The following is a 576,716-nucleotide window of genomic DNA, read 5'->3' as shown; positions in this document are numbered from 1 at the left end:
TTCTTTTCTTTCAGTGTGTAATTTGCCCCAAGCTTTTCCTTCTCATAATTATTAAGTCTAGCCTAATTATTCCTTTGAAGACACCTCTAATTGGGATTCACAATTCATATGTCATTAATTTCAGCCTGTCCTCTGACCCTTCTCAAGCAAATCTGGGAAACAGGCCAGAAGAGTTTATAATTATTGTTAAGGAAGGGCTGTGATATTCTAAGCATCTTGCACAAAACCACCAACCTAATATGCCAGAATTACTCCCACAGTGTTTATCCCCAATGCAAAAACCTTAATTCAATTCTGTAAGCAAATTCTGAATAACAACATTTTTAGCTGAAAACTCTGGGTTAGGATCCTTCTTACAGTAAGCAGCAGAGGTCACTGAATTTCAATGTCAACAATGTATGTGGTTGAAAACATGAAGTCTACATTTATGAAACATCTAGAATACAATTGATTTTACATATTAACTATGAGAAGCTAACCTAGAATATTTAGGATAAATACGTTGAATTTCACCCTTACTATTCATCTGGTAGTTACTTTTTTAGGTTAAAGAGTTAACTAAAGTAACATGAAACTTACAGTGCTTCAGGTTTTGAAACAGAGAGACTAAAAATCTATTTCAGGTATGGAAATTCCAGGAATTTGAGGTGATGGCTTTTACAGACAGGTTGGGCTGCTCCTTAGAAACAGTGGTTGAGGAACTACTAGAGGTCAGAGGTTGTTTGTAGTACCAATGCACGCGCAAGTGTTCGGTTTGTAGGAGTCCGGTGGGAGGCCCGGCATCAGGATTGGTAAAGGACAGGGACAGGCTATCCATGGTGCCTGGATTTATAGTACCTGGGTGGCTGGATATGCCCCATAGCGTCTTGGATATTTTTTAAAATGTGCTCAAGTATTAGAAATTTATAACTGTTCACGCAGGGATGTAAATGGAGTAACACATTTTTAAAAGATTTCTCTAGAAAACAACATATTATTCATAATTTGCACAATCGTCTTTATAACCATCAACTATTTCTATTTCATTATGTTTTTGTAAAAACACATCATTAGGGGAAACTAAATGGCTCTAAACACCCATATTTTCACACTTCTTCCTTTGGCCCGGGAGGCCTTATGTGGCCTGGCCCCTGCCTCTCTTTCCATTCCTTTCTTCCACTAAAGTGAAACCACAGTGGTTTCTTTGCTATTTCTGGAACATGCCAAGCACATTAGTGCCTCAGATTTTTTTATTAATAGACTTTATTTTTTAGAGCAATTTTAGTTTCATAGCAAAATTGAGCAGAAGGTACAAGAGATTTTCCATATACCCACTCTTCATGCATGTGCATAGCCCCCTCCCCACTTTTAACATCTCCAGTCAGAGTGGTGCATTTGTTGCCATTGATAAACCCACACTGGCACATAATTACGGCTCAAAGTCCATAGTTGACATGAAGATTCACTCTTTATGTTGTACCTTCTATGGGTTTGGACAAATGTATAATGACATGTATCTGCGTCTATCATTGTAGTATCCAACAGACTAGTTTCACTGCCCTAAAAACCTCTGTGCTCTGCCTATTCATCCCTTCTTTCCTTCCTAACCCTTGGTAAACGCTGATCTTTTCTACTGTCTCCATAGTTTTGCCTCTTCCAGAGTGTCGTGTAGTTGGAATCATGCAGTATGTAGCCTTTTTAGGTTGGCTTTTCACTTAGTCATATGCATTTAAGCTTCCTCCATGTCTTTTCATAGCTTGATAGCTCATTTTTCTTACCCCAATAATATTCCATTTTCTGTATGTATCACAGTTTATTTATTATTTACCTACCTGAACAACATCTTGGTTGCGTCTAGGTTTTGGCAATTATGAATAAAGCTGCTATAAACGTTCCTGTGCAGGTGTTTGTGTGGATATAAAATTTAAACTCCTTTGGGTAAATGCCAAGGAGTATGATTACTGGATTATATGGTAAGGGTATGTTTAGTTTTGTAAGAAACTGCCAACTTCCAAAATGACTCTCCCACTTTGCATTACCACCAGCAGTGAATGAGAATTTCTGTTGCTCCACATCCTTGTCAGCATTTGTTATTGTCAGTGTTCTGGATTTTGGCCATTCTGATTAATGTGTAGTGGTATCTCGTTGTTTTAATTTGCATTTCCCTGATGACATATGGTGTAGAGCATTTTTTCATGTGCTTATTTGCTATCCATATATCTTCTGCAGTGAGGTGGTCTGTTAAGATCTTTGGCCCATTTTTAAATTGGGGTGTTGCCTTATTGTTGAGTTTTAAGAATTTTTCTGCATATTGGAAATAAATCCTTTATCAGACGTGTATTTTGCAAATATTGCTCACAGTCTGTGGCTTGTCTTCTCATTCTCTTGGCATTGTCTTTCACAAAGCAGAAGCTTTTAATTTAAATGAAGTCTACCTTATCAATTATTTCTTTCATGGATCATGCCTTTGGAGTTATGTCTAAAAAGTCATTGCCATGCCCAAGGTCATCTAGATTTTCTCCTATGTTATATTCTATGGTTTTATAGTTTTGCATTTCATATTGAGGTCTCCAATCCACTTTGAGTTAACTTTTGTTGAAGGTGCAAGATCTGTGTCTAGGTTTATTTCTTTTTGCATGCAGATGTCCAGCTGCTCCAGCGCCATTTGTCAACAAGACTATCTGTGCTTCTTTGTGTTGTCTTGGCTCCTTTGCCAAAGATCAGTTGACTGTATTTATGTGAATCTATTTCTGGTCTCTCTATTCTGTCCCATTGATCTGTCTAATCTTTCACCAATACCACACTGTCTGATTACTGCAGCTTTAGAATAAGACTTAAAGTTGAGTAGTGTCAGTCCTCTTTCCTCTTCTACTTCAGTATTGTCTTGGCTGTTCTGGGTCTTCTGCCTCTCCATGTAAACTTTATAATCAGTTTGTTGATATCTACAAAATAATGCTGGGATTTTGATTAGGATTACATTGAATCTACAGATCAAGTTGGAAAGAGCTGACATCTTGAGTATTCCTATCCAAGAACACGGATTATCTCTCCTTTTACTTAGTTTTTTAATTTCTTTCTTCAGAGTTTTGATTTCTCCTCATATAGATCTTGTATGTATTTTGTCAGATTTATACCTACGTATTTCATGTTCAGGGGGTGGTATGGTGAGTAGGATCATGTTTTCAGTTTCAATTTTGCTTATTCATTGCTAGTACATGTAGGAAGACAATTGGTCTTTGCATATTAACTGTGCATCCTGCAGTCTTGCTATAATAACTTTTGAGCTCCAGAGGTGGGGAGAAAGGTTTAGTTGATTCTCTTGGGTTTTCTACATAGCCAATCATGTCATCTGCAAACAAAGACAGTTTTATTTCTTCCTAATCTGTATACCTTTTATTTTGTGGTCTTCTTCCTTGCATTAGCTAGAACTTCCAATATGATGTCGAAAAGCATTGGTGAGAGGGGGCTTCTTTGCCTTGTTCCTGATCTTAGTGAGAATATTTCAAGCTTCTTACAATTAAGTGCAATGTCAGGCATAAGGTCTTTTTATAGATATTCTTTATCAAGTTGAGGAAGTTCCCTTCTATTCTTAGTATTTATCATGAATGGGTATTGGATTTTATCAAATGATTTTTCTGCTTCTATTGAAATGATCATGTGGTTTTTCTTCTTTGACCTATTGATATGATAGGTTACATTAATTGATTTTCAGATGTTGACACAGCCTGGCATACCTACATAATCCCATTTGGTCATGGTGTATAATTTGTTTTATGCATTGTTGGATTCTATTTGATAATATTTTGTTGTATTTATGCTCATAAGAGATATTGATCTGTAGTTTTCTTCTGATGTCTGTTTGGTTTGGGTATTAGGATGATGCTGGTCTCATAGAATGAGTTAGGAAGTTTTGTTTTGGAAGGTTATTCATTATTGATTCAATTTCTTTAATATATACAGGGCTATTAAGTTGTCTATTTCTTCTTGTGTGAATTTTGGCACGTTGTGACTTTTAAGGAATTGGTCCATTTCAAGTAGGTTATCACATTTGTAGGCATAGAGCTGTTCATAGTATTCATTATTCTTTTAATGTCCATGGGATCTGTAGTTATATTTCCCATTTAATTTCTGATAGTAGTAATTTGTGTTCTCTCTCTTTGTTTCTTGGCCTGGCTAGAGGCTTATTGATCTTTTCAAAAAAACCACTTTTGATTTCATTGATTCTCTCTATTGATTTTCTGTTTTCAATTTCATTGATTTATGCTGTATTTTTTTTATTTCTTTTCTTCTGCTTAGTTTGTATTTAATTGCTCATCTATTTTAGTTTCTGAAGGTGGAAACTTTGATAATTGATTTTAGATTTTTCTGCTTTCCTAATACATGCATTCATGGCTATACATTTCCCTTTGACCACTGTTCTCACTGCATCCCACATCTCACATTTTTAACTTTCTTTCTTTCTTTCTTTCTTTCTTTCTTTCTTTCTTTCTTTCTTTCTTTCTTTCTTTATCTTTTTATTTATCTATTTGAGAGACAGAGAGAGAGAGAGACAGCAAGCATGAACAGGGGGACGGGGAGAAGGAGAGGGAGAAGCAGGCTTCCTGCTGAGCAGGGAGCCTGATGCAGGGCTCGATCCCAGGACCCTGAGATCATGACCTGAGTCAAAGGCAGACACCCAGGCACCCCTCACATCTCACATTTTGATATGTTGTCTTTTCATTTCATTTAGTCAAAAAATTTTTTTTAATTTCTCTTGAGATTTCTTCTTTGATCCATGTGTTATTTAGAAGTATGTTCTGTTTGCTTTTCAGTTTTTGAGATATCCTCAGTTATTCAGTTTTTCAGTCTATTGAGATATCCTCAAGCTCAGAGATTCCTTCCTCAGTCATGTTCATCTACTACAAGTCCATCGAAACATGCTTCATTTCTATAACAGTGTTTTTGACCTCTAGCATCTCTTTTTGGGTCTTTCTTAGAATTTCCACCCCCCTGTTTACATTGCCCATGTTGTCTAGAGCCCTTAGCATATTAATCACAGTTGTTTTAAATTCTTGATGTAATAATTCCAACACCCTGACATATATGAATCTGGTTATGATACTTGCTCTCTCTCTCTTCCAACTGTGTTTTTTGTTTGTTTGTTTTGTTTGTTTTGTTTTATTTTGCTTTGTTTTTGCCTTTTAGTATGCCTTGTAATATTGTCTTCATAGCCAGGCATGTTGTGCTAGGTAAAAGGAACTTTTGTAAATAGGCATTTTGTTATGTGTGGTAAGGTGTACTGGGGAAGGGAAGCATTTTACCATGATCATTAGGTTGCAGTCTTTTAGCGAGCCTCTGCTTCTGGACTGTGAACTTCACATGTCCTTCTCAGTTTTTTCCCTTCCCTTAAGTGGGACAGGATGGCTAGAGTGGGCTGGAGTTGAGTATTCCCTTTCCTCCATGTCAGTTGGGCCCTAATAAAACCCCAGAAAGTTAGGCTCAGGTTAAATAGTTTCTCCTGACATCAGACCTTGTTAAAAGAACAGAATGCTCCAGCATATTTAAAAATGGTTTTTTTTTTTTCTCCCCTTCCCCTGCCTGAAGCACTAGAGGATTTTTCTCCATTATTCACTGTGAAGACGTGGTAGAGAATCAAGGGTAAAACTCACAAAAGTGTGGGGACACTCTAAATACTGGGTCTGCCGGGAGTTTTTAACTCTGAGTTGTCCACACTGATCCTCCAGCAACTCACCAATTACAGTCAGGTTTTCCTACCCTAGCACTATTTCCTACAGAGTTTCTGCTCTGGTGAGTTGTGATTCTTATATTCACCTGTCTGTCTCTCCACAATGGATATAGTGGTTTGCCCTGTGACCTCACGTCTCTTATGGATCTAAGAAGATTTTATTTTTCCCGTTTATTCATCTTTTTACTTCTCCTTAGAACAGAGTAGCAACTTACAAGCTTCTTACATGTCAGACCAGAAACCACAATTTGCCTCAGGTTTTGTCTTTGCTGTTTTTTTGTTTGTTTTGTTTTTTCTGTCTGGAATCCTCCTCCTCCTGAGATTCACCATGCTGCATCTCCACTTCATTCACAATCACTGTAGCTCCTCTATCCCTCCTTTCTTCTTCTGCCTTGAAGAACCCAGAAGTAAGGTGGAGAGGGCCTGGGTCCCTAAATCACCAATCCCAATCAGACTTTATGAGATGAGAAAACTTTGTTGATTAAGCCACTGAGATTACATGATTTGTTTTTTGATGCAGGTGGCTTTAAGTATCTTAAGTAATACTCTCTTCCTCCCTTGCACCTCTCCACACCATCATCTAATGCTTCTTTTTGTAGTACTGATTACCTACCATTAATACAGGTATATATTAATTGTCTCCTTTGTTAGAATGTAAACCTTTTCAGAGCAGGAAGTTTGTCCCAGGCACTGAGGATACAGCAATGAACAAAACAAACATGGTAGGCAACTAACAAATACTTGTTCGATGAATTTCCTCCTGGGAGTCAGCTCTTCTCAGCAGCTCTTTGTGTGTCTGGGTCTTTTTGTCTCTGCCCCTCTGTTGCCAGCTATAACTAAATGCTTTTAAGGGCAATTAAATGACACTTCTCTTCAAATCAGCAACCTTAAAGTTAACTCAACAACCCAGAACAGTACTCCAGATTTCCTGAGATCGCTGGAAATTCACCATTGGTTGATTTATATTTGTATTTGGCTGTTTGTATAGTATTATAAATTACACTATATTTATATTTACTTGAAAGTTCTTTGTAAAATATACCAAACATTGCACAAATGTATACATAAGATTTCATAAGGACTTTCACATCTTAAAATCTTATTTCCTGCTGTACTTTCACCACAGCTCTTCCATGGACAGAGCAGATATTATTATCTCAACTGTCACAGCGCAGGAAACCCAGCTGCAGAGGGTCTCTGCTGAGGTCACATGGCTGGGGAGTAGGCCAGGGGCTACTTAGCTGTCCTGAGGACTTTCATTGTCTGAGTCATAGATCTGCCCCCTGCTGGCTCCATAAATTTCCATTAAAGAGTAATGACCACTTGCTAGAACCTTTGTACCTGAGAATTAATAGAAGGCCTGGATTCAAAGAAGGGGCTAGGTCTGGAAGGAAGGCTATTTACTGTACCTCCATGTCTATTTGGTTTCACCAGGAGCATAAGCTCCATGAGGGCAGGAATTTTATCTGCTTTGTTCACTACTCTATGTCCCGCATATGAAATCAAATAAATATTTGTGAAATGAATAAATGAATGAACAAGTGAAACTTTTTGAAACTTAGTGTCTGAAAAATGGTAATAAAAAACTCATTTCATAACAGGGCTTAATGACATAATAAGTTCATACAGTGTTCATAAGTTCACACAATGTTCAGAGTGTAAAATTAATTTTAATATAATTTAAAATATAGTTCAATTATTAATTAAAATTAATTTCTCAAATTGTGTAATACGTTCTTGAGGCAAGTGGAGAGCTCATTGACTTGGACATATTTTCATATTTGGATTTTATGATGTCCATTTCTGCAGTGCTATGTATAGCTGAGAATATACCACAAGTCTTTAAAAACTTATCCGCTACTCTTAAAGAAATCCCTCATCTTTCAATACTGGACCTCGTTCGCACACAGCTCATTCCTATTCCAAAATTGAACTGAGGACCTGATCCAATATTCATTACCTGATAGCCCCTTTTATAAATTTTCCTCTTTCCTCAAATATGTGTTTCCTAAATTAACTCAACTAGTGGCTAACGAGTGTGTTCTTGTGGATACTTTTCTGTCCCCTTTTGAACTATGACCTGTTTTTCTTCCCATCATCAATATATACACAATGTCATAGTTTGTAAGTCACCATTCCTTAATGTTTTATACCAAAAGTCACAAATTGCCAAGCCACAGCCTGAATCTGGCCTAATGTTTAGTTTGACTAGCATTTAAAATGTAGGAGACTTCTCATTCATTAAAAAATAGGGACTTTTGACTTCTTTCAGGGGAAAAAAAAAATCAGAAATCTGGCTACACTGGGCCAGCACCTCTCCATAGCAATTATTAGCTTGTCCCCTTTAGACAGGGCTGTTATTGCTAGTTCACCACTGTCCCCACTACTCTTTGGTGTCTCATACCCAAGACTACCTTCCATCTCAGCCCCTATAGACCTAGGAGAGTTTGTCCCTCACACATCTTCCAGGGTGAAAACAATCACCCCATTGACATCACCATGGGTAATTCAAATCTCTCTCTGCCACAGCTCTCTTCTGAGCTCCACACTCATTTCCATATATGTTCTGGACATTTTCCACAGAATATGTGCCAGTCTGTCCTTCCCTCTTTGCTTGCTTCCTTCCATCAAGCAAATAGGCATCAGGATGTAAAGAAGATACCTGCTTTATCCCTTATGGAGCTGGTGGGTGAAATTGGCATGCATGGAAACCATATGTTATGTGCTATGGTTAGGGTGTATGCAGGAAATTATGGAACTTAGCAGACCAGAGAGGGAGGTGGGGCAGTAGTCAGCAGGGAAGGCTTTCTGAAGCAAATCGGAGCTAATTTGATTAACTCAGGCAAAAGTAGGATGAGAGAAGGGTAGAGGATGACATTTTTTTCCAGGAGGGTTGAAACATTAAGGCCCATTCTGCCTCCTTCATTTATCGTACCAATATTTGAGTGTCTGCTATGTGTGGGCCACCCGCTGGTAACCAAGACCGAAGTGGTCCCATGGAACTTACAATCGAGAGGAGCCTGAGGAACCAAGTAGATGGAGGGTCGTTTGTTGAGATGAGGCATCCATGAGAGTGCAGGGAGGTGAGTGCAGTTTTGAATATTGAGTTTGAGGTGTCTGCACCCTGGTGGAAATGCCCAGTAGGCAGTTGCACAAAAGTCTGGAACCTAGAGAGAGATGGAGGGAGACATGGAGTTAGAAGTTAGTGCATAGGTGGTAATTCAGGAGCTGTGAAATAGGAAATTACCAGAATGAAAGAGCATACACAAGAGATAGGAACAGCAGACTGATGACACATAGCCACCTTCAGTCACTGCTTTTCCTCTGCAAGCCTGAGGAGGGATTGCATAGGTAAGAAAAAATGTAGGAGGGCGATGTCTTAGAAAATAAGAGAAAAAAATTTCAGAGAAGAAGGGGAAAAGTCATATCAGAAAACAGTAAAAACCATCCATTTGGATTTAGCCAAAGAGGTCATTCAACAGAATCAGTGTCCCAAGCCTGCTGGCTGACCCCAGACCTGCGGCTCTTGGGTTTTTTTCCTCTGATGATGTTGTTAGCATGCAGCAAGGCTCCCAGAGAGGAAACTTTTGTTGCCGCTGACTCCTACTGCTCCTTCATTTCCTGCCTGTACACTGAAGGTAGCCCCTCTTCACCCATTCCGCTACCCCACACATTTAGGCTGCCTTTCTTACTGTAACGGTTTGTTTCAAGTGCCCTCTGATATGCTGGTATTACTTCCTTCTCTCTTCAGCCATACTAGCTTTTCCACCATTTCCTCAACAGGTTATATGGGTGTTGAGATTTGAGACTTTCACACAGGCTCTTTCCTCTACCTGGAGTACCCACCTTTCTTCATGTGCTTGACAAAACCATTAGTCATCCTTCAAAATCCTGTTCCTCTTCCCCCAGGAAGCTTCTGGCAGAATAACTTATTCCTTTCCTTGAGTTCTCAAAGCATTCTGTGCATACCTGTTTCGTGGGTCTATACCAGTGTGTTACAGATGCATTAACAACCTACACATCTGCCCCCTTTACATGGATTTCAGGACGAACACTCCAGGAGTTTGAGGTCATGGTTTTCACAGACTGGCATTATCCTGGGTTTATACCTATATTCTCTGTGGCTGTCCTAATGGCAGGAATACAGGAGATACTCAACTATTTCATGTTGGAAGTAATCAGATGTGTAGTAGCTATAGGAAATGCAAGCATATTATAAATGTGAACATTAGCCAATTTTGGGAGAAGAATTGAAGGAAATGTTTTGGGATAAACACGGTAAGTTTTAGTTCCTAGATGTGGACATGGAAAGAATCTTCTGTTTTCGTCCTTTAGCTCAAAAATGACAAATGTCATTTTTAAAGCTAAAATGTAGGAGATTTGGGGGTGGGGAAGCATCCTGTTACTCCAAGCAAAGAACCTAGTACTCTGAGAGAACCCTTACTTCCCTTATTGCTGATAATGTTGGCTCTCTCTGGAGCAGCTGTGTCTGCCTTTCTCTGATTAATTCTAATGGGACCTTTATCTCATTAACATATTAGAAGCCCATTCATTCACCTTGCCTGGAGGTCAGAAAGTACAGGAGAATCTAAAATTCAAAGAAGTAAATCAACAAGAAAACCTAAAGAATAAACAACCAAGCAAAACCTAAGTGAAATTTTACTAAAGATTCATTTTCACAATATATTGACAACTCCTCTAAGACACTGAGCAAAACATAGTAATGTCTAAGACAGGGAAATGACTTGGAAGAGAAATAATATGTACATAATAGAACATTTATCACACTAAGAACTTAACATAGCATTGTAGGAGAGTATTGCTATTTACGGATTAGATTTTGTAAGGGTAACACTATGTGTTAATCTAACAATCTAACCTACATGGGCTGGGCACAGAGCAGACCTATTATTTAAACATAGAGATGGATGCTTCAATATGAGATATAAATAACATTTTAAGTAAGAAGCCATCAATTCAAATGCCTGCATGGAAAGGCAAGTCATGTGAGCAGGCCTGGTGGAGGGGTCCAGAGGAGTAGGGAGACGGGGGCCTATAGTGAACTGAGAAGAGAGCACCTCATCGAAAGAAGACAGAGACTCAGCCCCTGCCTCCTGGTGACAGGCCAGACATGGGCCCTACATTGCCATATGGCTTGACTTTTCTAAGAAGCCAGTAATCTTCATTTGTATATTAAAATGTCCTGATCTTTAAAACATTATGTGAGTCAAATGGTATGTCTCTGAAGACAACATTTGCTTTACCGGCTTCCAGTTTGCAACACGCATTTTGAAAGTCCAAGTTACTTCTTACCTGCCTTAATCCTTGCTGGAGAAAACGTCTGAGCCCTGTGAGGTGATGCTGTGTAGCACACACTGTATTTCTCCTGGAATGCTTTAAGAGCTTCAAGGAGGTTAGGCCACAGGCAAGACAGACATCTGGAGGAGAATCGCCCATTTCCAATCAAGGTAGTAGAATTGATTTTCCCCAGAGCAGCTGTGGACCAGCTCCTCCTTTAGAGAAAACCTCTGCTCCCTTTAAGATGACAAATGTCATTCAAATGTCTACTGTCATAACAGGAAAAGGCAGGCTGCTTGGAATTAACATTTTCCCCGTCCCATCTATGCATATTGGCTCAGCTGAGAGAACATGTTTATAAAAATCAGAGGCAGGGTGGGTTGGGAGCTGGCAGAAGACCTAACACCGTGTCATTTCTGTGTCTAGAAAGGAAGAGTGTTTGCACCACTGGGTGGACTACCAAAGCTGTACTCTCAGGAGGAAGAGATTTTCCCCCAGTGAGATAATCAGGCTTTTCTCAACTCCAGCAGATTCTCAGGGGACCCAGCTTCAACGGTAAGTCAAACTACTCCTAGAAGGAAATGGGACGCACGTTCCTGCCTAACTAAAGTAGGATTTTTCCTTTTAGAGGAATCCAAAGAAAGCTGTTAGCATTGCCTATTTGTGCTGCTGATTGGAATCTGGGCTTCCATAAATTTTAAGCCAGCTTGATCAGCAAATTGAAGCATAGTCTGGATCTGAAGTATTAAAAGTGCAAGTACTTGGAGGAGCTGCTTGCTGGGAGAGCAGTGAGAAGGGCAACATGGGGACAGCCTTTGTCTTCCATTCAACTTTCAACTGTATCTAATGAGAACCTACGATAAGAAAGGAAAAGAATCTCCATCTTTGGCTCTGATTGGTCCATAAATACTTTTTTGGTCTTCACAGAGGGGCAAGGTATAGGGAGAGAAGGAACTCACAATAATACCCACCTTCGGAGTTAGAGGACCTGATTAAAATTTTTCAAGATATTTCTGTTGTTTTTTTCCCTCTGTTCAGAGAGTCTGAAGAACTGGCCATGCTTAGTTCATCAAAAATTTAACAAATATTTCTTGAGCACTTAAATGTGCCAGTACTGGAGATAAAAATACTAATAAATCATAGAAATCTGTGGGGATGGGAACATGGAGAGTAGAGGCTGAGAGAAATAGACACAAATGGAACACTTGATCATTTCAATGCTGTGTGTTAGACAAATGCACACATATATGGATATATTTGCAAGTGTATATGTTAATGTGGACAAATATAGATGTATTTATATGTGGGTATGTACATATATATGTGTATATATGCATATAGATATATATCTCTCATATGTAGATATAAAATACCAGGTACTAATTGCATGTAAATTACTGTGTTAATTATATTACAAACATTATCACACTTAATATTCACCCAAAAGGGTTGTTTTAAGGATTGTCATTCCCAAATTATAAAGGAGGAGAATGGAGACTCAGAGAATACAAGACTTTCCTAAAGTCAAAAAGCTGGTAAGTGCAGTTATGGGATTAAATGCAGGTGGGCCTGGTGCCAAGCCTCTGTTCTCAGCCACTTCACTGGACTTCCTATCATATGAAAGAGACATAGAAGAGTAGAGGTAATGTCTGAGGTTTTGTGTTTTATTTTGTTTTAGGTACCTGTCTTTTGCATAGATATCAAATTCACATCACTCAAAACTCAACAACATTAAAGCACACGGTGGGAAGTTTTGCTCCCGTATTGACTACTCTCTACTTCCAACCCTCTTCACCATCCTTGTCCAAAAGCAAAAACTTTTGTAGTTCCTTGTTGTTATTCAAGAGTTCCCTTACACAAATGCGTTTATCCCTCCCCTTCCATTACACAGAGAGGTACACTATACGCATTGTTCTGCAACTTGCTTTTTAAATTTAATGATGTATCTTAGAAATATTTCCATGTCAGAATATAGTGTCCTCATTCTTTCTTACAGCACTATAACATCATATGATATGGATGTACCATAATTTATTTAAATGTTCCATTCCCAATTTGATGGACATTTCTGGGTACTATCTTGACCAGGCAACCTTATAGAATTCTCTTACTGCTGGTAGTAATTTTTCTGTTGTTTCTTTTGGGTTTTCCTGGATCACAATATTCTTTCCAAATATTATACTTCTGAATTCCTTTTCTTGTATCATGTCATTGGCTATTACAAGACCCGAGTTTTTAAAGGAAAAGGGTTTAGTCAAAAAGAGGATTGGTATCTGAGGCAGGGAAAACATCAAAAACACAAGGATATGAAACACCGTGGTTGGTACTGAGAAATACAGGAAATCAGAAATATTACGATGTAAAATAATACAAGGTGAGATGTAGAAGGAATAAAGGGGAACACATGCTGTAAGGAAATGGGGCTGTATGAAGATGGGAAGTGTTTGCAATGAGGGACATGACAAGATCAAGCAATAGTAAGACAGACCCATTGAAGGCGGCAAGCCTTAGGGAGCTCTTTAATGATTCCAGGTGAAACATGATCAAGTTAAACAATGTCGGAAGGGAGAGAAAAGGGTAATAACAATACTTAGCAGATAAAACTGGCAAGCCTTGATGATGCAGAGGCATGAAGATGGAGAATCTGAATGGACAGATGATGTCTGTAAGCCAGATAAAGGTGCAGGTGGAGGAATAAGTTTTAGAAGGAAGACAAGAAATTTGACTTTCAAAATGATAATCTTAAGATATACTTCACTAAATAAAGGGTACTGTGGTACCCCAGCTTTACTACCTGATGGCCAGATGGGTGTGTTGATCTCTTATTTGATAAGTCATAGAGCTTGGACCTAAATGCAGCTTTCTTTTTTTTTTTTTTTAAAGATTTTATTTATTTATTCGACAGAGATAGAGACAGCCAGCGAGAGAGGGAACACAAGCAGGGGGAGTGGGGGAGGAAGAAGCAGGCTCATAGCGGAAGAGCCTGATGTGGGGCTCGATCCCACAACGCCAGGATCACGCCCTGAGCCGAAGGCAGATGGTTAACCGCTGTGCCACCCAGGCGCCCCTAAATGCAGCTTTCTTAATCCCCAAATCAGCAATCATTCCACTGTGCATGCTGCTTTTGAAATCAGCAGAGCATGTGAAAGAACATAATTGAAAACAAGCACAGCTAATTAAAATGAGAAGAAAAAAACTGCAAGAGAGATAGTAGACAGAGTGTGCTACATAGACAGACTGGGACCACATAGCAGAATCCCAACATTTGGGGCTTTGACCCAGTCTAGGTGACCCAAATTTAGAGAATACAACAGAAAATAATAGCTTTTTTTAAGGTTATGCACATTTTGAGTAATCCCCTTACACCATCTCTGTTGAGAAGGTCATCTACCATGAGCTCTGAACATCCCCACACATGCTTGCTTGGAGTATCAAGAAACCAAGGCCCTGGCCACACTTTACCTAGTCTCAGAGTGTGTTTGCAAAGAGCAACCTTGAGGAATGAGATAATGTCTCTCTCTGGGACAAAGCGGAGGCCATTTACTCTGACTGAAAACAGTGGGTTCCCCAGGCACAGTGTCCTCTGCTGTAATGCAACTCCCTGTATGTACACATGGCCATCTGGTCCCCTCTGCGTTGCTCCTGTGAGACTCGGTAGGGGTGGGAGCGAGAGGAACACATGCAAATGTGCTGGGGGTGATGCTGCTCGCTGTGCCTGAGTATTAAAGTCCCTTCTCTCTGAAGTATGAGTACATATCTTCTGCCAGTATTCATGAAAGAGTCAAAGACTAATTTATTAGCTTAGAAATAAGATAAAGTCATATCCTAGATCCTGCCATCCCTGCCCTGACAATTTTGAGTCATGGTACTCAGTTTGCCCTTATCAGCTCCTGAGAGCCCCCTTAGCAGCCAAGAGATAGTTATGTAAGAAAAAACAAGGTGAGAGAGCCCACATGGCCCAGGCCCCTTTGTGCTTGAGCAGCCCCCCCCCCCCAAGCCTTCTCCCTTCATCCTCATTGTTTCTTCATGATATGAGAGGATGTCATAGCTTGTGGACTTGTCATTATGAATTTTGTTTCTCATAAACAGAGGGAGTGAGGCAGGATTGTTCAGGGTCTTTCTAAAAGCTCAGCGCTGAATTTCCACTCATCCACTTCTGTATTTCTGTCTTTCCAGTTTACTGATTGTGCTCCCCACCGTGACCTTTGCTATGCCACTGGCATCAATCAATGTGCCAGAATCACCATTACTGATAGGATCAGAGAGAGCAGAGATCTGAGAGAGGAAATGCAGAGCCAACGCAGGAATGTATAGCAATCCATTAATTGCTTTCTCGTTATTTTTATAACACTTTCCCCGTGGTAAGTAATCCTTTGCTTTGGCCTGAGACCCAAAAGGCCTCTCACAGCCACAGGAGAAAGTGTAAATCAGAAATAAACCAGGGGCGCATAGGTGGCTCAGTCGTTAAGAGTCTGCCTTCAGCTCAGGGTGTGATCCCATAGTCCTGGGATCGAGCCCCACATCGGGCTCCTCCACTGGGAGCCTGCTTCTTCCTCTCCCACTCCCCCTGCTTGTGTTCCCTCTCTCACTGGCTGTCTTTCTCTCTGTCAAATAAATAAATAAAATCTTAAAAAGAAAGAAAGAAAGAAAGAAAGAAAGAAAGAAAGAAAGAAAGAAAGAAAGAAAGAAAGAAACCAGCTCATACAAGTCTTGGCTTATCATCATCTGGTGGTTCACAAAACCTCAAAGCTTAAACTTAAGTTAAGCTGATCCCAGATTGCCAGCAACCTCTCAGAAGCAAACATTTTTGAGGATGATTACAGAAGTGTCTGCTTCAAAATACTTCTATAAACTATATTCAAGCACAACCCCAACATTCAATGATAGCCAGAACTATGAGGAGACAAGACCATGAATAAGATCCAATAGAAACGATAAACAACAAATCTACAAGGAATCTAGGTACTGGAATCATTAGACACAGACTGTACAACAGTGGTTTGCATTTCCTCACAGATATATCCGTGCTTGGCTGGTGTAATCTTGAATGGCACATAAACTTTCACCTAATCAGTCACTTGTCCTCTCCTCTCTGGTCATTCCCATCTTCTCCTAAAATTCCCCTCTTTCATTTTACCCTTTCCAGAACCATCTCTGTCTCTTTTCCCTCAGACATCTTCTCTTCTGTTTTCCAAGGTGCTCAGATTTCCCTGTAATAGTTAAATATGCAGGCTCTGGAGACACCCTGCCTTGAATTCAAATCCTGGCTCTGCAGTTTCCCCAGGGCAAGTTGCTAAACCTCTAAGCCTCCATTTCCACATCTGTCATGTGTACCTACCTTAGAGGGTTGTTATTAGGATGAAATTAATTAATACAGGCAAAGTGCTTATCATGGGGCATGACATTAGACAGTGCTCAGTAACTACTAGCTACGAAACCCCCAAACCACTAAGCTTTAGCGTTAGGGTTATAGTCAGGGCGCATAACCAACTGCTTCCCTCTGCCTGGAGCTTCTGAACTGAGTTTCATTTTATTCTTGGGCTTCTGTCATGACAGTCTCCCTGCCAACACTGGCCCCAGAGACCTACTGCAACTCTGGAGCTATGGCCCAAGCTTGGACAAAAATCCACCACCCCACCCCACCCATCACTCACCACCTCCTTAACACCACCAGTGCCACCCACACGTAGGGGCTCCAAATGTCTTTTTTAATTTACCAAAATACTGAAAGAGAACAAAAGAGAAAGTATCTGAAACATAAACCCTGTGGCTTATAAGGACCTGTCTCTATTCCTACCACAACTTTTAAGCCTCCAGCACCCAGCCTGGTGCTATTCTGCCTGTCTTGGGACAGAGCAGTTCCCTCACAGCTTCCAAAGGCAGGGGATGGGAGGTGCTCATGGGCTTTTGGCCCTCACCCTTCACTCTAGCTCCAGCAGCCTCTCAGCATGCAGAAGAAACTTCGTGGCCTACCATCAGAGCCACCATTGGACACCTTGATCCTTCTGTAACTGAGGCTGAAGAATCAGTCTAATTGGATTCTGGTAGGAGAAGGCAGGTGACAGGACTGTGGTGACTGTCCAGAGGAACAGTGACTTCACCTCAGGTGGGCCTTAGCTCCTCTGGTCAAGAAGACCACCCCCACATCAGACCAAATGTCACAAGAGTACCATGCAGATCTGGGACGTGTTTGTCCTCAGGTACGCTCTTGCCAGTCTGCCTGCTTTGCTCTGTATCGTGGGCCTGACCTCTGCTGGCTGTAATTCCCTGGCTCGCCTGTCTGCTAATATGCAGCTGGGCTTGGTCACTGAAGGTGCTGGCAGGAGAATGTTGAGGGGATAGAAGAGAAAAACCAGAGTATTCCCTTTTCCCTCTTCAGCTGCTGCTCTTCATCATCCAGCTTTCCCCCAACAGGCCCACCGTTACCAAGTTCTATGGGTAAAATTGGCCTCTAACTTCCAGCAACGCTGCCTCTTCCTTTTGACCCTTTAGACTTGGAGTAGAAGTGGCTCCTAATCTCTGGGTTGCCTCACTGTCCCCTGTTTGTCCTCCTCTTTTCCATTACCTGCATTACACATCCCCTATTTCAAGAAGTCATCATGGTTTTTGCTTCCCTGGGGGGACTGAACTGATATAAATATCTTCTCGATAACGTAACTGTGCCCTTTGTACAGGAAAGAGTATACACATGTGATACTGTGGGCTGACATTAACCAGACATTCCTCTCTTTACCTGATGTGACAGTGTTGTAAGGGAAGAAGCCAAGTTTCATTTCCTCTCTTCCTGGTTTTCAAGCTCATTGTTGAATTTCCTGGCTTTGTACCAATTCTCATCTTCAACCACCTCTTTGAACTAGCTGACCAGAAATTCTTCAGTCGTGCAGGGGGTCAGTTACCATCCATAGCACTAGGTTGCCCACATTCCCCCTTCCACCAATATTTCTCTTCTTCCTCCTCTGGCATCTTTTTGTCAGGGAGCTTCGCTTCTCACAGTTTCAGCTCTTGGGTATGTATAAAATTTCAGATTCATACCTCTAGCCATGCTTGTCCTCTAGGAAGGCCCTTTGGAAAAGATGAGAACATGTGTCACCATGCCCTGCCCATCCATGGCCCAGCCAAGGCATAAAGGATCAAGCTCTCTTTGTTTTCCCACCTCCTCATGTTTACACAGCCTCCGTTCCCCCAAACTGAAACCCTTGAAATCTTTGGACTTCATACACTGAGCAATACAAAATTGTCCTTGAGCAGGAGCATAATAGGATTAATCTTGCCTTTCTTTTTTATCTCCACCTCCAAACTCCCGGTGCTTGGCTTTCCAGCCCTCCCCACCTCCTTTCAGCTCAAGTTACAGCCATTAAACCAGCCCCACCTACCTTTCAGCTCAAGTTACAGCCTCCAGAGTCCAAACCTTCATAGTAGTCAGGCTGGTCTCCTCACTGAGCCCCTTCACAAGGAAGGAACACTGCACCCCCCTCTCTTGTACTGAGAAATCACAAGCAGAGTGATGTGAGAGAATGAAGTCCAGGGTCAGACTGCCTGGGTTCAAACCCCAGTTCTATCTCTTTTAACCTTGGACAGATTGCCACTGTCTATGCTTTGGTATCCTCAGCTGGGGGAAATAATAATCTCTCTATCATAGGGTTGTTGTAAGGAATAAGTGTCTTAATATGTGTAAAGTAGTTAAAACCTTCCGGGCAGTTAGGTCACATGCGATCGGAAAACCAGGCAGCGAGGAACTGTGTCACCTATTTCTTAGCCATAGCTTGGCTGTGTCACCATGTAGTCATCAAGCAGTGATATGACTTTCTAATTTTAACCAGTATTTTATGTTTTATTCCAATTGCACAAAAGTACGAACTGCTATAAGTCTTAGAAAAAAAATTTCTCTGTTTAGGGTTCCTTTTCCTCCCTCACCCTCACCCAAGTTTGATCCCATTCTTTAAGAGCCAGCCTGAGTCCCACTTCTGTAAAACTCATTCCAATCGCTTCAGCCTGCTCCAAACTCTCGTTTCTGGACATATTTGTATGGTAGGTTCGCACCATATAAATAAGCATTGAATTGTTTTTGTGAGTGTGCATGTTCTATCGGGGTCTCCAGGGGGTCCCATCCATCGATAAATAGCTCTCCACTCTCAAACTGAGTTCTCAAGAAATGAAGAACTATACACCAAGTGATTGGCAGGTGGAGCCCCAATTATCACCTTTACCCTTGACTGAGCTGAACTATAGGATATATGACTGAGTGAGAGTCAAATGGGCTTCTAACTGCATGAGAAAATGTGTCTCTTCTTCATGTGGTTGCCCCCAAAGTTGCTCCACTCCAGGGAAATCATTCCACTTCTCCCAGGGAGAACAAGAACGTGAGTGCCAGGGATGGGTGGGATAAAGCACCCCCTACCACGAATCCTGCAAGATCTTCTCAGGCAGACTATAAACTCTTTGAGGGCAGGACCTGTATCTTAAGCCTCTCATGCATTCTCTATAATACTGTAAAGGATGGGCACATAAAAGCTGTTCATTAATAGTAAATTCAGGCTGCGCTCTAATCACCTTCCGTATATGAGCTTAATCAATCCTTGTAACAACCCTATGAAGCAGCTGGTATTAACACTGATGTTTCGTAGATGAGCAAACTGAAGCATATAGTTCACATGGTCAATAAATGGTAAAGCTGGGATTTAGACCAATTGGGCTTCAGAGTTCATGCTTTTTTTTTTTTTTTAGATTTTATTTATTTATTTGAGAGAGAGAGAAAGCAAGAGACAGAACATGAGCAGAGGGGGAAAGGCAGAGGGAGAGGGAGAAGCAGACTCCCCACTGAGAAGGGAGCCTGAAGTTGGGCTCCATCCCGGACCCTGGGATCATGACCTGAGCCGAAGGCAGATGCCCAACCGACTGAGCCACGCAGGCGCCCTAGAATTCATGCTTTTAATCATTATCTGGTACTGCCCTGATTGAATTTCAAGAGCAATAGTGTTGGTAGATATGAGATTATGAGATCAGAGCTGGATGGGAACAGCTCTGATTATGTCAAGTTAAGAGAAGTTCTGTGACTAACATCTAATACTTAGAATTACTGGAGAAGGCTGTATAGCACACTTCCTTTTTCCTAAACTATCAGAAATCCTGTGAAATAATCAAATTATGTACTACTATATGAACTTGGAAAGCACTCTGTAAATGCATCCTACTGAACTACTGAAATAATTTCTTTGTGTAATACCTGATCATGAGCGTGAAAATGAATCAAAGCGGCTCACACTCGATTGGAAAAGAAAATAGTTTCTGGCTCAATAATTTTTTGCTCATATAATTAAACTACAATTTGTGTTATAAAAGACAAGGAAGTTTTTCTTTATTGTCGTACAAGAAGATATGAAAGTTAAAGTCCTGTCCAAATATTAATTATATTTCACCTTATAGCTTCACATTTTATTTCTGTGATCAATTTCAGTCTGAATCCTAAGAAGTAAAATAAATAAATAAATGGCCTTCATGTGTTTTGTCTGTTCACCACTAGAGGACACTATCTAGTCTTGTATGCCTAAGAGTTCTGCTTTGTTTCCCGTGTTTATCACGGAAAGAGGAGGCATGAAAGGAATAGAATGAACATTCTGGCACAGGTTTATTATTGTGAAGTCCTGTAAAGTAGAAATGAATTTCAAAGCAAACCTGCTGATACATTTTATCTGATGGTGACCACTGTTGATTCAGTGCCAACTACAGGCCACAGCATTACCCTCATTTCACAGGTGAGGAAATTGTTCAGGAAATTCATATACCTTCCCCCACAGTCACACAATTGCACAACAGGACTTAATTCAAGCTGTGATTCTAGACCAGAATTGAAAAAAAAAGAAAATTTCCATAATGCCGCTAACTGATTTCCTGACCCGAGAAGAAGCCCAGGGGAGTTTATTCCTCTTAATAGAGCATCTGGCAGTTCAGTTTGGTGATGGGAGGTTATAGGGAGTGTAAGATAAAGACCAGCAACAACTCTAAATGTCATTTACAGCTAAATAGAGTCCAACAAAAACAGCCAGCTAGACAGCTTTGCTTTAAATTCCACTTAATCTAATTTGTCCCCACCTGTTGGCTTAAATGTAGTGTGATAATTGAAGGGGCCAGGTATAACAAGACGGTTATTTCATAAAGGAACTGTGTTTCTGCCTTAGGTCTGTGGGTGACCATCATTAAGTGCTCTTTCTTGAGTGATCATGATATAAGTGTATATGCCTGGGAAAGGGGTCATTTTTACATTTAGCATCGATGGACCTTGATAGTGTTATTTCCGGCATGAAATTGTGCTGTGATTCATTTTTCCACAAACATAACTATATTTGGCAGTGATGTGCATTAAATTTATCTCATGTACTAAATAATGATTCTGTTGAAATTGGTCAGGCATGCACTTTATGCCATCAGGGTTAGTAAATACCAGTCCTGGTATTGTCCTGAATCCGAACCTGTTCACTGAGATCATAATGAGCTTAGGGTTATTCATTATAATGCCCGTACATTTCTTGGTCTAAGGCAGTTTAATAAGCTGCTTATATTATTTCCATATGAGGAAGTGGAAAATAAAATTTCAGTCCCAACTGCACCAATTATATATAGAAAAAGGGCATTTGGATTCATCTGTATGAAACACATCCCCAAGATGAAACCAGTTAAACCTTCATCTTCCGGGACAGGAATAAAGAGCACATACTATCCAACAGTGAGATTCAGGACCAAGACTTCTATTTGTTCTGTAACCTTAGCCTACCAAGCCATATCTGTATTAAGTCTGTGAAATGTAAAGTCATAGAGCTAAAAAAAATCTGGAAATAAAAAAGTACAAGGAAACTTGGAAACTTTATATACTTCACACATGTTCCAAACACTCATTTCAATTGAGTTAGACATCGGACAACTTTCAATCTAGAAATGTCTTAGATGGGGATCAGATTTTTGATTTCCCTTCTCCTCTGGAATCTTGGAGAAGCTGTCTTCCCCAAATGAGCTTATTAATGTAGTTCTGTTTTGTTTTGTTTTGTTTTGTTAGAGATTTATTTATTTATTTGAGAGAGAGCAAGCGAGTGCAAGCAGGAGGGGCAGAGGGAGAGACTCTCCAGCAGACTCTGTACTCAGTGTAGAGCCAGATGTGGGGCTTCTTCTCAAGACCCTGAGATCATGACCTGGGCAGAAATCAGGAGTTGGACATTTAATCAGCTGAGGTGCCCCATAGATTTGTTTTTTAAATTACTCCTTATTCTGATGGTAAATAAGCTAGTTAATTCCATTAACTGAAAGCCTCTGAAAGAGAGTGATGACGGCATCTGAGGATTTTTACATCTGCTTCTAGGAGCACAGCCTACCATGCGAGTAGCTCTATCACAGCATGGGTGGAGGAAGCAGACCCAGGCATGTGCAGGAAACAGACCCAACTACAGTCTGTTTTGTTCCCTGGCTTTCCAGGGCCTCGGGCCTCTCTCTTGGGCCTGCAGTGTGTTCTTCCTTATTCAGGGCAACAGCAGTTATGTTTGACACAAGCAAGATCTAAGTCACAGCAGATCAGGTGACTTGAAGTTCCAGGATGTGCGTCAGGATTTCCCACGATGTTGCAGGCAAGCTGTCCACCGGGGCCATGGTCATCTGAGGGGCCTGGAGGATCCACTTTGCTGTTGGCAGAAGGCTTCGGTGTCTCACTACTCAGGCTGCTCCATAAAGTTGCTCATGACATGGCAATAAGTTCTGTGTCAAAATCCCCTTTTCCATAGAAAGTGGACTTCCTTAATGTTTTAGCCTGATGCTATAACTTTTCAGTCACAGTTATTAGAATAGTTACTGACAGCTGTTAAAACAATGACTTCCTATTATCAAGATTCAGTGATTTTGTTTCAGACTTCTATTTTCATATCCGGTTAATGGCTCTCTTCTCTCCCTCCTCCCATCCCAACACCTGCAGCAGAATGGGGTGTGGGGGTGTGGCCTGGTTCACCCGCACCTACCAGTGTCTTTCCATCACATACCTTGCTGGTAATGGCTAGGATGGAGGGATAAAGAAGGGAGAAGTGCCCTAGTGGGACCAAGCGAATTGTCCTTATGCTCAGTGTGGACAGATGGAGACTGACAATGTCATCTGACAAGTGATTTGCTCCCAAGCAACAACTCGAGGGGCTAGGAGGCCCTTATGAGAGAGATTCATTCTCAATATCAGGCCCGGCTCCCGAACTGGCAGCCTGGTGTCCTATTCCTCTGATGTGTACCCCTCTTCACCCAATTCTGTGCTTTCCCAGATAAAACTGAACCTCTAAATATGATCTGCTCACCACAGTCAACTCTTAGGTCTTCATAGGATCTTCAACTCTTAGGCTTACATAGGATCCATCTTCCAAATCTCTTAGACTTTGAGTGGGGGCAGTTTTGCCCCTCCTGCACCTAGCAGTCCCCCTCTATGCCATCTCTTCCAATGTACTTTTCCCCTACCGTGGTAGGACAGGGGCTGGTCAGTGAGCCTAGTACCCCAAAACTGTCCCAATAGGGACTAGCACATCAGATACCCACAAACCCGTGGGCAGTCCTCTCGACAGCTCCCTCCCTTGACTGTGAGGGGGAGGGGCAACCCAGCCCCACCCCTACCCTTGTTTGGGGAAGTAAATAGTTGTACGTGAGTGGTGTACTTCTACAAAAGGCAACAGCCTTCTCCCTTTCAGCCTCATCTTCTATTAGAGTGTGAGGTGGTGGTGCTGGTTCTGCTTCCTGGTTTCTCTTAGCGGCCCTGTTGCGGGATGGACGGCCCCAACAGCTGTCATCCTAGGAATTTAGAGTATGGGGTCTTTAGCCCATTTGATCCTCAGCTATGGGTTTTAGATTGGTGTTAGTCATCAATACTCAGCAGCTGTCACCCATGTTTAACATTAATCATCTTTCCCCAACTGCACTCTGATCCTTCGTTGCCCGTCTTGGATGGTGATGCCTCCCTGGAGTGTGATCAGCTCCCCTGGGATGCAGAACCTGATTCAGTATAAAACCGTGATACTCCTTGGCAAAACAGAATGTTGGTCATCCTACCTCCCAATTTCCATGACTCCAACCAGAACTTGTAAGTAATTCAATTCCTTCCCTACCTTCATTGCTCCTGCGCTGTTCACTAATTATATTGTTCCTCTATATCTAACAGCCCTTGTATCTGTGTCCCCTTTTCTCATTCTGCAACTATCTAAACTTCCGCTAGTCATTCTGAACCTTGGTTTCTCATTGGACTCACCAGGACAACTTAGAAACTTCTGATACCCAGATTCCATCTTCAGAGAGTCTGACTTCAATGGTCCTGTTTTGGCCCTGGAAAATTACCAGGTGATTATCCTGTGCATTGTCCTACCTGAACTACTACTACTGACCTAAATGACCTTCTCAGCTCCAAAGTTGTTCTCCTCTCATCCATCCTTGACACTGCAGCCAGATTTATCTTGCTAAAACACAAAGCTGATCATGTCACGGCCCTAATTAAAACTCCACTGTGGGGAGTGGGTCCCCACTGCCTTCTGGTAAAGCTCAAACTCAGCACAACAGAAGGGGAGCAGTGCATGGGAGACACGGCTGGGGAGGGAGGCAGGGGCCTAATCATGCAGGACCTCGAATCCTTGGGCTAAACTATTTGCGCTGCCCACATCCACCATGCTCTATGGCCACTCCATCCATTGCTCATTTAAAAACTATTTACTAAGCACCTAGGTAAAAATATCTGGGGACCACCACAGAGAGAATAGAGATAGAAATAGGAGGACAAGCACAGTGCATGCCATGTTGATGAGCAGTGAGGAGGGAGAAAACGAAGAATAAGACTTTTAAAAACATATCTTTCTACACAGTTATTTCTTTTCTTTTAGAAAGTCCATTCTGGAAGGAGCAGTGTACCTCTTTCCCTGGTGTTATATTTAAAACATAGCATTGGAATAACGTTTGAAGAAAATAATAGCAGGAATAGAGCAGTTAAAAATAATTACTTGCATGAAAGTAGTTCTCCCCTATCCCCCTAAGAGAGTGTTATCATCCACTGGAAAATTACCAGGTCAGCCTATATTTAGTCTAGCTCCTTAGGATATCTATAATTTTGTTAAGTTAACAAACATTAATGAAGTGCCTAAATGATAGTGTTCCATTTAAAATTCTACACAGTGCTGTACTGTTTTCAGTGTTTTATTTTCATGTGCTGTGTTGGCTCAAGCACTATGGGGTATTTAGCATCCTTGGTTCCAGAGCACTAAATGCTGAGAGGCACCCAGGCATAGGGTGAGAACCATTTCCAAATTTGCTCCATCGTAAACATCTCAGGGAGCAGCAACCAATTACAGATTCAAGGGCTCCCCACCCTCCACCTGATTCAGAATCTCTATTGGAGGGACCTGGAAATCTATATGTTTAAATAAAAGCCCCAGGCGATTCTTAAAAACAGACAAATTTAGAAAACACTGACTAGGCTCTGGATCCCTTTTCCTTCATTGTCAATGTGACCCCAATTGCTTTTGGTCAGCCAGAATTTGGTTACAGTCTGAGGTCACCTGACGAGCGCCCACCTGGGTCTCTGCAATGCCAGTGAATAAGGACAAAAGAAATTTATGTCACTAAATGCGATTGACAAGTAAGAGGGACAAAGAAGTATGCTCAGTATGCCATCTTAACTAGAAATGTTCCAGATGGAAATATTGTCTCCAAAAGCTCGTGCGCCTTAAATGACTTTTTATTCATTGTACTAAAAAGATTATTCTACAGTTCATTTTTTATCGTGACAAGCTTTTTGTCTTGCCACAGGTGCACTTTTGAAAAAAATATGCTCTTGCATACTAATTCACAGGGCAAGGTAAAGTTTTTTAAGACAAGGCTTCAGTGAGCAAAAAAATAGACTTGTAGAATTTTAGAAATAACCAAGTAGACCTTAGAATTGGACAATGATATTGATTCGCCGATGAAGTTTTTAATTTTTTTAATTGTAAATTTTAGTTTCTTTATAAAAGGTAAAGTCAGGATGTGTTTAATTAACGTATATAGAAAATGTGTCCATGGGAATGTTCTCAAAGATACTTGTAATACATAAAATAATGGCTCTTATTTACTGACACCAGGCATTGCGTAAGTACCTGACATTTTATAGGGTGACTAACCACCTCAGTCTGCTCAGAATGTCCCAATCTTAGCACTCAAAATCCCATATTGCAAGAAACTTCTCAGGCCTGGGCAGACCAGGCCTGTTGGTCACCCTATATCTTCATCTCACTTACTCTTCAAAACAACCATACGTGATAGAAACTATAATTATCCCATTTTACAGATGGGGAAACTGAGGCATACAGGTGCAGAGTTGGTACTCAAACCCCTGTTTTGCTACATTTATTTGCTCTCAAAGTCTACTTTACTAATTACTCTGTTTTTTTGCCAGGAAGCTACAATCCTTAGAGGTTCAGCTATTTCTTCCGTGTCCCAGGGATAAAGTTTATTTATGGACTTAGTATCAAAATAGCCTATTTAGAATTTCCTGGCAAATTAAAAATCAGTTTCACAAGAATTTAATTGTATCCCATTGAACAGCAACAGAGAATTAAAGCCACATCGAGTTCTCTAAGACTTTGAATGTTGCTTGGAAAACTGGGTTTGGGGAGACAAAACAAGGGCACGGGGAAATTTCACCCTCTGGAGGGGCAGTGTTTCAGGAGAATGGTATGTGCCTGACAGCTGCTTTGAGGAGCGCAGCAACCCCAGTGTAGCATTTCACAGAGGGAAGTGATGGTAGCTGTTTCATCCAGTCAACTCCACCAGGGGAGGGGAAGAAAGGCGATATGCTTTCCTGGCCTGCCATTCAGCCAAGACAGCTCATTTGATTTTCCTCACTAATAAATTCTCTGAGCTTAAGTGAAGTTCTGGGCTGCATCTACAGTTCAAATTGGAAAATAATTTGCAATACACTGAAATTTAGATTTTTAGAAAGTCATTTGTGCTTACTGCATTGTATAGAATCATAACCTCTTGACATTGTTGGTCCTGAAAGTTCTGATTTCTTTGGAATAACTAAATAGAGATGGGATATATTCATCAACTGAGTAAAACACTTGCTTTCTGCTGGTATTGTAACATCCTATGTAGGTACACCTAGGACTTTATTTTAAGACACTGTGCTGACCATTTACTAAATGTTACATTTATAGGATATTTTAAACTATAATTTCTATTTCTTTCCTAATTATAAAATAATTTGTCTTCTGTATTTCTACAGTGAGATATAAAGACTCTAAGATCCCAATTATATAATCACTTCTGATATTTTTTTTGATTCTTTTTTCCCTGCATATAATAAATTATGGCATATCCATATTATAGAGTGCAACATTGCCATTAAAATCATGTCCTAGACAAAAACATATTGACATGGAAATATGCCCACTGAAATTAAAGGAGGGAATTTTGTACAACTTTTGTAACTTGCTTTACCGCCTTAGTTTTAGTGAGCAGTTTTCCATTCCATTCAATATTTTTCTAGAAGATGATTTTTAATGGCAGTATAGGATTTTATAATATAGATAGACTTTAGTTTGCTTAACAAATATCTTATATTTTCAGTACTTCAAATTAAAGAATGCCTCACAAATTTTTGTGCAAGGTTTTTATTGTATCATTAGAGTAGATTCTTTAATTCTTGCTCTTCCACTTCCAAAATTATATCAAGAGCCTTAATTCTACTAACAGAAAGATTGTGCTAAATTTATGGTACAAACCAGCAGCCAATGTTTTGTTTTGTTTTTACCATGCTCAGCAATACAGAAAATCATGCTTTTTTCTCAAACACAAACTAGACAAAATCCAAAAAATTTCAAATATTTTTTAATTCATGAAATTTCCTTTTATGTTTTCCTGGGTTTTCGTTGTTGTGTTCTTGTTTGTTTGTTTAAAAGGGGTCTTTCTCATACCAAAAGAAGAATGTATTGGTGGATACATCATTCAGAGTTCCAGAGGGAAACAAAAGGCATGCTCAGCTTGGATTTTCAAAAAATGTATAAGAAAGTGATGATTAACAGAGATGTGGGCAGAGCTGAGGAAACAACAAAAATACTGAGGCAGTATGGTGTTATGATTATTATGATTGCCAATAAGAAATTCATATTTGGTCTTCATCCCAGTTTCTGGCACAGAGCTCCTAAGACCCTTGGAGTTTTCTAAATGTCCAGGGCTTCAGAGGTGTCTTTTGTTATGTTAATGTGACTTTTGGAAAGCCCCTAAGTAACCTAAGGATGGGGGCTTGTTGCCAGGAGAGCCAACCATGTGATTAGAATTGGAACTTTCAATACCACCCCGGAACCTCTAAGGAGGGGAGAGCGGCTGGAGATTGAATTCAGTCACCCATGGCCAATGATTTAATCAAGCATGCCTATGTAATGAAGCCTTGTAAAAACCCAAAAGGATGTGGTTCAGAAAGTGTCTGGGTTGATGAACACCTGGAGATTTGGGGAGAGTGGTTCACCTGGAGAGGTCTTGGAAGCTCCATACCCTTTCCCCATATCTTGCCCTATGCCTCTCTTTCATCTGGCTCTTCCTGAGTTATATCCTTTTATAATAAACTGGTCATCTACTACATAGAATGTTTCTCTGAGTTCTATGAGCCACTCTAGCAAATTAACTGAACCCACGGGGGGGGGGGGTCTTTGGAACCTCCAAGCTATAGCCAGTTGGTCAGAAGTACACGTGACAACTTGGGTTTGTGACTAGTCTCTGAAGTCAGGGTAGGAGGGCAATCTTGTAGGACTGAACCCTTGACCTTTGCGATCTGATGTTCTCTCTGGGTAGAGGTGTTAGAATTGAGCTGAATTGTAGGACACCCAGCTGGTGTCACAGAGTTGCTTGGTGGTAACGGGGATAAAAAACCCACACATTAAAACTGGTGCACAATTGTAGGCACCCAGAGAACAGGAACAGTGGGAAGCCATTACCCTGCTGAGCCTGAAGAAATAAGGGAAAGGAAATAGAACTACTTTCCCAGTGTGGGATAGAGCCCCAGTGCGGACAGGGTATGCCTCATCAAAGCTGTACATCAGAGCAGCCCCTGCCAGCACCTGGAACAAAGCAGCAAGAGTCAGAGAAAACTACCCCAATATCTTTTTCATTCTACATGCTGCTCTCTTGCCGGCCCCTTCCATTGGGGGAATCCAACCTGAAATCAGAGAACAGTCCTCTGGGACACTGAACAGGGCTGAGGTGAGATAACTGTTCATCCACCATTTTACACCCTCCTAAATATTATTCAAGAATGAAGCAGTGTAGGGGCGCCTGGGTGGCTCAGTCATAAAGCGTCTGCCTTCGGCTCAGGGTGTGATCCTGGCATTGTGGGATCGAGCCCTGCATCAGGTTCCTCTGCTGGGAGCCTGCTTCTTCCTTTCTCACCCCCCCTGCTGTGTTCCCTCTCTCACTGGCTGTCTCACTCTCTGTCAAATAAATAAATAAAATCATTATATAAAAAAAAGAATGAAGCAGTGTAAAGATTATGAATTTTCCACTTACAGACCCTTGCAAAAATAAGGTGTCTTAGGAAGAGACAGAAACCCAGAAGGAAAACTGCGGAAAATAAGAAACAGACAGGAGCACACAAATGCATTAAAAAAATTTTAGTAGTGGAATTTTAACAATCAATAGTTAAAGGTAAAACTAAAATTAACGATGGCAGCGAGATGGGGAGGAGGATTCAATAGGTAGTAAGGACACAAAAGTTCTCCAAATGCTCAGGAGAATAGAAATGTTAAAGAATTTTAAATGTCTACGCTTTTATGCTTTTATTAGTTTCCTTCAAACATGCATATTAACCTATACATTGTCTAACAATGTTTAAATTTTAACACCTTAAAGATCAAGAGAAAAAAACAAGGAGGTAAGCTTAGAAAACCTGATGGTCCAAAGACAGAAAAGGGTAAAAAAGCAAAGGGAAACCATGATAAATAAAGACATACAGTAAGAAATACATCTAAATATTTCATGCAAAAAGTAATGGAGTTAAATTCATCTTTTAAAAGTCAGATTATCAGACTGTATTTTTTAAATCAAGCTACATGCGACTGCTTCCAAGAAACAAATTTAAGACAAAGCTACTTTGAATATATAAGAAAAAAAGGTGTCAAAGGGTAAAACAAAAAAATGATATTATCAGACAAAACAACTTAATGCAAAAAAACATTACATGGAGCTAGAGTGGGCCTACATAATAATATGAGATGTAATCCAACTGAAATAAATTATAAATGTATAATCACAAAGCAACATAACCTGGAAATATGCAAAGGAAAACATGGAAGAGAATTTTTTTTTTAATTTTCAACTGTCCTTCATACTGAAAGATGCCAATCTGTGTGTTTTTAGTTGCCATAAACAAAAAAAAAAAAGGGGGAAGACTATTTGAACCAACAAAATAACAAAATTAATTATATATATGCATATATATATATATATACACATATACTCCAAATAGAAAATATACATGTAAGTTATTTTCACATATACATGGTACATTTTTTAAAAATAACTATGCACCAGGTCATGAAGAAAATCTCAACAAATTGCAAAAGAATGGGATCATACAGACCATTTTATTTTACTACAATAGATTTTCATTGTATTTGTCCTTGAAGTTAGAAAGACATTAATAAACAGGATTTTATATTACATATACACATGCATGCTCTTGTGTATTAAACAATGCTGAGGAAATGTAGAAGAAAACATTTACTTAGAATCATTTATTTTTCAAATTTAAAATACTGTCTCACATTTTGGGGAGCACATCTGGCCAATTCAATTGCTAAGACAAAGAGTTATGCTAAGTCAAAATGTAGCATGGAGCTGTAAATTAGCATACCAAACCAACATTTTTATTCTTCTTTCCAACTAATTATTTGAGAATCTCTGAGGGGAACAGTGATGACTAGTGAAAAAGAGATTTTTGTTTAGCTTGAGGAAATGACATGAGGTATTTTTTCCCCCTGAGGTTGTATGCCCTTTGTGTTTTCTAAAATCACTTTTTGTATGTGCTAAGGACCACTGACAGCCATTTTCAGACAATCACAAGGAGATGAGAGGTCAGGCACGTTCAGGATCCCAGTGCAGTTTGGACTCAGGGAAGTCAATGGGAACTAAAGTCTTCAACTGATGTAGCAAACACATAGAAGTTCGAAGCTGAAGGCCAAGAAAGAATTCTTGAGATGGCTTTGTTGCAGAAAGATGGTTTTATTAAAGCACGGGGACAGAACCGTGGGCAGAAAGAGCTGCACTGGGGTCATGAGGAGTGGCCCATTATATACTTTCAAGTTGGGAGGGGGTTAGGGATAGCGTAAGTCTCTAAGGAATTTTGGAAGCAAGGTTTCCAGGACCTTGAGGGTGCTAGCTATTGTTGGGAAAGGCCATTTATTACCGTCTAATAAAACCTTAGTCATGAAACCCTTCTAATGTATATCAGTGGGTCATATGCTTGAGGAATGGTTGCCGATGTATATCTTGAGGAGTAGACATAAAGGAAGTTTCCAAAGGAATTTTTATATGTCAAAGTAGACTTATAGGATTCTGGAGGATCAGGCTAAGATTGCCTTTTGCCCTTAGCAAAGTATTAACATTGAGGCAGCTGAGTTCCTAGAGGAACACCACTCTGCCTGTTTCAAGGACTTGTCAATGGGCTGTAAGTAGTAAGGAAATTCAATAATTTTTCTTCTGCCTTTGTTTCCCACATCACAATGACTTCTGGGCTCCCAGGATAAGAATCAGGCAACTTAAAACAAAAACAAATCTTTGATCCACAATCTACAAGAAAAGAAAAATCCCGGAGAAGTTTAAGAGAACTGACTTTGCACTTAAGCAAATAAAAAATTAGATAAAAATATACGGTGATGTTAGAGTCCATAACATTTGAAGGCAGTCTGGAGTACGTACGCAATAGATGCTGTAGGACTATGTGATTTGCCTGGCTCCCCCTTCCCACAGCTCTGGATTTGGGGTTGTGGTGGCTACAAACCCTGTGTGCCTTTCCATCTGCCTTCTTTTTTCCGAGGGTATCACCTGCCTCACAGACCCTGCTGCTGCCAGCAGAACAGCTGCTAAGGCTCCTAAGGTGGCCAGAGGCCAGGCTGAAACCCTGAGGCTCTGTTTCTCACCCTGAGCCCTAACCATGCTGAGTCTTCTTTTGCTCTCAGCGTGGATGAAATGTCACACCGTGGGCTAGGGGGGTCTGGTTTTCTGAGCAGCCACTAAGGGTTTGGATGATACACCCCAGAAGTGCAGGAGAGTCTATTTCCTGTGAGCTAAAACCTTGACTAAGGGGGAACAGGAAATCGCAGGGACCAGGCAAGCAAATTCTCTCTTTTTTTCTTCCCTGTGGATTGCTTTAAGATTTTATTTCTTCCCAAAGAAATTCCAGGTGCTAAGCCAACATCCTTGCCAAGAGCCTGCTGAGTCTCTTCATAGCTCATTGTGAAGTGGTGGCCAGCATGGTAACACATCACCTCACTTTGCCTCCCGTTTTTTTCCTCGCCTCTTTCCCCCTATTGTCTCACTTTTACCATTCTGGCCTTGCACTTCCCAAATAAAGTATTAGCACTTCAATCCTTGTTTCAGGCTGTATTTTGTAGGAAAGTTTTTCTAAAAGAGTTGTAACAACAGTACTCAGTTTACGGGAGTGCTGGATATTTTCTCCTTGCCCCCAGGAGTAGTCACTCTCCACTTTTTTTCCACCCTGCCCCCTGCTCTGAAAGGCTATGAAACTATATCAACAGGGTGCCCACACCCTCCAGGTAGCACTCAAGTCCCACCAGTCGGGTGCCCTGGTAGGAGATTAGACGGATAAAGTATTTATTCTCCTGGCGCCAGGGAAAGATCACCTGGGGCTGCTTGGATCATCAAAAGAAAGTCACAGCTGCCGGTCTCCTCCATCTGACTTTCTTGTTTTCTGAGCCCTGCTTCCTCCTCCCTTCCCTTTGGACCTAGGGAATGGAACAGCTCCACACTGCTACTCTCAGGTTATACTCTATCTCTTGCAGCTCTTCTTCACCCTGCCCCTCCTTTGGAATGTATCTCTTTTTAAATAAATTATTCCAATTTGAATTATTCTAATCTTGACATTGCTGTTTCCTTTGGGGAACAGCAGTGAAAAGGAATGGTTAAATTGTAACATGTTTTATCTGTGTTGGAATAGGGCATAGCCATTACAAATCAGTTAATGTTTGGTAGTAAAAGCAAGTGATGCACTTTAAAAAAAAAAGACCAAAAACAAACAAACAAACAAACAAACAAACACACTTAAGAAGTCAAGCAGTCAGAGTTCTGGAGAAAAACAGAATTCCATCACCTGGAAGGGACTTCAGTGAAGGGACCGTTGATGGGAAAGCAGAGTGAAAGGAATCCACAGGGGATGGTGAAGCACCAGGGACAAGAAAGGGCAGAAAACATGGTCACCCCAACTGCTGACCAGGCAAAAGGAAGAAACAGCATTAGGACACCCGCGCGCAGTCCAAGTGGGAGGCCTGGAGGAGGGGCCACTTCTCAGAGGTGTAGTCCTGGAGGGACACAGGCCTGCCAGAGCCTCATCCCCAGCAGGTTGGTGGAAGGAAATGCCCTGACTGTTCTCCTGTCCTGCCCACCAATCTTCTCTCTCCAATCTCTGGTCTCCAGTTAGCGCTCCCATTGTTTGAACCCAGTTGGAAACTAGAGTGATGGTGGCCTGTGGGGGTCAGTCTGCTTGGGCTCAGAGTGGGGCTGGCAAGGGCAAAGGGTGGGTTTGGGTTGGCACAAAGTGAGGCAGGCAACAGACAGTAACCAGTACGATTGGGGTATCAAACTCCATGTAAATATAATCCTAATTTTGTGAAAAGTGACACATGTATTTATGCATAAGGGAAAACTGAACTAGAAATTTAAAGTAGCAACCTCATAGTAATAAAAGAATAAGAAATGTATTTTTTTATAGTGTTTTGTATATTTTCCAAATCAAAAAGTGGTTGTGTAATACTTTAAAATTTATCTTAGAAAACATGCTAATTGGATGATGTGGTTATTTTAGTGTTAATTTCTAAGGAAAAGTTTCTATCAGTGGCTCCTCATGGTAAGAATTTTACTTCCTGGGCTCCTGGATGGCTCAGTCGTTTGAGCGTCTGCCTTCCGCTCTGGTCATGAGCCTCGGGTCATGATCTCAGGGTCCTGGGATCAGCCCCATGTCAGGCTCCCTGCTCAGTGGGGAGTCTGCTTGTCCCTCTGCCCCCTCCCCCAGCTCGCGCACACGTGCGTTCTCTCTCTCTCTCTCTCTCAAATAAATAAAATCTTTGGGGGGGGGGATAGGGTGTCTGGATGATGGACATTGGGGAGGGTATGTGTTGTGGTGAACGCTTTGTATTGTGTAAGACTGATGAATCACAGACCTGTAACCCTGAAATAAATAATACATTATACATTAATAATAATAAAAACATAAAATAAAAATAAAATAAAACCTTTAAAGAAAAAAGAAAAATAATTTTACTTCCTGAATTTTCCCAGAAGTAGGATCTCATCTAGAATAGGGTTAAGGCCAAATGAGAGGGATTTTTTTTGTTTATTGATCGGTTTCTCAAATCACTACTTTGTTTTCACACCATCCTGCCAATCATTGAGAAAGAATAATCTAATGTGGGACAAATGGTATCCCAGCTCTAATCATATTAGATGGAATTCCATTAATTATGATCATCTTTGTAATGTAGCAAAGCTGGTCTGTGATATTCACTTCGTCAAACCAAATTTCTTAAGATGCACAAACCTCAGTGAATAAGTATTAACATATAACTTCAAAATCCTTTCAATTTAATTATATAGTAAACAAATCTCTTTGGTCACATTTGCTTTCAAAACTCCTTACAGAACTGTTTGATTTCTTTTTCTCTTGGTTTGTGTCACTTGCGTTTTCACTTGAACGACAAAGCACTGTGGAGGAGCACAGGGGTGTCGTCAGTGGCCTGCATCCACCCCAGCTCTTTGCACACCCAGCCCCTTCTGTTCCCAGCACCGGGCACAGGCTGGCCGGCAGCACACGTGGGGTGCAGGGTAAGAGCAGCTATTTCCTCCCGAGAAATATTTAGCATGTACAGAATGAGATAGCAAATCTTTGGAATGTCACAGAGCAGCTGTTGATGGCAATATTCCTAAAGCAAATCCTTAACCTCCACCAATGTCTCAGCCCTTCTCAGCCCCCATCCAAGCTCTGGACTGGGAACTTCTACTACCTGCCAGGCTATTTAAAGTTAAAGATTATGCAGAGAGAGCAGATGCAGTACATTTTGCCATCTACTGAAATCTAAAATTTTAAGTAGCATCAAAGAACGTAGAGTAAAACTCTTTGAATTCAGTAAGCACACTTTTTAAAGTGGTTTCCTAAACTTAATACAAACTTATAAGAATACGAGTCAACACATATCTTTGTAATATTGCATAAATACCCACAGAACATATGCTGTTGTTAAAAATATATTCAAACAGGACTCAGATCAGCCTTTTAAAAATAAGCTACATATTTAGAACTTTTTAAAAATTAAATTTACATCTAAAAATTCCAATATTATGTTTAAGGCAGTAACAGCTATAATGAATCATAAATATATTTCAGGCCCAATTTCTAAGTGCTGTATTTTAACCTTCAGATTCTATATTTACAAATTCCACTTTAACTAAAATTCATTGAAAAGCTTGTCGAGTGAAGGGAATCACAACTTTTTTTAGCAATATAAAAAGGTTTCATAAAATGGATAAGAAATTCCTACGGCTCTTTTGCCATCAATTATTATAAATGCAGTTTCTGGGGCTTTTTTTTTTTTTTTTTTTTTGGAGTAATGAAGAAATAATTCTGAGTCTTCACTAGTATCCAAGTCGTCCCCTAAACTTTCAGTGTTTCAGGTGTAAGAATAGTATCCCTCTGAGCTATAGGAACATTTAACAATTTTCCTTTCTGAGTAAGAATAACAAACACAATCTCAACATACCAGGAACTATGTCTCTATTTTTAATCTTCATAAAAATCATTTCAAATGTGGTTAACACAAACATCCATCCCTGTGGTACCATTGGCTGAACTATAATCTTCCTCCTGCTATATGAACAAGAATTGGTAAGATGTCACTTAGTCCCAACGGGCTCCTTTACTTCCACCACCAGAATTCCATCGTGACAGAGGATGGCAGACAAATCTTTGGTTTCGATGCCATCTGGCAGTTTGTACTGCCGGGTGAAGCTTCTTGAGATAAAACCATGCTCATCCATTCTGGTTCCATGCTGAGCCTTGATCAGCAGCCAGCCTTCGAAGGTCTGAATGATGATATCTTCGGGGAGGAACTGGACCACATCCAGCAGGATCTGGAAGCGGGATTTGCCTTCTCGGGTCGGCAGCTGCGCCTCTGAGTCCACCGGAGGAACCTGGGCCGCCCTGGCTTTTCTCAGGTCCACAGTGGTTGGCCCCGGCAGTGCGTATAAAGTGTGATCCAGCCTGCAGTCTTCCAAGCCTCGAGCTTCAAACTCCTCCTCGTAGCGCACTGGAGTCTCAATGAGGTGTCTCAGGATGATTTTTGCCATGGTTGGAAGCAAAACCAGTCTCGAACAGCTTCCCTTCAGTCTATGTTCGGTCAGAGGCGAACCCTCCCAGTTGCCTACTGACTAGTTATCACTTGGAACAGCTACTCCTTGTAACCCTGCGCAGACGCAACTACTTAATTGGGCCTGAATCATACCACCACACACCCACTCTTGTCTTTTCACACACGCTGACAATGAAAAGCTATTTATAGGGCATGGTTCGAAGTTGCATTTAGCACACAGCCCGCTCAAGCCGCCCAGGCAAGGATCGTCCTTACATTCTCAGTTATCCTTGGCAAGTGTGTCTGCTTTGCTTGCCTCAAGAGAAAAAGAGAACTGGAATCAGAAACGGCATTAAAAAAAACAATCTCTGAGTGAGTATCTGTCCTTGTGAACTGCAGTGATCTAAGGGACTGTGGCTTCTTACAACAGTCCAGAGATGTGCACTCATCTTATAATATGAGCTAAGACTGCATTCGTCCTTGTCTCCAAGTACAGAGCTGAGAGGGATGAATGTAGCTCTAATTAATTAGGAGTTAAGACACACACACAGATACTCAAATCTCAGACATATAACCAACTCTCACCCCTCTGTCCTATACATTTTCTTTTCTTTCATCTTTTCATCGTCTGTCTTTAAAGGACATCTGAGTCAAGTCATCTGGTTTTATTACATTTGACTCATCAAAAATGAGATCAGATGACTAAGTTAGATAATGATGTCAAACATCAGATCCGGGAGTTTAGGGAGGCACAGAATGGGGAACTTAGCAATGAAAATAAAGCCACAGGGGAGAGAAAAATGTTAAAGTGTTGAACTATTTGATAGTAAAGCCCAGGAAACTAAGGATTAATCTAGTTGTAGCTCTGCTATTAAATTGGCAAAAATAAATGACACATAATTTCTTAATGATCATACCCTTTATGTTCAACTTACATTTAAAAAAAAAATGAGGCAACTCTACCCATTGCTGGAGAAGGATCTCCAAGACATGCTTGTAAAAAGAAAAGTCCAGAACAGCATATAATATGCTACTATTTATGCTTTTTTTTGGTAAGTAGGTATTGTTTATATAAATAGAACCTCTCTGAAAGATATGTGGCTGGGAACAGTGGCTGCATCCTGTAATGGTGACAGTGATTGGGAGACAGGGGCAGGAGGGAGACTGGCTTTTCACCATAAACATGTTTGTGCTTTTATTCCTACAGTGTGTGTAATGTTCAAAAGCACAAGAAGTTTTAAAATATAGAAAACTTCCACTCCACGGAGGTTAGTATTTTCTAGAACAGGTAGACCCAGGAATACCTTTCCTTAAAAATCATATATTCATTTTCTTAGAACGAAAGAAAAATGTCTAAAAAATTAAATGTCAGAAAACAGAAGGTAACAACCTCCCTTAGCTCCTTTTTATTACTCTAAAAACCTCTGCGGACATTTTGGTATGTTCTTAAGAACATGCCTTAATAATGCTGTTCACACTCAACTTTTTTTTTTTTTTTTTTTTAGGATTTTATTTATTTATTTGACAGAGACAGCCAGCAAGAGAGGGAACACAGGCAGGGGGAGTGGGAGAGGAAGAAGCAGGCTCCCAGCAGAGGAGCCTGATGTGGGGCTCAATCCCAGAACGCTGGGATCACGCCCTGAGCCGAAGGCAGACGCTTAACGACTGAGCCACCCAGGCGCCTGCACACTCAACTTTTTTGACCTGTGCTTTACAGGTTGGTGGCCCTGCAGGGGAACAAGTACTCTTTTAGATATTTTAATGTCCTCCGACTCATAAAATATTGAGAATTGTTTTCATCAGTGCTGCTCTGAGGGGTAAGTCAAGAATAGAACTCACTGCCAGTAGCAGGAAATAGATAAGATATTAAGGTTTTGGCTTTAAAATACTTGAAACAGTCAAGGCAAAACTGAGAAGGTACAGAGGTTTTTCATATAACCCCTGCCCTCATACATGCATAGCATCCCCCGTTGTCAACATCCCCCACCACCGTGCTACATTTGTTGCAGCTAATGACTCTGCGTTGACATACTATGATCACCCAAAGTGCACAGCGTACATTTGGGTTTGCTCTTGGTGTGTGCATTGTATGGATTTGAAAAAATGTATCATGTCATGTATCCACTATTACAGTATACACTATACAGCTACAGAGTAGCTTCACTGCTGTAACAATGTTCTGTGCTCTGCCTGTTCATCCCTCCCTCCTCTGACCATGCTTTAAAAACTGCTGTGAAATAAAGCCTATTTAAAAAACTGAAACTGAAAACCTAAAAACTAAAACTGCTCTAAAAAAATAAACACTTAAAAAAAATACTGCAAAGATACTGTTAGGGTGGGTAGAGAAAAATGCATCCAGTAATCTTACAGTTTCCCGCCTCCAAGAACCTCTAAAATAGGCAAGGAGGACCAGATGTGAGAAGTGCTTCCATGTGGGATTGCGTGTGTGAGTTGCTGGGGTTAGAAATGAGCATCCACGTTTCTAATGCAACACCCGAGACTTCTCTCAACATTTTCCCAAAACTGCCCATTCACCCTGCCCACCCTTGAACTGCCTTCCTCCTCATCAAATACCTTGACCCTTTCTCCCTTCGTAGAATCTACCAGGCTTCCAAACTGGTCTTTCTGCCCCACCTCTTGCCCTATTGTCCATCCTCCGTGGGTTTTTTTCTGTAAACCCAGTATACTATAAATGTATTTTCTCTTCTTTCCTAATAACATTTTCTTTTCTCTAGCTTACTTTATTATAAGAATATAGTATGATACATATAACATGCAAAATATGTGTTAATCAACTGTCCATGTTATGGGTAGGGCTTCCAGTCAATAGAGGGTTATTAGCAGTTAAGTTTTAGGAAAGTCAAAAGTTATACTTGGATTTTTGACTGAGCATGGTGTCAGTACCCCTAATCTCCCTCTGTTCAAGGGTCAACAGTACTCGGTCCCTGCTGACCTCCTCCCCACCTCTTCCCTTGATCCTATGATTCAGCCATGCTGTCTGGCCTTGAATACCACAAGCTTGTTTATTCCTTGGTCCTGTTGTGCTAGAGACCCTCTTGCTTTGAAAGTTCCACTGTCAGAATGTCTCAAGTTTTCCCTTTTTGTACCATTCAGCCTTCAGGTCAAATGTCATCTCTTCAGGCAGGCCTTGACCATCCAGCGAGGTCCTCCACCTGTCACTCCATTACAGTACTCTATTTTCTCTTCATCACCATGACCAGTATGAAAAGCCATCTTACTCATGACTTTGTATTCCAGTTGGGAAAGACAGACAATGGCAGTTTGAGGTCAGAAACTGAGGGTTCACTCCTGCATCCCCAACACCTAAGACAGTACCTGGAAGGTGATAGGAAAAAAGACATCAAACTGCTACAGATTTTGTACTTCTTACTTCAGTTGGTCCTTGATGCCATTTGGCCATCCTTCTGTGCACTTCGATCAGCTCCTCCTCTTTCTCCAAAGTGGATACTGTAGATGTCTTCCACTCCTCAGGTCCTCCCCTGTGGCCTGGTCTCACTCTCCTGATGAACTGACTTCCCCTGAGGGCTTGTACATTCACACCCAGACATCTCAGAGGGAGAGAACCTTCCTCTACCTCTTTATCCCTGCCTGTGATTCCCTTGTCTCCTCCCTCCTCCTCTGGGCTTTCATCCAGCCACTCACCCCTTCCTGAGTATTCTCCAGTCTCTCAGTATCCACGCTCTACCAGCCTGAAGTCAAGTGTGCCTCATCTTTTTAAAACAAGACTTCCTAGATCTTCTGTCACCTTCAAGCTAGTTATTCTCATCCCCTCACAGCCCAACTCCTTGAATTTGTAGCCTGTATTCAGTGGTCACTCTCCACACTGCTGCAGAATAACTTTTGCCCTGCCACCAACTCTGCCTTTGGTTAGGTCAAAGTCAACCTCATTGCTAAGTCTGTACTTTAACTTTATCTTCCTGCACCTGTTCAGCATTTGACATAAGCTTCTCATCAGGAAAGAATGTGAACTGTTTTTTTCTTAGCTCTCTCAAGAGGATTAGAAGAGTTTTATTCTATTCCATGCATTCTCGGGGGGACGATATCACCCACAAGGGGACAAAAATTGGTCCTTATAGAGAAAAAATGCATATAATTTAAGATTATGTAAAATCTTAGCTATTAGATAATGGTTTATAGCCCTCCAAAGGGCCACAGTACATAAACAGACACATAGTTTATCTGTGGTATTAAAATTTCACAGGGGAGAGGGAAGAGCATTAGGTGAAAAAGGTCTTAAAAAACTCCTTGGGGTGGGGGGCATGGTGCAATAATAAAACAGGTGGGAAAGACTGCTCTAGTTGACTTCATGAATTGCTCACCTGGACCCCCATATACAGGGGCTTATTTGGGGAATTCAAGTAACAACTAGTCTTGGAGTCTGAGAACCTTCCCTAGAAAGACTGATCTCTTAGGGATGAGATAGACAACAGAGTGACGCAGATGAAGCTTTGGGCAGGGAAGGTAAGGGGGGACTTGGAATCTTCCCTGCAATGGAATGGCATGTTGCAGGGCCTGGAGCCGGAACTCTGTGATTGTAGGACACAGAGGACTCAGTGTGGCTGCTGTGCAGACCACAAAGTACAAGGTGGGACCATGAGGCTGGAGAGGTGAGCAGGAACCAGATCGTGGAGAGCCTCGTGTGTCATTTTTGTTGGGACAAAATAACATTGTCAAAGCTGTCTGAATTTTTACCAGTTGCTCTAGGAGTAAACCAGAATCCTATTTTAAAGTAAACACTATTTTTTTTATCTCTTCAAAATCAAGACTTTTGTGAAAGATTTTTGCTGAAGATTTTTGTTTTGTGTTTCCAAATTAAAGTTCATTCTGGAATATTGGAGTTACCTTCATGAAGACCCAAATCAGTGCCTTTTTTACTTTTTACTTTTCTGACTAGACCCGCAATAAGAAATATAGTTAGCATTCGCACCCAGTGAGCACACATAGGCACATCCTAGGCGCGAAACACGTAGCTTTACTACGTGTGATCCACTTGGATGGTCTCTATTCAACTCCACTGAGCTTAACAGTGAGCCTTGCAACTCACCAAGTTGATTTCACAACTCCCAAATTGGTCACAACCCACAGTTTGGAAAACAGTTAACGTTTTACGTTATTAAGCAAGGTAGTTTACCAGCTTTATGGGGTGAATTATTTCTCTGCAGAGAGATCGTGATGGCCTGAACTGATTTTCCTTCTGTGGCCGCGGCAGTAAGATGTTGAATAGGTAGGGAAGTGACAAGTGGACCAAGGCCAAACAGCATGGCTTTCGTCAAATGCTGATGAGGTTAGGAAGGCAAGAATGGGAGCATAGATTTAGCAGCAAGGGTGTCTTTGACTTAAGTAAGGGGAGAGTCAGAGACAAGGCAGGGGCAGAAGTTAAACTACAGTGGGTTGGGGAGTGAGTATCGCATCCAGATTACAACTTCAAGGAGCCAGGTGGGAGTGGATGGAAAGAATTCCCTAGAGGCTGACATAAGGTCTGAAAGGCTTGTTTGGTTTTAATTGGATGCTTTTAAGAAAATTGACCATTAGTCTGTTGGAAAGGAGAGAACTGGTTAGCAAGGGTTTCTGAGGGGGGCATGGCTGATAGAGCTGAGAACTGGATGGCCAAACCCTGTTTTAAACATTTCTTTTTTTTTTTTTTTTTAAGAAAGAGTGAGTGAGAAAGCACAAATGGGGCAGGGGAGAGACAGAGGGAGAGGGAGAGGGAGAAGCAGACTCCCCACTGAGCAGGGAACCTGACGAGGGGCTCAGTCCCATAACCCTGGGATCATTAACTGAGCCAAAGGCAGACACTCAGCTGACTGAGCCACCCAGGCGCCCCTAAACATTTCTTTTAAAGAATTTTGCTTCTGTCATCCTGAAGTCACGAATAAGGTTTTGTTCCACATTACAGCCTGGTATCAACTAGGCTTTGGGAGAATTAAAAGGGGACTGTGCACATGCTTTGGGTAAACCAGAGTCGAAGGCCTCAGCTGCCCAGAGAAGGAGTCATGGAAGTGGCTGTCTGGAAGGTGGAGTGGAGGTAAAGTGACGACCAAGTTGCAACATGTACCCCTGCCTAGGGGGACCCCAAGATATTTGAAGGGAGATTTGATTGGCCCTCACTGTGGTCTTGTAGGCTGCAGTCAGCTCTGTAATGTTGGCCTTATGGCTATCAAGGGTTATACTTCAGATAAGAGCCATAAGAAGCACAAATACATTTTCGCAGGGTTTGAGAGGCTGGAGAACACAGTCTTCCTAAGACACTGAGTGGATCACAGGGTCCTACCTCTGATCGAGTACCTGCAGTGGTTTTAGGCTCTCTCATGTGAAAACTGTTGCCATTATACAATCTGATCTTGACAATTCTGTCTAAACCTACATTTATAGGATTACCTCCATCATATATTCCAAATTCTTTGGTCTGGGATTCAAGGTCTCCACCAATAAGACCAAAAATAAAAAATAAAAAAAAGTAGGGAATGTTGCTCTGGATGACCCCTACCCTCTAGACTAACTGTTCTCTTGTCCTCCAAATAGTCCTTCTGCTCCGCACCCCCCATGCCATTTCTTTCAGCTGAGATGCTGTAATAATATAATAATGGGATGCTGAATAATGTCCCTCCAAAAGATGTCCATGTCCTATTCCCTGGAATCTGCAAATGTTCCCTTACTCGGTAAAGATGTTACAGATGTGATTAAATTAAGGGTGTTGATATGAGGAGATTATCCTGGGCCCCAAATGCCACCACAGGTGTCTTTATAAGAGAGAGGCAGAGGGAGATTTCTCTCTCTCTTTCTCTCTCTCTCGCACACACACAGAGAGAGAGAGAGAGAGAGAGAGAGAGGAAGGCAGAGCACAGAGAAGATGGAGCAGAGAGAGATTGCAGATGCTGGTCTTGGAGATTGGGGTGGTGAGGTCACAAGCCAAGGAATCCCAGCAGTCACTAGACACTGGAAGAGGCAAGGAACAGATCCGCACCTGGAGCCTCCAGAGGGAGGGAGCCCTGCCATTAGACTGCTGGCCTCCAGGACTGGGGGAAGATAAACACCTATTGGTAAACTAGGCAGTTTGTGGTAATTTGTTACAACAGTCACAGGAAACTATACAGATGCCCTCAACCTCATCTTACTGCCGATGCTCTGATGTCCTTCCTTTAAGGGCCAAAACTCCTTCTCCCTGTAGAGTGCCCATATATCTTCAGCTGAAAATAACTGTCCTGTACTTGCTGGGTGTGAGAGGGTGTGTACTTGCTGGAACCTTAGTTCTAAACTCCTGGGTCTAATTTTACACATTATTAAGCTGGGTGCTATGCTAAGAATCATGGGACATAGAGCAGGTGTTCAAGAATTAGTGAAGGAGAAAAGTTCTGAGAGAGTCTACTCATTCAGCTGGTTCTATAAGGTGCTCATGACCCTTCAGGTCCACGAGTCTGAAGAGACCACTATATCTCCTGATGAGAGTGTTATCATCCTAGAATCAGGTTCATCTGGCACTGCTCAGGAAGGGACATGTTAAGGACTACGCTTACTCTGCCATCCCCAAGTCCTTCTTGGTGGGTTCTTCAGGGCACCCACTCTCAGGCTCATCCCTGTTCCTGCTCCTGAATCCACTGTAACCAAGGCGAATGACTCATCAACAGCCTCGCCTCACTGTTGCAGTGAAGCCAACCTCCCCAGACCTTGTGGCATAGCCACATAACTGGGTATCTGCCTGCCCTCTTGAGTCTCCAGCCCGATTCCAAATCATAGCCCTTCCTACTCTTGGAATTAGCCCAATTTGTAAAGCTGAACATTGGCCAAGATTTTCTCCTCTCATTGCTTTCTTCCCTGCCAACTTCCAGTCCTTTTTAAGGCCCGGATCCTGTCCTGAATCTTAACCCATGCCTGGGGCCAGGGTACCCCTCTAGAGCCCACCTGTTCTTTTTGTAGGCACAGATCCTACTTTCTATGTCCTCCACCTGCTAGCCAGGCTCCTGCCAGACTGTCTGCCGTCTGAGTTAAAGCAGAACCTGGGATCGTGGCCTGCCATGGAATGACGGTCTGTAACCATCACTCAAGCAGCTAGGCCCTTGGACTTAGTGGAACCTGCAGTGAAGCCAGTGAGAGCAGACAGGTAGCCTACCCACCCCACCTCATCCTCTTTTTCCTGAAATTGATTTCTTGAGAGCCAGTGGACCTTGATCTTGCACCAAGTGTCTGTACTTGGACCCATCTCCCCTCTTACAGATCTACTATTCATGGTGGTTACGAACTTGGAATAAGGGGGTATCCTTTGGCATGTTACTTCGCTTGAGTATATTGCAATTTTTTCATCTTTACTATGGGTATAATGACAAAACATACCTCCCAGGGATGTTGGGAAGATTGGATTTGATTCTGGCCATAAAGCATTTTCTCTACGAGGCATGGTGCTAAGTGACCAATAGATAGAAGTGTTTCTAGTTGCCTCTCTAGATCTTAAGGCTGAACACTTGAAAAGTTATTTGTTGTCTGTCAAAAGCTTCAGTCTTTTTTCTCTGCTAATCTTTAGAATCCTTGTCAAAAAACCTATAAATCTGGGATTCCTGGGTGGCTCAGTTGTTTAAGCATCTGCCTTTGGCTCAGGTCATGGTCCCAGGGTCCTGGGATCCAGTCCGCCTCGGACTCCCTGCTCAGTGGGGAGTCTGCTTCTCCCTTTGCCTGCCGCTCCCTTGCTTGTGTTCTCTCTCTTTCTGACAAAGAAATAAATAAAATCTTAAAAAAAAAACAACCTATAAATCCAATTTTCTGGAGCAATACAGGTTACTGAAACCCAGATGGTATTTAACTAAAATAAATGATACACTCTTGGACACAGAAGAATGCCTTTGACTGTCACTTGGTGTTCGGTGCAAGATTTTTACCTCCAAAATAGGACGTATACAAGCATCTGTCTTTGGCCCATATTAACATTCCCATTCGAAGAGATGGTTTCTAAGATATCAGAAACTCCTTTCAGTTGCTAGGCAAAAAAAAAAAAAAAAAAGCAAAGCGTGACATATTAGCTTCAGACTTGAAAGCAGCAGAGATCTTCTCAGGATCTATACTGAGCTGTAAAACTAAATCCAGATGTGGTGTGACTTGGTGGTCTGAAAGTGAAGCCAGAGGGGTTTCATATTTTTATGTGATAACTGCCCTCTGGTGGGAGAGACTAGAATTACACTAAGAGAATAGTATCTGAAAATCCTAAATGAGGAATTCTTATTCCTCTTGTCTTTTGACTTCATATTCCAAATGAAAATCGTCATACACTAAGCCCATTTCACAATATGGTCTAAGCCTTGTAGCTTTTAGGTCATTCTTATTGGGAAAGGGGTGCAGGATGAGGATTGGGAAATTTTTGAAGAATAAATGTTTTAACCCTTGCTTTCCAATTGAAAACTACCAAGCGTAAACTATGCTGGTTCTACATAAATATACCTAAAGAGGCTCATAGTCATGTGAGTAAAGGAGCAGTTTTTCAGGACATAAAGACCTGTATTGAATCCTCACTGTGCCCTTTATTCTCTGCTTGTTCCGGAGCAAGTCACGACATTTCTAAATCTTAATTTCTTCTTAGCCAGGAAAATGGGGGAAATATATATACCTTTTAAGGTTGTTTTGAGGATTAGAAGAGATATCAAACACTTAGAATAGAACCCAACACATAGGAAGTGTTCACTAAATGTTAGATGTTATTATTGGTAACACACAGGAGGAATGAAACTCTTTAAAGGAAAGCTGACCCATTTAACTCAGTAGCAGCTATTTTGCAAAGAATAGCGTGTAGCATTGCCCATATTTCTTTAAACATTAATCAAGGTCTTGGCAAATATACGATGTTACTGGGTAACTCTACAAGTCACTAATTCTATACAGACAAGGTTCAGAGCAAGCCAGACCCCAGGAGGAATGTTCTAAAGCTTCCCTGTCATACCAGGACTGTCTTTATCAACTATGATCAAATGATTCCCCCCCTTTTCCACACTTTGCTTTTAAGCCCTTTGGTGGTATTAACATTACTTTTTAGTTGCTGAACTACTGAGCTTGAGAAGCTCGAGGCTGCTTTTTTAACCTGAGGGAAATTCCCAAGAAATATTTACTGTAGCTTGCTCACAAATGGTTCTTGGGGGTTTGTGAGTGATTTCTTCCACAACATAGTTTAACTGAAAGGTCAGATAAGGATGTCAAGTTAAATAAAATGCAGGATTGGAGATAGTAGGGAAGAAAGTGGTGTGAAGGACCAGCAGTCAGGGGCAGAGATAGAAGCCAGGATCCTAACTAGCTTTGTAACCCCAGGCAGATCATTATAACCTCCATGAACCTCATTTTCAGCTGGAAAAGAGAACAAGGCACTGGACTAAATTTATAAGCTCTCTTTCAAGTCAAAAAAAAAATGGAGAAGAACAGAAAAAGAAAAAAGAAAAGACTTAGGTATTATGCTGATTATACACAGCCTGCCAGAGTCCTTTCTAAAACATGATCATTTTCCTCCTTGTGCATCCCCACTTCTCAACCCCAGCAACTCCTTTCCTGTCCATTTCACGGTACCATCCAGGGTTGCCTTATCTCCAGCACTGAAGGCTGGCAAAGGGGCAGGTGCCTCAAAAGCACATTTTTATCTGAGGGCTCTGCCATCAGATAGGAGGAGTTGGTTAATAGATGTCTGTCCTCATAATATTGTAAAAAAGATTCCCATGTTTCTACACTGTTTCTCCACACTCTTGGAAAACCTGCCTTGCATTTCCCCTTCTCTGGATGCCTGATCCAGTGGCACCCATGGCTGGGCAGCTACCATGTGGCCTCATCCCCAGTCCAGGTGACTGGACCCAGGGTGCACCCCTGACCAGAGCTGAGCCGACCATGTTCTCTTGGGGATATGGAATTGACCCTTGTTGACTCTTGGACTCAAGTGTGCACAGTGTTGAAGTGGCCATTTCCTTCCATGAGAGGGCCAAGGCAGAGAAGGTCCATCTATATGTCTGCCTCACCCTTTCCTCAGTAGGGAATAGCAAAAATAAGAATGCATACAGCCTCAGAGAGAATAGTTGCCTTGGAGGTAGGAATTCTATAGAAACCAAAAAAATTGCTAAGAACCAATTCCCAAGCTACTTTGTACCCTTGTGCTCTGTGAAACATTTGTACCATTTGGATAAAATTGTCTTTAGTTCTAGAGCTAGTTTGAGTAGGTTCCTTTTAGCCTTTAAAAAGGAAATACCTACTGGCAAAAGAGCTTTAAGGAATTTATTCTGGGGCTCAAGACCCCAGTGAGACCATGACTTGAAGGACTAACTCTAAGAGAAAGTACTTCGGACACAATACAAGCTATTAGAGACATCTTTGGGGGCAGAAGGATCTTCTTGGGGTCCTTCAAATTTGTAAGTGACTTCCTGGGCCGTCTTTCTGGCCTTGGTGGGAATTGTAGAGGAGCATGCTTGACTAAGCTATGTTGTTTGCAAAGCAGAGCATAACCAAGATCTCGGATCTCATAGATGGAAAAAATAATTAAAACTCCAGGAGGTATGCATTAGCTTATTGATCACAAGAGGAACTAGAGAGACCACTAAGAAACTGGGTGTGTGGATTGTGTCCATGTGTGGAATCCATGCTTAGTCCTTTAATTGTAATATCCAGTGGGGATAAATGAAAATTTGTATTAGAAATTCACCACCTACAAGAATTTGTCAGTAATAATCAAACGGCAGGACAAACCCCAGTGGTTTGCATTAACATGCCGGAGATATATTCAGACAGGAGTCCTCATAGTGGACTATTCTGATGGTGTCTTTTTCTTAAGTTCCAAAGCAAAATGTACCATCTCATAGCAAATTCATATGGGTTTCATAGACTGAAGGATGCAAAGTCAACAGACTTGTCTCCTTAAGTGCAGCGTTATGTCAGCATTCTAGCAGAGAGTAAACACTCAAGTGTTCATTTCTTCTATGAAACATTAACTTTACCATGCCACCATGTAGCACTGCAACAATCTTGCCATCTCTTAAGCACCTCCTTGTGATAACATCTTGGTAGTTACAGAATGTGCTTTTATGAACTGCATAACATTCATTTCTCACAGCACTGTACAACACTTCTCCCAACCCCTGAAAAATGTAGACTTTTATACCCTACTGCCTTCAAGACCGTACCCCCAAAACCCGTCTTTACACATTCATCACCTGAATCTGCTTCTCCTTCCTGCCCTTCCTGTAAGCACACACTTCCCACCTTACCTTTACCCACTGAAACGTTTCCCCAGATTTCAAAACACTGTTCCTAATTCAGGTCACTACATTAGGTGTGTCAGCCAGGTTCCCAGCAGGAAATGTGTCATCTGCTGCATTTTAGGAGAGTTCAAAAAATGGACTATACAGAGGTGGGCAGAACTGGGGAGAAGCACGAAGATAATGCGATGCCCCTAGCCCTAGCAAGAGCAGGAAGTTATTATGAGCATTAGGTTGGAGAAGCCAAGGAGAGGAGGTAGCTATTGGAACTGAGAGTAAAAGCTATAGACAGGTCCAGCTGACAGAAGGGAGGCCCTTACTAGAGACACATAAGCAGACTACTGTGACCTGAGAGGGGAGGAGCTGGGACAAGAAATACTCTAAACTCACCCCTCAACCCCCACCACATTGCTTTGCATTGGCCAAGCCTCTCAGGAAGCCAGAGGCAAGGAACCCATTGATGCAATCCATGTGGTCCATCTCCCTGACCGCAGAGCAGGGGAGAGTGGCTCTGGAAGGCAATGAAAGAGATCCAGCAGGTATTCACGATAAGGTTTTGCCCACTACCACAATGCTCAGCAATAAGAAGTCAACAACACACTCAACTTGGGACCCATGTGCTCCCAGGAAGCTGACCCTGGCATGGGCATTAGCATGCAGGAGATATATTCAGGGTCATACCTGTGGTTCAAGACCTCTGAGCATCAGCACCCGTGGGAGAGAAGAGCCTGAAATCTATCTTGCTGTTCCTTTGTCACAGTCACCCAAGGTCTCAACCAGAGAAGATTCAGCTTTGATTCCTAATAATGGAGTATATTTGCCTTGGCCCTTTCTGAGCTTCCATGTCTTCTCAGTTTAAAAATGTCCACATTCTCCATACTTTTCAGCACAAATGCAGAGCATGTGTGATATCAACCCCTGGAAGACAAAAATTGATCTTTGTGGGGGTGGGGAAGGGTGAAAAAATCTTCGATATTACTATGGTCTGTGGCCCTTCAAAGGGCCATAGCACAAACAGATGTCCGGTGTAGCTGAGATAGTAAAACTCCATGAAGTGGGGAATGGGAGGAACAGAATTAGGGGGAAATATATCGGAAAAGGCACACACCACCACTGGAAAAGTACAGTATAACTGCAAAGCCCTTTACAGTGACCCAACAGGCACAAGTAACATTTCCAACCCCAGCCTCCAGCATCATCTGGAGGCCTTCCTAGCGGCCTAAGTAATAAAGCTTTCCTCTGTTTTACTCCCTTGAATAGGAGCATATATGGCAAGCCAGGACACACAACTCTGTAGCCAATGTGAAGGGGCTAAAACTGACCAACCTATCACATGATCCCATTAATTCACGAACTCTTGCTTTGTGACACAAGACATCTGATATGACCCAAACTTGAAATAAGCCATTACCCCAAAGAGCCCATCTTTAATGGAGTAATCGTATTAAGAGATCTGGGTCTGGGGCTAAGGGTGCTCATCATTTCTAGGCCATTTCTACAGTCCGTGCTGGAATATACATAAACTAGTTTCAGAATGTTTTCATCATCCTCAAGTCACTCCCCATTCCTCTAGTGTCACTCTAGATAAATTTTTATTTCAGTTTTGCATTGTTTAGATTTGTTGAATGTGGCATGCAAGGACACAGCCTCGTTTTAGGAGGCGTTTCTTTCTGGGCAAGTTCTAGAGTGCCATAAAAGAGATCATATGCACTCTCATTCCTACCCAGGGTCATTTTCATTCTCTGTTCAACCCCACCCTCCAGAAGAAAGTCCTCTTTTGAAATGAAAGACAAGCAGGAGGTAAATCTCTTAGGGGCATCTTCTCGGCCCACCACCCCTGGCTTCCCAACCACACCAGTGGGCGCTCAGGAGTCATTTTATACATGAAACCATGCCCCTGGCCGCAGTTGATGAAACTAGAATTGGGCATCCAACCTAACTAGGCCAGAGCCCTTCCTTGATAATTTGGAGAATCTGTGGGGAGTAAGTTGTCATAGAGAAAAGGTAAGATAGAAGAGAAGGGGATTTTGTCAGTTTTCCAGCACTCAGACTGAATCCATTTGTGGTGGACAGAATTCTGAAATGGTTCCTAAAATTGCTGCTCCTGGCATCTACCTGTATAATCCCTTCCTCCTTGAGAAGGTCCCATAAATACGAAATATCTCTCCGATGATTTTTTATGTTATATACCAAAAGGCATTGTACAGATGTAATTATGGCTGTGAATCAGTTTATTTTGAGTTAAAAGGGATATTATCTCTGGTGGGCCTGGCTTAATTGGGTGGAAAAGCCTTAAAAACAGCAGAGAGATGCTCCTGATGGCTCAAGGAAGAAAGCAAACATCACACTGTGAGTTTCCCATAGAGTGAGGTGGCCTCTAAGAGCTGAGACCTCAGTCCTACAACCATAAAGAACTGAATTCTGCCAATAAACAGCCACATGAGGATGGAGGAAGGCCCTGAGCTTTAAGTGAGAGCCCCAGCTGACTTGATTGTAGCCCATGAGCCCGAGCTCATCTGAAACCAGATTCCTGACCCACAGAAACTGTGAGAGTATAAACTTGTGTTGTTCAAGCCATTAAGGTTGTGGCAGTTAGTTACACAGCAATAGATAACTAATATACCATTAGTGTATTATTGGGTTTAAAAAAAAAAACATAGCTTGGCACTTTCATAAATCCTGACTTCCTACTTGAGTTAGTTAACAATGGTTTATTTTCTTTCAACCAGAGAGTCCTAATATACTTCTAGTTCCTTACCTAGGGTTCTCCAGAGAAACGGAACCAATAGCAGATTATCTATCTATATAATATATATACATATATCTATCTATGTAATACATACACATATACACACATTTGAATGAATACATACATGTGTGTATGTGCAAAAGGAAATTTATTATGAGGAATTGCCTGGCATGATTATGAAGTCCCTCAATCTATTGTCTGTAAACTGGAGACCCAAGAAAACTAGTGGTATAATTCAGTCCAAGTCCAAAGGCCTGAGAACGAGGGAAGTTGATGGTCTAAATCTCAGTCAGAGGGCAGAAGAGATGGGATGCCCCAGCTCACAGTGAGGCAGGAAAAAAGGGAGTGAATTCCTTCTTCCTCTGCCTCTTGTTCTGTTCAGTTCTTCAAGGGGTTGGATGACGTCCACCCACAATGAAGAGGGTGATCTACCTTACTGAGTCCACCGATTCAAATGTTAATCTCATTCAGAAACAATCTTTGCAGACACACCCGGGAATAATGTTTAATCTGGGCACTCCACGTCCAGCCAAGTTGACACATAAAATTAACATTCGCAAATTCACCCTCTGTCAACTTAGCCTTCATATATATCTCCTTAAACCATACTTAATCTCCAAATGAGGAAAATGATAAGGTCGTAATTCCACAATTCCATTAATTCCATAATTCCATAATTAACGTGATACAACTATCCTGTATACAACCAAAAATGCCCTAACCCTTTTCCCAGAAGAGGAGGTAAAATCCTTGAATGATGTTTATTCTTCTCCTTGATTTCCCACAACTTAATTACCATGATGTAAAATTAACAATACTTAGATATTAAGTATTTGATATATAAAATCAATACATCTTTCGTTACATGAAAAGGGGATAAAAAGAAAGGAAAACAAAGATAGACACACACATGTACCTACATACATACACTCATGAATGTATTTATAGCAAAATAAGGAGGAAACACAATTACAGGCTTCATACCTATAGCTAGTACTTATTTTTTAAATTTTAATTTATGTTTTTTTATTATGTTCATTTAGCCACTGCATAGTACATCATTAGTTTTTGATGTAGTGTTCAGTGATTCATTAGTTGCATATAACACCCAGTGCTCATCACAACACTTGTCCTCCTTAATACCCATCACCCCGTTATGCCCTCTCCCCAACCCCCTCCCTTCTGAAACCCCCAGTCTGTTTCCGGGCGTCCATAGTCTCTCATGGTTCATCTCCCTCTCTGATTTCTTCCCCTTCAGATTTCCCTCCCTTTCCCTATGGTCCTCCATGTTATTGCTTATGTTCCACATATGAGTGAAACCATATGATAATTGTCTTTCTCTGTGTAGCTGGTATTTATAACTACCTTCTTCCACTACCCATTCTGTATTCCCTTTGCCTTCAGCAAGCACTTCAGCTGGTTGTGGTTCTTTACCTGGGAGGGAGACCCAGACCTTCATTACTGAAGGGTTTGGACCATCCGTAGTCCTACCTGGATGGGGTTGTAGTTTTCCACTGATCTTAATCCCAGGACATGGCAATGCTAAGAGATGCCCTAAGAGGTCTTCTATATTCCAGATGTACTCTTCTACCTCCATTATGAGTGGTAGTCCAGTTTCCCCTTGGTAGTCAGGATCAGTCATCCCACTCAGTTACTACTTTCTTTGCTTATTGATTTAGAGTCATGAGGAGCCCAAAGTGGCCAGGTGGCAGTCTTAAGTTCCAGTTTAATGGGATCACTGTTATGTGTCCTGGTGAAAGCCTTGGATTCTTCCTTCTGGAACTAAGACCTCTAGGACAGCAGACAATAAAGTTGTGAGAAAGGAAATTCTGCTGGTGAGTCCATAGTGGGAATAGTGAATTGTGTCACTCCCATTTCATCCCCTCAATCCCTGGACTTGTGAATCTTGGCTATTGGTTAAACAACACCATATATTGGATGCTGATTCAGAGCATATGAGGCCTTCTGGAAAATGTTGCCCCAGTCCTCAAGGTATTGTTACCTAGCTGGCACTGTAACTGAGTCTTCAAAAGGCCATTCCACCATTCTGCTAAGCCATGTGCTTCAGGATGGTGGGGAAACACAGTAAGACCAATGAATGCCCTGAGAATGGGCCCATTGCTGTGCTGCTTTTGCTGTGAAGTGAGTTCTTTGATGAGAAGTAATGCTGTGTGGAATGCCATAATGGTGGATAAGGCACTGTATGAATCCATGGATGGTAGTTTTGGCAAAAGCACTGCATGCAAGGAAGACAAATCTGTGTTCAGAGTGTGTATTCCAGTAAGAACAAAATGCTGTCCCTTTCCATGATGGAAACGGTCTAACATAATCAACCTGCCACCACACTGCTGTCTGTGGGAAATGATGCTGTATCAGGGTTTTGGTGTTGGTCTCTGCTGCTGGCAGATCAAGCCTTCAGTGGTAGCCCTAGCCAGGTCTGCCTTGGTGAATGGAAGTCCTTGTTGCTGAGCCCAGGAATAACCTCCATGTCTGCCGCTATGGCCCCTTTGTTGTAAGCCCATTGGGTAAGACAAGGGAGAGAGTCTGACTGGTATCCACACAATAGGTCATCCCATCCACTTGATACTAAAATCCTCTTCCGCTGAGGTCACCCTCTGTGAGCATTCACATGGGACACAAATAGTTTCATGGTTTTTGCCCATCCAGAGAAGTCTATCCTCTTACCTCTATCCAAGAGTTCTTTATCACTAATTTTCCAGTCATGTTTCTTCCTGACCATCCAACCGAACAATTAGCCATATCCCATGTATCACTCTATAAATGCACAGCTGGCTATTTCTTCTAAGCAAAGAGAACAACTAGGCATATTGCCTGAAGTTCTGCCCGCTGGGAAGATCTCCCTTCACTGCTATCCTTCAGGGATATCCTGGGGAGGGGCTTTAGTGCTTCTGCTTTTCACTTTCAGGTGGTGTCTGCACACCACGCAGAACTATCTACAATCCATTATTCTCTTTCTCTGTCAGCTGTCAAAGGGAACTTCCCCATGAGGCAGGCTGGGAGAGAGAAGGAAGTACAGCAGGGCATGGGCATGTGGGCCACTTCTTCGTGTGCCTTCTGGACATGCTCAGGCCCGATCACATACATACCATTTCCATTTGTTGATGGAGTATCGTTGTGCATGCCCAACTTTATGATATGGTGGGTCAGAAAGCACCCAGTTCATGATGGGGAGCTCAGGTCACATGGTAATGTAGTCTCTACTAAGGCCCCCATAGCAGGCAAGAGTTGTTTTTCAAAAAGAAGGTAGTTATCTTCAGATGATGGCCAGGCTTTGCCCCAAAATTCCTAAAAGTCTGTGCTATAATTCACCTACAGAGGCCTGCCAAATGCTTGAAAGAGTATCTAAAACTGATACTTCAAGCACCACCTGGTTAAGCTTATGATAATCCACTGTCATTCTCCAAGATCCCTCCATCTTCTGCACATGTCAAACAACAGAGTCGAACAGGGTTGTGGTGGGAAGCACTACTCCTGCATCTTTCAAATCTTGATGGTGACATCATTCAAATTCTCAAAATCTCTGCAATTCCTCCGGGAATGTTGTATTGCTTTCCCTTTATATATTTCTACCAATACTTACATTTAATTTACCTCTGCTCACTCTGGCATGATGAATGATATAAACCTGAATAGAATGGGTAAAAAGAATCATGGGAAAATTCTAAGAGGGAGACATGGGGCCAGGAGTAGAAGAACGGACTATTTATGATTGAAGCAATTAAACAAAATTTCAAAGATAATTTTCCATAAGATTATTATCTCAAAGTAACACGTCTGGACAGAAGTATCCTTTCTTCTAATGAGGTGACAAAAGGGGAAAAATAGGTTACTTTTCAAAAATATGCTTCATCATGTCTTTTGGCACCAACTGTATAAAGCAGTGAACATGTTCCTCTATGTGGTGACTTCCAACCTTCAAATTTTAACCAGCTTTACAAGGACAATATCTTGTGGAGAAAATTCCCAGCCCCTCATCTTCTTAACCTAACAGCAGTGAGCCCCAGAGGCCATTTTGGAAAAGATGAACCCACCCTCCTGGGCCCAAACCCTACCTTGGTAACTTGGGGGGCAGATACACACAGGCCCTCCCACAGGTAAACTCTCTACATAGATGCTTACAACAAGGGAATTTTGATTTCTTGGTGACCATGGCAGCCATGGAAGTATACTATTCACTTCTCAGTTTGAGAAAGGCCTGGAGTCAGGAAGTGCAAGAATAGAGTCAGCTGACAGCCTCCAGTGGTTAACACCTGTAGAATATTCCTCAACTTTTGAGCCCAGGTCAACCTGGTTCCAGGCAACCTCTACCTCTACCCTATTGGGCACTGAAGCCTGGACACTTCTGCCAACACAGAACACCTTGAACAGATAATCTTCACCCTGGAGCTTCCCTCATGTCTGCATCATGATCTGAGGCTCTTCCTGCCTGATCCTGCTTCCTCCCCACTCTCCTATAACAGGCTTCAGGTCTGCATCATGGTGTGAAAACTTCCCCCACCCAATCTAGCTTCCTCTTTTCTCTTTCACAGGCCTCACATCCCAACAAACCTCTTATTCTCCTAACTCCATCTCAGGGTCACCTTCACAGAGGACCCAGCTAACTCAGTGGCCATACTTGGCCATAGGATTGAAGAGAAGAGGAAACCAATCTGTATATAGATAAAAAGAGAGGAGAGGAAGAAGGCGAGTACTGTTAGCTTCCCAGTACCTGTATCTACTTCCTCCAGAGATCTGACTGCCTTTTAATCCATGAGTTCCATGGGACATGATTAATACATTTCTTATCTTTTCTTGAGTTAGGTTTTTACTCTTTTGTCATAAGGATAAGTAACTGATATGTTTTTGACAGGCTCTTCACAAAAGAAGGGAGAGTTAGGGTCACAAAACCACCACCCTAATTATACCTCTTACATAGCTCTATCAGTATTCACCCCCAGCCTACCCACCATCCATACCATTAAATCTGAAACAGATGAAAAATCACCAAGAAAATTCCTCCAAGACAAAGCGGAAGAAGGGACATAGGGAAGGAGATCATTAACACTAATTGTGATAATCATCTTATACTATGGAAGAAAGGGGCATTTTCAGCTAAGTTAACCAAAAAAGAAAAAATATATAAAGGTACAACCATGAAACAATTAAAAATAAGCTATTTTAAGAAATGGTTTCACTGGCTCTGCAGGCAACAGAGGGGATAAGATACAAAATGTATTTCTATGTTCAGTGATCTTTAATATTCAAATATATTTTAGCAGCATACATTAATTCAGTACCTACTATGTGCCAGGTCTGGAAAATGCATTGGTTATACCAAGATGAAAGACTGATCCCTTAAAAGCTCAGAAGCATTCAGGAGCAAATAATGAAAAAGAAGTCTGGAGATAAACACTCAGAATGAAATTTCCTCAATTAGGTTGTATGATTGTTAGTAAAGAAAGGCAGGGACAAGAGAAGTTTTCCAAAGAGTTACTGAAGCATTGGAGCAAAAATAAAATATGCCATTTTTTTAAAAAAAAAAAGAATGGGAATTCTTTGAAAATTAGGCACATTTTGAAATGAGTAATAGGAATACCATCCTAAATGTAACTACCAAGATCTATCAAGAGAAGAATGAAAAGATCCCACACCAGTGTCGACAGGAAATTATCCTGAGCCGTGTCTCCTATGAGTACCAGTTCCAAGCCCGCCTGCCTAAATTCCTCCTGAGAAGTTTACATGGGCTGCACCACTGGTGAGAAGTCCCTAGAAACTAAGCCCTCCGTGGAAAATTCCACACCAGTTTTCTCCAGCCTTACAGATGGAACTCGCAGTCTAGCTGCCATGGTCTACCTTCCTCGACTCTATTTGAATTCCATCTCAATTTCTTTGGATGGTGGTAGTCAGCAACCAAGACAGCTCCCAAAGATCCTTGGTATCACACCCTTGGTTGTACTCTGCCGTGTTAAATAAAGCTGACCTGTGTAACTAATAGGATATTGCAGAAATGACAAAGTGTGATTTCTGAGGCTAGGTTACAAGAGACTGAAGGAATAGATCTTTCCAGTATTATATGAAGAATGTTCTAAGGATATTTGTATTACAGTATATTTGCTGGATAGACAGAAAGAAGGAATTAGGATGATATAAAGCTAAACAGCCCACACTCCTGTAATTTTCAATTGCTATGAAACACATTGCTCCAACATCTACTGGTCTAAAACCACAACATAAGCATGTACTATCCTAGTTTCTGTGTGTCAAAGATTCAGTAGTGCCTTAGCTGAGTGCTTCAGTTCTCCCAAGGTGGGATGATGGTGGTTGCAGAGTGAATAGGATCACATTATTATTATTAAAATAAATCCACCATCTCTCCTCTCGCATCTTCTATGTCATGGGAGGGAATTCTTTGTTCTGAAAGGGCGGGACAAAGCCTTCATATCTGCCCCTGACTACCTCCCCAGGATCATCTATTTAAAGTGTAACAGGTTTGTATACTTTGCCTCAGCAACAATAACATCTAATGGCCTGTAGCCCTCAAAATGTCCCTGGCACTGTTCTTAGGAATTTATAACATCTCATTTAATCCTCTCTCAAATCCTCTGAAGATATTTTACTATTATCCCAATTTTGGGGGGGATGAAATTGGAGATTAGTTTTCAATATATGAGTGGGGGGGATAAACATTCAGTCCATTGCATTAAGATCCTCATTCATAAACTACAGTAATCTCACATAGTTTGATCTGAGTAATGACCCAGGTTGGGCTTTATAGAAGCAGGTGCTGAGACACAGTCTGGGGTGCAAGATGCTTACTGGAGATCAGCACCTGTGAAAAGAGATGAAGCAAGATTGGACAGAGGGAGAAGTCAAACAGCAACACAGATCTGACAAAGCCTGGGCCAGGCCTGCTCAGCAGCTCTGCGACAAGCATGTGTTGTCAGGGTTAGACAAGAGGATAAGCTCCTTATACACACTTTGCCCAGCCACCAGATGGTTTGTTCATGGAAGGGCAAGGAAGCTCTTTTCAGCTGAGGCAGATTCTGAAGAAGCAGACAGCAGAAGATGGTCTGTTACAACATTCCCTGTACCTTGGCAGCAAGGTACCTTCAAAGGAGATCTGGGTGGTGATGCTCCATGTCTATGATATATGACATTTTCGAAATGATGTTCTGGAGCAACGGCCTTCTGCAAGGTGTCCTGGCCGTATCCCAAAGTTATTTGTCTATGATGTACCCATTCATACTCCCCTATTGGGGAAGCCAGACCACATTCATGAGCACATTAAAGTCTCTGAGAGGTAATCTTGCAGTAATCAAACCTGTTTGACACTAACTCATTGATTCGCTTATTTAACCATAGATAACTTTCAGGGAAACTCATGACATTTCTTGAAACACCAAAAGAAAAATGCTGTCAAGCACCATGGACTCAGCAAGTATCTCGGCTGTTATGGATAGAAACTTCAATTCTTTTTGATAATGGGAATATGTCTCTGGTTGGGAAGAACATCAAAGCTTTGTTTATATATTCTCTAAACCTCTAAAGATAAGTATGGTTTGTATTTTTTCCTTTCTCAATTGCTCTTAAGTAAAGTGGTAGTAAAATAAAACAAGTTGGTTAACAACCACTTTCTATAACTAATCATCATAATTATAGCTATTGCCTAAAACCTGGAGCTCATGAAGAAAGGCCCCTTGAAAATAAGCCAGACGCTCAGTAGAGCTGCCTAAACCCACACAAATGAGTCAATTTCACACAGGATATTCACTCATGATATCCACCGATTTCAGCTTAAAGATTAAAGGGAAGTTAATCCCTACTAGACTGTTTGTTCAGCATCCTGGAAGTTGATTTCTTTTGTTCATCTGATCTATATTTGGAGAGTAACTAAAAGCAGCAAAGAACAGAAATCAACAGAAAGGGAAACAGATTTTATGATTTTCATTTAGTGAAGTTGCTAAAGACATGTTAATTTTCTGATTGTCACCCAAATGTTCCAGGCCTCCTATATTCAAGCCTCATCCCTATGCTGTCAAGCTTAGCTTTCTTCTCACTTTGCTGGTTCTTTGCCCCCATCTTCTCCTACAGGACTTGAGTCTTGAGCAAACCCAATACCCCTTGGGCTCTCCCAATTATAATCTTGGAGATATGGCAAAGTGGTGGGCAGGTCTCCTCCTGGTGTTATCTCCCACTCTTCTTGTTGGTATTCATTGCTTCTGGCTACTTGAGGGAGGCTTCCCCCACTGCCAAATCATTCCTGGGTTCCCGAAGCTGCAAATCATTCCATATGCTGAAGGGGATGCATGGCTTCTGGTCCTTATTTCTCCCAAACACTATAAAAAGCACAGCACAGAAATAGAGAAAATATTTCTCCACCTGAGGCACACTTGGCCCTCTAGATCTGGAAATGGTGCTGCTTTGTACCCCAAGTCTCAAAATCCCTGTATCAGAAGCTCCTTCTATTGCCACTTAATACCCCAAAACAGGAACCAGACCTAGTCCCTGAAGGTGGGCTGGGAAAAAAGAAAATAGCAATCTCTCCCCATTGCCCTTTTTCCCACAGAGAAACATCTTCTCTTTTCTCTTTCTCATGCAAGTCACTCATAATTTGAGACTATGGGACCAGCAGTAGCCCAAATGAACATAGTGGAGAGATTGTACCCCTGTTCGAGTGGTTCAAAAAGAGTTTTTCCCACCATAGGATCCACCAACCCCTCTTTTGGGTCTATACCTAAAGGAAATGTAGTCCTTATCTCATCTACATTCCCATGTTCATTGCAGCATTATTCACATTAACCAAAATATGAAAATATATCTAAGTCTCAATGGATGAATGGATAAAGAAATTGTGGTATATACTTGTATATAAGTATTTTTCAGCCTTAGAAAAGGAGATCATGCCATTTGCAACATGGATGAACCTGAAGGACATACGCTAAGTTAAATAAGCCAGACCCAAAAAGACAAAAACTTCATGACCTCACTTATATATGAAATCTAAAGAAGTCAAATATGTAGAAGCAGAGAGTAGAGTGGTGGTTACCAGGGGCTGAGGAGTGGGGGCAATAGAAAGATGTTGGTCAAAGGGTACAAAGTTGCAATTATGTAAGATGAGTAAGGCTAGAGATCTAATGTGCAGCAGGATCACTACAGCTATTAACATGGTATTGCGTACTGGGGATGTGCTAAGGGAGTAGATTTCAGGTCCTCTCACCACACACACGTATCTGAGAGGATAGGTTAATTAGCTTGACTGTGTAATCATTTCGCTACGTATATGTTTATCAAATCACCATGCTGTACACCTTCAATATATACAATTTTTTTAAAAAAACAGACTTTCTTCTCAATGGAAAGGAACACGAAACTTTTCTTTTCTTTCCGAAGACTCAGAGGAGTCATTTCCATTATTGTTGGGAGAATGGGTGGGTCTTCTGTGGGCACGTCCACTCTGTGGATGCCATTCTGCTGCATCTGTCAATGAAGAACATTGGAAATTCAGAGGATAATGGGCCGAGAGTTTACTGTGGAAGAGGTTACAAACTCATACATGTGACAGCCACTCAAGATTCCCTGCTTATATCTTCCTTCCCATCATGTGAATCATAAGAAGCAGCTGGTGGGGGAAACATGTTTAATTTTCAAAGTTTCCAAAGATTAACATGTTACATTTTTTTAAGTTGCACATTAGAAAAGGATATTTGTTTATGCTTCTTGGAAAGAAGCATAGAACTAATGTTGACAGTGCCCAGCCCAGAGCTCAGCTGTCAACTCCCTCAAGTGCTGAAGAGGTCCTGCTTGTCTCTGCGGAGGGTGATCTCTGGGCAAGAGAGCTTCCCAGTGTAAGGTTTGCAGGAAGGCGAAAGGAATTAACCCCCCTGGGGATGCACTTTCAACCAAACAGGGGCCAGAGTTTGTAAATACCCCAAATTCCTCGTCTCCCTGCGGGACAATTCTGAGGGGTGCTCTCCAAAGTTGCTCGGAAGTATTATACTCCAGCTGCCCACAGTAGTAACCTCCTTAATGCAAACTTTATCTTCGTCCTTTTCTGTGTCACTTGCCCACTCCCTCATCATATTTCCTAGAGTCGCCTCTCAAATTAATAACCTCCATCCAAATCCTTGTTTTAGGGCCTGCTTTTGTGGGAGTCCAAAGACAGAAACTACATATAAAAATCTAGAATTTCAGAAATTTTGCATGCAATCTCACAGACCTCTTGTGGTGTTGGCTTCTGGAAGGTGTTAATAGAATCAGCATTTGATTTTACGGAGAGCTGGAAAAGTTCCTGTGTCTGCACCAGAGTCTTCATAGACCAGGAAGAAAGAGGTGGATTAGCTAGCTACAAATAGCCTGCCGTTGATCGCGGTGGAACAAGATAGAAAGGCTTAGAAAGCACCTTCAAGAGAGGGAGGAGGTTGGATGCACTTGTATTGGGCACATTAGAACTGGGCCTTCTGCAAGTCCTTATGGTTGGCTCCAACTGGGCTAATGTCTAGAGTTATGGACAATTGCTTCGTATCACTGAAAGCTATGGAAAAACATGAAGTGTGCATTAAAAGGAGATGGGAGCAAGCTTTTGCAAGCCTGTTGCACAAGGCAGCACAGGAGGGAGCAATAGAAAGGGGTCTGACAAACCACACCATGAGGGAGCCAACTTGGAAGTGCTCCTCACAGGTACCGTGGGTTCTCACTCTGCCTGAGAGAGCAGACTGAGACTTCTCACTATGCAGTGGAACAGAGAAAGGCCCCTTTGGAAGCCGAGGCCCCTGGAAAGAGACCTAGGTGTCAATATTTTGCCACCAGAACTGTGAAGATGGGCCTAAGAACATCAACTCTAGCTGCTAGGTAAACCGCTTTCAGGTTTTGAAGGCACCACACTGGAAAGAAACCCAGAATTCCAATGGGCAGTGTTGGAACTACGCTTGCAAGGGAGTCAGAAAACGCAGCAGAGGGCTTGCCCTGGGCCCAGGGGCCTGAAAGTCTAGAAGGGGACCAGAAAGTCCAGAAGAAGGGGAAAGCTCCAAGATCTGGTGCAGTCCACCTGGCCATAGTTATATTTTAACTACCATTCATGGAGAGGAAAACTATGAAGTGGGAAAATGAGTGACTCTGCCCCCAGGATCTTCTCAGGAGTGAAGAATATCAGGTGTGGCCAATACACAGCCACCTGCTCAATGTTCAATAAGTTTCTGTTGTTTTTTCTTTCTCATGAGCTGTGAGGGTCCTGAGTTTGGCAAATATCTTTGGCTAGCCCCTCCATCCTCCTTCTGGCCAGGAGGCTGAACAATAGGGATTACATCAACAGGTTTCCAGGTTCTCTGGCTCCCATTTGGGTTCAGCCAGTGGGAGTCCCTGGCATGATATCAGAGAGAGAGTAGGAAGGAAGGCTGGGGTGCTTATTTCCCTGGCTTCCTTTCCACAAGGTCCCCCCAGGCGGGCTGTGTACCTCTCTGGAGATTACTACTTACCTCAAGGGCACCTGCCCTACAGGACTCCCTCCTTCCAAGTTTGAATCACCTCTCCCTTCCTTGTCTTATCAGTCCTTACCTTCTCAGGTAACAACTCTATTGCTGCTAGCTCTGGCTTTCAGAGCTCGTGCTGTCGTTCCTCTGTATCCCAACTCTTTTATATTTGGTCCTTTTGTAAATAAACCCTGTTTGAATCATCCCAGTTTAAGTATACCATCTGCTTCCCGTTAGAGCCCTTGCTCCTACGTATCATGAAGGTGGGGAGGGGATGAATAGAGGTAGGAGCAGGGTAGAGAGAAGTGTCACCTTATCAATACCGAGGCTCTTCATAGACCTTAGAAAGAGCAGACAGACAACCCCATGTCAGCCCCAAAGCAAGAACATGGAACAAACTCCAAAGCAGAGGCTCTCCCATGTCGATGCAGCTACTCTGGGGAGAGCCAAGAGTAACACCGAACTTGAGGATAAACAGGGTGGGTCTGGAGATGAAAATGGAAGAATGAACCCAGCCATGTGGCCAAGAGTCAATTCCAAATATGCTGTTCATTTGAGACAGCAAACTCATCCCTTTCTTGCCACACCTACCATACACACACACACACACACACACACACACACACACACACCAGGGGCTTTCCCAGGATCAGGAGCACCAATGAAGGGCTCAGGGCAGGAATGGAAGAAGCAACAGGTGGAGGTCAGCTTCTCACTGGGGCAGCTTTGAACTCTCCTCAGAAGCCAAACTTATTTTGTTGTTCTTAGAGTCTTCAAGAGCCTACCAGCTGCTGACCATGTCTAGCCCAGGAGAAGCACCATGCCCTGGTTATGGACTATTCATCTATTTGTCCTCTGACAAGAGACCCATGCAGATGGCAGAAAATACCATAGGGAAAACAAGGACTGACTGGTGAGACAACACAGCAGGGAAGGGAAGGCTTAGCTGAGGCTGGCTAAGAGGCTATGGATCATCTCCCCAGGTGGATATTTTGCATGAGAAGCAGAGGGGAGGGAGGGGCTGAGAGAGGAACCATGGGGGAGAGGTAGGACAGTGGTGGCTCAGTCTGGCAGCAGGTGCCCAGCTCAGGTTCATGGACCAATTCTGAACTCCATGGAAGTGCAGCTGTTGGCCCACTTCAGGTCCAAAATGGACTAACAGGCATTGTTTTCCATTTGGCATCTGGAAGCCCTTGCAGCCCAAGACTCAGCACTCCAGGCAGGGCAGCAGGCTCCAGGAGGTGACGCATGACAAACAGGAAAAACATGACCTACCCAAGGGGGCGCAGCAGGCACAGGCTGATTTAAGCATGAAGGAGACACTGCCTGGGGTTCCCTAGAAAGGTATGGTAGAGAAGATCCTCTGTTAGGGAGATTAAAGCGTCCCCCTAAGTGAGCGGTAAGGGTAATGAACCAACAAATATTGGGCTTAGATGCTAACAAAACCTGTTCCCATGGGCTGACGCTACACAGAAATGCCATATGAGAAAGGTGTTCTCCCCTCCAATACATTGGCATGGAGAGAAAAGAACTAGAGAGAAAGGCATGATGGGAAAGAAATACGCAGTAATAACCCCAGTCTTTCCTAATGGTGTCTGACGTGAGTGGGGACCTAGGGGAAAGCCCCTTTCATTGGCTGTCCAGAAGCCATCAATCAGACTTCCTCAAATTCTCATTAAGAGAGGCTCCCCAAGAGCTTCAGAGATCCTGGCTCCAGCTTCCAAGCAGCCAGCTTCCACTAACTGAAGTAGAAAGTAAGTAACTCAGTTACTCGCCGTCTGGTAATTGCTGTAAACAGAAGTTCCTTTTTCTAAAACTTCACTGAAAGCTTCTATCAAATACACAGAAAGTATAACTGACCTCCAAATCAGAAGTTTACCTGCCGTTTTTATTGTCTTGGGTTGCAGTTTCCTATTACGATGACACTTCTGTAGGAGCCCTGTGAGAGAATGAGGTCTTCTGAGTGGCTGAAAATAACCCTGTAGCAGCTTTTATGTGTTGGCCACACCTGAAGCTCTTTCTGTGCAGCTCTCTTCTTTCCGCTGTACAACAAGCCTATGACCTAAGTAGTATGACCAAGCCCATTTTTCAGATTTGAAAACTGAGCACAGGGGCTAAAAATAGCTGGCTTTATGTAGGGAGCTGGGATATGAGCAGCAGAGCCATAAAGGCCAAGCTCTTAACCATCGGGTTACACCCTGGAGGTGGCTGTTTACTTCTCACACCCCACCCACCTCATATGAGAACAGAAAGATCTTTGATAATGGGGGGGACGGGAAGGGAGATGCCTGGCAACTGGCCCGCACATTTCAGGGAAACTTCCGGAAATAAAATAAGGGAGAATGTATGCTTAAAATGCATACGCAAGGGCGCCTGGGTGGCTCAGTCAGTTAGGTGGCTGCCTTCAGCTCAGGTCATGATCCGAGTCCCGCATTGGGCTCCCTGCTCGGCGGGGAGTCTGCCTCTCCCTCTCCACCACTTGTGCTCTCTCGCGTTCTCTCTCTCTCTCTCAAATAATAAATAAATAAAATATTTTTTAAAAAAATCTATGGCGATTAATGAAGTATGGGGAAGGGAGAAACACAAAAAAGCATATGAAAATACTTGCATCTGTGCTGTGGCCAAAAGTTTGCTGCGAGGTGTAGTGAGCAAAATCAAAGCTGTTTAAGCCAGGTTTTCTCCAATTCTCCTTTTTTTTTTTTTTTTGAACTCGAAAGAAAATAGCAAAAGGAGTAAGAAATTAATACTAGATATTTTGTGTAAATAAAAATCTAAATGTACCTCAAATCATTATTATTAGGGTCAAACTCACCTTCGGGGGAACAATACTGTTTTCTCAGAATTAGGGGCAAAATTGGAAATGGTCTTTCTTTCAAATGTGGCAGAAGAGAAAAAGGAGAGTGGCTTTCTGTCAAGAGTCCTGCATCCTTTTCCCAAAACCTAACCCTAACTTCTCTGTTTTCACTCTTCACTCTCCTGGCCTCCATCCCCTTCACCATCCTCTCTCTTTCCTCTGCCTTCTACACCCTTTCCCTACCACAAGGGAGCCGTGAACTGGTGAAAATTGAAAGATCACATTCTTCTTTCCATCTCATTTGTAGTAAATAGTGAACCAAGAAATTGATTTATAAAGAAAGAACCAGCTCTGGGGCACATGGGTGGCTCAGTCGGTTAAGCATCTGCCTTCAGCTCAGGTTATGATATCAGGGTCCTGGGATAGAGGCCCACATCAAGCTCCCTGCTCAGTGGGGAGTCTGCTTCTCTCTCTCCCTCTCCCTCTGTGCTCTTTCACTCTTAGTCTCTCAAATAAATAAATAAAATCTTAAAAAAAAAGAACCTGATCTGATTTAATAAAGCATCAGTTTATGACCTAAAAAAAGAAAGAACTAGAGACCATATTAATAGCATATTTAACCATAAATCTTAATTAGAATATTAATATTCAGCAAACATAGAGGACATCTAGACCAATAAGAAAAGCCACTGGATTTGCCTGATTATTTACATAGGAGCAGCAAGGATATTAGTTTATGATATGGACCTTCTTAAGTTTGGTTTCCTGGAAGTTATCATAAAGAATCTAAGCTAGACTTTATTATTTGCTGTCCTGAGGTTAGCCTCTTAGCCAAGCTGAAAAATTTCTCTCCTCTGGATTTCACTGGCAGTACCTACAAATGGGAACAAATCCTCTGCTTCTCTGCTGTGGAGGCTGTCCAAACACCCCAAGCTTCCTGGCCTGCCCAGAAGTGATCTTCCTTGCTCACCTGTAGGGTGAGACTCTGTAAGCCAGGTACCAGGACAGTTTTTCTGGGAGACTTCCTTAGCTCCTCAAAAATGTCTGGTCATATCTGATTAAATGGACATCTTTCCCAAATATGACATTCTAGGCAAAGCTATGCTTGCTCAATCAATTTTCCCAGTTATGGCCTGGTTAAAAACAAAAAACAAAAAAGACAGATTCTTAATTGAACCTTTGCAAATAACTATATTGTTGTGAAAAGTAAGAATACTCAATAATATTTCTGAATTCAAGAGACAGGCAATGGGGAGGTCAGTGAGAAAACTATATCATTTAAAAATGTTTTATTTCCCTTTACAGAGTAAAGGCAACCAAACTGTTACAGGGTACAGATACACTGAAGAGGAAAAGGCTTCCTTTTATATCCAGAAAATATAGCACTAAAACAACATCAATAATATTCCAAACACACAACTACAACCATGCTTCATCAGTTCTTTCAGTTTCATGTGATCAGTTCTTGCTCTGTCATATCTTGGGTGAGCAGCTTTACGAAGCCATCTGCTTCTCAACTACAGAATTCTGGAAATCCTGACTCAGTCTTCAGGGACAGACTAAAATCTGTCTCAGCAGTGCCAACAGAAGCCTGTACCCAAGAGTCCCTATTCTTTGAAGTGCCGTTAGTTCAAAGTACCTGGAATAGTCCTTCTATGGGGTTCTGAGGCAGTCATCATTTTTATTATTAAGCAAATATGAGAAATTCCAGAATATTCAGCTATTTGGTTTTATTGTTCATTCATCTCCTATAGTGAAAGAATCATGTTTTTTCTTTTTAACTGTAGGTTAAATCTGTTAAATGTGTACAGGTAAAATGTTACCAGCACAATACTTTAGAAGTTTTGTACTTCATGGGAAACCCCAAAAGATATGTCAATATGCTCATTTTTCAATAATATGTGGAAAGCACAGGGAAAGCACAGAAATAATATGAAATCATTCTGAAGAGATTTCCTGTATTTATCAGAATTTGTGGTGTTATATATCAAGAATATATCAAGGGTACCAAGTAAAGCGAGTTGGTAAGTCTGGAGCAAGTCCTAAACACTATATTTTAATAAAACTTCAGAGGTAAGTCTAATATACATCTCCAAGTAAAAAACCACTGGCCGAGAAGATGTCAATTCAAATTTTAAAAAGTCAGGTCGTAGCCAAGTTTTAAATAAAAAATGAAATTATGACTGATAACCCTATCATGCTGTTGACTTACAACATCAGACAAAGAACCACTGTGACGTTTTTCATTAATATGTTGGAAAAGAACACAAAGTTAACCCACACATGAAAAAGTGAGCTCTGCGTCAGAGGATCGTGATGAGCTACCACTAGAGGGCACTATAAACAGATTACAAAACAAACCCGGGTGCCTATCGTCCCATACAGAGCTGACTGCGGCATTTGTCTTACAGTCTTAAACAGTAACAAGAGTGAGAAGGCGCATCTGAGACTTGGTGAACTTGTACCTTCATATCTCATTGCCATACCAGCTTCATAGATATTATTTAGGGGATTCCTGCCAGGGGTAGAGATGCCTAGAGTAGTGTTAGAAGGTTCCTCTTGTCTAACATCTAGTTTGACCCTTCACCTCAGGCTTTATTTACTTCAATAGCTTTTCGAATATTTTATTATACAACATCAAATTAAAGAACATACACATCTATATGCTCATCCCAAGGTTTAATAAGGAGATAAAGATACTTACTTCAGATATTTTCAAGAAACCAGAAACAGTACAGATAGAGTCCCTGTCCCAGCTCCATTTGCTTCCTTCCCTCTGTTTAACAATTCCAGAATAAACCACTATTCTTTCATCAATAGGGGCTGTTCCACCGTATGTGTAATGCTTATATCACATATTAGGAAGTACCATTCATATTATAATATATTGTTGTGTTCCAGTGGGCAGTATTCCTTCCTTTCCCTTGGATGGTTTTCTTTATTCCTGCTACTGGATTGGAAAATATGTTTCTTCTCATTCTTTTAGTACTATATTTTCAAGCCAGTGTACACATCACATTTAAGGACCTTAGAATCTTAAATCTGATCCTCCCAATTCCCATTCTTCATGTCATCTATCATATTGTTCCTTTTTACCATCATTGTCCATCACCCATTAATATTTGATCTCACATTTCTGAGTAGTGGGAGGAAGCATCTGTCTGCGTCAGCTCTGTTTATTATGCTGCTGGGAGTCTGCAAATAACCTTCTAATGGGTCTTCCTTCAAATCCATCTAAACATCACTATTGGATTAATTTTTGCAAAGCACAGCTTTCTTTCATTACATCTTGCTACCACCTGTGAACTCTATATTACTTTCTAGCTCAAGTGTCCACTGATAGTGTTTGAACACATATTAATATGTCACATCATATTTTTTCTGCCTTCTCTCACTGTTGCCGACCATCATATGCTACCCTAATTTAGATCATGACCCTTCCCCACTGACCAGCAATAACTTATGTGTGCATTTCTATATCTGTGCTTTTTATTATACCTGGAGGCAATTTTCCTCTTCTTTTCCTCTTCAAATCGTGTCCCTTCTCCTAAATCCACTTAGAGACCCATTTGTGAGAAGTCTTATGCCAACTACTGCATTTCCATCTTTATCTCTTGCCTCACCTGTTAGACTTTTAAAGTCTATCACACAACTTAACAGTGATCATATATTCTTTTAAGCTCTCTATATTCCTTAAAGGACCATTCCCTCTTGACTGGAGAATAGCATTGGTTGTTTATTGGTTCTTTCATTTAATTGATAGATGCAATAGTATTTATTAATTTGAATTCAACTTCAAAAGATTTTAGCAATTAAATACAAAACACTTGTCTACTGTGTGTAAGAGAATTTGCTGGGCTAGTTTTATAAAAGATTTCTGACTAAATCAGTGCTATCTCCCTTCCTTGTTATTTCAGATCACTGTTACAGTCATTCAAATATTTAGTGAGAATGTATTTTAAGTCTCTATGCTACACATCATGGGGAAATGTAGAGACATACCTACCCACTAGAAATCATGCACAAGATATGGTAGAGTCTGGACTGCCTGAGTTAAAATCTCAGTTCTACCATTTATTGACTATGTGACATTTGAAATCCCTCTTCATGCTTTAGGTTATCATGCAAATAAGGGCAAATGGCCAACCATCTGAAGCAGCATCACTGGAAAACACTAATGGAGATAGGAAAACAGGTAGGTATATGGGTCTCCAGTTACGCATTTAGAACAGCACGCAGCAATCTGACAGATCTGGATGTTGGATTTCAGGAGAGGGGCCTTCTACCCTTGGGCTGTGGAGCTTTTAAGCTAGGTAATTAAGAAAGCTCAGGTTCTCTCTGCTGTCATCAGAGGCTGGAATGCAGTAGCAATATGGTGGGGTAGGTCTTGCCTCTAGCCCTGTTCTTCTAGCTCAGCATTGGTAGTTGAAGGTAGAACCAGCCCTTCTGTCTGCAAGATCAGGGAACTAGGGTACATGCCAGTGGCAAGATCCATCATCTTCACAGTGATGGTTGGGAAAGCACTGATACAGAGAGCAAGTCTTGTGTTTGGCGATGGCCCAGAGTTTAAGGCAATCAGTCCTGGTCAGTTTCCAAGGAACTTTTCAGTAAGCCAACTCCTTTCTTCCATGTCAGCCTATAGAGGATCAGTCTGAAGACAAATTATTCCTATCTCTTACTTTCCTCATCTGTAACATTGGCATAATTAGTATCTACCCTCATGGCACTGGTGTGAGTTCAGCTGGGTTACGTATAGTATGTGTAAAAGAGTAACTTGTGAATGCTAAGAGCTCAGTAAGTATTAGCCCTAATTATGTCTGCATATAATTATAGCACATGTGCCTTTCAAGTGAAACCATGCTATACAAATTCAGAGTGAGTCACTAACTAGAATTTCCAGAAATGATAATCTACACCAATCCATAGTTTGCCTCCTCTCAAATATGCCTATACAGAATCTCACATCATGTTGTCAGCTTTCCTGCCTGATTTTACACTCTCTTTCTATCTGCTTGTTTTGATCCCTGGATCCCTAGGCCTGACCACATCTGGACCTCACTTCTGCCTATGAATAGCTGGTCTGAGTGGCTAAGTACCACCTGGCTCCTCCTTACTTGTGGACATCCCAGACCTCCCAAAGACCTGAATTCTTCCCCAGACCCTTTACTGCAATTTGTGTTACCATTCACCCTGGACTGAGGTCTGCCATCTCATCCTCCTCTGAAGCCTTGTCCTTTACTTTCCCTTCTCCCTTCTGACATCATGTGTGACCCTTCAATGAGGCTTGTCTTAGTTCAGGCTACTATAACAAAATACCATAGATTTAAACAACAAACACATATTTCTCGCTGTTCTGTGAAGTCCAAGATCAAGGTGCTGGCTGATTATGTGTCTGGTGAGGACCCTCTTCATGGTTTTCAGATGGCTGTCTTCTTGCTGTATCCTTATATAGCTGAGAGAGAGGTCATCTCTTGTGTTTATTCCGTAAGGGCGCTAATTCCATCATGAGGCTCTACCCTCATGACTTAATTACCTCCCAAAGGCCCAGCCTTCATATTAACATCACACTGGGGCCTGGGGCTTCAACAGGTGAATTGGGGAGGACGCAGCAAGGTCCGTAGCAAGGCTCTACCACCTGATAGAACTTTTGCTCCTACTTTTTCTAGTCTGTCAATCTTGTCACCTCTTGCAGCATTTCTTTTGTGAGCAATGGAACTGAATCATGACATATTTTATAGGTTATTATGAGGCACACGGTAGTGCTCAAGATTGACTAAGACAAAGCCCTTTCTATCAGGGGACTCACAGCTTGCAAAAGAGACAAACTATAACAACATCATAAATTAATTTGTGTATATAGGGTAGCCAGCAAATATGACTATCACTGAGAAAGGGATGTATGGGTCACAGTTCAATTTTTGGCATCCTTCACATGCCAGATCCTGAGTTTAAGAAAAAGGAAAAAATGACTTTCTCTTCAGGAGTGACAAAATTGACACCTAAGTATACAAAGCAGGTAGCAATAAAGAAGAAAATCCTACAAGCTTGTTTCCATATTTGCTTCAAGTATCTATTCTATCTATCTATCTATCCATCCATCCATCCATCCATCCATCCATCCATCCATCTACCTATCTGTTTGGCTGAAACATTTCAAAATAAATAAGACATCATGATATCTCATCCTTTAATACTTTAACATGTATTTCAAAAAACAAAAACAAAAACAAAAACAACCTAAAGACATTCTCTTATATAACCACAACACCATCATCAACACCATACTTAACAATTAACAAAAATTCTCTAATCTACTCTACCAGCCAACTGTGCTTTATTGTCCCTTGCTTCCCACCTGCAGAGGTGTTATCCACCTTCTCTTTTGGGCTCTGAGCCTAGAGAGAGACTGTCACAGTCAGGCTCTCAGTTGGGTTCAGCCATCTGCAAGCACCCACAGGCCAACAGGAAACACCAGGAAGGGCTGAAGGCTGGGAGCCTTGACTCTGCTCCTCACTGCCAGGTTGCTGGTCTGGGCTTGGCTACGTCACATCAGGCTTCCCTATTCATCCCAGGTACATCAGCATCCTTTGTTGGCTGGTCTGGCCCTGACCACACCTCTCAATAGTATCGCCATTAAATACTTCATTATTCAGTTCTTTTGGGTTCGTCATCTGTTTCCTGTGAAGATCCGGCCTGATGTTTGAATGACCCATATTCAAATATTCACTATTGGTCCAAAGTATTTTAAAGCTTTTTTATAAAAACCAATATCCAATCAAAGATCCTGTGTTAGACTTGGTTCTGCCTCATTAGTCTCTTAATCCAGTAACTCCTCCTTTTTTTCTTGCCATTGACTTTTTTAAGGAGACCGGTTGTCCTAGAAGTCCCACATTCTGAATGTGTCTAATTGTTTCCTCATAGTGTTACTTAATTTGTTCTTCTCTGCATTGTATTTCCTTTAACTTGAATCTAATCAAGCCTTCAGATCCAACTTCCATCATAAATACTGTATAATTTATAAGGCATTATCATCATTAATAGAGGGAAAATTGGATAGTAAGTTTAATTACCAAGTGATGACAGCCATATTTCTCTATTTCAAAAGGGTTTTTTCCCTACATTTGCTATTAGCAAGTAATCTGTGGGGGTGATATTTTGGAACCAAGTGAATGTCTAGGGCTCTGTCACCCATTCTGTTAGCAGTTTAAGCATTCATTATTGGTCCTTGTCTGGATTAATTATTTCATTATGTCTTGTAAACTTATTATTTTCTATTTCTATCATTACTTCTCCATTCATTGCTAATGTTCTTCTGTAAATAAGAGCTCTACTTTGACGACAAGGGCTATTTCTTTTTCCTGACGACAGTTGCTACAATAAAAGCAGAATATACTCTATGTTTTTCCTCCTTCAGTTCCTTACTCTGAAATCAGGCGATCGATGTAATACCATTTCTAGTATAAATTCTCTATATTCTGTTTCATTAGTGAGACCCCAGAATTCTATATAGTTACGCTTGAACTGGTTACTGGGGAAACTGAATGCTACACCATCTGCCTTCTTACCTTCAGTTACTGTTGCAGAGATATCCTGGCTAACCTTGATCATCCATACAGTTCTAGCCCTAAGAGATGCAGACCTCAGGTAGCACAAACCAGAGGGAAAAAACCATTATCAGTAGCTGGCAATTATACCCCAATTAGATTGCACATCTCTTAGGAGCACTCAAAATGCATTCAAAAGGGCTATTATCTCTTTTCTGTGTTAGCTATTAGTTTCACAAGTCTTTGATCAGAAGGAGGATCTTGAAGCTTTGCTCTATTGTTACGTTGCTTTCTCTACATGTATACTGAAATAAGCCATTTTGCTCCCCTAAGTGCTTCTGTCTGGAAGAAATAATGGATTTTTAAAAGCTAGGCGGTGAGACTTCTAGGTTCTGTTTGGATTTTTATAAGTGATCATTTGGGGGCTGGCCTTTCGTTATACTTAAATGCATCTCTCGTTGTCTCTGTCACTCCCTCTGCACTGTCACAGGTATTTGTGGTGAGTAACAGCAGCTGGTCACCAAGCTTCCTGTAGGAGATATTCAGTGCTGTTCATCTGCATGGCCCTGGACTTTTCTGTGCAGCCCCCACCTCTTAGTAGCTGTTTCTCAATTATAAACATCAAAGCAAATGGAGAAAAACAGTTCGGGGGGAAAAAAGCCTTACCTGGCCATCATCAATTAATAAAGCCCTTCTCCAATAAGACTAACAATAATCAAGTGAGATGTCTAATATTCCTGTTGTCATCACAGATAAAACCTCACTCAATAGTTGATGAAATCTTTATAGTTATTGAGAAAACAGAATAATCCATATTTGCCAAAAACCTCTAAGCTATAGGAGGTACTCAAAAAAAATTGTGTTGGTTTGTCCAGTCACTGGCTTCTTTGCTCTCAGATCCATTCTCTCTTTCTCATCTGCTCTGTGTCACACAGGTTGTTGTCCCTTGCAAACAAAAATTCCTAGTGTATTCATTTTCTATTGTTGGATAACAAAATTACCACAAACCTTGTGGCTTAAAATAGCACCCAATTATTATCACACAGTTCTGTAATTCAGAAGTCTGGGTGAGTTCAGCTGGTTCTCTGCTCAGGATCTCACAAGGTCCCCCTCAAGGTGGCAGCTGGGCTCTTAATTTGCATGTCTTCCGAAAGGATCCACTTCCTAACTCATCCAGGTTGTTGGCAGACCTCTGTGCCTTGCAGGTAGGCCCCTTTGCCTTGCTGGCTGCCAATGGGAGGCTAGACCTTGCTCAGTCATTGACTGGGGACTGCCCACGAATAGTACAAGCTGGGCTCAGGGTTGAGGGGGACTGTGATGACGCTCACTGCTTAAGGCCATTAGAGAATACTCCCCACCACTGGGCAGCGTGTTCTTCCTTATAGGAGGGTCTAGCCAGGGGTTGGCAAACTATGGCCCATGGGCCAGGTCTGGACTGCTATCTGTTTTTGTAGAGTCCTACAAACTAAAAATGGTTTTTGTAGTTTTAATGGTTGCATTTCAAATGATTATGTAACTTCATAACATCTTGATTATTTTGTTGCCTAGCATACAAAGGCAAAGATATTTACTATCTAGCCCTTTGCAGAAAGAATTAGTGAAACCTTGAATTCTGTGCAGAGTATATTTCTTGTCTCTACAAGTCTGGCAGATCAGAAGAGAGGGCTTGGAGGGAGGTGTCAGGAAGCAGGGAGTTCTGATACTTAGGGGAAGAAACAGAAAACACCCCAAGTAGAAAAGAACCAAATCTTGGAATCATGATAGCAGAGCAGGCCTAAAAAGTGAGACTGTCATTTAAATCTCCCTGGAACAGAATATAATTTTTTAAGACTTTGTTAATTTGTTATAACAAAAATGCTCTTGTTTTAATTTGCATATCATTTGGTTACTAATAAAGTTGGAATTGGATTTTTTTCATGTGCTAATTTGAAGAATTGCAAATGACTGCCACAAATAAAATGAACAGATTTTTCAACCAAGGACAAAAACAAAATATTCTTAAGTTATAATAATCTATAAAATGGAAAATATATCAATGTCCCAAAGAAAAACTGAGCAAATATGTGTTAAAGTTTATTCTTTTAAATTCAAAAACAAAACAAAATTTGAAGCATAACTTCTGAGTCCAAAACTTTGTAATTGGATATTTTGAAATACATGAGGTAGTTTCCTAATATTTGCTACGAGTCCACCTCTCTATCAATTTGGCTAACCTGAGTTGTATTCCTAAGACTCATGTTATCAAAGAGCAGAAAAATTTTTTTCATAATACAAATGGAGGCAAACAACCAAGTTTAAATTTGCAAAAGAATATTTTCTCTTGAAGTAATTACAATACAAAGTTTTATAAATGTTAGTGCATAATTAGGAAACTTATATCTGATTGCATTCAGCTCTTGTTCAAGAGTAAAATTCTCTGGGGCGCCTGGGTGGCTCAGTTGTTAAGTGTCTGCCTTTGGCTCAAGTCATGATCCCAGGCTCCTGGGATAAAGCCCCTCATTGGGCTCCCTGCTCACCGGGAAGCCTGCTTCTCCCTCTCCCTCTTTCCCTGCTTGTGTTTCCTCTCTCACTGTATCTCTCCCTGTCAAATAAATAAAATCTTTAAAAAAAAAAAAAAAGAAAAGAGTAAAATTCTCTTTAATGACCAAATTGTAATCTTTAAATGCTATTTTCTTTTTTTTTTTTTAAGATTTTATTTATTTGACGGAGATAGAGACAGCCAGTGAGAGAGGGAACACAAGCAGGGGGAGTGGGAGAGGAAGAAGCAGGCTCATAGCGGAGGAGCCTGATGTGGGGCTCGATCCCAGAACGCCGGGATCACGCCCTGAGCCGAAGGCAGACACTTAACCGCTGTGCCACCCAGGCGCCCCTTTAAGTGCTATTTTCTACCAAAAGTCATTCCTTTTGAGAAATAGTTGATTTCAGGTCCACATGAGGACATTTACAAAATGAGTCAGACATGTCTTTGTGCCAGAAAGCAGGGAAACAATCAGACACTAAAGAGGTCACGTCAACAGTACACAGTAACTAAGCTGAAAAGACGTCTGCTGGCAAAGTTGGGACAATTTGAGCAAAAAGGAATGACATCAGTGTTTAAAACATGAATATATAAAAATTCAGTAATTTACGATGACTCTTAGGGAAAGACTGGTCACCCATCTGAGTCTACCAGAGTACCTACACTTTACACCAAAAATTGATATAAAAAAAAAAATCAAAGACTCCACCTTTCCTGAACCAACCTATGTTTCAGCTTATCCAAGAGTTGATGAGGTCAAGTTCTTCACAAATAGAATCCAGCTAATTAATACAGAAGGAATAATAGACCTAGAAAATCACCATTTTTCAATCTCGGGGAAACAGTGGATCTAAGAAATGATCAATGGCTGATCAGTCATTAAGTGCAAAGTTGCTGTGGACTCTTTAACAGAGGGATCCAGTTGCTACCTCCTAATACACTGGTCTAGCTCAGCATCACTGAGTTGGGCCTCAACATTGCACTTCAAGATACAAGGCAACAGGAACTATAAAGACCCATTTTTGAAATATTTTTACCAATTAAATGGAACCCAAATCTAAATCATCCTTCGAGATCTAACAACCAGTTTACAGGTAAGAAAAATGGAGAATAGAGGAACTACCCAAACACCATGAGAAAGCAATCCACCAAATTCAAAATGTGAAATTCTCCGTAATACAAAGGATTGGTTTCTCCAACAATAAATTGTATTTAAAGGGGGCAGGAGGGTATAGAACAAAAGACGTAGTAGACATAACAAACAAATGTAATAAATGGGCCTTGTTTGGATCCTAATACGAACAAACCAACTATAAATAGCATTTGAGACTCTCAGAAAATTTTAATATGGGCTGGATATTAGGCAAAATTAAGAAACTGCTGTTAATTTTGTTAGGTCTGATCATGATGTCGTGATTATATGAGGAGAAAAAAACAGACCTTACCAGTTAGAAATGTTCCAGCAAGTATAAATTTTCCTCAAGTCCAATGAGGCCTCTCTGAAACAGGGAAGAAATTTGCATGGGCTTTGAAATGGGATTTTCTTTTTTTTTTTTTTTTTTTTTTGAAATGGGATTTTCTGATCCAAAATAGCACTTGTTTCCTTTGGTGCAATGTACCTCATAAATGACCAGGAATTTGGAGGAGTGAAAAATGTGATTCAGAAGTTATGTCGCTGAATACATGATTTTTGCAGTCAGGGTAAGCTTTCTCACAATTTGGAAGAAGGTCTTAGAAATACAGGAAGACTTTAGGAAAAAACCTGTATGTCTACACATGAGGACCTTCAATGAAATAGTGGCTCTTGAAGCCACTAAACCAGCCACCTGAGTTTTCCCATTGTAGCAAAGTCCCTGGTAGGCTGCAGGTGCAGATGAAGGTGCATCAGAGATGCACCCCTCTGTATTCAAACCGGGGATCCGATTTCCAATGCTGACTCGAACATTCTCTACTGGCAGTGAATGCCCCAAGGTCAAGCACAGGAGCTAGGAAGAAGCCTGAGCCCCAGGATGTAAGGCTGTAAAAGGACTGCTGTGATGCTAGTTACAAACACTGAAGGGCATTCAGATGTGCTAGTATTTCTGTTTGTATTGTTATTGGGGTTAGAGTTTCTAATAATAAAGTTTTCTAGCAACAATTCTCCCATAAACCCTATTATTTTTGGTTCACTATCTTGCCAACTGCAAGGGTTTTTTTTAGGGATGCATACTGTATACTAGAGTTGAAATGTTGACAACTTAGCAGAAACCTGATGTTGAACAAAGCACTCAGTTTCTCTGGACCAACATTTTATTTCACAAATGGGAATATCACCTGACTCTCTAGATTGTTAAGATTGTATGTGTAAAGCACCTAATGTCATCTAGCACATGAAAGGCATTGAATAAATAGTGGCTATTGTTGTCCAAGGACCAGCTTCGATTGCCTACCCACCGCCGCTCAGTCAGGCAGCTTCAGAAGTAACCAGGCCAACGGCAGAGATTCTGACAGGAGCACTCAGCCATTATCCCACAGGCTCCTCTCCAGCTGAGCCAAACCACAGACACACAGGCAGTCTTTCATTGTTCCTTCCTCTGGTCTGCAGCTCAAACCCCAGATGGAGCCACACCCTGATCCATTGTCTTGACTATTACAGACAAACTGAGCGAAATTCACAGAAGTCGAAGCTCCTGCTTCTGGCGATGGTAACTCTGGTTAGCATCTGGTATGCTGAGAAGCAGTCCTGGGGGCCCACCAGCAGCTTTTCCAGGCATCCCACTGCCAGTCTGTGATAAGCCAGGGCCTGACATATCTCCTCAGAAGAACTCCAACTTCAGAGTCCAGTGACCGGGGCTTCAATATCCATCCCGTCACCCCCTTGCCCTCCTCGTGGCTTCTGATTGCAAAAGCTTGGTTGAGGGCAACCCCAAAGGGGTTCACACAGCAAATTCTTCTGGCAGAGGAGACAGTTATGCAGGGAACCTGGTCAGAAACTTTTAGAGTCCTTTCATCTCCACCCCATATGACTTTTCCACATACATGTAGTCAGACTTGAGGGGAGTTTAAAAACAGTGTTGAACTGACAGTAGAGTCCTGGATCTCCCCTCATGGCAGCTCATGGCAGCTCTCCTGAGACTCAAGAACAAGCTGCTGGGAACAAGGGTCCGGGGCTTCCTCTGTGAGACTTCTCAGATTCACGCCCCGTCTCTCCCCTCTGGGTGCGTAAGAACTAAGCTGCCTGTTTTAATGACACCTCCTTTCCTGCTCAGCCCCTTCTGACCCAGGGCGTCCCGCAGACTGCACCCAGTGCCTGTATCTCACTGATGGTCCTTTTCAGGAGGGCGGCCTAGTCTGGAAAAGAAAGGAGAAAAAGAGAAGAATATAGGATGAAGAAACTAGGAAAAAGAAAATAAAGGCAGGAATGAGGCTCAAATATTAAGAAATGGCAAAGGACTTACTCATGCCCTGGAGTGTCACATATTGACTTTATCATCATATATTGCCTATATGTTAATTTTTTTAAAAAAAAATCTAAAAACACTCAGGAAAGAATTGCAAGGGAGTAATAGGGAGTAGGGGGAATGAGTGAAGGCGGTCAAAAGATACAAACTTCCTGTTATAAGTCCTGGAGTTGTGAGGTCCAGCATGGTGACTATAGTTAACAATGTTGTATTCTGTATTTGGAAGTTGCTAAGAGGAGAGAATTTACAGGATTATATCCTGAAGGGATTCACAGTTTTGTTGTAGAAGTTTGGCCCTTAGGGTATTCATACATGAAGATGTATGAACTGTGAGGGAGAAAAGTTTTTGACCAACTAAGGGATCTTTAAAGTCATTTATGTTGTTAATCAAACCTAAGTGAGGTTTTTTCTCACTCTGTCCTTATTTTTCCAAATGCAGTTGGTCACCAGGCATTTAACATTAATAAATGAAATGACATTTAGTGCCATCCATGTTGTCCATGTAATAGTGGCCTGCACAGAGCTTCTTTCCAGACAGTGTAACACTCCCATGGAATGCACTAACAGAACAGAAAGATCGCCAACTGGTGCTCATAAAGTGCTTCCAGACTTGGATCCTCAGAGAGAGTGTCTCGCTTGCAAGGAGTCTGAGAACAAGCTTTCACATGTTCCAGAAAGGAGGGCTTGAAAACATAGGAGCAGCCTGTTTTCCTAAAAGGGAGAAGAAAAGCACATGTCCAGTTGATTGGACAAACTAGTTGTAGGTAGAAGAATGTGAAATGTGTAGGAACTTGAGGGTAAACATCACTCATGATGTGAAGGTGGATCTTGACCACTATGTATGGGCTTTGTGGAAGGAGAATGCAAATGTTAGGGCTGGACCATTTAAAAATTCATAGCGTTCACCACCACTCTATGAGAGTAAGGATCAAAACACAATATCAAAATTCACATAAGAACTTAGAAAAATAGGTAAAGCATAAACAAATAGAAGTTATGAGTGACTCCTATCCTGACAGTCTCTGGAGCCCATTTGAGTGTTTTAAAGATACCTCCACAAAAACTAAACCTTTAAAGAATAGAATTTCCACCAACTTACTAGGCTCTTCTTTCAAGAAAATAAAGGAAATTGAGTAAGATTATTGCTTAGAGATTTGGATGAATTCCAAGTATATTCGTATTCCTAAGATTAAAGCCAGCCCAATTTAAAAGTTGCATGAAACTCAACTGGTATTGATTCTAAATTAAATCCAGGAAAATTCTCAGGTTGATTTCATCCATTTAGAATTGTCTAAAATAAAGGGAAAGTGTGAATAATATCTATTAGGACTTCTGCCAGATTCAAGTTTTCACTCCTATCAAAAGGATTACAATGAAGGAAAAGGAAGAGCCCTCTTTGCTCCTTCATGCATGAAGGACTTGTTCTGAAAATATAAACTATCCACGCAAATTTAAAAATTGCTCTTCTGTGAGAGCTTATGGTGTGTGGTATAAGCACAATGAGGGCATTGGAGGTGCATGTTAATTACCTATTGTTGCATTTTAAATTACCCCCAAATTTAAGAACTTAACATTTATTATTTTACACAGTTTCTAGGGTCAGGAATCCACGAGTGGCTTAGCTGGGTTTTTCTGACTCATGAGATTATAGTCAAGCTGTCAGCTGGGGCTACAGACTTCTGAAGGCTTGACTGGAACTGGAGAGCCTGCTTCCAAGCTTATTCATGTGGTTGCTGACAGGCTTCTGTTCCTCGTCACTTGGGGTGTTAATTATATGGGGTAATATTCACTACTCAGTGGCTGTCTTCCTTTAGAGCAAGTAATGAAAGGAGAGAGGGAGAGAGAGAAGCCGCAGTGTCTTTTATAACCTAATCTTGGAAGTAGTGGTATATCGCAGGTGAATCCTGGCACGGTGCGGAAGGAGACTGTATGGAGGTATACCTGGATACCAGCAGGAGACTGCCTGGGACACTGGCTACCACAGTCTGCCCTCCAGGCCCCAGGGATTCTTGTCCCCCCACCACTTACAAAGTATACTCACCCCATCCCAAGACTTCTAAAATCCTCTTTCCATTACAGCATCAGCTCAAAATCCAGAATCATGTCATCTAAGTCAGGTCCACGTTCACAGAATGCTTCTGGGGTATAGTTCCTTATGTATGGTCCCCCTTAGTCTAAAAACCAGGAAACAAAGGAGAAAAGTCAGCTGCTCTCCACACAGCCTGTGTACAACGGTGGAACAGATCTAGGGTAACAGCACAGGCATTATGTACTATTCCAAAAGGGAGGAAATGGAAGGCACACAGGAGTCATAGCTGCTCTGAAATCCAGCCAGGCAAATGTTGGAAGTTCCGTAGGACTCAGCGCTATTCTTACCCAGGAGTTATTCTACATGGCTCTTGTCTACACCTCCAGAGCCATCCTTTCTTTTTCCTGAAAATTAGTCCCTGTTAACAGGTGAATAGTTTCCTATACCTACAGTAGAATGTGTGTGGTGGGGGTCTGGGGAGGAGGTACAAAGGCCTCTTTATACTTTTTCTGTTCCTTTGAGTTCTAATTGGCAATGTTTCTGCTGATATTCTTTTTAAAATTTTTGTGAATCCCTTACAAATTTTACCAGATCCATTCTATTAGACAAAAGTCACACCCACAGGTCTCCTTGAGATAACCTTTTCTCCACCTAGGGATGCTGCTGAGGAGCAGTGCTCTGATGCTTCCCAGAAGCCCAGTTGTTTGCTTTGAGAGCATCTGCGAGCTACATCCTTAACAATGTTAGAGGACCTTTTATGTGACTAAACTGGTACTCCAGGGCACCACTTTTGATCTTTCTGGGATCATAACAAAGGATTTTATAGGTACACCCTCAGCTTCATCTTTAGACCGTGTTCCCCTGATGATGTCCTAGATTTAACCTTTGCTCTAAAGACATTTCTTCATCTTAGCATGGTTTGTCATAGGTAGAGACTGACATTCTTACAACTAAGAAGTCCTGGCTACTCTTGCTTACCATTTCTTCCTTAAGTGTATCACTCTCTTCTTGCATGCTGTTATAAGGAGCTTGAAGAAACCAGTGGCACCTTCAACACTCTGGCTGGAAATCTCCTTAGCTAGATCACCCACTTCTTGGGGTACACTTTCTATCTTCCACATTACTGTAGATAACAATGTTGCTAAACTCTCTGCCCCTGCATTAGAACGGTTCTCTGTCCTCCTTTTGTCTTTTTTTTTTTTTTTAAGATTTATCTAGTTATTTGAGAGAGAGAATGAGAGAGAGAGAGCATGTGCAAGCAGAGGGAGGGGCAGAGGGAGAGGGAGAGAGAATCCAAAAGCTGAGCTCAGAGTCCGGAGCAGGGCTCGATCCCAGGACCCTGAGATCATGATCTGAGCTGAAACCAAGAGTCAGATGCTCAACCGACTGTGCTACCCAGGCACCTCTGTCCTCCTTTTTCAATAAGATTTTCCTCACTTTCTTTTAAACTCCAACCAGCAACCTGCTGAAAGTCCAAAATTCAACTAACAGTCTGTTGAAGACTATTTAGGCTTTCACTAAGGCACTCTAAAATCCTTCCAGCTACCAACCCCTGCCCAGTTCCAAAACCACTTCTCAATTTTAGGTATTTGTTTGGTAGCACCCCACTTCCAGGTACTACAATCCATACTAGGTATCTGTTGCTGTGTAACAAATTACCGCCCAAAACTTAGCAACTTAAAGCAACAAATACATACATCTCATATTTTCTAAGGACTGGGAATTCAGAAGCAGCTTAGTTGAGTTATTCTGGCTCAAGGTCTCTCATGAGGTTGTGGTCAAAGTACCAACCTGGGCGGCTGTCTGCTGGAGGCTTGACTGGGGCTGATGGTCCCCTTAACAGTCTCACTCACATGGGTGTTTGTCATGTAGGCCTCTCAATCAAACTGCTTATTACATGGTAGCTGGTAACTCCCAAAGTGAATGACCTATGAGAGAGAATGAGAGATGAGAGAGAAAGAAAAAAAAAAGAGAGAGAGATGAAAGTCACAGAGTCTCTTATAACCTAATCTTGGAAGCAAAATATCATCATATCTGACACATTGTATTGGACACACCCCTCTGGAACTGTGTGGGAGAGTGTGAATACTTGAAGTTTGGATCACTGTGGGGGGGATTTTGGAGGCTAACTCTTACAGGGTGTAATTTAAAAAAATACTCCTTTATATACCCTTCCCAGAACCAATTAAAAAGTAGATGTTATGAAGAATTAAGCAGAGATCAAAATAGTAACCAAATTATTGATAGAAGTTAAATGGAGGAGGTGGCTTAACTATATGGCCATAATGAGGTTTAATTCCTGACTTCAGAATTAGACCAACCCACCCAATCACGGAAAGAACAGGACAACATCTTGCCTTCCCCAGATCAGCTTACCACATAAATAGCAAAACAAAAGTGCAGGGAGAAGTGTTCTCAATCAAGGAAAGGAGTGAGACAGCAAGGTTCCTCTAACTGTAGTTCTTCCACACAGACAAGAGGATAAGAAATGGGGGCACCCACCGTGGATTTCTCTGTGGAGCTCAGAGAGCAGTTTCACGTGTTCCTTATGCAACACATCTACCAAAATCTGTGCTGCCTCTTCTTCATCTGCACAGGGAGGTCTAACACAATCGTTCTCAAACTTGAGCGTGCAGATTGCTGGGCCCACCCCTGGCAAATTTTCTTTTCTATTTACAAGTCCCTAGGTAGTGCTGATGCAGCTGACCTGGGAACACACTTTGAGAACCACTCACCTAACACTAGCCAAGTGCCTATGATGCATAGGTGCTTCATATGTATCTCATTTAAAAAAATTTTTTTTAATAATAAAAAAATAAAAAATTTAAGTAAACTCTACCTCCACCCAACATGGCTCAAACTCATGACTCTGAGATCAAAAATCACATGCTTTTCCGACAGAGCCAGCCAGACGCCCCTATATGTATCTTATTTTTCATTCACAGTTTTATTAGTCTTCATAACAGTGTAAGCTAGATTTCATTAGCCCTTTCCCTCCATCAGACAGACAAAGGGCTCAGAAGTGAAGTTGTTTGGCCAAGTTTACATCATCCTAGTCATCCAAAGCCAACATTCAAACCCAGACCTGAGTCCAAAGCCTGTGGTCTTTCCTTTATACAAGATTGCCATCACTTACTAAAGACTGATTATTGGTGGGACCCAGGGTGTAGCCTGAAACTAAACAGTAATTTCCTGCAATTGCTTTCCACTAACTCCACCCTCATCTTTTTGACCTACGGTCACAAGCACGATTTTCTCCATTTTCGTTTGTCAAAATTAATTGTACACTAGGTACCATATATTCGACTTGGTCTCATGCCCATGTACATGCATCTTAGGGGCAGATTAATATGTTTACACTTAAGGAGAAAGAGTAAGACTATCAATTTACAATGTACTAGCATTCTAAAGTTTCCAACAAAGAGGGTAGAAAATGTCAGGCTCAACAACTATCTGGCTGTCTGCCCTCCAAGTCCACGCTTCATCCTCTCACTGTCCAGGAAGTGGGCCTCCATGAACTACGACAGGCTCCCTGGCCCTCAGGCTTTCCACTGGGTTCATCCTCCCCAGTAGCAAGCAGAGGAGGTGCCTTTTCCCAACTTCCTTCCTGTGGGGTCACCTAGACTGACTGCATTCTTATACAAAAAACACTGGTCCTCCCAAGCAGCTGCTCTAAGGAAACTTTTCCTTTCAGTTTTCAGGAGTTCTTCCCTCCCTTGTCCCTTCAAGACCTGGGGCAGTAATAGCTCTCAGAGTCCTGCACTATCCATTTGATTTCCTTCACCCTGTCTACACATTTGTAAACAATTCCTTAAAACTACCTCCTTGAATTATCCTAACATGAGTGTACCACTTCCTGCTGGGACCATGAGTACACACCTGTTTAGGCACAGTTTACAGGTTTGTTTTCCCAGAGCTAGCCCAGGTGACTTTTCTTGAGGCTTGAGTCATCCTCCTAAAAGCTGGTAACCTTTTGGAATTCTTGCTGCTGTCCAGATGGTCAGGCTCACACCACTACTTTGGTTTAAAGGTGCAAAACACCACCTTCTGGCCCTCATATGTCCTTCTCTGTAGGTATACCAAATGGCAAGAGGCAACTTGGAAGGATCTGCTGGCAAACTTCCTATCACTAAAATTGCTGCTACACTTCAGAATTCCAGTTTTGTCCCTTAGATAATCATTCATTCCAACAGAAGGTAAATTATCCCTGAAAGAAAGATAGAGGTAAGGTTGGCAAAGACATTTGTGTTGAGTTTCAGATGTTTTCTATTTTGGCAGCTAGTTATAAACCTGGTTTGAGAAAGGAGTAGATAAAATTCAACTAGGTCATAGATTCTAGAATAATGGTTCTCAAGGTATGTGGGAAAAAAGTTTATATTGTCTCCTGGAAGACATTTTGGAGATTGAGGGGAGTCATTGATTATGGGCCATGGTCCAGAGATGTTAGCTTGCCTGTGGTGAAAGGGATGGTCTCGCACAACAGAGAATAAACCCACAGGAACTTTAATGTGCCAAGAACATTCATGTTGCTAAAAAACCTGTTTATAGTTATCTACACAAAGGACTTAGGTTTTTTTTTTTTTTTTTACAAGAAAGAAAGGAAGGAAGGGGGGGAGGAAGGAAGGAAGGAAGGAAGGAAGGAAGGAAGGAAGGAAGGAAGAAAGAAAAAGAAAGAAAGAAAGAAAGAAAGAAAGAAAGAAAGAAAGAAAGAAAGAAAGAAAGAAAGAAAAAGAAAGGGAGGGAGGAGGAAAGGAAGGAAGGAAGGAAGGAAGGAAGGAAGGAAGGAAGGAAGGAAGGAAGGAAGGAAGGAAGGAAGAAGGAAGAGAGAGAAAATTTGTGTATGGTTTTAATACTCATAAAATTTCCAAGAATGCAACTACAACATAAATCAAGGAACTATTACACGTTGTTTTGTTTGGATTTTACTAAGTTGGTCATAATATGAAAAAGTAACATAACTATCAATCTGCATTTGTATCTGAAGCATTCAAGATGATTCTCAGAAATATTCTTACAAACTGAGGGTTTCAGTATGGTGACTAACATAATATAATAAGCAATCATTTAAAAAAAAAGAAAAACAAACAAACAGGGTTTCAGAGGGAAGGGGGGTGGGGGGATGGGTTAGCCCAGTAATGGGTACTAAGGTGGACACGTATTGCATGGAGCACTGGGTGTTATACGCAAACAATGAATCATGGAACACTACATCAAAAATGAATGATGTACTGTATGGTGACTAACATATCATAATAAAAATAAATAAATAAATAAACATTCTTACAGATGATTTCATTATGTCTTCTAGTACAATTGAGTCCTACTACACATACCGACATTTATCAAGAAAATCTCCCTGCATGCAATTATAAAAATCAACATAATACAATATACTAATGGAACTATAAAAGATAGATACAAAGAAAGTAGTTACATTATAAATGTTTCATTTAGGGATAATCAAAGTATTTACAATAGAAATGGGTGTTGGGTCTGATAGATTTGAGACCCACAGATCTAGAGCAAAGTGTTCTGATGGCTGAGGGCACCGCCTTGGAGGACGTACACTGAAGGAAACCCCACTTGGGGGTAACTTACCCTGAAAGAAGCTATGTGGAGAGAACTAGAAGGAACACTGGGCCCTATTCCTTATTGATAATGCTATTCATTTTTAACTACCAACTTGTTTCATCTCCCATTATCTCCAACTAGTAGATGCTCAGTGAAAATGTCAAAAAGAGGCACTCAACAAAAATCTCCTTTGATAAATTAAGGATACTACCATTTATTTCTTGAAACACTGATCAAACAAACAATGATGATTTGTAAGTTCCACGCAAAAAGATCCTGCAATACTTCTTATCACATTTTTCAATTTCATTGGGTATAATTTCCCATATAACTTCTAACCTAAATCTGTAGTGTGAGTAACCTAGTGAAATGTTATTGGACCAAAATGAGGGCCTCAAGGGCCCAAATATATCAGAAGGTGTCTTATTTATTATGTAAATTGTATTTCACTTCTCAACAAGTTAGGAAACATCTTGGGCATCTTTTTATGTACTGTGTGGGATGGTAGGAATTGATAAATCATCTGGAGACCGAGCTCCTTTATTAAGAAAGAAAACTCAGAGCGAATGCTGTATCCCAGGCCCCCCTCCCTTCACCGGACACACTCCTATTTATGTTTTAAGTTTCGAGACATTTCCAGACACCCCAAGTCGGGCACAGGCATCCTTCCCTAGCATCACCCACACTGTCAAAGGAGTAACAATGAGGGCAACTGTTGGGTTACTTATTTGCTTTTCCTATTAGACTCCAAGATGTGTGTGGGCAGGGATCAAAGCTTATCCGTTGTTGTCCCTCATGCCCCACACATAGTAGGTCATCAGGGCTTAGTCAGTCATTCAACAAGGTAATTAAGCACTTAACAAACTGCCAAATGTCAATGTTGGCTTCTATACCAGTCCACTGGGCAGCCAAGTACAGGACGAACCTTCAGGTCTGGTTCCCATTGACCACCGACTGATGCAGCGTCTGTGCTTTCTACACCTGCTCCTCCAAGGCCCTAAGGCTCTTCTGTTTGGTCTCTCAACTTCACGTCCAATTAAGTTGTAACTTGGAGGTGTGGAAAGCTCCGTTCTTAGTCATTTGTTTGTTCAGTTTAGCACAGTGGTTCTCAGATTTCAGCATGTCGGGTCTGCCTTCAGCGTTTCTAATTCAGGAGGTCTAGATGAGGGTCAGGAATTTGCATTGCTAACACGTCCACAGGTCTTACTGGTGCTGCAGATCTGAAGACCATCTTTTGAGGATCACTGGCTGAGCAAGAAGTTCCAGCCACTGTTATCCCAGCAACAGATCTTAAAGACGTCTCCAATTTTGAATTTTTAAAAAAATGTGTCTCTAGTTGCAAAAGAGTTATAGACATCAGGAAGTAGGTAGAGAGAATATGGGGTATCAACAGGTTCCTGAAAATATTCTAAACTCCTTAAGATAAACCTCGTTATGACCTTTGGGGTAAGCCTAAGAAGAGGAAAAAGAATCAGAAGGCCATTCCCATGGAGCTGCCAAGCTGAAACCTGGCAAGGCGGAGGATGATGGTCCAGTAAAACTTTCTAGACCTGAAGACTCCACCATATCTCTGGAAGTCTGCCCACACAACCACGCCCACCTCTTAACCCTGTTTGAATTGAATGAGGACTTCACAATTCTAATAGCCTTAGCCAAATCTGAAGATATTCCAATGCATCTGTGTCTTAATCTGTTTGGGCTGTTATAACAAGTACCAGAGACTGGGTGGTTTATCAACTACAGAGATTTATTTCTCACAGTTCTGGAGTCTGGGAAGCCCAAGATCAAGGTGCCAGCAGATTCAGTATCTGGTGAGTCAGTTTTCTGGTTCATAGATGGCCATCTTCTCTCTATAACCTCATATGGCAGAAGGGACAAGGATGCTCTTTGGAACTTCTTTCATAAAGGCACTAATCCCATTCATGAGGGCAGAGCTCTTCTAAGGATCTCACCTCCTAATACCATCACACTGGGTGTTAAGATTTAACACATGAAATTGGTGGGGCAGGCACATTGCATTCAGTCTATAGAAATCTACTTTTGAAAGCACGTGTTATTGGGGCACCTGGGTGGCTCAGTCGGTTAAGTGTCTGCCTTCAGCTCAGGTCATCATCCTAGGGTCCTGGGATCGAGCCCCACATTTGGCTCCTTGCTCAAGCAGAGAGCCTGCTTTTCCCTCTCCCTCTGCCTGCCGCTCCCCCTCCTTGTGCTTGTGCTTGAGCTCTCTCTCTCTGTGTCAAATAAATAAATGAAATCTTAAAAAAGTTTTTAAAAAAGAAAACATGTTATTTAGTTAATAGTTCACATTTAGTTCACATTTATTACCTATTACCTAGTTGGAACAATGTTTCTGACAAGATATGGAATTGAAATGTAATGTTTTTTAGCTATCTTGCAATATGTATACTTTTTCTTAAATAAGTGAGCTCTTAAAAATTACTGATTGGGGTGCCTGGGTGGCTTAGTTGTTAAGCATCTGCCTTTGGCTCAGGTCATGATCTCCAGGTCCTGGGATTGAGGCCTGCGTTGAGCTGCCTGCTCAGCGGGAGTCTGCTTCTCTCTCTCTTTCTCTCTTTCCCTCTGTCCCTCTCCACCACTTGTTCTTTCTCTCTGTCTCAAATAAATAAATGAAATCTTCAAAAAAATTACTGATTACATAAGTCTTTATCTCTTGCTATGTTTACGTAAGCAGTTACCTATCCCCTTATCTCCTGTATGTTGTTTTCCTTTTGTGGGGGAGGGAAATCGTTTTTCCTCTACCCCTTTAGGTTCAATCCCTGAGGCTCTGCTAATAAAATTGAAGAAAGACTGATTAACAGGAAAAAAAGACATATAAATTTTATTTGATGTCAATACTTTTATGTGGCATGGAGGGCTACATAGAAAAGAAGTGAAAATCCCAAGAAGCAATTAGAGCTGAGAGCTTATATACCATTATAACAAAGAGCAATAAATTGTGAAGATAGAACAAGACAAAGGAAAAGGGGTTTGGACTTCTAGGAGCAGTAACTTAGGGGAAGGTAAATATATGGGGGAAACTAGCAGAAGAGATAAGGATTATTTCAGTAAGGTTTGTTTATGCAGATTCAGGTTGGTGCTGTCTTCAATGACAAGAATCATCTTCTCTGCCAGGTACAAGAGAAAGGAAGGGGACAGCTTCACAAAGGGAAATTTATGCCCTACTTTCAGATAGAAATGAGAGGGTAGAGAGCTTTTCCTGTGTCTGCTGTTTCTCAGTTATTTACAGCTCAAAATAATCTGTATGGCAAAGTGGCATATTCTGTGGTGGCATATTCTAATCCCCTTCACTTTCTAGACTGTAAGCTCACCTACAAAATGTAAGTATGTAATAGGGTACTATTCTTGAAATAGCAATTTCCACTCTACCTCTGCCCATGTAGTTAAGGCCAGGCCAGGCATTTTCACAGAAGGATTTCTGCACCAAAAGCGTGTCTGGGGAAGAGCATAGAGAGCTACCCAAGTGGAGGGGCCCATTTTGCCGCAGTCAGTGACAAAAGGCCAATCAGGATGGTGAAGCTCCAGACAAGAATCTCCAGGATAGATTACACACCAAACCAAACAGCTTCCTCTTTGTCACTAGTGACAAGACCCAAATGGTAGCCTGAAATAGAAAAGATGTTGATCTTTATTAAAATTGAGGGTTATTGCCTGCATACCTGTGTTTCGGACCCAGATACACACCCACCACCCACAGAAGCTTAATAACCATTAGTTATATTGTTGGATATCTGAGAGATCCTTAAGTTGGAGTCTGGGAGTTCTCAAGTTGTAACTTGGTTGTTGTTGTTCCTTATCACCAAAATCTTATCATTAAATATTCTTTGGGGGCACCTGGGTGGCTTGGTCGGTTAAACATCAGACTCTTGTTTTCAGCTCAGGGTCATGATCTCAGGGGCCTGGGATCAAGCCCCATGTTGGGCTCCATGCTCAGTGGCAAGTCTGCCTGAGATTTTCTCTCTCTCTCTCTCTCCCTCTGCCCCTCCCCCTGCTCACACACAGACTCTCTCTCTCTCTTTAAAATAAATAAATAAATCTTTTAAAAATAAATAAATATTCTTTGGGAGATCATCAACCTACTGCCTTTTATTTCTTGCTGAAGCATTTTGGAGATCCAAACTATATATAATGAACATCTGCAAATCCACCATTCTGCTTGATAAATACAACATTTTGGATATATTTAAAACTCTTTGTGTTTTTCTCCTGAATCTCATCTTACTTCCATATAGTAAATGAAAGCATGAATGTTTTTAGTAACTATTTACATATGTAGGACAACTAACCACATACATGTAGATAGTTTTAGGTAAAAATAACAAATTATTTTGTTTGTTTTAAGCTTTATATAAATAGTATATGGAATATCCTTCTGCAACTAGTTTTCCCTCAGTTTTTTTTGAGACATTTACATACTGACACCCACAACGTTAACTCACTAATTTGCAGAGCTATACCACAACTTGTCACTTTTCTGATTGATAGCAGTTTTGTTTAATTATTTGCTTTAAAAAGAATACTGAATGTCTATTTCTTTAATATCTCCTTCCACACATGTGCAAAAATTTCTCTAGGATACATGCTCCAGGTGATATTGCTGAGCTATAGGATATGTACACCTTCTGACTTTCCTAGGTATTGTCAAGTTGCTTTCCAAAGCAGCTGTGCCCATTTCACTCTCCTCGCAGTGTTTGACAGTTCCCATTGTTCCACTTCCTCACCAACTCTTGATCTTGTCAGTCTTTATACATTTTGTCAATTTAATGGGTATGAAATGATATATTACTTTAAAACTGGATTTACCTTGCAGTGCCTGGTGAGCTCAATTGGTAGAGCATGTGACTCTTGAACTCAGAGGCATGAGTTCAAGCCCCACATTGGGTGTGGAAACTACTTAAAATAAAAATTCGAAAAAAATAACATTGGATTTATCTAATTAGTGGAGAGGCACATTTATTGGAATATATGATGCCTTTGCCTGTGAATAGGTTGTTTGGATTGTTAGCCCATTTTTCTTTTGGTCTTCTTGCTTTGTAAGAACCTTCAATGTTATCAACTACGTATTGCAAATCTATTTTCCCAGTCTGCATTTTCTTCATTTAATTTTGTTTTTTGCTATCTTAATATGTAGAAGTTTTAAACTTTGTGCAGGCAAATTTCAGGGTTTTCCATTGGCATTTTTGTCTTATCTTAGTGATTTAATGAGTGGAGAATAATTTACATCCTACAATTTTTCTAAAAGTTATACTTTTCACATTTAGATCTTTAATCTTCCTGGAATTGACTATTAGTGTAAGGTAGGGATCTAGTTTTATTTTATTTTTATGTATACATAACATTACCCTAGTGAGATTTACTGAACAGTCTTGTCCTCAGTGATCTGCAGTCCTGTGTCTATCATACCAAATGTGTAGTGATAGGTGGAGTCTGGTGTTGGGCTTTGTTTTGTTCCATTGGTCCATTGTCTGTTCTCTTATTCTAAAATGATGGCAAATAAAGCAATCTGGTAAAGTGATCCTGCCTCTCTCCCTGCTCAGTGACCTCTAACATTCTGACTACATGTAGTCCTTTATTCTTCAATGTAAATATACTATCAATTAGTCAAGGTCCTCGAAAAAAAAAACAACACAAAAAACCCTAGTTATGAGTCAAACTGTCTTCTAAAACTGAAGTTTTAAACGAACTGAATACTCACACCTATTTCACTCACTGTCTGGGGCATTTATTAGCCAGAAGAATTGTACAGTTGTTTGAGCCCCTAAAAGTCCTAGGAACAACTGTCCTGACACTTTCTGGAACCATGTCTACGGTAGCTTTGGGGAGAATGGCTTGGCCAAAAACTTTGTTTTTCTAATCCCAGGGAAGATACAAACTCAGCAGTTGCTGTATGGTGCTCCAAGTGATTTGCCCAAGGACCTCCCACTGAGATCTCCATGAACTTGCAGCTTGGATAACTCAGTGAGGTCACCCCCTGCAGTTTCACAGGCAGATGGCCAAACCCTAACACAAGGCTGCAGTCAGATCCCCAAACAAGTATGTACACATAGCCTCCTGTCTATAGCTTGAACCCATGGTCTATATCAATTAGAAAAACTCTGAAGAAGAGTATATCAGGTCAGCATGGCTTAATGTTTTCAAATAATTAAGTTTTAAATAAGTTTTAGGATGAACAGCTTTTGCAAAAAGCTTATATCCACAGGTAATTTTCTACTGAAACACTAAAGTAACAAGTGCTCTATTTGTCTAAGAATTCTAAATTCAGTATAATTTGCAGCTAACTCTAGAACTAGAAGAGAACTTAAAGATAATATACTTCAGTGTTGATTCCCAATCTTGACTACACTTTGGAATTGTCTGAGTGACTTCAAAAAATCTCAATGCCCAGGCTGCAAACTAAATAGCACTGGGAAGAGAGACCAAACATTGGTATTTTTCAAAGCTGCTCAAGTGATTTCATTGTATAGCCAGTGTTGAGAACCAGTGGCTTAGTTCATGCCTTTAGCACATTAATAAAATGAAATTTAGAGAGGTTAAATCACTTTTAATCATGTTCTAAACTTACACCATTCAACTGGTAGGCTTGACCACTTGCAACTTTGTAAAAGTTAAACTTATTAGAATTAAATAAAATTAAAAATTGAGTTCCTCAGTTGCACTAGCCACTTTTCAGGGGCTCAGTACTCACCTGTGGCTAATAGCTACCATGTTGGGCAGCACAGAAAACAGACATTCCTGCCATCACAGAAAGTTCTTTTGGTCATTGCTATTAACAGAAATAATCCCACATGTATTTTTAAAAAGTCTTTCTTTGAAACATGGCAGAAGACCACCTGTACTTTCCTATGCATTGGGTTTGATTTCTTTCTAATCATTTGGTAACTTCAGAAGCATTTTAAATAATTATCATAGAATGATCAATATAATAAAAAAATTAAAACAAGCACAACTCAACATTAGGGTGGATATCTGATACTAATACTAATTAGTACTAAATACTAAAATAAAAGCAACACCTAATACTAAAATAAAAGGCACCTAATACCAAAATAAAAGCAACAGCCTCTTGGGCAAGTATAGTTGTGACTGAAATCCAAGAGATACCCCTACTCTACTTCCACGCAAATCAATGGGAAATGATGATCCAGGAAGCCAGGTTTTTTTTCCTTGATTGGTAAAGAGAGCCCATGGAGGAAGATGGAAGGGAGAACTCTACTTCCCCAGTGACTGGTCCATCAGGCTCAGAGCCAACTCATAAGTGTGTCTAGGCACAGTCTGGGCCCATGGAGAGCATTAAGGAAGTTGATAGAGGACGATCTCCTCCTCCTTATGGACTGGAAACAAGGCGCAGTACAAGAACTAAGATAAAGTAAACTCTGTAATAGGATTCCTTACTACCACAGTCTTTTTTTTTAATTTAAGACAGATTTTATCATCTAAAACTTCTTCGCCTCTTATAGTAAACATGCCATGGAACAGATTTCATCAAGTGGCCTTGGTGCTAAAGAGATTCAAATCAATTTGTGTTGGTTGTACTTTTGTCACTGCAAGTATCTAGAAGAGTCTCAGCATTTTATTAAGTTTGTTTTTTCAGTTGTGTTATGAAATTGAAACTTAATACCACTGTACCAGAATACATTGTTCCTTGTCTTGGGGCTTAAGTTTCGTGTTCCCAAGTGCATTATATCAAGCGGTGAGATAGCCATGCCTGGGTCTAAACAAGAGGACGCCAGAAAGCCCATAGTATAACCATAAGCCAACTTGGATGATTGCAGCATGCGAGGTACTGTTCTGAGGGTTTTACATGGATGACATCATTTAATTCTCACAACTCACTATGAGATGAGTGCTATTATTATCCTCATTTTACAGATGAAGAACCTGAGGGACGAGAAGTTAAGGAATTTGCCCAGGGCCACCTAGCTACAAGTGATAGAACTGAACTTCAACCCCTGCCAGTCTGACTCCGGAGCCCAGCCTCTTAATTGCTCTTCTCTTTTCAACATGTACATACTTTCATACCAATGTCATATTTTTGGCCCGTCAAGGTCAAGATCACAGACATTGGATTGGACTGGTCCATTTGGGTGGGAAAAAGGTCCCCAGGGTGGCAATTTTGGGTATGAGCAGATACCCCCTTAACCCCAGGTTTTCCAAGATTGCTTTCTTGGGGTGGGGGAACCCCTTGTCCTCACTTAGACACCTATCTCCTCCACTCCCTGGCACCACACACCCCACTTTCCTTGCAAGGGCAACCATAGTAGCTGCAACAAAAACTATTACCAGGGACTGGGAAAGAGAAGGGAGGGGCCCACAACAAACAGCAGAAATGCAGACGCACCTCGAGAGGTTACACAATAGTCCCTCGTGTCTGGGCCCTGGATAGACACGGGGGAGTAAGGTTTCCTGGCTCAAGGCAGGGGGCCGAGATGAAGAGATATCAGCATTAATTAGACCATTATATAAAACATCACCTTTCTTAAGGCCATATTCTCTCCTTTGTAACCTTTACAAATCTCAGCATGTTTCTACATTGCAGCCATGAATATAAACAAGAAACACAGTCTAATCCCAGGGTGACTGTTTTCCCAGCCCACGTGAACAAAATCATTTTCCCACCCAGAGAGCAGCGTGATGTTCTTATAGACAGCAGGGAGTTCTGTGGGTCTTTCACACCCGTTGGGTTTCTGTGCTTGTTGTGCTACAGACTAGTACAACTTTCCTGCAGTCATGCTTTGAGCCCTTCAGATTTGTCCCACCCACCCCCAGTGATTCCATTTCCTTATTTGTTTGTTTATGTATAATATTATTATTTAGAGCAGTTTTAGGTTCATCGCAAAATTGAGCAGAAAGTACAAAGAGTTCCCATATACTCCTTGCTCTCCCCCCACCACACACACAGCCATTGTCAGTGTCCCTACCAGAGAGGTACATTTGCTACCACTAATGAGCCTTCACTGACACATCCTAATGACCCAAAGTCCATAGATTGCATTAGGGTTCACTCTCGGGTATTGTACATTAATTTATTAATTTTGACAAATGTATAATGACATGTATGTGCCACTATAGTATCATTCAATTATTTACTTTTAAAGTGTATTGTGTATATACTTTGTTCCTGAGAGGCTCCACCTGCTTTTTTTTTTTTTTTTTTTTTTGATAATTCAGAGATGGTCCCATTGTTTCTGGAAAGCTTGTAGAGTAATTCTCTATTCTCACGGTGAATTCACCACCAAGGCCTTTGCATTTGGTCTGACAGTGAGTGACAGCCCAGGAGGCTGGAGGCTCTGAGATACTCCTCAGGCAGCCAGTCTAGGAGCCAGAATCCTACAGTTGTCTTGGCAACAGCTGAAGTTTCCTGTCCTGGGCTGCAAAGCGTGTTGTCTCTTCATTTGTGAAAAGTCTATTTTACACCATCAATCTGCCTGGGGCATAAATATGCCAGGAATGGAACCCTCAGGATTGGATTTCCTTTTTCTGATTTCAAAACAAAGGGGAAAATATGCACAGTAGGAAGCAAACAGGAGGACTGCACACATCTCATACTGGGTATTGGGTTCAAATATTCCAACATAGCCAGATTCTAGCTGGGCAAAATGTAAGGCTTGCACATAATTTTACTTTAGATGCAGCAACTTTTATAGACCATTACAGAGAGAAAGCAATGGCAATCCTTTTGCAGGGACCCTGCCATCACTTGTGTTTTAAAACCCTAATACAGAGAATTTTGAAAGAGAAAAAAAGTTTAACAGCCCTAAGTGACTACATATTTGATTATGTCTAATATATCTGAACTATTATTTAAAGAGCTCAGAGCGCTTTCCAAATGTGGGCTTGTTCTAGTCTAAAACACTTAGGAAGTCCATCAGCCTTGAATTAGACAATAGACATTCTCTCCATTTCTGGTTTCTTCTCTAATTGATGCTTCCGTTTGAGCTGAAAGAGTTGCAATTTTCTTGATTGTCTCTCCTTCAAAATTCTCCAGACCATTGCTTATCCCAAAGCCCAAATGTCTGCCTCTCCCCATTGAAGGTATGTAAATAACATTTAATCTTTCTTCCTTCCTTTGAAGAACGAATTATGAAGTCTCTAACAAACATCCGCCAGATTTTATTTTAAAACTGGAAGGATAACTGGATTTCCTGGAGCAACGAGATTCACGTATTTCTACTCTCCTGTAACTTAAAATCACTAGGGGTGGCCACCCACCCAAGTGGTTATGTGCACCTGGGCAAGAACAGCTTGGGCAACAGCCAGACAAAAGAGAGTGTTTGGTACTAAGTAGATCCAGGAGGCTCCCCCAAGTCTAACATCAGGAGGTCAGACCTGCTCCTGCCAATTCTTTGGTATCAAGGGAAGCAAAGCATAAAGACTAAAGAGCAGATGTAATGCTTTTTCTCCCTTCCCCTTGCAGAGGATGTCAGGGGCCCTGGCACAGTGAGGAATATCATCAGAAGTGCCCCACTCGGTGGTGACAAAGGGCTGTGTTGGAACAGGTTGAGAACTCAGAGAGATTCTGCTCACTGGCCTCACACCACTGACCTGGTCTGAGATAAGGAAACTCATCATCTGTTATCTTTTGAGACTCCCTACGTAATAGATGCGTGAGAAAGGATTCAGTGCCACAAAGGATCCTACACTGAGTTAAAAACAGAGAACACCTGTGGCACATTTGTTTTCCAATAAACACACTGTGCTTGGAGCACAAACAACAAGCTCTTCGGAGGGAGGGTTGACTAATTCTAGGAGGGGGGCAGGGTAGACCCAGGGAGGAAAGCCTCACAGAGGCAATATTCAAGCTGAGATCTGAGGGAACAGTGGAAATCGGCCACGTTGAAAATAAGGGCAGGAGAGGCATTCTACCCGAAAGGGACAGACCTGGCAAAGTCACAGAGACCTTGGGATATTCCTTAGGGAATATCAGTTATCAAGCTGTTACTAGGGTAGGAATTTCATTACTGATGGGGCTAGAGAAGTAGGATTCAGCTAGACTGTAAAGGCTTTGCTTACTCTAAAGCTAGGATGAAAAACTCAAATGCCTTCAGAAGATCGGGCAGAAAATAAAGTAGTGATACTGTATAAAACAAAGCGAACGTCAGTACTGCTTAAGAGCAATGAATTTAAATGTAAGAACACCAATCACTCAACCAAAATACCTCAGCAGACTGTACGGTCAGCCTCCTTGGCCATTCATACCTTAAGGTACGGGCCCCAGGACAAATGGAAACCCCATTCCCAGGATACAGCTCAATCAGCAAGAGATACCATATCTAAGCTAACAAGAACACATGTGAATCGTAGAAGTCATTCAGGCAGCAACAAGGCTGATGCTGAGACCTGGAGGCAGCTAGCTGAGAGTTCAGCTGTTTTAAGAGTCCATAGAGTGGGGCTGGGGCGCCTGGGTGGCTCAGTCGTTAAGCGTCTATCTTTGGCTCAGGACGTGATCCCAGAGTCCTGGGATCGAGCCCCACATCAGGCTTATCCACTGGGAGCCTGCTTCTTCCTCTCCCACTCCCCCTGCCTGTGTTCCCTCTCTCACTGGCTGTCTCTCTCTCTGTCAAATAAATAAATAAAATCTTTAAAAAAAAAAAAAAGAGTCCATAAAGTGGGGCTCCTGGCTGGCTCTGTTGGGGGAGCACGCAACTCTTGATCTCAGGGTCGTGAGTTGGAGCCCCACGTTGGGTGTAGAGATTACTAAAATAAATAAGTAAAAACTTTTAAAAAAAAGATTCCATAAAGCAAAAAACTCCTTGTTTATAATCATAACATACCCCTTATGATTCATATGCTGAGGGCCAGTGTTCCCACACCACGTACCCCAAAAAGGGGTTTTTATCCATCATTTTTATTAATAAACTTTCTATCCCCCCATGATAGTTTTGCTCATCATCTGTTTTTGTAATTTTTTCTTATCTGTTTTATTGATGAAGGCCAAAAGTACAAACGAAGAAGCTTCTATTTGAGTTCTATTCTTTTTTCCTTAAACTATATGCTATCAAGTTTTCCTCAAAACTTTATATGAATAAGTAAGGCCGCATATATATGCAAGAGATTTTTTCCATCTACCTACAATGGACGCAAGAGGTTGGGGAAAGTGCAGCCACCTCCCCTCAGGCTGTCAGAGGCCTAGGATTCACATTTTGGTAAGACTTCAATCCCCTTGAACACGGGTTCCGTGGGTGTATGTGTGTGCACATGTGTCTTCAGAGGGCAGGAACTGTGCCAAGTCACCACGTGCCCTCTGGGTTTGCCCAGTACAAGCCGCACAATCGCCCAACTGTCCAGGGGACAGCCTGCCGGCTTATCTAGTGGGTGCCCTGGGGATTTATGACTTGATTGTAAATTCCTTACTGCCTCCTAGGAGGAGGAAAAAGGGATGAAGAGCTTTCTGTGAACATGACTAATAACTGTGCTAGGTGTTTTATGTACTGTTTTATACCTATTCCTTACAATCTTAGAATATAGTTACTTTTTTTCCGTTCGATGGGGGAGGAAATTGAGGTTCGGGTAACTTCCCAAATATCACAAGCTATTGTACCTTTGGTGGTCTGACACCAAAACCCAAAATCTGAATTCAAGAGGGGAAAAAAATTCCCTGTTGAGAAGGGAAAATATTGACCTGGCCTACCTGATAGGTGCTGTTCAGTGGAAATCCTCAGGTTGACTTTTCATTTTCCTTTCCTTTCTTTTTTCCTCTTTCTTTCTTTCTTTTTTCCTCTTTCTTTCTTTCTTTCTTTCTTCTTTCTTTCTTTCTTTCTCACTTTCTTTCTTCCTTTCTTTGTCATTTTTCATTTTTCTTTTTTTGGTCTGTCATTTTCCTCTTTCTTTCTTTCTTTCTTTCTTTCTTTCTTTCTTTCTTTCTTTCTTTCTTTCTTCCTCCCCCCCCCCCCGCCCCTTTTCTTTTTTTCACAAATCAGGCTCTTACAAGTTTGGAAGGTAAACAAATCATGTTACACACCTCTGATAAAATCAGATTTCTGAATCTGCAAAATGAGGTGTGATGGAAAGAAATATTCCCTTGCCCTGTGATGACCCTGCCAGATCACATTCCTCCTGCTGAGGTACAGCCCCCCAAAAATCAGAAAAATCTCTTTGAAACCTTTTCTCTGCTGGTAGGAGCAACTTTCTAAGTGCGGTCCCGAACCTATTCCCATCCAGCCTCTCAGCAGAGTTCCCAGACGGTCATCTTGCCAGGGCACCTCTGTCATCTGGGTCTCCCAGGACTCCATTAGCATTTCTGCCTTCTAACCCATAATTGCATGTCAGCACAGAAAGAATGTGCTCAGAATGAGCTTTACAAGTGTGTTAAGATTCTGAACAGCAGCAAGTGGCACTTCATTGGCAAGAAAATCCCAAGCTAATTAGGGAGGAATAAATGAAAGCTTCTCAATTAGCCAGAGAAAGGGATAAAATAATCAATAAGGGAAATTTGCTAACATGGATAAAGTTGAGCAACAGACCTGTAATAAAAGGAAGACTAAAGAAACAACTGGATAACAAATAGATTTATTTAATGCCTTTTCATTGTTTATGGGCTTCTGTCTCACAATACGTGATAGACTAGGGATGCAGGAAGCAAGGCAAGAAAGAACAAATCTGAGAGAAAGAGGATTTTAAATGAGTCCTCCCACCTCCCCCCCCCCTTTATTTATTTGTTTGTTTATTGAGCAACGCCTGACCTTTTAGAGAGGGAGACTCTTAAATTCTGCAGTAAAGGACCTGAGAGACAGGGATAGAGACAGAGACGGGGATGAGCAACTACACTAAGAGACCTAGTTGGAGAAGTCAGTGGGTTTGTAACTCAAAGTTCTATGACTTCCTCAAACCCAAGTAAAAAGATGTCCATCAAATACATCACTACCCAGGCAGTAAGAATAATGTATTCTACTTGACATGGAAGGATGTTCATGATATTGAATAAAAAGGTTGGTCATGATTTTTTTTAAGTTTTTATTTTAGTTTGTTAGTTAACATACCGTGCTATATTAGTCAGTTGTACAATATAGTGATTTAACACTTTCATACATCACCCGGTGTTCATCACAACAAGTGTACTCTTAATCCCCTCACCTATTTCACCCATCCCCCCACCCACCTCCCCTCTGGTAACCATCAGTTTGTTCTCTATAGTTAAGAGTCTGTTTCTCGATTTGCCTCTCTCTCTCTCTTTCTCTCTTTCCCTTTGCTCATTTGTTTTGTTTCTTAAATTCCACGTATGAGTGAAATCATTTGGTATTTGTCTTTCTCTGACTTTTTTCACTTAACATAATACCCTCTAGGTCCATCCATGTTATTGCAAATGGCAAGATTTTATTCTTTTCTATGGCTAATATTCCATTGTAATATCTCTCTCTCTCTCTATCTCACATCTTCTTTATCCATTCATCAGTCAGTAGGCACTTGGGCTGTTTCCACAGTTTGGCTGTTGTAGTATTGTAGATAATGCTGCTATAAACATCAGGGTGCCTGTATTCCTTTGAATTAGCATTTTTGTATTCTTTGGGTAAATACCTAGTAGTGTGATTGCTGGATCGTAGGGTAGTTCTATTTTCATCTTTTTGAGGAAACTCCATAAAGTTAGATTATAAACTGATATCATTTTATATTAATATACTTTTATTGTGGTAAAATATACATAGCATAAAATTTACCATTTTAGCCATTTGTAAGTGTACAATTCAGTGACATTAAAAAAATTCACATTTTTGTGCATCCATCACCATTATCCATCTCCAGGAATTTTTCATCATCTCAAACTCTGTACCTATTTAAACAATAACTCCCCTTTATCTCTTCCCCCAGTCCCTGGTAACCATCATTCCACTTTCTGTCCCTATGAATTTGACTAGTCTGGATACCTTGTGTAAGTGGAATCATATAATATTGATGTTTTTTGCATTTAGATTATTTCATTTAGCATAATGTCTTCAAGTTTCATTTGTGTTATAGCACAGATACAGGTCCGAATCTCATTCTTTTTTAAGTCTGAGTAATTTTCCATTATATGTATAGCCTACATTTTATTGATCCATTCTTCCATCAGTGAATGCTTGGGTTGTTTCCACTTCTAGGCTATTGTGAATAATACTGCTATGAACATGGGTCTACAGATACCCGTTTGAATTCCTGCTTTTAATTCCTTTGGGTATATACCTAGAAGAGGAATTATTGAATCATATGGTAATTCTATTTAATTTTTTTAGGAAATGCCATTTTCCACAGGAGCTTCTATTCACATTTTATAACTATTTGTAAAGTACAGAAAAAGAGAGACAAAGATTATATAGCAAAATGTTAGCAGCAATTTCTGAGTTGTGAAATTATGGGTTGATGTCCCCTAAGTATTAGTTATGTATTAATAAATAACAAATTTCCCCAAAACTGAATCTACAAACATTAATAATGTTTTGCAATTTCTGAGGGCCAGGAATCTGGAGGAGCTGAACTGGTTGGATCTAACTCAAAATCTCCAGGGAGGTTGTGGTGAAGGTGGCAGCGAGGCCTGCAGTCTCTGAAAACTGGAAAGTCTCACTCCTATGGCTGTTGGCAAGAGACTTGAGTTTTTCACTACACAAGGTTCTCCATAAAACTGAATATGACATGGCTTCCCTCAGAACCAGTGATGAGAGATGGGGGTGGGAGGGAGAGGCTAAGGCAAAAGTTGCAAAGTCTTACAACCTAGTCTCTGCAGTTACACATCACTTTTGCACATTCTGTTGTTCACACAAGACCCACTCTGGTATAAAGTGGTGAGGGACTATTCAAGAATATGAATATCTGGAGATGGCAGCCATCTTGGGAGCTGGCTACCATATCTCAATGATCTGGATTTTCTTCCTCTGTCCCAAGGTTATTGAGATTACAATTGACATAAAAGTTTGTGTGAGTTTAAGGTATACGACTTGTTTATTTGATACATGAGTATACCACAAAATGATTACCACCATTGCATTAGCTAACACTTCCATCTTGTCCCATAATTACCATTTTCTATTGTGGTTAGAACAATTACAATCCTCTCTTAGCAACATTCAAGTATATGATACAGTATTATTAGCTAAAATCAACATGTTAGACATTAGATCCCCAGAATTTATCAATCTTATAACTGGAAATTTGCACCCTTTGACCAATATCTGCCTATGTCCATCACCCACCCAGCCCCTGGTAACCACCACTTTACTCTCTCTGAGTTTGGCCTTTGTAGTTTACACATATAAGTGATTATCAGACAGTTTTTCTCTTTCTCTTACTTCACTTAACCTAATGGCCTCCAAGTTCTTCCAAGTTGTCACAAAGGGCAGAATTTCCTTCTTTCTCATGGCTAAATAATATCCTACTGTGTGCTTATATGTAACTAGAACATCTTTATCCATTTATCTGTTATGGACACTTAGATTGTTTCCATTATCTTAGCTATTGTGAATAATGCTGTAATGAACATGGGAGTGCACATATCTCTTCAAGATAGTGATCTTCATCACCCAGAAATGGGATTGCTGAATCATAGGGTGGTTCTATTTTTAATATTTTGAGGACCCTCCATACTGTTTTCCATAGTAGCTGCACCAATTTCCATTCCCACCACCAGCCTGCCAGGGCTCCCTTTTCTGCACATCTTCACCAACACTCATTATTTCTTGTCTTTTTTGATGACGGCCGTTCTGACAGGTGTGAGGTAATATCTCATTGTGGTTTTGATTTGCATTTCCTGGCTGATGAGTGATGTCAAGAACCTTTTAATGTATTTTCAAATTTATCTCAGGGTCATAAAAAACATACAGGAAAAATGCCAATAGCCTGTAAAACATGCCAAAGCATTAAAAGACAAAAGGATCCGTAAAAATATCAGGATTTATTCAACTACTGTCTGACTTTAGAAAGAACCAATTGGTTAGAAAATATTTTCATTGAGGGATGTTTTACCGCTGCCCTCAGCTGGGTTTGGCCCCATCTTTGGTGCTCAGCTTGAAACAACAACTCCAGCCACGGTGCGGCAACTCCACGGCAGTGCTGAGCACACGGAATCCAGGAGGCTTCCATGGGGGCTGGAGATGAACTTCCAAAGCATTTCTGGGTAGCCTGCTACCATGGTCCCGTCTTTGGCTGACCCTTTGTTGAGGACTGAAATTGGACAGTTTTACTGAAGGAATAAAGCTAATGTTTTGTCTATAAAATATACCTGCCTCGGGAAGAGATAACATATCACCGTTTTATTGCTCGCAGTTTAAAGATATTTAAAAACTTCTTTCAAAGTTTTAAGTGACAAAACATGTATGCCTGCTACCATGGTCCCGTCTTTGGCTGACCCTTTGTTGAGGACTGAAATTGGACAGTTTTACTGAAGGAATAAAGCTAATGTTTTGTCTATAAAATATACCTGCCTCGGGAAGAGATAACATATCACCGTTTTATTGCTCGCAGTTTAAAGACATTTAAAAACTTCTTTCAAAGTTTTAAGTGACAAAACATGCATTGTAGAATGTATAGAAACAAAAATATGAAGAGAAAGAATTAATCACCTGATTCTACTGTCTAGCAATAGAGTGGTTGGGCTTTGGAGTTGGGTAAGCTTGGATGTAAACCCTGGCTCTGACATCGAGCAGCTGTGCAATCTAGGAGGAGTTACTGAGTCTGCAGGAGTGTTTCTTCATCTGAAAAATGGGCGTATTCATAATATCCCCAAAGTGGGAAGCAAAATAAATGTCTGTTATCTGGTGCATGGATAGACGAAAGGGGCTGTATCCATACAATGGAAGACTTATTCAGCAATAAACTGCCGACATATGCTATGGCATGGATGTAACTCCAAAGCGTTTGCTAAGTGAAAGAAGTCAAATACAAATGGCCAAAGGACTACATGTTATATGACTCCATTCATATGAAATGTCCAGAAAAGGCAAATTTATAGAGACAGAAAGTAGATTAGTAGTTGCCTGGGGCTGGAAGCGGGACTGGAGATTAACTATAAATGGGCATGAGGAATCTTATTGTGGGAATAAAAATGTTCTAAAATTGGATTATGGTGATGATTGCACCACTCAGTAAGGTTACTAGAAGTCACTGAATTGCACACTTGAAATGGATAAATTCTACAATACATAAAATATGCTTCCATAAACCTTTTTTTTTTTTTTAAGGATGGGAACTGGTCATCCCACTTGGAATGGTCTGTGCTAAAAAATAAAAGTGTTAGTGGTATGGGTTAAGAAAAAGGATAAAATCTCATCTTATATTTACTGTTTAAAAGAGTATATCTGTAAAACGTTCTGTAAAAAGTGCAGGGTCTGGCACATGAGGACACTTGAGCAATTGCCTGGTATTATAATAGCTAAATATCAGTGGCTATAAATAGTAAAAGGAAATATGATGAAATACATTTTTCTATGCACGTATTTTTCATATAAGTCAGATGATCTTGTGTAAGTCCTATTTCTTGCCTTTACTTTTTGATCATCTTTTCTGCATTGTTTTAAGTCTTTCTTAGGCATCCTATGATGACATGGAGTATACCATATGGCTAAACATAATTTAAACATTTAATGATGGATATTAGTTTTATAAACTTTGCTTTATACACTTAATGAACATCTTTTTCCTTAAGTCTTAAGGTATTCATAGAAACAGTCAAAAAATTCAGTAAAATTGCAGGATACAAAATAAATTTACAGAAATCTGTTGCATTTCTATACACCAATAATGAAGCAGCAGAAAGAGAAATTAAGAAATCAATCTCATTTACAATTACACCAAAAACAAGATACCTAGAAAATAAATTAACAAAGAGATGAGAGCCCTGTACCCTGAAAACTATAAAACATTGATGAAAGAAGTCGAAAACAACACAAAGAAATGTAAAGACATTCCATGCTCATGGAATGGAAGAACAAATATTGTTAAAATGTCTATACTGCCCAAACAATCTACACATTTAATGCAATCCCTACCAAAATACCACCAGCATTTTTCACAGAGCTAGAACAAACAATCCTAAAAATTGTATGGAACCACAAAAGACCCCAGTAGCCAAAGCAACCTTGGAAAAGAAAAACAAAGCTGGAGGCATCACAATTCTAGACTTCAAGTTATATCACAAAGCTGTAGTGATCAAAGTAGTATAGTACTGGCACAAAAATAGACACATAGATCTTTGGAACAGAATAGAAAACCTAGAAATGAACCCACAACATATGGTCAATTAATCTACAACAAAGCAGGAAAGAATATCCAATGGGAAAAAGACAGTCTCTTCAACAAATGGTGTTGAGAAAACTGGAAAGCAACATGCAGAAGAATGAAACTGGACCACTTTCTTACACCATACACAAAAATAAATTAAAAATGGATAGAAGACCTAAATGTGAGACACAACATCATCAAAATCCTAGAGGAGAACACAGGCAGTAGCCTCTTTGATATTAGTCATAGTAACTTCTTTCTAGATAATGTCTCTTGAGGCAAGGGAAACAAAAGCAAAAATAAACAATTGGGATTTCATCAAAAGAAAAAGCTTCTGCACAGTAAAGGAAATAATCAACAGGACTAAAAGGCAACATTTGGAATGGGAGAAGATATTTGCAAATGACGTATCTGATGAAAGGTTAGTATCCAAAATAGATAAAGAACTTATAAATCTCAACACCCTAAAAAATGAATAATCCAATTAAGAAATGGGCAAAAGACATGAATAGACATTAGTTCAAAGACATCCAGATGGCTAACAGACACATGAAAAGATGCTCAACATCATTCATCATCAAGGAAATATAAATCAAAACTACAATGAGAGATCACCTCACACTTGTCATAATGGCTAAAATCAACAACACAAGAAATAAGTGGATGTGGAGAAAGGGGAAAGCTCTTACAGTGTTGATGGGAATGCAAACTGGTGCAGCCACTGCAGAAAACAGTACGGAGTTCCCTCAAAACAGTTAAAAATAGAACTACTCTATGATCCAGCAATTGCACTACTAGATATTTACCCAGAGAATACAAAAATACTAATTCAAGGGGATACATGTACCCTGCTGTTTATTGCAGCATTATCTACAATAGTCAAACCATGGAAACAGCCCAAGTGTCCATTGACTGATGAATGGATAAAGAAGATGTGAGGGGCGCCTGGGTGGCACAGCGGTTAAGCATCTGCCTTCGGCTCAGGGCGTGATCCCGGCGTTCTGGGATCAAGCCCAACATCAGGCTCCTCCGCTATGAGCCTGCTTCTTCCTCTCCTACTCCCCCTGCTTGTGTTCCCTCTCTCGCTGGCTGTCTCTATCTCTGTCAAATAAATAAATAAAATCTTAAAAAAAAAAAAAGATGTGAGATATATATATATATGTCTATATATATATATATCTCACATCTTCTTTATCCATTTATATATATGTATTTATAGACATATAAGTAATATGGAATATTATATATATAATATATATGTGATATATGTCCATATATATGGACATATAAGTAATATGGAATATTACTTATATATATGGAATATATATGGAATATTACTCATATATATGGAATATATATATAAAATATATATATATGGAATATATATATAAAATATATATATATATGGAATATATATATATATGGAATATTACTCAGCCATCGAAAAGAATGAAATACTGCCATTTGCAATGACATGGATGGAGCTAGAGGGTATTATGCTAAGTGAAATAAGTATAAGAATAAGAATAAGAGGAAATCAAATACTATATGATTTTACTCATATGTGGAATTTAAGAAACAAAACAAATGAGCAAAGGAAAAAAAAAAAAGAGAGAGAGAGAGAGGCAAACCGAGAAATAGACTCCTAACCGTAGAGAACAAACTGATGGTTACCAGAGGGGAGATGGGGGTGGGGGATGGGTGAAATATGTGATGGGGATTAAGGAGTGCACTTGCTGCGATGAGCACTGGGTTATATATGGAAGTCTTGAATCACTATATTGTATACCTGAAACTAATATTACACTGTATGTTAACTAACTGGTATTTGAATAAAAACTTAAAAAAAAACACACACACAAATAGAATTGTAGGATCTGAGCACACAGACGTGGTTAGTGCTGTTGTTACATGTTGCCAAATCAGTTCCTAGAAAGTTTTTGCCATTTATACTACCACCAACACTATATGGAATCCCAATTTCATCCTACAGGGACATTGAATACTATTTTTAAAACTTGACTAATTTGATAGGTGAAAAGTGATATTGTTTCTTTCAGTTGAAGTCTCTATGGTTGGTTACTAGTGAGTCTGCACATGGTCCGTGTGCTTATTAGGCATGTATTATTTCTGTGAATTGTTGTCTTATGTCCTTTGTGCCTATTCATCTTTTGGGATTTCATTCTTTCTGATGGACTTGTATGAGTAGTCCATTGAGGACTTCAACTGTCCTTTGTTGTATTTTTCTTCCAGATTGCTTAGTTCTGTTTAATTTTACTAATAATGGGTTGGGGTTTTAAATACTCAAAGTAAAAGTCACTTTGTAAAGCAGATTTGTGGAAGATTCAGAGATGGACATAGGGGTAGGGGTAGGGGTGGAGAGGAAGAGAGAACACCACATTCTTTACCTGCTTTATAATTTAGCTTACATGAATAGGTCCATATACGGACCCCATCACAACTGTCGCCTTCTTAGTCACAATTTAGCTGTCACGGTTCAACAACCACTTCCTAATCTAGCTAACTGTCAGCTCCTAGAGCCCTCTGGACCTTAGGACTGACTCAGGATTAAACTGACATCCAAGCATTGTGGTAACATTGTTCTGACATTAAATTTGTCCTCAGGCTGGGGATCAAATCACAGTTCAGTAATATGTCTCTGATCAACAAGTAACTTGCTTATTACTCTCACTCTAGATCAGCTGAAGACTGAAAATGTCAGATAATTACTAAGGAAGTTGTCACATGAATATATTCTGTAGGTGTAAACCCAGGGGGTTACCATCATTCATTATGAAACATCCCTACTTGCTGCATTGTTTGCTAGCATAGATAAGATTTCCCCTCTAGACCTGTGTTCTCTAAAAACATCTTGAGAACCTCTTCCTAAAAATGATTTGTTAACATGGAGGGAAAATGGTCACTTTTTGGAATCGGTGTTAGTACGTAGTAAATAAAGATAGCTGAGGGCTCCTGGGTGGCTCAGTTGGTGAGATAAATAGCATCTGCATTTATTCCTCTTTTTCCACCTTTCTTTCTAGTAATTCCTTTCTGCAATCCTAGGAAACCTAGGTCTCTGTATATTTTACTATGTGTCAGGTACTCTTTAAAAACTTTTTAAAAATAGGGGCACCTGGGTGGCTTAGTTGGTTAAGCGTCTGTCTTTGGCTCAGGTCATCAACCCGGGGTCCTGGGATTGAGCCTCACATTGGGCTCCCTGCTCAGTGGGCAGTCTGCTTCTCCCTCTCCCTCTGTTGCTCTCTCCCTCTCCCTCAAATAAGTAAAGTCTTAAAAAAAAAAAAGAGCATAGATAGTTGAGAATGTCCTTAAATATGCAGTTGGTTAGGTTCAAAATAAGGGAAAAACAGATATTCGAAGGTGGCACTAGCTGTGTGACTTTGGGAAAGTTACTTTATTTCTGAATCTGTTTCCTCTTTTGTAGAATAGAAATTAGATCTTTGCCCTGGGCCCATCAGATGGCTCTAAGGAATTTTAAGTCACTGAGCCAATCATAAACACTCAGGTATTCTTTGATTCTTAGGCCAAGGAAATAACTAGTAGGTCAAGTGGCTTAATTTCTTGAAGAGTCCAGTTAGTCAGGAGAATGAAAGAGTATCACTTGCTTGATGTTGTTTAAAGCACAGTGCTAGGTACTTTTATCTTCTTACTAAACCTACATAACACTGGTTTTGATGATGAGGAAACAGGCTTGAAGAAAGCACCCCGCTTTTGACACAGTGAACCAGAAGCTTCCCTATGACTCATTTCTGGTGTTTCTTCCATTTGATTAATGCCTAATTTGTTCAACTTGTTATCCAAATGCCTATACGACATATCCATTTTGATGACTAATTGTCAGCATCTCAGACAAGATGAAAAGCAAGTTTCTGACATTGCTCCCAAAGCATACCTTTCCCACAGTCTTCCCCACTCAGTAAATGTCAACTCCACCATCTCGGGTGCTGAAACCCAAAACCTCAGTTGTCCTCAACTCCCTCAAACCCCACTCTGATCTTTAACAAGTCCCACCAACTCCATCTTCAAAATCTATCCAGAATCTGGACCATTTCTCCCCTTGTACCTCTTCAGTCTATTTGCACAAAGCTGCCAGAATGATCTGCTAAAAGGAAGGTCTGATCAAGTCATCTCTCTGTTCAAAACCTTCCAATGGATTCCAGTGTGACTCAGAGTAAGAAACAAAGACCCACAGTGGCTTCAAGGCTCCACGTGACTTGCAATCGATACCACTGATCACACTTTCTATCCCTCCCCATGTTACTCATTCCACTCCAGCCACACCAGCCACCTCGGTATGTGATTCTAAGCGCAGATTCCATCCTGGCTCACTCCCTCACTTCCTTCAGACTTTTATTCAAAAGCTACCTTCTCCATGAGAGCATCCTTTGCCATCCTGTCTAAAACTTCAGCCCCGAATCACTCGTGTTCCCATTCCTGCCTTCATCTGTTTTTTCTACACTTCTCCCAGGTATATATATGTACTACATATCGTGCTCATTTATCTTGTCTCCCCTCACTAGAGTGTAATCTCCATGGGACAGGGATTTTGGTCTGCTTTTTCTCTGCTGTATTCGCAGTGTCTAACACATGGTGAACCCACCATAAATATTTGCTGAAAAAGTGAATGAGCTTCTAACTGATACTTTCTTTGCTCCACCTATGATGTCCTCCATATTATGTGAGAGTATCCTTTGCAAACACTTGAACTTTTCTTCATGCTACCACTTGTGCTTTTTATCAGATAGAACAGAACTTCCTTAAAGTTTTCTACACCCCTCTCCAGGCTTTCCTCTCTATCTTCTTGACCAGTTCTGGGTCACATGACAATCTCTAGTGCAATCACTGGCAAAGGGGATGGGACCACCATTGGCTGCCATGGGTTAAGCATGATTTATTCTCTGTCCACCGAATCACAATTTCATGTGTGTGATCACAGTTGAGTTTCACCATCCTTATGAGGAAGGATAGAGTGTTTCTGACCATTTTACAGAGGAGAAAACAAAGCCACAGAGAGATCTCCAACATGCCAACATCACTCAGTAGGTCAGAGGTGGACCAGTGTGGTCTACCCAAGTTCTGGGTTCTGGAGAAGCAGGGTGCTTTAGAGAAGAAGAGTACAGCAGAAATCAGAGATTCTGGGATTCATTTTCACTCTGCACCAAAGAACTATATGCCCTCAAATAAGTGTTTTGATCCCTCAAGGCCTCAGTTTCTTCATCTGTAAAATGAAAATAAATTCCCTTTCTTGCTCCAGAGCTGTGCTTGGGCTGATTAATCATTAAGACTCTCTTCTTATCTGTTGAATTCCAGCTCAGGCAGAGAAACAGGAGTGAATTGTTGGACTTTAAACCCTGCACAGCCAGAAGAGAAGAATTAGCTTTTCTTTGTAATGATCTTTAAAAAAAGAAATCCCCATTGTTCTGAAAATAAATACATAAGGATGATCCTTTTAAACCTTAGTCTGTTCCTGAGGATTTCCTTGCACTTCTATCTCTAAATCCTTTTTGCTCCAGCTTTGACATTTGAGGAACACAGGTATTCCTTGGCAGGTTGTCTGTTCCTCATTTAGAAGTCAAGTGCCCTGCGAATGCATAGTTGGAAGGTTCCATGGCAGAGGCTCTTCATGGAGCCAACTGCAGACACCTTTGTAGCTTGAGAGCTATGAAGCCCCAATATCTTCCTGGCGGGGGTCCTAGTGTGCAGAGTGCCAGGCGGCAGTCATTCCAAATTCTGCTGTTGGTCTTCTCACTCCTATGCATTGTTCCCAGTACGTCACCAGCCTGTGAAATTCAAGGTTTCTTTTGCTGAAGGAGTGGTTTTATGAGGGCAATGGGAGGAAGATGGTTATTCAATAATTTACTGAACATTGTATGTTAAGCTCTATGCCCATATGATGCATTTTCCAACCTTCTAACTTCGTAGATCTGGAGTTTCCTTTTCTGCAGTGTCAAAATTAGTATTTAATAACTCTTTACTTTTGGATAGAAATTTGAGGTGTTCCAAGTATTATCTAATGTGATTTTACAATTAAGAAAAGTTAGGTGACTCTACAAAGAATGGAACTGAGCTCAGATCCTAGGATCACCAGGCTGTCTTTCAAGTGTCCTACACACCAAGTGTTATAATTTTGGTGCTTTCAGTATTTGTGCTCCTGAAATAAGCACTTAATTTTGGTACTTTCAAAATGGGACATTTATTTTACCTTTAATCACCCATCATTAGGGTCTAGGTACGTCACTTCTGAAAACCTGGATAGGGAATTTTACTTAAAGAGAGCTTCTTACAGGGATGCCTGGGTGGCTCAGTTGGTTAAGCACCTGCCTTCAGCTCAGGTCATGATCCCAGGGTCCTGGGATGGAGTCCTGCATTGGGCTCCTTGCTCAGTTGGGAGCTTGCTGCTCCCCCTGTTTGTGCTCTTTCTTTCTTTCTGACAAATAAATAAATAAAATCTTAAAAGAAGAGAGAGAGAAAGAGAGAGAGAGCTGCTTACACATTTTAAGCCAGGAGTTGGCAAACTTTTTCTGTAAAGGGCCAGAGAGTAAACATTTTAGGTTTTGTGGGCTGACAATTTCTGTTGCAACAATTCAACTATGTATGCCATGGTAGTGAGAAAGCAGACATAGACAATACATAAACAAATCAGCATGGCTTGTGTTTCAAGGAAACTTTACAGAAACAGGTGACAGGTTGCATTTGGCCCATGGGCCATTGTTCATTGACCTCTGGCCCAGGCTTGATGCTATTAGGACAGGCACTCTTTTACATGGTGCTTTCAAGGGCATTAGTAAAAATAATTATCTCTGATTTTCTTAGATGGGAGGGTGAAATTTGTGTTGCAAAATATTCATCCCAGTACTTCAGAGAAGTCTACACACTTACCTCACTATGTTATTCCACAATTTTTTTTTGATTGTCAGATGATCCTTTATTGAAATATTTTCCTTTGTAGTTCTCAACTAGCTGGGCATTGTACTGCACCACTGTTGATGTCATCTATGATTTCATAGGGGTGGCGGCCACTAACATTGCAGCCCACAGATTGGGCAGTCCCCAGAATCTCTTTGATGGTTTCAGAGGGTTCTCTGGCTAAGGATCGGAGCCACATCAGTCAGGCAATGTTGACAATCTCATCAAAAGTGACCTTTTCACTGTGTTTAATGTGTTTTTGCTTCTTTCTGTATCCTGGCAGTTCCTTGAGGGCTTTGATAATCAGGGCAGAGACAGAAGGTACCACTTCATTCTGGGCCTGTGTGTTCTGAATGATCAGTGTCACTGTGATCCTCAGACCCTCCAAATCACCAGTTGCCTTGGCAGTGTCATCACCAAACTTTTTTGGAGACAGATCGAGGGGGCTGATCTTTTGGACCAGGACAGATGTGTCACAGACTTCCCTACTGGTGCACCTTGTGTATACAATTTTGATCTCATTGGGGTCAAACTTAGGCGGCATGGTGGAGGTGGCTGGTGTTGGATGAACCCGGATTCAGGACAACTGAAGACAGTTGCACTGTCCCCTCCCCCGAGCCAAAGGCCAGAAAACTGTATTTCACAAATTTGACTGAAACATCATAGACTTATAGAATGTTAGTGTGCAGGGATATTTAAGATAATCTAGTCTAAGCCCCCTGTTGTATGGGTGGGGAAACAAAGGAAGCTTTTCAACCTCCCACCTAAAAGAAGTACATGTATCTTCTTAGAAGACCAAGAACTGTTGAGTGTAGAGCTTAATGTGTGGTTCAAATATTGACATTTCTTTGCCAGAGAGAAAACTACAACATATAAGATGCATCCTGATAACTTCCTTTCTTACCTTAGTCATATTACAGAGTTTGTCGTTTCAAGACATTGTAAAGGCTTTTAAAAATATCAGGCAGAAATATATGAAAAGCTGCCTTATGTTTCTAGACTTAAGCAAATATCTTCAAAATGTGGCTCCTCTGTCCTTCATTATTGGCCAGGACACTCAGCAACCTCCTGTTTTGAGGTAGCCTTCCCACCAGATGCCAGTGGGCCCAGCGTCAGGGTCGCAGTCAAAGGCAGATGGCACATTCACTTCAAGACCACTCAAGGGAGTATTAGGCAATCACAAGGGATAGGGCAGCCATGAGAGAAGGAGCAGCAAAGCTGTCACCACTCCTAGAGCCACAATGATGAGCAGAGTGAGCCAATGCTGGAACTTGCAGTCATGAAAAAAAGCAGTGGTACTCAGTCAGTACTCTGATTTCCGTATTCAACTCTTCTATTTAGAGTGATGCCCTTTGCCTGACTCAACCCTAAATAGACAGCTGTAGTCTACTTCCCAGGTGAATAAATACCCTGACCCTGATCCAGTTCCTCCTTCTATTCTCTACCAGAACTCTCCATTCCAGACCTCTTAGTACAGACCAGCAGGTCAGGCTCCAGGGCAAAGATCTGGGTCTAGCGGAAGGGAGGGGACTGAAGGGGCAAAAGGGGCATCTCTGGCACAGGCCATAGAATAGCTACTGTTAGACCATATTTCAAAAAAAACTTGAGAACTTCCTACAACTTCAGCTCTCAATACGTAGGAAAAGGTAAAGTTAATGACATTCTCGCTACCCTCTTTCCAAATAAAAAAGTAGTCGAAGTCTTCAAAATTAGTTTCTACAAGAAGGTAAAAAACTAAAAAGCAACACATCTGCTGAATGTCTCCTTTGTTTTAATGGAACTGAGTGACATTTAAACACGTTTTATAAAAAAGACTCTCCATGGAATAATGGTCTCTATGAACCACCTGTGCTTTGCCTTTATGGGGGAAAGGGGGAAAAAAACTGATCCTGAATTTTTTTTAAATGATTTTTTATTATATTATGTTAGTCACCATACAGTAGATCCCCAGTTTCCGATGTAAGGCTCGATGATTCATTAGTTGCGTATAACACCCAGTGCACCATGCAATACGTGCCCTCCTTACTACCCATCACCAGCCTATCCCATTCCCCCACCCCCCTCCCCTCTGAGGCCCTCAGTTTGTTTCTCATAGTCCATAGTCTTTCATGTTTCATTCCCCCTTGTGATTACCCCCCCTTTCTTTATCCCTTTCTTCCCCTACCGATCATCTTAGTTCTTATGTTCCATAGATGAGAGATATCATATGAAAGTTGTCTTTCTCTGCTTGACTTATTTCACTTAGCATTATCTCCTCCAGTGCCGTCCATGTTGTAGCAAATGTTGAGAACTCGTTCTTTCTGATAGCTGAGTAATATTCCATTGTATATATGGACCACAACTTCTTAATCCAGTCATCTGTTGAAGAGCATCTTGGCTCCTTCCACGATTTAGCTATTGTGGACATTGCTGCTATGAACATTGGGGTGCATATGGCCCTTCTCTTTATTACGTCTGTATTTTTGGGGTAAACACCCAGTAGGGCAATGGCTGGATCATAGGGTAGCTCAATTTTTAACTTTTTAAGGGACCTCCACACTGTTTTCCAGAGTGGCTGTACCAACTTGCATTCCCACCAACAATGTAGGAGGTGATCCTGAATTTTTATAAAGAATTTTAAATTAGACACTAAAATAAAAGAAGAAAACCTTCACACTTGTGTAGCTACTTAGCTACAGGAGCAATTAAAGTAATGATTCATCCTGTGGAGAATTCTAGCAGAGATTGGTAATTCTTTATCTCTTTCTATTAGAAACCCTCTTGGGAACCAAGAGAACTCTCTAGAGCAGCACAGTTCAATAGCAATATAGTGCAAGCCACAAACACAAGGCACACACAAAATTTTCTAGAAACCGCATTTTAAAAAGTAAAAATAGATAAAATTAATAAATAATGATGTATTTTTATTTAACCCAATATTCCAAAAATACCACCATTCCACATACAATCAATAATGAAAATCATTAATAGGCTGTCTTGCATTCTACTTTTTGTGCTAAGTCTTTGAACTCTGAGGTATATGTCACATGCATAGCACATCTCAAGTCACATTCAGGTGCTCAGTGTGGCTGGTGGCAGCTATGACATGGCGCAGCATCGAGTATGACCCAAAGTTGGGTGAGGAATGCAGCGTAATACAAAAGAACAGAGGTTACTCTCTGTCCGTGTTTCTCACCAGTGTTTCCAGTTCTCCTTTCCTCTCAGGTGCATGTGAGGATTCTTCCTCAGCCCCTTGTGGTTGGGCAAGGCCACATGAATTGCTTCGGCCAATGGGAAGTGAGCAGAAGTGACCCATCACTTCCAGTTAGCTGCCTTGAAGAGCTGGTGTGGGCTTCTCTGTGCTCTCTCTGCCCCGGCTATAAGGCTTGTGGACATTTGTGTTGGTATGGAGGTGCCCTGACACGGGAGCTGCCTGAAATGCTGACCCAATACTTGGAGGACAGCTGCCCGACATGATTGGTATGGTGACTTTTGTTCTGAGTCCCTGCATCTCTCAACTGGCCTTCTCAAGGTTCAAACAACAGCTCCTCCTTCTCATCCTTTCAACCTCTCTCTGATATTGCTAGCTAGCCCTGATGTCGTGCCTTTCCAGAGCCTTGCCCACATCTTTGAAAACTGTCCCTTTGTTCTCCTCTCTTCACTTACCCCATTCACGCCATCTGTTTTCTGTTGCGATTCTGATTGATAGTTTGCTACCTGGATGAAATGGGCAATGAGCCTAAAGACAGAATAAAATGAGGACACTGAAGAAATAATTCCTTGAATGAATGTAAATGAAGTTTCAAAGCAACAACCTAAGATCATTCTCTCACCAATCGCTCTTATACGAAAGATTCTCTTTCTCTTCTTTAGGTAGAGATGTGCACTCAAGGTTCATAGTGATTTGTGTCTGTGTGTTTAAGAAACCTGTTTGCTTGAAACTGATTGGTCTTCATTCTTTCTTTAAATATGTTCCAAGCGTTTGCTTACAAATTTATGTTTGGCAGAAATAGCAGGAAATAAAAAATAACTAAATTGTGGCTAAAGGCCACCCGCAAGCTTTATACCTACAGGCTTGAGCTCCTCCTGAGAAGCCTGAAGCTTGTGAGTTATTGTTGTGTCACTTGTTCACTGTGGAAAGATCAGAAAGCTACAAATGAGCACAAAAAAGGTAAAAATAACTCGTCTCACAAAGAGAATCACCACTCTAGTGTATGTTACCTCCAAATGTTTTTAAAAATTGTATCCCATTATCTGAATACAATTTTTAAGTTTGTGTTTTTGACTCAAATTTGGACTTAATTTCCTAGCAGTAAGTATATTTTTATACCATTTTTCTTTATAGTAATTTCTTTGTCATTATTATACCTTTCCGAATTAATAGCTCATGCCAATTTTCCAATACTCAAATAACACTACATATGAACTTCTTTGTATCTTTAAGTATTTCCAGTTCTATGCCATATTTTCTGCAAATAAGTTCTTGGAAATGGGAATGCACATTTTAGAAGATATACATGATTTAAAAGCTTCAGATAGATTTCCAATATGCTCTCCAGAAAACCAACGATCATCTTATACTCTTTATAGGAATGTAAGAGATTGCTCTATTCCCATGCAGACACCTTGTCAACACTGAGTATTATCTCTGATTTTGTCTCTTTAATAAGAAATCAACAGTAATTTGCTCTAAGTTTGCATTTCTATAGTTACAGTGAAAGAGAAAATATTCCTGTATTTTGGGCAATTCTATTTCTTCACTTATGCCTTGCCAGTCTTTATAATTTTCCCATTTTGCTCTTAGTGAATGTTTAGACTTGTAAAACTCTCTAAATGCTAACGTTTGGGTGTTTTTGTTAGACAATTCCCTGACATATACTATTCCTTATCATATCTCCTACAACCCAATGGGATCGATATGTTTTCATTATAAATGAGGAGATGAAAGCTTCGAAGAGTTAAGTAACTTAATCAGGATGACTTGGTTATTTTAGAAGATGCTGCTAGTGTTATCCCCCAATCCCCTTGTCCACCTAGTGCATCCATCCATCTTCTAGCCACCATGATGGTTGGTGGCTAACAACTCAGAGTTGTACCCTTCTCTGGAAAATTGTCCTCAGTCTGTCCCAAATGCTTGGATGGCCTGAAAACAATGACTGACTGATGCAGTGGAGATACAATGGCCCAGCCTTCTTACTTCAAGGCTTCATGGTACCATGTTTGCTCCAGATCTTCCAGTGAGCTCAGGCTGAGGTGAGGCTCCATTTGAACACTTGTCTTTGCCTAGCTTATCCCCCGTCTTAGCCTGTTTCCTGCATTCCTCCAGATTTCATTGAAGAGACCATCTTCAATAAATCACTTGTATAAAAATCTTCCTCTCAGCCATGGCTTCTAAGGAACTCGACCTAAGGCAGCTGGTACGTAGGCCATTTCATATTCAAATCCAAGCAATCTGACTCCAGGATCTGCACATAAACTCAATAGAATGAAGCACACCTCTTCTTATCAAAGACACTGCCTGGGACATAGCGAAGATAGCAAACACTGTTTCCTAATTTGTCATTTGACTTTTAGCTTTATGATATTCACCACAGAGAAGTATTAAATATATGTAGACAAGTTTCTTAGTCTTTTTTATTGTGACTTCAATTTTTAATGGCATGCTTACAAATCCTAAACATTAAGGTATATATTATTCTAGACCTTTTCTGATTTTATTTATATTTATTTTTTAAATCCAATGTTCAGTTAAATACTTATATCACAATCATTCTAGCATTATTAAAGATTCTATAATTAACTCACCAATCTGAAATGCTACATTTATCACATTTATTTACACATGTTCTCATGAGCTTGTTTTTTGACTTTCTTTTATTTTCTGCCAGTTTCTATATGAGAGTATCAGCTCCAAAATTTTAGAGTTTTTTTAATTGAAATTTTATGGATATTTTGCTCCATTTTTACTTCAGATAAACTTTGAACTTAAACCCATTTAAAAATAATTAAAAATTTGTTAAGATATACTGTACATGTACTTTTTGTATGTATGTTATTTTTCAACAAAACCTTTACCAAAAAAAAAAAAATCTTTGGTGTTTTATTTGAAATTTCAGTGTTCATAAAACAAATCTTTTAATATTGAAGAATCTTTAAAAGCACATGCTATTTCTCCATTTATTCAAGTATTTTTATGATCCTCAGTAAAGTTATATAGTTTTTAATTATGCTTCATATACCTTAAATTTATTCTTAGATTTTATTATGCTTTACATGCTTGGAAATGTTTTTTAATGACTATCACTAATATATAAAGGAGTTATTGGTTATTTATTTTATAAGTAAGATCTTATCAGTACAAATAGTTTCGATGTAACTGCTTGGATTGTAGTTAAAAGTATCACTGGTAAATAATTTTCCATCTTGGAATATTCGATTTAATTTTAATTCTTCATAGATATAGTCACCATATGTTTAATTTATTAATAAGTGAATTTATGCTCTGTCGTGGGGGACAAGACCAATCATCTCTTCTAGGTAGAAGGCCAGGCTCTTCTGTTCTAATTAATTGGGCATCTGCTATGATGATTGGCCAAATTTTCACATGACCCCTAGTTTCATCTGCATAGCTGTTCCCACTGTAGTGCAATATTCAGTATGCTATACTGTTCTCAGGTTCTAGGGTTATTTTATGAATCATAAAAGAAAACTAACAAGAAAAAAGTATTGATTACTTGTGTGCCAAATACTTTGCATATATTATCTTAGTATTCATTATAACTTTTCATTCATTCATACAAGACTCTTTATTAAACATGTACTATGTGCCCAGCTCTCAACTTATAGTTTAGTGGTACAGAAAGACAAGAAAGTAGTTATAAAACTATGTGATAGTAGAAACACAGTGTTATATAGGAGTTCTTAGCAAGTGTACCTAATCCAGATCTGAATTCTCAGGGAAGTTTCAGGATGCAAGCTTAAAATTGAGAGGTAGGGGAGAACTGGAATTATGATAAAGTTAGTAGAGAAAAGGAAACTTTTCTTCTTAGTAGAAGAAAATGTACCAGGCTAGATACTAAATTTGCAAAAGTTAAGGATGGGGTAGAGCAAGGGAAGGAGAGTAGTAAGATTTCAGGTTCCCCCAAATTTCCAAATTAATGCACTGATCTTAGAGTGCTGTTAAGAATTTGGCTGGTGCAGGGGCGCCTGGGTGGCACCGCGGTTAAGCGTCTGCCTTCGGCTCAGGGCGTGATCCCGGCGTTCTGGGATCGAGCCCCACATCAGGCTCCTCCGCTATGAGCCTGCTTCTTCCTCTCCCGCTCCCCCTGCTTGTGTTCCCTCTCTCGCTGGCTGTCTCTATCTCTGTCAAATAAATAAATAAAATCTTAAAAAAAAAAAAAAGAATTTGGCTCGTGCAGTGGTGCCTGGGTGGCTCAGTCAGTTAAGTGTCTGCCTTTAGCTCAGGTCATGATCCTGGAGTCCCAGGATTGAGCCCTGCATCAGGCCCCCTATTCAATGGGGAGTCTGCTTCTCCCTTTGCCCCTCACCCCACTCATGCTATCTCTCTCTCAGATAAACAAATGAAATCTTTAAAAAAAAAAAAGAAGAAGAAGAATTTTGCTGGTGCAATTTAGCAAGACAATTATCGAAGCAATAGTAGTCACAGATCACTGGTTATAAGCAAAAAAGTATTTTCTTAAAGCACACTTTGTTGTTCTCTGTATAGTTAGAGGTAAGCCAGCTTCAACTGAAAATTAGTTTTCCTAAAGAGAGAACAAAATAAGTAGTGGATATGCTGAAATATTTTTTTTTAAGATTTTATTTTTAAGTAATCTCTACACCCAATGTGGGGCTCAAACTCACAACCCCAAGATCAAGAGTTTCATGCTCCACTGACTGAGCCAGCCAGGCGCCCCACCACTGAAATCTTTATAGGCTCATGGTCCTCTGGAGACTATAGATAATGAATCAACTGCTTTGCTACTACATAACCAGGAACATTGACATTCAGCTCAGGATTTCTGAATCATTACTGCTCCCCACCTCAGCTTTACTCAGCTAATTCTATATTTTAAGATTTGTTATTTTAACATTTCACCCTTGATTCCAATTATTGATATCTCCCCTTTCCCCTCTAAGAGTACCTGAAATAAACCATGTTATAGAAATGGAATCACCAAACTGAAAAAGGGAAAGATGGGGCTGGGCTTTGGGAACCTACAAGAACCAGGGACTTGAATTCCATTAGGGTTGTCTTTCCCTTATTCCTCCTCTCAGGATGGACAACCATTTTTTTTTCATATGATCAAGATATGGCTATATCTTTCAAGCTTTATATCTTACATCTTTAACCACGTGCAAGGCATTAACTCAATCCCCTGCCTCCAATTCCAAATCCCCAGGGAAAAAGCCTTTTTAGATTAGATACCCATCTCTGGTCCAATAACTACAGTCGGGTCCTTTTATAAAATATAACTGCTCCTGTGGTACCATAGAGAGAGGAGTACAGTTCTCTGAACAGGAGGAACTTAGGAGCCGGGGATGGTATTTATGAAGGAGATGGGCAGAAGTCATCACCACATTTAATATGCACTCTAAGCAGCTGCTTACAAAATGAGATTTTCCCACTTGATATCTTTAAAATGTCCCCTCCACCCAATTTCCCAGAACCAAAATTATACCACTGTGTCAAGGCATTCTGAAAAAAGCAAAATGACCTATAACTTGTTTGACTTAGCATTCTACTCCCTCCCCATACTCACTGGACTGCAATCGAGGGACTTCTTACTGTTCTTCAAACTCACTCTAATAATTGTCACCTCGGACTTTTAGAGTTACTGTTTGCTCTGTCACAAGCACCCTGCCTCCCAGATCTTCGTATGGCTGGTTCCATCAGGCTCAAATGTTACTTTAGAGAGTCTGTCTATCATTATCCAATTTGAAGTAGTCCTGCATCATATTTGTTGTTCTAATAGCATGTATCAATATCTGAAAATTTAGGGTTCATTTCTTTGTTTTCTCAGTATCTATAGGAAGCTTCAAGGAATAGAATGCCCAGCTAAAAGTTTGTTATCTTACTTAATGAAAGTGTTCAGAGGTAGGGAGTTTCAGGCCTGGTTAGGTAATTCAGCAATGTCATCAAGAACCCAAAATCGGGTCTTTGTGCTCTGCCACCTTGATCCATGTGGCCTCTCATGAAACCAAGGCTGCTGCAGAAGCCTATACATATCCCAAAGCAGGACAGAAAGAGTGGGAGCTTCTTGCACAACTAAGGGGGAGGAAACCTGGAAGCGTACTTTCACTGAAGTTGCAATGGCCAGAATTTGGTAATATCTAAAGCATCACCTCCAGGGAGACTGAGAAATCATGTCTGGCTTTTTCAGCTCCCTTCATCATGGAAGTGAGCTCAGATAGGAAGGTAGGCAGGGAGGGCAGGGGCCAATGGGCAGATAAAAAGCAAGGTCTAGGACATGGTCTGTGTCTGTCATTACCTGAAGAATGGAAGTTTCACGAGGGAAGGTACCAGACTCTAAGCCATGTCAGTCTCTGAACTTAACCAGCTCTGTGAGCCTATAAATTTCCCTTATTGTTTAAGCCCATTTGAGTTTTATTCCATTATTTACAATCAAAAATATCTTGGTGATAACACAGTCTGATGCACTAATGTAACCCAGCCAGTCTTTGGGCAGCACGAAGAGGCGGGGCCAGTTATGCATGACATACAGTAGGTACAATGCCTGGGGCCTATGATATTTGCAGGGGCCCATGCAAATGTTTCATTTTTACTTTTCTTAAGATTATAGGGGGAAAATAACGATGAACCCAGTCTGGATTATATTTATTTTTCTTCCAATGCTGTTGTACAATGTAATTTTTTATATTTTTTTATGGAGTAAGGGGCCCACAAAAGTAAAAGTGCCTGTAGCCCTCTAAAGTCATAATTTGGGGTGTGCCTGGGTGGTTCAATTGGTTAAGCTTCTGACTTGGTTTTGGCTCAGCTCATGATCTCGAGTTCCTGGGATGGAGTCCCGAGCTGGACTCCACACACAGCAGACCATGTGCTTCTCCCCCTCTCCCTCTGCTTCTCCCTTAGCTCACGTGCTTGCTCTCTCTTAAATAAATAAATAAATAAATAAATAAATAAATGTCATAATTTGGTCCTTCTTCCATAAACCCTGATTAGATTATAAAATTATCTGGGTAAGTCAACATAAGACACTTTGGTGATTTTTTTTTTAAAGATTTTGTTTATTTATTTATTAGTCCGAGAGAGAGAGAACAAGCAGGGGAAGAGGCAGGGCAGAGGGAGAAGGAGAAACAGGCTTCCTGCTGAATAAGGAGCCCCATGTGGAACTCGATCCCAGGACCTTGGGATCATGACCTGAACTGAAGGCAGACGCTTCCCTGACTGAGCCACCCAGGAGCCCCTACAGCACACTTTGGAATTGAGAGTGATAGCAAGGGATTTTGATAATGGAGAGAAATTCAGTAAAATAGTCCTATGAGTCATAGGCTTTTTTAGAAACCCAGCCCTAGCCGGGATGTTCTAACAGGAGGCCCCGAAAACCCAAGGGCAAGCAAGAGGCTCCTGGGAACCGAAGGAGGAGGAAATAATAGGAATGCGGGAACATGGGCCACGGAAGGAAAGGAAGAGGAGGGAAGAAGCTGAGAATGGACAAAGAGCATAAGTATAAATAATTTCTGTGTATCAGGAATGGCCTTGGTTACAATCTCTACAGGGACATTTTAGCTGAGGGCTATGACTGCTATTCTAGAATCCCAGCGTTTCCCCACTTCTGAAACAAGCTCTCAGCCAGTGCTTCAGAAATCAGCCTGCCGTCAACATCTGGGTTAAATTGCATTATATTGTGAGTTACTGTGTTCGGTCCTTTCCTTATTATAATTTCAGGGTCCACATGTGGTAAAATTAAAGGGTAAGAAACCCCACCAGATTAGAGATTTCTAGCTGTGCTTTTATTATTCCTGGGAGGGTCTGGCTATTCAAAATAAAGCAAAAGAAAAATGTTTTAAGAATGTATCACTTTAATTTTAAAATGAGTGCAGCAGCTGCAGGATTTTGCAGTGCCCAGCTTCCCCCACGGTGTCGCCTGGCTCGGCCTTCTTGACCATTCTTGATTCTGCAATTGGACAGTGAGAGGGTTTGAATACATTGTCTCTAGGATCCCTTCCAGCTCCAAAATTATACTAATTTTGCAGATCATGCAGCAAGAGAGTCGTTTTGGAGAATCAAACCAAAACCCAAAGAATTGCAGCTCTGGGGAAAGCTAGAACCACCATGAGGCACAGCAGTTTCTTTGCACAGTCCTGTTGCCAGCAGCCTCTCTTCAGGACCAGTACAGCAAGTCTGGGTGCTCAGCGCCCACCAGCACCGCTGCAGAAAGGCTGCGTGTGGTGATCACACGGTGTCCTTGCCGGGGTAGGCAGTGTGCAAACCAGTGTGCAGCAGGGGACACTTGCTGTTGCTGTCCTCTTAGAAAAATACCCCCCAACTGCTGTCTCCCTTCCCATACATACAGACAAAACTTGCCTCCTTTCTCCATCTGTCCAAAAACAATATCAGACTTGAAATCCTGTGCCCATATTTTACTGTTTAAAAATCAATGATTCTTCTGCAAATGGATGATTGCACAACATTGTGAATGTACTTAATGCCACTGAATAGTACACTGAAAAATGAGACAATGGCCAAAAACACCCAAAAATCAATCATTCAAAAATCAATGATTCATTCTTGTTGGTTTTTTTTTTAACTTTCTCAGTCTATTTACTATCAAAACCCTTATTGTGTGTTTTTCCTAGAAGTCTGATTGACCGTATCTCCCAGGAGTGTTAGAAATGCAATGCTGTTAAGCAAGAATGCTTGTGACAACGACCACTGCGGGAGTGAGAGGATGCAAGGGGCTGTTCTCCACACAGGGAGGTTGATAACTAATCTCCACATTCTAATTGTGATGCCATTTTAGCATCTTTGGTCCCAGGCTCTTTTGTTCTGTCGTCAAGCAATTGCTCATTGAACCTGATGATGTGTCCACATTACTTTCCCAGCCTTCAAAAAAGAAAACCAAACCTCAGTCTGCTTTAGTTATCATATTTTGTTGTTAAATATTACATATGGAAAAGTGCATAAAACAGATGTGTAGTGTAATGACCAGTTACAAAATGAACACCAGTATTGAAGAAATAGAAAATTGCCATGCCCCAGAAGACCCTATCTGTCGCTACGCCTTCCCAACTTCCTCTCCCCACAGTAAAGACTAATACCATGAAAGCAAACAAAACAAAACAAAAAAAACAACAAAAAAACCCCAACCAACCAAACAAAAAAACAAAAAACCCCAAAAAACAAACCTTCTTTGTCCATTTTAATCTTACCACCTGTGAATACTTCACCTAACATAATTCTTGAACTTTATGAGTGGAATCATGGTGTTGGATTCAGCTTGTTCTTTCGCCATGTCCTTTACCCTGTTCTTAACACATGGAACTGTTTTGTACATTCATTCTCCCTTGATGACATCTTTGGAGAAAGGTGTGCAAAGTCAAGCATTTTGCAGTGCTAAGAGATTAATTGCTTCCTAGTACTACACTATTAAAAACTCTCTCTCCTTCTGTTACACTGATTTAGCTGAGCAGGAAATGAGATGTGCGTTTGCCCAGGGGTGACGTTCAGAATAGTTAATGAGTCAGCAGGGGCACCCATCAATCAGAACAGACAATAGGGTGAGGCAAGGTGCTAGTAAAACTGACTGGCATCTACTGACTGAATATCAACCCTGCCTGGGCCCTCCCTTACAGTTCCCTCTACTGGAATTTGCCCACCCTTCAGGGTCTATACCAGGATCCAAATCCCAGTCAGTTTCAAACTTAACAGCATAAGGTAGACAAGTGACAAACTCAGTTTTCTTATCTATAAAAGGAGGAGATTGGGTTGGGATATTTCTGAGGATTCCTCCAGATCTGAAGTTCTATGACTGAAAGGGTCTCATTACTGTGCCTGTTATTATGGCACTCATCACTTTCTACATTCCTGCAGTGTTCAACTAGACACGAGGCAAAAATAAGCATCAGGGTGCCAGAATCAGGCCCTGTTTTAAGTCCTTTATACCTTTGAATCCTTGGAAGATATAATTCATGCAATCTGTTAAATGAGTGTTTGATGGATTAAGTCCTACTGCTATGATGCCATCCCCAACTACTCTGATCTGTTCTATTTTTTCCTGAAATTCTCTGTTACTTGATTTTTAATCTTAGGCTTCCTCTTAATTTTTCATTCTATGAAGTTAAAACTTTCAAACACATAATCTTACCTCTATAAAGAAAGACACAAATTCTCTGGGAAACCTGCATCCTGTTCACAACAATACCAGAACCTAGACTTCAGAAGTGTCCTATGTTTATTGAATAACTGGTTGGCCCTCTGCCATAGAATGGTGACTTCTTCACCTAGAAGGGCATTGAGCACTGGCTTAGTCCTTCCAGGCTGTTATAACAAAGTACCATAAGATCGGGGGTGGGGGGTGGGGGTTTGCTCTAAATAGCAAACATTTATTTCTCACAGTTCTGGAGGCTGTGCCCTCATATGGCAGAAGGGGCAAGGGACCTCTTTTATAAGGGCACTAATCCCATTCATGAGGGTTCCACCCTCATGACCTAATCACCTCTCAAAGGCCTCACCTCCTAACACCATCACATTGGGGTTTGGATTTCAACATATAAATTCAGGAGGGACACAAACATTCGATCTTTAGCAAGCACTTACGATATGATTTACAACAAGGGCCTGCTTTGGTTTTTCCATTTCAGGGCTTAGCGATATATGTCAGTCTGGGCAATGGAAGTGTCATTACATGGTGTTTTTGAGTGGGGCTGGGAGTTTCTTCTCCATGAGCAGAATTCAAAAGAATGTTAGCTCAAAGTTGAGAAAACGTTGTCAGAAGTTCTGGGTTTAGAAAAAAAGAAAGAAGAAGTTCTGGGTTTTCCTTGCTGTGGGAGTGGAGAAGGACTCCCACTGTGCAGCCTCATGCGGATTCTTAGTGCTGCCCTGACCCGCGTCTCAGCACCTTCTGGGTGTCTGTGGGGAGACTAAGTCAATCAGCCTGGTGAGGCAGCTGCATGTCTGCTCCGGCCAACACCAGGCTATTTATGCAAATTAAAAACAGAAGTCTATAAACTGACCCCAGCTGTGCTACCTCTAATGACTGCAAGCTGGACTCTTAAGGATGTTGTTATTTTTACAGTCAGTTGTTTTTCCATGCCTGCATTTTGTTTTACCAGAACACATATGCAACAAGAATTTTTCCATAAACTTTAAAGACATGTACTACACCCTTAGGCTAGTCTCTTCTGTAAAATTGTTAAGATACCTTCAATGTATGGGATTTTCCTCTAGCCCCTCATCCTGTCTCAAGTATTTTCATTCTTTGTGCTAAAAATGCTGGGGGAGATTGTGGTCAAGATATTTAATCACAGTGAATGGAATGAAGGAGTCACCCATCCCTGTTTCCTGGGTTGCATTATTTAGGCTTAGTTTGGTTTGCTTTTAAAGTCACCTTTGGTGCTAAAACATACAGGATGACAGGGACAAGGACTTAATATAGAAGCATCTGTTCAACGGCAGAATAAACTAAAAAATAATACACCAACTAAGGATCCTGGAGAGAAATCAGAACTTAGAGGGTGTAGGAGCCATGAACATGCAGTAGTCTTCCTTTTTTTTTTTTTTTTAAAGATAAATAAGCCACCAGTTTGATGCTAAGCGCTGATTGTGGCCTAGACTATAGCCCTGACAGAAATTGGATCTCCCTGGAGAAGTTACAAAAATAATATGTATTCATTGCAGACAATTTGGAAGATAGCAGGAAGCTCTTTCAAAAATTTATTTTAACTAGAAATCACACCCAGAGACATCCATCTTGTCTATGCCCTCTGTTCTGGTTATTAGTCCTTTTTAAAGATTTTCCCCAGAAGGGGCGCCTGGGTGGCTCAGTCCTTAAGCGGCTGCCTTCGGCTCAGGGCATGATCCCAGCGTTCTGGGATCGAGCCCCACGTCAGGCTCCTCTGCTGGGAGCCTGCTTCTTCCTCTCCCACTCCCCCTGCTTGTGTTCCCTCTCTTGCTGACTGTCTCTATCTCTGTCAAATAAATAAATAAAATCTTAAAAAAAAAAAAAAAGGATTTTCCCCAGAAAATTATGCGGTGCAGACGAAGATTAACTTAGCAGGTCCAAAGAGAATGGAGATTGGATGGGAAGACTCTGGGTCCAGGTAATGTGTATAGTGGCTCTCCCACAGTCCATGGACTCTTTGGGGCTAGCCCTGACAGTGACCTAACAGCAGAGCTGTCTCACATGCTGACCTGCTTCACTGCCTCACACTCCAATCCTACCCCTTGCAAACCCAGGACCCTGCATTTTGGCACCCTATGACAGACAGATGATTCACCTGGGAAACTCTGAGAAAACCCCAGCTCTGCTCCACACTCAGTGATCCTTCAACAGTGAGTCCTTCTAAACTCAATGTGAGCTTTTATGATGCTAGTAGGAGTTAACAATACTGTCCTGTGTACTTGAAAGTTATGGGAGTAGAGCTTCAAAGTGTTCACCATTTGTAGCTCTTGTCCTGCCTTGGGTCAGCACTCAGAAGCTGTGAGTCCTTCAGGTGGTTCCAAGGACAAACAGCTATATTGAGTAGCACTCCTGTGTACAGGAGATGCTCTTGCAACACTCAGGAGTCTTGACCCTCTTTTCTCACTCTTGGTGGCATTTAGAAACCTTCAGATAGGGCACCGGGGTGTCTCAGTCAGTTTAGTGACTGCCTTCTGCTCAGAATCCCAGGATTGAGTCCTCATTGGGGTCCCCGCTGAGCTAGGAGTCTGCTTCTCCCTGACACTCCTCCCTTTTGAGTTCTCTCTCACTCTCTCTCTCAAATAGGTAATAATAATATAAAGAATAAAATCTTTAGAAACCTTTGGATACATAGGGCAAGGTTTGCTCCTAAACTCCCTTTGTATTCTATGAGAATATGTCCTACCATCATCTACCTTATACTGCCTTATCTCGTCTAGGTACAATAGTAGCCCATGGAGGCATCCTCAAAATACTGGAGCCATTTTTGCCTCCCCTGTCCATTGTCCTCGCATCTAATCACTTAAACACTTCTTGGTTTTGCCTTAGTAGTTGCCTTCCTCTTCTACTCATGCCTATTACCCTGGTCCAGAATCTCACCTACTTGTTCTTAGGTGGGCCTCAATACCTTTAAACTGAGCTGATTCTAGACTCTCCCCCTACATTCTGTCCTGTTTTCTAGAAACCAATACTATTTCTACAATTCCTGGGGAAAATGTAATAGGTTCCTCTCAGAGTTTGATCTCCTCAGCAGTGGAATTTAAGCCTTATCAATCTGCCATATCTTATCTGGTCAGCACGTTCTCCCAACCTTATTCCGACTCTCCAGTCAGGCTGGTTCTTCCTTACAGGCCATGCTCAGTCCTGCCTTTTCCAGGCACTTAAGATGTCCCATCCCCTCCTTTAAACCAAGTCCTCTATCTCAAGACCTTCTTTCTATGTCCCCTTCTTTCCCAAAGTTTGGATTTTAGGATTAATAGTGTTTCATTTTTATTGTACAGTCTAGACCTTAATTGTCCTTCTGCTGGGACCCAAGTAATCCTTAACAGTTACTGATGTAAACATTACTTGAAGGGTTAACCACATGCCAGCTGCCATTCTCGGTGCTATACAGCTTTGCAGGTATTAACTAATTCAATCCAAGCAATTCTATGGAGGTAGGTGCTATTATCAGCATTTTGCAGATGAGGAAATTAAGCCATGGAGAAGTTCAATAACTTGTCCAAAATCACTCATCCAGTTAAAGGTGGAATGTGAGTTTGAACTTACATGAACTTTGTCTCCAGAATCCAAGACATCCTGCATCCCCTTAGGAGCAGAGGACTGCCTTCTTGTGAGCCTACAGCAAGCCAGAGCACGAATCACATAGCACATCTTAATATTTAATTACTGTTTTCTCCTAATTAGTTGATGCTATGAATCTGATGCAAATTTATGCATCAAGTATTAAGCCACCCTATTTTATGAGGTATAGGATTGAAACTGTTCACAATTTCATAAAAAATCTTATACCTGTGATTCTTCCAAGTGAAATCTTTTCTGTTCAAAAGTACATTCAAGTAGTGTAAGCTCTTGCCCCCTGAAGAGATTACTCTACATTTTGGTCATTTGATGGATTGTCTATGCAGCATTTTTCTTTCGGACTGATTTAACTTGCTTAATTTTGTGCTTGTCAAACACAATGAGCATGATGAATCCTTCTGAGTTACAGATTTATCAGAAACATCTGTTAATTTACTAAAAATGTACCATGGCCTGAATTGTCCCTTACAAAAGCAGGATCTAGTTCGTCTGTGAACAGATTTCAGTTTCTTTCTCAAGGGTTACATCTGTGATCTGTGAAGGTTGGGACATCACTCAGTATCAGCTTGCGTGTTTAAACAAGTCATTCTTGTCCTTCTTTGTTTTCTCAATGCAAGGGATGTTTTAGTCCTTTGTAAAATTTAGCTTATCGCTTCTGATGTGATACAAAACAGTATTTCCGCCCTCTGGGTCTCGTTTCTGTTTTAGAATTTCAGACAATGATACAAAGTTTTGTTTACTGGCAGCCTACGGTGCCTTCTACACAAAATAACAGGAAATTTTAGTAACTCAAACAGAACTACCAAAGGAAAAGTAAGACTTGAGGAGACGACCACCACTCTCCCATCCCTATAAAATATAAACATACCTTCAGGTGACCCACTATCTCATCCTAGACTCAAGACAAAGGCCTTTGTCTGTAATAAGAATATTCCTCAATAGGGGTTTTCCTGTATAAAAACAGGCTTGTGTTGTCACATGTGTTTCACTGTTTCATTTACTTCTTAAACATTCTGAGAGTAATTTATCAAGTTTAGGATTGTGTTATGTCAAATCATTTTCACAAAGTGACCTTTCATATCCTGAGAACTGAATATTTTGGTATCACTTGGTGTCATAAAATACCCTACAACAGCATCACTCATGCCTGTGACTTATATTCCTCTATACGCTCAGTAATTGCAGTCTTTTCTTGAGACATTGGAGGAAAGAAACAGAGGCCCACTTTTTCTCCCACCAGTCATAATAACCAAGCATTTAATAACTTAATTATTTCTCAGAGGAATTTTGAGGCTGAGAGGAACAATGCAATACTCAATTTCTTAATTTTGAGTAAGAGTTGCATTTGGTCTCAATATTATTATAATTTCCTTCTTTAACATACATAGATGGTTGCCTTATTGACGTCTACCTCTGTGGGAAAATTGTTAATCATGCTATGACATGACTGAGTTATCTGAGCCCCCAGCCTAATTGTCCAAGAGTCATCACATCTGGCACCTGATACTTTTTAAAAGGGTACAAACTGAGTCCTCACTTAAAATTAGTGAATAAGATTCTGTACTATTATGGACCAGGCAACATTTGCTACTTTACTTCCTTTCTTTCTAAATTTGTCGTAAAAATTTGGGACCAGTGAAGTTACTGATGTGAGACAAAGTAGATATTTGTCCTTGATAAATCAAGTCAATCAATATTGATGCTTTGCATGTGTTCTGGAACATTTAATCTAGAGGTCTAGACATTATTAAAGTAATAATATGTTATATGGAGAACATTTATCAAAACAAGTAACTGTGAGTTTAAAATTGAGAGTTCTTGTAACACAGCGCTTTCCTATAATAACTTATCAGTTATTTCACATGGGCGGAATGTGAGCTCTACCTCGCAACAGCTGTGTGCCCACAGCAGCTGTTTCTGCTACAAAGTGCAGCCACCCTAGACTTCTGCGCATGGGCAACTGTCATATAGAGGCACAGTCTTGTGTTTACTCTGTATCACTCAGGCTTTTGTTCACCTGATGGGCTGCAGATGTGGTTTTCACCAGTAGAGGTGGGCCAGTGAGTCACACAGCCCAGTGAAATGTGCTGGAGAAATTTAATGGTTAATCACTCACTCAGCAGCGGGTTTCCTGATACACTTGACTGCTTTCACGTAGATGGCACAAAATGTAGAGCTTAGTGGCTCCCAAAGCCAGCCTGCTTTAACTGGACGGCCCAGCTTACAAATTCTTTTCATTCTATTTTGAGCCACACTGGTGAAAGCCAATCGACAAAAGCCATCTCATCTTTTCACTACTCTTTGGCTTAGCCTTTTGCTTAATTTCGTTTCATCAACATTTAAAAAATGATGCCGTAATTCCAAAGTTGAGTAATTTTCCTGAAATCCTAGGTAGTGTTGGTGGTGGAAGCAGAATTCTTCCAGTTCTCCAAACTAAGTCCAAGGCCTGGGCTTTGAAATACACAGCAGCGCCCTGACAAAGCTTTCAGCACAACAGAAGAACAGCCAGTACCGGAGAGTCCCCTGCATTGGTACTTAATGCTCACAACTTGTAGACAGTTACCTCTATTTTATCTCCATTTTAAAAGTGGGGAAACTGAGTCTCAGAGGTTAAGTATCCTTCTCAAGGTCACACAGCTCATAAAGCACTTGGGATTGAAACTGAGGTCTGTCCGCTGCCAAAGCTTGATCTTAAGTGTTTAGTTAACTGGATCAGAATTCTATAGAATAGCTGACTCAGGCACGTGACTGTGGTGTTGTAAGTTAGCCATTGCTCTTTGGACCCCTTGACTTTAGAGCAAGGGCTTTAAAAAAATGGAATTATAATTGACATACAACGTTATATTAGTTTCAGGTGTACAAAATGGTGATTCAATTTTCTTACACACTGAAATGATCACTACGATAGGTCTAGTTACCATCTATCACCATAGAAAATTATTACATTATTGACTGTATTCCCTATGCTATGCATGACATCCTGTGACTTATTAATTTTATAACTGAAGTTTCTACCTCCACCTCTCCTCCTATTCCTCCCATCGTTCCACCTCGCCTCCCCTCTGGCAACCACCAGTTTATTCTCCGACGAAAGGCTTTTAAATGTTTTGCCACTGAATAGGTTTGCTGTATGTTTTTGTCGATATCCTTTATCAATCTGAATAAAGTCCTTTTTATTCTTAGATTGCCCCCCCCCAATGTTGTTACGGGGTGAGTTTCATCTTCCCACTTTCAAAGTTACGTGTTCAAGCCCTAACTCCCAGTACTTCTGAAAGTGCATATGGAGACAGGGCCTTTAAGGAGGTAATGACATTAAAATGAGGCTGTCGGGGCAGGCCCCAGGCCAACCTGACTGGAGCCTTTATCAGAAGAGGAGATGCACCTAGAGAGACAGCAAGGGTGCCCTGAGGAGAGACCCCCAGAGAACAAGAGCGTAGTGGGAGGGAGCCATCCGCAAGCTAACGACAGAGGTCTCAGAAGAAGCTGACTCTGGAGTACTCTTAAGGTTGGGATTTTTTTGTTCCTGTAGTGTTTGATAAAATAGGATAGTGAATCTGTCTGGACTGGTGCTTCTGTAGGAAGGTTTTTAAATGGTTGTTTCTTTAATAGTAACATGTCATTGTTCTGGACGTTTGTGGTCTTTTTGGTCTGGAAATGCATAGTTTTGGTTTGTGGAATGTTTGCTAAAATTACTTAATCATTTCTTCTCACCGTGGCTGTCATTTGTTTTTGTCTTGAAACATCTAATTGGGTATCAGACTTCTGAGCTGATATTCTAAGGGTCTTCGCTCAACTGCATCTTTATCTTCTTGGGTGGTTTCCTCAGCTTTATTCCAGCTCTTCTGAATTTACTCTTTGCCTTTATCTGGTGTCTCTGAGGTCAAGCCCTCTTTAGTTTACTCTCGGGGTAAGTTTTCACTTTGGTCTTCTTTTGGGTAGTCAGTTAGTGGAGTGAGGCATATCGGCGGGCTCAAGTGTGCATTTTAACGACTCACAGCTATATTGTGTTTTCAGTCTCTCCCAGCTCTGAGGACCAGGTGCGTCTTATTCCTGAGCTGATGGGGGTTCTGCAGCAGGAATCGGCTCCCTTCTTGCTGGCTTTCCCGATTCTAGGACATAGGCTTCAGCTCTGTTCTACTAGGTTAACTGCCAATCCTTTACTCGGTTTGTTTTCCAAGGTGGTTGATCTCTCCTATACAAGTGTCTTTAGTGTTATCTGTGGGTCCTTTATTCCTTTACTGGCTAGTGGGGGAGCTGAAATATATTTAATGTCATGGTTAAATGGAAGACCTCCATATTTGACTTCATGTCTTCATCATCTAATGATAGCCACTAGCCACATGTGACTACTTAGATTTAAATTAAAAACAAATCAAATTCAGTGCCTCGGCCACATTTCAAGTGCTCAGTCACCATATGTAGCTAATGCTACCATATAGGACAGTGTAGATAGGGAACACTTCCATGTTACAGAAAACTTTATTGGACAGCACTGCTTAATGCAATCCAGAGATGCCATCTATGACTACCTAGTCTATGGCATCTTTCTTGTTACTTGATAGTACATCTCTTTAATTCTGTCTGGCATTTATCACTAGGTGATACTCGTCTCTATCAACTAGAGATTAAGCTCCCTGTGAGCAGGGACCTTGTTTTCCTAGCATTCCTGGCATACAGCAGGTGCTACATAGGTTAATTAGAATAAACGAACCCATATTAACCTTCCCAAAATGCCTACATGCTTGTCTTACTTAGTTTACCTAGACTCAGAATCTCAAGTTGGGATAAGATAATTCTTGATGGCACAATTGTCATGCTTTTCATTGGTTTTATATTGTGGCTTCATATTGTTTCAGTTTCTCAACTCCTTGCAAGCTGTCTTGAGCCAAGTGTTAACTTTGGTTTTCTTTTTTGTTTTGTGTGTGTGCTAACTTTGAAGATATTTACATGTAAGTCTTCAAAGAGACCAAGGTGTAAATCAGAAGCACTCCAAGTGTCCAATTTTTAGTGAAATACCTACAAGAAAGCAACTTGGAAAAATTACTCCAGTAGATGATGATCTCATAAACAAGCAAGAAAGCAAATGTCTACTTCTTGAGACTATGCAGCTGCCATAGTTATCTGAGTGTTCGGTACTGGAACAATTGCGCAGATTACAGATACACAGAATGGAGCTGCAAGTTGACTTGTCACGAACACCACGTGGTGGGTTAAGAGGCAATAATCTGCAGAGAAGATCCTGGGTGAAACTTAACTCTCAAATTATACTACACTTTGGGCTCAAACACCCCTCTTCCTTCAAGTAGAGAATATCTTCTACTCATCCATCAGTCAAAACTGATCTTTTAATATGAACGACTGACAATATATAGTTCCTCTCTGTCTTCAAAGCACCTTTATTTTCCCAAGGGCATTTCCCCCCCACTTTTTGTTAAATCCCTGTGAAATGCTTATTGCTCCTTGACAATTAAAAGTACGTAGCTGATTCTTCTGGTTTACCATCCTGATTTTTTTTATAATTTGGTTATCAAGTAGGGCTTAGATTCTTGGTTATTCAAAGACTCTCAAGGAACTTTATTATTTCCTGTCATGCAGGATAAAGCAATTCAGACCTTTCATCTCACAGAAGGTTCAAAACCACCATGGATAGAATACAGTTAAAATATGTTCAGAAACTTATCCTTCTAGGTCCTAGACTAACTTTTTTTTCTATTATATTCTTATTTCTAATGTTCAAGAATTTGGAGAGTGAAGGACTAATCAGACTATGAGAAACACAATTTTAAAAGAACTAAGTGTTGAAAGAAATACCATTCATATTTAGACCTATTACTCTAGAACAATATTACTATGAAGTAAGTTTAGCATGGACAATAAAGCAAGAGAAATGAGGAAGAGAGCTGAAGAAAATATTGAGCAAAAGAAAAGGGGAGAAAGAGTAGAGGGAGAACATGATTCAAAATTAAAGGTAGAAACCATCTAAACATCCATCAATGGATGATGGATGAACAAATTGCAATATGTCCATACAATGGAATGTCATCTGGCCATAGGAAAGAATGTATATGCTACGACGTGGATGAAACTTAAACACTGTGCAAAGGGAAAGAGCTCAATCCCCAAAGACCACATACTATAGGATTCCATTCATATCAAAGTCTGGAACAGAAGTCTGTAGAAACAGAAAGTGGACTAGTGGTTTCCTAGGGCTGAGGGTGGAGGTAAGGGGTGGAGGGTGGGAGCTCAAAAGTTCAGTTTCTTTTAAAGGTGATTAAAATTGTTCTAGTGGTACCTGGGTGGTAAAGTTAGTTAAGCATCTGACTCTTGGTTTTGGCTCATTTCAGGGCCCTGAGATCCCGTGCCACATCAGTCTCCTTGCTGAGCACAGAGTCTACTCCAGAGTCTCGCTCCCGCTCATGTTCGTTCTCTCTAAAATCTTTAAAAATCCTAAAAATGGTGAGAGTTGTACAAATCTGTAAATACACCGCCCCCCCGAACTGTATACTTTAAATGGGTGAATTGTGTGTGAATTCTCAAGATTTTTTTTTTTTTAAGTATGAATAGGGGAAGAAAAAACTCAAATGCCAGATGAGAAGTAAATAGAATTATAAAGTGTCTGAATACAATTAGAGTACCCTGGGGCTGCATCATTAGGTTTTAATTCTTTCTGAAACTGGGAGTTTATCTCATTCCTTAGGCACTAGTAAATTGTGCTTGTCACTTTGAATTTCCTTGGAAGTATTTGCTTTTCCAGTATATCATAAGATCAGGTTGTTAGGATAGATAATGGCTCCAATGATATCAGGCCTTAATTTGTAGAACCTGTGAATGTTACCTTGGATGGCAAAAGTGACTTTGTAGGTGTGATAAATTAAGAATTCTGAGGCAGGTAGATTATCCTGGATTATCTGGGTAGGCCCTAAATGCAATCACAACTGACCTTATAAGAGGGAGGCACGAAGAGGTTAGACTATATAAGAGAAAGCAATGTGACCACAGATGCAGAGAGTGGAGTGATATGGTCACAAGCCAAGGAATGAAAACAGGCAGAAGCTGGAAGAGCTAAAGAATTCTCCCTTGGGATCTCTAGAAGGAACCAGCCCTTGATTTGTTTGTTTGTTTGTTTTTTAAGCCCAATAAGACTCAGGACATCTAGCTTGCAGAACTATAAGAGCATAAATTTGTGTCTTATGTCATCAAGTGTATGGTAATTTCTCACAGTGCCAATAGGAAACTAATCAGCAATGCAGTACTGAGATTAAATGATCCTTGGGCGGTATCAAGAGGGATTGACAGAGCTTCTTAATATGTGGTGCTTGGGTAGTGTTTGCTTGTGAGGTCTAGTTCTGTCTTTCTCCTATATTTACCACTTTAAGTGGTGAATCTTCATTTTAAATGTCTTGTCTTGCTTTCATACTCTAAGACCCGGCAAATTCTTTTTGGAAGAGGGGAGTTATTGGTTTAGAACAAGTCCATGCTCCCCAACCAGGAGTATAGATTTCTAGATCTCAAAGGGTCCTTAATCATCTAGTGATTGGTTCAACTCTATCTTATAGCTGAGTAAACAGAAGCCTGGAAGAAACAAGTGACTCACCCAAGTTCATCTAGTTAAGTAGTGGCAAATGTTCGTGATTGCCAGGCCACTAATCTTTAAAAACTAGACATGTGGGACTTTGATAACAGCTTGCTGGAGACAAAACAATTTAAGCTGACATGGAGATGTTTTAGACTTAAAAGTTTCTAGTTGCAAGAGTCCCATCATTACAGCTAGAGTTCCCTCTAGGTTTGTAGGCCACCATGCTAGGAACAGAACACCCTCTTAATTCAAACCTCTAACCTCCTTCTGACCTTTTCCATTTATGAATCCACTTCTGTTAGCTGCTTCGTAGGAGGTTCATCTTCTAGGACATAATGGTACTTTGTTCAAGTGTAGGAAGCAGAAGGGGCCTGGGGTAAATCAGAGGTGATTGGGGGTGGGTGTCAGGATGGCCCCCTGGAACAGGAAGAGTGGGGCTGGGAATAAAATGTTAAGGTCCTAGAAGTTATTGGAGGCAGTAAATAGGCAAATTGCCCAATGACCTCTGCAGAATTTAGTGGATACCACCACTTCTGAAAAAGAAGCATCCATGGTTTAAGTCTTTCATTAGACCATCTCTCAGCTATTAAGGCAATACTCAAAGCAAAAGTGAGGCAAGATCGGGGTGCTTGGGTGGTGCAGTCCTTAAGCATCTGCCTTCGGCTCAGGGCATGATCCCAGCGTTCTGGGATCGAGCCCCACTCAGGCTCCTCCGCTAGGAGCCTGCTCCTTCCTCTCCCACTCCCCCTGCTTGTGTTCCCTCTCGCTGGCTGTCTCTGTCAAATAAATAAAATCTTAAAAAATGAGGCAAGATAAACATTTCCTACCTTGGAGTTGGGGGCAGGGGACAGAAGCCTATAAGCTAGTACAAAAATGAGTATTAAAAGTGCTCATACCCTTTGTACCAATAATTTCTAGCATATTCTTAGGATAATTCTTATAAGGAGATGTGAACAATCCTGTAAGCAAACATTCACTGCAATATTTACAATAGTATCTAATAAGGAATTTATCATAGCACATTTATATAGTAGAGCTTTACATAGCCAGGAAACATTTATGAAGTTTCGAGATATAGTGAAGTTTATATAAAGTGAGTGCATGATACAAAACAAGTGAAGACTATACTCTTCCATAAGTTCTATCAAACAACAAAAACAGTAGATGGAAACAGCCACTGATATGTTGGTTTTTCTGGATGGTAGAATTCTGGAGACCAAGTTGCAAAAATGCATTTGTTCCCTGCAAGCAATGCTTTAACAAACTTTCCTCGAAATCTGGCTAGTCAACAATCTTCATAGAATTGTAGACTATGGACTGTCAAATTTCTCCTTGCTTTTAACAGGCAACAGTGATAGCCTCTTTCCTCAAAATCTGTGTAGTAATGCAATTGCCTCATGAGTTTATACATGTTAGGTGTCTGGAAGAGGGTCGATTTTATTGAGAGCAAAGGCAGGGCTACGTTAATAGACCCTATTCAAGACTGCAGCCTGTTAACTGGCATATGGTGAAGTGAATGCATTCTAACCCCTCCACGCTTTATAAAACACATATTTGGGTGAGTACCCGATAGTAACAGCTATCAGCTAAGACTGCACCCTCACATAGTGGGTAGTGGGTTGTGGTATCTGTTCATTCCAATTAATGCAGTTAGCCTCTTTCCTCTGCACAAGGGTGTATATACATCCCAGGAGACTAACATCTTCCTGGAAAAATGTGCTCCATATGGAGTTCTGAAGCTTCAGGTTTTTTTTTAAATATTTTTTTATTATATTATGTTAGTCACCATACAGTACATCCCTGGTTTTTGATATAAAGTTCGATGATTCATTAGTTGCGTGTAACACCCAGTATTTTTGAAGATTTTTTTCCAAAAGATAATACAGGATTTAAAAAAAAATTAAATTTAATTAACATACTGTATTATTAGTTTTAGAGGAAGAGTTCAGTGATTCATCAGTTGCATATAACACCCAGTGCTCATTACAACACGTGTCCTCCTTAATGTCCATCACCCAGTTACCCCATCCCCCCTCTACCTCGCCTCCAGTAACCCTGTTTGTTTCCTAGATTTAAGAATCTCTTATGGTTTGTCTCCCTCTCTGATTTCCTCTTATTTTCCCCTCCCTTCCCCTATGATCCTGTTTTGTTTCTTAAATTCCACATGAGTGAAATCATGTTGTCTTTCTCTGATTGGTTTATTTCACTTAGCATAAGACCCTCCAGTTCTATCCACGTTGTTGCAAATGTTAAGATTTCATTTTTTAAATGGCTGAGTAATATTCCATTTGTTTATCCATTCCACCTCTTTATCCATTCATCTATCAACAGATATCTGGGCTTTTTCCATAATTTGGCTATTGTGGACATTAGTGCTCAGGATTTTTTAATACATCAAATACAAGGTTTTCTTTGGTGTCAGTCAGAAGGTACAAATAGTGTGGAATATGGTGAATACTATGGTGTAGCCTTCGAACTTGAAGTAAATTCTTTCATCTCCCTGCTTTGAGTCCATTTACTCATTCCTAGAAGTAGGATGAACCATGTTTAGCCTAATGACCTTCTGTTGAGGATTCTTTAAAGTTTAGCTTTTAAAGGAAGGCAGAAGCCAGCTGCTCCTGAGCGGTTATCTTTCCCTGCATGGAAACTGACAGGCTGTTCAAGAGTCTGACTTGGCAGTAGTCAAAACCTCAATTTTTCCTAAAACAATGGACCCAAGTGTCTCTTTGCTAACTCAAGCCCTTTATCTTATTTGTAATATGCTTATTCATGGAAAGAAAAAAAGCCAAATGCAAAAGGTTTCTGGTCTATTTGAATTATTTTTGCTAGCAAATTGGAGAGGACTGCGACTTTTTTTTTTTTTAAAGATTTTATTTATTTATTTGACAGAGATAGAGACAGCCAGTAAGAGAGGGAACACAAGCAGGGGGAGTGGGAGAGGAAGAAGCAGGCTCATAGCGGAGGAGCCTGATGTGGGGCTCGATCCCGTAACGCCGGGATCACGCCCTGAGCCGAAGGCAGACGCTTAACCGCTGTGCCACCCAGGTGCCCCAGGACTGCGACTTCTGCAGTCTATTTCAACCAATTGTGCTGTAGGTTTAGGGAAGCTCATCACTTGAGAATCCAGGTCAAAATCTCTTCTAAATCAATGTGTTCTTGGCATTCTGATAAATCAATCAAAATGGGATCTTATGGCTTAATGGAATTGAGTCAAGTTAGCTCCTGCATAGGCAAAAGTCATTGGAATTTCTGCAGAAGTTTAATTTACAGAACTTTGTGTGTAAATCTGATCAACAAAGTCAAGTTCTGTACTAAGTGTATATTTGTCAAGTTCCTTTAAAAAAAAAATTCTCTGGCCACAGGAATTCTTGATGTTTAGTTGGAGGAAACAGGTTCATTCAGAGAGATGAGAGTGAATACCCCAAATCACGTGGCTCACTGACCTGAAGCTCCCTGGATGGGGCTGCATTTCCTTCCTGCACGTGGAGGGTGAGTTTCATTGTTGGGCAGCTGCAGGTAAACTTACAGTAAGGAAATGCATCCTTGAGGATGCAAAAAGGGAAGGTGCCAAGTTAGGGGGAAAATAAAAATCCAACCCCTAAAACATTTATACAGTTGGACAGTCTCTTCAGAAAGATTTCAGTTGAAGTTTTACTATTAAAAGGTTTTTGTAGGGAAACTCTAATAATACAGGTGAGAGCGATCCTTTCCCATCTCAAACTCTGTGGGGGGTGGCGTGGCTGCAGTACTTAATTATGTGAGCCTAAGTTGGTATGTCTGGCATTGTGTGGTTGTTCAGCCTGAATCTTAAAAAACAAAAACCAAAACCTGAGTGTTCTTGTATTATCTAGTTTCTTGACCGATACAGACCCCCTCACCCCTTCGTGGAATAGCGAAATCCCAATGCTAATTTCTGAGTTATTTACCAGGAAATGCACAAGTCTCAAATGCACCTGCTTCTACTCTTACCGCTTAACCAGGATAGCGGGTCACAATAGTGTATTACATCGGTCTTGTCAGAGAGCTGCTTGTTCTATTCCTCATTTTCTTTAGGGATGATGGATTTCTGCTCAGTGTAATTGGACTCCTAGCCTGTGAAGACCTGACAGCTTCTTTTCGGTGTTTGAGGTCTACCGTGTCCCTCAACTTTTTTTTTTTTTTTTCCTTTCACGTGGTGGACAGTGAAATCTGAGGGCAACCTGGTGTTCTCCTTAAGGGAGCCTCCTGGGTTACCTCTCGCTGTGTCCTAAGCTTCTGTGTACCATGAGGGACATCAGGCTGGAGCTGTCCGCTTCGAAGATTCACATCCTCAAGGTGGGGGGTTGGGGCTGCCCCCCTTAACAGGCCTGCCTGTGCAGAGCACATTCCTTAGGCACCTCCTCGGTGCTGTCTAGAGGCCGCAGAGCCCGCAGGAAATCACCCCGGAGACTCGCGTTAGGTGTCGGTGACTACCACGCCTGCCACTTCTGCGCTCCCTTCCTACTGAAGGCGGGAGGGGACACTACGGCTCTCCCGCACTGGAGCACAGTTCTGCTCCGCGCTGCCCGAATAGGCGGCTACAGGAGCATGCAGAACTCGGGCAGTTGCAGCACTGGCCGATTTTCCGCTCTCCCCGGCTCGCTCTTCCGCCTGCTCAGCCCTAGCCCCCGCCCTCCGCCTAGCTCACAGGAACCAGCACCCTTACCGCTCCCGCGCTTCTCTCCGGCCACCCGCAGTGGCCTGCTTTTTATAGGCTCCGCAGCCAATGAGCGCTCTCCTTTCCTTCTGCCCGCCCGCCCGACCAATCGCCGCGCCCCTTGTGTAATCTTCGGCTGCTCGGCTGCTCTCGGCTATTTTCGTTGTTGCTGGCTTTTTCAGGGGCTGCTAGCTCGCAGCCAGAGAAGCTGCTTTTTTTTCCGGGTTCGGAGCCGTTCCGGATGCTTTAGGCTGCCGGATGTCTGATCTCCGGATAACTGAGGCGTTTCTGTACATGGATTATCTGGTAGGTGCGGGACAGGGGTGGCGTGTCGTCTCTCGGAACCCGACGTGCCCGATGTCCCTCCGCCTGGAGGAACAGCCTTTTTACTTGCTTTCTTTGGGATGGGATGCCTTTGGGGTTCTTCCTCCTGCAGCCTGTTCTGGAACTGTGCTGGGACACGGAGGGGCGGTCAGCGGGGCGGAGGGGGTGGTGGAACTGACAGGTAAAGGTGCGGCCCCGGCCGCCCAGCTGCGGGGAGAGGGGCGTGCTGGGGGTGCCGGAGAGATGGGGCCGCGGCGGTGGGGCGTCCTCTGCCCGCGATCCGGTTCTTTGCTTCCCCTCTGCGTTCCCCGCAAAGGACTTTCTTTCCGGGGAGGCAGGAGTTTTCTGCTCTCCCTTTAGCAGAACTCCAGGTACTATTAAAGAGCCATAACCAGAATGGCTTACTAAGTGCCCGGCAGCCCCGGTCATTTGGTTGTTATTAGATCTCTAAAGCTATGACCTCTGTCGCGGCGAGGTTTTAAAAGCACATTACCGTAAAGTAGACGGGACTAAACTACATCGAAGCCTGGTCGGGACTGGGTAGGGGCAGGCATTGTCCCACCGTTCTTGTCCCACCGTTCTTGTCCCACCGGTGCTTATGGCTTTTACGCTGGATCCCAGCTCTGTTTTTAGGCCAGGCTTGTGCTGAGAAGTTTAGGTGGGAAGTGTCAGCACAGTGCTGGGACTGAACATTATTTTAATAATGCACTCGTGTTTTTGTGGAATTATGCAAGCATCATGTGTTGTTCCAGAAATTCTATTTCCCCAGAGCTGCATGTTTGTGTTCAGGGGGAACTTCACTGACATTGGCTGTGTTCGAGCCTATACAATTACCAGGTTTACCTTGTTAGCTCAAACCGCTGTTATGTAGAGTTGCGGTAGCTGGTTAAAAACATTGACCCTTCTGTGATCTTGTTGGACAGTTGCAGTCGGTTTTACTGTACATTGTCCTGGCAGAGATTTTCCAGTGCCTTCTAGGAATTAAACTTAATGCTGTTCTAAGAAAGACTGAAAGCTTTCATGATCAAGAAACGCTGGACAAGGACAGGTTTTGTACTATTTTCTTGTCTTTGGACTTACTCTAATTTATGTGAAGGAAATGTTTCCCCTGAAGCTTAATGGCTTGTTTTTTGTTTTTTGTGGGGAAGAAGGGTAATTGAAGTTAATGCACGACCTTGTGAATGGAGCAGAGATAAAGAATTGAGTTCAAATTCTGTTTTGTTCATTTATTGATGTCATTTATCTTTGTGATGAAAGGACATTATCCACCCACACCTGGAGCCAGTTGAGGTTATCTGATTATGCGTGCCCTTTAAAATTAAAAGTGCCGTGCGGGTTAAGAATTGCCAAGTGTTTTAGATTTTCTAAATTAAGTAACTGATTATTTTGTAGCTTGTCGTATAAAATACAATACTGTGGTTTTGTTTTGCAGTCCGCTCAAAGCCAAAGTTTGTTGAGGATAATTCCAAATAGGAAAGGGTGACATTACCTGTACTACTGAAAGCTAATTTTAGATACTTAAGTAGTTCCTAAAAAGGAGGTCTGATGGTTCTCATCATTGTATTTCTTCAGTGGATGAGTTTTAAATTTACAAATAGCATCATAAAGCCTAGGTGCCAAAACCAAACCATTTGGGGTTCAGAGATTGAAAACGTGTTGATTACTCAGGTTAATTTCTAGGTGGATTGTCTAAAGGTGGTGAATGGTTGTTAGTGGGGCTTTAGGGTACCTTAAAGCAGATTGATTTCTTTGTCAGTTTACTAACAGGTTTGTGTTAGAATCAGTGGGCCTCAAATTTGACAGTCTTTTGGTTTCACCTGCCACGCCCCCACACGCCCTATTGCGTTGGTACTAAAAAAATATCATTTTGCAACTTCAAGCTTTAAAAAATCATAACTGCAGTGAAACTCTTAAACCACTGGCTAATCTTTAGAGATGAGAAAATCTTAAAAGAAATAAGTCAGTTTTTATGAGTGTGCCAAGTATCCCCTGTGAAAACATTTAAGAAAATCCTTAAACATGAAGTCCAATTTTCCTGTCCAATTTCAGTTAAAAGACACAACTCTTCAGAGGCACGCTTTTGTGTTTACTTCTTATCAACTCTGAGAAAATGAAGTGCCATACATCATTCCTCTCTTCTTGCCTTTCAAATTGACTCATTTGCTAATGTATGATCTTTATATGGTGTTCATTAAAAAACAATTTCTGGAAAAAAATCAATTCTGTTGACTGCATCTGCCATCTTATTTTTAAGATCAATTCTCAAGTTCTTTGACTTCCAGAAAAAAAAAAATGCTCCTTTCATGATGAGATTGGCTCTTCAGATTTTGCTGAGTTTGTGGACTAGAGCTCCCTGTCCACGCACTTGACAGGAATACTGGTGTATGCTATCTTTTCTTTTTTAATCGGTACTTGACTTTTCTTGTTGCTGCTGTTGAAGCTGGAAGAGGGAGCTGTGTGTCTATTGTCCATTGTTCTTTGGATGGGATGTCATCACTTAACCTTTTTTCTTGGAGGAGATTAGAAAGAAGAAATGGGAGAAAGGTAGGTGCTATTTTTAACAGCTTATAATAGGATTGTGGTATTGAAACAAATGATGTCTGATCTTTAAGGTTGCTGTTGATTTTCTTAAAAGAAATGTTCTCAATTAGAGGTGACCAATATGGTGAGGGACAACGATAATGCCTTAATATTTAAGATAGGGTTTTTTAATTCAGTTCAGGGATATAGTGGTAATTTGCTAAGTCCAAATAAATATCACCCAGTGCCCAGTGTTTGTTGAATTGAATGAATGAGAAGGAGGGACAGTCCTACTTTCCTCACCAACTTCGAAGCTGAGACAAGATAAAATCTGTTTGGATTAGGTGTTTTGTTCTGGGGAATGCAGAATGTATCCTTTACACTTCAAGATTACCAAGATACTTTGTTTAGCCTGGGTGGCAATTTAAATATAAAAACCTTATGTTTTTTGGTTAAGGAAATCGGCTTAGGAGGCCACACACCTTTTCTCCATCTTCACGTTGGGCTTTAAAGGCCATGTTAATACTTGTCGGGTCTATGGGTAAAGATTTTGCTATTGTGCCAGCAGGCGGTACTGGCATCTTACTCTCTCTTGACAGGTAAAACTAGTGAGACCACGTGCAGGGCTTTTGAGTAAGGTAGGAGAAAATCTAGTTGTAGCGAAAGAGAAACACATCTACCAGGTTTTCCTGGTAGGTTGGACAAGATCAACTTCTAGATTCCTTTCGGTTTCAAATTTTCTTTCTGCTCTAGCTCATATTGGTTAGGATTTTACCTTTTCCCCCCTTCTGCCATCAAAACAGTAAAATTCATTCTGCTTATGATGATTAAATGAGATAATGGAGGGAAAGAAAGGGATTTATAAACAGCAGGTTTTTTTTTTTCAGATATAAAATGTTATTGTATTGTGATTACATAGCTGTTCTTCTACCTTAAGACCTTAATGATTTCTCACTGGTAAATGCTGAGCTAACTTTTAAACTAGTGCTAGTATATGGGAAGATTTGGAGTGGTAATCAGCAAGCAGGAAGTAAGACCCTTGATTGTTTAATGCTATCACATGTTGATATTTTCATCCATTCAAGAGATATTCATGAAACCCTCTGCTTTGTGCATGGCCCTGAAAGTCATGGGAGGATGAGCTCCCAGCTGAGGTCCTCTTGGCTGTAGGACTGCCAGGCATGTGGCTCTAGGGGAGTCCGTGGCAGGACAGGTTGCAGAAGGTACATTGGAGAGAAGGCAGCTTCTGATGTGCTCCTTGGCTTTCTGGTAGATTTTCTCATTTTACATCTTTTTGTTTTATTGTGAACTAAAATGCAGAGTTAGACTTGAAAATGTGACAACTGAAAATGGTTGATTAGTCTTGGATGCTCATTGTCAACTGACGAGCACTGCATTTGTATATTGTGTTTAGAATTTAAGGCCAGGGTTTTAGATTTTTCATATAGTTTGGTGAACCTGGCTGGTTTTGTGGTCCGAGGTTGTACCTGCCATTATAAAGATGTGTCAGGGGAGAAAATCAGGTGAGAAGGTAGATAGGTCAGCATAAGTACATCACCATCTACAGAATAAAAACCAACTGACCAAGAGAAACTCATGATCTACTTGAAACAACAGAGCCTATAGGTACTAGTAAGTTGTAAATGTGCCGATTTGAAAAGAGGAGTGAAGGCACATTTGGATTGTATCTGGTGCTCAGTTACATTTAAAGTGTGGTGTGTTTAACCCTGAATGACTCTTGAACATTATAAATTGTATGCTCTGCCTATGGTCAAATGGACTATAACATACAGGCCAAACATTTTTCAGTCCTAACTGCATTTGGATTAGTTATGTAAATATTCTTTGAATCCTAGGATTAAAATAATGCATAGATCTACCATCTGGACTTGTGATGGCAAAAAAGTTTGAAGAACATGAAGCAGGAACTCTGACGTGGAGGCATTAGCTCTGTTTCTCCAGCTTCTGTTGCTGCAGTCTTAGAAGTCTTGAAGTGGGAGTTCTAGGAAAAGACCCACCGGAGAAATGATTAATGCTTTCTGGGAGCCTAAGCCCTGTGCTTGTTGGCATGCTGAGGGGTGGAGGGAGTGAAGCCTGAGTTTATTTACTGAGCACTTACTGTGTGCCAGACAATGTCGTAAATGCTGTCCTATGTAATGGCATTAAAATGAGGCTCAGAGAGGTGGTGTCATTTCCCCAAGTTCACACAGCTAGCAAGTCGGGCTGGGTTTGTAGCCTTCCTTCCAGCCTGGTGTTGAAGCTATTGGGAGACCGTTGACATTTTTACAGTGTGTTTCATGTAAATAGTATGCTGCTGCTTAAGTAAAGGGTTAAGAAAAAAAAAAAACCAAAAAAGCCCCCCAAAAAACGGGCCTTGAGAAGGCTGACCAGGGCTCCCTTATTCTTAAGGACTTGGCTTTGCTACATGACTGTTAAGGAGAAGGCTGAATATAAACAACTGTCTTGTGTCCTGAGCTTCCTGTCCCACAGTGTCCTGCCTCTGGTCACTAAAGTGACTGACCTTCACCATCTAATGTTTCAGTAAGTTGACCACAAATGGATTTCTCTGCCACCCTGTTAGCCCCCTACTGTCTCTGCAGGGACACCTTCTTGCCTGTCACAAGCCCCAGTTCTTTTTTGAAGAGGTTGCTGAGACTGAGGACCTCGTTGTCAGTTTGACATCTGCTGTGCTCCTTTACCATGTGCTGCCTGGGAAGTGAGGCTGTCCCAGCAGACACTAGGCCCCAAGTAGCCTCCTGCTTCCCGATTTCAGCAGGGCAAACACCCCTGATACTCACTATAAAGAATTTGTTTCTGAGGTAGACTGGAAAGAAGGAAAGATTTTTAGGGAAGTTCTGGTAAGTGCATGGCAGAGAACAAGGAAACAGCAGTTTCCTCTGATAACTTCTCACAAGTTGAATTACTGATGGGCTTTTATTTTCAGGCCTACAGCCCCCTTTACTTCTGCTGTGGCTGTCCCCCTGGCACCTGCCAAATGCTTCCAGTGTTTGGATGAGTCTGGGAAGCGGAGCTCTTGTTGCCCTTCATTTCGAGTGTCTACAAAGTGTTGGAGCCTGTTTACTTCCAGTAGGGCTGCCTTCAAGGGCCTGTAGCTGTGAGGGACTAGGCTTCGAAGGGCCCCACGCTTGACTTAATGCTCTGGGTTTCCCCTCATCTTAATCTTTGATGCTTTGCAAACATTTTCATTTTGCACTGGGCCTCACAAATCATGTAGCCAGTTCTGACTTCTGGTGCTAAAGTAAAGACAGTTGGATAGCCCTTGAATGGCCCCAGGGTGATGGCTAATGTCGGAGTCTGTCCCCTGCATCAAGGCAGGGTCCCTGACCATCTTGATCACTACCCCCAGAATCAGAGGGGACTGTGTCCTGAGTATGGTACAAAGTGTCTTACTCCTGTCACCTAACTTCATCCCCCCATTAGTCCTGTTAACCAGATGCTACCGACTTACAAAACACGACCTTAGAAAAGAGGGAACTTGAGGGTTGGTGAGGTGCAGTGTCAGGTCTAGGGAGTGAGCCCAGCTTGGCGGATTCCAAGCCCATGCCTGGAAGCATGTGGTATTGCCTACCTAATAATAATTGTTGGGAGGACAAGTGAGAGGGGCAGCACGACACAGACACAATGCTGGCTATTGAAGGGTCGCTTGATTGCTGTCCCGTGGCTTCTCGGGAGAAGCCCTCCTAGGAGTATAGGGACAGCCCCGTTTCTGCTGGGGCAGCTGCATGGGTTTGTGCCTTCAGGTGAGCGAGTTTACTCAGGGATTTTTGCTTTCATTTGTTTAACTACTTTCCTCCACTTTTTTTGCATAAATGTCGGTGTTCTGCTTTTTGGCTCACAGCCAAACACACCTACATGGTTTTGAGAAGAACCATTTGAAAAGTTGGATTTGCAGGCCAGTCTCATTTATCAGGTTCCTTTGTACCCAGATTTGCTGGGCACTGTTCTGACCTCTGGACTGCCATTCTCGGGGTTGAGGACTTATCTCGAGTAATTGTGTCCCTGTCTCCCCAAGAGGGATTCCTGGGTGTTTTTTCAGCAGGGTAGCCGCTTCCCTGGCCTCACTCTTGGGGAAGTGGATGACAGTCTAGAGTCCTCCCAGGACCATTGACTAAGCACAGAAGGACTGTACAGGTTTCTGTCACTCTCCTAATCATGGAGTCAGGAGCTAAAACAAAATACAGCTCTTCCAAAGTTTTATTTTTAATACAAGTATTTGAAGTACAAGTCTTCAAAGTACAGAAAATAATAAAGCCTACTTCTGTGTACCTATCTACCTGTCTGATGAACAGTTGTTAACATCTTGCCATTTTAACTTCAAAACTGCTTTAAAAACAAAACAAAACAAAACACAACTTTAAGGCCAGAGGTAAGGCCTGCTGCTCCCCTTTCTCTATACTGAAGTTAGTGGCTGTCATTCTCATGCAGTGTTTTTGCATTTTATATTCGCGTGTATGTATAAAGAATATAGTAACGATGGGTTAAATATAATTTTACGGAAATTGTAGCCTACCACCCTTCTTGAGACTTTTCTGTTTTTGAGATCAGTAAATGTTGCTCGTATGTTTCAGTAGATACCTGTTTCTTGTTTCTGGTTTGGATATTACCATTTATGCTTTTATATGTAAGGATCTTACTTGGATTTTGTGAGTAGCTTGGAGGAGAATAGGTGTTGGTTTTGAGGCATGCTTTGTATATGTTTATTTGTTAGTTCTAGACAGTGAATTCTATAAACAAAATTTATTTGCACTTCTGTATTATGATTCCTGTTTTACAGTTGATGACAATCATTTTGTAATCCTGTAACATATCTACACATATATACACCTATTGCCTATGTAAGGACATATTATTTTGGTAACATATTATTAAAAGGAAATTTGGAAAGCACAGTGGGGGGCGGGGAATTGTAATCCAGTAACCCAGAAAGAACCAGTTAACATTTTCAACCCTGCCTCATAATGAAGATAGTTTCATAACCTGCTTTTTATGTCTATGAATGTTTAAAATTTAAGTTTTTCTCTTCATTAGTTTCCTGCATTATATACTGACAAACCATACTTTTCTTAACTAATCACCTTTCCATTGAATATTTTATATTTGTTCCAATTTTGGCTGTTACAAATAACACTGAGATGAATACTTAGTATAAATTTTGGATATTTTATGCTAGTGTATTGTAAGGAGTGGTAGTTCTATGGTACTTAAATGAGTCTTACTACAAAAAGCAGTTCCAGTGCCAAGTTAATTTAAAAACTGGGTCAAAATAGGGCTGCCTGCATGGCTCAGTCGTTAAGCATCTGCCTTCGGCTCAGGGCGTGATCCCGGAGTCCTGGGATCGAACCCCTCATCAGGCTCCCTGCTCTGCTGGGAGCCTGCTTCTTCCTCTCCCAATCCTCCTGCTTGTGCTCCCTCTCTCGCTGGCTGTCTCTCTCTCTCTGTCAAATAAATAAATAAAATCTTAAAAAAAAAAACACCCAGAAAACAAAAACTGGGTCAAAGTAAAACAAGTTTCTGTATTGTACGGCCTTTAATATGCAGACATGGTGGGATTATTACATTACAGTGTTTCAAATCATCTGGGGGTGTTTTCACTTTATGATCAAATTCTAGAAGTAGAGTTGTAGGGTCAAAAGGTACCTGCATTTTAAAGCTCTTGATATTGATTAAATAAATTAATATTAGTAATGTGCTTAAACACTGGCTGATTCTATGGAGGCACAGTTCTAAGTCAAAGTTGCATAATAAAGTTTGTGATGATGATGGTGAATACTTGAGAATTTGCTTTCTGATTCTGCAGGAAGTGCTTCATATGGGATCCCGCTGTGTCTTTAGCCCTTTCATCAACCCTGAGAGGTGTCGGAGTTTTAATTCCTGTCTTGTGGTTGAAGAAACGGAGGGTCAGGGGGCATGGAGTCCTCGCAACTGCCTCGGTTGTCATAAGGGTTGATGACATGTTCATGATCTTAATCTGTACCTGCTATTGCGACAGAGAAGAATAAGAACTTTGAAGTTCTGTATTTGATTCCTAGGTATTCCACTTATTACCTGTGTGATCTAAGGTGTGTTCCAAATATCAGTCCATAGCAAAATGGAAAAAGCAGGAAAGTGTTGCAAGGTAATTGTAAATTTAGAGACTTAAACTTGAAATATTGCTCCAACTTTTTGTAGGTGTTAGAATATATGGTTTACTCTGAAATGATAGTGAATGATAGTATCTCTCTCGATGTTTTTACCTAATAGAACAAAAAGATGACATTAGTGCTCAGATTTGTTTGTATGAATGTGTGTATATATTTAGAATGTACTTATTTCTAAAACGCCAAATCCTGGGAACCTGGTCTAAGACAAATCACTCTGATCCACAATTTTCTCATGTGCAGAATTCAGACAGCATCAGAGGTTGCCTCTGTGATGAGTAGCACTAATAAAAACATAATAAACTGCACTTAAAATCATATTAGATTTTTCTATACTGATTGGTAGGAGTCCATATGACTCAATATAATGGTAGCAGAAGTGTAGACAAAGTGAGTCTATGTCCTTGATTTCCCGTCTCCTTCCCTGTGTCAGTGACACCTTGGGGATTTTTTTTTTTCCTCTTCAAAACTGGCAGTGTGCAATCTTTGTGGAGTTAACTAAACATCATGTAGGAACACATCCTTTCATGTACATTTTAAGAGCTGGACATTAAGAAGTTGTCCTTGACCTTGGATAAAACACATTTTTTTTTTTTTTAGAACAAAGTCCCAAAAAGAATGTTAAAGTTGATTTTTTTTTAAGACATCGCTTTTTACTCCTTCCTTCTTCCTGTTCCGATTCAGATATTTTTTTTTTAAAGATTACAACTATGACTAATAAATAATCTTCACTAAACTTAAGGGCTTTTTTGAGGGTTGAATGAGATAATATATTGTATTACATTGAACATAAGGTGTTCTATAAGGCTAATGTGCACCTATCTTCTAATTTTTCATTCACTCAGTTTTAATTGCACACTTGAAGTTATACCTCAAGTCTTAAAAGTCTAGCTAAATTTATATGTACCTGTATCGTGTTATCACCCCCAAAATGGAGATGTAAAACCTTTCCAACACTCCAGAAGGCTCTCTCGTATCCCTTCCCAGGCAGTACTGACCTAGATTTAGTTTTGCCTGATTTTGAACGTCACATGGATGGAATCACAAATGCACTTAGGATTTCTTTCTCTCAGCATGCCTGTGTCATTCATCCACATTGTATGAATCAGTAATTTGTTCTTCTTTGTTGCAATGTAATTATGAATATATTGTTACTAGTCCTTTCTGTTGGGCATTTAGACTATTTTCACTTTGAGGATATTTGGAATCTGCTACAAACTTTCTACCGCGTATTTTTGGTGGAGATATCAATTTCTGTTGGGTAGAATGGAATTTCAGGTTCATTGGGTACGTGTATGTTCAGGTTTAGTAAATAGGGGCAAACATTTTTCTGAAGTGGCTGTACCAATCGACTGGACTTCTGCCCGTGTAAGAGTTATTTTATATCTTCACCAATACTACTTGTATTGTCAGTCCTTCTCTCTACCCATTCTGATGGGTGTGTACTCCAAAGAAATTTAAAGTTGCCCAGAGCTACTTCCATATGTTCAGGCATGAGAATAACATAAGAGGACTCAGGCAGATTTCTAATTTCGAGAACTTATTGGCCATATCCTGAAATTCCTGCACTGCTCAGCTGCGTGGTTCACTTAGATTCTGACATGCTCGTGGTACCGTGGGAGCTAATTGACCTGATTTTGTTCCTGGCTTTGCCACCAACCAGGTGTGGAGGTTTGGGCAAGCCAGTCAGTCTCATTAACTTGTTTCTTCATCTATAAAAAGATGGGATTAATTAGGTAATCTCAAATGTTTATTTCATTTCAAAAATATTTAGTCTATTTATATCCTTCCCAGAATAGCTGTCTTTCTTCCATTCTTCTGATTTTATTTCTTAAGTGATAGAGTTGCCTTAATGTAATTTATCAGTCATTCACTGAAACAACTCTAATTTTTATGAGCCTTTTAGGTTCTGATGTAGTCCTGGCGCTAGGGATCTACAAGTGAGTGAGCCATTGGCCTATTGTCAGGGAACTTACACTCTTAGGAGATGAAAAATAGGCAATTACATTTTGGAGTGGCATATTCCATTTAGAGGGGAAATAAAGGTTACCGAGTGAGTGTCTGAAAGGAAACTTAACCCAGACCTGAGGGCCCAGGAGAGCTTCCCAGAGGAGTCATTTTTATTCTGCAGTGTTAAGGTTGAGTTGGCCCAGTGACAGGCAGGGCCAGGCAGAAGGAACAGCTTGTGCAGAGACTCGGGGGTAAGTAATCCCATCACTTCGAGGAAATCCCAGGACTCGGTGTGGCTGGAGCGGAATCAGGAGCAGTGGAGATACGTGGAGCTGCGGAGCCCAGCTAGGGTCATATCATGGGAACCTTCAAAGTTTGCCTGGACTGCCCTGGTCAGATCTGGCTACTCTGTGAGGGGTGGGAAAGGGAGGCCAAACGAGCAAGAAGACCAGTTAGGAAGATGTTTCCCTGATTCAGGAATGAAATGGTGTTTACCCCCAGGTAGGAGCAGGACGGACATACAGAAGTAGATGCTTTTCAGAATTGCTGCAGTTGTGTAATTGGTGGTAGAAGGCGAGAACCGAGACTGTAGGGAATCCTTAGGTTTTTGGTTCGAGCGTTGTTCTGGTTCTCTCTCATTGCATTAGCAAAACACCCTCGAAGAGTGGCTGCACATGGTAACTGTTTAACTTGTGAATCTGGAGGTAAATTGGGGTCAGCCAGGCCATTCTCACTGAGGATCCCTTATGAAGCTACAATCAAATGGTAACTGGGGTCATCTCAGATCTTCTTCATACACTTGTCTTGCACTTGGGCTTGGGAGTAGGCACATAGCTGGGGACGTGAAAAGAGTGTGGCTTCTGGGGCATCTGTCTGCACGTGGTCTCTCTCCATGCAGCATCAGAGTGATTGTACTCTTCACGTCCAGGCTGAAGGCTCACCATGAATGTACCAAGAGAAACTGGCGGGAGCTGCCAGTCTTGGCTGACCTAGCCTCAGCAGCCACGCAGCACCACTTGGACTGCATCTTGTTCATCGAGGCAGTCACACAGGCGAACTCGGGGTCAAGGGCAGGAGCTGAACACCAACTCTCGGTGGGAGGAAGTTGAAGAATTTGTGGGCATCTTTAAAACCACCACAGGTATTGGGGTGGCTAGTGGGGTCATGTACAGGGGTAGGTCACCCTTGAAGGAGCAGCATGATAGGAGAAAATGAAGAATTTGATCTTGGTGGTATTGAGTTTTTGCTGCTTGTGCAAAATCCGAGTTGAGGATTCATGTAGGTTGATGGGAGCTCAGAGAGGGCTCCTGGAGATGAAGTAAAAAATGGTAGGTCACATTTATTGTTACTTGCTGTAGACTGTATTATCATGTGGGAGCCATAGTGTTGTGTTTTTCATGTATTCTTCATTACTGTTATCCTCTTAGAGATTAGAAAACTGTGGTCTAGAGAAATGGCGTGTCCTGCCTGTGGTGCAGGGGAGCTAGAACTCGAACTCCGGTCAGGCTAATGTCTGACCTCCCAGTCTTCACCACTTAGATGATACCTGAAGCCACAAACGAGCCCGCCCAGGGGGAGGATCATGCGGAGTGGGAAGAGAAGAATCCCCAGGAAGCCCACTGCCTCAGTTAATGCTGGCACCTAGTAGACACTGCAGTTTTTGTGGGTTCAGAAGAAAGGAAGGGAGCCAGAAAAGGAGGCTGAGAGAGAAGTGAAAGGTTGGGGGGGGGGGGGAGAAAAACCCCGGGGAGTGTGGAGTCAAGCAGGCTGAGAAGGGAGACCCTTTCTAGGACAAGGAAGTGGCCAGTTGTGTTAAATGTTGCCCAGAGATCATGAAAATAAGGACCGAAAAGTGGCACTGGATTCGAGTCTGTGGTGAGCTGGGCCAGGGTGCACTCAGGCCTAGTGGGAGGTGAGGCGTTGACGCTGCTGCAGTTGAAGTCTGTCAAGGAATTGCTCTGTGAAGGGGAAGGGGACAGAGCCAGAGCGGGAGGGGCTGGGGAGGGTGAGGGGCGGCTTTTCTCTTTACCTGATACTGAACTTGAGACGGATAAATGCTTATGAACTAGAATAAGAGGTCCCTTGGCTGATGGTGACTGAAATGTGGTGGGGAAGGGGCTTGAAGCTGAAGAACGAGGGCGAGTGATGACCAGGGAACCGGGAGTGTTGGTCGCTGTGCACTGTTGAGATTAGAAGCCGTAACTGAACAACGACCTGAATCTGGTGGGGTTACGACTTTTTTCTTCCAGATATTTAGGACAATGGCAAGGCCATGGTTGAAGTGCTAGACTGTGAGCTGAGTTATTGGAAGGAAGGGCAAACAGAAAGTAAAGGATACACAAGGGGCTGGTGGTCTTGATGAGGCTGAATGATAGGGGTCATCGGGAGTGTTCAGAAAACTGGAGGGAGGGAGCGTTCAATGTGGTCAGACAAAAGGGTATATGAACTTAAGATCACAGAGGTAGAGCTGTTCTCTGAGGAGAAGCTCTAGTGTGGCTGCAGCTGCCAGTGGAAGAGATGGGAGGTTAGGAGAAGAAGAAATACAGCCAAGGCATTGGATAGAGCATGCTCATGGATGGCAAAGTTGCTAGGACCGTGGCAGGACTCCAAGCGAGAGCCTGAGCCAGGTTCAGATATCCTCAGTGAATGAGGTGAAGGGCCATCAGTGTCCTTGACAAGGAGAAGTAGAGAGCACTAGGTACTAGAACTCCCTGTCCTTAGTCTTTTTTTTTTTTCTTAAGATTTATTTTAGAGAAAAGGAGCTTGAATGGGGGGAGGGGCAAAGAGAGAGGGAAAGAAGCGGACTCCCCACTGAGCGTGGAGCCTGACATGGGGCTTGGTCTCAAGACCCTGAAATCATGACCTGAGCCAAAACCAAGAGTCAGATGCTTGAGCCATGCAGGTGCATCTCCTTGTCCTGCCTCTTGAGAGGAGTAGGAGTGGTCTGGAGAGCCTGGAGGATCTCGGGGGAATTGAGTTAGGCCACACGGTGGAGGGGATGTTTCACAATGCTCTTGAGGGTGTAGAGGAATGTCATGGTTCTCCTACCGCTCCAGCTGCCTGGTTAAGTTGCCTGCCTTCCCCTTCACTGTATCTTGGGCAAGCTGCTTCTCAGTGCTTCACTTCATTCCACTGTGAAGTGGGGGATAGAGTAATTCCCCCTTGGGTCTGGTGGGGATTCACTGAAATAATACACGTAGTCTAGAACAGTGCCCTCTCCTCTGAAGCTTCCTCTTATCGTCAGAGCAGAAAATGCCTGCCAATATCAACAATGAAGGTATTTTTTTAAGCTGAGGTATAATTGAGGTGTACAACACAATGATTCGATATTTGTATAGATTGCAAAGTGAACACCGCAAAAAATTGAGTTAATATCCTTCACCATACATAGTTAGTCTTTTCCCCTTTGGTAACTTTGTAGATCTACTATCTTTCAACTATGCAATACAGTAGCATTCACTAAAGTCACCATACTGTACATTGGTCCCTAGGACTTTTTAATTTTATAACTGAAAGTTTGTGGCTTCTAACTGCTTTTACCCATTTTGCCACGCTCCAAACCCTGCCTCGGGCAACTACCATTCTGTTCTATATATCTGTGAGCTTGTTTTTGCCTTTTTTGAGTCCACATAAGTGAGGTCCTATCATAGTTGTTTTTCTCTGACTTGCTTCACTTAGCATAATGCCCTCAAAGTTGGCAGACACTTTCTAAGGGCCCTATGAGGTAGAAACTAGTATCTGCTCCATTTTTCAGATGTTAAAACTGAGACCTAGAAAGGTTAATCAACTTGGCTAAGGAAATACATCATAGCAGAGGGCTCTCTGGAAAGGCTGGGGGTGGGGGTAGGGGGACTTGTGTGAGGCTGGCTTGTTGGAGAGGAAGCACAGGGCAGTGTGGGGTCAGGGTAACTGTAATGCGAAGGATGATGGGATCAGGTAGGTGCTTTCTCAAAAAGAATTTGCTTGAGCAGTTCTGTGGTTAGGCGGTTGGGAGAAGATTAAGTCCAAGCTAGTTGTGCTGTGGAGGGGGTCCTAGTTTGGATAAATACACCCACAGCTCAATACTGAAGATGTTCTGCCTATACTTTTCTGCTAAGAGGAGTTGAGCTTTCGAGGGCATCCTGGTCCCTGGAGAGGGAGGAGACTGGACTCTTGGGGGACTTGGTTGCTGTATCTGTCACACAAGCCACATCTCCTTGGGGGGCTCCCAGGGTCGGGGTCCCTGCTGGCACCAGACTCCCAGGAGAGAGAACTGGTAGTTTGAAGCACTGAGTCCAGAAGCTGTTGAAGGTGGTCAAGGCTGAGGCCTTTCAACTGGACTGAAAGCTGCTCTCAGGCAGCTTGTGGAGCCAGTTTTTCTGAAGGCAGCCTGCTCGGGGCCGTTTTGCTAGGGCAGCCTGGGAGGGTAGTCTGCGCGTGCGGTGTCTGGAACTGTCGCGTAGTAATTTGGATGTGTTCGTAAAGCCAAAATGGCCTGTATGATCCTGACTCCCCTCCCCCCCATTTAAAATTATCAGAGCTAAGTTTGCAGAATTAGTTTTTGGTGGGGACTTCCCCTTTTCCCTGCTAGTCTCATTTAAGGCATCTTCTCCCAGCCTTTCACTACCAAAACTGAGTTGAGGCTCCACCCAGGGCTGCTCTTGGGTCTGCCTTGGACAGTCCAGGGGCACCAGGGTGGCTCAGTCAGTTCAGCATCTCCCTTCCGCTCGGGTCATGATCCTTGGGCTTCCTGATCAGCAGGGAGTCTTCTTCTCCCTCTCCCACTCCTCCTGCTTGTGCTGTCAAATAAAATCTTTAATAAAAAAAGAAATCTGTCATATAAAAACAAAAACAAAAAGGAAAGTCCCAGTCCAATAATAGAAGAGTAGTTCAATAATAGCATTTCAACAGCGCTTAGTAGTTCAATAATAGCATTTCAACAGTACTTAGGATACTAGACTCTTCAATGCTTTCTATATTTTAACTCTGAGGGAGGTTCTATTATTATGCGCATTTTGCACAGGAGGAACGTGGAGCACAGAGATGCACAGCAGGTGACAACCAGAGAATGCAAAAGGAGGCCATGTGGCCCCCACGGCCTAGGTCCTTTACCATTCTCTGTACAGCCTCCCAGCCCAACCACTGACTTCGCAGCTGTCTCGTGTACCGGTCTGGAAACAATGAGACCCACAACCCAGCCCGGCACTGTGACACACCATGCTTTGTCCTGTTCCTGTAACAGATCCAGGAACCAAGTCCTGAGGCCGGGTGGTGGCTGGCCCATTAGCACCTCTGGGCAAGTGCACAATGGGTACCTTAGCCAGCCGAGCAGGAGCTAGGTTTCAGCCACACTGACCTCCTAGGCCAGGCACCCCTGCAGCGTCAAGTCTAACTGTCCTGAGTTTGGCTAAACAAGACGACTCCCTTTAAACTTAGCAGGCACGTTTTCGGAGGTCCTTCTCTAGGCTTACTGTTCCAACAAAAGTTGAGAATTCCAAACAGTTTAAAAATCAAGTTTCTGCCTTAGAGAACTTGTTCCCCTAGCATGTGCTTGCTTGGCCAGCTCTTGTATCCCTCCTTCCTTAGAAATGTTTCCAGAGAGGCTGGTGTGTAGTAGAGGACAGAGTACTGGGCGGACTTATCGGATACTGTTGCGGTTCTTTGTCCTTTGGAATTTTTCTTGGCTGCATCTGGTTCTTTGTTCAAGTCCCTGTGCTGGGTGTAGCAAACCTCTTGGAATTGTTGAATTTGTTTTATTTTGTATGGAAATTGTACATCCTACAGTTAACCAATAAAATTTCTTAGTGTAACATAAATTTCCCCGTGGCTTACTGGGTTTTCAAGTTGCGTTTTTTTTTTTAAGACTGGGTCGTTTAGACAGGATTATTTGATCCTTCCTGGGTTTCCTTTGCATTTCCTGACTTTTTCAGGGCTCCTACAGACCTGACCTTGGGCTGTGGGCAGGTTTACTTCTTGAGCCTGATGTGGGACTGTTCTTTCCATGGACTCAGACTGCCATTTTTCTGTAGCCTGAGTGTGAAGGCAATAGTGTCCTGTGCGAGTGATGCTTTAGTTTTCCCAAATATATTTGATTTGAGGAGAATGTTTAACTATATTGGTTATCCTTGGAAATACCCATAGACAAATTTTTTTCCATTCCTTGTCTTCTCAGTGCTCATAGTTTTCTCATAATTACATGAGCTTAATAGTCTTTTAAATAGTTGCATAAAACAGACTGAGTAACGTTTTTCTCTCTTGATTCCATGATGAGAATAGATCTTCAGTTGCTAATTTTAAAACTCTTGAAATCAGATTCTTTGTTACATAGGAGAACACAAGTATAATGAAATGAGTTGCTAAAAAAGTCAAAATTATAGAGAGCTGTGTAGGAAGTGATGCATATTTTAATTCTTCATACAGAAGTCTTGAAAACCAACATAAAAATGCATGATTAGGAAGAAATGATGGAGATGAAGAATCAAGATCTAACAAGCTCATTGATGACTTGATTCTCTCCTCTTTCTCAAAGCAATTTTCTTCCATTTCCCGAATCCAGAGTGCTGAGTTCATGTTGGAGGCAAAGATTATTTATCCCAATTGCTTTATATTCTTGCAGTGAGTGATATTAAAACAACAGCAGCAAATGAATATTCGAAGAATGAGTGAGGGTAGCCTTCTCCTGGGTGTTCAAAATTAACAGCGACTTCCATAAAACAACATTTTAATCCGTGTTTATTTGCTTGAAATGGAACCCTGACTTCACATTCTGGATTTTAATTCAGATGTACAGCCCTGTGCTCAAATACTGAGCTACAACAAGAAAAGGGATCTGTTAGGTTTTAAAATATTCCATGAAGGATGAATGTCAAATTAGTTTTGGAAGAAGAAAAGCCCTATACTTCTTTCCTCCTCACCTCTCCCTTCTTTTTTTTTTTTTTTTTTTTTTTAAGATTTTATTTATTTATTTATTTGACAGAGACAGCCAGCGAGAGAGGGAACACAAGCAGGGGGAGTGGGAGAAGAAGAAGCAGGCTCCTAGCAGAGGAGCCTGATGTGGGGCTCGATCCCAGAACGCCGGGATCATGCCCTGAGCCGAAGGCAGACGCTTAACAACTGCGCCACCCAGGTGCCCCCTCACCTCTCCCTTCTTATCTAACGTTCCTTACTCCAATACTTATTGAGAGCTTAATGTCTGGTAGCATAGATAACCCGAGGATAACCCTGTATCTACTGAACTATAGCCTGAAACATTGACTATAGTACAATTCTTTGCTTGTAGGGAAAACTCCAGTTGGTGGGTTAGAACAGGGTAGACAGACCTTTTCTGTAAAGGGCCAGCTGGTAAATATTTTAGGCTTTGTGGGCTATACAGTCTGTGTCTTAACTACACAACTCTGCCATTGTGGCACTAAAGCAGCCAGACATAATACAGAAATAGACGAATGTGGCTGTGATCCAGTAAAGCGTTATTTACAAAAAACAGGCAGTGGGGCCAGATTTGGCCCATGGGTGATAGTTTGCCTACTTGTGGGCTGATAGAATAAGATTTACCTCCTTGAAGGGAGGAAGTAGTTCATGATTTTTTTCATTGACATCAGAATTTTGGTTTTTGTACTTTCAAGATACCTTTAAAAGGAGACCATAGGATCAGTGGCTTCAGTCATTTGAAGGACATAAACCTATCCTGTGAATCTTCAGAGGCAGACTATGCTAGGGTCAGAATTAAGGAAGGCAGGTATCAGTTCAGGGTAAAGGACCTTCTTAGACGGTTTAGCCATTGGCTGTGAATAGGAAATAACAAAGCAGAGGCTGCTTCCAACCTGTTAAGGACATTATAGAAGGGGTTTATGGATTGAGTGAGAAGGCAAAGTAGATGCAAGATTTCTTTCAGTTTTTCCCCTCCTTATCAGTTGGTCCTAATGTGAGACCATCTCTCTGTTTATCATGAGTTCTTTAAAAATCATTGTGGTGGAGGGGAATGTTTCTTTTCATTTAAATAGTGGAATTCTTTCTAACCTATTTTATGCAGAACTCCGATATCTAAAACAAATTATATTATACAAGATTTTTACAAACTTATGATTCCTCTTTCCTTATAATGTGTTCTGGATCAGTGAGGACAATGAAGCTGTTTTAATAAACACAGAATTGAAGGATTGTCTTCCAAGTTCATTGGGTTCTTTTTTCGTGTGTGTGTGTGTGTGTGTGTGTGTGTGTGTGTGTGTATTAGGGAAAAGAGGATTGTAATGGAATCAGTTGCAAAGTTTACAGATTTTAAAGTAGCTTCATCTTAAATCTTCCATCGGAAGGCAGAATATGGGTTTGATTCTGAGGCTTGACCCTCCCCCCACAAGAAACTCGTTACTCTGAGCACAGGGGTGTGTGTGGGTGGTCTCCAGTGTGTTAAAAGTTCACATACAGTACACTGCACTATGCTTTTTTTCATTTCAGTCTCTAATAAAAATTCAGCTCTCTTTATAAAACATTTCTTAAATATCCAGCTGTCTCTTTGGAACCCTGTTGGGGGTGCAGTTTGAAAACCACTAGTTTAGAATCAGACCTAGATGGAAATAGAAGTTCTGTCCCTTCACAGCCATGTGCTGGTAACTCCTTCTCAGTGTTTCATCTGAGGGGCCTAGAAATGCCCCCATTGCTCTAGTTGTGAGGACAGAGATGACCTTGCAAAACACCCAGCACATAGTAGGTCTCTTGACAAATGTCATTTTAAGATAATCATGGTCACGGTTTTAAATTGTGTGTAGCTCCATACGATTTCAATAATATGGTTTCATTTGCCTTTATTAACCATCTTAAAGGAACCCTTGATTAGGAACTCTGCCCTCAGAAATAACAATTACTCACCTGAAGGGGGGTGGCTTGCAAAGGGCTGTAGCCCACCCTACCTGTGGGTTGTGATTATGTCATCTGGCCGGAGAGTGAAGAACGGGGTTTGGGGGAGACCGACCCTCCCAGAGACGGAAGATAGGAGTTTAAGAGACTTGCTTATCCACACAATCAGAAACAAGGGCAAGGAGCATGCAGGCTTCACTTACAAGGGTTTTTTGTTTTTTGTTTGCTTTTTTGTCAACTGCCCTTATCTGCCTGTCTCTTAGTAGTTAGCAGTAGACGCATGCAGTAAGAGGGGCCAGCATGCACACCTTTGGAGAAGGTGGGCAGCGAGGATGTGAGCAGCAAGGAGAGAGGGCTTGTGCTACCTGGCAGTCAGACTTTAGGGACAGGTATAAAACCTACAAGACAAAAAGTAGTGTCCCTTGGGGGGAAAAAGGGAACTCACTGGAGTCCCGGGGGCCAAAAGTAGGTAGATTCTAGCTGCCTGAGCTGGGCACAGGCAGCCCTGGGACTACACAGAAAATTCCAAGTAGTTCCCCTAAGCACCTTGATTGGGGGTCATTTGTCTTCAGCAAATGTAAGAAAGTGGTATGTCTGTTTATAGAAGTCATGAATTTGGGGAGAATCCGATGCTGAAGAGTGGCCCAAAGAAACTGGTCTCGAGGCCAGATTCCAGAGGGAAGCTGGACAGGATCCTGTGGGGCCCAGAGGTTATCCTAGGGAGTTGAGTTTCATTTAAGATTACTCTTAAACTAACAAGTGGTTTTAAGCAGGAAGCAATAGGACCTGATTTGCACGTTGAAATCTTGCTCTCCCCGCAGCAGCATGGAGACTTGATTATTCTGAGGCGGGGTGGCTGGGGGACCTGTCAGGGAGACTGTCCAGCAGCAGATGTGGACGGCTTGGCCTGGGCTTCACTGAGTTTGAGGGAATGTCTTTTCTTTGCCAAGCACCTGATGCTTGTTTACTTGGTCCAATAAGGTTAGTAGTAGTCTTTTCTCACGTCTGAGGACATGCTCAGAGCATGTAAGTTTTCTAAGGTCATGCCCTGAATTATTTGAACACAGGTCTGTCTAAACTCAAAGGTCATACTTAGCCTTCTTCCCTTTCCACAATCAGAAAAACCAAAAGTCCAGACAGTCTTAATTCATAAACCAGTAAGCTTTTGACTCTTTATTTTTTTAAAGATCTTATTCATTTGACAGAGAGCAAGGGCGCACAAGCGGGCGGTGGGGGAGTGGCAGAGAGAGAGAGGAGAGGGAAAAGCAGACTGTCCGCTGAGTGGGGAGCCTGATGTAGGGCTTGATCCCAGGATCCCAAGACCCTGAGATCCTGACCTGAGCCGAAGGCAGACGCTAAACTGACTGAGCCACCCAGGCACCTTGCTTTTTGACTCTTTAGATGGTTGGACCACGTTCTCCTGTAACCAGTGTTTCTGGGCAGTACAGTAATTTTTATAAGTTATTGATTTAGTGAAAGGGCTTGACCACTTGCATATTTTGAGGACTTGAAATACACATTTGACAGTGTAAGTATCCTGTTATGTTCAAGGTAGAGGCTTAAAATAAGTTCAGAAACAGAATCGCTGACAGCAGAAGGGCAGTGCTAAAAGGTTATATTCAATTACATCCAAAAAAGAATGGGGGAGGAAGAATGGAGCATAAACCCACATATTTGAAATATAATTTTCCTTATGACTAACAATATCCCTAGGTGTCTAGTTGGGCAATGCATTGTCACCTGGATGCCTGTCATTATAAAATATCCTGACATGTTAATACTGAATGTTAAAATGTGATAATTGACCATTACAATTTAATATAACATAGACTAAAACCTTTTCTGTTTTTGTATAGATGGAAATTGCCTGGCTGAACAGCAATATAGGGTCTGGCTGAAAAGAATAATTTTTGGTTTCGGTGTCGTGTGTCGTTCCCCCCCTACCACCAGGTCTTTGGTTGGGAGGGGGCTTGCTGGGAGCTGAACCCTCTGGCTTTGGAACGTTTCTTACTTTGGAGGATCTTGAGTTAGTGTCCAGGGTGACTGTGTTTGCAGTGAGAAGTCCTAGTCCTGCAATGTGAAGATAAGCAGGAAGAGACACCAGGAGAATGAAACCAGGCCTGGATCCAGGGTGTCCTTAGAAGCTGATGGCAGAGCTCATCTCCTGGGGCCCCCTAGGTCTGGGCCCCCTGCGTGCAGATGCATAGAGGAATTTGTGTGCCTGGAGCACAGTAGACACTCCATTTAAAAATAAGCAAACACAAATTTGGAGCTTACGAGGTTTTTCCTTCTAGAACTCCTTTAATCCCATACCCTTTGAAGTAGGTATTACTGTTATCCTGACTTCACAAATGACAAATTAAGATGCAGAGTGGTTAAGTCACTTGCCCAGGGTCCCACAAACAGTAAGTTGTATGGCTGGGATTTGATTCCAGGAAGTCTGACACCCCCCCCCCCCCAAATCTATACTCCTCATGGCTCCCTGAACTGCTTCTTAATAAGCATCTGTGGGCTATTGAATTGAGTGTCCAATGCTGTGACTTTTCATGACAGAATATGGTGTCTGCCTACGGCAGGGATTTTCGAAGCAAAGTTGTTGAAAGCTTTTCTGTCCTCCCTTAGTTTATCTCTACTATTGTTAGAATTACCACATTTGCTCACAAAAATAGTACTACCCCAAATCCACTCTCCCTTGCACATTCTACTTTGTTCATAGCACTTACCCTCTAACTTTTTTTTTCCCCTAAGATTTATTTTAGAGCGTGTGGAGGGACTCTGTGCGCTGCTCTAGTCTCCAGCACAGAGGACACCGCTGGGCACAAAGTAGGTGCTCAGTACGAATATGTATCTCCTTAACGAAGGGGATTAATGCCACGTACACTGCCTTCAGCTTGGTCACCTAAAATCCTCAGCCTTCCAAAAGGGTGACCTATGACCACACTGCCGCAGTGAAACATCCCCGGGCCAACCACAGCCTGGGGAGTTGAAATATTAAGTCTGAGCTCTTCCATTTGTCACTGAATATGGATCGTTCTTTTGCTTCAAGTTAATGAGAAAGCTTCTTTTCCACCTTAAAAAAAAAATACACTGCAGGTCTCCGTAGAATCCTCTGTGTTCTTAGAAGTCCATTCCACTCCTTAAAATCAGAATTTGGCAGGGTTCTGCCATGGACAAGAGGCTGGTGCCTAATAGTTGGTTTCTGGTGGCCACACGCCTTTTCCCTAGGTACCCAGAGTAGGCATAAAGCAGGCTTTATGTCCGGATAGGTTCGAAGGTCATGGAGAATTGTCAAAAGTGTTTGTGGTTGATAAGTGGGACTGCATTCAGCTTTTTAAAAATTGGCTTTGGTGGTCGGAGTATCTGAACCATAAAATACTTGTGAACCTGCTTTTCTCTCTTTGACTTCATTTGCATTCATTTGTTCTCAATGGTTAAGAGTGTGGGCTCCCAAGTCCAAAACATTTGGGTTCCCAAATCCTAGTTCTGTCATATGCTAACTGCGGTTTCCCCATCTCTGCACTGAGGAAAATGCTAGTATAAAGTAGAGTGTAGCACACTTCCATTTAACTGTCTTAAGGGACTATCCTTATTGTTGAGATTATATAGTCTCAACAATTTATCTGTTAGGATTGGAATTGTTTGGAAAGTAGTGGCTTTGACAAGGTAGACACTTGTGTTTTTTTTTCCTCAGGTAAGTCTGGCAGTTGTTAGGGCCCTATGCTGCTGCTGCTCAGTGTGTGGACTTCAAACTCATAGTTCAAAGTGCTGCCAGAGCACCTGCCATCACTTCTGCGTTCCAGGCTGCAGGATGGAGAAAGTGTGGAAGAGTGTACCTCCCTCTGGAAGACTTCAGACTTTCTGATGACCTCACTGACCAGAACTTGGTCACTTTGCCATATATATTTGCAAAAGAAGCTGGAGAATATATACTTTCTTCACTCAGACTTCTCTGTAGCTCGGTTCAGTTATTCTTCATATACCTGTATCTCGACATCTACTTCTTGAAATAACCAACAGGGTTGTTATTCTCTGCTTTGTAGATCTCTTTTCTGTGTCGTTTCTTGTTATTCATACTTTTGGCTTCTTCCTAAATGTAGGTCACTGTGATTCTTCATGGTCATGAAGTTACTTAATAGCTTTGCTTTTTGTATTCTCTCAGCTTCACTTCCTTCAGCTAACTGCTTCATCTTTTCAGTATTTTTCCACCCAAATTTTGGAGAGCAAGAATGATTGGTCTAGCGGAGCTCTCCCTGCTGGATCACAGCGTGTTTGTTGTACAGCTTAGGGATGGACGGCCTTCTAGTTTAATCAGCTGTGGCAAGCTTGGTTGAGAGCCTCTTTGTCTGCAGGGGTGTGGAGGCAGAGCAGGCTTTATGAGGTGACAGCTGCTTAATCCTTGACAAGTGGAACTTCCTTTGGTGCAGGGAGTTAGAGATAAATCTGAAAAGGAGGATGTTTCGTATATTAATATGAATCGTAGATAGTATGTAGACTGTAAGTACCAGTAACAGATTGAGAAGTGATTACTTGAAACTAGGATGTTTAAGGCCAGTTTATACAGTAGCCCGCAGTTGCTTGCACATCTTGTGATGGTTCATGATTCTACTCCTGTCACTTTCATCTGGAAAGATCTTCTGTACTTCCTTTCACCTAGCTAATTACTAATCTTTTATAACTCTGTTAAGGACGTTTCCCCCTCTAGAAAGTCTTCAATAGGTTCAGTGCTCCCACCATGTCTCCCTAAAACCCTTTGTACATACCTCTTATTATGCTGAACACACATATGTATATTGCCATCGTCTGTCGCAAGTCAGTTAAATGACTCTCTCCTGCATTAGAAGGCCATCGATGCCAGGGTTTGGTCTCGTTTATCTTTGCATACCTAATATTTGCCTAGCAATACCTGTCACGTTAATGATGCTCAGCAAGGGTTTTGTTTTTTTGGATTGGATTTATCCCCACTGCCTCATAAAAAGTGAAGGAATAAACTCCTCAAGGTAAGTGGTGTTAATTTTTAATCTGGTAAATTAGAAGGGCATTTCGTTCCTTCTTCTCATACTCTGTAGTTAGAATTTTCAGAAAGAGCTATTCAACATTAAGCCAAAATATGCTTTTGTGTGGATATTACCTGTGACTTTCAGTGCTGTTTGCAGAAGATTGGCCAAAACTTTGCTGCGATGAAATCCATAAGCTTTGATAGGACGATTTATGCTTGTGTTGGATTATTTCTGCCACATGACTTCGTAAATCTCTGAGGTTATTTCTGCTAGATGGCTTTTCAAATCTTTGTGACTGAATTTCACAGAAAGAGCGTGATTTTTTTTTTTTTTTTTTAAGCGGGTAAGGGAGGGATTTTTTGAATTACTAGTTGCACTGCTGTATCCCATGGCCAGACAGCTGGTGTTCGCTTGGGAGGTATAGGTGCTCTTGGGCTGATGGTGGCACTTTTACACCTGAAAACCTTGTAAAAAATGTTGAGAGGCCAATTTTGTTAGCTTTGCTTTAGGTGCAAATGTTTCTTTCCAAGTTCATGATCACCCTCTTTTCCCCTAGACTGAAGAATGTATAAAATAGATGCTGAGGAACAAAATCCTCTACATTTTGTAAACAAAATTTCATTTTATTTTGTAAATAAACATTTAGATGACTTTTTAAAAAAGTTATTTCCTATTTGGGGAAAGTAACCTTCAGAGCGAACTGAAGGAGTTGTTAAATAATTCACTGTTAATGTTTTCAGTGCCAACACTCACAAAAGGAAATACTGTGTTCTGAAGTAAGTGGCATTCCCAGGGGTTTGTTTCTGTCAGTGTGGAGGAGTGACTAAAGCATAGGGACTGACATGACCTTTACTGAGGGAGGATTCCACCCACTCAGCACTTTGAGGCTCACATGCACCTTGGAATGCATTAGAACGGGTCTTCTCTGCCCACAGTTCCCCAAATCCTGCATCTTTGCCTCTTGCACATTTGTTTTGGGATTCTGTCAAGAGAACCTGCTAGATCTTCGCTTTCTTTGGCAAGAGATGAGCCAGGTGTGGGCCTGGTTCAAAGGGTTTTTAACTGCTTTCCCTCCTCTCTTGTTGCCCCAGCTCTGATGTTACTGCTAGTACTCTACAGAGTTGGCTTGGCCAGATTAATGTCTTATTCTCCTCACACGCAGAATTACGGAGGAGAAAATAGGGAAACATGATGACCTTTACATCAGGATGGGTTACATAACACTTCAAATGATGAAAGTAGCTTTTAGAAGAAGAGCAATAGTGTGTTTTTACACCCTCTGGAACTGAAATTTGTTATACCTTGAAATCCTTTTTGGACTGTTGTAAATAACATTTATTTTCTGCCATCTTGTTGAAGTTTTTTTTTTTTTTCTCCTTTATTTTCATGCTCACCTTTGAAATTTCTTAGGGAAAACAACCGTAAACTGTAAGTAATCCTATTTCACGTTGAGTATTTTTCTTCTGGAGTACACATGTTGTTCTGTAGACTTACCGTAACAGATCTTAACCAGTCTGTGACTTGCTTTTGACAGCATCTCTTTCTTGCACTTTTGTCGGATGAGACAGCGAAGCTGAGATTGCTCTGAAGGTTATTTGTGAATAACATTCTTTAGTTCTTAGGCTAGTCTACATGTAGATTTATGAATGCTGATTTAGAGGCTACTGGGTCAGGGTTTATCTAGGGTAGAGCTTCATTCTTTAATTGGAAATACTACTCATTTTTTATTCCAAGCTATGTATTATGTCCCACAGGTTTACCATTAAAATGAGTTCTTGCAAATAGAGCATCTATACAGGGAAAGAATATGAGCTAATCCATTTTAAGTATACTACTGGTTCTTCTGCCATGGCCAGAGGAAGTTTGGTTATGCTTTTAAACCCTCTTTATCTGACTCCCTCTAATTAGAGGAGAGAACAATAGGGTAGAAGGCAGCGAGAGCTGGATGGTGGTCCTGCTCCTTGGTCTGAGGCGGGAAGCTCCGTGATGAGGGAGTATTGGTAAGGGTCAGAGGGAATGAGGTCATGAGGCCAGTTAGAAGAAAACATAGTGAGTTCAGGATTTTCAGGGTAATAACTTTGGCAGTCCCAATTAACAGTACTTTTCCGTTTTGGGAATGTAAAAAAGGAAGGAGTGGAACGTAGGTGTTTTAGTGACTGAACAGCAAACGTCTCCCCTTTTGAAAGGTAAAGCTCTTAAAGAGTCCCTCTCTAATGACAAACCCTAGGACTCCTTTATGGCGCTGGGGACAGCTACTTCTTAAAAATACTGCTTTATAGCCGTTAGGATTAGGAGGCTGAGAGACACAGAACAGTTTTTAAACAAATTCAAGGTTGCTCTTTCTTCCCTGTACAGCGGAATGTGGCAGCTCCACTGTCGTTTGTGTCCCCAGGCTCACTCATGCTTGGGCCCCACTTCATGTGCCTGTCATTCTCGGGGTGCCCTCATGAGCTGAGGTAGTCCCTGAGCTACAGTAAGTCTCACAGACTACAACAAGGTGTTTCGATAGAGTGGAGAAAGAGCTCGGAAAGGCAGAAGAGCCAAAAGAGTCTCCCTTAGAGTCTGTTCCCTTTGTTCATCCTTTACTTACCTTTTGATCTGGAGAACTTAGTTCCATGACCTTCGCTAGCTCGAAGGACAGATGGAAAATAGAATTTTTTTTATTCCAAATGACCTAAAATAAGTTAGTTACTTGTCCCTTGGAGGGCGGGGGGGGGGGGGGGAACCTTTTCAGCTACCTGAAGGTTGTTAAAGTGCAAATTGGTGTGACTTTCAAAGGTGGAAGGGAAGAATGAATTTGGGACTAGGTGTCCTGAGCATTCTGTCTCCCAGCTCCGAGGGGGCCTGTAGCATTGCCCCGGGCTGTTTCCAGTAACGCACTTCATTCAAAATAAAGAAACCTAGTAGTGTTGACAATAGCTTGATGAAACATTACTCAGGATTAAATCATCAGTCACTTGTTTTGAACAATAGCACCAGTGAATTTAACTTTCTGAAAGTGTAGATTAAGTTTAAGGACTTCACCCAACAAATTATCTTCTGAGTTTAATTTTTTTTCCCCAGCGTTTTTATTTAGATGTTCATGCATACAGCACCTTTGGCTTTCAGTCTTTTCCTTACCAATATTCATTAATCATACAGAGTTTAATTTCTTAGAGTCAGACTTCTGCAAAATCAGTCTGATGGGACTTCTTGGCCTTCAGAAGGAATACATCTTTAAAAGCATTTTGGCTACCATGGGAATCAGGGATCCTGTTACCTCTGCTTCCTTGGCACAGCACATTACAACCATGATTGAGATTTGTGGCGCTATAAACTTTTATGGAGAAGTTCTTACTTTACAATAAACCATAAAAACAATGTCAAACTGTACAGAGTTATTTTGACTATATGCCAACTTAATGTACAAAAATTTCTCCAGTTAAAGTAAATCCATATTTGTGTTTGATATGCATGGTTTTGCGAGTGGGCATGAATTTAGGCATCTGAACTTGATTTGGGAGAAGTGGTGAATTCTAAAGGGAATGCCACATTGATATTGAGGACCTCAGTCCTCTCTAAGTGCAGCCCATTCAAAATGTTCAATATTTAACTAGGAGGTTTTCCTTTCTACAAAGTTACTTTTTTTTTCTTTAGGGAGGGGCAGAGGGAGGAAGGGGGGAGAGAATCTCAAGGACGCACCACACCCAGTGCAGAGCCCAATGTGTGGCTCAGTCTCACAACCCTGAGACTTAGACCTGAGCCAAAATCAAGAGTTGGTTGTTTAACTCGACTGAGCCACCCAGGTACCCCTACAAAGTTACTTTTCTATAAGGATTGTAGACATTTATGATCTACTAAGAATCAAACTAAATAAATGTTTATAAAACTACTAGCAAAGAATTAAAAATTGGATATTTGAGTAGAATTGAAATGAAATCAAGCCATTACAACAAATCCCATGTCTTAAATGATACTGAATTGAATTCTTACTGCTATTGAAGGATCTGCTTTATAGTCCCATGATAAAGCACTATGCCACATACTCTGTTATTCAGGTCTTACTTGAGCTGGCCTAGAAAAAACAGACAGGAGGGGAGAAATTCAGCCACTTGCTCATAAAGCAGATGTCGGAATATAGCAGATTTTCTTTAAAAAGGGAGGCAAGTCAAGGGGGGAGAAGTCCGTTCTGTGGGACAAACATTTAGTTGTAATTTCTTATTCTTAATCTCGTAGAGAATGTCTCAATGTATCCAGATCTCATGTGCCGTTTGTAGAATTGGCATTCACACGGTAAGCACTGTGTATTTTTGCAGTACCAAGTGTCATGAAAATCTACGTGAAGAACTGAGTGTCAGAGAGCACGTGGAGCCACGGGCATTGTCCTCCACTGCTGGTGGGAGTGTAGATTTCTGCACCCACTTTGGAAAATAATAAAGTTGAATGCCAGCATATTCTGTGATGCGGGCAAATCTACGCCGAGGTATATGCCTCAGAAGAAATTGTTGTGTAATTATAAGACAACCTATGCAGGGACTGTCCCTAGAAGTATTCATAAAAACTCAGTATTAGGAGTGTCTGTCAGTAGTAGACTGGATTAATTGTGGAATTTTAATTTCCTAGTATGCTATACAGCCGCAGAGATAGATGCTCTAAAAAAATGTACATGAACTCTAGCTATACAATTGACAACGAATACATTTTACAAGCGTAATTTTGAATGAAAAAAAAAACCCCACCAAGTTACAGGCAAATACATGCAGTTTGATTTCATTTCTACCAAGTTCAGAAACAGCAGAACTAAGCAACTTGTTGTAGGACTACATGTATTGGTAGATAAACTATAGAGACAAACAAAACTTCGGATGCTACCTTTTAGGGCAGTGGTTCCCAGCAGTGAGTGACTTTTGCCTTCCAGGGGATATGTGGCGATGGCTGGAGACCTTTTGGTTGCCATAACTGAGCCGGAGGCGGGGCGGGGCGGGGGGGGGTGGCGGGGGGGGGGGCGGCAGGGGGCTGGTGGTGCTATTGGCATCTAGCAGATTGAGGCCAGGGGTATTTCTAGCGTCCAACCATACGCTGGTACGCATGTGAGAAGTATCTGGCTCAACCGGCTGATAGTGTTGAGGTTGAGAAACTCTGCTGTAGGAGATTGAGGGAAGGAGGAAAAGGCTTTAAAAGTTTCAGTAATAGTCTGCTTAACTTGAATGGCATACATGTGGTGTTTGCTTCACGGTTATTCTTTAAACTACATAATTCCTTTATATACTTTTTTGTACACAGGATATATTTTGCAGCAGAAAAACAAAATCCCAACCCACTTTTGCATGTTTTTTCCTCCACATCTGTCTGTATCAGTTGACTCAAATGCCCTGAGCCAATTTATTTCAGAAATATGGGCTGGTATCTGTGTAGAAGACCATGGAAGACTTTTCTCATCTTAAGATTCAGTGACAAAAGTGTTGACTTCTTTTAAGGCTTAGGGGGAGGGGTTTCTGAGACTGTGGACAGGAAATACAATGATGTTTACTTCTGAAGACAAAATTATTTCCAAAAGAAGGATTTAAAAACTTCATGATTTAGTTTCCCACCTGGCACAGAAGAATCCTTCATAGGTGTGCACAAAAAGTTTAAAGAAATTGTCGGGATTGCCTGGGTGGCTCAGTGGGTTGGGCACGTCTGCCTTCAGCTCTGGTCATGACCCCAGTGTCCTGGGATTGAGTCCTGCGTCAGGCTTCTTGCTCAGCAGGGAGCCTGCTTCTCCCTCTGCCTGCCTCTCCCCCTGATTGTGCTCGCTCTCTCTGACAAATAAAAGCTTTAAAAAAAGAAAAAAGTTTAAGGAGATTGTTAAATGGCTAAAGCAAGAATCCTGAGGAAGTGATACGACCATGGGTTGTAGGGTCGAGGCAGGGAGACTAGCTTGCACGGGTCCTCGGTTCTTCCACGGTAACTAGTACAATAGCTGGGGTGTGAGAAGTGCGCAGTAGCTGTAGGTCCCATTACGTTCCATTAAAGTGAGCAGTTTTCAGCCTTAGTTTGAATTTAAGAATCAGATTTTTATTGTATTACTTGTTTTAGCTGCTTGTCTCTACTGAGTATCTTTTTATGTGTTTTATGTGTTCATTCAGTATGCTGCATTTCGTATGAAACCTTTACAGTCTCAAAATTGGGTGATACTTGTCTGCGATTAGATGCGTAGGTTACTTGGAAGCTAGACATATTTTTGTTATTCTATGTCAAGTGACTTTGTGAGCATGACCTGTTTTGTATTTTGAGTCTTTGGAGAAGCAGCTGCCAAGTTGGGATTAGGCATGCAAGAGAAGAGTTAGGGAAATGTCTGTGAAGGATAAGGGGAGAGGGAACAGAAGGTAGAGAGCCTTAAGACTGTGCTGCGTGCTTGACTTCCTTGAATGGAGTGTGGGAAGAAGGAAGGAGGATTGGTGGTGGTGGAGCTTTAGATGGTAGGAAGGTCCTGAGGAAGTCTTGGGGCTGCTGGGGGCCTCCCTGAGCGAAGCGGCCTGTGGGAGGAGCCCCAAGATGGGCAGGAACGGCCTGACTCCGGAATCTCTGCATGCCTAGGCACTGGCTGGCTGCCACCTAGCAGAGCACAGACAGCCTCCCACCCTGGACCCAGAGCTGTGGCAGCTTGAGGGTTGGTCGTCTGTGCCTCTGTGGAGGAGAGGTCTGAGCCTGGTTACCCCAGGGAGCCCCCAGAATACGGTACTGACAGCTGGAACCTGAGTCCTGGCACTGTTGATGGCAGGCATTTTTCAGTTATTCTGGAATACCTGTGTTTAGCCTGGGCCAGGGACCAAGCAGGTCTTCAGTCTCTGCTTATTTAATGAGGAATCTGTGGCTGTGGACTAATTCTAAGCAGATAAAAATTGTCCCTCAAAGGAGAGGGCTACAGACTGAAATGTTCCCCTCCCCCATTTCGTATGTTAAAGCTCTAATCCTCGACTTGATGGCATTTGGAGGTGGGGCCTTTGCGAGGTCATTAGGTTTAGATCCAGTGATGAGGCTGAGGTCTTCATGATGGGATTAGCCCTTAGAAGAGACATCAGAGTTTGCTTTTTCTGGGCTGTAAGCACACATCAAGAAGGTGGCTTTCTCTGAGCCCGGAAAAGGGCTCTTGCCAGAACTGGACCACGCTGGTGCCCTGATCTCAGCCTTCTAGCTGAATGAAGATGTAACTTTTAAGCCATCCATTCTGTGGTATTTCGTTATGGCAGCCGGGATGGACTAAAATGAGGGGGGGGAAAACTTGTGAATTGTAAATAATATAAACGTGAAATCTTGGCACCTGTTGGAAATAAAAAGTTCTAAAAGAAAAAAAAATTATCGTTGAGTTTTTATGGGGTGAGAAATGGTGTTAGGTGACTTTTTATTTCTGTGTGTTTTTAACGTGGCCAAATAGCAACCGATTAAGCCCTTAAAAGTCCTAGTTTTTACATATTAGGAATCCATAATGTGAAATGAACAAGACTGAAATGGAATATATACAGGGCATACATGCTGAACTCTTCCAAAGTATAAATGTGTTGTATACAGGTGAATGCATACTGAACCTTAAGCATTAAAAACTTGAATAAAAATCATTACCAGGAGACAAAGGCTATTCTGTGCATGCCATCCACTCTTCTCCAACATTTGGCATAGACAGAGCTTTCTCTTAGGAGTTGAAGGGAAATGCTTATTTAGAGTGCCCTAACTCAGGAGACTGAAGAAAATAAATCTTATGTTAGTCTTCTAGGCGAAAACTTAAGCCACAGGTGGAGAAATTCACACTTTCTTAGTGGTTATAAGGGCTACCAAACCCTAGAACAAATTGGAACAGTGAAGCAGGAAAGTCTTGCGACTCAAGCCTCTGCTTGGAGGAGCTAGCCTCGTCTGTCCTGTGCAGCATAGCACAGGAGATAATGTGTGTTCTGCTGAATGTGATAGCCTGATGGATTACAAAGAAGTAATTTAGTTTTTGAAACAAAAGGAGTGCTGTTACATGGATCTAAACTATTTTGGGTATTAAACAACATTCACTGGGTTCTGGTCAGGAGGAAGGAGGGGAAGTATGTTCAGTCCAGGAGTTTACATTACAATTGTGGGTCTATGATTTTATGAAATCCTGGCAGTGAAAACAGGCCATACTTGAGAATGTGATTTTTGGAATGAGCCTTCTGCAGTCACTGGCAGATTAACTCTGGGCTAAAGGGCACGCTAGGGCACAGCTTAGGACTTCCCTTTGGAATGTCAGGGTGAGTGCCCTCCCAGGAAACTACATACAGCTCTGGCGACTTCTGAGCTGGGAACTCTGACCATCATAGGGCAGGTGGTGGTGGCCAGAAACCGATGGAGTGGTAATCTGAGCATGGAGCCCCCTTTCTGCTGGACGGTGAACCCCTTTGATGAAAACTAAGTAAGGAGGCCTGAAGGGAATAGCCAGGTCAGTTAATTGGCCCCCCAGGATGGTGCTGGTTAAAGCCCACGACTCCACTGGCCTCTTGTTGCCTCTCTGTATCCAACACCTGCAGGAACTAAAATTCAGTATAGTGATGAATGAGATTTGACCTAAAGAATACCAGTAACATAACATGCATGGTTAGCGCTTCTGCTTAGTAATAGAGCTCTAAAAACTCTAGATTTGTCTGACTTTGCAGAAAGTATCAAATGCTGTTATTTTACTAGCAAGCATTCATCCTGTAGAACAGTAAGTTTGTAAAAATGGGATCCAGATTCATCCTGAGATCAATTCATTCCGTAGTGGGCAGTGGTTATCCTCTTACCGAGCTAGAACATTGCTCATACCTGCCAAACTGCTCATATTCAACTTCTGTGACTTTCCTCTCCAGGAGAGGACAGGGAGAGCTACCTTTGCTAGTATAATAAAATGGGAAAACGCTTGTATATTAATACTGATACTGAATATTTTTTTTAATTTAAATTGAAATTAACATACAGTGTATTAGTTTCAGGGGTAGAATTTAATGATCAGTTGCATATAACACCCAGGCTCATTCCATCAAGTGCCCTCCTTAATGCCCATCCCTAAGTGACCCCATTCTGCCCACCCCGCAGCTCTCATTTAATAAAACTGCTTATTTCCATCTGGCTTCTTAGGTCTGAACAAATGCTCCCCGAAACTTCAGTTGAGTTCTTATAATGCGCCGTGCCAGCCACATGGAAGGACCCTGCATTTGTTTCCTATTGCTGCTGAAGCAAATCACTACAAATTTGGTGGCTTGAAAGAACATAAGTTTTGTCATTGTTCTGGAGGTCAGAAGTCTGAAGTAGGTTCCACTGGGCTGAAAACAAGATGTTGGTGGGGCTCTGTTCTTTCCCGAGGCTGTAGAAGAGCATCTGATCCTTGGCTTTTTGGGCTTCCGGTGGCTGCCTGTATTCGTGGGCTTGTGGCCCCCTTCCTGTGATGACCACACTCCAGCTTGGCTTCAGTTGTCCCATCTGTTTTTGCCATCACATACCCTTCTTGGATACTCCTGACCCTCCAGTCTCCCTCTTTGTAAGGCTCCTTAGTGATTTGGTTGGGTGCATGTAGATAATCCAGGCTAACCTTCCCATCTCCAGATCCTTGACTGAATCATGAATCATCTCTGCGGAGGGCCCTTCTGCCATGTATGGAACATGTGCACAGGTTTTGGGGACTGGGACGTGGTCCTCCTGTGGAGGAGGGAAAGGGGAACATTCTGCCTCCCACGGGCACCAAAGAGAAAAGGACAGCACTCTGTACAACTGCTCCTCGTTCCCAGAGGGAAAGCAAGTCAACGGTAGGCAAGTCCTGCTGCTGGCTTTAGGAGGGCCCCATCATGTGTAACACCAAGGTTAAAGATGGACTGATAGTCCTCTATGTGGGCTCTTCAAATATTGGCTCTAGCCACCAATTCAGGAACAGGTTGAATACATGACCAGGTGGAGAAGACTGGTGTTGACCATACCTGTTGTGCCTCTTGAAGACTCGAGCCTAAATATTTGTTTTAGCCTATGTGGGATGCAGTGATGTGTGCAGTTATGATAAAGGAATAAAAAGCTCCAGGACAAAGTGAGGCACTCCTTCACTGAAGAAACTCAGCATAATTGTAGACGTCAAGGGAACAGAAGCAAATGAAGATATTGGTTTGACTATTTTAATAAAGATTAAAGTAACTGTGACTTAAACAGTAAGTTTTTATTTCATGTAAAAATCTAAGCTGGTAGTCAGTTTGAAGGCTAGCCTTTTGTTGCATAAATCCATTAAAAAGAGACTCGGACTCCTTCTAGCTTGTTCTTCTATTGCCCAGGTTCTTATGCTCAAGTGCCCACTGGAGACTGCTCACCGCTCTTACATCTTACTCTGTGGGAAAGAGGAAGTAGAGGACAAGCAGTTCCCTTTATGGGCATGACCTGGGAGTTGCACACATCACTTCCCTTCACCTCCTGAGTACCGGAACTTGAGTCACATGCCTACATCACTACAGAGGAGGCTTGGAAATAAGGACTCTAGTAAGGATGGAAGACTCTGGGGATTCCATTCCTAAAGGGGAGAAGAGACACTGGGGGACAATTTGTGGTCTCTTTTCATGAGGAAATGAACTAAGGCAGACTGTCTGGCTGGAGCATAGACCAGTGCAGTATACCTTCAGGAAAGTGTGTAGAACAGTCAGTGTTGCCTGTAACCGTTATCCACATAACACACTGAGCACATAGTGTGGAAACAAAAGGGATTTTGTGTTTGTGTTGAGTCCAGCTTCTGGTTGGATCAATAATTGATACTTTTTGGGCCAAGATTGAATCTAATGTTTTCTTTGTAAGTATCAACTTAGGTGTTTTTGTCCAGACACACGCACACATACGGTTAGTATTCCTGGCAATTTTATTTTGAAGGGGGCTGGTGGGGGGGTTATATGCCTTTAAACCGAGGAAATGAAGGTTTAGGATGGCTTTCTTCAATAAAGTAATATTTTCAAGTAAAGTGAGACTCTCTGGCTAATGTTGCTCATTTTCTAGGCAGGAGAATTTAGAGTGTTACTTTTAATGAACCTGTTGAGAGCCACAAATAACCCATCTTAAAGTCTGTTTATACAGAAAGAGTTACACCATGGAATGTGTGAGGCAGACAGGACTGCCTTTTAATTTTTGTTTTTTAAACATCTTTTGCAATTGGAGTCCGGATAAGAGCAAGATAACATCTGTTTGGTTTAGGTGTTTTATTTTGGGGAATGAGGAATGCATTTTTCCCCGTCTCAAGTAGAGATTGTTCTGCTGCAGACCTGAAAGACTCCAGCATAACTCCATTGAAGTGATCCTTCCCATTGAGTCTGACCCAGACCGAACCCACTCTTTCCACCCCTAAAACCACTAAAGGCCGGTGCTTCCTTCCTCAGTAACTGGCACAACAGCCCATCCCACTGCCTTTCCAGGGACTGTTCTCCGTCCAGCCTGTAGCTCTGCGCTTCCTCCCCATCGTCTCAGATTCCCACTTCTCTCTGCTGCTATTCCCTGGCTTCTAGCCACACCACTGCTGGCCTGGAAAACCCCAGCACACCCCCACCCCCCTTTGCTGGGCTTCCCTTTCCAATCTTAACCCCTCTCAATCCATTTCTCCACCTTGCAGCACAGCAGCATGGTCTGTGAAATGCCGCTGTGCTTATGCTAACAACTTCTCGTAGTCTTCCGTTGTTCCTAAAGTGAGAGCCCAGAATCCTTAACTCTGTTTTGAAGGAGCCCTGCATGAGCTGGCCCTGCTATCCGTTCAGCCTTCTCTCTTCCCCCTCTTCCACCTCCAGCATTCTGTATCCTGGGCCCAGTCCTCTACTCTCAGCCCCTGATCTGTTCTTTTTAACTTCCAGCACTCTCCACATGCTCTGCTCTCATCCTGGGATGACCAGCTGTCTGTCACCTCTTCTGGGAAGCCCTAGATGACCTCAATGCCTGGGTTAAATGCTCTTCCTAAGTGTTCCCTTTCTTTGTACTCTAGAGCCTCTCACCAGCCAAAGTGCTTGTACCACGCTGTCTTTGAATTGCTGTAAGCTCAGGGAGGGCAGTGCCCATGTCCCTGTTTCTCTGTCCCCCCCCCCCCCCCCAGTATCTGATGGCTCTGTACCGTCCATATGACCACTGATACTTACTGACCACTTACTAAGTGTGCCTCAAGGCCTTTATAGAGTAGCTCCTTTAACTCCACAATCTTGGAAAGACGGTACAGTTATTCTTTATAGTAGCAGAAATTGGGGCATGGTGTAGTTAAATGTGGATTTGGAGCTAGAAATTGAGTTGATTTATGCCGAGTTCTAAGTGCTTAGTCCTCATACTTTACTACCTTCCAGATAGTAGATACTGCATGAATTTGTTGAATTTAATCTAGGAAAGTTTGTCAACACTTTCTTTTTTTTTTTTAATTCAATGACATTTTTGAAAAGAGCAGGCTAGTTATTTTCATCATGTTTTTTAGATCTGTCGTTGTTTCTTCATGATTAGATTCGTGTTAAACATTTCTGGCGGGCCCTGAGCTGTGTCCTTAGTGCAGCTCCTCAATGTACCCGATGCCATTTTCTTCTCCTTAATGACTGATACTAAGTTCATAATTACCCAAAATTCAGACTGTATCCTATTCAGGGCCTATCATATCTTTTACACACTTAATGCATATTTTGAGGTCAGGTAAGGGACTATCTAAGTTTATTATGGCTTGCTAAAGTTTTGGAAAGTTTTTAGGCCTAGAATATTTTGATCTAGATGGAATCTTAGTATTTTTCCCTTACTTGGGTTTAATAATACCTCATTATTATGATGTTAATATACAATGCATTGTATCCCTGGTGGTTCTTTCCAGTTGAAGGTGGAGTTAATGTTTGTTTCATTTCACTGTAGATGGACCTCCTCAGCTAGTTGCCTTTCAAGACTTGATGGTGTGAAGTAATGGCTGTAACTGCAAATATATTATCAGTAGTAGAGAGGAAATTCTAATTATATATTCTGTTAACTAAACTTACATGTGAAATATAACCTTTCACATCTCCTGTAGAGATCTTAACTTGTAAAAACAAAACAAAAAGGCAATAAAGAGTGGACTAGTTACATGAGGATCATGCTCTACAAAGGGCCTTTGTGAAATTTCTTTTGGTAATTATCAGCTATAGCTGTGTGGTTGGGTGGAGAGGCTCTTTTCTTGATAAGAAACATTTAGAGTCATTGAACTTGGGAACTGAAAATGTTTTTAATTTTCCAAATTAAATGACATGGTGGCCCTTAACAAAAGTGTATCTAATTGATGGAAATTTCCACCCTAGGAGAGGTACCTTTTTATGTTGTCTCTTTTCACGGGTGATTGACTTCGTTTTCTTGAGAAAGGTTTAGTGCTTAGTCCTCAGGACTAGTACTTTTCTCTTGATAGTAACTCATTTTTGTCAATGATTAAATATTACTCGAGAAGGTGGTCACCGTCCAGGATAGAGTGTACCCACGTTTGTAGCTTGGGGACAAAATTGTGCTTTAGGCCTTAAGCAGCACCAATAGATGAATATTGTGTATATTAAAGGAAAATGTAATTGACATCCCAGTGATTAGTCTTTGCTTTGTAGAACTCAAATTGACTTAAACACGGACTTAAGATAATAGAGAAAGTGAGTCTGAACAAAAGGCTTTTTTGTGCAGATAGCATTCTGCAGAGTCCGTCTGTGTCCTCTCTTGTCCCTTGGGGTTTGGCTAGGGCGCTGGCATGCGGTAGGTGCTCAGTCACTGTTCACGACCGGGTGGGTGTGCAGTTGTTTGGATTGGGGGAAACCCAGTGCCTTGCCCAGCCTCCAGCAGGCTCAGGCCCCTCTGGCAGGTGCACCGGGAGCAGGTCTCGCAGATTGTGTGCCCTTGACTTGGAAGGTCCTCGAAGGCAGGGAGTGCTGCTTGTTTTGCTCGCTGCAGTGTCTGTGGGGCCTGGATAAGGGTCTGGCATGCTGCAGGTGCTCAGTAAATATTTGTGGAGTGAAGGAATAGAGCTCTGGCCAGTGTATTGAAACTGGTATATATCTGCCTCTGGGACACAGAAGGCTTTCTAAGAGTTCTGTGGGCCCTGATATGACTAAGGAGATCAGTGTCCATCTATGTAGACTCTTATCTCACCTGCTCTTTCACAATTACTCAGCTCTTCCAGTTAGCAGGGAAAGTCACTGCTGTCACTTCTCAAGCTTATCACAGTGCATTGGCCTTGGGTAAAAAAAACCCTCCAGGGCATAAAACAAAGGAAAAACTGAATACGGTGTCAGTGTTGAGAAAGCGAATGACTCGAATGTGGCCAGATCAATTATTTTCAGTTCTTTGCTTTCAACAAAATTGAAGGCAAATGTACTCAAATTATCAGCTGATCATTAAAAATAACATTGGTAAGTCATGATATGACTTATCACGTAATTAAAAGGAAATTGAAAGAACTGAGTAATACCACTGAAGCAAAAATTCCTATTTCCATCTGTTTATAAGAACCGGTTTCTCAGGGCTTATGTCTATATAAGAAAGTCTGAAAATGTAGAAATAGAATTGATATTGAACCATATCTCATTCTAGTGATAATAATCATCTATGTTTTGTAAAAAAATGAAATAAAATATATCCCATCCATCTCATTAAGAGATATATTTCCAAAAGTTGTTTTCTATTACAATGGACCCACCAGCCTTTATTACATATTTGTTTTGACCAATTGTAGACCAGTAATAATTTCATGACTGAATTCATAAGAAAATTTTTGTAAACATTTAAAACCTATGGTCACAGGAAATTAACATATGAATTATATACACAATTCATTTGCAGGGAAGCAGGCTAGAGTAGGAAGAGGTTTTCAAGCATAAAATCATTAAGATTAAAATTCTGTTGGGGACATGGAAAAGATATGAATTCAAGAAAAGAATAAAAATGATGTAAGGCTGAAGAGAAATTTGTTCTTTTGTTGTTGTTTTCCAAATCTGATATTTAGAACTTTTATTCATGTAAGACATCAACCATTTTATTCATAAATGTGGATATTTACAAGTTGGAGTTTGAACATGACTTGAAAGTTAGTGTCTAGGAGAAATGAGTGGATGGTGTGCCTTCACCTGTGACAGGAAACACCCGGAAGGAATAGTTGGGGAGCAAAGACGATCATGACTTTAGGTGTGAGTTTGAGGTGCCATGTTGAAAATACAGTCTTAGAGTCTAAGAATTGGAGATTTGTAAGGTAAGGGGCTCTGTCTCTGTGGTTCACTACACTACACCTGTTGCTCAGAACACTGCCTGACCCAAAGTAAGCATTCATGAATTTGTCGGATGGATGGATGTAATTGTGGAAGTCTTCCAAACAGAGGGGATTGCTGTTTTACTCTTTGGCCCCATTGGTTCATTAGGTGCCTCCCTTCAGTTTCCTGTTTCCTTTCGCTATGGGGCCATAGGGTTATGGACAATGGGGTAGGAAGCATATGTCCATGCATTTTCTTTATTATACTCCATGACTAAAATGCTGCCTTTTCCCTTTTAATGCTTATCTCTTACCATTGTGATTCCTTTTTGCTATCTGTGCTGTGGGGGTAGAAAAATCTTCAAACAAAATTGCTTCATTGTATTTCAATATTCTGTAATTTTTTTTTTTTTTTTTTAATTCACAGTGACAGTGATGGGTTAACTGGGGCATTTGACCTGCCATTCTTCAGCTTTGTCTGGTATAGGTTCAAAATGCAAATTATGGTAGTTGGGTTATCGACAGAACTGCTAATAGGATTCATCTTTTTTTTTTTTGCAGTTTTATTTTTTAAAAAATGCAGAATTCATTTCAGCCTATGATTAATGTTAAAAAAAAAAAGTACTGTACTGTTGACCCTGTAATCTCTGCCTTACCATTTCCCCAACCATCATAAGCAGCAACTGGAAAACTTGCTATATTGTTATCCTGCTTTCCCATTCCATCCACATGATTTCAACCTGGATGAGAAGATAAGCCAGAAGTTTTACTGCCCATTGGCCCCATTAATGCCCATTATGTTCCCAAATTTTACTTGTTGCCAGGGCCTGGCAAAAGGAACTGAAGTGCCTGCCTGTTCATTTCACTGAATTTCATCATCTCATTTTCTGTCTAAACTTCTAATTTGAAGAGAACATAAACTGAATTTTTGTGCATGGGGGTGGGGGAGAGTAAGCTAATGTAGGAATTTAGGTAAAACTTTTAACAGATTTGGAAGTGAAAAAATGTTCCTTTTCATGATCACATGAAGAGCACAAGAAGGGGCCCTCAGCTCTGCTTGGCAGGAAAGAAAGTATACTTTATCATTATTTGTTAGAAACAGGGAAAAAAAAGTTGTCTGCTGGGTTTAGTTTGTTCTTCCCATGACTGCTGACTCTAGATATAGGATATGAAATAGGATTATAGTTATGAAGGAGGGAAAATAGATAACTGGAGTTTGGTCATTTTTTAGGGAAGAGGAATTTCTCAGCACGAGGTCCTTTGATTGTCTAAAAATCCCATAAAGGCAGGCAGATTTGTGGATTGCCAAGGAAGGTTCTGATTCAGGCCCTGCCATTTAGTTGAATGATGTTGGGCAAGATATTATAATCTGGGCCTCGTTCTCTTCTGAAAATGAGTTTGCATGAAATTCTCACTGGATTCACACACACACACACACACACACACACACACACACACACACACACCCCAGTTCTGCTTCTTGTGACTCTAGCTTTGGTTATAATGCAGCATTGAAACGAGAAACTTTAGGTGGTGGCTTGAATCTCAGGAAAAAAGGTTGTTGAAGAGAAGCAGGAATATCTATTTGAGTTTAGGATTTTACGTGGGAGATGATGTTTTTTGTATGTTGTATGTTCATCTCAGTACTTACTCTAGTGACTGAATGATTTGGGGGGGAGGCCTTTTATTGAAAACATGTATTATCCCAGATTAACATAAAACATTAAGAATTTATTAAACTATCAATTTAAAGGTAGATTATCCTCTGAGACACATGAATGTGAAACTCCAGTTTGGTAAGAACCCAGTTTACCTGAGTCTTACTGGAATTTTTGCTTGTTCATTGCTAGATGGTAAGAGCAAAAGACATCCTCCAGCCCCAGCTCCCTCCAAAAGAGGCTGTGTGTGTGTGTGTGTGTGTGTGTGTGTGTGTGAGAGAGAGAGAGAGAGAGAGAGCGTGCGCGTGCGAGAGAGATTCAGCTCTGTAACCTGTGCAACAGGTAGGTATGGAATAATTCACCTACTTGTCCTGAACCTCAGCTTTTTGCTCTATATATATTAAAAAAAAAAAAAAAACTAGACTAGATAGCATCTAAGGATATTTTCAGTGCATGATTATGATTAAAAAGGTAATAAAATTCAGGCTTATGAAGTTCTCTGGCTTTATTGCCAATTTCAGTCCCAACATTTCTACGGTCAGCAAATGTCCAGTTTAGTTTGAAAAATACCTATTGAGTATCTATGTCAAAGTGCTATGCTCTAAACGTAAGAGAGCATCCTGACCATGGAGGGATCTATTGATGATTCTAAAAAGCCTTTCTGAATTGGCTTGATAAATTTGAGCAGCGAGACATTTTATCAAAAATCTACCTCGTGAAGTCATATGGTCCAAAATTGCAAAGCATAAATTCCAAGCCATTAAAAACAAAATGAGGTCTGTTAATGGGTGTGGTTGGCAAGGAAGAAAGCATTCTCTCCTATAGGATATCAAGGTCTAGGCAATCTCCCACAAGATGGATGTGGCTGGCAATGCTGCGCTGTTAATGACCCATTTAGACTGTGGCTCGCCCCGTCAGGTCTGTAAAGAAGTCGTGTTGGAGTTACCTTCTGACCTGGAAGCACTGTTCCTCATCTGTAGACCCTCACTCCTTGCAAATGAGAATAGGGATTGCTTCTTGTGGGCTGTCTCCCTCCAGGAGATGAGACCCCTGCTTCTGCCTATCCAGAGAAACATGGGGTTTACTCATTAACTAGGCTGCATTCTAAGTTCTGAGCTTGAGTGGCTTGGGGGAATTGGTGGTGTCATGAATTGATGACTCGGATTGGGACTACAGTGAAAAATCATGATTGTATGACTTTGGTCACATTTCCTTCTCTCTCCTGATCTGGGTATCATCTGTAAAACGAAGGATTTGGACTATGGCATCTGAAAGTGTTCTAGCTCTACGATTCTATGTCCAGAAGGATGACCCTGAGTCATTGTCAGGACATCAGTTTGACAACAACCTGAGTTTCATCGTGTTTAGATAATCCTGCCCGTGTAAGACAGGAAAAAAATAAGCTGTGCGTTTTGTAAGGAATGTTCTCAAATAAGGGTTTGAAATCAGGAGGCTTTTTATTAAGTAGTAAATCAGCTTAACCAGAGCCCTGTGTTCTCTTGGTGTTAGTGTCTACTTCAAGCGGGCATTGCAGTCTTCAAGTTGGGTTAATATGAGTGGGAACTCTAGGACTTGTTGAGTTATACTTAGTTCCTGGGGTACCAAAGGTGAGAGACCAGCCTCTGAAGCAGCAGACAGCAGATCGGTGGCTCAGAAGGTGTGTGTGCCCTACAGAGTCCATGACAGCCTCTGGAATCAGTGACTTTTTCGTTCTCTAGTGCCTCCCTCTCCCACCTCCTCTTGGCTCAAGGGGCTCTAGGGGGTACTGTGGGCCTGCAGTCCTGATGTTTCTCAGCAGCTCTGTCACACAGACACTTAGAGAAAACCTGGGCTTTCCATCTCAAACCCCTCTCCCTCCACCCCATTTCTGATCAGGGCAGCTTCCATTGTTGCACATCATCTTGAGCTGCCTTAGCAACTTGGGCTCAAGACAGAGTTCAGGGGCCCTGGGAAGTTTGTGCATTCTAGAGCTATTCTAGGGACAGTGCAGGAATTATATTTGAATTTAGGATCAGCTTATGATCCAGAACTGGCAAGAAGAGAAGGTAGGTGCTCTTAGAGTGTAGCTCTTCAAGGATTGGTAATTGTTTCTTTCTCAACACCGCAATTTTTTCTTTAATTGTAAACTGCTTCAGATCCTTTTTTTTTTTTTAAATGGGGCTACTTGTTAATAATACATGAATAAAATAAAAACCCGATGTTGTTCTGTGAGCCTCCATCTGTAGTGGGAGGATGGGTTGATTTCTGAAGCGCTTTAAGCAGCAGCAGCAGCAGCAGCCTATGGTTCCGATGGTCTAGCTGACTTAGCTGGTGTCTACAAACAGTTCCCCTACCTCCACTTAAGTATGTTTTGCAGATACAAGGTGTTATTGTTATGGCAGCAAATAATGTAAGTCAGTACTCCTGTGTTTATATATATGGCTCTGAAAAGAAACCAACAAGAGAGAAGAAACCAACAATTGTGGTTAGAAAACAAGTACCTATCCTGGTTTTGCTGGATGTGCTTTCTTTGTGTGGGCTTACAAAGCAGTCAGGTTTTTCCCAACAGGAAACCAGTAGCCTCTTCTCTGACAAGCAACCAGATACTTGGGTTATTTCTTACCAAAAAATATTTAATTTTGGAAATAATACATGATGATAAAAATGCATCAGACAATTTATGTGCTGCTTTATGTTGAACTTGGTTCCATGTGGTCCCTGGCCCTGACTCATAGCCCCTTAGACCCAGAGCCTGCAAGCGTGGTTTATTTTCCAAAAAGGAATCCCTAGCAGAGAGGGGATTCCTTTTGGCCCAGTTGATCTTTCCAGCTCAGGTCACAAGTCAGGTGTCCATCTGCCAATGGCAGAGTCCCTCTTGGGGGAAGTGTTGGTTCTGAATCAGTCTGCTGGGCCTGGGTTTTGGGGTGGGACTATTCTAGTGGGGAGTATGGGCAAGATAGGCAGTAATTCATTTCTAATATAAAAATGTGTGATTATTTCCTTAAAATAAGGTCCCAGGTGTGAAATTGAATCTAAAGTATAGACCATTTTAAGTTTTTTTTCTCCCCAATATGTATTACCAGTATCCTTCCAGAAACCTGTTTTGTACTTCTATTAGTTAGGTGTGAGAGTGACTGCCCTCTTGTGTACCTCATCTCAATATATATAGTGAAACAAATATGTATCTCAATATAAAGTGAAACAAAATCTTTACCACTTAAAATATTATCATGTTGATTTTATATAGCTTTCGAGTTAGTAGTGATTTTTATTTTGCCTTTTTTACTAGTGATTTTTTTCATGTTTATAGGGTAATTTATGTGTTTTAAACTCTTTCCCCTCTGTTTCTATTACATTCTCTTTTAACGTCTGTTGAAAGATAAACTGAGGCATATTAAAATTTGAGTTTATTTGAGCAAAAATCAGTTTGGATCAGGAAGTGCCAAAGAATTTTAGAAGGGGAAGAAACAAAGCAAGAAATTACTTGATTGGCCACAGCTTAAGTAATTGCATTATTTGGGAAAGCCTAGCTGGTGGTTTATGATTGGTTGACCTCAGGTTTTGATTTCTTAACCTTGAAGCATTTCAGGTTCAGGTTTTGGGCTGCTAAGTCATTAAAGCCACCTTCATCAAATGGCCTTGTTTAATTAATTTAACACTTCCCCTTCCAGCCATTATAAGAAAGAATAAGTGCAAGAATAAGAAATGATTTGGATTAGTTTCAGGAATTATCTAAAGTAATGATACATGTGTCCATATCTATAACCAGCCTTTCCTGGAAACATAAATTTCCAGAATTGAAGAATTCAAGTAGTGAAAACAAGGTTACAAGGTCATGGCCTTAACGGCTCAAGGTCACGGTTAGCTTTTCTCCCCAGACCTTGACTCTAAACTGAGAGGATAGAAATACATGCAGATCCCAACAGGGCCGGGGTAAGGATTTTGAAAGGCCAGCGAAGAGCTGGGAAGACTGGAAAGCAACTGAGCATTGCTGGAGTCCGAAATAGAAGAGCAGAGCGTGCTTTAATGCGAAGCAACCTGTACTAATGTGATTTGCAAATGGTAACTTCCTGTTACATTTTGTATCAGCTGTTAAGCTGGATCACCCCTCTCCCCAGCCACCTGCCATATTGATCTTTTCCAGATAAGGAAAGCAAGGCCAAGCAGGCCAGTAACTGAAGGGCACAGGTGTTCACATGTCTCCATCTTCAGGACAAACAACTTTACTAAGTGCTTACTGTAAGGAAGGGAGAAATTTCCTTCTCTCCCCCACCCAGGGTTCTTCTAGCTGGTTTAGAAATTAAATTGACATGAGACAGATCAATACGAGAAAAACACCAAAGTTTTATATGTGTATGGAGGCCCAGTAATGAAACTGAGACCAAAAGAAATGACCACGGCAGGCAGTTTTATAAATTTTAGAGACAAATTTGTGAGGAATTGACAGGATAAAGAAAACAAGTGTCTGGGAGCTTTAATTAGTAAGGAATTCTGAGCAGGATTTAGGCTGAGGTAATAGATTAGAACACACACACACACACACACACACACATATACATGCAAGGTTTGTTTCTATAGCTTTCTTGACTAAAGTCCCTGTCTCTGGTGATAAGGATGTTTTTTTTTTCTTAGTACAGGGAGGGTGTTTTTCATACGGAAGATTTGTTTCCTGCTTTCAGAGGGACAGAGGAGGCTCTGAGTGTCCTTGTATTGGTTTTCCAAGTAATTTCGATTCAAAATAAATATGCCATTGTGGTATATCTTGGCGTGGCCTGCCCTGGGCCCCTACACTATGTGCCAAGCACCAGGCTAGGAACTGGGGATCAGAAATATTTTGCAAGGATCCTTTATGTAAAACTGTCATGAGGGTCTTTGTGACCTGGAACCATTGAATCAAAAGAGGCTATTTCTTTACTCCTGTCAAGTCCTGTTATGACTTTCGTGTGCATATTACCTATAAAACAAAACACAGACCTGCAACTCTTGCTCTAATTGGTCCTCAAACTCTAGTGGTGATGGGTCCCCAGAAGTTATGACATTCTTTCTGGGACACCCCAAAATGTTGAAAATCCCAAGCTTCAAATAACCGTTAATGTAATAGAGGCTTGTAGGCAAGCTATGCAGCAAGTACCCAAGGTTAAAACATGAGCACATCATGAAATTGAGAACAGTCTTGTTAACTGCCCCCACCCCACCTCTGTTGGCAAAGGATTTGCATTATCTAGTTTTGGGTAGTGGAACAACCGCTGTTCGAGGCACAGAACATCAGTGCTCCGTGAGAACGGTTTGACAATCCCTAGTTTAATCCACAGGAGACCTTTTCTTTTCTTTTCTTTTCTTTTCTTTTCTTTTCTTTTTAATAGAAACTTCGTGGGTGAAAATCCCAGTTTTTCTGACTATATTCCACCACCCCAGCCTTCATCTCCCAACTTGTCGTTGATCTTGAAAGATTGCCGAAATTTGGGAAGTTCTTTTATCTTGGAAAAATACTGATAATTCCTGTGGTTGTTTAACCTTATGCAGTTACTTATAATATGTCATTTTAAACAAACCAAACCTCTACCTCAATTATACAATTAACCATAAATTTAAAATTAACCTACTTTAGTTTTCTCTGTGGCTCGGCAGAGCATCTGTATTGAGTTGAATGAGTTGGTTTTCATTGGGTGATGCTTTAATCAGCTCTTCAACCTTCCAGCCCCCTCCCCCAGGGATCGCTCTTAGTGCCCAGTAGGAGTGGTGTGGTCCAGCTTCATGATCTCTCTTGTCATCCTGACCAATCTTGATTGACCCTTCTCACACGACACAGAGCCTCTCAGTGGCTAAGCTGCTGAGGGCTTATCCTTGGTTATATGGATTTGTCTCACTGAAGACTTACTGAAACCGAAGTATGTTCAGGTAGCAAAAACATGGCGGGGGCGCTTCTAGGCAGCAAACATATTTCCTCTTAGGAACGACACAAGTATCTAAAAACCTGGACTGTAGAACTTTTCCTGATACTCTTTTGCAACTGAAAGGGTTTGAAGAAATGAACTCTTTGCCTTTTTTTGGGGGGGGGGTCTGTTTTTGGCATTTGCCCAAACTGACCTACTGAGGTGGTCTCTTCTGTAAAGATTTCCTGAATGACTACATCCGTGCATCTTTCTTAGTGTGTGGAAGTCCTTTCATTGACTGTTCAGAGCATCCTGGAGTTTCCTAACATGTTATCTCCTGCTTGGTTTGGTTTCTGAGCTCTGCCTGACAACTCAGACAGTGGCACTGTTATTCCAAGGGCCGTAGCTTCTCAGTACCATCCTGCATTTTGATGATAGTGTGAAATAACATTTGTTTTGTTCGAATATGGAAAAATATAAGTTACTGTTTTTCATTTATTCATCGAATAGTTGCATGGGCCAGCTTCTTTGCATACATAAGATTATAAGCCATTTGCCTGCACTTAAATAAAACCTGTGTAGAAGTTACCCGCTGCCTTGGCGGTTTTCAACATCGACTGGCTATTAGAATTGCATGGGTAGTTTTAAAAAAGGCTGGTGGCTAGATTTATCCTCAGAGATTCTGATGTACTAGGTCTGCCATGTGGGCTAGGCATCGGGTTTTTCAGCCTTTTCCCCAGTGATTCCAGTATGCAGACAAGGTAGAGAATGATTGCATTCTCAACTGGGGACACCCTGGCTTTACAGGTGTTCTTAAATAGGAAAGCGTGGTAGACTCTGAGGAACTTAAGGTAAAGATCTACTTGTTGGAGTAGGTCTAAGGTATTTAGGAAAAGCTCCTAAGTAAGGGTGCAGATAGGGTGCCGTAGGAATTCTGACAGTAAAGTTGATCAGAGGTCTCGGTTTTGGTTTGCCACCCCTGAGAGCTATAGGGAAAGCATCATGTTGGACTTTTTGGTATTGACTAGAGTTAATATTCATTTGTTTTTAAAAAGTCTGGCTTTCTTTAGTTTATGTATATGGAAAAATATCCTTAAGGAAGAATGAGATAATTAAATCAAAATACTTAGATGTCTATCAGAAACCTATAGGTGTTTATCTTCTTTGCTTCAGTTCAGAACATGCTTGAGTATTTTTGGCCACCTTAGAACTTTTGAAGTACGTGTTTTATCATAAAAAGTATGAGACACTAATTAAATCATACATCATTGTTTGCTTTTCTCTTCTTGCCTAAATTGGGAGGGGGTTTTAAGTGAATCACTTCCTAGGCCTCTGTGCAAATTGGCAGTGTTAGGTTTTCTTTAACTTTTGTAAGCCATGCTTAATTTGGGGGGAAAAAGTGGTTTAATACAGCATTTGATTGAAATATGTTTAAAGTTAGATTACTAAGTAGAGTAAAACTAACTTTGCCACTGTTGGAAGGTAGATCTTGTGTTGTATAATTTCAGAGTGAAAGGTTTTAGCCGGCCTAAAATAGTGGCCCCAGTGACCTTTTGTGTGTCCATATGTAATTTTAGAGCTCTCCATAGCCAGTTTGTCCTGGGAGCAGATGCCAGGTAGGGAGGAACTTCCAGTCCACTCCACAGCCAACATGGTGCACTCCCCAGTACCTCTGGACTCTATCTCCAATAGTCCCTTTGTCACCCTAGCCAGCAATTCATCTGTGATCTGTTGGGGCCCTTCCCTACTACCCACGTCCCTACATTTGCCTCCTTGACATTGTGTTTCTCTCCTCAAGACCTCCAGGATTACAGGCCCTCGTCTGTTTAGTGACCTTCATGTCTCCTCCTCAGAAGTCATTAGACTTTGATCTTTCCCCTTCAGAGCTGGCAAAATCGGGATTTACTACTTTTAATTTAATCCAGCTTCCTCTTCCTCCTCTTGATGATTTTGAATATCTGGTCTCTTCCCTATCATTCAATTTTATCACCCCCCATCCACACACCTTTTTCTACCCTGATCAGCTTGGCCCCTGTGGCCATCATTGAATATATTCCCTACAGATCCAGTCCCCAGTTCTATACTCCACCTCGGTTCCTCCTGGCAGACTGCCAGACTCCACTACACATTGATTTACAAGTTCTCCAGAGCCCTCTGTGGCTGCTTAGCAATCCTCTTTACCCCTTAGACAATGAGGGCTCTTCTACTTGACCCCAACAACTGTTAAAGATTTCTCCTTATCTGTGAACTTCAACCACATGCGTTCCTTCTTTATATGCTCAGGAAGTGGCCTAACTCTTTCACTGAGAACCTGGAGCTAGAAACTCTTCCATGCTTCCTCTCCTCGAGAGTATCTGTGTATTGCTTATCTCTCCTCTTCACTGTTCCCTTCCAAGGCTGATTGGCCAACTGTGCTTTTCTGGTTCTCTCTTGAACTTTTTTTCTGTTATCTTTATTTCCTTGTACATGTTCTTCAGTCTTTCCTTCTCCATTGACTCTAGTCTCCTAGTCCAACAAATACCCTACTTCGTTTCTCTACCATTGCCTAACTCACCCTCCCTTTTACTGACAAGACCTCCTAAATGAGCAGTCCATTGGCAGTTGTACTCCTGTTTCTCTTTCAGCCGAGTGCAATGGCTTTACCATTCCAATTCAGCTAATCTACAAACGTTCACTTGTTTTCAGCCCCCACCTCTTCTGCCAACTTTTCATACTGTTGATCACGTTTCCTTTGGCTTGCATAATATAGCTCTTCATTTTCTTAATTTTTGGATTGCTTTTTGGGGGTTGGCTTCTTTTCTGTTACTCATTCTTTAAGTATAACCAGTTCCCCAGTGTTCCATGCTTGGCCTTTTTTCCTTATTTGTAGTTTGGGATATGAATTTATCCATTCCCATGACTTGCTTCCTTTGAATGCTCGTTAAGTTTAACATGTACCCAATGAGTACCAGGAACTAAGGATTCAGAGATGAGCAAATTCATTTCCTTTGAGGAGTTCAACATTTATAGAGCACCTCGTATGTGCCAGACTCTGGTCTTTTTTTTTTTTTTTTCTTTAAGATTTATTTTTTAGAGTGCAAGCATGAGGGGGGGTAAGGGCAGAGGGAGAGAGAGAATCTCAAACAGGCTCCCCACTGAGCATGAAGCCTGATGTGGTGCTTGGTCCCACAGCATGATCAGATCATGAGATCATGATCTGAGCCAAAACCAAGACTCAGATGCTTAACCGACTGAGCCACCCAGGCACCCCACCAGACACTGTTTTAATGAGTCACATAAAGTCCCTGGCTTCATGGGGCTTACATTCTAGTGGGGGAAAATCCACAATTAGCAAATTAGTCAATGCAAGAGTATCAGTTGGTGATAAGAGCTATGATAATTATAAGTCAGTGAGAAAAGGAGTGCATGGGGTATGGGAGTCATGAAAGAAATTCTCTACTAGTAAGAAACCTGAAGATGCAGCAGTAAGCCATGTAGCAATTGAGGAAGCAGATTATTTAATCTGTGTCTGTTTCCTCATCTATAAAATGGAGACAATAGCACACCTATAGGGGTGTTTTGAGTATTAGAGGAGGTAATACTGTCCATGCAAAATACTTCATATGATGTCTGCCCTGTGGTAGGTTCTGTCTCCCCTCCTCACCCCTACTTTATCTGTATGTCTTCCACTTCTCAAACTCAACAGGGCCAATGGGCACTTGGTAAAAATTAACAGAAAAGATGTACTAGGAATTTTACTTTAAGAAGGTGTAAGAAATGAAAGTAATTATAGGAGTTGATTTAAAGTAATTATAGGAGTTGATTTAAGGCAGAATTGGTAGCCTTTGGTGGCTTTCTAAAAGTTTCAGCATTTTTGAAATGAAACATTTATCTTTCTTGAAGCAGGGTCAATAATCTTAATGTCTTATACATCCAAAGCGTGAGTGTGAGAATGTTTAGGATATAAATATTGATCTCTCTCCCCCCCTCCCTTAAAACAGGGGATTGGAAATGTTCTGGTAATTAGACTCAATGCTCAAGGTTTCTTGAGTAGCTTCTGCTGCCTCCTACCCTACGTTCCCACCATCTCTTTCCTGGAATTAGGGTTCATATTTTGTCTCAGGATGGAAACACTTCAAAATGGAAAATCTTAAATTGTTGTAAAAATCTGCATTGTTTTTCACATTGCCTGTGAACTCTAAGAAAAACTAGTTGTAGGTTGGCTGGTTTTTCTTGACCTGGGCAAGCCCTAGTTAGGACATTCTTAACAATTTTAATAATTCAGAATGTCCTGAGAAATAATGACACAACTAGAATCTGGACTGAGTATGAAGGAGGGAAGGTTTTTACGTGGACTTGGGGACTAGCAAACTATGCGGATCCAAGACCAGTTTTTGGACTGCAGTTTCTTACCTGGGCAGTGAAGAGACAAATAAAGATCTGGATGATCTCTGGGTTCCATCAGTGCTAAGAGTCTGTGATGTTTATAACCAGAGCCCGTTTGTTTTCATGAATCGCACGTTCCTGGCAAGCAGGTCAGTGGTGCTGATTGTCCCAAGGTGGCTGGGCATGCCCTCTGACATTTCTTGTTACCGATGGACATTGCTTGAACACCGGTCATGGGAAGCTGTTGACCAGGTGTTGGTGGTCATTGGTAGGATTTTCAAATGAGCAAGTAAAACTTCTGAGAAATGAGGTATGAATGTTTATTAGGAAATGTTGAAATAAGTAGACTGACAAACTGTGAAGTGCTGAAAAGTAGAGGTACCAGCGATTTTCTTTCAAGACCAGTCCTAATCCTGTAGACTGTCTAGTTTCATTGCACTGTGGTGGTTAGAGTTCTAACAGTCTTGTAGCGTGCCTGCGCATCGGACCTATGCTAGATTCTGGGTCGGAGGAGGTGGTTCCTTGAAGCAAAGACACATAATTAAGATAATGTAATAAATGCTAAACTAGAGGTATGGGCCCTGGGTGGGGTGCCAGGAGAGAGGGAGCTGGGCACTGAGGCCTGAGGTTCAAGGTAGACTTCCAGGGGAGGCTGCTGATGAAACAGAGGCATGGAACTGTGATCAGTCAGCCTGGTGAAAACCACTGGAAAGCTCATTTCTGAGAGGAACATCCTAAGCAAAGGCACACACAGCCTGCCGTGCGGAGGGAACTGCAGGCGGCTTGGTATTACCCGGGTTGAGTGCACGGCAGGAAGTAGCCTGACAAGGCCACAGGGAGAGGCCAGGCCGGGAAGACAGCATCTAACACGCTGAGGAGGACAGACAGCACTGTGTGGCGAAGAGCACCCTCTGGAATGAAACTTCCTGGGGGTCCATTCTGGGCTTCTTTCCCAAGTTACTAAGTAACTTCTCCATCCGTGGTTCCTTCATTCAAACAATGGGGACAATAACTTCTACCTCACAGAGTTAGTCCTAATGTGGGTCAAGTATGTAGAACAGTCCCTGACAATAAGCACTATGTTTATGTAGCAAATGTTACGACTTGGGAGTTATTAAAGGCTTTGGAGGAGGGACATGAAACCAGTCCATCACTTTGCATTTCGCCAGATCAGTAGGCTACTGTGTGGGGGCTGGATTTTAGGGTAGGGCTAAGTTTGGTGGCAGGGAGACCTCTAAGAGGGACTTCAACGGTGCAGGTGTGAGGCAGGGAGGATCTTGTACTAGGACATTGGTAGAAGGGATCAGGTGGATGGAGTCAAGAAATAATTAAGAGGTAAAAATGATGTAAAGTGCATGGAAATGAGAGTGTTAAGCAGGATTCCCTGATTCTGACTTGGTGATGGACGGTGGTTGTGAGGTGCTGTGAACTTAAATGGATTATACACAAGGAGAGTTGTGTTTGGGGAAGGTTGGTCAAGTTTAAAGTATTTAGCAGATGTCAACGTAGATGCGTGCAGTGAATGGTTTGTAATGAGAACCTGAAGCTTGGAGGAGAGGTCAGGGCTACAGCAAGAGATTGGGGAGTGACAACTTACAAGGTCGTGATTAAACGTAGGAAGTGGGTGAGTTTGCTGGAGGGAGTGTGTGGATGAGCAGAGACTAAGAGGAGACTTTGGGACCATTAATAATCGAGGATCATGAAGAAGATGGCAAAGGACTGGCCAGGGAAACAAGAGATTGCACATAATAATGGCTTGGAAGAAGTGGAGATTTGTTTTAAGAAACAGGGAGTAGCTTCAGTTTGGAAATGCAGAAGAGCGTCCAGGAAGATAAGGGGTGAGAATTTTCAGGCTCTTGGAATTGGCAATATAGAGATGGACTGGAAATGATCTTTTCTATAGGGTTCCCTGAGACCCTCCATTTTTGATGGCATAGCCATAGGGTAAAAACTTGTTCCTCACCATCAGCTCTCCATCCCCATCCTTTTTGACAAGCGTGCCCCAGTGCTTCAGGGGTCCCCCCATCATCTTTTTGTTTTCTCTGTCACATCATCAACTCTCTTCGCTCTATTCACAGCAGTGTTCCTGCTGCTGTTAGGTTTTTCTTTTATTTGATTTTACTTGATTTATGTTTGCCTCTGATTTGAGCTCTTCATTTTCATAGTTGCACAGCCTGACAAACATGAGCCCTTTGAGTCATATATTGATACTGTGTGAGTATCTCCCTGTCTCCCACCAAAAATGTTACGGATGTATTTCTCTCATCATCTCACGTAGTCCATTTTTCTGATTGTGCAAAGGAATTTATGGTTTAATTAAAAAAGATAGAAAAGGACTAATGTTCCTCATAACCTGCCTCTATTTCTAAACACATTCAGTGTGGGTTTTTCTTGCCTTTTTTTTTCTTTTTTTCTTTCTTTCGTCCTCTTCTTTGTGTTTGGGAGTTTCAAAATAGGGTTTGGCAGAGGAAATGGGACAGTGACGTTTTGTTTTCTGGTTTGAAGTTGTTGAGTTTAGCAGACTATGTTCACAGGGTGTGAATTGCAGGATGTAGTTCTGGGGTCCTCCCTACCAGCAGACCCCACATCAGGGTTATTCTGGGAAATCTTATCCAAAGCTGACTATAAAATACAGGACTGAACTTTGTCAAAAGGCTAAACAGGAAACAGATATAAATAACCATTCAATCTTAATTCAGTCCTAGCTACTTTCTCACACATCTTTTATAATATATTTTAAAAAGCCATTTCCTCTTTTAAAACAAAACCTTTTTAATTTTTAAATTTCTAGGTCACTTTTGATGGGAAATGCTTTAATGTTTGTCCAGTGCTACCCTTCCTTAAGCAGGGGAAACAAAAAATAAACATTTAATCACTTAACAACCAAAATATAAATTTTTTGAGAACATAAAAACAAAAATAATTTTCATTTGAATTATCTTCTAGGTTTTGTTGGTGTGCATTTGTATGATCTTGGAATGCTGATAAGGAGCTATAGAGCTTTAACAAATTTAGCAGAGGAGACAGTCATTTTGGTTTAAAACTGCATTTCTCAAGCTTTGTTATGCACCCTCCTCCCCAAGAGCCTCTTGAGACATTTTTTCATCTTCCTCCCCCCACCAGTGGCACTTAAATACCACACAAGATACTGCATATGTATTGTATGCATATCTGCTCTATACATAAGGTTTTTTTTTTTTTTTCTTCCCAAGAACCCATTTTACCCCGATGTGGGCAATATTACCCTGTTGAAAATGTGTGGCTTAAACCACAGAGAAAACATGTTTCAATGCTGAGGTCTTTTGGTTATATCTAAACCACATGTAAGTTGCTTGAATACATTTATAAGACTAATATTACTGAAAAGTTTTCTTTCACGACTATCCTCTCCTTTCTCAGACACAAATTTCCCCTCAGTTCCAGAATGGCCAGAGATGATAGGAGGCCCTCTATTTTTAACCCAGATAGTCTTTTTAGGGTAATCGTTTAGCTTTTAGCTATTAGTTTTCAGCTGTTGACTGGCTTGTATCGGACATATTCTATATACAAGGCTTGACGGTAAAGATGCCAAAAGGTATTTAAGACCTTCCTGATTCCAGAAACCTTGTGACCTTATTGGACAAAATGAACACAGTCAAGGGAAATTATCGGAGTTTAAATAGTAGTGGAGGATCCCAGGGAATAGGTGGTTGCCAAATGAGAATGAGTAGAAAGGTAAGTGGTGTGGTTCTTCAGAGAAGGGTGAGATGTCCCAGCTAGAGTCGTCCACAAAGATTGTACACAAGAAGAGGGCTGGGCTGGAGGGGCTGTTGGATGGAATCACCATTAGGAGGAGGCACAGAGTGAGCCAGAATAGCAGGATTGCCAAAATATACCCACAGGGTTGTCTGTATGAGTATCTCCATTATTTGCAAAACTTAATTTTTTCCATGTCATCTAAGTATTTTCCATGAAGATGACTATAAGTTATTCAAGTGGTGCCTCATCTCTCTTTCTCGGTCCTCAGCTGGTTATAGGACATAAAAGACTTGGGTAGCCACTCTGAATTCAGGGATTCAGGCAAAAGAATTTGAACATTAGGCTGTATTCCATGGGGAGCGTGATGCTTTAAGAAGATTCTTAAGGCCATAGTGTATAAAACAACTGGAGTGGGAAGGGAACAGGAGCCAGGAGTCCAATGAGAAAACAGTTGCCAAGTGAGAGATGGCGAGCACCTAACGTGGTTGATAACTCTGTGGATGAAAGAAAACTTACCTGAATTTGGCAGTGGGGGCAGGGATGGAGACAAAGGGGGTAGATTAAGAAAACCCTGAACAGGTTAAAATGGCCAGGCTTGTTTCTTTTGTGTGAGTAAGGGAGATGAAGGAGTGTAGAGGAGGATTCCCCCATTGTGGCTTGGTGACGCCGATGGTGGTTGGGTGCTGTGGATGAAGAATACAGGAGGACAAATGTGGTCGAGGGAGGCTAGCTGTGTACTTACTGAGTTGTGTGCGGGTGTGTGCAGTAGACAGGGTGCAGTGAGAGTCTGAAGCTTCTGGGGAGAGGTTGAGGCTAGAGCAAGAGATGAGGGAGTGACATCGTCAAGGCCATGGTTAAATGTAAGAAGTGGATGAGCTCCCTGCAGAGCGAGTGCTTGTGAGAACATTCTCCTCAGAGGAGATTCTGGGACCAGTAAACTAGGGAAGGGGAGGCAGGGTGGAAAGGATAGGCTGGATCCTAGTTCTAATCAGACATGAAAGGCAATAGCTGAAGTTCTGGAAATAGGTAACTGGAGGAATGATATGGTTTAATAATAACTATTACTTACAACTCTTAAATCAGAAATGTGCTGAGTTACTTGTCTCAACATCTGTTCCACACCCAGAATCAATATCCTGTTGGCTGACCAGCCCAGTGATTTCTAGAATTTCATGGAAGGGGTGGTCTATTCATCTCTCCAGGGATTTTTGGATAATTACCTGTTTATATCTGTCTCAGGGTTGTCAGTTCCAGAGACTGGTTTCCTGTCTTACTCAACATGTGTAAGCAGTGTCTATCTAGCATGGTGTCTGCCTTGCTGGCACTTGAGAAAAATTTGTTAGATGTGTGAGTGCATAATTGGATGAGTGATCAGGGTCTTATGTATCAGAAAAATCCAAGAAAATGAAGACTGAGGAAGATGGCTTGGGAGTTTGAGGATTTATAGATCATTAATGACCTTCAAGGAGGCCAGTTTCAGATTAAAGAACAGAACCCAGAATAAGGGGAAGAAGGGTTTGTGAAATTTATCTGGAGAAAACTATTTTAATTTGGCAGTGAAAAAGAACAGGAATGAGCAGAGACAGTTTTGTTAGTTTCAAAACAGTGAGTGAAGATCTTTGTAGATCTTTTACACCTGTTAAAATGTGAGTGTAAAAGAACACTTGGCTCAGGAAATGTTCCCTCAAAGAATCCATCAACTTTCTAGGACATGCCTAATGTCTCTGCAACCTTGTTATGCTTTAAGGGATTAAGATTCAGTAATCTATCAATTCTACTTCCCCTGGGTGGAGGTAGAAATGAAGAACTGACAGAGGTGCGTGGTGTTGACAATCCATTTGACCTACTTTAAATAACCATGTGAATTCGATACAAGGTTATCAAAAAAAGCCTCATCATAGAATTAACAAAATAGTCATGGATGGACTTTAGAAATCCAGACCCTCTTCTCTTTCCTGGTCAGGACCCGGGAGCCTTTTTAGAACTTGCCTAAGGCTGCAGGATAACCATATGGCCACATGGGTATCTAAAGTCCAGATTGCTAAACTCTGTTCCAATGTCAAGAACTGATTTTAAAATCTAGGATTTTGTCTATTTGAAGTTTCTTTGCTCACTGAATCTCAAGAAGTTTAAAGAATTTTTTCATTTAGTCTTGACTTCTGCCCCGTTCCGAAAGGCAGGAAAGGTATGTCTGTTTGCTTGACCACAATCTATTCTGGAGACTTTTAATCATTTCTTGTAAGATTGATTGGCTGCTCGTTATGTGTCCTGAATGACTACTTTCCTTTGAATATCATGAAACATGCTTAAAGATTTCTTGAAACCTTATTTGAGAGAGACTGTGTAAAGGGATGGAACACTCTCTTCAAGTGATATTTATAGAAAGATAGCAAGAGAGAAGATAGAAGTTCATGAAAGGCAGCCTCAAACATAATTACAGCTAGGCAGAAGGCAATTCCTCTACTCCTGAGTTCAGTCTGTCTTTATATAGAAAATTTATTTGGGATCATTATTAGAGTGTGTTCTTTGTTCATTTTAGAAATATAGTGCTTTGAAAATTAATATTGAGATTAATAGCATTTCCTGAAATTTCATTTTTCGTTTCAAAATTGAAAATTTATAAAATACTGAAAATGCCGTAGTGCTATAGTTTTTAATACCGGTGGTTAACCTTCTGATATTTTTATGGTTGCCTTTTTCTTTGTTTAATTGTGTGGAATTAAGGAAATCATTAATGGGGGGAAATGATGGGGAGGGACGGATAGTGCCCACCCTGAACTCCGTTCCCAGAGCCTGGCAGGAGGGTGTTTGGATCAAATTACATTTCTGATTTAAAAGCCCTTTACTCTATAGAACAGGAAGTGATGGTATTGCTGCCAGTGTAGATTATTTCTTAGCTTGACCTTTATTGTGTTTGATTTTTGTGATCCCAATTTTTTTTTTTTTTAACTTTTGGGTGTAGACGGGACAGAATTCCTTCCCACGTTGTAGGGAGTGGTATTAAAACACACTGATTTTGTTCAGTAGTTCTGTTTCACACTTCCTTACAGATAAAGACCATTTCTTTCTGTGTGGTTGTGACAGTGTTGAATTTGGGGTATGCCTTGCTCTGATGATATTTGACATAAAAAACTTCATAAAAATTCATGAAACTCTTCATGACACAGGTCCACGAAATACACTGGTGTCCGTTTTTATGTGGACTAGGCTTGTTTCCCAGGATGAGCAATATAGGTAGGTGGGCAAGTGTCTTCCTTTTGTAAAGTTTTTGTGAATTAGATAGGAGTGACATCTAGAGTTTTCCCTTTTAAGGATGATATTTTAGGTAATTGTTATGGAAAGATGAATTTGTATTGCTGAAGGGAACTTTCAGACCACTTAGTCCTTTTTTTTTTTTTTTTTTTAAGATTTTATTTATTTGTAGGAGAGAGCGTATGCTCAAGAAGGGGGAGCAGGAGGCAGAGGGCCAGGAGCCTGATGAGGAACTCGAGCCCAGGACCCTGGGAACATGACGTGAGCCGAAGGCAGACGCTTAACTGACTGAGCCATCCAGGCGTCCCCCAGACCATTTATTCCTATTCATTTGGTGGAGACTAAGGCCTGGAGAGGAAAGATGACTTGTCCAGGCTCTGAGAGCAAGAACATTGTACCGAACTTCTTGGAGATTTGCTTTTTGACTATTACTTAAATTCCAGCCCATGCTTGTCAGTCCTCGCTTCCTATCTCTTTAGTTTTTGGCCTTTATATCAAAAACAGAGGGCCCAAAGGCCTCCAACATATTTTGCTTGACCCACATACTGTTTACAATTTCTTAGAATTTGTCACCAACGTTTGAGAGGATTTCACACAAAACTTCAGCTTTCTGGCTTCTTCGGAAAAATTAGAGTATTGGGAGGTCGGTTAAGGTTGGGTCCCCATTCATTAGTGACTGTTGCCCTCTTTGGATGGGTCTCGTACCTTCAGCTTCCTCACCTGGTCCTCAGTTACCATTTTGTGCCCCTCTTTGTCCTGTGTGACTCTGCAGGTATTTGAATTTGAAACCTCCCCTGGTCCTAATGAGATCTGGTTCCTGGTTATTTCCCACCTGGGTTCTAATGTGTATTTTGTCCCCTTTGAAATTTTGTGTCTTACATAGAGGGATTCTTTTTCATCTCTCTTTGTGCCACAGTCGCCCACCCACACTACTTCAGAGCCTAGAGCACAGTCAGTGACCAATAAATACTTAGAACCATAGAACAAAGGACCTCAGATTTTTCTGTAAATGAGCCAGATACTAAAAATATTTTAGCTTTTGCAGGCTACCTGGTCTCTGTTGAAATCATTCAACCCTGCTGTTGGGGTGTGAAAGCAACCAAAGATAAAACCTTAAAAAAAAAATATGACTTGTAGTCCAATAAAGCTTTATTTACAAAAGTAGCAGGCCAGATCTGGCGTAGGGACTGTGGTTAAGTGACATCTGCCATGGAATTTTAGTATTATAAGAAAACTTCAACACTTTCAGTTACCACGTATTTTTCTATTTATACTGCATACTTACTGTCAAGCCTTTACAATATCGCCCTTTTTTATGAATCTCAGTTGCTGCCTATACTAGCAAGACTTTATGGATAACACTCTCTCTGCTAGTTGAGAATAAGAAAGGATAGATAATTTCAGCTTCTTAGCTTAAATACATATTAGTATTTTAGTAAATACGAAACTTGTTATTTATATAAATTACTTTAGACTACTAAATTCCCAGTAGTGTAAATCTAGATTTAACAGTATGTTTTCAGAAATTCTGTGACACCCGTTTTCTCAAGACACTACCAAGACAATGTATTGATACTAATGGTTTTGCAGAGTGAGTTGTCCTGTTGTCTCCAGCTGCCTGCCACCTGGTTTTTTAAACGTTTCTGAACCTGTCCTTGAGCAGCTAATAGTCTACCATTGTTAATACTTGACCTGTTCTTTAAAGGATTAAATGACTAAAAATATCTTTGCAGCCATGTTTGCAGGAGGGTATTTTTCATACTGTGAGGGGTACTCAGATTTCGAAGTTCATAAAATTGTGTACATTAGAGATGTGGATCCAGAGCTTCGTTTGTGTAATTATTATATTGAAAAGGTATGGGCAGCTCCCCCCCCCACCCGCCCCCATCTTGGGAGGATCACAATCTTTTTTTTTTTTTTTTAAAAAGATTTTATTTTTATTTATTCGACAGAGATAGAGACAGCCAGCGAGAGAGGGAACACAAGCAGGGGGAGTGGGAGAGGAAGAAGCAGGCTCATAGCGGAAGAGCCTGATGTGGGGCTCGATCCCATAACGCCGGGATCACGCCCTGAGCCGAAGGCAGACGCTTAACCACTGTGCCACCCAGGCGCCCCCATGGGAGGATCATAATCTTAACATTATTGGAAAGTCCTGAGGAGAATGTATTAGAAATCTTTGTTACAAAATGGCTGAAGAAAAAGGTAACAGTAGCTTCAGGCATTTCTGGGTTCAGAGGGACACACAGAGTCATTAGAGGTGACTTGCTTACCTCCCTTTCACCTCTACTTGGTGTTGGCTTCATCTTCAGGCAGGACCTCCTCTCCTGATGACAAGATGGCTACCAGAAGCTCTACATTTGCATTCTGGCCTCTACACAATCCCTTCCAAGAAAACACTTGTTCCTAATAGTTCCAAGAAAAGTCCTCTGCTAGCCTCTCATTTCCCTTGATTGTTCTGACTTAGGTTGTGTTCATCCATGAACCAGCCACTGTGACCACAAGGTATGGGGCTGTGATTGGCCAGGCCTGCTTCTGTGCCCATCTCAGGAGCTGAAGATAGGCTCATCTTCACCCAAACCATATAGACTTGGTGGGGGAAGTGGTCTTGTGCATGATAAATCAAGGTATGATTGCTGGAAGAAGAGTATAGAAGGCCTTTCTCAATGAGGATTGCAAAAATTTTCCCTTATATATTCCCCAAATACTGATTACTGTCATTAAAATTGTTTTACCATTTACCCCTTTAATTTATCTGGATTTAACATGTCATTTAGAACTCAATTTTCTATGGTGTTTCCCCAGTTAGATTGTTCCTTCAGAGCAACTCTTTTAAATCCTCCTCCATCTGCCATTGTATTATAGTAGTGGTTCAGTAAATATTTAAACTCACAGAATTTTATAATTGGAAGGAATCTGTTATTTCCCTGATGAATACTATATCAAGCCTAACAGCCTTATTTTATAGATAAGGAAGCCAAATCTTTGAAAGGACACTTATTTGCTCAAGGACTAGGTCTCATTAATGCAAGTGGTAAGACTCAAACTCCTTTCTCCTAGTTTTTGTGACAAGACTAAAACCTGGTTCATGAATTGATTGATTAAAGAACTGAATAACGCATTCTTTTCTAAGGTCTAAGGTGCCTTTGGTAATGAACTAATAATAATAAAAACTCCTCTTTTTGTTTCCTAAGTTTGGATTTCTAGAGACCTATTTTATCATGGACTGAAACTCAGCAAATCAGTTGTCAAAGTATGGATAGGGACCCAAATGACAGATGAGTTGAGTACAGTTGTCTAAGCATGCCCCGAGGAGGATCTGTGTAGATGGAGAAGCAGGGGAGGAAAGGGAGATGGGGATAGGAATTGGAAACTGTGTTCTCAGGAGGGTTTAGAGGATGTTTGCTCTCTCTGCTACATAGTCGATGGTGTAAGACTCTGTCCTCATGTGGTCATGGAGCCCTGAAGAGAAAGACACACACCTTTCTCTGGCCTGCCACTGTACTGTAAAACGTTGAGAGGCTTGAAGTGGGGGCATGGTGACAGGGCACACCCCTCTGCACATCTGCAGAGACCGCCCCCCCGCTGGGTGTTCTGCAAACATCACACAGATCAGGGTTTGGCAGTGTCCTTGAGAACGGAGCATATGCCACAGTTGCCAGAACAGATAGAGGGAAGGAGGCCCAGCTCTCACAAAAGGAAGTCCTCCTGTTGTGGACCCGGAGCCTAAACTTTTTCTTGAGAGATTTATTTTTTTTCCCCCTTTTGGAGATTGGTAGAGGACTGATAGACTGAGAAACATGAGAGGTGGGGGACTGGAAATTTGTCTTTGAGGAATGTATATTTGGTTGTGGGCTTGTTGGGTTTTAGGAAATAGTGTACATCCAATAACAAAAAGAAAACAGTTCAAGATAATAGTTGAGGTAATTCGGTTTCAACTTTCAGAATACATGTGTTATACAAAAAGGTTACAGGAAAGAATATAAGGTCCAGACTAAAGATGGTTTTGTTCGTAAGTTCTGGGTTGCAAAAGGTGTGTGTGTGTGTGTGTGTGTGTGTGTGTATGTGTGTGTACGTATGTGTACACATGCACTTGTATGTTGAGGTGAGGTCAAGTTGGTTAATGTACTCTATTAAAGAAGGCAGCAGATTATAAAATACAATTATCCTGCCATTCATTGAGAGAGAATTCTTTGAGAAGCATACTAAAAAAATCATGTAATTTTGAGTATCTTTTCATATGTCTGTTGGCAGTTTGTATGCCCTCTTTAGCAAAATGTCTATTCAGGTCCTCTGCCCATTTTCTTTTTTTTCTTTTCTTTTTTTTTTTTTTGGTGTTGAGTTGAAGTTCTTTATATATTTTGGATATTAACCCCTTATCAGATGTATCATTTGCAAATATCTTCTCCCATTCAGTGGGTTACCTTTTTGTTGGTTTCCTTCACTGTGCAAAAGCTTTTTATTTTGGTGTAGTCCCAACAGCCTTGTTTTTGTCTCCCTTGCGAGGGAGACGTTTGTAGGAAAACGTTTCTATGGCCAATGTCAAAGAAATGACTGCCTATATTTCCTTCTAGGAGTTTTATGGTTTCAGGTCTCACATTTAGGTCTTTAGTCCATTTTGAATTTGTGTTTATGGTGAAAGACAGTGGTCCAGTTTCATTCCTTTGCATGTAACTGTCCAGTTTTCCCACCACCATTTGTTAAAGAGACTGTCTTTTCCCCATTGAATATTCTTGCCTTCTTTGTCGTAGATTAACTGACCATATAAGTGTGGGTACTTCTGGACTCTGCTCTGTTCCATTGACCTATGGGTCTGTTTTTGTGCTGCTGCCATACTGCCTTGATGACTACAGCTTTGTAATACATCTTGAAATCTGGGCTTTGTTCTGCTTTATCAAGATTGCTTTGGCTAGTCATGATCTTTTGTGGTTTCTTAGAAATTTAGTGTTCTAGTTCTGTGAAAAATGTTGGTATTTTCATGGGGATTGCATTAAATCTGCAGATTTCTTTGGATAGAATGGACATTTTTAGTGACGTTCAATATTACTAATCAACAGGGAAATGTAAATCGAAACCACAGTGAGTTATCACCTCATGCTAGTGAGAATGGCTAAAATCAAAACCACAAGAAATAACAAGTATTGTCAAGGATATGGAGAAAAAGCCTTAACCCTTGTGCACTGTTGGTAGGAATGTTAATTGGTGTGGCCACTGTGGAAAATTAGTACAGAGGTTCCTCAAAAAATTGAAAGAATTACCGTCTGATCAGTAATTCTGCTACTGAATATTTACGCAAAGAAAATGAATATACTAATTCGAAAAGACCTATGTACCCCATGTTTATCACAGAATTATTTGAATAGCTAAGACCAGGAAGCAGCCCAAATAACCATCAATAGATAAAGATGTGGGGGTATGTGTGTGTGTGTATATATATAATGGAGTATTACTCAGCAATAAAAAAATAATGCAGTCTTGCCATTTGTAACATGAGTGGACCCTAGAAGGTATAATGCTATGTGAAATAAGTCAGAGAAAGACAAATGCCATATAATTTCACTTATATGTAGAATTTGAGAAACAAAACGAAGTGAAAACAGACTCTTGAATAGAGAAGAACCTAGTTGTTGGGAGGGGATAAGTGGGGGGAAGGGTGAAGTTAATAAAGGAAATTAAGAGTACACTTGATGAGGGGCCCCTGGGTAGCGCAGTCGTTGGACATCTGCCTTCGACTCAGGGCGTGATCTCGGCGTTCTGGGTTCGAGCCCCACATCAGGCTCCTCCACTAAGAGCCTGCTTCTTCCTCTCCCACTCCCCCTGCTTGTGTTCCCTCTCTCGCTGGCTCTCTCTCTCTGTCAAATAAATAAATAAAATCTTAAAAAAAAAAAAAAGAGTACACTAGATGAGCACTGAGTGATATATAGAATTGTTGAATATTATACACCTGAAACTAACATAACACTGTGATAATTATATCTCAGTTAAAAAATGAGTCAGGAGAAGGCCAGTTGGAGGATCAAGAATTAAAAAAAAAAAAAAAAAAAAAGATCTTGGAAAACACCAAACTGTGATGTAAGTATAATTATCTTCATTCTAGGGGCGCCTGGGTGGCTCAGTGGTTAAGCGTCTGCCTTCGGCCCAGGGAGTGATCCCAGGGTTCTGGGATCAAGCCTCGCATCGGGCTCCCTGCTCTGCTGGGAGCCTGCTTCTTCCTCTCCCACTCCCCCTGCTTGTGTTCCCTCTCTCGCTGGCTGTGTCTCTGTCAAATAAATAAATAAAATCTTAAAAAAAAAACTTATCTTCATTCTATACGTGAAAAATTAAAGCCAAATAAAATATGTTTAGAAAGAGTATATAAATATCTAGAGTGGTTCATTTCTTTGATTCTGAATAATGTAGGGTCTTTTTATTAATACAACTATTGAATGAATTATATTTAGATTGCCAGACATGGTTGCAGTTTTGCAGGCTTAATATTAAAAATTTTTTTATTGAAGTGTAATTAACATGCGATGTTATATTAGTTTCACGTGTACAACATAGTGATTCAACAATTCTGTACATTACTCAGTGTTCACCATGATAAGTGTAGTCACCATACGTTATTACAGTATTACTGACTGTCCTTCCTATGCTATAGTCTTTATCTCCATGACTTATTTTATGACTGGAATTTTGTACCTCTTAATCACCTTTATCTATTTTTCCCATCTCCCCACCCACCTCTCCTCTGACAACCACCAGTTTGTTCTCTAAATTTAAGAGACTGTTTTGGGTTGCTCATTTTTATTTTTTAGACTCAACATACAAGTGAAATCATGGCATTTGTCTTTCTCTGACTTATTTCACTTAGCATAATGCCCTCTAGGTCCATCCATGTTGTTGCAAATGGCAAGATTACTTTTTTTTTTTTAATGGCTGAGTAAAACTTTACTGTATATATTTCCCACGTTTTCTTCATCTGTGAATAGTCACTTGGGTTCCTTCCGTATCTTGGCCATTGTAAATGCTGTGATAAACATGGGAGAGCGTGTGTCTTTTCAAACTAGTATGTTCGTGTTCTTTGGGTAAATACCCAGTAGTGAAATTACTGGATGATATGGTAGTTCTATTTTTAATTTCTTGAGGAACCTCCAGGCTGTTTTTCAATGGCTGCACCAGTTTACATTCCCCCCAGCAGTGCATGAGGGTTCCCTATTCTCCACATTCTAACACTTGTTATTTCTTGTCTTTTTGATACTAGCCATTCTGATCGGTGTGAGGTGATCTCATTGTGGTTTTGATTTGCATTTCTTACAGGCTTATTTTGAATAGAATAATTAAGGATTGGGGGAACTTTTGAGTATCATCGATAGTATAAAGTATCACCAATAATTCAGAACTTTGAAGACCCTGTTAATGTGGCTCTATATTATCAGATTACTGATGGGACTGGGTGGTTTCTAACTAGTATTGCTGACCTGAAAGGAAGATTTGTTCCAAAAGACCAGCATCTAGCTGTTTAGCTTGATAATTTTTAATTGCGTTGTTATAATCAGTGTTAAATTTTCCATCAGAGAAGAACACCTTAAGAGAAACACTGTAACTTCCTAGAAGATCTTTAAAATGCTACCTCAGATAGCCTGCAGTAGAGAAAAGACCATAAAAGCTTCCTGAACCTGTAAAAAGCCCAGTAAGATATTTAATGACTATAGACAACATTGAAGAAACCGATTTCAGTTATGCGGGTAAAATAAAATATGGACTGTGCCTTTAAAAAACACTTCAAAGCTGGCATTTATTATAAGTATAGGATTTTGAGAGTGATAACTAATAATTGATGAAATTTTGAATATTAAAAAAATGAATTTTAGTAACAGTGCTTTGAACTGTAGGGTGAAGTCTTCAGTGAAAAATCTTAAAATTTTAACAATTCCAGGGTAACCAAATGTTCTTTATTTGCATTTTTATTTTAGAAATACATATTGTAAGAGAAAGATATAAGGAGAGATTTAAAAGCACTTTGATAAAACAGAGTGGTTCAGTAATGTTTAAAAAAAAAAAAATCAGGAGAGACTAGGAAAGGTAGAAGTTGGGCTCTATTTAGAGGAATACACAACAGGGCCACAGTATTTTATAGGAGCAGGACAGCCAACCCCAAAGGAAGTAAAACTTCCAGTGATAAAAGGTAATAGGCAGTTTTTCACTCTGACTCCAGAGAGCAGCATTTCCCTCTATCCCCTATGCTAACATCAAAACGCATAGGATTTTTACGTTACTCTTCTGTTCTCCTTCTCTTCCTTCCTTGAAAATGTCAGTTGTTACATAAACTATGAAGGTCTTATTTGTCTACACTACATGTGCCTAGAATTCATCCCAGGTGGATCTGATTCAGAGATTTTTGGGGGCAGGCAGGATCCAGAGATCTGTCATTCTTAAACATTGCCTGTGGTTGGGAACCACTAGAGTGAACTCACAACTCAGTATCATATCTAGCAAGTACTTGGAGAAGATTTTGAATCATGACTGGGAGCGCCATTATTAAGGCCAGTCTTTGACATGTTCTTTTATTCCACAGACATTTTCTGAGTTTCTGTATTGTGCCTGGCACTACGCTAGGCATTAGGGCTTTGACCGAACTAGAGAGTTTTAATCTAGTTGGCAGAGTGAGGTGGGGTTGTCTTGGCAAACTCCTAAACAAACAGTTAAAGTATAGTGTTCCACATGTTGTAGAAAGGATATAGATAAGGTTTATTGGAGAATGGATGAGGTAGGGATTTTTGATGCTATATAGTTTTGCAACAGAGCCCCCCATTCTTGATACATGTGCTTTTGGAAAACGTTTATTTTTGGATTTAAAAGAAATGAAAAATTTGATAATTTAATGTCATCTTTTGAGATAATAGAGATGCTTGAATGTTGCAGAGTAGGAAGAATCATGGGTGCTATATGTGTTAGAATTATGTTCTCTCTAGTGTTATAGCAGCTTCACTAAGTTAGGTTATTTCTGTAAACAGAATTGGAGGTGAATAGTCTAGGGGGGTACTAATCTGGTGGCCACCGTCTCCAGGATCCAGCCTATCTTGTTGCTTCATGCGCAAAGCATGGCATAAACCTCATTGTACAAAATGGCTACTTGACCACAATCCATTTTGCCCACGTTTTCAGACAGTGGGAAGGAAAAAGGGCAAAGAATAGTGTGTCCCCTTCCTTTAAGGAAACAAACTAGAGTTTCATCTCAGTTTTGCTTCTCATGTTTCAGAAGTTTGTCATATGGTCATACTGAACTACAGGGGAGATTGGAAAATACAGCGTTTTCCCCACTGGGCCAGGCATTCGGTTCTCTCACTAAGGAAGGAGAGGGAACCCCTGACAGTCTCTGCCAGAGGGACAGATGCCCTATGCCCCAGAGAAACCAAGGACTTTGAGAAACTTTTTTCCTCAGGTGATGAGTTTACCCACATAAGTCACCTTACCCTGTGGATCACCTTAGCTGCACACATATTTAGGGTAGAAAAGAGAATTTTTCAGCAGATACCTACCGATATTTTACCGTAGAAGGGATATTTGAACTGTACTTTATACATGCTGCTTTTCAATCATAAAGCTTTATGTCTTTGATGATGGGGCAAGTTGCTTCTACATAGGATATGAAAGAAATTCTCAGAAAAAAATGGTATTAATGACAGTCCCCTTGCTGCTGTCCCAAGATAATGGTTTCTTACCTAGTAGCAGTTGTGTATCTAGTGCTCCGTCCTCCTGTGTTACAAAATGACCACTGGGGGTGCTGTAGGATGGAGCAAAAGGCCTGTGATCTTGGGAGTTGAAAGCCCAGGATTTGAGTTCTGATTCAAATTACTAACCTAATCTTTGAAGAATCACTGACGGCCACTTCCCCATCTATAGAAACATCACACTATTTCACTTCAGGATTATTGCTGTGGATTAGATTAACATTGGTTATTTTGAAATTTTGTCCGTCCTTTGCCAAACGTAAACATCAGGGCCAAAACCTTTGACCGTTATATTCAGTCGATCTCGGGTCCAGTGTTCTTATCTCTAAGAATACCTTTTTGGCTCACGAAATGTGTTGATTGCAGTATTTCTTGTTATAGTAACATGATTTGTTTCATTTGAGGGTGATTTGGAAAACACTTGCCATTTAACCTTTACTCAAGGTTTTTCTTGTTTTCTTGAAGTGACAGTTGATCTATGAAGTTGGCTTAATGTCAAGGTCAAATTCTTGAGTCAGAACTGCTGAAGGGTATAACCTTAAGATTACTGTAGAGATAATGGCCCATCGAGATATTCTAGTGGCTCATGTTCCTGAAAAATATTCTTTGGTGGAGTAACATGGGAAGAATGGGGCATCCTTTGTGTCTCAAATTCATAGTCTTCTGTCTTGTGTTGCAAGCTGCTTTTAGAAGTCAGGAAGGGACACTCATGGTCAGCTTCCTTAATGTTCTAACAGCTTCTGGATTCTTTGTTATTGCTTTTGTTGTTTGTTGGAAGGCCAGGTTTGGGATATCTCAGGCTCCGAATTTGGGGCTGGCTGTGCTGGGCACTGGGAAAGTGGGCACATGCAGTGTTTCCAGGGCACAAAGGGTCACTCCTCCCTAAATCTGGGCTTACTCTTGGCTGAAAGATTGAGTGACCACGTTGCTCCCTCTTCTTGAATTCCTGTTTTGGTTTTCCACTTTGTTCAACTTAAGGGTGAGGTAACCATATCGACAGGAGGAATGTCGGAGAGTTAGTAATGTGGAGAGAATGGCTAGTTGCTTTCCTTTCAATCTTCAAATGTTCTTCCACACCTCTAACACTACAAAGATACTGTTATCTATTAATGCCCTCTGGTGCTCCTGTGTTCATTTTGTTTTGTTTTTTACACTTAAAATTTAGACCAAATTGGACTTTATTTTGGAGGAAGTTGGAAGCACGGCTGCAACTTGACTTGCTTTCCCCATTTGTTTAGTCGTTGCTCAGTCCATTTGCTAAATGATCCACGTGTTCCCACTGTTTCAGATGCCACGTTAACCGCAGATGGAACAGGAGCTGTTCCTGGTTCAATTGTATTTTTGAGGCCTCAGCGTGTTCCAGACATCTTGCAGAGGATCACCTCCGTTTCTTCTTCTGCTTTTATTGACCTGTCTAATGTGCCATCGGCATACTGCTTTAATTTTGATAATTGTATATTTTAATATTGTAGGATACGTCTCAACTGCTAGAGAAAGTAAAGAGAGTGGAAAAGGAGGCAAACAACACATTTCTGTACAAGCAAGTGACGCGGAAGTTGCGCACTCACTTCCAGTCGCACAACTAGTGTTGTGTGGCCACGTTTGACGGAAAAAGAGGCTGGAAACTGCTCGCTAGTTGAGGAGCCATGAGCCCAGCTGAACCCAAAACACTAGGGTTCAGCATGCTCTCATGGGGCACTTTTTAGTTCGAGGAGTCCCTGAAAGTCTGGGGAAGTGACGTGTAGCTTGTCTGCCGCGGCTCTCGGAACCAGCGGGCTGCTGCTCACCAGATGCGGGATCTCACTCCCCAGGGAGCGGTCTGCGTGCTTAGCCTTCAGGGAAAACTGGTTATAGCTGTGCCCCTGCTTTCTTGACCCCAGTCTTAGTATTTCGACCTCTGGGTGCTGCTGTTCTGTGCTTAGGAAAGGGCTTCAGATGGAGGAGACCCTCCATAATTTTGCTGCCTTTGTATTGGGGGCGACAAAATTTCCTGTACTTCACACAAATACCTCTCTTGGCCAAGGTAATCTGTGTCAACCACCAGGGTATTTTCATTGATCCCCCAACCTTAGCTTTAATTCTGATGAATTCTGTGTTTCCTCACCCAAACTCCCCTGTCCTTTTTTGCTGTTTTGGGGTCTTTTTGGTTATTTTCTTGTAGAGCAGATTTGTAAGCCTGCTTTTACTTGGCCATCTTACTTTGTGAGTCTTTATTCTTATTTTGGCATAATTTCATGTAATTTCCATGTTTTTACTTTTTCCACCTTTGAGATGTAATTGACATATAACATTGGTTATAAGTTTTAAGTTCTTGATACATGTGTGGGTATGGGAAATGATTACTACAATTAGTGTATCTGTGCCCTCACATAATTACAGGGTTGTTTTTGTGGTGAGAACATTCGCTTTTCAGTATATAATACAGCATTCTTATACCATTTTTTTTTGTTTTGTTTTTATGATCTCTTATTTTAGAGGGAGAACACAAGAGATGGGGGAGGGGCAGAGGGAGAGGGAGATTCTTAAGCAGACTCTGCACTGAGCACAGAACCTGATGTGGAGCTCCAGCCCATGACCCCCAAGAACATGACCTGAGCTGAAACCAAGAGTCAGACATTTAACCGACTGAGCCCCCCAGACACACCCCTAGACCGTGTTTTTAAAAAGGCATGCTGGCATGCCAAAACTTTTGAAGAGACATTCTTATATCTCAGATTCAGAGGTTGAGAGGTAATTTCAAAAGTATTAAGAATGTGTCTTACGGTGACAATTGAGAAATGTGTAACAAAGGTTATTTTCCTTTATCTCTGGGCCTGACACATAGGGGGCACCAATCCTAGTGAACCCTAGACCAATGGTAAGGAAGCATTATAAACAAGCAGTTTCTCATATAACTTAAACAGAGTTGGGGAAGGATTGAAAATTGAATCATGGTTCATATATTGACCACTCTTTATCCTTTTTATTGAGGTAAAACTGACATATAACATAAGTTTCAGATGAACAACATAATGATTTGATATTTGTATATATTTCAGTTTTTTAGACTTGTTCTACCTGTGCTCAAAGAAATGTAACATTTAAATGTGAGGCAATTTTAGTTGACTAATGGAGGAGGTTGTTAATTCTTTGAGCACAGATGAGATTTTAGTAAAACAAACAAATGGCTAAAAAATTGTTGGGAGTAGGTTTTTATAAAATGGGATAGGAGATTAGTTTTATGTACTTGAAGAAAAGTGGTTTTCCCATCACCAGTGCCCTACTCAATGGTGAAAAAATGAGAGCTTTTCCTCTAAAGTCAGGAACAAGACCAGGATGTCCACTCTTACTACTTTTATTTAACATAGTACTGGAAGTCCTAGCCACAGAAATCAGACAACATAAAGACAAGGCATCCACATTGGTAAGAAAGAAGTGAAACTCTGTTTGCAAATGACATGATACCATATACAGAAAACCTTAAAGACTCTACCAAAAAAACCTGCTGAAACTGATAAATGAGTTCAGTAAAGTTGCAGGTTACAAAATGAATGTACAGAAATCTGTTGCATTCCTATACACTAATAATGAAGCAGCAGAAAGTGAAATTATAGTTGCACCAAGAACAATGAAATACCTAGGAATAAACTTAACCAGAGGTGAAAGACCTGTACTCTTAAAACTATAAAACATTGATGAAAGAAATTCAAGATGTCACAAAGAAATGAAAAGACAGTCTATGCTCATGGAGGGTTGGAAGAACAAATACTGTTAAAATATACGAGCTACCCAAGCAATCTACAGATTTAATGCAATCTCTATCAAAATACCAACAGCATTTTTCACAGAACTAGAACAATCCTAAAATTAGTATGGAACCACAAAAGATCTCGAATAGCCAAAGCAATCTTGAAAAATAAAAATAAAACTGGAGGTATCACAATTTCACATTTCCCATTATATTACGAAGTGGTAGTAATTAAAACAGTATGGTACTGGCATAAAAATAGACATAGAGATGAACGGAATAGAACAGAAAACCCAGAAACCCACAGTTATATGGTCAATTAATCTTTGACAAAGGAGGAATGAATATACTATACAATGGAAAAAGATGATCTCTTCAACAAATGGTTGTTGGGAAAACTGGACTGCAATGTGGGAAAAAAATGAAACTAGACCACTTTCCCACACCATACACAAAAATAAATTCAAAGTGGGTGAAAGACCTAAATATAAGACCTGAAATCATAAAACTCCTTAAAGAGAGCACAGGCAGTAATGTCTCTGACATTGGCCGTAGCAACATGTTTCCTGATAGGTCTCCTGAGGCAAAGGAAATAATAGCAAAATTAACAATTGGGACTGCATCAAAATAAATTTTCTGCACAGCAAGGGGAACAATCAAAACTAAAAGGCAACAAATGGGAGAGGATATATGCAAAGGACATATTTGATAAAGATGTAGTATCTAAAAAATATAAAGAACTGACACAATATCCAAAAAACAAATAATCCAACTAAAAAATGGGCAGAAGACATGAACAAACACTTCTCCAATGAAGACATACAAATGGCCAACAGACACATGAAAAGATGTTCAACATCACTGATCATCAGGGAAATGCAAGTCAAAACTACAATGAGAGATCACCTCACACCTGTTAGAAGGGCTAAAATCAACAACACAAGCAACAGATGTTGGTGAGGATATGAAGAGAAAGGAACCCTCCTGCACTGTTGGTGGGAATGCAAACTGGTGCAGCCATTGTTGAATACTGAATGGAGTTTCTTCAAAATATAAAAATAGAACTATCCTATGATCCAGGAATTGCCCTACTGGGTATTTAGAGAATACAAAAGCACTAATTCAGAGGGATACATGTGCCCCATGTTGATTGCAGCATTACTTACAATAGCCAAAATATGGAAGCAGCCCAAGGGTCCATCGATAGATGAATGGATAAAGATGGGGCACATATGTACAATGGGATATTATTCAGCTATAAAAAAATGAAATCTTGCCGTGTACAGCGACATGGATAGAGCTAGAGAGTATAATGCTAAGAGAAATAAGATAGATACAATATGATCTCACTTATATGTGGAATTTAAGAAACCAAATGAGCAAAAGGGGGGAAAAAAACCAAGAAACAGACTCTTAACGGGTAGAGAACAGATGGTTACCAGAGGGGAGGTGGGTGGGGGGTGGGAGAAATAGGGGATGGGGATTAAAGAGTATGCTTATGATGAAAAACAGACCCCAGAAAAAAGGAGAGTTTTGTTTAGATGGCTATATCCAGTGGGGAGTATATGAGAGAGCGAAATACTGGCACATTATGAGGATCAGAATTTCACATGAGTGTTGACAACAGATTTCTTCTCGGCCGGTCTGTTCCATCTGTGTGAGTTACTGACTTGGAAGTACTGTGTGTTCAGATAAGAATGACTGCGGGAGCAAACATAACCTTTATTTTGTACCTGATGCTCAAATTATAATCGGAGATGTGTGCTCCTTAGTGATTGTAGTTTGGTAACCCCACTGGATTTCCAGTTTTCAGTCAACCCTCCCACTTCAAGTTGAGGTTAATGGTGCCAGTTACTCACCTAAGCACTATCTACCAGGCTGCTGTGGGGGAGGCTAGCTCTACAAAAACATAAAGCTGGGAGATGATGCCATGCCTGAAATGGTCTTTCAGCACTTCAAAGGTCCTAGAATTTGAGAGTTAAAAAAGGAACATCATGTTCATCTAGTCAGATACGGCCTCTGCCAGAATTGGGGAAATAGCCAGGAGGATTCTGTGTGCCCTTGCAACTTGTGTCGTCATTGAAGGAAGCACACCTTATGTGTTCATTTGATGAATACATTAAAAAGTTCCTTTTCCAAGTAAGTCTCATGACTTAAAATCCAGACAGATCAAGGGTGTTATTAAACGTTCTAATAATACCCTAGTTGATGAAACAACTCTTTTCCATTTCATGAGATGGTTTGAATCAATTATTATCCCTGTAACTTCATAAAAATGCCCATCTGATTATTCCAAATTAAGAATGCTCATAACATTTAAATAGTATAGTAGCAAAAAGCTCTCGCATTACTTTTTCCACTAATGCATATTCTTAAAAATAACCTGTCAGTTTATCACATATTAACTTATATCTGTGTTCATAAACCTAGGTGCACATGTATACATTTTTAAGAACATAAATTAAACCATGCCACCCATTATTCTTTAACTTCATTTTTTAAAATTTATTTCAGACATCTTTCCGTGTCATTACATTATTAACTGAAGAATGAAATTGTACGTATTTTCACTTCTGTTCTTTTAGGTCATTCTAAGAGACAGATGCAGAGAATTCTTTTAACATGAACATACAAAGGTACGCCCCAAGTGTTGGTTCTTATCCTTCACAGGCCCTTTTCAGATTTTTGGCAGGTCATTAGAATGCTGGGTTTGTGAATTGAGGGGATGTTTAATATCTGGAGATTGAACTAATTTTAAAATTCCTAGTTTTATCCAGCAGTGTTAATGTTTCTAAATATTTTAAGTTATAATTAATAAAAACATATTTAAACATAGTATTAAACATAGTATTTTGGATATCTGATGTATGGTCAACGCATAAGAACTTTTCACTAAGTATGTAGAAATGTGACTGAAGGTTCATGTTTGCATTTAGTTATTGACTAATTTCAAACTAGATTTGATTTCACATTGTCTTTTTAAAATATGCCATCAAAAATTTAAAGCTTAGAATTTTCCTATGTTCATAGATTACTGTTTTATCATCTGAATCGTCTGAGATAAGGCCAGACAGAATTCTGGCAAGCTAAATTTCTTTTGTGTTCTGAGCTTAAATGTCCACTAGAGGGTGCATTTTACTCTTTTTTGACACAAGGTAAGTTTAAATCTATAGTTTTGTTTTCTGTTTCATGTAGCTGCCTGTGTTGTGTTAATCATCAGAAAGCAAGCGAATTCCCCAGAATTCTTAAACACAGGCATTAGGAGTCTTTCATATAAAAATATAACTCATTAATATAAAAGCCTGTTGCTGTTAAAGTAATGGTTTGGCAATGAATGCTTTAGGGGAGTACCAGCAGGGGTCAGCGAGGGATGGTTAAGGAAGCTTCATAGACAAGCCAGGCATCAAAAGACCAGCTAAGGTCGAACAGGGTAGTACAGTGCTTCTCAAAGCTTTTGGTGTCAGGACCTCTTGACTAAAAATTAAGGCCCCAAGGAGCTTTTGTTTATGTGGGTTATAGCTATCCATATTTAATAGATTAGCAAACAAAACAGATACCTTGAAAATACTTATTAATTTGTTGAAAAATAATCTATTGCCTATTCATATGAATAACATTTTTTCACTGAAAAATATATTTTCCAAAACAAAAATTAGTGTGAAGATGGCATTGTTTTACATTTGCTGAAGTGTCTCTTTAATGTCTAGCTTAATAGAAGATAGCTAGATTCTCCTGTCCGCTTCCGCATTTGTGTTCTGCAGTGTGTTGCTTTGGGAGAAGCATGTAAAGAAAATTCAGCCCCATGCAGAAATGAAGTTGGAAAAAGGGGGGGTATTTTGATAGCCTTTTCCAATAACTGAGGATCATCCCATGGCTCTACACTAACTTTCAATTGGCCCTTTCTTAAAGGTTGATTACAGTGTGGAATCTGAGACCATATCAGGAAACTTAGTCTGTTTTGTTAAAAATCCTGAAGTCTGTCTTGGATTTTGACAGGATCTTTACCCATGCATGGTTTGGTAACAGTTATTGACGTTGGAAAATATTGGTTCATTTAGTTACATAAATCTTCCAAATGTTGACACAATATAAGAAAAATCAAATTTGTTAATATCACAATCTCATTAGGAAAGGCTTTCAATATAGGGACTTCGTCAAGTTCACGATGGTAGATACAGGTTTTCCAAAAACTTATTTTCACTTGGAAGTTTAAATTTTATCACTGGCAACAAATGCTAAGTTTTTCTTGAACTGACTGGCTCATGTCATTTAAGAAAACGTTTATAAAATACCCAAGTTTGGATAATTGTAGTTTGTCTGTTAGGCATTCTTTCAAGTCAAAATAATGTTCTGTGAAAAAAGGTGCTAGGTCAGTTGATACATACTTTTCCCTGAGACAGTCCTCGTGCTTTGGTATACAGCAGAAATGCTGTATGCGTAGTTCCTATGTTATCACACAGAATAATAAAGTAATAAAAATAAGTAACACGTAATAAAAACATGCCATGATAATAATAAATAATAAAAAATCATGTGTGGGTGAAAGATCCTTTCAAAGTATAAGATAGACTAAAGAATTTAATAAAATCATAATGTTTACTGCTTCATCAAGGCCATTCTCAAGTGAAACCGACCTCGTTTTTACCAGTGCGTGGAAGTGAAAAACACAGTGGCTACTCGAGTTTGACGCTATTGCCATGATTTGTGCCAAGGGGCCAGTAGTTTTAGTCACTTGTGTTTCAGCATCATCAGCGCAAATGTCAACACAGTGTGAGAGGTTAAGTACTGTCCTGATACTAATACGAAAATAGTTTTGACCTTGCAGGTCCTTTACAAGGGTCTCGGGGGACCCTCAGGAGTCCATGGCCTGCACATTGAAAATGGCTGGGCTAGTTTAAAAGAGTAGAACTGGGTGTTGTGGAAGCCACTGCAAGCAAGGACTGTGTAAACAAAAGTGGGAGAGCAGGAGTGAGCTGAGCGGGGACGGGAGAGTGGGCTATCCTTGTGGGGTCTTGTGGGGAATAGGGGGAAATCAGAATCCAAGAGAATGTGTCTTGAAGGTGGAGCAGACAGAGGCACTGAGACTCTCTGGAGGTTTTCCTGGTGGGAGGTCATACGTCTTTAACATCTCCCCCTCTTCCCACTCCACCCTGTTTCTCTTCTGCCCATCTGTTCTTCTGTTCTAACTCTGAAGGAACACAGGGCTGTGTTTTCTTTTAACCCTGAAGGAATACAGGGCTGTGTTTTCTTCTTCATAGGCCTTAAAATATGAACACTGGGGTCTTGGCTTCCAATGCCATGCAAAGGTAGGACCTTCTGCTGTAGACAGTAAGGAGTCCTTGCTTCCTCTTGTCCTCCCTCCCTCCCTTCCTGAGAATGGCACTTGACAGTGGTACTTATTGAAGGTGTACTGTATGGTGAATGTTAAGGATACAACATAGAACAAGATGGCCTCAGTACTTGCCTTCATGGAGTCTAGGGCCTACCTGGTAAGGGATATAGTCAAATGTCATCACTGTTCTGGGAACCCACAATGGGGACCTCTAATCCCAGAGGGGGGAACAGGGTTGTAGGTCAGGGCAGACTTTTTTGGGGGAAACTAAGGTTGTGTAGAGGAGTTAGTTAAGCAAAGGAAGAAGGTTAAGGAACAGGAGGAGGAAGAGGAGAGGGTTGCCCGTGTGGGAGGAAACTGCAAAGGCATGGTGGTAAGCAGCAGACAGTGGGTAGTTGGTGTGGCTGGAGTGCAGAGTGCTAAGGGTCTGGGGTATTCTGTTACAGAACACCTGTGCTGGCTAAGATGGGAGTCACTGGCCAGAAAACTGGAAGGGGCCCTGTCCACCTTGTTAAGGAGCTTGGTTTTGACTGAGGGTTCATAAGGGACCTGGAAACATTGGAAGAAGCAGAATGAAATGGGCTTGGGGGTGCACAGGTGAGTGTGAGAGAGTGCGAGAATGGGACGTTAGTGACCTAGACAAGGGTAGCAGCATTGGGTAGTGGGATTGAGAGAAACTGGTTTCCAGAAGTAGTTTAATAGTCGTATAGACAGAAATTGCTGACTGGCTTCGTGGATGAAGGAAGATGTGGAGTCAAGGACTTCAGGTTGCTGGCATGGGCAACACGTGGATGGATGGCGGGTGACATTTGTTCACTGAACTGGAGAACCCAGGGAGTGGCAAGTTCAGAAGAGAGAAGGATGCATTTGGTTTGGGACATGTTGAGTTTAATGTGTCTATGGGGTATCCAGGTAGAAATGTTCCCCAAGCAGTTGCTTTACACAGTTCTGGAGATGAGGAGGTAGGGAAGTTGGGGGGCGGGTGAGCGAGGGCCAGGTTGCTGATGGTAGGTAAAAGTGTTGGCAGGGTTATTCTAGTGGCTCTGGCCAAATCACTTAAACCTTCCGAATGTTTCTTTCATCACTTGTCAAGTGGAAACTGTATTTTCCTTGCCTACCTCACCAAGCTGTGGTGTCACTCAAAACTGAATTAAGAAAATGTTAACAAAAGCACACAACTGCAGAGAGCAGTCCGCACATGAGTAATTACTACGCAGGGATTAATAGGGACAGTGCTGGACACTTGAGAGCACAGGAGAGGCACTGCTAGTGAGGGGGGTGAGGGCCTGGACCGTGGTAGGACTGAGGGAGGGGGTGGGGGCACAGGGAGGACTTGGAGATACCACACAGGGAAGGGAGGGGTCCTGGCACCTTTTCCCAGTTCAGCTGGCAGGGGAGGTGATCATTTCCTCAGGAGAAGTACAAATGTCAAGAGAAGGAGCTGGTTTGTTGGGAAGGTAACATCTTAGGAAAAACCTCGTCATGCTGCATTTGAGGTGGTTCCGAGACCTCTGGGTGCATGTGTCTACAGGATGGTCAGGAAATGCCGTTCAGGGCACCCTGGCCTTTGTCTTAATCCCCTTGCAGTTTGCCTTTTATTTTCTGTAGCATTTACACATAACTGCCTCAGAAACGTTGACTGGCCAGCACGGTGTCCATTTTAGAAAATGGAGTTGGAAGGCCTTTAGGAGGGTCGTGCACGCTTCTCTTCACCACAGGCCTCTTGATTCCCGCTTACCGCTTTCTCCCTATTGCTGCTCACGGCGGAGCTTTTCGGGCCTGCCCTGCAGGTATGTGCGTTTACGGGCCCACATGTACATGTGTGCTGCCCTGCTTGGCCGAAGAGGGGAGAACGGTGAGGCGGGCGTCATGGCGGGGGTCAGAATCGGAGCCAGCTAAGGGAGTCATGGCGGGGGTCAGAATCGGAGCCAGTTAAGGGAGTCACAGAGGGAGCCCCTGTGGTGTAGGGGAATGATCGCTGGGGTCAGATAAGAGGCCCTAAGCTTTCTTTCTCCCCCTGGGAGCTGCAAGTTGCCTAGTCTACGTGAGGTTTCGTTCCTCACAGTCAAATGCATCTCCTTCAGGGTCGCTGTGGGAGTGAAAGGACATGGGGAAATGCATAGCACTGTGTATGGCCGGCATGCCGTCAGCAAAAGCTAGCACATGTCTGGGCATTTTGAATCGGAATGTGAGATTGAGCTTTTGAAATAGTCTAGCAATTCATGCGGGACTATCAGGAGTTAGGAAGGCTCCCTGGTTTTTATGTTTTGTCTCTAATGCAAACTGTTGATATTTTATTCAGCTCTTCCAGGGGAGGTTCCATTTACAAGCTGGGTGGCATGTGCTTACTATATAGTACTTACCCAGCTCTTGGCTTCTATAAATCTCGACCAAGTGTCATTAGGATATTTCAAAAGGGCAAAGCTGGCACAACGTCCTAGGACTCTTGTCATTGCTGGTGACCGATGAGCACCATCCGGCGCCCTTGGGTCTTTTGTTAAGCCACTCAACCCGTTTGGCCTTAGAAGTTCTACCTCTACCCCAGGGGTTCTTTTCCAAGGCTATTCTACCAAGAGGGAGGGTCTGGATGCCTGTTTTACTTTGTGTATGTGTATGTTGGGGGGTGCAGGGTAGGGGGACCAGACCATTTTGGTATTTTCCAAAAGTGCCCCAAAAAGTGTATTTTCCAAGTAATTATTTGGAATAATTAGGATAAGTCAGTGAAAAATGAAACTACTAGGTGCCGATTTACAGCTCCTGGTTTTGAGGGGGTAGGGTACGGAAGGCTGAAGGAGGGTGGATTAGAGAGGGCTTCCCACTAAGGGAAAATCTCTTCTAAACAGCCACATAGGCATGAGGGGGATGTTTTCCTACCAGTTCTGTTGAGTCTATCTGGCTGGTCCTGAAGCTGCTCCTTCTGTTAGACCTTTGTTAATGCGGCCCTGGACTGCACTGAGGAGAAGCATTAGTTTCCAAGGTCACTTTGTTTTGAAGCAACTTGTACCTTCACCGCTAGGAGTTATCTAGCCCCAACCCTTTCTGTGTAACAGTAGTTTCTGCAGTGTAGTTGCTTAAGAATTCCTTGGGAAGATTGAGAAAATGGAGAGTATAGGGCCCACGTCCAGAGATTTTGATTTCGTGGGCCTAGTTCAGAGTGATTCTGATCCGCATGGTTTCTGAACACATCCTTAGAAATATTACCCTAGAGCCGTGGTTCTGAACCCAGGCTGCACATGGGAATCACCTGGGAGCTTTAAAAAAATACCAGTGCATGGCTTCTATCCTTAAGATTATGATTTAATTATTGAAGGTAACAGTAGGTGCACATAGACACCTAATATAATTCTCCATGAGGGACCCAGGTCAGTATATCTCAAGACAAGATCTTGGTGCTTTGTCTCTAAAATTGTCTTAGTACATTTTTTCTTATTATGTTTCCTTCCATTTTGTAATAGGTCTTCATTTTTCACCATTTGGTTTATGAGCTTTCTTCCATCACTTCTTAATTCACTGTCTTGGAGTGTTGATGTACCCAAAGGAGCGCCTACAGAGTGTCCTTCACCCTGCCACCCACCAGGGGGCAGGCACACTCAAATACTTGGGATGTTACTAGCGTGAAGGTTGTAGCTGGCAGGGAAAAAAAAATACTAAAGAATGGAAAAGCAAACCTATTTAAAGAGATCCTGTTATGACTTGAGATCCTTAGCTGATGATGGATTTTTGCTGCTGTCCAAGGATTTTTTTCTAGAAAGGCCATAGTCGGGTGCGTGAGTCTAGAGGATGGGTCACCACGGTTGAAGTCGTGCCCATAGCTCAAGGACTGTTCAATGAATGGAGACGACTCACTAGAGCAACGAAGAGTAAGAAAATGTGTGTGTGTGAGATCACTGACAACCAAGGTGACAAGAGGGGCCCTTGCTGTCCAAGAGTGCCACACATGCCCTCCCTGTCTACAGCTCACCCCACTCCCCAAAAATAGTGAGAAAAAGCCCCTCACAAATACCTTGAAATGCTTTTCCCAACAGTAAAGTTATTTTTAGGGGTGGTATATTCGATGCTTTTAAATTAATACTGTGGCATCCTTTTTCTAAGATGCAGTTTGTTTCAAGGAGATGAGGGAATAAGGAAAACAGACCTCTAATTGAAGAGGTCTTAGAATCCTTCAAAATGGGATCTGCAACATTAGTTTTCTTCCTGATTCCAGAAATTTATTAAATGGAAATAGTTTTCTTACCACTGAAGTGAAGGTTGAATTGGTATTTACATGGGCTGGAGGAGGAGAATGAACAAATGAACCTCTTCTGGAAGAGGTTAGAAGGTTTCTCATTAGCTTTAAGTTTTTATTGTGAAATCTGATAGAAATGTCAAGGTACAGTAATAGAGGAGGTGAGAATGACACTTGGTATTTCATTCACTGACTTCTGTTGCTGTCTCGGGGTAGAGTCCCCTGTGGTGTTCAGGGACCTTGAGCGTGAGGAGCTTACCCTGGTATCAGTAATGCGTCTCTTGTTTCAGTTACTGAGCTGTTGCGTTAATCAAGTTCATGTCTCTTAGCCCCACATCTGGGCGGCACTTCCTGCCAGGCGCTCCCTGGTAGATTCTGCCATGCAGCTCGCCTTGCTCGAGGGAGACTGCAAGGCTGAAGAGGAGAGAGGAAGAGGGAGGGACTGGTTTTTCCTTCCTGTTTTCTTGCTGTTCGACTCCGTCACCCCCGCAGTGGCCCTTTCCCTTAGCAGCGGTAGTTGGTTTAAGTCCAGCTTTTTTTACACACTTCCAGAACTAGCCATAGTATGCCGCATCAGAGGTCTCGGCCCCAGCTAGCAGGGCAGGGCCTCCTCCTCAGACGTCTGCACCCCAACTCCACGGGGCTGCTTCTCCAGGCTGCTGAGGGACCAGCACCAGCCCAGCGGTGCCCCTCCTCAGAGTGCTCCCCAGCTCCCTGCAGCTAAGTCATCTGCAGCCCAAATGTCCTTGCATTTTCAGTTCTCCAGTCCCTGTGTAACTCCCTCTTCACGTGACATTTTCTGTCCAAATGAGCGTGGTTTCTGTTTTTCTGACAACTCTCTCAACAAGATTAAAATTTTAACTGGTCCTGATTCTGTGTCTGTTTCAGGTTCTTCTCAAAATACCTGTGTGATAACTTTCTAATTACACGTACTCACTCTAGTCCCTTTCATTGAAGCAAAGCTGGAATTGTCACCAGAAAGCATCTGCCTGTTAGGGGGACAAATTACAATTTAATAAGAGTTCCCTGGACATAAGCTGGATGTTCAGTTTCTAACAATCTTAGTACTGGAAAAGGAAATTTAAATGGATGACTTTCCTCAAACTGTGTTTATGAATATGTAAAGTAATACTCATAATGGTGGGTATGTTAAGGAGAGGTTTTCCAGATGTATATGGGAGCGAGCAGAATTGACAGACAATGCCAGGGTGTTAGCCAGCAGAGGAAACCCACATGTTCCAAACAGTCAACCAAATCGGAAAGATGAATTCTGAAGGTGGGGCAGTGGGAGGAATGGGCAAGTGGCATTTTCTAGAAAATTAAAATGAAACCAAAAAATACTGCTAAAAAAGATTGTGTTTGAGAGATGAACTGCAGTCTCTGGGGATATACTTTTTTTTTTTTAATGCATCTGTCATCCAATTTACTCACATAAAGTGTGCAATTCACTGGTTTTTAGTTTACTCAGCATCACGTGATCCACATCTGCTAGGACACTTGTGCGCACACTGGAGTGCCTTAACCTGGCTGCCCACCTGATCTTTTTACTGTTCACAGAAGATGAGATTTGCTTGCCCACTTGTCTGAGTAAGTTTAACGTATTTGAACTAACTGAATATTGAACATACTCTGTCCTGTGCTTTGTGCAGAATTCAGTTCTGGTTTGGGATCCACACTTCTGTGGATCAGCAGTGTGTCTCAGGTAACCTTCACAGAATTTGTCCTGTCACAATATGGTTTGCCAACACTGGGCTGGCTTTCCATGGATATTTTTTCCTTTTTTTTTTTTTTTTTTTTTTTGAGAGTTCAAAGATAGTATGAAGCAAAGACTGGAAGCAGAATGCATTTGGAACCAGATGCCTTTTAGAAATGCGCTCTCTGATAATTTTCTCTTTGTGCTAATTCTCATGTAAGAGAATTACATGAGTCTCTGGCTCTAGAGACCTGTGGGTCCCAAGTTTACCTCCCTACCTCTGTCTTGTCTCTCTCTTGGCTTGAGAAGATGTTGTGATTTGCTATTCATAGCCCACCCTCTATCTCCGGCTTCTGTCCAGGTCCCTTCTCAGAAAAGTGTTACTCTGAGGAAAAGTTTACCTCCTTCTAACACACCCAGGGACCACGTACCCTGTTGTGTACCTACAGCTTTGAAGTGGGAATGCTGTTATTCTAGATTTCTGTGTGGACTCTGGGTTTTTTTCTCTTCTCACCGATGTGGGCACATTGACAGTTGTTCGTTCACTCTGCGTAGGTGTCTGAAGTGATGTATCCCTGAGGAATACTTGATGACACTTCTGTTGCTGGTAGCTGCCTTGTGTGACCTTGAGAGTGACCCCAGAGCATTCAGGCCCCTCTGTTGTCTCGCTTCTGGAGCAGAGGGTGACACCTGGTGCCCAAGATTTATAGGGCACAGCAGACCTCTGTCCAGCCCCTGTTTACATGGGCATGAAAGGTGGAGGCCATCATGCCAAGGGGACTGCTCTTCTGTTTGTTCCCCTGAGCTCTCCCTCATCCATCTGGGCTCTTAAAGTGACTTCAGGCAGCATGATTTAGTGGAAAGTGCTGGACTCTGGAAGACTCAGTAACTTCGAGCAAGTCTTCTCACCCCAGATACCTCCCTTAGAAACATGATCATTGTAATACTGGCCTTCCAGAGCACCTGTGAGGATTAAGAGAGGTAGTTGATGTGGAAGAGCTGTGTCAACCCAGAGGAGAGATAAAGTCTGTGTTAGTCACGCCGACTTCCTGGAGGTGGGACTCGTGAAGACATTTTGGCTTTAGGAGGCCCTGAGGATCCTGTTACCTTCTTTTTTCCCCAGCACCTGAAGGGAGAGGATGAGCTTGGATGACTTGGCCTCAGTGCTGAGCCCGTGTCCCTTTCACTCAGTTATTGTGAGCACTTTTGCCATGTCACTTGAAATGGGTTGTGTTGTAGAAGAAAAAGTTTGGATCCTTAAATGTCTCACTTCAGTTGAAGGTGAATGAATGGTGGAATGGCTTTCCCAAATGTGTCTTTGATTTGAATTAGATTTCATTCATGTTAATTTCTTAAAAACCTTTCAAACAAAGTGTTATCTAGAAGAACAATTTTAAATAGTAAATACAGAAAATTTTATGTCTATTTCCCCTATTGTCTCCTTCTCTGGATTTGTTTCAAGGTTATTTCTCTTGGCCCCAGCTGGTCTTCCGGCATTATTGTAGGTAACTCCTCTCCTACTTTCATGACTGGCTAAATGCCTGGCCTCTCAATCCTCAGTGTCTCCATTCCTCTTATCAGCCAGCTTCTGCCCTTGTGTGGCCTGGACTTGCCTCATTCCCAAGAGTCCAAATTCTGAGCTCTCCTCCTGCTCACAGCCTCCTGTCCTTTTACCTCTTCAGTCCTTTACTGCCTCTAAACCCACCTGTTCTTCATAGTCAATCTAGTGAATGGCCATTTGGCTGTCCCTTTCTTCCATCTGTCCCATCCTTCTCTTGCTAGTCCCTCAGGCCTGAACTCTAGAGCCCACCATCTCAGCTGTTTGCTCACTGGCATGCCTGGAATCCCTTGACCCCCTCCCCCACTTTTATAGCTGTACTTCCCCCTCCTCCCCCGAGGTATAATTGACATATCTCCTTGCCCTTCTGACTTTTTCTCTACCACTGTCTGTCCTCTCCCAGCCTCCTCCCCACCCCCGTTTCTACCTGCTAGACCCTTGAGAATCAATGGAGGAAATCCCGTTCCTGGGCCAAAAGCTTCTAGTGTGATGTTGGTCAAATGGAATTTCTTTGCCCTTCTTTACAAGTTATCCACATTTTTCACACATTTCACACTTTTCCTGACTGTGTCCTTACTCCTTTCTGAGGTCACCCTCTCTACTTGGGTGTCCATTTATCTCCTTCAGGACCTCACAGTTAACTCTGCCCTCTCTTCTCTGTCTGCTCTCTCTCTCTCTTTTCATAAACTCTCCTTCCTTTATCCATGAACCACTTAACTTTGCTGAAGCCTAATTTTTTTACCTCTCACCCTCTCAGTCACAAATTTCTCAGGAGACCGCCTCTTCTCCTTTCTCCACTCTTCACCACCTTAGCCCTCTGGCCAAGTGGCATCCTTTCCTGTTCCACCGGATCTTTTCTCTCAGCAAGGACCACTTTCCTGGTTGCTGAAGAATACTTGTCAACCTCGCTTTCGCCTTTCACATAGTTGTCCACTCCAGCACCTCTCAGGTGGTTAATTTCTCCTGAGTGGATGAATGAAGAACTTTTTCTCCCTTCGTTTCTTTCTTCTCTTGGTACCTTCCTCTTTCACCTGTAGGCTCTAACCACTCCTTTTTCAGTCTTCTTTTCTTTTTTCTTTTCTTTTTTCTGCTTGACTCTTATATTTTGGGTTTCCCCAACTTGGCAGAATGATCAACATTAAGGGACTCTTAACTGAGTCACTGCTGTGTGCCAAATGCTGTCCTTCAGGTACTTTTTTACTACACTGACTTTCCTAATCTTTACAACAACCCTATGAAGTATTTTTTTTTCAGTTCCACTTTTACATGACAGTAGCTAAACTTGAGAAAATTTAAGAAACCCCTGTCGTTATTAGTCCATGGAAGAGCAGAGGTTTGAATCCTGTTTGATTTCAATGCCTGTGCTTTTCCCTTGAGCCTCTCACAGGACTCAGGTGGGGATCATCTTCCTGTTTCACACGCTGCCTAGCCTAGTCCTCGTATATATTAAATATCCATTAAATATTTGAAGAGTAAATCTGTGATAGCATCTATCACTATGGCTTTAGTCTTCTAGCATTTTTTCTTTAAAAAAAAAACTGACTCAAAAAAGTAGTGTGTTTGATAAAAGTACAAATAAAAGCATGTTATAAAGTTAAAAAAAAAAAAAAAAGAAAAAAAAATTCCTTCCCTCCCTTCCTCACTCCTCCTATTCTCAAGGCGTGGTGACAACTATCCTTTTTTACACTGATGTCCAAGTTTTCAATTTCAGTCTCTGGATTCCTCTTGAGTTTCACAATCTAATCTCTAACTGCTGAGCCCAGATGCCAACTTATGGCTATTTATATTGTTTCCATATAATTGTCTGTACTCCCATGTTTGAACCATTTGAAATTGTTTTGGATAGTGGCAGATGTGAAATCAGTCCATCAACCAGTTAATCTCTTGTTCTGCCCATTGGCTCTGTGTACATGTCTGACCCACTGACCCCTCAAATTCATATTCTTCAAAATTAAACTCCTTTTCATTCTTTAATCTTTCAACTCCATTTCCTGTGCCTCAGTCAATCACAGTGCCACTTTCCTGTCATTCTTACCGCAACCCTCTTCATATGGTTCTCCAGTGCAGTGGCAGGTCCTTCCATTGTGGGGGGATCACCACAGTTCATTCCCACTGCCACCGTTGGAATTTAGCCACATCTCTTCCGGCTTGCATACTTAGACCCAGGCACCCTTGCCATCACCTTGCTCTCCTTACTCCACTCTGTTGAGATGAAACTTCCTAAAACATAATGGTCATTGTGTCTCTTCATTGCATTGCCACAAGCACACTTTATCCTGGTATAATTTAAACTCTGGCCACATCTGTTTCTGCCCTGAATTTTTATTCATCTACTTGTACTTAAGCTTTCCTCTTTGCTCAGAATGCACCCAACATTCAAGGCACTGCTCAAATGCAACAGCATTCTGCGAACCTCCTGAAATGCCTCCAATTCTCCAGTCTAGAGAAGCTCTTGCCATCTCCCATGCTGTCAGAGTTGCTATTTATTCTCAGTCTTAGCACTTGATCTGTTTTGCCTGGTGGTAAGTTTGTAATCTAGATCTATTGCCTCATTCGAGAGTAAATTTTTTGAAAGGACTGTGTTGCAGTTAAATGGGTGCTTTGTTTGTACGTAATTTCTCAGCTCAATGCTATTTGGATTTGTTTTCTTGAAACTTTGATTTGAGACCTTAAAATGGATCAAGTCTGTTATTTTCACATTTAGATAATGCAGTTCAGCAAATTTATCTCTGAAAGTTCCAATCTAAAAAATGGAACTCTATGCCAAGTGGTCTAAATAAGTTCCTATTAATTACCAGTCCACCTATAGACCTTTTTATATCTCTGGAGTTACTTAGGTAAGATACTTCAGAATGGCAGTAGGATTCAGCCTACCATGTCTACTGTGTGTACTCTCAAATGCGTCAAGAAAGGTACCATTAAAATGTTAGAAATATTAAGAATTTTAATTTTTAATCCTAACATAAACATTTCCTACAAGGTCTTTTTAACCAAGCCATGTTGAATATAAAATTTTTAAATGGGGGCACTCGGGTGGCACAGTCGGTTAAGTGTCTGACTCTTGATTTTGGCTCAGGTCATGATCTCAGGGTAGAGGGATCGAGCTCTGAGTCAGAATCCGCACTCAGTGAGGAGTCTGAGATTTTCTCTCCCTCTCCCTCTGTCCCTCCTACTTGTGCTTTCTTTCTCTCTCTCTTGTCTCTCTCTCAAATAAATCTTAAATTTTTTTTAATGATTTAAGTTCTAATTAAAAAATGTGAGAGTTTTTAAAAATGACGGGAGGATGGTTTACTGTTCTCATGAAAAAAGGATGAAGGCCATTTACTCTCATACTCAACTGTCTTTAGATAACATGATGCATTATAATTTCAAGATCCAGCCTCACTCCCAAAGGACATGTCTCCTTTCATGAATTATACTTAGGCCAGGCCTTGAAGTAAAAGAATGGGAAGGGTTTTCCCATATTTCACTAGTACCCTCCGATTATTTTATCCCAATGGGTAGATGAAAAGTTTCTTACCAGTTCCCTTCTTTGGGAAAATATGAGAGCATTGGGTGGAAGGTGAAAGAAGGAATATCGTCCTTGCTTCCCCCACCTCCCATTCCCTACCTTCGAACAGTACCAATACTTTAATACCTTTTAAAGTGCTGATTTTACGTGCTTGTAAGACAAACATAGCTTTGATTTATTGCTGACGGGCCGTGTCCGTGTTAACTTAGATGAGAAGCTCCTAGAACACCATGATGACTGTTGTAGATAAAGCACCATGGTGTCCAGATTGGTGGCTTTAATATTTTTTGGTTTGGTTTTGTTTATGGGGTGAGCCCTAGCCAAATCATTTATAAGCTGGACATCAGATCTCAGGGTTTGAGGTGTTGTTGATGTTGTCTTTGAAATGTGGTGCCATTTTATTGTCATACTCTATTCCTAAATCTTTTAGGTGAAAATAATCAGTCTTCTGTTTTTTGGGGTCTTCCCCCCCCCAATAAAATGCCAAGGAACTGACTTAATTGTGCTGTCTCTTTAAGTTTTTGTCCACAGGACACCTTAAGGAACTGAATGGTGCCTCTCAGAAGTGTGAGAATCATTTGGGTTCAAGAGAAACTTCTTTACTTACCCTTTCAGGATTGAGCTTGTAGTTCAGCTGGGTTCATGTTTACTTCCCATGTGCTAGTATATAAAATTTGCTTTTAGAATTTATTTTGTTTATGCTTATTTGGTGCAGGAGGAGTATTTTCCAAGTGACTTGAATTTCTCCTGCCTTTTTATTGTTCAGAATTGTTCCAAACTTCTAAACAAAAACCATTACTGAGGAGGCACGCGCGCACGTGTGCGTGCATACACACACACACACACACACACACGTGTGTTTCTGGCCAAGTAACATAAAAATTACTTATTTGGGCCTCTGTGAGTTTTGGGGGCGTCCTGTTGTAAGCTTGACAGAGACTTGTTATTAAATGTAGTTTGTTTATATCTAGTTCTTTGTGTGAAATTCATGCTTAAGAAGAGTGGGATTGTTTTGGATATATTTTCTCTTAAACCAGCTGGGCTCTTATTAACCCTTGTTTAAAGATGAGAGTGTGTGTGTGTGTGTGTGTGTGTGTGTATTTATATTTATACGTGGGGGGGGCAGCATGTGTCTACACACGCCAGCTGCTTGAGTGGTTTTTCAATCTTAAGATTTGAAAGAAAGAAAAGAAAGGTTGCTGAAGTAGGAGGACAAAGGAATGCTCTCCTAACTGAGCAGGAATTGAAGTTTGTGTTTCATTTAAAATGACAAATCAGCAAATCCCTCTTCAACTATGTTGCATCAAGGTGAATTTTCCCTTCATTCTGGGCCTTGGACACTGGTTGCCTGGACATCTTCCCAGGAAACCCCCTGTGTAAAACCCCTATTAAAGCAAAGTCATTATAAAATCATTTCATTTTGGTAATGCTTGTCTCCTGACCCACGTGAAATGTAGCACGACTCTTGAGGTGCATATTTTGGGTCATAACCTTACTAAACAAGAAAATGGAAAGGGAACACAAATTCTCATAGATGCCCAGACTGATACAAAATGCAGATAAAAGGTAGTGATTCTTTCCTTCCATATGGTGAAGCAATTTGGGGAAAGAAATGAGACTTTTAGCAGCAAGACAATGTCAGATTTGGGGGCAGGGGGTGCTGGTGGAGAATGCTTTTTTACTGCTCTCAATTCTGAAATTTTATTCAGAATTAAAGAGAAAAAAAAAAAAAAAGGACAAGTGTCTATGATGATTTCACTCCTAGGACCCAGTCTTAGCGCCGAGGCTGAAGGTGCCGTGGGTCTCACCAAAGCCGGGCGGGGAATCCAGGCAGACACCACAGCGCAGTGGCCACCATTAGTTCCTCGAACTAAACAAAGAATAATAAATGACATGATGTGCATTGTTTATCTCTTGCTAGAGTCCATTGCTAATTTCAGAGGGAGAATAAATGGGGTTTACTCTTGTGTGTAATTCCAGAATAAGCCCCATTTAATCACACTCGTAAACGTGGTGAAGTGGAAGGAAGTAGCACCGTTCCCAAATCACCGCTTTTTAAGGTCTCGTAATACCTAGAGTGCCTTGAAACGTGGGATGGGGGTCTTAAGGTGCTGATTATCGTATTAAACATTAAGAAAGAAGAACATTTCCAACCTGAGGCCTCTGGTATCTGAATCCTCTGCCAGAATATTTCCAGGTAATGAAACCTGTCAAACAGAAACTTAAGTGAGGACACGCGGGGGGCGGGGGGGCAGCTGAATAATGTTCAGTAGTAGATTCCACTTAGATAAACCATCAACTCTGAAAAGCTATATATCTCCCGTAAAAGCTTCTGTGTTTCCTCCTTTCATCTGAAGCAAAAGCAAACAAAATGGAGGAGAGGGCAAAAGAATCATGTTCGTATGCTAGATCAATTTCGAAGCCAATTTTGACCTTTATAGCAAACTGTTTTCCACACCTGCCGACCACGAACGTCTACGTATGGTAACAGGTAACTTGCTTTTGTACCATGTAATCTGTGAGACATTAATAACTAGGCATTGCAATTATATGGCAGTTACCATACAGTTGGAGTAGTTACGTGGTTATTAGTACCCCGTAAAATAATTCGATAGTGTCTTGTTTTTTATAATCTATTATAGGAATTCCTTTCCATACTTTAAAAGATCATAAGTAATTTTGGTATGCTCGGACCATTCAGTGAGAGCACTACACAGAAAGGTGGCTATTCCTTCAAGAGAGCTGCTAAGTTATTCTCTTCCTGAGGAAATTCATTCGAAATATAGAAGGACTAATTTTGTGTGAAGTTTTTTATTTTTGCTAGCTAGTCACCCATAGCTTTGAAAGAATAGTCAGTTCTTTAGAAATTGAGTTTAGTCATTTTTTAGAAATTCCTAAAAATCACTTTATGAAATATTAGTAGTTACTGTTATCATTCTGTTTTTCCCCCACCTTCCTTTTCTTCTCTCCCTCCTTCTCACTAGTTCTTTCTTTTTGTGACTATTGCCTTTTTTTCCACAGAGAAACCAATACAGTCTGTATCATATTGGTTAAAAAAAAAACCAGGCTTATAAAAGGTACCCCCAGATAACTTGTATTCAATTAATATGTAATTTAAAAATGAGCTCCCCGCCTCTTTCTTTTGCAGACTGTCTTGGTTCCCAGTTCCTGTTTTTTAAACAGGGAAAGTTTTAGACCTTCTTGGTTTAACTCCTGTTGTCTGCTGCATACCTCACCGTCCCTACCAAAGAGGAGCATTGAATTTGAGATTTGATGCTTTTACTCTTTTTTTTTGTTTTCCTTCCACTCTGATCCTCTATATGTGGCTTCTTTGCAAAACAGTTTTGTGCAAGCAGACATGACTTAACTCCATTCCCTACATAGAGAACTATTCAACTTTACTTTTATGTGTATTGAATACTGCCTCATCTGAGACTGTGACAGCAATAAAGTATGCATGGCCAACCTTATTTTAATAGCGCAAGAGAGCTGCTTTTAATTAATAAGTGGATCTCTTTATGTCTGGGGTTTTCGGTTTATTTTGTGGTTCTTTAGAGTTCTGCAATTATGTGGCCTAAAACGGCTATGTTAGTGGAGACTAAATCCTTTTAAAAATCTGTCATTTACGTGTTTTGTGTCTGTAATCTGTGTTTTCGGATTACTGTCTTTAAGAAAAGAAAAGAAAAAAAGCAGTAGCAGTGTCTCTCTAAAATGTTAAAATCCATGGCCCATACTTGTAGATATTTTAGCAGCTTAATGCAACTAATGGAATGCAGCATCCTTGTACACAGAAGACTAGCCTCTCTCGAGTTGTTACATTATGCAGGTCCAAGTTACTTTAAAGAACCCTCATATTATAGATTTCCCCACTTGACTTATACTTGTAAACTACTAAAAAATTGGTAGAGTTCTGCAATTATGTGGCCTAAAACGGCTATGTTAGAGTTAAGTATACTTAAACTTGTATAAAGCCTCCACTGTGTATCTTTGAGCATTACAAAGGTGTGCAAAGGTTCTTCCACGTTGGTGATGTCATTGTAGGCTTGTCTGATATGCATGGATTTTTATTTAGGTCAGTCAAATCTAGGATTTCAGTGTGCACCATTGCTCCCGCCCAGAGGGGCTTTATTGGTACAACAGGAATCCGCAGCCAGACTTGGATCCACAGTGACCCCAAGTAAAGTGATTTCGTTGGTAGTGATACGAAGGTACGCTTGTAGGATTGGCATATGAATGCTGATATCTAGGCCTGTTAATGCTAGTGTGTGATCAGCGTTCTTCAGAAGATGTGTCCCTTACGCAGAATGAGATAGAATATTTTGTGGCGTTGAAAAGAATTATCTGTAGGAGCATGAGCATTCCATAGATACAGGTGTGACTGTTTCCTTGGCTGGATATGCATTACTAGGTTAGTTTAGTCTATGCGTCACTGAGATTTAAAATTTTCAAAAATAATAAACACTGCAGTGTACATGTTGAAAGGAAAAAGACTTTTTTTTTTTTTAGGTCAGGTAAAACTGTGAGCCATCTGACTCTTGTTTTCTTTTTGGGTCCCTGTGCAAAAGTGAACTGAAGGCTCCCCCTGGTCAGCTGGAACGGGAGGCTGCTGGTGCAGACACTCCCCGGGCACCGTTCACCAGCTGCCAGTGGATGGCAGTACTGTCCCACTGCAACGTTTCTAAGTGCCGTCACATGCTGCCTGACATGAAATCCCCAGCCTAATTTTGAAAAAGCCTGATTAGCTACATTAAGCAATGTTTGGGTGATTTCCACCCCCCCCTTTAAACTTACAGAATTATAGCCACAGCCTGAAAGAACACCATTCCTGCTAGACAACATGATTATCAGTTGTAATTTAGTCAGTCCAACATGGGAATGGCAAAAAAGTTTTAAATTATATTTGTAAAAGTCTATATAAATGTATAAAATAAAATGGTTAACAAGCGTGATTATGATTTCTCACTTATTTTGTCTCAACTGTTTTCCCTTAATTCTATCTAGGGTAACATCTGATCATTATGGTGGATCATCTGAAATGTGCATTTGTGTGTAAATGTTACTTCTTTTTATGCCTATGGGTCTGCACATATGCTTTGCAAATGAAATATTTTTAATCCTGTTAAGATGTCTTGGTGTATATTAACTAACTTGTGTACCAAAATGGCAAATATCTTTACAGTTTATTTATTTGGAAGTTCAGGGACTAAGGCTATCTTTGGGGAAGGGTAAATTACCTTCTTGAAGTTCTTTTTGCAATTCTTTATGGAAACCTGCAGGACAGGAAAAAAAAAAAAGGCTGTTCTGTTTTTCTTTGTGATCCAGATTATGTTGTGTAATACATAATAATAATTAACTCTCTATTTTAGGTTGAATATAAAATAACAATATATGATCATCATTTAAATGGAAACTTGCACAGTCGATTGGCAGAATACATTTCCTGAATTTTTAAAATTTTAAGATCTTTCTAGGGAAGATTTCATACTGTAGGAGGGTGAAATTGGCGGTTTTCCCTTTTTTAAGAAACAAAAGCATCGATACTGATATTCCATTTGAGAAGATACGTATATTTTCTGAAATACTTGGTGAGAAGTCTTTCAGATTGAACTGAATTTTAGGAAAACTGTGGCTTAACTGTTTACCTTTCATTTTCTCTTTACTGCATTTTTATCTAGAATGGTAAAATGACTATATAGTTGAGCTTTTTTTCCTACTTCAAGACATTATAAAAACTGGGATGTAATGTTTTATTCTTTATTACTTATAAAGGCCTTAGCAGGTAGAGTAGAAACAGCTCCAACATCTGCGTGCTGCTAAGTGTTATAAAAGTCCTGTTTCAGTCACCATCTTTTGCTTCACTTGTATGGATATTACAGGAGTCTTAACCACCATTTAACCTTGACATTTGCAACAGAAGCCACAATTAGTGATACAGCATGTGATTCCCAACCAGTTTTTCATTGTCTTTTTAACCCCCTGACACGATTAATACATTTTCAAAAATTTACGTACGGTGTATGTGTGTATACATGCACATACATCTGCATGTGATGGAGAAACAACTATTACCGCTGTCATAAAGTATGTTGGTGGGACTTTGTGTAGCTTTTGCTTAGGGTTTATGAAAACTAGGGACATAACCTATTTAGCGTCTCCCAACAAACAGATGAATGTACTAATAACAAATTCATAAGACTGTTTTAGTCCTGTCCTTTCATCAGATATGAGCCAGCCAAGAAGCAAATAAATCGAAGTTTCTTATAGTTGTTCACAGTGGAGTGAAATACTGGGTGTAGGAAGAACTTCCTATCTCCCTGGGAAGTTTGCTTGTATGGTTTGCTTGTATGGTTTGTGATTGAAGTGGTGCTGTTGAGTGATACATTTTGAAAGAGTAGCTTAAAGTTTTGAAGGAGTAACATATTGACTGAAAATTTCCTGTCAGAGTGAATTCATAAAGGCCCGTATTCATTTCTGCCTTGAGAAGTACCTTGAGACAAGTCAGGATTCTTCCCATTTGACTAGCAAGAGAGATTTCTGAAGCAGTGTTTCTCTCCAGCAGCTATAGGATGAGGGTGGACAAAAAAAAAAAAAAAAAATATTGGCTTTGTTTCTATTTTATGCACAGCCAGACTTGCTCTTATGTTTGTAATATTTAAAGGAGTTCAATAGGAGGCCCTTGATTCTTTGATCTAATGCCACAGTGCTGTTTAATGAGAAAGGTTTTTTAATATTGTGTGCAATATTGAAAATTTCTGCCAGCTCAGACCAATATAATATAATGTTAGATTTACACCTTGGATGCCTTCTTTTATTTCTTGTCATGAATCCGCCGTGCCCCCCCCCCCGCCCCTCCCCGGCTGAAACAGGTAATTACAAAGGTCCTCAGATCAATTTTTGTAAAGGGGCACCCTGACGGGTACCATGACTGAAGTGTGACATGAGCCTTTTCCAATACAATGGGTGGCCTAACATTCCTCTGGAAGCCCAAGCTCATTAAATATTCGGTTCCTTTTTTCCCCCCTCTCCCCCCTTCATGCACTTAGCTTGAGTCACACTAAGTCTGGGGTTTCTTCACTGAAGACTTAGGAAAATTGCTTCGAGTTCTCAGATTGAATTTTTTATGTGTATGACTTCATGATAGCATTAGCATGTGCTTTGATCCATGTGTGAATGGCGCTGGGTCGGCGCTTATTGCCATATCCAGATGGTGTTACAGGGAACAAACAGTTGTGTTTTAGGATTTCTCAATAGGCTGTCTAGACTGGCCGCGCAGCAGACAGATACAGCCACCCATCAAATTAGCGTTTGTCAGATTTATGGTAATGGTTCACCAAAGCCTTCCTGTCATTGACATTAAGATTTACGCCTCCAAAGTTATTTTGTCTTCCACAGAATATAGCTTGTGATTGCTCGAATTAAAAAAAAAAAAAAAAAAAAGTTAAGACAGAAAAGTCTTGCTGAATGTGAGCTGTTTCTGAATGAAAAGAAAAATATAAAAGGAATTAAACAGTGGCTGTAGCTCAGGGGCTGTATTGATTAGGGAAAGGCACCCTGCCCACCCCCACCCACCCTCAAGTGATAAGAAGGATGTTCTGTTCAGGTCAGTGTCTCCCATTTGCCCTTGTTGGAAAGAAAAACATGTATGTGGGTGACTGTGGCCAGATTCTGCCCTTTCATGTTGTTACTCTGGGGTAACGTGATCTGCTGCCCCAACGCGGTGGGAATAACCTTTTGACAGGCAGTATGTCCATTCTCAGTGGAAATGTTTTCCCAAGTCTGGCCAGGCTGCCTTTGATCCTACCTCCTTCCAACGTGGGGTCACAGCTACTATGCTATGCAAGAGTCACCGGTTCCTGCGTGGAAAGTGAGAGACTTGAGGGTTTAGAATAAATAAATAAATATGACCCAAACCCTCTTAAATTCTCATTGATGTGATAAAGCTGCAAGTATGGAAAATGCCCACGTGGAGCATTCGGGACGTTTCAGGTTAAACTCCGTGTGTGTCTTTTTGCATAAATGGATTAAGCCGGGAATTTTGCACATTTTGTCCAAAGCGGTTTGAGTAGTGAGGGTCCATCCCATCCCTGGCATGCTGAGGCATGTCTGAAAATGTGTTTTCCTATTGTATGTTGGTGTACATGACAAATGGTGAAGAGGCTGGGGGTTGATGAAAACTCCCCGACCGCCATGCAGACAACATAGAGGGAAACAGGCTTTGCGGAGAGGAAAAGCTCCAGCAGTTTTCAAAGGCAGCTCTTTCATCTGTCTGAGAGCGGGCATTTGGGGAAACCCCTGCTAACCCCTGTGGTATGTCAGGATTGAGAACTGCTGCCTGTTCTGTTACAGGGCAGAATCCTCACGGAATTCTCACTCACGGGGTATCTCTTGTCTAGCCCGGTGTGTGGCGCAGAGTGATCTCCGTTCTTGGAGAAAGCGCTCTGTTCAACGTGCCCTGGACGGGAGGCTTCCTGCTAACTTCCAGCAGCCCCGGAGTCTCCCGGGTCGTTTCACCTTCTGTGTGTCCGTCCGTCCTGCCGTACAGTAATCACTTCATAGACTCCTTTGGATTCTTTGTAAAGGCTTCGCACTCACATACGTGTTCAAATTTAGTGATAAGTGTATTTTTACCACCGGGACAACAACAAAAATGGTGTTTTGAGCACCACTTGCAAGTCATATTCTCTTCAATATAATGCAATGGGTTTTCAGTTCTGCCCATTTTTCAAGTCTTTATTGAATGACGTGCACTAGATAAGAATAGTTTTCTGTAATTTCAGTGTTACAGCATTCACTTCGTTTGGGGTGTATTTTTAAGGAAGTTATGACCAACTTACTGAAAATAATTTATCTCTGTCACATAGATATAAAACTAGATTTCTCCGAAAAACATGGGAACATGTTTGTTAAATAGAATTTTCCTCCAGAACTTCCTCTCCCCATCCCTTCTTGTCTCTTCTTTTCTTTCCTGTTTTGCTCAAATTGCTGAGAGTTACTCATTTGGATTCCTCTTGCAAAGTATATTTCTTAAGGACTCTTAATGGTTCTTACTTTGTTTTGATTAATTTCCAATTTATTGGTAGAAGGGTGATCATTTGAGCAGTGCGTCAAAACCGAATCTGATGACTGCCTTATCTTTCGCAATGCTTATTTGGACTTATGGCAACGGGTGGGGGTTGACTGGGGGGCATCCTATGTTAGTGGTATATCTAGAACAGTTACCATCTTGGACTTGTTTAAGATTGTTGTAAGAAACAGTATAATTTTTACAAGACACATTTATAGTGTTTTTAAAAAGTTAACTACCCTTCTTACACGTGTGTTTTCTTGGAAATTGGAAGGGTTGAAGGGAATGCCAGTCTTTTAGCAATGTGTGAAACGTTATTTGAATAAAAGCCTTTTTCTTTAGTAAGACTTTACTCTCTCTGGGAATCCTCCACATTTGGAATTTGGGTTTTGCTATTTTCGAATGAGATTTTGACTATGTACTTCATGCTATATTTGCTTGATCAAATAACATAAAGAACTCCTAGGTGTTAGACCTTAGAGAGCATCTCATTGAACAGTCTCATTTTTCCAGTTGGAGCTGGAGGCATGCCTAGGTTAAGTGTTTTTGCTCAGGTTGCAAAGCCGGGCTGCAGGACTGTCATTCACATGTCTCAGTCCCTGCTTCCCCATTAACTCACTACTTTTAAGGAGCCAGAGATAGGTTTACTTTGATTTGATTTTTTTTTTCTTCCCCCATCAGATATGCTTAATCTTAATCTCCATTTGGGGCACCTTGGTGGCTCAGCCATTACACAGCTGCCTTTGGCTCAGGTCATCATCCCGGCGTTCTGGGATGGAGCCACACATCGGGCTCCCTGCTCGGTGGGAAGCCTGCTTCTGCTTCTCACACTCCCCTTGCTTGTGTTCCCTCTCTTGCTGTCTCTGTCTGTCAAATAAATAAAATCTTAAAAAAATCTTAATCTCCATTTGACTAATTAGCTCAAAGCTAAAGAAGCACACTTAATTTTCTTGGAGCAGATTATACCAATAGAGAAAAATACAAAAAACAAAGTCCAGTGTGACAAATACTGTTAATTATATACCCAGTAATTGTTCATCCATTTCAGGTGTAAGAATCCTAGCTTTATTTGAGGTAGCAATGTGTCTAGGCCTAGGCAATGAATCATGATTTGTCTAAGCTGCTTATGACTCTTGGGTTGTGCCCATCTGTGTTGCTTTGTTCTGATCAATGATGGGGTGGGTGGTGTCTGCTTGAGGTGCTTTTGGGAAAACTTTTGCTTTCTTGTGAAAGGACAGATGTGGTTGCCTCAGTCCCCCTGCTGCCTCCCACCCCCCATTGCTCTTCCTCTCACCTTGAACACGGATGTGACATCTGGAGCTGCTGCAGCCTTCTTGCTACCTTGGAGTAGTGTTTTTGGTTTGTTTGCTTTAGTTCTCTCTCTTTAAACCAGGGGTTGACATCTTGATTAAGCTGGTGGTTGGCAAATTATGACCTGTGGGCTGGCTGCCTTTTTAAAACTGAGGTGTTATTAGAACACAGCCACACCCATTGATCAGGTATTGTCAGTGGCTGTTTCTAGGCTACAGGGACAGAATTCAGTAGTGACCACAGAGACTGTTTGGCCCAGAGCCTAAAATGGTTACTCTCTGGCCTTTTTAAGTTTGCTGACCCTTGGTTTAAAGCAGCATAAAGTGAGATTTCAGTTACTTGCAACCAAACACATTCCTAGTGGAATCAGTCAGTAACCAGAGAGCTCTGACGCCATTTGTGACGCAGCATTTCCACCTGTTGCGATGCGTCTTGTCTGGTTAAGCAGGTCTGCTCCAGATGAGTGTGTTCCTCATTTTGGGTTTTGTCCACTAATCTCTCCTTCCTTCCTTAACTTTGATTGTCTTTATATTTTACTTTTAAAAGATCAGAATGTAAACACATTTCACTTAAGTGCAACCTAAAACTCAGATCAGCTCTCTGATGTTGCAATGTTATAACTGTCCAAGGAATTGCTTTCTGGAGCATAGATTAGGAAGATTGCCCCAGTTTTCACTCAGTGAATAGGGCCTGTTGATGGATCTTAGACTTAACTGATATGACAGCTCCCTTCCAGCCACTGTCCCCCCCCCCCCTCCGCCCCAATCCTCGGTACAACTGGTTGCCCTATGTGATCTGGTAGGACCAGAGAAAACTGGCAGTGACACCCGGTCTCCGACCATGTGTCCTACTTTGTGCACATCAAACAAGTCATGATAACCTGGAAATAACAGGCCTGGTTTCAATAACAGCTGTGTCTTTGAGCAATAAACAGAATCCTAGTTTGATTTTGCATGAAGGTAGAACATCCCCGTATGTGTGAGATAAAAGTTACCTAATGAAAAATATTTTCCTGCTGGTTACTAAAAAGTGTCAGGTAGTTGGGGCACCTGGGTGGCTCAGTCATTAAGCATCTGCCTTCGGCTCAGGGTGTAATCCCGGCGTTCTGGGATCAAGCCCCACATCAGGCTCCTCTGCTGGGAGCCTGCTTCTTCCTCTCCCACTCCCCCTGCTTGTGTTCCCTCTTGCTGGCTGTCTCTATCTCTGTCAAATGAATAAATAAAATCTTAAAAAAAAAAAAGTATCAGGTAGTAACTGTATTGGTTTTGAAAGTTGTATCCTGTCATGTTGCAGAAAGAGCACTAGCTCGTGTTCTAGGAGACTCTGAATTAACCAGGAGTCCTGTCAACTGAGCTAACTTCTCTGTGCCACTTTTGTATCGACAAGGAAGAGATGGGACTGTAGGGTATTTAAGGTCTCTTCCAATTCTAAAATAGATGTACTTTTGAAAATTCTTCAGACTGGTTGGTATCTACTTGAGGAGTCAATTCAAACAACAAAACAACAATAAAAAAACTTGGGAAAATCAAGGTACTTTATTCAGAAAGACCTTCTAATTTTGAGGCCCAGGTGCCTCTGATTTTGCCATTGCTCAGGTATCCTTAAGCATCAGAGGAATTTTCTGGAAATGGAAACTTCTGGGTGAACTTGGGTTCTCTAGGGGTGATTTGCAATGCTGTACTTTGACAAATACATCTCACTATAAATTTATATTTTGAAATAACACATTGAGTTCCTTCAAACCACTGTCTTCAAAGTATATAGTTTCAAGGAAATAATGGAAGCAGATTAGTTGGAAAGTCCAGGGAGTCCAGTAAAAATGGGTAATACCAATACGTGATTACTTCAGTCAAAATTCTCTTGCCTTGCTTAAGAAATGACAGTTCATGTAAGACAGAATTTTAATTTGGGGAATTTTATGATTACAATACCTGTGTCACAGAATCTTAATACTATTTTGAAGTAAGTACATTGAGACATTTCTTGCTTTTTAGTAAGAACTACTTGATACTAAGAAAAAGCTTGTTTTGTGAATTAATGCTTGTTTTTCTTTGACTATTCTTTTTTTTTTTTTTAAAGATTTTATTTATTTATTTATTTGACAGAGAGAGACAGCCAGCGAGAGAGGGAACGTAAGCAGGGGGAGTGGGAGAGGAAGAAGCAGGCTCCTAGCGGAGAAGCCTGATGTAGGGCTCGATCTCAGAACCCTAGGATCACGCCCTGAGCCGAAGGCAGACGCTTAACAACTACGCCACCCAGGCGCTCCTCTTTGACTTTTCAATTTGCATGGAAGACAAAAAGGGACAAACATTTTGGTGTGGGATTCAATCTAAACATTAAGAAAGAAAAAAATTATTTCTACTACTTTCTCTTTTTCCTTTTTCAGAGAACTGTCTCTTCAGCTGTTCTGGAAAGTATGTTCTAATTAACACTCTATAATGCCCTAACTCACTGTGTTATCTTTATACTTTTAAGAGAAATTTGTGATGTTAGAAAAAATTAACCGTTTGACTCCTTTGAGGAAAAGGTGGGTTATGAATACATAAAAGTTAAAAAAAATAAAAAAATCCTGCTAGTTTGAAAGACTCTGGGAGAATGTTGACTTTGCAAATAACTGTTCGCAAATTAGCCATTATTTATGCAGCGTGTCTGGTCAGTGTCTAGGTACTAACAAATGATCCATCGGAGGTGAATTTTTTTATTTCACAAAATGTGGTTTTGAAAAAAGGCCTCAGAATTGTCCCTTAAAAAGAATGGCATTATCTGTGCTATAAAATACAGACACACGTATTTTTCTAGTATGATAAGGGTTGCAGAAGTGAATATTGAATTCTAGTCCTTATCTCTTGCTTTTTTAGTTTTTGTTCCTATATAGCCCTGATTAAAAATAATCTTAAAAGGGCCAAATAATTTTTTAAAGCATATTATGAAAACAAGTGGTGACTTTTTTCTCCCCTTCCAATTCCCTCTAAGTTTCTTCTAGTTTTCTTCACTTTCAACTATTTAGCTTTTTATTGTGTGTGTGTTTACCTCTGTCCTTCTAAAAACTGTGATTATATGGCTGTTTCTTGATTTTTCAGTTTCTGGTGTCCTCTCTTGTAAATGTTATTCGCGTGGCTCTTGTGAAATATATTAGGATTACTCTTTCTTCTTGTTCAGATCTTCTCCCTGGAGTTACTGATTGTGCTGTCTTGTCACTTAGTTAAGCTGTATCCTCATCAATTCATTCCCCGTTCCTTCCTTTAATAATTTTAAACCGGTGTGCCATGCAAGTCTGTCTGGTCATCTTGGTGGCATTTCTCCCAGAGCTCCCGATCTGCTCCCATCTGGACTGGTTGCTGTCCAGGCTACTGCATGACTATCCTCCCCCAGTCCCCTTGGATTATCATGCCAGGGAGTTCCCTGTCCTCTTGTGTAGGATCCCTGCTGACTGCCAAGTCTTCGCCTTTCTTGGCTCACTCCAGGGTGCACTAGAGGTCAGTTTTTGACATTTTGCTTATCAAACTCATGATTGATGGTCTAGTTGGTGTAGAATTCTAGGTTGGGAATAATTTTTCCCTCATGGTTTTTAAAGTATTGCTCCATTTGCTTCTAAGCTTCCAGTTTTGCTCTCTAGAGGACCAATGTCATTTTGATCCTGAACTCTTTGTATCTGATCTGTTTTTTGTGGTAGGGGTGGTGGTGATGGTGATGTTCGTTGTTGTTGTTTTTTTGTTTGTTTCAGAATCTGGTTTGGAAACTCCAGTCTTCTGAAATTTCATGGTGTATGAAATCAGTGTGACTATTTCATAGCCAGATGTGTTAGGCCCTTTCAACTTAAAAACTCAGATCCTTTAGTTCTGTGAAACTTTCTTGATTTTTTTTTTTTTTCCCTTGATTGGCTCTCCTGGAGTGGTCCTCAGTCTTTGTGACTTGTATTTTTCATCTCTTTGTTCTTTTGCTCTGTTTCCTGGGAGATTTTTCTTAAATTTACCTTAAGTCTTTTATTGAGTTCCAAATTTTTGCTCACCCGTTTTATTCCCCTACTTCAACGATTCTTTTTTGTTTTGTAATATCCTGTTGCTGTTCTTTCATGAACACCTTATCTTCTAACTTGAGGCTTTTTCGACATTAACAAATAGATCCGTTTTCATCTCCCCGTATAGCTTGGTTTTTCTCAAGTTGCCTTTTGTTTCTGTAAGGTTTCTATCTTTTATATTAATGCCTTTTCTTCGATGCTTGGCAGTTCTAGCCTGATTGTATCTGTAAAAGTGGGGCATATAAAGCTAATTCAGTTCTCTCTGCCCAGGTGGGATGTATCTGCTCTGAGTTTCACCCCAGGAGTATTTGGTGGTTTTATCCAGGAGGTTCTAGTAATCATACCTTTAGGTTTTCTCTCTTGGGCTGGTCAGATACACCCCATCAAGAACTTTCAGGTTCCCACCTGAAGAATATAAGCTTAGTTCTCAGTGCTCAGGGAAGCCTGTAAGCTAAAGGGCCTAGGAATCTGAGAATTCGCTATGTTAAAGTTTCCTTGGTTTTCTAGGGCAGCTGAGTGGCTCAGTCAGTTAAGTATCCTACTCTTCATCTCAGTTCAGGTCTTGATCTCAGGATCGTGAGCTTAAGCCCCGAGTTGGGCTCCACACTGGGTGTCGAGTCTACTTTAAAAAAAAAAGGAAGTTTTGCTTGATTCCCCTTTTCTGCACATACCCTTGCTGTAAGCTGTGCTTGGCATCCTCAGTTCAGATACTGTGTTCCATCTCTTCCAGGGAAGAAGCCTCTAGTCTTCTACTGGTGTAGGCAGGGGCAGTTGCCCAACTAGTGAAATGGGGAAATGGATCTAGAACTGCAAGTCCTTTGAAGGACTTGAAACCAGTCCTTCTCTTTTCAGCTGCACCTTCACTCTCCCTTATAAGGGATCTCAGTTTCTACCAATTCCTGAGCTGCTCTGGAGTCTTGTGAGCTAAGTGTGTTGTCTGACCCTCCCCCCACTGCTTGTTGAGATAGAATTCTTCTGGTCTGCTGGATCACAGTTACTACGCCTTCTGCCATCTACTTTCCCAAATGTTGTAGTTCTTTTCTTTGCCCAAGTGTGTTTGTTGTTTGAAGTAGATCTTTTAATCATTTCAGTACAGTTTTAGGTGAAGGTGGAACTAAATGATTATGTTTTATCTGCCACATGAATCAGGAGTCTTTCCTCATTTTTCTTATACAGATTTCCTTCTCAACAGATGGTTTGGTCGGAAAGTCTATGTGCAGTCAGAGCCATTCCACAGAAGTAAGGCCAAATGGAGGCATACTCTGCATGTGTCTAGGTGCACTTGGTTTTGTTGTTGTTATTGTTGTTTTTTAAGATTTATTTATTTTAGAGAGAAAGAGCACAAGGGGCGGGGGAGGGCCACAGGAAGAGAGAATCCCAAGCAGACTAAGCCCGAGCACGGAGCCCAACAAGGGGCTGGATCCCAGGACCCTGAGATCATGACCTGAGTGGAAACCAAGAGTCTAATGTTTAAACAACTGCGCCACCCAGACACCCCTGTGCCTTTCACTTTTTTAAGAAGAGGTAACATTGGGTTATAGTGAAATATCTCTTTCAGGAGGGTTTTCAGTGCATGTGGTCTGTTTGCTTACTCTCCCTATGCATAGGACACCTCCACCCTGGCGTGTTGAAAAGAACCCTGGGTGTAGGAGCGGCCACTTCCTGTGCACCTCCGCAGCCACGGTTTAGAGCGCGTGGGTGTTCTGTATGCTCTGATCATGTGGTGTAGTGCACCAGAGAGCCCTGGTAGAGGGGCATGGTTTCTTTGAAAAAGGGCAAGAAAACGTAACAGCATCTGATGCATGGACCTCCTCTCTTAGCTCATTTGGAGGGTATGGGGTTTGTTGCATTAGATGAGCCTCTCCAAATTGGCCATCACTTAAGAATTTTGAAAGTCAATTTATATTACTTAATATTGCTAATTTTCTCAGATGTGGGATTTGGATATCCATCATTTGTCTTTATCTGAGATGTTGGGTATAGACACTTGTAGCCTATCTTCAGGGGGTTTTGGAAGAGTTTTGGTTCAGGTGTATTCATAGTTTGGCTGCCCCTCACCTTCTCTTGGGCCGTTTTCCTCCTTTCCCCAATGGCTACTTCACTAGCACATGGGCCGTTTCAATTTCCATAACAAGTCAAACTATTTTCTTCCTCAAGGCTTACACAACTACAGCTCCTTCTCTATTCTTTTCCTCATTCTTAGTCCGGCTAACTTCTGTCTTTCAGCTAAGATGTCGTGTGTACCCCCCCCCCCCATATGTCTTCCTAACTCCATTTAAATTGGGAGTTAAACTTTTTTAACATCTCTGTTAAACTTTGAAAAAGCACCCTATTGGGGTGCCTGGGTAGCTCCGTTGGTTAAGCAACCAGTTCTTGGTTTCGGCTCAGGTCATGATCTCAGGTCCTGAGAGCAAGCCCCGCATTAGGTCCCCACTCAGTGCAGAGTCTGCTTGAGATTCTTTTCCCTTCCCTTCCCTCTCCCTACCCCCTCTGTTTCCTACCCCACCCCCCACTTGCATGTATACTATTTCTCTCTCAAGAAAATAAACAAAATCTTTAAAAAGCATCTTATTCTTTTCCTTCATAGTATTTCTCTCTGTATTATAATGTTCGTATTTCTCTTTGTTTAGTATTTAACTTCCTCTCTGGACTATAACTTCCCATGAAGGCAGGGAGCATGACTTCTTGTTTATCTTTTGGCACCCATGAGCCTCTGTAAGCTGCGTACTTTGGGGAGTCCTAATTACTGTGTTTGAGATGCTGGAGTTTGTTGTTTTTGCCATTGTAAGTCTTAACAACTGTACTTTAACGATAAAACTGCTAGGATTAAATGGGCTTAGACTTTCGGCCAGTTCATTGTAAAACTCCTTGTCTGTTACTCCCACTATTTGGTTTCTTTTCTTTGTCCAGTTGAGGTCTCTTATTTGGTGCCATTAGTCTAGATTGTCCAAAGAACAAATGGAGGAATAATTCATTCTGCTCCACTCTATATTTTTTTGAGTATTCACCAATGCTCATGTTCTTCTCCATTCTCCAGGCAATTATGAATTTGAGGAAAGAAACAAGGAAGTTAATAGTGATCATCAAAGGGGCGCCTGGGTGGCTCAGTCGATTAAGCATCTGCTGACAGCTCAGGTCATGATCCCAGGGTCCTGGGATCGAGCCCCACATCAGGCTCCCTGCTCGGCGGGGAACTTGCTTCTCCCTCTCCCTCTGCCTGCGCTTCCCATGCTTGTGCGCACTCGTGTGCTGTCAAATAAATAAATAAAATCTTTTTAAAAAATTATTAAAAAATAGTGATCATCAGGTATCTCTAGTGGCTGTTGCTGGAGACTGTCATCTTCATGCCTTTGTCCGGAAGCTCCTAAAGGACAAGAACCTACCTTTCACATATTTGGTTCTCCACTGCAAAATTTCAGTTACTTTAACAGTTACCTAAATATGGCGGTGCTCGCATAAGGTTTGTTGAACAATTCATCACACTTAAGATACCAGGTTTGAGTTCCTCACTGGGTCCCGGGTTTGATAATAGTTTAAGTAGTATGTCCCTCAGCTCCTAGAAGATTACACCTTGTAGTCAAAGAACAGCTCAGCTCTTCAGTATGTTAGATGGGCCCCCAGTGAAGATGGACAGTAATGCTGGGATGTCTGGTATTTGGGGATCCAGGGCCAGTCCTTAACCTTCTGTTGAGAAGAAACTTTGAGAATAACTTCTGTTGAGAATAACTTTGTTACCCGCTGTCTTTTCCCTAAGAGGCAGTACAGTGCAGTGGTTAATTTTTCTGAAAGCAGATTAGACCTGTGTTCAAATTCCAGATTGTGCTAGCTGTGTATTCTTGGGCAAGCGTTTTCTCTAAACTGTAGTTTCCTTCAGGGTCACAGGGGCTGATTAAAGTGCATACCTCCCAGGGGAGTTGGGAGGATTAAAGGCGATAATCCTCCTAAAGTGCTCGGGAAGTACTTCACCCGGAGTGAGGGCTCTCCACAGCATCGCGGTTACTAGATTTTTCAGGGGTGTGCAATCAGCGGAGTTGGAAAAGTGCAAGGGAGTTGGTAGCAAAGATAATTATTAGTAAATGACTCAACCTTTCTCTGGGTATTTCACGAAAAAGATTTCACAAGCCACATATAAATACATAGATTCTGAATGCTAACTACTAAATGAGTTTTGCTGGCTCTACAATTAGGCAGAAATGTTCAGAATCACTGCTTTTAATTTTGACTTTGGAGCCACAATGCTGAGAGAAATTTTAAGTGTTAGATCTTAACTTTACAAATCTTATTGTGTCTGCACTGCCATTTAAAAAGGTAGGAAAGAAGTACAAAACTTGTCTTGAAACTTCTTTACCATGGTCAAAATTTTAGGGTGTGTGCATTATCATTAGTTTCTAGAAGGAAGATCGGGTATTGGGTAATTTGTCAGGCACTTTCAGAAGGCCACAGTCTGGAATCAGTTGAAAAGGGAACAACAGAAATTCATGTTTAGGTATCATAGGTACCGATGAACAATTCAAAGCAGGTACATCTGCAAAAATCTTAGCACATTTATGACAGTTTAAGACTAAGTTCTTACAATAAGTGTTGGGAGGGAAAGAAAAGTGAGAGTCTTAATTCTTGAAAATATGGGCAGTGTGGGGTTTTTGCAAGTCTCCTGTGAGAATTACAGCAAATACAATGGAGTCTGGCGTAGATGATGGTCACATGTGATTTGTTTTTTTTATCGGTGCTAGTAACTGTGGATGGAAAAGTTGTCTTTAATTATCGCAAAGGACATTTTGTGGTTTGATTAACATATGACAAATACATTGATTTCTTTCTCAAAATGAAAACTATATAACTTAATATATCCTTTATTAGTCAACTTTCCAAAGATTTTTACATAGTAGCTTCCAGATTTAGGGATTTTATGGAACATAATAAAGACCAAAGCCTGATATACGGCTTTACTTTGCCATAAAGACATTAGAAAAACAATACTTAATGTACTGTCGCTAAGTTCAGTTCTGACAGAGAGCTTTCACTCCTCCTACCCCACGGCCTCAGTAGCAAGTTTATAAAGGTTACTTTTTACAGAAAGAAAAGCCCTATGTTCTTAACTTTCTCAGTTCACTGTGGATCACTGAACTACTTCATTCACACAGCAGTTCTGGGGATCATTCATTTGTGTATGGAATGGTCCTAGTTGATGGCTCCACACATACAAAAGAATTGCCGTGATTAAAATCATCTAAGAGTCTTAAAATCAATGTTACTGAGCCAGATGTAGAAGCTTTGTATATGACCTGTGGGTCACCAAAAAATACCAGAGAATTTTTATCAGTGGTCGTAACTGTGGATGGAAAAGTTCAGTCTTTAATTATCACAAAGGACATTTTGTGGTTTGATTAACATACGACAAATACATTGATATAGAATTGACAGTATGAAAATCATTGGGTGTTGACTTATACTTTCACAGACTTATATTAGCAAATAGGAACAAGATATCTGACTTGTGCTTTAAGAAGAGAAGTCAAATGGTGCTGAATAATTTGTTCAGATCTATTCTAATAAAGAAGGGGAGTTGTGATACCAGGAAATACTTGGGAAGGTCATCCTCTAGCCTTCTCCCCCCACCCCGCTTGCCTTCCAATCAGTTATCAAGTATGTGGCGGGTACATTCCACAGCGACAAAACATTTATCCAGCATCATTGGGATGGGATTAGCAGATCTACATAGGTAACCAATTAGATGGAAAATTTTTCAAGTTTTTATGACATATTTAGTCTTTGCAAGAATGTATTAAAGATAGTGTAGTTATCAGTTACTGAGCTATGGTGCAATGTTGATGGAAGAGAAATGTCGTACTTGAAAATGGGCAAGAAAGACCTTTGGATACCCTTTCAATGCCAGGATAACCTTTCAACCCTGTCTGGGCGGATTTCTCTGCATAGGGGCCTGAATTTTTGTCTTTGACTAGACTGTTTTATAACTCTGTAGAACTGGAAGTTGTAGAAAATGGAAACCAGTACAGATAATTCTTGTCTATAGAAATGCAAGTTAGTTATATCCTGGGGAATGCAGTTGACCAGTGTTTCCACATTTGTTCCAACATTCCTTTGCTACATTAAATTTGTGGTTCTTTGGCTGCTCTTTTGAACTGGCTGTAACATCTCTTTCCATTCCATTAATTAATTAATGAGTTAAATGGAACTTTTGGTACATATTTTATTATCCGTAGGAGTCATGATTTTACCTTTTTTGAAAAATCCTTTTATTTGGGATGCCTTTAAGAGATTTTTAGTAATGCATGAGTGTTTTTTTCAGCTTTTATGTGACCCTCTACAGTGGTATTCTTGCTGAAATCTTGGGTTTGTGTTTGACTCATCTTTCAGACCCTTACTGTCAAGAAGCAGGGTCTGCTGTTGATTTTGAGGTGATACAGTTTGGTGGAAAAAGAATCCATTTATGAATCAGATGGAGAAAAGATTGAGTTCTCTTTTTACTCATATATATGTATGTATAGATATCCCCTTTTTCTAATTCTGGGCAACTTACTTAGCTCCAGGGAGAGCAAAGCTTCCTCTTCTGAAAGTGTCAGACGATTCAAAGTCCTTGACAAAGGCTGAGCATTTGGTAAGTACTCAGTAAATGAATGTTACCCTCCCCTCTTTTTTAAATAAGGTATCTGTCCCTAATCTCTTTGTTTTTCACCCTTATGTTTTGAATCTGCCGAAACTAGATAATCTAATCTGTTAGAATTATATCTAAAACGAATGTCATTAGATGGTGACTAAGAACCTGGGGAATTTTACTGTGAATGAAGTATATAGACTTAAGCGTTGATACACTTTGGCGTATCTACTTTGACTACCCACACGCCTTTTTTCTCCATTTTATTTTCTTGCCTGTGTCTCAGGTAGTTGAGATTGATGATTAAGTGACCAGAAGTTAGATGTTGCCCTATTTGGTTTTAAAATACATTAGCCTTTTGTATCTACTTGGGGCTAATTATATTTTCTCTTGGTTGGTATTAAATCTGTGTCCCCTGAGGTTTATACCAACAAGTGAGAGGTATGTATTTAAAAGAAAAAGAGAGGGGGAGAGTAAATTCTGTATGAAGGGTTGAGGATTCGGGAGAGTAAGATGAGGCCAGGTGACAGGGAGGAAACAACCTCCGATTTTTTTTTTTCTCTTTCCTATTTATTTATTTTTAAAAAGATGTTTGGATAGAGTGTCCCCACGTGACGTGAATGCCCATAGAAGATGGGGAGCCTCCTGAAGCCGTGGCAGAAAATGGGGAATCACAGTAACTTTTCCTCCCCTTAGAACGGACAACCACTGCTCCATTCAGACTTCCAGTACATTGCTTTTTAAATCAGAAATTTGTTACAACTACTTTTCTCTTGATTGCATTCATGAAAGTTGATATGCCACATATTAATCTGACCTCAGAATACCCTACTAGGGAAAATGAAAACAAAAATATAACATCCTTTCTTACAAATACTTCAAAGATAATTATATACAAAATGATCTGTATAATTTAAAAGCACTGGGCCATTCTTCAGCATCTCACTTGAGTTTTTTATGGCTGTTATAACAAATTACCACATGCTTAGTGACTTAAAATACATTGGGGGCGCCTGGGTGGCTCAGTCGGTTAAGCGTCTGCCTTTGGCTCAGGTCATGATTCTGGAGTCCCAGGATCGAGCCCAGCGTCGGGCTTCCTCTTCCACGGGCAGCCTGCTTCTGCCTCTGCCTGCTGTTCCCCCTGCTTGTGTGCTCGCACGTGTGCCGTCTCTCAAATAAATAAATAAATAAATAAATAAATAAATAATACATTAATTACTCAATGGTTCTGGAGGTAAGAAGTCTGAAATGAGTCTCACCAGGATAAAATCAATGTGTCAGTGGGATTGCATCCTTTTCTGGAGGATCTAGGGGAGAAGCCATTGTCCCGCCTTTTCCAGTGTCTGGAGGCTGATTGCCTTGGCTCCTGGCCCTTCTCGTCCTCACAGCCAGGGATGACCAGCCCTTCTTTCTCACGGAGCTCTGTCTCTCCTTCCCCATTTAAGGACCATTGTGATTACGTTGGGTCCACCTGTGTCAAATTTTCTCATAAAGGTCAGCTGATAAGCAACTTCAGTGCATCCTCTTTCCGTGTAATGTAACACATTTATGGGTTCCAGGGATTTGGATGTGGACCTCGTGGGAGCAAGCCATCCTCCTCAGCACACCCCTGCATCACACAAAATCATTTTTCTGCCTCGATTGTTCTGCAGTGTAGGAGGGTGCTCGTGTGTTGTACCTGCCTAAAAAAATCAGTTAAACGTTATACCTTCAAGGGGATGGGAGTCATTAAACTGGGGCGAAGGAGAACTCCTTCATGTGACTTTAAAAATAACACATTTAGAATTCGTTTGTATCTACTCTGACTGGTACCAATGTTTTGGGCTGTGAAGGAATCCCTTCTTGCTTTGAATTTTTCGCCGGTCACACATCTTGCTTGCCTGGTTATATAATCCATGTGACTTTAAATTCCTGGCTTGAAACTTTCTAAGGAGCCCCAGTTACTAAGATGAGAAGATCAGGGACTTTGGGTTACCTCACCCTCTTATTTCTGGAAAGCTGTAGATGTGAACAGAAGAGGAAACCAAGGAGAGCTGTGGAGGTGATGAGAATCACGAACAGTGTTTGCCTCCTCTACTCACTCGGAGGCATTGAGGTGGAGACAAGGGCGCAGGGGTGGGCTATATCCCACGATAGGCAGCTGAGCGGCTGCAAAGTCGTGAAAGTAAATCCCATTTGGGAAAGCAGGAATTTTGACGTTCTAACAAGTAACGTTTAAATAACCCTGTGAGAACAATCACTGTAGAAGGATAATTGTGGCTCAAATTCTCTGGCTTTTGTTTGGGCCCCTCTGTCAGAATGTGGAGAGGAAGAAAACTGAGTAGAAAGTTTGTCTTCAGCGGTCAAAGTGTGCGTGGCAAGAGTGAAATGTCTTTCCCACGGCACTAAGTCAAGGTGTTCCTTGTGTTTTCCCTTCGGTTCTACCGGGAGGGTGACATGAGGACAGAGCAGGACTGACCTCTCCCTCACCCCAGCACAAGGTCACCTTTCTAGGGAGTTGGTTTATAATTCTATCAACTATTTCGTGAAAGGATTTGGGGCTTTTTGGGGGTTCCCCCCCATCTTCCCTGTGTAATTTCCAGCACCCGAAACTGGTTTGTAAACATCTGTTGATTCTACAACCTGTTTCTTAATGCAAGTCATGGCAAAAGTTTTTCCTTCTCCAGGGTTTTCATGTCTTGGCTGTGTCTCAAAGGTTGAGGTAAGCAAATTTTGGATGCAGGGCCTCTGATGAGGGCTTGTCATTTTGCTACACCATTATGCTCTGCGTGTTGTAAGCCTTTTAAAATAGCTGAATGTTTGCAGTAAGCGAATGAGCTGCCACTGTTGGGACTTGCATTTTTCTCCCCCAAATGTTGAAGTACTGTGATTGAATCTTGTCGGTGCAAAGCATCCAGACCTTTTTTATGTACTGCACTAGACAGATTGCTTGTAAGAAATGTAGGCAGGTAAAAGGATTAGTTTTAATTATGCTGAGAGCTAGTGTGATCATGAATCAGGGGAAGCCCCTCCTGTTCAGGTGCTTTTCTGTGACACCGGCCTGAAGACATTCCCTGAAAGGCGAGTTAAAAGAGCAGTCACTTAAAGTTCTTTTCTTGGCATTTGTGAGATGTTTCTCATTACCTGGAAGATACGCAGGCAAGTTCATACTGCCTTTTCTCGATGACACTCCAGATTATTATTTCCTCCCTTTTCCTTCTGTCTTACACCTCCAATTCCTGATTCCCCCGTCAGCATATTTTCAGAGTGGTCTTCTCACGTAAGGCGCAGATGGGATCTAAGGGAATTGCTCCATATACAGTAACATACGGAGAGACGAGAAGGACTTCGTCCCCTAAAGCGGGAGTCCGCTCAAGACCTGGGGATGGCCTGCCAGAGTTATTCTTGTCTGTGTGACAGTTTCTGGGGGACACAGACCAAGTTCAGTTCTTTGAAAGACCCAGACTTGATCTTTTCCAGTTTCTTGCTTGTTTTCTTTCCATTTTCTATCATTAAAAAGACTATATGTTAAAATTTTAAAGAGCTTATATGTTGCAAAGCTGGGCCGGCAAGTGTGCTAATCGACTACTTTATTATTTCTTTTTGCTGTTGATCTATATTCAAAGTAGAATTTCCCATGATGTCACAAGAACATTTAATTGCTTTTTCTTTAGGGTCCAAGCTATATAATTTTAACAATTGAGGCTCGTTTACCTGATTAGGGGGTGCAGGCCTGAGAATGAAATATGGTCTGAGAAATTTTAACCTTTGATCTGAGTCCTGCTTGACCTTTTATTGCCAAAAATTCCTTTTGAAAAAGTGTTGAAAATGTCCCCTTATTCTTAAATATTCAAATTAAAATTTTAAATGGCCCAAGTGACTTTAAATAGGGTAGTGATGAGTTCAGTCTAAAATAAGGTTCCTTTCAATACCTACTTGACCTCCTAAATTTTAGTCTTGGACCAGCCAAAATGCTCTATAAATTTTAACTTCAACAAGTAATTTGTGTTCCACATGCTGACTCTCTTGGGCCATTCTGATGAACTACATACTTAATCTCTTAAGTTTTGAAATGAACTCTGCTCTTTCTTTCTTTCTTTCTTTCTTTCTTTCTTTAGTAAAAGCTATTAGATCATATAAAAGTAAAAAGTATTCTGTGACCTAAAATTTCATGATTTTGATCAATAAAAAAAAATAGAATGTGTAGCTCATGGGGATATGGCAGGGAAAAGCATTAGAATGAGAACAGACACTCTGTTCCTGGTGAGTTTATTAGGCTTTGCCTCACAGGTATATAGTGTTTTGTTCTTGCTGTTGAAAGGTGTTCAAACAATTTGGACTATGCTAATAAACTTCAGTCTAATGTGTTTGAGGTAAAAAATAAAGAATAAAAAGAAAACCAATAATACCACCAATATTAAAGGAAGTGCAAGTCTTACCAGTCAGCGAAGAGGTAAAACCAACACATGTGTTTCCTGCAAATCTTAGCCTACCACCTGGAGCCAGGGGTCTTTACTGCTCAAGAATCAATACAGGATATTTACTGGTGTATTCTTTGGAGCTTAAAATTTTCACCCTTTACTGTAAAATTCATATGAAAGAAAATATAGTAGGACTGTTGGTTTTGATTTCCTTTTCTTCCTCCAGTCTTCATTCCAAGGAGGCTTATATAGATAACTAGTAACTCTAACATAAATAAATGTTTATTCACATTTGTAAGAGTTCTTTTTCAATTGGGTATACTTAAATCTCAAAATTCAATATATCTCACTACAGCTGTTACATAATTTCATGTTTTAAAAAGGAATGATGGAGAGGGCATGAACATATAAATACCAAAATTTTGAATAACAACCAGAATTTTGCGCTTTCTGTTCTATCCATACCAAGAGCAGAAATTTTAATAATTGTGTAAAATAAGCTTGAGGAAGCATGATGTAATGATAGCAACAATAATTGTCTTAGTGTGGGCTGCTGTAACGAAGTGCTAGAGAGTGAATGGCTTGAACAACAAACATGTCTTTTTTTACAGTTTGAGAGCCTCGGAAGCCCGAGGTGGAAGAGCTCACCAATTCAGTGTCTGAGGAGGTCCTGCTTCCTGAGGTTCAGACAGCCCAGACTTTCTGCTGTGTTTTCACATGTTGGGAGGGATGGCATTGTTCCCTGGCATCTCTTTTCTACAAGGGCACTAATCCCATTCATGAGAGCTCCACCCTTTAGACCTGATCTCCTCCCAAAGGCCCTACTTCCTAATACTGTCCTATCGGTGGTTAGCATCTCAAAATAATGAATTTCAAGGGGGAGACATGAACATTTAGCCCACCACAGTAGTAATTAGCACTTACTGCTTCATTGCCAGTGTAGTATTCTGAGCGCTTTGAATTAGAACAAACTTAACTTGACAAAAACTATAAAATTATCACCATTATTGAGAAACAGTCCCAGAGAGGTTAAAGGATTAGCAAACGTAGCTCAGCTAGTAAATAATGAAACCGGGTGAGAGTCAAAAGTCAGATGCTAGAGTTTGAGCTCTCAACTTCTAAGTAGTAGAAAACATTGCAGTCCATATTCCTTGTCTCCCTCCAAGCAAGCTTGTGATCTTTTTGATTAATATGCTTCGGTACTTTGAGGGTTCAGTATTTCATCTATGAAATGACCACCTTGTACTCCATAATGTCTTTTCTAGCTCTAAAATCTAAATTCTGTATAGTTTAAAATTAACTATGTATCAGCCAGTTGGGTCTGGTTAAATCCATTTTGGGATGATCATACAGTGAAACTCAGTGCTGACATTAAAAAGAATAAACAGAACAGAGGATTGTCTATGAGAAATCAGAGAAACAATGAACTAACTAGTTGCATAACTATGCATACGGTGATCCTGTTTTTGTGTAAAAAGAGAACAGGTGTATAGACACTGGTATATATGCATAAAAAGTTGAAGAACTAAACACCCATAATCTTTTAGGAGGTTTGAGTATGGAGGGACTTTTACGTTTCTCCCTTATACATTTGATTGATTGAATTATTTTTTACAAGTACTTTAAGCATCAGAAAAAAATAGAAAAAAATCAAATTAAATGTACATCTGTGTGTGCTTATAACTGGACTAGACATAACAGAAGTTTTCCTGAAACACGAGGGGTTGGGCCCACCTTTAGATTAATGGAGACAGCAAATTATTTCCTTCTCTAGCCTGTGGAAGAATTTTATGGCCTCCATTTGTTTTTGTAGCTATTTAAATCATCCTATTTTGTATCCTGGTAAAATCCTCTTTGCAGGATTCCTTATGAATAAAAACAATGTAAGGGTTGGATTCATTTTATTCCACATTTTTATTGATTGAACACCAAATTTTAATTTCTCTTTGTTGAAAATAACCCTCTCAAGTCTTGTTGCCTCAGTATATATTGACCACAGGTTGCTTGATTTTGAGAGGGACACCCCAATTATGGGGATAAGGGTTGTTACAAGAAATATACAGCTCTGACTCAAAACTCCTGGTTCCAGAAGCTTTCAAGCAGCTTTATCTTTTTTCCTTATATAAATCAAATGATTCAGACAATTATTGTCATTCTTACCCCCAAAGAGCAGTTAGTATGTAAGTGTTCATGTCTCATTTAAATTATTGTTCTTAAAATATACTTTAAAGTGAACTCCCCTGCATCTGTTATTCTTACAAGATAATTTTCAAAGTCTGGGACAAGGAATACCTTTTTTTAGATCTTTCTGAAGCTTGCAAGTAAATTACCAATTAGAATATGGGTAGTGAATAGAGAATCTACCTCAAGAAGTGAGACTGAAACCTTCATATTTTCCATTAATTCAATCTAATCTTGATTCTGAGCTATTTTAATGGATCTGTTCAATTTTCTTGAGGTTAGCCATGATTAATTTTATCAATTGATTGACACATTTCACACACACACTGTCAGGCATAATGGTGCAAAGTCGAATAAGTGATTGAGTTAAACTGTACATCTAATGGGAGAGACAGACATTCAGTCATATGTTGGCTCTAATACAATATAGTAAGTAGATCATGAGCAACATGAAATAATGAGCATACAAAGTATAGTGTGAGCCTAGAGCAGGGAGGAGGAGTTAGGAGGGGTTACTGGGCCATGACAAATGAGAACAGTATTGCCTCTTGGACAAAAGGAAAAGGAATATGGATTTACTTTCTGAGTAATAATCATCTTGAGTGTCTCGGGAGGTCTGTATATTGTTTCCAGTATAGGACACAGTAGGACACCCTACTGTGTGGGACACCTCACTCCAGGCCAGCCCTTTGGGAATCTACATTGCATGCATGACTAGAGGTCCCCTTGGGAAGTGTATACAGCTGAAAGTAAAACTCTTCTTAGGGTAGGAGTTAGATAACAGAGAATTCATTTTTTGTGTATGATGTATCAGGTATGCTAAAGTAGATTCTTTCCAGGCTTTGGCCTTCTAGATTGTGTTTAACCTATAAATAACAATGCTTAAAACTATGTAAAGGCATTCTGTCTTCTATTACCCAACCCCTCGCCTCACTTTGACAAAAAGGTAGATAATGCTTTTTTTTCTTTTTTTTTCCCTTCCCTTGCCAGGTCAAAGATTTTTATTAGAGTAAGGCTAGAGAAAGATTTTTCATTTTTAGGTGGCTGGAAAGTACATCCAGCTGAAAACCATCAGCCAGTTAGACCTCATGCTTCATTTGAGTTGTGTTTCTGGATGCAAGTCAAGTATGACAACTGTGAGTTTCATAACTTTTCTAACTTGCTTCAAAAACGTTTTGGGGCCAGAATAGTTCTGAGGTCTTTTCTGTCCTCTCCTGGTGAGGCCTTCTGAAGGTTATCAAGGTCAAGAGTATATTGCTGGGTCTCCGAACATTGCAGGAAGTGAGCAGTCGTGAGTCTTACGCTTGCATCATCACCTATCCTTGCCTGTGTTCTCCCAGTCATGACTTGTCACTTCTTGTTCAAGACGAACATCTCATTGGGTTCATGTCTCAACAAAGAGAAACTAATAATGTGTTATATATTTTGTCTGCCTTAGCAATGCTCAGGTTCTTTTATTGGAATTAGAATTTGTAGACAATGGACAGTAAGTTAGGAAGGGGAACTACATTGTGGAGGGTTGAGTGGACGAGGAGCAACTATGGAAAGTACAGTGAGTGACAGTCACAGTCAGGATTCTACAGTGTTCGAGACCATAATCTCCCAGTGAACACTCAAATCCAGATGGTACTTTCTATTTGGTGCTTTATTTGTGGTAGTATCATCAATGATCTCTCATCAACGATATCTCACTGATTTTATAACCATAAATCTGAGCAACTTTTAATAGAGTGGTATGAGCTACTTCAGTGACTCAACAAGTAGTTGATTCAGCAGCAGCTGTGATGGGCTAGGCATAGTACGTATGTTGAAGTAGTTACAGTTCCGTCAATAAACAGTGAAGGCTCTATTGTAAAACAATAAGGGATAGAACATACATATATTGAAGAAATATTTAAGAGGTAGAATCAACACAAGTGGGGGCCTTAATGAATTGTGAGCAGTGTGAAAGAGAAAGGAGTGAGATGTTTAAGTGGTTTCTGGCGTTAGATGGTGGGTTGGATGGTGCCATTTACTAAAGTAGGACATATAGGAATGAGGAACAAATGGGTGGGAGGATTAATGATGAATTTGAGTTTTTGAGTGCCTAAGGGATATCTAGATACTGATGTCTAACAGGAAACTTAAAAACACTGGCTTGATTCTTCAGAAAGAGATTGAAGCCTGTACATAGAATTTAGAAGTCCTCAATGTAGTTGAAGCAATGAGAATTGAGGGGAGTGGCCCAAGTAAAACACCTCAAGTGAGAAAGAGCGTATTTGGACATAAAGATACACCCTGAATTTCCATTTCTATTCCCCTGAATTTATCAAGATCACCAACATCCTGCATATTCCCAAATATAATGGTTATCTCTGTGTGCTGATCTTGTTACTACTTAGAAACATTTATCTTAGTTGATCACCTTCTCCTCCCTCTTGTTGAAGCACTTAATCTTTCTTGACTTTTATGACCCCGTTTTCTAGTTGTTTACCCCCGCCCCCCATCAGACTGCTTGGTTTCTCCTCTTGCGCCCAATTAAAAAGGTCGGACAGCTCCAGGAGTCTGCCTAGGTCTCCCCCCTCTTTGTCATTGGCATGATATTAGTGTTGTAATTCTAGAGGAAGACCAAACTTCCTAAGTCAGATAAAGGTATAAGATATGCCAAAACCAATAAGATGTGATTTAAGAGGTTATGTGTTTGTGTTCAAGGAAAAGATGGATAGAACATAAACTCCTTTAACCTCAGTCTAGTAAGAGGTTAGGAAATAATCCAATGTGCTTGTAGAGGATCTATGGAAACCATTCAACAAATTAGTTTAAAAATACTTGTTGTGTGGGGGGACCACCTGGGTGGCTCAGTCGGTTGAGCCTCCAGCTGTTGGTTTCTGCTCAGGTTATGATCTCAGGGTCATGAGATTGAGCCCTGTGTTGGGCTCCGCGTTCAGTGCAGAGTCTGCTTGGGTTTCTCTTTCCCTCCCTGTCCCCCTGTTCCTTCCCATCACGTGCTCTCTCCGTCTCTCTCCCTCTTTCAAATAGATAAATCTTGAAAAATAATGAAATAAAAAAATGCATGGGATGTGTGCTCTGTGCCAGGCCATGTTCTGGTTGCTAGGGATGCATCAGTTAGAAGCCTGCAAAAACTCCTGCCCCAATAGGGCTTCCATTCTAGTGAAGGGAGATTTCAAACCAATGAATACATAAATTACTGAATATCTTCTTATGAAGATAAGTGTTATGGAAAAACATAGCAGGAAGGGGGATAGGGAATATTGTGAGGAGGGAAGGATATACTTTTGAATGAAGAGTAGTTAGGGTAGGTCTCACTGAAAAGTGATTACAGGCAGAGACCCAAGCAAGATGAAGGAGTGACTAAATCACCTTTCTGTCTGGGGTGAGGATTTGCAGGCAGAGGGAATGGCAAGTGCAAGGGCCCTGAAGTAGGGCCCTTCTACATGTGCCTTGCATGCCTTGCATGATCCAGCAGCTGCTAAGACACCAGTTTGCCTGAGCAACTGGGGGCTGAAATTGTAGGAGGGGAAGGGATGGGAGGGACAGAGGTGGTGGCAGATTTTATAGGACCTTACAGTACATTTTAAGGGCTTTGATTTTTATCCTGAGTTAGATTGGTGGCGTGAGAGGACTTAGAGTAGAAAAGAGCTATGCTGTGTTTTTGGGTTTTTTTAAAGGAATGTCCTTTAAAGAAAAAATTATTTATTTTAGAGACAGAGCATGCACATGTGATTTGAGGAGGGAGGTAGGGAGAGCAGAGGGACAGGGAGAAAGAATTTCCAGCAGACTCCTTGATGAATTAGGAGCCCTACACAGGGCTCGATCCCATGATGCTGAGATCATGATCTGAGCCAAAATCGAGTCAGATGCTCAACCCACTGAGCCACCTGGGTGCCCCAGAGCTATGCTGCGTTTTAACAGGACCGCTCCAGTTGCTGTGTTGTAAACAGATTCTGGGGGAGGCTAGAGTGGCAGCGGGAACCCAGTTGTGAGACTACATAGTCTCCCTCTCCTTCTTAGCTGCTGGGGATATTACCCAAGACCCCCAGTGGTTATTAGATACCTCGGATAGTACTGAACCCTGTGTATATGTTTTTTTCCTGTATGTAGATATCTGTGGTAAAGTTTAATTTATAAAATAGGCACAGTAAGAGATTAACAACTAATAATAAAATAGGACAGTTGTAACAGTATACTGTAATAAAAGTTATGTGAATGTGGTCTCTCTCTCACAATCTTACTGGACTGTACTCACCCTCCTTGTGATGCTGTGAGATGGTAAGATGCCTGTGTGATGAGATGAAGTGAGGGGAGTGACGTAGGCATGTGACGTGGCTTCAGGCTGCTTTGGGCCTGCTGAGGATACTCTTTAGAGGCAGGGGCACCTGCTTCGGGAGTGAGGTTCACAGTGTATAACTGCAACAGGAGAAAGTGAAGCTGTAGGGAAGGGGAGACTAAGCCAGGCAGATGATGATCATGGCTTAGGCCAGAGTGGTAAGGGCAGAGGGGAAGCAGTAGTTGGATTCTGGATGTATTTTGAAGCTCTTACTGGCAGAATTTCCTCATTGGTTAGATGTGTGGTTTGAGAGAAAAAGAGATAACAAGTATTATCCCGGGGTTTTTGACCTGAGCACAGATGGAGTTGTTGCTAGTGGAGGAGGAAACGGTTGGGAACAAGTGAGGAGTGCTATTCCGGCTATGTTCGGTTTGAGACGCCAGTCAGATATCCAAGTTGGAGATAGGCGCAGTAATTTGCTTATGAGTTTAGAGGTCCATGCTGCAGATGTAAATTTAAAGTGAAAAGCTTCTAGAGACATGGAAAGCATGTGACTGGTTGAGAGCAAGCATGTGAGTGTAGATAGAAAAGAAGCATTAGGTCAGCCTCAGATATCCCAGTGGTAAGAGGTTAGTGAGATGAAGCAACTAGAGAGAAATGCCTTTCTTGGTAAAATAAGAGGAAATCCAGAAGAGTGGGTGGTGTCCAGGAGTAAGTGAGAAGAAAGCTGTAAGGAGAAAATGGCAAGATGTGTGTTAAAAGGACATGAGGTCTGAGATTTGACTGTTGGGTCTAGTCCTGGGGACATCATTGATGACCTTGAGAAGAAGAGAGCACGTGGTTAAAGCCTGATAAGATTGGGTTTGGGAGAGAAAGGAAGGAGAGGAAATAGAGATGACGCTTTTAAATTGTTTTGCTCTAACAGAAAACAAATGGAGGAAGAATTGGGTCCTCGAGAAAGTCCTTGCCTTTCTCCCCTTCCGTTTGCTCCCTTCCCCCTCTTTTCCTCTAATCCCCCTTTCCTGGTTCGAGAAATAGTATGCTGTATACTGGTGGGCATCACCCTGTAGAAAGTGGAACTCAGGGACTGGGGACAGAGGAGGACAGCTACAGCACTTTCCTCAAGTAGGCTGAAGGGAATAGAATCTGGTGATAAGACTGGTTTTTGAGAAGAGCAATACAGCAACCCACAAATATTGGCCTTAATGTATCCTTAGAGCTAGACAGGAAGCCCTTAAAATCCAGAGAGATGCAAATTCAATGAATTAATGAGATAGTTTAGGTACAACCTGGAAGGGATGTTGCTAATCCGTATCTCAGGGAAGAATTACGTGCTACCAGCTTGACTCTGGCATACCTACTCCTTAACAAAACCATTTTTAAGGCCTGACATTTCCATTATAGGGACTTGAAAAGGAATTCTTTTACGTGACTGATCAACATTTTGCGGAAGGACCAAATCATGACTTGCTGTCAGAAGTCTGTGGTTGAAATTTAGAATTACGTATAGACACGAAGTAAATCAAACTCTAATTCTTGATATTTTTTGTGGTAGGTTTGAAATAACATTTTAATTTTTGTCATTAAAATATTTTTCCTGTAATCATGATTTAATTGTGATTCTAATTAAAACTATCAAATTGAATAATTTAGACTTGTGATCTTAGTATATTTTTGTAATCAGAATTGAAATGTTTGAGAACTTAAGATCTACCAAATTTTATGTTTGATTTATTGGTGTTACAAAGAATTTAGTACTTGGAAACATTTGTGTTAAGCAATCAAAGTGCTTTAAAAAGAAAAGTAAATTTATTAAATTTATAAATACAAGTTAAAATTAAAGGGAATTTAACAAATTAAGTTTGTTAATGGGACCAAATGTTAAAGTACAATGATGGGATTTGTTAAGACAAAAGCATAGGGAGCAGTGAAGTTTTTACATTTTGCCTTTAGTAATTTCAACATTAGTTTGCAAAAGGAGTCATTTCTTACAAGAATACCAAGAACACTCACACTCCCCTTGGTATGTACAGACTCCCTAGGTGACCTTATCCATGGCTTAAAAACTACCCAGTGATCCTCATATTTATATCAGCACTCCTCTTCAGAACCCCCAACTAATAGGCATCTCAGAAGTAACTAAAATCGAATTCTTTTAATTTCTTTCCCATCCAATACCCCCAAAATTTAATTCCTTGGTTGTTAAGGACAGGTTGTTAAGGTTGTTAAAGCCAAAAAAATCTAGGTGTCATTCTTGATTTCATTTCAGTTGCTAAGAAGACTTATCAGCGTCCGGGCAGGGAAATAAACGGTCTATTCAAATTGGGTAATTTGAGGAGCTTTCACTAATGAGAATATACAAAGGTTTGGACACTGTATGAGGAAACCATGGCTAGTCCCAAAGGAGCAAAACAAGGGAGCCCTTATAGGAACCCAGAGGCAGAGAGGGCTGCGTGGAGGGGCTGGCCTGACAGGGGCCGTAGGTCTCACTCTCAGGGTGCAACCAGCCCTCACTGGCCTGGCAAGGAGGGAGCTGAAGGAATAAGCATCCAATTTCATTCTTTCTCCCTTCTCTTACTGGTGCCTCCACTGTGCAGTCTGACCAGAAGCCAAGGCTGGGGTGCTCATCTGTGCAGTCCCTACAGGTCAGCCCGCGGGCCCACGGAGCAGGGAGAAGAGCCGAGGCAGGCCGGGGCCGCACGCACGGAAGGCCCCCGGCACAAAGGCTAGTGAAGCCGCAGTACGTTATTTCTGGAACATAACCTAAATAGTTCTTTCCCCGTGTATTTTCTGCATTTGGTGTCCATTTCCTATTAAATGTGTCTTTGAACTCTACTTTTCTTTGTGGTTTATGACCCTCTTTCTATTTTTTTTTTTTTTGGTGGAAACATTACTGGTATATCGTAACAGCTAAACCAAATTCTCTTTTTAACCTTTTTCCCGAACCTCTCTTGAGTAACGATGCCCCCATCACACCACTGTTTGCTGAAATATTCATTTAGTCAGGCAGAGGTCTTAAAAGTTTAGCCGGAAATTTCGTTAACTAATATGCTTTTTATAGCCAGATAATTTGAATATTAAGTTGTCAGAAGTTGTATTAAGCCTAAATGAACATATGTAGAGTATAATTGTTAGCAGTTGACATTTTAGTATTGTGTGCTTTGTTTTCTAAATCATCAGCCTTTTTTGAAATCTCATTAATTGTTGGAGTAAAATAAATACTGAGTCTTTTAATCCAAGTGTAGGAAATTCTCGAGCTGAGATTCAGTAGAGTGTTGCGACTGTCACTGAGACATGTCTGTAGTCTATTGTAGAGACTGTATGAAGTCAAAGACGAGCAAATTCTCTAGTCCTGTCTGTATGACCCCCGCCCCTTTTAGCTCCTCTTGCCTTTCCGTCCTTGGTCTGTGAAAGTTTGAAATCCCTACTTTAACCTGAATTGAAGGGGATTTAGAGTGTATCTTTTGCTCCTGTTAGATCAGATTTTATTGGATCTCTTTTCATTACCTCATTCACTTCTCATTTCTTTCAAAGAAGAACTAGCTATGGCTTACAATAAAAAAATCTAAGAAAGCTTGTAAGAAATACATGATTTAACATTGTGTAATGTAGCATTTCAAAAATCTCATGGTTTAAGATTTCGTATCATTTGTACTTTTTTGAGGGTGAATAGAAATGTGCAAATTATAGGAAATTGTAAGTTATGGAAAATAGGATTGCAGAGAGATGTGGTGTTTATGTATAGTTGATTTGGAAGTCTTGCTAGTTAGTCTCAGGGCAATTTTGTATTCTCTACCGTACCCCACTGCCACCAGATTATGTGACTGTGAGGTCTTACTTTAATACAGACAGAATTAGTTAAGACTGAAATTCTTTGTTTCAGATTCTTACGTAGCAGAGAATCCTTGCATTTTTCTGGTGATGTCTTACTCCCCTTGTGATTCCCAGATGAGTCCTGATCCTCTCAGATACATTTTATGTACTCTTTTGGTGATGAATATTTTCTCTCTGCCAACACTGTCTCTAATTTGTCCATGAACAATTCCCTTGAGGACCTTTGTATCCACTATTATTGTAATTATAAAATCGATTCTAACACTAGATTCAAAGAATCATGAGTTTCCCTTTCCTGCTTCTGGAGAGTCATGGGGAGCTACAGAGTCCATTCAGGTGGAGTCATAATTCCTTGTACAGACTGCCATAAATTATTTCCACAGATTCACCAGACAAGACAAAATGTCCTTTAAAAAAAACAAAAACAAAACATGCCTTTATCTGATGCATTTCCTTCCAGCCTCCTCCGTATCATTAGTTGTTCTTTAACATGCTTGTTTACTGCAAGCATTCAGATTTTATTCTTTTGGGAAAGCTGAATTTGTCAGCCAAAGATGATGGTTTTTAAAATTTTTTAATTTTTTGCAAACCATAAATATGATTGTTCTTTTTGTGTGTGTATGTTCCAGATGAGTAGTTTTTTGTTGTAACAGTTGCTTCACGATTATGCTGTGCTATGCAAGCCAGAGAAGGGAGACTGGAAGGATTATACATTAGACAAATATGTCGAACACCGGAATGGTCTATTAAAGAACAAAAACAAAAAACGGCCCAGTCACACATCCTTAGGGGATTTGTGTTTCTAGTGACAAGCTATAACACAGACAACTACCTGATTGAATTTTTTTTTTTAATTTTATTTATTTATTCGACAGAGATAGAGACAGCCAGCGAGAGAGGGAACACAAGCAGGGGGAGTGGGCGAGGAAGAAGCAGGCTCATAGTGGAAGAGCCTGATGTGGGGCTCGATCCCAGAACGCCGGGATCACGCCCTGAGCCGAAGGCAGATGCTTAACTGCTGTGCCACCCAGGCGCCCCTGAATTTTTGTTTTTAATTAACAAAAGCTACGTGCTATACACATCTCCAAGTCTGCACTGTCACATTTTCCGCTAAGATGCTAAAGTGAAAGGAAAGTGAGAAAATGTAGGTGTGGACATCAGAGGTGCCAGGCATTAGCCCTCTATGCATATGCAGCCAGCCCCTACCTTTGTACATGTAAGAACAGAGCGGTCGGAGCATGGAAAGAAAGCAGAGAATGCATGTAGGGTAGGAGAGCTGGGAGTGCGTAAGTGGGACATTAAGAGGGCAAACGTGTTTGCTCAGGAAAATCCCAGCCAGATTTTCTACTAGCTTCCATCCTGCCCTCCGCTTTGAGTCAGCTGGACTCTTCTTAGCCATTCGTGAGACTCTGGCATATTCTTTCAGAGTAAATCCATGGAATTGGAAGATCAACAAATGCTGTTGTATTTTATGTTCTTTAAATTGTAATAATAGAAAAAGTCTACTCTCTGTTGGGCCAAAGGACAAAATATGTAGTTGGTATTGTTTTTGGCTGCCCTACAAATGAATGCTGTATTTGCAATCCCACAGGAGCTTGGCGTCAAGGCTTCCTCCTTTCATTGCTGAAGGTAGGGGACAGCTATTTTTGTTCTCTGCTCCCTGGCAGCCAGGACCCCAGCGTGAAGCCAAGGTTCGTCCAATTGGATGCTCCAGCTTGACGCTCATTGGCACCTGGCTGGTGCAGTCAGAGGTCATTCTTATACCACAGTGGAGTTGGGCGCGGGGTGCCAAGTAGTTAGTACAAATGGCGACTCCGAAACCAGCAGTTGCCGCCATGTCACCATGGGCTGCCTTGGCTCATCTTGTTCTTCAGCTTCTCATCCATTCTGTGAATTATCAGTATGCTGCTATGTACAACCAGACTCCTGTCTGGTATAAAAGAAAAAGGACCCTCCTTTCAAAAAAACGCTTAGGATGTTCAATTATCATATTTTCTTGGTAGCTTGAGAACTCCTTTGGTGGGAGTTGGTGCCTTATTTGACCTCCCCCCCCCCCCCCCCCCCACACACACAAAGTTGATCAGACTTTATTGTAGTAAGACCCCAGATGAACAGGTCAGGCCTGTAGTTCCCTCTGGTATCTTCACCAGCCTGTTAAATGGGACCTGTATTGTCTATATGGGGACATAATTTAAGGCATTTGTGCTGTATTTCAGGGAATTAAAGAGAGCAAATCATAAAAATGTTTTTAATATAAAGTCCACATGCTACTTCTAATATTGTGAGGGAACAGAAGATTATTTTTGTTGGTATTTCAGTTTTGATCAGTGATGTGTGGGTGCTGAGAGAAACCTGGTGAAAGCTCCGATGACCTCAAGTGGAGCTGCCTTCATCTGCGTTGAGCCTTTGTGGAGTTTGACAGTGGCCGGCAAGTGCCTCTTTAATGAAACACACCTTTAAATAACAGTCTCCGATTAATTCCAGCTTCTAAAGTGAGAAGATGGCTTGAACTACCACTGCTGCCAGCTCAGCTGTGGATCTGAAATATCCAGCTGTGCCCACCCCCCCTCCGCACCAGTGCAGACTCTGCAATCAGAATCTGTCTGACACGTGTGTTGATGTGTGAGGCGAGATCACGTCTCGTTCACTGTATTGGGTCTTCAGCGGTAGACCGGAGTAAACATTCATCTTTGTCAGCACTTAACAGCAGCGAGATCTGAGGATACGCAGGGGTTACAGACCCTTTACTCCCTATTATGCTTTTGTCTAGGTCCACATACACATAAGGAGGAGATTCACATTCAGAGAATTTGGTTTAGCTGTTAAGATATACCAGTCATGTTCCAAAGCTGTTTCATAGTTTTCTCAGGTGAAGAAAAAAAATCCAGTGTGGGTCCCACTGTACATCATATCATGATCCCTTTTCACAGCTGTTGTTATAGCAAACCAGAGGACTGTCTGCATGTCCTCAGACACCACTGGCATTTGGTATGTCCTATCAGAACTTTGACCAAAGGGATAATAAAATAAATCCAAACCCTGAATTATCTTTAATTATCAAGAATCCTGATGGGTCAGAAAAATCTGTTCTCCTTTGGAAAACAACTCTAAGTGAGAAATCTAGTAAGTCATGATGGTAATACCTACTGATCGAGCACTATCTGAGCATGTGGTAGATAGTACCTCATTGACTGACTAATCCCAACAATCTGTGAGATGATCCTTACTTTCTGGATTAGGAAACAGATACCAGTGAAATAATCTCCAGATCCCAGTGGGACTCCATTTCAGACTTGTCTGACCATGCACTTAATAAAGCCCTGTACTTAATCACTGGGGAGCTTATCAACCACGTGGTAGATGCTGTGTCAGCCACTCAAGGTCCAAAGTTGAATTAGAAGTGGTGCCTACATTCAAGTGCTCCAAGTCCGGTGGCGTGAAGATGGACCGGAAATCAACTTCACAGAATGAGAAGTGTTATGAGAGTAGGATAGGAGAGGTGCTAAGGGAGTTAAAGAAGATCATCTAAATCAGTCTGAGGGCACAGAAGTCTTTCTGGTGGAAAAAAAAAAGATCATGGAGCTGAATTTCAAAGGGGTGACTAGGAGCCAGCTAGAGGGAGATAGTGGAGAACGATCTGTAGGCAGAGGGCCAACTTCTTGCACTTGCAGCACGAAAGAGACTGGAACGAGACCAGTGCATGCAGGATTGCCATGGGGGTCATGAATATGGTGGAAAATCATCTCCTATACATTATAAACTTAAAATATAACTTTAAATTTTGTGAGCCCCGGTTTAGGTGCTCTACAAACATTACAACCATTGTCTCATGCGATCCCTCAAACAGCCATTGGAGACCACAAATGAAGGCAAAGTCCAGATCGTAAGGAGCCTATCTGCTTAGATAAGGAGCTTGGACTTTATCCTGACAGTTGTAAGTGGTCCGGGAAATATTTGAGATTTTGGGAATGACTTGATGTGTTTAAGAAAGGTCATTGTTAGCATTTTGGAGACTGAATTGAAGTCTGGTAAACCTGAGGTCAGGAGACCAGTTGGGAGAACAGACTGTGTTATCTAGGAGATAGTGGGGATGTTTTGAACAAAGCCTTTAGGGCTGAGAACAGCAGGGAGATCACAGAGAGGGAGTGGGACGGTTGAGCGGGAACTGGTGACTGATGGGGTATGTGGGCCTCAGGTCCATCTTCGCAGAGCCTAAAGATTGTTAAGTGAAGGAATGCTCTGTTGTTTCCCCAAATTGGGAAGAGGATTTCCACTGTTAGGGGCTACCAGAAAGCCAACTTGGGTTTGATTTGTTTTGCTCTTTTGTATTACAAGGCTCCCCAGCTCCGGTTTCAGAAGTACCAAGAGCAGAGAGAATTTGCTTTATTAGAATCTGTTCTGGGAATTTTTAGAGGATACTTAAACCCACTTGAAGGTCTACTTAGGGAGCCTAGCTCTTTTTAAATGTCTTCATTCCCTGACTTCCTAAGTGTACAAAGTATAGGAAAATGCCCTTGGTAAGGAATACTAATATTGTTTATATATTTTTATGCCCCACTTCCCATCTAGAAATGTTCTTTTCAGATAGTGACCAAAAATGAGGTTTGGTACAAAATGCATTAATTATTCACTTTCAGCTAAATTTTGTATTTCTTGGCTTTTTAGGGAAAAAAAAGATACATGGTCTGAAACTGACCCAGGTGAAGCCCTAATTTGGGTACATGTGTGAATATACATATAAAGCTTGAATCTTATTACACACAGTCATGCCTGGGAAATTTTCTGCTAGTTTTATTGGATAATTCTGTTATTTTAAAAATCGATAGTTAGAAATGAGATATTCCATCTAGCCATTATAGGAGAAGAATTGCATGGTAAAAATAAGACCTTTATCTTCTACTTAGCTACCTTTTTGAGTTTTAGTTTTAAAAAACAAAACAAAACAAAAGACCACCTTCTCCTCCTTGACCGATTTTCAATATGAGAAGTCCTGAAATTGTAGAGAGCTAGAAATATAGGAGTGTCTTGAATTAGTGTCTCTTTAAATCTCATTATCAGATACATGGCCTAACTTTAAAACCCTACTTTTGGTTCATCTTGAGGTGCTCGTACCAGGACTGGTGAATGCCGCCCATCAGGGCTGACTGACGCACGGGCTGGGAGCCACGTGGGTCCCTGGGCTGGCTCAGCGCAGCAGCACTCTCTCCCATTCAGGGTCTCAGATGTCTGCTCCTCTGCAAAGCCGGGAGGCCAGTGTCTGTAGCTGCTAAGCATGAAATCCCCTGCTTCTGTTTGTTTCTTTTGTTGCCACGAGTTAATAGGGACAGAGACAGGAGACAGCCCAGAACAAAGCAGAAATAATGGAGTATTTCACCCCAAAAAGGAATGTGGATTGAGAAATACAAAGGGTAAGGGAAAGACAGACTTGGTGTCCCGAGGCAGTGTGATGTATTGGCCAGAAGCCTCAGCCCTGGGACAATTCCGGGCCAAAGCCTTCCTCAGTGAGCTTGGAGCAGCCCACATGGCCGAAAGTTTTGACCCATCTTCTGTAAAAACAATTTATTGTTTTTCCCACCAGGGTCTTAAAGGGCCACAGGATTTTTCACCTTGAAAGGTGGACTGCTCTGGTGATGTGGGGAAGAGTCTTCTGGGATCTCCCTGGAGATCAGGGGCCTCTTCCCGGTCCATGCCGACTCCCTGCTCCTTCCTTCTGTTGCTATAGGTGCCCCTTGAATTTCCATTCTCTTCACTTGTTTGCAAGAACCACTGATTTATCCCAAGACATTGGGACATACTTGAAATTCATTTTTCTTGCAGGTAGAAGGAAAGGATTAGCTAAGAGATGGCATGTGTATTATAGATTATCTCCTTCACGTGTATTTCCACGCATCCTGGTTTATTCATCTATTTTCTCCATACTCTCCCCCAATACAGTTTATTTGGTTTATTATTTGCTTATGTATTTACTTTACTGAGGGATAATTTACATATACCTACATTTTAAGGGAGAAAATTGAGGACCGTTCTTTAGAGATTTTTCTCCCCCTTGCTCCCGTGCTTAGAATCTGAAATCTCTTCAGCCAGCGTGGGCTTGTCTTAATAGACAAGCTTTGTCCTTGCCAGAGGACAAAAAATGGTTAAGTGAAAGCAACAGACAGCAGGGCAGAGAAGCCAGCAGCTCTTCAGGGCTCCCTCGCCTCCTTCCCTGCTCCCTAACTCAGCCCCGCAGGAAGCAGTTCCTCCAGCTCTATTGGGAGGAAGATGCGGGTACTTGAGCCATAAACTTGACAGTGCAAGGAAGGAAGCAATGTCAACACTTGCGTCGTCCCCTTCCTCTGCCAGGTGTCTGTTCTCTCACACAGGCAAACTTCCTTAAAGCGCTCTCATTCCCTGGAAACCACGGACACACCCCACTTCTGGGGCTCTCCCCTGATCCCTGAGTCTGGCTTCGGTGGTACCAAGGCTGAGGGACACGAGTAGGCGCTCTGGAGCCAAGCAGCCCTGGTCGGAGCTCCAGCCCTGTCACTTCTGAGCTATGTCACATTGTCATATCTCTGTGTTCCCTCTATACCAGCTGCTGCTAATGTCTTCTCCACGTGGCACCCCCTCAGACGTTAGCGGCTTCCAGTCCTGGCTCCACTGAGGCCAGTCATTTACCACCTTTGGGCCTCAGTTTCCTTATCTGAAAATGGGAAGCATGTAGTGCCTTTCTCAATGGGTTGTTCAGGGAGTAAGTGAATTAGTACATATGTCACTTTTATCAGGTGCTAAATAGTATTAGCGACATTTGGCTTTGTTTTTAAGTTCTGGGAGCACCCATTCTTCCTCGTGTTTTTTTTTCCAGAAGTTTAAGTAGTTTTATAAACCTTATGACACATTTTGGTTGTGGTTTCCAAAGACAGACCCACATTTGACCATTACAGTCTTAGAAAATATTTTAAATCTTACAATTTTAGATATTTAAATACTAAGTATTTTATTAATTGGACATGGTTAGTGTTAGAAAACACTTCTAGAAATTGATTTCCTTTTAAAAGCTGCTTTCATTGTGAGAGTGAGGGTCAGAATGTACAGGCGCCTCTTTTTGGTTTTATTTCCCCCCCCCCTTTTTTTTTAAAGATTTTATTTATTTATTCGACAGAGATAGAGACAGCCAGTGAGAGAGGGAACACAAGCAGGGGGAGTGGGAGAGGAAGAAGCAGGCTCATAGCGGAGGAGCCTGATGTGGGGCTCGATCCCAGAACGCCGGGATCACGTCCTGAGCCGAAGGCAGATGCTTAACCGCTGTGCCACCCAGGCGCCCCTCTTTTTGGTTTTAAAACCAGTCTAAGAAATAAATCCATTTCAGGTTATGGGTGAATTCTCTCTTGGTTTTAGATACCAACTAATTGGTGTTGCGTGCGTCTTACAAGTACTATGGAGTGCAGTGCCAGGACCCACCCTAGGACTCCACCGAAAGGCTTGGTTATTTGCTATCAGAAATCTGTGGTTTTTAGTTGGTGAGACCCGTATTTAAATATGGAGGAGATAGTGTGGGGTTGGGGTAGTGACTGCATGGCCCTGGGGAAGTCCCAAAGCTGACTGAAGAACATTTTCCAGCAACTATACAGAGCTTCAATCAAATTGAAATCATACTCAGAATAAAATCATGTATTCATGATGAGAAACAGAGCATCGATTGAAACAAATGCCATGTTCCCAAAGGCTAGGGATTCAGGGACACGGAATGGTAGGAAATCCTGGCAATGCGGGGGCTGGTGCCAGAGGGGGAAGATTGTGAGTAAGACTCAGTCCAGAACTGAGAAGTTGTAGGACAGCTCTGCTCCTCTGCTTTGGTGCGTGGCCACCCTTGGTAACTGTGAAATTAGACTTTATGAATCAAGGAGGAATAATAGGTCTTTGGGTCAATGTGTATAATTCTATCATCTACTAATTCTTACAATTAGGAGATGAAACAAAACAAAACACGTGTGGCTAGAAGTGTGTATAACCGACCCAGAAGTGAAAGAAGGAATTGATTCTCTGTAGGAACCAGAGAAGACTTCTCAGAGGAGGTGCCATCTGAGCAGAACTTTGAGTAGGAATTTGCCAAAAAGAGAAGAGTAGGAAGAGCCTTCCCTCCCGCAGGCGCACAGTCTAAGCATGAAGTGCCCAGACTGCTGGAGGGATTAGTGAGTGATGGGGAGGGTAACCGGGGTCATTGAGGGGGTGATGTAGAGGGAAATGAGATCTACGGTTAAGTGCTGAATTAGTGCTATAATTTATAGTGCCAGTTCATGGAGCAGTTATTCACCGTGTACCTATTGTGTATAGTGCTTGACTGGACCTACCAAGATGTCTGCCACTGTCCCCGATGGAAATGGGGACATTTTAAGATCATCTTGCTGCCTCGATGCTAGGCCACCCATCTGAAACGCAAGTTCTCATTTGACCTTCACAATTTAATCTTTGGCACCCCCCCCCCCCAAGTACACACAACCATTCTCTTTTAAGCAAATATTGCTAAAGCTTTTGTTTATCTTTTTAATTAGTCCACCTTTCAGCTACAGGTTATATGATTTGTCCAAAGTCTGCAACACAGATTTCTGGTGATTTGGTGTCTGCCCTCTCTCAAGACCTTGGTGCACCATGGTTTCCTCACATACAATGTCAGTAGAAGCTTATAGGCACTTGCTAAGGGGAAATATCCGGCATCCCAGATACACTGGGTCCTTTTGAAAAGGAACAAGTCATAACAGACCCTATGTGAAAAGACCTGTGAACTGAAGCAGTCTAGACAAGAGACCATGACCTTGGTTGCACACGCGCGCACCCCCCTCCCCCCGCCCCATAGTTACAATGCAGACTCACCCTGTTCTCTATTCCCTGCTGCAAGTAAGGGCAAAGGGTTGTGTGTTAGTGTCTTGGGTTAGAGTGGAAGGGGATGGAGCCTGTGGAAGGTGCTGTGGGCTGGCGAGGGGAAGTACCGGCATGTGGGCTGCCAGACCCTTGCCCAAGGAAACGATCACCTAGGATACATTAGGATAATAAGCATCCTGATGAACAGTTATTTATTTGTATGGTGCCTTTCTTGTAGCAAAATGCATTGAACTGATGCCTCGTAACATCCTCCCGAAGAAAGGAAGTGGCAGATAGTGTTAAAACGTTACTGGTTAATCATGGGGAAACTGAAGCATGGATAGGTTTATGGAGCCTGAACAGTCACACAATGCCTTAGTGTCTGGCCTGGGAATGAAGCCTGAGTTTGCCGCTTGCTGTCAGGACTGCCGACGCCATTGTGTTTAGCATTGTACCACAGTGAAAGGGGCTTACTCTTAACAATGCGAGAGCTGCTTTAGGAGACAGACACAATGAACTTTGGTACAGTATAGTCTAGAGGCCAAAATGAGTAATTTTCAGTAAATTGACTATGAGATCCAAAGCTTCATTAAGTTTTAAAATGAAAAACAAGTGAAGACTGTACAGTTTTTAGGAACTGACTCAAAAAAACATGAACATTCTTTTCCCGTTTGAAATAGCATATTTTTAAAAGCCGTATTTTGTTGGCTCAAAATCTGACACTATTCCTGCCAAGCATAGGATTTATTTATTTCAAATAAATATTCAAAGGTTCTGTGATTTATTTCAAAGATTCTGTCTTGTAATGATTGTCAATCTAACCTTTATGCCTTTTATGTTCCAAAATACCTGATTTCCATAGACTGTGTTTGTGGGGGGTAGGGTGGGGGAAGGCTTTTGTTTTATTCAGATTAAGTTTGGGTTCTTCCAGAACAGTTGAAAATACAGAGCCTGGAATTCAGGAAAGAGATCGGTGGCGGGGAGAGGAGAGATACCACGTTAGGTGTCTTAAACATCACTGTGAAGAATTTAGAGAGAGGCGATGAAACATACGTATGGATTGTGGTGTCACTGCTAAATTGCTATTCATGCCCAAAGTGTCTTAGTGACCTAGAGAAAATTAACAGGTGATCTAGATATTAATGAGTTTGGCTGCAAACATTTTTACGTTCTGGATTTTAAGAAGAGCATGAAGGTGAAATTTTGAAACTTCAAAGTATGTTGAGTAATATTGGTATATGAATAACTTAAACAGGCCAATATAGCAATCACCTGCAATTTTATTTTGTATTTAAGATTTGGTTGTTCAGGCCAGGAGAGTTTGGGCCAGTGTCCCTCCAGGAGATAGTCTGAGGGAGAAGAGCTGAACAAGAAAGGGGCAGTGGGGAGCCAGGAATAGGGTCTTTCCCTTCTTTCCCCAGTGAAGATCAAAGTAGCCCAATGAGAGAAACCACAGTGTGATTAGTGGTGTTGCCTGACGTAGTTGAACATGGCAGAACTCTCCCAAGTGAATAGCTGCTAGCCAGTGGTCCTCTTTGAGGGAACACAGGTATGTATGCGTGTACGTGCATTTGCATATATGCATCTGCTTCTTCGAAAAACTCACCATGAGTCCAAGAGACTCAGGGATGAAGTTTGCAAGAATCACGCTATCAGCCAACCTTCCTGCGAATCCAGGATGTGATGTATTGGCATCTAGGGTGCTCTTTATAGTTGTGGTCATTAATCTTGTAAGAGAAGGCATAACGGAACTCAATGGCAAAGAACAGCAACTAGTGTGAGGGAGTAGGAGAGGTTGCTGTATGTACGCAGACTGAAATAATTAGGGCTCCTCAGGCTTGAAAAGACGGAGCGGAAATAGGATTAGAGTTTAGTAAATTTGTGAAGAATATGGATTAGATGATCATAGAAATGTTTACAGAAGTAGGCAGAACCTCTTAAAAGCTGAGAAGTGAACTGAGGGCAAAAAAAGCTCTATTATACCGGGAAAGTAGACCCTGTTCAGCAAAATTACTCTTGAAAACTAGACTTGAAGTGAAAGGGTCAAAGGTTACTCTTATTTTGCTGCTATTTTCTTGAAATATGAAGGGTCCACGAGAGAATAGATGAAGCTTCCTAGTAGTTTTTACATTTTCTTTTTTCTTAGGTGAAATGTCAATGTCGTGAGTTCTTCATTCAGTATTTATTCATTGAAGATAGAGTCTGTGCTGTGTCTTCTGCTAAGCCCTGGGTACACTGGGATGAAGATGGAAAGAGGTGGTTTAGTGGTGAATAGGAAACCGTAACGGTCGGTGTGATGACTTGACAAGCGTGCCGTGCCGTGAGAGCTTGACACAAATTGCTAACATTCTCCAAGGATCAGATCAGGTGCCCCTGGAGAAGGTGCTGAAGCTGAGACCTGAAAGCTGACAAGTTCACTGAGCCAAGAGCTAGGGGAAGAGGGAATGGCATTTGGGAGTGCCCAGAGGTGCAAGAGGGTCCACGTGGCTGGGGGCAGAGGAGAGGCAGGAGTGAGTGGAGAGGGATGGGAGAAGTGGCAGGGCGGGGCGGTTGGTGGAGCAGATTATGGAAGACCTTGTAGATCATAAGGGTTTGGACCCTAGAACAGTGGGAAGTCATTGAGGGGGTTAAGCAGAGAAGATCAGATTGTGTTTTTATAAACAATCATGGTGGCTGCCATGAACAGAGAGGTCAAGAGTAAATATACTGGGACCAGTGGGAAAATGTTGGTGTTGTCCAGGTGATGGTGGCTTGAACTAGAGAGAAGTGGACAAGTTCTAGAGCTGTTTCAGAGGAGGTACAGACTGGACTTGTTGACTGACTAGGTAGAAGTATGAGAGAAAACTAGTCAAGCTTGACTTGTGAAAGCCAATTAGGCCTCAGATCTTATCCGAATGAGAATTAGCACAGAGTTTTTATAGGTCTCTTCTCTCATGATCTCCAGATGACCTAGAGTCAGGAGGTTTCCCTCCCTCTCCCGCTTTTTCTCTCCTGAATTATCGAGGACCTAAATGTTTCAGGCTCTGCAAGTCAGCACATAATTGGCCCCCAATAAATGAATGTCAAGTAAGTAGAAAGATCATAAACTACCTAATTTCCAGTTTCCTAAATCTCCCTGCCTTTAACTCTTGCAGAGCAAACAGTTTCTTGCCGTGCCCAAACTGCGCGACAGTTCATGGTAGCCTGAGGTCAGTTGACCTGAAACAGAATTTGGCACAGGTCAAAATGGCAGGGATACATACAGGGACTCTGTTGAATGATTTGTAAAAGCTTTTTATTTTCAAGGAATACCAGAATTGGAAGACGAATACAAAGAATTTTCCTATGTCTCTCCGCTTCACCGATCATTAACATTTTACCGTGTTGGCCTTATCACACTTCTCACCATACAGAGCTGATGATGGACACAGATTTAGAAATTTTCTTAACCTATTAATTATGGACGTCAAGACCCTTCATCTCTAAATACTTGACTAGTATGTGTTTCCTCAGAACAAGGATTTTCCTTTTATTAAGCATAGTACAGTGATTAAATTTAGGAATCGTTACCTCATGCAACACTGTTATCTATTGTGAGGTCTCTAGTCAGCCCTCGCCTGCTGTCCAAATGTCACTTCTGCCATTTTCCTCTGCCTGTTCCATGGATCCAATTCAGAAGGCATTGCATTTGATTATCCTGTTTCCAGTCTTCTCCAACCTAGAACAGTTCCTCAGCATTTCTTTGCCTTTTAAGACATTGAGATTTTGGAGAATGGGCCAACTGTCAACTCCGTGGAATGCTCCACGGAGTGGTTTTGTCTGAAATTGTCTCGTGCTTAGATCCAGGCTGTGCATTTTTGGCAGGAAGGCTGAGCGAGGATGTCGTGCCCCTCACAGGGTGCCTGTCACAGCAGGAGGGGAGCCGTGAGGTCTTGTTTCTGGGGATGTTAACTTTGATCACTTTGTTAAGGTGGTGTCTTCTGGGTTTCTCCACCCTGAAGTTACCTTTCTTCCTTATGATGAATAGGTTATTTAATTACTTCTTCATACTTAGTCATTGTAAATGTTACTAAGCTTTGTGTCTAGTCTTACTTAAAAGAGCCCCATTTCCCCCCTCTCTTGGCAGTGTTTTAGAGCACTCTGCTGCAAGGGACCACCGCCCGCACGCCCTGAATATGACCTGGTTTGCATAGGCCTCACAGGCTCTGGCAAGACCAGTCTGTTGTCGAAGCTCTGCAGTGAAAGTCCCGAGAACGTCGTGTCGACCACAGGTGGGTACTGTGCCAGGGTTCTACCCCTTTCTCTTTCTCCCCCCTCAGATGTTCTGGTTTCTTATGCTATTTGTGGGACCCCTCCCTTCTATTTTGGTTAAATGCTTCAGTCGGTTTATTTTGGGGTGTTCTGTTTTTCAAACTAGAGTGTGGGGGGTAGTGTCCTTAAATTTCTTTACCCTCTATCTCTCTAGTTATTTCAGTGCCACTGGACAAGTCAGGCTCAGAGAATATTAGTACAAACTAATGCTGAAACCTGGAATTCTAGTTCTGTTATAAAACGGCTCCATCTCAGGCTCACTGAGTGCTAGTCTCCCTTGAGGAGTCACCCTGGCCTACTTGTGTTGGTCATACGCTTCCTAAACAGTTCAGCTGATGGCCTGAATCTTCTTTCCTCAGAGTTCCTGTCTGGAGGAGAGTCAGTGCAGGAACCATTGATCAGGTTATGTTGTCTCTAGGCGTGGCCAAGAAGTCAGTCTAGGCAGTGCTTCTCAATCAGGAGAGACTTTGGGTTGTCACAACTAGGGGAGGGGGCTACTGGCGTTTCTTGAGTGGATGCCAGGGATGCCACCAAACATCCCACGATGAGTAAGACTGGCCCTCACCACAGGGAAGAGGGAGTGAGAGCGCAGTTAGTGGCTGACTGGGTTTGGAAGGTGAGCAAGAACGAAGCCAAAGATGACCAGGAAGAGCCTTACCTCAGTTAGGATCAGGATTTGCCATCAAGTAAGTTGGGGTTTTAGAACTTTGCAGATTTTAGAATTGTAGATGAGAAACTGTGGACTTGTAAAGCAATAGAGACATAGCGTCATTAAAGGATGAAGAAAAGTGGGGCGCCTGGTGGATCAGTCGGTTAAGTGGCCGACTCTTGATTTTGGCTTAGGTCATGATCCCAGAGTCCTGGGAACAGGCTCCCCACTCAGTGGGAGTCTGCTTGGGATTCTCTCTCTCCCTCTGCCTCTACACAACCCCCCCCCAATAAGTATATTTTTAAAAATAAGTTAAAATAAATAAAGGATGAAGAAAAGAGTAAGGTGTTCATGGTAATTGGTGAGATGACAGAGGGTGAGCAGAGCTCAAGACTGGCCTTTCATATGAAGCCAGTTCTGACTATTTTCCTTTTCCCCAAGACAGAACCGAGCACTCCCTTCTCCCCCACTGTACATGGTCCATATTGCTATCATTTAGTGCCTACAGCATTGCTGTCTGCATTTCTGTCCCCCAGCCTGGGGTGTAAGGTCCTAAGGGCAGAGATAGCACATTTCATTTGGCTTTATACACCCAGAACCTAGCATAAGGTTTGGTCATAGCTCCAGATGTTTTTTGAGTGAACAGGAGGCAATAGTAACTTGAATTGTTTTTGCATAAAGTATCATACCTCTGTGAGCCTTATAATGGCCTTACATGGCAGGTAAGATTTTTTTTTTTCTCCCGGATTCTGACTTGAGGACATCTGAGGCTCAAAGGTGTGGTGATGTACTGTTGTTACACAGCTAGTGATCAAGTAGTGATCAAGGTAGGAGGCCAGTTCAAGTCTTCAAATGAAGTTTAGCAGTACCTAAGGCTTAGGATTTGCGATGAGAGTAGTATTTGCTGATTGTTGGTAAAATTGTGGATATCTTTTGGAGAAATGGGTTATGAAATTATACAAACCTTATTAACTTAGTAATTCTTTCCAAGCAAAATACCCTTTCCTAAAATGTGTAAAAGTAATACAAACGTACTGTTCTTCACTTAGCAGAGGTATAAATCAGAAGCACTGTAGCTAGAAAAGCAGATTTGAATTGAAATGTAAATAATCTGTAAATAATACTATAATTATTTGTAAATTATAAGTTTTATATCTTTATTAAATTTTTAACATGTTCCTTTTACTGGAACCAATAATGACATTGTGTGCTAGTGGATTTTTCTGATCCATTAGGTATTAAGTTGCCTAACATTTTGGGTATCAAGCTTCTATGAGTTGTCATTATTCTGAACCAGGCACAGCACGGCAAGAAGTTTACACCCGGGTTAGGAAGATAAGATTTCTAATGACAAACAGTTGATGCTTGTTGCATGTTTAATATTAATACATGCCAGGTGCTAAGACAGCGTGATATGTGCTATACTTGATGATAAAAATGAGAAAGCTAAAAGGGGTCATTTCTAATATGAGGAGTCAAAGAAGGCATAGAGGATGTTATATTTTGAGAAGGGCCTGGTGCTGACTAGTACCTGAGCAGAGAGGAGTGGAGTGAGGAGAGGAAGGATAGGAAGAAGCATTCAGAGATTAGAGATCTTACTGGGTTGAGGCCAAGGGCATGGAGGTTAGGGTGTGTTGTGACCTGACACTGAAGGAGTTTCTGAGAGAGATCTGTACCATGGAGAGTGGATCTCATAGGGACTGTGATTTGGGGGCTGGAGAGTTAGAGGCAGGTATATTGATCCTGTAAGAGTGGCAGTCACATTGCGTAATACAGAGGAATGAAAGAGATAAAAATGAAATGTGCCTTAGGTTCTAGCCTAGTGATTGAGTGAATTGTAAAAAGTAGGGAGAACGTGACAGGCAATTTTTTTTTTTAAGATTTTATTTTTTTATTCAACAGAGATAGAGACAGCCAGCGAGAGAGGGAACACAAGCAGGGTTAGTGGGAGAGGAAGAAGCAGGCTCCCAGCGGAGGAGCCTGTTGGGGGCTCGATCCCATAACGCCGGGATCACGCCCTGAGCCGAAGGCAGACACTTAACCGCTGTGCCACCTAGGCGCCCCCGTGACAGGCAGTTTTAAGATAAAAGATGAATTTGGCTTTGGACATGCTCCTTTTGAGGTATTGGCAGTACTTGCAACAATGGTCCAAATGCCAAAAGACAAGCTGACTAGAGAAAGTTTGGATCTGGATTTGAGAGACAACTGACTTGTGGGTTTGGAGATTGTCGAGGAATGATGGGTGGTAGAAGGAAGAAGGGTGCTACACACCAACTATGTTCATTCCTTCTTCCCATGTTTGTTTAATACCTATTACATGACTGCCACTGATTTAGGCACTGAGTATGCATTAACAGACAAACATTGGAGCTTACATTCTAGCATCTGCATTAGACAGGGAATCTAAGCTAGGCTGTTGTATATGATATCATGTAGTCGTATATGAATAAGAGACCAAAAGAACTAGAGTTAAATAATCATCACTCTTAAGTCTGAGAAAGGGCTACTGGGTGTGGTGACATTATGATAATTAGTGAATGGTTTCTGTGCAGAGTATGAGTCAAAACCAGCCTGAGCAATGAGGGATTGGGGAGCAAGCAGAGGAAATAACAATGTATATAGACTGTCCTTTTCACTCCTTGGCCCCTTAGCTAAGACTGCCCATGGACTACTCTTTGAAGAAGGTAGACACCAACAGAGGAAGCAGTGTCCGGGAAATTGGTTTTACTAGGTGCTGTGTGGGCGTGCTGGTGGACGGAGATATTAGGGTGGTGGTCGGAGAGAAGGAAAGGTGAAGATGCTCAGCAGAGGCAGCGATAGCAAGAATGGGTGAGGATTTTTGATTCTGTCAAGACAGAATAATTGGAATGGGTTTACCCTCTCACTTGAAATAACTGGGGGGGGTGTTGAGGGACAGAGAAAATATGAAACTGATTTCAAGAACATGAATATGAAGCAACAAAGCATAGGCATCCCTGAGAGATGAGAAACAAATGAGCTAAGCCCTGCATTTGCCCCAGCTTACTTCCTTGAGAGAGTTCCTCAGCTATGGCACACTTCCAGGGGGAACTGAGGTGGAGTTCAGTGGACTCCCTACATTGAGATGGAGAAAGAGTTGGAGAGACCGAGGAAGCTAGGGTTCATGGGACACAGTAACGGAGAAGAAAGAGTTGTACAGAGAGAGAACCCTGAGATCTACAGAGGGTCTCCCTTGAGTATCCAAGATACTTAGTGGTTAGCCATGTTCACACAAGACTAAAAGTTCCGGCTGTTCCCACTAGCTAGATTGGAAAAGTCATAATTCACAAGGTACTGGGCAGAGTACTCAGGAGGGTCTTGCCTTAGGAATCAGCCCAAAACTGAGCACTGCTCTAGATTCACCTAGGAAATCATATTAACAAAACCGAAAGTTCAGACAGTTTCCTACTAACTTTAATGCATCCTAGAACAAAGCTGTAGGAGACTTACGGAAAACAGAATTACCCAGCACTTAGGGCAAAATTCACAATGTTGGGCATTAAAATATTACCAGCCATGAAAAAGGCAGGAAAACATAAATGTAATGGAAAGAAAAATCAATTGAATCTGACTCAGAGCTGACACAAAGGGATTAGCAAAGAAAGACTTAAAACTGTTACTATAACTGAATTCCGTCTGTTCATACAGTTAAGTAGAGTCACGGAAGATTTTTAAAAGACCCATATAAAATTTCTGGTGGTGAAAACTACAGTATCTGAGACGGAAATATGCACCAAATAGGATTCACAGCAGACTACACATTGCAGAAGTAAAGAGTAATAACCTCGAAGGCCATTAGTATTAGAGACTATCCAAAGTGTTGAGAGAGGGAGAAGAAAATGGAAAGTGCAAAAAGCAACATGAATTGTGAGACAATTTCAAGTCCCCAAGCATGGGTCATTGGAGTCTGTGAGGGTAAAGGATGGAGAGAGGGACAGAAAAAATATTTGAAGAAATAAGGTCTGAAATGTATTTAAAATTAACAAATCCAAGAAGTTCATTCAACCTCAAGAGTGAGATAAAAACAAACTACAACAAAGACATAAAGTTTCTCAAAACCAGTGATAAAGTGTGATGATTAATTTTATATTGTCAGCTTGGCTGGGCCAAGGTGCTCAGGTATTATCCTGGATATTTGTGTTTGGAGATGAGAATATCTAAATCAGTGGACTTGAGTGAAGCAGACAGCCCTCTCTAATGTGGGTGGGTCTCCTCCAATCAGTTGAAGGCCTGAATAGAACAAAAGATGACACCCCCACCTCACTCCCACCCCCCACCCACTCCCACCCCCCACCCCCCACCCCCGCAAGGAGGAAATGCGCATCAGGTGGCCTTTGGACTTGACCTGCAGCATCAGCTATTTCCTGGTTCTCCAGCCCACCAGGCCTACCCTGCAGATTTTAGGCTTTGCCAGCCTCCATAATTGAGTCAACTCCTTAAAATAAATCTCTGTATAAATATACCTCCTATTGGTCTGTTTCTCTAGAGATCTTTGGATAAAACAAAGAAAATCTTAAAAGCAGATAATGGATGTTACACAGGAACCATGATAAGAGTGACATCAGATTCCAGTGTTTCTCACTGGAAACAATGCAAACAAGACTGTGGAGCAGCATCATTAAAATAGTAAAGGGAAAAAAATTATCAACCTATACCCAGCAAAAATATCTTTGAAAAAGACAATTAAAGACTTTCATTATACCTTTTTATTATACTTTTGTTGTACTTTTTCCAGCATTAAAAGAAGTGTTAAAAGAATTCCTTCAGGCAGAAGAAAAATGATTCCAGATGGAAATCTGGATTTACACAAAGAAATGGAAAGCATAGAAATGGTGACTACAGGGGTAATTATATAAGATTTAGTTCTTACTTAAATCTCTTTATAAGATAATTGTTTAAAAAATATGGGGCTTATAACATACATAAAATAATGCAGGAGAATAAAGGCATAGAAGCCATATTGGAAAAAGAAGTATACCCTTGTAAGGTTCCTATATGTGAAGTGGTTATAATAACAGTTGAAGGTAGACTGTCATAAGAGATGTACTATAACCCTAAAGCAACCACTAAAATAACAGAGCGATAGCCAAGAAGGGAACAAATGAGATAAAGTGGAAGTATCAAAAATTATCCAAAAAAGGCAGAAAGAAAAGGAACAAGAATAAATGGAATAAATAGAAAACAAGTACTAGGGTGATACACTCAAACCTAACCATCAATAAGCAAATTAAATGTAAATGGTCTAGACTCAATTAAGGGACTAAGATTGATATTAGATTAAATAAATGAAAAATAAATAAAAAACAAAAACTAGGACAACTATATGCTGACTTGAAACAGATCTTAAATATAATGACACAAATAGGTTGGGAAAAGATGTATCATGCTAACAGGAGTCAAAAGAAAGTTGGAGTGGCTATGTTATCAGAAGAGGTAGGTTTTAGAGCAAAGAATAACGCTGGGAATAAAGTTCATTTTATAATGAAATCATCTAATCAAGAGAACATAAGAGTTCTAAACACTTATAAAACTGTTAACAGCTTTACAATACACAAAGTAAAAACTGACGGAACTTTAAAGGGAAAAAGACAAACCCACATGTCAGATTTTAATGCTCTCTGAATTATTGACAGAACATGTAAGAAGAAAATTAGCCGAGATAGAGTAGACTTGAAAAGTGCTATCAGCCAACTTGACTTGATTAACATTTATAGAACACTCTGACAGTGGAAGACATTTTTCCCAAGTGCATATGAAAAATTAATCAAATTAGACCATATTCGAGGATATACAAGTCTCAATAAATTTAAAGGGGGTCAAGTCATATTAAATATGTTCTCAAATCACAGTGGAATTGAATTAGAAATCAGTAACAAGATTTCTGAGGAAATCCCCAAATATTTGGATACCAAATTAATTCTAAATAACCCATGGATCAAAGAAGAACCCAAAAGGAAATTATAAAACATTTTGCACTGAATGAACGTACAACACGTCAGAATTTGTGGAATGCTTTTTTTTTTTTTTTTAATTTATTCAACAGAGATAGAGACAGCCAGCGAGAGAGGGAACACAAGCAGGGGGAGTGGGAGAGGAAGAAGGAGGCTCATAGCGGAAGAGCCTGATGTGGGGCTCGATCCCAGAACGCCGGGATCACGCCCTGAGCCGAAGGCAGACGCTTAACCGCTGTGCCACCCAGGCGCCCCTGTGGAATGCTTCTGAAGCAGGACTTTAGAGGAAACTTACAGCACTAAACTTCTATGTTAGAACAGAAGAGCCTCAAATCAGTGACCTCAGTTACTACCTTAATGAACTATAAGAGAAGAATGTATTAAAAACAAAGTAAAGCAGAAGAAAAGAAATACTAAAGACCAAAGTGGAACTCAATGAAACAGAAGAACAGAGAAAATAATTGAAACCAAAGCCTGGTTCTTTGAGAAGATTGAGTGAAATTTGCAACTCTACCCAAATAGATCAGGAAAAAATATTGAGACACTAATATCAGGAATGAAGAGGAGTTGCATAAATGTAGATTTTATAAATATTAAAAGGATAATAGAATATTATAAACAGCTTTATGCCAATAAATTTGACAACTTAAACGGAAAACTTCCTTGAAAGACAAACCATCAAAGCTCACTTACGAAGAAATAGAAACCTCAGATCTGTATTTAATGGAAATGAAATCATAGTTAAAAAAAAAAAAAAGAACACTTGAAATCTAGTCAGCTGCACTGGTAAATTCTATCAAATTTTAATGAAAAAATAATGCCAATACCACATAATACCTTCCAGAAAATTGAAGAGGTGGGAAAACATCCCAATTTGTGTAAGACCAGTAAGTTCTTTTTTTCCCGCTCTTTGAATGTTTTATTTTTTTTATTATAATATTTTTTATTATATTATGTTAGTCACCATACAGTACATCCCCAGTTTCCGATGTAAGGCTCGATGATTCATTAGTTGCGTATAACACCCAGTGCACCATGCAATACGTGCCCTCCTTACCACCCATCACCAGTCTATCCCATTCCCCCACCCCCTCCCCTCTGAAGCCCTCAGTTTGTTTCTCAGAGTCCATAGTCTCTCATGTTTCATTCCCCCTTCTGATTACCCCCCCTTTCTTTATCCCTTTCTTCCCCTACCGATCTTCCTAGTTCTTATGTTCCATAGATGAGAGAAGGACCAGTAAGTTTAATGCCAGAACTAGACAAAATTACAAGAAAACTACATAACAATATCTCTCATGAATATGGATGCAAAAAGTATAATTATAAATTAAGCAAATCCGATATATCACAAAGTGACATCCTAGGAATGCAGGGTTGGTTTCCCACTCAAAAAAAAAATCAGTAAAATTTAATTCATAATATCAAATTTTAAAAAATGTGATTCAGATACAAAAAAAACCCCTTAATTTCTGATAAAACTACAGAATACAAACAAAAGGGAATTTTCACAACTGTTAAAGGGCATCTGTGAAAACTGCACAGCTATTGTTATTCTTAATGATGAAAGAATCTTTCCTCTCAGATCAAGAATGAGAAGACACGGATGTCTGTTCTCAACACTTCAACTCAACATTGTAGCAGAGATTCTAACGGCATTAGGCAAGAAAAAGAAAAGACTTCCAGATTGGAAAGGAATAAGTAAAACTATCTTCATTTGCAAATGACACAATCATCTAGTAGAAAATTCGATGGAATCTACAACTTTACATCAGTGAGTTAGAGACAGCAGATGTGAATTACAGCTGGTAATCTTGGAGATCTGAAAATTTGGAGGATATCTTGATCATTAATTTGGAGAATATTGTCCATAAGAATAGAAGCAGAAGGAGTGTGGTGGATAAACATTAGCCAAGTATTGAATTCATTCGGGTAGATGACCAGACTCCCTGAAATCTGATAAATGGAAATGCAGAGGTCCATATATAAGCAGATGCCACAACTTCAGGTGGGAAATTATTAAGAGGTGACTATGGTGAAGTGGTCCAAAAGCATTATAAGGAACGCACGATTGTCTTGGGTGGCACTATTAGGGAAAGGAAAAGTTCTGTAGGCTAGTGTAAGGAGGATGGAAAAGTGCAAGAAAATGTTGGAGTCTAGGCAAGACTTTTCTTAACGAAGCTGAGGTTCCATAGGACTCAGTGAAAGGGCTCCATCATGATAAAGGAAGGGCTGGCTTGGGAATGTGAAGCCTGAAAAAGGATATAGGAGGGAAGGGGTAGATGGTTCCCGGTTGAGTCTTGTGTGCTTACTGTAGCTGATGAAGGTGGGTAAGAGGTCGGAGAGACTGATCAGTGATGACGGAGGGAGGGGGAAAGGAAGGCAGCAGAGAAGAGCCAAGCAGGCTGATTATAAGCTATCAGTGGACCCACAAAAATCAGTCCCCACTGGAGTTCCAGATAAGCATGGCTGGTGTGTTCAGACCTACTTCTGGTTCTTTTTGTTTGTTTAGATCAGGGCTGTGTGGGTGTGTGTGCGTATGTAATTGAAGAACAAAGGAGGTGGAAGGAAGGTCCTAAAATAAATGACAGAGCCTAATGGCAAGAAAAGGTAACTAGAGGAAAAAATGAAGTGAGAAAGCCACTGGTGCATGTGAGCATTGAACGTGGAAAATGGACGAACAGCTGCAGGAGGCTAAGGAGGATGACTCACAAAGGAAGAGACCAAGGGCCTTAACTCAAGTTTTCCAGTAATTCTAAATGTTTATAAACAAGACAATGTAAGAAGAAAACAATACTGTTGAGAAATATTTGTAACAGGTATTAGAGTTTATGGCTGTCCCACTTAGAGAATTCAGTCATATTTACAAATAGTACCCAGAATGCAATCGATAAATGAATTAAAAGAGATGTTTCATAAAAAGAATTAATGGCAAAGAAATAAATGGGAAAGGTTCCCCTTGGCCAGAAATTCAACTTGACTAGAGAATAAACAAGAAAGATGTTAATTTTATACTCAAATTTACTAATATTGTTTTTTTCTTTATGATAAGACCCAACATTTGGTCAGATCATGGTTGCATGCATTAGTGGTGGCATTGTGTCTGGTGTTGTCCCTTTTCTTGGAAAGCAATTATTCATATAAATCAAAGATTACCAAAATATTCACATCTTTTGACCTAGTAATTATGTCACTGAGAATTTAAGCACGTAATTTTAAAGAAATCATACACACAAAGTGATTCTTTGCAACACTTGTATAACTAAAACTTTTAACATCCTATAGCAAGGGAGTTCATTAATTAAATTGTAGTACCCTCCACTGAAAAAATTATAGATTGGAGCAATAGTCTTTTTTTTTTTTTTTTTTTTTTTTTTTTAGTTTTCAATCCTTTTTTTTTTTTTTTGAGCAATAGTTTTCTATTGAAGAAAATTTACATTTGTTTTTAAAATTTAACTGTGCCTTTGAATGAAAAGGGAGAAAAGAACATGTTGAGTTATATGTGAAATTTTGTTCTTTTAAATTATTTCTTTATAATGTTTGATAGTAAGCCAATTAAAAGTAAAATATTTGTTGGAAGAGTTGGGAACGATGGAAAAGAGAATCTACCTTTGAGAATTTGTTTCTTAAAATAAAAGCATCACAAGAAAGGTATGTCCATCCAATTTTAGCAAGACAAGAATGTCTGCCTTTTCTTTAGAAGCAAAGGGAGTCCAGACTTCATTGGATGGTTAACTTCAGCAATCTTTTACCTTTGACATAATTTTTAGAAGACACTTAAATTGTGAAACTTAAAGGGCCGGGAAACCGTCCAGAAAGCAATTGGAAAGCTTGCACCTTGGTCGAGAAACAAAAGTGATCTCTGTCCCAAGCGAATTCCTTGACTGGAGATGCACGAGGAATTTGTTGATAAAAGGGTTGTTAACCTGTAGATTACACAGAGACTAGAGGAGTGGCGTTTAGAGGCCTGGGATAATATAGTGATGTAACCTGGAGAAAGCTGAGCACCTGGAATTGAAAAAGATTGAAGATCCCCTCTAAGGATACTTATTACTACACTTGGAAAACAGTCGAGAGGTATGCCATTCAGTTAAAATAGAAAAAGATTGTGATAATTTGAAAGAAATGTAGAAAATGTCCATGAAAAATTGAATGAAGTATTTTAGAAACTTGAGTATTTGCTGTATACATGTTAAGTCAACAAGAGAAACAAGTTATAAAGTCCAATTTTGTTGTCTGCTAAAGGACTGTTTAATAAATGCCGGTGGATTAAATTTGTTTTTAGGATACTGAAATCATATGTAGAAGAATCTCACTAGAATGGAAGAATTGTCCAAATGTCACAAAATTGCCATGACGTAAATCATGCCCTGGGTTGAAGTCAAGGCCACCAGATCTGTGGAGTGCCTTTGCCTTCAGCGGTTGTTAAAGTTATCCAGGGATTTCAGAAGTACACACAGAGTATCCATGTGCAAGTGTGCAGACTTGTGTGTTAGGAGGGTGGGGGGTAGTTGGTCTGTAAATCCAAATAAGATACTCATGTGTTCCACACAATGAGTAAAAATAGACTGGCCTCACTCCCCAAACTAATTTTGTTACAATTCCAGGAATGCTTTCCCTGCATAAAAAATGTCACATCCATCTCCCTCGTATCACAGGTTTTGCTGAACTTAAGGACTAAAAGACAAATACTGAAAGTCTATGCAAACAATTATTTCCCCAAAGAGTTACTAAGTCATATATTTATTAAAATTTGTGGGGTTAAATCTTAGGGGAGGTTTCAGTCTTACTAATGTAGCTTAGAGAGGCCAGGAAAAAATGACTGCGTAACGTAGGCTTCAGCCATCAACTTGTTTGAGTGGGATCTGGGGAGACCTGCCCACGAGGCCTTCAGCCAAATACTAGAGGCCATTGATGATTGACTCCGTTGTTACTGTCATTTCCTCTTTCTTGTTTAATATAAATAATGGAATCCTAATGCTAGAAGAAGTCTCAAGAAGCTTATCTAGTCCACTCATTTTGCAGATGAGGGATTCAAGGTCAAGAAAAAATGTGACTGGTGAGTCTAAGAGCTGTGGCTAGGACTTCTAGGACATCAGCACACTGACTACCTGTGGAGAGTGTCAGAAGATGCCTATTTTGTGGACAGGGAAGAGTGATCAAGCCTAGAGTCAGGGCTGAGTTGGACATTTTCTTTCCCCTAAATTCCTGGTTTTGTCAATAATGCTGATAAAAAAGCAGTGTCTGAACTCCTGCTATTTTTATTCCACTAATAAGGCATTGTAGTGTGGCCCAGAGAACACTTACTTTGGTTCTTCGTATTACATTGTTTATAGAGAGGCAGAATAGTGGGTTTATTAGGTGTGCATGTATTTTGACAAGCAGGTTCACCAGTATTTAGTTCAACATTGGCCAGAATCCTGTGAATCGATCTGGTCGTTGGTACCCAGAGGAGGTGTAGAGCTTTGGTGACAAGGCCTGGGGTGAAGTTTTGAAGATAGTACTTAGTACTCTTGGCAGGGCACCTAGGCCTTCTGATTCACTTTCCTCTTCGATGGTAGTACTCATGTTAGGATTGTTGGAACAGTTAAATCGAGAAATAAATATAAACCCTTAGCATAGATCTTTAAAGAAATAATGAGATTGTATTATGTGCCTCTCACTGGCATACAGGGTACACCGCACACCCTTTCTCTGGTGGGGATTCTTGCAGTCTAACTGGGGAACAGACATAAAAGCAAGAAACTGATATGTAACTATCACTGAAAATTACATAGAAGTACTGAGTACTGGAAGAACATGGATCTTCCAAAATCAGCCTATTTCAAGAAAGCCATGGAAAGTTTGCCTGATGAAGTGAAGTTAAAACTGCACCTGAAGGATGAAGAATTGGCCAGAGGGGCAAAGGGCACCAACGGAGCAGGATGTGCAGATGCCCTAAGTTGGGAAGGACATAGCTTGTTTTAGGAACCAAAGACGAAAATGAGGGGGAAATGATACAAAATAAGCCTGGAAAAGGGAAGAAACACCAGACCAGGTCGAGCCTCGTTAGGTGTTTTGAACTATATCCTGAGTAGTGAGAAGCTACCCGAAGGTTTTAGCCAGGGGAGTGATGTGATCAGATGTGACTTCAAGACGATCACTTCTGCTGATGTGTGGAGGTGATGGAGCAGGCCAACACCAGATGCAAAGAGTTGAGTTAGGAGGCTCTTGAAGTTGTCCAAGTGGTAGTGGTGGCTCGGTCAGAGTTATGGAGAGAAGTGGACCTATTAGAGAACTATTTCGTAGATGGAATTGACAGGCTTTGTTGAATGGAATTAGGAGAGGGAAAGGAAGTGCTATGGAAGATGGCAGATGTTTAGTCTATAAAAGTCCTCAAATGTTTTCGATTCTGTAGCTTTAATTTTTACCACTGTGTTCATGATATATCAGACCTTGAGACCACATGTGATCTTGACTGGGAGAAACTTAAAGCCTCTAGTAGTCAGTTGGTGACTATTAGTATTCTGAAATTTAGTTTTATTTACTAAACACTTTATAGCACTGGGTGCCATCTGTTCTTGTTTACAGATGAGGTAACTGAGGCACAGAGGGGTTAAGTAACTTGTTCAGTTGACAATGGTAGAGCCAGAATTAGAAGTCAGATATTCTTTCTTTGGCTCCCAGATTATCCTGATGGTTTTTATTCCTCAGAGCAACATTTGAGAAAGGTATTTTGATGGTTTGACCTTTATATCCCTACTAAATATTAATATTTCCCCCTCCCCCCTTGACCTCGTCCAACCCAATGTAAAGGAATAAGTAGAGTTGATCTGCTGGTCACCCTTCTTGGTTGCCCTTCTGGTGAACTGCAAGTGTAGCTTTAAGTTTTAATTCTTTTTAATCCTTGCGAGCATTTAGAATGACTAAAATTTTTTAAAAAATTGTTTCTCTTCCATGTGTAGTACATTTTTCTTATTTTCTAGTCTGGTTATGTAGGCTTTGTCCTCTGAACATTCATTACCACAGCTATCCTGAAAAAATATGAAGACAGCAAAATGGAAGACTGTATATACCTTTGCAGTATAAATCTAGCCACACATGTTCTGTTTGGAGAGAAAACATGTGTATTCTGCAGAAACATTTATATGCCTATAAATAACATTGCTAGGTTACTTTGCTTAGCGTGAGCATTTGAGGACATTTTTGCAGTCGATTTATTATATTTATTATATCTGTGAGGATTAAAGAGGGTAACAATGATATAATCTGCCTGTTCGATTATAAATTTCAAAAGTCATATTTTGCATGTGGGTGCAGCAGTTTCTGGAAGGCTATTCCTTTCCTTGGGCACCTGCGTATTGTCAGCTTTTAAGAATCACAGCAAAGGAAACATCGCTGGTGTGCTCCATAACTGTCTTTTTCAACGTTGGGGCCTATCTCTCTCTGGAAAATCCATAGTTGAGTTGTCCTGAACATAACCACTAATAGACTGTTGAGCATTTGCATAGAGCTTTTCGTTTTCAGGATTTCACAATCATTGCCTTTTAACCCATATGACACCCCTGTGAGGTAGGTAGATACATTCAAACATCCACGTCTCCTGCAGGCAAATTTCGGTGCCAGCATGGATATTGTGATTGGCACTGACTTTCCTTAATTTCCCAGAGGCCAGACACCTGGAGAGGCTTTTCTGCAGGCCTAAGTACATGCCAGTGCTTCAGCCACATGGGGCTGCCTCCTCATTCCTTCTGCTATTTTACTAAGATTCAGTGACTGCATGCACCATTAACCGTAACGCTGTGGCAACTGTGTCAGTCTGCATAAAACCCACAGAGGACAGGTATGTTTTGGAAGATTCTTAGAGGGCCCAATGAACATTCACATTCTGTACCACAAATTTTAACTGTTCACACTTCTCTCACTCTAATAAGGGTACTTTTCATTCAATGGTAACATCTGTAGCTCCACCTAAGTATTTAGATTAATAAGTCCCCAGGATTTCTCTTAAGAGTCTATAATGTATTGAGGCAGGCAAAAGATATACATAGCTAATGATGAAATCATCAATACAGAGCCAATTAATAGAGAATGCTAGCAATCATATATTGTATGCTTATTTGTATCAAGCACTGTGATAAACAAAGTATGTAACATTGTATCAATTTTGTAATGACTACACGAGGTAGATTCTATCATTCCTGTTTTATAGATGATGAAAGCCAAGGCTAGTAGGTTGCCCACAGTCACATAGCTGATTTGAACCCAGTTCTGACTCCAAAGTCCCTTTTTAACCATTAGGTAATATTCACTACCTTAAGTGAAAGATACTGTATAGACTTTTGAAGTGCTAGGACAGCATATAGCAAAAGAGTGGCAGTAACAGGGTAGAATATAAAAAGATACATATTCTGTTTTTATACAATGAAGTGGAACCATGTAAAAGAACTGTTCTTGGGGAGCCTGGATGGCTCAGATGGTTAAGCGTCTGCCTTCAGGTCATGATCTCCGGGTCCTGGGATTGAGCCCCACATCTGTCTCCCTGTTCAGTGGGGAGTCTGCTGCTTCTTCTGCCTCTTCCCCCTGCTCATGCGAGCTCTCTCTCTCTCTCAAATGAATAAATAAAATCTTAAAAACAAAACAATATAACAAAAAAAGAATTGTTCTTATCCATAGCATATAGTGTATCTGTTTACCTATCCAGGCACCTATCATAATTTCATAATGTGCTTCAAATTAAAGTATTTGTATATCTGATCCTGTTAAATCATCATCCCTTTTCTAAGAAATTATTTTAAATTTGCGCATACTAATGTGTAAAACCTTAGATTAATTGGGTGGTTAGAAATTACTGAATAAATTAACTTTTAAAAATTAGTAGGGCTTTTAATTGGAAAAGTCCTTGTATATAGCAAAACATTCAAATGAAATAAAAAGAATCAAATTTAAGACCTTCATGTCCTCAGTTGTCCCAAGAATCCTCTCTAGTTTGTTTCTTGTGAATTCTTTCAGAAATAGTGTATTTGTTGGCATATGTGTATGTGTGTAGGTAAATAAGCTTGTACGTTGCAACTGCTAAGCTTTTATACTAAAACCTGTGAACCAGTTATGTTGAAGTCAATCATGACTTGAATGATAATAGTTCTAAATATGTGATTAAAAAACTGTACTCTGAATATATTTTAATAGAAATCATTTACTGCATGTATTATAAAATGATCGTGCATAGACACTTACGACTGCACTTTAAAGAAAGAAAAATATATGTATGATATTAACCATGTTCTTAAAACTCTGACATAAATCCCATGTAATTCTAATATAAGATGGTTACAACTTTGGTACCTTAATCTCTAGAGTTGCTGAGTTATATGTGAGAGACAATTAACTTTAGGAATTAGAGGTCCTCATAGATTTAATATTTTCTTTGAAGTTTCTCTGTACTTCCATGTCTTTCTCACAACTGATAAAATTTACAAGTGACATAACATATTAAAGAATAAGGCAGTATTTTGAAGAAGAGTTAGATTTTGCTGTAATAAACAACTATGTTTTGAAAGTTTGAAGAGGATAATGTGTTATCAGTGTATCTTGAATTGTTTCCGGCATAAATACAAGCTATGAAAAGTAGCTCTTAATCAGCCTAAAAAAGGCTTTGAGCATTTTTATGCATTTTTAAAAGTAAAGCTGCTAATTCCTTTTTTATGTTTTTGTTTTTTAATTTTAGGTTTTAGTATAAAAGCAGTGCCATTCCAGAATGCCATCTTGAATGTAAAGGAACTTGGAGGTATAATATTTAAAATCCTTTCTGTGTCTGGCTTAAATTTGTGCTAATTTGTTACATGTAATTAAAAAAATTGTTATTCTAGCAGGTGATTCATTTTTACCTTTTCCCTTGGTAATAGAGATATGTCTTTCTCTTTATATATGTTTTAAAGTTTGTTGAAGAGTTCTAAGTAATAAACTTTTTTTTTTTTTAATTTAGAGAACCATGCTGTTGGTTCTGTTTCATATGCTACATATTCTTTGGTTTTATTTGTTCAAAGAATTTATTCCTGATCCAAAAGTATGAAGAGAATTTTAATATAACAGAAAGATAAGCCATACATTATGCAAGGCAAAGAACTATATTTCAGAGTAGTTTGTATTCATACTGCAGGTTTTATTGTATTAGATCTTTTTAGAATGTATTTGTTCCGATAATAAATCTTTGCCAATGGCTTCTTTGCTGGTCAAGCACATTTATTGGATAGGCTGTACCCCAAACTATACATCACTCAGTCTTTCATTACACTCTCTGTCTAGGATTTTTTTGGTTGTGTTTTATGTCAGTCAGGGTCTTCACCCATGTAAATAGGTTAACAAAGAAATCAGTCAATTCAGTGAACCTACTAAATTCTCTAATGGCACAGGAAAATGGTAAGTGCTCTGAAGTTCAGGATCATACTGGTGAGTTTAATGACTTAGAAGAAAGTTCTCTTCCATCTCTTTAATCACTTTGTGATATTGACCTTCCCCCCTCCCCCACTTTTTTCTAAGTTCATTCTAACTGACCTATTTTTAACTTGATGCAATTGAAATACAAACTTTATGCCATTTTAATAGTGTTTGATGCCACCTTATTTTTATCTCTTTAATGTATTAGCTCATCTTCTCAGGTGTTTTAAAGAGCTGTATCTAGGACAAGTTTACTTCTGCCAGTCTTTTTTATAGCTACCTTTGACTTTCATAGCATTACTATTTAAATCAACCATGGTTGATAAATTCTGGTTTTCCTTTAAGGCATTTGATTTTGTCATTTGACTACAAAAATTCTAAAGCATGCGTGTTCTTGTCATGGAATCATTTTTCTACATGAATTTTTAAGACTGCTCGTTTAGGTTGACTATTTTAATATTACTTTGTGGTTTCTAGTGACTCTGCTTCTCAGTGACCATACAATTACAGTCAGAGAATATATTGTAAAAGTCTATGGAATCAAAATCTATGGCTTGAGAATTTTAGATTTTAAATGTGGTTGATACTTCATAAGGACTTTATTACTAGGCTAGACACAAAACTTTTATTGAACCCCCTCCAGGCGTGAGAAACTGTTGATTAATTGATAAGACATTTATTATGGATGTTAGTTGGATGATACAGTTGGTAAATGTATCTGGACAACTGAAGTGAATGCTTCAGGGAATTTTTGTAGCCTGGACTCTGTGCCACCGTAACACCGAGTTTCAGTACAAAAGAGAAAACTTAGAGGACAGGGGCATATACAGTGGGAATCTGTCTGTTCCCAAGCAAGGTTTAGTTTTGCTGAAAAACCTCTTCCCTGACAGTTGCAGTATGGACATTGCAGTGAAGAGGGTACCATAGAGTTTGGTGGTATCATCGTAGTTCATGTGATGGTTATTCTGTGATAATTTGTCATGTGATGGTTATTCTGTGGTAGTTTGAGATACAGGTAAAAGAGAAAACTAACAGGACTGGGACAGGTACATGTGTTCTGGGCTAGTGAGAATGTGTTTGGCATGTGGTATTCTGCCCCCTCAATTTTAGTCGTTCTGTTTTCAGTCGAGAGACTGTTTCAAGGAGAAAGTGATTTTTTTGAGTAGAATTTAATTGTGCATCCTGTGTTGAGTGCTCAGAGGCAAGCTGTGGAGGGAGTTTATTCCTCGATTGGGCCTTCACTAAGTCCTTTATTTAACACATACTTTTTGAGGGCCTTCTCTGGCTGAAAGAGGACTGCGCACTAGGCTCTATCTCACCTAAGGCGGGAAGAGTGTAGCTTTCCTAGGATTCGGGATATCTCTTGTGTGGTAAGAAGCTCATCCCAATATAATACATATGTACGTGGCATTTAGGGAGATTTGTGACCAACTGAAATCAAGTTGCTTGGGAGGAGGTAGTTTGACTGAAAATTTCAGGAGGAAAGAGTGGAGTGTTTTAGGATCAATGTGTGATGATATGAAACCTTTATGTACCAATAGAGGGTTTCTCAGAAGTCCAATCAGGTTGTGTCAATCCAGGGAAAAATCTTGAAATCAAGGGAAAAATTCAAGAAGATGGATGGTAGAAATAGCAATACTGAGTGCCACAGTGTCTCCAGCGTGGGGAATGCTCGGATGGCTCTGCTTACCGTAGGGTAAATTCAAGAGATTGGCATGGCCCCTGCTTCTCCCTACTGGGAAGAGTACCCCTTCCGGATGGTTGCGAGGCTTTCCACCATCCCTCTTCTGAGCCTTAAGTTAAATTTCTCACTGTTCAAAATAGGAAGAGGCATGAACTTGTATTCCTTATCTAGTAAGAGATGGAATGAAATGAATTTAACACTGACCAGTGGACATACATGAAAGTCAGTCTTGGGAGATCTTAAGAAACTTTGTTTACATGTACAACTGATAGATGCTTGTGTCTGTGCATATACAGAACTTGTATGTATGCATATACATATGTAGTTTTATGTTCTCATCAACTTTCCTTAGAGTGTTTCCAACATCTTTCACCTAAAATTTCTTAAATTTTCACTCACATTTTCTCATATGGTCTTTTCTACCATTCATGCAATCGTTCTAGCACAGTTTTATATCAAGCAGGATTCTAGGAGCTGAGAATGAAAGATATTTAAATACATCCCCTGTCTTCAAGAAATTTGTGATTTTTGATTATGGAGACGTTCATGAAAACAAATATTTGAAATCAGTGAAATTTTGGAAAATGAAATTGTGGGGATTGTGGGTAAGTTCAAGGTAAGAGGCGACAGAAATACAGACATAATCTGTCCAGCCTGGTGGTATATGGGCAAGTTCTGTTTTCACTATTGTGAGAATGACTTGGTCTCCTCGACTTAGCTCTCACACCCACCAGGCTGCACTGATGATGCCTATATTTATATGAAATTAAAATTCTAAATGTTTTTTCTATATTTTTTGCTTATTCCCATTTCTCTCCCTCCAGTTCTCATTTCACTTTTGCAGCTTTGTGCCTAATAGTAGGTGCTGTGACTGTCTCACAGATAATGTGACCCTGGACAGCCAGACACAGAGACTGATTGACTTGATCAAGGCTATTTGGAGGGCGTGGATGTCCATCTGAGCACTTAACTGGTTACTTTCTATGTGGAACATTTTATCCCATGCCTGGAGGAAGAGAAGTGCTTCCACATATTATCTGCTGCTGCTTCTATCACTGATTTTCTCTCTGACTCTCAAGTCAAACTCTTGTTCGCTCTGGGTTCTGCTTCCCTTCCGATCTCTTCCAGACTGGCTTTTGAATCAGTCATAACCTCTACTTTCCAGTCTATCTTGAGGCTTCCACAGACACATCATTTTCATATTTTTATTCTTTTTATTTCATGTATTCAACAGATATTTATTAAGTACATATTACGTGCCCAGGCTGAGTTCTAGGAAGTTGTGGTTATAGTGGCAAGAGACGCACAGTCCTTGCATAGACGAGCTATTGAACATAAGGGGAGACTCTTGTTGTGTACTTCTCTCCTCGAGTAAAGCCAAATATTACTATTTACAGGCCTAGAACGAATTTGTAGGTTAATCCCCTCAGTACTTGAAGGGATTTTTAATACCATCCAGCACGGCTGTTCTGATCTCTGCAAAGGACATTCTGTAGTATTGCTCAGTGGATTTGTTTTTCTTGTAAATTCTTTCATTTGGGAGGTTTTTGTTAAAACTAATCTAAATCCTTTTTCAGTTTTAATTAATTACTCTTCTTGTCTTGTGCTGTTTTTCCCGATGTTGTGCAAGACACCTAGCAGGATCTTGAACAGACAGAAAGATGAATCAGCAAATTTCCCTTCTTCCTATTAGAGGAAGCCCAGTCATTCTGTAGGATTCTAGGCAAGTCCATTTTCCTGTATCTCTGCTTCCTTATCTTTAAAATATAGTAATAATAGTTCCTGAAGTTACTATATAACCATTGTGAAGACTAAATTAAGTCAGCTACTTAGAAATCTTCTGGCCTGTAGCTAACATTTTTAGAAGATTTATATTATAATTACACCCTTCCCCTCCCCCATCCCCCCCTCCTCTCAGTATAAAACCACCTTTCAATAAACCACCTTTCAATAAAGCCTTTTTACCAGGGACTCTAAAAATAATCCAAATCACATATTGATTGCTTTTTCTCTTTGTGGTCATGCCTATGCCTTGCTCCCTTGTGGACAAGATGATTTTTTTTTTTTTTTTCCGTTACACCTGTTTAAACTGAAAAGTCACAGGGAAGGGACCTCCTTGGAGTCTTTTGGTTAGCAGCCTAGCATAGTTTTTGGCAGTACACACGTGGTAATATTAAATGTTTTTGTCCACATCTACCTTATCACCTTTCCCTCTGTTTTCAGTTTCCACCTGAAAAATCTCTTCTATCATAATGCCTCTTTTTTGTAAAGCTTTTGTTTATTTATTTATTTGACAGAGAGAGGAAGAGCGCACAAGTAGGCAGAGCAGCAGGTAGAGGGAGAGGGAGAAGCAGGCCCCCCCACTGAGCAGGGAGCCCAATGTGGGGCTCGATCCCAGGACCCTGGGATCATGACCTGAGCCAAAGGCAGACGCTTAACCGACTGAGCCACCCAGGCGCCCCATCATAATGTTTTTTAATTGCTTTCTTTCTGTTTGGCTTTATGTATTGTAACCTCATTACTAAGGTGAATGAAGCATTTGGCATTTAGCTGAGTTGAAAGCACCAGTCCCGCCTCAGTGACCTTACAGCTCTGGTAATTTTTCATTTTAGAAATTTCCAGTTCTTAAATCTACAGATGGATTCAGAGATATTTTTCTCTTGATTTTGAAATTGCATTTGCACACTGATAGAGCACAGAGAGGAAATTTTCATTTCTTAACACATTTGGTTTATTACCATGCATCGATGAGGATCCAGACATCATAATATTCCATTTTCTTTCCCTAACTGAATTCTGGAACCACAATCGGTTTTGTCAAATGACTTGTTTTCTCCCTCTGATATTCTAATGAGTTATGTCTGAGTTGTTTCCCCACCCAGTAAACTCTTTGGCAGTCTTGTCTTCCCCGTTGACATTCAGAAAGGCAAAAGCTAAAAAGCAGTAAGCTGTCTTTTATGCTTCAGTATTTGCTGCTAGTTGTCAATCAGAAAGAAAGTTCATGAAGATTTTTGTTTGCACTTTATTTTTTTCCTTTAAAGACAAGACAACTTTTCTTCTTCAGAAGGTGGTGAGGGTCGTGTGGAAAAGTGCAAGTTGTGTTCACTTACCCATTTACTTCAGCCCATGCAATAGTGATTGAATGATTTTTGAGGATTGTCAGCTAAGCCATTTTTTTTAAAGGTTGCTTCTTTCAGCAGCCAAGCTGTTATATGAAACAGATGTTGTCTCTGTCCTGTTTCTTTGTTTGCCTGGAGGAATACACTGCCTCCTCATAGTGAAAGGTGCTGTTTCTTTGTATCCTGCTAGTTATCTTCGGGTGCTGTTAATCTGTCCAGGTTATTTGCATTTCCTAATTTCTCCAGAAATTGTACAGGGCAAATTTCTTGACAGGCAGCCCAGGGGGCACTGCTGCCTGCATCTTTTTAATTTCTGCTTTCTGTACGCAGGCCATTTGATGTCTTTCACCAAAATAAAACTTTCTTCCTTCAGAATCTTAGATTAAAACTTAATTCAGAAGGAAGAACAGCTCTTTAATTTTATTTAATGTGTTCTCCCAGTTCTATGTATACTGTGATGATTACCTCCATATCCCCAATACCAGTGCCTATTTTTTAAAAAATACAGCTATATACCTATGAATTTAATGTCACTGCCTCTTGAGAGTCATACTATCCAACAGACAGAGGGAGGAATCAAGACCATATAAACAAATTGGTTGTATATTAGAAACAGTATAGGCAGTCTGGAAGACATTATTGCCACATTGTTTTAAGGGACACGTGGAGTTAAAAGATTGCTTGCTGGGGTAGGAGAGAACGACTTGCCATTCAAAAACTCTTTTAGATGTCTCCAAACATGGAATTCTCTGGAAGAGGTGGCAAGAAACCATGACCCTGGCAAAGGAACAAGACAGCACAGAATGGGGGCCTGAGGAAGGCCAGGTCCACAGCATCCCTTACGATCATGTTGTCTGCTAAATTATAGTCAGCTCCACACAAGTAAGTGTGCGTATTCCATATCTGTTGTATAATCATAAGGAAGAAATGAGGTTCAGCAAGTAGAGCACGGCCTCAAGACGCTCTGTCCCTCTGTGCATTTGAACTTCTTGTTGTTTTCTTATCTGCAAAATGTAAGTTTTAATAAATCATCACTACTTATTTCCCAAGGGATTGGGCTGGAAGAGAAAACCTCAGTTGCCTAAAGCTCCGCAAGAGATGCTTTAAGATGCTTTAAGATAGGCAGTGGTATTTCCACTAATTCTGTTTTTATAGTTGTGGTTCCAGTGTGATATGTAATATTGAGTGATCGAAACTTCTTGATATAGTATTGTTTCCTTATCTGGGAGAAGAATCAGACCTTTCTGGAATGGGAACAGCCAGTTAACTCCTGGCTCTCTGAGCTGTGTACTTTCTCACTTAGGCTTAGGCTCTACTAGGGGAAATGATATTGGTATAAAGCCAAGTCACTTGGATGGGAGTTGAAAGGCCACAGCTATCTGAATTGGTTGAACAGGATCCCAGGGTGGTGGTGTTCAAGCGTTTTTTACACTTGCTAAGGGAAAACTGAGCCAAACAGTCAGCAGAGCCAAATAAACGAATCTGGGGGCCCAGAAGTCTGTTACTGGCTGATGTAGACCTGACCTTAATTTTTGTTTTCTTCTGGAGAAATGCCCTAGGAAATTTTTTTAAATTTGCCTTCCCAGTCATAGTTTTGTATGGGACTTAAAAATCCACTCTTCTAAGACTGTATACATATATACACACACAGACGGATATATAATACACACACACACACACACACACACACACACAATGTTCAAGAAACTAGTGTCCTGGCCTTTTGACACCCGCCCTCAACTTGAGAATAGGGGTCTCACGTGCCTCTAATGTAGCTCCCTCACCCATTGATTCCTATTTGGGGCAGTCCAGTCATGACATTTCTTCCAGCTCTACCAAACTTACTCACAGAACATTCATGCTGGGTTCTGAGCTTCCTAACCTTTAGAAGGGAATAGATATTTCTGTTTCTCCCAGGGGTTGCTGTAATAGCAGCGAATTTTCATCATGTATTTGGTTTCAGCATGGTATTGCAGCAACAGCACTGCAAATCAAGAGACCAGTATTTTCTCTATCAAAACAAGCCATGGGACATTGGGCAAGCCTCTTAACTTTTCCAAGGCTTCTTGCTTTTCTAGTAGCTGAGGATGCTGATAACCATTCTCCTCTTTGATACAATAGAACTAGTTTATTTATCTTGAAATCCTTGGTATCTACTTCACTGTGGTCCCTAGGAACCATAGAGGCCATCTTTAACAACTATGCGTGATTATAATGCTTTATTTTTTCTATTTTCATTTAACCCCGACTTCCTCTTTTTTTTGGGGGGGGGTAAGGTAGATATTTCAATAAATCTGTTTTCTTTTTGTGTTTATCTGAAACAGGTATACATACATGAAATATCAACTAATACTAAATGTGCTTGTCACCGTGCTGCTTACTTTAAGAAGCATTTCAGTCTGGCGTGGGAAATACCATAACAGGATTGAGTGCAAGATGCCATTGGGATCATAGGAAGGACAAAGGAGACATCACAGAGGAAAAGACAGTTTAGGAACAGTCTGGAATAAAAGTCATGGAAGTAGCAGTAGGTTTGGCCTAATCTTGTTTCATCTATAAACCAAGTCCACTGTCAGCTCCTTAGCTTGTCTCATCTGTTTTTTTTTCCTAGACTCTTTTCCTCTGTAATATCTCTCTCTCCTTTCAGTATGATCTTAATTGCATCTTGTACTCAATCCTGTTACAGTATTTAGCATACCAGTCCATAAAGTTAGAAAGAATTGAAAAACACACTGTAATCTTAAGGGTTTATCATATTGTGATGTAAAACGTATCTGCAGTTCCAAGCTAGAGAAAAATTTGCCAAGTTATGCCGCACAATACTGGAGTAAGGCTAGTTCCTCCAGATGCAAAATGGTGTTTTGTATTGAATTCATTTCAGTGAATGCTAAATAAACAGTATATGCCATCACCTAAAGATATAATCCCCACATGGGCATGCACATGATCATGAGTCCATTTCTTTGGATATTTTGATGGGAGAGTAATATTGGCCATAAAGATTATAGAAGTTCATAGAAAAGATTAAACAGCTTTATTAAATTTCTATAATTAGAATGACAGCTTGACAGTTGTTCAAGAGGTAATTTATTTGTAGCTGTTCATTTCTTACCAGACCAGGTTGGTTCCCTGATCTATCCTAGAATTGAACAAAATAGAACGAGTTAGATTTGTTTTGAGGCATTAAAAATGTGTTGCTTTTAATTTCTTAAGGTCCAAAGTATTGCCAAGAAGCTCTACTGAAAATGCCTAATCATTTTAATCTTGAAATTCACTGATGTTTTATGGCATCAGTGTGAGAAGTAATATGAAAAATTTATTGTATAAAGTTAACTTTTTAATACATATATTAATATATAATACTTATGATTGAAAATTGAAGGTTGATTTTTTAAATGTCTATTCTCCCTCCTTTGCCAAAATCTCATAAAATGACAAAAATCAGAAAACGATTATAAGTTAAATCTACAACACAGATTTAATCTACAATGAAGAAAGGAAAGCATGACAAAGACTGAGATATAGGCCATGGAAACATGAAGTAGAAGGAGAATTCATCAGGATTATTAATCAGAGAGTTTATCAGAGTTATTAATTGGGGCTTCACATTTGGAGCCATGCCTTTATTTTTCTTCTCTCCTTGTGTTAAGTAGTGGATAGCAGCTGTGTTTACCCACAAACTAAATCTTGGAAGTGGGTGCTAGATTCAGGCCAAGGCAGTGTCCTAGTAATATACTGACTGCCAGGTGGGTTAGGAAGCCCACACACGCAGGAGAAAAGCCACTTGTCTGTCCCTATTAATCACTGAAAGTAGGCAGTGGTAAACAAAAGCGCTGGCAAACGTAGAATCTTTAACAAAAGATAAGTATATAATCACAGCATACCACAATATGAGGGAAACCAGCACCATCAAAGAAAGCTTACCCCATCAAAAGAAAAAGTATATAAGGACCTAGAGGTAATAGAGTGATCAGAAGAAGACATTCAGAGGACGAGAAGATGGCGGAGGAGTAGGGGACCCCTTTTGCAGCCGGTCCCCTGAGTCGAGTTGGATAGGTACCAGACCAGCCCGAACATCCATGGAATCAGCCTGAGACGCAGGAAGATACATCTGGATCTCTACAAATGAACATCTCCAGCGCTGAGTATTGAGGTACGAAGCGGGGAGCCGTGAAACCGCGCACAGATATCGGAATATAAACGGAAGGGGGAGGGAGCCGCCGCGTTCGGACGCCGGGAAGCGGTAGCCACCTGCACGGGGGCGCGGGCAGACTTGCAGACCGGCACCCGCAAGAGAGCAGACTGAGACCGTGAGCCAGGGAGCACGCGACCAGACTGAAATGGAACTCCGGTGTGCTCACTGGAACCAGACTGAGACTGGGAGCTTCCGGAGCGCGCGGGGCGGCTGGCGGCTGGCGGCATTAGAAACACAAAGGACAGAGACGCACCGGCCCTGGAAGTGAGGGCTGAGACGCTGGGTGTGGGGCGCACATCCCGGGACGCTGCAGGGTTGAGCAGCACCAACAGAAACAGAGTTAAAGTGGACAGAACATCAGTGGAGAACAGTCCGCGATCCCTCTGTTCTGAGACAGAGGCTGAGATTCGTCTACTGCTGCTCTGACTCTCAGAAGAGGCACAGCAAACTGCCAGGGAAAGCCGCCAGAGAACAAAAGCCTGGAAATACCGGCTCACAGCATGCCCATCCCCATCCCCCCTCGCAGGGGACACGGAGACTCTACCCAAACAGGGTTGCCTGAGTATCGGCACGGCAGGCCCCTCCCCCAGAAGGCAGCCTGAAAAATCAAGAAGTCCACATCCCTAAGGTCCCTATAAAACAAGTGCGCACTGCCTGGGTCCCGGTCAATAATTTGGGCTCTGGACAACCCCGCAACCTCTCCTCATCAGATTGATGAGAAGGAGAAATCCTCCCCAGCAAAGAAAAGACAATGAGTCTGTGGCCTCTGCCACAGAACTAATGGATATGGATATAACCAAATTATCAGAAATGGAATTCAGAGTAACAATGGTCAAGATGATGTGTAGACTTGAAAAAAGTATTAATGAAAATGTTAATGAGAATATAGAATCTCTAAGGGTGGAAATGAGAGTGAATCTGGCAGAAATTAAAAATTCTATGAGCCAAAATGCAGTCAAAACTAGAGGCTCTGACGGCCAGGGTGAATGAGGCAGAAGAACGTATCAGCGGATTGGAGGATGGGTTAGTAGAAGAGAAAGCTAAAATAGAATCTGGGATAAAAAAAAAAATCCATTCTCAAGAATGTAGGTTATGGGAGATTACTAACTCAATGAAACGTTCCAATGTCAGAATCATCGGCATCCCCGAGGGGGTGGAGAAAAACAGAGGTCTAGAAGAGATATTTGAACAAATTGTAGCTGAAAACTTCCCTGGTCTAGCAAAGAAAACAAACATTCGTGTCCAAGAGGCAGAGAGGACCCCTCCCAAGCTCAACCACGACAAACCTACGCCACGTCACGTCATAGTGCAATTCGCAAATATTAGATCCAAGGATACAGTATTGAAAGCGGCCAGGGCAAAGAAATTTCTCACGTACCAAGGCAAAGTTATCAGAATTACGTCAGACCTGTCTACACAGACCTGGAATGAGAGAAAGGGTTGGGGGGGCATTTTTAAAGCTCTTTCAGAGAAAAACATGCAGCCAAGGATCCTTTATCCAGCAAGGCTGTCATTCAGAATTGATGGAGAAATAAAGACCTTCCAGAATCGCCAGTCATTGACCAATTTCATAACCATGAAACCAGCCCTACAGGAGATATTAAGGGGGGTTCTATAAAAGTAAAAAGACCCCAAGAGTGATACAGAACAGAAAGTCACAATCTATGGAAACAAAGACTTTACTGGCAACATGGCATCATTAAAATCATATCTCTCAATAATCAGTCTCAATGTAAATGGCCTAAATGCCCCCATAATACGCCACAGGGTTGCAGATTGGATAAAAAGACATGACCCATCCATTTGCTGTCTACAAGAGACTCATTTCGAACCTAAAGATACATTCAGACTGAAAGTAAAGGGATGGAATACCATCTTTCACGCCAATGGACCTCAAAAGAAAGCTAGGGTAGCAATTCTCATATCAGACAGATTGGATTTTAAACTAAAGACTATAGTTAGAGACACAGAAGGGCATTATATTATTCTTAAAGGATGCATCCAACAAGTGGATATGACAATTATAAATATATATGCCCCCAACAGGGGAGCAGCAAGATACACAAGCTAACTCTTAACCACAATAAAGAGACATATAGATAAAAATACGCTAATAGAAGGGTACCTCAACACTCCACTATCAGCAATAGACAGATCACCTAAGCAACAAATCAGCAAAGAAACAAGAGCTTTGAATGCCATACTCGACAAGTTGGACCTCATAGATATATATAGAACACTACACCCCAGAACCAAAGAATAATCATTCTATTCTAATGCCCATGGAACATTTTCAAAAATAGACCATGTTTTGGGTCACAAAACAGGTCTCAACCAATACCAAAAGACTGAAATTATTCCCTGCATATTCTCAGACCACAAACCTTTGAAATTGGAACTCAACCACAAGGAAAAATTTGGAAGAAACGCAAACACTTGGAGACTAAGAACCATCCTGCTCAGGAATGAATTGATAAACCAGGAAATCAAAAATCAATTTAAACAATTTGTGGAGACCAACAAAAATGAAAACACAACAGTCCAAAATCTATGGGATACTGCAAAGGCAGTACTAAGGGGAAAATACATAGCCATCCAAGCCTCACTCAAAAGAATAGAAAAATCTAAAATGCAGTTTTTATATTCTCACCTCAAGAAGCTGGAACAGCAACAGAGAGACAGGCCTAATCCACTCACGAGGAAGCAGTTGACCAAGATTAGAGCAGAAATCAATGAATTAAAAACCAGGAGTACAGTAGAGCAGATCAACATAACTTAGAAGCTGGTTCTTTGAAAGAATTAATAAAATTGACAAACCACTGCCAAGACTTATCCAAAAGAATAGAGAAAGGACCCAAATTAATAAAATTATGAATGAAAAAGGAGACGTCACAACCAACACCAATGAAATTGGAAGGATTATTAGAAACTTTTATCAACAGCTTTATGCCAATAAATTAAGCAATCTGGAAGAGATGGAGGCCTTCCTGGAAACCTATAAACTACCAAGACTGAAACAGGAAGAAATTGATTTTTTAAACAGGACAATTAATTATGAAGAGACTGAAACAGTGATAAACAACCTTCCAAAAAACAAAACTGCAGACCTGGACAGTTTTCCTGGGGAATTCTACCAAACATTCAAAGAAGAAATAATACCTGTTCTCCTAAAGCTATTTCAAAAAATAAAAACAGAAGGAAAGCTACCAAACTCATTCTATGAGGCCAATATTACCTTGATCCCCAAACCAGGCAAAGACCCCATCAAAAAGGAGAAGTACAGACCGATTTCCCTAATGAATATGGATGCCAAAATTCTCAACAAGATCCTGGCTAATAGAATCTAACAGTACATTAAAAGGATTATCCATCATGACCAAGTGGGATTCATCCCTGGGATGCAAGGGTGGTCCAACATGTGCAAATCAATCAGTGTCATAGATTTTATCCAGAAAGAAAAATTCAAAAATCATATGATTCTCTCAATAGATGCAGAAAAAGCGTTTGACAAAATACAACATTCTTTCCTGATTAAAACCCTTCAGAGTGTAGGGATAGAGGGTACATTCCTCAATTTCATAAAAACCATCTATGAAAAGCCTACAGCAAATATCATTCTCAATGGGGAAAAGCTGGAAGCCTTTCCCCTAAGATCAGGAACATGACAAGGATGCCCATTCTCGCCATTATTATTCAACATAGTACTAGAAGTCCTTGCAACAGCAATCAGACAACAAAAAGGGATAAAAGGTATCCAAATCGGCAAAGAAGAAGTCAAACTGTCTCTCTTCGCAGATGACATGATACTCTATATGGAAAACCCAAAAGAGTCCACTCCCAAACTATTAGAAGTTATAGAGCAATTCAGTAATGTGGCGGGATACAAAATCAATGCTCAGAAATCAGTTGCATTTCTATACACGAATAACGAGACCGAAGAAAGAGAAATTAGGAAATCCATCCCATTTACAATAGCAACAAAAACCATACGTTACCTTGGAATTAACTTAACCAGAGACGTAAAGGACCTGTATTCTAGAAACTATAAATCACTCTTGAAAGACATTGAAGAAGACACAAAAACATGGAAAAATATTCCATGCTCATAGATCGGAAGAATTAACATAGTTAAAATGTCCATGCTACCCAGAGCAATCTACACTTTCAGTGCAATCCCAATCAAAATACCAAGGACATTTTTCAAAGAACTGGAACAAATAGTCCTTAAATTTGTATGGAACCAGAAAAGGCCCCAAATAGCCAAGGAACTGTTGAAAAGGAAAAAGAAAGCTGGGGGCATCACAATGCCGGATTTCGAGCTGTACTACAAAGCTGTGATCACAAAGACAGCATGGTACTGGCACAAAAACAGACACATAGACCAATGGAATAGAGTAGAGAACCCAGAAATGGACCCTCGGCTCTTTGGGCAACTCTTCTTTGATAAACCAGGAAAAAACATCCAGTGGAAAAAAGACAGTCTCTTCAATAAATGGTGCTGGGAAAGTTGGTCAGCTACATGCAAAAGAATGAAACTTGACCACTCTCTCACACCATACACAAAGATAAACTCCAAATGGATGAAAGACTTCGATGTGAGACAGTAATCCATCAAAATCATAGAGGAGAACATAGGCAGCAACCTCTACGACATCGGCCAAAGCAACCTTTTTCATGACACATCTCCAAAGGCAAGAGAAACTAAAGAAAAAATGAACTTGGGGGACTTCATCAAGATAAAAAGCTTCTGCACAGCCAAGGAAACAGTCAAAAAAACTAAGAGGCAGCCCACGGAATGGGAGAAGATATTTGCAAATGACACTACAGATAAAAGACTGGTATCCAAAATCTACAAAGAACTTCTCACACTCAATATGCGAGAAACAAATAAATTATAAAATGGGCAGAAGATATGAACAGACACTTTTCCAATGAAGACATACAAATGGCTAACAGACACATGAAAAAATGTCCAAAATCATTAGCCATCAGGGAAATTCAAATCAAAACCACACTAAGATACCACCTTACGCCAGTTAGAATGGCAAAAACTGACAAGGCAAGAAACAACAATTGTTGGAGAGGATGTGGAGAAAGGGGATCCCTCCTACATTGTTGGTGGGAATGCAAGTTGGTACAGCCACTCTGGAAAACAGTGTGGAGGTCCCTTAAAAAGTTGAAAAATTAGCTACCCTATGACCCAGCCATTGCGCTACTAGGTATTTACCCCAAAGATACAGACGTAGTGAAGAGAAAGGCCATATGCACCCCAATGTTCATAGCAGCATTGTCCACAATAGCTAAATCGTGGAAGGAACCGAGATGCCCGTCAACAGATGACTGGATTAAGAAGTTGTGGTCCATATATACAATGGAATATTACTCAGCTATCAGAAAGAACAAATTCTCAACATTTGCTGCAACATGGACGGCACTGGAGGAGATAATGCTAAGTGAAATAAGTCCAGCAGAGAAAGACAATTATCATATGATTTCTCTCATCTATGAAACCTAAGAACTAGGAAGATCGGTAGGGGAAGAAAGGGATAAAGAAAGGGGGGTAATCAGAGGGGGGAATGAAGCATGAGAGACTATGGACTCTGAGAAACAAACTGAGGGCTTCAGAGGGGAGGGGGTGGGGGAATGGGATAGACTGGTGATGGGTAGTAAGGGCACGTATTGCATGGCGCACTGGGTGTTATGCGCAACTGATGAATCATCGGACTTTACATCAAAAACCAGGGATGTACTGTATGGTGACTAACATAATAAAGAGTGATGATGAAAAAAAAAAGACATTCAGAGAGATAGATTTTGTATTCATGAAAAGGAATCTAACAGAACTTGGGAAATGAAAATTTAAACTGACAATATCCGTTGACACAACTCAGATGTAAATTAATAAAAATAAGGATTGAGCTAGGGAATTTCCTTAGAATACCCTGCAAAAGAACAGCTCTGAAAGTATGAGAGAAAATTGAGGAGACCAAAGGATAGTTAATAGAAGACGTTCTAATATTCCCCTAAGAGGTGTAAAAGGAGAGTAAAGACAAACTGTAGAGGAAAAAATAAAGAGAAAAATTTCAAGTGTGAAAAAAGACTATTCAAATTTAATGGGTCTTCTGAAGCCAGGATAAGACTTAAATCTAGACATATTGTGAAGAAAAAGAAGTCATTAATTGAAATCACAGGAACACACAAGTGAATTATTTCTAATTTCAACATGAGGGATACCAGTCAGGTAGAGAAAATCAAAGTATATTTTCTTTAGATTATAGATTATAATTAAAAGATTGAAATTTAAATATATATCTTTAAAAATTAAGGGTAGACACTCAAATAGGAAGAGTAGGATGATATCTACATAAATACATTTTTAAAAATCTAAAAAGTTACATATTCAGGAGCACCTGGGTGGCTCAGATGGTTAAGTGTCTGCGTTCAGCTCACGTCATGATCCCAGATTCCTGGTATTGAGTCCCATGTCTGGCTTCTGGCTCAGTGGGGGGTCTGCTTCTCCCTCTCCCTCTGCCTCCTCCCCTCTGTTCATGCTCTCTCTCTGTATCTCTTTGTCTCAAATGAATAAATAAAATCTTTTTTAAAAAAAGTTACAACTAATATAAAAAATAATTATCTTAGGGAATGGAGTGCGTTCACTGGGATCGAGTAGAATTTGTTTTTTCTTGTGTGAACTTTGTTCATGAGAATTTTTTTTAAAGATTTTGTTTGAAAGGGAGCGTGAATGGGGGGTGGAGCAGAGCGAGAGGGAGAAGCCGACTCCCCGCTGAGCAGAGAGGCCAACATGGAGCTAGATCCTGGGACCCTGAGATCATGACCTGAGCTGAAGTCAGACACTCAACAGACTGAGCCACCAGGTGCCCCATGAGAATTTCTTTTTTTTAAGAAATAAAATTTAAGAAAATGCACTATAAAGATAGAAAGCTAAGGGTAGTTGATAAATTCAGCAAAATGCAAAAATGGGAAAATAGCAAAATTAATAGTTATGAGACCTAGAAAACATCTATACATCAATACATCTATACATCAAAAAGTAGATTAAATTCCCCTTTTAAATGAGTGGCATAAAAACTGATTATAACCTATCTCTAACCTGATTATAAGCTGTATCTGGTTATAAGAGCCACTTCTGCCACAACAAAATGCCGCAAGGTAGAAATAAAGGGATAGAAAAGATATTGTTAAAAACCATTGAAAAGAAAGTACTGGGAGATGAAATTCAAAACAAAGAACATTAAGAACAGATTTTCATGTTGACCTGTTAACTGAGTAATCATGAACCTTTACATATTTACCTGCATAATTCTGAACTATATAAAATTAAAACTAAGAAAAATGTAAGAAAAAACCAACAGATCCACAATCAGAAGAATTTAACCATACTTTCTTTATAATAGATCAAATAAATAAAAATATATGAAGGATTTAAATAGCCAGTTAAGAAACTTGATCTAATTGATAATTACAGAATTTTACACTCAAATAGAAAACATGTTCTTTTAAAATACACCTGAAATTTACATGTGACCATGTATGTTTTCTGACTAAAATCCAATAAAATTAGAAATTAGTAGCAGAGAGACAAGAATAACACATGAAACAAGATTTAAAATTACCCTACTCTTGGACACCTGGGTGGCTCAGTCAGTTAAATGTCTGCCTTTGGCTCAGGTCATGATCAAGCCCTACATTGGGCTCCCTCCTCAGGGGGAGTCCGTGTCTCGCTTTCCCTCTGCCCCCACATACCACTTGTGCTTGCTCGTGCTCGCTCTCAAATAAAATCTTAAAAAAATAAAAAATTACCCTAACCTTATACCATGTAAAAAAAATAAAATAAAATAAAAATAGATCCTAAATATAAAACCTAAAACTATAAAACTTCTAGAAGAAAACTTAGACAATCTTTGTGACCTTGGGTTAGGCAAAGATTTCTCAGATAAGACACCAAAAGTATGATCCATGAAAAGAAAATTGGTTAATTGGATTTCATAATACTGCTTTTTGAAAGACTGCTAGAGAATGAAAAGGCTGTTTATTGGCTAGGTAAGCATTTGGAAATCAATGTATCAGATAAAGAGCTCGTATTCAAAATACATAAAGAACACTCAATAATAAGAAAAACATTTTTAAAATGCACAAAATCTTTGAACGTATCCTTTATCAAAGAAGGTAAATAAGCACATGCAAAAGATGGTCACCATAATTAGTCATTAAGGAAATAGAAGTTAAAACCACCACACACACATTAAAATGTCTAAAATTTAAAAGCTGAATATATCAAGGTTCTGGAAAGAATATGGAAGAACTAGAATCTCATTCCCTGCCAGTAGAAACGTAAAATGGTACAACACTTTGAAAACCAGTTTGGCATCTTCTTAGGATGAATGAAACCCAATCTTATAATCAAGCCATTCCACTCTTAGGAGAAACAAAAACCTATGTTTCCACAAAATACTGTACATAAGTGTTCATAGCAACTTTATAATAGGAAAAATAGAAACAACCCAAATGTCTTTGGTTGGTGAATGGATAAACAAATGTGACCTATCCATATAAGGAAATAGTATTCAGCAATAAAAAAGAACTATAGGTACATGCCATAATATGGATGAATCTCAAAGTAATTATGCCAAGTGAAAGAAGCTAGACAAAATGCAACATGTAAGGGTAGTATTCCCTACTGGGATAAACTTCTATCCCATTTATAGAAAGTACTAGAAAATGCAAACTAATAATTAGTGACACGGTGTTTCAGGGATTCCCTGAGGGAGAGGGACAGGAGGCTGGAGAGGGATAGAGAGGAGGGATTCGAAGGGTCATGAGAAAATTTTGGAGGTGATGGATAGATACACTTATTATCATGATTATGCTCATGGTTTCACAGATAAACATGCATCAAAACTTATTGTATATTTTAATATGTGCAGCTTATTATATATCAATTATACCATAGTAAAACTATTAAAAATATTCTGTACTGTTAGAAATATCTCTGGTCAAAAGCATTGAAAATATGTTTTGTGAAGAACTTATGGTGCTTTTCTTGGATTGCTTTCCGGTAGAGTTATTTTAAAAAGGCTAAGTTAATATCCATGGTTTAAAAAAAAGATAAATGTGATGGGGGAAAGACTTCACAAAGAAAAATATCATTCTAGATGATCATATGTAGCTGAATTGTTAAAATTAAATATGTAAGCAGTTTAAACTAAGATTGTTATCAAATCTATCAATTTAATGTGTAGATTTTAAAAATCTCATTGCTAATAAAAGAAGACAGATTGATCTGTCTGTGCACAGCAGCATCAATTAATCAAAGAAATTCATATGACAGATTCATTATACAAAGAGATTTCTCAGAATAAACCAGTTGTGGTTCATTCCATAGGGATACTCAAAACCATAGTGATATAATACTCTCTTTCCAACCTCAGCAGTTATATTTGTGAAAAATATTCCTGTTGGTGATTATGCAATGGGTAAGACACAGGTCTAACAAAGTTGGAGATTGAGGGGGAAAAAACAGTAACACTAAAGCAAACCAATATATCAGAAAGCCTCTGATTCCAAGCCACATTGGAATAATTCGTATTTTAAGAATACATTTTGTGTGGATGGGTGAAATATCCTTTTTTGTTCAGGAATCTTTACAGCTTTGAATTATCTGCCTGAGCTGATGCGAGGCTATCCAGATTGTACCTCAGGGTTAAAGTTTTCCAAGCAGACCTTATTTTGGCATAAAAAGTAATGTATTTTTCCTTGTATTTTTCTTTGTTTCATGTTTGTAAGTCTCCGCAAAATGCCTGGTCAAGATTGGTATAGGTATGGTTGTTGGTAATATTCTATAAATAATAAGCTAAGAGGGTAGAACATAACCTATTTTCTCTCTGTGTACTTTGCCATTAGCTATCCCAACAAGATCTTTTGGGGGTCTGCCATGTTCTTTAAGGTGATGGTATTTTTTAGATCTGGAGTGTGTAAATATAAAACCTCTTCTTTTTTTGGTTTTCTTTTACTTCCAAAGTCCTCTAAATAGATTTAGGTGTCAATGAATTTTTCCTCTTACTAATTAGATTGTATCTCAGTAAGTAAGGATGGACCTAATATAAACTGCTAAGTTAAAAATTTAGAGGCTTAGTTGTCAGTTAAGTGTGGGGCTTTACAGTAGATAATAGATAGGAGTGTTGGTATTCTTTCCAGTATGGGTTGTCTTTGATGCTGCTACTGTTTTATATATGATTGTCTGTTTTTACAATTACTTATCAAGTTGTAGGACATTAGATCTTGAGCAGTTGAAAAATCTGTTTAAACGGTAATTTGGGAAGATCTAAAATGATTATGCCTTAAATTTAGAATCTGGAAAAATACCTAAAGGTTTTAGGTGTATCTCTGAACAGGCTTAAAATTTCTTGGTTATTCTAGATTCTACATGTGTCAGCAAAAAAAAAAAAAAAAAAAAAAAAAAAAAAAAAAAAACAAAAACAAACCCTGGGAGACTCAGACTGAATATATCTGGCTCTGTAGTTGTCTTAGTTCTGGGTAAAAATGAGGACGGGCAACAGCAGCTGAAATTTTAGAATGGAAATGTCAGTTTGGTCCCCATCCTCCAAAATTGGGAAATATAAATTCATTTTCTCAAGGATCTATCAAAAGTTTGTTTTCCCTTTCTGAGTTTGTTAAATGGGTTACCACCATGAATTTTAAACTCTTGCTCTAGATTTGGTTGAGGACTCAAAGAAAAATCAATTACGCTGGGGGAATTTTGACAGAGGTGTGTCAGGAATTGTACTGTGAATAATAGAGCAACACCAAACCCAAGAATCTTTTTATTAGTGGTTACTTTTTAAAATTTCTTGAGGTTACTTTGTTTTTTCAAATCCTTGAAAGAGTCTATGTTTGCAGGAGGGTTGAGAGGAAAGACCCCAAATCCAATCCCATGTTTCTACCTAAAATGAAAGAGTAACAATTGAAGGCAAAATAAATGAGAAGAACAAATGCAGATGAAGTCCAGATACCCAGGTGGAAGATCCTTTTTTCCTAAATATTTATCATCAGCCTTTGCCATGGCTTGTGTGTTTTTGGTTTTTTTCAAGCAACTTTGTCTTCTTTTTAAGGTCAAATGCCTTCTCCTAGCCCTGTTCTAGGTAGGCTTAATGTTTTGGTGTTCTGAGCCTTGGAACTTCGTATAGTGGTCCTTTGTGTTTTAGGTATTAGACATCTTCTTGACTTCTATGTAGGACCCTAACTGTTCCTTGAACTAAGACAACATACAGCTTTCTGCTTGGATGAACCTTTCCACCCCAAGTCTTCCTTTCCTTCAGATTTCTAAATTGTGTTTCCCCTCTGATCAGCAGAGGAAGAAAGGAAAAAGGAAAAAGCATCAAGGAACTATACATGTTAGTTTTCCCTGATTTTTTTTCCCCATTGTAATTTGAAAGAGGTTGTAATATAATTATTTTGGGGTTTTCTGTTCCATCTAATTCTTCCTTTCTCTAAACTGATCACAATTTGAGTGTAAAGGTGTTTATTTATTTTGCATTAGGGAGTGAGGGTGTGAGTTTAACAGTTTTGAAAGGTTCTATCTACCAAGTCTTTTGTTTGAGACTAACAGTCAGCCTCCTTACCTAATACTTCAAGTCATGATTTAACAAAATGAGACAATTTGAAAACAAAGTTACATGTTATATATATTACATAATATATATTATTATGTATATTTGTATCTCATATATATATTATATATTGCTTTATGCAAAAAGCATTGAGTGCTGCCCAGATTTAAAGATCTAAATAGCTTTACTTCATTTTGATTATTTGCACGCAGTACACCGTGGGAAAGAATTCTCTTTTAACATGGTGCTGAGATTTTAGGTTAATGTGATTTTGACACCACTGTGACACCTTGCCACCATTATCATCCCCAGATGCTGAGATTTTGCAAAAAATAGTAGAATGCTAGTCATCTGTCATCTACAATATTACTGAGATTTTTGTTTTAAGATGTGTACAGTTGTACTCAACTTTAAGAAAACCCTGTGTACAAAAATAGAAATATACACATTAGTAGGTTTTATTAAATAACATGTAGTATTGTGAAAGAATTACTGGTTTTGTAAAAGGTTTCACTCCAGATTTTCTTGAAGTTATTGAAGTCCCAATACATTTTTAAGTTATTTGATTAAATATCAAGACCATTTCTAAGGCATTGATTGACTCTGAAATTCTCTTTCATAAATCTTGGTCACTGCAGTGTTTTACTAATTTCCTCATGCTACTTTTCTTTAAAAAGCAACCTCTCTTGGGGTACTTGGGTGGCTCAGTCAGTTAAGCGTCTGCCTTTGGCTTAGGTCATGGTCTCAGGGTCCTGGGGTCCTGGGATCGAGCCCCATATCAGACTCCCTGCTCAGCAGGGAACCTTCTTCTCCCTCTCCCTCTACCTGCTGCTCCCCCTGCTTGTGCACTCTCTCTCTCAGTCAAATAAATAATATTTTAAAAAATAAATCCTCTCTTAAGAGGATACTAGTCTGTTTCACTGAGTTTGAAAATCACTGCGATCTACTGTGTGCAGCTATCCTTACAATTCTACCTTCAGGTTAAATTGTTTTGGGAAAATTCTCCGTCAGCTGTTATGATATTAAAATCTTATCTAGTCCTTCATTCGTCATCTGGGACAAAGTGTCTCTGTGAAAGAGGACAAGAGGAGCAAAGAAATAATGAGTACAAGATAAGGAAATCTAGTTAGAGCGTACAAATTTTTGAGGTAAAGCCCTGATTCTTTATTTTTGTATCTCCTGTCTTTACTACCCTGGTCTCATCTTGGTTTATTAGTTGAAGGAGCTGAACTGTTAACCTTGATGGGCAGTGTGGCTATTCAAGTTTTTATTTGTACTGTTTTCAAAGTTTTGTCTGCTCTTTTTTGTCTGGCTCTTAGACAGTCTAGGGCTGGGGTACCATTTTAAAGAGAAGTCACCCGAGAACAAAGAAAAATTTGCGGCTTGCCAGATTATACCCCGAAGTGTTGAGCCCCACAACAATATAATGTGAGCCCTGAGGCAGAAAGAAAAGACTCTCAGAGGAACATGTCCTCCTTGCATAGCGTCCCTTTCTGGGAAATGTGTGCAGGGAGTTCAGTGGGGCAGGTCACCAGAGGAGGACACAAAGGGGCAAGTACAGGACAGCCATGTGCATCATTTGGCCCATGTGCTGACCATATGAAACCTTCTCTGGGACTGGAAGATGCCTGACATGGCTAACCTAGAATATATCACTTTGCTGGTTCCTGGCTCGGTCCTTGTTTTGAACGCGCAGTGGATGCAGTGCTGTTTGTACACTGCGGCAGCTTGCTGACCTGGGGGAGCCGAGACAACGAACAAGTCATCGACTGCAGTTCTAAATGGAGTTTTAAAACAGAACATTGTAATATCTGTAGCTGGAGGGGAAATGTTTGGAGCTTTGTAACTGGCAGGCAGGAGTGTAGCAACCGAAGAAGAGATGATTCTGGGGCCAGTTTTGGACACAAACTGCATCAACTAAAAGGAACCCCGGGCAGGACAGTCTCCTGTCTGGCTTCCCAGTAAAGTCAGAGGGGACAGTCCTGGCAGTACTATGGATGTGTATGCTGGGACAGATATAAACAGCAAAATGCTCAGCCCTGTGGCTATAAAAAGAAGTATTTTTTATGATATATTTGTAGTTTAAGAGCAGGCAGTGAATTTTGTTGAACATTTGATTCCTATGCAGTTCAAAAACCAGAATTCTGTCTGCTTGTGTGCTTAAGCTCTTTCAGATGTTTTTATTGTGCAACATTGTCTCCAGATTCTTCTTTCAATGTATGTTGTTTTTTACCCACCCTCACAATCTGTTAAAAGATCAGTTTGTGTGAATCTTGACACTGGGATGCTATTTCATGGTTTTAATTTGAATGTGAGTTGTTGCAGCTGGAAGCATATGATTAATGGCACAGACTTGTTTGTCGCAAAAACAGATGATATTTTACATTTAGTCAAGATGCGTTGAGAAATTGCTTATATTACACTGGACGTAAGTCATATTTTAATTCACTTTTGAATTCTTGTGATTTGAATTATTCTGAAACAAGTAGATGTGTATCTCTGGTGATGCAACTGGTACAACTGGCTATTGAAGGTATTTGAAAGGTGGCTTGAAAAATTGCATATTTTATATACTTATAAATGAACTCTGTTGTTTGCTCATGTCTTCTTTATATGATATATAGTTCATTAAATAGCCAAAGCTTTTTTGCTGGGAAAATTGTTTCAAATCAGTCAACAAGTCTGAGCATCCGTGTAAAAAAGATGGAGGGGTATGGTTATAGAGTTTAAAACTTTGTTCTTCTTGATTGCCTATGAATTTTTACATACTTTGTTAGTGTACCTACATCAGAGAGGGCAGCTCCTAGTTTCCCATACCTGCTGGCATGTGGAGAGTTCTGGCCACACAAGACATGACAGTGTCTTACAGCTCCTCCGCCGTCACTCTGGGTTTGGGTGTATTTGCCGTAGTGACCCAAGCCATCCTTCTCAAAAGCAATGTCAGATAAGTTGTGTATGCAGTTTCCTTCAGACATGAGTCTCACAGGTCATTCGAGGCTGGTTACAGGAATATGCCCTCCAGTTCTTTCATCATATAAAATAACATGAAACCATACATGTTAAATCAGATGTTACTTAGACTGGTTATACCAGATAGGAATTAGCTCTTTTCCGATCCCCCAGGTGTGGCTATACAGTCTCAGATTGAATACTTCCATGGTGAGGAAGTCCATGTTTCAGAAAGTATGTGTTTACATGCCATGTTGGAAGAATTTTAATTATTACAATTCATTATCATTTGCCAAAGTGGAACTTTCTGCTTCTTCACTAAAATGAATCCAGTTTGCTTTGTGAAGCATGCTCAACAAATAATATGTCTTCCCTAGACAGTAACTCAGAAACATGAAACTTGTTATCATATATTCTGGAAGATATTTTCCAGGCTAAATACCTTGCGTTTCTTCAACCATTTTCCATATTACATGGTGTCCAGGTCATCACCATCCTTGTTGCCACTTTCTGTGGTGCTGTCTTGTAAAACATGTATCCAGAAGCATGATGTTCTAGACGTGCTCTGACCAGTGATATTCTCCTCTTTTCTTTCGAATACTTAAATTTCTCTTAGAGCCAACAATCTGAGCCACAAGACCCCATTGGTTCACGTTGGATATGCTGTCAAAACACCCAGCTGTTTTAAGTCAGAGCTCTTCTATTCTTGCACAGTAGATTTTTTTTAATTCCAAGTTCCAGACATTACTTATATCTCTATTAAATTTCATTATGTAAGCACTGGCTCATTGTTCCAGCTTGTCAAGAACTTTTTGACTTTTTTTATTCTGTCATCCAACATATTAGCAATTTCTTTCAGGCTTGTGCCATCTGTAAATCTTGAAATGATACCTTTAAAGTTTTTACTCAATTAAAATGTGTAAACATGTATCAAATTGCCTACTTTGTGCCAGTCTCATGCTCTTTGCTAGGGATAACAAGAAGACTAGCATGTAATCATTCCTTTAGGGAGCTCACAAGCCGTGGGGAATAATAGACCTGTAATTATGTAACTATAATGCCCTGTGATAATTGCTTTAACAGAGTTATGTGTAAAGTGGTAGGAGAACCAAGGTTGGTTGCAAATCATAGAAGACCCAACACCTTCCATGGCACAGTTCCATGAATATCCATGGATATGGCCGTTAAATCACTTATAATACTGCCTAACTACTGTCATCTGATTTACTTTTTCTTTCTTGCCCAAGGATACAGCAAGAGACTTGTTAAATATCTTGCGGAAATGATCTCATACTACGCTATTCCCAAAATGTACCAACCTGGCGAGCCAGTACAAAAGGAACTGAGAATTATTTTGAAAGACTTCTTAGTGACTCCATGATGGCTCATGATGATTCCATTTTTAAAATCTGGGTTGATATTTGCCTATCCTCAGTCTCCTGGTAACTTTCCCATTCTTCATGGTTATATCACAGTGCTTGGAGGAATTTTGTGATGATGTCTGAGTTTTTCTGCTCTCTTGGTATGTAATCTGTCTGGATCTGGAGACTTGCATTAACTTAAGCTTGATATGCATTTTCTCCTCACTTCAAATTTACCTTCTCTTAACTCTTTCCAGATAGGAATCATTCTTTTTATGCCTACCCTGGTTTTTTGTTTTGTTTTGTTTTGTTTTTTGTGTTTTTTTTTTTTTTTTTTTTTGCTTATCTGTTCTTCATAACATTTTTACAAGTATAAATTCATTTTAGCCTCTGTTCTTTCCCTTTCTTACAGTTTGATCTTCCTTTAAGGTCATGGGCTGGTTTTCCTCCTCCTCTTCCTCCTCCTCATCTGATTATTATGTGGAAACCCCAAAAGTCTAGCATAAATACCATTGATATTATGGTCTCTAGAATAACATATCCACCATTTCTTCTGTGATGGTCACAATCCGGACATTTGAACTCTGTTGTTTGCTCATGCTTCTTTGCCATGAGATTGTCAAGTGAATAAGATAGACATTTATCAGAACCGAGGACTTTTTAGCAGCCATGTTTAATGGCATCTGGCTCTGATAGCAGGGCTGCTCCCAAGACTGGACAAGTCCCATATTAGGCCATGAACAGTGCTTTTAGGGTACTGCAAACATTTACCACTCTGTGTCCTTGGGGTTCTATCACTAACCTCCTCCTCTTTCTCACTTTCCTCAATACAACTGTCAGTACTCCTAATTCAGTCTGATCTGTGTATGATTTTGACTCTTTAATGTGGCTTGACTATTTCTAATGATTAATGATAAAATAATTTGACTTCGTTTCTATGTCCTTGGTAGAACTTCCCAGATCCCTTATATATCTGTTGTCATGTGTATTTTGATAAAGATCTGACCTGTGTCTATTCTGATTGTTTTATAAAAGCATATATTCTGAAGTTACTGAATATTTTTGATATTTTAAAAACAGAATTCAACATCAAAACATTTTAAAGCTCTTAATATATAGTACAGAATGGTTCTATAGAAAACTTGCATGGATTTACATTCCTATATAGGAATTGATTCTGTTATCTTATTGCATCTTTCCTGTTGTTTCAGACCATTTAGATTTTTTAGGCAATTTGATACTTGAAAAATGGTGCCATATAATTTCAGCTTGAATTTTTTCTATAACAGAGATTAAATTTGTCACCTTCGTTAATGTCTTATGTCTGTCTATCATTTTGTTATTAAAAAATGTGACTAGTTTTATATACTAGTTATTCTAGGTGAATTTTTGGGTTGGAAGTTTCCCGTGAGATTTTGATCAGCAATGCATGAAACTCACTAGTTAATTTGGAAAGAATGAAATATTATATTTAGTCTTCTCATCTAAAAACATGGTACAGTGCTTTATTCATGCAGGCATTGTTGGTGTCATTCATACAAATATTGGGATTTTTCCATATTTACATGTTGTTGTTATTGCATGGTTTTTAAATTTTAAGTAGAAGTAAAAAGATTTTAAAACATTTTAATTTTGTTTTAATCACCTTATGGAACCGTATTACTGTCTTTAGTTTTCCAGTTAATTCTGTTGGGTTTGTAGGTATACCGTCATCATCTGCAAATAATGATCATTTTGTCTCCTTTCCAGTGGTTATTCCTCTTACATCGGTTTCTTGCCTTATTGTATTAGAACTTATGGAACAATGCTAGATAATTCTGATGATAGTAGGGCCACATTTATTTTTATTCCTCCACACCTAGTATATAAAAGGTATTCAGCATATAAAAGGTACTCAGAAAATGTTTGGAGTGAGTTGACTTGAGCTTAGCTGTCAGAGCTGTGATTCTCGTTGGCAAACTAGAAACTGCATAAACAAAAATAGTACAAAATAGAAAGTTACACATGACGTTAAAAAAAACTACAGAAATCTGCTCTTTAGTAGAGGAAAAAAGATGATGTACAAGTGCAGTATAGGAATGGTTGTGGTGCAGGTGGCATTTAATGCAGGACTTGAGGGTAGATTATGCTCGAAGATAGAAAGATTAGGGAGAGAGGAGATGCCCAGCCAAGGGAAAAGTCATAAGCAGAGGCGGTGGCATTTGGGGAACATGATGGGTATAAGATGAAAATGTAAGCAGTTCGTTTTGGACACTGCAAAGTTTTCATAAGTGGTGTGGAAGGATGTGGGGATAGAAAGGTCACTTGGGTCAGACCATCAGGAGCCTCGAATGGCAGGCTAAGCTATGTTGATCAATGCTTCCAAAGGTTTTTCACATTAGATGCATGGAAAATGATATCTTTATGACACATTGGGATAAACAGAACCTGCTTACTGCAAGAAGGGATGACAAGAAATGGGATTGTGCCCCCACTGGACACCCTAACGGCTATAGGAATTTCAGTACATCTGTAATCCTTCCAAGGTACATATATGTTAGGAAGGTGAGATTTTTATCAAAGGATACTTTCTTATATCAGTTTAAAGCTGTTTTGAACTTTCTGCTGAGCAAACTACCTCTTCACAGTGTACACACAGACACACAAACACACAGACACACACACACTTCCTCACATGTACCACATGTTTCCAGTTCCCAGTTCAAGTACTAATAGTCCTATTTATTTACTTTTCCTGCAAACCGTGACTTCTAATTGTAAGAAGAGAATGCCAGTCTCCCTGTGTTCCAAGTTCTTTTAGCTTCCCATCCAGATTGTGGTTAACAGAGATAAGTTCTAGATTTCTCAGGTGTGTATCATTACAATTGTTTCATCCTACTCACTTTTTAAAAAAAGATTTTAGAGAATGGGGGTAGAGTTAGAGGGAGAGAGAGTCTTAAGCAGACTCCACTTTGAGAGGGGAGGGGCTCAGTGTCATGACCCTGAGATCATGACCTGAGCCAAAATCAAGAGTCAGCCACTCAACTGACTCTGTCACCCAGGTGCCCCCATCCTGTTTGCTTTTGAAGGATAATTACAACTCAGTACTAGTGCAGCTGGACTGTGATGTGAAAGTCTCTCAAGGTTACCTGTCGTCCCCCAGTAAATAAACAGACCACCCCTGATGATTTCAGGGACCAAGTATATGGCTTTGAAATAATGATGAATCAAACTGTGATACTTCAAATCTGTAAGAATTATTGTAGACTGTAAACAAAATTATCTTAATAAATGGTTTTTCCATAAAAGGTCTTCCCTTAATTAAACAACTTTAAAATACAGTACCATAATTTGACAATGTTACATTTCCGTTAGCTGTCGCATTAGCAGAGAATGTGTTTCTTTAGAGCACTTACTGTATCTCACTTGGCATTTAACCAATTAAACTAATTAAGAGTGTAAAAATAGATTTTGATGAAATATTAAGACATTTTAATACTGAGAATGGATTGAAAACCTTACAATTTGATTTTAGGACTTTGAAATTCTTATATGTTATACTTTCCACAGTGGCATCTCACTTGGACATTTTGGAAACAGCTGAGGGTGTACTTCTGGTACCAAAATGTTATTTGAACAACAGGATATTTGATGATTTTAAGGATTTGTTTCTTTTAGATGTAATGATATTTTAGTTATGTCTTTAAAAATCCTTTTTTTTTTTTAAGAAACATAGACCAAAATATTTACAGATGTAACTATATGATAATCTGAGATTTGCTTCAAAATAATATGACAGAGGAATTAGGCTGGATTGGCCAGAATTGATGGTTGTTGAGGCTGAGTGATGTTGTTCATCATACTTTTTTGGTTACTTATGTATCTTTAAAATTCTCCATAATAATGAAAACAGCAGGAATTTAATACATTGTGTATTTGATGAACATCAAAAACCCTATAATACTCTCAAGAGGGCAGTGGGTGGCTCTTTCCTACTGCATTAAATCTGAACTGCTGGGCTTTTTATTCTAGTCTTTGACTTTTTTTTTTTCTTTCATAGTTGTTGATCTTGCCTCTCTTTTTCTTTTAAAATGTTCTAATTTTTTGATTTGGTTTCTTTTGTGGCTGTCTCTTCTTGCTACTGTCCACATGCCTGTCTCTGGTGGTTTCTATTTCTCCTCTGTCTCCCACATAATGATTTACTACTTCTAATATGCTCGAGCAGAGAGCCAAGAAACTAAGTGTGATCACATTTTTTTTCTAGGCAAGATTTTTGTGTGGGCCTGAGGGACTTTCTAGAGTGGTTAAGCATGTGAGCTTTAGAATGTTAATTTTGGGCCCTTTCTGTTGGCTGCCCCATGGCTCCTACTTTTTGGCTGTGTTCTGGATAGTTGAGGTATCCCGTAGATGTTTAGATACATTGTACAGTCATATGCCTTGAGACTGTAAGGAGGGTTTTTGTTTTTGTTTTTTTAATGCAGTGATGATGACATTGGAAGTAAAATTATTTTATTTACGACTCCTCCAAAAGAAACTTAACTTTCCAATTGTTACTACTTTAAGGATCAGAAGAATAAATATGCTGTTATGGGAAATACTTTGCAGGACGTGTACGTTGAAGTCTAAATGACATAGTGTCATAAAGATATTATCAGTTCAGGGACCTGGTAGACCACAAGGTCATGAGTCAGCAGGAGCCACATCTACCTAGTTGGCCACTGTTTTCCTGGTGCCCGGAACTAGTTCTCGTACATAGAAGCCACTCAATAAATACTTGTTAGTTGATTAAGTGAATCAGTAATATAAATCAGATGACTGTTTTTAGTTCAGCACATGTAAATTAATTGAGGACTCCACCTGTTCCTATACTAGGTCCTTGAAATATACAAAAGAATTGGTCTCAAAGCACAAGTAGAGATTGTTAGTCCAGGGCAGTCATAAGGAACTGGACATAGTAAAAACACTTTGATTGTTCTAAATATCCTAACTGTGAAGGGATGAATAGTTTGCTCTAGAATAACAAAGGATGGAGACAGTTTTGTAAAAAATTAAGGAAGGCTTCACTAGAGGAGATGTTTAGATGTAAGACTTCCAACGTGTGTAGGGGGTTTTTTCAGTAGGACATGAGTGGAGCAGGGAAAAAACAGCCAGAGAAAAAAATGTATGGTGAAGTTTCAGGGTGTCCAAGAGCGTGGCAGTTCCACAGAGGGTAAAGGTGGGTGATGGATGATTGACTACTAGGAAAAACGGAGAAGGGGTTAAGAATGACTCTTAAGATTCATAGTTTGGCTGGCTGTCAATCCCCAGACAGGGAATCCAGGAGACTGGTTTAGAAAAGAATTCATGGCAAGAGTGAGTTCATATGGGGACAAATTGAGTTTAAAATACCTAGGAAACCTCTAGAAGGGAATACATTATAGATAGACTGTACGGAATAAGAATATTGGGGCTTTGGAGAAAATTAGATAAGAGCATTTGAATGGTCTTCAGGATATTAGAGGTAACTGAAACAATAGGAGTAAAGACATTCCCAAGGAGGTAAAGTGAGAAGAAAGAATTCTGGGGAAGATGAGAGAATTCTTAATTGGAGATCTGTGCACTCTGAAGGCAGAGACCCTGTCTCTTTCATCTTCTTACCTGTACAGTAGAGGGTAGTACATGGCACTCAGTAAGCCCTCGCGATGATTTGTTTTTTAAATGTTGCCTTTGAAAGAAGCATTTTGAAAAATCAGTAGATGCTATTTACTTAGAGCAATGAGTTGCCAGTAAGACCAAGGTAAGTTTTTCCCCCATGTTTAGTTCATTAACTCACATTTTGGAAGTTGCTACCTAGCTGCAGGTTGGTTAACTTTGTTTCCTATTCCTGTGTAACAATTACTACAAACTTAGAGACTTAGAAGGAAAAATGTATGTTGTTTTTTTTTTGTTAAATATAGAATAACCATGTGACCCAGAAATTCTACTCCTAGTTATATACTCAAGAATTGAAAATAGGTGTTCAAACAAAAACTTGTACGCCAATATTTATAGCAGCTCTATTCACAGTAGACAACAGGTAGAAACAACCAACGTGTCCATCAGCAGGTGGACAGACAGAATGTAGTATATCTATACAGTGAAATATTTTGCCACAAAAGGATCCCTTTCTAAGGTCACATTTTTCTTGGTGGATTTCAGTTCCTCATGGTTGGTTAGACTGAGGGCCTCCGTTTCTGGCTATCTGTTGGCCAGAGGATATCCTCCTCTCCTGGGCTCATGTGCTGTTGCAATATGGCAGTTTGTTTTATAAAAGTACCCAGACTGAGAAGACAACGGAGCTAATCTGTGGTTAAAATGGAAGTTACCATCTTTTGTAACCTAATCATGGAAATGACATCCCATCACCTTTGCCACATTCTTTTTTTTTTTTTTTTAAGATTTTATTTATTTGACAGCATGAGCAGGGGGCAGAGGGAGTGGGAGAAGCAGAAGCAAGCTCCCCACTGAGCAGGGAATGCGATGTGGGGCTCAATCCCAGGACCCTGGATCATGACCTTAGCTGAAGGCAGACATTTAACTGACTGAGCTACCCAGGCACCCCAACTTTGCCACATTCTGTTGGTTAGAAGTAAGACACTAGACCAGCCCATACTCAGGGAGAGGAGATTGCACGAACGCCTCAACACCAAGAAGTGGGGAACACTGAGGGCCATTTTGGAGGCTGCCTCCCATATGGGTAGCCTTTATTGTTAATGTCTCTGTGACGCTTTTGATTATTTCCATTAGGATGATCATATGCTTTTTCTTTTTTTCTAAATAGGAATGTCTTGTTATTTTTTAAAAAATTTTAAGGCTTTATTTATGTATTTGAGAAAGAGAGAGGTAGACAGAGTACCAGAGATAGAGAGAGCACGAGCGGGGAGGAGAAAGAGAAGCAGACTCCCCGCTGAGCAGAGAGCCAATGCAGGGCTTGATTCCTGGACCCTGGGATCATGACCCAAGCTGAAGGCAGACGCTTAACCAACTGAGCCACCCAGGCACCCTGATCATACGCTTTTCTTGACAGAACCTTCCTCATGTGAACTCAAAGATCATTTGAGTACCTATGATTCCATTATGGCAGGTATAAAGAAAGAGAAGATATGGCTCCTGGCTTTGGGAAAATATAAATGTGGGTCCTTCTTTTAATATTTCCTTTTTTGCAGAAATTATTTCTTAGACATTGGTTATTTACAAGGATATGGAACTTTAGACTGATTTGTATACTAAGACTGTGTTCATATGTGTATGCACCTAAGTGTGTGCACTGAATGAAGTAATCTGTTTCTTGAGGTTTACATCAAGGCCATTGTTTTTCTAATTAAAGAAGGGATAGATCTTGAAGGATAGAAACCAAAGAATGGGGGTGAGATGCAGTGTTTTTCCTTTCCTAATTGCTGCATACATGGTTTAGCCATTTGTATATAAGAGCTACTTAAAATAGCAACAAGTATATGATAAATGTGTTGAAAATAAGTTTTTTTAAGGGACTCTGATCTTATGTCAGATTGGCATACTTTTATACATGTCTACCCTGTAATTGTTTCACTTACCTAAAATAAGGAAGACATGAATGGTGTGACGTATCCTCATTAGTCAGCTCTGAAAATAAGTCCTAATATCAGAGCTTTAAGAAAACTCAGCATTGTGGAGCTCTATGGGATACCTAATAAATGTTTCTTTTCATATAATCTCTTCTTTATCCTCAAGCAAATATATTCTTTAACCAGTTTAAGTAAAACTTAGTAGGCTTAGCATCATTTAAATTGCACTGTTTTTCTTTGCTTTTTTTTTTTGAAGGGCACTTATTATAATAACAAAGTTTAAATATATATAATTTCTGATCCAGCATTTCCAATTCTAGAAAGTTATCTCAGCCATATATCATACAAGTAGCCAAAGACATGTGCAACTAGATATTGATGAAAACATTGCTTATAACAGCAGAAATTGAAAACAGGCCACTAATAGGAGACAAGTTATATAAATTATGGTACATCTATTTATTTATTTTTATTTTTTTATTAACATATAATGTATTATTTGTTTCAGGGGTCCAGGTGTGTGATCCATCGGTCTTACACAATACACAGTCCTCCCTACAACACATACCCTCCCCAGTGTCCATCACCCAACCACCCCATCCCTCCCACCCCCCTCCACTCCAGCAACCCTCAGTTTCCTGAGATTAAGAGTCTCTTATGGTTTATCTCCATCTCTGGTTTCATCTTGTTTCATTTTTTTCCTCTCTTCCCCTATGATCCTATACCTTGTTTCTCAAATTCCACATATCAGTGAGATCATATAATTGTCTTTCTCTGATTGACTTATTTCACTTAATATAATATCCTCTGGTTCCATCCACATTATTGCAAATGGCAAGATTTCATTTTCTGATGGCAGCATAATATTCCATTGTGTGTATATATATATATATATACACACCACATCTTCTTTATCCGTTCTTCTGTCTATGAACATCTGGGCTCTTTCCATAGCTTGGCTGTTGTGGACATTGCTGCTATAAACATTGGAGTGCAGGTGCCCCTTCAGATCACTACATTTGTATCTTTGGGGTAAATACCCAGTAGTGCAATTGCTGAGTCATAGGATAGCTCTATTTTCAACTTTCTGAGGGATTTCCATATTGTTTTCCAGAGTAGCTGTACCAGCTTGCATTCCCACCAACAGTGTAGGAGGGGTCCCCTTTCTCCACATCCTCATCAACATTTGTCATTTCCCGACTTGTTAATTTTAGCCATTCTGACGGTGTGAGGTGGTATCTCAGGGTGGTTTTAATTTGTACTTCCCTGATGCCGAGTGATGTTGAGCACTTTTTTTGGCCATTGTATCTTGGCCATTTGGATGTCGTCTTTGGAGAAATGTCTGTTTGTTTCTTCTGCCATGTCTGTTCGTGTCTTCTTGTCTTGGCCATTTGGATGTCTTCGTTGGAGAAATGTCTGTTCATGTCTTCTGCCCATTTCTTGATTGGATTATTTGTTCCTCGAGTATTGAGTTGGACAAGTTCTTTGCAGATTTTGGATACTAGCCCTTTATCTGATATGTCATTTGCAAATATCTTCTCCCATTCTGTCAGTTGTCCTTTGGTTTCATTGACTGTTTCCTTTGCCGTGCTAAAGCTTTTTATCTTGATAAAGTCCTAACAGTTCATCTTTGCCTTTGTTTCCCTTGCCTTTGGCAATGTATCTAGCAAGAAGCTGCTGCCGCTGAGGTCAACAAGGTCGCTGCCTGTGTTCTCCTCTGGGATTTTGATAGATTCCTGTCTCACATTTAGGTCTTTCATCCATTTTGAGTCTATTTTTGTGTATGGTGTCAGGAAATGGTCCAGTTTCTTCTGCATGTGGCTGTCCAGTTTTCCCAATACCATTTGTTGAAGAGAATGTCTTTTCTCCATTGGATATTCTTTCCTGCTTTAAGAAGATTAGTTGACCATAGAGTTGAGGGTCCATTTCTGAGTTCTCTATTCTGTTCCATTGATCTATGGGTCTGTTTTCGTGCCAGTCCCATACTGTCTTGATGATGACAGCTTTGTAATAGAGCTTGAAGTCTGGAATTGTGATGCCACCAGTGTTGGTTTTCTTTTTCAACATTCCTTTGGCTATTCGGGGTCTTTTCTGGTTCCATACAAATTTTAGGATTATTTGTTCCAGCTCTGTGAAAAAAATTGCTGGTATTTTGATAGGAATTGCACTGAATGTATAGATTGTTCTAGGTAGCACAGACATTTTTGCAGTATTTGTTCTTCCAATCCATGAGCGTGGAACACTTTTCTATTTCTTTGTGTCTTCCTAAATTTCTTTCATGAGTGTTCTATAGGTTTCTGAGTACAGATCCTTTGCCTCTTTGGTTACGTTTATTCCTAGGTATCTTATGGTTTTGGGTGCAATTGTAAATGAAATCAACTCCTTAATTTCTCTTTCTTCTGTCTCATTGTTACTGTATAGAAATGTATCTGAATTCTGTGCTTTGATTTTATATCCTGCCACTTTGCTGAATTCCTGTATGAGTTCAAGCAATTTTGGGATGGGGTCTTTTGGGTTTTCCACATAGAGTATCATGTCATCCGTGAAGAGTGAGTGTGGGATTTCTTTGCTGATTCGGATGCCTTTTATTTCTTTTTGTTGTCTGATTGCTGAGGCTAGGGCATGTTGAAGAGCAGTGGTGAGAGTGGACATTCCTGTCATGTTCCTTACCTTAGGGGAAAAGCTCTTAGTTTTTCCCCATTGAGAATGATATTCACTGTGGGTTTTCACTGTGGGTTTTTCATAGATGGCTTTTATGATATTGAGTTATGTTCCCTCTGTCCCTACACTATGAAGAGTTTTAATCAAGAAAGGATGCTGTACTTTACTTTTTCTGCATCTATTGAGAGGATCATATGGTTCTTGTCCTTTCTTTTATTAATGTAGTGTATCACATTGATTGATTTGCAGATATTAAACCATCCTTGCAGCTCTGGAGTAAATCCCGCTTGGTTGTGGTGAATAATCCTTTTAATGGACTGTTGGATCCTGTTGGCTAGTATCTTGGTGAGAGTTTTGGCATCCATGTTCATCAGGGATATTGGTCTGTAATACTCCTTTTTGGTGGCATCTTGGTCTGGTTTTGGGAAAAAGGTAATGCTGGCCTCATAGAGTTTGGAAGTGTTCCTTCCATTTCTATTTTTGGAAACAGCTGTGGAAGAATAGGTATTAATTCTTTAAATGTTTGATAGAATTCCCCTGGGAAGCCATCTAGCCCTGGGCTCTTGTTTGGTGGGAGATTTTTGATTAGTGCTTCAATTTCCTTGCTGGTTATGGGTCTGTTCAGATTTTCTGTTTCTTCCTGGTCCAGCTTTGGTAGTTTATACATCTCTAGGAATGCATCCGTTTCTTCCAGATTGTCTAATTTGTTGGCATATAGTTGCTCATAATATGTTCTTATAATTGTTTGTATTTCTTTGGCATTGGTTGTGATCTCTCCTCTTTCATTCATGATTTTATTTGGCTCCTTTCTCTTTTCTTTTTGATACATCTGGCTGGGGGTTTAATCAATCTTATTCTTTCAAAGAACCAGCTCCTAGTTTTGTTGATCTGATCTGTTCTGCTGTTCTTTTGGTTTCTATTTCATTGATTTCTGCTCTAATCTTCTTTATTAATTCTCTTCTCTTGCTGGGTTTAAGGTTTATTTGCTGTTCTTTCTCCAACTCCTTTAGGTGTAAGATTAGGTTATGTATTCGAGACCTTTCTTATTTCTTGAGAAAGGCTTGTATTGCTATATACATTCCTCTTAGGACCTCCTTTGCTGCATCCCAAAGGTTTTGCACAATTATGTTTTCATTTTCATTTGTTTCCATGATTTTTAAAAATTCTTCTTTAATTTCCTGGTTGATGTGTTCATTCTTCAGTAGGGTGCTCTTTAGCCTCCATGTATTTGAGTTCTTTCCAACTTTCTTTTTGTGATTGAGTTTGAGTTTCAGAGCATTGTGGTCTGAAAATATGCAGGGAATGATCGCAATCTTTTGGTACCGGTTGAGACCTCATTTGTGACCCAGTATGTGATCTATTCTGGAGAATGTTCCATGTGCAGTAGAGAAGAATGTGTATTCTGTAGCTTTGGGATGGAATGTTCTGAATGTATCTGTGAAGTCCGTCTGGTCCAGTGTGTCATTTAAAGCCCTTATTTCCTTGTTGATCTTTTGCTTAGATGATCTGTCCATTGCAGTGAGGGGGCTGTTAAAGTCCCCTACAATTATTGTATTATTATCAATGTTTTCTTTAATTTTATTATTAATTGGTTCATGTAATTGGCTGCTCATGTTTGGGGCATAAATATTTACAATTGTTAGATCTTGTTGGATAGGCCCTTTAAATATGATATAGTGTCCTTCCTCATCTCTTATTACAGTCTTTGGCTTATAATCTAATTTTTCTGATATAAGGATTGCTACCCCAGCTTTCCTTGGATGCCCATTAGCATGATAAATGGTTTTCCACCACCTCACTTAAAATCTGAAGGTGTCTTTGCATATAAAATGAGTCTCTTGAAGACAGCACATCAATGGGTCTTGCTTTTTTATCCAGTCTGCTACCCTGTGTCTTTTGATTGGGGCATTTAGCCCATTTACATTCAACGTAACTATTGAAAGATATGAATTTGGTGCCATTGTATTCCCTGTAAGGTGACTATTACTGTATATTGTCTCTGTTCCTTTCTGGTCTATGTTACTTTTGGGCTCTCTTTGCTTAGAGGACCCCTTTCAATATTTCTCGTAGGGCTGGTTTGATGGTCACAAATTCTTTTATTTTCTGTTTGTCCTGGAAGCTTTTATCACTCCTATTTTCAGCCTCGCTGGATAAAGTATTCTTGGCTGAATATTTTTCTCATTGAGCACCCTGACTATATCATTCAGGTCCTTTCTGGCCTTCCAGGTCTCTGTGGATAGGTCTGCTGCTAATCTAATGTTTCTTTTTTTTTTTTATAATTTTTTTTTTTAAGATTTTATTTATTTGACAGAGAGAGACAGCCAGCGAGAGAGGGAACACAGGCAGGGGGAGTGGGAGAGGAAGAAGCAGGCTCCCAGCGGAGGAGCCTGACGTGGGGCTCGATCCCAGAACACCGGCATCACGCCCTGAGCCGAAGGCAGACGCTTAACGACTGCGCCACCCAGGCGCCCCTAATCTAATGTTTCTACCACTGTAGGTTACAGACCTCTTGCCTGCAGCTTTCAGGATTTTCTCTTTGTCTCTGAGTTTGTAAGTTTTACTGTTAGATGTCGGGGTGTTGACCTATTTTTATTGCTTTTGGGGGGGTTCTCTGTGCCTTCTGGACTTGGATGCCTGTTTCCTTCCCAAATTAGGGAAGTTCTCTGCTATAATTTGCTCCAGTATACCTTCTCCCCCCCCCCCCACATCTAGGATCCCAATTATTCTAATATTGTTTCACTTTATGGTATCACTTATCTCTCGGATTCTTCCCTCGTGATGCAGTAGTTGTTTATCTCTCTTTTTCTCACCTTCTTTATTCTCCATTATTTGGTCTTCTATATCACTAATTCTCCCTTCTGCCTCATTTATCCTAGCAATTGGAGCCTCCATTTTTTATTGCACCTCATTAATAGCCTTTTTGATTTCTGCTTGGTTAGATTTTATTTCTCCAGAATTAGATTCTCTAGTGTCTTCTATGCTTTTTTTAAACCCAGTTAGTGTCTCTATAATCGTTACTCTGACCTCTAGTTCTTACATCTTACTAATGTCCCTATTGATTAGGTCCCAGGCAGTCGGTACTCCCTCTTTTACTATTTTTTGAGGTGACTTTTTCCGTTCTGTCATTTTGTTGACAGTAGAATAGATGAACAAGAGAACAAAATGCTGAAAGGGTAACAATGACCCCAGAGAAATATACACTAAACAAATCAGAAGAAACCCAAAACTGGGGGGGGGGAGGGGGAGAGAAAAAAAAATGATCAGGCTGGTGAATAGAATAGAGCCATACACTAGATTTTAGGTGCATTTTGGTCTGTTAGAGGAAACTGCATCCCAAAATTTTAAAGAAAGAAATCATACACACACACACACACACACACACATATATGTATATGTATATACACACACACAAATAAGATTACATACAATGATGGGATAGAATGTAATTGTATAAATGAAGATTTGAAAAGATTTTAAAAAGGAGTCGTTAAAATAAGAAATTGATTGAAAAAGGAAAGAAGAAAAAATTTTAAAAAAAGAAAAAATTTAAAAAATTAACGTTGAGAGACTAAAGGATCATGGAGAAAAAGCCATGAATTCTCTGTGCTGTATTCCCCTAGCGCTGGGGTTTTGCGGTTCCCATTGATGGGTGCACTTGGTCTTGGCTGCATGTTCTTGCTGATCTGGGGGAGGGGCGTGTTGCAGTGATTCTCCAGTGTCTTTGCCTGCGCAGAGTGGCATCGCCCTTGCCAGGGGCCAGGGTAAGTAATCAGCTCAGGTTTGCTCTCTGAAGCTTTTGTTCCCTGAAGGCTTTTCCGCACAGCTTTAGAGGATGAGAATGAAAATGGCGGCCTCCCAGTCTCCCGCCCCTGAGGATCCCAGAGCTTAGGGGCCCCTCCTCAGTGCGCCCTCAGAGAAAAGCGGTCACTCACGCCTGTCTCCCTGGTCTCTGGCCACACTTGCTGTTCACCCGGCCTGTGCCAGAGCATTTCTAACTCTGGCTTGTGGCCTGTTCCGAGTCTCCAAACCCAGCAGATTCCTGCGGCCGCTCCTATACCGCTCCTTCCGGGGGAGGAAGGTCAGTCTCCCTGGAGCTGCCGCTTGTTGGGCCCCCGCTCAGAGAGCAGTGACCCAACTGGGCCGCGGATTGCGGTTTATGGCCACCCCAAGCTGGGAGCCCCATCCCCAGCTCACTCTTTGTAGCCGGCTTCCCTCCCCAGTACCTGGGAGCTCCGCCGCACTTAGGCACCCCCCGGTCTTCCTGTGACCCTGAGGGTCCTGAGACCACGCTGTCCCAGCGAGGGGCTCCCCCCCGCCCCCCGCGCGCTTAGCCACCAGAGCGATGTCCCTCATGGGAGCGGACTTCTACAAGTTCCGATTTTGTGCTCGCTGCTCTATCACTTGCCGGCAGCGGGCTGACGGTGGCTCCCTCCCAGCGAGGTCTCTCTTCCCCTGTATCGCCTCAGATTCACTTCTCTGCACATCCGACCTTGCAGAAAGTGGTCGCTTTTCTGTTCTGTTACATTCTTTTCTTCGTTCTCCAGTTGAGTTCGTAGGTGTTCAGAGTGGTTTGATAGCTATCTAGCTGAAGTCCTGGGACCAGACAAAATTTAGGTCTCTTACTCCTCCGCCCTCTTGGACTCTTCCTTCATGCTGTCTCTTTTCTTTTGAGTGTGTTCTTCATGGGAAACTGTATTTGGACGTGAAGTGCTTAACCTCAGGCAGTGTTTCAAACTCATTTATCTTCTCTTTGGCTAGTGCACTGATTCCTAATCTTTTTATGCTCTGACTCTCTATTTTGTGTAACCCTCTGCCCCCAAAGTGCTGCATGATGCATACATACTTTTATTTTAACGTTAATTAAAGTTAATTTCATTTTGAGAGTTCCACTTGCCTCTTGAGATTATCGGAGACATCGCCGAGCTTCAAAGACAGAAGGTGGCAATTATTGATTTAGTGATATAGTTACACATGAAGAAATCTGTTTAATGGTATGTGTGATGTAGTGGGTTAATCTCATTTAAATATATAGTAATTGTGTAAAAAAGGAAGGCCAAGTACATTAAGGATATTTTAATGAGTCATTCATCCAGCCATGCTTATAGAGTTTATTCATTTGGAATTGTCTGAAGTGGACTGATCTTATCACTAGTATTCATTTTATAATGGCAGTTTCAAAGGACAGAGGGAAAACTTACTTCCAAGGACAAAAAGGAACTGCCCTGCTTTAGACAGAAGCTCAGAAGAGTATTTCTGGCAAGAATGGTGAAAGGAAGCGTGAGGGAGGGGCGCCTGGGTGGCTCAGTTGGTTAAGCGGCCCACTCTTGGTTTCTGGTCAAGTCATGATCTCAGGGTCGTGAGATCGAGCTGTGCATCTTGCTCCACACTCAGCGGGAGTCTGCTTGGGATTCTCTCTCCCCCCCCCACTTGTGCTCTCTCTAAAATAATAAAAGCTTTTTTTAAAAAGGAGCATTAAAGGGTATTTTAGACTATATAAAAATGAGACTGCTGATACTCCAGTGCGTGGGCAAATAATGCACGTATTCATCCTTTCATTCACTTATTAACTTCATCAACAAATATAGAGAGGCTGCTCTGTGTCAGAGTCTGCAGAGACACCTTGGAGACATAGTAGTGAACCCATTGAGCAAGGAAGATCTTGAGTATACTTAGCAAAGTTAATTGATAGAGACCTGATGAAAGTGGCATGTTTAGAGAAAAGCTACAAAAAAGGTGTGAGTGTGAGAAAGTGGGTTATAAACAGATGCAAAAATTCCTGAGAAAAAGAGCTCCTTTTGTACCTAGTTTTGCTTACTTTTTCCTACTTGTAATGCATCTACATTTTATTTAAAAGTAGTCCTTTATATACACGAACAATGAAACTGAAGAAAGAGAAATTAGGGAATCCATTCCATTTGCAATAGCACCAAAAATCGTACGTTATCTCAGAATTAACCAGAGACTTAAAGAATCTGTATTCTAGAAACTACAAATCACTCTTGAAAGACATCTTGAAGAAGACACAAAAAGATGGAAAAATATTCCATGCTCATGGATCAGAAGAATAAACATAGTTAAAATGTCTGTGCTACCCAGAGCAATCTACACTTTCAATGCCATCCTGATCAAAATACCAATGACATTTTTCAAAGAACTGAAACAAACAGCCCTTAAATTTGTGTGGAACCAGAAAAGGCCCCAAATAGCCAAGGAACTGTTGAAAAGGAAAAAGAAAGCTGGGGGCATCACAATGCCGGATTTCAAGCTATACTACGAAGCTGTGATCACAAAGACAGCATGGTACTGGCACAAAAATAGGCACATAGACCAACAGAATAGAGAACCCAGAAATGGACCCTCTGCTCTTTGGGCAACTCATCTTTGACAAAGCAGGAAAAAACATCCGGTGGAAAAAAGACAGTCTCTTCAATAAATGGTGCTGGGAAAATTGGTCAGCTACATGCAAAAGAATGAAACTTGACCACTCTCTCACACCATACACAAAGATAAACTCCAAATGGATGAAAGACCTCAATGTGAGACAGGAATCCATCAAAATCCTAGAGGAGAACATAGGCTGCAACCTCTTTGACATCGGCCACAGCAACTTTTTTCATGACACATCTCCAAAGGCAAGAGAAACAAAAGAAAAAATGAACTAGTGGGACTTCATCAAGATAAAAAGCTTCTGCACAGCCAAGGAAACAGTCAAAAAAACTAAGAGGCAGCCCACGGAATGGGAGAAAATATTTGTAAATGACACTACAGATAAAAGACTAGCATCCAAGGGGCGCCTGGGTGGCTCAGTCATTAAGCGTTCTGGGATGGAGCCCCACATCAGGCTCCTCCGCTGGGAGCCTGCCTCTTCCTCTCCTACTCCCCCTGCTTGTGTTCCCTCTCTCGCTGGCTGTCTCTGTCAAATAAATAAATAAAATCTTTAAAAAAAAAAAAAAAAGACTGGTATCCAAAATCTACAAAGAACTTCTCAAACTCAATACACAAGAAACAAATAATCAAATCAAAAAATGGGTGGAAGGGGGCGCCTGGGTAGCGCAGTCGTTAAAGCGTCTGCCTTCGGCTCAGGGCGTGATCCCGGCGTTCCGGGATCGAGTCCCACATCAGGCTCCTCTGCTGGGAGCCTGCTTCTTCCTCTCTCACTCGCCTGCTGTGTTCCCTCTCTCTCTGGCTGTCTCTCTGTCACATAAATAAATAAAATCTTTAAAAAAAAAATGGGTGGAAGATATGAACAGACACTTTTCCAATGAAGACATACAAATGGCTAACAGACACATGAAAAAATGTTCAAAATCATTAGCCATCAGGGAAATTCAAGTCAAAACCACATTGAGATACCACCTTATGCCTGTTAGAATGGCAAAAATTGACAAGGCAGGAAACAACAAATGTTGGAGAGGATGTGGAGAAAGGGGATCCCTCTTACACTGTTGGTGGGAATGCAAGTTGGTACAGCCACTCTGGAAAACAGTGTGGAGGTCCCTTAAAAAGTTAAAAATTGAGCTATCCTATGATCCAGCAATTACACTACTGGGTATTTACCCCAAAGATACAGACATAGTGAAGAGAAGGGCCGTATGCACCCCAATGTTCATAGCAGCATTGTCCACAATAGCTAAATTGTGGAGGGAGCCGAGATGCTCTTCAACAGATGACTGGATTAAGAAGATGTGGTCCGTAGTGAAGAGAAGGGCCATATGCACCCCAATGTTCATAGCAGCTTTGTCCACAATAGCTAAATCGTGGAATGAGCCGAGATGCCCTTCAACAGATGACTGGATTAAGAAGTTGTGGGCCATATATACAATGGAATATTACTCAGCTATCAAAAAGAACGAGTTTTCAACATTTGCTGCAACATGGACGGCACTGGAGGAGATAATGCTAAGTGAAATAAGTCAAGCAGAGAAAGACAATTATCATATGGTTTCTTTCATCTATGGAACATAAGAACTAGGAAGATCGGTAGGAGAATAAAGGGATAAAGAAAGGGGGGGTAATCAGAAGGGGGAATGAAGCATGAGAGACTATGGACTCTGAGAAACAAACTGAGGGCTTCAGAGGGGAGGAGGGTGGGGGAATGGGATAGGCTGGTGATGGGTAGTAAGGAGGGCACATATTGCATGGTGCACTGGGTGTTATATGCAACTGATGAATCATTGAACTTTACGTCAGAACCCAGGGATGTACTGTATGGTGACTAACATAATATAATAAAAAAACATTTAAAAAAAAAAGATATGGTCCATATATACAATGGAATATTACTCAGCCATCAGAAAAAACGATTACCCAACATTTGCAGCAACATGGACAGGACTGGAGGAGATTATACTAAGTGAAATAAGCCAAGCAGAGAAAGAGAATTATCATATGGTTTCACTCATTTATGGAACATAAGAAATAGGGAGATCGGTAGGAGAAGGAAGGGAAGAATGAAGGGGTAAACAGAAGGGGGAATGAACCATGAGAGACTATGGACTCTGGGAAACAAACTGAGGGCTTCAGAGGGGAGGGGGGTGGGGGACTGGGATAGGCTGGTGATGGGTATTAAGGAGGGCACATATTGCATGGTGCACTGGGTGTTATATGCGAATAATGAATCATGGAACACTACATCAAAAACTAAGGATATACTGTATGGTGACTAACATAACATAAAAAATTATTTAAAAAAAAAAGAAAAGTAGTCCTTAAAAAAAAAAAAAAAAAACTTGCCCTGAAATGGTAACCCTACCTTAACCCACGTTTCTTGAGCTCTTGCTAGTGCAGTCATACGAGTTGCTGAATAAATGCACTGGTTTTTTTATGATCCACGACTTCATAGCAAAAGGGAGGGAAATGTAAAGTGTAAAAATAGCTGTGTGTATATCCACCATATGTCAGCCTTCTGGGTTACAGCCACTCCTCAAGGTACACTGACACACGTGAGATCAGTTTGTAGTAGTGACCAGTTGGGGTTTTCTCATCCTATAAAATGTGGGTGTCGTCTTAATGTTAAATTGATAAATCACAGTTTCTTTAGAAACCCAGCTGAAGACTGCTGGTAGTAAAGGAACGTGCATACTCATCTGAAGGGGACAAGTCTCTTTGATGTTCAGATTTCCCCACGCCAACAATGGGGGAGGAAGAAATTGGAGAATATAAAGTACTAGATGCTGTGGGAGATACAGGACAGAGATATAGGATAAAGACACAGGATAAAGAAGAGAGTTACTAGAAAGAAGAAAGGGTCCACCTCATATAAAAACGTGGTTTGTTTTTTATAGCATTGGCTGTACTGGAAATTGCAGAGAAACGTGCTCTCCTTTGCCCGGTTTCTTTCAGCGCCTGGTAGACTTTTCCTTCCAGGCCTTAGAACTCAGGTTAGTATAGGCTTAAATGGTGGCCCAGTGATAATAGAAACAATAAAAAAAAAAAACTACATTTAATGAATAAATAGACTATTCCAAGCAATGTGCCAAATGAGTTATCTCATTTAATCCCAGCTATTCTATTGGATACCTAAGTAGTATTAATTTTCCCTTTTATCAAAGGGAAACCCCAAGGCTTAGAACAGCTGAGCCAGTTATCTGAGGTCACAGAGATGACATGCGGTGAAACTAGATTTTGAACCCAGTGAGTCTGACTTCAGAGTCTGTGCTAATCATTCCACTGTCCTACCCTCTTTCCCAGCTAACCTGCTTTTCAAGACCAAACCCAACTGTAGTGCTTGCCTTATTTCCAAGGAAAATTGTGTGTGCCAAATTCTGAAAAAATTGGAGCCTTCCAAAAGTTTTGGAGCTTAAGTGATCCCTAGGCTGACAACTGCCCCTATTTATTTATGATTTATAAAGTACATTGTCTTGTCTAATTACAGAAATCAGATTATAATGTATATTAGCTTCCCCCCCACACACCACTTACTCTTTCATGCTGCCTAAACATGAACCCTCATTGAACTTGTATAATCCATAGGGTGGCAACAAATAGAACAGAAGGAAAGAGTCCATGAGAGAAAACTTAAATCTCCCTTTAGGAGTTAGGATAAACAATTCCATCAAGAATGACAGAGTATTGGGGTACCTGGGTGGCTCCGTTGGTTAAGTGTCTGCCTTCCATTCAGGTCACGATCTTAGGGTCCCTGGATGGAGCCCCACATTGGGTTCCCTGCTTGGCCCTCTGCTCCTCCCCATCCCTGCTCGTGTGCACATTCTCTCTCTCTTTCTCTCAAACAGATAAATCTTTAAAAAAGAGAGAGAATGATAGTATTAAAAGACAAAAGGGTAAATATGAGCGGGATCAAATAAGTGTTATGGACCAAGCAGAATGCCCTTAAGATTTTATTACATGAGTAGGTTATTAGTAATGTTTTTAGGTCAAATTAATCGCAGAATAGAAATTACAGTTAGAGTAAGAGCCCAGTATTCTACCTTTGAAGGTCAAAGCTTATAATCTGTTGTCCTAATTATTCTTTATTGCTATGTAGGATGAGACAGTAAATGGTTGTAAACTTTTTCTGTGGGCTGTGAATTTATGTTCATCTAGAACCTCGTGTTATTTGTCAATTTTGTCACATAGTTGGTGTAAACTTTACAATAAAAAATACTTGGGGGGGGGAGCGATGGTAGGGTATGCTAGATGCCATAGCCTCTCCACAGTATTAAAGATTGTATTTCACCCTGAGTATGGAACAAATGCCTTCCATTTCAGCCAGAAAATTCTCGTTGTGGCTCTTCCCAATTTGTTGCTTTGGTCAATGGCAATTGCAACAAAATTGTTCCCAGATTAGCTTTCCTAGTCTGGGCACTAGATTTTCCAGAATACTACAAAATGTGCTTTTTGCTTTTTGTGTTAGGCCAATAGCCCAGGAGTTTGCTGCTTAGTAAACATTTGGAGCTCTGCACATAGTGGTCACCTTGGTTTTGTGGGTCTTCTAGGCAGTAGGCCCTTGGCTTTTACGGGAGCACAGAAGGGAACATTTTCCCACAACTCTTCCCACAGCTTTTTCTTTCTACACTTTCAGTTCCTCAGAGCTGCTTGTTCTGTGGGGCATCAGGACAGGCTGATGGACCCCGGAGAGCACGGGGTAACGTTCTCAGTTGTGCTTTAGTACGGTGCTCTGCACGTGCACCCATGTGGCTGCACCTCTCCCAATACTAAAACAGAACTCTGAGGAAGGCAAAAACCTGTGACTGGAGTGTGTAATTTTATTGTGTATACAGAGTTAAAATTTTTTTAAATCGAAAACATCGGATGAGCGATTCTTTGCAGAACGGAGTATGTCCCAGAAACATAAAAACTACGTGCTAGTAACAGTAAGCCAACAAACTACCACCATCCACCCAGAAGATAGCTTATTTCAGTATCGTGAAATGTTTTGTTGAGTGAACTCTACATTCTGCATGTGAGAAATCTGAGTAAACATTGTATAAAAGATTAACCAATTCCCTGAAAAGATAGTGATTGTGTAAGACTATGTTAGAGGCATTCAGAGTGTGAAAATAAATGAGGCACGCAAAGGCACAGAACTCCCAGATGGCTCTTTGGGAAGATGAAATGTGCATTCAGATAACTATGCTACAGGGTATAAAGTATTACGAAGAGCACCGAGAGAAAGAGATTAAGAGTTTCTGAGACGTTCTTTCCAGCTGGAAGACTGTTGGAAGGCTTGGTGAAATAGGTGATCTGGTCCAAGGAGGGCAGGTGGTGATTTCCCTGTACAGGACCTGAGGAGAGAACAGACATGGCAGGAACTCCAGGCAAGGGGGATAACACAACCGAAGGTGTGACGGTGGAAGCCTGGTCTGGTCTGGGAGAGAGCAAGTTGCATTTGTGGAGGGTATAGGGAAAGGAATGGAGAGACGGAGTAGGAGGGTCCCTTTGGAGCCAAATCACAGAGAACTGTAAATGCTAAATTGTGTCATTTGGGAATTTGAAATTTTATAGGCATTTGATGTTTTTGAGTAGAGTGGCAATAGAACTTGAGCTAGTTTCCTGGATCAGTATTAATTATGTCATCAGAGCATGGCCAGGACAGAAGCAAGGAGACCAGTTAGAAGTCCATTCTGGTGATCCAGATGGAAAGTGGTTGAGGATGTGGACCAGAGTGAGAACGTAGAGAAGGGCAGGATATCAGGTGGCAGGCAGAGTCCTCAGGTACAGTTAGAACTTGAAGGTGAAGGTAGCGATGTACAGTTGTGCTTTGAGTAACCCAGGCATCCAGAATCCTTGTTGAGGGGCAGGATAACATGAGAAAAGGGCAATTGGTGTATTAGCTTTTGTATAGTGTTGGGCATTTTGTTTTTTCAAAGGTAGGCTGAGGACCACCTGCTTCCGAAGTTCCTGGGGATGTGCTATTTGAAGTTCAGATTCCAAGGCTGCACGTGTTGTAATAACCTTTCTAGGCCCTAAAGCATGTGACCACTGGGTTAGAATTCCAACATAATGAGACTGAGGAGATTAGTACAATTCCTATATAGACCTCTTAATTTTGCGATTGCACTCCCAACTCTGGCTGACCTATCTTTGGACGGGAGATCGGGTGAGCGTAAAGGTAGTTCCGTGTAACACGTTTATTTCTGCTGGAAAAGAGTTCCAAATATGCCTGAGTTTTAGTGGATCCCAGTGGTCCCTTTTGCATATTAAAGATAACAAGTATGTACAATTCTAAAACCCCTATGGGGTCTTAGGCCCTTCGCTCTCAAGAATTATTGAGACCACGGTGCCTTGGCAAAGCTGGACATGCTAGGAAAATAATGTGCCGTCTTCCTCAAGCAACCACTAATGGGAGGTAGGTGGACGAGGCCCCACATGCTTCACCACTGGTGCCTGGCTCCCAGTTCTGGCATGAGTCAGTTCAGGCTACCCACAGTGGTTGCTGTTTGGATAGCTCTTTTTGTGGGTTGTCTCTTTCCCTCTCCCACTTCCTCACTCTGCCACTAGCATTTTCTGTATTCACCGCTTGAATAAACCCTTTGCACCTGGGGGAATCCAAAATAAGCCAGAAACTATTTGTTGACGTGTTCTCTTACACCCTTTGGGAGAAGGAAGAACTCTTTTTCTCTCTTGCCTACATTTTTTACCCCACCCTAAGAAATTGTATTTCTAATAAATACAGGAATACCTTACTAAGCGAATCTTTTTCAAGCTGTGCAGTTAGCTGTATGTCCAGGAATATGGAGAGTATTCATTTTTAAGGTTTATGAAATCTAGAGACTTGACACTTTAGGACTGGAAGAAGCTCGGCTATGGGTAGGTAGTACCGTCTGCCCTAAGTACTACGAGGTAATGGGTAGTCAACGAGACCCTTAAGCAAGAAGAGACTACCCAGGTCGTGTCCCCCAGGGCTCTGTAGTAATTCTCCATTTGCTGCTGCCTCATGCCCCGACACTGCCTGGTTTACGAAGCCATCCATATTCTGTGTTCACACTGGCCATTACTTGTCACTAGCTGAGACTTCTTATGCGCCTTCTCTTCACTGTGCCCCACCACCCACCCACTCCTAGTTTCTCCTCTTAGCTTGTGCTCCCAGCCACTCCCTCCCCACTGGAATGCCTTTGCTCCTCTTCTCTCCCTTTCATTGGAGCCTCTTACACTCTCGGGGAAGCAGCATCATGTAGTAGAAAAGAATACATGGTCTTTGGTATCAGTCCAAAATTTGAATCCTGTATCTCCCATTTATTAGCTGGATATGGAGAAAAGTGGTTCAACTTTCTGTCCTAATTTCTTCATCCATTAAAGAAGGATAATAACTCCTAAAAAGTTGAGTGAGGTGATGTATATAAACACCTTTACAAGGTTAGATGTGATGTAATATGTCGGTGAGGCGGGGCGTGGATGACGACTATGTGTTAATCGTCTTTATATTCTACGTGGGTGTTCTCAGCATATCTCTCTGTGCGCCTGAGGACTGTGGTCTCCTCCGGCTCAACCGTTTATCCTGTTCAGTGGTGGTTCTCCTCCCATCATGCAGACCACATTTTTGTTTTTCGTAAATTTTCCTAAAATTTTTTTATTATCAAGAGTGTTTTTCCCCCCCCTCTGAAAACAAAATAGGACAAGACACCTCCCTTAGGAGAACTTGATTTTGAATCTTCACATTTTTGTACTTTATTGACCATTTAAGGAGGGCTTAATTTAAGATATTTTGGGTTTTGGGGGGTGGGGCTGGGGGTGGGGGGTCCATAACAAAAGTTTGAGTTTAGGTATATATGTTTTAGTCCTCCCGAACTCCTAGTATTTCAGTTTTTAAATTTTAAAAATAGGTTGAGTGAGTTTGGTGTAGAGAAGATGAAAAGAATGAAAGGAACCACCCATCAGAAAGACCCAAGACTCCACAGATGGGAGGGGTAAAAAAAAGAATTTAAAAGTATTACTGTTCTATGCCTTCTTTCTGTCCTGCTCTTTGAACATTTTCTCCCCATGCTGCAAACCATTCTTCTTAAAGTAATACTGCTGAGGTGACTTTTGTTCTGAGGATACATCCTCCTTCTCTAAGATTTGAAGAACCAATTTACAATTAAAATTCTCCAAAATTGGCTTCGTTTATGGGTTCTCCAATCTTACTAAGTTTTCCAGAGGGAAAATAATCTTATTCTTCTTCATTTTCTTAAGACTGTGGTAAGAGGTGGAAAGAGAAGACAGCCTTGAGTCCTCATCCTCACTCTCTGCCGAGCCCAGTGGATGCCCTCGTCCTGGTTAGCCATACATAGCCCCTCGGCAAACCGTCTCTGGATCAGACTGACCACACCTGCTCCTCCACCAGTATGGCTACCTGCTTTTCCTTTGAGAGACAGGATTAGATCTCTAACTGTTCTTGTCTTAGGGGTTTCTAGCAGTCAGCAAAAAGTTAGAGGAGTATCTAGAATGCACTGTCCAGTACAGTAGCCATCAGCCATATGTGGCGTCTGAACTTCCTATTTAAGTAAATTTAAATAAAATTCAGTTCTTCAGTTGCACTGGCCGCATTTCAAGTGCTCAGTAGCCACCGTGGCTGGTGGTTACCATGCTGGAAAGCACAGATAAAAAATTACTTTATCACATAAAAGTTTGGTTAGATATCACTGGTCTGGAGATGAGATTTTCCATAAGGACAGCCTACCCGCTGCCCCTCCCCCATAGGGACAACTTTGGACAACTTTTTATTGTTGACTTCTGTATATCCCTGTTTTGTTTGTTTGTTTTATTTTGTTTTGAGCTCATTGGGTCTATCTTTCAAAGAAAAACTGTTATAAGAAACCTATTTATGGCCTTTTAACTTAAGGGAGCTGAGAATTTTTTGGCTGTGAATAACAAAATAGTCTTCTAAAATTGGCTTGAATAATAGGCATTTACTGTACTCCAGAATTAAGGGGTTCTTATAATGTCGGTGGTTGGTACTGCTGCTCAGCAGTGTTCTCAAGGACGCAGGGTCTTTCTATCTTCCCGCTGATGTCCTCAGTGTGTTGGTGTCTCTCCTTCAAGACTGCGAGAAGTTAACACAGTTCAAAGCATCATCTTATCACCTAATGAAATCAAAAAATGAGAGAGAGGTGGCTCTCTTTGGGCATCTTTTTATTGAGGGGTACATTTTTTCCCCAGAAGCTCCCAGCAGACCTTCGTTGAGTCCTAGTTTGCTAGAACTGAATAATCTGTCCATGCTGTTAGAGCTTGGAAAACAAATACTTGGCATTTTTAACCTCTATAATCCTAGGCTGGCTCTGCTGGTAAGGAATGTAAGCGCTATGAAGACTGAAGTTTTTGTCTGTTTTGTTTGCTACTATGTCCCCAGCACCTGGGATGGTGCCAGGTGCTCAGTAGTCATCTTGTTAGATGAATTAATGAATAGTAAGAGAATGTCCATAGTTGTCCATAATGTACCATAGAAAAGTTGTCCGTAGTTGCCATAGCGTGCCTTTAGAAAGAACCTTGCATAATGAAGACGTGTTATGCTCCTGTCTTTTGTCTTTCCTCTTGTAGTGGCATGAATCAGGCTCTCCTGGTTGACTGGCTCTCAGAATGAACTCTTAGATTACCAAGGGCTCCACAACATTTAGTAAGGCAGTAACAGACCCTCTCTACTATTAAGATACCCCTTTGTTTTTTAATCAGTATACAAAATACAGGCTGGGTTTGAGTTGGGTGTTTAACCTTTTTACATAACAATTTAAGTGACACAAAGCATGCACTATTCAGTCATTAAAATGAGTGGCCCCAGACCACTCTTAGATGTGATGTCCTGCGTTGTGTTACTCCCTTTGGACTCGGTTTGTGGATGTGGAACACTGGGATGTGGACATCAAATGGGTGTTTCAAATTTTCCCAGTTAGGCTCACTTCTCAAAGCATCTGGCAGCTGGGTTAATGACATATCCATTTCTCATTTTAATGTGGTGGCTAAACTAAGGTCCACTCAGCCAGACTGACCAACTTTATATGACCCTTCACCACACTGCTGGGTTTCCTGGGCCCTAATCTGGGTTTAGGCTGCTGCTGACCAAAGCCATTGGGCAAAAGGCTGACCTGGAATTTCGAATTCCAAGCCCAGTGTTTATGATGAACATCAGACATGCTAAGACTGGGCAGATAACTGTGTGGTAGCAGACTAAAGAAAAGGGTCTTTGCACTATTAATGTATTATTCACCTACTATGTCATAGATGGGACATTTTAAGAAATTTTGACATTTCCCTTTGGGTTTGTTTCATCCACCAACACAGTCATTAGGCTCACCATCATTTTGTCTCACTATTTTCAGGTGTCTTATGTGCTCCTAAGTGTGGCGGATGGAAATAGTTTCTTGTTGAAAGAGATGAGCCTCATGAGTTGAATTTTGAGTATGTCCCATGTATTTCCAGTGGAAGAGTTCCATTGGAACATGCAACCAGTATTCTTCTCTTTATACTTTCTCTGCACACCCTCTTAACGCTATGGCCGTATTGATTCCCTCTGATGTATTTACAGGCCTTGTTGTAGTTATTACTTGAAAGAATTTGAGGATTTGATCTAAGGGGAATAACGGATTTTTAAATATTTCTTACAGGTTCTTGCTCAGTGACTTGTATAGAATAGTACTTCATAATACTATTCATTGAATTAATTGGCTGGAAATGTTCTTGGACATGTTCCTACTCTGAGCATTAATATATATAGGCACTTAGTACCTTTTACTCTAATAAGTTGCTTTTTTTTTATCCCCCCTCTTGGCTTATGTGGTAATAGAGTTCTTTGTTTAGTTTTATCACTTTCCCAGTCAATGATTCTTCTATTTCAATCACATTAGACCTAAATATATATTTTAGGTGTGTAACCTTGGCCACGTTATGTAATTGTTTCATGTCTTAGTTTTATTATTGGTAAGAGGCAGGTACTCTTATGGCTCTCAGTTTAAGATTGTCAATGATAAATGAGTTGATACATGTAAAACACTTAGCAGAATCAACGTTTATTTTGGTTGTGTACTTGGTCAGTTGCAACTGTTGGTTGACTATGGATACAAAAGTTGGGCAAAATCATGAAACCATTTTGTGAGCATTAATGAGCTCTATAGAATTTACAGTAAAGCATGTTGCATATATTAGGTAAAAATGGTGTGCTGCACATCCTTTAGTAAAATTTGTAATAAGTTATGTACAGATATGTACATGCACAGTATTTTTATTTTAAACATTTACCATCAGGTAGCACTGCTGCTACTTTTGCTCCTCAAGCTTATGGATGGTTCTCTAGCATATGGATAATGTCTGGATGTAGCTTGTAGCAGATGCTGTTGGTATCGTACCCAGATCTCCTTTACTGGGCCAGTGCATCCATCTCCCAGCTGCTGCGGGTATTGGCTGCTAATGACTCACACCTGTACCCTTCTCCAGAGGCCTGCTCTTGGCTGACCGTCATTGCCTCAACCAAATATGTCTGGGAGAGTATGAGATCACAACCCTACCCCCTCCTGTTCCCTAGGAGTGGCTCATGGCCAATGACTGTACAGGGGTATAGCAGCCCAGCCCCCTTGCCTTTGGACTGGACAACTTCTGTGGTTCAGTCCATGCTCTAGAGCTCCTCATTGGGTCAAGCTGAGGCTCGATTTCTGAAACCATATCTTTGCCTAGCTCTCTCCCAATTCTAGCTTGCTTTTTTCACTCCTGGTTTCTCCTGATAGTACTGTCTGTATTTAGGTGTTCAAGAAATGCCATCTCAGACTCTGTTCCTAGGGAACCTGGCCTAGGGTGTTGATAATTGTGGTGCCTCTGTTGCTTTCTTAGTTCAGCCATCACTTATGCCACTAACTACCTATATTAAATAATCTCTGGCTTAATTTTGTTTTGTTCTGCTTTCTTGGTTGGCTGTTGCCTGATCTGCATCACCCCTATTCATATCCCTATCTTTACATTTTGGGGGCTACTCAACATTAAGTGTCCTTGATGTTATTATATAGCTGGTTGTTTCAGCAAAGTATTATGACAAATACCCTGGATTTTAAAATCTGAAAATTAGTTTTAATTACACCTGAATCAATTACACCTCCCTCTTAGGGTGGTTGTAAGAATTATATGGGCCCTTCTTTTGAAAACACCTAGCACTGTGCCTGGAATGTAGAAAGTGCTTAATAAATGGTAGGTGTTTGGTAACTGCTATTTTTGAAGAGAATTACCCAGTCCAGTTGAGATGCCTACTCTCTTACTCTCATCTCCGCTTAAGGAGTATCTCTGCCACAGTGCTTTATTACTTTTTTTTTCTTTCTATTTCTCCCAGAAAAATGTGGGCTTCTTCATATCATCCAGTGGTGTGCTGACCTACAGGGGAAGAAAAGACCTGGTGATAGCTGTTGTTGATTTTGATGGTGAAAATACTCCCCCCCTCTCCAGTTTCGAGCTTCCAGTATGGTGTCCTTGAACACAGAGTTGGAAAGAGAGGCATACGTTTGGCCTTTGCCAGTTAGTGCATGCCAACTCCAGTCCTTAATCTTTGTACCCCTACACTTAGCACAGTATATTCAGTATAGGAGCTAAATATTCAGTGGATGGCTAACATGTAGTTACTAACTAGTTAAGACTTGATCATATGCACTAAATTGATGAAATACCTTTATCTAATTTTTGTTGTTTAACCAATAAGCCTCAACCCCCCCCCCCACCACCACCCCATATAGACACTGCCTATGCTATTCATGAATTGAATGGAAGTAAAGGAAGCAGTCATCATGATGTAGTAGGGAATGCCCATGCCCTCCCTGGATAGGTTGTCTACTCAGATGCAAATCTCAGTTTTGTGATTGATTAGACAGTTGAATGGGGATTACTCACTTCACCTCTCTTGGCCCCAATTTCCTCAGACAGTTGGACTGGACAGTCTCTCCAGGTCTTTCTAGTCTCAAAATCCATAAAGCCTTATTAGTGTATAATTTCACTTCCTCCTTCCCTCATTTCCCTCATTCCTGTACTGAGCTTCAAGTTATATGTTGTGGTGGATATTGGGAATACAAAGAACAAGACGTGGCCTGGCTGATGAAAATCTCAATGTCTTCTTTGTCACCACCCTGTCATACCAAGGCCATGAGGATGCTCATTGCCAAATGGGTTTTTGCAAATGTATCAAGATTTTCTTTCATCACAAATTTCAGCAGCTTGATCCATGAAGGTATTGTACTAGTAGTTTTCACTTTCTAGATGAAATTAAACAAGGCTGCTATGATCAGCAAGTAGTTCTTTTAGAAAATATCAAGCTAATGTTCATTGTCTGGGGGAAAAAAAGCCTCTCTGAACAGCCAGGTTATACTGCTCTCTGAGTTAGGCTCAAACTCAGTTTATAAAGAGTGGAGCTCATTTAGGGCTAGTAAGAAAAATGAAAACATTTTGAGTTTCAATCTAAAATGTAACCTGATTTTTCTCACATATTTTGATAAGAAAGGTATGAAGAATGACTCCTCACCTTTGGTGTTCTTCTTCAAGGCTGTATCCACCTGTTGGCTCTCATGCCTTTGTTCTCATCAGCCATGTTTTCTGCTTAATTTTTAAAAGCTGTACTGGTTTCCAGTAGGAATTACTGTTAGGTGTGCCCAACAGCACTGTTCAGTGTTTTTTCAGTTTCCAAAAGCTATTTTTAAAAAAAGAATTTGTTTTGTTTTTGACAGGGGCTGATAATATCCGGAAATATTGGAGTCGCTACTACCAAGGCTCTCAAGGGGTAATATTTGTATTAGACAGTGCCTCTTCAGAAGATGATTTAGAAACTGCTAGAAATGAACTGCACTCAGCTCTTCAGCACCCACAGTTATGCACTTTACCCTTTTTAATATTGGCCAATCATCAAGACAAGCCAGCTGCTCGATCAGTCCAAGAGGTATGTGTCATGAACGTGACAACTCTTTGTCTTGTTTGTTGCACTTTTGCTGCTGCCTTGGAATCTGAAAACTTGCCTGTCGTTAGGGATGTGCTGGTTATGTTGTTTTCCCACATGAAACCGTAATTTTCTGAGAAAGTAGAAAGACTATATCAGTCTATAAAAATTATTGTTTATATATCTTTCTCCACATGGAAAGCATAGATTTTTTTAAAAACTATTTAGCGAAAGTTAGAGGACTTATCTGAATATTTTTCTCATCTATTTTCTCATCTGAAGGCCCAGTTACTGAACATTTTTTACCCTGCCAGCTTACTTAGTTCATTCTTTTCTCCAGCTTTTCAAGGAATGCATCGTGCGTATTACCATGCATCACTTGCCCTCAAATGTCATGTTCTTGTCCCTCTGAAATGCTCACTGTTGACTAGAAGCAATGAGTCCTATTCTGTAACCAGCCAGGCTGAAAATTGATGTCTTATCTTGCAAGTTCCGTGCCACCAAATACGCTTTAATATGGACCCATTCTTTATCTTCCTCGTTTAATTTCCTTTCTTAGCTTGTATCTCACCTATAAAAGCATGAGTCTAGTTCTGGGGGAAAAAAGTTCAGTGTCTCACCCAGCAAAGTTTTTGATTCATGGATACTAAAGGAATAAGATAGGTGAATAATTTTTAAAACTTGAATTGTAGTGAATTTTAACCTAAGTACAGTGAAATCAAAACTTTTCATGTATTCCTTTACACCTGTAATTTTCAGAATAGGTTTCTCCCCCCTTCCTTCAGAAAATTGTGTGCTTCCTTTAGTGACTTCGGAATAAGATAATTAAGGGGAACAACGCTGCTCTTTAGTCTGAAAAATTGGATGAGGAATCCAGGACCATAAGATGTTCTAACTCCAGACTTCTCTCACACTTAACGTGGGACCCATGCAAAGAGCTTTGTTCCTTTACTTGTCTTCCCATTGGAAGATGGCAATAATGCAGTTTATTTTTTTAATAACTGAGTGGGATGATTTTGGATAATTCACTTTGAAGTTGAAAGTACTAAGCAGTGGAAGAGGTATTAGAGAATTTTCATTTAAGTTTCAGGAAAATAGTAAAGAAGGCAAGGGTTTCTTATTAAATAGAACTCCTGTCTATCCTCTGTTACTTCATTCAGCGTTAAGTGGTCAGCAAGCACATTTTTCCTTTGTAGATTTTGTGAAATCTAGATATTAAGTAATTAAGATAAAAACAAAGCAATGCAAATCTATTCAGAGAGTCATTAATGTGCAGATCTTCAGCCTTGTGGTTGTGGTGCCTTCGTGATCCGTTCTTAAGGCTTTGGGTAAATCTTTTAACTTCTCAGCATCAGTTTTTCTGTCTGTAGAATGGATGTAATAGTATCTAATGATGGGTAGTTACGAGTGTTATATTAGTTTATAATTATAAGGTAATTGCTGAAAATGCATTGTTCTGAGATTCATTGTGGGAAATACAGGTATGTATTAGGAATACAAATAGACTATAACATTTTGTACATAAAAAATATGTAATACATCTTTAATAAAACATATGAAATATATATACAGGTGACCTTATAACTTTAAATCCCTTTATTCAAGTTATGTGTAATAGCTGAAATTTTTATTTTTTACTTTTAAATTTAAGAAACTGTTTTCCTTAGACATCATAAAGTTGAAACTAATGTTTTCTTGAAATCAAATTCACAACTCAGGGTAATCCTCCATAAAAATTGAAGACTGTCACATTGAAGAAAAGAAGCTTTTAACAATTAATTGCTCTGGAATATGCTTTGCGTGTGTTGGCTAGCTGTCTTTCCTAGGAAACGGGCAAATATCTTTTTGTGATTCATCTTTTACTGAGACAGAGGCTATAAATGTAGAAAAAATGGAATGATTTGAAAATTATTCAAAACTTGTATGTGCTGGAACATGTGTGACTTTGACTTTCTATTTATATCAACTTTAAATTTTCCTCAAAATCTTTGCTTGTAATGGAATTTGCAAATACCATTTTGAGGACTGTTTAAGGCATTTTCCCTATGGTTATATAAACACATACTATACAGGTGCATGTTAACATTTTAGACTGTAATTGAAGACATGGGCAAATTCGATTATAGATCTTGAAGTTTGTCAAAACAATGTAGTGCTCATGCTTTGGATTTGGCAGAAAAAGAAATGGAAGCTTCTTATTTACTCATTGCTTGAATGACAAAGAGGTTCCTCAGTATTGTAGTGTTATGATGCCTTGTTGAAATACCCTCAGGAATGTTTTAGGGATTAAATCAATGCCTTATTAATAAGTTAGCATTAAAGTGGAATTGTAAAAACTGAATCTTAAACTTTCAGTGAATGGTAATCTCAAAATGGTGGGGAGGAGGCATGGGTAGAAGAGGAGGTAGAAGATTAAAAAGTGAACAAACTTACATGTTATTTGAAATACGTTTAGAGGTGGTCATCTGTTTACTGCTCCTCCTCTCCTTTTTATAAGGGTATTACATGCCTTGTGCTCTATTGCTTATAAACATTTTTATTCATTTGTACCTGCTAATTTGTGTACATTTTGTGTAATTTCCAAATGCTAAAAAGATGGGTTTTTACTTTGCAAAATACCTGTGAGTCTGAGGCAAAATTTTATTCTTTCAGAATCAAGGAAAATGTATTCAGTTTACCAAAAGCACTAAACAAGTCTTTGATGCAGTTAAGAAAAGACAGGAGTCTTAAGGGCTCAGTGATTCCTCTCCTCCTCCCATTGAAATTATTACATTTTGTGCTTAATGCATTATGCAAAAAATTTGCAATTATTTATCCTGTCACTTGAGTAAAACTTTAAGAATTCATTTATCACTTAATGAGGATAACAGGATATTGTTGAGTTTGGAAGCTGGTGAGATCCCGAGGAGAAAGCTGAATTATCACTGGGACTGCAACAGAGGATGAAAATCTCGGGAGGGTGTATATTTACTCCCCTCCTCTGCTCTGAGTTTTGAGATGTTTGTGTAGAGAAGGAGTTAAGAAAGGAAGACAATGGTTAAAATTACTTTGTAACCCACAGACAGAGGGCAATATGCCCAATTATTTTGTTACCCTTTTAGAATGCAAGTGGAGTCTTATACATTGCATAGTTTGCCTTCTATAATAAATCTAGTAATGCCCTGTGTTTGACTTAGAATTTTAAGATTTAACTTTTTGAGAATTGATAGTAGAAACATGTTTCTTAGCAAATAATCTTTTTAAAAAAATAGCAAAACACTGGGAAGAAGAACACCCTTTATGTACTGTCTGAAAGCCAAGCAGTTCTTGCAACAGATGTTTGTTGTATTCACTTTGGGGAGGTGTAGTTACCACAGTTTTCCAGAATTTACTCCTATCAACTATGTTTCTGTATAGAAAGTATAATATAAAAATCTATAATTAAGTCAAGCGTCCCACTTGATTCATTAGGGAAAATTCTAGTCCAATTTAAATAATAAAGCTCTAAAACAAGAATCATCTTAAGGGTAAACAGGTTGGCTTTTTATTTGTATTGAATTGTAATTGTATCTAATTTGTTTTACAACTCCCAAAGGAGAGCATACTTCAGTTCTGAAGTTATTTAATAGATCAGGAGGATTTTATGAGAAGTTAAGTTGATAAAGTAGCCAATAAATGTAATCCTATTTTCCCTCTACACAGTTGCTGATTGGGACTCTTTTACTTCCTAGCCTTTTAAAATCTTATTTTTGTTTTATTGGGCTTTACCCTGTCTTATAAAATGACACATTTTGTCAATGTGAAAGAAATAGTTTAAACTTTCAGCAGTCTAGTCTGATTGGATATTCGTCCATATCCTTAATTCAAAAGTATTTAACTTTTTTAGAAATAGGACATCAAATACTGAGTCAACTCTGTCAAATATTTAACTCTGTCAAATATTTTAAAAATGTGGAAACTGTGAAATAAAGATTTTTGAAGTGAAATTATAAGGTCAAATGACTCTTTTGGTTCCATAGCTCATTAATTATAGTACAATTACAGCACAGGAAGATGCAGCTTTTAAGTTAGGATGTCAGCATTAAGGTTAAAATTTGTGCTCAGGCATTTCTCAATTTTCTTGCAGTTGTCATTCAGTTTGTTACCGTGATGTACGTAGAAAGTGGTGTTCCGTTGGAAAAGAACAGAATATAAATGTGAGAAGAGTATTTGCAAGTATTTCTATGATGATACAAACATTACTTTTTTAGCCCATGATTTGTTTTGATTATAAATATTCATATTTTTTGAAAAATACTTTTCAATATTCAGTGTATCAGGAATACTTCAGTTCTCACTTCTTAGTCTATAGACGTCTTCTGGAGGAGACTGCTAGTATGTATTTCATATTATTTGACCACTACATTTACTTATAACTCTTGTTTATAGATAATTATTTCTAAATTGTGTACTTTTTCTCCTTCCTACAGTCAGATAGTTTTGAAGGATTGAAATGTTTGGACACTGTAAATAGGAAGACTCTAATTTAAAATTTTCATTCTATATTCATACTGCTTAACAGTGGAGTGGTGTTTTTTGTTTTGTTTTGTTTTGGTATCTCCATGAAGTAGTGAATATCATCTCTGATTTTGCATGACAAATCTTTTATTGGAAAATACAAAGCAGTGTTTAAGTCACGTAACATACTTAGCTTAGTATATTTTATTACTCTCTGTATATGGAGAGAAGTGTGTGTGTGTGTTTGTACAATAATGATTGTAAAGTGTCATATACTTTAAATCTTAGGAGTCTTCCAAGTATCTTGACCTGTGTCTTGGCAGCATTTTAGAATACTGATTTGATTTCATATAGAGCAGTGTACATACCTATTGTGTGAGCAGTCTGAAAATTCCCTTATGGGACATATACTTATTCTAAAATGATATGAGATACAAATTATTTTTTGTCTTTACAGATGTACTTTACTCTGTTACAATTTAATCTTGGGGAAACAATGAGAGGGTCTGGAAGTCTGTTTTCCACGGAATGATTCCATGATCTCCTGAAAATGTTTACTAACGTGCAAGAGAAGCTAAAAATAACCATCATTTCAATAGTTAGATATGTTTATGATGCTTTTCTATGTTAAAGAGCAACTTTTAGCTGAATACCAAGACAATATTTTAGTGTACATTCATGTACTTATTAAATATGCAGTCCTTGAAAAAATGAAATTGTATATTTGATTTCACCAATTCTAAATCTAGCCACTTTGATCTTACCATTCAAGGGAACTCATATACCTGTATTTCTCGCACCCACCAAGCAATAATCATGAGAATGTGCCCTGCCTACTGAAAACTAATAAAATTCCCATTAACGAGTGTTAACATCAGAAAGGTCCATACTATCGAGAAAATTATTTAGGTGTGATAACAGAGTATAATACACTTAAAAAATAAAGCAAGAATTCATTATGTTCTCTTATAAAACCCCTATTCCTTTCCACTTTCTTCCTTCAGTTGGTCACATGCATATCTTTTGTTTTATGTAAAGCAGGCAAATTTTGGAACCTCTTCCAATTCTTACACTTATTTACTGTGCACATCCAGGCATTTCACTGCACAATTCTCCCACCTCTGCAGTACTTTTCAGTTGCCTGATTGTTTCTATCCCCAGGTCTCCTCATTCCCCCAGTTCCTCAACACAGACCATTATAGGAACCAGGAAGGATAGGAAGATTCCCTATCTTCCATGATACTCATATTAAAAACCAGTACTATCTTCTAATTCCTTCTAGAAGCATGTGAAATGCCACTGATCTCATATGTTCATGTGCTTGATAATTGAATTCCCTTCTCTTTTCTCTTCTCATTCACATTCAGCTACTGCTTGGTATTTCTGTTGCCCTGGGAAAACCGCCTAACAATTATAGGTGACATCAAGAAGTTTCCCTGAACATTGAAGGCTGCGTGCATGTCCTTCTGACTTCCAAAGGCATTCTGGGCATATCCAAATCATAATATTAGCATTAATGGCCTATAACTTTTTTGTCTACCCCTTAAGATTGTAAGCTCCTTGAAGGACGGGAATTCTGTCTTGTATAAGTCTCTGTGCTTAATTATATGTTGTTGGAATGGGTATGATGTCGGAGTCTTACAGACATGCCTGTGCTTTCCTCCTGGCTTTAACGCCATCTTCTTCATCCAGATTCCTTGACCCAGTCTGACTCCTGTTTCCTCCACACCAAACCTGACCTTTGAATATTACTCCTAAATCGCATCTTCTGTGAAACCTCACCACTCTGACCATGTTCATGTTTCACAAAGCTTTAATCCTCTAGCTACAGCATTTACACGTCTTTGTTTTCTTGTATTTTTATGTACTTATTTGTGCTTGTCTCCTTGAGGACCTTGCTTATAGCAGGTTGCTGTTTCTTTCCCAAAATCCTTCCTGTAAAGTGGCAGGACATCTTAACTAAATAGTATTCCTTTAATACATTTTTACTAATTGCCTATATTTGAAGTATATAGAGCTTATTTCAGTTGCCTAGCATAGCAAACTCTTTTACTTATTATTTTTCACATGGAAACTGGTATATGATGAAGCTCGATGGGCATATAATTGAAATGGTTTTAAAGCAATAAATTTAATTTATTAAGAACAAATCTAGCTTTGTCATAAAACTGTTTTACACTAATGAAACTTAAAGGGTTTTTTCATTTCTTACATTTAACATTTTTCTTCCTATAGATTCACAAAGATTTTACAATAATGAGTCATAACTATACAGTTAGATTTTGACTTTCTCTTTCTGTGTCTTTTTTGAAGCAGTAGGTATTTGAGTGGTTGTAGTGGTGAACTTCACCCTTTTTTCAATTTTGTATTTTATAAAGATCAATCTTTCATTAACTCTCATTCAAAAAGGCAACAAATGATTCTGAGGCAAAAGTTTACAGAATGATTTCCTTGGCCCTAGTTCCACTATTTATTTACTTATTTATTTCATTTGCCAAAGAAAGCTCAGTTTACTACACATTCCATGGTGTACAGAGTTAATAAAACATTTGTCGAGTTAAATGAAGTTGAAAATAGACACATGGTTAATGTCAGTAAGGTGCTTTGAAGATAAAAAGCACAATAAGCGTTAGTTATTATCATTATGATAATTATTTTCATTATTATTATTACATAGTGTCTGCTTAAAAATACCTTTGGTTACTCCGGGATGGCTGAGGCTAATGAGAGGGGTTACCCTGCTGGGTTTTATCCAGAACTAAGGAGTTGAGACATAATGCACTGAGGTTTTGTTTTTTCTTAGTAAATCAAGAGACGGTTGTCTTTTTTCCTAAAAATAAAATAAAATAAAATCCTGTAATGCAGAAGCATTGGAACTTGTTTTGAATAGTTGGAATGTTACATAATCTCGAAAAACAGTATTTGAGGAGTAACTGCAGGTCCTCCAAAGGACTCTAAAAACATAGGCATTGATTTCTAACTAGTCAGAAGGCTTTATTTCTTAGTGAACTAATTACAGAAGTTGTATAGAGCTCAAATTTATAAACTAAAAAAGAGAAGAGGGCATAATTATGGGAAGAAAATGTGAAAGCTTAATTATCACAAAAATGAAAAATTATATCTTTTGGAAGTTATCAAAATGTAACTATAATTACATGAATTAGCTCCAGTGAAAATATTTCAAGGAGGATTCTTCTTTACAAAGAAGACTTTAAGGTAAAGCCAAATTCCTTATAAGATACTACAACAATTATCATCACAAGTCAGAAATAAAGGAAATATTGAAACCTTTTAGCAGCATCTATATGAAAGTCAACCGTACATCCAGCCTCATAATCAGGAAGACATTAGTGACATGTCTGAAGAAGACATTCCCTAATATTATTGCAAATTAAATAAGAAAAGACCTCGAGAATGAAAAGAGAAAAGGTGCCTGGAGCCAATGAATTACAATTGACAACCTAAAGGCAGTTGAAGAACCAATTGCTGGAGTGATTGCCAAGCTATTCATAGTGTGCAGCAGACAGAGCACACCAGAAAGCTGGAACAATGCCTTCAGTTCAGCAATATTGCTTCAAAAGAATGGAAAGAGGGGAACGGGAAGAGCCACTGACCCCGAGACCAATTTCCAGGCAGCTGCACAAACTATATACTGTAATTAAAGGTTTTGACCAGTAATCACAGCAAAGCCAGACTACAGAAGTCTAGGGAGCCAGCAAGGTTTATAATGAGGCAGACACCCTTAACTTAAAGCATAGAAAACGCAGGTAAGAAAACCAGTCCATTTTTGGCAGTGGCTTTGAAAAACTCTGCTGTATTAGCACAAATATGAAAATCACGTATTTTTGGCCTTCTTCCTCACAGATCCAAAACCTGCAATGAAAGATACCTGCTTTCATCTTTTGAGATGAAGAGAATACCTAGAAACTGACATTTTCTCCTTGCTGCTGCCTTTTTTTCTTTACCTGTAAATCACATGTGCCTTTGTTGAAAACAATGAGTAGCTGTGCGTGGTGGTACAGACAATAGACTGCCGCGTAGAAGTAGCCTCCCTTCCAGCATACACGGGTGACTCTGGTAGACATGAACTAACCCACACCTGAGTACTTTGGCCGTAGAATCTCTTTTCCCTTTTGTTGACAGATAATCTAGGATCTCTTTTTCTTTCTTTAGTAATATCTCTTTATGTAGACATCCATGTTCAGCCACGACTCTATTTAAACATTTATGTAAGTCCTTGGAGAGAAGGGGTATCTAGTGGTTTGGAATGAAGGTATGGCACAGACTTCCAATACAAATGAGAAGGTATCAACAGAAGTCTAATGAAGAAAAGCAATATCTCATTTTGCAGATGGCACATAGTTCTCCCCTGACTGGCCTATTAAGATCTTCGCTGTGTTTGATGTCGCCATATCCAGTAGTAAAATGGAAATTACCTTCTTGGCTAGAAATTCTGAAATCAAAATTTGCACACATAAATCTCTGACAAAATGACAAGTTTTCTACTAGGTTATAAAGGAGGAGTCAAGTAGGGTTTCATTTTATTTTATTTAGGCTTAGAATATAACACTTTACGGGGTCTGGATTCATTGTGTGAAGCCTGCTGCACATAGATGGAGTTTACTTTCATTCCACACCTGGAATAAGAATGCTCTATAAAGAATGCTTAGGTCGTAAACAGTCCCATCGAATAACTGGAATTGTTTTCATCAGTGATAAGTGAAACCCACTAAACCTTATGGGAAGAAGGTTCTTCGTATGAACCATGAAATAATTTGGAGGTTCCATAGAACATCATAATTTTAACATGTAGAATTTGTAAAATATGATTTATTTTTAGACTGTGGTGATGACTAATAATTTGTCGAGCCAAAATGAGTCGTTATTGAAAGGGGCCAGAGTGGAAAATCTGGGTAACTTGCATATAGTTTAGACAAGGAGAACAAAGAAATAATGAAACGAAAATAAGAGCTTGGCAGAGGAATCCTTAGAGAACAGCTGGTTGAAGGGTTACAATTGTTAACGGTGCTATAAAAGAGAGTCTCTCATGATGCTTTCGCATATTGCATTGAAGAGAAGACTCAATAATCATTAGAGAGAGCCTAAAAAATAGGCCAAAAAAGATCTTGAGATAGAGGTATAATTTATATGCACTAAGTAGTATTGTTATTATGGTTATTGTCATTATACAGAAGCAAATCTTTGTGCCCAAGCAAATGCCCTAATTTTCCAAAACATAAAAACAAAAATTCTTAAGAATCTTTCTTATTATATATAAGAAAATTTACATTTTACTCCGTTCTAGAATAGTTTCCTTTAAAATGGTACTTGCATAACTTACTGAAAAGGTAAGTCCAAATATCTGAATTATTTAAAAGAGTGGGTAGAGATTCAGTTAAGTGTTAAAATGCATGTGTCTACATGTTTGGGGCAATAAAAAGAGATGTCAATTTCCCATATTTTTTATATGGACTTTAATGTTTTTCTTTAATTGAAGCTCAAGTTTGGACATCTTTCTGTTTTTCCTTAATTAATAATGGCTTTTTAATGACTTTTATATTAACAAGCAAATTAAGCTCATTTTTTAGCTGAAAAAGGGAAAACAGACTTTAAGGTAAAACATGAGATCACCAGATTGCTTGAGCCTGTTACAGTTAACAGCAATTCTTTATTAATATAGTTATCTCTTTTATACTTTACCAGAAGCTTTTCTTTTTCTCTCATATTACGTCTTTTAAACTATATCAGCACAGTTTTCTGCTCTAGGGAAATACGGTATTTAATGATTCTAATGCACAGTGCTCCTTTAATTATTCAGAACATTAGCTCTAGCAGTGTAGATGCAGAAAGTATGAGATATTTTGTTGAGTTTGTACTAACTTCATATAAGGCCCTAGACATTGCTTTTTTTGGTAAAACACTTGAGATGGATCTATGTTTTTGTAGTTTTATCTGTTAAAAATGGAATACAAAAATTGTAATTCCTTTAGTACTTGTTCTTATTTAGATTCTAGTTAGTCAAGATTTTGCCATCTGGTTCTTTAGCCATAGTAAAGCTGAATTGAAAAATGTGTGCTATTAAAAATGTCATATTTCGAAGATGTTAAAGCAAGAGAGATGGCTATAATTGCTGGGTTTACTTTCACTGAAATTATTTTTGGAATAACGTCTCTTCTCCAGCTCTGCTCACAAATATGTACAAGTTTGTAATGAATCGTGGTTGACATTACTTGATCCATTCTCTGTCAGTTAAGATTATATGACTACCATCCTATGGAAAATGTATGCCTGTTGTTTTCATTTGGATCGCCATGGAATAATGCGACATCATCTTTAAAAATCCATTCATTTCCATTTTAGAAATCCATCTCATTTAAATTAATAATCCAAATGACTAATAAAACCACATGGTAAAAAAATTTTTTTAAAGATTTATTTATTTATTTTAGTGACGAGGGTGGGCGGGAGCAGAAGGAGAGAGAGACTCCTAGGCAGACTCCCCACGGAGCACAGAGCCCAGACATGAGGCTCGATCTCCTGACCCTGAGCTGCTGGCCTGAGCTAAAATCAAGAGTCGGACGTTTAACTGACTGTGTCGCCCAGGTGCCCCCACACGGTACAATTTTAAGCAGGTACAAAAAAAGTATACAGTGAAAAATATTCCCTTATCTCCCCATGTGCCCTGGTCTGCTGTACCCTCAAACTCTCAGCCTTCAGCTGGGCTACGTGATTACCAGACTTAGAATGTCAAAAGGTTAGAAACACTAACTTAATGAATTTTGCTTAACAACATAATGAAATATGGACTGTATACTAATGAACGTAATTATCTTAAAGATGGTACTTCTAAGACAGGTGCAGTAGGACACTGTAATCATTTCAGGGAAGTTAATACTTTAGTCTCTCGGTTGTTACCTTGAGTTTTAAACATTTTATTGGGCGGGGGGATTTATAGGAACTCCAACTCTGATTTCAGGAGAACATATTTGTGAGTATATGAGGAGATGCATCTAAGGAATCATACTTTAATTATTTTAAGTATGAAAAACTTCAAAGATACAGATAAGTACAAAAAAATGATATAACAGTGAAACTCATCCACCCATTATCCAGATTCAGCAAACACCTTACTTGTTCAGATCTTTTCCTTAAATCCATAAAAATGCATTTTCAAAGCCCCTTCCCTTCACTTCTTCAGTAGTGAGTGTATCTTGAAGTTGGTATCTTTCCCAACATACATTTTTATACTTCTAACACATATGCATGTATCTCTAAGTAATATACAGTGATGTTTGTGTGATAAAAATTTACATAAGTGGTGTCTTAAAGTGTATACTTTGTCATGCTTTTTTCATTACATTTTTTGAGATTATATGATATATGTAAGTCTGACTTATATATTTTCACTGATATATTATGTTCACGGCATGACTGTGCCCTAATTTTATTTATTTATTCTTATTGATAAACTTTTAGGTTGTTTCTGGATTTTTGTGATTACAAGCAAAGCTGTTGACGAGTGTCTTTGCACACGTTTCCTTGTGTATATATGCAGGTATTTCTCAAGTGTGTGTATGTCAAGTTGGAATTGCTGGATCATAGGACATACAGACATTTAACTTGATGGGTATTTAACTTAGCACTCTGGGCTTAGAGGTGACAGACAGTAAGACTCTGAGGTCAAACCATCTGGATTTAAATCCCTCTTACCATTGACCAGTTGAATAACATTGAGCAAAAACTTAAATCTGTTTCCTCATCTGCAAAATGGAGATAGTCCTAGCACCTATCTCGTAGCAAGTACTGAGGATTAAGGGAGGACTGAGCACATACAGTGCTCAAGATGAACTGCCAGCTCCTCCAGGCCTGTCCTCCGCCTCCTCTGGCCAGAGGTGTTAGGAGGATTAAATAGCACTTCTACCTGTGCCTGGCATAGTGTCGTGAGTGTTTGTTAAGTACACAGAAACGAGACAGAAAATGCAGTGCAGGGACCGTATGGTTTTTTACTTTGGAGAGTGATTCAAGAATAAATTCCAAATGCCAAAAATATATCTATATTTTTCAAAAGCAGTGAAGACCTTAACTCTTAACAACTTTGGTTAGATTAAATTATAAGCAATCAGTTTATTTTACGACCATTCATATTAGACTATGTTCTTGTCAAACGGTTTTTTTTTTTTTTTTAAATCATTACGCTGACAAAATGTACTTTCTTCTGTTTTGAGGAAACCAGGAAAATCAAAACTTCTGGAGATTTTGGCTTGTGAAACTTGATACTAAAGTTTGTTCTTTACGGTGTTCCAGATCATTGTGTCTTAATTTTTAAATTTGTCAGTTTTGCAATACTCTTTAATAGCTCTACCTCAAGGGGAAAAAAAATGCAAAAGCGAGTGTAGACGGTTGTGCTTTGCCGGTATATGAAAATGAGGGAGATGCTTGAACAAGCCATGGACCTCTACCTGCAGATTTCTAGGTTTCTATGAGGCCCCACAGAAGCCCAGCGATCTGCTTTTTATAGCATGTCACTTGGTGTGTTCTCATGATGTGATTGACAGGTTCGTTGTTCCCTCTCTTTGAAGGCCCAAGAGGTTACTCGGATTATTTTAGAGTGTCGTCGCACCCATTCTTACGTTTAGATTCAAACAGAATCTCCTCAAGCCTTAAAGGTGGATTACTGTGCATTACTTTTATTGCTTTTCAAGTGTTTTTGGAAATATTTAAGGGTCCTCCTGAAAACTGGATTTCCTGGAGTGTGTTTTCTTTGGGGGGAAATTTTGAGGATTAGTCGTAGACTTTCCAAAAGCCCAAAAGTTAACCAAAAGGACCTGATTAAAAGAAGTTACTTAATTAGGGGGAAAAAAAATTGAAAACCAGGCATAAGAGAAAACCCCCATCGTATCTCTGTATTCCTTATAATAAATCAGACCTGTGTGATTTTAACAAAAACGAGGGTGTGCTTCCCCCCCCCTTCTTCTCTGTTTCTTTTGATCATTGATCTGGGTGACCCCACGCTCAGGGTTTTTTTTCTTCATTTGACATGGACAGATTTTTGAAGTATAGCTCTCCTTTGGGAGCCCCGGGCAGTTCCACTTGACTAACCTGTGATCTAATGAGCAGTAATGCAGGGTTACAGTGGCCATTTTGTGTGCTTTGAGGAGGACGGCTAGACAGACTGGGAGGAAGGCGATGTCTGTGGAGAAAAAGAGAGGCAGGGTGATGGAACAGTGTGAAAAAGACTTGTTAGCCCACATTAGTTTGCCTGATTTACTTCACAACAGGTCAGGAGAGGCCAGCAGCAGGGTTGTCGTTAAATTGCAAAGTTGAAAATCCTGGTATTAGAAAGCTTTGAGATCTCAGAGTTATTAATTCCAGAGTTGGTTTTAACTCACCTTTGAGTTGCAGCATGCAGGGTGGCATCAGACTTTTCTTCAGTCTCTCTCTAGATTTATGAAATAATTTTGCAACCCTCAATTCTTGTTCAGTGCTGTGCACTTTAAACATCCTGTCATGGTTGGGCCGTTCTCCCATGAGCATGGATGTGAAAGAGAAGCCAAACACTGAGCAAGTCATTGACTTGTTTTTTGGTTGTTTTTTTTTTAATGCCTGATGTTCGACCCTTAATGAGGGACCCATGCTTTCCATTTAGAAATGTTGCAAGAGTGCTTTTGTGAATTTCTATCCTGATCATTGGAGGAAGCTCTTAAATTTGTCCCTGCACATTTACGTTGATGTACTCTGATGTGAGTCTCTGTGTGTAGCGTGCCCATGTTTGTAGCTTGTCCCCATAGGGTACAGTCAGAGTCATTGAGAAAACCAAATTAGGTTTCAGCATCCTTCCTTCTCCACTTTAAGCCTAAACCGGTATGTATTACATTTCACTGTTGTTTATGCCTTTTACATGGAAGCAAATAGATGACTTACAAAAAAATCCCCCAAGTTCCTGGAACGTGTTGCCCGGCTTTTAAATGTTATTATGGGAACCTAAAAATGATTTTCTTGAATTTGTAATATTTTTCCCTTCACATTCAAAAGTCTGTATATTACCCCAGAAAAGTATAGTTATTAATCACAACACTGCTTTTGTCGGACTACTATTTCTCTAAGACTTGCCTCTAAAACATGTCTCCCGATGGGATTAAAGAACAGTTGATATTGCCAGCTTTTTTAATTTATATATAGAGAGAGAATATTTAAAACCTGTGTCTGAGATAGAAATGGAAGCCCATACAAATGGCAGGCAATGCTGCAAGTTCCATAATTGCTTCTTGCCTTGGGGCATAGAATGTATATAGACTTAAGTGTATTCTTTGTGCCTGAAGAGTCCTGGTTCAGGTGCTTTGGCTGTGCTAAGGAGAATTGCTCAGCAGAATAAAGGTATATTAGGCAGACCAGATTTAAGCCTTGCGTAGTGACTTATGAAGACTTATCTGTAGGAACCCCTCTTTATAGATATGCCTGCCTATTGCATATTGGCAAAAGGAAGCTTCGCAAAGAAGAACGATACCTTGCTTCAGAACTTTAAGCCTACTCTTTAGTGTTTTTTAGAATTAGTTATCTAACAAAAAAACTGTTCATTCTTTCAACCAGTATTTTTTGCACACTTGCCATGTGTCCAAATACTGTGTAAAGAGATGCAAAGATGGATAAAATATGGCCCCTTCCCTCCAGTCATGTACATGTAACTGATGATATTATGGTATAAGCCAATGAAAAAATGTTGAGTACTATGGAAACACAGGAGAAACTGAAAAGAATAGGAACTAACACTTGTGTAATGTACTGTGTGTTTCACAGACGGTGTATATCTGGTAATTCTCGATTGTCCTGGGAAACAAGGTATTACTTCCTTATGAAATCATAAATTACCCAGGATTCAACTAGTAACCTGAATAGCCACATCTTTGGACTTTAAGTCATTTGCTCTTTTGACTACACCACAACAATATCTTGTCGTTGAACTAAAAAAAATTTTTTTTAATAAATATATAACTTAATGTTCCTTCTTTTCTTCTTTCTTTCTTTCTTTCTTTCTTTCTTTCTTTCTTTTTCATTCATCTTTAGTCTTAAATCTTCTCTTGAATGTTTCTCTATTTGGACAGGCCCCAGCTGCCAGTGTGCAAATGAGCCCTTTTTACAAATGAGTTCCATCGAAATGAGAGTAATATATTGAAGAAACTAAGCCAAGTATGTTTTATATATTTGTGAAACAGAATGACTATTGTATTCCAGTACTTGGGGGAGAAAGTCTGCTGAGTTGGGCTTAACTTATGTCCAGTTCATCTTGGCTTTTAGAAAGAACACAAGACTGAATTAGAGAGTTGAGGACACCAAAAGCAATTTCTGTAAACAGCCGACCTCCTCCCTAAGTTTTCCTGGCTGTAACACACTTCCAGCAGCTTTTAGGCTCCATTCATATGTTTCTATTCATCAGTTTTTATAAATGAGAGACAAGAAGGGAAGGTGGAAAAGAGTCTTTGGAGACAGATGGAACAAGTTAAGAAAAAGAGTGGAGATCTAAAACAATAGGTCATATTTGGGGAATTAACCATTCTAAAGAAAACAACAAATTTTCTAAATGTAACCCTTGATGTTCTTGAATGGGAAGCACCCTTCACAGAGTTAAAAAGGTACTTTTGCATCAGATAATAGTTCCCTTTTTTAGTACCTGTTATGAAATACTCTGCCACCAAGGTAACGTGTGATGGAGGACAAGGCAGACTGGCATTTTAGATCAACTCCTCTGACCTCAAACTGGCAGTGGATTCCTTAAATTCTCCCTGTCTATAAAATGCTGCAGGCCCACTGAGGGATAGAACACATTAGGGAATATCTCCTAACTCTCAAAAGAATTCTGAGTCTTGATTATACCACTGTTTTCTTTGCGTAATAGAATGGCACCATATCTCTACTCCAGAAGTAGCTGATGCTCTTGTTAAGAGGCTGCTGATCTGCCTTTAATCTCATTGGCAGATAATTCCCTGGGGGAAGGGATCTCTGTTTTGATTACTGGTATATGCATAGATGCCTAGTATAGCTGCTCAGACAGTAGGTGCTTGATAAATACTGTCAGATAAACGACGCCCATGCCTGGGGTGGGCCAAGCGCTGTGCTGTGCAGTGATCACAACGCGCCAGCTCCCTTCCTTGGCGCACTGTTCAAGGGGGCAGTTTTCACAACTGTTTCCTTCATAGTAAGCTAACAGCAACTTATAAAGATGGATAAAATAAAAGATACAAATTAAGGTAGCGTTTCTAAAAATGCTTTAAAAATTTTTAGGAGGATATTCAGAGAAAATGGCAAGTCACTTAAAATACCTATCTGAATTATGTACCCCGGTACTTTTTTGTTACTCTTGTTTTTATTTGTTGCGAGTTTCTGAATTTCCCCGCGCGCACCCATGTGTGTGTCTCCTGAGCTAAAATTCTTTCATGATGTCCTATTAAAACAAAATCCAGATATTTCTGACAAGGTTTTGTAGAATTCTTTTTTTTTTTCTGTACACTTCAAGAAATGGAAGCACATTTGCTGTATGAGAGACATGTGGCCATGTCTAAGGTGCTCTAAATAAAAGCCTAAGAAAACGAATCATGGTAGAACTCAGAAATTTGGTGAACATCAAGATTAACTGATATGACATTTGCTTAGGCAGGTGGTAAATGTCAAAAATGTATCTACTGGCCCTGTATAGCATATATGCATCAAGTCTTGAGAACCATTGTGTCTCTGGGGTAATCATCTGAAATGCCTTTCATCTGTTTCACTAATTGTTATACAGACTAAACCCTGTTGAGAAACCTTCACATTGAGACCACACTGAAAACACATCTGCGTTTAAAGATTACAGATTTTTTAAAAACGTATATGTATATGTATCCACATAAACTGGTACTTAAAACAATCTGTTTTTATAGCAGACCGTTGATACCTATCAGGGTATATTCTAAACTTCCCTCCTAGGGAAGTCACTTAAATAATGTATAACATTGATCCTTAAGAAAGGAAAGAGTAAGTTAAAGTCATTTCTGTACATTTTTCAGAAATTACTTCCATAATTAATATTTCAGAAGAGGTTTGACAACCCGTCACTCTTTTAATGGATAGAATATGTGTAGGAAGCATAATTGCGCTGGAGACCTATACACACACCTTCTGCCTTTGGATTATGAGAATCTGAATATCCGCTAAAGTAAATGCTACCTCTTTATTGGGGAAAGGCAGCAATCAGGGTTGCTAAACATGTGCCAAAGTGTGGGGGGAGAGAGTCAGAAGCCCCTTGCAGCATCCTCACCCTGGGGCCAAATGCTGCCCAAGTCTTTTCGGTTCATGTTAGGCCAGGTTTGGGGTGCTGCTTTGGTCTGAGAGTGAGCCCATCAGGATCCAGAGAACACCCTGACCCAGGCATTTGGCCCAGCGCCAGGATGTCTTTCATGTTTGAGTTGAGCTACAGAGCATGCACCTTAGAACAGAGCAAACTCCCTAGACGAGACTTCTGTGAGCGCTCTACATTCAACAATAGACACTATTCTCAGTGATTACCAAGAATTCAATTACATGTCCTTTTCAACACGAAAGGGCTGCATCTTTAACATCAAAGCATGGCTTTGTGTTTGTCCATCACTCATCCTTTATGAATACTTCCTTTATGTCTGCATTTAAATGTGCCTATAAAATGTATGTATGTGTATGGGATATAATTATGAAGCAGTTAGACTTAAAAAAAAATGCCTCAATGTATATGAATGCTGTCTCCAAAGCACAGAGTTTTAAAATTTATGACCTGTGTTGTAGGAAAAAATGATAAATGGTATAATATGGATCTATTTTCCTATTTAAAATACATCTTGATTTCAAGATTTGTGCCATTTATAAGATTTAACAGAGTAAAGAACAGCCTGAGGATCCTCTGGATCGGGGTTATGACTGAGACCTGGTCAGAGACACCTCTGGAAGCCAGCCCAGGAAGGGAGAGGAAAGCTGGCTGAGGCCTGTGCATTAGGGACCTTAGTGCTAGAGGACAGGGGAGGACATAAGGGATCTAGAGAAGAACCCTTTCAGGAGCAACACAAAAAGGTTGATATTCCCTATGTTTAAGATGACATGAGAAGTTCTGTTACTGTGTCTCATTTCAATCTGTGCCTATTTCCCTGTTGAATTGGGCCTCTGGTGTATGAGCCAGACACAAATACCTTTATATGTGTTTTTGTGTTTGTTGTTGTTGTTGTTGTTGTTGTTGTTTTTGCATTCCTGTCACCGATCACCTATTTATGAATTTATGCAAGTATCATGTGTGTTTGTTTCATCCATCCATTAGTTCATTTATTCACTAACATGTATTTGTTGAGCATCTGCTTACATAAAGTTCAGGCAAATGAATTTTATTCTTTAAAACAGAACATCTTTGGGACTCCTGGGTGGCTCAATCAGTTAAGCGTCTGCCTTCAGCTCAGGTCATGATCCCACGGTCCTGGGATCGAGTCCCACATCAGGCTCCCTGCTCAGCGGGGTACCTGCTTCTCTCTCTGCCTGCTGCTCCCCCTGCTTGTGTGCACACGCGCACACTCTCACTTTCTCTCTCTCTCTCTCTGAGACAAATACAATCTTTAAAAAAATAAAAAATAAAACCAAACATCTTCATCACCTAAGGTACTGACAAGAATATGCCAAGAATTCTAAAGCCAAATACCAAAAGAATTCCAAGTAGGTTTTGGGCATCACTTGGAATAAATCTGTAGCATAGAGCTGTAAAAGGAGATTACTTTTGTATATGTATTCTAGCCCTTAAAGTTCTGGGGTCAATAGGTATAGATCCCATATCCTAGTGTTGTTTGTTTTAAAGCTTCGGCAGTCTGTCCATTAGCCACAAGTAAGTAGCTGGAGGCAGGGGAGGGAGAGGAATGTACGGAAATGTGTCTGACTCGGGATGTCTCGTTTTCCAGAATTTCTGCCAAGGGCTGGCAAGCCCAGAAAGGCAGAGGCTGGCACTGTTCCCTGTCGCTCTCCGCCCTCCATGGCATCCCCCATCAGACGCCTGTTCTAGGCGTGACCTAGATTCCCTAGCTGATGCCTGGGTCCAGCAGCACCCGTTGCTTTTTTTTTTTTTCCTCCTGTTTCCTCATCTCTTCATCTCAAGTCTTGTTCAGCCATTAAGTTAAAGAAATGCTCCAAAGGCCTGTGCCAAAATGTGTCTGCCCTTCTTCTCAGTGGCACATGCCCAACTGTCAGTTGACAGGTGGGCATACCACCTGGGGAACAGTTAACTTCCCGTAGCAGATGGAGGTTTGCTGGTCCAGGAGAAGGCCCACAACTGGGTTGCTGGAACAGATGCTCTGCAGACAGTCTCTGGATCTCCGTTTTCCTCACCCTCCTCTGGCTCCACCTTCTCTCGCTGCATTTGTACATGGGAGCCGAGCTCTGTAACATGATGGATTTCCAAACTTAGAATTTCTCTACTATCCCTCCTGTTTGAGTAACCATCTCCAGCCCTTGCAAACTTGAGAAAGAAAGTCTCTAAACACAGAGATGAGTAGAACTATAGAATCTGAATAGTGACCTTAAAAACACAGGTTATGAAAACATTTATGTCTGCATTTGCCAAGAGGTGGTTTGGCTGGTGTTGGGAGTGTTGACACTTTAATTGGCTTTTTCACTTCTCGATAGCACAATTTGGATTTCAATCTATTTATGGTAGATGGTCATACATAAAAGTAGTACCTTCCAGATTTCCAAAGTGTGGAAAAAAACTTTCCTCTGTGGTTTGATACATTTCCTTGTTTTATTGCAAATAATTGAAGAAATGTGAAAGTGGATTCCTTTGCTTTCCAACCTAGTACTTAAAAATTTTAGAGGAAATTTAATCTAGTAAAACTCTTGTTTTTCAAATAAAAAAAATACTAGTGTTTTCAGTCCTGCCTTTCAGCCATAAACCATCTGCATTATGACAAATGACTCATCAGTTTTAGCAAAAGGAGTCTACGTTTGCTGTCCTCTTACAGATGTGTTGCGGATGTGACCTGCGGAGTTTACACCCTCCTGCCAGGGAGGGTACCACGGTAGACTTTTTATCTCAGCATTTGAAGGAGTTTGTCATTTCTGTCCATTCTTCTTCTTTCCCTCCCTGTTGTGCAATACATGAAAAATGAAAAACTGTAGAAGACATACACGTGTAGCTTTAAAGAATAGTACAGCAAGTCCCACTGTCCTCACCACCCACGTCACAGAACAGACCACCACCAGGGCCTTTGCACTTCTGTGCTTTTCATTTGCACATGTCCCCCCTGTCTCTCTACCCACAGATAATCACTGTCTTAAATTTTCTGTGGCCTGGGGCGCCTGGGTGGCACAGCGATTAAGTGTCTGCCTTCGTCTCGGCGTGATCCCGGCGTTATGGGATCGAGCCCCGCATCAGGCTCCTCCGCTATGAGCCTGCTTCTTCCTCTCCCACTCCCCCTGCTTGTGTTCCCTCTCTCGCTGGCTGTCTCTGTCTCTGTCGAATAAATAAAATCTTTAAAAAAATTTTTTTTTCTGTGGCCTGTTTCCTTTTTATGCTTCTGCCGTCTATATATGGATCGCTCTATACAATCCATAGTGGTGCCTGTTTTGAACTTTATGTAAGACTGAGAACCAGACTAAATGCATTCTTCTGTGACTTTCTATGTTTGTTCATGCTTATCTTCTTTTTTTTTTTAATGTTTTTTTATTATATTATGTTAGTCACCATACAGTACATCCCTGGTGTCTGATGTAAAGTTCGATGATTCATAAGTTGCGTATAACACCCAGTGCACCATGCAATACCTGCTCTCCTTACTACCCATCACCAGCCTATCCATGCTTATCTTCTTGAGGTTCATCTGTGTTCATTTCTGAGGTTGTAGTTCACTCCTCTTCATTACTGTGTCATATTCCATGATGGATAGATCACCGTTTCTCTTCTGTTGATGGACATATTCCATGCTTATTTCTGTTACTTGGACATTACAAAAACTGCTGTGAACATTTCTGAATGTATCTTGTGTATCCGTACAACTATTATACAATTGTATATACCTAAGAATGTGAAGAATTATAAGAGACACATGTACACATCCTTATTTGGTAAATAATAAGGATGTATAATTCCAAAATAGTTTGTATTTTGTATATTTCCACAATGCTTTGGAAAACTGCTAAGAAGTTTTCCAAAGTAAACAAAATTTCCCTTCTGTTCATAGCCTTGTCAGTATATGGGTTATCTGGCTTTTCACATTTTGCCAGTCTTTGTGCATAATTTGACGTTGTCTGGTATTGCTGTTAAATACAAGAAATTTACATTTGTATATTAATTTTTGTAGCTGGCAAATTTGCTACACTGTTAGTCCTGATGACTCATCTGTGTGTTCTATGGTTTTTTTGCATGCACTGATTTCATCAGCAAATAAGTTTGTTTCTTATTTTCTGTGTTTTGTTTCTATTCCTTTTCGTTATTTTCCTGCACTGACTTGGGTCTCCAGGACAGTTTTGAAGAGGGTTTGGTGACAACAAATTTTCTTGTCTCCTTCTGGCTTATAGAAGAGGTAGCTTTAAAGCATTTTTCTATTCGGTATGATGTTTGCCTCAGGCTGCTTATTTATTTATGCATTTATTTAGATAAATGCTGTAAATCCAGTGAAGGATGAAGGGCATTCTTGTATAAAAGATGTCCTTTTCTGGTGTGAAGTGGATTTTAGTATGAATGGATGTGGAAATTTGTTAAATGCTTTTTCATAATTACTGGTAGGATTATGTGATTTTTCCCCCTATTAATAGTAACCTATTAGTGTGGTAAATTACCTAAATTTATTATCAACTGTGTAATCACCTTTGCATGGTATTAGATATGATGGCTACAGAAGAAATGTCAGAAGTTCTCTATTCTTAATTAACTTACAGTCTAATTGAAGAGGCAAAACATGATTAAAGAAAAGTTAATAGACGCCACAAGGGTATATTGTAATTTGCCACATTAATGGGGCTTTGAGTTCAGTTGGCAAAAACCATTATGGGCTATAGTGGGCCAAGCCAGCTTCCTGGAGGGGGTCCTGGAGCTGAAGCTGAAAGAATGGCTGTTTCTTTTATGACACTTTGAATCGCATTACTTTGGTTTACCAAATTACCTGCTTTTTGAGGTTTTAAAACTGATTTCCTTTTTTTTTTCTTTTTTTTTTTTGAGATTTTATTTATTTGACATAGGGAGAGAGCAAGCACAAGCAGGGGGAGCGGGAGACAGAGAAGCAGACTTCCCGCTGAACAGAGAGCCCAGTGCGGGGCTTGATCCCAGGACCCTGGGATCATGACCTGAGCCGAAGGCAGATACTTAAGCAGCTGAGCCACCTAGGCACCCCATTAACACTGATTTCAAGTATTCATTCATATGGGTCCATATTGCGTTACTGAATTTTGTCTGAAAAACCACCCCTAGGATCTCTTCTGTTCAGCAAATGTTTTGTTGCTGCCCACTGTTTAGGTCATTAGTCCCATCCTGAATTTACTGCCACAAAATAAGCTTCATAAATATTCGGACTTTTTCTTAATAAACTATATGATTCTCTGAGCTGATTGGGAAAGAGGACTAATTAAGAACAATTTAATTCATCAAACATTCATAAGGAACCTACAATTTGAAAAGGACTCTGCTAGGCTCCTGTGTAAGTAACTAATCACACTTGCCCTCTGGAGCCTTCCTGACTACTACTAGGGAGCTTAAAGTTCAGTGAGATTGTCCTGTGCACAGTGAACATAAAGTAACTAAAATGCTCATCATTTTTCTCACCGGGAATGACTTTTGTGTCAGTAGTTTCAAGAGGATTACTCTACCTCTGAGCAGACTGAGAAAATCATTTTCATGTTAGGGTAAAGGCAAAGACTTGAGGATGCTTATTTTTCAATGACCAAAATGGATTATTTTTCATTATTTTGTCTTGAAGTTCTGTGTGTACACGTATCTCCTGTTTTATTTAGCTTAGTCCTGCAGGCGTTTTGTTTGCTGGGGGTTTTTTGGTGTTTTTTTTTTTTTAACAATTCTTCCACATTTTTGCCATTTTAGCCCTGTATACCTACCCCAGTTTTGACAGTCCTGTAAGAACCTCTTCAGTCAATTCCACTTCCTTCACATTCTCTTGCCTTAATTTATTTACATCCCTGTCCTGACAGCTCCTCAGTTTTAAAGTAAGTTATTTCCTGAATTTCGTCTTCCTGTGTATTGCTCCGCTATCTCCTCACTCTTTGTCACTTCTCCATACGCTTTCTGGAAACAGCCATATTGGTTGGCACTGGATCTTGCCATATTAACATGATAATTTTAGTGGATGGTGCCCAGGATGCATCATATGTCTGTGGCTGTATGGTTAATCAGCTGATGTCCAAAACAGTGTCATGATTATGCTTATTAATATTTGGAGCCATTTAATTTCATTTCTGTTGGCCATAGATGCGGTAACAGTGTCTGGCTTCTTCCATTGTTGGCGTTCCACATGTGATACATGCCAACAGCAACGAGTCACATGTTGATGTTTTAGCAGACTGGAATAGTTGTGGCCCAGTGTCTCTGCCATTCCTTGTAGGTGTCCAAACCAGAGGTGCTACTTCCTGCAAGTAGAGAATTCGAAGAATCCAACCATAACATGCTTTTGGTTTTTGCTATTAAGGAGATCTGGGACCACGGATTGCTAAAGTAGCATAACATTCATGGTTTAGTTTAGAAATGGAGGTGGAGCCTCCAGTTGTCAGCAGTACCATCAAAGGTTATATGAGTCAGAGTTCAGACACCTTTCTTCTGCCTACCCAGTTTTAAAATGAAAAAATCTCTTCATCCAGCCTTGAACGAAGTTTATTAAAACAGTTTTAAAACTATAAGAGGTTTATAAAACAGTCTTCAGACTATAAAAATAGTCAGCTATGAAATGTATTGAGTTTGCCTATATAAATTTCTCATCCCTCCCTTAGATCTTTGTTTCGTCCTGTTTTCAGATCATTGTCTTCTACCCATAGGAACTTGAGTCTAATTTTTGCAAAAAGTAAACCCAAAGCCCAGAAAATGAAGGCCCAATTCTTTGTACTTATCATTGGGCCATTTGCCTTATTTTCACTTAAGCCATTCTGACTTTTGTTCCTAGTTCAGTGGACTAGTGTATATTTTTATAGCCAATTAGCATACATATTTCATAGAATGTTAGGATTAACTAATGATCAGTAATATGTGTGTGGGGGGCGTAATATTTTTGTTTCCCCATTCTGTCTGGGGAGGTCATAAAACGTACTGTCGTCAGGGTCAACAATCATCACTTCAAGAAATCTCTTCAACTGAAAGCTTAATGAAATTTACGCTTATCTTGATGAATGTGCATTTGAGCTCCTTCAAAATACATACATGCATGAATTTCATTTCTGTAATAGCCCTTTCATTGCCTGATTGTCTTTAACTCTCCTCTCAGGTCATGAAACCTCTCCCTAAATCTCCTGTGAGCAGGGTGAGGCTATTTGCATTTATGGAACTTTTAGCCATAGGGGGGATTTTTTTAAAAAAAAAGTGTGTATCTTGCAAAGTGCTCCTATGTCCAAGTATTAATTAGGCCTGACTCAGATTACTATCAAGTGTCCAGATGATAAGGTGTATGTGTGATATCTAGAGCCTCAGGCTACTCAGGGATGAGTACCATTATTTGTAAGCCTGTCTGCCCCAATATCCATCAGCCTCTTCTCTTTTCTTCATAGCCATGTTTACCACACTAACACTGACCGTTCTCCTACTGAAAACCTTCCAAGGAAAATAGAGGCAACTGGAATGTTTCAAACACCAAGGCCATCTTTATATCTAAGAGTACAGATTACAAAGTGTTGATCTAATAAATTCTGCAGCAAGTTGCATGTGAGTAGCTGAAGGGAATTTTAAAATATTTTACATGCTTGCCAAATATTTTAAACCAATACGATACAAAATGTCCACGGTGAAGGACTGATTCCCACCTCCACCCCCAATCCAACATGGACCAGTACTTTTCATCGATACATTCAATGAAATAAGACCACTGACCACATATTTGGAAGTCATAGCCATGTTAAATTCCTTCAGATATTTCTCAGTATCCTTAGTTTCTCTACTTACCTCATTTGTGGACTGGTCTTTTCCTCAGATCACACTTTGAATAGTATTGTTCCAAACTATAGCAAAGGATAAGGAAATGAGATCAAGAGGAGTAAAATAAAAGAATAACAGATACGGTGAATACAATTATGAGACTGGTAAAATGTTAAATAAAACCAAAGATTATTCTGGATGTATTTTGATCCCTGATAGTTTGCCAAGCAGTGTGAAGATGACAGAGTTAAAACAATCCATTCTTTTTTGCTGTTCTCACATTCTATAGTGAATAGACAAGGTAGCAGTGTCCCCTCTGTTCACCCAAAGTGAATGAATTCAGCCTTGCCCAAAGTGTAGTTTCCAAGATACATTTGTTCTATAATTTCAATGAAGTGGTTTCTCAAATTGCGTGGTGGTTTTTATTAAAATCTGTGTATACATACACTCAGACATTAGCCAAATCAATAATATCTGAACCATAAAACAGCCTCACTAAGGGTTCATAAATATGACCTCTCCCACCCAATCATTTTCGAATCATGTTTGTCCCTGTAGCAGCTTTGCAGATGATGTTTTTCAACTCCCATTACACCCTGAAAATTTGCTTGGATGAGTGAAATCAGTTGCAGTCCTCCTTGCCAGAACATGGTGCCACACCCTTGGCAGGTAGGCAATGTTGTCTTCATGTGTTTGCAAAATTACTGAGCATTAGCACTTTGTCCTCCAGAGAGCACCCAGCCCTGCCCCCTCAGCTTACAGTGCAGTAATGCCACGGACAGAGCTAACTCTAGAGGGGAAATGGCAGTGTCAGGGCTCCCCCCAACTCGTGCAGGCAGGGTTCCTGAAAAACAATGGTGGTCTTACAGTTTCTCTCAGGGAGTTGGGGATGCGAGTGGTATTGAGATGGAAGGGTGGACATGGTGGTGGTTCTTTCTGTTGCACTTCCCCCCCTCCCCAAAAAAAGACCACTTTTAAGTTACAGCCCCTGGATCTTTTCCGAAGAAAGTCAACACCACTGTGGTGGCCCCGAAACTATCCTACTCCTCCACCCCTCTGGGAGTCTCCAGATCTCTAAGATTAGATGAGCCCAAGAATAGTCTTACCCCACCCAGTCAGTCTATCAGCAGCCATCTGTGGGCTGAGACTCGGCTCCCATTCTCAAGTATTACGGTGTCCTGAAAGGCCTCATAGACCTCTTGTGGGTTTGGTCACATAAGCTGAGAGTGCCAGGTCTACTCACTGAGGCTCATGGTACAAGGGCGTTCCAAGGGCCTGCAGTGCCCTTCACCCCTGGGTCGGTCAATTTCCAGAGGTCCTCCTGGGCGACTTCCTGATTCCTTCTGAGGTGGGACTCCTCCCAAAGACTAGGGGACTCAGCCCCTTGGTTCTAGTGGCCCCTGCCTATGGGGTAAACACTGACAGTGTGAGGATTACTACCTCCACATAGATCACTGGTCATCTTGTTGTCTGTATGATTAATTTCCACAACCCCCCACTCTACTGCATTAAACTGTAGCACATGCTTAGTAAATCTCTTGGATAATGAACAACTGATCAGGGTAATTAACCTTTTCTGAAGTGTTGGTTTACCCTTTGAAACAGGAAAAAACCTCCCCTATTAAATAGAATAAAAAATCCTTTGATATTGTTCAGGACTCCTAGTTCTATGTGATGATAGTCCTATATTACAACTGTAACCGATGATTATTTTTGAGCTGAAAGTTTGGCAACTCGGAGATCCAGTGTTCACCATATACCTGTTAATACTTATAAAAGATTTTATAAAAGCTGCTAAATACTGAGAAAAGATATCTTCCCCTTGCTTTTAGCTGTAATTGGAGATATTTTCTCATGGAAAAACTTTTGACCTGAAGCAGCAATTTATGTTGCATTTAAATATATCCAGATTTATCTCATTGTCAGTGTCCATCCAGAGTGCATTTAATTCTTGCACAACCACCCCTACAATAAGTTAGTCAAATGAGTACTCAATCCCCATAGCATAGAATATTCAAGAAAATTATTTAAAGATTAAAGTGTACCACTGAATCCATTCCAATTGCATTAGGAGTTCTCCCTTGTTCCGTGAGCCCCAATTGTTTAAGTCGCCACAGTGGCACTATGTATTTGCTTACACAAACACCCAGCAGAAAACATGAGCTTTTCTCTTTCCTCCCACTTGCTTAATTGGAAGGCATTGCTCATGAAATGCAATTCTTTGATTTGTTCTCTTGACGGGAGAAAGCACGGTTATTTTTTCCTCGATAAATTAAGTCTTACTATCAAACACAACTACTGAGAAAAAGAAATGCACTGTGTGAAATCCTAATTTTTAGGCATGCCACATTGGCTTACACAATATCCTTTGTTTCCTTCAGAGATTTTCACACGAAGTTATGAAGGTGTATAGGCCTTCATCGGTCTCTTTGCTTTTCCCGTATTTTCAAGAAAGGTGACCACTCATCTGGAGAAGTGGCAAGGTTACTTTGAATCTAGGTCTTTTAAATGTCCTGTTGTTCGGCAACTCTAAGATACTATTTAATGAAATGTTTGGCTAGATTTGCATAGATTTGAAAGATGGTATTTGCACATGGCATTTTTTTTCCCCTCTACATATTGGAACTAAGAAGGAAGAGCTTCTCAGAGCATTAAATGTGTAAGAGCCACATGCGCTCAGAGGCCAGCAGAAGCAGAGGGCTAGTAGGAGTAGACGGTGTTTCTTTAGTGCATCACTGGAAGGCTATATACTCAATCTGGAACAGCAATTGCAGTTAGAAGAGATGCTTCATAATATAATTTTTATCCTTTTTTTAAGGATTTTTAGGATTTTAGGATTTTTTTTTTCTTTTCAAATGAGTATACATACCTGTCTTTTCAAAAGAATGTAGCTTAGCAATATAGTAAATATTGCTCATCTCCTCATGGCGGTCACATTTTAAAGTCCGCCTGTAAGGAGAAAATCCTTGAGGGTCAAAACTTCCTCTGAAAATCTTTTAGGATTTTTATAACAGTCATTTTGTATCCAACATTGAAGCATTTCCCTGTTTCTTCCATTGTGCCCAAGATGCCGTCATTGATTTGCATTCAGGGGTCAGGTTGAATAAGAAATACTCAGCTTTCAGTATTAGAATCACACACAGGAGTAGAGATGCTCACACTAAGAAGTCCTGGAGAATTGAGACCTGTTGAAGGGATCATGTCTTCCTTCTCTGGAACCATCAATGCATCACATAGAACGATTGTGAGGTACTATTTTGGTTTGTTCTTTCTCAAGTTGATTATTTGTGATACAAACTAATTGCTCCCTGGTTCATTAGTGGGGCACCCATAGAAGTTGTTATTTCAAACAAATAAGACTAAATACTTCTAACCACCTTTTTTGTTTAAAAACTTCAAAACAAGACTAAGTAGAAATCACAAAAGAACCACTAACTAAATGTAAGAAAACTTTATATGATACATATCTTTTCATAAATGATGTCTGTATTTTTTGACTTAAGCTAGGGCCTGAATTGTGTCCCCTCAAAATTCCTGTGTTGAAGCCCTCACTCCTCATGTGACTGTATTTGTCCACAGGGATTTTATGAGGTAATTAGGGTTAAGGGGCGGGGGGGTAAGGGTAAGGTGCCAACCCAGTAGAATTGGTGGCTAAGAAGAGGAAGAGCGATCATTTCCCTCCTACCCCCCTCCCCACAGCCCTGTGTGACACAGCAAGAAGCCAGGAAGAAAGCCTTCACCAGAAACTGACCATGGTGGCACCCTGATTTTGGACTTTTCCTCCTCCAGAACTCTGAGGAATAAGTTTGTGTTTAAGCTGTCTAATCTGTGGTAATTTGTGATGGCAGCCCAAGCAGGCTAGAGCAGCTTATAAACTTGAAATTTCAAAAGCTTCTCGTCACCGCCTTCTTCCAATAAGTGAAAAGAGAGTTTTTCCATCTTTGCTGCTCCAGTGTGACACGTAAGGGACCTGGTGCTTCTCCAGCACTCAGCTGAATTTGCTCCAGTGAATAAACTTCTCAGGATTTTTTTTTTTTAACTCCCTGTTTGATATTTATATTTTATGAATTTTGAACTATTTTGAACATGAATATTTATTTGCAATTAATATTTCAATACTTGGTTTTAACATGTTTTCATGATTATTTCAAGTGAAGTTAAGGGGGAAAAATACAAAACTTCAGGCCTCTTTTTTTTTCTTGGGGTGGTAAGGACATGATTCAAGCAAAAATAATTTTATAGCCATATCTAAATGCCTAGTTTAAAAAATCACTGGTAGGTTGAAATTATCCACCCCCCAAAGACATGTTTCAGGAATTATGCATAAAAATGAAAAGTTTGACTTAAATACCTCACGTTAGACTGCCCGTTATAACCAGCAGCCCTGAATGAATTATGTGTTTGGTGCCCATGACCTTTGTTCCCTTCACTGCTCCTCTCAACTTTCTACCTTGCTTTTCTGAAATATTTAAAAATGTTTAATCTTCAGAAATATTACTATTTGCAGAGTGCCTAAACCTGTCCCAGTTGTAGAATTTCTATATCCTGTATTTTATTGAAAATGAGCATACCTTCTGGGAAGTACGTTGTGATTCCAGTGTACCCAATTCAGGGCCCATGTTCATAGAAAGTGCTTCTAGGAAGATTGTTTCTCAAAGGTTTAAATTAATCTACGTTTTAAAATTGAATTCACTTAGAATTTTTGGTGTTTTAACAGTTTACAGCACTGCCTATACGTTTTGCCCAATTTCCCACAGATTATCTAATTCATTTAGAAAGAATATCTAGAAGAGGAGATTTAAAAAAATTTTTTTCTTCCCTCGTCAACATTTTAGGATTTTCCTACACTTAAAAGGAAGAGAATATTCAAAATGAGTTTCAGAAAGTGTTATTATGTAGGTTTGCAAGTGAAAAGAACACTTGTCAGGCAGTAGAATTTTGCATTAGCACTTAATGTTGGCACCTATTTGCTTGTTGCTTGGTTTCCTTTTAAGATCCGTGGTTATATTCGATTTTCTTTCAGTTCTTTATTCTGTGGTTATTGGGTTGGATGGTTTTGGTTCTGTTCAACAATGGATGCTTTGAGTAACAAACTTCAATGCATAATTATCCAGTGAAATCATAGAGAAGTGATGAGATAACAAAAAGCCAACTTATTTCCAGGAACTAAAAATAATACTATAATATAGGCATTAATTCGTACATGGATATTCTAGCATCTGACTTTATCCTGATCATTTTACATGTTTATATAAATTATAATGTAGAATTACTAATTTTTGAAATATTGCTTGCTCTTCATCTTTTCATTTACTTTTTTAAAAGCACCAAGTTTGATATTTAAATGAAATCCATAAACTACTGAGTCTTTTGTATTAAATAAGGTATTGGTAGCAATTCATTTAAAAATCACTTGTTCCTTTGTCAGTTTAGTTAATTTACAGTAGCACTTAATTACAATAACAATTTAAAATTATGTTAAACTTATGTTCATGCTATCAGGGTTCACTCTAATAGTGAGCTTATATGTAATCATTCTTCTTATAATTTAATATTTTACATTTAACAGAGAATTTTTGGTCATTGAAAAAGATGCTCATTCTAATTGTTTAGGAATTGTGCACTCAGTCTTATTTTAGTGAGGATAGTCATTTTAACAGTCTTAGGGAGATCAGTAATTTTGGAGGAAGCTTCTGTTTTACTTACTCATGTGAGGAAGGGATAGAAGGAGGGTTGAATATTTACAATAGGCCAATGCTCTTAAAACTAATTTATGAGGTACTAGTAATGCCGCCTTCTAGACAGTTGACCCTTGAACAACCCAGGCGTTAGGAGCACCCACTCCCATGCAATCGAGAATCTGCTTATAACTTTTGAGTCCCCCAAATACTTAATAGCCTGCTATTGACTAGAAGCCTTACCAGTAACATAAACATTTGATTAATACACATATTTTTATATACTGCTTCTTAAAGTAAGCTAGAGAAAAGAAAATGTTATTAAGAAAATCATAAGAGGAAATACATTTACAGTACTTAACTGTCTTTTTCAAATAATCCATGTATAAGTGTACCTACACACTTCAAATCTGTGTTCAAGGGCCAACTGTATATCTAATAGAAGTTTAAAATAAAACTCATTACTGAAGGAGAGTTATTGAGCTCTTAGCATATGTCGTTTGGTGATTTGAAGGATCCGGGTATGTTCATGTTTTTGGTTATTGTCTTGGCAGTGAGTTACATAGAGGGAGTGCAGCCACTTCTGCCTGGTTCCTCCTGTGTTGTAAACGGTACTGTTACTCAAATCAGCCTATGGAGTAAGCACTATATAGATCCTAAGCAAAAGCTGTTTTGAGGATTTTGAGTTGGATGACACATTCATGATTAGGAGCAAATTGGGTTCAGCATCAAGAGAAAAAATAAACAATTTGGGCATGAGGAATAACTCACTATGTTTGCCCCCCCCCCCATAATATTAACCTTAAAAGGGCAAATAAATAATGGGCAAATAAAATTAAATTCAAAAGAATATTATGTGGGTAGGCCCTTTAAATATTATAAATTCTATTGTTTGAAAGAAATAATTAGTTTAGAATTTAGATTCATTGTAATTAAATTAACATAATTCAAGAAAGACACATAATTCAAGAAAGTCATCATGTTTTTCCCATAATGCTTTATTAATTACATCTTTTGAAAGGAATGGTTTCTCAGATTCCAGAATCCACCAAAATGTTCGCAAATGCATTGTAAAGTATTCTTTGAAATGTAGTTAAAAATCTGAGGTCACGATAGGCCCCCTTCACACAACCCTCGCCCCCCTTGCCGTGGGGTAAAAACCTCACAACTTTGCCAAGTAACAGAAGACAGCTAGGGTGGATTGAGGTTGACCATTTAAAAGAGAATGCTGGATAAGTCTGAAGGTATGTAGACATTATTAAGTCTAATGGTTTTATCAGTTATTTTTTATAGACCCAAGTCTGTCTTTATGCATCTTAATTAAGTAATGAGAACCCCCCAGGAACACTTAGCGTAAAGGCTTGAACACTTTTTCCCTTGGAACAGTGCATTTTCCCCACAGAATGTGTAACATAGGACACTAAGTTCCTTTAGACCTTTTTAATACTTTATGCCTTGTTTGAAAGGTGGGTTGTTTTGCCGTGAGTCTTTACATGGACTCAGTTTCTGAGTACTTTTTTTCTGAGGAATTCTTCCATGAGTCCACAGCCACCACTCTGGTCTCTCAGTAGTGACTGACCTTTGAAAAGCTTAATGAATGTCTATCAGGGTGAATTTCTCTTTGCGCAACGTTTTAAGTTGCTTTTTTTGCAGCCCCGTGTTCTGTGTTATTTGAAGGTGTTCCTACCACATTCTTTCTTCCAGCAACAGAGCTCCTTAAACAGCCCAGTTTCTCAGACTGGGCTTCGCATTCTACTCAAAAGAAGTCCAGCGTTTGAAGAACTCAAATAAATGAATTGATGATAAATTAAGAGAAGTTTATCAGTAGTCTTAATTTCTCCCTGTTGAGTCTGTATTTTTGATGAGGAAGCATAACCAGATTATCTTTGGGGTTACTTTGAAACATCTCTAAGAGCAGAGGGAAAATCCGCTGAGTGGAAGGGTCTTGCCAAGACATGTATTACATGGCGCCGAAGTGGTCCAATGGTTGGCCTCTTCATGAGCAGAGTCATAAGTGATGTCTGCCTCCATGGATGTTTTTGTTCATGGTCTGGAGAATTTACAAAAGACCACTCCTACATTCAACCCAATTAACATTAAGAATTTTATTAGTTCATTCAGTTTCATCTCTTAAGTGTTGCAGTTATATACCTCGAGGATATATCAGAACTTACTACCTTTTAACAAAGATGTCAACTAAAAATGTAATGTTTTGGCCTCAGGAAGATGATTTTTACAAGATTCTTTTTTTCACTATGGTTTAATTCTGTGGTGAGGATCACCTTCTCAAAGATAGTTTTTGTGTATTTTTGGTCAGTTTGAAAGAACTTATCACAAAACCTTTAATTTTAATATTTTTTGAACTGCATCAGTAACTTTTAATCCCATTACCTTATATACCACCCTGATTTCTTACTTTGCTATTCAGTATCTGCAAGGGACTATGTGAGGTGCTCATTTAATCCTCATACCCACGAAGTGGTCTGTGTGTAAATGCTACATACACTTATCCAGATATATTATTTGTTATGGATAGATATCAGAAAGCCAATAGGTTAAAAGACAAACTGCAGAATTAGTATAGAAATCCACGTCCGGGGGCACCTGGGTGGCTCAGTCAGTTAAGCGGCTGCCTTCGACTCAGGTCATGATCCCAGCATCCCAGGATCGAGCCCCATGTCAGGCTGCCTGCTCAGTGGAGAGCCTGCTTCTCCCTCTGCCTGCCACTCTGCCTACTTGTGTTCTCTATCTCTCTGTCAAATAAATAAATAAATAAATCTTAAAAAAAAAAAAAAAAAAGAAATCCACGTCTGATTCCAGGTCTCATACTCTTACCTAGGGTCATAGGTTTCATTTTACCACGTTGTATATGATAATGAAGTTTTTACCTGACCTTAAGTTTATAATTCAAATACAAGGCTAAATAATTATAGCTTTAAAGCCCCACATAAAATATGTTGTAGTTTCTGGGGCACCTGGGTGGCAGCATTGTTAAGCGTCTGCCTTCGGCTCAGGGCATGATCCCAGCGTTATGGGATTGAGCCCCACATCAGGCTCCTCCGCTATGAGCCTGCTTCTTCCTCTCCCACTCCCCCTGCTTCTGTTCCCTCTCTCGCTGTCTCTATCTCTGTCAAATAAATAAATAAAAAATCTTTTAAAAAAATATGTTGTAGTTTCTTCAAAAGTAAATATATAAATTTATATATTTTATATAAATATTATATATATAAATTTATGTAAATATAAAAGGTTTTTGTGAACAAAAACATTTATATAAATATAAAATTATATATAAATATATATATATTTAACCAAAACACTATTTTGTTCTTTTTTTAATAATAATTTTTTATTATATTATGTTAGTCACCATACAGTACATCCCTAGATTTTGATGTAAAGTTCCATGATTCATTACTTGTGTATAACACCCAGTACACCATGCAATACATGCCCTCCTTAATTGCCACCACTGGCCTATCCCATTCCCCCACCCCCCTCCCCTCTGAAGCCCTCAGTTTGTTTCTCAGAGTCCATAGTCTCTCATGGTTCATTCCCCCTTCTGTTTACGCCCCCCTTCTTCTTCCCTTTCTTCTCCTACCGATCTTCCTAGTTCTTATGTTCCATAGATGAGAGAAACCATATGATAATTGTCTTTCTCTGCTTAACTTATTTCAGTTAACATTGTCTCCTCCAGTCCCATCCATGTTGCAGCAAATGTTGAAAACTCGTTCTTTTTGATGGCTGAGTAATATTCCATTGTATATATGGACCACATCTTTTTAATCCAGTCATCCGTTGAAAGGCATCTCGGCTCCCTCCACAATTTAGCTATTGTGGACAATGCTGCTGTGAACATTGGGGTGCATATGGCCCTTCTCTTCACTACGTCTGTATCTTTGGGGTAAATACCCAGTAGTGCAATTGCTGGATCATAGGGTAGCTCAATTTTTAACTTTTTAAGGGACCTCCACACGGTTTTCCGGAGTGGCTGTACCAACTTGCATTCCCACCAACAGTGTAAGAGGGATCCCCTTTCTCCACATCCTCTCCAACATTTGTTGTTTCCTGCCTTGTCAATTTTTGCCATTCTAACTGGCGTAAGGTGGTATCTCAATGTGGTTTTGATTTGAATTTCCCTGATGGCTAATGATTTTGAACATTTTTTCAAGTGTCTGTTAGCCATTTGTATGTCTTCATTGGAAAAGTGTCTGTTCATATCTTCTGCCCATTTTTTGATTTGATTATTTGTTTCTAGTGTATTGAGTTTGAGAAGTTCTTTGTAGATTTTGGATACCAGTCTTTTATCTGTAGTGTCATCTGCAAATATCTTCTTCCATTCCGTGGGCTGCCTCTTAGTTTTTTTGACTGTTTCCTTGGCTGTGCAGAAGCTTTTTATCTTGATGAAGTCCCACTAGTTCATTTTTTCTTTTGTTTCTTTTGCCTTTGGAGATGTGTCATGAAAAAAGTTGCTGTGGCCGATGTCAAAGAGGTTGCAGCCTATGTTCTCCTCTAGGATTTTGATGGATTCCTGTCTCACATCGAGGTCTTTCATCCATTTGGAGTTTATCTTTGTGTATGGTGTGAGAGAGTGGTCAAGTTTCATTCTTTTGCATGTAGCTGTCCAGTTTTCCCAGCACCATTTATTGAAGAGACTGTCTTTTTTCCACCAGATGTTTTTTCCTGCTTTGTCAAAGATGAGTTGCCCAAAGAGCCGAGGGTCCATTTCTGGGTTCTCTATTCTGTTCCATTGGTCTATGTGTCTGTTTTTGTGCCAGTACCATGCTGTCTTTGCCATCACAGCTTTGTAGTACAGCTCGAAATCCGGCATTGTGATGCCGCCAGCTTTGTTTTTCCTTTTCAACAATTCCTTGGTGATTCAGTGCCTTTTCTGGTTCTGCACAAATTTAAGGGCTGTTTGTTCCAGTTCTTTGAAAAATGTCATTGGTATTTTGATCAGGATTGCATTGAAAGTGTAAATTGCTCTGGGTAGCATAGACATTTTAACTATGTTTATTCTTCCAATCCATGAGCATGGAATATTTTTCCATCTTTTTGTGTCTTCTTCAGTGTCTTTTTTTTTTTTTTTTTTTAAAGATTTTATTTATTTATTCGACAGAGAGAGACAGCCAGCAAGAGAGGGAACACTAGCAGGGGGAGTGGGAGAGGAAGAAGCAGGCTCATAGCGAAAGAGCCTGATGTGGGACTCGATCCCGGAACGCCGGGATCACGCCCTGAGCTGAAGGCAGACGATTAACCGCTGTGCCACCCAGGCGCCCTTCTTCAGTGTCTTTTAAGAGTGATTTGTAGTTTCTAGAATATAGATCCTTTATGTCTCCGGTTAAGTTAATTCTGAGATAACGTATGGTTTTTGGTGCTATTGTAAATGGAACGGATTCCCTGATTTCTCTTTCTTCAGTCTCATTGTTCATGTATAGAAATGCAACTGATTTCTGAGCATTGATTTTGTATCCCGCCACATTACTGACTTGCTCTATAACTTCTGGTGGTTTGGTGGTGGAGTCTTTTATGTTTTCCATATAAAGTATCATGTCATCTGCGAAGAGAGACTGTTTGACTTCTTCTTTGCCGATTTGAATACCTTTTATCCCTTTTTGTTGTCTGATTGCTGTTGCAAGGACTTCTAGTGCTATGTTGAATAATAATGGTGAGAGTGGGCATCCTTGTAGTGTTCCTGATCTTGAGGGAAAGGATTTCAGCTTTTCCCCATTGAGAATGATATTCGCTGTAGGGTTTTCATAGATGGTTTTTATGAAATTGAGGCATGTACCCTCTATCCCTACACTCTGAAGGGTTTTAATCAATAATGGATGCTGTATTTTGTCAAATGCTTTTTCTGCATCGATTGAGAGGATCATATGGTTCTTGATTCTTTTCTTGTTGATATGATCTATCACACTGATCAATTTACAAATGTTGAACCACCCTTTCACCCCAGGGATGAATCCCACTTGGTCATGATGTATAATCCTTTTAATGTACTGTTGAATCCTATTAGCTAGGATCTTGTTGAGAATTTTGGCATCTATATTCATCAGGGATATCAGTCTGTAATTCTCCTTTTTGATGGGGTCTTTGCCTGGTTTGGGGATCGAGGTAATACTGGCCTCGTAGAATGAGTTTGGTAGTTTGCATTCTGTTTCTATTTTTTGAAACAGCTTTAGGAAAATAGGTATTATTTCTTCTTTGAATGTTTGGTAGCATTCCCTGGGGAATCCGTCAGGCCCTGGACTCTTGTTTTGGGGGAGGTTTTTGATCACTGCTTCAGTCTCTTCATAATTAATTGGTCTGTTTAAATAATCAATTTCTTCCTGTTTCAGTCTTGGTAGTTTATAGGTTTCCAGGAAGGCATCCATTTCTTCCAGGTTGTTTAATTTATTGGCATAAAGCTGTTGATAACAAGTTTCTAATGATCCTTCCTATTTCATTGGTGTTGGTTGTGACCTCTCCCCCTTCATTCATAATTTTATTAATTTGGGTCCTTTCTCTATTCTTTTGAATAAGTCTGACCAGTGGCTTATTGATCTTATTTATTCTTTCAAAGAACCAGCTTCTAGTTCTGTTGATCTGCTCTACTGTGCTCCTTGTTTCTAATTCATTGATCTCTGCTCTAATCTTGATCAACTGCTTTCTTGTGCGTGGGTTAGGACTGTTCTTCTGTTCTAGCTCCAGCTTCTTGAGGTGAGAATATAAAAACTGCATTTTAGATTTTTCTATTCTTTTGAGTGAGGCTTGGATGGCTATGTATTTTCCCCTTAGGACCACCTTTGCAGTGTCCCATAGGTTTTGGACCATTGTGTTTTCATTCTCGTTGGTCTCCATAAATTGTTTAAATTGATTTTTAATTTCCTGGTTTACCCAATCATTCTTGAGCAGGATGGTTCTTAGTTTCCAAGTGTTTGAGTTTCATCCAAATTTTTCCTTGTGATTGAGTTCCAATTTCAAAGCATTGTGGTCTGAGAATATGCAGGGAATAATTTCAGTCTTTTGGTATCGGTTGAGACCTGTTTTGTGACCCAGTATATGGTCTATTCTGGAGAAAGTTCCATGTACATTTGAAAAGAATGAGTATTCTGTTGTTCTGGGGTGTAGTGTTCTGTATATATCTATGAAGTCTATCTATTTTGTTCTAATTTCTGTTTTTTGTTTTTCATTTTGGCTGTCTTGTGAGTAAGATCTTAGATGACCATTATAGAAGACTTAAGAAAAATAGTATTAAATTTGGAGAAATATGTGCACCTCTCTGTTTGTTGCAGCATTATTTACAATCGCCAAGTTATGGAAGCAACCCAAGTGTCCATTGATAGATGAAGGGATTCCACACACACTGGAATATTAGTCATAAAAAAGAATGAGATCTTGCCATTTGTGAACATGGATGGACCTAGAGGTTATTATGATAAGTGTAATAAGTCAAAGAAACAAATAGTGTGATTTCATTTACATGTTCAATCTATAAAAATAAAAAGCAGAAGCAGACCCATAAATACAGAGGACAAACTGAGGGTTGCCAGAAGGAGAGGTGGGGGAGGATGGACAAAAATGTGTGAAGGGGAGTGGGAGATCCAGGCTTCTAGTTATGGAATGAATAAGTCATGGTGATAGAAGATACAGCATAGGGAATATAGTTAATGGTATTAGAATAGTGTTATATGGTGATAGATGGTAGCTATACTTCTGATGAGCATAGCATAATGTATAGATTTGTGGGATCACTTTGTTATACACCTTAAACTAATGTAACATTGTATGCCAACTATATTTTTTAAAAAAAACAGTGTTAGTTAAAACCTCATATAATTCCGTATGAAGAAGCTTCATGTCTGCTTGGGGAAGAACACGTCAATTTCTTGAAGTTCCTTGTTTGGCTGGTGACAGCAACAGAATCCGAGGGTTAGAAGAATTCCCCATATTCTCCCTAACTTGGCAAAGATCATGAGCATTGATTTTTGCCATGTAAATTTAGAGCTTCTGTGGGCCAGAAGACTTGAATTCATTTAAAGCAAAAAGGTAGTATGGCAAGCCATGGCTTTCCTTGTCCTTCTATTTTCAGTGCTAAGACTCATTCTGTCAGGTCTGCATTGAGTTTTTGTCAGAGTTTCTCTTCAGCTTGGTAGATCTTGGAATCTTCTGGTACTTAAAGTTCCACTTATCTGATGTGCTGAATTTATATTTCTAGACCTTTTGTGTCCCATGAGGACATAAAACCCCGGGGATGTAAGGAATAAGAGACTAAAAACATGGAGACTTTGTGAGGATTGCTACCACTAAGACTTTGGTTGATGAATATGGGCAAATGGACTCAGTTAATTTAAAATTCTCTTAACCTTTTATCTGCTTATACATACCTTTTATTTGAGAGTTATTGTACCAGATATATTTTAAAATAAAGCTATACCGTCAAACAGAGAAGATCACAATGAAGAAGAAAATAGATGTATTTTACTCTATTAAATTAAATCCCCTCGAACTGGTGAATGGTAGAATCTGATAGCTCTGAGAACTTGTGCCTTAACACCATAGCAATTTGCCTCATCCATCTGGTTGGGGAAGGACATCTGGTTGAAGCTCGTACAGATTTCAGTGCTCTCACGCATCAAACTTTATAGAACTAACTACAAATTAAAAGTTGACGATGTCATTTCCTATTTTGATCCTTACCTTCATTATTATTCTCCCCTTCTTGGTTGTTTTTAAGCTTTCCCTTGAATTCACAGCATTTTATTGGCAATCTGTGGTTTATGAACTGTGTTATTCATAGCCCGTCTTATTAAGGAGGAGAAAAGGAATAAGAATGCTCTGAGTAAACATGTCACAACCACACAGGGAGGTAGGTGCCGCCATCATCCTCATTCTGCAGATGAGGCTCAGGTGGTGAGCAGTCGATCTGGTGTTTGAATGCCAGTATCTGTACACGTTGCAGACGTAGGATTTTTTTTTTTTCTCATCACATGGAGATCGGGCATATAGTAAAGATCCTAATCAACAGTAAAATTGCCAAATTAGTGAGCTGGAAGAGAGGCTGACACAGAGTGTGAATATCCAGATCAGCACCCTATGAATAAAATAGTTCCACTCTGGTTTTTCTCTGCTGCCAGCGCATATGAGACCAGAAGGCAACACCTGGAGTGACGGGGCCCCAGCCAGTCTCCTTGCTCTATCCTGGCATTCCTCCTGAAGCTCTTAAGAAGCTGGAATGTTAGAGTAACTAGTGAGAGGCACGGTAGTCGAGATGAGTTCTGTGCTTACAGGCAGTGCTACATTCCCACCTGGCTGATACTCAGACAGCCGGTTGTAAGGCTTCTTGTTCCTGCTAGTTTGAGCCACCCTCATGTCTCTTGGCTCTTCTTTTAATCAAGGAGGACGAGAAGGTGGAAAACGTTTCTTTAGGGTTTAAATGATGTCAGTAATTGGCAAAAGGAAAAAGGAAATTTAATCTGGGAGGATCACAGAGTCATTGGTCTTTTCCTTTCATCTACTTATATATACTTATACTGACACCATCAGACTATTCCTGTTTGCTTTACCCAGGATGTGACAGTGTTAATTCCATATTTTTAAATGAAGGCATTTTTCAGCCATTTTCTGAAGTAAAATGTTAACACTTTTACTTGAGCTTTGGGTTTAGTACCTCACACAACGCAGGAGTTTGCTTCAGAGTTTGAGTCTTCTCGGATATGTGGTGAGAAGTTCAAAATTACCCCTTATTTATACAGCCTTTGGCAGTTTGGGCAATGCATTTTGTCACCTGTTTGCTGTCTTACGGAGAGCTGGAAAGTTTATGAAGAAATAGAAAATATGACTTTGAGCTCTTGACATTTTAAAATAAATGTACATATTGTTAGTGACAGATTGCTAAACTTGGCTTTAGACACTTAGCTATGTTTCTTGCCAAAAGTAATCCAGATGTGCATAATTTACCCGGCTGCCATATGTGCACTGACGTGTCTTTCTATAATCAACTGTCTGTTCAGTATGGTTACAGTTAAATGTTCTTTTTTATCAACAATCTTTTGAAATAGCGCTGGCTTGATAACTTATTTTAAATTTAACAACTCAAAAAGTAACACACAACCAGTTTGGCTTTAAACCTAAGTGACCAGATATGTTGAGTATCTAGAAAAGACATTGACAATCCAAATTCTCTGGGGCCCTATGTATTTTAAGGGGGGAAAATCTAGGATACCAACTTCAATGTGTGATTCCGTTTTGCTGAGTTTCTTAGGAGCATGGAATGGAAGGTATATGTACCCAATAAATGTCGTCAAAGCCACCATGAGTAACATTTCTAATGAAGTAATTCATTTTAGAAAACAAGTGTGAAAAAGAAATCCTGATACAGGATGAAATAAATAGGAGGAAAGAGGACGCTTCTGTTTCATTTACTAACTCAGTATCTTTTGTGCTAAGTGCTGGTGACATTTGTGACTTTTCTTCAAATGAGTGATGAAGCTGTACTGATTGCCAAGCCCTATCTTTTTGTTGAAGAAAGGCATTGTTTTCCAGAGAAATTCTGTGGAGAAATTTTGTGGAGAAAATGTGTGTATGATAGGAAATATTACTTCTCTGTTACCACTTTTTATTGATACTTAAAAATCACTGTGGAGAAATTTAGACCACATGACAATAGCATTTCCTTAATGATTGTAACTATCCCTGAGAGCTAGTTACCTTGAAATACCATGTCCTTGTTTTTTTGTACTCGGTGACACTGAGCCACTATCATGTCTAGACAGGGGTGTTGTCAACCATGTGTGTCCTTGTTTGTGTTTGTCCACAGCTGCAATTAGGTTTTTCACACTGTCCCCATCTGTGGAGGCTGGCTGCGCAGTGACCTTGGCCAGTTCAAAGTCTGTTTAAGCCCCTGTGTGGAGAGCACTCAGAGCACAGATGGTAGGACTGATGATGGGGAACCATTGTGCTAGTGACCGGACTGCTCCTAGCCAGCCTATCCCGTCTGCAGTATGATTTTAAAAAGATGTATCCTAAAAGAAAAAAAGAAGAAGAAGAAGAAGGAGAAGGGGAAGATAAAATAAAATAGAAATAAATAAAAGATGTATCCTACAACCTACAGTATTAGGACGAAAACTGGTTCAGTGGCATTCTTGGAGGGGCATCTCTTCTTCATTATGATTGTAGGCCATGTGTAGCTCTTGTCTTCTAATCAGCTGCCGTTTTCCCCTGCACAGTCCAACAGGAGGTTCTGAACGCTAGTGCACCAAAAAAGCACAGAGGCCCATAAGAATTCCAGGTTTCTCACTTGAAGGCTGCAGCTTGGGTCTGGTTTTGAAAACAGAATATGCATTTGAAAAAAAACAAATCTGATTTAGACTAAACTGTAACTGTTATTTACCCTGCCTGAGCTCACTTGTCAACTTGGAATCTTCGGTGAATGATTTGCAATTCTTCTTTGCAAATTTGAAATGTTCAAGCTCTATCTTCTACAAGCTGCCAGTCATTTTTGTGATTAAAACATTTATTGGTATATCTACAGATAGTTTTTTAACACACATATACATATATAATCATACAATTAAGTTTTTAGAGGGAGAATTATTATTACTATTGTTATTACTACCACCATCTATTTTTGGCTTTTCCTGATTAATTTTGAATTAATAAAAATTTCCCAAATTACTAGATTCGTCCAAATTCAGAGAACTTAATTTTTTTTTTACTTTCAATACTTTTGTGAATGTCATGTTATCTCACAGAAGCCCACGATTCTTTAAAATAAATTATATATTAATACAACATTTTGGAAATAACAATGACAACAACAACAGTAATTATAGCAAATACGTATTAAGCCTGTATATTGTGCTGGGTAGTGTTCTGACTGCTTTACTTGGCTTGCATTTAATCTAACAAAAAGATGACCTGATACCATTGCCGGCCTAAGTTTACAGCTAAAGCACCTAAAGTTACCTAAAGTCACACAGCTAGGAAGTGACAGAGCCAAGCTAGAAACCAAGGGTATAGCTCCGGGACCCCATTTCCCTAATTACTGACTCCAACAGTACCAATATTAACATATCAACCGTACAAAGAGCCTGTCCAGGATGTCGAAACAGTGTGATGGCATGATCCTGATAAACATTTCCATCTTTTGTCCTTGGGAAATTGCCATTAAGATAAATACACCTCAGGATCTGCTTTGTTTAGGCTAATACCCCTGTCTGACAGTTTGCTGCCTATTATAGGATTTATCTCACCTGGCCTACCTGTTGAAGTCACTCTGTAGAACTGGGACCAATGTTGTATTCTTCCAACAACTTATAAATTAGAGATATAGAAACAGACAAAAGACATAGTCTGTACCCTCAAGAGGTTCACTTAGAATGGCCCAAGTGGGCATGGCTGATTTTCCATAAATGTGGGGAAGAATTGACTTTCTAGAGACTATTTTGGAGGTACGTGGAATTGTTGTATCAATTTATTCAGTTGTGTTTTTCTGTTTCTCAGTGTCTGTGTCAATTCAATAGAACCCACTAGTTGCATCCTGTCTCCTGATGCTGAACATCTAAACCTTCTTGTTTCGTTTTACTTCATGAATTTCTCTTCCCATACTTTACCTCCACTCTTGTTTTCACTGGAGTTTGATAAAATGGGAAGAAGATAGTTTGGAGTGAGATGTCCTTGGTTCAGATCTTAAGTCTACTAGTCTTTACCTAGGGGGGTGGTAGGTAAGTTCTTTGAGCCATCATTTCCTTATCCTCTAGGCCTGTATTGAAGATAACAGAGAATAGTGTCAAGACATGGTCCTTGTCCTTGAAATGCTGACACATTAGTGGAAGAGATAGATACAAAAATTACCAGCAATTGACTAAGTACTATGGCAGTGGTACGTGCCACCTGCTCTAAGGGCATAGAGGTGGGTACTCAGTTTTGGTGAGTGACACTTAAGAAAGGACACTAAAGTATAGAAGACTTCTTATGAGGAGATCCGGCACAACCCTGGCTAGCACAGGAGTGATTTTATAAGTGTTCATTTATTTGCGTAGTACTTACTGACTTCTACCATAGGGCAGACCATGTGCAATTTGCTGGAGATGACAAAGGCCGTGGTTATTGCTCCAGGAAAACACTGAATTGTCCATTGCTCTGAATATTAAGCAAAAGCACTTGAGCTTTCTGTGGTCAGATGCTGTGGCATAAACATTGGATGCACCGTGATTAGATTCCTAGCACCAATAAATCTGTTTACATAGGCATTAACTTGGTAGCTTTTTATTTTAAAATCTCCATTTTGATGTAAATGAACTAAGAAAAAGGTGAGTATATAAACAGCTTGCAGATGCACTCTCTCATGCCTGCAAGCAAGACACATATCCCTACTTTTGTGAAATCTTTAATCAGATCATCTGTTAGTACAAGTAGTTTAGTTCACAAATAATGCGTAGTTTTTAAACAGTTGTTACACGGGGCGCCTGGGTGGGTGAGTGGGTTAGGCGTCTGCCTTCGGCTCAGGTCATGATCCCAGGGTCCTGGGATCTCCCCGAACCCGCCCTCCGCCCCGATGTCCTTGCTCAATGGGGAGCCTCCTTCTCCCTCCCCTTCTGCCTGCCACTCCCCAGGCTTGTGCTCTGTCAAATAAATAAATAAAACCGTTTAAAAAAAATAAACAGCTGTTACACAAGTGTAAGTTTTACGCTTCTATTTTTCACTGCAATGATGCAAATACTGGAGAAAATTGTCAGGAAAAATCTCTCTTCTCATCTCTTCCCAAAATGCAGTGTAAATAGCATATATTGTCAAATCTTAGTAATAATAACACCCATGAAATACTACTTCCTCAGAGGAGTGAGAAAAATATTTTGATATTTAGCAAATGCTATCCCAACAGTGGAGGAAGTGCCAATTTCCTGTTAGATGTTGAATCAGTCATTCCTACTGCAAGTAGTAATTGAGCAAACATGGCCAAATTTTAATCTATAAGTAACTTACATATATTCTTTTTGGTTGTAGTTTTCAGTGAATCTAAAATATTTAAGAGGAATCTCTTTAATAGACCCTACTTCAATTTCCTGTTACCATTGCCCCGTGTTTATCATAACCATCTATGTTGGTGATTATGGTTTCATTTCTGTGTTACTCTTTTTTCAGTAATTTTCTTTACATTTGTATTATAAAATAACATTATAAAAATGTGGAAAGTAGAATAGAAACAAATTTATAATCCCATTATCTTAATACAGGGCTTTGCAGTCTCTGCACTATAGACATCTGTGGCTGGAGAAGTCTTTCTTTGGGGGGGGGGGAGAGTCATCCTGGATATTGTGGGAAGTTTAGAGGCAGACCTGTAGCACCCCCTGAGCTTTGAAAACTGAAAATACCTCCCAATTTGCCACCTGTCTCCTGGGGGTAAAACTGCCTCTCCACCATTTGAGAATTGCCCTAATATGAAGCTACTACCAATTAAAATGTTCCTATCAGTTTTCCACTTACATAGAGGTCCTTTGACGGAGTTATAATAAAGGGTGTGCATGATGCCATATTCTTATTTTTATGTCCTATAACATCTAAGCATTCTCTCCTGTTAACTAGGTATCAAAATTATCACTTTTTAATTAGCCCCCTCTGGAATGTTTTATGAATAACATGGCAAATAACATCTTTGTGCATATTTTCCACTTTAAAATTTCCTCTTAAAGTGTGTGCTGTGTTGCCTGTGAATTCTTTTCCTGATTTTTCTGTTATTAACAGGTGGAGGCTTCTGCTTAGGTAAAATGGAACCAAGAGTGGCTTTGTTCCTGGGAGATAAAGCACTACCTGAGTTGTCTCTAAACTCTGTGGAAGTCTGTGCTTTTATAAGACTAGACGGTTTACACACCCTGCAAGGTGCCCTGCTGGGGAAGGGCTGGGCTCCCCTTTGCTCGTGGAAAGCCCCCTTTCCCCTCATGTGCCTCTAGTTCCACAGGAGAGAGCTCCCAGGCTTTGGAATCAGAGAGATGTGGATTCATTCCTGCTCCCAACAGTACAAGCTTTGTGATTTGAGGCAGTATACACTCTGAAACCTTCTCCTCATCTATGGAGAGGAAACAGCTTATTACACAGAGCTATTGTGATTCTTAGAAATAATGTTTTAAAACATTTAGCAGAATAAGTACTCAATAACCAATGGCTCGAAGTTGAAATAATAAGAACAGCACGGCTTCTTTTTCTTGATCTAAGCCAGCATGGTCCAAAAATAGATGCGGACCACAAATGTGAGTCATATAAGTAGTTTAAATTTTCTAGTAGCCACATTCAAATAAATTTTAAAAAATAGGTGACATTTTAATATTCCATTTTAGTTAGCTCAGTATTTCCAAACATTATAACTTTTGCATGTAATCAGTATTAAAAATTTTTAGTGAGATGTTTTATTTTTAAAGCCTTTGAAATGTGACGTGCACTGTGATATGAAAAGGGGTTTTGTACTTACAGCACAACCCTGTTTGGACCAGCCACGTATCAAGTGCTCAGTCGCCGGATATAGCTAGTGGCTACCTTACTGGCTAACACTGCGCTGAGCAACACTTAGAAGATGCCAGGTTCGCACATACGCGTAATTGGCAAATCAAGTTATTATTAAGCACAATAGCCACGTCTCTCTTGGAGATCAAGTAGTTCTAGTTACCCTTGAATTTGCACTCCCCCCCCCTTTTTTTTTTAAGATTTATTTATTTAGAGAGCGAGAGAGAGCACAAGTAGGGGAAGGGACAGAGGAAGAGAGAGAATCTCCAGCAGACTCCTCACTGAATGTGGAGCCTGCCACAGGACTTGATCCCACAACCCCAAGATCATGACCCCAGCTGAAATCAAGAGTCAGACGCTTGAACTGACTGAGCCACCCAGGTGTACCTCCCTTAAAAAAAAAAAAAAAAAAAACAGGAGAGAAAACTGTTAAAACTCCTGTGTTTCAAACTGCACTTCTCTGTTTTGCTTAGTTCTGTAGTTGTCTGTAGAAACAGCTTACAGGTACTATCAGTTTAATGTGGATTGTATCTTATTTGCTCTTCAGCTTAATGTCTGACTTGGTTTGTCCAAACGTTTACCATTCAGCAAGCACTTACGGCGCACTGAATGGCTGCTGGCATACCGTGCAGAATGTTCTCTTCCATTAACTCTTTGGTACTCACAAAACTTTCATGGGCAGTGGTCCTATTATCCCCACTTTCCAAACGAGGAAATTAAAACAGAGTGCCCAGATCCCATGCCTGAGATCACACATCTAGGAAGTAGAAGATTTGGGGTAAGAATTCAAGAAAACTGCTGTATAGCTTCCTACCCTTATAGAACTGCTGCAGGCTGGCTTTTTCTCCAAGCTGTTTCTCTGAAGACAGTCCAATTATTTTTATTTGTCCCATTGTAATACTTGGTCAGGACTTGTTACTCCCAGTAGATGTTCACATCTCCTGCCGAGTTTTCTGCTGTTGCTCTAAAATGCTAAAAGCATTGGTTTTGTTTGTTTGTTTGTTTGTTTGTTTTGGAGGTCAGGGAGCTGGCAGATGAGGATACGGGGTCATAGGCCACGTCTGGAATGGATCATACCCTTTGTATCCTTTCTGTCGCGGAATCATCCCTTCGTCAGTATTTCAGTATCGGATTGGAAAACCGTGGCACTTCTTTTGTCCCTTGCCCAGTCATTCAGCCCGGAGGGAGGCAAAACGGCTGGTAAAGAATAGTGCTTGGTTGTTACTCGGCACCCATGCACTTCTGTGGGAGAAAGAGCTGCCTCTGGATTTCTGAAGAAAGTCAGAGAAAGAAGTGTATTATGCGAGTCTGACTCACTGAGCAGAATGGGCAAGATAAATGGTGGGAAAACCAAAACCAACTTTCCTGTGACCTTCAGTGAAATTCTGCTTTGTGCCCTAAGAAAAATGTTAAAAATGATGTGGTCGGAGTTGGGAGAGCTGCAGCCAAGAGACCGTATTGGAAGGAGAATTTCTATTTTAAAAACAAGCTTGCAAACCTCATAGCCACCGCTAATGGCCGTATAAATATTAATAAAGCTTTAAACACCTCCCAAATTAGCTTTATTTTTAAATCAAAAGTGCAAGACATGGAAGTGGTAATTCGTGTTAGTCCGGCAGACACAAAATTAATTGAGATAAAAACAAGAAGTCGCAGGCAAACCCTTTGGGTGACAAAATAATGAGTTCTACTAACTCACTTAGACAGTTTCGAGTGAAACATGGGAACATGAAACGAGTTCCCGTTGTTGAACTGGGAGCATGCCCCGTGTATCTGCACCTCGGCCGCCGTCAGAGACATGGAAGAAACTAAGTCAGCTTCTGCGGCCTTCTTGCTCGCCGTCGTCCTGAGAAAGCCGCACCTCACGTAGAGCTTTGCTTTCACACTCGGATTCCCGCTTCGGACGTGCTGCGGGAGGTCTGCCTGTGCGCGGGCTGGGCAGGAGGGCAGGATGGGCGTGGCTACGGCGAACACAGGCAAGCGCGCGGCAAAGAAGTTCATTGGCACCTCCAAGTCTGCTGGGTGTCTCCCGGCAAGGGTGAGCCACACAGTGAAAACGTTCTGCACGCTCTTCACAGTTTCTAGGAAATATCAGCCTGTCACCCCCACAGGCTGGCAGACTGCTAGCCAGCCCTGTAGTCCCTCAAGGCCTAAGTCAGCTGGACATGCGGAGTGCTGCATCCTCGTGATGCCCTGCCTTGTACAGGATTCTTGTTTAGTTGTTTCTGCATCCTAACATCCTCTGCCGCGGGTAAGATGAATTTCTTTTGGAAGTGATAAAGTGATTCTACTGTGAAGAGCTAAGGAAAAAGATTGCACAACTGGGAATTTAAACAGAAAAGAAGGTAACAGGCAACCTTCTAGAGATTACGGACTCCTAGAAACCATGACTCTACAAGTCCTGGATTTCTCTGCCTTTAATTACTGATGAAATTTGTATCCGTCAGTGACCATTTTATATTTTTGCTATTTCTTATGGGCTTCCTGGGTAGGAACCTGGTTTTACTATTATCATCCCCATTTTTTTTTTTTTAAGTAAACTCGACACCCTGCGTGGGCCTTGAACTCAAGACCCTGAGATCAAGAGTCACATGTTCTATTGACTGAGTCAGCCACGTGCCCCCCTTATCCCCATTTTTTCATTCCTGGGCCCAACTTCTGTTCGTTAATGCAACCTTTTAGCCAGATTTTCTTCTGATATAGAACCTGATAGAGGGTATACAATCTGATAAAGGATATTGAATGTTTAAAAAAAAATGCATTTTCACCATTATCAAAGGTCTAGAATGTAAGTAGAGCCAGTATTCTTCTTCTCATGAATTGAAGTATGTTTCTTTGTTTGAAAAAAGAACTTTTTAACTATATCCAATATTTGGTTAAAAGTAGAATATGAATACAAGTATTAATTTTCCATGAAGCTTTTTTTCACATATTAATAACATGCTAAATAACTAACATGGATCTTTTAAAAATTAACTATACAATGAGACAATAATTCTCAAAAGTATATGAGACGTTACTATAAAGCCAAGTCTTCTTTAATTACCCTAATTTACATGCTACTTCCCACTTCACTCCCTAGAGGTAACTGTTGAGACTGTGGTATGTATCTTTCTAGAACCTTCTGTGCGTTTTCTCACATTTTACACAGCTAGAGAAAATGTTTTCTGTATCTGTTTTTGCATAATTACTGTAAAGCCATTATACTGTGGTCTTCTAACTTAGCGATGAAATAAATGAGAAGTTCACACCATTATCTAAATATGTTGGGTTAAGTTGTTAGTTGAAAATTAAAGTCCATGCACTATGTCGAATGCAAAATTTGAAAAAACACTGAAGGATCCACAAGAAGAGTTTGAACTGATCTTACAGCATGCCGAAGGTTGCCTCACCTCACAGTGAGGAGATGGTATCAGAAGGGAGGGCCTGAACAAACAAGAATTTGTTCCTCTAAGTTTGTTTTTTGTTTGTTTTTTTGTTTGTTTGTTTTAGATTTTTTTTTTTTAATTTTTAAGTAATCTCTACACCCAGTATGGGGCTCGAATTTACAGCCCCGAGATTAGGGGTCACATGCTCCACCGACTGAGCCAGCCAGGTGCCCCAGTTCCTCTTAAGTTTTCTAGATCTACCAGCCTTTAAGCCTGCTCCACTGTCATTTCTTAGGAAATAGCCATGTTATGTCATTTGGCAACTTAATAATCTCTGTGTTTCCATTAGGCTGAGACCATGGTGACCTTTATTCTGTCTAAGTAAAAAGAAGCAACTACCAGTATAGATAAAGGAAAAGGAGAGGGATTGTGAGTGGCTAGGAGATGATAGAGTTATATTAAAGCCTTTTCTTGAGGAGGTGGGCTTTGGGCTGGTTTTAAAGAGGAATGTGTTGTGATGAACATAAAGGAGTGCGTTATTAAAATTATTTTTTCAAAACATATTTAGAACCCAGTCATATCTCACCACCACCGCTGCTTCCTACCACCAGCATTTCTCACGTGTAGTAACTGTGGTCTCTGACCTTCTACCTGATCTCCCATCCTTCCACCCCGCCACCCCTTTGCTCTTCTACCCTCTGTTTTCTCCAGTAACCTGAGGAATCTTTCAAAGATTAAGTCACACAATAACCTCACAACTGTCCCATGGTTCTTCATGGTAAAAGCAGCAACGCTGTATGATCTGGACTCTCCCACTTCCCTGGCTTCATCTTTTAGCTTTTCCCCTTTTGCTCCATCAACTCTAGCCACACTGTTCTCCTCATGTTCTTTGAACCTGGTAAGTAGAATCTCAGCTCAGAGCTTTTGCACCTGCCATTCCCTCTGCTCAGATATCCCCATGGCTTACTCCCCCTCTTCCTTGAGGAATTTTCTCAGCTGTTACCTTATTAAAGAGACGTTCCCTGATGCCCCTGCCCTCAGTCACTCTTTACTTCTTTACCCTTTTATTTTTTCTTCATAGCACCGTCTCACGTATTACATAGTCATTTGTTTATTCTTTATCCCATCTCATGAGAATGTAAGTTCCTCAAGAGAAGGGCATCCATTCTTTTGGCTGCATCAGCCAGAATGCTGCCCAGTGTAGAGTTTAGTAAATACTTGTTTAATTAACAAATAATCCGTGTAAAAGAGCCAAGCTAAAAACTGAATGAAAAAAATGAGGTTTAAGGGACCTTTTTGAAAATGGATCTTGGATAGAACTAAGGGAACCAGTACATAAAAGGAGAGAGAGGTAATCTTTAGTTTCCTGACATCTTCATATATTATCCAGTTATAGGGATTTAGAGACTGTCTGTGCTTTAGATGGTGACCTACAACTTTTGTCTGTCGGGGCCATTACAATTTGAGTATGCTACTATTTCATTAATGATGAGGGTTGAGCCCCTGTTTAGTAAATAACCAAACACACCATAAGGAGAACATGATGGGAATAGAATGTTCTTTTTAAACAATGGCATAGTTCTGTGTTAACACCTGCTTCCTCACCTTGAAGTTTGTTGACAACTTTAAGGTGTTCATTTTTGAAAGGAAACTATGTTGATAGTCTTTTAGAGGCTTCGGGGGAACATTTGTTTCCTTAGGATCTGCTCCAGGAATATCAGAAAGAAAATACCAGGAAGTTTAAAGACAAGCCAGTTAGAAGAGAGGGCAAGATGAACAGTAATTTTTTTTTTTTAAAGATTTTATTTATTCGACAGAGATAGAGACAACCAACGAGAGAGGGAACACAGCAGGGGGAGTGGGAGAGGAAGAAGCAGGCTCACAGCGGAGGAGCCTGACGTGGGGCTCGATCCCATAATGCCAGGATCACGCCCTGAGCCGAAGGCAGACGCTTTAACCGCTGTGCCACCCAGGCGCCCCGATGAACAGTAATTTTTAGTTTCATAAACTTTTATTCCTAAAGACCCCACATTATTTTACCCAGTGATGTTTACAAGGTACTGTTCTAACTGCAGGCTGACTGTAAACTGCTTTTCCTAAAATGTAATCTCCCTTTTAAAATGATTTCTGGCTTTTTTGTGAGACTTCACATTCCTTCTTTCCCGAACTTTCTCTGCCAGTTCGTTAATTTGGCATTGCATCATTCAGTTGTGTGCTCATCACCACCATCAGCATCAAAAGCCTCCAGAAGCAGTTTCTCATTTAATTCATTTCTGTAAGCTAGGTATTTATTGTCGTCTCACACTCAGAGGAAACTGGAGTTTAAAACATTTAGTAATTTGCCCAAAGACATTTAACTAGTCAGAGGCAGAGCCGGAAGTCAACGTCCCGTGAGTGCTGTACTGCGCACTGTGGGGTCATTCCGTCACATCACACTCCTTCCTCAAGAGGCCAGGCAGCCTCTAGAATCTCCCCTAATCTTTCCATTTGTCTGTTCCTTCATTTGGAAAATGAGGGTTTTGAACCGGATGTTCTTAAAGGTCCCTCTTCCCTCCCCCACCCCTCTGTTCATAGGCTTTATTATTGGTAATGGCTACCGCCGTTGGGTTAAATTCTTTATAAACATAAGTTTATAGAGTCAATAACTGAATGAGTGCGATGTCATCACCCTCAAGTTTCATATGGGATTTGGAGTGGTTAAGTGACTTGTCCTAGGCCATCAAGTTTTGAAATGAAGAAATCCTATGTCAGCCCGTGTTTGGGGTCGTAGTAACACTGCATTTGTGTATACTGTTTCCACACTATTACCTACTCCTTTTGTGTAATAAGTGTAAACTGGATGAATATAGGAAGAATCTACTCATTCACTAATTCAAAAAGTATCTGTTCAGTCGTTATTGTTGATCAAACTGTGCAGGTCCTACGAACCCAAAAATGAGCAAAGTTCTCTCCCTGCGCCTAGGGAGGCCAGAATTCACTAGTGCATGGGGGGCGGAGGTACACATGGATTATCATAATACAATGTGAAAAGTACAATAATAATGCTTAAACGGAGGGCCATGAGAATTGGGGAAGTGATCTCAGACATGGGCTTTGAGGGGTGAGTGAGTAGGAACTTGACAGGCAGAGAGCAGGACGAAGCCACTAATGGCGGAAGACACTGGACGTACAAAAGCAGGTGTGTATATCCACACAACCTAATGGCATTTGGCAATGAGAGGGAATGAGTACTGATACATCCTACAATGTAGACAAACCTTGAAAACACGATGCCGAGTGAAGGAAGCCTGTTACCAAAAGCCACATATTCTAGGATACTGTTTAAATGAATTGTCCAGAATAGGAAAATCCGGGGAGACAGAAAGTAAATTGTTGGTTGCCTAGGGCTGGGGACAGGGTGGAAGGATATGGCTGCGGGATTGCTTGTGGTGTGATAAAAAGTATTCTAAATCTGAGTATGGTAATGGTTATACATCTCTGTTGGATATACTACAAGCTGTTGAACTGTATACTTTCTGTGGGTCGCTTTTATAAAAAGAAGGCAAATGAGTCTCGGAGACTGTGGGAAGCTTGGTGTGACTGGAATATAGGTTTCAAGGAAGTGAGATAGGTGTGGATTATAGCCTTTTGGCAAGGGCCTTCTGCATCAGATGAAAGCCTTTACCTGTTTTCACCCAACATTGTCATAAAGTTCACCCACATGATTGTATATAGTTCGTATATTTTACTTTTGTGTAATATTTCACTGTGTAATTGTGTAAGTATACCATGATTTACTTACTCATGCATCTGCTCTGGGACAGTTGTTTTGTTTCTAGATTTTGCTCTTATAAACAGTTCTGTAATAAACGTTCTCATAATCTACTGGTGTAAGTCTCAGAAGACAGTATAAAGTACAGTGCTGTTTTTATGAAGCCTAAAAATGAGCAAAACTTTTAAAGGTATACCAGCATACTTGCATGGTAAAACCATAGCAAAACAAGGAAAGAAGTAATAATCACAAAATTTAGCACCATAACTTTAATGACTTTAAAGGCCATGGGGAATCAGGCAGCGAGAAGGGAGGGGCAAGGAGCAGAGGATGGATGCGAGGTTACAGATAATGTTCTAGTTCTTGATCAGATGGTACATTTATAGGTACTTTCATAAATACATAGGTATTTATTTAAATTTTATATTTTAGAATGATTTTAGACTCTCAAAATTATTGCAAAGATGTTACAGAAAGTTCTAGGTTCCCCATATCTGGGTTCCCCTATTATCTTATCTTAGTGTGGCGCATTTGTCACAATGACCAAACCAATGTTGATACATTGTTATTAACTAAAGTTCAGTTTATTCACACAGACTTCCTTGTTTTGTCTTTCTTTACCTAACATTTCTGTTCTTGGCACCCGCTCAAGATCCCACATTACATTTAGTTATCATGTCTCCTTAGGCTTCTCTCCGCTGTGAACGTTTCTCAGACTTTCCTTGTTTTTTTTGTTTTGTGTTGGTTTTTTTCCTTGCTTTTGATGATGTTGACAGTTTTGATACTGGCCAGGTATTTTATAGGATGTCCTTCAATAGGAACTCGTCTGATGTTTTTATCTCATGATTAGACTTAGGAGGACCAACGCATCACAGTGGCAGAAGGGCCACATCACATCCTATCAAGGCCATATCCTATCAACATGTCTTCTTGCTGTTAATATTAACTTTGATCGACTGCCCGAGGTAGCATTTTCGGTTTTTCCACGGTAGTTACTTTCTTTCCCCTTTTCGTACTGTCCTCTTCGGAAGGACATCACTGCGTGGAGCACCTGGAAAGAGTGAGGAGTCACGCTCTATCCTTAAGGAGCATCTTAAGAAGAGAGTATTTGCATAATTTATTTGGAATTATTCTGCATGGAACATTTGTGTCTCCACCCCCCCTTTTTTATCTGTTCAATTGTATGAGTATAGACTTGGATATTTATTTCATACTTTGGATTATTATGTAACACTATTTTGTTGCTTGAATTGTTCGCTTTTAGTTGGTAGCATGTTCTTTTGACATACCCTCGTCATTGTCAAGTTTTGGGGGTTGAGGGATTTTTTTTATATTTCAGAGCTTTTTTAGGGGGACACTTCCTAAATGTCTGGAACTCCAAGGTGCTCCAGACTCACCTGGTACAATTCCTACCCCAACCTTAGGATCAGCCATTTCTCAAAGAAATTTTATTGGAGAGTAGACACCAGGACCCTGGAATCTGGGGTTGGTGTGCTCATGTCTTTTCATGGTTTGATAGCTCTCATTTGTTTTTATGACTGAATAATATTCCATTGTATGGCTATACCGACTTATCAGTTCACCTATTGAAGGGCATCTTGGTTGCTTCCAGTTTTTACAGTTATGCATAAAGTTGCTGTAAACATTCGCATGCAGGCTCTACTAGGAACATAAGTTGTCACATCACTTAAGTAATGACCAAGAAGCATGACTTGCTGGGTCATATGTTAAGACTATATTTAGTTCTGTAAGAAACTGCCAGACTGTCTTCCAGGTGGTTCTATCACTTTTGCTTTCTCAGCAGCAATGAATGAGCGTTCCTGTGCTTTGCATCCTTACCTGGAATTGGCGGTGCTAGTGTTTTGGATTTTAGCCATTTTCATAAACGTGTAATGATATCTCCTTGTTTTAATTTACAGTTCCCTGATGTCAAATGATGTTGAACGTCTTTTACTATGTTTATTTTCCTATTGGGTAAGGTGTCCATTCAGGTCCTCCACCCACTTTTAAAACCATGTTGCTTGTCTGTTTGTTCATTTCTTTCCTTCTTCTTCAATTCCTTCCCTTCCTTTCCTTCCTCCCTTTCCTTCCTTTCCTACCTTTCCTTTCCTTTCCCTTCCCCTTTCCCTCCCTCCCTTCCTCCCTCCCTTCCTTTCTTCCTTCCTTCCGACTCTGTAATTCATTGATGTTGCATATATTCTTTTGTTTATATCAAATAATATGGTAAAATATTAATTCAAGGAGCAGGAAGAAAACTTTGAGCTTCACGCTGTAGGTATAAGGGCAGATTAGATTAAGAATTCAGGCTTTAAAAAAAATTCAGGCTTCACTTCAAGCTCTGCTATTTACTAGTCTTGTGACTTTGGGAAAGTTATATAATTGCTCAGAGCCTCCATTTCTTCATACTTAAAATGAGAACGTTAATATCTATCTAACCTGTTTTTATGAGAATTAAAACAACAGGGTTAAGTCGAGATCAAGCAAGTGCTGGAGACTTGACACATGTACCTCGTTGGAGATACCCAATACACAGTGGCTTTCCATACCCCCAACAATGGAGAGTGTACTCATTCATTAGACAAACATTAGCTACCTATCCTGTGCCAGGAGCTGTTCTCTGTATGTGGAATACATCCATGAACCTCTGTGTGGTGGGGTTTACAGAAGTCTTTTAAACCGGATTGTAATATTTACTCATAATTTAGAAAATGAACTTGGAGGGGAAAAAAACGGAAGCTGAGAATTAAATTAGTAGACTCTTCTAAAGATTTGGGCAAGAGATTATAAGAACCTAAAAGATAGAACTGGGCATGGAGAGGAGGGAACAGCTGAGCGAGGAGTCTCAGAAGCAGAATCCAGTAGACACAGAGATTACTCGCTGATTATGGGTAAGACGGAAGGTGGTGTTAAAGATGACTGGCTTCTTCTGAATGGGAGATTATAGAACATTGGTTTATAAAGGAGCAGAGTCACTTAGAATGTTTTGATAATCAACACAGCTTTACACATACATACTGTCCCTAGCCAACTTTTCTTTGGTAAAACTCTTTAATTCAGAAGTGCTGATTCCCTAGCAGAAACATCTGAAGACAAAACTAAACACCCAAGTCAAATGGGAAACCTTCAAGATTAATTTCCTGGACTCATTGCCACAAAAAATGTTCTGCCTTGGTTCTAATAATTGTGTTGCTGAGTTTTTTAAGAGACAGCACAGTGTTCTTCCTTGTCTAATGAAGTTGAGAGGTAAGTTTTTGTTCAATGGCATGACTGGCTCAGCAGCAGAAAGAACTGCACAATTTCATCTCCAATTCTAAGCTCAACAGAGCCGAGAGATAATTCCCCTGTGTGTTTATAAGGAAGAGTTAAATCCCTCCCAGTGTAATGTAGCACCAGATCGAAGTAAACAGACTCTGATTTCAGTGCTAGACACAGCCTTAAGGCAGAAGAAATTACACTGTCATGCAGAGGATATGTAGCTGCTGCTATTTTGGTGCTTGAGTTCTTTGTTGTCACATAGTTGAAGGCAATCCAGATGAGGAAGAGTGTTAACCGACAAAAGGAGAAAATTGCCCGCACATGGCTAGAGGGATGTAGGGGAAGAGAAAAGGTAGTACAGTGCTGTCTGAACACACCAGTGAGGGGTCCATTTCAATCATCGCTGCCTTCACCTTGGCTCTTCATTCTTATTGGAAGCAGGTTGTTCACAAGGACAACATTCAAGCCGCAGTTTAAAAACTGTATTTCATCGAGCAGTTTATCTGCCATTACAGAATCTAAAAATTCTTTCTGCTGCTTTACTCGAATTATCCTCTAGCTGCTTATGAAATAAGCTTAGGAAAATGTGGAACACCCACTTCCTTGGTATCTCCAATATTAAGAGGATATTATTTAAGATCCATATTATTGAAGAAGCAGCACAGCATTTGCCTCTGTGTGTCTGTATCTTTACATGTGTATGTAGACATAGGCAGTTACCTTTAAACCAAAGGACTCTTCTGAACAAGCTAGATATATAACTTCTACCACTCATAATGGAAGGTCAAAAAAGATGGGGCGCCTGGGTGGCACAGCGGTTAAGCGTCTGCCTTCGGCTCAGGGCGTGATCCCGGCATTATGGGATCGAGCCCCACATCAGGCTCCTCTGCTATGAGCCTGCTTCTTCCTCTCCCACTCCCCCTGCTTGTGTTCCCTCTCTCGCTGGCTGTCTCTATCTCTGTCGAATAAATAAATAAAATCTTTAAAAAAAAAAAAAAAAAAAAAAAGATAAGAGCACCAAATAGATTCCGTATCCCAGCCAGTATGGGGATTCTGCCATTTTGCTGAGTACATTTATTCCAGTTATGTGTTCTAGAAATGGGAAAAATAACTTCAGATTGAGTTTGGAGACCCACTATACCCTCTGAAGACAGCCTGAGCTAAAATTCCATTGATTGCCTGACCTCCAGAAGTCTCTACTCTGACTAGTGGGCCACAGAGATGGTTTTGATGTCTTAGAATTAGTGTTCGTTCACCCTGATAAAAGATCAGTTGTCCCTTTCGGGAAGACTAGGGGGAAAAATATAAATAAATATGATGCAATATAGAACTTTAATTGAAAGGTCATTAAGTATGGAAGTAGTATATTATAAAAACACGGAAAACAAAACAAATCCTCTTTTCCAAAGCAATTACTAAAAATAAGATGTGAACTAATAAAGAAAAATATAGGGTAAAATTGGAAATCATCACAGCGTTAGAATGATAAGCAATGCTGATATAACTTTAACCTGTCTGCAAGTAAATATGCAAATTCAATTATGTGATAATGAATTAACTCAAGGTAACATTAAATGCATAATCGATACAATTTCTTTAGTCTTCAGTCATGGAAGATTTTATCCCGGTGATTTAGTGCCTTGAGTGTTAACTGTAAATGTTGTCTTTCCAGCAACTCGTCTTCAGTATTTTCCGAGAACAGCATCCCATATCCTTTTGGGGCACTTCTCCCTCCACAATATTTTAAGACTCTGCTTTACTTGTCAGTTTCAGTACTCTGCTCCCGGCCACAGAGATGGCCAGTCAGAATCCTTTTCTGAGATTTTATTCAAAGATATTAGGATTGGGGTCTTGTCTGTCTCTGTGGTAGCGAAGCTGCTGGCTCCCTTCTCCCTACGTACACCCCTCCCCGGAAGATGAGGGGAACATTGAACATGCAGTAGGAAAGAATGAGGCCAGCACACAGAGAGAAACATGACCGAGATGCTGATTAATTTTGCCTTACTGGTATTGGTCTAGTGCCATTGGTGTCTTTCATGGTTACGTGAACTAATCAGTCTCCCTCTTATTGCTGAACTTTTCAGTGGAACTGCTGACCAGTTCTGCTTAATGCAGTCCCTCAACACCAGCTGGCTGCACAATGCTTCCCAGGATACTAAATTGTTTACATCACTCCCTTATTCAAAAAATTCCTGTCCCCCCACCCCCCGCAAGAGCACTGACTTTACTAGTCAAGAGTCTGAGGTTGTGGTGCCTCCACTAATAGGCAGGTCTCCTCACCTCTGAGTGTCCTAATCTAAATACCTAGTTCTCTGGGCTCCTGAGACACTAAAACATGATAATATAAATGTGAAGCAGTGTAGCGGACCTGGGACCCTTACAACATTCAGCCTCCTGTGTGTGGCTGTCCAGGCCCTCCCACAGATAGGGGGCCTGCTGTGCCAGCCTCACTGTCCACTCCTCTCCCGACTCAACTGTCCTATCCAGGCTGGCTTGCTTGTCATTCTCCAGTAAGCCCTACATTTCCCTCCTGTTCGCTTCCTGCCCTTTATCCGTCTATCTAAATTTAGCCTATTCTTTAAAAATCACCAAAATCAATCCCATCTCTCATCTCTTCTGTGAGTTTTGTTCTGTTTTGTTTTTGACTAACTGGTCTAAAGTGATCACTTCCTTCTTCAAGTTCCTGGAACACTCTACTGCCCATATCTTTTATCTGGACAATTAGTCCTATGTTGGGGTCTTTTCTGTTTTTCATTCAGACTGCTATATATTTCACATTGTTTTTTATTATCAAAGTCTTTCATCCTATTTTTAATCTAATTGTATGTTCCGTGTGGGCAAGCACTACTGCTTTTATTTTCTTGGTCTCTCAGAGGGCTTACTACTTAACGGTTACACAATAAGAATACTGGAGTTAGTCCTTCTTTATAGGCCTGTTTATCCTCAGTCCCCTTGGAAACCATGAACTATGTGAAAATGTAGACATTTTGAACTGTTGTTTTTATGACACATGTAATCTTGGTCTAATAAGCACCCTTGCATGAGGAGTCAGTCCTACGTTATGCAGGAAGTATCAATCAAGTAGGATGGAAAGAACTGTAGAAATTGTTTGGACCTAGAAAGATGACTCTTCTTTTATTCTGATTTGAACATTTCCTTCAGGTGAGATGGCCCTCTGTATCCCAATGAGGAATTATACAGAGAAACAGTGGCTCAGTCTCTCCCTGCCCAAGAAGTAGATGCAGAACTCTTTTTTTTTTTTTTTTTAAGATTTTATTTATTTGACAGAGAACAGGAGAGCACAAGCAGGGGGAGCAGCAAAGGAAGAGGGAGAAGTGGGCTCCATCCCAGGGTCCTGGGATCATGACCTGAGCTGAAGGCAGTCCCTTAACCAGCTGAGCCCCCCAGGCGCCCTGCAGAACACTTTCTGAACCTACAACCTTGGCAGATTCCGCTCAGCTCCCATATTGCTTCTGTGACATAAACACTAGCCAAAACGGAAATAATGACCAAGTTATGGTGGTTTTTTCCTTCTTGGCTCCTAACCTATTTACTCTAAGATTAAGTAACCTATATTTGATGTATAATAAAATTGCCATCATATATTGCCTTAAATAATCTGTATCTGATAGAATGTGCAAAATGCAGTTGAACACCTGTAATGAATAGGACACAAAATTGGAAACTTCAGGAGAATGTTGGAGTTTGGTTTGACAAATTTAGATAAAGGTTATGAAGAGGGGAGGGGATGGTTTCTAGACACAGCATTCTTCCTAGCTAGCCTTTCAAGCAATTTTTGTAGGCAGTTGTAATTAATAACGATCTGCTTCCTGTTCTGTGTCCAAAGAACTACTTTATAATACCAGTGTTGGGGGTAGGAATACCATAATCGGTGCAGGCAAAGCTGTAGTGACCCAGGTTTGACTGTTTCCCAGCAATTACGTTTCCAGGAACATGATGTAACTTGTGGTATAGCCAAATCCTTGAGCTAACAAGTAGTGATATTACTGGGGTTACTGCAGTCATTCTGAATTATTGAGGAAACTTCTAAAATGTGTTCTTAGTCTGAAATTTGGCTTACCGAAATCTTGGCTAGAGAGGTGCATTTTAAAACAAACAAAACCAAAAAGGAAATTTGAAATCCAAAATTGCCTTAAATGTGTTAGAAGTAGTTTGAAGTAAAATTATGTCAAACTATAAAGAACAGAAATTTGAAATTGTCACATTTTATTATGTGATATCAGTTAATGTTTGTGGAGATTTTTCAGAATTTAATGTTAAAGATTTTGCAACCAAAATATGAACCAATATTTTAAAACGCATTACAATAGTGTTATTTAAAATAGCCCAAGAAAATGATTTGAGTACGCCTCCTGTTTTGGGCACATTGTATTTTAAACAGTCAGGAGGGATAGGATGTTTTTTCCAATTGCAACTTTATCTTCTTTTGAGTTCAACATGTGGCTTGATCTAAGGTGACTTGTTTCTAAATTCAAAATCCAAACAACTTGGAATTAGAAATTGCAGATTTGCAATCTGTCCAAGTTATGAACATGCAGGAAACTTTCGTATGTTAAAGGCACATGTTATATGCTAGTACGAACCAATCAGTAAATGAAGTAAAGAACAAATAAATGAATGAACCAGTCAAGATGCAACAGGGGTGACTATCAATTTACTAGTACTGAGAGAGAGAATGATTTTGATGTTTACATGTTTCAGTCATTGTTTATAAAGTGGAAATAATAGATTAACCTTAATTTGCAGTGTTGTATTAAATGCAACAATGCACACAATAGGCCTAACAATGCATTGCCCATGGTACCTTTTCTTGCTGATGAAAATGTAGTCTTTTTTTTTTTTTTTAAAGTTTATTTAAGTAATCTCCATACCCAACACGGTCCTCAAACTCACAACCCCGAGATCAGGAATCGCATGCTGTTTGAGCCAGCCAGGTACCCCGAAAATGGAGTCTTAATAAAAAAATAAAATAAGAGTCTCTTTGCTATCAGATGTTTGGAGAGGCCAGTGTAACTGGCAATTCCTAGTTTCCAGACTTCTGTCATCGTATCTATAGAGATCATTTCCTAAGGAAAATTTTCCTCCTTTACCTCTCTCCTTGTTCACAAACTGATATTTCTAATTGAAGGGTCATGAAAAATGTTGCTCAAAAAATGTAGGGTCAATGTAACCATTGTTACTATTACAGAATTCTTCTGAATCTTGAATACAATACTAGAAGGTATAGATTACAAATTGAAAACCAATGGCTACCATTAACTCAAACTTTTGAGTTGTGACTGTGCTCATTGCAGGAGTTAGAAAGATGAAGCAGGCATACCCTGGCCCCCGGGGACCTCACTGTATATGGGGCAGCTTGTCCAGTATTAACTATTTTAGAAGGTGTAAGTGCTAGAAGAGAGGCATGTATAGAATGGGAGCAGAGAGAGAGCAAATAATTTAGCCTTAGGAATTGAAGATGCCTTCATGGAAGAAGGATGCAATTGTTGGAGAGCCCTAAAAGGTTTGCCAGGAGGGAAGTGGGGAAGATGAGGGTGGGTGTGTAAAGGCAGGAAAGCATGGAAGTACTAGAAATAGTTCTTTTAAACCACACCATCGGGCTCATATGTATCTGGAGTAGTGTTTTAAAGTGTCACCTTTTTAAAATGAAACCTTATATAGAATTCCACATGGAAAAAAGATGAAAACAAAGATGCTTTTAGAAACAGGGAGGAAGACCCGGTGTCACAGCTGCTGGCTCTGGGACCTGCCCATGGTAACACAGCCGGGGCGGGGGGGTGTTTCTCTCAGGGAAGGAAGAAAAGAATGGTTAGGAGATCCTGTAGACCAAGATTGAGGGCCAGAATATGTCAGTTCAGACACTGGACTTCATAAGTGCTCTGAGGGCTCAGGACTTAACCAAACATTTTTAAGCAAGCAAATAGCATCAACTCTATCAGAAAGAGAGCGCTAGGCTTCCGTAAGGTGGATCAGAGTAGAGACCCGTTCATCTGGTATATCAGAAATTCAGATGTTAAAGGAGGTGCAGGAACTAATTTGCCTAGATTTGAGTTCTGATATTGGCTCCTTCTCTGCCAAATTGCATGACCTTTAAGGACAGAATCTTAGATTTAAAAGGGACCTTCCATGTGTAGTGATTCAACTACCTTCCTACTTCGATGACCCTTTAACAATGCAACTGATAAATGATGAGGCCATTGTGTGGCCTAGAACATTTATGTGAGATGAAGCACACTATATTAGGAAGAATCCCATTCTTTCTTGGTAGCCCCAATTATATTTAAAAACCTAAACAGAAACCAAAATACTTTTCATTTTCACCTAGAGCAGATCTTCTGTTGGGGATTTTACTAGATGACCTTTGAATATTTATCCACAGCCTACAAGTCTTTCTCTGCCTTTTCTCCTCCAAGGAAATCATTCCAGAGTTCCTGGAACATAAATTTCAGACTGGTTGCTTGCTTTCTTGTTTGCCCTCTGTGCATGCTCTGTATTCTGTGAGCTGTGAAAATATGGAATCCAGAGATGAAGTAAGTTCTTCAGAGGAATGGGGCTATTCTTCCTCTTGATTTGGAAGTACTACTTCTTAAAGAAGCATATGATTGCAATAATATTTTAATAGCCAGGTCATCCTTACAGCCTGTTGTCAACTCAGACTCTGTAGCCTTCAGCGAGTTTTAGCCCATCCTGTCCTCAGGCCCTGCAGCGTGACAGTAGGGTCACACCTGCCTCCTGTTTATGGTAATTATGGATAATATGATGTTAAATTAAATTTACAGGCAATGTTGTACTTGAAATTCAAGGTGACCTAGTTGTTGTGCAGATGTAGTTTTAAGAAAGACAAAAGAACCATTGACAAAGTAATCTGTGTCAAGAGCATACAAAACGGCCTCTGGAAAAAAAAAGATGTGTTTCCTAGGATTTTGCGTTCTGTGACCCTTACTACTTCTGTTTTAGCAATAAAACATTTAGCCTGACTACTCTATAAATAGATTTTCAATTTATATTGCCAGATAATACACAATTTGATGAGAGTGAAGATGCTTTTCCTGAGAGGCTAAGTTAATTGGTTTATATATTATTGTCTTGTATGTGTCTCAGTTTTTCCTTGGCTTCCAAGCCTTTGAGGCAAATGTTACTTTCTGCAACAGAATATTCTCTTGGCTGACTTGAGCAAGGAGTGACCAAGTCTGCTCTACATTCATTGGCAGTGATGTTGCAGTAATCGGAATAAAATAAGGTCTTTGGGAGAATCTGGCTCAGACAATAGGAGTTACAAAGTAAAAACAAACACAGATCCTTACTGTTAGCCCTCTTTCTACACGCTTGGAGCTGAACACTCTCTGGCCATCACGTGCCAGTGCAATTTATAAAAATGAACAATTTCCCTTCCTGCTCTAGATAAGACCCTCCCACATTCTATTATATCAGTGACGTCCAAAAGCTTTTAGAAGCTACTTTGCATCCTTCGCAGGTAGCCTAAAGCAGTTCCTGAACTTCATTATAACATCCAAGCTCTGTTGGATGTGTGGTAAACTGTGTGTGGCTCTGGGGATTTAGAAAACATGGCACATACAGTTATCAGACCTTCTGTGATCAGTCTCAGTTTCTTGTGCCCTCTTCATACATTAGGAGGACAATGGACATAGAGTCCAAGTTGCTAGCTGCAGTTTTTTATCGTAAAACTAAGAAAAATGTATTCTCTGACAAAAATTATGGGTACTTTCTGAAAATTATAGCAATGATTTCAAGATCCTGTTATTTCTCCTATGTTGACGGACCTGATACTAGATTTTCTCCTCTCACTGGGACTTTCGGTGTGTTTCATCTGGTCAAGTATGAGCTTTTTTTAAGAGAACAAAGTATATTACTAATCTACTATGCTTGGCCACTTCTAAAACATGATTAGTATCTGCATAATGCCATTAGCCAAGAAAAATGTGCCATTGGTGCCAGATAAGCCTAAATGAGGTTTTGATGCAAGGTGAAATTTACAGATAAGAAATATTGAAAAAAAAATTTTGTCAAAACTTTTCTGTGAATCACAGGAGAATCAATACAAAGAGGGCTAAAGTTGATATTTTATCAGTGAATTAAGCATCTACTTTGAATAATTTGTATTTCTTGTTTGAAGTTGGAATAAATGGGTTACAGTCTCAACTGTATTATCTTGTAATTTTGCATGCATAGTTTATACCCTGTTGTGGTTTCCTATCCAGTGGAAAGTAGCCTTTTGAATAGTAAAATGCAAAAGTTAGAAGGTAGACTTTCAAAATAAATGTCTATTCATTGCTAACTATATTTACTAATTTATTTACCTCTTAGAGAATTTTACAGTTCTCCTAAAGCAGTGATATCCTTTTTTTTTTAACACATCATTTCATATTATGTTTAGTAGGTCCCTCATATACAAGACTCGAGTGAGTAATGGAAATCTAATATGCATAAGGATGAACAACTAATCTGTCAGGTATTTCTTCCAGACTCAAAAATGTGAACTTTAGAGACTAGGTCTGTCTTACTATCCCCATCACATATCACAGGATACAACTGGATGTGTTTGGTTAGGTAGGCAAATGCATGGGTGGGTGAGTAGTAGACCCCATGGATGAGTAGGTGTGTAGGTAAGTGTATGGATGGCAGAGTAGACAGGTGGCACCTCTTCCCTACCATCGTAATTGCTGGAATCCTAGAGACCTAAGGGTTGGTTTGTAATCTCTGACAATCTTGGAGCTTCAGGGGGGTCTCAAAGAAGTTTATTGCCTCTTGGAGTATTCTTTGAAACTACAAGGCATGGAGGAAGAATCTGGAGTATCTTAACATCTTAAAAGAAATAATAAAAGACTTAGACCAGCCCTGTTAATTTTGCATCAATAGAAAGTCTTTGATTTTTCCCAAATGAAGTTATAATTTAGAAATGGGGTGTGACTTTATGGCAGTGGTAATGATTTCTGCAGACAACAAATGTCCCTGTGGCTATGATTTACATTTTTTTTTAAATAAGACCAATCTATTTTGTTTAACAAAGGTGATAATTATAAATATTAGTTTAGCAGTAATCTTGTGTGTAAATTCATGGAGTGAGACAAAAAAATAGAAGTCTTGTTTATGTAATTTGAATTTCGGTTTACTCAATAGTTTAATAATTCAATTGCCTCTAAGTATTTTGTTGGTTTTTTTCAATGACTTTATATTGGTTTTTACTTGAATTTTGATGGACTCTTGATGGACTTAGTAGTACTTCTGTCAGGGATTTTATGTATGTTTTAACAATTTGTTATTATAATCAAGTAAACTTGAGTTCAGCTTGGGACATTGAGTTGTCAATTTGTAAATCCTTTGCCAAGCCATCACAAGAGTATTGGCAAAGATACACTTTAAATAAATCTCCTTGTATTTTGTCTAGACTACCAAGTACTAACTACATCTGCTCTGCTGAGAATCACATTAGACCAGGAGAGTCTTATATCTTCATTATGCCATTATTTGCAGTACATAGTGTTTGGATAAAATATAATTTTCCTGATATCTCTAAGCAAGTTATAAATAAACAAAAACTTCAGGAATGATAGCAATTTCATTACTTTCGCATGAGAGCTCCCACATGGTCTCATCAAAATACCTATTGCTATAATCACCCATAAGTTGCTCAGTATTAATTACATAGATATTACATATTGAGTTGGCTACTTGATTTCCATTTCTAGATATTGATTAAACAAAATGGATTATTAAAAAATGTATTTCTAAGATACATAATAGTTTAAGGATTATGGTAGATAATTTAATCCCTTGATGAAAGGTGTATAATATTTATAATGTGTGAAAAGCCTCAAATAAAAATGTTTGCATTGATGCCAAAAAGCAATGGGATAAATGATAGGTTTATTTTAGTTTGTTACCATACTGTGTTGTCCCCTTGAATTGCAAAGACTATAATAATTCTGATGATTTGGAGGTAAATATAAATGAAGTGTTTTATAAGTGTCTATCATCCATTTTAAAGTGTCCTTTAGCTTCTCATTATTAAATACCATTATTGTCCTTAAGTTCACAATGGCTGCCAAGATTCTTGGTTCAAGTATGCTAAAATCTTTTAAGTATCTCTTAGAGTGTATACTATTTTTACTTGACAGGTGAAACCTAATGATAATTAAAGTGAAGGCGTGAGACATCACATAGGTTATTTCCAGATATTGCCTTTTTAGTTCGGAGGTAGTTTTTCGTGTCCAGAGAGAGAAAACAACTTGTGTGGATTTTAAAAATGGATTGTTAACGTTCTACATTTCATTCACAAAAGTAGTTACTAAATTTCTCTTATTGGTCCTCAATCTTCATAAAATATTGTGTAAACTTTTTATTTTGGGAGATATTTCCAAGTTCAGTGTATTTTTTTATAGAAAAATAAAAAGTAGAAAGGATAAGGATAAAATACTTCCCTGAAACTTAATAAATGTGTACTTCTATGTGTAATTTTATTACTTTAAGGTGATTAAGAAATACGCATTTAATACTTGGAGAGAGTACTTTATTTGCAATTGCAAAAATAATGTGTTTGATATGAAGGATAAAAACTTGGATAATACTGTGTTTGTATTTCTTTTTTATTGTATCATAGGCTCAATGTCATTTTAGATATTAGAAATTTAGTAACCTAAGAGTAGACCATTTTCTGCCAAATGAAAGTAGTTATTTATAAGACATTTACATTCCTCATAGTTTTACTTCCAGTTTTAATTATAAGGGGCAAAATAAGAAAATATATTCTTATATATGATGAAAACTATATAAATTCCCTTTAAATATAGAATTGTCACTTTGAACCTCGTGTCTTTCAAACTATTAGGATGTGCTATAATTATCTACAAACCCCCCAGAATCATTTTTTATATGTAATCTGCTCATGAAATCAAATATTAAATTCATTTTTAATTTTGGGACTCAAATTTGCCATTACATTTTTTGGACTACTTTAAAAAATAGTAAAAAATTTTGATTCTGAAATAATTAGGTTTTTAATAGCCTGCAAATAGAGCTCATCCCAGCTCTTTTGCCCATCTGCCACATAAATAGTATGAGAACTTTAAACAGGTGCTTCTTAGCTTCCATGAAGTATAGATTTGAAAACAGAATTCTCTTGGGTATACCTTCAGAGTTCAAGTATGTGGGTAAACGGTGGGACAAAATGATGAAAAAATGTCTGTCTTCAGTCAGTATTGGAATATGTGCAAATGTGGCAGTAGAAATTTTCTAATGTCAGATATAAGACTATAAAGTAATTTATTGGCTGAATTTTATTTGAAATTTTGAAAGTGTTGCAAAAATGTGTCATCACTTGAAAACGTGTAATTTACACTGGGCATATTTCATTTTGAATAATTTGATGTTCTTCTTTGATTCCTAGAATCTCATACTTGATCAGTATTGTTTTTATTTCTCTGTAGGTAAGTGGGGGGAGGCCTCCAGTTAATTTTTTCAAGTAATTTTTCTTAACTCAGCATTTAATGGACTTATAGTTCCTTTCTTTAAGCAAATTTATTGGGAATAGACATAATCTCACAAATATTTTAAAATGGGCTTTATTGTCTCATTGTCTTTACAGATTTCTTAAAGATATACTAATTTACTAATGATGTGCTAGATTCTGGATATTCCTTTATTTACAAAATGAATACAGATTTCATTTGACTCATCTTGATGAGGAGAAAATCAGGTATATACTCTTCAAAAGAGTCATGTTTTCCCTTCTGTTACATTTCTGATGACCAAGTATATCATAGTTATATTTAATTAATTTTGCTATTACCTAAGGAGACCTACTATAAGGATATGTAATTCATTCTAAAATAATCAAGGACTTTTGTAATTAATTTTAAAATAAAATGAATCATCTTTTGGCTTACATGTCATCCATTAATCCTGTATGGGAATTTGATTACTATGTCTGTACAGATTTTCCTCCAGACAGTTCCTTTATTAGATCGTAACTACTCATCTGGGATTGAATTCTTAATGTTTTGCCATTGTGAATTTAACAAAACTGTGAACTGATTTTATAAAGCTATCAAAAGCACTTGCTCATCACCAAGGAGCATATATGGTACAATATGTCTCATAACTTAAAATATATGTTTTAAAATTGATGTATTTTTTCTTTTTAATTTATCCTATTTCATTTGGTATACATATCTGACCTGTGTTCTTAGGCTAAAAATTGTTTTCTTTTAAGGAATACATATGTTTTGATTTTTAACAATAACCTGAAATTGTAACAAGTCAATTTCAGGTTAAATCGTTCAAAAAGTATTTTTCAGGTTAAATCATTTAAAAGTATATATCTTTACAAGTTGTTTTTTAATAAAGTTGTATCTTTTCAGACTCACTAAATTATGTTTTACTTCAGAAATTTGTTATACTTGCCTACAGAGTAGAGTAATTTTCAAAAGCATTTTAGGTAGCTGTTTTGTAGACCACTTTTTACTTGAACAAATAGCTTTGGCTTGAATAATACATCTTATTCATGGTGACAGAAGGGAGTGACTCTAAATAGTTTAATATTTGCTTTCTCTTGGTCTATTGTCAATTTGAAGATTCATGTAGTAGAGGTATAGAGGTTAAGAGTGTTAAGGTCTTTAGTTTGGGTATTTATTTTTGTAACCCATTAATTTATTTTAGCAGGAGTTATGCATGAAACAGGCAGTTCTTATAACACTGACTTATTCTTTGGCACACTCATCCTAGGAGTCAAATTAATGTGCAACGAAACATATCAGTTCTCTAATTTTAATGAGTACTGGAGCATCTTTACTATTAATAAAACACTGACTCTACCTTCCTTTTTGGAAATATTCTGGGAGAATAATAGCAAAACAAGCAAAAATAGACTTCAAATCTATTTGTAAAATTAGAATAATATTATAATTAAGATACCGCTCTAAACTATTATTTCTAAGGTATTTTAATAAAATACTCAACAAGCCCAATACAAGTTTAAGGTAAGCATTTTCTGAGCACTGTTGGTACAATCTCTTTCCTGATAATGATGTAGATTCCATCTTCCACATGCCAAAAAAACCCACACCGATGTATGCATGTAACAGACTTACCTACCTGAATCCAAATAAGGCAGTCAAGTAAAATGTTAACCAAAATATTTCAGTCAATGTAGTCAGTCAGCCCAGAAATAGAGTGCAATACAAAAAAAAAAAAAAAAGAGGAAGAAAATATCCAGAAAAAGTAAGGAGCCACAACTTTTACTTAAATTTTAATTTAAGGGTTAGGAATAATTTGAATAGTTCATTATGTCTGTTATTAAAGTAATAATAACAAACTTCCACATCCCTTAAGTTGAATTTTTGTGGGACATTAATTATTTTCCGGTTTAAGCAATTTTTTTTCTTTCATTCTATGGTCTTATATGCATTGTTAGAAATTTTTCTGTTGTATCAGTTGTTTTTTCCTTTTTTTTTTTTTTAATTTTTGTCCCTGTACCTGGCACTTAGTGTTCAATACAGATGTGCCAAAAGAAATGAGGAATAAACAATGTTTAATAATCCTTAAGACAAATTAAAAGCCAGAAAATTGTCTTTTAAATTTCTCCCATTCTGGGGATAAAGCCTTCACACGGTCAATCCCCAGACTTACAAGGGAAAGAGTAGTAAATTCTAGCATTTGTCTATTCATATAATCAGTGTGATGTGGACAGTGTCTTTGCTCTTAGCAAGAAGAAAGACCTCTCTACCTCAGTAATGCCAATCATACTCTATAACTCTCTTGATAAATGATGGAATTTTGATTGATAGATTTTCTTTAGAAATTGGGTGTTTCACAACTTTGAAATTCTCCAAACTTCTTTTTCCTTCTAATATGACTAGCCCAGGTAAAGCTTTGTCATTGGTGTTGTAAATCTGTGCGTGTTGCAGATAGCAGTGGGGGGGGAGGTAAATACATAATGGGGAAAATGCATTTTTACTTTTGCATTTTTCAGAGTCTGAAGGGAAAAAGTGTTATTTCTTAAACAATTATGACAAGAGTATGTCAGTCACTGTTTCCATGAATGGTGGTATATTTTGGAGTTTGATTTGTGGAGAAATGGGGCATTGACATAGGCTTTGAAATGTTGTAGTCTGAATGAGATTTCCATAAAATAACTTTTTCTTAAATGAATAATACCACCAAAGCAACAAGTCACGTGGTATAATCTCCCCAGAACATTGCGTCTAGAGCTTGGCAAATGTTATCTAGGATGGAAGGACAATCCTCTTTTCTCACAAATGCCATACATTTTATCTACAATGTTCCTGCATGAGATAAACCCTAAATGTTTTCTTTAAGACCTCTTCCAAAATCTTCCCATCATGAAATAGAATGTCGTCTATTCATCTACTTTGAATGAGCGGCCAAGAGGACATTTGAGCTGGCAGTTCCAGGAACTAGATGGCATTACTTTAATGGTCTCAAGCATGAGGTTATCTTTCCCAAGTGGTGCATAAGAGTAGTTCAAAGACATTAATTTTAGGCTAGATAGTCTTAAATGTCTGTTTCAGTAAGTGACTCATGAGTATTGAAAAATTCTTTGTGTGGCACAAAACTTTTTATTATTATTATTATTATTATTGAGTGCCTTGATAATAAGTCTTAAACCCTTGTTATCATGAGATGGGTCATTTCTTACCACAGTCCCAGACTCTTGGGACTGTTTTCATAGGCTTGTTCCAGGGACTTCATCTCATCACGCCAGGTGACATGGTCGCTTCCCTATCTATAGATTTAAGCTGTTTCTCTGTCGCTCCGGTTTGCAGTTAGTGTAATTTCCAGGTGGCTCGCCTTTTGTGTCACACCCTCGTCTTAAATTTAAGATGTCTCAAATCATTCTTTTAATTTATCAATACTTCCTACTTTTCTCATGACCTTGAATGGCACTTTTCAACCACTTAATGTGGTTCAAATATTAGAATTGATTTTACTTCTATTTTAGTGTTCCTTCCTTTTTCCCAGGCAGATTATCCTTGTAATTCTAATTTCTGTCTTGATATCCTATGACATCCCTGCTTAAGCCCATCTCAGGACTTTATATTATCCCTGGAGTTCAATCCAGACTTCTTACCATGTCCTATATGGTTTTATATAACTTATTCCCACTCGTGTGCCCCCTGCTCTCCACTGCACTGGTTCCCTCTGTTCTTCATGGAAATCCAGCTCATTCCTGCATCAGGACCTTTTGGTTTGCTGACAGTTCTTCTTGGACTTGTCTTTCCTCAGATGCGTATATGTCTGCTTCATCTCTCAGCTCAGGTAGATTCTCCCATGTACCCATCAGTCCCTAACACACAACTCTGTTTTCATGTTTTCAAGATGAAAAAAGCCAGACAGGCAATTTGAGAGACTATATATATTCTGAGTTTCCATCCTCCCAAAGTTTTTGTTGAAGTCCGTTCTCTGAAAAAATAGTAATATGTGGTAATCCGTTGTGTCTCTGAGTCAGTCCACAACTTTTTATTTTCTTTGACTTCAAAACAACAAATTCCCCTCACAACAAAACACTGTTGAAGCCCTTATGTATCTGATACATAGCCACCTCTTTGGCTTTCCTTTCTGCAAAGATGGGCTTTTCCAGTTACATTCTTCTTCATTTTCCAAAGTCTTTTTAATATGAGTGCTCCATTGGGGCACCCGGGTGACTCCGTTGGTTAAGTGTCTGCCTCCGGCTCAGGTCATGTTCCCGGGGTCCTGGGATCGGGCCACTGCTCAGCGGAGAGCCTGCTCTCCCTCTGTGCCTCCCCCCTGCTTGTGCATGTGCGCTCTCTTTCTCCCTCTGTCAAATAAATAAAATATTTGGGGGAAAAAAAAAGAGCACTCCATTGTTCATGTTACTGAACATGTGATGTAAGAAGCCTGTGTATGTGTGTTCATGACGTGTATTGTATGTGCTTGCAGTGTCATCTTGTGTTTCTGGTGGGTGGGGGCTTTCAGTGCATCCAAAATGACATTGTTAGCTCCTTGAGAACTGGACTGTGACTCCTCTGCAGTGTGTTTCTCGGGGTGGGGGTGGGGGTGAGTTTGGTAGTAACTATTTTTATAAATTAACTTTTTTCCAGGCATTGTGCCAGTTGCTTAACAAACGTGATCACATTTAATCCTGACAACACAATGAACTAGTTACTTTTATTACCTCCATTTTACATCCAAGAAAAGTCCTTAAGGAAATTGTCCAAGGTTATATGGCAAGTAAGAGAGCTGAGATTTGAATCCATGCAGTTTGGCTTGGGAGCTTAACTTTCTAAAACAACTATTTGATATAGCCGACTCCACGCCCTATAAATTCTTAGTAATTTTCACTGGCTCTATCAGTGTATCTATGGAGAGGCATCCAGTCCTGCTTTTTGCTTCCCAGTGGACTGAGCGCCAATTCAGTGTTGAATAGTACCAAATATTAAAAATCAACTTGACGTGTTTGGGAAAATCTAAAGAAACAAACTAATAGTTTATTAGGAACTTGGAAAACATTAATGCATTTAATTTTTATTTATGTATTTAAGCCACTAAAAAGAAGAGGCCCCTCAACCTGGTCTGTTCTAATGAGAGTAAATTAAAAAGGCAAATTTCTAATTGGAAAAGGGAAAACATGCCCAACTGAGTCAAAGAGCCTTTGAGACACTGGGCTGGTCGTGGGGCTTAGTATTAGGAAAGGACTGTGAAATTAGAATACACGTGTCTAAAAGATAAATTGCAAATAATTTAATTTTTGACTGAGGACAGTCGTGAACTTTGGAATGATTCATCATCATTTACATAAATTACTATTGTGCCCCTAAAATAGAAACACTGGTTATTACTAATGGGTTAATATTGGAATAAGTGCATTTTAATAAGGATATGGAAAATCTCTCCTTCTTTTCTCAAAATGTCCAGTCCACTATGCAGAGGATGGTTGGTTCTTGTTTAACCTAAGGAGCTAGCATTTGGTACTTTGCTTAAGAAGTAGGTCTTGTAGAACATGGGGGATGGACAGAGGATAAGAAGAGTTGCCCCTTCTGCTTCAGATAATCAAGTTAGATGTGGCAGCCGGCACTAGCTTAGATCAACCGGTAAAACCAAAAATGAAGCAGACTAAAAAATGTCCTGCTCTCCAGTGACGAGCTGTGCTTTGGTAGTTACAGTGTTCTGCAATTCTACTTGAGCATTCAGCTTTTCTGTCCAGGAGACAGTGAATTTAGACTTCCTGGTATTCATAGTAGACCTCTCTCAACATAATTGATTTCCCTTTGGCAAATACCGTGTTCTGCAGTTTAGTTAACTGGGCTCCAGAGCCTCGGGGATTACACCTGAATTTCATTAAGGAAGTTTAATTAATATACAAAGGAATCTCACCATTCACAATTGCCTTCAACTGGTGGAGACCAGATGAGATACAGTTTTTTCCAAAACTTTCTAGAACTACAGCTTTATTGCTTATTTTTTTAATGGCAAAATATTTGGTGGTATTGACTTTCAACAGTGATCCTGCTGTCTATAAATATTGGATGACCTGTTTTCTCTTTCCACTCCCTCCTGTTCCCGGTTTAGAGTGCCACAAGCCAAAGGTACTCAGGTAAATTTTTTTAAATACCACAGACCAACCCATATGAAATGAATAGGAAGCGAAGAATAATAACAAAGTGTACCTTAGTCACCAGTGAGGTCATCTTATATATCCAGAAGGAAGACGTCCAGTTTCATTCCTGTGCCTTCTGTAGCTATGGTTTATATGGCTTATTGTCCTAAGAAGAGAACTTCTGCATCCAGTGGTAAGATAAATCTGTCAGTAGGAACTATAGAAGATTCTTTAGGGTAGTCTTCTGGTACCACCGGTCATGTGTGGTCACAACCCTCAGATGCCCAGCTCTTGCCCCTAACATGGCTTATATGTTGGTGTCTGTCTCCTACTTCTTGAGCAACAGGTGCTATTCCAAAGAGAATGACATTACAGCTAAGGTAATATTTATTAGGTAGACTGTGACATTTAGTATTTGCTGAATATGACCCTTTTATTTACTCTGCAGTTATTTATTGAGCACTTTCTATATTGCCAAGCAAAGTTGGAACCAGTTAATGAATCTAAAAATTCGGCATAACTCTGTGACCAATAAAAAGTATAAGTAAATTATTTAAGATAGAAATTATTTGCTTGTCTGATAAATGGCTGTAACCCAGGTATTGAAATTTTGTTTACTTATATTTTCTTATGTTTTGGGGAAATTATCCTGTCTGGCCCTCTGCTTCCTGGTAGGTGCCGAGATATCATTGGAAGATGGCATTTCTAATATTCTTGCCAAAGAAGGACGTTGAGAAACAATAAGACCTACAGTTTGAAAACTTCTATAAATATTTCTAAGAAAAAGTGCAAAGAAGATTCACACTATTCTAATTTTTAAGACAAGTAAAATATTCCTAGAAATTAATTACTCTTACAAGATGCCACCAGTTAGCTTGAAATATTCAAACTCTCATCCTTGTCAGTTTATCCTTGGGAAATGGCTTTCTTACTGATGTGACCAGAGTTTGTAATTACCAAAACAAAAAACCTGCTTGGAGTGTAGGATCTTTTTCACGCTAACATGGGGGGGAGGGAAAAAGAGTGATTATCACTTTGCATTGCTTTTATCCAAAAAGAACCCCATGTGATAAGGAACATGGCACTTTCCAATTTTTAAATCCTTGTTCATGAAAATGTGATCACAATATATTAAAAATTTGCCTCAGGTTCTATATCAACTTAACATCTTATGTCCAAGGTTCCAATTAATTTTAAGAAATTGAATTAAATTCTGTTTCCTTACGGAATCTCCTTCTTCATAAGCCACGGTATTAGGTTTGCTGTTCTTGGCAGGGGAATGCTTTCAATACATGACTGTTGTTTGTTCTTTTTGCCCCATTTGTCTCTCTATAATCATATCATATGTGTGTATTCAGCTAGCAGATATAAGAAAACTCAGGTGAAGGTGAACTTAAGTTTTCAGTTGCTATCCTTAATTTCCATTTGCTTCACAAAGAAAGGATTCTTTCATCCAAGGATCATTTCCAGTTAGTGGCAGGGAAGTGCTATCATGTTTTTCTGCAGATATTAAATCAGCCTGGGATGTGGCCTTTCTTTTCCCTTTATCTTTATTGGTTCTAAGTTTTAAAAAGCAGGGGGGTGGAGAAAAAGAAAATTTACTTTAAAGAATATATGTAACATACACATATGCTACAAATTTGCATGTATAATCTACCTTTTTCATTTTCTCTGCCACTTCATGTTGAGCCCTTCATGAAATGTTGGTTCATTTGTATATTTATTTAGTAAATACATATAAAAATAGTTTTTCCCTCTTAAATGGACTTTTCAGAAGGCTCTGGAGTTAATGTTATACTTTATGGAGTATAATTGACCTTTGAACAATATGGGTTTGAACTCCACTAGTTTACTAATATGTGGATTTTTTTTTTTGATACAGTGCAATATATGTATTTCCCTTGTGATTTTCTTAACATTTTCTTCTGTAGCTCACTTTACTGTAAGAATACAATATATAATACAACATATAAATTATGTGTTAATTAACTGTTTTCAGTAAGGCTTCTGGCCAACAGTAGGCTGTTAAATTTGGGGGGAGTCAAAAGTTACAGATTTTCAACTATGCACGGGGTTGGTGCCTGCAACCCCTGCATTGTTTAAGGATCAACTATATTTATATTTGCTATAGATGTGAATATGCATGTGTTTACATATATTTTTTTTCTTGACACTGCAAACTCTATCCAGATTACTGAATAATGGAGTGTTATTGTTGGCTGTTCTAGTTAAATATGAGTAACGATACATCGTTCCGATATGGGAAAGTGTTTCAGTGAGCATAAATACATTTTTGAATATTTACAAAGTAACTCATAGACTGGTTTAGGAATTATTATTATATTTCATTCATGGAGACATAATAATTATATCAAAGGTATTATTTTAAGATTTTATTTCTTTTTTAAGTAATCTCTCCACCCGCAATGGGGCTCGAACTCATAACCCCAAGATCAAGAGTGGCATGCTCTACCGACTGAGCCAGCCAGGCTTCCCCTATAGCAAATATTTTTAAAACTTATCATTTTAATGTCTTACAGAATTCAGTGTAATAAATTCTGGGTACATCCAACTTTATAGGTTAGTCATGCATGACTTTTTCTTCATGTATCTACAAGGGTACTATGACCTTCTTAAAGCATGATATTGCATATTTCCCATTGATTTTTTTTTTAAGATTTATTTATTTATTTATTTGACACAGAGAGAGAGAGAGACAGCCAGCGAGAGAGGGAACACAAGCAGGGGGAGTGGGAGAGGAAGAAGCAGGCACCCAGCAGAGCAGGAAGCCCGATATGGGGCTCAATCCCATGACCCTGGGGTCATGCCCTGGGCCGAAGGCAGATGCTTAAGGACTAAGCCACCCAGGCGCCCCTTGATTTTTATTTCAAAATAATTACAGATTATGGAACAGAGAGGTCCTGTGTACCCTTCACTCAATTTCCTCTAATGGTTACATTTTACAAAATTAGAGTTTAGCAGCAAAATGAAGAAGTTGACATTAGCATTATATGTTTATATATTTCTGTCACTTTTTTTTCCCACATGTGTCGATTTATGTAACTAACACCTCAGGCAAGATCCTGAACTGTTTCATCACCACTAAGATCACCCTGGTTATGCCCCTTTAGGGTCACTCCCAATTTCCCACCGTTGATATGTTAGAGGTTTAAGTCTGCCATTTAAATCTCACTGTTTTGTTTTTCCTGCCTTCTTGTGGGTTATTTCAACATTGTTTACAATTCCATTATGATTTATCCGTAGTGTTTTTAAGTGTATCTATTTGTATAGCTCTTTTTAGTGGGTTGCTGTTAAATGTTACATCCTGCATCCATAACCCATCACAGTCTCCTGGTGTCAGCATTTTATTAGAGTCAACGTATATACTGTCTCCCTGTATGTCCCTTTACCCTCCCCATTGACAACGTAATTACCTGTTTTGTCTAATTTTTTCATTGTTCAAACTTAGTAATTTCTGTTGTTCAGTCTTTAGATTCTCTTAGTTTTCCTTTATTTGAGACTGTCTTGATTTTGCTTTCATTTCTAAAGGATCTTTTTGCTAGATAGAGGATTCTGGCTTCACAGATCTTTTCTTTCAAGCACTTGGAAATCTTGTGCCACTTTCTTCTGGCCTCCCTGGTTTCTGATGAGAAATCTGCTGCCTTTTGCCTTTTACTTTGCTCCTTTAGTTAAGGTCTCATTTCTCTTGCTCTTTCAACCTTCGTCTTTATTTTTCAGAAGTTCGATAATGTTGTGTCTTGGCACGAGTTTCTTTGTGTTTATCAACTATTTGGGGTTCTATCAGCTTCTTGAAACCTTAAGTATATGTCTTTTGCCAGATTTGGGAAATGTTCAGCCGTTATTTCTTAGGAAAAAACCATTCAGCCCCATCCTCATTTTTTCCTCTAAAATTTCAGTGGCACAAATGAGATTTTTTGGTTACTGTCTCACAGGTCCCTGAGGTTTCTGTTCATTGCTTTCAGTCCATGTTCTCTGTTTTCCTGGTGGGCAAATTTCTGTTGTTCTCTTTGGGTTTATGGATTTTTCCCCCTATTCTCTTTATTCTGCTGTTGAATCTACTGAGTTTTTTACTTCAGTTATTGTAATTTTCAGATTTAAAATTTATGATTGGTTCTTCTATCTTATATTCAATGATACTTTCTATTTGTTCATTTGTTTCAAGCATCTTTATAATTGCTCATTAATGCATTTTCATAGTAGCTGATTTAAAATACTTGTCAGGTAGGATGCCTGGGTGGCTGAGTCAGTTAAGCATCCGACTCTTGATTTCAGCACAGGTCATGATCTCAGGGTCCTGAGATCCAGCCCCATGTCAGGCTCCATGCTGAGCGTGAAGCCTGCTTAAGTTCCTCTATCTCCGTCTCCCCCCACTCGTGTGCTCACATGTGCATGCTCTCAAATAAATAAATAATAAAAATAAATAAAAAAAACAAAGAACAGGTAATTCTAACTAACATCTGTATCATCTTGGTGTTAGAGACTCTTGTTTTTTCTCATTCCCGTTGATATTTTCCTGGTTCTTGGTTGGACAAGTGGTTTTCCACTGGATCTTTGACATTTTATCTTGTGAGACTTTGGATTTTATTTAAATCTTCCATTTAGTAGACATCCTCTGATACTGTTCTGACTTTTCATTGCTGGATGTTAGAAATGCAGATTCACTACTGGATTTTCATTGTCACCAGGGGCTAGGGTAGGAATGCCTTATTATTGCTTGGCAGGGGTGGGAGTTCAGGCTTCCTAGGAGACCTCTGCTGATACCACCCTGGCTGAGAGAGGTGGGGATTGCTTCTTACTGCTCAGCATGTGGTCTCCACTGACACTGCAGGGGGTTGTCCCCATCACTGCAGGGTGATGGTAAAAGTTCTGACTCCAGTGATGGGGGAGGGGCTGCTCATTACATCTGGTGGAAGTCCAGATACCCCATGTAGTCTCTACTGACCTGGGTGGAAGAGGAGGCACCACAGATCTTTTTAAAGATGTAGCTTAGTATTTTAGATGGATGATTCTAAGTAACATGAATCATTCCTATATTTACTTAGGATTTTTTTTTTGTTACGTTTCTTTTAGATCTAAAGATCAGTATATATTTAGTTTTTGTCAGACTAGTTTTAACAAAGCTTAAAGCTTACATTTTTAACTGGTGTTGTAGCATCACATTTGAGAACTGCTAATTTGCTTTTCAGATGTGAGAAGAAGAGAATAATTGCAAAGTGTGCTGTAGATGAGAGAGTTTAATGCTTTTCTAGGTATTTTGTGGAAAACAGGGAAATAGTAAGTATTTTTTTAAAGGAGGTGGATAGTGCTTAACTTCTTTATTCCTCAATTTATGACAATCTATTTAGAAGTATTAGTTTTTGTTCTAAATTTATGACAGAATTATGTGTATATGTTTATATAAGACTGTGTTGGGATGAGCTGTGGAATGTCCTAATATTCACATCTTTTTCACATTTTGGATAAAGATTATTGTATTTCCAGAATTATGTGTATATGGACTATCTGGACTTAAAATTTAAGAATCTGTAAATATTCTCATAGATTTAGGTAATTTAGTGATTTTCTGGCCCCGATATACTCAACAGTTGTTTAATGTGATATTAATTGAGGGCCTATTAAGAAATCCTTCCCCCAAAGTAGTCGATTATAGGTACAACCTTCTGCAGATGTACTAAGCAGTACTTCTTATTGCTTTAAAGATTCTCAAGTAAATTGCTAAGATAGAGCTTCCAGAAATAATACAACAGAGCCTCTGAAAAACAAGGAATACCCGGGAATTACTTTAGCCTTGTCTCTAAGCAAATGCGAGTCTGCTTAAACAATACTTTACCTACCTTTGACCTATATGGATGCAGTGATAAATAAAATCACTTGCTAAATGTAGAATCATTATTAGATGGCAAACTTCTGTATTTCTCCATTGGATTATAGCTTCAAAAAATAAAAATGTTTATCCTGTTAAGAGAGTTTCAGAATGTGTTTTACAGTTTATATTCATAAATTAATTTTATAAGTTAACTTGATATACACATTTATCATTAACTTTTGTAGCAAAGATGCCAGAAGCATTTCATTGACCAAAAACTGTTAAAGAATAAAGAATGCAGTAGTACCAAAATAGTAAAGAATCTGATCTCATTCCTTAATTCAGCCTACGGACAGTAGCTTAGAAGTGGGTAAATCATAGAAAGAAAAAAATAACATGGGCACTAGAATGGATTAATCACTCTGGTTGTTTAGTTCTGTTTTGTTAAAGAAAAGAGAGAAACTTTCTTACCATGTTTGTTGCTTCTCTTTGCCAACTTAGGGCTAGACTTTACGGTTTGTTTAGCTGTGAAGGGATGACAGACTTGGGGGAGGGGGAGCGGGCTTAGTTTTGGAATGTAAATACATGTAGAGCTTGCCTCCTTTTGTTTAGCATCTCTTTAAACTAAGACAAAAAAAATCAGTGAATGAATGAATAGCAGCATGGTGAAATACCTAAATGTTTGAGTTAAAATTTTTGGATGTTTGAAATCCTATTTGGATCCTTTTCCCAGATCACGGTGCATTCATATGCACTCAGCAGGAAACTTCATGGAGATGCACATTTGGGCAGAAGGTCTTTGACGGTGCCTTTTTCTTAACTTGTGCCTTTTCTTCTTTAGAAAAAAGTAATGGCTTAAGTCTGACTGAAGAACAATCTTTTTTGTATGTTCCTTATAAGAATTTACTTATGGTTCACAGATCTTACCCACCATCTATGTCTGCAATCCTTGGATTTAAAATAGCACATATCCTACTGCAGACTACAGGAAACGCCAAATTAAAGACTTAATGACACACTGCTGAAAAAGACAAAAGATGACAAATTATAAATCAGTCCACTAAACCTCTAAAGTAAAACTCACAGGGGAAAAATGTGCATTTGAGCTATATGTATATTAAAGGTTTGGCATTTTGGCGCTTGGCAACAGGTAAACTTAGTATTACAGTTGGGTTTAATCCAGATTTTAAAAACACAATGATGAACCTGAGAAATGTGCTTCTCCAGTAGGTAACAAGCCTAGTTGTTCTGTGGATATTTGAGCATTTCTGAATTCTGTCCAATTTCTAAATATTTGTGTCCTTTTCTTATTTTGGAATTACTCTGAGCATCCCACTCATTTGTGGTATCAGTCTGCCTAGGTGATGTGGTGGTTTATTAATTTTCCTCCTCAGCTATGCCTCACCATACTCAAGCCCATTCCAGTTTTCTTGACTTGTAAGGAAGTAAGAGAATGTCTTTTGTCTCTTGTTTAAGTTCTGGGGAAGGGAGCGAGAACAAGAGGCTCCAGGGGTTAATGGAAGGGTTAGAGAACAGATGGAATGGGAAGGAAAAAGAGGCCTTTTAAAAACTAGTTTTCAAAAGACCCCAGTTACTGCTTCTGGCTCGTTTTTCCAGCCTTCCCTTTGGGAGGGTTTCTTTCACAAAGGCACTGAGTCCCCCTTAAACTCTGAGAGAACGTGCTCCTTCTGGGTGGTAGTGTGAGAATGTCACCGTGGGCTGGTGACAATGCAGCTGGTAGTGAAGCTATCATCATAATAGCGGAGGGAGTCCTGGCGCCACTGCCCCCGATGATTTGGTGTCCTGGAGGTGAGCTTAGCCCGCTCCTTCCCGGTGCTTCTCACCAGAAGGAGAGCCTTGCAGACGTGTACCAAGCTGAAAACATTGAGACACACCCAGATCACACTTGATTTCCATTCATTTTAAGTTACTTGGGAAAAAAAACTGGTTGGGTGGACAAGCTTGCACATGAGTGAGCACACACACACCATTTTGGGAAAATATGTCAAGCCTAAGCTCTCCCTTGTACTCAAGGGTATGATTCTAAGGTCAAACACGTTGACGAAGATTCTGTATACGTTACTGTCTTCACTGTTGTGATGTTGTTTTGGTTCCAACAGAGAACTAGAGGCAACACAGGGCAGTGGGGACAAAGACCCAGCAAATCAAATCCCAGAATTTAAGGCAAAAGTAGAGGGACGTACCAGGACGAGGTGCTGGCAAGTTTACTCTTCTTTGCTGTCATCTTTGTTTTTCTTTGTTCTGTAGTCATTGAAAGGGTTGGTTCTTCCAACAGGGCTCTTCCTTCTGAGTAGTTTGTTTTAAACAGGAGAGGGCGAGGGCGGCAATAAATGCAAACCATTGTGGACTATAACCCGACGGGCTACTTTAAGAGGCAATAAAAAGCATTTGACTCATCAGAAAAGTAAAGAGAAAATACATGAAAAGCATAGCACGCACTGAAAATAATGATATGAGGAAATGAGAGTGCTTTTGAGTGAGGTCTGTAGTGGGCTGTGACAAGCTGCTCAGCAAGCAGCAACCAGTGAAAGAGGCCTGAGGAAGGACATAGGGCCCTGATTTTATTGTTTGCAACCCTTCTAGAGATTAATTGACGTGGAAACAGGAGCTGGTAGGGGCAGGTGGTGGAATGGCTACGTAATTTGCTGGCCAGGGCAACATGAAAATGTGGGCCCTCTTGTTCAGAAATTAAAAATTTCAAGACCACAGCAGCCAGTCATTAAACCAAGCCCAGGACCCTTCCAATTGCCAGCCCTGTGCAGCTGCCCAGGTGACACACTTGTGAAGCCCGACAGCTCTACACTTGTCCCTTGACTTAGACACCTCATCCTATCATCCGCTGACTGCTTATTATATACTTGGAGGAAGCTCTACGAAAGCAAGGTGTCTGTGTTACACACACGCATGCACACACACACACCAAGCTTTTTTTTTTTTTTTTTCCTAATACACATAATTCTCTAAATTAGAAAAATGAAGATTTTGGTTCAAGTTGAGAGAAAACTACGTTGTGACTATCTGGAAATTTGACCATGTCAGCTGTAAAGTGACTAATGCAACACTGTTAAAAATTCTCCCAACTTTAAAATTCTGTGATTCTAACATGCATAATCATGTATATGAAGACATAATTTAAAATCCTAGCTAATGTTTTGTTTTTAATAAAATAATATGTGAACAGAAAATAATGTTTTGATAAAAGCAACTCATATGAATGTGAGGGAGATACTTAAACATTGAGTATTAGATAAAACTTTTCAATTTTGTGGCTTGCATATGTGTAATTTAGAAAATGAAGATAAAATGGGTTGGCTTTTTAGAATCAGTTTTCAGAACTAACAGAAATGTCTTAAAATTGAATAAAAGAAAATAAGAAAAAGAAAAATGTTAGCTGTTATTTATTTTTTTTAGAACTTATAGCCTGGAGTCAGTGCCACCAGTGAGTATTAATGCAAGTCTCAACCATTCAAAAGAAAAATGTTAGCTTTTATTATTATTTTTTTATTTATATCCTGGGGGTCAGTGCCACCAAGTGAGTATTATGAATACATGTCCGCAACCATTTAAGGCAGGACTCAATTACTGTCCCAGTGCTGTGAAAGAGAGTGACCAAATGAGTCAATGAACTGAAATCAAGGCAAGAGAGACTTCAGCTGGGTGTTTAGAATCATGGAGCCCACAAAACAATAAAATACTACAACAAGGTATATGGACAAGTTATAGAATCTTTATTTCTGGGAGATTTCAGTATTTACTTTTTTTTTTTTTTAAGATTTTATTTTTTTATTTGAGAGAGACAGAGAGTGAACAAGGGGAAGGGCACAGTGAGAGAGAGAAGCAGACTCCCCGCTGAGCAGGGAGCCTGATGCAGGGCTTGATCCAGGACCTGGGATCATGACCTGAGCCGAAGGCAGATGCTTAACTAACTGGGCCACCCAGGCGTCCCTTCAGTATTTACTTATGTAAAGGAATGGACAGTATCTTCCCTTGCATATCTTCCAGATCTCTGATTTGCACTGAAATACTACAAGGATGTAAAAGGATTTCGTTATGTGTGCATGTCCTTTTAGGCACACATATAAATCATGTATTTATAATTACAGGACTGGTCTGGTCTATAGCCACTCCCTCCGGGCCACAGCAAAGGCAGCACTGTCACAGGCACTGCATTTGGTATAGTGACCTCTCAAGCTTCCTTTCTCTGATGCTCTAACTGGGCGAGTCTGTCACTGTCTGCACCTTAGGTTATCTTAGGTTAAATGGGTTCTTAGAAATGAAGTTGAAAATAGAGCTCCTGGGATTTCTCACTCCACCAGCCTTTCTAATCACCAGATCCAGTTTCTTCCACTCATGAAGAAGAATGTTTCTGAAAGTATCGCTTCTTTTTTTTTGGTTCTTTATTTACAAAGACACACACACACATGCAAAACTCTTTTCTGAGAACAAAAGAAGTGTGCTTATTTTTTTTTAATGTACTCATTACAGAGATAGGGTACATAGGAAATGGAAGTTCTCTATGATCTATCTTCCCTGAGGTAATAATGGTGGAGTTTGATGAAACCTTCTATAATCTGTAAAGCAACAATACACTGGGGGTATTGAATTCACGGTCTATATTTCTATAGATTGAATATCTTATACCTGACAGGACCACGCTTCTTTAAGAGACAGAGACCTGATCTTGTACCATTCACTCTGCCCACAGGGGGCTTTTTCAACTCTCCACATAGGTATTTGTCTTGTGATCTGGCCTGTTGTCCCTTCTCTGGGATTTTTTTTTTTTTATATTAACCACAGGTTTTGTTAGGGGTAGTTTTAAAAAATATTTTACTGATTCTGTGGAGTCGTTTTGGGGATCAATAAAATAGTAACTGAGAGAACTGTTACGCCAGTGTCGTCTTTTGGTGTCCTTAGTATTGGACAGTCTTGGACCTTACGTGGCAGGTATTGGTTTTTATTAGCCTGAGCTTATTCAGCTCTAACTCTGGTGAAGAAATTTAATAATGTGGGATCCCTTCCAGAATGAGTCAAAAATGAGGCCAAATCTATCAGATATTGAGGCTGATTTTCTTATATGTCTTATCAACTAACCCTGTAGGTATTTACAATAGAATAATATTTTTTAATGGAAAATTTAAATGTTTAGCCATGGCAGTATCAATTGGAATATTGGATTGCTTTAGAATTCTTTTATTGTGAGAATTTTTTAAGGCAGTATTTTTGACGTCTCAAATTTGTAGCTCATTTGTCGAAAAATCAGTCTTGTACTTCAGAAGTATATGCTTTGACACTCAGAGTAATTGGTAAATGCAAGGTGATGATTATTATAATTCTTCATGGATTGTTTAGCGACAAGTCTCCTCTTTGGGCTAGTTTTTCGTCATGGTTAGTTAGGCGATCCTTCAGGAAGAAATGAGGTGGGACAGTGTTCTGTGCTTTCTTGGGGCTTCCATCTACCCCAGGTCCTCGAAAAGGATGCAGATCACTTCAAAACAGTTATCACCCTCCCTCCCTTTGTGGCTCTGTGTGTTTGTCCTAATTTCCCCCTCCCTGTCTTTTTGTTTTTGTTTTTTACCCCTCTGTTAAAGGAGAGTAAAGAGAAGAGCAGTCCACCCTCCCTTTCTCTCCCCTACACTGGAGGGTGGGCTGAGAAATAAGGAAGAACCTTCAGCCCTGCCCTTTGTTAGGAGTTCTGATGATGAAAACTGTTGGAACATTGCTAAAATGAGTTTTGGATAGCTTCCCCACTCTCCCTGCCTGCCATCTCCACGGATTACTGAGGATTGGCTCTTCTGCCAAACAAGGCTGATATTGAGCCTCAAATTTTGACCCATTTTTCATCAAGTTTGACTTAATATAAAAGTTGCAAGATTTAGTAGTAATGCAATTATTGTTCTTATAGCCAAAGTCAACTTTATGCATGGTGAATTCCATCTCTTGGGCTGAAGACAGAGCGGTCTGTGCTGAAGGTCCACAGCCCATTGAGTTGTATGCAGTAGTGCTGAGAAAGCTCGGGGCTATCTTTTTTGACCTGAAACTGTTATCCAGCAAATGTAATAATACAAAGCCTTAACTATTACTTGCTTTCAGTTGTGGGACATTTCAAACTAAACAGATCAGTAGTGGGGGAATAGTGTACTTTTTTTAAAAACCTACAAATCTATGTTTGAAGTGAATATTAAGAAATTTACAGTTTCTATGGAAAGCTGATGACTGATAATTTTAGGTTGATCAGTAGAGGAAAATGAGGGCAACCGACTTTTGCAAGTCACTTGGTCTGAACTTCACGCTGGTACTGCTGTCTTCTGCCAAGTGTCTGAGACATTAAGAACAACTTTGTGATCAAGTAGTTTAATAACGATGGTGAACAGAGAAGTATAAAGAGAACTTGAATTTCAGCTGTCCAAGATTTGTGAGAATTAAGACGTGTATATGTATGAAGTACCTTCTGTTGATACTTCACAATTTCTTATACGAGTTTTATTTATAATGAAGTAATGAGTACTATTGTCAGGCAATACTAATAAAAATGACGAGGTCATTTTCAGAACCTTAAAATAACTCTGGTAGAAACCATGTCTTCTGTTTCATCCTCTTAGTTAGAAGAGTCAGACCGCCGAGCAGCCACGATACTGAAAGGACGCTGTCAAAACAAGTAGTGGCGAAATGACTGCTAATTCATGACGACATCTTACTTTATTAATATAAGCTTTCACGTTTTCATCTAGGGGGAGGAAAGAAGACATAAAATATTAAAAGAACTCTCTGGAGCAGGTTACAAACACTTGGGGGAAACGGAAAACAAAGATGGAGCACAGGGACTGGTAAAAGTTTTCAGTGTTACTCTTGTTCACATGACAGAGCAAAAGTCAAAATACACCCCTGTGATTTGTCGCATCTGGTAGAAATGCTGCAGTAGCTGAAGGGACGATCTCTGGCTTTGGTGAAGAAAGGAGTAAACAAGACAGTGTAAAGAGAAAACCCTGGTTAGTAATCAGAGGCCACATTCCCCAACCCCTAAAACAAGTTCTAGCTTTGCACAATGCCAGAAGTAGAGGTCAAAAGTCTGAGAGAACTTCTGTTACGAAGGGTGTTTGTTTTGTATTTTTAAAATTCTGGATGACATAGCCCCGTGCTTTTACAGGGTACAGAGGTTTGAACTATCAGCACAGTTTAATAACGCACATACTAGCAGCAGCACATTAGCTTCTAATTGAATGAATTTAAAAAATGTCGTCCATTTATATGTTTCACTGCGCACTCAATGTTTATTAGGACACACCTTTCTTTCCTTAGATACCTTTTCCCACCATTTCTATATTAGGCTACTCATTCCTCCTCAGTCTTATAAGAAGTGTTTTAGGGGCGCCTGGGTGGCACAGCGGTTGGGCGTCTGCCTTCGGCTCAGGGCGTGATCCCGGCGTTATGGGATCGAGCCCCACATCGGGCTCTTCCGCTATGAGCCTGCTTCTTCCTCTCCCACTCCCCCTGCTTGTGTTCCCCCTCTCGCTGGCTGTCTCTCTCTGTCGAATAAATAAATAAAATCTTTAAAAAAAAAAAAAAAAGAAGTGTTTTAAAATTTTGCATCTTTGTCCAGAGGTCGTTTGGCATTTAAACTAGTTTTTCAACATTAAAAAAAAAAAAAAATTCATTTCTGATTTAAGGAAGTTGTTTAGGTCCTCTGACACATAAGGCTACATCAGCGGCAGGACAACCAAATATAGCTGGTTTGGGAGACAGCAGAAGGAAAGCAGGAGTCAGTGTCAGCTTTCCTGTGACTCACGGGGGGGGGTACTGAAAGCTAGGTCTTCTACAGAATTTAACCCCCTCTCTCCTGAGCACGATGTATTTCCATGGAACCTACATTTCCCTCTTCAGATGGTGAAGGCAGACAAGATCCCCAGCACTGTGAGCTGCTTTTATTGTTGGCTTTGAAGAAATCTGAAATAATAGAGGCCCCTGGCTCATGTATGTTCTTTTAGCTCATACACATTTCTCAGAAGGGATATCTATAAAGAAAGCACGGTACCTTGTTTCCATGCTAAAACATTTTCCTGATTTCATTTTTTCATACTTCTAAAGATTAAACATTAAAAAAAAAAACAAAACCTGTGTGACACATCTAAGTGAGAAACTAGTTGTTATCCCTGTATTTAAAAACTATAATTGATAACAAACTAAAAAAATGAGCTTTACCTTTTTTTTTTCTTCTAAGATGAAAAATACTCCTTCTGGGGCCAAGATCAAATGTCATTTTAGAGGGTATGAAAAATCTACAATGAAGTAGGGAGAAAGTCTATTGAAAACTATTCGAATAAGATGAATGTATTCCAATCTAGAAGTCCTGTTACTTGCATTCCAGGGTAGTAAAGAAATTGGCCAAGTTTATTGAAACACCTTGGTTATCTAGTTTGAAAACTATAGGAAGGTGACAGAAGTATGGAAGATTGGACCAGAGCCCAAAGGGGATCAAGATATTAAAAGGGAGAATTGTGACCTAGAAACAGGCCTGAAAAATTGAGCTTCTCTACCTGGAAAAAAAAACAAAAACAAAAACTATTTTTTAAGAAATTAGCCTTACAGCACTCAGAACAAAAGAAATCAAGCAGAACAAAAAACAGCCCTAATTAGAAATCTGATTTTCAGAGGGGGTGAAATTCCCTTTCATTTAACTTTCAAATGGGTGATGCACTCAACTGGTACACAATTTAAAAAGCACAAAAGGGCAGACATAGGAACCTGTCTGCACCCTGCCTCATAGATAGCAATGACGGCCTCTTTTAGGGAAGTTTAGATGACATAAATGATTTCATTTTATGAAATCAATAAATGTTATTCATTTTGCCTGAACAAACCTTTTTGATTCAATTATGCACAAAATATTAATTAAAATTGGAACAGTGTGTTCTCAGGCTCTGTTTTTCAAGCTGTTGGTTGCAACGTGATGAGGAAAACATGTAAAGACTTTTGTGGTTTTTGTGTTTAAAAAAAAAAGAATTGATAGAAACCATCACAATGTGTTGTGATAAGAGAACACGTTCTGTAAAAATTTTTTTCTTGTGCAGATATGTTCACACGTGTACATGTGTATTGAGTCTCAGAATCAAAAGTACTTACGGTGAATCATGGTCAAAGTTTGAAATCCATGGTTTTACTTTTATTTCAGTCTTTCTGAAATAGTTCTTCAGTCACTTTTGAGTTTAAAACTATTTAGAGGGCGCCTGGGTGGCGCAGTCGTTAAGTGTCTGCCTTCGGCTCAGGGCATGATCCTGGTGTTATGGGATCGAGCCCCACATCAGGCTCCTCCGCTGGAAGCCTGCTTCTTCCTCTCCCACTCCCCCTGCTTGTGTTCCCTCTCTCGCTGGCTGTCTCTATCTCTGTCAAATAAATAAATAAAATCTTTAAAAAAAAAAAAAACTACTTAGAGATTCATATCCAGGGCCTCACGTGTGACATGTCACCTCAGTTATAGCCCAGAAACAGTTCTGGCCACAGTTATGAAAGAGCATGGACACGAAGCCCATTGATGGCAGCAGGCTTCCGGAGTCTTAGACTCTAAATTTGAAGGGGTTGTCTGTACTTGGGAGATGGGCTCTAAAACAACCAATGAAATATTCTTAAAAGTGGTAAAACAACACACAACAGAGGTCCATTATGTGCTCTACCATGGGAAGTACTAGATAGAAAACAATCGGGGTCATAGTGGACCCTGAGGACAATTGAGTTCTCTGAGTCTTTGGAAACTAAAGAAGATGACAAAAGGGCAACTAGTGTTGGATAGCCAAATGCATGACCAGGTCAGCAGTGTCTTGTCTTCTGCCATTCCCTACCTGTGGTCACTTAGTCTTGCTGAGCCTCAGTTCCCCCTATCTGTTTTTCAAATAATCCTACATTAGAAATAAAAACTGGAAAGAGAACACCTGTGTCTCAGGGGCATTGTGAAGGTTAAGTTACAGAAAACCTTGCAGTCTGACCAGCGCATTGTAGGCCTTCAATAAATGGGAATTTCTTTCCCCCTGTATATAAACTCATTGAAGGAAGCTTCTGGTAGAACCTGTCCTACACACACACTCAGGTGCACACATACCCACCCACATACAGAATTATCTTAATCACCCAGCAACATTGATTGAATGTCCTCTAAAGTACCACTCAACTCTTCAAAATAGTTTATCAATAGGGGCTCCTGGCTGGCTCACTGAGCCCCATGTTGGGTGTAGCAATTGCTTAAATAAAACTTTAAAAAAAAATAGTTTATTGGAGTGTCTGGGTGACTCAGTTGGTGAAGCCTCCGACTCTTGGTTTCGGCTCAGGTCATGATCTCAAGGTTGTGAGCTCGAGCCCCTCATCGGACTCCGTGCTCAGCAGGGAGTCTGCTTGAGATTCTCCCCCTCTGCCTCTCCCCCCCCCCACTGGCATTCTCGTGCTCTCTCTCAAGTAAATAAACAAAATTTTTTAAATAACTTTTTAAAAGTTTATCAAAAGTGTAAGTAACTGCAACAGAGAGACTGTGATACATGAGTGGTTAACAGCATGGGCTTTGGAGCTCTGCTGCCCAGGCCACTGGGCAAGTCACTCAACCTCACTGGTCCTCAATTTCTTCATCTATAAGACAGTGATAGTGAAAGAACTACCATTACGGGTTTTTCTGTTGTGAGTTTGAAATGAATGAACACATATGAAATTAACATATGTAAATATATAATATGCAGAGTTCTTTTGGATCACTTAAGAATGCCAAAAAGATGGCAGGGAAGAAGAGTGGTCAGTTGGTTACTGAAGGAGGGTTTTCTACACAAGTACAAAAGTAAGGCTTTTTTGGTAAGATTTGAAGTGGGGCCAAAGAGAGACTGGCAGAAAAGGAGACAGTTTTATTCAGACTTGTGTTATATTGTTTATAGATTTCATTTGGGTAGTCCCCTTTTCATTTTTAGGTCCAGAACTCTGTATGTTTCTTTTGTTTAAAGTTATTGACTGACACCCTTCAGTTTGCTTTTGGTTATGGCTTTTCCTGAAATAGTCTCATTAGCTCTTTTTTTTTCTTATTCTTTTTTAAGGGGAGGGGGCAAAACAAAAATGTCTGAATTTCACGGTTCTGGCCGAAGGCAGGATATGTGTTCTGACTGACATCCCCATCTACTTAGAACAGAATACAAAGCTCACCGATGAATTCCTTGGCAGCTTAAACCTGTTTCCACAGCTCAGGCATTGGTTGGGAGAAAACAGTTTGATTTTGAAGGGAATTTTCAAAATTCTCAGGCAAGACTTTCAGCATGATCATGGATCTTCATCATATGCATAATTCTTTTTATAACTCCTGTGTAGAAAAGTGCACACTACTGAGAAATGTCTGGCTGATAATCGTAACCAGTTTAAGGATGTGGGCGACCATGCATATAGATAGCTATAACGTTTCCATCTCATGGATGGTTCTTGCTAGAATTTGAAGCAGAGGGATACTGCTCCTTTCACATTTCTGTGTAGTTTTTCCATTATTCTGTTCCACTGTCACCTTCAGGTAAGTTTTCAGTTGTGAATACCACCTACCCTCCCCGGAGCCCCTTTGGTAACTTTGTAGCTTCCAAAATAGGCGAGTTCAGGAACTGTGTTCTGAGTTACTCTGGAAGCCCATTCGCACATTCAGAATATGTTTTAAAACCCATGCCGGCTGTCCAGTGCTTCAGATGTAAGCCCAGGGTGTTGACAGATCAAGTGCATTTCAAAAGCGGGGCAACTACTATCCATTGACTACTTGGTGGCCATCCATTTTCCTCAATTTACACTGAATCAGGAAAATGAGTATCAAGACCTGATTTAAGGCCAGCAAGCTTTTGTACAGACCAATATCTGGTCAGTAGAAACTGACAGAGACACCCAGAATCATTAGTAATGAGCATAGTTACAAATTCAGAAACCTATATTCCAGGCCAGCAAGAAGAGACCTGTGATGCACTGCTTGTCAACTTTGTTGAAGAAATTTGCAAATACATGCATCTGTTAGCGATCGATGTCCTGACTTAATAGGCAAGTTTAAAATTACTGATTACGTTGATGTGCTTCTGATTTCTTTTTGCAAAACAGATGAGTAGTTTTTATTCCAAAATTTGTTCCAAATCTATTTTTTGGCAGTGTGCTAGGTTTAGTCACAGTGTGAATAAAGTATGCGCCCCTTGTCTTGATTACTCTGCCTAAAATATCTCAACACAGTATACATTTAGTCCTTTTTTGATTATTACAACTAACATTAAACATCAACAACTTCTTTTTGCTAATGAAAACGTCGTAACTGAGGCTCTTGATAGACTTAGGACACCCCCCAAACTCATATTCATCCTGTCACTTCTCCCCTGTTCTCCCGAATACCAAATACCCACGCTGTTGCTCTTCCTGGCTCACTTCCTTTGACCCTCAATATCGCCATTCAGTTTTGTGTCCCTCCATTAATATTTGGAGGACAACCGATGTCTCCCCTACATCTTTGGATAAAGGACATCATTATTAAATTGGCTTTTGCTTTATTCCATGTGTGTCCTGGATCTCCCTTCCCTCTTAGTAGCCAAGGACACATTTCTGAGCTCTTTATCTCTATGCTTGCCAAGATGGGAAAAAGAAAATTGTTGAACCTGGAGTCTTGTGAGATATTTAACCAATTTAATCCATATTTGTCATGGAAATAACTTTTTATCATTTAGTGACTCCAACCCCGGACACTATGGAGTATATGAAGAGTTGTTTGCTCCTTGTGGCATTTATCTTGGGCATAGTTATCTGTCATGAACTTGAAATATTGGATATAAATCATATTCTCATAAAGAGCCGTCACTGGGCCAGCATGAGAATCTAGCAGCAGTAGTACAAGGTGTAACGATGCTGGGAATCGGAGAGGGAAACTTGACCTCAGTTATTTGCCTCTGGACCGCCAGAGGCTGGTGGTTACATTTGCTCTGTCTGAGAGATAAGCACTGGGGGATGTTCCCGCAGCCATTTGTTGATTCAAATTAAGCATTGCATGAAGCAGCATTCAACCCTTAGGAAAAGTCAGTTGCCATGTTTTGGAATCTTAGATGCTGGAACAGTAAACTTTCAAAAATGCTTTGATGCTCAGATTTAACAAAAAGTTAAAAGGAAATAAAGCCCTTAAAAACAAACCTAATACCCTGCCTCTTATCATTGTTTTATTAATACGAAGTGTTTTTTCTTGCAAGCAAATAGGGAAGAAGTCATTCTTTTTGCAGCCCTCCATAGAAAGTGGAGGTTGCTACTTTATCATGTTCTGGGAACCAGATTCTATAATTTAGAAGAGATACAGTTGTGGTCATTATGGAAAATTGAAGAATTATCTCACTGGAGTGGTGTATCGACTTTGCAAATACTTGCCAACTACCTCTGTGTCCTTAGCACTCTCTTAGGCCCTTGGATATGCGCAGCTTGTGAGAGAGATGAAAAAGATAGTGACTCTCCCTTCAGACGTGTGTATGATCTGTTAAGGTCCAAATATGAGGAAATGAATAATGGGGAGGGTGCGGGAGTGAGTAGAGGACCCAAACACACAAAACCCAATGGGGGCAGGGGGAAAGGAAGGTGACGGGTCGGGCTGCCGCGGACATGGTCTGCAGGGCCCAGTGAAAACGACAATCTCTTTATTCAAAAAGCAAGAAAAAAAGTGCCCTCGAAGCACTAAAATACAAAGCTGTTTCCTCTCTTCCATACAGCTCTGCTCCTGCACGTTTCATGGTTCCATTAGACTTCACTTACGAAACACAAATTCAAAGATAAAATTATTAAAAAATTTCAACATGGTGACCCAGGACATTAAACTAAGCACAGAGCCCTTCTGAGCCTGGGCCCCTGTCACAAACCGGGCCCTGGGCCATGGCATAGGTCACACATCCACAAAGCGGACCCGGGTGCAGGTATGAGTACTATGAAATCTAGTATGTCAGGACTAAACCTGTTTTCAAGGAAGGGTTTATATGGAGAAAGCTGAAGAAGTTTGTACAAATCAAGATGGATGTGTTTTAGGGGGTTTTGTTGTTAGGCTGGGGGGGGAGGGGTCTTGTTTCCTATATGGGAGGAGAGAGAATAGGCTACAAAAGGCACAGAGGAAGTAGCCTCAGAAATACAGTCATCAGAGTGCGTACTCTGGAGAGAAGCCTGGCTCATTTGCTAAGCTTCAGCTGCAGGGCTTGCCATCCGGAATCTTGGCACACAGGGACATGGGCAACCATTTTTAGGAGGTTTGTTTTTTTTTTTTTCTTTTTTACTAACGGCTTCATTTATTTTAAAAATATGTTGAACATGTTACAGAAAATGTGCTATTTCTGCTTTTGCTTTAGAAAACCACTAAGGAGAGGGAAGAAATGACCAGTCAGCCCCGAACTGCATCTCTCCCAAGTGGGGTGTAGATCAGAGCAGTGTCCATGTCCTGCCACAGCATCTCACCAGCGATTCAGTGTCTACCTGGGAGGGGGCAGAACTGGTTTTATGTCCCTGCTGTCCCATTTGCTGGCTGGAAGATCTGGTGGGTGTTAACTTAACCTCTGTGGGTCTCTCTCCCTTTCTGTGTAAAATAAGAATAATTATCGGACTTGCTACCTAGAGTTGGGATTAAATGAATTAGTATGTGTGAAAGGAACTAAGACACGGAAAATGAGTAACTACATCACTTTAGATGTATACATATATAGAAATGCACATATATGTGTCTTCACTTTATTGTAAGTTCTGGAAACAATACTGTTTATTCCATTCTGCTTACTGCCACTGCCACTGTTAGCTTGCTTTCCCACCAGTGCTTAGCAATATTTATTTCTACACGAATTCCTGCCTCAGAGTAACTTGTAGCCCGTGACCTTGAGTTGTTCGTGGGAGCAGCAGCTCAGTCTCTATCACTGCTCATCTGCACTTAAGACTTGGATTCAAGGCACACCTTTGAAACCCATCTGCTTATTATTTTCTACCCAGGTGTGTTCCTATTTATTGTACGTTTTTTTCCATCAACAGTCCCATTGACCTCTCCCTTTCCCTCGGGTTCAGCTGTCCTGGAGGACGGCTGTTTGTCTCTTTCAATTGCAGCCTGACCGATCACCCCAGATGTGTCCCATTTGTAGTGACACTCCATCCGGGAGACCCTGGTGTCGGCAGCCACGTCCATCTCATTGATCTAGGTTAGCATCGCCGTCCCCACCACACGTAGCTCGGTGACCAGAGGAAAGTTATTCAGAAGATTGGAAACCCCTACCTTCAAGTTAGTGTCTTCATTTTTTGTGAGGGGGATAGACAGTGAGGAGATCTTATAGAAGGCTCATTTCTTTCCCTTGGCCCATAAGCCTGCTCCAGCCCCTTCCAAACTCCAAAGGAAAGAGAAAAGAAAGGCATGTTTGAGTCTCCACCTCAGTCTACCGTGCAGTTCCTCATTCCCTCAAGTGTAGATTTTGTGGAAGGAGAGACTCACCAACTCCATGTAGATAGGGAATGGTGCTGTTCTCCCAAAGGTCTTGATTCACTGACAGCCAAATCCCACAGCTACTTTTCCCTCCCTGCCCTACTTGACTGCCCTGCTCCCGCTGGTGTTCGAGTACTGCATTCTGAGCTGTCTTCATCCTTATTTTGTCTGGCCCTACTTCTTTTCCTGATTCCGTTCACTGTCCTCTTCACTGAGTTTTCTTTGCCCCTCGACCCCTTGAATGTAGACCCGTGTCAGGTGTTGGCCCTGCCTTAGCACTTTACTCTCTACATTTCCCCGGAAACGTGCTTCTCCTTCGTGACCCCACTGGTGACGACATCTGCATCTCCGTGTCGTTGACTGTCTTCTGACTCCGGATCCAGATGCTCACAGGAATGGTCCAGTAACCCTTTGGTCCCAACATCCTCTTAACGTCATCCTGTTAAATATTCATTATTCCAATCGGAGTTCAATTATTCTCACCCCTCCTACCCCATGCCAACTGTTTCTAACAAAAACCCTCTCCTCGTGCCCTCTTGGGCAGCAAACCCATTCCCCAAGTCTGTCTCTCATTTCAGAGCATGTGGCACGATGTCTTGTCATTTCCTAGCTGTGGCATCTAGTACAGTGCCTGGAACACTGGTGACTCAGAAACTACTCGTGGGCTCAGTTCCTTAATATCGAGCGGCTTCTCTCTCACTTGCCAGTGAGGCCTCCAGCTTAGCTGACTTGAAGTCAAAGAATTTCATGCCTCATCTCTTAGGTCAGTGTGCCATTCCAATCTTCGCATCTCTAATCTGTCCTCCGTGTCTGTGCCAGAGCTGCCCTCCTAAGACAGAAGGCCTTACCACGCAGGGCTGTGGGTCCCACGTCTTCACATAAGCTGAGTGCCAACCCACAGTGCCTTGTACATAGTAGCCACTTAAAGGTATGTTCAACTGGAGCAGAGCTAAGAAGGAAGGAAAGAGATGTGAGGGGGTGACAGATTGAAAGGAGGATTAGGAAGATGAAAGGGGAGAAACTGAAGGGCTGAGGCCAGCCAGTCTGTCTGTAAACATTCCATTAGTCTTGGTGTGAGACTGAATGAAAGCTGGTGTTTTGTTGCCCATGTTCCGGGACGCTTTTTCCCCCCCTTTGGAAAAGAAAACTACATTATTCAAGAGATGGGGAACATAGGGAGAAAGTGGCTCAGCCCCCCCACTTGCCAATATCATACAAAGTCTTATCTATAGAACAGAATTTTGAAGCAGAAAATGCCTTTTGTGGAGCAAAATTCTCATTCTCCAGACAAGGAAACTGAGGCACAGGTAAGTGAAGTGGCTTAGCAGCTAGCTAATGGGAAAAGCAGTGGTAAAATACCAGTCCCTTTATTCTTCCAGCACATTCATCAATAAATCACATTTTCTCTTTTCTGGGTAGCCCAGGCCAGTCTTTAAAGTGAAGGATTAGAATTAGTAAGGGACCTGGCATTTAGAGACCCTCATTAATGACAAATATTTGCAAGGTTCACATCATACCCTCTGTAAAAGTGATACAGCATGTTTGGAAATAGATTGGTGGTTTTACATTTCCTCTTTTAAGTGGAGATTCGTTTCCACACCACCATTTGTGTTTTTCCTTTCCTTTTTTTTTTTTTAATTGAACTATGCATAACTAAGAAAGGAGATTGGAGTGGAATTGTAGTGGTTAAGTAGGAGGTGAGGAGGATGGGTTGTAGGTCCTGCCTGATGCTCCCTTCTCCATCAGCCTCCTTCCACCTACAAAGGTGATGGGGGAAGAATTGGAAGAGCTGTTGGATTAGAGGATCAACGGTGCCATCCACTTCTCACAGGCTGCCATGCTGTGATGGTATCGTCTGCGGCCACTTGGATCTTCATTGAAAATCCTCCAGCAGCGAAAGCTAAGAGAGAGAAACCAAAGTGGTATGGGAAGGCATGCTGGTTGTCTGGAGGGAAATAGCACCTTCTCTTTGGCTCTAAAGAGACTGTCAGGGGAGGGGACTTTGAAGAGGCAAAGGCAGACTTAGCAGTATCTGGAGATCTTTGGATGCTGTGGCCAGAATGAGAAGATGGGCCGTTGGCAATGGGTACATGTCAAGAACGAGGTGCCAGAGTTGGGGAGGCCAGACTAGGGAGATCTTCGGAGCTCAGGAAATTTTTTTAAAAAAGACTGAGATTGTTTGGAGGAAGGAGTTTGTACGTTGTTTCTGAAAGGGATTTCCAGTGTAAAAGGCAGAATTTTGGACACTGGGCTTCCAAGGTTCAGCAGAAATAATTGTATTACAGCAGGAATTGGCCAAAGAGGAGAAGTTTATTGCTCACCACATCAAGGTGGTTATATTGGAGAGAGAGCTTGGTATACATTCAGGAAAATGAAAATCTGGGTTGATTTAAAAGGTTGGTCTATTTGAGGGCTTTTTGAATAGCTGAAATTTCTTCCTAACTCGTTTTAGTAAGTGTAGGGTCTTTTAGTAAATGTTAAGTTATGGGTATAAACTTTGTATTTTAATTAAACAAAATGTATAAAAAAGTTAATCTGACACATATATTCAATCTCAACTCTTTCGAGCGCCCTTCCCTCACAGGAGGCCTTTCTCAAACCCTGAGATTGGGCTCCCCTATTCACCCGAGATCTCTGGACACACTATCGTCTGTAGCATTTGCAGCACGGTTTTGAAATGATCTATTGACTTGCCTTTTCCCCCCAGCACCTGGCACAGTGTCTGACACAGACCAAGTGCTTAATGTTTGTTGAACTGCACAGAATATGTGCAAGTCACTCAATATTTCTACCTGCAAAACTGAGAAGATTAAAAGCGCTCTGCCTCTCTTACTGGGTTATAATTACACTGGGGGCTGGTCTTGTTAAGGATAGGGACCTTGTGTTGTGCACCTGTATATGCTCCTGGCACCCAGGATGATGCCTGGAATAATATATATATATATATATATATATATATATATATATATATATATAAAATTTTATTGTAGCTGAAAGCGATTCGTAGGTGGGAGAGCTGTGCATTCACATAAGACATGGTTTTTAGGCACAAATGGCAAGCAGTTCATTAGCATCCCTCTTACACAATGAAACTGCATATTTCTAGAATCAACCAGGTGGGTGAAGAATGAGGAATGAGGCAGATCAGTAAGGTTTCTGAAGAAGTTATTTAAAAAATTCCCAAGCAGGGGCGCCTGGGTGGCACAGCGGTTAAGCGTCTGCCTTCGGCTCAGGGTGTGATCCCGGCGTTCTGGGATCGAGCCCCACATCAGGCTCTTCTGCTATGAGCCTGCTTCTTCCTCTCCCACTCCCCCTGCTTGTGTTCGCTCTCTCGCTGGCTGTCTCTATCTCTGTCGAATAAATAAATAAAATCTTTAAAAAAAAAAAATTCCCAAGCAAGGTAATGACCTAGAGGCCTGACTAAATGGAGAGTTAAGTCAAGACTCTAATGAAGGACAACGGCACTAATGTGGCCTCGAGCCATCCCTACCCTCCATGGGCAAGTGTCAATTTCTGTCCGCTTCACCTCCCCTCCATCAGCAGTCATTAAAGGGACTACTCTGCATTAAGTCAAGTGACCCATCCTGCCACCCGCTTTTTCCTGGGCAGTGGGGAAAGATGCGAGTCTGATTCCAAAAGTGCTTGATAAAATAAGCTCTTCTATCTCATTGAAGTTTGCCAACTATTTACTAGTAGTTCGGGCTTCTTGAGTTTTGTTTTCATCCACTATGCTCAAGGGATAGTAATGTTCGTTGCTTCACTACTGTAAGGACTACATGAGATAGGAATGTGCAGAAACCTCCTTGTAAGAGCCAAAGCATCATTTGTATATTCTTTGATATTTTTCCTTCACCATGATTATCTCTAGGACATAGAAGTAGGTAGTATAGCCGTTTTGGTGTCCTTGGCTTATATAGCAATTTTCAGAAAGGCTGCAGAAAATTTTTCCTTTCAGTCCAATGTATCAGTTGACCCTCAACCTTCTCTTGTTGAGGGTAAATACTGGGTACTACAAATGCTTCTTTATCTCTCTTTTCCCCAAGGTGCACTGACGTACACCAACATAGAAAACTGTGTTTTCCTTCTCTCTCTCCTTTTCTTCCACCCTGCCTTGAAAGTACATGCAGTAGAAATTGCTTCGGGTTAATGAAAAAATACCAAAGGGGGAGGATGGAGGCGGGGGAGGTATCAAGTTTTCAGAATATATGATTTGACTTAATCAGATTGCTTTTCTAACATTTAATGACTGCATCAGAAATGTTAGTGGGACAAGATTAGAAACGAGGGGTAGTTTTAGGGATGGGGTCTCTCTTGCAGGAGGGGTGACTTGGGTGGGGTACCACAACAGGGGACTTTGGGTAGCCAGTTGGATACACAAGGCATCTGAGTGCTGGGAGAGGGCTCCGTGTGAAGAACAGTAGTGCAAAAAAGATAAACAGTTAAGTATGAAGTTAGCATGTTAGATAAGTTGGGCCTGTGCTCCCCAACCTCTTTCCCATAAGGCCAAGCAAGCTGTCATTTCAAGTCTTGGCAGGTCTCCAGTGTCTGTCTCCTCCCCACTCCTTTGACCTACAGATGCTCACTGTTAACCTACCATTATTCTGTTTTTAGCTAGGGACTCTTTGGGTCAGTGGTTTCCAACTAGAGGCAGTACTATTCCTGCCTAGGGGGTGTTCAACTAACCAGCCTCAAAAACGTATTTTTAGGTGGCAAAAACAAAAAACACTTGCCGTAATAGACCTAGATCATAGTTGTCAATCACAAGCTGATGGGGTGTTGCAATGTTGGATCTGCTGCGCTCCCGCATGCGTCAGCTCTGTTGGGGTCCTTGAGTGTCTCCACCCAGAGGCTCCTCTCCTAGATGGCAAATCAGTCCTAAGAGACACTCTTCTCTAATCCCATTTCCCCTGACCACTCCCCCAGCTAGGAGGCAAGGCTGAGGTCAACCAAGAGTATAAGAGAAGTGGGTTCTTTGCACATTCCTGTAGGTATATTCTCAGAATGGCATATAGACCTGAAGGCTTTCCTCTGAGGAAGCTTGAGAGAATCATTCATAGTGTGTGAGCCCCTGAGAAATAAACTGAAAGATGAGGAAGTAAAGTTAAAACACACAATTAGTGAGGAGCTGCTCTCTCTCCCTGTTACACCACATAGAGGAGGTTTAGTAGACTCCACAGTTATTCTCTTTCTGTTTATAGTAGGGACTCTGGATCAGTGGTCTCCAACTGGATACTGTACTTTTGTTGCCTGGGAGACTTTTGGAAATGTCTGGGAATGTTTTGATGATCACTGTTGACCAGACAGCACTGCTGGCATCTTATGGGGAGGGGCCGGGATATCAGACAAGGCCAGAGGAAACACAGTGGTCCTTCTGCACGGGGAAGAATATTCTACCTGAAATGCCAATGGCACCTCCATTGAGAAACACTGAGCATTTTGATGAAAACATCCTATTCCTTTGCCATCTTTATTTTGTTAGTAAGCTATGATAAACTACTCTCGAAGATGGGGAATCTGTGGCTATTTTGCTAACATGGACGTTACCAACAGAGCCCTTTCTCTGACATTAGACACTCAGCCAACGTGTCTGCCAAAATACTGAAATATATGAGTAATGAAGCATTAAATATTTAAAGCAAATATTTTTGTTTTATACATAAAGAGTATCATCATTTTTAAAACCATTTATTGTACACCCCCAATGTACACAGGTGTTTATAAATACCATTTGAATTAAATGCAACTGAACACTCATTTTAAAAATATTTCTGGTTTTTTTTAAGGAATGATACCTTTTAAGTAGGTAATTCTAAAAATTTTTACAACAAGGCAACTGGTGTATGGTCTATGTTTAAATTTGAGCTGGAGTTTTTAAATGCATCTTCACTGTTGGTGGTCTCCACAAAGTCACTTCAGACACGGCAGGAGTGGGGGATGGAGGGAAGAAAAGACATTTTCTTTTTCCTCGTGTTAAGTGTACATTATCAAGGTTCCAGTTTAAATGTGTCTAAGATAATTGGAGCCCCTAGGAGGCACTTTGCTAAGCAGCTAATTCAGCCCATCTTCCCCAGAGAGGATAATTGTTGTTAAAAAACAAAAAAGTAAAATGTGTTGTTTTCTCATGTAATTATGTAACTGACATCTTTATATAATAATACATTTGGGTGGTCTGTCCCTGAAACCCTTGGTTTGTTAGGAAACATTACAGTTTCCACAAGTAATCACTTACTCCTAAATATTATGAAAGAATTTGGTATTGTTACATTGCATCATTGCCTTAGTCAGAAGCTAAACTTTCTAAATGAGCCTGGCACTGGAAAAGGCTTCTAGGTTTTTTGCTTTTTTTTTTTTTTCTTAAATGTCATTATATGAGCTAAAGTGTTGCTGAGATACAATACTGTATGACCGAACATTAAAAAATAACAAAATATAAATCTTGCTGAAGAAAAGAGTAAGGGCCTCTAAGCTGCTGTCTTTTCGGTGATACACTGGAGTATCCCTCACCGTGTGGTGCTTGCCGTCTTCAGTTACCCCCTCTGCACTGGGTCAGTATCTATGAACTTCCTTGCCTCAGGGAAGTGTAGGTAGCTTCACAGTGGACACACTGCCGTTAGAATCGAGTTCGTTTTAGTCCACATTGGTAATAAGGTTCTGTGCCTTGCCGATTGAAAAAAAGCCACACTTAACAGAACTCAATGGGGTTTTCCTTCCAGTGGTCTCTTCCGGAAGCTGCAGACCGCTTGGGTTCTGAGACAGGCATCACTAAATTTCAGATTCAGCCAGGACCTAACTAACTAATCAGGGTGGCTGATTATTCCACCCCAGGGCATTCTTTTAAACTGCTATTACCCAGGATTGTGTGGGAGGCTTTTGCAAAGTAGCAGAGAGAGGAAAGGAAGGGCACAGACAGATAAAATTCACAGGAGAGAGGGGAAACTCAGGGCAAAAGCAGCACGGAGTGACAGTGCTAAAAGTTGAAATAGGCAGGGTGACAGTGGATGTAAGGCCAGAGTTGGATTGCAAAGGCAGAAGGGGACGTGGTGCGATGGTAACAGTAGCAGTACGTGATTCAGTCAGTGGTTTGTCCTCGGTAGCAGATGGAAGTCAGTAGGCTATATGCAAAGGAAGGAAGAGGGTCAACATTTTGGTTCCAGGAGTAAAGACTAGAAATGACATCATTCTGTCATTAACTTGTACTTGGGTTTACTGAAGAAAAATGCCTGTTAGCTGACATGGAAGATTTCCACTTAACATCATCCTGAATTAGTGCTTTTAACATCATCTTCACAAAGCAGCTGACACATTTTGCAACCTTTTCTTATAATGTAGCCATGCCTTTCAGCCATTATACCAGAATAGGTAATATCTTCCATCTTAGAGAAGGATGGGCACCCATAACAGTAGATTCAGTAACATTTTTGACTCTCAATATTAGGTTATACTACAACACAAAACTTCAGTTATGTGAGGAAAAGAGCCTTTTTTCTCCCCTAGTATAAGCTGAATTAAAGCATTGGCCAGATACAAATTCATGGAAGTAAAGCTGAAATTTAATGGTATATTATCTTTAAATGCATTGAGGTAGGTATTGCCATTAAGATACTGCCTTTAAGAAATGTGACCTACCTGGGATGGCAGTGTTTTTAACTGGGGATAAGATGTACATAGAAGCAACTACAGATTTCAGGTCTCGGGTATGTACATGTGTTGAAAAGATAGTGAAATCTTGTGATGTGGTTCAGTTAATTCAAAAAAATGGAAATAGCTTTTGTCTTGGCGTTGAATTCATGGTTCCCAAACTGTGTGCCAAGGCACCCCAGAGTGCCACACAGTCAACTCATAGACAATATTTTATGGGATATTCTTTATTTTTGAAGAAAACAGTAATATTTGATCTGTCAGAGACCCAGTGAGCTACTAGCTGAAGTAGTTCAGTTTCAACATTAGATGGCGCTACGTTCCTTTTGATGATGTCATATCTTTCTAAAGCTGGGTTTTTGGAGACAGGTGAGGAAAGTAAATGCTGTGTGGCAATTAAAGTGGAACATAAAATGAATGTGGCAATGTACAGTTTAATTCCAGGACTTTAGAAGGTGTGTAGTGCCCAACAGGTGTATATGCCCTTTAGTAAGAAAGTCTGGTTATTAAAGAGTGAAAAATAGACCTTGTTTCCTTTCAATTTATGAGTATCCTTTTTTTTTCAAGCTACTACTAAGTTGTTAAGACATACATATTTAGTAGGTTATTTGAGTCTAACTACTAAATAAATGAACTGGTAGTTATTTCTTTTGGCCTAATGGCCCTATAAAAAAAATTAAGAGACAAAAGGATTCCTGCATCAAAGTTTGGGAACCTCCACTCAACTGAATCATTACTGAGTTTCTTGGGATGGATCAGGGGTGAGCTACAAAAGCCATCCTGTTTCTACCCCTTCACTTCAGTTCCTTTTAAATCCACTGTCAAACAGCAAGTAGGGACGCCATGCCCCAGATCCCTTTCCTTCTGATACAATCTAATAGGTCCGTATTTTCTACCAAGAAGAACAGATTGAGTTCCTAAAACTTGACCTTAAAATAAGTTTCAGTAAATTCACTTATATTGTTCCATTGGCTTCCATTTCAAAAATGGAGTTATGTTCATGGGATGGGAGTGGGGTTCGGGGGTAGAGGTGAAGAGCATTAGTCCCAGGATATGTTAAAAGTTACGCTTACAAAGAAAAGGAAATATCTCAAGGTTAAATATTCAAAGAGAAAAGATGGTTTTGTTTTTCGAAAAGTTGTTCAAAATAAGCCACAAAAAGCAAGCACATAATTACAAAACAAAACCAAGAAATCAATACAGCATATAAATTAGAGGTGTTTTTTCAATTCATAAACTCATTCTTCACTTGCGAAAACATTCATGACAGAGTTCCCTGTGATATGAGCCTCCCCGGGGCATTTGAAATATGATTCAATTTTTAAAAATTCTATTTGTACCCAATTTTTCCAGAAACAAAACATTGGTTTTAAAACAAGGTGCATCTGTTTCCAGAAAATGCTTTCCCATGGAGCTGTGTGTAGAAGGCTTGTACTGCATCTGGAGATCACACTCGGCTCAAATCAAGAATCTCTTTGAACACACCAAGCTTAGGAGCTAAACTGTCTTGGCCGCTTGCTTATGTTTGATCCTGTTGGGAATGAGGCTAATTGTTTAAGAATTTACGTCCTGGTAAGGCTGTTAGCACTTTAAATTGATTTGATATTTTTAAAAGCTTATTTAAAACTTACTTATACTGAGGAACTTGGCTTTTCTTGAGCTAAAAAATTTATTTCCAGATTTCACCTGGCTTATCTGTACAGAAAATGTACCCTGAAAGCATCCTTTACAGAGTGATTGCAACAGGTCATCCGTATTAGCTTTTTAGTAGAGTATGTCTGGATCTGTGCTTTCTTTAGAATCCTTCCTTGCCTCCCGACATACTAATTACTGCCCTGTTCCTAATGTAGTCTTACACATCCAAGTGCCTTTAAAAACGTTTACATTTACAGTGTCCTTTGCAAGTAGATGAAAGTTCTTTATAAACATTAATTAATTTACACACTTCTGTGGAAGGAGTCGATCTCATTTTTCCGTCTCAAAGTAACACTTTTGATCCCTTGGCTTTGTGTACCTGTCTTCCTACAGAGACAAATTATTATTGGTTTTTCAGGAGCGGAGAATCCAGCCACATACAACTTTGTAAACTCCACATTACTTACCATCAAGCTTTGTAAACAGCAGGGAATGCGCGCACGCGCGCGCGCGCACACACACACACACACACACACACACATTTCTTCACTAAGATTTTGTGGAAGATGAAGATGTCCCACTTCATTTTCAGTAGTTGGTAGAATAGGTCTAAATGTTCTAGAAGTCTAGGATGAACTTTGACTCACATTCTGAGAGAAGCCTGGGAGGCATCTTTTTTGTAAAACAAAAAGCATTTTTGAAATCTGAAGAATTGCCTCTTAGTCAGTTGTGGGACAGCTATACCTTAAGTTTGGCAGTAGATAGATTTAACACACAGAGTCAGATAGGAGTATTCCATTAATTGTCTGTTATGTCCAGATCATTTGGAAACATTATCTTTCATCCTTCAATAGTTCTGCAATGTGTGTTTTATATTCCCCATTTTACAGGGGAGAATAATGAGAACCAAGGATGTTAAGTGCTTTGCCTGGTGGGTGGTAGTACCAGAATTCCAGTCCAGGTCTGACTGATTGTATAGCCTGGGCTCTCTTTCAATTATCCCTTCCCCTTCCCAGATCTTGTTAGAGCTGCAAGGGCCATTTAAAGGTTATCTAGCCCCATCAACTTTGCGGACAAGCAAACTAAAATTCAGAGAGACAAGTAACTTGTACAAGGTCACCTTGTGTTCAGTTCTTGTTGATACTTCTAAATAACCTTGAAACGTGCTCAGTAAACATTCCATATTTATCTCAGCCGATTGGAGCCTTTCAGAAATCCACTACTCCTCCCAAAGGTTGAGATGCCAACCATTATACTTGGTAGTAGTTTTGGAATTCTAGGAAATTCATCTATCAAGTAGTACCTCAGGGTTGGCATTGAGATTCTCTCTCAACGTCTTTATCCTTACTGGCTACTCTTCAACTTTGACTTCAAGTCCCTGCTACAGTCTACGGTTAAAATCCAAATCCACAGAGACATGGTATTAGCACTATAAACTGTCTTGGGAGATTATCCTGTTCATTTTAGGCATGCAAAATGCATCTATTAATAAACTTAAAATCTTGGTCCAATGCTAAGTATAAGTTACCACCAAGTAAATGTTAAATGATTTGCTCATTCTTTTCTTCCTGTTTGTGTTGATGTGTATTCCTATTCCTTTAGGAGCTAACATTAATTGAGCAACTATCATGCATCAGGCACTACAGCAAAGCAACTTATGCTCATGTAGATATTCTGAGAACTTTAAGTGGTAGCTATTAGGTCTTCAGTTTTATATTTGAAAAAACTTAGCTCAGAGAAGTTAATTTGTGAAAGGGTACAAAGCTTTCTTCTAAATGGAGGGAAACTTGACTTTAACCAGCTGTGAGCAACCTTTCTTCTTTAAAGATTCATTAGCCACAAAATCTTTAATCTCTTTTTCTCACTCTCTTTAAAGATCTTAAGACGCTCAAAAAGATCCAGAGGTTAGGAGTGGGTTCTCAAAAGACAAGTAAAAAAATCTGGAGCTACGAGCCCAATTAAAAGTTTAGAAGCACTGGCTCTGGAAGGAATATGGTGTGTGTGTTTGTGTGTGTGTGTGTGTGTGTGTGTGTGTGTGTGTGTGTGTGTATATATGTACGTGTACACACCTTTTCCTCAGATTGCATGTCAGGAAGAGGCTAGATCTAAATGAAGACAGCTATACAAGTAGCTCATACCAGATGGACTTAATTTAAAAATTATCAGCCTGGCAACATAGTTCTGGAAACAATTCCGTGTCCATTTCTGCATTTACCGTTTTACACATAATGTCTAGTATAGCTCACTTTCAACCTAACTTCTAAGAAAAATACCCTTGAAATCCATATTTTGGGTCATATCTTGGAATTATGTCCTATTCCTGCTTAAACACCTCAGAAGGCTTCCCTTGGGATAACTGCTGAATTCTTTCTAGTCCTCTCCGATGTTCATTTTTAGTTCCCCTCCTTGGTGTCTCTGTCACTGAAGACTTGGCCACTCCACCTTGGACTAATTTCTATTATAGTCTCTACACCTTCTGATTTCTTTTTTGTCTAATCGGTTCTTCTTTCTCCTCCTTACTGTTGTGTGAGCACTGCCCTTCCTATGAGAGATGCCCAAGCTATAGGCCCCGGTTTCATACAATTTCTTTTTTCTTTATACTCCTTAAGGTCTTCCACTTTTATGGCAAAGGTTCTTGTCTCTGTGTCCTTAACTCACACCCACATCACCAGCTCTCACCTTTCCATTGTACCCCCAAACTCTGTTCTTGACTATGTGTAGCCCATCTCAGTTTGGATCTTTTATAACATGGAGCTTGCCAAGCTTTAATGTACATGGGAATCATCTGGTGATCTTGTTAAAGTAGAGATTCTCATTCAGGAGATCTGAGTAGGGCCCGAGATCCTGCATTTCTACCACAGTGGTGTTGCCATATGCTGCCACTGCTGTTGATCCAAGGACCACACCTTGAGTAGCAAGACAGCATTTATGTGTCTGAAAATGACCACAAGATTTTTTCCTTTCTCAGCTGCTCTATTAGCATCCCAGAATGCCAGGGTCTACCTTTTTCATGAAGCCTTTTTAAGTTATACTAACCTGAAGACAAAATTCATCTACATGGCTCTTTTAGTCTGGAGCCCCAATTAAGATTTTATACACTTGATAATTCATTATTGGTTCTCATGTGTTGTCTTCCTATTAATGTGGGAATTTGAGCAGTGACACAAGTCTATCCAAAGAATATCTGCAGGTAATCATGGAACTAGTTTTTTGGATAAGTTGCTGTAAGTTTATTTTGTGTTCTGCACAGTGCCCAGTGTTGAACTGGACATTGAATTGGATTCCTTAATATCATCCCTCCAGTGTATGATGGTCCTTCCTTTTGCTTTTGAAATGCTGCCCATGTAGACTCTCCATCCCGGTGGGGCAGGCCTTCGTCAGACTTTGTCACCACTACAGCTCCAGGACCTGAAGCAGAACTTGGGACAAAGCAAATGCCTAATTGTTGTTTTGCAGTAATCAAACAGTTGAATGAAAATTATAAAGTAAAGGTCAAATTCCAGCTCTGTGAAGCTGTCCCCTCCTTATCCTCAAGTACAAATAGCACACTCTCTTCAGACCTCGCAAAGAACTTTGTGTTCCTCATGTAAGCCTTCAGTGTTTCTCGAAGTGCAGAGACCACCTGCATCAGAGCCCTCTGGCGTGCTTGACAAAATGCAGGTTCCTAGGCTCCACTCCAGACCTGTGAAATCAAAATCTCTGGAGTGGGGCCTTAGCACTCATTGTAGTAGACAGAGCTCTTAGCTCTGTTAGAAGTGCTGACGAAAAAGCAAAATAACAAAAGATTGTCAAAATAGAAAAATCTTCTCTCCTCAAATAATTATCAATTACCTTTTTTGTTTATTTTTGCTGGTTTTCATTTTCTCCCTAGCAGTATCTTGTTTGTTTGTTTGTTCCAAAGCTTGCCTCAAGCCATTTGGAAGTTGAAGTCATGACCACTTGTAAGAATTCCAGAACATAGGCCAAAAAAAAAAAAAAAAAATCATTCAAGGTAAAAATAACTGTTTTAGAGTTGAGCTTGAAAGAGGGTAGGTATTCTAATCTTTTTATTTGGAACTTCTGGCAGAATTTTAAATGAGGGGAGAGGAAAAAGAAAACACAGGCAAATTGGATGAGGACATGTGTTCTCTTAGTTCTGCGGTTACAGGGGATTAGTGGTGATGAGATCCAAAGACTCGTCACGCTGGGGGTCATCCCCAAGGCACACTGGAAAATTCCTATGACAGACACCAGGGACTGCCTTTAAATCTCTGAAGAAGAGAAATTGAAATCTGGGGTTCTTTGGATCGGGGGATGACATGTAAAAGATTGATCTTGTGGAGTATACAGGGGGTCAGTTGTACCGATTACTCTAGTTTTGTATATGTTTGAAAATACCATAAAAAAGAATGATCTGAGCCCAGCCTAATTAGAGATTGGGGCCGGGGGGTGGATGTAGGAGTGAGGATGTGGGGAAGACCTGCTGTTCTTAGAGGAGGAGAGGGGGGGAGAGGGTTGATTCATGCAGCCTTGGGAGCACCCTTGGTGTTGTGAGGGCGGTATTTGCGTGTCACCCACACCCTGTATAAACAGATGGGCTAAAATCTGACTACATAGTTGTTCTAGTCTTGCCAGTAACTTAGATAGGGAGCTTTTTACGTAAAGACGTAGAACATCTTATATTTAAAAGGAGGTTTCCCTATCCAGGTCCTGCTATAAAGGAAGCTGGATTTCCATGTGTGAGGGAAAATTGGCAGGACGAGTAGCCATAATTAAAGGTCAAAGGAAGTGGCCTAGCTTTGAATTCAGTCCTTTCCATTTCTGGATCTTGCAAAGATTGCGAGAATCAGTCTGACAATGAAGAAATAAGTGTTTAGGCAGGTTAGGCTAAAGGTCTAAATAAGCTTTCTCAGTAAATCGAAACAAGATTAATCCAATTTTTGCAAAGCAAAAGAAATAGAAACTAATACATAGGTAAATAATCATAGCTGAAAGGTAGGTAAAATAATGCATTTGGCTGGAGATGGAAAAAGGCCAATTAACCCATGGTAGCTTTGTGGACTAATTACAAAGAAGGTAAGATACTGACCTTTAAAAAAAGGTGGAGATGGTGTTTGTTGATAATGATAATATTAACTGTAGAGAATTAGGAAACAGAAATCCTAAAAGGCATCACTATATGAACTTAAATAGGCTCTGGGCTCTCACAAGAGCTTTTTGTCATTACCATTATTCCTGAGGCCACTAACCTGAATGACAGCTCTCCAGAACATAATGTCCAAAGATGAGTTTACAGAATGAGCAAGAAAGAGAAGGAAAAGGAAAAAGCAGGGTAAGGAGAATGGAGGAAAATAAGACCCAGAGTTGATCTTCCTCAAGTAAGACCACACCAAAGATAGTTTGTTCAGTATGAGCAGCTCAATTCCAGATGTGGAACAGCTGGAGACAGTTCAGAGGAAAGCAGCAAGAAGAGACTTAGACGGAACAAAGAACTGGAAAGCATATAAAAGGCAGCCTTTGAGAATGAAGTCCTTGGTAGGAGTCCTTTTTCTAATTTTTATGGCAAGGGTTAAGAAGTATCAGAAGTTCTTTTCTGTATAGTTCAATTTCCCCTTGATATGCAAGGCAGTCATTCTCCAAGTATGTGAGTGCTTGCAAACAGACAGGAAGGAAAGTTTGTGCACATAAGAGGCATTTAGTAGTTGGGGCGGACCCAAAGTTTTCTAGTGAGGTGAAGAGCAGTGAGGATGAGGGGGTGTTAAGTGCAACAGCAGGGGGACAACTGTCAGAGTTCGGGCTGTCTGAATTCTAGAACAACGGATAGTGCAAGTGTTAGCAATTCCATCCTTGGAGGCAAATAAAAAGTGTGCTGAACTGGTCCTAGAAGTTTAATTGTTGAGAATCACCCTGAATCTGGCAGGGAGCTGCGTGAGGTTACCTAATGGATCTCTTCCATCTATTTTCTGTGATTCACCCCCCTTAGCCTGCAGCAGTAAATGGTTGAGTCATTGCTGAACGCAGATATCTCATTAAAAGGGGGAATTAAAGGGAATTAAAAATGATTTGCTGCTAGTCCCAGATTAAAGAAGGACCAATTTACAGTTACAGTTGCCCTGGTCCAAAATAAAACGCAAATTGTCAAAATTGGGCCATTGTAGGAAAAAGAAGTGAACCAGAACACACATCCTGGCATTCTTTTGAGAGAAAGACACACCCCCAAAAGGGGTATTTCTGAGATGCTGATTTAAGCAGCTTTCCTGCATCTGCTATAGAGACCAGAGTCATCAGACTGAAAATTCAGAAGTTCTTTGTAGATCTGAGACATAAATTTGGAGTGTGGATCTAAACAATGAGTTATCTGTGTTCCTTGAAGGTGCAGAAGGTTGAGTTGATAAACGATCTTTTAAAAATAATTTATTTTTAAAATATACTTAAATACAATAAGACACCCTGATAACTCAAGGCTAGTTTAGAAGTTTCTCTTATAAGAACACTAAAAATTGCATGAACAACACTAAATTACCAAATGTTTACAGAAGTCTCTATCTTAAGAAATACTGTCCTCCACATGGTGTACCATCCTGAAAAGAGTAAGAGCCAACCAATTTTAAAACTGGCAGTTTACAGAAGGTGAAACTGAGAACTCAGGAAGATGCATTTTTATCTGTAGAGACCAATTAGAAGTTATTTCATTAAGTCCTTCATTTGTAATAGCTTGGCCATACTTGCCAGCAGTCCTACAAAATGAGGTCCTCTCTTCAGAGGATCCTACTCTTGCTCTTACCCCGCTCATATACCTCAGATATCCCCCAAACATAGCTCTTATGCACTCTATGTGAAATAGCCCTGGCTCATTAAAACTTTTTTGCACACTGACCATCTGGTCCCATGAAAATAAAAAAAGGAGTGATTAAAAACCTGGGGATATGAAGCAGTGGGTAAAACCTAAGAGCATCCAGTGTAGAGATAACTCTTGTTCTATTTCTGCTGCCTCCAGCATATCCTTACCTCCTGTCAGCTCCCCTGGTTCCAGGATTCCCCTTCAAAACTCCATCCAACTCATGAACCTCCAGTAGTTTCTTTTTTCCTATAGCATAAGTCCAAGGTCCTAGCTTTGAAAATACTCTATTTTTCTCTCAAGAGTTCTTATACATAGGACAAATTAATGTTGTTTGAGTTTTCAAACCAGGAAGGAGTCCTGAGTACAGAGTGATGATTTTCATCAAGATTGTACTGAAATAGATGGACCACTTCTCACAGAGCATCTGTTGCTTAGAGACGGTGTTATCAGAGTCCTAATGTTTGTGTGCCCCATGAAGATTCAGACAGCAGAATTTCCACTCATTCTCAGCCTCATGCAACGACCAGACATAGGGGTACATTTCCCGCCTGTGGATACAGCCATTACATCTTCAGGTTCTTGGTCTACGAGATTCTCCTCTGCCACTGTCACCCAGCAAGGGTCACCTCTGGGCTGTGAGCTGAGGTCCATTGGAGTCTAGACCACTTCCGCAAGTAGCTCAGTCCTTTCATTCATTCCTTCTGGCCAAGGATGCAGGCTGATTTTTAGGGAAGCCTTTCAGTGTGTTGCCAGGGAAAGTGATTTTGATGCCAATACAGTGCCCTGATTTGGAGTTTTCTTTTCCTTAAACATTGGAAGAGAACATACCTTTGTTTTAGGAATGGAGATATACAGCTGTTGGCTTAGTTCATTGTTACTGCTTCTCCCTTAAGTCTGAAGGCTTTATGGATAACTCCCAATCCTTAAATTCTTCATTCTGTGGTATTGAAAGTGAATTCAAGTGAAGACACCTGGAGTTGAGCAGGTGTAGACCAATAAATTCTGATAAATTCTTTTATCTCTGCATCCAGCTCCTTTATCTTAACCATTAGTCTCTTCTGACAAGAAAAAATTGTGTTCCAGGGAATCATGGCATACTGCTTAAAATTGGGGCTTAAAACCAGGGCTTAAGCATCCAGCGAACCTCCATTTGAACCCCACTGTAGAACTGTCTCCTCATCTAGGAAGTGGAGACCCAGCAATAACTTAATAGCTTTATCATAAGGAATAAAAAAGGTAATATGAATTAAGTGCTGTGCTTGCAGTGCTTAGATGCCAGTTGAAAAAGTGACTGCAAGAGAGCATAGTCCAAGATGGTGGAGAAGTTGGAGACTTCAGTTTCGTCTGGTCCCAGATATTCAGCTACACAGCTGTCAAATCATTCTGAAACCTATGAACTCAGCCAGCAATCTAAGAAAATGGCTACAACTCTACAAATAGAAAAGCAACCACTTTCTGCAAGAATGACAGGACAGAAAAACTCACCTCAAAAAAGAGAAAAGAGGCAGTACTAACTGCCAGGAACCTAATCAGTATGGACAGAAATAAGATATCAGAACAAGAGTTCAGAATAATGATTATAAAGATACTACCTGGGCTTGAAAAAAGCACAGAAGACACTAGAGAATCCCTTTCTGGAGAAATAAAAGAACTAAAATCTAATCAAGTTGAAATCAAAAGACCATTAATGAGATGCAATTAAAAATGGAAGATGTGACTGCTAGGATAAATGAGGCAGAAGAGAGAATTAGTGATACAGAAGACAAAATGATGGAAAATAAAGAAGCTGAGAAAAAGATAAAGCTGGACTGTGAGGGGAGAATTCGAGAGATAAGTGATACCATAAAGTGAAACAATATTAGAATAATTGGGATCCCAGCACAAGAGGAAGGGTGGGGGGACAGAAGGTATATTGGAACAAATTACAGCATAGAACTTACCTAAACTGGGGAAGGAAGCAGGCATCCAAGTCCAGGAGGCAGAGAATCACCCTCAAAATCAATAAATATAGGTCAACACCCTAACATATAAGAGTGGAACTTGCAAATCTCAGAGACAAGGACAAGAAGGCTGTAACCTACAAGGGTAGAAACATTAGACTGGCAGCAGACCTAACCACAGAGACGTGGCAGACCAGAAAGGATTGGCATGATACATCCAGGGTGCTAAATGAGAAAACAATGCAGCCAAGAATACTTTATCCAGCTAAGATGTCATTCAAAGTAGAAGGAGAGATTAAAAAAAAAAAAAAAAAAAAACTTCCTGAAAAAGCAGAAACTAAAAGAATTCGCGATCACCAAACCAGCCCTACAAGAAATATAAAAAGGGATCCTTTAATCAAAGAGAGAGCCCAAAAGTAACAGAGTCCAAAAAGGAAGAGAGACAATATACAGAAACAGGGACTTTACAGGTAATACAATGGCACCAAATTCATATCTTTCAATAGTCACTCTGAATGTAAATGGGCTAAATGCCCCAATCAAAAGACACAGGGTAGCAGGTTGGATAAAAAAGCAAGACCTATCAATATGCTGTCTTCAAGTGACTCATTTTAGACCGAAAGAGACCTCCAGATTGAAAGTGAGGTAGTGGAAATCATATATCATGCTGATGGACATCAAAAGAAAGCTGGGGTGGCAATCCTTATATCAGACAAATTAGATTTTATTTTTTTTTTAAGATTTTATTTATTTATTTGACAGAGAGACAGCCAGCGAGAGAGGGAACACAGGCAGGGGGAGTGGGAGAGGAAGAAGCAGACTCATAGTGGAGAAGCCTGATGTGGGGCTTGATCCCGTAACGCCGGGATCACGCCCTGAGCCGAAGGCAGACGCTTAACCACTATGCCACCCAGGCGCCCTCAGACAAATTAGATTTTAAACCAAAGACTGTAATAAGAGTTGAGGAAGGACACTATATCATAATTAAAGGGTCTATTCAACAAGAAGATCTAATAGTTGTAAACATTTATGCCCCTAACAGAGCAGCCAATTAATAGCAATTAATAGCAAAATTAAAGAAACACATTGATAATAATACAATAATAGTAGGGGACATTAACACCCCCTTCACTGCAATGGACAGATCATCTAAGCAGAAGGTCAATGAGGAATCAAGGGCTTTGAATGACACACTGGACCAGATGGACTTCACAGATAAATTCAGAGCATTCCATCCTAAAGCAATAGAATATACATTCTTCTCAAGTGCACATGGAACATTTTCCAGAAGAGATCACATCCTGGGTCACAAATCAGGTCTCAACTGGTACCAAAAGATTGGGATCATTGCCTGCATATTTTTGGACCACAATGCTTTGAAACTGGAACTCAGTCACAAGAGGAAATTTGGAAAGAACTCAAATACACGGAGGCTAAAGAGCACCCTACTAAAGAATGAATGGGTCAACCAGGAAATTAAAGAAGAACTAAAATTCATAGAAACAAGTAAAAATGAAAACACGACTGTTCAAAACCTTTGGGATGCAGCAAAGGCAGTCCTAAGAGGAAAGTATATAGCAATACAAGCCTTTCTGAAGAAACAAGAAAGGTGTCAAATATACAACCTAACCTTACACCTAGAGGAGCTGGAGAAAAACAGCAAATAAAGCCTAAACCCAGCAGGAGAAGAGAAATAATAAGGATCAGAGCAGAAATCAATGAAGTAGAAACCAAAAGAACAGTAGAACAGATCAACCAAACCAGGAGCTGGTTTTTTGAAAGAATTTATAAGATTGATAAACCCCTGGCCAGACTTATCAAAAGAAAAGAGAAAGGACCCAAATAAATAAAATCATGAATGAAAGAGGAGAGATCACAGCCAACACTGAAGAGATACAAACAATTATGAGAACATATTATGAGCACTATATGCAACAAATTAGGCAATCTGAAAGAAATGGATGCATTCCTAGAAACGTATAAACTACTAAAATGGAAACAGGAAGAAATAGAATACCTGAACAGACCCATAACGAGCAAGGAAATTGAAGCAGTAATCAAAAATCTCCCAGAAAATAAGAGCCCAGGTCTGGATGGCTTCCCAGGGGAATTCTATCAAACATTTAAAGAAGAATTAATTCCTACTTTTCTGAAACTGTTTCAAAAAATAGAAATGGAAGGAACACATCCAAACTCTATGAGGCCAGCATTACCTTGATCCCAAAACCAGACAAAGACCCCGTCAAAAAGAATTACAGAGCAATATCCCTGATGAACGTGGATGCCAAAATTCTCACCAAGATACAAGCCAACAGGATCCAACAGTACATTAAAAGGATTACTCACCACAACCAAGGAGGATTTACTCCTGGGCTGCAAGGGTGGTTCAACATCCACAAATCAATCAACATGATACACTACATTAATAAAGGAAAGGACAAGAACCATATGATCCTCTCAGTAGATGTAGAAAATGCAAAGTACAGCATCCTTTCTTGATTAAAACTTTTCACAGTGTAGGGATAGAGGGAACATACCTCAATATCATAAAAGCCATCTATGAAAAACTCAAGTAAGTATCATTCTCATTGAGAGCTTTTCCCCTAAGGTCAGGAACATGTCAGAGATGTCCATTCTCACCACTGTTCTTCAACATAGTCCTAGAAGTCCCATCCTCACTAACAGACACATGAAAAAATGTTCAAAATCATTAGCCATCAGGGAAATTCAAATCAAAACCACACTGAGATACCACCTTTCACCAGTTAGAATGGCAAAAATTGACAAGGCAGGAAACAACAAATGTTGGAGAGGATGTGGAGAAAGGGGATCCCTCCTACATTGTTGGTGGGAATGCAAGTTGGTACAGCCACTCTGGAAAACAGTGTGGAGGTCCCTTAAAAAGTTAAAAATTGAGCTACCCTATGATCCAGCCATTGCACTACTGGGTATTTACCCCAAAGATACAGATGTAGTGAAGAGAAGGGCCATATGCACCCCAATGTTCATAGCAGCATTGTCCACAATAGCTAAATCGTGGAAGGAGCCGATATGCCCTTCAACAGATGACTGGATTAAGAAGATGTGGTCCATATATGCAATGGAATATTACTCAGCCATCAGAAAGAACGATTTCTCAACATTTGCTGCAACATGGACGGCACTGGAGGAGATAATGCTAAGTGAAATAAGTCAAGCAGACAAAGACAATTATCATATGGTTTCACTCATTTATGGAACATAAAAAGTAGGAAGATCAGTAGGAGAAGAAAGGGAAGAAGAAAGGGGGGGGTAAACAGAAGGGGGAATGAACCATGAGAGACTATGGACTCTGGGAAACAAACTGAGGGCTTCAGAGGGGAGGGGGGTTGGGGAATGGGATAGGCCGGTGATGGGTATTAAGTAGGCACGTGTTGTATGGTGCACTGGGTGTTATACGCAAGTAATGAATCATGGAACTTTACATCAAAAACTAGGGATATAGTGTATGGTGACTAACATAATATAATAAAAAAATTATTTAAAAAAACAAAAAGAAGTCCTAGCCTCAGCAATCAGACAACATAAAGAAATAAAAGGCATCCAGATCGGCAAAGAAGAAGTCAGACTGTCACTCTTTGCAGAAGACATATTACTCTATGTGGAAAACCCAAAAGATTCCACCCCAAAATTGTTAGAACTCCTGCAGGAATTCAGCAAAGTGGCAGGATATAAAATCAATGCACAGAAATCAGTTGCATTTCTATACACCAACAATGAGACAGAAGAAAGAAAAATTAAGGAGTCGATCCCGTTTACAATTGCACCCAAAACCGTAAGATACCTGGGAATAAACCTAACCAAAGAGGCAAAGGAACTGTACTCAAAAAACTACAGAACACTCATAAAAGAAATTGAAGAAAACCCAAAGAAATGGAAATGGAAAAACATCCCATGCTTATGGATTGGAAGAACAAATATTGTGAAAATGTCTGTCCTACCTAGAGCAATGTATACATTCAGTGCAATTCCTATCCAAATACCAGCAGCTTTTTTCACAGAGCAGGAACAAATAATCCTGAAATTTGTATGGAGCCAGAAAAGACCCCGAATAGTCAAAGGAATGTTGAAACGCTGGTGGCATCACAACTCCAGACTTTGAGCTCTGTTACAAAGCTGTCATCATCAAGACAGCATGGGGACTGGCATGAAAATAGACCTGTAGAGCAGTGGAACAGAATAGAAAACCCAGAAATTGACCCTCAACTTTATGGTTAACTAATCTTTGACAAAGCAGGAAAGAATATCCAATAGAGAAAAGACAGTCTCTTCAACAAATGGTGCTGGGAAAATTGGATAGCCACATGCAGAAGAATGAAACTGGATCATTTCTTTACACCACACACAAAAATAGACTCAAAATGGATGAAAGACATAAAGGTGAGACAGGAATCCATCAAAATCCTAAAGGAGTAACCTCTGTGACCTCAGCGGCAGCAACTTCTTGCTAGACACGTCTCCAAAGGCAAGGGAAACAAAGGCAAAAATGAACTACTGAGACTTCATCAAGATAAAAAGCTTTTGCACAGCAAAGGAAATAGTGGACAAAATCAAAAGACAGCAACAGAATGTGAAAAAATATTTGCAAATGTCTTATCAGATAAAGGGCTAGTATTCCAAATCTGTAAAGAACTTCTCAAACTCAACACCCAAGGAACAAATAATCCAATCAAGAAATGGGCAGAAGACGTGAACAGACATTTCTGCAAAGAAGACATCCAAATGGCCAACAGACACATGAAAAAAATTGCTCAACATTATTCAGCATCAGTGAAATACAAATCAAAACCACAATTAGATATCCCCTCACACCAGTCAGAATGGCTAAAATGAACAAGTCAGGAAATGACAGATGTTGACGAGGATGCAGAGAAAGGGGAACCCTCCTACACCGTTGGTGGGAATGCAAGCTGGTGCAGCCACTCTGGAAAACAGTATATAAGTTCCTCAAAAAGTTGAAAACCAAGCTACCTAACACCCAGCAATTGCACTACTGGGTATTTACCCCAAGGATTCACATGTAGTGATCTGAAGGGGCGTCTGCATGCCATTGTTTATAGCAGTAATGTCCACAATAGGCAAACTATGGAAAGAGCCCAGATGTCCATCGACAGATGAATGGATAAAGAAGATGTGGTGTAGATACACAATGGAATACTACTCAACCATCAAAAAAATGAAATCTTACCATTTGCAATGACATGGATGGAACTAGAGGGTATTATGCTAAATGAAATAAGTCAATCAGAGAGAGGCAGTTATCATACGATCTCACTCATATGTGGAATTAAAGAAACAAAACAGAAGATCATAGGGAAAGAGAGGAAAAAATAAAACTAGATGAAGCCAGAGAGGAAGACAAACCATGAGACCCTCTTAATCTCAGGAAACAAACTGGGGGTTGCTGGAGGAAGGTGGGGTGGGAGGATGAGGTAACTGGGTGATGGACATTATTGAGGGATGTGATATAATGAGCACTAGGTATTATTAGAAGACTGATGAATCACTGAGCTCTACCTCTGAAACTAATAATATATGTCAATTAATTGAATTTAAATACAAATTTAAAAAATAGTTTTAAAAAAGGGACTGCAGATTGCTTTCATACTACTAGGAAAAGGGGAGAAATGGAAGACAGCATAGCTTGTGTTTAAGTGGCTTATGTAGTTTCTGTTTGGTTGGTTTTGGTGTGTTTTTTCTTGTTTTTTTGCAAAATGGGTGTTAGAGAAGTGAAACAAGGAAAGACAGTACGTAGGATAATTTAGGAATTGTGTATTTGTTAGCCAGTGAAAATGTTAGTGCCCAAAGCGGTAGCTTGTAGGTACTAAACAGCAGTTAAACTAGATTCAAGCCTTAAAACTGGGATGCAGATGTGGACTTGTCAGGTGGGTACTGAACAGATTATTTTAACGTCTCTCGCTGGGGAAAATTCTCCAGTTTTATGTGCAAATCACTTCCTAGGAGGCAGCGGTGGTATAGTGAGGGAGAGGGCTTTGGAATCAGGCCAACCAGAATTCTCCTTAGTTCTCTGTGCTCTCAGAGGCTCCCCTGCTAAAAATAAAGATGAAATGAGGTGTGTTGCACCATGAGGCTTGGCAGTAATATATACTAAGGTCTGGAACAATGCCTGGCTCCTTGGAAGTGATCAATAAATGGTAACTGTTACCTGTAATCATCCATGTTCTCTTCTTCTGTTGACAGGGCAGGACAACCCACCTCTAGATGTTGTAGATTTTCTGAAAGTCCGGACTGAGTGACACGTAGTGTAAAGGAGTGACAGGACCCCACAGGAAAGTGAGATTCCTGATTCCCTTAATAGGGAGGGGAAACCTCTTACCACAACCAAGCCCCTGTGATGCTGGAAATTAATATTGTCCCCTTACAAAGATTAACAACTTACTGTTTCTAAGGTGCTTTAAGGTAATTTTTGATATATAAACACACTTTTATTCCCTTTGAGGAAAGTATAGGAACTTCACCTCAATTCATTGTGCTTCTACCTCAGTCCACTTTCTACATGATTTGTATCTTGAGGTACCTTGTTCTTTTCTCTCTATAGGATCTATTTTCTTGCATGGAAATTTCTGTCCGAATACTGGACTTAAACATTCCTCTTGTCTGAGGTTTTTCTTTGATTGCTGCAATGCATGGATAAAACAGGAAATAGGAAAGCCCAAGTTTTGTGAAGCTGAGGAGGTATTTTCAATCTTCAGTCTACAGAACACCAGGGTAGGGTGTTTGGATTTAATGTCAGGAGTTTCTTGTTCTTATTGCAAACCAAGTGGTTGCCTGTCACTGAGGAAAATTAGGTCTCCCATGTTACACCATTATTTTTCAAATGTATGTAAATACCATGTGATTATTAAAATATAAATTCATGGGAGAAAATATTTGCAAAAGACACATTTGGTACAAGACTGTTATCCCAATTATACAAAGCACTCTTAAAACTCAACGGTAAGAAAACAATCCAATAAAAAAATGTGCCAAATATCTTAATAGACACCTCACCAAGGAAGATAAACAAATGGCAAATACCATATGAGAAGATGCTCTACATCATATGTCATCAGGGAAATGCAAAATGAAACAGCCACAGAATACCCCTACATACCTATTAGAATGGTCAAAATTCAGAACCCTAACAACGCCTAATGAAGGCAAGGCATGGAACAACAGAATTTCTCCTTCATTGCTGCTGGGAATGTAAAGTGGTATGGCCATTTTGGAGGACGGCTTGGTGATTTCTTACAAAACTAAACGTACTTGTAACATATCTAACAATTGTGGAGTATGAGTACAGAATACAAAAATTCTTTGGTATTTACCCAAAGAAGTTGAAAACTTATGTGCACACAGAAACCTGTACAGGGATGTTTATAGCCACTTAATTCATAATTCAAAATCTGGAAGCAACCAAGATGTCCTTCAGTAGGTAAATGGAGGAACTGTGTGGTACATCCAGATAATGGAGTATTATTCGGGCTAAAAAGAAATGACGTATCAAACCTTGAAAAGACAAGAGGAGTCTTAAACGCCTATTACTCAGTAAAAGAAGCCAATCTGAAAGGGCTACATACTGTTTGTTTCTAACTACATACTGTTTGTTTCTAACTATATGACATTCTGGAGAGGTAAAATTATGGAGACAGTAAAAAGATCAGGGGGAGAGAGGAGGGATGAATAGGATTTTTAGGGCAGTGAAAATACTCTGAATGATACCATTGTGATGAATACACATTATTATACATTTATCTAAATAGAACATACAAGACCAAGAGTGAGTCTAATGTAACCCCTTGACTTGCGTTAGGATGTGTTGATGTAGGTTCACCAACTGTAACTAGCGTACCACTCTGGTGGGGAATGTTGATGATGGAAGAGACTATATGTGTGTGGGGATAGTGGGTATATGGGAAATCTCTGTATCTTACCCTCAGTTTTGTTGTGAACCTAAAACTGCTCTGAAAAAGTAACATCTGATTTTTTTTCTAAGTCAATAGCACACACACACACAAAAGAAAAATTCATTGGCAAGCAATCCTAAATTGGAATGGCAATAACTTTTGAGCATTCTGTATTTTTCAGGTCATAGATACTAAACAGCTTATCACTCATAAGATTTGACAGTTTGCTAGGTTTCTTTACCCCCTCCCCCTTTTTCACATTGATAACGTTTGGGAACTCTTGACCTAGGCTTTGTTGATTTAAGGGTTAGCTGGGAAGTAAAACCACTAGATAAAGTTTTTGTCTCTAGGGGATGGTTATGTGCTAGTGAGTCTTTCCACAAATTCTGAGGAAAAAGCCCCAGACTTTCCACTTAAGTGGTACCTTGTATCTTTCATCTAAAGAACATAAAATACTTTTAAAAATTCCACATGGTGATAGGAGGAAGAAAATGAAAGGGAGGGGTATGGGAGAGCCTTGCCCAAGGTCACGCAGGGCACCAGTGGAAGCACTGGGTAGAGAGAACCAGATTCTCCTGACTTAGATTCATTGTTCTCAGACCCTGTTGCCAGAGACTTGATAAGACTTTTCTGCTCTAATTTCGTCAACAAACTTGAGTTTGAAATACTTATATTTTGTGCTGGTATCTTTCAAAATATGATATCTTCTATCAGCAGGGTCAATCATTTGGGTTAGTGTATTTTGGCAAAATTGTGTGGACTCAAGGTCTGAGGTTATACTGATCTATATTCCATAAAAACTCAGACCAGGTATTCATGACACAGATTTGATGGAGAACTTGCAGTTTAAATAGGAATTAACCTTCAAAGTGAAGTTACTACTGACAGCCTTTTAGTTTCCCAAGTGGGAAAAAATCACTATGCAAAAGAATCCTATGCCAAATTAACAACGGCTACTATTAGTTGGAAATTTCCCTTGCCTATCTCAAATTTCCCAATATTCATGTTGTAATATGGAGATAAAAATATGCCAAAACTCTTCTGTAAATATCTTGGTAATTAATTTGTATTTGTTACAAACATAAGAACAAATGAGGGGTACCTGGCTGGCTCAGTTGATAGAGCGTGAGACTTGATCTTGGGGTAGTGAGTTCAAGCCCCACATGGGGCATAGAGCTTACTTACTTACTTACTTACTTACTTACTTACTTACTTACTTAGTTAATTAACGAACAAACGAACAAATGAAATACTATAGTCCAGAGTTCAGTCAAATCACTGCTGAGTGTAAGTACTCCCAGAAGAAAAAATCCACGAAGTTGATCATTACTGAAATCCGTCATCTACAACAGGGATGTCAGTCTTTTTTCTAACTGAGCAACACCCGCAGGCTGATGATTCCCACACGCATCTCCCTTCAGCTCTCTACCTACACGTATAACTTTCTTTCTAGATGCCGACATTTCTAAAGTGCCATCACTACCTCAAGCTTAATGTGCCAAAAATTGACCTCATCTGCTCTTGGATGCCTTTCTTTTCCTATTTGTTCCATTTAGACCAATGATACTTCAGCCTGCCAACTGGTCACTTGGGACAATCACCTAGTTTATTCTTTGGGCTGGCTTGCTAGTCTTGTCCCCTCCACATTCGCCCAAGTCATTTTTCTCAATATGGAAATGTGATCAGATCAGTTCTCTGCTTAAAATGGTTAGATGGCTCCTCCTGTCCATAAGTATCAAAGTTCAGATTCTGTGGCACAGCACATAGGGCCCTCAGCCCTCTTCTCACCTGTTTCTGGCCAGTCTGTCTGATAATGTGGGACAGCCCTATGATATATAGTTTCCTAAATGGGTCATGTCATCACTCTGCTCTTGGAGCATTTGCAAATGCTCCCTCATACACTAGATGCAACTCAGGGGTACATGCCCTCTCCAGCTTCTTTGTTACTCTTGGCTTTGTCTGTCTCCACCATTCTACCCCAGTAGACCCTCAGTGCGGCATTATGCCTTATTTGTATTTCTGCTGCCTGTATATGGCCCAGTACCTGAGATGTGGAAGTGTTCAAATAATGTTTATTAATGGATGAGCAAGCAAAGGAATCAGGAAATTAATTCTTTTCTTTCTAATAAACAGAACATTGATGGTACCCAGGCTAGGTCCGGGACATCTGAATCTTCATGCCAAAGGGAATCATGTGTCTGTGATGATAGGTAGCTTTCCTTGATAGAAAGGAATAACCTCTTAATTTCCCTTTTGCCATCTTTATTGTTATAGCTACACAGCCAGATGACCTGTGCAGAGCCAGGGATTCTGGCCAAACAGCTGTACTGATGTTCCTAGGCCCATCAGCAGCCTTAGACAGGCCAGGTCAGCATGTTCTACTCACCCACCCACCTGCAAGCCTGTGGGTAGTTTCGTCTCATCTGGCTTTCGTCCTTCCCCAGTGAAGTTACATGGACACTTTTCCTTTAATTCCTTCCATTTTTAAACCCTTTGTTAATAGGACCCTTTTCTTTGCCATGCCTCATGAGCCTGGTTGCCCCTAATGTCCTTCTTTTCAGTATTAATTGTAAAGTCACTAAATATTGCCATGGGAGGGAACAGAACCAGATAGTGAGCATTTCATAGTCCTTAGCATGCTTACTCTTACAGCCCTGCATCATGACCATGTCAGACACTAACCAGAGATTTAGAGTGCCCCTAAAGGACAAGGTAACCTTGAGAACTTCTGCAGGAACCTTTGCAGGTGTTCTGTAGGCAAGCTTTCATGAAGAGCTTCTAGCAATGGGCAGTCATTAGATCGAACCCTAGCTGGCTGAGGCTGGAGGTGTTCTTAGTGACTAGGCAAATTGGAAGCTACCTGGGCAGCATTGCTGCCTCCCTTCTTTCTTGTTCTTCTCTGATGAATTCATATGGGAGAAAAGTTAGAGAAGGAGACAGAAATACTTAGAGTGGAAAGGAGGAAAACCTGACACTATAGGAATAAGAAGGAAAAAAATTATGTTTTCAGGTTGGAGTAGAGGATGTTGCCTTTCTGGGCATCAGGCCCATGCAATTCCCTTCCCCAAGCCAGGCAGCACCCCCAGGGCTCCTGATGCCTCCTTCACTTCTCCTCTGCCTCTGCCCTCTCTGAGGTATGCAGAACCAGATGACTGGCCTCACAGTTGCCACTCGTCGTCTTATGGCTCATTCCCACCACGTAGATGGAAGGAAAATAAGGGAGGGCTTCGTTTCAATAAAGAGGCTAGAAGAGCTTTTTTTTCTCCAAGATCCAGGGTGTATGCCCAGTTATTGTGAAGAACTCTCTCAGGTCCAATCAGACTTTCACCGATTGTAGAATTATAGTTGCCTCAAATTCTGTGTACAAAGGTGGAGACTAAGTCATGAAATCCATTACTAAATTGGACACTTAGGTCCATAAAGACATAGCATTTTGTTTGTTATTTTGTTCATTATCAGAACAATATCTGTCATGTTTATTCACATAACAAGTATTTGTTGGGTGATCAAATTTATAAGTGAATAAGCAAATGCACAAAAAGTGTTACATTGTAACTTATTCTGCTAGGACAAGTCTAGGCAAGAGGATGGTCTTAATATGGCTGGTACCTGTTATAGTGCCCTTCACAATGCTGCCGTTTTCTCTGCTGTCTCTTCTTTGACATCTGCTCACAGATACCTTGTTTCCAAGCAAAAAACATGAGCTTTTGATTGCTTTAAAAAGTCACTTATGTCTCGGGGCACCTGGGTGGCTCAGTTAAGCATCTGACTCCATCTCAACTCAGGTCTTAATCGCAGGGTCGTAAGTTCAAGCCTCGTTAATTATTATTATATCTAATATATGGGAGAAGTTTCTCAAAGGAGCAGGACATGTTTTATATATTATACCAATTATCTAGTAACATCATAAAATATCATTTTTCTTCCTCAGGCAGAAGAAAAGGAGACTTAATTGACAATTCCAGGTACTTACAACCACATAACTGCTAATCTGCTGATTTTGCTGCTACTTACTTTGACCAGACCAACCATGACATGTGTCTAAGGTGACTTGTCAGGAGACGGGCACCTGACAGTACTTTGCTAAAGGGCAGACTTTACCCAATTTACAAATAAGTTGAAAAGTTAATGTGTAATTTGTTTCCTTGGGAAATGAGTCTAGCCACTACGCAGTGTTATTTACATTCAGTCAGTTTCCCAGAATGACCGCACAGGCCAGTCCTATGGACTGAGCTAAAGGTGTACTAATTTGCTCTTGGCTTCTAGATTCCTCCAAGATCTCTGAGCTCTATGCTTTCTGAGGAAGTCTCCTCTGGGACAAAGGCATGTTCCCCAGACTGGGAGGAGGTAAGGAGAGTCAAAGGAAAAGGAACTCTAGTTTTATTTGTATACAAGGCCTTGACTACTTGTACCAACTTCTCCTATGCCAAAAAAGTATCATTTGATCATTTATTCAACAGATTTACTGAGTGACCAGTACACTTTTGGAGTCTGTGAACAATACACAAAACCAACAAAACCCCTCTCATGGAGCTGGTATTCTAGTTCAGGCAGTGAGTTTGTAAACAATGAATAACCTATATCAAATGAGATATCACAGGCACCAGGGTGGCTCAGTCAGTCAAGTGTGCACCTTTGGCTCAGGTCATGATCCCAGCATCCCAGGATCAAGTTCTGCAACAGTCTCCCTGCTCTGCAGGGAGTCTGCTTCTCCCTCTGCCCCTCTTCCCACTCATTCTCTCAAGCACGCACACACACACTCTCTTTCTCTCTCTCTCTGAAATAAATAAAATCTTTTAAAAAATGACATACCACATAAGTCAGAAGGAGATGGTTCAAGCAAGGAAGGGTGAAAAGACAGGAATCTCAGTGCTGGAGGGCTGAGGGGACGCTTGTACCAAGACAAGAAAGATGAGAATCAGTTGCCAACTGTGAGGTGCTGGTGCGCCTGAAGTGTTTGAAGATCAACAAGGGCACCATGGCTGGGAAGAGTGGACAGGGGAGGGTAAGAGAGCATGTCTGGGAGGTAAAGAGGGGGAGCAGGGCTTCACAGAACATCTGAGGGCTTTGGCTTCTGTTCTCGTTGATATGGGAAGGCTTTGGAGGACTGGCAGCATCGAGAGGAGTGATGTGAGCTGACTATATATACACTAACAATCTGGCTTTTTTGGCTGCTGTAGACTACAGAGGGACAAGGCTAGAAGCAGGGAGACTGGTCAGGAGGCTGTTGCAATAATCCAGACTGAAGTAATTGTGTTGGTGTGGAGCAGGGTGGTAGCAATCAAGGTACTTTGAAGGAAGAAGAGCCAACAGAATTTCCTCGTGTATTAGACGTGTGCTTTGAGAGAAAGAAGAATCAGGATGGCTTTGAGATTTTGAGGACCTGAGCATCTAGAAACTGAAGTTGTCATTTTCTGAAGTGGGAGGGCCTTAGGAAATGCAAGTGTAGGCTACACCTGTGAGCCATCCAGTGGGGAGGCCAGGTGGACAGTTGGAGCCAAGGGAGCAAGTGAGGATGGACAGAAGGGGCCCAAAGACTAAGCCCTGGGGCATCACAGCAGAAGAGGTGAGAGGAGGAGTACCTGGCAAAGAAGACTGAGAAGGAGCAGCTGACGTGGCCGAAGGAGGCCCAGGAGAGTATGGAAGCAGCATGTGGAAGGCGGAGAGCAAGTGAACTAAAAGCTGCCCATGGTGTTCCTGAGACTGCTATGGATGCAGCCCTGAGGCAGTGAGGGGGAGGGGGATACAAAAGACGGAATGACGCAAATCCTGTTACTCCAAATACGTTGTATATATTTGAATTTGTATTTGGACAAAGCTGAGTTACAATATGTAAGTAATTATGACTCAGTTTTATATTAAGATAGTAGATGACTTTACTGATTGATCTGAAAAATGCCTTCTAACAATCTCATCATTAACGGAGAAAGTGACCAGCTATTTCAGAGCCGAAATTCTTCTTTCTACTAGTGTCATGTCTGTCAGGAAGACAGCTAAAATAACTTGTGATGGATTGCAAACTGTTAACTTCAATATGTAAACCAAATAGTTCTGTATTACCTGATGACTCTGGCTTCTGAACTAATTTTATCAATTCTGGAAAATAACAAACTTTCTAAGGAGTGAAGATATAATTCATTTCTTATATACAGGGTATTTTCCCTACATATTTGCATTTTGTATTGAAAATGGGGCTCTAAAGTTCAGCCCCAGCTCATAGCATAAAGAGGAATGCATTATTTTAATTTAAAAGTTGAATAGTGTAGGAAATTTACAAAGAGATTTATAGTTAAAAATTGAGTGTTTTGTACAGCTTTATCAGTGTCAAGGCTGTGATTGTTTTTAAGAATTGTCTCAGTAGCTTTGGAATTATCAGAATATGTTTTTTGCTATTAAAATTTGGACAGTGAGATGCATTTTGAACTTTTATTGCCAACCATATCTTTTAAACTATGCTTCTTTTCCATTAATAATCCCCTAAAGGGATGCTTTTTGGAGGAATGGAAGTGTTTTCTGTTTAACCTTAGAATTATATAGCTTGTTTGAAAGTAAGCAGTTTGTGGCGTTGGGAAAGTAACTATCGCTTATTCAGAAAATTTGAAGCTTACCTTAAAATTTCAGAATCAGTATAAAATGCCAAGAATTTATCATTTGCCCACAAACACAGAAGGGAGAGATCTTAGAAATACCTTAGTTATTTATTCGTATTATAAATGACTATGTTCTTTCAATTTATAATGCCTTTTTAAAAAATGCCCCCTCATAGAAACTTAAACATTATTTAACATCAGTTAACTTAAGTCCGTGAGTATTTTTTGACACTAACATTTTCAAAAGCAAGTTTATATTCACTACGAATTTTCATGTTCTGTTTATCTCTTGGACCTTTTTGCTTCGTTTTTTGCACTCGGCTGTGCTTGTAAATTTCAGTTCCTTAGCCATCACTGTCATTTTCATCACTAGTAAATAATATTTATTAAGTGCACACATGCTTTTTCTACAGATGTTCTCCAAGTAACATCACAGTTGCACAAACAAGCTAAATGTGATAAAGTAAAAAGCAATTAATATTTCTAAATATTTTACTTCGACTATTTTCAGGCCATTGCAAAGTGAAAATAACAAGAAAAACTGGTCACATGGAACAGTCACTGAAATTAGTTCCGATAGATCACAGCTCAGAAGGAGACACACACCTTCACATAGCTTTCATTCCTGCGTACCCCCTTGCCACTGAAATACCAGTATAATCCCAATATTAGAGGACACAACCAATTCTCATTTATGATAAGTTATCTGTCATTGATTCTTTGTTCTAACTTCTTTAGAAGAAGTAAATTATAATTATGATGACTGATATGAGATTGGACCCCTATGAGATTGCCACAGTTCAACTGTTTTTGACATTTAAAGATGAAATGTGTTCTGGTTCAACCTCATATTTGCCTAGCACTTTGTGAAACAAGCTTAGGAGGTACTGGTGCTTAGTCTCAGAAAGATGAAATGACTTGTTCTGGGTAATGTGGTTGGAAAGTAGTACAACAGGGATTTGAGAACTTGAGTTTTCTGACTCCCAGTTCAGTATACTTTCTACTATTCTATACTGTGCATCTGGGGAACGAGTTAAAATGACCACAACAATTGTGGTATTGAAAGTATGATCCAAAATAAGCGAGCTGTGTTTCTTTAGGGGGGGGGGGGGAAGCCTGTCAATATGCTCAGGTGATTAATCACTGGGACATTAGTGTGAGAGAAGTGTGCTTCATCTAATTATTTATACTTGCCAGCCAAGAGGTAATTTGATGTTTGGTTTTTTGTTTGTTTGTTTGTTTCCACTTTTTTCTTTTTAACTTTAAAATAATACATAAAGAAGATTTCGGGCCTTGACAAAAGTAGAGAGAACAGTATAATGAACCCCATGTAACCAACACCCAGGCAAGACAGTCAACAACTCCTAGCCTCCTTTCCTCTGTCCTCCCACATACTTTCCTACCCCACAGTGGATTATTTTGAAGCCAGTCCCAAACATCATGCTATTTCTTCTATAAATATTTCAGTATCGTATAATAAATAATTCGCAATCCATCTTGGAGGCTGATCTGGGGAAGTGAATATCATAATTGTTGATAAGCAAACAATTAAAAACCTTTGAGAAATTGAGCAGAGCCTATGCAAGGGTTGTTTAGAACTAAAAATTGCATCACATCAGCAAGAATTCTGTTACCAAATCTTCCCTTTCTGGCCTCTCTCCTTTAGATACTAGCTGTAGGTATGCCAAGGCGTGCATAAGGAGACTTGTCATTGAACACGTTGTTTAGAAAGTGTGTGTGTACCGAACATGAAATCTGACATATCATCCAACTCAAGTAATGAAAGGCTCTCTCTTTTTTTTTTTTTATCGCTTCATGTTGTGTTTGCGTGTGAATGTGTTTTAAAGAAAAAAAATGCGTGAATGAATTCGTTTCCTCAGTGGCTTCTGGATGTATAACCTAAATGGTATTTCTATGGAGATAACATTCATCAATTATGAATATTTGTTATTGTTCTTTAAATTCTTTTGTTGTCTAAGTGGAAAACTGGTAAAATACTATCATTTTCCAGATAAAGTTCTTGGCAAGTTTTCTCTCTTTCAAACCCCCTAGGACAGTCCACAGCTCCATGAAAACATGAGTCAAATACATTACAAATTTCCCAAGGAGAATCAACATCTTTTCCAGCTGTTTGGATAGTCTGTCTAACATCTGACCAAAACCCTCATCTCCCAGCATTGTTCTGGGCTTTTACACTTTGATTTGTTCAATGTTATAATTTTAAAACTGAGCCAATAGTGTGAGTCTTCACTTTTTTCTTTAAGACTTTTAACTCTTATCACTTACAAAAATAACAATAAAATGTTTTAAAAAAAAAAAGGCAGCCACAGAAGATCTTGTCTCCCTAGGTATTTCTCTTTGACAATGCAAAATTCCTTCTTACTACTACTATCAAACTTCTCTCTTTTTCTTTTCCCTAGGTAATTTTTCTATTATTTATAGCATAAAATGTCTCCCAACTATAACATCAAAAAGAACTAAACTTGGTTTGATTGATTAGTTTCAGGTTTTCTATCTTAAATGTCTTTTGGCACTGACCAGTGTGTTTCAATTTATTCAGAAGGAATGCATTTGTGATCATTCCAATTAATCCCTTGTCTGTTTTGTCTGGCATTTGTGTGAAACTAGTTATAATAACTTTAAAGTTTGGCATGCTGTACAATAAACTGCCCAGGGTGGGATGGAAAACTTTCAGGGCCCAATTAACAAAAGTCAACTTGTCCTCCAGCCTATCTACACGAAATCATCTGTTGCTTTGAGTTGTCTTTATAACGGTTAATAACGCTTGATGAGTAGGTCAGGGCAAGAAGGTGAAACAGAGCAACTGTGTCAATAAGATTGGATTCCAGAGTCGAAGACCAAATTTCAGCAAATGTGCATATGCACACACATGCACATACACACACCACTGTAAAGTTTAAAACATATAGAAAATTTTAAGCATTTGCAAGAGAGAGAACAGAATAATGAGCTCCATTTACCAAACACCCAAGGCTCAACGGTCAACAACCCACTTTCTCCTTTCATCTGTCCTCCCACATACTGCCTTATCCCTCACTGGATTATTCTGAAGCCAGTCCCAAACATTATGCTGTTTCATCCGTAAGGAGTCGGGGAACAAAAGTTAGATATAGAAAGCCTGGAACTTTGTTCAAGCTGCTATTCAAAGAGAAAGTGATTTCCATTTTAAATGTATCCTAGAAGCTGAGTTATATGGACTTTTACACCCACCTGTATACCCACCTGAAATTGGCACAAAGATCATGGTGCCAATATACCATTCAGTATATAATGAAACAATTCAGTGATTGTTATAGTCAAGACTCAAGGAAGTGTGTTTAACCATTCTTTTATTTTCTGTTTTCTTTGTCTTTTGTCTTTTTCCTTTTGAACTTAAAAATGGAAATGTATTTCAGAATTTTCGACATATTTGAGAGCATTTGGAGGGAGTGTCCCCTCAAACTCCATCTGTTGCCTGTGAGATGGCACGGTAGATGCATCCCTGGTCATGCACCACACTTGGACCTCCCTCTTCCAAGGTCCTCCCATGTCTCTAGTGTGCAACCACCTGTAATCATGCCAAGAGATGCACCATGAGTTTGGGACAGCAAACCACGTTTTCATTTCAACATGCTCGTGTAAAACATGCAAGGTTATCTTAACTCATGGTGTTTTAAATGTCTCAGCTCACATCACCATCACAACTTGGTGCATAAATATGAATCATTTTTAACAATAATGTTCAAGCTTTTGTATATTTTATTACCAGAGCAGAGGAAAGTTCTCATGTTTTCTTATCCTAGAATATTGAGGCACTTGAGAAACAGTGTCAACTCAAAAGTCAAAGATCATCCGCCCATTTCGTGTTTCATTATGAGTTTTAAGATGATCACCGTCAGGGGCCCCTGGATGGCGCAGTCGTTAAACGTCTGCCTTAGGCTCAGGGCGTGATCCCGGAGTCCTGGGATCAAGCCCCACATCGGGCTCCTCCGCTGGGAGCCTGCTTCTTCCTCTCCCACTCCCCCTGCTTGTGTTCCCTCTCTCGCTGGCTGTCTCTCTCTGTGTGTCAAATGAATAAATAAAATCTTAAAAAAAAAAAAAAAAATAAGATCACCGTCAAAGCAGAAGTCATTATTTAAAAATTAGATTAAGTATAAAAGAGATGACTGGAAAGAGGAATGGGCCTGCTCTTATCTGTTTGATAATTCTACCTGATCCACCAAAGCATGTATCTAAATTAATTAATCTTTCTCTTTGTTCACGCTGTATTTGCTCCTGGCAAAATGTGCTGAAATCACTGTTGTCACATGGTTTTAATTTTTGAAAATCCATCTTTCTAAGATAGACGTGGAAAGAAAAGCTAACTGCACAGAACACCACATTAAGAGGAAAGTAGTTGAAGTTCTGCCATGAATAGTTACCGAGAAAAAAAAAAAAAGTATGATACTATTTGGCCTCATCTCCCTAGCTGGGGAATTCAAATTGTTGAATACCTAATAGTGCTTTTGTAAGGATTTCAGTTTTCAAAAAATATGCTGTGGTGGACAAAGCATGACTGTTATGTAAACATATAGTTACTACAGACACTAGGACATATGTGAGTATTTTAAAAGATATAACATGTACTCGGATAACAAAATTGATGCGTGTTTAAATGTTCCATATCAAAAGGTTAGCCCCTTTGAAAACTGCGGGCTCCTTCAGGTCAGTGGGATGCTGTTAAGTGGAGTAAGACACAGCAGCATGCCTTAATTACTGACTTCTGGCTACTTTCTTACTACAATCAAATTATATCTAATTTGTCAGGATAATAAGTGCGTATTTGATTTGGCTATGAAATTATATTGTTGCATTTTAAGGTACATAATGGAACTAGTCTCAGCAAAGATTTTTTTGTATTTTGCGTTTGTTTTTTACCCCTATCCTCCCCAAAGTGTTCAAAATTGGCCTGGTATTTTAAACTTCTATGTTTTAATATGTGAGGTCTTAAATCATCATAAAATAGAGAAAAATTAAGAGAAGATCAGATATGTCAGGTTTTGCTGCTGTTTTGTTGAGATGTTAAGTAATTACTTGAAAGCTGTATTGATTTCTTCAGACAACTAGATTTCTTTTTGTAGAGTCACTGCTCGTCTCCTGCTACATGTCATCCCACCACCACGTTCTTAACTCTGTCCCCTACCAAAGAGACAAAACCAGAATCCTAACCTCAGTCCAGTGTCCCCAACTAGCCACTCACATCTCTCATTTCTCTCGTCGCAGCCAAACTTCTGGAAAACGCTGTCTACACCAGCTGCCTCTAACCCATCTTCTTAACTCCTCTTCCCCATTCTCACTTCTCCAGCCCCATCCTGACCACCACCCAATAGGTGCTTTTTACAGGATCACTTCTCTGTTACCAAATTCAGTGGCACTTACCAGTGCTTATCTTTTTTTAAATTTTTTAATCTTATGTACCTGTTTTGTCATTGTTCAGTCCCCACTTGTCTATTCTCCATTCCTGGCTTCTGTGGGACACCATGTTCCACCATCTCCCTGGTTAGTTGCTTTGGGTCTCCTCCAAGGCTTGCTCTTCCTTTAGTGTTTGTTATGTTAATGTTCCCCAGGATTCCATCCCCTGGCTTCTTATCACTAGGCCAGTCTCACTACATGACCACATGTCCTATCCTGGCACCAGTTGTCACTCATGCAGGGGATCCCCAGATCTGTCTATTGCTTGGTGGGTGTGTGTATCTATTGCCCTGTGGATCTCACAGGTTTATCAAAGGTAGATTTACAAGACTGAACCTTTTTTCCACTGTTGTTCTACCTAATTCTCTTTCCCAGGTTCTGTGAACAGCACGAGCAACCCACCAACCCAGACTCTGTTTGATTCCAGCTGCGTTTTTCTCTCTCTATATCCAGCTACTAAAACTTACCAAGTCCCCTGTAGCCTTAATATCCTCAAACTGACCACTTTTCTCTCCATTTTCATTTCTGAAATCTCTCTGCTTTAGGTTCTTCCCACTTGGTTTGACCTTATCGTTCTATATCTTCCATCTTTTTTTTTTTTTTTTGGTGGTGGTGTGCAGGATTTATTGTATTCACACTATTTATCTGACAATCACTTTTTTTTATTAAGTGTTCTAATTCCCGTATAGTTAACATACAGTTATATTACTTTCAGTTGTACAGCGTAGTGGTTCAAGAATTCTGTACTCAGTGCTCATCACAACAAGTGCACTCCTTAAGCCCCATGATCTATTTCACCCATCCCTCCACCTCCCTTCTCTCTGATAACCACAGTTCATTTTCTATAAGAGTCTGTTTCTTGGTTTCTCTTTTTTTTTTCCTTTGCTCATTTGTTTTGTTTCTTAAATTCCACATATGAGTGAAATCATTTGGTATTTGTTTTTCTCTGACTTGTTTCACTTAGCATTATACTCTCTAGCTCTATCCATGTTGTTGCAAATGGCAAGATTTCATTCTTTTCTATGACTGAATAATATTCCATTGTATATATATATCTACCACATCTTCATCTATCAGTGGATACTTGGGCTGCTTCCATAATTTGGCTATGATAAATAATGCTGCAATGAACATACTAGTACATGTATCCTTTTGAATTAGTATCTTTTTATTTTTTGGGTAAATACTCTGTAGTAATGATTATTGGACCATAGGGTAATTCTATTTTTAATTTTTTGAGGAACCTCCATACTATCTTCCACAGTGGCTGCACCAGTTTGCATTCCCACCAGCAGTATACAGGGGCTCCTTTTTCTCCACATCATTGCCAACACTTGTTGTTTCTTGCATTTTTAACAGATGTGAGGTGATATCTCATTGTAGTTTTGATTTGTATTTCCCTGATGATGAGTGACGTTGAGAATCTTTTCATGTGTCTGTTGGCCATCTCGATGTCTTCTTTGGAGAAGTGTCCATTCATGTCTTCTGCCCATGTTTTAATTGGATTATTTGGGGTTTTTTGGTGATGAGTTGTAGAAGTTCTTTATATATATTTGGATACTATGGATATTTGGATATATATTTTGGATATATATTTCTGCTGCTTCATTATTAGTGTATAGAAATCTAACAGATTACTGTATATTGATTTTGTATCCTGTGACTTTACTGAATTCCTTTATCAGTTCTGGCAATTTTTTGGTGGAGTCTTTAGGGTTTTCTATATATAGTATCATATCATCTGGAGGTAGTGAAAATTTTACTTCTTCCTTATCAATTTGGATGCCTTTTATTTCTTTTTGTTGTCTGATTACCGTGGCCAAGACTTCCAGTACTGTGTTGAATAAAAGTGGTGAGAGTGGTCATTCCTGTCTTATTTCTGACGTTAGGGAAAAGCTCTAATTTTTTCCCCTTTAAGTATGTTAGCTGTGGGTTTTTCATATGAAGCCTTTATTATGTTGAGGTATGTTCCCTCTAAACCTACTTTCTTGAGGGTTTTTATCATGAATAGATGCTATGCTTTGTCAAATGATTTTTCTGCATCTATTGAAATGATTATATGGTTTTATCCTTTCTCTTATTAATGTGATATATCACATTGATTGATTTGCCAACACTGAGGCATGTCATTATAGCCCTTTTAAGTGTAATATTTAGCATGAAGCTTGTGTGGTGAATCATATTTAAGCAGCAGTCCAAACCAATTTTTAAATTATTAATCTTTTGAAAAAATATAAATAAGCAAAAATTTTATAACCAAATAAATTGAAATTACACACTGAAGACAGGTTGTTAATATTTTGTCTATAACATTACAGACCCTTCCATTTAAATATATATAATAATCTTTTTTTAAAGGAGATGAATATATACAAATTGATTTATATTATTCCAGTATGGTACCACATACTTCTGTCTTGGCAGTTACAGATCTATAATACCATTTTTTCATGGCATTATTGTATGACAGCAGCATGGCTTATTGAACCAATGCTGTATTGGTGGATGTATAGAGTATTTCCAACTTTTTATAAATAAAGTTTTATGCATACATTCTTCTATACTTGTCCATGTATTTTCTGAGGACAGACTGCTACTGGTGAGATTTGTGAGATTCAGGGAATGCGTTGTTTTAGGACTTTTAAAACAGATGTTAGATAGCTGTACAGTGGGTTTATACTAGTGTATATACTGTCCTTAGCAGAGTATGAGTTTGTCTCTATTCCCCACACCCACAATAGTCGTTCTTTTATATTTTTAACTGATTGGATAAATGAAAAATGATACTTCAGTCCATTTACTCTAATTTTAGACAAATATCTACAGTGTTTGGTTATCTGGTTGCCAAACCCACAATAGATCAGAAGCAGGAAATTGGAAGAATGATGAGTTGCTATAGTCAGATGCATTGGCAGCAGTGTGAAGTAATAGCAGACAAACTAACAGTGAGGAAGGCTACAAGAAAACTGAAAAAAAAAACCAGAAATAGAATCCCAAACTGCACAGTGCATGGCCCATTTACTTCAAGGCCCAACGGCCCAACGCCCCTCTGTGGTCTCTAAGGCTTTCACCATATTTCAACACAATGTCCCCCATCTCAGCATTTTGAAATCCTACAAAGACAGTAAAACCTTGGCTCGTAGCAACAGTAATTAATTAAATGTCAACTGTTGTCAATCAGTTGCAGATTGCTAAAATAATATTCTGTATTTAACCTCCTACAAAAATAAGGCTTTTAAAACACTTATACTATCAGTTGCAAAATTGCGACTCTCCACTTAACCTCTTCCACTAAAATAAGCTAGCTGAGTTTTATCTCTTTAACCATTAGGTCATTTGCTAAAACACTGAAGGATATGCTAATAATATGTAAACAAGAAATATATTCTAAGGAATCTTCCCAGCCTGGAGAAAAGAATGCTTCTGTGAGACATGATACTCTGCTTTCCATTTTAAGGAACTACCATGGAAAATATACTTACTTGTATCTAGAGAGTAGATGGCATTGGCAGAAGTTAGAGGAAGGCAGATTTCTAACAATTAGGGCTTTTTGATTCTGTCAAAAGTTTTCTTAGGTTTGACTGACTGTTAGACTTCAAAGGAATCTTAGTGAACAATAAATAACAACTCCCATGTTTTATAGATAAGAAAACCAAAACTCAAAATATGGGGTAAGTGGTGGCTCAGTGCGAGGAGTGGAGTGCATGCCCTATTCTCCCAACTTTGCATGCAGTGCTTGTTTTTACGAGAACAAGGTGCCCCTCACAGCAAGTTGTACATCACTAGAATTTTCAGACTAGTTGTCAAGGATGTTGTAGAAAGGATTTCTGTATTAGGAAGTAAAATTAGAGGACCATGGAAATCCCTACCAGTTCAAAGATCCCATTAGTTTTGTTTTAAGTGGCTGTTTAAAACCAGTATAGAAATCCTTTTAGGTGTCTGTCTCAAGGAGGAAAATACAAAATATATATACATACCAAAATATATTATAAGGAAAAACACAAAATGACTTTACAATGGAATGTTATATTAATTGTTTTTGGTAGGCGGCTTGTGAAATGAACTTCTATAAAAGACGCAAGTAAGTTTCAACTCTTGTCCAAGTGGTGGGATCCTAAGGGCACAGGCAAGCTTGTTGGGGAAGAAGCCCTCTGCAGTTTGCTCCAGCTGTCATAATATGCAGCTCCTGCACTCATCCGCCCTCATCCGCAATCTTCAGATGAGAAGAGAAATTACATGATCAAATGTAGAGGAGGCTAGTTGTTAGAAACTAAAAATAAGGCAACTTTCTTGCTAAGAAGATATAACCGTCTATGTCTAGAATTTACATGCCAATCAGTTATCAAAGATGTGAAAAATTCCAGTTACATTTTAGAGTCAATTTTTATGTCCTTGAATTTTCAATTTTTTTGAAATATTTTTCTGTGAAATTTACAGAATTGGGGGAAGAAATAAAGCCGAACCTTGCCTCTCATGAGTTTCTTTGCTGGTTCCTATGGGAAAATACAATTTTTCACCCAAAGCAAAAAGGTTAACTTCAGTACTTCAGTTCTAGAATAAGGGATTCAAGATGTATTTTTACCATGCCAAAGTCTGCAAAAGTCTTGGAAAACCAAAACCATAATGTGGAAATCTGACAAGCTTGCACTGTGATCTGCTTCTTTGGAGATAACATGTTCATTTTTCATTCGAGGGAGGGGATAAATGTGCTAATTAGGTCACGAATTTCCATTGTTAGATTCTTACCATCATTTTATTACCTTTTTTCCCTCTAAACCCTAAGAGAAATGTTGCTCTTTCCTGTTTTTCAGACCTGTTTTTAATGCTCGGGTAATAGTGGCTGTAGATTAATAGCAGCCCACATGTATGGAGTACTCCCTAAGCACCAGACACTGGGCTGAAGCTTTATTTATATTACCGCCTTTAAAACAGAGAGAGTTAAGTAATTTGTCTAAAGTCACGCAACTTGCAAAAAAAAAAAAAAGAAAGAAAGAAAGAAAGAAAGAAAGAAAGAAAGAAAGAAAGAAAGAAAGAAACTGAAATGCAGCCTCACAGGCCTCTCCAGGCCTCTCTTTGTTTTTTAACTTCGATAACTCTCTCTCAACCACTCATCACTTCTATTGTGTCCTCTCCTGTGATAACCCTAGGACAATTATTTAATTCATAACTTATAATTTACCCTATAACTTTCATATATCATTTTGACCTTTGATCCAACTTAAATGAACCAAAGGTAAATGATGAAATCTCTTCACATTACTTGAACGCTTCTGTGAATTCCTTCTCAGCACTTCTGAGGAAAACAGAATATATATTTAAGATCCATTTCTGATCGACCCTTGCTTGGAGACAATAAATGGATGTTTTGGTTTTGAGATTTCTACAAGCTGATTCAGATAGATTTCAAAATGAAACTTACTGTTTAAAAACCGACACACACAACACACTCTTGTATGGTTCCAATTATGGGTACTGGGCTGGTCTCCAACCCCCAGGATCATTCTTATGGCGGGTTCTATAGCGAAGAGTATGACTTTCTTTCTCAGTGAATTAATGCTTCGTAACATGGAATTCTGAATTTATTGTGTTGTAGTTAATGGTGATTATGTAGATGATAGTAGTCCATCCAAAGACTAGGTACATGGACTAGAATACACAGTATAGTTTGTGTATATCATGGCTTTTCATGTATCTTTTGATGAAAAGTATTATGGATGTCATAGTCCCCAGGTTATTTGCTAGAATACAAATTATGCAAGCATTTTAGGAGGCAATTTGCTAATACCTATCAAAATTATACATGCATGTTCCCTTTGACCTGATACCCTTACCAGCAATTCTCCCCAGAGATAGGCTTATAAAAGTACACTGAGCAATGTATACAAAGATGTTCGCTGAAGTAATGCTAATAATAGTAGCAAACTGTTAACAACCTAAATATCCATCAGGAGGGAACTGCCTAGATGAATCCCATTTCTTCTCTGCAATAGAACACCATCTGATCCCTGAAAAAAAAATATGATGGATATCTATATGCTGCTGTTGAAAGACGTTCAGGATAAATTAAATGAGAAAAGCAAGTTTGAGAAGCCTGAACAGTATATGCTGGTCTGTGTATAGTTTTCTGAAAATATGCGCACATTAAATTAACACACACACACATAGACTCCTAAAAACTTTTTTTTTTTTTCCTGGAAGGATATACAGAAATAAATTCAGTTAAGAGTAATTGATTTGGCGGAGTGGGATGGGGGTGGTAGATGATCAGGAGGCTTTTACTTTCTGCTTCATGCCTTTCCGTACTGTTGGGAGTTTTCTCAGCTTGTGCATGTATTCCCTTTCAGTCATTTGGATGATGGAGTTGGGCACAATATTTTTCTCTTCTAATCTTTTGTGCATTACATAGTATTAGTAAATGTTATTTAACATATGATAAAACCAATGAAAGGATTTTTTTGTTGTTTTGAAGATCATACTTGATCCTTGAGGATATAATGATTTCTGAAGTCTGACTCTACTCATTACTGTTTTTCCCTAGCTGAAACATTAACTGAAAAATTTCAAGCCTGTCCAAAATGTTATTTTATATAGAGGCAATTATCTCATTGCCTGTCTTTGATAATCCCCATTCCTTGACTTGATGTAGATAGAGAATGAGCATAGAGCAGATGCCTAAAGCCCTAACATTTGGGCCATATGGTACATGACAAGATACAAGGGACCCTAACAAGAGCAAGCCTCCTCTAATTCCTGTAATCATGTGTGTTTTCAGGAAGGTTAAAAAGACAGCCCCAGGATCCTACCCACAGCATTCTAGAAATGCGACCTGACATCTTTTATTATGTGTATATAAAAGGCACTGAGGATTGAAAATAGTGGAATATTCTCTGAGCTGGGTGTTTGGAGGCTTATGGTTAAGCCTCAGCTCTACCACTAGCCCTTTGACTTTGGACAAGTCACTCAGTCTCATCCCTATGAAGAGATGGGGTGCCCACTTATCTTGGCAATAAAAGAAATGAGACATACTGATATTTATGAAACAGATTAAATCTTGCAATTTGGTCACCACATGTACAAAGCATCTTGCTCTCCCTTCATTCAGCAATACAAAATTGCTACAAGAGAGTTCAACCTTGAACTGAATGCTCTGGTCAAAAGAGAAGAGAGAGCAAGCTATCTCTTTTTCATTAGGTATTCCAAATTCTATCTTTAGATTAAGTTAGATCTTGAGAAATCTTTGTGTCCTAGCCTCATTGGCTTGGACTGAAAAATGCTTTTGTTGAGGAACATTGACTTTTGTATTGACCTTGAGCTGTCATCAAGGACCACAATAAGAAAATCACTGTTAAGGGTACATCATTTCATTGTATTTTTCAGTGTGCATTCTAAGAAATGTCCAGATAGCAAATTCCCTTTAGAATTTGCACCAGGAAAATGTTTATCTTTCCTGCCAGCTAGGTTTACTTCAGCTTATGAGATAATGAGAAGATGGTGTATACATTATACGTACTCATTTTACCCTGTCTGAACCAATTCCACATCTTTAAGTTGGAGAAATTAATACATATTCTAATCTACTTTGACTTTCAAACTTATGTCTCCACTTTAGGCCCTTTCCCTTAAACTCTAAATTTATCTCTCCATTGGTCTACTTAACACCTTCTTTCCTTCCTTCCTTCCTTCTACCCACCCTCCCTCCCACTCTTCTTCCCTCCCTCCCTCTCTCCCTCTCTCCCTCCTGCAGATATTTACCAAGCATGTAATGTTGTGTCAGGCACTACTCCAGGCATGGGGGATGCAGTGGGGATCAAGACAAGCTGAATTCCTGACCTCTTGGAACTTAAAGTGCTCTAACAGAGAAAGATAGTAAACAAGATGTTATGTTTCCTTTTATGTGTATTTCTTAGATATTTTCTTGGCGGTTACCATGGGGATTATACATTTATAACAGTCTTTGAATTGATACCAACTTAGTCTTAATAACGTAAAAATTCTGTTCCTATGCAGTTCTGTCCTCTCTCCAATTATGATGTTGTTTTCACAATACATTGTGTGACCATTAACATAGATTTTAAATTATTCTTTGGAGTTACAGACCAAAAGTACAATACTCGCTTTTATATTCACCTATGTAGTTACCTTTACCAGAATTCTTTATTTCTCTATTAAGGCTTTGAGTTACTGTCTAGTATCCTTTCATTTCAGGCTGAAGGACTTCCTTTAGCATTTCTTGTAGGGCAAGTCTACTGACAACAAACGTCCTCAGAGTTTACCTGGGAATGTCATACTTTGACCTTCATTTTTGAAGGATAGTTTTGTCAGGTATAAAATTTTTGGTTGATAGTTTTCTTTCAGCGCTTTAAAAATGGCATCACTCCTTTGTGGTCTCTGTGGTTTCTGATGAGAAATTTTCTGTTAATCTTATTGAAGATCTCTTGTATGTGACAAGTTGCTTCTTTTAAGATTCTCTTTTTGTCCTTGGCTTCCCGTGATTTGATTATTGTGTGCATATTGATCTTTCCTGGAGTTTGTTGAGCTTCTTGACTGTATAGATTCATATCTTTTCTCACATTCTGGCAGTTTTCAAACATTATTTCAAACATTTTTTTCTTCAACTTTTCTTTTCCTTTCTCTCTCCCCTCTTCTTCTGAGATTCCCATTGTGTATGTTGATACACTAGTATGGTGTCCCACAGGTCTCTTAGGTTCTGCTCATTCCTCATCATTTTGTTTTCTTTCTGTTCCTCAGACTAGATTTCAATTGACCTGTCTTGAAGTTCACTGGTTCCTTTTTTAGCCTGTTCAAATTTGATGTTGAAACCTTCTAGTAAGTTTTTCATTTCTGTTATTGTACTTCTGCCAAATTCTGTTTGATTTCTTTTTATAATTTCTGTCTCTTTATTGATATTGTTTGTTCAAACATCATTCTCCAGGTTTCCCCTGGCACTTTGTCCATGGTTTCCTTTAGCTCTGTGAGTAGGTTTAGGACAGTTGATTTAAAGTCTTTGTCTAGTAAGTTCGACGTCTGTTTCTCAGAGTGAGTTTTTTAACTTCATCTGTGAATGGGTCATACTTTCTTGTTTCTTCACATGCTTTGTAATCTTTTGTTGAAATCTGGACAGTTTGAATATTATATGCAGTAACTCTGGAAACCAGAGTCTCCCTCCTTCTCAGGTTTGTTTTTATGCTTTTTTTAGGCTGTAGCTGTTTGTTAGATAATTTTTCTAAACTATTCTTGTAAGGTCTGTGTTCTTAGTCATATGTGGTTTCTAAATTTTCTGTTCCTTTAGTTTCTGTTCAGCTACTGTTTTGACAGATTTCTTTGAATGCCAGTAGCGAAATTATTTGAGAGAGGAAAAAAATAGGAAAGTTGGGGGGGGTGGAAGCAGGGGGGAACCCTCTCCTGTCTTCTCTGAGCTTACATGCTACCCCGAGCATGTGTATGACTCTCTTTATTCCCCAATATATACAAGTGCTTTTGAATTCCCTGATTTCTCAAATAAACTCTCTTTAGCTTTTCCTGTACACTTTTGGCACTCTCTCGTATGCTTCAGCTTTATCTTCTGCCCCAGGTGACGGCAGGCTTTTTGTTTGGTTTTTCAGGAGTTCCAACCACAGTGAGTTCTAAATTAGGTGAAACAAAGACATCAATCCTTCAGGTAGATCCCAGATAAATTAGAACAGACAAACATAATTCTTTACAAATAAGATCTATTCTGCTTCCTCCAAAACTGGGGACCAGGATCTACTGCTAGGAACATGGACTGTCATTCTCAAGACCACTGCTGAGCCAGGGAGGAGCATTGGTCCAGGACATATACAAACACCCCAGTGCTTACCTACCACTTACCAATTGCCTTTCTGTTCATTCATTGTTCACTTGGTTGATGTAAACCTTTATTTTCCAAAGTACTGACAAAGTTGATTCTGACAGTTTTGCTTGACTTTTACTTGATTTGTCAATGTTTCCTTGGGGGATAGGGACCTTGGAGCTGTCTACTCTGCCATTTTTGCTGATGCCATTTTCCTGCCCCACTTTAAAATGTAAGTTTTAGATATGTGTTTTATTTATTAAAACAGTCTTTTTTAAACTGTAAAATACTTTCCAGTATTAGAAATTTTAATTGCAACTTTAATCCTAATATCATAGAATATTGCTGTAGGCTCACAAAGGAGGCTTTGCAAAGTATTTACATATTTTATAAAGCTCTTTAAAGGGGAAACGGTAAATCACATTATATTAGCATGGCACTGAAATGATTAAACAGAAAATTTCATCCTTTTCAAAAGTAACCTAATTGTTGAATAAAAGAAATCATTGGGATATCAGGACTGAATAAAGGGCTGTAGACTCTTCTCCAGCTTCGCTGATAACTCCCTTTGTATTCTAATTCTCATTTGAAGGCAGGGTCTTCAGGTCTGTGTTCAGGAAGATCTGCAGGGCCTGGTCTATTGTGTCAAATGAGCTGCACTCAATAACTATTTGTTAGATGAACTTCAGGTTTACTCAGACATTACTACTATGTTGAATACAGGCAGGAGATGTGCATTTCCATGCTGGAAGGGAATATAGAGACTTGAACCCAAAGAACTGTTTATTAGGCAGGTTCCAGTTGGTGTGTTACCCAAGAATAGGTGCAATGTGGAAACGCTGGAGAGTAGGTCAGAAATTAGATTGATGGGGGCGCCTGAGAAGTGGAATGGTTGGGAAGTAGGGGAGGCAAGGACATGATATGTAAGGAGTGATCTGTGATCTAGGGAGGAATTAGGTTTATGGACCAAGGAAATATTATTAGAAAATAATTACCTTATTATTTTCCTATCATTATAGCAATCAACTTATTCATGTTGTAATAATGAGAAATTAGTGTACAAATTCCATGCCTTTAGCAGAGAGCATGAGTCCCAAGAGAGAAGAATTTATTTAATGTATTTCAAGATGACAGGTGGAAAGAGTATATATAGGGATCTTTCTGAAGTAATTGAGTCTTCCTCAACTGTTTTCATACCATCATCCTTTAAATCCCTTAAATCCAGACTCTAAGGAATCCCAATACTGGTTTCCCTAACATCAGGATAATTCCACCACTTGGAAATGTGAGAGACCGCTCCCCTGTCTTCTGGAATTAAAAAAAAAAAAAAAAAATGGAGGATGAGAAATGCTTTGCATAAAGAAGAGAAGTCCCTGAACCAGTACTAAAGATCTGAAATTATCTTAGATTTTGAAAGTAGAATGCTATTCTCATATCATATGTTTAATGTGCCTATACAATAAGGTACAAAAAGTTCAGTACCATCTCATGACTTAGTTGCAACCCAGGAAAAGAAAACATAATGTTTTCAAGAGTTCATAGATAACACATTAAAGCATAAGACGCTCGCATAGTAGTAAGTGTTGCTCGTGGCTTTTGAATCCATAAATAGGCATATTATAATGGCCAAGACTTTGGATATGTCCATATTAATTGTGATTATATAAGCTGGTTATCTCATTAAATGAGGAAAATGTAATATTATGTGAGATATTAACTTTGCTTTCACCTTCCCTTGGCCAGTGCCTCCCTTCCTTCAGGTTGTCAGTATGAAAAAAAATTCCCCCCGTCCATGCCCACCTCTCACACCCTCACCCTTTCTCATACTAAAAAGGTTTCACACTCTCAAAGCTCCTTGGTATCAATAGCACTGACCATGACTAATACCTAGTTAAAATTTTATATAGTAAATTGTCTAATAAGGGTATCCCTCAGTATACTCTTTGCTTCAAGAAGTAGTGAAATCACGAGGAAAGGGCATTAAAGTGTACAAACAACCCAGAATCCATTTTCTTATATAAAAAGCTCATTTTATTTAAGCAAATTTATAAATACATATTTAAAATTCTTTTAGTTTTCTACTCAATAATAATAACCCCTTGCATTTTATAGTGTCTCATCATTTGCGAGACACTGTTATCTTTCTTCATTCCTCTGAGATGGGTAGTATCTCTTATTGTACAGTAAGAAACTGAGGCTCAGGGAAGGTGAGTGACTTGCACAGGATCCTGAAGCCCAGTAATTGACAGAATGAGGGCTCTAGTTGAGCCCCGCTTTTCTTTCCCTATCACAGCTGCATCTCCTAGGAAGGGTCTAGTTCAGCGTACACATAAATATTTATAAACATTATGTCATTGTTCTGAACTAGTACATCTTACTGTTTTGACTGTTTTATGACTGGAGCTATTGTAGCAAAGTGGACATTTGCAGAAGTTCAATCTACAGCAGTTTTGTATTCCCTCTGCCTTGAAATTGTCATCTTTTGCTAGCAACAACATACTTCTGTTGACAATAAAGAAAACATTGTCCTGTCGTCATCTAAATGCTTTTCTCACGTGGTTAACACACCTGGAGTTAATTTTTGTAGACTTTCTTTTCTTCTTACACCATGAAATCACCAGGAAGATACTGCTGCTTATTTGAATGCTTGATCATCTGACACCTAATAATAAAAAATTCATTGGCCCTATAATGGAGCTTCATCTTTCTTAATGTTTAAAAATATTTAGAAGTTATTTCCTTTCTTAAGCAAAAATCACGGTAGAATTAAATAAGCATTTCCCTCAGGAGATAAAGATTGAAATTTAAAAGTAAAACACTGCTAACTTTGGGCCAATAAAAAAAAGTTTCATGGAGATGATTTTTCATGTTCATTTTTTTTTAAGTGCAATACTAAAACCAGGGAGTGTCATATAAAAAAAGCCCAAAGCACTTTTTGTACCTAAACTAAAAATTACTTTTGTGGCCTTTGACATATCAAGGGACTGCTATTATAAAGCAAGCATAAGAAGAAATCTCTGCAACCTTCTAAAAATTTAAACGTAAGAAACTGTTTTTGTCTGTGCAAGGACTCTGATTCTTTCACACAGTTTCCAAAATCACAGCACAGATTGTTCAAAAAACATTAGTACTAATTGTTTTGTTTATGAAATTTGAGTTATCATTCCCAAAACATGGAATGCAAATGAATTTTTTTTCTTTTCTCCAAAACCTGAGAGAATCATAAAATTTTATATAGTGGGCAATGGGTAGGGGAGAAACAATTGTTACAATTTTAAAGCCTAACCCTCAAAGAAAAAAGATCCATGTAAACACTGATTTTATCCAGGTGCATATATATTTATTTACTGATCTTTCTATTGTTCAAAAGTATGTAGGTAAGGCGTGAGGTTTTCCAAAAAGTTGTATTACGGTATTCTTTAATTTTCTAGACCAGTGCTTCTCAGAATATGGTCTGTAGACAGGTACTAGTACGCAAAATGTTTGTACCAGTCTGCAGCAAAATGAATACAGAAAGTGAGAAAAAGCATTTAAGAAACCGAGAACAATTTGACATTGCTGCAACATCCAAGTGCACGGTTTCATGTTCTACAAAAGCATAGCTCGATCCATGAAGGATTAAAAAACAAATACAAAACAAACCGGATCCTTCGTGACTTAGGGTTTTAGAAGCTCTGAGATAGCTCGGAGCTACAGACTTTTTATGTAAAGAGTCAGATAGTAAATATTTCAGACTTTCCAGGCCATACTCAAAGTCCCAGCTCTGCAACTGTGCTGCACACAAGTGCCCTAGACCAAATTAAACAAACGAGTATGGCTGTGTGTCAATTAAATTTTACTTAGAGACACTGAAACTTGAATTTCATCGAATTTTCACACACCACAAAATACTATTTTGATTTTCTTCCTCAACCGTTTAAAAGTATAAAACCCGTTCTTAGCTCGTGCAGGCTTCACTAAAACAGGCAGTGGGGCTGGATTTGGACCTCGGGTCCAGCTTGCTGACCCCCGAGCTAGATCGCCAGTACAGCAATCTTCAGTAACAGATGCTGTTATTTCCTTGTCTCTGCACTCCCCTCGGTCTCTGCAATTTTAATTGCCATTTACTTTCACTCTGCAGTTTGGGTTATTATTCAGGAAAACCTTAGAGCACTCATAATGCTTAGAACATTATGTTTAATAAAGTCCAGAAGGAAAATGTTCCAAGTATCACTGTGGGAATAAATTTTAGGATTCCGTATGACCTACTGGCTTACATGAATTTTGCTTAAAAAAATAATAATAAATCTGACAAGAGTGGGATGGAAGATCTCTTTATCGGGTTCATTTAGCATAGTAGTGGGTTATTTTAATTTGTTGCTTGGAATAGGTGATGATAGAGCATGAGTTGAAATCCTGCACTGTCCTTATCCCGAAATGGAGAAGTAATCTGTTTGGATGGTAATCAAATTACAAAAAGCTGTGAGTAGATTGTGAGCTTAGCATCCAGAATGGGGAATTGCTCAGAGTTCCCCAGTCCATCTGAGGCCCTTTGCCTCTCATACTGTTAAAAGAACCCCAGATCCTAGCTGCTCCCACAGCTCACCAACCATCCTGACGCCATCAGATTTCTCCTCTCAGAAATCTCTCATTCGGCTTATTAGAAGTGGCTCATTTCTCACTATCTTGAGTGCTACATACTTTTGTATATTTGGGTACTAAATCATTTTGTTACTTGGTTGAGCTTTCACATAATTATCCAACTATAATATTAATATTTATGGTGATTACGGTTTTACTTAATTTTTCACAACGTAGCACCTTTTCTCCATCTTAAACAGAGTTCACCATCGCATTCTGTGCATGAACTCTGCACTTCGTGAGCACGTCACCGTTGAGCAAAGGCACTTATCTTTATTATTACTCATTATTTAGTCTTAAGCCCTAACTTAAGGTTTTGGGTCTCTTTCCCTCTTCACATATGCAGCAGTCTTGGAAAGAGAGTTACTTATAGTTTTTCAGACTTGGGGAAACCTTTCATCAAGTTGATAAAGTTCAGTGTTCTGAGCTAATATGGTAGAATCTCCTGTCAGAGACTATGTACTTTTTTGTTGTTGTTCTATTTCACAATATAAGAGGTTAACTTTTGTATGCGTGCTACGGCATTTTTGGACTGAGTCGAGTCCTCCAAAAACTGAGAACTGTGAAACAAACCAGCACTCAAGGAGACATATCCTTGGAATACAAGCAAGCCCATTAATGCTGGATTTTGAGTAAAGTATGTTTGATCAAATGCATGCTGTCTTCCATGTCAGCATTTTAAGTGAGGAAGCGACTGCACCTCCTGCTATTTGAGAACAAACTGCAAAAGTTGGTCCCCTGATTGTATTATAAATCCATAAAAGTTCCATTTCCAAACACAGCAGCTTTTTAAATAGGCAAATTCCTATTTCTCTCTTTAAAATCAGACTTGTTATAAGTACTCTCATCATTAATCACATTTAATCATATAACATGTTATTCCTTATTATTTTAATGTATTCATGGATAAAATGCCTTGTTCTGTAGAAATCTATGTATTGAATAGAGTTCAGTCTGTAACCAACATGAGGTGGAGGGCACTGACGTTAGTCGGAAAGAGTCTTCTCCAGTGCTTTATCCAGTGGGAATTAGATTATTGTTGTTTTGCCTGCCTTGAGGGTTATCCATCCAGCTGATGTTTATCAAACCTTCTGTGTTTCAGACATTCTATAGCTTTTACTTCATTTAGCAAGATTTTTTGCAGATGAAAAAAACGTTCTTTTTTCATTTGAGTATTATTTGCAGTCAGAGACTGTTCTAAATTTAAAGGAAAACTTTTTAAAAGAGTCAGTCATCTTCAGAGTGTCAGTGAAAGACAACTGTATGTGTATGTGTTGTTGTTGTTGTTGTTGCTAAAGTCCTTCAGTTCCAGGCTCTGTGCATTTATATTCTGGTAACACGGCTCATTCAAGCCTTTAGCCCACGCTTCTGAATGAATTGAGTTCTCATCAATGTGAGAGAATAATGAATGGGCATAATTGTAGCTCACTTAGTCTTAGTATTACCTACTCTGTGCTTCTAGAACAGTATTTTAGCAAGTGTGCAACCCTTAGGTAATGAAAAAAAGTTAAAATGTATACAGACAAATGAATTATCTTAATTATTCTCTAGTAAAAATATGTCCACTTGGAAGTAAGAACTATTCTGTCTTAATCACTATAGCTGCTTTGAAAATCTATTAGATGAAGGCTCCAACAGCATAAACTAATAGTTTTATGTTTCCGGATTGCTTCCAGATTTCTCTTTTATATTCAATGAATGGAAATAGTGTATAGGACTGCATCTCCAGTCTCCTTCCAGGAGAGCCACTACGAGGCAAATACCAGTTCTATAAGCCTACAAAATAGACATCAGGGCAAATTTTACAAAACCTACAGTTTTTATTTTTTACTATTTCCTGGTGTAGCAAGTCTTCTATAAGGCCAAAGAACCATAAAATGTTGTTTTTACATAAATGGTGATAGGAGTTAGGTGGGGAAAAGCTCACTAATATTTGCTAAGGGATCTCTCGTTAAGTTCCGCTTCTTTGTAGGACAGTGTCATGTTTGTCATGATCTGCCATTCCTGAACTGCCTTAATCTCTCCATCATTATCTTGTGCATTCTCTGTCGTTGTCTCAGTTTCCCAGTTTTGTGTATTAATTTTGTGATGGTATTGTGTTCATTCATCATTTCCTTCTGCAGTCTCGCTTTTTATCTCATTTTTAGCGTATTGCTGATGTCTCATTTAATTCATATTTTCTTTAGTCTGTAGTGTAATGTCCTTGCAGAGATGGGGGCGGAGTGTGGGGCTTATAGTTTCTTCAAAATGGCTTCCTGTTTCCTTCCCACCACTCCCACCATCTTTCAGTATGCCTTTGCTCTGGTCATCCTGCTTCATTGTCATATTTTTCTCTTTATTTGACTTAATTTGAACAACTCAATTAAGGAGCTCTTTACTCCATAGCATTGGTGGATTGGCCTTGTTTTCCTTTTTGCCTTCTCTGATGAGACCTTTGTACCTTGCCCTGGAGCTTCATTTCTTGGGATTGGAGGACCTGAGGCCACATGCTAGGGCAGGGGGTACAGTGAGTTGAGCTAGGGCTTGTGTGGTTGGGTGCAAGGATCTGGACTTTGCTCTCCCTCAGTCATTGTTGAAATGCTCTGCATCAAGGTTTGATCTAGGTACTCTAGCTCTTTGTCGGAGCGAGGATATGGGGGATTTCTTCTCTCTGACTTTGGATTATCCCTCCAACTTGAGATGATAGCAAGGTTTTTGGGGTGGTTTTGTTGTTGTTGTTGTTGTTGTTGTTGTTGTTGTTGTTTTAGTTTTTTATTACCAAGAAGATCAGCCCCTGGTGTTTCCTTCCCTTGCCAAACTCTGCTTCTCTTCAGAAGGTGTTTCTGTCCTTTCTTAGCTAATGGAGAAATGGGAAACCTGTGTACTTTAGGAATGGTCTCCTTAATCCACTGAAAAAGGGAAACTTTATCTGGGCTTCTTCACATCTCCTTCCCATTCTCTCCCCATCCTCATTCACACACTCATACACACATATTCAGATTTTTTTCTTCTTTTCTTTGGCTAAACCATTGTTTACTGCTTCTGATACAGACTAGTGCACCCGTGTTAACCCAAAGTCAGCTTTATCACTGGCTGTCCTCTTTCCTTCATCCCAACCTTTGTCCTTATTTCATTAACCTCACAATAATGAGATCCCACATACATGATTGAATTTGTTAGACTTCTACATGTAGTGTTGTAATGAAGTTGAGCTATAGTTAATTAGCTTTGCTTGATTATGACTCATATCCCTCTTCTCCTCCTTTTCTCCCAGGCATGGACAACCAAAATGGTGAGCCCTGATTTGCTTTTCTGTGTCTGAGGAGATCCTGTGATGACAGGGAGGGGCTCAGGGGTTTATACTCTGGATGGGTCTTTTCCATCTTTTCCCCAGATTGCCTAAATACTACCTCAGATCCATTTTTCCTAAATTGGGCACTGCTGATGATAGTTTTAAGGATTTTGTCCACCTAACTTTCCCATCTTTGACCCAGTCCTTTCTCTTCTTGGAGTCTCACTACTCCTGGACACCACTTTAAAAGATGATGGTATTGGGATGCGTGGGTGACTAAAAGATGATGGTATTGGGGTGTGTGGGTGGCTCAGTCAGTTAAGCATCTCCCTTTGGTTCAGGTCATGATCTGATTTTGATTCAGGGTCCTGGAGTCAAGCCGTGCTTTGGGATCCCTGCTCATCAGGGAGTTTGCTTCTCCCTCGTCCCCACCCCCACTCATGCGCAGGTGCTCTCTCTCTGTCTCTGTCTCTCACGCTCTCTCTCAAATAAATAATTTTAAAAAAAGATTATGGTATGGTGTTCTTAACTTGGTTGGTTTCTGTTGACATTTTTTACTTATTTTTAAATAGTGACTTTAAATTTATTTCATCATGTTCTAGGGGAAGGATTCTATAAGCCTACTATATTCCGCCATCTTAGCCTAAAAGTTCAGTGCGGAGCCCATCTCATTTATTTTCCTATTTAATTGTCACAATGTTCTTCAGTCTACCATAGCTGATATTACTTCTAATTCACATATGAGGAAACCAAGGTGTGAAAGAATGAAGCTTCCCAATGTCACACAGCTAAGGAGTGCAAGGTCAGGGTCAAACGCAGACTTGTGTGTGCCCAAAGCATATGGTGCGCCTGCTTCTACAGTGCCTCCTCACGTTGCTGTCTGGTGCTGAGTACATCAGTAGCCCTTCCCAGGGCTTTCGTTACTTCACCTACAAAGTGAGGGGGCTGGCCTGCAAGGGCCTTCCCAGATCTGAAGTTTTTCTGTGTTTATGGTTAGTGGAATGAAGAGACTACATTTTACTTTAACATAAATTTATTTGACTTTACATTTAATAGGAATGGCCATATATTTCAAGTTTAAATATATATTTACATATTTCTGCAGTCGGGAATTTTAGATTATATAAACCTTTTTGTTTTCTCAACTCATTTTTCAGGTGCTTTGGAATTTCACTGCTGTTCTTTTTAACTTATGGTGTTTGCCATAGTAAAGTGGGAAATTTTTATTCAAATGTTAATTTTTTCCCTATATTATTTTGTCTCTGTTTAACACTTCTCAGTGTGCTGGGAATGCCTGAATTGGGGTAGTCTGCGGCAGAGAAGCAAAGCAAAATTAAATAATCCATTTGGAGGTTAAATCCTTAACCTTTACCTAAACAAACTGAGTTAACTAACCAAAGATTACACTAAGGAGACTGCAAATCCCCGGTTCTAAGAGTTTATCATCTAAAAGATAAACTGACTGATGTCAATGTACGTCTGACTTACGTATGCATACTCAGTAAACAGTGAATATGTCCATGTTCACAGCTGCAGAGTAATAACGCTGAAGCAAGGATTAGAGCGGAAACAGTAGTGGTCTGTTGGCATAAGGAAGTGGAGAACATGGGGCAACACCAGTGACAAAATGGAGTTGCTTAGAGAGGAGGTCCCAAGTAGTCTGTGCTTGAGGAAGGAGTTGAAAGCTGGCTGAGTAGAGAAGAGAGTGCTGTCTCACATCTCCCTGGCCTTACCCACAGTCAAGTGCTGCTTAGCCCTGGGGCCAAGGGCCTGCAGCCTCCCTCACTGGGGCTCAGTGGTCAACACTCAACGTTCCTTCCTCACCCCTTCTTTCCCGAGTGTCAGGTCCGTCCCGAAGAAGGGATCCACAAGTATCAAACACACCCCAGCCTTCCTCTGGGGAATGTAGCATCATTGGGCTCCTTCTAACCATGCTTTTCTCATCTCTATTTTCATTCCCTGTTGTTGGAGCACCTTCTATCTGCCAGACGCTTCACTAGGCCTTAGGTATGCAGTGTTGAACAAAAGAAATGGAACCTGAGCTGATGAATTTCTAGTGGGTGAATGAGAGAATTTAAAAGTCTAGAAGGAGATACAAGTATTGCACACAAAAATCAAGGGAAGGCTCTGGTGCTGGTGTAGCTGATAGTTGAGGGTACAGTGGGGACCCAGCCACCAGAGGATTAGGTCACGCCTCTGCTTCGGCCCTTTCCTCATATTACAAGTCTCTTAAACTATTTGACGACTCCCTTCTGGACTTTACCTAAAGCCTCCTATCTAGGCTGGCTGTCTGTGGAATTGATAATATTTTCAATCTCCTTTTAGTTAAAACCCAAGTATTTGTTGAAGCCCTGTTATATGTTTGGCTCTGTGCCAGGCACGGTGGTGTTTTCCGTGTAGCTCTGAGGCACCATAAGGTCGTTGCAGAGACCCAAGTGCATTGTCCTTCGCTTGCTGTTCTTTTCCCTTCATGGGTTTCTTTTCCCTTCATGGGTTTCTTTCCCGTAGCCCATGTACCCAGGACCAGGAATCAGGGTAGCTGTGTCTCTGTTGCCCTGCTGCCACGTGCAGTCCATTTTTCTGCTGATTAAAAATCCCAGTTCCTTTGTGTCATAAGCCCTCATATCATTCTACCTGCCGCCTTCCTGGCCACGTTCTCTGCAACCTTCTCTTCAGTCTGCCCATCATTCACTGATACTTGTGAGCAGTCTGTCATTCTGGGGAACTGCAGCCTCCAGGTAGAAAATTCATCCAGCTCCCCAGCCTCTCAGTTCCATGAGCTCTTCCTGCGTTCCACCTCAGCCATTCTCTCTGAGGCCACTGTCAATGAGACCTTGTTACTAAGCTCTACCTGTAACACCTCATTCAATCCCTTTAACTTTGATAACCACATCCTATTTTTCGACTCCCTCCACACCTGCATCTGAATAGTTGAACATTACAGGAGCAAAAAGGACAACATTCCTGACTGACAACCACAAGGCCCTAGTAACCCAGAATTTCCCGGCAATCCTACTGCATTTCCCTGGTTGGTGCTCAGAGGAGGACCAGGTCATACTTCTCTCCTGCCACAAACCTTCCACTTACCCTCCCCCATCTCAGTGGATGACCTTGCTGCCTATCTCCCTGAGAAAATGTACACCATCAAAAAAAGAGCCTTCATCTTCCCATAAGCAAACCCAATAGTTTACTTCACACACTGCCCCACCAGTTTTTGCTTCTCTCTAGTGGATTGTTCCAGTCAGGATAAAAATGCTATTATGTGGCTTATTAAAAAAATTTTTTTTAATTTTCTTTTCCACCCCCTGCCCCTACTCCAGCCAGCTCCTTTCTTGACTCTGCAAACACACCTCTACAGTAAGACTCCTGGAAAGAATACTGTTTATTTGCTGCCTCCATTTTTTCTTCAAGCCATACCAGGCAGGCATCCTATGACTTGACTCCTGAGCAGTCCATGGCAGTTCCATGCTTTCTGAAGCACTTCATCCACCTCTAAATGTTGGAATGCAGGCCTCATTTCTTGGACCTCTTCTCCATCCACATGCATTTCCTAGGGTGATCCCTTTCCTGTGGTTTTAAATGCTGATGACTCCTACATTTATATCTGTAGCCACGCCCTCCACACTATGCCCATCTTTCCTCAGGTTCCCAGCGTATGTCTGATGACATCTTACATTTAAGACCAAAAGATTTCCGGCCTTCCCTACCCACACCCACCCCTGCTCCAGCCCAATTCTTCTTCCAGTGTTTTCTATTTCAGTAAAAGTAGCATGCTTTCCATGTCCCGCCCCTACTTACCTGGCACCAGTTTTCCTCATCCCTCCACAGGAGCAAGGCCACTTGGCTTAAGATATCTCAAGATATATCTTAAACCGGTCTACAGTATCACCACCATTTGCACCTGGACCCTTGTGACTACTCCCCACTCCTCCTGGCCTATATTCTAAACACAGAAGCCCATGATCTTGCAATATGAAATTAGATCTTGCCACTCCCCTTCTGAGAACCTTCCAGTGGTTCCTCATTACACCCAGAATAAGTAAGTCCCTTGATTCAGCCTTCAGTGTTGTAGCCCTTGCTTAGCTTTCTGACTTCCTTTTCTTCTGCTTTCCACATCTTTTGCTAAGTTCCAGTTACATTGACTCTAACATATTTTTGTTTGAAAGTTTTGATAGATAACATTTCATTGTAATAAAGAAGAAAAACTGACCTGAAAGGAACACTCTTACCAAATCTTCCTGTGAATCTCTTGCTCACTCCTGCTCAGAGAAGGCTTCCTTGATACCCGATCAGAAATAGCTGTCCCTGCCACTCCTTCCTCCAAAAATGCCCTGCTGTGCTTTAATTTTCTTCAGGGCACTTCCCATCATCTGAAATGATATTTTATATATGTTTCTTTTTAAAATTGATTTACTTGCATACATTCAGTCAGCGCATTAGAATGTTACCTCCAGGCCAGCCGTGCCTCTTCTGTTCTGGCTGCACACAGTTGGCTCTCAAAAAATCTTTGTTTAGAGAACTCCCACTTGAAAGTTTTTTCTTAAAAAATAGGCAGTGATATACTGCAATCACAAACCCCCCAAAATTCTAGGCTTAAAGCAACAGAGGCTTCTTCCTCATTCATGCTACCTTTCCATTACAGGCCAACAGGAGAGATCCTTTGTTGGTTTGTAATCAATCACAGAGAGACTCAGGCCCAGAGAATGACCACCATCTTGAACATTGTCATTTGCAGTGGCAGAGGGAAAAGAGGAATAGGGTGGGGATGGGGTATTGCCCTGGCAATTAAACCCTCCACTTTCCGCTTTCATTTACAGTTTCTTCAGTACTTGGCATGTGGCCCCAGCCAACTGCAGGGCACAAGGCAGCACGCTGCCACAGGTGTCCAGATGCAGAGAGCCAGAAATTTCAGGGAATAGAAATGACAACTACAGTCGTATTATGAAAAATTTGAAAGCTAATGGGGGGGGGGAATTTATTACCCTTTCATCTTGATATAACTGCAATGATTATTTTTATGTATTTCTTTTCCTTCTTTCCTTTTTTTTTTTTTTTTTAAGATTTTACTTATTTATTTTAGAGAGTGAGAGAGCTTGAGCAGGGGAGGGGCAGAAGGAGAGAGGGAGAAGCTGACTGTGCACTGAGCGAGGAGCCTAATGCAGGGCTTGATCCTACCACCATGAGACCCATGACCTGAGATGACACCAAGAGTCGGACACTTAACTGAATGAGCCACCCAGGTGCCCCTAGTTCACACTTCTAAAATACTACATAAGTGATTCTTTGCATGAAATTACCACAACTTCCACTCCTAGGTATATCACCCTTATTCCTAAGCTGATCTCTGGGCAACCAAGAATATTCTACCTTCTTTAACCATTTACTGTATTCCAGCCCCCATGCACATATTTTTGTATACCTTCACAAAACCTTCTCTCTTCCTATCAGTTACTTTCTACCTCTGAGATTATCCTGGTCTGCCATATGACACATGTAGTATTTCTCTTTACATTGATTGGCATAATGTAAAGAGAATGTATGTCTAATGTATTGTCTGGAAATCTTGACCATGTTTATCTGTGATATCATTCTTAGAGTTCAAGCTCCCTGTGGACAGTATCTATACAAATCTCTCTTTTCAGCACCAGCCACAGTTAGGAACTAAGAGGTGGTTGCTGGGTGCAGGGGAGCTAAGACAGGGAGGGAGGGAAGGCAGGGAGAAACCACTGACAACGGAGAGGAGCTGCCAAATACATAACCTATGCCTCATCAGGAATGTGCATCTGGCCTGCTGTGACCTCATAGTTCACTCGTGAAGTGGACTTGGACTGGCAGATATCCTCTGGTTGCCTGTTATGGAGAACTGACCCAGTTTGAGATTCATCCTTCTAGAGCCGTTCAGGTTTGTAGGTTCTGGTGTTCTTTGGCAAAACCGGAAGTGGGCATCACTTACCTTCGTGTACTTTGCTGAAACCTTGAAAAACATCAACTCATAAGAAAGCAATTTAAACCCGTTAATCCTTGCTTCATTTATTTTTAACGACAAGCCACTTCGGTAGGGTTTTTCTGCATGAACTTTCCCAACCTCCTTAAAAAAGAAAACTCTTCCTCAGATGTGGAAATTTATTTATCTGTTCCATTCCGTTCTTTTCTAAGAACAGCAAGTTTTCATGTATTTCTGTATACATAATCCTTTTTTTAAGGATTGCGGGCACATTTTATTGTGTAACGATGTGTAATGTTAGATTTCTTCATATTTTAAGCCTTTTAAAAAATCATACAGAAGTAAAGGGAAAGGAGAATGAGGAGGAGAGGAAAAGAGGAAAAGAATGACTAATACTTTGGTTTAACAAAAAATAACATTGTGAAATAAGCTATTGAGATTTAGTAAGGTAAAAATCTGTCAAATCTACTCATTATTATGAAAATAAGTAATAAAATATTCATCTCACAGGCAGTTCAAAGGAACCTCATTGACTGAACTTGGTAATTAATCAGTAAGCTTTAATGAGCAATAAACTTTTCTTGTAAAAACCCGACCTAGTACAATTTTCGATGAAACAGTTTGCTTTTACAGAACAATAAAACTACAAAGACATTTTGAGAATTAAGTCAGCTGCATGATGTGATTATTAAACTATTTGCTGTTAAATGTACATTCAAATTATTGGAAGTTCAAAAGAATTGACATCACATTAGAAATGGTTTTTGTCTTTTTCACATTAAACATAAAAGTTCCAGAAATTATGGGCATAAGTGAAGTGTGTATGTTTCTTTCTTTCCTTTTTGTTTTTTTTAAATCCTTAAATTGTTCTCTGTTAAATGTAGAAGCATGACATCTAACTTCTGTGTCTGTAAAAGTTTAGAAATAACCTGTGGGCCTTTAATATTATACTAGACCATGAATAATGAGTGAATTCCTGTTAACTTCATTTGGTGTTGAGGAAAAATTCTTCAGATATGTATAAGTAACTCCCACCAGAGTAGCTGGCTTTTTCTTAACCATCTTTGGCACTTTGATTTCTACTCTTGATCTCTTTCAAAGTTTGATTTTGTTAAATTGCTCAAAGGTAGAGAGAAAAGTTTATGGATTTTTTTTCTTTCAACAAGTTAAGAAAATGCAAATCTGCTCTTTCCCTGTGGAATTAAGCAGCACTGTAGCACTGGTTGGTCTGGTTTTAAAAAATTAAAGCCTTTGTTTTATTTTCAAGCAAAGCCTGAAATGTTTCTTGTTCTTTCTGGATAAATCTCTGGGTAACACATTTAAATTACAGATATCTCTGCATATTCATTAGAATCCTATAGTGCTTAATTTTAGTCTTTTATGATTATTAACCCACAGACTTCAGATGGAAAGAATATTGGGAATCATGAGTGATGTAGTAGCTAACTTTTTATTTGCAAAACTGGAATATTATGAATGAATATTTTTCTTAGTCCAAAAGCCATGCTGGCTCCCTGTCAATTATTTATGTTGTAGAAATCCCTTATTACCTGAAGTATAGCCAATACATATTCTAGAAAGAGAACTAAGTGATACGGAAGATGACTGCCTAAGAAACACCCAGTTCACGTTTAAAATATCTGAGTTTTTTAATAATCAAAATGCCATTGGCTGTTTTTCTTAATCTTCAAGAGAACCGGACTCTTAAAGGGCTAAGATGTCTTTGGTTGGGATGATCTGTATCCAGCCAATATTAATTTCCCAAACTCATTTTGTCTTTGTGTAAATGACTGTGAGAGACAGGACATTGGTAGGAAGTAAATATATTTGAGTGGTCCATTCTCATGACTTTCAAGCAGAATATTTTCCATAATACAAAAAAAATTGCAAAGATTAAGTAATGCATTGTAAATTTTCTAAGGTAAATATGTGCACTAATTCAAACAATATAACTTTTAACACAAGAAAACACAGGAAGGAAGGCAACCTTACACAAGAGAATATTAATGACATTACTAACAAACTGTTAATGTCAGTAAGATGGAAACTGAAATACAAGCGTTAACATGAAATATAAGAGTATGAGAAGACACAGAAGATAGGAAATACCTTCATAAGGAAATTATTGCAAAACAGTAGTTCTCTAAGTGAAAGGAAAGGTCAAGGTACTAGAAGAAAAAATGACAATTGCCTTTTTATTCACCATGACAATAAATGCATTTGGAGCTCTTCCTAACCAAATCCAATCAATGATGCTTGAAATACACTCGATTTGGGTAGTTGAGGGAAGTATATTCTGGAGAAAATACAACCAAGATAGCATTTGGATGTGAGTCTAAGAGTCTTCACAGTGACTGGCCTAGAGGAAATCTCTAATACCAGAAAGAATTTTGGTGTAATTTTATGATGCTGAGAAATCTCTATGGATAAATAGGAGAGATTCATATAACCATAAAAAAATAATTCTAATTCATTCTGATTCAATACAGAAATGGTAACCTGAGGCTTATGTGGTCAGGACCAGATAGTGATGAGTACTACAAACACCAATAAGAAGAACTTTTTAAAAATATTTAAACCAGGTTGGGTTAAGAAAATGATCAGAATGATTGGAACATATTGGACAAAGATTGATGTATACAAAATAACGTAATGATTATCCGGAAGAAAATATATGCAGGCTATTTTGGAAATAGGATTCGATTTCTTAATCCTTTGTACAAAAAAGTATGAGTATTTACCCACACGTGTGGTGGGGAGGTCTCCTAAAGTAAGTCCATAGTTTTGTAGTTCTGTTGCTCACCACATGTTCTTGGTGTCAGAGGCATCATAAGCCAGTCTAAAATTTTTATTTTTAGCAGAATGTTAACCAAGAAGAAATATGAATAAACTACCTTTTGTAAGTAAAAGAAAAGAAAAAAGTTAGATTAGAAGAGATGTACAAATGACAGCAAAATAAAACATTTTGTTTGTTTCTAGGCTCCTAAATTCCGAATGCCATACTGTGGGAAGGTATTTATTTTAACAGTTCTCTGGATCAAGAGAAAATTATTTCAGCACTTTAGTATTATGTGTATCTCTGATAATGAACACTGACCATTATCTCTCACCAGTATGAGCACAGATCTGACCTTGATAGGAATGGCCCTGGCAGTTGTTTACCCTCGTGTGGTGGTGATACTGCTCTTGCCCCAGTTGTGAACTGGTGGGGCTGCGAAGTCCCTTCCAGCCCCTCTGCTTTCTTTGCCAGCCAAGCTGCAGCCAGCCCTGACTGAGCAGACTTGGCCCAACATGGGGTCCTGCCATAGAGGGGCTTGTCTCTTAAGTATTAAAAGTTGTTTAAATTCCTGACCTGAGAGTTTTCCTAGAGAAGAAAAACCAGTGTAAATGTGCTAAAAAAACAAATGAGACTTTTCTCAACCCCGTGTCAAGCTGTGTGTGTGTGTGTGTGTGTGTGTGTGTGTGTGTGTTGTGTCTGTGTGTGTGTGTGTGTGTGTGTGTACACACATGCACTCGAGCTATACTTATTCCATGATAACCTTTTATCTCCTGGACACTTAATTTGTCATTTAGGACATCTGTGGTTAGGCGTAGAAGGTGCATTTGGTAATTGGTCACCATGCCAGAGGTGAAAGCCATTGACACTGAGCCTCTGGGGAGGGAGAACTCTTGGCAGGGTGTTTTCAGTGGGTGTTCTTTTCAGTTCTGTCAGGTCTGTGTTCCCTTGGGGGAATTTGTACCCAAAGAGTATTGAGTTTATTCTGTTGATTTTTTTCCAAAAGCCTGTGTTTTCTGCATTCCTATTTTATGGTTCCCCGCTAAGGAGGAACAGTTTCTTTCCTTATTTGGTTTGGATTGATTAGCAATGTTTGGGATTCATTTAGTCTTTTTAAAGTAAAACAAGTGCGAGGTAGCCGAGGGTGGTGGAAATAGCACTGAGCAAGGAAGCAGAGCTCTGGGCCTAGCTTTTCCACTAGCCACCCCTCACAGAGGAACTCTCATTGCTTAACTGAGTCCCAGCCTCGGGTTCTATGCAGATCGAATGCACCAACCAATGAGAACATTGGCTATTTAACTTCCCGTGAATTTCAGAATGCTATATTCCTTGTAATAATAGTAATAACAGCAGCAATAGCATCTATCAAGTATTTTATAGACACTTATGTGTAATTCCCACAACAAACCTGAAAGATAGATGTGCATTCAGATAAGGACACACACTCTGTGCGGTATCATACAGGCAGCAAATGGCACAACCAAGATGGAAACTCAGGTCGGTCCAACCCCCTGCAGTTGCCTGATGCTCTGACTTTCCAGGCCAGACACTAGTGTAGTAGTTACACATAGAGGTTTTACAATCAGACAGTTCTGGGCTTAAAGCTCAGTTTTATGACTTTCTCACTGGGTGACCTTGGGCCAAGTGTTTACCCTTTCTCTGAGCGTTGTTAAACCGTAACATGAGCAAAATCACATCGAAATCATAAAAGTTGTTGAGGGCAAATACGCACAACCAAGTAAAGCACTAAACAGGGGTGGGAAGCAAATAATAGCTTTTGCCCCCGGCTGCTTATTTATGATCAGTATTTCTAAGAGGCCTAACATGAAGACAGTTACACCAAGAAATTGTTGGTGTGATAATTTGTAGTTTATATAAATATCAAGAAATGTTGTTTTATTAGGTCCCTGTTTGCATCTTTCTATACACTAATTCTTTTCTTATGTATTTCTTATATAGTCCCCCCTTTTTTTTTTTTGTCTTTGAAATGACACATCAATGTCTGGGATTATCTAGGATCTGTGGTGGTGTTGGTATTTGCTTTGGAGTAATGTGGCTATCAAAGTGCAAATCCGACATGAATAAATTCCCTGCACTGTCGCTGAGCGTTTATATGCGCTGGGCACTACCCCAGGCGCTGATGTTTTGGCTATTTCCAACGTAAATGTCCACCAACTGTGCTAACCCAAAAGAATGATGTGTGCTAGACACCTCTGAACAGGGCCGGCTTGCTTTGTACTCTCAAGTCGGCTAGTAGCTGAAAAGGATCCTGCCAATATTTATCTTCGTTTTTGTCAATACCTTGAAACTATTTAAATCGACAACTTATCACCACTTCCATTCCCCACAAGCATGGATCTGCTTATTAGCAGACACCATTCCTGGATGAGAGTAGGTGTAAAGAAAACAACTCCTTTGGTTAAGTGGGAAAGTAATCCAAGAAAAAGTGTTAGAATGTGAGTATGTTTACCAAGAAACAAACAACACCCAAGGGACTAGTATTCAATAGCTTTTTCTTTTTTTTACATTCATGTATTAAATAGTTTCTTTCTCTACCCGTACACTGTTCTATACCCACCAAGTGGTAATAGGAGTCCTGACTGTGAGCCGCTCTCCCCATTTACCCCCATTCACTCTTTAATTTCTTGTCTTTATTCAGGACATTTCTGGAAAATGCCACCTCTGGGAAAGGGCTCTGGATTCCCCCATGTGAGAACTCTTTTCTGCATAATTAGCCTGATTTTTTTTCTAGCCGATCATAGCAGTCATTGTCCCAGTATGTTTTAACTCTGATGTTACCAGTTTGAATATTGAATTTGAGGCAGTAAACCTTCCTAAAGAAAGATGTATACTGTGCTTTATGCATCATCACTGAAAGAATTTTGCTTTGAAGCCCAGTGTGAACACTTAATTTTTATTTGCTATTATAAAAGAGTCTCTTTGAGCTGACAAATGTGAAAATATGACTGTGATTTCGGCAGGAGTCCAGCAACTTTAGAGAGAATGATGCTTTTATCTTTTGAAAGTCTTTTGACTACCGCATTATTCTATTAATAGATGGGGAGTGGGGAATGACATCCTTCAAGGCCTTCTTCTGTTGGAATTGGTCTTCCTACAAACAAGAGGGAAAAGATGTATGTGTCGAGTAGTAAGAGTTTAATATACATGCATTTAAATCTCCTGTCTTTGGGCAGCTGCTAAATTTATTTAAGAGCTCCGTGTGACCAGGTTTCCATTTTTTTTTCTCCATTTATATGCTGTCCTCCCTGGAATTTCAGTCAAACAATAAATAATTATACTTTTAAGTCGATGTGCAGTTGCATACTTCAGATGTCTCATGGAATGACAGTAAGAAAGCCTTGAGCTAAATGGCAGCTTCCCCGGCATCCAGGAATTCTACGTTTGTCTTTTATAGAGTCTGCCGACGTGTCCACCGCCAGGTGCGGTGGCGTCTAAAAGCGGCTCGTCTTGGTCTCTCCTGTTGTAACAAATAACTAAAGATCTAACAGAGGGTTCAGCAACACTCCAGAGGGAATATTTTCATAGACCAACTAAGTACACATGTGGATTGTAGGAGCCATATCTATGAATGTCTATCAGAAAGGCTTTAATTAAGTAGCTCTCATAATTTCTGTGTTTATTTAGATCCCCAGGTGAAATCTCAAAATGTTTTCCTTTCATGAAAATTGTCAGAGTAAAAGAAAATGAAATTATTTTACCAAACGTGATGGATTTTGAGTTAGAGCTTAAGAGATTCTGCCCACACATGGCTCATTTTCATAACTTGGGGAATCTTCAAAATCTAGAGTCTGCCTTTGGGCATTGCTATTTAAGCCAGATTTTGGAAATATCCTGCAAATGTTATTGTGAAAATCTGCTACGTGAGCCATCATCTTCTAAGACTGAACTAAGCAACTTAGAAAAAAGAATGGATTCTCATTGGGAGAGATCCTTAAACTTGATGTCTTTTGAAACAAGCTTTATAAGGATTTATCCTAATATGTTTGAATGCTTTTTCTTAATCTTTACTGATAAAAGGAAAGCTTTCTTCTGATGTTCAAGATCTGCGAGGAGCCTCCCTATGCCCTATATCTTTTCCTTCTAGAGTCAATTAATCCCTTTTCTCAGGGGGTAACTCTACCCAGGTCTCCTTGCCCTGACTCTGGAAGATTATTGGAGAGCATGAAGCAAAGGTGGGTTATTGTTCTTGGAAAAGGTCTGAAGTTTGTCCCAAGAAGTAATGTCATAAAAGTTTTTCATTTGCTTTTTTGTTACAACCTACAGCATTGACTCTGTGATGACTATGACCTTAGGTTTTTGTGCTTTCAGAAATCCTTTCAAATAAATCCAACCGTATCCAAATTTGGAGACATTTGGGAGGTGAGAGAGATTCTGAGAATGGGCTCTATTTGCTAGAATTGGCTCTTCTGATGGGGCTTTACCTGTCCTTTGTCCCAGCTCGTTGACATCTTACATGCCATTTCTTTGAGCTCCTTCATCTTTGAAAATCTCACATTTAGACTGTAAATCTCACAGAGTCTTCATTAACTTCACGTTGACACTGTGTCCAGCATTATCTATAACCAATATAGCAGTGAATGATAAAGACCACAAACATTGGCTGCATCCCGTTTTCAGCTTCCAGATTTGGCTTTCACCCAGTACTTTTGATCAAGGCACAGAGTCTTCCAGAATGTTTATAATTTTGCAGCACCACTTCATGGGCGTAAATTTGTTCCTCAACCCAGATGGTGATCTGCTTATGAAGGTTTTTTTTTCCTTGCTTATTTGTTATTTAGGAAGCCTGGGATTAGGAGTAGTGGGTTCATTCTGTAACTGGCCTTTGTGCCAGAGGTAAAAGCCACTGGCAAAGCTCTTCAAAGAAGGGGGAGCTCTTGGCAGGGCCAGGGGCTGGTGGGCGTTCCTCAGTTCCGTTTGGTATGTACTCCCTTGGAGGAATTTGTACCCAAAGCATTTTAAGTTTACTTTCTGCTACTTCCTTTCTCCCTCCCCAAAGCATATGTTTTCTGCATTCTTTATCCTGATTCCCTCTTAATAAGCGGAAGTTCCCTTCCTTATAAGATTTAGATTTGTTTGAAAACGTTCATGGCTGTTTTTTTTTTTTTTTTCTTTTTTGGTAACGTAGCAATATCTGGGCACCGAGGATATGAACACTGATTTACAAAACTAAATTTTGAGATCCAGCAAAATGTGGGCTAATCTCCAAAAACCATGCATTATGTAAAACAATCATAAAGCTGAATGGCGACCTAACGCCAGTCGGTGGTTTAGGTAAGCCTCACCCATCGAATAGTATTTTTTCAGCTAAGTAGTTACTGCAGCAAGTGTGCAGTGTACAGACGGTATGTGGGGCACAAGCCCAATCTTCCAGCCTGCAGGCTTATTTGGAAGACAGTTAGAAGCAAAGCGTACCTAGTGAAATTGAGAAAAAGAAAGGGTAGTGGGCTACAATTAGAAGAAATGAAGAGCCAACTTGAGCATGCCTGCCTAATGCTGAAACTGTTCCCAGAGCTAAAATATAATATAAAAACAAAAGGGGGAAACCTGGGTGGCTCGGTCAGTTAAGTGTCTGCCTTCAGCTCAGGTCATGATCCTGGGTCCTGGGTCCTGGGATCGAGTCCCACATCGCTTCTCCCTTTGCCTGCCGCTCCCCCTGCTCCTGCATGAGCGCGCTCGCTCTCTCTCTCTCTCTCTCTGATTGACAGATAAATAAAGAAATAAATATCTTTTTTTTTTTAAGTAAGCCTCCTAAAGACTTGTAAGGGATTACATCAAGCATATCATCTACCTGGGTGAAATTATTGAATTTTTCATTAAATCTTAAATCATTTATTTCAACAAAACAGAACATACACAGTGTGTGCTTCGTTGATGGGAGCAGCGGTCACGTGCTCACTGGTGTGAACAGCGTTCTGGTGTCACACAGTGCAAGGCCTGCTGGGCTGGAGGCTGCAACCCTAGTTGGAGGAAAGATTGAATTTGGAAGAATTTTCCCACTAAATTTTTCATTATAATGTATGCCTGTTTGTCCATAGCATAGATTAATAGCATATAGCTAGCATTAATTTTTCTTCCTCTTTGTAAACCAAATAAACCTAGGACTATATATATACTTAGGTTCATAAGGACTTCAATTTGAGACGTTCATAATCATAATTCATGATTTATGGAATCTTTAATTTACAAAAGGTGTAAAGTATTCCACATTTTTAATTGTTAAGCAGTCATCATTTTTTTCCTCATGGAATCCTTTTTAGGTGGAAATAAATAAACACATGGAGGGCAAATCTAGTGCCCAGAATTCCTGAAGGAATCTGTGACACAGTCTTTCCACATACTTAAATTGCTTGTATTTCAAACAGATTTCATTGAATTAAACTGGCATAAATACGACTTAATTTCCCAGACCAATTTGTGTCTTTTCTATGGGGAAACCACTTGAATGTTATAAGTTTGCATGATATTGTATGATTCTGGATAATTTAAAGAAGACCGTGGTTTCTTCCATAGTTGCTTTATTCACAAAATGTCTTTTATGGTCAGCATGTGCATTCATTGACCTACAAAAATATTTCCTCTGAAAGGTTGAGCAACTTAGAACGTGTGCCTTCCTTAGTTTTGAAATGAACTCTAATTCCAAAAGCAGCATCTTCTGCCTCTTTTCTACTACATGTATCTCTTGCATTTAGAAGAAGTAATGTCTGTTTTTATGGAATATTAATTAGGGTCATTGGAAAAGTTTGCCAAAGGATGGTATATGTCATCTCAGGGGACCCTTTCCTTCTCAGGCTCTTTGGAGAGGCCAAATCCAAGCAGTCCTAAAGATAATCTCTCAGTTGACCAAACAACATCAGCAGGCTTCTAGTAGCAGGAAGCAAAACCATGGCTACTTGATTAAGATGGACGTCTCTAGATAATGTTCAAGTTTTAAGAGCCATAACAATAAAAGATGTCTCTCTGTCTCTTTCTGTCTCTACCTCTCTCTTTCTCCCCTCACTCCTCTTCTTGTTTTTTCTTTTCTTTTTTTTTTTCTAGCAGCCAACACTGTATACATTGGGTGGCAAGAGGCAGCCTGTTGGGTCGTGAGATTTTTAGATTTCTTATGAAAACATTTGATTTTTTCTTTTATTATTAAAAATTTAATTTGAGCAGTGCTGGTACTCCATCTTTCCTTAGGCCAGGTTCTCAAGGTATTTGATACCCTTGGGCTTTCATCTGAAATTCCCTATGAAATTATTAGTCCCCCCATTAATGTTTACGATAAGAAGAATTCATATATGGTACATGCATCAGCCTATCCTAAGAATGGGGTGTAAAGAGAACATTTTAGGTTAGCGGCAGTTGTGCCCATGCTTAACTCTCTTGTGCTTTTTTCCTTTTCTGCGGTGGAAAAGTATGAGTCTTTTGTGCCTTTCTCTTCCATTTGCCACTGCCATGCCTGTGCACTGCAGGTGCACTTTGATCGAGAAGCCCGACCAGTATGTGCGTCATCTCCTGGTGGTGGGATCTACCCGCTTGTGGTAGCCCACTGTGCCTTCCACCCCACCTCCCAGAACCAAGTTCCTCCACACTGCTATACATAAATAGTGCTCTCAAAGAAGAGAATTATCCTTAAGATTTTTTTTAAGTAATCTCTACACCCAGTGTGGGACTCGAACTCACAACCCTGAGGTCAAAAGTCACACGCTACACCAGCCAGGTGCCTCAGTATTACAGTTTTATACTTTTCAGTGTGCTCCTTTTTTATAACAAACATTAGAGTGATATAAAGGACACTCACAGTTATCTTGACTTTTGTTTGACCCAAAAAAGAAGTCCACATTCTGGTCGTGCTTTTCCCAAACGACTACAACCACCAATACTTTACATAACTCTTAACTTTTCAAGGTAAGGCATTTAGTTTTTAAAATACTCCCGTGGAAGGAAAAATAGTATTTACCACTACTTTCTCCTTCTGTCCCTCTTCTGTCTAACTAATCTGCATGCTATTTTAGGTATTCTTTTTTTTTTTTTTTAACTTCTTCCCCTATCTGTAATGCTTGGTTAAATAAAGAATTAGATAACCTTGCTAAGTAAGACTAAGAGAATTGTTTCCCTGTAACTGAATAGAAACTTCAAAGGTGATCTTCCATGGGTACTCAGTATTTCTGTTTATAGAGGAACAAAATTTCAGAAACAAAACTATAGTGCTTTTCCTAAGTATAAATATATGGACCCTATCCAAACTGGGAAATTCATTAGTCTTAAAGCAGACATCCAAGCTATTGTGGGTGTTTTAAGTACGATATCATTTCATTCTGCATGGGCGGTGGGCATTGGTTCGGCCCTGAGTTTTATGTGATGTAGACACTTGCAGTGAGAGAAGAGGCAGTACAGAAGCTTTACATGAACTCCACTGAGCATTATATGATGTTCTTGAACCAGTCATGCTGGTGGTCGTTTCCTGGAATAACAGGGTCCTTGGGATTTTTTTTTTTCACAGTTGGTGCATAATTACATCCATATGTTTGCAGAGAGGGAGAATATATGAATGAATATCAGTGATAATTTATAGAATAGGGTACCTGGCTATATTTGTTTATAAAGTCCTCCAAGCTGAATGTCAATTTATGTCTCACATTTATAAAGGGAATTTAGCAAAGCCTCTTTCTTCCCTTAACCTGAAATGATTTGCTGGATATTAATCCTTTATCTACACTTTATAATGAACTTGGAGAATTTGAAGTGAAGAAAAAAGATCTGAGGAGCCAAGGGATCCTTTACAGAAAGATCATGGCCAGAATAGAGACACGGCTTTTCTACCTAAATGTTTACATTTACTTTGCTATTAAAAAAATAATAATAAGGGCGCCAGGTTGGCTCAGGCAGTGGAACATGCAACTCCTGATCTCAGTTTTGTAAGTTTAAGCCCCATGTTGGGTTTAGAGAGATTACTTAAGAATAAAAAATCTTCAGGGCGCCTGGGTGGCTCAGTCGGTTAAGCGTCTGCCCAAGGTCCTGGGAGGGAGTCCTGCGTCGGGCTCCCTGCTCAGCGGAGAGCCTGCTTCTACCTCTCTCGCTCCGCCTGCTTGTGCTCTCTCTCTCTCTGAGTCAAATAAATAAAATTTTAAAAATGAATAAATAGTAAAAAATCTTCAAAAAAATTTCAGTGCTGATCCTAAAATACTACTCTCATTTATATCTAAACTACTCAAAGAACCACAGATCGCTCTCTGTCTCCTGAAAACTTTTCTGGCAATCAAGGTCCTCTTTTCAAATCTCAGCTGTAATTGGAGCTCCATCTCAAATCCTGCCTCCTCCATCAGGACACCAGGAGCTTGAGCCACCATCAGCCTGTCTCTGTGCTGATTTGTTGAGTGTGGAGCACACTATTACCAGCTGATGTCTACGCAGTGCCGGGCACTGGGCTAAATGCTTTCACCTAGTCCACAGGATAGCCTAAAGGCCACGTGCTCTTTGTCTTACTATCTACAAATGAGGGCCCTGAAGCTCAGGGAGGTGAAGAGATGCACGCAAGGTCAGGTGGTTAGTAGAGGGCAAAGCCAGAATTTGAACCCAGGCTGTCAGGTTCCAGAGACCACCTTGAGTTGCCACAGCCTCATTCAAATCACAGATTGGGGGTTTTTGCCAGTGCTCAGTTTTCACCTTCTCTGCTTGGTCCTGCACACTCTCTTTGTTACGTGTTTTTAATTTTGAGCTTCCGAACGCAACCCGCAAGACCCAAAGCTCCTTGTCCCTGCTGAGTTTCCAGGAGCAGCACGTGGTTCTAGGCACATGGTACATGTGTGGTCAGTGCTTACTGAGGTTTTCTAGGTGGAGTACCATGACTTCCCCCCCAAAGCAACTGGCTAAGTGACTTGCATAAAGTCCCAAAGTCAGTAAGCACAAGAACCAAACAAAAGGTTCCAGGAAAAAGTTGACGTATCTGTCATTTACGGCAGATAAGTAATGAGATATTAAGAACTGAAAGATCCTGAAAACCAATGCTTGAGAGAAGAAACAGATCAAAGGCTGCTGAAGACTAGTGTGCAAATGCTAAAAGGCACTTAGAAGCACTTTTTGAGTGATTCGAATTCCTCATCATGTCTAACTTAACAGTTTCCTGACTTGAATATATCGACTGTCTTCTCCACAAATTCATGAACACTCATCTGGGTGCTCACAAGTTGCGTCGGATTTGATAAGAATTGGAAGAAAGAGAAGCAGCATACAAAGGGAATGGAAAGGCAAGTAAGGTGCCTGGGTGGCTCAGTCCATTAAGCATCTGCCTTCAGCTCAGGTCGTGATCTTGGGGTCCTGGGATCGAGCCCCACATCCGGCTTCCTGCTCAGCAGGGAGTCTGCTTCTCTCTTTCCCTCTCCCCAGTGCTCGTTCTCTCTCTCTCTCAAATAAATAAATAAAATCTTGAAGAAAGGAAGAAAGGCAAGTAAGTGCATGTGCGTCTTTGGCAAGTGAGAACAGCCACCGCCTTGCTGCCTTCCAGATGAGGCCATCACCCAGACAGCTTGGTTGCCGTCCTCTGTCAGGGAGGACAAGTGGGGTGGTCACCATGAACAGCCTTGAGGTGAACGAGAAGAGGACAAGCAGTGTGGAGTTGGCCATTAATAGGAAGAAAGTTAGACTCAATGTTAGGAATCCTGTTACTTGCCTAGGATCACCTTAGCTGACTTTGGGTTTAGCCATTTCACCCAGCTGGGTCTTGGTCTCCTTACCTGTAAAATGAGAGGACTGAATTAGGAGATTTTTAGGTTCCCTTCTGGCTCTAAAATTCTGACTCTAAGAATATCTTTTCCATATCACTTCTTTGGAATGAATCTTATTTTCAATTCATCTAAACAGTTTCAAAATGCTGTTTAGAATAATTAAAGTAACACTAAGAACGGCTTGAAAAGTAATCAACAAAATTGTGAATATCTCCCATAATGTCGTTTGTGTGGCAATCTGCTAAAATTTTTTTAAGCTAATAAAAGTAAAAGACAAATACCAAATGAATGCTTTTTAAGAAACCTAAGGAGACATAATGGCAACTTTCCAAATACTGCTAAAGCTCTCAGTCTGCTCCTCCCAGCTGTTACATCTCGAGGTGCTCGTGGGCCTTACGAATCTGACACAATGTCAGACAAATACCTTTCTCCCGACGCTTTTATTACCTCCTTTTCCTGAAAGTCATAATCTAACACCAGGAAGAGAACTCATAGTTGTGTCTCATTTATCTCCAACGCCCTGCTTTCTAGTTGAAAATTTTCATTCATGCATTTTTTTCGCAAGTAAGATCTTAAGCTTTAGTTGCAAGTGTTTGTCTTTTTAATTCTGTCTACCTGGTCTCTGATAAAATAATCTAATTTTTTAAATATTGTTTAAACAATAAAACTAGGTCTATTTTTGGATATTACGAGACTTTTTTTTTTTTTTTTGACATGCCCAAGAAAATACCAGAAATGAAAGAATGTCACAGCCTATGTTACTAGTAAATGAGTTGCTTTTAGGTCAGTCATCCTTACTGGGGGCAGCTTTGTGCCTTTGGCAATTTTCAGGGTGTATAATTCATCTCTAGCACTCAAAGATCATTTTACCAAGTACCCTTTGGGGGGGGGGCATCTCATCCCTCAAAAGCAGCTGCATCATATTTTATGCAGATATAAAGTTCTACGATTGTCAAAATCAGATCGCAAATGCAAACTTGTGTTTCAAGCTGGGGATATGTGAGGTTTTTAGGTTGTTTTTTTTTTTCAGGTATGGGGATGGTTATTTGTTTGTTTTGAGTTATAGGAGTTTCATTCTGCCTGACCCTTACCAGTGACAGCTGACAAAGACCAGAACTTGAATAACGAAGGAGGGAAGCACTCTGTAAAACACATCTGATCCTAAGTTTGGGTTACCTATCTCTTCACAAGACTTCATTAGGGTATAGTTATGATTATATACTCATCTCCAAAAGGCTGCTCTTTTCATCAATCATTAAAATAACAGCAAGCTTAATTTAGGTCATTTGTATTTTCTTTTTATAAATTTCCCAGGACATGCTCTGTATACACTGGGCATTCAATAAATGTCAGTCAGTCAGCAGCATTTATTGGGTGCTGCCCTATTTCAAATGCTTATAAAGGAAAATGAACATTCTCAAGGGAATAGTTTTCAGGTTGTCTTTCTCTGGTATGTCTGGTCTGGGATCTACACAGCTGAGTTGTCAACAGAGGTAGAAAAGTGACTGTCCTATGGAGTTGGTGTTTACAAGTCTGAGTTTCCATCACCTTCTCTGGGTCAAGGCAGTATTCTCTCAGTATGCATCACTACATATGGGCCAGTTGTTAAAGTAGTCACATACTGGCCCATCCCTGTACATAACTGCATTGGTCCTTCCCTCATGACCCCCTGAGCTATCCCACAATTCCATAACCAAGGGGATAAACCCTGGTTTAGCTGGGAGCCTCTAGAAACATGCTCCAGTAAGGCCACCAGCTGATTGGTCCAGTCTGATGGGTTCATGTCCATGCCATACCCCTTCTTGATTATTTCAAGTATTCCCCTTGTGCTAGGCATTACCTACACAGGAAGGGAACATTCAAGAGTGATTGTTCGAAGTTATTATAGTTGTTGTCATTAAAAAAAAAAAAAGGCACCTGGGTAGCTCAGTCGGTTAAGTGTCTGACTCTTGGTTTTGGCTCAGGTCATGATCTCAGTCAGGATTGTGGGATCGAGGCCCGCATTGGGCTCCATGCTCAGCATAGAGTCTGCTTGAGAGATTCTCTCTCTCCCTCTGCCTGTGCTTCTCTTCCTCCCCCTCTGCTCCTCACCTGCTCATGCTCACCTTCTCTGTCTCTCCTCTCCTCTCTCCTTTCTCTCTCTTTCTCTCTTCCTCTCTTCTCTCCCTCTCTCTCTCTGAAAAATAGATAAAATCTTTAAAAAAAAAAAAAAAAACAGATGCATGAACTAGTATGTAGCAATGATCCTTTTATAGTACCATATCAGGTTCTTCTCCTGATTCGAGTGCGGGGACCAGGTCTGAACCATGTTGCATCCTCATTACTAAACACAGACAAGATAACAGAAAACATTAACTATACTAAACAGAACTAATACAGACTTCACCAGTGCAGAAACTCAAACTATGACAACACACTAGAAGAATTAGTCTTCCTTGTTACAAAAGTGGCTAGTTGGTGACAATTGTAATTAACCCATAAACCAAATGGTGCTACTCTACTGATTATGTAAAACAGTAAGTGGTGTGAGACACCTGAATGGCCTAGTTGGTTAAGCATCTGACTCTTAGTTTTAGCTCAGGTCCTTGGTTTCAGCTCAGGTCGTGATCTCAGGGTCATGAGATCAAGCCCCATATCACACTCAGCACTCAGCCCAGAAGGAGTCTGCTTGAAATTCCATCTTCTGCTCTTTCCCCTTTTGTTCCTTCCCGTACTTGCACATGCAAGTGTGCATGCGTTCTCTCTGTCAAATAAATCAATAAAATAAAAAGATTTTATTGATTTATTTGACACAGAGAGAGACAGCCAGTGAGAGAGGGAACACAAGCAGGGGGAGTGGGAGAGGAAGAAGCAGGCTCCCAGCGAAGGAGCCTGACGTGGGGCTCCCTGCTCAGTGGGGAGCCTGCTTCTCCCTCTCCCTCCACCTGCTTGTGCTCTTTCTCTCTGTGTCAAATAAATAAAATAATAAGTAATAAATAAGTAAAATCTTTCTTCCGGGGAGTGGCAGGGCTGTGCACCACTCACCACCCAACCGTGGCCGAGGCAGTGCTGTGTTGTCTGGCCCTAAGCACGGGCAGGAGGGCACAGAAACGTGTCCTCCAGCAGTTGCCGCCACGTCTAAGGCACTTACCACGGTGCCTGGTGCGCAGGAAGTCGTCTGGTAGTTTTTCTAATTCCAGGAGCACCCAGGGAACGACCACAATGCTGCCCGCCATTTTGGCAGTTGCTCAGAGACTTATGCAAATGAGCGCAAACCCCTGGAAACACTTAACCTTGCATTGGCGAGCCATTTTTGCATATAATGACAAAACCTAAATTAGGAAAATCAGCCAGGCAGAGGTACACACTGAGTTGAAGCTAAGAACACAAAACAAGATGTGAGATACTTCATCGTGTTCACAGCTGCATTCCAACTTTGAGTATATAGAGCGTAAAGGTTTATCAAGGTGGGCAATTTTTGGTAAAGTAGCCCAAAAAAGTTTTATGAAAGCACTTACAGGAAAGGCAAGATTGTATGGGGCTTTGAGATTTTTATTTTTTTAATTCTCTTAAGAAAAAAAGGCTGAGGGGCGCCTGGGTAGCGCAGTCGTTAAGCGTCTGCCTTCGGCTCAGGGCGTGATCCTGGCGTGCGAGGATCGAGTCCCACATCGGGCTCCTTGGCTGGGAGCCTGCTTCTTCCTCTCCCACTCGCCTGCTGTGTTCCCTCTCTCGCTGGCTGTCTCTCTATCACATAAATAAATAAAATCTTAAAAAAAAAAAAAAGAAAGAAAGAAAGAAAGAAAGAAAGAAAGAAAGAGAAAGAAAGAAAGAGAAAGAAAGAAAGAAAGAAAGAAAGAAAGAAAGAAAGAAAGAAAGAAAGAAAGAAAGGCTGAAAATCTAAGTGGAAGGGGGGAAAAGGGGGCTTTAGAGTTAGAAGACCTTGATTTGAATCCCAGCTTTCTAGTTAAGTGATTATAAATTTTGTTCAAAGAAGTACCCCTTTTCGAGCACCTCCTCTTGGCAGTCACTATGCTAAGGACCTTTCCTATATTTATGCCCTGTCTGTACCAGAGCCCTTCAAGGACAGGTATCATTTCTCTGTTTTAAAAATTGGGAAACACATCGAAAGATGTGAAATGACTTGTCCAAGAGTACATGGTTAGAAAGCAGCAGGACAGCGATCTTTCTGGTTCACGTAGCAGAGCACTGGCATGGGGAACAGAGGTGGTAACTCAAATGCCCATTGGCACGAGAATGGTGATTCAAACAGGTGGCATTCTGGGACCCAATGTCAGCCCCTTTGCCTCCCCTGCTCCCCTTCCTGATGCCTTTCTGTAGAAATATTCCGCCTGCCACAGGTCTTTCATCTGGAAATCTTAGCTTGTTTATAAAACGGCGCACACGGGTATGCTGCTTAGACCTTTTATTCTTTTCCATCCTCTCTCGTGTCCCTCCACCACTACTTTCTTCTCCCTCATGTTATGGTTTGTACAAGTGCTAGCTTCATCTTTTTTCTTTTCTTCCTTCTAAGAAAAATAAGTATGTTCATGTGTTCTGCACTCCACTGGAGTGAGTCCCATGGGCAGGAGGGGTGCACTTCTTTTTACAAGGGGTGGCTAGCCTTGCATTTGTAGAATGCGCTGTGAACACTCAAAGGTTCCGCAAACCATTCTGTGTTCATTTCAATGGCTTCCCTAACTCCTTCCAAGTTGAGGGAGTGTGACGGGAAGGGCTTTTGCTATTTACTACTCAGTACATTGTATAACAGCTTTGCACACACATCGAAGACTTACAACTTAGTCCTCAAAGTTGTTAAAGAAAACTGCATGACTGCTGATCTTTGCAATGTGGCTCCTGTTTTCACAGAGATTGGTGGTGATTGATTACAAAAGCCTCAGACAGGAAGGTGTTTTGAGGAACATATTATGCCCTCTACAGTTGCCCAATGAGTATTCACCCACACCTGGTGCTTTTAAGATAAACCATTGAAGTGTTCCTTCCAACTGAGGACAAAACCAAGGAAAGAAATAAAAAGCCCAATAGAATTCCACAAGTTATAAAATCGATTGCATTAGCTACTTGGACTAATTTAACTGTGCAATTATAGATTTGTGTTGACACTTTTAAAGTGTTATCAGACCTTCAGAAGAAATATAAAAAAATTTTTTTTACTGTCAGACTGACCAAGTTACACCTCTCACCTTGAATGTATGAGTCCAGTCTGTTCCTCAGATGAAAACTGTATTTCAGAATCTCATCTGCCTTGTATACTTAACATTCTTTCAGATACTCACTCTTTGATTTCATTTGCTAAATGTTTGCCAGGGGCTGGTGTTGCTTGCTGTTGCTTTAGAACCAGATTTTAAGAGCTTCATATTTATTAATACACAATCCCTTGTTTGCATTTTAAAAAGCCTTACTATCATCTTTGATATTTGTTGAAATTCTGCTGAGTTTGAGAAACCTCTCTTTTACATGCCCCCCAAAATCTACATCACTCTCATTATCACATTTATGTAAATATTTTTGATATGGCCCCATTGCCAGATACCTTTAAAATGTCTGCTTTTTTCCAACTCTGTCTATATCTCCCTTCTCTCAGCAAATTCTCTGCATTATTCCCTAATTCATTAGTAGTGATACACTTGGGCGTCTAGTTTTCTTGGCTGTGGTACAAATCGAAGCCTCAGCTATCTCGTGGCCATATGTTCTTACTGCATATGCCCTGTGATTTCTAAGAATGAGAAATGCAGAGCCTCTTCCCAGTCTCAGTTTAAGATTGATAGCTTAGAATAGGCAATATGTGTAAGCACAATGCTGTCTTATGTCTATTTACCAAAAGTGTTTTGAGGAATTTAGCTTCAGTTTTGATTGCCAATTCACTTCTGGCAGACTCATAAAATAAAAAGCGAAAAGGCCCCCTTCACTCCTCTGGTGAAGGAGTTTGATAAATGAAGGATTAGAGCAATGTTAAGTCCTTTTAGAGTCAATGCAGAAAAGCTATCCAGCAACTCCTCTCAGTATCAGAAGAGGTTCATTGTAGCTGCTCTTCTCAAGCCAGAAATTGGAAGAGTACTGTTTTCTGGATCAATAAGGATTTAAGGATATAAACTAGTAGCATTTTTTAAGGGAGATCTGTTTCCTGATGAGTAGTCTCTGGAATGGGAGGGGGGATGGGGGTGTCTTCTTCATTTGCACACTCTGTGAAGGCAAAGACTTTATTTAGATTTTTTGTGTTTGGTTAGTGCTCACAGGGTATGTGTAGACTCCTAATAAACACTGAGGATGCTGTTGATGGAAAGTCCTCGGTTTAAGCTTCTATTTCTGAAGAATGAAGCCCTTGTCTAAAAGGTGTCTGTATCTTATCTCTACCAGGATCCCATGCAGGCTTGGGCCTTTGGAGTAATTCTGTATCAAATCAGCTATGTTGAAATTCCTAAGAGAATTGTTTGATGATTCAATCTCTTGGTATGTTCTACTAATCTTCATATGTGAATTGATATCAGAGACACATTTAATGACTTACAGCTCTCAAAGAAGTTGCTACGTTGGACCTGGAAGGCTTTTCTCAGACAAGTCCAGATATCCGCTTTCCCTTATCTGCCTGCTTTCCTTCTCAACAACAAATGGCTGGTCCTTTTCCAAAGGGACGTGTTTTCCTATCTGATGCTTTTGTTTCCCAGAAAGAAAAGAAAATGAAACTGTTGTCTTCCCTTAGATGTTGAGTCCAGAGCAAACTGAAGCTTTATGGATATCTTTTGTAGTGGTCTCCTTCCTATAAATATGAATGGGCAGTTACTGAATATCAGGAGCTTGGGTTAGAGGTCCACCGTCCCTTTGATGTGCAGAGCAAAATGAAATGTTAGGACATCAGATGTTGGGCTCCGTGAGTTTCCTTAATGACCAGTCGGGACTTAATTTGCTCAGTGTAATGCTTTGTGACTCCTTGTGATGTTAACAGCCTTTGGAGGAAATTATGTTGGGTCTTTACCAATCATATAGCCTTTTCCTGGCTTCACGTGAGATCCCCTGTACCTTTATGTTTTTTATCAGAACATTCTAGGTTAGCTGTGTATTTGCTGGGCAGGCTTAGTACAAATACCTTAAAAGATGTATCATCGACTTCTGTTGTAGTAAAAATTTCTGAGGAAGTAATACTTTGTGTTCTGGAACCTAAGTTTCTGTTTTTCTTTCTGTATTGCGTTTTGACTCTTCACCTGTATATAGCCCAGTTGAGTTTAAGGTATTCTCTTAATTAAATCTGTTCTGATTTTTTTTTTTTTTTTTTTTAATGAGCAAGTTTTAGAATTTCTCCTTTGGAATAGGAGAAGCCAAATTGGGAAGCAGTAGGTGAACCACATAAAGTCACCTGACAAGTCAAAATAAAGTAGTTCATCTTTCTTACTCAATGCAGTAAATACAAAATGTATGATGCCATGGTTGAATCTATTGTTTCAGGATCATCATTCTAAAAAAAAAAAAAAGAGTAGGGACGCCTGGGTGCCACAGCGGTTAAGCATCTGCCTTTGGCTCAGGGCGTGATCCCGGCGTTATGGGATCGAGCCCCACATCAGGCTCCTCCGCTATGAGCCTGCTTCTTCCTCTCCCACTCCCCCTGCTTGTGTTCGCTCTCTTGCTGGCTGTCTCTATCTCTGTCGAATAAATAAATAAAATCTTTAAAAAAAAAAAAAGTAAATGTGACAAGGATGCATATTTTAAATGTCTTCCTTTCACTTTCTCAAACTTAACTAAAATGAATGAGTAGTGTGGCAGCTGAAAAAAGGATCTCTTATTGATTGGGTTATAAAAGTAGGAGCTATCAGAAACACTGTCAAGAATATTCTCTGCAAAATCAAATATGTCAACGTTGTTTAATGCTAGACATGAGGACTCTAGTTTTACAGGTCCTTCATATTATTTTCTCAAATGGGTTAGCAACTGTCAAGACAAGTAAGCCTCACACCATCCTCTATGCACACTGTCATTTTTACACACGGGAACACCTCCTAATTATTGTCTTTCTCTCCCTCTAGCCCACCTGGTTTGTCTGTCTTTCCCACACGGTCCCTGAGCCATGTCTTCTTCCTGGAGAATTTGTACTTTAGCAGGGGAGGTGAAGACCTTAACAAATACTGAGTCGATAAATGAATAAGTCTACAGCTGAGGGAGCAGTCCATTCTTGGGGGAGGGGACATCAAAAAGAAAAACAAAAAGAAGAGAGGTGACCAGAGAAGGGGAGGGAGGTTCCAGAATGGATGAGTTGAGTAAGTAGCAGCCCCAAGCTGTGAAAATTGGTACCTGATGTCTTTGGAGAGGGAGCAAGCACTTGGAGACATAGGTTTAAGTAGTGTTGCAATTCAGGTTGTATAGTTTAGAGGCATGTATAGTTTAGAGGCATGTTTTTTCACCTGATCTAGACTGTGAGTCCTGGGAGGACAGAGACCATATTCCACCTTCTTTGCAGCCCAAGCAAGCTTTGCTCAGAGGAGGAGATCAGGAATGTTGGTAGATTTAAACTGAATGATCTAATAGGGAACTATAAATAGTGTGTGTGTGTGTTCTCATTTCTCTCCCATTTCCTTGTTCTACCCACTCTCTGGGGTATATGAATAATGAACTGATTAAAACACTCAGCAGAAGGGAAGAGAAGGAGATAAGGAGAAAGAAGAAAAGTTTATGTTTAGTCTAAACCTCTGGGGTTATGATTTCATCAGGGGAGGGCTTGTTTATAAACATATATATAAATAATCGCACTTCAAGACCATGTGAATACTTGCAGTGATACAGGGTAAATACCATTGGAATGATAAAACCACGGGACGACAGGATCTCAGAGAAGGAGACTCTCCGAAGAAAGCCATTTGAGTTGGGTACTGAGCACAAGTGAGAGCAGAATCTGAGGGTTGGTGGAAATGGTCGTGAGATAGCGCCGGGCACTATTCTACATGCTTTCTCTCGCCCAGTCAGTTGGGCCTTTCTGTGACAGGTATTATTCTTATCACAATTATTATTACACTCATTTCCCAACTGTGGAAACTTGGGCCTAGAAGAGTGAGGAAATTTACCCAAAGTCAAACACCTAGTAAAGTGGTAAAGCAGAGATTTAAACCTAGTTAGTTCTGGCTGCAGTCCAGTGAACTATAACACGAAGCTACCACCCACATGGAGACAGAGCGGAGGCCCTTCTAGGAGAAAGTCATGCCTTGAGCAAAGAGCTTATCTACGGGAAAGGCAAGGAGTGACTATAAGCCCAGTTCGGCTAGTAACTTGGGGACACAGGAGTCTGTCCTATGTGGACTGATGTTTAAGGAACGTCAGGAGGCACTGTAACCAGGTCTTATCCCAGCCTTATTATAGGTGCCTGAAGCTACATTCTGTTGGATTGCATTTCAGTTTCATTGTCACTGGTCCTCAGACAGCCGAGCTCGCCGGTGGTGGTGCTGTCTTCAGGGGCGCCCTGCTAACAGACAGCAGAGTTCTGCTGTGCCAGACCACCACCCTCCCACCCTGCCCCCACAGCCTAGACACACTGGTTAACCTCTCCAAGCCTCAGCGTTCTAATAGCACCTCCCTCCGTGGATTAACATAAGGTTTAATGAGGTAATGTATTTTTTAAATGTTTTTTAAATTTATTTATTATTTGACAGAGCACAAGCAGGCAGAGTGGCAGGCAGGAGAGGGAGAAGCAGGCTCCCCGCTGAGCAGAGAGCCCAGTGCGGGGCTTGATCCCAAGACCCTGGGATCATGACCTGAGTCAAAGGCAGATGCTTAAACGACTGAGCCGCCCAGGCGCCCCTGTTTTTAAAAATTTTTAAAGAGTGCCTGACACATAGTAAGATATACAGAGGCCTGAGGTCCTAGGGTTGCAGAAAGGATTTACTAGAAAGGAAGCTGGAAAAAGTGGAATAAAGGCAGATTTTATTTATCTCACAGAGTTTGGCCAAAGTCCTGTAGCTAAAGATAACTTACCTTTGCTGATTTTAGATTCCGCTGCTGCCCCACCCCCACCCCGCCCTTGGAAGATTATTTTGGAGGGTGTTGTTAGGTTTGATCACGTGGTATTTAAAATGCCACATGACATCTGATATCTGGCCTGGAAGATAATAAGAGCTGGCCAGTGCTGTTAAAATCCCATCACCCGGAAACACCACAGGGGAAAAAAATTCTATGTGAACACTACCAGCACCACCTAAAAAAGGAGGGGAAAAATCTGAAAAATTATATTTTAAGCATCATGCATTTTATACAGTAAAATGAACAGTCTCTTGGATTTCTTTGTAAGGGATTTGATCTACTGAAGAATTTCTTCCTCCTGTGGTACATAAAGTCCGTTCTTAAAATGAATTAACTTCAGCTGAGGTTTCTTAGACAATTCTGAAAAATCGGAGTCCATACTCCTTGGTAATAGTGTTGACAAGCACTTTTAAGAACCCCTAAAATAGTAAGAATGACTCAAGACCTAGTGACTGTCAATGAAGCTTGGTGTGTTCTGTTAAGTAATAATGCCAAGCAAAGAGATGGAATGTTATTATTCACTCCAGATGGAGATGTTCCTTTATTTTCATTTGTCTGTGTAGTTACTCTGCTTCTGTCCACAAAGAATTTAAAGTGACTCACATGAAAATAATAACAAAAAATTAAAGCAGGAGATCAGGACAAAGAAGAGGAGACTAGAATACCATCAACCCTATGGGTTAAATCACTGCTGGAATTTGGTTTCATATTTAGCACTCTGAGTTTCTGAAAAAAGGTGGAGGAATCATGATCTGTGATGTATTCCTTGTTATTGGAAAAGAGGAGGCTATGTCTTCCACAGGGAAGAACTGTCTTCCACAGTTCTAAAAGACTTTGTAAGATAGATACCAAATGAATTAATGAGTAACCCATGACAACACAAATGTAGTTCTCAGTTTTTTGTGTCTTTTTCTTGTGCTGACATTAAATAAAGACCCTAGTAGTAAAGTGTGGTGAAGAGATTTTATAGCCTTCCACAGGCTATACTGGAATGACATTCAAGGATAGCATGAGACAGCCTGTGGAGGAAGGCTACGATCTTCTCTCTGAAGGGGGTGTGATGAAGAGCAGACTCTGGCAGGTTGTATTTCTTGCCTGGGACCCAAAGTACTGGTCCTACTGACTGGAAAACCCACACAGGAACTTCACAGCCTGGTGAGAGGGTGGCGGATTTTCAGTTGTGAAAGTTAAGAATCCTGAGCAGTGGTCCTATTGGTGTGGAAGTCCCCCTGCCTTCCTGAAGTGGGCACATTCTTAAAATTGAAGTCGATAGTACCACATGAGGCTAATTTTTACTGTTTTTTCACATTCATACAGAGCCTGTTTGTTGAGCCTCTACTGTGAGCCAGTTACCTTCTTTTATGTGTCTCTACGTACAGGCATATTCTTAGTTTCTTTCTAAAAATGTCCTTTCTGCTCTTGATTTGTTCATATGTATGTTTTTATTCATGTTTTAAAGTATAAAAACTATAGGAGCTTATCGTTTCAAGTCCAGTAATTCAAAGGCTTATTAAGAAAAAGTTAAAATCTTCCCTTCTCCCCACCCGCCGTATTACCATTCATTGTTACCAGTGTGACGTGGCTCCTATGCTTTTCTCTGCTCTCAAGTGACTTTCTTAACTGTTCAGACAGTGTGTCTAAAACTTAAAGGTATAAGATTGGTGGTTTTTTTTTTTTTAATGGAGATGTATTTATTATGCTGGCGAATAGGAGAAATTTTCCCTTAACTATAATTGATTTTCTATAGCGTTCTTGTTTGTTTGTTTGTTTCTTTTGTGTTGAGGGAAGGGAGCAAGGCATTGTTACCTCTCTCGAATAACTTAGAAACTAAAGCCCTGGTCTTGAGCAGAGCCTTTCCAGTTCTGAACAGGACAAACCTGATGGGATGTGATAAGCTTGTACTTTTCTGATGATGTCGACCTCCCCTCTGACGTCAACTTTTATGTGTATGTGTAATACAAGTATAGATATGTTCATTAATTTTGAGGCTGGCTACAGTATCAGATCTAAATACATTCTGCACACCCTTTTCGAAATTCAACGATTATATACCGTTTCATTGATCTTATGTTAAACAGAGAAGTAATCTGTTTTATAGTGTTACTTATTGTGCATTTAGTGTATAGAATACTAGGAACAGCATGATCCTAAAGTTGCAAAAAGAAAGATTTAGAAAATCTGATTATATAGTTATACTTTCATGCCTAAGACAATTCTTGAGGATGATAAGTGTGAAACAAGATGGATCACCGTTGAAAAAAACAGAACTACTTTTGGAAAAGCTTAAATATCAGTGGTATTTGAAACATTTCTAGATGGCCAAGACTTGCCAACAGTCTCTGAAATACTACATGCAAAGAGTCTTTCCCATGTGTAAGTTGTTAGGCATTGCTAGCCCTGACCCAAGAAAACCAGACACACACACATACTTTCCCAAAATTTGACTCTTACACCTGAAGACCAGTAACTATAAATATGTGTTATATGTCAATAAATGGAACATCGTTGCAAAGGATGTCTAAGAAAGCAAGCTTTAGTGTTCACATTTTACATGTGGGGAAGTCAATGGAATGTGGGGACATGGAGGGAGGGGGGTGGAGTTCCAAGGTAGAGCAGCCATCTCCTAGAAAAGTGAAAAGCGAGTGCCCTGCTAGGAGACGACTTCTTGCCAGCCTCGGTGAAGCAGTGTGAGGGTGACCATCCTTTCCTGGAAACTTAAGCAACCTGAAGGAAGAGGCAGCGGCTTCATCGCATCCAGTTGGTTAATCCCCTCTCTGTCAATCATCGGCGTACGATCTGAATAGACTATAAATTCACATTTCTGGAGCCACATGGTCAAAATAGCACTTTATATTCAGTGTGAAATTCTTAAAATGAAACCCAGCTGGCAGATGGGAAGGATTCTGGGGGTTGGGGGAAATGGGGAGGGGAATATTGGGTGTGCAAGGGGTGCATGATTTTCCAGAGAGCCTTTTTTTTATGCTTTGTGCAGATATAGGAATATTTTTAAACATCTCTGATACAGCGCAAATGAATTTCTGAAACCTGAACCATAAGAGTCTAATTTATAAAATTTCATAAGAATCTAAAAACCATTAAGATAGTTATGCAAGCCATTCCAAGTTCTTGCCTTAAGAATACAAGGATTTGCTCAACTCTCTTCAGTTCTTTCATGAGTGCTAGTTAATAAAGTACATCTTTCAGGGCTTTAAACAAGTCTTTGGCTTAATAACCTAGTTTAAAGGAACAGCTAGTCCAGTTCACTGCTGTCTCAGTCTCCTGTTCAGAACTTCTGCCCGTTATGCTGTTCCTGCTCGTTCATTTCCTTCTCTTTCCTCAGGTTGTGTGGGAAGTATCCTGTGTCTTTGTGCCTCACAGGGTCAGTGGTCATGTCAGAACCGGGCGAACTCCACTCCAGAACACAATGCTCTTGGTTACTGATCCAAGCCTTGCAGCCCGTAGGTCATCCCAGACATCCCCGCAGTTTATCACGTCAGCTTGCCCCTTCTGAGAGCACCGAAAAGCAGTTCAACCTGTAACCAGGTTACTACAGACTTGGTGTCTGTGACTTCATATAAGAAGTCAGGATTCAAATGCTTCCGCAGCTGTAAGAGATTTCAGCTCGCCCGAGTGTTTTATGAAAACCGCATGCTGCATTTAACTAACTTGCTAAGAAGTGCACAGGTTATGCGTGTGGTATGTCTGGATGAGAAGCTGGAGTCAAATAGGCAAGAATTTATTTCTCCCATCTTTTTTTTCTCTAGAGCCACATGTTTCTGTGTGAGAGATTAGATGTTATGAACTCACACCCAAAATTTACAAACCCAGTTCAAGGGCTTTGAAGTCTAGATCCTCTTATGCTAAATGTAAAGACAGGGTATCAGGTAATTCATTCACTAAAAATAAATTTGTGGCACACAGAGGTAAATACCATTTACATGCGTCATTTTATCTTATTATTGACACTTATAGTTAAAAATAGACAGCCCAAGCCATCGTTTGTCAGGTGTTGGCATTATATGATTTTTATTTTTAAATACTATGATAGAATTGCCATCTTACTCGTGGATATGTGATAAAGGTGTAAAGTAACAGATAATAACTTCAAGGTACAATAAGAGTGTTCTTCAGGGCACTAACATTGCATGTTCCCTAGAGAGCTGTGAGTGCAGGGAAATGAATCCAGGGCATCAGCTAAGAAAAGTACTTTATAATTCTGTTTGCATTTCTGAGTCTAGAAAATAGGAATAAGTTCTACTTAGAAAATATTTTACAAATACATTCAAAATAACGTAAAGTTTATTTTGTTAAAGGATACTGTATTTAACAAAAAGTGCCCAGTGCTCTCAGAGATGTGAATAGTGAATATCTCTACTTGAGACTGCAGGGGTGTGGGCATCAGTATGGATTTGAGTGTTTTCTTTATTTATACTCTACTTTCTTTCACGAAAGGATTTGAGGTGATAGACACTAGTATTGATGCTGACAGTGGACACGATTTTATGTAACACTCTCAACTTCCGACTGAAGTAGGTGTTAATGACGTCCCCCTGAGAGGGCTTTCAATTCAGACGGAATAAAAAGTGGGATTTGAGACTGTTAGAAGCCCCCCTTATCTGACCTGATCTGAACTGGTAGTTGAACAGTTAATGAAGAAAGAGCTGGCTGGTGTCTTGTCATTAAAAACATAAAATAAATGTACACCCTAAATAATTTAACTTAAAACATAAAAACGGTACTAGTCTTTTGATACTGGGCCAGTGCCTTTTCTCTGAGTACGTGGCCACTAACCAGAGTTCTGTATCATATATTTTGCACAAAATACAGCCATTATCTATGACTTTCAATTCCCATTTCTTTAAAATAAAACCGTAAGATAAAACAAAATAAGATGGTAAGTTAAAGACACATGGGGAAGCAATTCACACAATAGTTCTCGATAGTTGTCTCCCCTAAATCTGATGTGACAAAAGTTTGTTTTTAGTGACTTACCTTTATTGAGCTCTTTGAACACATTCCACGCAGTTTTTCATAGAAATAGAAATTCTCTTCTCAACTTCCTATTTCATCTGTTGATGCCATATTGATGCTATATTTAATTAAATGACTTGATAATAGTAGCAAATATGGTTGCCTCAGTGAGAATTGTGTAAGAAGTCGGCAGCAGAGGTGAGCAGACGTGCCAGAGAGTGGTGCCCAGTGTGAGCATCACGTGAGCGGCCAGCTGCATCCGGGGCTGAGCCCACAGGGCGTGGGTTTTCACTGTACAGACAACGTCCGTCATTATCTTGAAGCCGGGCAATGAAGTGTTGGTTAAGCCTAGGTGATTAAGTGGAGGTTAATTGAAGGGGGCTTTATTGTAACTGTATGAAAGTTTGTTTTGAAACCAGCTAAAGATTTGTCCTTACCTGCAACTGCTTGGTATCTAATTCACATCATGCCCTCAGTCTGTCTTTTGGATCAGCTATATGGCAAATGTTATGATTGCCGCGGTGCCTTCTGGGTTTTCATGGTGCTTACTCCATCTGACTTCACTTAGTCACTGACGCACCTACTTGATACCTGTCAGTCTCTTCCAAGTAAGCTCCATGAGGCCTGGGACTCACCGTTCACCTTTGTATCCCCAGGGCCTGAAAACAGTGAATGCGTGCGTAGTTAATGCTAGAAAGAGGGAAAGGTGGCTATTTATTTGGTGCATTTGTTTCAGCCCAATTGAATGTTTTGACTTGTCCTCACCAAGATCGATTGATGTCCACTTTGAGCAAGAAGAGAGGACAGAGAGTTGTACCCTGACATAGCTCCTGGTCTGCTTTCTTAATCCAGTTCCTAAATCTCCAGATTCCAGGGAGGGAGCCTGATGGTTTGTGCTGATAAACTATAGATAGAAGCCTTAACAGGCCTTTTGTCCTTTGATTTTGCCTTAAAAGATCAGGTCAGAACAGTTGTTCAATCCGGGCATTATTGACATTTCAGGCTAGACAGTTCTTTGTTGGGGGTGGGGAGAACAGGGGCGAGGGGCTGTCCTGTGCCGTGTTGGGCAGCATCCCTGACCATCACCCACAATATACCTGCGGCAAACACCCCGCCCCCATTGTGACAACCAGAAATACCTCCAGACATTGCCAGATGTCCCCTGAGGGTTATGCTCACCTTTCCCCTCCATTGAGAACTAATGCTCTGGACTAGTCCTGGTTTGACAACTAGGACACAAGGGCCACACTAACAGTGCTATGCTAAATCCAGTCAGTGGCTTTTGGAACCTTCATTTCTGGTGTTCTCTTTATGTCTGATTGTAATGTTCTCCAGACTTGTCTTTCATGGGCTTTATTCTGAGTTCAACTAGTCCTGTGTGGGTTTTTTTGGCTAAAATTCCTCAGAACGGATTACCACTCAGCTTTTCTTTCCTCAGACTGCCTGCAAGCCTCTTTCCAAGCTCATATTTCTCAGTTGCCAGGATATTAGGCTCCTGGCCGTATTGCCAGTAGGAAAAGAAATTCTCTCCCTGTGACTAACAACATGGCAGTTTGTTCGAAGGCCATTTGTTACCTGTTCCCCTTGCTCAGATGTGTTATTGAGGTGGCTGTCATTTTTTTCTGCCTTTTCCCCCGTCTCTCCACGCCTTCCTGTTTTTCCTTTTCCTCCCAGTGTTTCCATGGTGGCTCCTTGCTGGAGCCAGAGGACAAACTGCTGACAGGAACATCCCTTGAATATCTCTGCATCTGGACAGGGCCATTGGCACCCTCCATTGGCGGCTCAGCAACGCGTGGCTTGCCATATTTGTCTCCTGTTTAAGGCCCAAGAATTTGAATCTGCCCCAACATCTAAATGTTGTCGTTGTTAGGACAGAGTGCTGCCATAGTACCACAAGGCCAGTATTAAACATGTTTATTTGGGTTCCATATATTAATATTTTGATTTGTTACTACCACTGTTGCCTTTCCCACACCGCCCAGCTGCAAGACTAAGATAGGGGATATAAAGTCCATTGCAAATGCCAAATAAACTAGAATATATAAACTCTTTTTGACAGATATTTGTGTTCTTAACAAACTTTAAGCATTGTTGCAACTTATTTTTTCCTAATTTGTTAAATCAAAGAATCCCTTGAGTTGACCAACTCCTAGTGGTTTTGTGAAGGGTACCAATATCGAATGAGCAGAAAGAAGAGTTAGTCCTGTCAGAATCAAAGCATGCTCTTCTGGTTGTCTGATCAGGTCACAACTGATTAAAATGTATTCGTGGCACAGAGCCTTGTATAACAGAAAAAAAGCTAAATATGAGACACAGCCAAAAAAACAATTTCAAAACATACAATAATGTTTTAAGAAAACTCAAAATATGAAATAGTGTAGTGATTGTTGTTCATGTGTCAGCTAACATCAAGTTACCTCAAATATTTTAGAAAAGTAAGTCTTTGGGGGATGAAAGCTGATCACTGTGAGGCAAATGTTGAGTTTGAAAACTACCAGGCTCCAGGTCACCTTGCTCTCGTGCCACTTTGCAGAATCACAGGCTGTGGTGAAAACCAGTGCAGTTCCGTAACACAAATGCGTATATCCACAGCACTGGCAGGTCCTCGGAGCCCATCTGCCAATCCCAAGCTAAGCAGTTAGCAAGGCAAAGGAGGAATAATCTGAGTGTATTGATCCTTTTCAATGACTGAGGCAGACACGACTGTTGGTAATTGCTGGGGTTTCTTCCCCAATACCTCTTAACCACAAAAAGTATGGAATTCAGATCTTCAGCCTGTGCCTTACGATACCAAGATATCTACCCACCCTCCCACCCAGCCAGCCATTTCAATGTGCACAGTTAATGAGTATTAAGTTTAAAAAGATAACCTTAAAAGAATCAATTTCATGGTGAATGCATCTAGTTAAGCAAGCCATTTAAACAGCATTTTACTCGTGTGTAGCAGACCATTTTATAAGTTACTGATAGCTTTACAAGCCTGTGTTTCAGACAAGCTAATTGGTTGTCTCTGATGTGTTTGGGGCTTTCACTCATTAACTCTCCTTCCTGTCTAGTACATACTTGACTAGCTCTCATACAGATAGGTAGAACTGTTTAAACAGCCATATTCTATTGCCAGGAAAAAGTTTTTCATAGATAAATTTCTTCCTACTTACAATGTTTGCTTTTTTGAAATAAATGTAAATCATAACCCGGTATTACCGCAAACGTGGAAGGTGCAGAATCAAGTGTAACACCCGAAAAGTGCTGGTACCAAAAACAAATGCCCTTTTGAAGGAGTGGAATAGAATTGATTACAGAAGGGAAAGAGAGGAGTGCAAAAGAAAATGATACACTGTGGAAACCTGGCTGCCTCTGTAATTAATGACTATGTTATAGATGTTCTTGAAAAGTCTGAGGCCTGCACCTGCATGCAAAGACAAGTGTACCGATGCTTCTCTTTTTGCATATGTCAGTGCTTTCCATTCTCTGAGATAAGAATTAGATGCTTTGTTTGGACACAGATTAAAGGAATAGCTCAAAACATATGTGTCCTTTGGGTCTTGAGATTTCTGGAGTGGGTCTATTTTCCATGAGGGGTTGCTTACTTTTCTGTTTGCAAAACAATTCATTGCAGCTGCCTGTAGGCATATGTATAATAGAGTTTAAACCAATTAGACCTACGGTTTTGAAACTGTTCATGAAATCCCACCTCCTGCAGGAAACCTTGGCCTGCTTAATTAAAAGGAGTGGCAACTTCTCTCCAATGTTCAGTTTCCTTCCTTTACTAACATTTTAATCTGAGATGAAACATAGTACATACTTTGTTGCCCTTTTCATTATAGTTTCAGCTCTTTACATTTGTTTAAAAATAATAAGGATCCTCTTTATGTCTGGCATTATACTGGGTACATCAGAGAATACAAAAGGATTTTTTCCATTCTATGCCTTCCAGGAACTGCTGAGGTCTCTTACACGTGAAAAAATTAAGAATAATTATCCAAATCTCTGAATTTCCTCAAGTGAAACGAGGATATACTCATAAATCTAAGTGAAAAGAGTTCACCCCAGACTTGTGAAGATGCTTCATTCCCATTGAGTCTTGATATCCCAACTCATTAATTTAAATGATGATTATAAAGCCTGTTTGAAGGAGAAAGTAGTGGCTCGTGTAATTGAATTAATAATAGCCAAAAAGTGGAAACAGCCTAAATGTCCAGCAACTGATGAACATGGATGAACAAAATGTGGTATGTCCATACGATGGAATATCATTTGGCCATAAAAAGAAGTACTCATACATGCCGCAACATGGATGAACCTTGAAAACTTAATGCTAAGTGAAAAAAACAGACACTGAAGGCCATGTATTATATAATTCCATTTATATGAAATGTCCAGAATAGGCAAATCCTTAAAGACGGAAAGTAAATTAGTGAGTGCCAAGGGCTGGAGGAAAAGGCAAATGGGGAGTGACTGCTAATGGACGGGGAGTTTCTTTTTCTAGTGGTGAAAATGTCCTGAAGTTTGATAGCTGTGATGATTGCGGGTGTCCATGAATATACTAAAAATCACTAATTTGTACACTTTTAAAAGGGTGAATTTTACAGTCTGCAAAGTATAGCTCAATAAATGAAAAATAAATGTTGTAGAGCCGAATGAAAAGATGTTGAAGTGTGTGCTAGAGAAATGTAAAAGCCAAACAAGTGATAAAGGAAATTCTTTAGAATCTTAGGAGGGGTTGTCTGCTTCTGAGAGTGGACCCATCAAATAGGTGACAGTAACTTACATCCAGGAGCAAACAATCCCCTTTGAAGGCCAGGAGGTTCTTTTTGTTTGGCAACTATTTTTATTAAGAACCTAACTTGACAATGAGTGACCCCCAAAATTTTGCCCTGGACATCTGTAGCTCCAATCACATTTCAGTTAAAAACTGTTTGAAAAGCAACTGAAGTTCAATGAGGTGAGAACCACACATGAAACGATAACCCATTTCATTTGGGATGCAAAGTTGTCTCCTTAATGGGAAAGTCCTTTAAACCCTGGAAAATTTAACATTAAGAGTATAAAAATGATAAAATAACAAATCTGCAATATTAATACTTTCGTTTCAAGTATTTATTAAATTTAGGTCAACCTGGTACGTTCACTTTGTAATTATAATTTAAGATATAAATTATTTTAGAATTGGCCTCCTATATGGAAAGGTATTGGGGCGCCTGGGTGGCTCAGTCACTTAAGCACCCAACTCTTGTTTCAGCCCAGGTCCTGATCTCATGTGGGCCCCACATGACCAGCAGGGAGGCTGCTTGAGATTCTCTCCCTCTGCCCCTCCCCCCACTCTAACACACTCTGACTCTCTCTCTCTAAAATAAATAGATCTTTTAAAAAAAAAAAAAAGGTATGAGAATCTAGTTAAGCCTGTAAATAGTATTATAAAGTACCAGAGCTTCAGAGGCGCCTGGTGGCACAGTCAGTGAGCATTGGACTCTTGGTTTCAGTTCATGATCTCAGGGTTGTGAGAGCATCGGGCTCCGTGCTCAGCGCAGAGTCTGCTTGAGATTCTCTCTCCCTCTCCCTCCGCCCCTCCCACTCCCATTCATGCATGCTCTCCTCTCTCCCTCTCAAATAAATAAGTCTTAAAAAATAAAAAAAGAAGAAGAAATACCAGAACTTGAGAGTCATTGAATTTATAAGTTTAATTGAAGAAATGCTTAAGAATTCTCGCTGGGGGATAAAAAAAAGACTTCTTAACTACTTGAGGATATTTTGATTATTACACTCTAAATGCTGAAAAAGAAGATTGAATATATTAAATTTATAAATGGAGTTTTGAAATGTATAAAAGTGACTAATTAAACTAAGTTTATAAAAGGACCTAAACTGTATCCAATATCCTGAATGTGTTGTTAAAACTTACCAGATCTACAGACAGAATGGTAAGAGTTTTAAATTGAATATAATAGCTGCAGGAAAAACTGGGTTTTAGACATTGTATATTTAGTAAATTGTACGTTCCTTTTTAAACTGCAAAGTAACAATAACTAGTATTGCTCTGCACTAAGAGCCATGCTTAAGGACACCAAAAGCCTTAAGCAGACAGGCCATGGATCCTGTGCCTTGGCTATTTCTTGGTGGTGTTAGGAAGTCTCCACTTAAAAGAAACCCAGGCTGAACACAGAGGGGTAAAAATATGGCTTTATGACCCTTCCGCCTGCTAGACTGCAATCCCAAGCCTCTGAAATTATAAGTGGAGCCTGGCCAGGTTGGAAAAGCCAACTCCTCTGGCTCCCTACAGTATGAGTGGGGACGAGCTGGTCTAGCAAGTGAGGCCAGCCCCCCAAGTCCCCTCCCGGGCACTGCTTGTACCCCTGCTGGACAAAGCCAGAAGCTGCAAACAGCATTAGCCAGAGATTGGCAAAATTTTTTTATTTTTTATTTTTTTTGTAAAGGTCCAAACAGTCAATATTCTAGGCTTTGTGGAACATACTGTCTCTGTGGCAGTTACTCAACTTTGCCGTTGTAGCGTGAAAGCAGCCATAGACAAGTGAGTAAGCATGGCTATGTTCCAATAAAACTTTATTTTCCTGGGTGCTGGAAGGTAACCAACAGTGGCTACTGTGATTAAGGTCCCTTCTACTTTTAAAGTTTCTTCTACATTAAGACTTCCCCTAGAGATGACAGGAGGATGTCAGCTGGGTGTAAAAGTATGAGTATTTGTAGGCTGATTCTTTCCACTTGTGGATGGAGGCACCTTCGGTCGGACCAAGAAGTTGGGGCAAAGGCCTGCATGGGGGAATCACTGCAGGTTCTGAGGGCCAGGTGGAATCCCGGGAGTAGAGGAGATGCTCTGCAGGAATACTGGGTATCTTCTATTGGCCCGCCTCCATACCTAATTTCTCCCTCTCACAGTGGTTGTCTGATAAGCAAGCTTTTGGGATAGGAGAACAAAACAAACCTTACAGGCATATCAAAAAGAGAAAATAGATGTAATTTGTTCTGTAATTCTAGGTTAGCAGATGAAGCAAAAAACAGGAATGCTTTTCAGATTCTAGCTCCTACCACCAAAGCAATGGGATCACTTTATTCAGCTCTTCTGGAACACACTGACTTCTCCTATGCAGTGGAAGATGGGGTTTCTGTATAATTATTGTCACAACATACAACATTGTCCACACATCAGACATTACTGATTGGACAAGAAGACTTCTATTAAGGGCGAGGCTCAATCACCGGTCATAACCTGCAGGCATTTGTCTGGTTTTTAATTATTCCAAGGTCAGGCAGGCTGCACTTTGCTTAAGAAAGAAGCGATCTTACCATAACTGCACTTTTATATTACCCCTAACATTCTTGAAATCAATCATCCATTATAGATCTGCACTCCCAAAGTAATAGTGTGGTATTGGTTATGATCAAGGTGTTGTTTTCTGGTTCCTTTTCGTACTCAGTAAAAAGTGAGCAAAATCTGTTCTGTGTCGTAATATCTTTGGGACTATGGCAAATTGGTTTTACTTGTATTATTTATTTCTGCCTTTAATGATATATTTAGTACCTTTCTAAGGATTTCAAAATCCTGCAAGAAGCACAATGAAAAGGGGAACAGCTGGTGCTGCTTTCTCTAGACTAACCTTTCTTTGAACGAGCTGCCAAGAATGCACTCGGAAGAATCTTAATGATGCCCTGCCACTTTATCTCCAGACCCCATCCTGGGGCCATGGCGTGGGCAAAGTTCTCTCTGCCTTGGTGAAGGCTACCAAGTTAAGCCTGCTCCGTCTTCTGCAGTTAAGACCACAAAACTGGAGGCCCCTTGGCACACTCACATGCGAGATGTACATATTGGGCATGCCGGTGAGTGCTTGACAACCGACTCTCAAGAAAGAAGAAAGTCTTGGTTTGTTGCACTTGCATATTTCCATGGTGTAAATAATTCAGACCCTGGCCAGTTTCTTGACTCACAGAATTTGATGTCTTTGTGCCTGGAAGGTGGAAAGAGAAGGGGCACGATCAGCATTTCCATACAAATGTCCCCCCTGTGTAACATGGGCCTACAACAGGTGAATCTGCTCTAGTGAATGAACTAAGGAGCTCAGGTGAAGATGAGGCAAGTTCTCCCTTTTTGACAGTCATGGACAATATCCTACAAAATTTCACTTGTCAGTCAGCTCTCTTAACATCATTAATCGGAGCCCTAGAGTACGTTTATCATCTAGACCATCCTGCTAACCAACGAGTTCAAAACCCGTATGAACCGGTCTCAAAAAACAGAATTCATATAGTTACTTGAAAAATAACAGGCATGCGATGGACATGTTGTAGATTTAAAATGACAAGAAAGCCACAGTGGCTCCACTGGGTCGGAGAGCTACTGAGTCATGGTCTCTTGCATCGTGCTCTTGCTTGCCTGTCAGATCCTCTGCCTGTCACATCCACAGCTGCAGCTCTCTTTGCTGGCTCTCTGTGTTTTGCTTGTGTTCCTCATCCAGTGTCCCTGTTGTCTTGTCTTACCTGCTGATTGATCACTGTCAGTTTGAAGGAGCTGAAGTTGTCAGCCAGGACTCCTTCATGAGACTCATTCCTTTTCCAGAGATGAAAAAAGAATGTGCCTTTATTTCAAAAGTGTCTTTGAACAGTCTTCTACCAAGGTACTTCTTTTTCAGTTTGACTGACATTATTTTAATACTCCTCTCTCTCTCTCTGTTTGAATCCATTGCTTTTCTTCCAGTTGAAGTATAACCAGGGGCTATAAATGAGTGAAAAAGCCTTTAGTAAACTGCGCAGTATTAAACCGTCTTCTGTGGTCACTAAAAAGCCGGGGCCGAGGGAGCTTGTAATCTTATAATACAGATGATGAGGACAGCCCCCTCTCCGGGCTCTTGTCTCTGTCTTTTGTTTTACCGTATTCGGCTCTAATTGGTGGAACCCCATACATGGGCAGGTGGAGCGCTGGCACAGGACACACTCGCCAGTTGCGTTCAGAAAAGTGGTGGTTGAATGAATGAAGTTGTGGAAACCAACTTTCAGAGCTCCTTGTACTGATCTTCACCCTACCGTAACCCACCGCAACCACCCTCAAGTTAAGAGGGGTCCATTATAACTTGCTAGTTTTTTTCCCCAGAGGGAGTATGTGTTGGTGGGTAGGTGGGGAGCTAGAGAAGTACGGGAAGAAAGGATAGCCAGCTTCTGTCTCCAGTGGTGAATGTATGAGAAAGCAAGCTGAACCACGCCAGACAGGGCGAGAGATACCCGCATCAGTACCACCCCAGGTGGCACTCTGGACATGGGAGGGGGTGAGGCATTTTTAGTTACAGCTGTGACCGGTTGGCATCGAGTTCACTAGAACTAGGGGCGACATATTGTAATGCACAGCACAGTCCCATGCAGTAAAGAATTGTCCCACCCCCTAACCCCCTTTTTAATGTCTTACTACACACTCATGTGGGTCAAAGCACGGTTTATAAAAGTGTCTGAGCTTAGAACTTAACTCTATGTCACATGAAAACACTAAGTCATCCCTTTTGGACTGTTCTCTCCCCTGCTCCCCAGAGTATTTAAGGGAAAATGAGGCCAACTCTGGGCACACACTACGTACATGCTTTAATAACAAAAATGGGAAAAACAAGCAGTTATTGTTATAAATAAAATGAGATTTGCAGGCCTTTAAAAGGGAAGACCTATTACTGCAGTTCAGAAACTATTTCCATGACTTCCAGAAATTTAGTCACAATAGGTCTGCAAGAATTAAAATTTTTGCTTGTGAAGTGAGGGCAAGATAGGGAAATTGGTATCATTGCATAACCCCATTAGAGGTCCTGCAAGTAGGAAAGGATGATTATTTCTCTACGCAAACATAAAGGACATCTCCTACCCGATTTCACAGCTGCCACAAACGTGGGCAGCGAAGCGATGGTGCCGAGCTGTCTGTTCTATGAGGACTCTACAGTGAATGTGATGTGGGAATCAACAGAATGCAGTCACGCACGTCACTCCACAGTGGCATGAGTGAAGGAGGGCTCTGATGACATAGCTAAAATAGGTTGGCTACTTACGGTGGCTTTGTTTTCCTATCTCTAGGGTGGACACATGGCCACTAAAAATGCGCACTCTCTGTGGCTAACCCGAAAATAGCCAGCTGACTGCAGGTTGCCAGGCAGCTGGATTCTGATGTCATTGCCCCGAGTGCCATCTCTAGAAGCCAGTGTGAAGCAGTCACCTCCTCCTCATTCCTGCAGCTTCCAGTGAAGCATAATATTTAAGCGGCCGACTAAGTATTCAAAACATATGATTTATGTTGGTCAAACTTAAACGCCTTATTCTTTAAAAGTATACATCAACATTATGAAAGGACAAAAGAAAAAAAAAAGACATGGCAGACAAGTCAAATGTGACTGTAATTCATATCTTAATACTCTTGGTTTCGGCTCAGGTCTGGTCTTGGGGCCGTGGGATCAAGCCCCACATGGGGCTTCACACTAGGCACAGAGTCTACTTGTGATTCTCTCTCCCCCTCCCCCCACAATTTCTCATGTGCTCACACACTCTCTCAAATAAATATATATTAAAGAAAACTAAATGAAAATGTTCACCTAACAGGAAAAGTTCAAGTCAGAGCATGAGGTCTCCATCTTCCCCTCTCTTGTATTATCCGCTTTGTTTTTAGAAACCTGAGACTCTGGGTAGTGAAAAGCTGTGTTCCAGCAGCAGTCACTCACTGTGCTTGAAACTCACTGACATGCCAGACTAGTTCTACAGTCAATATTATAAATGTAGCTGGGGTGGAATCATTTGGATACCAGTTGGGGGAGTATGGCAGGGTGAGTGAGGTACCCACGGGGGTTACAGATCCAAAAATCTCAGGTTACGCGGCCATATTTGTCAGCTTAACACCATTAGGCTCCTTTATCTGGTGACCACCCTGTAATGGAACCTTCCATTTCCTCCTCATGTTTCATATTCAGCAGGAACAACTTCTGAAACTACCTTCAGACATCTTTATTATCTTCCAAGCATCTTTACGCAATAGTCTATATTTTCAGTTGCCTAGAAACCAACCTAATGAATACCTAAGTCCTTTCTGGTTTTCTGTGTCTGGTTCGTATTGCAGAATATCACAAATTCTGTTCTGTGATTACTTAAATCTAACATTGTTTCCAAATTAGCCGTTAACATGCCGCCAGAATCAATTCTGTGAATTTTTAAGCAAACCATTTGAAGGAGTATTGTTTGTAACATGCACTTACTGTGTTATGTTAGTCTTTTTCTTTATTCTAATATCATTGAATTTCTTCCCACCAGTCTTCTTTCAGTTATTGGCAAGACTTAAAATGATGTGAGGTTATGAAATGGGGCAAGGGTACAACTTCCTTCATGTACCAGATCTTGGATGTTCCATGCCATCCCCTCTTGATGAGAGGCATTATTGATCAAATACTGGATTCTATTATAGTGCAGTCTGAAGCCCTACTTTGTGGGAGAAGCAAGGAGCCCGACGTCTCTGGTTCTATACTCTTCAGAGCAGCTAGCTCCTCCTTCAAGCTGTAGCCTTAAAGCCGGTCCCCACCTGACCCCCCTGCAACTCTTCTCTCCCCCTGCTGGCTGCCGGCCTCCCTCGGTCTGCTGACTGGCAAGCCCCCGCCCTCGGTGGGGCAGAGCTGGTCTAGGGCTGGTTGTTGCACAAGCAATTTCAGATTCTCTTGGAAGTGAGTTGTTTTCAGTGCTCTAAAGAAAAGAAACGAAAAGAAGGGAGTTTACATTTTCTATAAGGAAGAATCCTCTTAACAACATGATTTATAAAATACCTTGGGCAAACACTGTTCTGAAGTTGTGTACCCATTTTCTGATCGGAAATGAGATTTTCATTACTTTTCAGAATTAAAATTAATGAGAGTCCTTCCATCTTCACAGGGCTTTTTTTTTTTTAAGTGCAGTATTTATTACTAGTTTGCAGACATTTACAGAAGGACTTCAGAGACACACTCAAACTATAGAATGTTAGTGTAATTGTGGTTCCTAAATTAGCACGAAACCTTAGTATTTCTTACATATACCTTCTTGTTCCCATGGGGAAAAAGTACACATAGTTTAAAACCACTTTTGGATGATGTACTTCTGCTATAGTCTGGTCCTCACGATGATAGAGGCATTTGGAATGGCGTGTGGTTGAGACACTTTTTTTTTTCCTGGGTCTCGAGTACTGACTAAGGTAAGACCTTGGAATTTGCCCTGGGGATTTAATGAAATCTGTTGACCAAGAATGTCTTTGAACAATGATTCTTCTGGTGTTGCTACTCACTGTACTTTACGTTCGTAAAACCTCCCTGGGCTGTACATACAGTGTTCTGTTCCTGTGCGATGTAGTGTGGGCAGGACCGTCACTGTACGAGCTTTGTGTTTTATCAGATACTTCTGGAAGACGTAACAATTTGATGTTTCTTCACAGTCTGGAGTTGGTAATCCTGGACACTATTAGTATCCTAGCCACTCTGCTAAGAATGACTTGTGACTGGTTTTTAAGATAGCAACTTCTCTACTCACGTACCAGTTAAAAGGTTGTGATTTTTACCTCCCTGAAAATTCAGGACTAGGAGAAAGAGAAAAAAAAAAAAGTGGGAGGCTTTATGTATGTATGTATATGTATATGGTTTAAATATGCAAACACACACACATACTCAGGTTCTATCCTCTTTCCTAAAATTGCTTTCCCAGGTCTCAAAAATAGAGACTAGAAATTGAAGGGAGAGAGAGAGAAAAGATCATGTAAATTGTAAGTTGTTGGGAGTTTTTGTCGTGTATGTGTTTGGTAGTCAGAATCACTCTGAGTCATTGATGGAGCGCACACTGTGGGTTGTCACCAACCGCGTGGGTTAGCAAGGGGATGTGGCGAAAGCTGCTCTGCTGGTAGTTTTGATTGAATTGAATCTTTCTGGTGCCTGCAGGGCACTCTGCCCTGTGGGGTAGTGAATGTAATTCTTTCTTACACTCCATCGGACCTCCCATGCTGATACGTGTATGGGTGACACGGCTTGCAAGCAGGTCACTCACCCCTAAAGAAAACAGTCCTGGGTCACAACATATAACCCACATTATCACAGCAGCTGTGGATGGAGTTCTAGAAAGTCCTCGGCATCCCAGTTCACACACGTTCTCCTTGAAATCCTGCCAACTTCATCGCTGGCAAACGTTTGGAATTAGAAAGGTTCTGATATAACTAATAACATATTTATCTTCTCCCCCTCCTTAAGGTCAAAAAATATTTTGAACTTGAACCACTTGCACGTGGGAAACGCTGGATTCTGCAGCCCTGCTCGCTGGAAGACGTGGATGCACTGAAAGACAGCTTCTCTCAGCTGATAAATTTGTTAGAAGAAAAAGACCATGAAGCTGTAAGAATGTGAAATCTGGCACAGAACACGGGTTCCCAAAGGCCTTGAACCTATCATGTTAGTTTCTCATTTTAATTTTATTTTGGTATCAAGACTTTAATGGCTTCAGTGTCTCTTTTCCTCTAGTTATCTCAGACTCTCATCTCTCTATTAAAGTGAATATTCTGTAAATCAGGTGAATTATCATCGGCATTAACGTCAAGTACACACTACTGAGAGAGAATTTATTCTCTGTTTACCACTAATTACCTTCGCCGCATGTCTCTTCCTTCTGTTGTTCTAAGCAGCTCTTCTATACTCTGTGCTAAAATGGATGGAGTTCGCGGCTCACAGAAATCAAATCCCTTATGAAGGACTCAGGGAGACTCAGAATCTTGACTCATTTTCCCTGGGTTTGGGGGTGGAGCGTTATGTGACTGGGGCTCCTCATTTTATGTCTGTTGTTTCCAAGATCTCTTGGGGGTTTTATTTTATTTTGTCATATTTTATTCTTGAGTTTTTTGTATACAGGCCTTATAGATTATGAGAGAAAAATGAGCAACAAAAACTTCAATGAATCACCTTATCAGAGAGGAAGATCCTGCCGAGATAAAATTCACGTGAAGAACTTAAAGCCAAGATGCATAATTTCCTTGGTTCCATCTGAAGTCTCACTTCCCTCTTGTAAGAGCAAAAACTCCGTTTTTGAGACAAGAGAGAATTTAGGCATAATGCATGCATGCATCACTGGTGACGATTTCATCGAGTCCTCAAATATTTTTTTAATGGAAAGATTCCCCTGCATAAAGTCAAGCTGCAACATGACAGAGGCATCTTTTTCTAAAAATCTTCAAGTGTCTGATTGAAAGAGAGAAAATAATTTTGAAAATAATAGATAAAAAATTTTTAAAACAGCCAAATGAAGTATAGTTTATACTGGCGAGGGTTTAAGCTGGCATGGATTTAACAAAGAAAACAAAGACAGAATCATCTGTATATTCATTCATTAAGTGCTAATTGAGTTTAACGGAGTCACTGATTGTCTCCAACGAGTAATTAAAGGTCTATCAGTATTCCTATTATAAACCTCTATTTTCAGGGGTTTCAGTGTGCCCTTAAAAAATGTGCTGGGGCTGCAGCAAATCGTTTTAGGGCCTAGATTCAGTCTTTGGAACTCTCTTATTTTTTTTTTTTCATTTAATTTAAATGATAAAATTATGTAGAGATAAATGCACAGTTTTACTAAGGTTTGGCACCTTTGACCTTTTCTAAATCAAGAATAATCTATGGATATTGAAGTTTATGGATGTAATACTCTTTGGCACATTTTGTAGACTTTTGACCACTTCAAACACAAAATGGCCAAATGATAGAAAACTGCTCCTTTCACCTGAGCAATAAAAACATGTTTGTAATTTTTAGGTAGCACAGACTGGTTCTCAAACACCACAGACTCGCACTGTATTACACGGTGATGTAATACCTTGTAATTCTCCAGAAGATATACACCATTCAGATGCAGCTTTTGTGGTTGAATCTTGTAGGTGGATTTTAATGAAATCATTACCTTTGAAACATCGACCACTTCTTTAAGCTTTTTTTTTTTTTCCCCATGGAATGGATCCAAAAAGATTCATATTCAATCTTGTCTACAGCGTCCTTGAATATTTTTTCACTGTGTAATCCGTGAGCAGCACAAAACTTTTATTCCGATGACCAGTTACACCATCCCTGCTTTCATTTTCGTTCTGTTGTGCTCATCTTCTGTGAAAAATAAATGATTATTAGGCGTTGCTTTCTCTGCAAGTTCATTAAATGTAGAATGTTGTCTTTTTAAGATACTGTGGCTGAGTGCTCCGAAGCCATCTGTTAAATGACTTCCCGTTGTCTGTGTGTGTGTTCATGTGTACGCCAGTGATGGGCTTCTTCTCAGACCCACGACTGTCTGCAGTGTCTCAGCCGTCAGAATGAAAACATTATCAATCAGTACCCAACAACAGCTGTTTTTGACAAGTTTCTGTCTGACGCCTAATGCTTTACAACTGTCAATAAGGCTCCTTCTTTGTCTGGCAGTTCGGAGCTCGCCGTCTTGCTGCTTCCGAGCGGCGTCCTGTCCTTGTAACCCTAGAATTGGCCATGTTTTGGAAATCCACTTGGGGGGGTGGGGAGGGGGTTTGGACGGGCGAGTGTGGGTGGGTGGTGGGTGGGTGGCGTGTGTGGACGTCTACTGCTACTTCCCTGTAAAGTGCCACAGGTGTCTTAGTTTGCATATTCAAATATTATCTAGCAAAAACAGTCTGTTATGTATTTCTTCACTTAGCTTCTTGTTATATTTATGGAAGTTACCCGGTTTTGTACCTTCTTAGCTCAAGCAGTTGCCTTTTTGTAATGGCAATTAATTTATATGACAAAACTTTGTATCTACTGTAGTTTATAGTATCAGTTGCTAATTAACTGCCATATTGCCCTGTCTTTCTATTAAAAAAAAAAAATCTTGTATCTATACTTAGAGGGTAACAGATTCATGTGGACAATTGCCAGACCAGAAGAACTTGTATTGTCCGTGATTTATATATTGATTTCCACTATCTTCAAATGAAAATAAACGCTGAGTAGAATTGATGTTTTCAGACTGACTCCTTTCAAGCTTTAGCATTTGGGAGTCCCAGATTTTTGTTTACATTTGTGTTGCCTGTTTAAGTCTTCAAAATAAGTTCTGCTGCTCTTGGGTCAAAACAAATGATTAATTCACATTTCCTTTGAAGCCATTGTGAAAACCTTAAAAGACAAAAAAAAAAAAAAAAGCAAGTGTCTTTTCCAGTTGGTTTGTCTTCAAGCTGCGATTTACTTTCATTGGAGCTGTTCCTTCAGAATGAGTGAGCAGAGTCGGGGTGTTAATGTAAAGTGTCGCCTTTCAGTCAAAGCATCATCTTATAATATTTGCTGTAAAAGCAATGTTCTAAGAGTGGCTGGTGCGACGAACTGTTTTCCTTCCGTGGTAATCGATGCCCTAAGGAAAGAAAGATTTTTAAGTGACTCGAGGAAATGCTGTATATTTGCAGGTCCATCCTTAAGAACGAGAGTGTTCTGTAAAAGAGAAAGAGAGTGAAAAAAGATAGAGAAAGAAGAAGAAAGAAGAGAAAGAAAAAGAAAAAAATTACATGATAGAAGATGAAAAATTCAAATCCCAGCTCTCGTTTGGTCCCAAATGCAGCATTATCCTGACACATCATTTGACTACACAGAAAGCTCGCAACACTTCACTTCTAAGCCGGGATCCAACCTGCATTCCTAGTTTTATTTCCAAGGTAGGCAATTAGTAGTTATCAAGTTCCTCAGCATCTCAGACCTATCCAGGCAAATGTGGACAGAACTGTACGATTTTTAAGCAAATGGGTTTGCCTAACGTCCAGATGGAATATTCAGACTCAAGTGGAAATCTCATATTCATGCCTGGCTTCATCTTCTTTATAATTTTAGAGTGCATTTTCATTAACCTTCTGACCTAATGGTGCAAACAGAAAGGGGAAAGTATGTGGAGGGGGACGGGGGAAGTGGGAGTTGCCCTTTGGGAGCCCTCATTTTCATTGAATTTGGGAGGGAGGATCTGTCTTTGTTATGCAGAAACTTTAGGAGAATATAGATTCCCTGCCTTGCTTTTTCCCTGGCCTGCGCTCTGGAGATCTGAAGTCCATGCTGTGAAATGCATTATCACATCATGTTGGGAATTCCTGGCTCCCAAGGGTTCACAACTTTTGGTCACCACTGACTCAGCATGATTAAATGATTTGCATCTCAGGGTTAAATGTTTTCCAGCTCAGATGCATGAAGTGACTGATGAGCCAAAGTTTTGGCACCCTACCCCACCCCCCTCACACTGATTTAGGAACATGAAAAGGATCCCGTGTAAGACCCAGAAGCCTCAGATGGGATATCAGTTTCTCCTCCCCTTCCCCATTCTCTTTAAATTAAAACCTAAACAAGAAACTGGCCTTCCACCTACTGTTTCATCGAAGCTGGAGATTCTGACCTCTCATCCTAGGGGTTCATCTGTTTGTGACAAACTCTTCATGAAGTGACTTTTTGTGAAACCAAAGAATTTAAAAGGCACTAAGAAGAACCCCTCCAACATAGGCCTTGTCTCACATCCTTCTTTCCTTACAGAATGAAGTAAAAAGTGCATGATTTTTCGGTCGGATTTTCTTTATACTCTCATCTTGCCTTCCATCTCTGCTCTCTCCACATGCTCTAGTCACTGGATGCTGGTTTAGAAAGGCCACGTCTGGTGTTCTTGGGCTTAGCTTGCCCCCACCCTTTCCTGGTCCCCTCTGGTCCTCGGATCAAATGGGAGTTGCCAATGGGTACTCTATATGAATAACTACTTTTTACAAGGAAATAGTTCAGGCTTGGTGGTTTAAAGCAACCTCGCTTGCCATATATAGTGTTATGAGGTCGCTGGTACACTGTTTGGAGAATAAGGAAGGGGACTCCTCGATTTTGTGCCTTCAGCCTGGCTTAGGACCCAGTGTGTGACTCCTGACACTGTGCTGCCAAGACAGACACTTTCCACATCCGAGGACCAACTTGAGAACAGCCATCACATCACACGTAGAGGATCTTCTGCAAACTACAAAGAATGTTTAATTCCTTTTTTCCCTTTTCTTGTTTAAAAGTCTCTCCCTCTGATTCTGATTCTCTTAAAATATTCTACCCAGATATTTCAGCCCAGTTCTTTCTAGAAGCAACATTCCAGCCATGGAGGTCAGTTGGCAGGGTCGTGCCCAGAGAGGAAAGCCTGGCTCAAAGGCATGGGGACAGGGCACACACTGACAATGAAAATAAGCCTTCAGTAGGCTCCCTTATGTTCCTATTTCCTCGTGGGATATTCCTCGTGGGAGGTGGGCAAGATGGTCATCGCAAAAAAGCCTCAGATCACTTACATCCCAGGCAACCCTTCCTTGTAGGTGTGAAATTCAGCCTAAAATGCCACAACCTTCTCTGACAAGTGATTCATTGAGACAAAGGCTGGAGCTCCAGCATCAAACAGATGTCAGACAAAACACCAAATGCCTATAAATGATTGCTCTGCAAGCAATGGAATGACTGGAAGGCCTGGCCTGATGATGTACTCCATGTCTGGACAAGCTTACAGAAGACATAGGTGGTGGGGAGGGGGCAGGGGAGCTGTTTCTAAATGGAGTCTGTGAACAAAGCTGTTTCTGGAGACAAGTGAAACCACGATTCTCACCTGAGAGGCTCACGTTGAAAAGGATTTCTGGCTGGTCTGTGCATAATACATGTAAAGGTCAATTAGAAAAATGCATGTCAAGGGCACCCTGAAGCCCAGACTGGTCTGATATGATGTTAAATCAGTAGACATATAAATATCAGAGTAAATTAAAAATGAGAAGATTTGGTTGGAACGGAAACTGCTCAGCAAAAGGCAGAGACAGGAATGCAAACAGTAAGTCTGGCTGTCATTCTCTATAATCTGGAGCAAGTCAGGCTCGGCTCTGGACCTTCTCCAGTTGTTTTACAACTTTCTAGACATGGGGTGTATCAACCCAACGCTTTTATTAAGCAGCTTCGACAGGATTTTCAGATGACAGCTTGTCAAGAGTCAACTTACCGTTGTCCTTTTTACAGGTTTTATGTCGCATTTGGAACTTTTGGTTTCAGTAATTTTAAGGGGTTTCTTCTATTCATTAATGTGGCATGTTTTCATGGAACACTTAGTGTGTACCAGGATTGTGTTAGATGCTTGGGACACAGGAGTAAATAGGACAGACTCGCGGCCCCTGCCTCTGTAGGACTTTAATTCCTGGAACATTTGTTACATTGGATTATTTCTATGACCCTAGAGAATTTTTGTACTGGGGCTCGGGGTGGGGGTGGATTTGGTTATGTTAAAATTCCACTGTGAATCTCTAGATTTTAAAATATTTTTTCTTGGTCCTAATTCTTGGTTTTCAGCCCTATTAATTTAAAACCGTCTTTTAATGCGATTTAGTTTCTTTTGAGACCATTAATAAAACTAGAAATCTAAACAACAGAAAAGGCTTATGCCTCTTTTTAGCATGTTTCTAAATAGAACTCTCTACAGCTATCACCTTTTATTCTGTTGTGTTTTTGTTTTGTGTTTTGGGGGGGGTTGTTTTTTGTTTATTGTTTTTTGTTTTTACTGTGGCAACAATGAAGCATGTGTCTAGCACGCAAAAGTGCTTCCAAAGTGCAAAACCAAATTCTGTCAATCACCTACTGTTCTTTTCATCTTCTCTGTACTCAAAGGGCTTTGCCTCCTTCTCTGGGAGTAGCTTGGTCTCATCTTTCTGTCTGTTGATCTGACAAATGATCTATATTTGAAACGTTGAATTTTGAGTCTCTAACAGCAACATTCTAATTCCGTGGCAGTCTCTTGTGATTTATTCCACCAAACAGGGAAGGCTGCTGTGTAAAAAGCCACACCACAATTCACATGCCCAGACAGAGGCAGTAACCTGTAAGTGTAAGCTATATAACCCCCTGGATTTTTTTTTTTTTCTTTTTTTTTACCTAGTCAGAGCTGTGAGTTTCAACTGGGTTTCAGGAGACTGCTTTATTTTCCCCTCATTGAAGGTGGGAAACTTGGAGAGACCCCCTTAAGCCCATTATCTATTCCAGGACAGTATTTGGGCATAGTTGTTTTTTTTAGCAGAAGTGAATGCATTTTAGGTTTTAGAACACTATTGCAAAATTCAAACCAACACCATTCTCATTTCCTGAACACCTCAAATCAGTAGTCTTCCCTCCTCATCAGCCCCAAGGCCCTAATAGATGTGCTTCTCAGAGAACCACAACATAGCCCTCTATAGTTTACTGGCCTGGGCTCCAGTAGGATCACAAAATAAACTGAAACAACCCTGACTACTTCCATTCAGTTTGTTAATTTCAAGTCATCCCGAATTTTTAAGTAAAGTAGAAGGATCCAATGAGAAGTCACATAATACCAGGGATTAATTGTGTGGTTTATACTTTGAAGATCTGCCCCTAATGAAATAATGGATCCGGGCAATGATCATCAGCATCTACTAACATCGCAAAGAGAGAAGCAAGCAGGCACTATATGCTTCCTGACAAAAGTGCACAATATCGCCTATGAAGTGTTCTTGCCAAAAATAAAAATGAACCTGAGTCTGATCAAGCCTCTAGATCTAAGTACCGATTTGCAGAAAATACAGGAATAGAGCTGTATGTAGATGACGTGCGATGATGCAGTAATTAAGCTCCAGATAATGGGAAACTCGACAAATGAGGTTTTTTTTTTTTTAAGGATTTATTTATTTTGGAGAGCATGAGTGGGAAGGACAGAGGGAGAGGGAGGGAGAAGCTCAAGCAGACTCCACGCCTAGTGCAGAGCCCCATGTAGGGCTTGATCTCAACCCTGAGATCACGACCTGAGCCAAAACCAAGAGTCAGACACTTACCTGACTGCACCACTCAGGAGCCCCCGAGCTGGGTTCTTCAATGGCAGGAGGGAAAGAAGAAGTAGAGTGAGGAAGCCTACAGAGTACAAAAAAAGTCTAAAGAGCTCTGCAGAACTCCGGGCTGGCTCAGCTGGTGGAGAATGCAACTCTTGATCTCGGGGTTGTGAGTGCAAGCCCCACGATGGGCATATTTACAAAAAAAAAAAAAAAGTCTTAAGAGCTCTATCAAATAACCGCAGAATGTGGACCTTATTTGTATTCTGATTCAAACTACCGATGGAAAGATTCAAATTTGAGAGAACTGGAGAAACCTAAGCACTTACTGAACATTTTATGAATTAATTAACCATTGATTACTAGGCTCCTTTATCCTAGGTGTGATCATGGAATTGTGGTTGTGTATTTTTTAAAGGAGCCCTTATCTGTTGGTGACACAAAGGTATTTATGGGTGAAATATGATGCCTGAGATTTAGTTCAAAATAATCTCTTAGGTAGAGAAAGGAACAGAAGTACTTGGGGATGTCGATGAAACAAGATGGGCCACCTGTGACAACTGTGAAGACCAGTGATGGTGACATGGAGGTTCACAATAACTTGTGGTCTGCCTGTGTATGTATAACAGAAATTTTCCCCAAGAAAAAGGTTTTGAAAGAGAGAATGAAGGAAAAGAAAAAGTGAAGAGGGGAAAAAAAAAAAAAAAAGCCACGGAATAGGAGATATCTGCATGACAAACCAAGTCTGTTGCCAGAATATATTCAGAGCTGCTCAAGTCAGTAAAAAAGAGAAAAGCAATCAACTGAATGGGAAAATTAGCAAGAGCCTTGAGCAGGCACTTCAACAAGGAAGATCATATCCAAGCAGCCAGTAACTTTATTAATGGTGCACATAACTAGTGAGGGGCTACCATGAGGTAGCACTAGACACTCACTGGAATAGCTGAAGTTACAGACAATGCCAAGAAGAAGAAATAAAAGTCTGGCATATTCATCACCACTAAAGATCTGTGTCCTAATTCCAAGAAGGAGGTGTGTCGCACGATGACTGATCCCACCATTTTGGAGGCAACCAGAACTGGTTTAGAGCTTGGTTCCACTCTTTGCTAGTCACGTGATGCTGGACAAATCATTTAACTGTGTTTTAGTTTCTCATCCACAGTGGAGACAATACACCAACTTCCAAGGGTTACCAAGAGGGTTTAAAAAAATCATGCGTGTAAACTGCTTCTCACACTCCACACACAGGAAACATGCAATTAAGGGGGACAACGATGATTCCAGTAATGTTCGAAGCAACTTTCCTTCTGCATTTCTTAGGTAGAAAGCTCTCTTAGAGCTCAGGCAGGTCGAAAGGCACAAATGGTGAGGTTTTATGACCAATGAAGTTACATAATGACTAGGACAACATCAGTCTGGGAAGCCAGTCCTCACCTGGGCATGGAGCCTTTCTAGACCCGATAACACAGCTCCTGTGACCTCCATAGTTTCTGTCTTCTGTCATTCAACTGTCCATCCATTTATGTATTCATTCAACAAACATTGAATATATATTATGTGCAAGGCATCAGGCTAAATAAGAGAAAGTGAAAAGCCAATTAAAAATATAACCTGATAAAGTGCTCAAGACTAAATATTTGCCATTTAATTAATTTTGTTTATTTCTAAGGAAGTCACTCATTCTTTCTAGTACTTTCCATGTCCTCATATCTTATAAATCACAGAAAGGCAGTGCTTATGACTTCTCTTGCCTTTTTAAATCTTTAAAGCGCTTAACACAGGATATTTCATGACTATTGCTGACTGGCTTACAACTTCAAGTTGGAGACATGGGTTTCAAGCCTAACAACATCTTTTTCATAGGGCCGGGAGTTCTTGAAGATGAGCTTTGTCACCAAGGATTATAAAAGTGATTCACATTCATTGCGGAAAATGCAAAAATTATATAAAGGAGAAAATAGAAAACAACTGTAATCCTAAGAAGAATCATGTTAATTATGATATCTATCCTTTTAATCTCATTTCATTTGTGATTTTACAGAACTGGGGTCATACTATGCACACTGTTTTGTTTTGTTTTGTTTTTTGAGATTTTATTTATTTGAAAGAACGAGAGAGAACACACGACCGGGGAAAGGGCAGAGGGAAAGGGAGAAGCACACTCCTTGCTGTGCAGGGATTTCCCCACGTGGGGCTCCTTGGTCCCAGGACCCTGAGATCATAACCTGAGCCAAAGAAGACGCTTAACCGCCACCCAGGCACCCCAGGCGCACTGTTTTAGAACATGCTTTTATTATTACTAATATATTAGCATTTTTCTGTGTTGTTGGATTTCTTCCTAAAACATGATTTTTAATGTCTGCCCAGGGCATATCTAACTTGTTCTCTGTTGTTTATTTGGCTTTCTGTTTTAAATGTCTTTGTGGAAGAATCTTTGTGTGCATTTCTTGGTGATTTCCATAGAACAAATACTAACATAGAATTACAGGGTTCGAAGTGGAATTATAGGGTCAAAAGGCATAAACACTTTTAAGGTTTTTAAAACATATTCTCCACTTGCCCTCCCAAGCTGTACCAATTCACAGCTCCCACCAATGACTAGAGGCCAGTTCCTATCTGCCCATTACCTCATGAACCCAGGCTATTGAATGATTTCAATCTATCCTGATTTAATAGTTAGAAGATGAAATCTTGTTTCGATTTGCTTGCGTGACAACTTGCATTGTAGCTTGACTTTAAACAAAGAGAACAGCTTTGGTCAATCATCTTCTACAGAAGTGGAAGAAGTGACCATATTTAATTCTATGAGCTAAATTGTGTAACTCAAGCACTTCCCATTTGCTTCTTACATGGTGTTGACCACAGGGTAGGTACACAATGTATATGACACAGTTGACCCTTGAATAACACAGAGGTTAGTGGCACCAACCCCTTCGCAGTCAAAAATTCATGACTCCCCAGGTTTTGGCTCCCCCAAAACTTAACTACTGATAGCCTAGTGTTGGCTGGAACCCTTACCCATAACAGAAGCTTTTATATGTTATATGTATTACATTTTGTATGATATATGTATTATAAACTCTATCCTTACAATAAAATAAGCTAGAGAATGTTATAAAAATCATATAGAAAAGAAAATATATTTACAGTACTGTATTAAAAAAAAAAACCACATATAAGTGGACCTTCACTGTTCAAACCCATGTCTTTCAAGGGTCAACCGTGTATCTTTCTGTGGGGAGGAAAGATTTATAAATAAACACCGTTCACTTGTGATGAGTCCACTGTGTAGACAGTAAGTGTGAAATGAGGGGAAGTAGGAAAGACATAGTTGAGGCACCAAGGAGGCAAGGATCATATGTGCTCCTCCTCTCTTGCCCAGAAGGAAAGAATGAAAATACAAGTGGAAAGGTAAGCTGAGCTCAGATTGGGGAGGGCCTCGAATGCCAAGACAAAGAACTTGGATGAATCCAGTGTTCAATGAGAAGCCAATGAATATTTTTAAGAAGAGGAGTATAATCGAAACAGTTATTTAGGACAAGGAACCTGGGAGGGGGATGGGTTGGAAGAGAGGAGCTCTAGGACGATTGGAGGTAACAAAGGAGAATAAATGTGATGACTTAGCAGGAAGACATTTTAGAGGAAACAGCAATTAAGGCCAACTGAAGGGCTGAGGTAATGAGATGTTTGAAAGCAGCCCCCTTACCTTTATTACCTGCCTGTCACTCCAGAGCCCCATTGTCCAGAACAATGAAGACAGGATTGGACTGCCTCCGACGATGGACTGGGTGAACTCCCATGATCCAGGTGGGTGAGTGGAGGTTCTGCACGGTTCTGCCCTGGAAGAATCCCAAAGGTCCAAGAAGCCCCACAGGCCACCCAGAAAGGGCTTCATCGAACACACTCAAGTAGTTTAACGAATAACCTCACCAACAAATAAGGGAGCTAGGAATCCACTTCTGAGGCTGCAGGGCTGGGCTGGGGGGATAACTGGAACATTTTTCAAGATGCAGTAGTACTTTGCATCATCCAACAACCACTAAATGACAAAACTTACGAATCATCCCCTGTTCAGGCTCACCTTCACAGAGGTGCAGTGCACTCACACAGCAGGCCACACTCAAAAGAGCCCCATGCTTGATTTAATGCTCTCCTGACGCCATCTTGAAATTCTTAATTTTATCCTTTCACTGTGTTTCGTAAGTGAAGTCCGGTGGGATGATGGAGCCTGCATGTGAATAGATGCCCCATCAACACACGTTCCTGGTGGGCCCACGGGGCATGTGGTCTCAAACTAACCAGAAGGTAATCGCCTTAAGTCAATGACTGGGTAAGAGGGAGCCCTGGCATCCGCCTGTGGCCATGTGTTGTGTCCAAACCTGAATTTGTATCAAATGCAAGGGAAAGGCAAATGGTATTCTAAAAAACACCAACAAGCAAGAAATTCTATCATATTCTTTCTTACGTGTGTTCCTTCCCTGTATGAGCCAACCACTCACACCTAAAATAAGGACCTCGAAAGAGGAGGAGGATAGAGTAACCCACAGTTCCAGTTCTTTTCTGCGAGTAGCCAGAGGTAGTGAGCCGGTGAATGTGTACGTATCAAGAAGTGAAATAAAAACAGATGAGTTCGTTTGTGTGCATTGTACAAAGTAGGAAATATGAATTGTATAATTTCAGTGATTCTGCATATGAGGTAAACTGGCATTGCACAATACAAAGAAGAATGGTGATATAACTTTAATTTTTAATTTTTCTTGACTTAAAATGTCATTAAAAACAAATCCAAATCACCATAACCAGTTAACAACAAGACCTTGCAATAAAGGAAAAAGCTTTATATTAATGGCATTTTTTTTCTGTTTTATGGACACGGAGCCCCATATTTTTGTCTTGCACTGGGCCCTGCAAGTTATGGAGCTAGCCCTACCCACAAGACACATGTGGGCTCTGAAACAAACTAACTGGGTTTGAATTCCAGCACTGGCACTTGGTGACCTTGGACAAGTCGTCCTTTCCAAAGCTCCGTTTAGTCATCTGTAAATTTGGGATATTAACAGTTCATATCATTTAACCAGAAAGTCTTTATAAGGATAAACGAAATACTACAAATAAAAAGCTTAATACCTTGGCCACCACAGAGCGCATGCTTCATAAATGTTAGCTCTTACAGTCAGTGTAACTGTTAGTTCTTCCGGGGTAAATCGTTACTTACTGCAATGGCTCGCGCTAGTGTCCCGCCGCGGGTGATGCTACTACAGCTTTGCTGTGTGGGCTTTCCTCCACCTGCCGGCACTTACCTGACTCCCTCTCTCAGTGGCAGATGCAAGCTATGCCTGTCCTTCCCTTGTGTGGGGGCATTCCCGTGAGGCGGTCACTCATAAGTCACTGCCATCATATGGATAGCTGGCTCCAAATGGGGCCCCCATCCTTAGTCTCATTACAATGGCCAGGAGAACAGGGTCACATGGTAAAAAGCATAAGAAACGCCCGGTAGGAGGCCGTGGGGTATGGCAATCCTTTGATGCTTCCCAGATTGCGCCAATGTAATGAGTAGGCACCTTGTGTTGCCCCTCGGGAACAAAGTCTGGCTGCCCCCTAAGGTGTTCTCTGAAACTTTTGGGGGGAAAAAAGTAGGCCTTTTTGATGATTTGGTTGTCCAGTAGGGACTAAAAAGATGCATAAGTACATTTCCTTTGTCAGAACACAACACCGAAATCATCATCCTATCTTTTAAATGCACAGGAAAAAATTATACACTGATATTGACATGAACTCTTGACCTTGAAAGCATTACTCCAACAGATACTGCCAGGGCTCCCAAGGGCGTGGTCTGTAGATGACTGGCTTAAAGGTAAGTACAGCCGTGAATGTAGATTCCTGGGCCTTGCTCCTAGAGCTACTGAGTCAGAATTCCTGGAGGCCCTGGAATCCGTATTTGAATAGGCTCCCCAGGTGATTCTAAGCATCTGCGTCTAAGTGTTTGCAGGCATGAGAGGGCAGAAGAGGGTGAGCAATGATGAAGGAGAATTAGGAATGAGAAAGTTCGTTTTTCCAGGAGCTGTTAAACTTAACCTCCACCAGCCGTGTTCTTCCTGAAGCTGTGGTTGGCCAAAGAAATGTGAACTTATAGGCCCTCTGTGGTGTTGGGGTTCTGAGTGCCAAGTGGCTGTGTCATCCCTGTTGTGATATAAAGGGGCCCGTGGGAAGCAGAACGAGGATCTGGATCTGAGAAAAAGGAACAGGGTCTTACTAGGACTCTGAAGAAGAGCGTTTGAAGGCTTGCCTGAGGTTTTGGTGTGCTCCAAGTCAGCAGGTGTCAAACTGCATGACACCTACCCTTGCGCTGCAGGAAGACGTTCCAGTGGGCACACACTTGGATGGTTTTATGGAAACCCACTTCTAGATCTTCAGCTGACATATATATTCATCGCTACAACTGGTCCACCCGAGATTAGGTCAGCATTCTGCTGCTCCAAGTTTCTCTCTATTCTACAACCACTCCTCCCACTTTAAATAGGAAGGCAGACCTCTCATGGTCCAGTAGAGTTGGTTAGGCATCCAGTGACCCACGAGCTTACAGAGGGGGGCAGTGTGAGAGAAGGAAAAGCGTCTGGCACATTGACACTCCTGGAAGAAATCAGTGCTTTAACCAAATGCCACTGGGCACTGCACCAGCCTCCCCAAGTTGTCAGAAGACTCCTGATGACTTGCCTTTTTGAGCTTACATTGGTCAAATGATGGAAGTTGTCCGAGTGTCAAACAAAAGCAAATAACCAGAGACCAGAACTTTGAAATGCATCCCCTTTAGAATGTGTCCAGGAGCCCCCTACCCTGCAGTATGCGGCAGCTTGTCCTTAAACACGGGCTGCTCCCCCCCTTCAATACAGTACCTACAGTACGGGGCTGGAAAAGTCATCAAAGCATTAAAGGTATTAGGGGTGTTTACTCCACATTCCTATCTATTTGCTGCCCAATTAACATGATTTGCAGCTGAGAAAATAATACTCTCCTCCATCGGAGATAAATGGGGTCCCCAAACTGTGAAACAAAGGAGAGGGAACCGGTGATGTTTATAGAAGTTATTGCAAACAAATGTACTTCAAAAGCAGCTGTGATGACAGATTCTGTTTCACAAGATCCTCTCCATTCTTAGTCTCCCGAGAACCTTCCTCGGACTCTGCTGGGTGTTTTCACCACCAGCCTGCTCCTTTAGGATATAGTGCAGTGTGTGGAATTAGTCTAGACCTGCGCTGTCCAATGCCGTAGCAATTTAGCCCTTGAAAGGTGGCCGGTCCAGATTGAGGTGTGTTGTAAGTATAAAACACATTCCAGATTTCAAAGACTTGGTAGCGGAAAAAAATGTCAAATATCTCCTTAACAACTTTTATAGTGATTACATGTTGAAATGATAATATTTTGGATATACTGGGTTAGACAAAACATATTATTAACATTCATCTCGCCGGTTTATGTTTATTTTTTATTTTATTTCTTAGCGTGGCTCCTAGAAAATTTAAAATGACTTACATGTTTTGCATTTGTGGCTTGCGTCGTCTTTCTGTCAATCTGTCAGTCTAGACTGCGGGGTGAGCAGCCTTGGGCAAAGGCTGATGGGAAGGCGGAAGTCCAGTTCCCCACAGTAAACGGAGCTCGGAGGTTTGCGGCTGGCGGTGACCCCCTTGCCGAAAGGAGGTACCTTTGTGACAGTGGCAGCATGTGGAGCCCAGGCTAGCAGATTGTAAAGTGCCTTCCTTCTGGTTCTAATACTTACTTAACCTCAAAGGAACTTTAATATTTAAACCAAACGGCACGGGAGATTGGGTAGGCTGAGGTATCGCTCTCCGTTCAGCCCTTTGAGAAATCCTTCTGAGGTCTCGCGCAGCTGAGTTCCAGTCGCCACCGTATCCGCGCAAGTCTGGCACAGCGCTAATGAGCTGATGAGATTTTTTTTTTTTTTTCCCTCACTTGTTTGATGTTAAATAGGAAAGCCTTCAGAATTCAACGTTTACAGATAGTGTGAAAATTGGAAATGCGGGTTTGGGCTGAGCCAACGACAACAGATCCCAAGACTGCAGTTGCCTGGTGGTTGGAGAACAGCGCCGCCGGCTGCCATCGTCAGCTCCGCCGGCAGCCCGGGGAGCGGCCGCTCCGCGCCGGCTTCCTCCTTTCCAGAGGTGAGGACCGCCGGCCTCAGCCTACTGCGGGGCCTGCCCTGCCCAACACCCTTGTTTAAGGGAACGGCTTACTGATCTCAGCCAAGAATTTAAAGCGTTTGGATTATGAGGCTGAGTCTCTTTGTTCTGTTCAGAAGCCAGACCTCACCGTGGGTCCCTCAGATCACAACAACAATAGCAAATATTTATTGAGTACTTACGATGGGCTCTAAATACGTTATCTCACCCTTCGACGGCGTGTGACATAAAGGGTGTTTTTGTTTTGTTCTGTTTTTGTTTTCTGTTTTTTAAGTTGTCCAAGGTTACGTAATAAGGCTGTCTGACCAGAGCCCCCACTTAGAACCCCGCTGCTGTCCTTGTGGAGAAGCAATATTAAAATCTCAGCGGTATTCATCAGAAATAGCAAAATGGTGAATGGGAACTTCTTCAGTGGTTCAGGGTGTGGGGGCCGTGTATGTGTGTTTGACTCAGTGACCCATATGTTAATGTTTTCTATTACGGTAATGCGTTTTGGATAAGAAGGTCTCTAGGAGGGACTTAGTTCACACCGAGCTACCCGAGAAGAGCTTCCAAATTTTATCTTCATAGAATCTTTCTAAAATCGAAGGTAACACGATATAGACAAGACAAAAATTTTTTTCACTGTGAAAATTTTCTTCAAATAAAATACTATCCTTAGACTAAATATAAAAAGATTTATACAGGTGCACCTGGGTGGCTCAGTTGGCTGAGTGTCCGACTCTTGATTTTGGCTCAGCTCATGATCTCAGCATCTTAAGATGGAGCCCCACATCGGGCTCCATACTCAGCACGGAATCTGCTTGTCCCTCTCCCTCCCCTGCTTGCACGTGTGTGCTCTCTCTCTCTCAAATAAATAAAATCTTTAAAATATATATAATAATTATACAAAGGTAACTGCTCAGACCTCCACAAGCTCATCCATCTCTGGTGTCTGTGGCCCTAAGACACCACACACAGCCCGTTGGGAGCTCAGAGTATTGTAGAGCTCCTGGTGAACTGTGTTAGGAGATCCAGATTGGAATTCTTCTTCTGCTACTTGCACTCATGTGAGCCTCACTGAACTTTCATGCAGTCATCGCTCCTATCAGGTAGCTGTGCTTCCCCACAGTGCTCTAGAAAATTAAAGTGGATTCTCTTGAGCTTTCCTAAAGGAAATCTTCTCACAGTCTGTACAAAGCAGAAGGCCTTGCCTTACTGGACTTCTCACCACACCTCCCTGTCTTGGGTTGATGTAAACAGCCAATCCCCAAGATGAGCTTTCACCTCTGAAAATGGCCTTTCTGAATCGCAATGGCAATGAGGCCATGGTAAAGATTCTCCAAATGACTCTTTCCAATGGAGACCCAGAGCGGCAGTGAGAAACAGGGGAAATCGGAGGTTGAACAAGGGTCTGAGGGACTTAAGGGGGACCAGTACAAGATCCAAATGCAACATGGAACCACCCCTATAGGCTGAAGCTTCTGCCACAAGGTTAAGGAATTTCTTTGCCCTCTTTCCCCAGCCACTCACCTCTTCTTCTTTACTCAAATTCTCCAAGAAGCTATCTCAGGAAGGAGATGCCATGGACTTTGGAGAAAAGATCGGTTTTTTAAAAATCAGTATTTTGATAGAAATCATGTATGGATGTATGGTGAGTGAGAACACCATTTTAAAAGGCTTAGAATTAAGGAGACTCTTCTCCTTAGCTGAGGAGCTTGTAGAAAACAATGATTAGGACAGCCACAAGATGATCTTTCTACTTCTGTTGTCCCTGTGCTGGGCTGTCATATCTCATGCCAAATTAGGACCAGAAGGATTTGCTATGGATTGTCTTCCATGTGTCTGGGCTCAAGGCTGTCAGAGCCACAAAAATAAATAAAATCTTAAGACGTGGCTCTTCATTTGAGGGACTTGTTGGGAATTTATGCATAGAAAGCCAAGACCATCCAGGTTTTGCAGGTTTTGCAAAGCTACCAATCCATCTCTAGGGTAGCTGTGCTGTCCAGACAGAGCACGTGCTCCATTCTTCAGAGGGTTCTCAGACTCTGTGGAAAAGAGACAATTGTGTAGTGTGTGTGAGGGGTACCAAAACACCTGTCTTCTGAGGGTGCACCTGCTGGGTCTGTCATGGGTCGCCCTAGCTTTCCCTGGATGGGTCACCCTTTTTATGGATCTCATTAACCCTGCTGGGTCTGTCACATCTTACTTTTCAAGGACTTGCTGTTGGTTGTAGTACATATTGGACTGTACATGTTTTCATTAACTTACCTAAACCTTGAAGCTTTAACTTTCACATAACATATTAGGTTTGATGTAAACAGGGGGAGGAAAAGTGTGTTAGCCTGTTGTCAATATGTTGTGCTGAAAGCATTCCCCAACACATGTCAACTCTGCAACTCACTTAACTTTTCCAGATGTGGCTGGAGGGGCTGCCGAGTCGGTGACATTGCAGATGGATGGCCACGGCCCACGGTAGGCGGATGAACATGGGTACCTTTGAAGTGATGGGGTGACTCTTCTCGTCTATTAGCCAGAAGGAAAAGCTATCTTCTGTTGAGTCCTTAGTTCATTCCCACTTCAAGACCATATAATTAGCATATATCAGCACTTGGAACTGGGGTCTGGGGCTCTCATTCCTATCCACTGAGCGTGTAGCCAGCAGCCCTGGTGGAAATAAAATAAAACTAATGCCATGGAGAGCTAGAGGCTGTTCTTGTACAGTGCATGCTGTTCATGTGTAGAAGAAAATCCTGCACTTAACCTGTTTAATCAAACTTTCTTTCCAAGCACACAGAGCAAGGCACCCATGTCCGTTACAGTCAGCTGTAGTTCATCCCGTCACATCCTGCACAGGGCAATCTTAGAGCATAATAGCCCTCGCCCTCCAGGGAGGAAAGTGACAATTGCAAATGCAAACAGGAGAAAGAGGTCTTTAGCCTTCCATCTTCCCGGCAGATAAAGGTACTAAAGGAGTTTTCTGGTCGTCTTCTTCAGCAGGATGGACTGAACTTTGACATCATGGTAGCACTGGTTTAAAATAGACTCTGTTATTAAGTATTTAGGCAAGTTATTGAACCTCTAGAAAACTTGGTTTCATCATCTGGAAAACTGGAGTAATACTCAACCTTGCAGAGATGTGACAAGAGCAAAGGTCACAAAGGAAAAGCCACAGCATACTACTTGCCATGTAAATAGGTCCTCGGTGTGTACAGCCATTTGTAACAGTATAACAGAAATCATTTTTTTCTTCTAGTTCATTGCACAATACATGGAGCTAGTCATTAATGAGCCTGTAGGAATCTGAACATTTAGAAGCTGTGTTTGCGGGCTGACCCAAGGTCCTTAACACAGAATTGGATTGGTCTAGTGCAACATATTTGAGGACGGTTATCTTGTTCCAGCCCTTTTCTCAGATAGTAAGTTAAAATCTACATTTGCAAACAATTGATTATGGAAGCTCAGTTGTTAAAAACAATTTTGTACCTCATTGAAAGATTCACTACAGATTGGGTTTTGTTTTTTTTTAAGTGGCCAGCCCCTCCCCCAAGCGCCTTACAATTTTAGTATTATTTTATTGAGACAAAGTCAGGGCCCAGTTCATAGGAACACCTGTTGTCTCAAACTCAAAAGTAACACCAAGGAGTATAGAGAGATTCATAACGACCTCAGGGATCAAAATAAAAAACAGTTTCAACAGCACATTTAGTAAAATGACTTTTATTCTTCTGTCTTCCTACAGAAGATTAATAGGGCTTCTCAGATAACATAGGTCCCTGTCCAAAGCATTCTGTGTTTCATGTGGCAGTATGGCCATGTGACTCTCTCAGCTTTTTCAATTACATAACAGTAATTAGCAGTTCTACTTCCCTCCTCTGTTGAATCACAGAATTACTGAATATAGAATTGGAAAGGAATAGAGAACTCTAGCCTGGCATCTTCAATGCGGAAGTAAGAAAACTAATAGTGGTAGATTGTGTTCTTCGCTTATTATTATTTGTTTCCTCCTCACCCTCACCATGCCCCACGGGCTTGGCCATGTGACCTGCACTGGCCAATGGGATGTGGGTGGGAGCGACATTTGCTTCAGAGCAAATTAAATGCAATGCAGGGCTTGGCTGGGGTCTCCTTTTTTCAGCCCTTCCCCATAAGAGCATATCCTGGCTGCATTATCACTCTGGCTTTTGGAGTGAAGCAGAACAGTAGCCAATCCATAGGCCTCTCTAACGAGAACAAGAAATGGTTTTCTGAGTTCCTTAGACACTAGGATTGCTTGTTTGATAGCATAACCTAGTGAGAGTTGACTAATACAATGACTCAGGAAGTGGAAGTGATTCACCCAGAATCACAAGAACACTTCATTACACAGCCTGGCTGCATTCCAAATATCCCCGTTAGAAGTTTTCTCCAATGCTTCAGCTTCCCACGTGTCTCCCTGGAACCTGGTAGTGTTTGGCACAAGCTACGTACTCAGTCTGTATTTGTCCATATGAATAAAGCAATGCAAGAAGGAAATACAGGCTGACAGTTCCATTGAGCTTCTTTGCTCTATGGAGGAGTATCTAGTTTAGTACTTGCGGTTCTGTGAACACTGAGGATCTTGTGGCATCAGCTGTGGGTCTGGCATGGGTTAGGTGCTTAAGGAGCGTTCTAGCTACTTATCATGCAGTCCTACAAGGCAGGTATTTTTAGTCTTGTTTTTAGTCTTAGTATCTTGTCCAGTCATAGAACTAGTGAGTAACAGAAATAGAAAGAGCTATGGTTGTACTAACTCCCAAGCCCGGAGGTTCTCCTCTGCTTCACAGATTTTGCTGGAGAAATTACAGCTTGGGTCATTTACAGACAACTGAAACATGCAGCTTGTGTCAAAGCAGGGCCCCTACAGGGCAGTAAGCTGGCAGAGCGGCTCATGCAGTGTGTGGGCAGCCCCCAACCCACCAGGAGTAGATCCCACTCGGGCCCAAGACACTGATTCCTTCCGTCCTAGGGTTGGAGTGTGGCCTGGGGCCAGCCTCCTTTGGTGGAGAGCAACTTCATCAGTTTACCCCTGTATGACATGCAAACAGTATTGTTTCCTATACGTGCCATAGCCTGAAAAAGTCAGAGAAGCCCTGGGTGAGAAGCAGTGGTTCCAGATCAATCTAGAAACTTTCTGGGAGCATAGTTTTTAGAAAATGTTGTAACCCAAATTTCTAATGGACCCTGATTTACTATTTTGTCCCTGCATTTCCTTTTTTCTCTTCCTTCCTCCCTCTCTTCCTCCCTTCCTCCCTCCCTTTCTTTCTTTCTCTCTTTCTCTCTTTCTCTCTCTCTCTCTCTCTCTCTCACCCCCCCTTTTTCTCTTTCTTTCTTGGATTGCCTGTGAGTGACCTCCACTTTGTGGAGTGAGTCAAAGAATAGATGGATAGGTGGATGAATAAACTAACAAAGTCAAAAGCAACTGAGGCAAGTTTTGACTGCGATTAAAGTAAGCATGTTTAGGTGGAAGCAACCAAATGTCCAAAGTTGACAGATAAATGGATAAACAAGATCTGACCTGTATGCACAATGAAATGTTACTGCGCCTGAGAAAGGAGGAAGTCTTGTCACGTGCTACAACACGGATGGACCTTGAAGACTTTACGTTAAGCTAGTCAGAAAAAGATAAATACTGCTGGATTCTACTTATATGAAATATCTAGAGTAAAGTCGCAGAGACAGAAAGTAGAATGGTGGTTGCCAGGGGTTGGTAGGAACGGGAAGGTGGGAAGTTACAGTTTTGCAAGATGAAAAAGTTCTGGAAATTGGCTGTACACAATGTGAATATACTTAACACTACTGAACTGTACGTTAAAAACTAGTTAAGATGGTAAATTTCGTGTTTTGTGTGTTTTACCACAATTTTTTAGTAAAACCATTTTTAGTGAAAGTGAGCGTATTTCCTCTGAACAAAGGCTTTGGTGATGGTGTTGGCTGACGCTGATGCTGCAGTCAGGTGTGGGGGCAGACTGCCTGCCCAATGAACGGCTTCTTGCACTGGTTCTCCCCGCGTTGTGTCTTCTGACCGGGGCTGGCTACATAGTAGATGGAACCCAGGGCAAAATGCAGACGAAGGGCCCCCTGTTCAAAGGCAAGTGCTGTTGCTTGTACTAAGATACGAAGCTTTTCCTTTCTTCTGTGGACCCTCTCAATTTGTCATGGTGGTTTTTATTTGCTATTTACTATCATTCTAAAGAAAAGTTAAAATCCAAAATGTCTCCATTCAGTTTTATATTGTGCCATACTAGTTTATTTTTAAAGATTTTGTTTGTTTGTTTATGTATTTATCTGAGAGACAGAGGGAGAGAACATGGAGGGAGAGGGAGTAGCAGGCTCCCTGCTGAGCAGGGAGCCAGACACAGGGCTGGATCCCAGGACCGGAGATCATGATCTGAGCCAAAGGCAGACGCTTAATTGACTGAGCCACCCAGGCACCCCTGCTGGACCAGTTTTGAATGCAAATATTGGAGCATTTACCCTGTATGCTGAATCACCAGGATAACAGTTCATATTTCATAGCTCATGCATTTCCATGTCTTTCTCACTAGAACAGCTGACATTCTGCACAAAACTAGCTCATCTGTTTTTATTTCACTTTTTGGTATGTGCACATTCTACCAACACTCTCTACCTCCAGTTCGCTGAGGAGTAAAGGACTTTAAAAGACTTTTAAAGAAGGGCATTGACGAGTAAAGAAGGAAACAAAGCTATGGGTGCCCTACTTTCTCTTTCCTTTGGGTCATTGTTTTCAGTGTAAGTGGTTGGCTGATACAGGGGAGTAACACAGGTAAGAAAGGATATGACAGGATTCCCTGGTTGTTCATGTTCGTTAGAATGTGATTGCCTTCTTTCTGTGTTCTAACCAAGTTTAAACAAAGAAGCATGGCTTTTTGGGGTTGTTAAGGTCTCTGATTACCCAGTTACCAAGGTAATACACTGACCTTGTACTCAATGCGCTGAACTCGCGTGCATTTGTGTCTCCTGGAATTCTGTGCTTGTGGGGCGTCTCGAATGTCCTATGCACATGAGGACACAGGAGTGGCGAGAATGGTGGATATTGTGCCTATGTGCTCTGCTCATGCCTATGGTCCATTGTCCAACTGGACCTTACTTATGAAACACAAGTTCGATGATGAAATTATTAAGATTTTCGAAACAGTGATAGAAGAGCATAAACCAAATGTAGGACTCTTCAGGTTGTCAGGCCCCGTGTGACTACAGAGTTCACACACTCGTGAAGCCAGCCCTGTTGCTGACTCTGTCCCTTGCTTTCCATTCCCATAGCCACATTTCTAATTCCAACTCTCCTTGCCTTGTAACTCAAAGACTGATGTATTTCAAAAGTGGTTTCCTGACTCTTGCTTTCTTCTCTTCTAACTCATCCTATAAATTATTGCCAGTTTCATTTCCCTAAAGCAATACTTCCACACAGCTCACTGCTTTAGTCCCTCTGTGATGCCTCGCTGCCTATAGGCTCAAATTCTTTATCACAAAATTCAGTGCCTTCCACACTCTGGCCTTAAGCTAACTTGTTAACTTTCTTTCCTCCTGCACCCTTGACCTCCATCCTGATTCATCCAGTCAATCCAGGCAAAGGTGTTGCCAGAAGGATTGCTAATACCAAGTGTTTGTCAAAACCACTCCCTGTGTCAAGAATCCAGCCTGTTGAAATCCAGTCCAATCCTCAAAGCCAGAGTGTGCCTCTCCCATGAAACACTCCTTGACCACCCTAACCCACAATAATGTCATTGTAACTATTCGTAGATGGCTGGATAGTGGTCACCCCATGAAACCAAGTTCTGCTTCCAGGAGCCTGTAAATATTGCCTTATATGGAAAAAGGGCCTTTGCAGATGTAACTAGGTAAAGGATCCTGACAGGGAATTAACCAGGTGGACCCTAAGTCCATAAAGTATCTTCATAGGAGAGAGGCAGAGAGAGATTACACGTGGCCGAGTTGGCACGGTAAACACAGGGGCAGACTGGACCAATACAGCCACCAACAGCTGAGGAGCAAGGAGCGGAGTCTCCCCAGAGCCTTCGGAGGGGGCTTGCCAACATCTGGAACTTGGCCCAGTGAATCTGATGTTGAACTCTGGAACTGTGAGAGAATACAGTTCTGTTGTGTTCAGCCATCAGGTTTGTGGTCAGTTGTTAGAGCAGCCACACGAAACAAATACACTTCTCTAGCACCTGGCAGTGCTTGGTATTTTTTAAACATCACTTGTGTCCTTCTACCAAAACCATCGATCCTTCAGAGCACAAGGTCGCTTCTCTAATTGATCTGGCTTTTCTCTTGTACCTTACATAGTACACTGCGTTTGATGCTTAACAAGCACGTCTCTTTGGTAAAGTTCACGGAGGTGTAATTTACATATTTTAATATTCACTCTTTTGATTGGACCATTCCGTGAGTTTTGCAGATGCATCTAGTTGTGTAATTGCCCCCACAATCAAGATCTAGAACATGGCCTTCACCCCAGAAGATTCCCCTGTGCCCTTCTATAGTCAATTTCTTCCTCTACCCCTGGCTCCTGGCAACCGCTGGTCTGATTTCTGTCCCTATAGTTTTGACTCTTTCAGAATGTCATCTAAATGGAATCAAACCGTATACAGCCTTTTGTGTCTGGCTTCTTTCACTTAGCATGATGCTCGTAGGATTCATCTATGTTGTTGTATGAATCAGAAATCTGTTCCTATGCGTGCCATACCACAGTCTGTTTATCCGTTCACTTGTTGATGGGTGTTTCCAATTTAGAGCTATTATAAATAAGGCTAAAGTGAACATTCATGACCAGGTCTTTGCTGTAAATGTTAACATACAAGTCTTTATGTGGACACATGTTTCATTTCTCTTGGGTAAATACCTAGAAGTAGGACTGTTGGATTGTGTGGTAAGTGTATGTTTAACTTTATAAGAAACTAGCAAACTGTTTTCCAGAGTAGCTGTATCATTTTGGTATTCCCACCAACAAAGTATGAGATTTCTGGTTGCTCCGCATCCTTGCCAAAACTTGATATTATCCATCATTTAAATTTAATTCCAGTAGGTATGAGGTGGTATCTCATTTTGATTTAAATTTGCATTTCCCTTCCTACAAACATTCAGTGTGTCTTATTGTGCTTGTTTGCCACGAGTATGTCCTCGGTGAAGTGTCCAGTTCTTTTATCCACTTTTAAACATTGGATTTTTCTTATTATTGTGTGGGGGGCTCTCTTTCCCTCTGTCTTTCTCTTTCTCTAAATATATGTATTACATAATAATAAATATATATCTCTGTAATAAATATAAAAATATATTTACATTTTATACAATATGTTAATAAGTATATAATATAATGAATATACAATATAATATATACTTACATATATTTTTATATATTCCATCTATGTCCTTTACTAACTGTGGTTTACAAATATTTTCTCCCAGTCTGTAGCTCATCTTTTCATTTATTCCACAATATATTTTGAAGAGCAGAAATTTTAAATTTTGATGAAGTC

General features: G+C 40.3%; 2 protein-coding genes and 1 pseudogene across 3 annotated transcripts; 1 reads left to right on the top strand and 2 right to left on the bottom strand.

Moving 5' to 3' along the window:
- Positions 1–36,006: 36,006 nt before the first annotated feature.
- On the bottom strand, positions 36,007–40,498 carry HSPB3 (heat shock protein family B (small) member 3). The gene is made up of 2 exons (XM_048224263.2): positions 40,261–40,498; positions 36,007–39,933 (listed from the first exon to the last, which is right to left on the bottom strand). Exon 2 carries the CDS (start codon positions 36,593–36,595, stop codon positions 36,143–36,145), a length of 453 nt encoding a protein of 150 aa, XP_048080220.2. The 5' UTR covers positions 36,596–39,933; positions 40,261–40,498; the 3' UTR covers positions 36,007–36,142.
- A 72,600-nt stretch (positions 40,499–113,098) lies between these two features.
- LOC113263860 (60S ribosomal protein L12-like) lies at positions 113,099–113,611 on the bottom strand (annotated as a pseudogene).
- Positions 113,612–142,348: 28,737 nt separating this feature from the next.
- On the top strand, positions 142,349–554,189 carry ARL15 (ADP ribosylation factor like GTPase 15). 2 transcript variants are annotated; one of them, XM_057312235.1, is made up of 6 exons: positions 142,378–142,531; positions 279,431–279,575; positions 295,937–295,996; positions 351,883–352,091; positions 551,448–551,645; positions 552,099–554,189. In XM_057312235.1, exons 1-5 carry the CDS (start codon positions 142,484–142,486, stop codon positions 551,598–551,600), a joined length of 615 nt encoding a protein of 204 aa, XP_057168218.1. In that variant the 5' UTR covers positions 142,378–142,483; the 3' UTR covers positions 551,601–551,645; positions 552,099–554,189. The 2 variants fall into 2 exon arrangements, with proteins under 2 accessions (XP_026366472.1, XP_057168218.1); XM_026510687.4 differs by having other exon boundaries at positions 142,349–142,531; positions 551,448–554,189.
- The last annotated feature ends 22,527 nt before the right edge of the window (positions 554,190–576,716 follow it).

Source organism: Ursus arctos, unplaced genomic scaffold, assembly GCF_023065955.2.
Source record: "Ursus arctos isolate Adak ecotype North America unplaced genomic scaffold, UrsArc2.0 scaffold_15, whole genome shotgun sequence".
Taxonomy (NCBI): Eukaryota; Metazoa; Chordata; class Mammalia; order Carnivora; family Ursidae; genus Ursus; species Ursus arctos.
Note: the sequence above shows the minus strand (reverse complement) of the source record. Positions and strands in the feature narration are given on the sequence as shown.

Excerpts from the sequence above, each read along its gene's own strand:
- HSPB3 (XM_048224263.2), bottom strand. The coding sequence starts at position 36,595 with ATGGCAAAAATCATCCTGAGACACCTCATTGAGACTCCAGTGCGCTAC.
- ARL15 (XM_026510687.4), top strand. The coding sequence starts at position 142,484 with ATGTCTGATCTCCGGATAACTGAGGCGTTTCTGTACATGGATTATCTG. Across the intron at positions 142,532-279,430 it reads TTCTGTACATGGATTATCTG|TGTTTTAGAGCACTCTGCTG; the intron begins GTAGGTGCGGGA and ends CTCTCTTGGCAG. Across the intron at positions 352,092-551,447 it reads CTGCTCGATCAGTCCAAGAG|GTCAAAAAATATTTTGAACT; the intron begins GTATGTGTCATG and ends CCCCTCCTTAAG.